The sequence below is a fragment of the Schistocerca americana genome, chromosome 1 (assembly GCF_021461395.2).
Source record: "Schistocerca americana isolate TAMUIC-IGC-003095 chromosome 1, iqSchAmer2.1, whole genome shotgun sequence".
Lineage (NCBI taxonomy): Eukaryota > Metazoa > Arthropoda > Insecta > Orthoptera > Acrididae > Schistocerca > Schistocerca americana.
The window spans coordinates 299196709-299633997 of NC_060119.1; the positions used below are offsets into that span (position 1 = coordinate 299196709).

General features: G+C 39.3%; 1 protein-coding gene across 4 annotated transcripts; it reads right to left on the minus strand.

Moving 5' to 3' along the window:
• Nucleotides 1-18145: 18145 nt before the first annotated feature.
• LOC124595298 (ATP-binding cassette sub-family C member 10) lies at nucleotides 18146-383728 on the minus strand. Of its 4 annotated transcripts, XM_047134004.1 has the most exons (24): nucleotides 383673-383710; nucleotides 365480-365577; nucleotides 331614-332240; nucleotides 308590-308826; nucleotides 300500-300706; nucleotides 295124-295250; nucleotides 280023-280116; nucleotides 271807-272044; nucleotides 231150-231418; nucleotides 225946-226086; nucleotides 224380-224500; nucleotides 223960-224053; nucleotides 223269-223407; nucleotides 199617-199809; nucleotides 177784-178079; nucleotides 152370-152552; nucleotides 151697-151829; nucleotides 130754-130964; nucleotides 101603-101772; nucleotides 93470-93689; nucleotides 88622-88813; nucleotides 76328-76571; nucleotides 36411-36550; nucleotides 18146-18776 (listed from the first exon to the last, which is right to left on the minus strand). In XM_047134004.1, the coding sequence occupies exons 3-24, from the start codon at nucleotides 332212-332214 to the stop codon at nucleotides 18656-18658; spliced, it is 4371 nt and encodes a 1456-aa protein (XP_046989960.1). In that variant the 5' UTR covers nucleotides 332215-332240; nucleotides 365480-365577; nucleotides 383673-383710; the 3' UTR covers nucleotides 18146-18655. The 4 variants fall into 4 exon arrangements, with proteins under 4 accessions (XP_046989960.1, XP_046989943.1, XP_046989951.1 ...); XM_047133987.1 differs by lacking the exon at nucleotides 365480-365577 and having other exon boundaries at nucleotides 383673-383728; XM_047133995.1 differs by lacking the exons at nucleotides 365480-365577; nucleotides 383673-383710 and adding an exon at nucleotides 383586-383633.
• Between the last annotated feature and the right edge of the window lie 53561 nt (nucleotides 383729-437289).

Consider the following 437289-nt stretch of genomic DNA (forward strand, 5'->3'; position numbering starts at 1 on the left):
TCATACATCTGCCTAAATCCTTCTCACCTTCCTCTGTCCATATCCTCCTAGTCCTCTTCCTTTTCCACCTGCCCATCAACCCTTTGCCTCTTGGATCTGCCTCCTGCATTTCCCCCTCTCAATGTACATCTCCATCTCCTCCTCCCTCTGTCCATCGCCACCACACCCCGTCTGTCCATCTCCTCCTCCCCCTTTTCTCTGTCTATCTCATATTATCCCTATCTCATTATCCATCTCGTCAACCATACCTCTCTGCACACGTGCACATCTACACATGCAGCCCTTGAAAAGGAGGTCGATAAAGCAGGCCTATATGATACCCCCATAACATGCCACTTGTGCAGGGCAGCCTACGCGTTGGGGACTTAAAACTGTTTCTTGTACCTGATGTGTAGGCTTCACTGCAAAGCAGGGTGCTAAGGTAGCCTGATACTACTTAAAGACAATCCACATGTTGTACAGGGCAGCCTATATGCCTGCACGCCAGGGACTGGAAAAAATACATTTTTGCCTGTAGCTCCATTTGTCTTGGAACTACGAGGTTATGAGCCCCACAGTGCTAATACTCTGTGCACCTCATTCTCTCTCCCCTATCTGTCCACTGCCTCCTCCTCATCTTCCTTTTCCACTGTCCCATTATCTCTCTAGGCGTTTTGCCTGCCCTTTACCCCTCTACACTTTTCCACCTGCCTCTTGCATCTCCTCCTCAACCCCTCTCTCTGTCCATCTCCTTCTCCCCCTCTCTGAGTAAATCCCTAGCTCGCCCAACTATTGTCCATCTCCTCTGTCCCTCTCTCTGTCCATCTCATCCTCTACCACATCTCCTCCATCCCCTCTCTCTCTGTCAATCTCTTCCTCCACGTCCCTCTCTGTATTTACATCCCTTCCTGCCCACTCTCTCCCTACCTGTGCCCTTCTCTCCCTTTCCCCTCTTGCTCCCTCCCACTCTTCATCTCCTCCCATATCCTTCTCAACCTTCCCCCAAGTTCATCTGCACATGTAGCCCCTGCAAAGAGGCTGATAAAGTAGGCTGGCACCACTCCCACTACTAATGAGTAGACTGCCCTGCAAAGCAGGTCAATAATGTTCCCACAAAACACACCTGTTGTGCAGAGCAGTCTGTACAGCAGCAGCTTAAAAACACACATCTGTATCTCCATAAATATTAGAGCTAGAGAATTGTTTGTCCTCTCAGGGAAAGGAGTGAGTGTGTGTGTGTGTGTGTGTGTGTGTGTGTGTGTGTGTGTGTGTGAGTGTGAGTGCGAGTGTGTGTGTGTGTGTGCGTGTGTGTATACACATTCCCTCCTGCCCCCTCCCCCTCTCACTACCCATTCACTCCTGACTCGTCCACCTCTCCCCCTCCCCCCCCCCCCCCCCCTCATCTTATTTAGTAGGCTGGTACTAGTCACACACTGAGGGCTTGGAAACACTTATTTTCCCATGATTCGTAGGCTGGCTGGCAAAGCAGATTGATACTGCTGCATCACATCACTCCTGTTGTGCAGGGCAGTTGATATGGCAGGGGCTTAAAAAACATCGTGTGTCTGTATCTCCGTAAATATTAGTGTGTTACGCCCATGTGTTGGTCATCTCTAGGCAATGATTTTATGTGCCAAATTTGAACCTCTTCAGTCTGGGGGCTGGGGAGGGTTCCCAGACATACATACATATTCTCAGCTTTATATATGTTTCACACTAACCTTTTTTCCATGACTTCATGTTCACAGTGTACATGGTTGGTGCATGTACTGCACACACTTCCTCCTCCCACTCTATCTGTCCACGTTGTCCCCAACCCTGTTGCTGATCCATCTCAACCTCCTCCTCGTACTGCCCCTCTGGCTGTATCTTTCTCCCCAGCTCTTTGTCCACCTCCTCCTCCCATGTCCGTCCATCTCCAGCTGTTCCCTCTCTCTGCCCATTTTCTCCTGCCTCCTGTCTCCCACTCCATTCCCTCCTGCACACTCATCCATATGTAGCCCCAGCAAAGGAGATAGATAAAGCAGGGTGATACTAATCCAACACAACTTGCCTGTTGTGCTTGGCAGTTTCCACTTCAGAAACTGGAAAATGGTTTCTTACCCCTGACGTGTAGGCTGCCCTGTAACACAGGTTGATAAGGCAGGTGTACATGGGGAATCTCTCCTAAGAGTTGTCAATTGCATTTCCTCTGGCATCTTGACAGATATTTATGATTTCTTTTTTCAACATTTAGCTGGAGACTGCCCACACAAATACAGCTCTCACATCTTTCCTAATCAGCTTCAATGGAAAGCGTTGGCTGGTTCCAATTACAAACAAAATTATTTTTAAAGTGGAATTTCATCTGTCCATTAGACAATGTTGTCCAGAGTTGTCTAGTGCAATATTTCTTTTATCAACTGTAAAATATGAAGAATAAGGAGTACTCCAGCAGTAGCACACAGCCCTGGTTGACTGATATCATCACACAGAAGTGCTGCTCATGCACTGCTGGAGTACTAACTATTTTTCATGTTTTACTGGTTGGTTGGTTGGTTTGGGGTATAAAGGGACCAAACTACAGGCACATCAGTCCCTTTTTCCTGCTGCAAGCAAGGCTCAAGGTACAAAAACACCCACAGTACATTTGAGAAAGTAAAAGGGGGAAAAGGAATTGACAACTACACCTAAAAAGAAAACAAATGGAATGAACAAAAAATGGGGAAAACATAATACACCACAAGGAAAAGTAGAAGAAGGTATTAAAACCATAGAGCAGATAGTCTGAGCTGGCTGATCACAATAATAAAAGAGAGTGAGCGAGTCGCTCTGCAACACATTAAAACGTCCACCCCAAAAAGACAAGGCGAGATGAACACATGTAGGGAAAAGAAAACCACTAAGACAAACAAGTGCAAAGAAAGTGCAACAAAGTTAAAATGGAGGGAGAGTGGTGGCCTCGGAGAGAAGGCTAAATGTCCACCCTTAGATGGTACGATAAAACCCCCCCTCATGAATAAAATGTAAAACTAAATCTGATGTTGAGGCATTGTCACCCAACATCAAAGGTAGGATGCTAGGAAGGTTAAAAGTCCACCGCAGGGGGGCTAAAAGTGGGCAGTCCAGCAAGATGTGGACAACAGTCATATGTGAGTCACAGTGACAGAGGATATAGCCATGTGTTAGCCACATATGGCCAATGCGGAGTCAGCACAGAGTCCCTGAGAGAGGACCGCATGGAGGACTTCCAAATGTTCGTAGTCTCCTTAATAGCATGCAGTATTGAGATTATGCCATTCTGTCTCCAAAAGCTGAAAAACCTAGTGGCGTAATAATGATCGCAGGTCAGTTACGGGGATGCCAATCTCCAGAAGCGGTTTCTGTGTAGCATGTTTGGCAAGCCAGTTGGCAAGTTCATTTCTGGGGATTCCGACATGGCCTGGGGTCCAAACAAACACCATGGAATGACTGGACCATCCCAAGGCATAGATGGACTCCTGGATGGTCACTGTCAAAGGATGGCAGGGGTAGCACTGGTCGATAGCTTGTAGGCTGCTCAAGGAGTCAGTATAGAGAAGAAACGATTTGTTAGGGCATGAATGGATGTGCTCAAGAGCATGAGAAATGGCCACCAGCTCTGCAGTGAAAACACTGCAGCTATCTGGAAAGGAGTGCTGTCCAGCTATGTCCTCTATGAACATGCGTGAAGCTAACGTGACCATCAGCCATTGAGCCATTGGTGTAAACCACTTCATGGCCCGGTACAAGTCAAGAATCGAGAGGAAGTGACAGCGGAGAGCTATGGGGTTAACTGAGTCCTTAGGACCAAGTGAAAGATACAGGTGAAGCTTCGGCCTAGGTGTAAACTGTGGAGGTGTACGTGAATGGACTTCGAGTTGGTAAAGGCAAGGACTCCACTTCAGACAGAAGAGATTGGATGCAAACCGCAATAGTAAGCCCTAACCTGGGCCTCCGATGCGGGAGATGAATGACCATGAGTGGGAAAAGGAGGCAGTAATTCAGATGCTCAGGAGAATTATGAAAGTGAGAAATGTAACTGGCGAGCAGTTGTGCGTGCCTAACCTTCAATGGAGGGACTCTGGCCTTCACCAGAACGCTGGTCACCAGACTTACCCTATAAGCTCCCGTTGCCAGTCGAACACCACAGTGGTGCACTGAGTCGAGTAAATGCAATGCTGAGGGCACCACTGAACCATAGACCAGACTCCTATAATTAAGGCGGGATTGAACAAGGGATCTGTAGAGCTGCAACAGCATAGAGCAATCTGCAGCCCAGTTGGTGTTGCTCAGGTAGCGGAGGGCATTGAAGTGCTGTCAGCGCTTCCGCTTCAACTGACATAGATGAGGAAGCCACATCAATTGTGCATCAAAAACCAGTCCTAAGAATCAATATGTCTCCACTATAGTAAGTGGATCATCATTAAGGTAAATTTCTGGTTCCAGATGAACAGTACAATGCTGACACAAGTGCATGACACACGACTTCACATTGAAAGCTGGAAGCTGTGGGCTAGAGCCCATGACTGCACCTTGCGAATGGCTCCCTGTAGGCGCCGCTCAGCAACACCAGTACTAGTGTAGCCGTACAAAAATTCAGATGTCATCTGCATAAAGAGAAGGTGAGACAGATGGCTCAACAGCTGCTACTAGACCATTAGTGGCCACTAAAAATAGAGATACACTCAATATAGAACTCTGTGGGAACCCATTTTCCTGGATATGTGGGGAACTATGGGAGGCACCAACTTGGACATGAAAAGTACAGAGCGATAGGAAATTTTGGATAAAAATCAGTAGCGGGCCCTGGGGACCCTACTCATATAATGTGGCAAGGATATGATGTCACCAGGTTGTGTTGTAAGCTTTTCATAAATCAAAAAAGATGACAACCAGGTGTTGGTATTTGGCAAAGGCTGTTCGGATGGCAGACTCGAGGGAAACCAGATTATCAGAGGTAGTGCGTCCCTGGCAGAAACCACCGAGGCATGGAGCCAGTAGGCCACGTGACTCCAGGACCCAACACAACCGCCAACTTACCATACATTCTAACAGCTTACAAAGAACGTTGGTGAGGCTGATGGGCCAATAGCTACCCACATCAAGGGGGTATCTGCCGGGTTTGATTACTGGAATGATGGTGCTCTCTCACCATTGGGATGGAAAGACACCATCGCATCAGATCTGGCTAAAGGTGATGAGGAGATGTCGCTTGTAGTCGGACGAGAGATGTTTGATCATCTGACTGTGGATCCAATCTGGCCCAGGAGCTGTGTCGGGGCAAAGTGCAAGGACGCTGAGGAGCTCCCACTCTATAAATGGAGCATTATAAGGTTCACTGTGACATTCAGTGAATGAGAGGGCTTTCCTTTCAATCTGCCGTTTGAGGGTGCAAAATACTGGGGGATAATTCTCCAAAATGGAGGCTCGAGCATAGTGCTCAGCAAAGAGCTCAGCAATTGTGTTTGCATTGGTAGATAACACACCATTGATATTAATGCCAGTGACATCGGTTGGGGTCTTGTACTCACAAACACATCTGATCTTCGTCCAGACTTGGGAAGGTGATGTATGGCACCCAATGGTCGAGATGTACCTCTCCCAACATGCCTGTTTCTGACTTTTTATAAGCTGGCAAATGCAGGCATGAAGCTATTTAAAAACTAGTAGAAGCTCTAGGGAAGTCTGCCACTTATGTTGCTGTAGAGCTCGCTGATGCTCTTTAATGACCTCAGCAATTTCTGGCGACCACCAAGGTACTGATGTTCGCGAGGGGGACCCTAATGAACAAGGGATTCTGTTTTCCACTGCAGAAACAATCGTTCTAGTGACCCACTCAACTACCATATTGATGGTACCATCTGGGGAAGATTCAGTGGTGACAGCAGAGGTGAAAGCTTCCCAGTCTGCCTTGTTTTAAGACTATCTTGGTAGATGTCCATGGGAATGGCGCTGGGTGAGTGACAGGAAGATAGGAAAGTGGTCACTACCACAAAAGTCATTGTGGGCTCCCCAGTGGACAGATGGGTGAACTCCTGGGTTGCAGAGGGATAAAACAGTGGTCGATTAAGTGCCAAACTGAAATGTTTGGGAGCACTAGTATTTAAGAGGCAGAAGTTGAGTTGTGACAGGAAAGTTTTAACATCTCTACCTTGGACAGTAAGTATGGTGCCACCCCACATGGGGTTACGGGCGTTAAAACCTCCCAAAAGTAGGAAAGGTTTAGGGAGTTGATGAATCAGTGCACCCAATGTGTTCAGGGGTATTGCAGCATCTGGAGGAAGATATATGTTGCAGACAGTTATTTCCTGCATTCTCCTTATCCTGACAGCCACAGCTTCAAGAGAGTTTTGAAGGGGCACAGGTCCATTGCATACTGAGTTCAGGATATGGACACAAACTCCACCTGACACTCTAATATAGTCACTATGGTTCTTGTAATACCCCCTATAGCTGCAGAGGGCAGGGGTCTGCATTGCCGGGAACAAGGTTTCCTGGAGGGCAATGCAGAAAGCAGGTGCAAAACTTAACAGTTGCCATAGCTCAGCCAGGTGGTGGAAAAAACCGGAGAAATCCCACTGGAGAATGACATTATCATGAGGCTGGGAAGGCATGAAGTACTTAGGAGGCAGGTTACACCTCAGGGACACATGCTGTCACCAATTGAGTATTTCTATCCATTTATGTTGTGGATTAGGCATCAGTGAGATCCAGTTCTCAGGTGATGCTAAGATTTCCAACTCATCCTCAGGTGCAGAGTCGGTGGGGAGTGGTGGTGGTGGGGTCACTGAAGGGTCCTATTTCTCAGCAGACTTTTTTGTTTGCTTGCCCTCTCTCTTCTCTTTAGGAGCTTGCTGGGGGGACTTCTTCAAAGTAGCTTCAGGCACAGAGGAAGACTGTGAAGCTCTTCATCCAGCAGCTTTTGGCTCCTTTAGATACTGGTGAGTATCTGCTGTGCCATTAGTGGAGACCATGGGAGAGAGGAGAGAGGGTTGCAAGGGACCCCTTCTGCACAAGAGGAGCCGGAGGAGGCTGTTGCTTCTCTGGCTGGAGGGGGGGGGGGGGGTGCAGGGGGGGGGGACTGATGTCCCCTTCATTTGGAGGGGGCATTGCTCCTAAAGCATTGCAGAGTCTTGTACTCCATGATTTTCCACTCCTTTTGGAGTGCAGTGCAGTCTGGTGAGCAGGGGGAGTGTTGCTCTCCACAGTTGATACAAGTGGGAAGAGGCGCACATGGAGTATCTGGAAGCAGTGGACATATTCAGTCTTGATATGTGGCACTGGAAGTGCAGCTGGAAGATGTGCCAAAATTTCCAGCACATAAAGCAGTGCATAGGGGGAGGGACATATGGTTTAATGTCACAGTGGTAAACCATCACCTTGACCTTTTCAGGCAATGAATCACCCTCAAAGGCCAAGATGAAGGCACCGGTAGCAACCCTGTTGTCTTTGGGTCCCCTGTAAACATGCCAGATGAAATGAACACCCCGCCATTCTAGATTGGCATGGTGCTCATCATCAGACTGCAAGAGGAGGTAATGATGGAATCCCCTAGACCATGTTGAGGAGGCTTTTAGGGGGAGTGACGGAAACAGGAATATCACCCAGCCAGTCAGAAGCGAGTAACACCTGAGACTGGGCTGGAGATGCTGCCTGAATCAAGACTGCAATACTTCTCATCTTGGACAGCGCTGTCACTTCCCAAAATTATCCTCACAATGTTCAACAAAAAACTGAGGCTTTGTAGGTAGAAAGGAGCCTCGTCCATTCTGCTACAGACTAAATACCAAGGTGAATATAACTCTCTTTTTTCTGTATCCCTGCGTTCCTCCCATCATGTAGCGAGGGAGGGAAATGATTTACGGTCATATCTGTCAGTATTGTACTCGATCTTGCCCTTCTTAGAGACTGCTGGAGCCGTACGGTCACCAGCAAGAGATGACTTAGTCCGCTTCATTGCGGGTCATCTGCCCTGATGACACCCACTCCAATCAGGGGCTCTCCCCACAGACGCCACCCAGCCACAGCAAAGGATACCTGGCATGATGGCCGTTGCTGCGAGTCCTGATGCCCCAGGAAGACAGACATCTACAATGTGGCATACATGGGGAGTTTACAGCTCAGGCTTCAGCAATGCGATCCCTGTGTCGTCAGGGGTTACCACAAATGGATACATGATGGTCCCACCACAAAGGGCTGGCTACTGTGCTGGATATTGGGTGCAGAGAAATCTGTTACTGTCATGGGGGCAAAAGAGGACAGGAGACAACGGAAGAAGATGAAATACCCCAGAAAGTGTCCTTTCCCAAATAGTTGAATTACAGGTGGAGATGCAAAGCCATGACATGAGGTTCAGGAGATCGAATCTACAGGCACTATGGATAACTCGTGCACCATGTAAGGCATCCTTCCTCTTATGACCCGTACTTCTGTAGAATTTGGAAAGTAGCAGGTCAAACCATAAAATGGGACCTGAACTTACAGGGCCGAACTGTGTAAGACCCCTTTTAGTCGACTCTTATGACAGGCAGGAATGCCTCGGGCCACTTCCGGATCCGCAGAGGGCTCATGTTTTACTGTTCCTGTTAATACATATTGATAAAACAAATAATGAACTACACTAATTTGGATCACTCTATCAAATAGGCATGTGAAATTCAACTTTAAAAATAATTTACTTTGTAATGGGCAAACAAAATGACACTTTCTATTGCCACTGGTCATCCTATGAAAGAGGTGATGAGCAGAATTTCTTTGGAGTGACTCTAGCTACATGTTGCAAAAAAGAAATTGCAAATATCTGTTGAAACACGAGAGCAAATGGGCCTGGCAACCCATAGGAGAGAGACCGTGTGTGTGTGTGTGTGTGTGTGTGTGTGTGTGTGTGTGCGCACATATGTCAATGATATGCAAGGAAAATATCACAACTCCATCTGTCTGTGAAAGCTCAGCCAGTAACTATAAGTCTCTTGTCAGTGAGAGATTTGCAAGTGCATGGATTTCTCTAACCTGCCAATAACTTATACTATATACTTACACAGGTTGCTTCTTCTGTGGCATTTAACAAAATGGAGTTATGAGGTTTATTTATATAAACAGCCAACATATACGTCACATATAATGCACCCATCTTTTTCTTCCCTCCTCTCTGCCCATCACCTCCTCCCCATCAATGCTAGTCTAGGCCTTTGCTTCTCCACCCATTTCCCCATCCCCCTTTCTCTGTCCATCTCCTCATCACTCCTCTCTGTCAGTTCGTTACATCCACTCCCTCTGTTTGTGATCCCCCCCTCCCCCCCCACACACACACATTATTTGTCCATCCCTTCCTCAACCCCTCTGTTCCCAACCATCCCCTCCCACTACTTCTCTCTGACCATCCCATCATTTATCCAGATCAACCTTCCACCAGAGTTACTATCCACATTTATAGCCCTTCCAAAAACTATGTTTAAAGCAGGCCCATAGTGCTCTAACACAACATTATCATCATGCAGGACAGCCTGTTCATTGGGAGCTGAAAAGCCTGCTTTGCCAAGCAGGTGGGTAAGACATGGCAACAGCATATCCACAAAACAGATGCATCGAGCATGGTAGCCTATATGGAAGGGGCTTAAAAAGCATTCTCATTCTCTCTCTCTCTCTCTCTCTCTCTCTCTCTCTCTCTATCTCTCTATCTCTCTCTCTAGCATCTTCTGACTTGTGTGTCTGATACATATCACACATTTACTTCCTCCCCCTCTCCATGTTCATCTCTTTCTCGCTCATCCACTTCTGTCCACCTTGTACTCCCACTATTTTCTCTCCCTCTCCCCCTCTCCCCTCACACCTTCAACCAGTCTCCTGCATCTCTCTCTCTCTCTCCCCCCCCCCCTTTGCCCCTCTCTGCTTATCAATTCCACCTCTCCTATCTGTCCATCTTCTCCCCCACCTCTCAGTCCATCTCCTCTTCCCTCTCTGCACATCCCATCCTGCACCCTCATTTATGTGTTTAGCCCCTGGAAGTGAGTTTGATAAAGCAGGTTGGTGCTACTCCCACAATATGTGTATATGCCAAGGGCAAGATGCTTTGTTTCCTCATGATATGTAGGCTGTCTTACAAAGCATGTCAATAAAGCAGGCAGATAATACTCTAATCCAAGATGTTTGTTGTGCTGGGCAGCTTACACATCAAGGCTGAAAAACCACTTCTTGCACCTGATGTGTAGGCCACCCTACAAAGCAGGTCAGTCAATAAGGCAGGTTGACACTATTCCTACACAACACACCTGTTATGCAGGGCAGCCCATAAGGTAGGGGCTTAAAAATAACTTGTGTCTGTATCTCCATAAATGTTAGAGCTTGAGCGTTATTAAGTTCCCCTATGTCAGTCCTTTCAGGGCAAGGAAATTTTCTGTCACATTTGGACCACTTCAGTCCATGGGTCAGGAGAGAAGTTCTAAAGATGGTGTATCACTCTATGTAAAACCTACATCAACCTAGATAATGACCATTGGTCACAATAGTTGCAACCTTGTAATAGTATAATAGTTAAAGACTGAAGCCTGTTTCTCATTTTTTTGTCATCTATTTTGATGTAATACTGACATGGATGTATGCCTTGTTTCTCTGCAATATTACCACAATTTGCAGTACTGGGTGCGGTTTGCATAACTTCCATGAGGTGACGTTCTGGTCTGGAGTACGGCAGTGCCCCACTGAGAAAATGCATGCACCGTGGCGATCCTGAATGATGTCTCAGCAGAACACAAGTTGACTAAAAATCTCATTAGTTATGTAAAACCTCAAGCTGTATATACAAGTGATGTTTCTCTGTTGATAAATATTGAAATACAACAAGTGATTGTACAGTGAGATGGAATACAAGTATTTGTTAAAGGAATAAGCATTTTATATTCCTTTCTATAAATCAGAAAATTGCTTGAAGAATATAAGATTTCAGCAAAAGAACAATGGCAATGCTGACAGAGTTGAAAGAGGTGAGCCAGTGCAGTCCACAGAGAAAATTATTTCATGGGTGAAGCATTTCAGAAATGCAAGATAACAACAAATCTGAATCTGAAGACAAATGTATTTGAAAGTTCAACATGCACTATTTACAGATTATTAAACAACAGAGAGGTTTTAATTTTAGTAAAAATGGACATATTAGTGTTTGGTGTTAAGTTGCTAGTAGAATGTAATTATTGTAATGTAAATACATAAAACTGCAACCAGTCACTTTTTTGAATAGTTATTTATTATTCCATGAACCAGTTTTCGAATCCTTTTAGGTTCACCTGCACATGGTTTTCTGGAAGTTACACGCACACAGATCATGTCTAAGCGTGTGAAATGATGTACCAACTGGCCACCAAAATGGAAGCAGACAGATGGACACTAACAGAAAAAAGCCCATACTGTTGCAAGCCAGCACCCAGCATTATGCTAGAAATGGTGATGTAACTTCCAGAAAACCATCTGAAGATGAATCTCAAAAGGTTCAAAAACTGGTTCATGGAATAATTAATAACTATTAAAAAATGTGACTGGTTGCAGTTTTATGTATTTAGATTCAATTAACAGTCACGGGTTCTAAAGCACCCATAATGGATAAGCTTAATAAGAATATAATTAAATTTAACAACAAAAGTAAAAATATTTTTTTTACCACATATACAATACTTTTTAATGAAAATTAATTAATACAATCTAAGGAGGTGTCCAGAACATACAACTTAATTGCTTTGGTAACTTGTCAGAAATTTTATGTTGGTTAAAAGGAGAATCCCTTACATAAATATGAATATAAACAGACAGATGTCACTGATGAAAAAAAGAATTTTTGAATGGTAGGTTTTATTTATTGTTGTCGGTTTTGTGTGGCTGCCTGCCATACTGAGCTAAGCCCATCAGTTTCTTTGTATATATTTCAGGCATTTTATATCATTGAGAAATGATTTTTCTGGCTATAAAACTGAAAAATGAGCTTGTTACTGTCAGCTTCAGTATTGGGCAATGAAGGCCGTTTTCCTTCCTAATTTTGTAATCTCAAATCATAAAAATGAAATAGAATATTGCTACTCACAACATAGAGAATGTGACTAGCTATAGACCTGTGGGCTAGGGGTAGCGTCTTTGATTAGTAATCAAAACATCCTCAGTCCTGGGTTTGAAACCTGCCGCTGCGTAAATTTTGAATAAAAGTTATCAGCAACAGTGGCTGATAACTTCCAGCATAAGAAGTCACCCTCATTCAGCCAATGGCCTTGTCAAAGACAGCGGAGGAGCAGACAGAAGTTCATGACACTCTCTTGTCTTTGGGGTGGGAAACAGCTCCTAAAAGCTGGAACCATCGACAATGACCAATGGCATGAGGATGGAGAAGGCAATGTAAACCAGCGCATAAAAGACACATTATGTGTATTCTCTGGATAAGCGAGCTGTAATTGGAAAAGTGTCAAGATTACCTCTCCATTGGCAAAAGATTTCAGACTAAACTCTCATTCGAATCTCAGGAATGGAACTGCCAAGGGAGAGCTTGATAAAAAGATTGAATAACCAAGATAGGAGTAATGTTCTCTGAGGTGGGGCATGGAATATCAGAAGTCTGAAGGTGGTAAGGAAGCTAGAAAATCTGAAAAGGGAAATGCTAATGCTCAATCCAGATATAATGGGTATCAGCAGCGAAGTGAAATGGAAAGAAGACAATGATTTCTGGTCAGACAAGTATAGGGTAATATCATGAGCAGCAGAATATTGTATAAAGGGAGTAGAATTCATTATGGATAGGAAGGCTGGACAGAGAATGAGTTTCTGTGAACAGTTTAGTGACAGCATTGTTCTCATTGGAATCTACAGCAAATAAACACCGACAACAATAGTTCAGGTATACATGCTGACATTCAAGCGGAAGATGAAGAGATGGAGGAAGTATATGAGGACACTGAATGGATAATTCAGTATGTTCAAAAGTCACAAGAGGGGGAGATATATGTGAAAAAGGCTGGGAGATACAGGAAGATTTCAATTAGATTACACTAGCAGACAGATATTTCGAAATCAGATAATGGATTGTAAGGCATACCCAGGGACAGATATAGAATCAGATCACAATTTGTAAATGAATAGCTCAGTAGACAGTTCAGTTGAAGAGGGATTGACATCAATGAAAAGGCCAATCACAGAAGATGGAGATAAAAATGTACTTATGAGGAAGGTAACTGTAAAGAAACCATGGGTAATGGAGGAAATACTTCAGCTCATTGATGAAAGAAGGAAGTTCTACAATGTTCAAGCAAATCAGGAATACAGAAATAAAAGCCACTCAGGAGTGAAATAAATAGGAAGTGTAGCAAAGCTAAGGACAAATGAGTACATATAAAATGTGAAGAAATTTAAAAAGAAGTGATTTTTGAAAGGACTAACTCAGCATGTAGAAAAGTCCAAACAATCTTTGGTGAAATTAAAAGCAAGGGTGGTAACAAGAAGAGTGCAATGGAAATTCCATTCCTCTGTTAAATGCAAAGGAGAGAGGGGGTAGATAGAAAGAGTACATTGAGAGCCTTTATGAGGGGGAGGACTTATCTGATGGCGTGACAAGAAGAAGAAACATGAGGATATAGAGAAGAGATACGGGATCCAGTATTAGAATAATAATTTAGAAGAGCTTTGGTAGACTTGAAATCAAATAAGAGAGAAGGGATAAATAACATTCAATCAGAATTTCAAAAATCATTGGAGGAATTGTGTAACAGGACATCCTCCTCTAGCAGTACCTTTCTTCAACAGTAGTTGTCGAGATCAGTATTATTTTTCGAATTTTGGACAGGTCAATATTATCTCAGTTGCTTTTCTGAAAGCTTTCATATAGTTTTTTAAACACTATGTTATGTTTCAAGCTAAAATTTAAGAAAAGGAATTATTTTATAAAATATTTTAGTTTTAATGTTATAATTGGCAAGTACTTGTTCTGAATGTACAGTTACAATTAATTTTTTTAGAAGCATTTGAAACTGTGAATTATTGGCACACTTAAAATTTCTATTATTGCTTACACAACCCTGTACTGTTTACTATGTTTATTTCTGGATTCATTTATGAAATAATAATCCAAATTAATACTCTAAAAGAAACTAGCAGAAATTCGTTTGTTAAGAAAAATTGTAAACACATTGGAATATTGTTATTTCCACAGAGTGTGGGAGTTGTAAGCATGCCTCTGATGTGATTGGATGTATTTTTGTGCAAACAATGTAATTTTGGTTTTGTTAATGTGAAAAATCGAAATATTGTATTATCTACTAAACAGTGAGACAATACATTTGCATAAAAAAATTCCGAAACAACAATCTTTAGATTTATTTAGATTAAACCAACCATCAGGACCTGATGTGACTTTTTCAGCTTCAAGAATCAGACCCCTAGACAAGAACAACTGGAGCCAACTCACCATGGCAAGCTAAGTAAACTAGAAAGTTCATTGCAATCTTCACTCCTCTCAGATCTCCATAAAAGACATTGTGTAATGTGGACTATAGGTGGAAATAGGAAGGAGCGGGTAGATTACCAGCAGCAACAAAACAGTTATTCATGCTGGTTTGAAGAATGTATAAGACTGGGGATGTACCATCATACTTTTGTAAGAACATCATCCATACAATTCCCAAGATTGCAAGAGCTCATAAGTGCCAGCATTATCAGATAATCAGCTTAATAGGTCATGAATACAAGTTGCTGACAAGAATAAAAAACAGAAGAATGGAAAAGAAAACTGAGAATTTGTTAAATGACAATCAGTTTGGGTTTAGGAAAGGTAAATGCACACAAGACACAGTTCTGATGCAGTTTATAATGGAAGCAAGACTGAAGAAAATTCAAACATGTCACAGAATCTGTTGAACTGGAAAAATAGCATTCGACAGTGAAAAATGGTGCAAGTTGTTCAACATCCTGAGAAAAATAGCGGTAGGCTATAAAGAAAGAGGGGTAATATACAATATGTACTAGAACCAAGAGGCAACAATAACAGTGAAACACCAAGAATGAAGTGCTGGGATTAAAAAGGCTATAAGACAGGATGTAGCCTTTCAGCCCTGTTGTTCAATCTATACTTTGAAGATGCAATGATGGGAATAAAAGAAAGGTTCAAGACTGGAATTAAAATTCAAGGTGAAAGGATATCAGTGATATCATTTGCTGATAACATTGCTATTCTCAGTGAAGGTGAAGAAGATTTACATGATCTGTTGAATAGCGTGAACAGTCTAACAAGTAAAGAATGTGGACTGAGAGTAAATCGAAGAAATACAAAAGCAATGGGAAGTAGCAGAAATGAAAATAGCAAGAAACTTAACAACATAATTAATAATCACGAAGTAGATGGTATTAAGGAATTCTGTTGCATAAGCAGCTAAAAACCCATGGTGGGTGGAGCAAGGAGGAAATAAAAAGCACACTAGCAATGGCACAACCTCAAGAGAGGTCTAATAGCATCAAACGTAGATCTATTTACGGAAGAAATGTCTGAGAATCTATGTTTGGAGCACAGCATTGAAATGCAGTGAGACATGGACTGTGGGAAAACTGGAACAGAAGAGAAACAAACCATTTGAGATGAATTGCTACAGAAGAATGATGAAAATTAGATGGACTGACTAATGTAAGCAATGAGGAGGTTCTTGCAGAACTGGAGATGAATGGAATATAAGGGAAACACTGACAAGAAGAAGAGACAAGATCATAGGACATCTGTTAAGACATCAGGGAATAACTTTTCATAGTACTAGAGGGAACTGTGGAGGGTAAAAAGTGTAGAGAAAGACAGAGATTGGGATACAGCTAGTAAATATTAAGGACATAGGTCACAAGTGCTACTCTGAGATGAAAAGGTTGGCACAGGAGAGGAATTCATGACAGGCCTCATCAAAACAGTCAGAGGACTGATGACTCAAAGAAAGAGCTTCAAATTATGATTATTTGTGACTATACATTTGGTGAAGATGTGGTTAGATGACAAACTCCTTAAGAAGGTGCCTACAAGAAAACTATGGGTGGACACAACAAATTATCCTAAGAACTGCTGGGCAGTCACTACTTTCTAAGTTACATCTTGAGACTTTTTTCTGTCATCAATCTTCTTACTGTTTCAATGTGGCTCAGCACAAGTTCCTCTCTTGTGGTCACCTCTTCATCTCAGAGTAGCACTTGAACCCTACATGCTCAATTATTTGTTGGGTGTACTCCAATCTCTGTCATACCCTACAGTTTTTATTTAGCCTCAACAGCTTCCTCAAGTAGCATGGAAGTTATTCTCTGATGTCTTGACACATGTCCTGTCATCCTGCCCCTCCTCTTGTCAGTATTTTCCACATGTTCTGTCTTCACTGATTTTGTGGAAAGCCTCCTTATTACTTATGTTACCAGTCTACCTGATATTCAATATTCTTCTACTTAACATTAATGAGTGTAAGTATTTAAGATGCATTAATACAATGAGTTGTTTAACAAACTTCTTGTAGTGGTCAATTTCCACAGCAGCTAAATTGATTTGTTTGTTTGTAGAAGTGGCCTTTTCATAACCTTCCTGTTGTCATGTATATGTTTTCACATGTGAACGTAGCCATGGATCCACTGAAGCTGTTGTCTTATAAAAATGCTTTATTTGGCATTTATGGACCAATTTTGACCCAGTGGTAATAATGTAGTGTGGCAAGTAGACATATCCACTGCGTATTTTAGCAAAAAAACATAAAGAAAACAATTACTCAGCCGAGATGCAGTGCTGGGACAATGTAGTCAGGCAGGACTAGGTGTATCTGTTTGTGTGTGTTTTGCATTAGTTGTCTCTGACCAAAAATTTTTTCGAGAAGCTCAGCAATGTTTGTGTTTTTTTTTTATTTATTATTGCCTCAACAATATGGTAAGTGGTTATCTTTGCTGTAACCACAATTTGAAACATTTTATCAAGTGATGTCCTCTTTGGTGACGAGTAGAAAAATCAGTCTGCTCTGGGTGCAGGTTGACATTATGCCTCTGAAACCTACTGAACATGTTAGAGTGATGTGCACTGATTTGAGTGAAGTATGGAGACACTATCAGCTTAAAAAAGTGCTGTAAAACAAAGCACCATTTTTAATTGTGTAGTCTGTCAACATTAATTGATCAAAATCTATGGAGAAACTGACATGAGCAGGTTAAATTTGTTGATACAGGGAATACACAGAATGTACAAATGGATCAAATGCACACACAAGCAGGTTTTATCTTATATTGCTAGAATCTTATATTAAAATTATTGTAGTATCCCCTTTACACTGAAGCTCAATAGAAGGGAAAAATATTATCAATAAGGGAGTGAAAATCAGTTGTGATAGGGTAGTAAGGAAGATTAGTTACAGTGGTGGTACACCTTTCCCAAAAAGTGTGCTTCATTCTCTGGTGGATCCATTATCTTTCCTGAGTGCAAAATAGTGCATATATTTTCAAAATGATGTCAGTTTAAATAAGTAATAAATAGTTACAGTAAATTACACAACTATAAATGTTATAAAAATGAAGTTTATATCACAAGACACACAGGAAATATCTGAAAAATGAAGAAATATTGGGCAGACAGAAGAGCAAAATATCCTTTATACAATAATAAATTCTAATAATCTTCTGGATAACCATTGCATTATTGAATTATTATTGAATTGCATTGTTCTGTCATGTCATAACCACAATCAAGTTCAAATCCAAAGACTACATCTTCTGTGAAGTATAACACTTAGCAGTGTAAGCATGTTTATTATTGACACCAATGTACATCCGAAACAGAACTGAACTCCTGGACAGAGGGTGCCATTATTTATACAAATACTGGAATTCTAAAATATGTCAGCTATACAAACACAAGAAATTTCCTGGACCTTCCCGAAATGATAAATGCTAAATAACAAGTATTTCCTGATGATGAAGTTTGAACTGGTGACCCACAGTATGCCAGCCAGTAGTTCTTGGTCACTACTCCACAAGGCATGCAGCAAAGCTTGAGGCAGTATTATTGAATAACAACAATTCCTTGTGTAAACCTTTGTATAATTGGTCAGAGTGTTTGAAAGACGGCCATGAAATATAAATAAAAAGCAAGACAATTAGTAAAATAAAATTTTATTGAAACACAGTTCAAACATCCATGGGATAAATGAATTTTGCAACTGAATAAGTTGAGGCATTGTCCTCATTATCACGTCACAGACATTTTTATGAGTTATGATTTCATTATAAAAAAACTGCAATCAGGAACATATTCAATATGATAAACACTGTTTCTTTTTAATTCACCCGACACATTGTTTCATATATCTAGTATTTGTTTTAACGATTTAACACTGAAACATTTACATTATATATGTATATTATGCATATAAATAAGGTTACAAGCATTCCCTGGTTTCTTTGTATCTACTTCAATGAGATCATAATGAATACCATTCACAAATCTAGTTTAAGTATGTTATACACTAAAAATCAGTATCATACAAAACTTTGGTATGCACATTAATTTGCACAGCTGAATTTGTGATTTCACACAATGTCTTACACTTTACATTTTCAAGGCACAACTAGAGACATGACATGAAAGGATGTAATGACTCCTGTTCCATTTTCTCTTCCTTCATGTGATGCCCATTTAGGCAGTATCACGCATTCTTCAAGAAAAACTCATCTGCAGTTGTGGGCCAACTAACTGATAGAAATGGGATTTCTCATCTTTTAGCAAAGCGTCTGGAGAATCCAGTTCAAGAACTTTGCCACCACCCATTACCATCACCCTGAAGAAATGAGAGAATGAGATTTATTCATAAATCAAATTATGTTCCTTTTGGCAGTTGAGGCACTTTAGTAAGCTTCTAAATTTTCAGTACGAGTGAATTTCACCACTGTTCCAAAAAGAGAGACACAATACTTCACAATTGGTTATATAGAGCCTAGTCATTCTTAGCTAAATGAAATCCATTTGAAATGATTATGGTGAAGAGGCTTCTTACAAAAGAAATTTTTAAATGCACTGTATCATTCACAACAAAGCAATGCACAGTAATCAGAGACAAGGCAAGTCCACAAAATATGTCTTGAAGATGCACAGAGTAGTGCAATCAGTGTGGATGGACAATTGTAGTCTGCAGTGTCGTGCACCAGTGAACACAATCCACTGACTGTCAGTACAACAAATCTAGTGGTTCTTTCATGCATTTTATACTTGGATGCCATTTGCGGGATCATTGACATGGAATAAGTTCATGGCACCCTCCATCGGTATTGTTGGAATTCAATAAGGTGTTGGCTCACCCTTAGTCTTGATGACATCTTCCACTCTCGCAAGCATATGTTCAATCAGGTGCTGAAAGGTTTACTGGGGAATGATAGCCCATTCTTCATGGAGTTCTGCACTGAGGAGAGGTATTGATGTCAGTCGGTGAGGCCTGGCACAAGTCGGCAATCGAAAACATTGCAAAGGTGTTCTATAGGATTCAGATCAGGACTCGTGCAGGCCAGTCCATTACAGGGATGTTAGTGTTGTGTAACCACTCCACCGTAGGGCATGCATTAACAGGTGCTTGACCGTGTTGAAAGATGCAATCGTCATCCCCGAATTGCTGTTCAACAGTGGGAAGCAAGAAGGTGCTTAAAACATCAATGTAAGCCTAAGCTGTGATAATGCCATGCAAAACAACAAGGAGTGCAAGCCCCATCCATGAAAAACACAACCACACCATGACACCACCGTCTCCAAATTTTACTGTAGGCACTACACACACTGGCAGATGACGTTCACCAGGCATTCACCATACCCACACCCTGCCATTGGATCACCACACTGTGTACCGTGATTCATCACTCCATACAACATTTTTCCACTGTTCAATCATCCAATGTTTATGCTCCTTACACTGAGCAAGGCGTTGTTTGGCATTTACAGCTTGATGTTTGATTTATGAGCAGCTGCTCGACCATGATATCCAAGTTTTCTCACCTCCCGCCTAACTGTCATAGTACCTGCTGTGGACTCTGATGCAGTTTTGAGTTCTTGTGTGATCGTCTGGATATACATGTGCCTATAACACATTACAATCCTATTCAAGTGTTGGCGGTCTCTGTCAGTCAACAGACGAGGTCGGGCTGCACGCTTTTGTGCTCGCCCCTCAATACATGAGGGGTGCACTACACACAGGAAGCAGCTACATGGGTAGAACAGTGCTTGTGGCATGCACATGGTTTTTTTTTAGATTAGGTTCCTCCCCATGGGAAACAAACCACTGGCCTGAAAAATTACCAGTTCATGACACTGATGTGGGTGTGCCAACTGTAAAAATTGTTAGTTCACCTAAACAGGTCATTCCAAAGGATTTAAATATGCTAAATTTCATGTTAGTAAATTGTTGAAGTGTCTTTAGCAGGATTGCCAAGTTACTCTCCAAAATAAACAATAGTAATTCCAATATTGTATTAGGTACCAAAAGCTGGTTAAAGCCTGACATAAAAAGAGTGAAATTTTGAACTCAGATTGGACAATGTTTAGGAAGGATAGGACTGGTGCTATGGGAGGTGGTGTGTCCATTGCAGTTAAAAGCTGTTTAAATGCTTTTGAGATCAATACTGAGTTGGACTGTAAAATAGTCTGGATAAAGCTGTCAATCAGACAAGGTGTGACCATTGTATTAGGATGTTTTTATAGACCACCAGCAATCAGAACAAATGTCGAATGTTTCAGGAAAGTCTTGAGTACATAGGAAATAAATCCAAATTGTCCATTAGTTATAAGTGGAGACTTTAATCTGACATCCATTGACTGGGAAAATTACACATTTGTCACAGGGGGCAGAAGCAAAGTCTTGTGTGAAGTTATTCTAGGAGCACTCTCAACATACAACTTTGAGCAATTGGTTAGAAAACCAACTTGAGATGGGAACGTATTAGATATTGGTCAATCTAATATGGTCAAAAAGACTGATCTTTTTGAGGAAGTTTATCTAGAAGAAGGTATTAGTGACCATACTGTCATTGTGGCTTCTACGTCAGTAAAAAAAAAAAAATAAATAAATAAAAAAAAAAATAAATAAATAAATAAAATAAAATAAAAAATATAAAAAAATTTAAAAAACCAGTATATAGTTTTCTTGTTTGGGAAAGCAAATAAAAGTGTCATTAATGAATATCTTCATAGTCAGCTCCAAGCATTCACCGTGGGACTCAAAGACATTGAGCATCTTTGTTGGAATTTAAAGGTATTGTCCCCCACGTGCTAGAAAAAAATGTGCCTAGCAAAAATATGGGGAAGGGAAAGGATCCACCTTGGTTCAACAAACATATTAGGAAGTTGCTGAGAAAGCAAAGAATTCTGCACAGTCATTTCAAATGTAGTCACTGCTCTGCTGCCAAACATAAATTATGTGAAATGAAAGCAGCTGTCAAAAGATCAATGAGAGATTCTTTTAACAAATTTGAAAGCAATATTTTATCTGCAGATTCTAAAAATACCCCAAAAAATTTTGGTTGTAGATAAAATCTATGAACACTACAAATGATTCAGTACCTTCTCTTGCTGAGACTACAGGTAATGTAATGGATGATGATAAACAGAAGGTCGAAATTCTAAACCTAGCTTTCAAAAACTTGTTTACGGTAGAGGAATGCAACACCATTCCCACTTTCAATTGTCGAACAAATGCAAGGATGGCTGACATAGTGTTTAATATATCTGGGATTGTAAGACAGTTAAGATCCTTAGACGTCAGGAAGGCAACTGGCCCAGACAGTATCCCCGTGAGATTTTATATTGACTATGTTACAAATATAACACCATTCTTATCCATCATCTACCAGAGATCATTGGAACAGTGGAAAGTTCCACAGGGCTGGAAGAAGGCCCAGGTCATAGCAATCTATAAACAGGGTAGAAAATTGGATGCACATAATTACGGGCCCATTTCATTGACATCAATTTGTTGTAGAATCATGGAACATATTTTGTGTTCAGACATAATGACCTTTCTAGACTCTGAGAAGCTCATCTGCAGAAACCAGCACGGTTTTAGGAAACAGTGGTCATGCGAGACACAGCTGGCCCTCTTCGTGCACGATATACAACAGGCTTTAGATAGCAGCTCCCAGGTTGATGTCATATTCCTCGACTTTCAAAAGTCATTCGACTCAGTTCTGCACTGTTGCTTGCTCCAAAAAGTGCATGCTTGCGGTCTATCCAATGACATATGCAGTCGGATAGGAAGTTTTCTAACAGACAATAAGGAGTATGTCATCTTGAATGGGGAGACTTCAACAATAACAAGCGTAACATCAGGTGTGGCTCAGGATAGTGTAATAAATCCACTGCTTTTTCAATATAGATTAACAATCTGGCTGATGGTATTGACAGCAGCATTAGACTGTTTGCAGATGATTCTGTAGTCTACAGGAAAGTAGTATCACACAAAAGTTGTGAACAAATCAATCAGAATCTGCAGAAAATAAATGAATGGTCTAATGACTGGCAGTTATCTCTCAATATTAGTAAGTATAACCTACTGCGTATAAGAAAGGGAAAATCCCCATTAATGTACAAGTACAAAATAAATGCCCAGTCTTTGGAAGCAGTAACATCTGTCAAGTATCTGGGTGTGACTATTCGAAATGATCTCAAATGGAATGATCAGATTACACAAGTAACAGGCAAGGCTAACTCAAGATTGTGGTTTATTGGCAGAATCCTGAAGCGATACAGTCCTTCAACAAAGCAAATTGCTTACAATACGTTAGTTTGTCCAGTCTTAGAGTATTGTTCATCTGTATGGGACCCTCACCAGTTGTGTCTGATTCAAGAGATTGAGAAGGTCCACAGAAGAATGGCAAGGTTCGTGACTAGTACATTTAGCCATCGTGAGAGCATTACAAATCTCATAGAAACTATGAAGTGGGACACACTTGCAAACAGACGACACGCTAAACGGAAGGGGCTGCTCACTAAATTCCAAAATCCGATCTTCGCCGAGGATGTAGAGCATATATTATTACCACCAACTTTCAAATTGTGCAATGATCACCATTTAAAGATAACGGAAATTAGAGCTTGTACTGAGGTGTTCAAACAGTCATTTTTCCCTCATGTGTTCAGCGAGGGGAATGGAGGGGGGGGGGGGGGGGGGGGAAATATGACTTTGGTGTGAATAGTGCCCTCTGCCACACATCGCTTTGTGGCTAGCGGAGAATACATGCAGATGTACATGTACATGTCCCTTCACGTTTCCACTTCACTATCACACCGAGCGAGGTGGCGCAGTGGTTAGCACACTGGACTCGCATTCGGGAGGACGACAGTTCAATCCCATCTCCATCCATCCTGATTTAGGTTTTCCGTGATTTCCCTAAATCGCTTCAGGCAAATGCCGGGATGGTTCCTTTCAAAGGGCACGGCCGATTTCCTTCCCCATCCTTCCCTCACCCGAGCTTGCGCTCCGTCTCTAATGACCTCGTTGTCGACGGGACGTTAAACACTAATCTCCTCCTCCTCCTTCACTATCACATCAGAAACAGTGGATCTAGGGATGTTTAGGAGTGTGGAAATCTCGCGTACAGGCGTATGACACAAGTGACACCCAATCACCTGACCACGTTTGAAGTCCGTGAGTTCTGCGGAGTGCCTCATTCTGCTCTCTCACGATGTCTAATGACTGCTGAGGTCACTGATATGGAGTACATGTCAGTATGTTGCAGCACAATGCACCTAATACGAAAAACGTACATTTTTGGGGGTGTCCGGATACTTTTGATAAAATAGTGTGTGTGTGTGTGTGTGTGTGTGTGTGTGTGTGTGTGTGTCTGGTGCGTCATCTTCTTGGAATCCACCCTCCACAATGCAGTCCTATTCTGTCACGTCTCTGCCAAGTCCATGCAATTCCCTGTCACCCATACTCCCTCCACAAAAACTCAGGATCAATCTTCTAAGATGTTCTCAGCCAAGAATGTTGTATTATTTCTCATCACTCTAGCTCCATTCCATTCACATCAGCAAATCCAAGAACAATTTTCATCTCAGTGAATAATTTTTCAGTGATTTGTAAATACTTTTGGAATCTAATGTGCTTTATTTAGACAAAGGGGTTAAAAATATTTCTACAACAACTGAAAATTACAGCAACACCAACAGTATAAGAACAGACTAAGATATTGCATAAGTTGAATAGTTGATGGAGTAGGAGTTGGGGGTAGGAGTTTCTTAGCAAGATATTGTTCATCTCCTGGCTCAATGAGAGGTTGTTGAATTCTTGGTGAGTATGTGGTTGTGTTTTGCAAAGCCTATGTGATATTGAGTGTTCAGGGAATTACTGGCTAGAGGATGATTTTCAATAATTTTGGATGTTTTTCTTGTAAGGTTGAAAATGGTGAGCGCTTCATCTCTGACAAGACCTTGTGTACAACCAAAATCCCAAACAGTATCAAGGGTCATGTTTTATGTTAAACTGTAAGTACTACCTTTAACTGTTTGGTTGAAATATAGATACATTCAAATTTTCAGCAGAGATTGCAATGGTATAGCTCATGGGGTCTGTATCCTGTGCCTTTGTGCTTTGTGACCACAGACCCCCCCCCCCCCCCCCACATCAACACCTTTGTCACTCTTATATAATTTACAACTGCCACACTTTCATGTGCAGTGCACTTCCACTTTTATTTTATTAATCTGTATAACTATGTACGCTTTGTATTTCACATCACCAATATTAGATAACATATGATGTTGCTTATTATTGTATCTGATGATATATTTACCACCTCTGTAATAACATTACACATAAAATTAATGTTGATAGCTCTTGTCATGGCATGACATTTATCTGTATGGTACATACTAATGGTGTGACTTAATTCATTTTCACCAAGCTGTAACATTGGCCACATTATGACTTGAAAGACTAATATAATTGCTCCATTCTTTGGCAATCATTTCTCTTTGCAATGACTTTACATCTTCAGCACTTTTTTCGAGTTTTACATGTGTTACTTCACTACTTGGTTTAGTTTAGCCACAGCATGATAAAATTGCTGTATTTATTAGGTCTTCTTTAACAGTATGACATCAAGAGATTTCTGTATTTACTGTAGTTCCCATTCATGGCAGACACTTCCTTTTGTTATGACTGTACATCTATTGTACATTCTCTTGGATCGACTTGAGTTGTTTTACTACCTGTTCTTGGTATGATCCATACTATGACGTGAAGAGATTTCTGTATATATTAAATTTTCCACTCTACCGTTTTGAATTGAAGAGATTGTTATATTTATCACAGTTTCCAATCTTTCCATGTGTTTTTACATCAGTTGCAGGATTTCCCTGTTGGACTTCAGTTATTTTACTATCTGGCTTTAATATCCATTTATTATATGGTTTTATTCTTTTGTAATTACTATCTTCCTTATGAACTTATACAACTGTACTGCATGACTGCTCTGATACATTAGCATTTATATAAGTATTCAAGTTATAGGTTCACGTTCCTTCCTTTTACCCTTTTCCTATTTAGTCTTCTTTTCTCACCTGTCCTCCCCTTTAAGTTACATTCTGTAAATTCCTACTTAATTTTCTTATATCGCCTGTTCCTCTGCTCCTGGTTCCCCAACTTTTTGTCCTCCATATTTCCCACCCCACCTTTTCATCTTCACCACCTCACCCCAACCCTATTCTCGTATCTGTATGCTCTATTCTGCTACGTCTCTCTACCCCCCATCCCATGCTTTCCCCGTCCCTTTTTCTCCCTTGTACCCTTCATCCCTAATACCCAGCCTCCACCTTATTATATGCATATTCATTTATAGCTTCTATTCTAGTACCACTTCCAACTGAGCTCCCTCTCCACACGCTTATATTTGTGCCTACATGTTACTATTACCATCCACCCTGTTTTGTTTCTACATCTAAAATTTTGTCTAGTATAAGTATGAACACAATTGCTTTGCAATATATTCTTACATTATAGAATGGAATGTTTATATGGCAAACATTCATAGACTCTTTCATAAAATGATTATATACAATCTGTAGGTACTCTTCAACAGATGGTTATGAAACGTTGCTTTGCAACTGATCTGTGGTGTACTAGGGCATTCTTGTATTTAATATTCCATATAGTAGAAGAGGTACAACAGTCACCTCTTAACATTTTTAAATTTCTTTAAATGTTTATTAATGATTTTGTCAACATTTGCAATATTATATTAGGCGACTATTTTTGAACCTTAGAGGTTCATTTTCAATCCTGGCCTACTAATCTGTAGGTACTCTTCAACAGATGGTTATGAAACGTTGCTTTGCAACTGATCTGTGGTGTACTAGGGCATTGTTGTATTTAATATTCCATATAGTAGAAGAGGTACAACAGTCACCTCTTAACATTTTTAAATTTCTTTAAATGTTTATTAATGATTTTGTCAACATTTGCAATATTATATTAGGCGACTAGTTTTGAACCTTACAGGTTCATTTTCAATCCTGGCCTACTGGGGCCACAAACAGCACTACATAGTTGTCAATGAACAGTGATTACAAAAGTAGTATTACAATAAAAAGTTCAAATGTAACAGAAATTAATTATTTGAATATAAACATACCTGCAGTGACAATGCTTGTCTTAATAATAAGCATAAACATGGTGACACATGCTTTATAAATGCTTGCAGAATGAATGCTACAGTCCACACATGCCTCTTACCCAGTCAACATCAAAGTCGGGTTCAATACAGCCAACTGTACCAGAAAAATTTCAATGATGCTAGCATCGCACTCTGTGTACAAGCACAAGTCCTCACCCAATATTACATATTTGAACAAAAGATAAAGCATTTTATGTTCAAGTACATGTCCACAGCCAATGGACCCTGCGAATTAAAACAGGGGGCATCACAGCACCTTTATTAACTATTCACTTTTAAAATAAAGTACAATTAAACATACCACATTCGGTGTTTCATCACAAATTTTGTGTTATTAAAACAGATAGTTGTCTTCCAAAAGTCTACATATGTAAGTAGTTTAAATACATAAAACATTTAAAAACATCCTGCTTAGCCAATGTCTCATGGCACAGAATCATGACATCTCATCAAGCATTGAAATAGCCTTGTCCTGGATTCAAAGTTCAAATCCGTTACTGTGAGCCCTGTTGTTGTAGATCACAGAGATTGAATTCTGAAGTACACATGCTCAAGCATTTTACATAATTCCAAACAATTGTGAGTTACTGGTCATACATGATGCATGAACATCCTTTTTTTATATACTGCCCCTATGATTACGCCATAAGCCTGATACAAACATCATGACATGACATAGTTTACTAACTAGGCATGCTAATCCACTTAGAGGTGCACTTAAGTGCTCTCCTACACAACATTGTTTCAGATTCAAACATCATGATCTAACATATCTGCTGGTGTGACATGCATATCTAATTATGGATTACACTCAAATGATATGATATCCAGTATAAAGCACTCTTGTATGAAACACTGTGTTATATATCATGCAGTGGGCAGTCTTTTCTATTCATTCACTGTGGCATCATCATACACTATTTTGGGCATCTAATGCAGTAACTGAAAACTAAAAAGACTATTAAGTGTGGGCTGCATGCACAACCCACAGACTCTCAACTAAAGATAAAATTAAATTAAAAATCAGAAATAAAGTTTAAAAAGTCAAGAAATAAAATTTTAAACTTCAGGCCTTTGTGTCCGGCCTCCATGTACGAACATTTTTGCATGTCATCTGCACATACTATTTAAAACCATTTTATCCTAGATATCATGCCATACCCACCTTACACTCTGTTAATACCCTTTCACTACCATCTAGCATTTATCGGGAAATGGCAGTGGCATTCCAGAGTGCATGGCAAAGCCACTGGTGGCATTAAGTGGACTTCCGATGACATGTCCATTTGTAACTAAATACACGGGTAGACGCAGAGGGCTTACATTACACTAATCGAGTCAACGTAATTGTATTAAGCAGTTCAAGAAAACACAAAAAACATAAGTCACTCCAAGCACCAAGTCAATTTGGTGAGCGTGACTGTATGATGACGAGCAGTAATTTGTCAATTGTTGTATCCACTTACAGAAACACTATTCTTACCGTGGCAAATAGTTTTTTTGTCTAACCCAAAGACCCCCATAGAAGTGCAACCATAACAAAAGTGTGAAATAATCAGGTTAATGTGTTAGTATTCAGCCATTGTATGCTTTTATGTATCTTCTTGTACCCAAATTACTGTTTATAGAAACTAATCCTCTAAATAAAAGTCGAAGTTATGGATTTGGGTACAAGAGGGAACATAAAGGCATATAATAGTTTAATACTATCAGATTAACCTGAATACTTCACACTTTTGTTATAGTTGCGCTCCTCTTAGGCATCTTGGGGGCTAAACAAAAGACTATTTGCCACATTAAGATTAGTAATTCTATAAGTGGATGTGTCAACTGACCAACCACAGCTTGACATCATACAGTGATGCTCCCCTAACTGGCTTGGTGCTTGGAGTGTTCTGTTTTTTGTGATTTCTTGAACTGCTTATTGCAATTTATGTTGACAAGAATAGCGTAATGTAAGCACTCTGCGTCTACCCGTGTATTTAGTTACACATGGATATATCATTGGAAGTCCACTTAATGTCACCAGTGTCTTTAATATGCACTCTGGGATGCCACTGCCATTTCCCGATAAATGCTAGATGGTAATGCAAGGGTATTAACAGGGTCTAAGGTGTGTATGGCATATCTAGGATAAAATGTTTTTAAACAGTGTGTCCAGATGAAGTGCAAAAATGCTCGTACATGGAGGCCGGACACAAAGGCCTGATTTTTAAAATTTTACTTCTTGACTTTTTAAACTTTATTTCTTAATTTTAATTTGATTTAGTTGAGGGTTTGAAGGTTTTTGCATGCAGTCTACACATAAAAGCCTTTTCAGTTTTCAATTACAGCATTAGGTGTCCAAAATAGTGTATGATGGTCTCACAGAGAATAAATAGGAAATACTGTCCACTGTATGATACATAACACAGTGTTTCATACAAGAGAGCTTTATCATTTGAGTGTAATCTGGAATTAGATATGCACGTCAAGCCAGTATATATGTTATATCATGATGTTTGAATTTGAAACAGAGTTTCGTGGACAAGCACTTACGTGTGTCTGTAATTGAATTAGCAGGTCTAGTTATTAAGTTATGTCACATCATGATGTTTGTATTGGACTGGTGGCATAATCATAGGGGCAGTATACAAAAATGGTTTTTCATGCAGCAAGCACCATGAGTAATGCAAAATTGTTTCGAATTATGTAAAATGTTTGAGTATCCGTATCTCAGTGTTTGTCCTCTATGTTTTATGACAACAGGACTCACATGAAGGGATACACACTTTGAATGAAGGACAAGGTTACACACGATTAGATGTCATAATGATTTTATGCTGTGAGACACTGTTTTAGCAGTATTAAGTAATTGTTTTTACAAAACTTATTGACCAAACAAATCATATGTATTGGTTTCAAATGTTTTATTATGTAAAATATTTATGTATGTAGACTTTTAGAAGACAACCATCAGTATTTATAAAGAAAAATTTGTAATGGAGCATGAAATGTGATATATTTCATTCAGGGTGTACACATGGACAAGAAAAAAGGCTCCCAGATGTTTCCTGGATTTCTCAGTTAAAGTACATTTTTCCCACAACAAAATACACTTTTTTCTTGGTGAAAATACACTTTTTCTATGTTAAGAGACAATATACTTTCCCTTGGAGCTGTATAACTTACAAATCCTTTGAATTCCAAAGGTATTATATACCAGCAAAGAACTTCCCAGCACTTTAGGAAGTGATCCAACAAAAAACAATGGATTCTGATGTGGAGCAACATGTACACTGCATATTTTTGTATCACGAAAGTTTAAGTACAAATTACACCAATTACAACACGATAACATTCAAAGCACTGAAATCGATATTACGGTGCACTTTTGTCAGCCAATCATAGCTCTTGTTATGTGATTTGCCAGTCAATGACAGCAGATATTCAGAGCATAGGACTTGTGCTGCAGTCAGACGATTTTAACACCGCTGTTAAAAAGCACAAACACACAAATAGGAAAAGTTAATACTTAAAATTAATATACATTCAGTTTAGCTACATGCCAAGCTAAGCTTTCACCTATAATACTGGTCGTGAAATTGTTTTACGGTTTTTGCAAGGGGTGTAGTTAGACAGGATCCGAAGAGCACAGCTTAAACCGCAGCAGCTGAATATTGCTGACAAGCACAATTATAAATTTCACTGTTGTGCACTGAATATTTTATGGATTAACTGGCTGAATAAATGTTCTGATAAGCACTTTGACTTTTCCATAGAAAAGCCAGTTATGAGTGAAATTGCTAAAGAATTAACCACACATAAATTTTTTTAAGGATAATTATACTTTTATACTTTCTACCATCATTATTGTATAATTTATAATCTGTGAAAGAACTAAAACAAATATGAAAAACTAACCTTAAAGCTTGGTCTTTATTCATGTGAGATTCCTCAAAGACATATCAAACACAAATTTGCTTGAAGTTTTAAATAATGACATAAATGGCTGGTATTCTGGGCCCGAAATTTTTCTAAGTGCCTGATTGTCAAATTATAGCTCTGAATGAGAGTCAAACACTCTGTGATTTAAGAAATTAATCACACATTCTCATATGTATCATAATACATCTTGGCTAAAAGGAAATTTACTTTGAAAGTAGTGCTTTTCAAATGACAAATTGCAATATTTTCCCACATCCTGTTATAAATGTAAACAGCTCTGATGTCATGCTCATCAAAAAGGCTTTGTTGTTATGAAGTATTGCATAGTCTTCATCCTAAGGTGTTTGACATATTTTGCTGCCAGCAGATGGTTGTGTGTGCAATTTGTTTTGTGGCACATTTTCTTTGCAACTAAAATTTTATTTTGATGTTATTCTCTCATTTATGTTTTCTTGCTGCATTAAATTCTGAAGTAGCAGGCCAAAGTAAAATTCTTTGTTAGAGTATCAGTTCTTACCAGTCAAAATTAGAATTTTTTTAACTGGAGACTAAAACAAGAAAGTACCCCAGAATTCTAAAACATTTCCGTGTTTTTCTTGGATGTTTCCTGGATGAAAAAAATTCCCCGGTTTTTCCAGACTGCCTGGTTGTCCTGGGGTGCATACACCCTGTGCACTGTACTTTACATTAAATGTGACTGGTTAATAAAGGTGATGTAGTATCCCATTTGAATTTGATGCATCACTAGCTGTGGATGCGCACTTGAATACGAAATGCTTATTTATGTTCAAATATGTAATGGGCACATGTGACACTAGTATATGTATTTATGTAATATGTGTACATTTGTTTTTGTCACTCATTGTATTGATGTCAGGTTTAATAAAGACCCTTAGAAGCATCCACAGTTAAAACATGACATGCCAATTGGCTGCAGATGTGCGCTTGTACATGATGGGCAATGCTAGTGTCATCGAAAGTTTCCTAGTGCTGTTAGCTCTGTTGACCTACAGCTTGATTTTGACTTGGTAAGAGGCATGTGTGGATTGATTCATTCATTTTCCAAAGATTTATAAACCATCTGTTGCCACTTTGATGTTTATTATTAAAATCAGGCACTGTCAGTGCAGGTAACTTTATAATCAAACAACAACATTATGAAAATGATAGCTGGTACTCAATATAGCAGAGACGCTGAATCACAGATAGGCACTACAGAAAGACTGTCAGAAAGTGACCTCTTGGCCAACAAGGCCATTAGTGAAAACACACACACACACACACACACACACACACACACACACGACCACAGTCTCTGGCAGCCGAAGCCAGAAATGGTCTGGCTCCGTATGCCAGAGACTGTGGTCGTGTGTATGTGAGCTGCATTTGTGTGTGTGTGTGTGTGTGTGTGTGTGTGTGTGTGTGTGTGTGTGTGTGTGTGTGTGTGGGCGCTCGCGCGCATGTGTGTACATGTTGTCTATTTTTGGCAAAGGCCTTATTGGCCAAAAGTTCACTACCTGACAGGCTTTTTGTTGTGTCCATCTGCAACTCAACATATCACGTATTTGGTGAGTAGCAACTATCCTTTTCAAATATTGTTAAATTCCATGCTGGATTTTCCACTGTTTGTATTTAAATAATTAATTTCCATTGCATCTGAACTTATTTTTGTAATATCACTTTTGTATTCACTGTTCACTGACAACTGTGTTCTGTTTTTTGTAATCTCAGTAAGTCAGGTTTGAAAATGAACCTGTAAGGTTTGAAATTAGTCACCCAACATAAGTACTGCAACTGCTGACAGAATAGTTAATAAACATTTTATGAAACTTAATAAAGTTGCTGGTCCCCTTTCAACAAAATGCTAAAACTAAAGAATTTTTAAATTTCCTGGCATAAGTGCTTTTGTTTACATTATGTATTTACAACTTACAAGGAAGTCAGTGCAAATTGTCACTGAAATTCAACTGAGTTGTGGTTTTTATGAATATGTTTGAGGTGCTGATTATAAAAATGTATAAACTAAATGCACTGTCAATTACACTGTGAGCTACAAAGATGTGATGTTCTGCTCACAGTGAATCATGCATACCATGATAACGTGAGTTTAGTAACTGCAGTAACCATAAACAGTGTTCCTCTAGCTAATGTAGTTATTTGCAGTGTATTTTATGGTCAACACACACTGTACCATACCAAAGATCACCTGACGATGTATCCAATGCAACATCTAGGGGAACCAGACAGACTTTATGCATAAGAGCAAGGAAACCAGTACAATAGTGACCCCTCTATGTGTTGCATCCACCTCAGAATTTAATCTGTCAATTAGTGGTGTTACCGATTTCATAGAGCATCATACTGATTTCATAGTGCACCATGTTACTCTCACTGTCAACATAATCATGTGATAATGAATTCTGCGATTACAGTGAGCTTGACTATTAGCCACTACAAACACAAAAGAAGGTCTACAGAAATTACAGTAAAGGAGAGAAATGCTCTGCATTTTTAACCAATGTGATATATGAAACAGTGGCAACCAAAGGTAATATAGATCACGAAAACACGATAGACAATATTGAAGAACATGAAGACACAGAAGAAGACTAGTCTAATTGTGAAAAGGATATGGATGATCCAGAATCTGACAGTGACAAAAGGTTGTTATGAAGTAATGGAAGTCAGTTGTCTGCCTATCTGTCAAGTCCACCAAAGAAGAAACAGTGGGGTGACATACCTTTTGGAAAGGCAAAGGAGATAACTTCATTCAGGATTCTGGGAAAACTAAATGATTATGCTTTAATGAAGTAAAGAAATGACATCATAAGGTGCAAGACATGCATCATCTATTATATCTACTTCACATGGTACGGAAAGGGGAGGAAGGCCAGTGTCCAAAATTACAATTATGTAGCTGGAAAATTCAGGTTGGTGGCAACTGTCCTATGTGCTAATATTCATGACAGGGATATTTGTGCTCGAGGTTTGGATAAGGCCTAAGAAATAGAACTGACTCAATTCACTGGATCTATCTATGTATGGGCTACAAGTTTTAAACAGAGACACCACCTTGGCTCATGGGCAACAACAAAATGTGTACCAAGCATACAGATGATGACATGAATGAAAGATGTGATGAGTTTCACAAGGAGGTAATGTCCCTAATGAAACCATGGAACATATACAGATTTATTACTCCGATCACGGTGGTACACTCATTGTGAGCTCTGCACTTCAGGGGAGAGAAGTTGGTAAGAAGTTTGGTTTCGGAGTGATTGTGCAACAGTTCTTTCCTACACCATCCAACCTGTTATGTCAGCAAGTGGATATATGTTTCCAAAGATGCTGGTAATTTATCAGGTGCCAGAGATCAGTCTGGACTGCCTGATTCAAGTTGCCTCAAAATGCAGCCTAATCAAAAACCAAATCCTGATACAATTCCTTCAAGACATCTACTTCCCATGTGCAATGAAGAAGTCTCTTCTTCTGATTGATTCACTTGGGACATGTTGTGACAGGACTCATATCAATGCTACCCAACTGTAAAACAAGGTGTATACAGTGGAGATCATCCCTCCTGGGTGCACACCTTACATTCAGCCACTTGATACGCTATTCTTCTGAGATTTCAATGTGGTGCTGAAGCAGACTGAAGATCACAGTATCCTGAATGACTACAAGTCCACACCATTGTTGAGAGATTCAATTTCACTGCTGATGTGTACTTTATACAGTCAGTTCTGTTCTCCACCTTCACAGACTTTGTTCGATACTCCTGGACAGTAACTGGAATGATTTCTTCAGACCAAATGTAGTTTTGATGATCAAATGCAGTGTGACTTGGAAGATGGCTTCATGCAGGCATTTATGATGTGCTCCTACTGTGATAAGTGCAACTCTATTTCTGACACTTTATACTCTGTGCTCATGTTCATCCTTGTAATCTTTTGCCAAGAGCTACAAACAACGCATTTTTTGGAGTCGGTGACTGAATGTGGGCATGACTGTCAAGTGCAGTGTAACTGTTGATGGCAAATATTCTGCACATATTTGTAATGTACATGTAAAACTCTTATATGCAAACCAAAACTTGGTTGCAATTGAAATCACAACTTGCGCTAACTCCAAAGATATATGAAACTTATTCAGTTTATGTAACTCTTGTTAACTGCCTTTATCAGTTTTCTTCAATCAACCACACAGTACGCCACATAGACTGACAGTCTACGATGTTCGTCTCTGGCTTTCATCTCATTAGTAAATTCAACAGTGTGACTTGATATAATGGTGCCTGCACATGTAACTACTGTTTTTGGTGACCATTTTATGGTACAGTTATTCAATGTCACGCATGTTTGTTTTATTTCTGTCAGACACTTTCTGAATAGGTTCTCAGTTTTATGCTGTGACATCTGCATTATGTAACCAAGATTAATATATTTGAATGATGATTTTGTTTGTGGAAGTCAGATAATACCCACCATGTAAGTAAATTTCAAAAGTAATTTAATTTTTAATTTATTTTCGAACCTACATTGTATTGCCGTAATATTACACATTTTCTGGTCCACTGTATTTTCACGCATTCTGTATACACTGATCAGTCAGAACATTATGATCACCTACCTAATAGCTGGTATGTCAACTTCTGGAATGGATAACAGGGGTGATGTGTCCTGACATGGAAACAAATAGGCCTCGGTAGGTCACTGGAGGCAGTAGGCACTGCATCTACACACATAAGTCACCCAATTCTCATAAATTCCAAGGAGGAGGGCAATGGCCTCTGACACCACGTTCAATCACATCCCAGATGTGTTCGACTGTGTTCAGATTTGGTGAGTTGGAGGAGCAGCATATCAATTGGAACTCACCATTGTGTTCCTCAGATCACTCCATCACACTCCTGCCCTTGTGACAAGGTGCATTATCTTGTTGAAAAAAGCCACTGTCTTTGGGAAACATGATCATCATGAAGGGATGAATGTGGTCTGCAACCAGTTTACAATACTCCTTGGCCATCATGATGCCTTGCACGAGCTCTACTTGACACACAGCTGTATTGCCACATCTGATTTCAAGCTGGCCACGATTTAGTGTAATGAAGCATGTCAAGACAATCCTATATGATAAATTGTTAGCTGTACGACCACAGTGAATGGATAATGTTTTGTAATTTAGTATTGTTCCATACTTCATACTGAGAAGATGTAAGTTACATAAGCTGTCACTCTGTTTTATGCAGATGCTGTAACTGATAACACACAACATTATCATAAACTCAGATGTGATGAATAAGCAGTTATTTTTACCAAGGAAATTACTTATTTGAAGAACCTAATAATTATGTGATTGGGATTTGAGAAGATGTTTAGCTCATCTGTCACAAAAGATTTTAATAATTACCTTTACGAAAATACCTATATGAAAATATAATCCAGTTTGTAGCAAAGGATAATCGGACACCACAGCATAACACAATTACTAAACATATACAGATATATTTTCTGCCTTCTGTGTGGCAACAAACAAATTATACTGTGTCTACTCTGAATAGATAAAAATTTCATGGCTTTTAAGGCTGGCAAAGTCTTAACAGGTTCTACGAGCTATAAGGATATATAGTCAATTGCCTGTCTATATCTGAGGCTACAATTAAGAACAAAACAATGCATAAGGTTACTAAATAATTTACCAACTAACCAATGGTCATTTGAAGAGGACTCTATGTTATTTCATCGCAAAGCTTTTAAGTAAATCAACAGTAGTCAATATTTTCATCCAAATTCTAAAACAAAGTATCAGCACAAATTTGAGATTGCATTACATACCTATCAAAGTCAGCAACAGCATGAGGACGGTGCGCAATACAAATAACAGTGCTCTGTTGGAAGGCATTTCGAAGAGCACACTGTATGGCACGGTCTGTCTCTGCATCAACGTGGGCTGTTGCTTCATCCACACACACTACCTATTAAACAAACAGATGTAAATGCTCTCAACAATAAACTATGTTTAGTTAAAAAAAAAAAAAATTCTTAATATGCTTGTGTTTCTGATGTGACTAGAAACCAGAGTTGTTCAGCTATTTATAAATAAAACAGTTTACTGTGACAGTCACTGGTTTATTGTCTCACTATGTGTTCTGACAGGTCCCACCATCATCTTCAAGTGAGGAACAGTGATTTTACATTCCTGGTGTTAGCGAAGAGCACACCTTTTCACAGCAGCAGACAAGATTTAAGGAATGTTACCTTTTTTTGTGGTGAAACAACTGTTTTTTTGCAGTATGTGTAAGGTAACTATGATTCAATTGCACTGCTCTAACACTAGGAATTTAAGATGAGACATCCATCAACATTTAGGCTCAAATTTTGAAAGGCCCCGTTTTTTTATCTAAATTTCTTCTAGAGACTGAATTCCATTTAGTTTACTGTTTTCCATAAAGAGATATCTTCTGTTCTGCTGGAAACTGTCTCCCTTCACGCATATATGGGTTCAAATAGATGTTGTTCCAGCAGTAGACACAAGATCTCTTGGTTTGAATCCCATGGTTTCTCTCTCTCTCTCTCTCTCTCTCTCTCTCTCTCTCTCTCTGAGAAGCCAGTGAAGACAGAAAACAGTCACACACCATATTTAAATTGACAGCATCCTAATCTAAAGATCAATTCCAAATCAATTCATATGTACACAGTATCAAATATACTTACAATGGAAGACATTAAAAAATACCTTATTGGAATTAATGGATTTCTAACATGAAAACTCTGGTAGTTGGAAGTACAGCAGTAAATAATAAACACAGTAATAAATAAATAATCAAGAATGTTTGTAAGCTATGAGATAAATTAAAAGAAGATTTTATTTTTTAAATCAGTGGATCATACGATGTTTTGACAAAGAATACTTTTGTTTTAAAATTAAATGACACATAGTATAATGACAAGCTTGGGTGCAAATTCCAATCACCAAATGACATTCCCCCTTTAGGCAAGGAACAGACAATGTCAAACAATGACTTCAAGATGTTGGCACAGCAACAACAACATGATGGGTTACACTACTAATGTGGTCTTGACCCCCTTGGACATTAGAGCATTGCACTAGACAAGTATAGCTAACTAGTTATCCAGGAAACACTTTGCTACTTTGGGCATCTATCACTGTCAGTTTGCTTTCAGAAGTAGCTACTTGTTGTAGGTCTAATGACACTGGAGAGTGTTCAGTTACCTTGAAATTCCCTACCATTTTTATCAAGCAGTGAGTTCAACAGGAAAGACTGATACTTTTGATGCCCTCAGTTGATCTGATTATGGAAGATGCATCCTCCCTGATAAAATCAGCCTTTCGGAAGTTTTATATGTGGAGCTCTTATGAGTAGAGTAGGATAAAAATCTGAGTAGAAAAAATGACCTGACTTCAATGCCAAGGCATTCATCGAGTGGCAATTAGGCAAACAATGCAGTTCATAGTGATGCATGACCTACAAGAGCAAATGTCTTCAGTTTTGTAGTTATTGAAATGGGCACAGATTGACATATGGTACCTCTCTCTCTCTCTCTCTCTCTCTCTCTCTCTCTCTCTCTCTCTCTCTCTTTCTCACACACACACACACACACACACACACACACACACACACACAATGTATTAGTGGAGCTATATCAAGAGATAATTAAAAGGCAGAACATACTCCACCCCCTCCCTCAACCCTTCCTAGTTTGCCAATGACTGTTGTCACTGATTCAATGTGTTGTAGAATTCTACATTCTTAACTTCCTCCCTGGTGTACTAATGTTCATAACTTCTTTGTACATCAAGATATCATAAAAATTCAGGGCGTTACAGAACTTACAATGACTCTTTACTTTCACCAAAGAATTTATGAGGAATTATCTGGCTTTACAGTAATAGTTCCATTATGGCATCACTTCACTATCTTTAGTTTTTGTGAAGCTTTCCCATTCTTTGTGTACTTTAAATGATGACAGTTTCTCAACTAAATCATCTTCTCTGTTTAAAAAAATAACAATATTCCATACACATCTAACCAGTTTCCTTTCCTTTTCTCTGTATTAGAGCGTTCTTAGGTAACCTTCAGCCCAGACTCTCTGAATTAATAGTGTTAATCTCTCTTACAGTTCATTCAAATCATGAAGAGCTATGGAAGAATTTGGGTTATTCTCTGTGGTCTCATAAAATGCTATAAAATTTAATTCTGAGCTGTTAAAAGTATACACCTTCGTGCAGACACAATGTATTACTCGGCAAAGCAAACCAGTTACCTGGCAAGGATGGCAGCATCGTCATGTTTACACTCGAGAAAGGGGCATGGGAGGCAGTGACACTGTGCACTCTGGTCTCCTTAGAAGTGGAACACGGCTAAATGCTATGTGTCTGTAGGACAATGCACTGCATAGCTCAACGAATAAATGTAGATAGGCACTTTTGTTTGAGAATACTCTTACGGTGATTCTGCTTGCATTTACTCACAGAATTATATATATAACTGCATGATAAAACGTAACAATATAATGAAAAGGATAGTTGCTATTCACCATATAGCACAGACAATGAGTCGCAGAGAGGCACAACAAAAAGACCACCAGAAAGTCAAAAGTCAAAAGTAGACAACACACACACACACACACACACACACACACACAGAGTCATGCAACTCACACGCATTTACATGACCACAATCTCTGGTTCCAGCTGCCACAATCTGTGGTCATGTGTGTGTGGGAGTTACATTTATGTGTGTGTGTGTGTGTGTGTGTGTGTGTGTGTTTTGTCTATTTTTTACAAAGGCCTTGCTGGCTGAAAGCTAACTTTCTGACAGTCTACTTGTTGTGCCTTTCTGCAACTCAGCACCTTCACTATATGGTGAGTAGCAACTATCCTTTTCATTATTTTGTTACATTCCATCCTGAATTTTTCCACTGTTTGATAAATAAATCCATGTTTCAAGTAAATAAACAGCTGGCCACTTTAAGTCTTACATACCTCATGTTTTCATAAAAATTTGAAGTAGTTTGCTCTTTTTGAACTATGTTGTCTTGTTCAAACATGGTAACTCATTTATTGAGGTCCAATTTTAAAACAGATTTTGTAGAGACAACCATTTTTTCACAAGCAGAGGATACCAGTTAGGATAGGGGTCAGTGAACATACTGAATGGTAAGTATCTTAGGCTGGCATCTATCTCACATTGATAGGCCATACACTCATGTATATGTTCCCAGATTTTATGTTTCTGAACCGTATTCTGCCAATAAATTGTTTTCTTACCACTAATTATTGTTTAAGTGCTTAAAAATACTGCTCATGCCTTTTTTTCAATGTAATTTCTGACATCGGGAATACTGACCAGGATACTACTACCCTTTTCATCAACGCACTTGAAGCCAGCAGAGGTACTGATTTTGTCTTTATTTTCTCCATCAGCACAAATACTGGAATTTTTAATAGTGATGGTTGCATTTGACTCACCCTTTTCCTGTGATACCTCATGATAGACAGTATCTTCTTCGACACCTCCACTTTCATTTGTAGTTTTCATTCGCTTATGAGGTGCAAAAAACTTACGTATATCGGTCATTTTGCCACTGTATACATTGCGCTTTTACATTCACAATGCACAAACGTCTATGCAATCCAAAATCATGCACCACTGTCCACTTACAACTCACAATGAATTTACACAACCCTTAACGCGATGCGATGCCGAACCGAGCTGAGCGATGACTAAAGAACAGAAGGGCGGGGTTTCGGTTCAACAATGAAACAGCACGGTGTCCATTAGACCGCATGCCAGCGACTTTGAGTTTCGCGTGATCGCTTGGAGCGGTTTCTTGTGATGGATGTGGAAATATTTATGCAAAATGTTCCTATTAGAACATAGCAAGACTCATCTAGAACGTACCGGAAATGAAGGTAGCTCACGCCACACCCTGCTAGATCATGCTCGTTGACAGTAGTTCCAATGACGAATATTGCCTACTTCTACAGACAAGTAGCGATATTAGTGGCCACACAGTACCCTCGATCACTTCTACAGCAAACGAAAAGGAACATAATACAATACGCTAATTTAAATTAGCGTCTGACAATTGTTAACCATTATTTGAAATTTGAAAGAATAAAACTTTGCCGAGTGTGTTTTGTTGTGCAACTGTATTGTGTTGCCAGTTGAGGCTTATGAAGAGGTTTGTACCTAGTGAGATGGGAAGAGGGAGGGTGACATTTTAGTACCTGTAAGTCAACATTTTCGAGATAGAACTATCACCATGGGTACCATTCTTTATGGGACCACGTACACATGTAGTAGTTTGTTGATCGGCAGATTTGCTTTATTTTATTATAGCTTATTAGTAATGCCCAGAGTTTGTTAACATGTAAATGGTCTTTCGTCATCAGATATGCAATGTTTACAGTTACTAAAATCTCGAATATTCCGGCTATAGATATCTATCTTTAATTTTGTATTTTTTGTCATATAGATACTGTATCATAGATTATTTTTCAAGGAAGATATCATTTTTTTACGTTTGTGTTTAACGTCCCTTTATGACACAACTGATTCTTTTAGTACGTAAAGAACGAACAATGGGCGTGCCTTCAGAAAAAACTCTTAAATGTTGCTCAAGAATACATTTGTAAAAGTTAACAATAAACTGCTGGTTCATCTGATTATTCGCATTGTTGCCTCACTTGCTGCTGTTAATTTCTCCCATGTGTGGGTGTAGAAATAAAAATAAAGATACTTCGTAGGCAATAGCTGTAAGACGGATATATAACAATTTTGCACATCTTCAACAAACGAGATTTCTTAAAGAAAAACACACAATTTTTAAATTTATCATCATTTTTTAATTTTAGTTTGATTCTCCTTTAAAGTTTTTTATTGCTCTAGTTCATCCTGTAATTCTGTTTACATATGTTTCATATCATTTTTACATATAAAAACAAAGATGAGGTGACTTACCGAACAAAAGCGCTGGCAGGTCGATAGACACACAAACAAACACAAACATACACACAAAATTCAAGCTTTCGCAACAAACTGTTGCCTCATCAGGAAAGAGGGAAGGAGAGGGGAAGACGAAAGGAAGTGGGTTTTAAGGGAGAGGGTAAGGAGTCATTCCAATCCCGGGAGCGGAAAGACTTACCTTAGGGGGAAAAAAGGACAGGTATACACTCGCACACACGCACATATGTGCGAGTGTATACCTGTCCTTTTTTCCCCCTAAGGTAAGTCTTTCCGCTCCCGGGATTGGAATGACTCCTTACCCTCTCCCTTAAAACCCACTTCCTTTCGTCTTCCCCTCTCCTTCCCTCTTTCCTGATGAGACAACAGTTTGTTGCGATAGCTTGAATTTTGTGTGTATGTTTGTGTTTGTTTGTTTGTGTGTCTATCGACCTGCCAGCGCTTTTGTTCGGTAAGTCACCTCATCTTTGTTTTTATATATAATTTTTCCCACGTGGAATGTTTCCTTCCATTATATTGATATCATTTTTACATCATTTTATCGATATTTTCCGGTTATTTTAGTGGTAATTTTACAGGTATTTTAAATCATACATAACTGAGCCCTAAAGTTACAGGTATTTTTTATATTCGTAAACTGAATGAATTCTCACTAGGGGCAACTGGAACCCACTGGTCCCCCGCTGCAGGCGCCCCTGCTTCTGACTGGTTTGATGCAGCCCACTACAAATTTCTCTCCTGTGCAAACCTCTCCATCTCAGAGTAGCTCTTGCAATCTACATCCTCAATTATTTGCCAGATGAATTCTAATCTCTGTCTTACTCTACAGTTTTTGCCCTCTACAGCTCCCTCTAGTACCACAGAAGTCATTCCCTGACATATTAATAGATGTTCTATCATCCTGTCCCTTCCGCTTGTCAGTGTTTTCCACATATCCCTTTCCTCTCTGATTCTGTGCAGAACCTCCTTGTTCCTTACCTTATCAGTCAACCTAATTTTCAATATTCGGTTGTAGCACGACATCTCAAATGCTCAGATTCTGTTCCGTTCCAGTTTTCCCACAGTCCACATTTCACTACCATACAATGCTGTGCTCCAGACTTACATTCGCAGAAATTTCTTCCTCATATTAAGGCCTTTGTTTGATACTAGTAGACTTATATTGGCCAGGAATGCCCTTTTTGGCAAGGCTAGTCTGCTTTTGATCTACTCCTTGCTCCTTCCATCATTGGTTATGTTGCTGCCTAGGTAACAGAATTCCTTAACTTCCATCTACTTCATAACCCTTAATCCAGACGTAAAGTTTCTCACTGTTCTCATTTCTGCTACTTCTCATTACTTTTGTCTTTCTTCAATTTACACTCAGTCCATTTTCTGTACTCATTAGGTTGTTCATTTCATTCAGCATATCATGTAATTCTTCTCCACTTTCACTCATGATAGCAATGTCATCACCGAATCGTATCTAGATTGAGTCTTTGCATATCCGTTTTAAGATCTTCTAACTTCCCTACCACATTCAAACTTCTGACATTCCACACCACAACTTGTAGATGGTTGTCGTTTTGTTGATATTCAATATCTTTCTCATGGTCACCTCCCCATTGGCAGTCCCCTCCTGGAGATCTGAATGGGAGAATATTCCGGAATCTTTTGCCAATGGAGAGACCATCATGACACTTTTTCAATTACAGGCCACATGTCCTGTGGATACATGTTATGTGACTTTAATGCAGTGGTTACCATTGCCTTCTGCATCCTCTTGCCATTGATCACTGCTGATTCTTCTGCATTTAGGGGCAGTTTCCTACCCAAAGAACAAGAAAGTGCCTTAACCTCTGTCCACTCCTCTGCCCTCTTTGACAAGGCCACTGTCATAATGTGGATGACTTCTTATACTGGAAGTCTTCGGCTGCCAATGCTGATTATTAATCAAAACTTAAGCAGTGGTGGGTTTTGAACCTGGGATCAATGACATTTGGGTTACTAACTCCCCCCCCCCCCTTTTTCTCTTCATTTTGTTCGGTATTGTTCATTGTGTTTGGTCTGGGCGGACGTCACATAACATCCAATAAGTTGAGTGTTGATTCCTTTACTCAGTTTTTTTTATTAAAGTGGGCCACCGTCTCTCTGACTGAACACGCTGAGCTACCATGCCGGCATCCCTAGGCCATGGGTCTGACCCTTAGCCTATTAGCTTGTGAATTCACAATTATGGTATTACACTATATTTAGGCTGCAATCATTTCACTAGACCACCAGCAAATTCATGTTGTTTATATATTTTGAACAAAATCCCATGAGGATGAATGGTTTTAGGGTAAGATATCACTTTAAACCATATCATCAGTCATTCTGTTCTCTCATCCCCATCTTAGACACCACAGCCTCCACTACTCAGTGTTTGATTGTTAGCTTTGAAATATCATTCCATATGACAACCTGTGAAATTCTACCACTGTTGACATTTCACTGTATTGTGCATAATGTGGTGTGACAGAAACTTGAAGCACACTCCAGCCTTTGCCGTCTGAGTGACATATGGATGTACATATTTCTTTTAAAATATCTTTGAAGAGTTTTTATAAATTATGATTTTATGAGAGAATTACAAAATTTTTATTGTTTATATATCGTGATCACATACAGGGAGTGGAGCACCATGGTTATGCATACTTTGCTTTGAGTGGACAATTACCATCCCACTCAGAATGACAGTGTTAGCTGATGGCCAGCTACTGGTAGAAAATACCGCTGTTTTGTACAGGGCTCTTAAGCCAATTATTTTTTTATTGTAAAACAAAAAAATTAAAACTTGAAAAATGTTCTGTCCATATTTTGTGCTCATGAGAAATGACTGACTGTTAGAAGGACCATGTGTACAATCAAGTCAAACTTCAGTTAATTGCGCTGTTTGATTATTGTGAATTCTGCAAAAACTGGAAACAAATATTTTGTTGGTGGAGAGCTACGATTAAACTATGCTGTCTGAAAGTTTATCTGGTAGACCATGACCCCGTATTAAGGAGGATTAAATGAAAAGAAATATTTCATATAATTACGAAAAGTGAAGCAGGTAACCAGAATATTTTCTAATACTCTATCATTATTTGAACATATTGGAGTTATACAAGTATTAACAGTTTCTAAATATTAAAATTTAGTTAAATCAAATACTGGAAAGCCTTACAAATAACAGTAACACAGTAACAGAAGTTTAATGAAAGTATATTTCATTGCAAGTTAACACTATTGCAATGAATGAGTAACAAATGCTATACAAATACTATGATCTCTGGGGGATAATATAGCATTGAGAACAAACTGTTCCTCAGCCTGTTATTCTACATTGTAAAAAAGGCAAAAAAAAAAAAACACTCTGGATACTAACTATAAATTTTTCCCAAAAAGAATTTGCATCTAAAGTGAAATCAGACTGAACTACAAAATCTCAATAAATGTCTATACTGAATAATTATGACATTTGTTGTGTGCCACCCCACAGTCATTTAAATTAATGCTTACTACATCATTTGTGGTGCCATGACAGGGCACAGGAAAGTATCCAGAGTAGAGCAATTGAAAAGAATAAATATTAAAAGGAAAAATCACACCTGAGAAGAAGGCAAGAGTTCCTAGAAGAAGAAGCCATACTGAAGAAGAGGATGATTTGATTAACTTGTACTGGCAGAGATTGCTGATGAGTGCACAGGGTGTGTTGGAACAAGTCTACAGCCATCAGCAGCATGTTCCACAGAGGACAGGACAACTTCACTGATGGTTTCAAGCCATGAGGACACAAGTTTCACGACACAAAGTAGAAAGCACAGCCAGATCAGCATGCATACAGCAGCTGCACCTGCACAAGCAATGAGGTACTAAATTGAATTTGTGACTAGTGGGTTGTGTAAAGTAATGTGTGTGTACAACTTTAGGAGTGATAAACAAAGGATTGAGAAAGTGTTACATAATCTGAGAGTAGCAGAAAGAATTACTAAGTCAGTACCAAAGAATTACTATGTTTGCGGTGTGCCAGCCCCCAGTCATTTAAATTATGGCATATCTCCTCATTTGTGGCAACTGTGAAACAACATGGGAAAATATCCACAGTGGTCACAGATAGTGATCATGTGAGTGTGAGTGTGCTTGCTTGTGTGAATGTGTGTGCATTTCTTTTTTTTCTCTTTTGTTTACAAAAGCTTATATGTAACAGTTTTTTTCATCAAGCCTGTCTGGAACTTAACTTGTCAATAGTTTCTTGTAATTATCACTGTTTACTTGACATGGAAAGAGTTAAAATTAATTTTCTTTAAATAGAAACATTTCAACCAGAAATATGAAGCCAGATGACATACTAATGATTAAAGAAATGTTGCAGTAGACCATGAGAGAATGTAAGACTGCCGGCCGAAGTGGCCGTGCGGTTAAAGGCGCTGCAGTCTGGAACCGCAAGACCGCTACGGTCGCAGGTTCGAATCCTGCCTCGGGCATGGATGTTTGTGATGTCCTTAGGTTAGTTACGTTTAACTAGTTCTACGTTCTAGGGGACTAATGACCTCAGCAGTTGAGTCCCATAGTGCTCAGAGCCATTTGAACCATTTGAATGTAAGACTAATATTAGGGAAGCAATATGAGAACTAAAAACTGATGTAAAGGAAAATATTAGAAAGAACATAATATTGCAGAATATTATAAAGTCTTGACAGGCAAGTGTAATGGATCATATTATTTTTTCTCTTTCTTCTTTTCTTTTTGGTAAAGCAATAAGTTATTTTATGGCAAAGATAATGTTTTCAAAGAGTAGAGGTACACTCTTCAATTGATTATATCTGTATCTTCACCTATTTGTCTTCCTAAGTGGTAGTGGGTGGATGTATTATGAGTTCAGCCATACCAGTATTGTTCAAAAATGTGCGTTCCAATCATACATTAAAAAAGGCATTATAAAAGTTATTAGGGAATCCAAGTTTATATACAGATATTTACATAAATAACCCCAGCTGTTCATCATTTTGCCCACACCGAGAATCCTGCATCAAGAGGACCAAAGCAAACAAGAGGAATTTGCGTGAGCAGAGGACGGGCAGTCCTGTGACAACATTGTCATAACCAGATCCACACACAATGGCAATAACGAGAAAAGCACATAAATTTAAATGATGAATGTTGATCTTAAATGTATTGAACATTGAAGGTCTGTTGATATTAGTGACAGTTAATGTTCACCCAGGATATGTGTACCTTCCAATTCTGTTCAATTATTCTTTCCAATTAAGTTTCTTTAATTATACAAGCAGTGATTATTAATCAGTTTCCATTCCATTGTATTTTAGGTGCAACCCGCATAAAGGCCACTATTCAATGGTGACCATTTAAAGGATAGTGCCAAGTGGAATATGAACAAACCTTTCAATTGTTGAGATAATTTTTTTTTGTCTTAAATGATCGATTTTATCATTACAAGAAACTAATGACACTTTTGCTGTATTTGTTACATGTCCATGAGACTGGGACCAATAAAAACTTGAAGGAGAAAATTAAAATTAAATTCTGCCTACAAACGAGACGCACTGGGAATGCTGATAACAGCGAAAAATGTAAGAAGCTACTATGCTGTATGCTAACATGGCCACGCTTGGCACCATCTCTCTTGCAGTAGATAATCTCTTGTCCTTCCAGTTAATATCCTTTATGGAAAGTGCATTTCTAAAGAAAAATCAAAAATTTGTATAAAGTCAACATTAAAGTGCAAGGTAATTCATCAAGTTTTATACAACTGTATCAAAGAATAATCAGGTTCATTAGTGAATACACAGATAAATCTACTTTAATTAAAATGTACCAATACAGACAAAATATTGTTTCTGAAAATTTTTTTCTCGATTTTGTTAAAACTGTTCACAATGGAGCCAAAGGAAATGGCCATTTTTGAAAAGTCATTACAAAATGCAAAATGCCAAGATGTCGGAAATCTGAGCTTGGTAACAGTTGAAAGTAAAGCGCCAACTTGTGAACTGGCCGATGGCTACCAAAACAATGAGGTTGGTGTCGCACTACCAAAAAATGATGACACTGGTAATATAACTAATCATAAAGTCACTTTTATGAAACTTGACGAAATGATTACTCAGTTCTCACCAGGAAATATTTTTTCAAATAGTGAAACTGAAGCATGAGACAGTGAAAATTCCTTTGATTATTTGCTCCTAACATCGTGAACACAAGAACAGGAAACATTTCATAAAAGCAATATAAATACTAGCGAGACACAGAATTTGACACAACTCATGCAACTAATAATACAACAGTTTACACAGCAGTTCACAAGACATCAGGAAAATATAGGACAACAGTTGAAACAGCAAAATCAGGCATTTAACAATTTCAAGAATAGTATTAGTCAACAGTTCAGTGAGGTGAGGTGAGAAAAACTATACACAATGGAATTATCTGACAAACTATCCGGGAAATTGACAGAGCTCGGTAAACAACTAAAGCAAGAAATAATTATCGATATTTCCTGCAATATAAATAAGTTAACAGAAAAAGTAAAGTCTGTAGACTATAAATAGGAACAACTTGCAGGTGAATTGCAAAATCTTAGTGAAGCATATTGTCAAAATTCCGGAGACGTAATCCCAAGTGGCTGTATCAGTAAAAAATGTGACGAATGCAATCAGTGAGCTGCAAGACGTGTGCAAAAACCTACCTACAAAAATACGCAAGTTGAGTCTAAAAGTAGACCAGTTAAGTTTAGAGTCAAAATTTGCCAAAAAACAGAGAGATAAGCTATGTGCAGATGTAAAGGAAATAACTGAAAAGGCTGAAGACAGGATGCGGGGTTAGGGCAGCATCATTGCTGAAAAGGTAGTGTCAGAGTGCAAAATTTATGTTGACACTATAGAAGAAGATCTAAAAGCGAAAGAAAGTCAACTTCTAGCTGAAACAGATTCAGAACAGAGGAAAGGTTACGAGGCAGTGTTGCTAAAACTACTGGCATTCCAAAACAACATTTGACACAAAAAAACCATGCTTTTAGAGAAGTTAGATACCTTCACTGGTTACCCACAATACAGAGCTAGCCCATCAAAGGAAAATAACGAAGGCTGTACAATGCAACAACACTTGCTGGCAGTTGCACCTGTTGAACAAGTGCAGTTGCCATGCGCTACGCCACAAGCGAACATAAACGCACCTGTCACTGACAGTGCTGTATGTTTCTCAACTTACTTGCAGATGAGGGATCACTTAGGCATCAATAATTTCTGATTTTTACCTCTGAAGGGAAAAGAACACACCCCATGGTCTCTTATCAGAGTATTTCGAAATGTTGTACGTTTGGACGGAAGCCCAGAAAATTAGATTTGTTGTTGTATACATACATAGTGACGTTCTGCTATGGGCTACAGACATGGCAGAACATTGCCACTACTATGAATAGTTGGAGAGCCTTTCTGGATAAATATTGGCCGGGCGGTGTGGCCGAGCGGTTCTAGGTGCTTCAGTCGGGAACCGCTACGGTCGCAGGTTCAAATCCTGCCTCGGGCATCGATGTGTGTGATGTCCTTAGGTTAGTTAGGTTTAAGTAGTTCTAAGTTCTAGGGGACTGATAACCTCAGATGTTAAGTCCAAAAGTGCTCAGAGCCATTTGAACAATTTTTTTAGGATAAATATTGGTCTGAGACCGTACAAGAGAGGCTCAGACGTGAAGTATTCAACTCAGCTCCATTCAGTAGCAAGTATGGAAGCTTAAAGGGCTACTTTGAAAAATATTTCAATAAAACCAGATACTGGACGAACCTGGTATCTCAAGTAGACATGCTGGAAATTTTAAAGAGCCTCTTCCTGCCCACATTAGGGAAAAACTCATTACCATCACAGAACACAACACTGAATACATTGTATCTGTTCTGGACTCAATAGATTTAATATATGAAGAGAGATCAGTACAACCGAAGTCTGTTAATACGCCGATAGCAACACAGAGATTTATGTACCAACAAGTAAACAATGAATTCGTAGTACAACACGGATGGCAACCTTACCCCACACAGACCTATGGCAATGGTAACAGTAATCACAAACAGCAATGGAGAAAGCCGTAAATACAAAAGTGGAAAATACAATGGTTGAGTAGCGTATGGTCAGTCCATACAATATGTATAGAGACAAGATACCAGCAATAATTAGTCGAGCGCTTGGCAAACACGAAACAGTAACAGACAACCAAATAAACCTATAAACAGTGGAATTCGGCCAGCAAAGTAGCACACATATGCCAAATAACACACACAGGCAAAGAGAATTTCAGTCGAGAGCCTCTCAAGACACTAATTGTTGTAACCAAACACCAATGGTCAGCATAGTGGAAGTTACGCCTAACCTAGAGATTGATGCCACCACAACACCAGAAAACTTGAACCGGTCACGGTAGGCCCCCATTCTGTGGCCTTGGAGGGGAGTGGGGGCATGAGCTTGATCTTTGCTTTATCGGATACAATCATGGTAATGATGTGAGAGATGATCTGTATCAAGATAATGAGGCTATGCAGGAAAACTTGACAGAGGGCAAGGTACAAGCTACTATTAAAACAAAAATATTTGACCTTGAAGTACCCATTGTGCATGACAGGAGCTACCACTATTTTGATGTCACAGGGATTCTTTCAGGAACTGAAGAAACATGAGCATATACCCACACTGCCAGTGCAAAATTACAAGGTACAAACTGCCACTGGCCAGAAATCGAAAGGAATCAAAATACAAACTTTAATTCCCATATAATTAGGACAGTTTTCTGTATGATGCAATTTTTTGATAGTAGAGAAATTAATAGTTAATTGTTTAATAGGTATGGACACATTTAGGGCATACCAAATACAAATTGACATAGGAAAGGGCCAATGTCACTTCACTGTAAATAACCAATTATTTGTAATACACCTAATCAGGGGAAGTACTAATACATGTAAAACTGAAGTTACTCACAACTTTGAAATTCAAATGGCAAATCTCATAGTTATGTTTGTCAACACATACAATAACGAACAGTCGGCAGCAGAAGAAGTAAACATCAACACAATGACCACAAAGGTAGGTGAATCAAAGTGCTTGTCTCAAGAACAGCAAGCAGAACTTATGGAACTGATTGTTCCGGTGTATCGGCAGGCGTCAGCGTGAAGATGAAGAACACAAGAGCAGAGAAGGCTGTGAGATGATGTCAGTCAATACTTCGCTGACTAGGACGACATCATGATAGGAGTGGCCTCTAGCTGAAGAGAATATAAGCGCCGCTCCTGCCAGCCTCGGCCAGATGGTAGGCGAAAGACACTAGCAGAGAGGACTAGAAGAGCGGTGATATTAAGGATAGCAGTGACTTTTGAGCGAGTGTGAATAACTTACATGGAAATTGTAATTAGTGACGGACTTTGATTATTTGCTTGTCATCATCTGCTTGTGACAACTCATTGTAACCAAAGTTAAGTACTGTCACTCTACTTTATTGCAATAAGAACCATTAATGCGATTTGCTTGAATTGTTGTATAGCTATCTGAGAAAGCAGGATCCTTGAGGCACCCTGTAAGAGACAGGTGGGCAAGACCCCACAATGATATTTGCTTATATACATGTATTCAAAAAAAGACCAGGTATTATTAAGGAGTTTGTGTACAAAATGGAAGTATATCCTAATGAAACTTTTGTACTACCTCATATCCTATACCATGGACAAAGAGAGAAGCAGTCAGAAAAGAGATTAACAGGATGCTTGAATGGGGCATAATACAACCAACATTTTCCTCTTATTGTACTCCTATTTTGCCCATGAGTAAGCCAGATGGCCACATGAGCTTGGTCCTTGACGCACATAACATTAATAAGATTATTTTACCAGTCCGAAAATGTCCAGACAATTTAGAGGAACGACTTATGAAATTCCATTATGCTAAATTTCTTATTTTAACTGACCTCTGTTATTCATATTGGCAAATAAAAATACATGAAAGGCGGAAGTATACTGCCTTCATATGTCGGGGCAGGAGCTTCGAATATTAAGTATTACCATTTGGGTTGAATGTAAGTGTAGGTGTATTTATCTCTGCCCTGGACAGAGTGCTAGGGCCTGAACTTTTGAGTAACGTAACAGTACACATGGACGACTTTTCAGTCGCTACACCCACTTGGGTAGAACACTTTAGACTAATTGAACAAGTATTGAGCCACTTTTCCAAATATGCAGTAACAGCAAATCTTAAGAAATCTAATTTCAGACAAGAAAAGTAAAATTTTTAGGACACAATCTTTTCGGAAGGCATATTGCCAGATCCTAAGAAACTTGATGCCACTAGGAACTGCCCTGCTCCTCAAAACAAGAAACAGATAAGGCATACTTAGGCATAGTCTCATTTTTCAGGAAATTCATCCCTAACCAACTTACGAACAGTGATGCTTTACTCAATCTTCTCCAGAAAAACAGACCTTGGTCATGGAACAAGCAATGTCAAACCTATTTCGAGAACATCAAGCAAGCCTTATTAAAAGCTAATATTTTATCTCAACCACAATGAAGACGGATATTTGTTAGTGCACCGACATGTATTCTCAAGGTCTGGGTGCATGCCTTTTTCAAATGGTAGGAGAAGAGGGAAATCTCTTCCCTACAGTAATTAGCTTTGCCAGTCACACCTTATCCAAAGCTGAACATTCATATTCCGTTACGGAGTTGGAAGGTTTGGCTACATTTGGTCCTTTAAAAAGTTTGAATATTTCATTTTGGGTAAACACACATTAGTATACTCTGACCATGAGTCCCCATCATTTTTATTAACTTGTAAATTGCTACCAACGAATAGCCAGGTGGTGTATGTATCTTCAGGAATTTGACTTTGAAACAGTATACATAAAAGGAAATCAAAACATAATAGCTGATGCTCTTTCTCGATTGCCACAAGGTGTAGAGGAATGCAACGACCTTTTAGAGCAGGAAGGTGAAATAAGAGCTATGTTGATGGAAGACAAAGCACTCTCACCATACTATGTCCACATGTATAACACATGGAGCAATTACAGCAAGAAGACACCCGGTGGAGTAAGGTAAGAGCAAAACTTACTCATACCAGTGATTGAAAGTTAAAAGGTTTTTTAGTATTCACAAAGGTGTTCTGTTCCATAGCAAGCATCCCAAACAAGAACAATGGCACATGTGTTTGCCGGAGGAATATTGGATGATTTTATCTCACACATACACAATACTTGGGGCCATTATGGCACTGCAAAATGCACTGACAAAATAGGTAAATACCATTATTTCCCCAACCTTGGAAGAAGAGTACTACAGGTGGTAAGAAAGCGTGTCATTTGCCAGAAAGCAAAACATTCTAACATTTCCAAACACATGGAACTACATCCCATTGTGGCTAAGAAACCTCTAGAAAAGGTATCGTTAGATGTGGCTAGACCCTACCCCAGAGGTAAGGGGGAGTAAAATATATAGTATGTCTCTATGATATTTTCACCAAATACATGAAACTGTATCCTGTATGGAACATTACGGCCAGTTCAATTATACGGCAAATCAAAGAGGATTATTTTGCAAAAGTAGGAAAACCAGAAGTCATGTTAACAAATAATGCCTCATATTTTTTGGATGTAAATTGGAAGAATTTGTAGAGTCCAAACAAATCAACTAAATGTTGGTATCCAAATTTCATCCTGAAGCATCCCCAATGGAAAGGATGTTTAAGGAATTCAATATGTTTTTGAGGACCTATATGCCTCTAAACATACCAAGTGAATTGAATATTTACTCCTTTCTTAAAAGTTGTTAAAAACCTTCCCCATCATCAACTAGATTTACACCAAATGAGCTGATGTTCAAACGCAAAAAGGTAGATGAGTGGGAAAAATCTTTGCCCAAGATACCGACACCGGAATTATCATCTTGAAACCCGGGCTAAATATAGGAAAGGACTTTATGACAGAATCCTGAAATGTACAACACAATTTTATATAGGACAAAAGGTGTTACTCAGAACACATCCAAAATCTACAAAAATTGGAAAACTGAACGTAAGTGACAACTACTATACACCGGACCATACATAATTACTAATATCCCCTACTCGGGAGCGTACAAATTGGTAAACATGATCACGGGTAAAGACAAGTGCCTTTACTCACACAAAGACGTGTGAAAGACTATATATTGAAGAAGGGCTGTATACCTTCTAAGTTGTATATATGTATAATAATTCGCCTTGCATGTAGCCCAGTTGTAAACAAATAAACGAACTTATGAAAACCACGGTAGCAAGCAATGCAATACAAAACTCACCATGACTGCAGTGGTATCTGAGCAACGCAGCGCATATGCATTGGGGAGCAAGCTAGTCAACAAACCGCAAGTGCGTGCACGCCACAGGGACATATAAAATTAAGGGAGAGTCTACACTACAACAATGACTATCTACACAATGCACACATACATTGATAAGCTAAGGGATTGTAGACACGAAAAGGGACCCTAAACTGGGAGATATTTACTAAAGTTATGCTACTACATACATTATATCTACATGTGTACAATATTTACAAACATAAGTAGTGAAAGTACATGCACTAATCATATTTGAAGGATCAGAAAAGTCTTGCTGCAGGTAAACAAGCGAGTACAGTATAAGTGGCAAACTGAATAAGAGGTCGCAGCACACCTATAATACACTTTATCTTTCAAATTTATAAGATAAGTTGAGATGCACACACGACATTAAGTAAGTTTTGTCATGGCACGACTGCATACACAGCAAATGAATATGTGGTTGAATACATGGAAAAGATATTAGTAGTCATCGAGCCACTACACCCTTATCTATGAAGATTTAGTTTTAAGTTGGTATTAATTTTTGTTTTCTTCTAGGGAATGATGCAATGACATGTGCTAAAATGAAGAAAGGTAAATGCTTGTTGAGTGTTCGATATCAAATAAAAATAAGAAACAACCGCACCACAAGATAAATATAGTTATAAGTTTAAGATACATATGAATGGATATTGTGAAAGTACGTGAAGAGGAAAACAGTTGCAGTACATCACATATCATGATGCTGAACTAAGTTTGAGCACTACCAAATAATCAAAGGGTCAAAACCAAACTATTGTGAGCATCAACTACCCATGAAAGCACCAAATGCCTGATTTACCTTGAACTTTCTTTTGCACATTTGTTACTTATGTAAACACTGTTTTATGCTCATTGTACAAAACATGTCATACTGATGATACAACTCCGTATACCTCAGCATATGAAATGGTTATCCTTTATACAACGAACATAACAAGTAAATACAGTAAATACTGAGCTGCACTTTTAAACACTGAATAAGTATTTAATATGACTGGTATCATCAGGTTTCAGTTGTGTTTATAAACAACAAACTATTTTGTTCTTGGGATCACTACAGTGCATGAGAGGCAGAGTAACACATATTCAAAGACCACACAAAATACTTATGTATATATTTGCACTTGACAATGAGAAAAAATTCTCGAAATGCATCGTTAAGCATGAAAAAATACTAACTAGTGCAATATTTCATTATTTAAATAATGAATTCAATTATGATATTTGAAATTAAAAATTCTCAAAACACATCATTAAGCATGAAAAAATACTTGACTAGTGCAGTATTTCATTATCTAATTAACGACTGAAAGCTGCAGGCTTTCCAAAAACATTGATTATGACATTTGAAATTAAGTCAAACGTTTCTACTTCCCAGACAGTTATAAATTCCAGTTACATCAGCAGTTATTATTAGATAGTAAACCTTTATTGGATAATAAAAATAAAAAAGTCCCTGACAAGTCTTTTGATGCCTGTGATCATAAAGTGCAAAAATGCAAGGGGGTATCCTAAACATAACTTTTACAGTTTAAGACATTATTTCCCACATTTTACACCATTTTTTTTGAAGTCCCTTGAAAAGTGTAACAGCGGGGTTTCACTGTACGTGCCAGAAGATGAAAATGTTCACTCGAAATTCAGTGAACAGTCAAAACTAGCCAATAGTATGGAATGAAACATTTTGTTTCCTATAAATTGACTGCATCTGTGGAAAAAATTAATAAAAGCCACATTTATTTAGCAAACTGACAAAAATAATTTTGTTGTGCAAGGCAATAAAGGCTTCACTGCCAGATATGTGGAAATAAAATAAAATCAGAAAACTGAAACTAACAACATATTTTAGCCTTCCATAACTATGTGAATATATTTTAATTCACTTGATAGCTCCTGGCCACAGGAATCCATTTTATTTCATTTGATGTTAGAACTGCAAGTGAAGAGAAAGTAGCAAAAATCATTAAAACTAAACATGGGTCACTAACCCCTCCCCACTGTAACACAGACTGCTCTGCGCATATGCAAATCTGGCAGCTTAGGCACACCGGAAAAATTTTTCTGGGCAGCATGACTGCTTTTGCACTACTGCAACTACACTTCAAGTGGCCAGAAGCAGAAGTGCACGTACTAGAGCCCACTGGCAACTGCTCAAAATGAACTTAATGAAACAGTTATGTCGTCACACTCACCAGAAGTAGTTTGCTGTTATAAAGTCTACTGTCTTTGTCCTAAAGCCTTCGGCAGATTTTGCTTTAGGCAGGTACTTGTCTGTACACTGCGTTTTGATGTTGTAAATGGTGCTTTCCTTTGCTACTGAAGTTTTATTTTGGTTTTATTTTGTCGTTTACATTTTATTGATGCAGCATTATTCTGTAGTAGCATGATACAGTAAAATTCTTTGTTCAATTATCAGTTCTTACCGGTCAAAATTACAAAAATTTAACTCAAGGCTAAAACAACGAACAATTCCCAAAATTCTAAAAAATTCCCAGATTTTTCACAGTTTTTTCCCAGATAAAAAAATTCCCAGGTTTTTCCCAGATTTTCCGGTTGTTCTGGAGTGTATACACCCTGATTATGTTTGAAGTTGAAATTGGTGTTAAGCAGATCACGGTCTATAGGAAACCTAGGAAGACAGCTCATATAAGAAAGACCTCAATTACGATTATTTTAAGTCAGAACTTCGATAAGGAATCCTGTAGATCTAAAAGAAATTTCAGGCGCAGTAATGTCTGCCACTCTGACCTCATATTTAGAAAACTGTCAAATCATGAAGAAGTGTGCAAAAGGAATGTACAAGGGTTGGAACTTAAATAGTGGCAACTATTTATTCACAACTGATACAGAAGAGTTACATGTTTGCACATGTCACTCTCCTTCAAAGTAGTCACCAGCATTGTGTAGAACCCATTGCCAGCGATGTGGAAGACGTAGCACACCGTTAGCAGAGCCTGTTCTGTTGTTGGTGCAAATGGAGCGGTCTAAAGTTATGGTGATTCTCGTGTACAACTGTGATGGTGTTATCCTAATGCATTACATTCCTCTAAGGTAAACATGTAACTCTTTGTATCAGTTGTGAATAAATAGTTGCTACTATTTAAGTTCCAACCCTCATACCTTGTGCAGAACAATAACCTGAAATTGCAGGGGAGGCAGTTAAGAGGACTGTTCCACCTTACAAGAAAGGAAGGACAATGGACAAAATATCGCGAGAACCTTTCCAAATGCAACCATGTCATTAAGCAAGTGAAACTATCATTGCAGAAGGTATTTTGTGAGGAAGTGAAAGGTACAGTTACTTGCCTCATACTTCACAAAATTCTCACCAGAATACCAACTAATCCAGGAGGTACCCTCAGGAAGGAGGATGCTGAGAATAAAAGCAGAGTAAATGAGACACGTGACATGCTCTTCAACATCCACTTTCTCCAGTCTGTTCAGGCAGACATCATCAATCAAGATTCAGACACTGAGAAACACTGGTTTATAAGCAATCAAAGGGAGAATCAACAATCCAAGTCACCAGGCCCAGACGAAATCTTTCCAGCCCTACTGTAACAAGCAGGAGACAGCTTCATTAGATTTCCATGTAGGCTGAATAACATTACAATAACATTGATGGTCAGTGATCAGACGACATCATAGAGGCTCCTTGAAATAATGCAAAGATACTATTTCCACTTGTTGGTTATTTTCGCAGGAAATCAGTATGCTTACCTAGTGCATCCATGCAACATATTTTTTACAAGAATTTTCCATTACAACAGGCCTACAATTAAAATAGAATAGTTATATTTGCTCAAGAACCACAACATTTAGTCATAGAAAATAGTCTCAGAATGCCAGAATGTGGGAAAGTTGTAGAAATCTTTGTTATTTTGGACAGACTACTTTGTATGTCAGAATGTGGCAGAAGCAGTGCAAGTGGTGAGGGGCCCAGACACCAGTTGCTTGGGATCTTTTACCATTGGGGCAGCAATGGGGTGTGGATGTGACCACTTAACTAGAATAAAGTAATATGTTTTAAAAAAGTGATTTTTTATTTAGCCCACCCAGATGGATTAAGTGAACAAATAGCATGTAACACTAGTATTGGCAAGATGCTAAGTGAAATAATCCCTAGGGAGAGCCAATAAGTTAACAGAAAACAACAATGAGATTTTTCATAGTAGAGCTGTTTAGCATTACAAAATGGGGGCTCATCCAGGACGTCTGAATCGTATCAGACAACTCGAAGGCAATATTGGTTGTGGCAAGCAGCAGTGAAGAAGGATTAAATGACAACTTCGTGCTCCAATGGGAAATTGGCAACAGATAAAGCAGCAGAAACCACATGGGCGGCAAAGACAAGCAGCAGGAACCACATGGGCAGAAGTAGTGCAGTACAACACAAGACAACGGCAGATTCAATGTGGCAGTGTCTTCTGGCACTACAAAGTGCAGTAGCAGAGACAAAAATTTCAAAAGTTAAGAAAATCTGCAAGTGCATCTATGAGCAGCATTTATTGTCGTGTACTGCAAACATTTGTGTTTGCTTTCTTTGTTTGTCATAATGAGGGAACCAACAACAGTGAATAATACTGCAAGTGATGTGGAATCAACAGATGAGAATATTATTGTTCCAATAGACATTATTGATGTAAGTACATCCAAAGAAATTTTGAGCTCTCTTGCTCAATTGTAGAAAAGTGTAAATGATGTTCAAAAGAGTGTGAAAGCACGTGTGCAAGTAAAAACCCAAGGGAGCCAAATCAACGAATGATTTAGTCTGTGGAGGAGAGATTGTATCAGGGGCTGCCAGAAATGGAAGGCATAGATAGAAATGAACAGGAAAGTGTGAGATTAAATGCAGAGGTGAGGGATGAAATTGTTAAGTTGGATGAAAGAGGCACAGCTGAAAATTCAAATTTGGAAAAACAGCTGAAAGGCGAATTGGAAAGTAATCATATTGGTGTAATGGAAAGTGTTAGTGAACTAGACAGTAAAGGGAGTAAATTAAAGCTCAATGTCAGTACTGTGATATAAAAGATAAGCAAAAACACAGATACAAAGGTAGCTAAGATCGAACATGGAAATGTTAGCAACATTGTAAATAAGCAGCCAACACATAGTGTTCAAAATATTAGATGTTTTTAATAATGATAGAAAATGCCCACCTGCTGATTTTGTTGCATGTTGTAGAGCTTGATTTGTGGAGGTAATGACTGATTTACAAAAGATTTAAGTTTATGAGTGGGGCAACAGAAGGGGAAGCTTTGTCATGGGCCAACCAAGATCAGAACAATTTCATTACTTATGAAGACTTTGAAAAGGGATTTTTAAATAAATACTGGATAGAGTTTAACAATCCAGAATCAAAAATAATTTTTTAAATGGGACCAGTGAAGGGAAAAACGAGAGATTTCTGTATGAGGGAAATAGAAAAATTAGCACATTTGGACAATCCAACGTGACCATTAATCATCATTTCCACTTTAAAGAGGAAACTGCCTGAAAATGTACAATGGGATCCCATAAATGCTACAGGAGATGATGTAGACTTATTCCTTGATTATGTTGAGAATATGGATACTACTTTACCATTCAGAAACAAAAAAAAAATTCCAAAAGAACAAAAATCACAATGGAAGGGACAAGAGGAATTACAGGGCTGACAACAGGAACTCCCACACTGATTCCAGGAATGAAGGTAGGAGAAATTCAGGATCAAATGATAGAAGAGATTACAATAGGCCACAATATGATTATGTTGAAGGGATAGTTTGGGGTCAGACAGATCTCACAACTGGGGAAACAAGTAGGTAACCCCTCCTGAGGTCAGACCTGGGATAAAGACTGACAATGTTCGGAAGAGGGTCATGAGAGAAAGGCTGACTAAGGAACCTATGTGCAGGCAATTTAATTCATTCCATGTGGAGAGAATTTTGGGTGAAAATAAATTCTGGGAAGAATTTTTTGAAAGTTCTGGAAAGAAAAGGAAGGGAGAGAGAAAATTCAAAGAAAAGAGTGTCAATGAAAATGTAAGTGTTTTATTCCAATGGGCTGAATCAAGTGATGGAATGAATGGTGAAGATTCTAATATTCATGACAATGGAAATGACAGTCCACCAATTCTGATGTATCATCATAGTGCTGATTGTTCTGATACTGTAGCTGACAAGTTGAGAGTGTGTGTATTAATATATTGAGCAGCATGAGAAAATTGTAAATGAAGTAACTGGCAGTTGTGTTTCTATGCATGCAAATGTTGGAAGGGTGGATCCTTCATGTGCTAATATTCCTTGTACTGGTTTATAAGTGATATTTCAAATGTTGTCAACAGTGATGTGAATTTTGAATCTTGTGTCAAGACAGTTGTGGTGTTGCATGTGCTATTGCTGAAATTGATGCTAGTGTAAAGGATGCAGTAAATGGGGCAGTGGAAGCAGATCCACCTAATAATATTAATGGTGTAAGTGGTATTGCTGGAGTTCTTTGTAAAGCTATTATAGGGAGAAATGCCTCAGATGTCTTTGATGTAACCAGTAGTGCTGCAGAGGCAAATCCTGTGTGCAATGTAAATGTTATTGGTGTAAATAGTTCTTCAAGCACAGAAGACAAAATTTACTGCAGAGAGGGATCACTAGCAGATGTATCTAATGCAAATGGAATTGTAGAGGTAGCAATAAGTAAGGATACGAGTGAAAATTGTAAACAAAATGGAATTTCATCTTTTTGGGTACCAAAGTCAGGGCTAGATGAAATTAGTGAAGAATTTATAAATGTAGTCAACAGTTTAAAGGAACAAGAAAACACCAGGCCACCAGAAATACTAAAGCACAGTGGAGAAAAAGTTTGCCATGGGCAAAATGAAATAAATATGAAATTATTGGCAGCTACTTAGGAATTTTTGATGAAATTGATGTGGTAGACAGCAATGTTTTGCGGTGTGTTGTCAATACAGCAGGTGATACAAGTAGTAGAGGTGTAAATGCAGAAGTAGACTGTGTTAAATTAAATTGCAATATTAGTTCTGTGAGTAGCAATAAGGCAATGAATTACATAGAGGGAATGCAGATTAGGGGTACAACTACCAGGTTACCCAAACCTGTTAGGACCAAGGTAATTCTGTGTTTTAAGATAGGTGATATTGAGTTTAATCACACCTGTATGGTTGTTGCTGAACTCTGTATTGGTATCAATTGGATAACCAAAGTAGGAGCTGTTCTAGACTGTAAAAGAAACCAGTTAATGATAGATGAAAGTGGGCCTAATTTAGTTATAGACTACAACAGGTCATTAACAGGGAAAATGATGATAGCATCACTTGTAGTGGGTCAAAGGCCAAGAGAAAATAGTGAACAGTGGAGGGGAAGCCACAGAGATCTGAAGGAGACAATGTCAGAAATTAAACACAGAACTGATAATACTGAAGTAATGTGAAGGACAAAGGAAGGAGCTGCATGATCCGCTGTGTGAAAATGATGATGTATTTTCTGATGGGTGAGGAAGGGTGAAAGACTTTGTATGTGTTATAAATGTTAAGCCACATGAACCATTCATGCAGAGACCATACCATATTGCTGTTGCACTAAGGAAGGGAGTTGAAATTGATCTGGAAAGAGTGCTGCAGATAGGGATAATAGAAGGAAGCAATAGTCAATACAATAATCCACTAGTTGCTGTCAACAAGAGCGATAAATCAGTGAGGCTTGTGTTAGATGCTAGAAAGCTGAATACCATAATCTGTAGGGAAACAGACCATCCAGAAAACATGGCTGATCTGTTCCATCAGTTCCACCATGCTGAAATAATGTCAAGTGTGGATCTGACATATGGTTTCTGGCAAATTCCCTCAGCCAAGAAGATAGGCAGTATACTGCTTTCTCATATGGTGGCAGATGCTACCAATTTAAGGTAGTTCCTTTTGGTCTGAAAATGTCTGTGGCTGTTTGTATAAGAACATTAGATCATGTTTTACATAGAGAGCGTTTGAGCAAACTGACAATCTATGTGGACGACATATTGATGGCATCTGTTGACTGGGAAAGTCACTGCCATCTAGTGAGGGAAGTGTTAGGTGCCCATAGAAGGGGTGGAATGAAGCTAAAACTAAGCAAGTGTCAGTTTGCTAGGAAGGAGATGGAATTCTTGGGACATGTTATCACACCCACAGGAAAGATACTAAAGAAAGACAGAATAGAGGATATAGCTAGGTGCCCAATTCCTAATAACAAGAAGCAATGAAAGTCCTTTTTAGGAATGCGTAATTTCTATCGAAAGTTTATCAGGAATCAGAGTTTAACCTCAGCAAACCTAACCAAGATACTACAGAAACAGGCAACTTCGATGTGGACACAGGATTCCACCAAAGATTTTCAGGAGGTAAAGGATCATTCAAGTAACAATGGATTACTGTACCACACAGATACAACCGTGCCTTACTGTTTGCACACTGACAGCAGTGATTATGGTTTGGGAGTGACACTGTTACAGAAAAAAGTGTTAAGTGGACATGAAGAACTGAGGAGTAAAGCTTTTGCATTAAGATCTCTTTCAAAACATAAGTGGAGTTATGGGATCACTGAAAAGGAGTTGTTAGCAGTTGTGTGGGCATTCACCAACTTTAGAAATTCTACTGGGTTATGAAGTGATTGTTTTCACTGATCATAAAGCATTGGGCTATTTACATGAATGTTAATTGTTGAACATCAGACCAATGAGGTGGGCTATGTTCCTGCAGCAATTTAATTACACCACCCAGTACATAAAGGTAACTGAAATTGTTGTGACTGATGCTTTTTTGAGATTACCAGTGGTAAGTGGGGATGTGTTAACAGAGGAAGAGGATGGAAATAGAGAATTTAAAATGCTATACATAAAGGGTTTGCCAAGTGTGAGAAATATCAGAGGAGTATGTAGGGACATGAGAAGACCACAGACTCAGGATCCCAAACTACAACAGATAAACAACTGGGAACTAGGGAGGAGGAAAATTTGAATAAATATTACAAAATACATAAGGAAACTTTGTCCAGGAGGACAAACAAAAACAGTGGTGAATGGAAGTTATATTTTCCAGAGGACCATGTCAATGATTTAACTCAGCATGTGCACCTGAGCTATGAACACTATGGACCTCAAAAATGCACTGAAATAATGAGGGAAAATGTTGCGTTCAGTAATATGGTTTGACAAGTACAGAAACAACTTGAGAGTTGTGACACCTGTCAGAGAGGTAACATAAGCCAGGTGCACAGTCAGGGATACTTACACTGTATAATACCAGAGAAGGATGGAGATCTGATAGCAGTTGATCTGTCTGGACCACTGTCAACTGGAAGAGGTGGATGCAAATACATTTTTGTAATAGTGGATATATTTAGTAAATACTTCAAGCTGTATGCAATCAAACAGACAACCAGTAAGAGTATGATTTCCAAGTTCACATACGAGTATTTTCTTTTCATGAATGTACCAAAAGCTATTTCAAATGACAATGGATCCCAATTCACTAGTAATGATTGGATTAAGTTTAAAGACACTGCAGGGATAAAGCATATAAGAATCTCAGTGAATCATTCCTTGTGCAATCCAGCAGAACAATATATGAGAGAACTGGTATGGCTCTGCAGAACATACTGTGGCAACAAACATAGCTCTTGGGTGCAATATCTAAACAGATTTTGAAACTGTAATGAACTGTGTGAAGCATAGTTCAATCGGGTTTTTACCATGGGACGTGGAGTTCAACACAAAGTAACCAAAACTGATCTCTGAACATGTTGATTAGCCACCGTGTAATGAGATGAGTAGAGAAGAGTTGGAAACTTTTGTAAGGGAGAACATGGAGGGAAGAGAAATGCAAACAAAGCAAAGGCATTACAGAAAGGTGAAAGTGACAGAGATGAGAGTTGGGATCTGGTGTTGGTGAGGACAAAGAAGAAGCCAACAGAACACAACAAAGAGACAAAGAAATTTTTTGAATTATATTATGGGTCATTTGAGGTGATGGCAAGTCCACATGTAAATGCATACTATTTGGTTTGCCCACAGACAAACAAAATACTTGGGCTGCTCAGAAATATAAATGAGATAAAGTTGTATAAGGAAGGAGGATCATGATGGAATATGTTGAAGTGATTGAGACTGGAGAGTGAGTTAATGAGTGAGTGAGTGTGTGTGTGTGTGGGGTGTGTGTGTGTGTGTGTGTGTGTGTGTGTGTGTGTGTGTGTTTTAATAGTTTTTTATAATGTTTAAAAAAGAATGAGTATTTGTTGATCAGTGACTTTGTAATAACACTTTGTCTCATTTTATCAAGCACATTTAAAAATTTTTGTTGTTGTTTAGATTTTAAGTTATATATGGTTCTATCCACAAGCATGAGGGTAAAATGACCCATTTGATTTATGAGGGAAATAGCTGGAGATTAATGGTTAATTTTCTTGTCAGATATGGAATTGGACGTTGTTTTGTTGATGCTGAAAGGACTGCTATGATATCACCGCTGGGAATTATTTTGCATTTTTCATGTTACTTTGAGAATTGAATCCCAAACTGAAGGTTTGATTTGTGCATTTCTTAAGCTTTGTTTTGTTTTCCTTGATGGCTTATCACAGTAATATTTCAGTGAATGTGAGTTTCATTAGAATATATTAGCTTGTTTCACATATTGGGGTCCAAGTATGTATATGTAGGAGGATCGATGGGCCAAAAACTGAAACTGATACTGTGCTTTTTATGTAGCACATTTTGCTCGTGGATGCAGTGTGTGGTAATTGGACTGTCAGTGAAATGGACTCTGGATTGGACATATTGACTGAGCTGTTGCTAGGGACAAGACTGATGAAACCTAATGTGTCAGTGAGTGTTGAAAGTTTATGCTGTGGATAATGAAAGTGAAAGCAGAGTGCACAAAAGAGTGCAAAATGTGCTTCATTGGTGTAAAGTTCACATATATGTATATTTTTATAGGAAAAAAAAGGAACTCATTTAGGAAACTGACAAATGTCACATGTTGTTGTTAGAGAAATTTTGTGTGGCATAAGAGTAAATTAATTTTAAAGCATTACATTGTATATTTGTAAGTCTTAAGCCTTTTAAATACAAATTTGGATGTTTATATTTAACATGGAATGGAAAGTAATTTTAAGCATCTTCCACATTTCTCGCATATAGTCTTTTGTATTGTTTACTATTTATTTATTCACCAGTGGAATGCCCGCTGGGAACATATGTTTTCATTCAACAGGATTGTTTGAGTATTGTTTCGAGCTACAAGTAAATAGCATTTTTAAAATTCATGTTCTTCAGACTAGCCAAAAAGAGATTTTGTCCTTCATTTGTGATTTGGTCAAAAACTCTGGGGAGAGGGGGGGGGGGGGGGGGGGGGAGGTAATTATAACATTACAATAATATCGATGGTCAGTGGCAGACAACATTATAGAGGCTCTCTGAAATAATGCAAAGATACCATTTTCACACATTGGTTATTTTCACAGGAAATCAGTATGCTTACGTAGCGTACCCATGCAGCCTATGGCTTACAAGAATTTTCCATAGAATTAAAATACAATAGTTATATTTGCTCAAGAACAAAGACACTTAGCCATAGAAAATAGTCTTAGAATGCCAGAATGTGGGAAAGCTGTAGAAATCTTTGCTATTTTGGACAGACTAGTTTGTGTGTCAGAATGTGGCTGAAGCAGCACAAGTGGTGAGGGACCCATGTTGCTTGCGGTCTTTCACCATTGGGCCAGTGCTGCAGTGTGGATGTGACCACTTAACTGGAATAAAGTAATATGTTTTAAAACAGCTATTTTTTATGTAACCCAACCAGATGCATTAAGTGAACAAATATCACGTAACACTAGTACTGTCAAGATGCTAAGCAAAATCGTCCCTAGAGAGGGCCAAGCCAATAGGTTAATAGAAAACAACGACAAGATTTTTCATAATGGGCAGGACCATTTAGAGATACAGCTGTTTAGGGTTAGTGGGAATCATTCCTGATGCTTAGATGACATGCCAGGTTAGCCGAGAGCACTAATGGGCTGCTTCCTGGACACGGGTAGGCACGCCGGCCCCGGATCGAATCTGCCCAGTGGATTAACAACGAGGGCCAGTGTGCCAGCCAGCCTGGATGCTGCTTTTAGGTAGTTTTCCACATTTCGCTAGGTGAATACTGGGCTGGTCCCCATGTCCCGCCTCAGTTACACAACTCACAGACATTTGAAAACGTTCACACTATTTCATGGCTTAAACTAGATGCAGACAGCTGGGGTGCACTACTTCTGTCCCGGGAGGGGAGGGGGGGGGGGGGGGGTATGGGGTGGAGACAGGAAGGGCAACCAGCCACGTCTGACACTAACATTGCCAAATCCATAGTAACAAGGCCGACCACATGTTGCAGTGGGGCAAAGGCCCAAGAAAATGATGATGATGATTCCTGATGCTTGGAGGACAATGAGGATTGTTTTCATTACAAAGCCAGGGATAACTGATCATATCAATGCCAAGGATATGTGACTGATCAGCCTGTCCTTGTTTCTTTTAATGATATTAGAAAAACTGGTTAATGTGTACATTAGGGAAAGGAGGCTAACTAAGGCTCCTCTACATGTAAACCAACATGCAATATCAACCAGGCCAACCATGTGAAACAGCACTTCACCAACATGTTGGGAAGGTGGAAAAAGCACTGCACTTTCAGGAAATTGCTATTTGGATTTTCTTGGATACTAAGGGGTCTTTTAGCAGTATGATCTTTGAATCCATGGTTAGAGGTGCAGAAGAGTGTGGCATTGAGACCACCATAATTGTGTAGTTGGATGAAGGTCATTCTGAGCAGAAGAAAGGTGAATGAAAAAATTGTGATCAACATCACCAGAGGATCTAAAGGTCAGCCTCAATAAAACTGCTGTACCATTTATAAGGAAGCTTATCCAGCACAAGTACTGGAATCTTATGCTTCTCAATGAAACCTGATGCTTCTTGATGAAACCTGAATTACAGAGGCGTTAGTTAAGTATCTAGGAGTAGTTCTGGATGCAAAGCTATCATGGACACCTCACATAAAGAATACTGTACATGTTCCAAAGTGAAACGTACTCTTAAGAGCACTAGAAGCAACTTTGGAAAAAACTGGGGTTTAAACCCTGAGAGTATTTCCTGGACATACACCACTGTAATAAGAACTACAATAAATTATGGGGCTACAGTATGGTGGAACAAAGTAGAAAAAGAGGATTGCTGAGGATCTTGGCAAGGTGCAGAGATTCGCCTACTTGCCACAACAGGTGGAATAAGCAGTGAATGTGAACATGAATGTGAACGTAGTAGTACACCCACTGCTGGGATAGAGACCTTGCTGTATGTACCCCCATTATACCTGTTGGTTAAAATGGAGACAGTGGCAGCAGTATAAAGGCTAAAAACTGGAAATAACTGGATACCTTTTAATATCCTGAATCCCACACATGTTTATGGGCAGTAGTAAATATAGAATGGTCAGGGAAATGCAGGATGAGTATACATTATCTTCCAACTGTTTTAATAAACCTTTCATTGTAATAATCGGAAGAAGAGAGCAGTGGAGGAAAGAACTATGACACCATGCAGAAGACATAGTTTGGTTTATTGACGGATCGAAAACAGACAATGGCACTGGGTCCAGGGTATATTGGGAACAGCCTAGAATGGGGAATGCAATCTCTCTAGGGACTCTGGCCACAGTATCACAGGTGGAAATATCAGCTCTCAAGGTGTGTGCAGATGAGAATTTATGAAGGCACTACAAAGATTGTAGTATTTACATTTATTCAGACAGACAACAGACTCTGAAAATTCTGTAAGCCCCTGCAATGTGATCAAAGATTGTTGCAGAATGCTACAAAGTCACTGTGAGACTAAGGGAATGCAATAGCATAAAACTATTATGGGCTCCTGGTCAGGCCAGATCAATGGCAACGAAGGAGCTGGTAGACTGGCCAGGACAGGTGTGACAACTCCATTTCTTGAACTGAAACCCACCCCCACCATCACCAAGGCAATGGTTAAATCAAAACTATGAAACTGGATCATAAGGCAGCGTGTAGAATACTGGACTACGATCCAAAAACAAAAACATAGTAAGCTAATGAAGCCAAAGCCATGTTTTAAGAGAAGTTCTGTAATCTTGGGTTCAAACAGGAGACAGACTAAGCTCATGTACCTGAATAGTGTAAATTCGCGTAGTCGTTTGTCTTCTGTTTTTGTTTTGAACAGCCAGTGTCGGTTGGTCACAGTCAGTGTGCTCCCTGCCGCAGTTGGATAAGCAGCTGCAACAGCAAGTCGTATACTCCTAGCTCACTCATTTGTTACATAGTTTAATTCTTAATTTCTTGGCATCTTTTTGGTACTTGCATTGTTTAATTCATAAATTTCGGGCGTATTATAGTATTTGAGAGTTGTAGCATCGCGTTTTAGTACCTGAATAGTGTAAATTCGCGTAGTCGTTTGTCTTCTGTTTTTGTTTTGAACGGCCAGTGTCAGTTGGTCACAGTCAGTGTGCTCCCTGCCGCCGTTGGATAAGCAGCTGCAGCAGCAAGTCGTATACTCCTAGCTCACTCATTTGTTACATAGTTTAATTCTTAATTTCTTTGCGTGTTTTTGGTTCTTGCATTGCTTAATTCATAAATTTCGGGCGTATTATAGTATTTGAGAGTGTAGCATCGCGTTTTAGTACCTGAATAGTGTAAATTTGCATAGTCTCCTTCCGCTGCCGAGCAGTGTCAGCAGTGCGCAAGTAGCAGCATTACTGCATTTACTAGGCAATCTTGTATTTTAATAACCGTTTAAATTTTGTTTATTTGTTTGCGCTCTCTGTAGATTAGTTCAGACGTTCTTTGCAAAACAGTTTCTAGCATGGATAGGGACTGCAACTGCTGTGTTCGGATGCAGGCTGAGTTGGCATCCCTTCGCTCCCAGCTTCAGGCAGTGTTGGCTTCGGTCACACAGCTTGAGGCTGTTGCCAATGGGCATCACTGTGGGGGTCCGAATGGGGGTTTGTCGTGGACGGCCAGCTCGTCCCACGCATCCCCTGATCGGACTACGACTGTGGTTGCCCGGGATACTGCCCGCATTGAGGCTGATCCCTCACCTGTGGTAGAGTGGGAGGTCGTCTCAAGGTGTGGCAGGGGGCGAAAGACATTCCGGAGGGCTGAACGGAAAGCCTCTCCAGTTTGTCTGACGAACCGGTTTCAGGCTCTGTCTCAGGCTGATACTGATCTTCGGCCTGACATGGCTGCTTGTCCTGTTCCAGAGGTTGCCCCTCAGTCTGCAAGATCCGGGCAGTCGCAGACGGTGGGCTTACTGGTAGTTGGGAGCTCCAACGTCAGGCACGTAATGGGGCCCCTTAGGGAAATGGCAGCAAGAGAGGGGAAGAAAACCAATGTGCACTCCGTGTGCATACCGGGGGGAGTCATTCCAGATGTGGAAAGGGTCCTTCCGGATGCCATGAAGGGTACAGGGTGCACCCATCTGCAGGTGGTCGCTCATGTCGGCACCAATGATGTGTGTCGCTATGGATCGGAGGAAATCCTCTCTGGCTTCCGGAGGCTATCTGATTTGGTGAAGACTGCCAGTCTCGCTAGTGGGATGAAAGCAGAGCTCACCATCTGCAGCATCGTCGACAGGACTGACTGCAGACCTTTGGTACAGAGCCGAGTGGAGGGTCTGAATCAGAGGCTGAGACAGTTCTGCGACCGTGTGGGCTGCAGATTCCTCGACTTGCGCCATAGGGTGGTGGGGTTTCGGGTTCCGCTGGATAGGTCAGGAGTCCACTACATGCAACAAGCGGCTACACGGGTAGCAGGGGTTGTGTGGTGTGGGCTGGGCGGTTTTTTAGGTTAGATGGCCTTGGGCAAGTACAGAAAGGGCAACAGCCTCAACGGGTGGGGGGCAAAGTCAGGACATGCGGGGACCAAGCAGCAATCGGTATTGTAATTGTCAACTGTCGAAGCTGCGTTGGTAAAGTACCAGAACTTCAAGCGCTGATAGAAAGCACCGAAGCTGAAATCGTTATAGGTACAGAAAGCTGGCTTAAGCCAGAGATAAATTCTGCCGAAATTTTTGCAAAGGTACAGACGGTGTTTAGAAAGGATAGATTGCATGCAACCGGTGGTGGAGTGTTCGTCGCTGTTAGTAGTAGTTTATCCTGTAGTGAAGTAGAAGTGGATAGTTCCTGTGAATTATTATGGGTGGAGGTTACAGTCAACAACTGAACTAGGTTAATAATTGGCTCCTTTTACCGACCTCCCGACTCAGCAGCATTAGTGGCAGAACAACTGAGAGAAAATTTGGAATACATTTCACATAAATTTTCTCAGCATGTTATAGTCTTAGGTGGAGATTTCAATTTACCAGATATAGACTGGGACACTCAGATGTTTAGGATGGGTGGTAGGGACAGAGCATCGAGTGACATTATACTGAGTGCACTATCCGAAAATTACCTCGAGCAATTAAACAGAGAACCGACTCGTGGAGATAACATCTTGGACCTACTGATAACAAACAGACCCGAACTTTTCGACTCTGTATGTACAGAACAGGGAATCAATGATCATAAGGCCGTTGCAGCATCCCTGAATATGGAAGTTAATAGGAATATAAAAAAAGGGAGGAAGGTTTATCTGTTTAGCAAGAGTAATAGAAGGCAGATTTCAGACAACCTAACAGATCAAAACGAAAATTTCTGTTCCGACACCGACAATGTTGAGTGTTTATGGAAAAAGTTCAAGGCAATCGTAAAATGCGTTTTAGACAGGTACGTGCCGAGTAAAACTGTGAGGGACGGGAAAAACCCACCGTGGTACAACAACAAAGTTGGGAAACTACTGCGAAAGCAAAGAGAGCTCCACTCCAAGTTTAAACGCAGCCAAAACCTCTCAGACAAACAGAAGCTAAACGATGTCAAAGTTAGCGTAAGGAGGGCTATGCGTGAAGCGTTCAGTGAATTCGAAAGTAAAATTCTATGTACCGACTTGACAGAAAATCCTAGGAAGTTCTGGTCTTACGTTAAATCAGTAAGTGGCTCGAAACAGCATATCCAGACACTCCGGGATGATGATGGCATTGAAACAGAGGATGACACGCGTAAAGTTGAAATACTAAACACCTTTTTCCAAAGCTGTTTCACAGAGGAAGACCGCACTGCAGTTCCTTCTCTAAATCCTCGCACAAACGAAAAAATGGCTCACATCGAAATAAGTGTCCAAGGAATAGAAAAGCAACTGGAATCACTCAATAGAGGAAAGTCCACTGGACCTGACGGGATACCAATTCGATTCTACACAGAGTACGCGAAAGAACTTGCCCCCCTTCTAACAGCCGTGTACCGCAAGTCTCTAGAGGAACGGAGGGTTCCAAATGATTGGAAAAGAGCACAGATAGTCCCAGTCTTCAAGAAGGGTCGACGAGCAGATGCGCAAAACTATAGACCTATATCTCTGACGTCGATCTGTTGTAGAATTTTAGAACATGTTTTTTGCTCGAGTATCATGTCGTTTTTGGAAACCCAGAATCTACTATGTAGGAATCAACATGGATTCCGGAAACAGCGATCGTGTGAGACCCAACTCACTTTATTTGTTCATGAGACCCAGAAAATATTAGATACAGGCTCCCAGGTAGATGCTATTTTTCTTGACTTTCGGAAGGCGTTCGATACAGTTCCGCACTGTCGCCTGATAAACAAAATAGGAGCCTACGGAATATCAGACCAGCTGTGTGGCTGGATTGAAGAGTTTTTAGCAAACAGAACACAGCATGTTGTTATCAATGGAGAGACGTCTACAGATGTTAAAGTAACCTCTGGCGTGCCACAGGGGAGTGTTATGGGACTATTGCTTTTCACAATATATATAAATGACCTAGTAGATAGTGTCGGAAGTTCCATGCGGCTTTTCGCGGATGATGCTGTAGTATACAGAGAAGTTGCAGCATTAGAAAATTGTAGCGAAATGCAGGAAGATCTGCAGCAGATAGCCACTTGGTGCAGGGAGTGGCAACTGACCCTTAACATAGACAAATGTAATGTATTGCGAATACATAGAAAGAAGGATCCTTTATTGTATGATTATATGATAGCGGAACAAACACTGGTAGCAGTTACTTCTGTAAAATATCTGGGAGTATGCGTGCGGAACGATTTGAAGTGGAACGATCATACAAAATTAATTGTTGGTAAGGCAGGTACCAGGTTGAGATTCATTGGGAGAGTCCTTAGAAAATGTAGTCCATCAACAAAGGAGGTGGCTTACAAAACACTCGTTCGACCTATACTTGAGTATTGCTCATCAGTGTGGGATCCGTACCAGATCGGGTTGACGGAGGAGATAGAGAAGATCCAAAGAAGAGCGGCGCGTTTCATCACAGGGTTATTTGGTAACCGTGATAGCATTACGGAGATGTTTAACAAACTCAAGTGGCAGACTCTGCAAGAGAGGCGCTCTGCATCGCGGTGTAGCTTGCTCGCCAGGTTTCGAGAGGGTGCGTTTCTGGATGAGGTATCGAATATATTGCTTCCCCCTACTTATACCTCCCGAGGAGATCACGAATGTAAAATTAGAGAGATTAGAGCGCACACGGAGGCTTTCAGACAGTCGTTCTTCCCGCGAACCATACGCGACTGGAACAGGAAAGGGAGGTAATGACAGTGGCACGTAAAGTGCCCTCCGCCACTCACCGTTGGGTGGCTTGTGGAGTATAAATGTAGATGTAGATGTAGATGGTATGGATAATGATATGCCACTGAAACTTTAGGAAACACCTACACATAATGGGTATAGAGAAAGTAGTCCTTATGTGGTGAGGGTGATGAAATCACACCACATGTAGACTTCTGGTGCCAAGCACTGGAGGTCATAAAACATAGGAGTTGGGTTGGGTTGTTTCGAGGAGGAGACCAAACAGCGAGGTCATCGGTCTCATCAGATTAGGGAAGGATGGGGTAGGAAGCTGGCCGTGCCCTTTCAAAGGAACCATCTGGGCATTTGCCTTGAGTGATTCAGGGAAATCACAGAAAACATAAATCAGGATGGCCGGACGTGGGTTGAACCATTGTTCTCCCGAATGCGAGTCCAGTGAAGACATAGGATATTCAGGTCATCAAGTCCTGAAGAAATTGTGTCTAATAAATGTAGAAAAAATATATATTAACCAAAGAGAAGAGAGGTTCCAAGACAAAATTAAAACCAAACAAACAATCCAAATCCCTGAAGAAGAAAGGAAAGCATGATCAGAAAGGCACAGCATATTAAAAAATTGATTGTTTTATTGTACCCCAAAGTAGGGCGAAATGAAAGAACCAATAAAGGGCCTCCTACTACTCTTTAAGGGTGTTGGTTGGCTTTACTAGCACCATATAGAGTGAAACTGCACAACAAATCCTGTTTAGGTGCAGACAATAGTGGGGTAGAACTGCTGTTGTTTTTACCTCCCTGATCAAATCAAATCAATTCACATCACATCAACAGATCAGAAAGTAGATTAAATACTTTTTCTCAGCCTCACATCCCTCCTGCTGTAATTTGCATATAATGTACTTGCTAGGCATTAACATGTTACTAATAGGATTTATCAACTTTTCATCTGCATGCCACTGCTTTCTCTTTCTTTTTGCAAAAAACTTAATTTTGTTGACAGTAAGCTTGCACTGCCAGGTAACAAGGTATATTATATTTACTGGAACCATGTGTTCTAATTAGTTTCCACTGCTGCCAAGTGTACGGTTGGCATTGCCAAATACTAACTCTAATGAAACATGTACCCTAGAGGTTGATACTAAGTGAACAGCACTGGATCGGTATAGCTTATGGATTGCAGATGATCAAACCCGTATGCAGTTTTACTGTCATGCCTATCTGAAGTACATGTCCACCACTTTCATGACATATCTCAATTAAAGAACAAAGTGAGTATTACAATCCCCAACCTGTCTTCAGAAACAGAAGGTAATCTGTAAATGCAGTACACTTCTTAGATGCAAGGAAATGTCTGATAACAAAGTGTATACAGTATGAACAGGCAAATTCATTAGAAATGATGACCATTTAAACAAACACCTGAAGTCAGGATCACATCAACCAGTATATGTATGTATGTGCCATTTGAACTTGTCACTCAAGATGCAGGTTTTGTCATGGGTTAGCTAGTGACTAGACAAACACTAGCATCATTACTATATTTAAATTTACTACAATACAGCAGATGATTCACAAACCAACATCTCAAACATTAGTAGCCCCGCCCTTTCTCTAACAAAATGATCATATATCAACAGATTCCCGACCACACCAAATTTTGCACTTGTCTCTTCTTTTAAAGAAATAATAATAAAGTAAAGACACTTTAATAGGGAAAGAAATTCACTAAAAGAAAAGATAATCAAAAGTTTATGAGCCAGCGACATTTCAGATAACTAAATACAAATAAGCAGACATAAAAAAAGGAGTCTGAATCTATAAGAATGAATGCAAGTGAAGAAAAGGCAGGGCTAAGACTTGAAACCAGGGATGTGTGATAGCAAATCATCGATGCTGATAAAGATTTCATCACTGACATCTACACATTGATGACTGATAATAATTGACCACAAAATATTAATGTTTTTAAAATTGATGTTAAATGATGAATTTACAGAACAGCACAAAATGCAACATACAAATATACCTAACGTCATATTTATTTGTCACTAAATACAGCTATATTTAACGTTAAATATTCCAAAACTTTTTGTCTATGGACCATAAATATATTTTTGATGGAAGTTTCCCATACAGTATATTTCATTATTGATGGAGAGCATACCTTGCTGCAGAAAATAGTCTTTCAGAAGCTGGCAATACAGCTATACAGCTCAAATATTTAAGAGAATTTTTTGTAGCCTTGGATAGGCAGAACTAATGTGATTCCATACTTTTAATGGATCTCGTTTAAGACCCAGAAGGTGATATTTTGCTGATGGTAAGTTTGTTTGTGTTCCAGTTTGCAAATTATTCTTTACTTGTGCTTTTTCATAATGTTCACTGCTTAAATCAAAGGTGGTTTCTCTATTTTCCTGTAATGTATCAAAGCATTGCCCATCTTCACTGATAGTTGTTTCAACAAATGCTAGCAAATCTCTGATAATTTTGATTGCTTTCAAATACTCTAAAGCATCCTGAAGTGTAAGTTCTTGAATCGAGGATCGAGCAATGTTGATATGGCTAATGTATTAACATGTCCAGTTGCTAGTTGGTTTCTGTTAATATGTTATTCTTCAGTCCTCTTCAACATTCTATGCTGGTTGCATGTCAGATATTTTGATATTCAATATACTAGTTATTGAGATTACTTTACTGCTTGCAATGTACTTTTCTAAACAGATTTCAAGAGTAGACTGTCACAATCATCTATAGAGCCTACAATGCCTGCAGCGGTTAGCATGGATGGTACACCAGCACGGCAATTAATATCTTAACTGCTGAACATGCCTACAAAAACCTTTCAGTCATATAAAATGTCGAATTTCATCTAGTAGGTACTTCATGAATTAGTTTGAGGTCTGTTTCTTTTCTTAGCTTATCAGTTGCTACTAGACTTGATTTAACGCATATATACATAACTTGAAGTATCATTTGTAGCAATTAAAAGACATTTAAAGCAAAATGGGTACATACTACTTGATATCATGAAAGCACAAATTGAAAGAACAATTAAAGTTATTAGTCCATGCTTATTTATAAAAATAACCAACATTCCTACCTTAGTTTGTTCAAAAATATTGCTCCCACTCACTCTCCAATGGCCACATTTGACATACTGCAAACATGTTGCACTGGTGTCATTACGACACAGGTTCAGAAAAAGATTTATTTATATCTGTGCCATCATTGAAAGTCAATTTTTTGGCTTTAGCCCTGATGTCACAATTATTCAAAGTCTTGATAATAAAGCATTATTGTTGAAACTGACATTGGTAATATTTTTAATTATTGATGATCATTGAACTTGTAACTGCCCATGAGGGGAAAAGGACAGCCACGGGTATGTGTGTGTGCAAATAGTGACCTGTATGTGTAAGCACCAAAAACTAATGCATCTGGGCAAGAACAGATTTTAGTCTAACAACATACAATAACAAAATAAGTTATTTGCAGTAGTACACAACTGGTGATGCTTAAGTGCAATAAAGCGAAAAGTATCTGATGATAAAATAACAAAACCATAAAGTCCTTAAATCTAACACCTCTCTTTGACTTCATTGCTGTATGAATTAATTATGAATACATCCACAAAAAGTAAAAACAAAATTATTTTTGAAAATTTAAACTTGTCAGTTATTATCTCTAATCCTTGCCTTTGCTGCGCGCAGTACAGCACGTGCCAAGCATAGCAGCTGTCTTTGACCAGTGCTAAGCTTCTTTCCACCAGGCCCAACATCAGCAGCAGGACCACCAAGAGCTCGCACAGCTCCCCAAAGCCCAACACGTCGCAGAGCAGTCTCTAGCTCTGCAGGTGAGTGCCGTCCTTCTGGATCAAGATTTTCATGCACTGTTCCTGAGAACAGCCATGGGTCCTGAGGAATTGCTGCCAGTCTGGACCTGTGGATTTGCATTGCCATATAATAATATTCTTCTACACCAAAACAAACTTAAAAGTAAACAGCAATGCGACCCATCAGAGAGCTAGCTGCTGTTTTCTTCTTTCTACAATTATCAAAAGTTTAGAAGCAACTGTGAATATGATTAGATTAGACAAGGATCAAGTAAGCAGTGATTTGTTGACAGTATCATTTCGATTTAATTGTCTATTTAACCTGATTCAATGAACTGTGAAATGCACTCTGAACTTGTTATCTATCTGAACAGATAATGTCCATTACTTGGGAACATGCATTTTCAGTAACTTGCCAGCAGTCATAAGAAGTTTAGCCAACAATAAACTTCAGTTTAAGAGGAATCTGAATGATTTATTGGTGGACTACTTCTTCTACTCCATTTCTTAGGAAAAACAATTGAAATATAAATTCTGAATACAATCAAATAGTGTGCTATGTAAAATCCGACTTCTGCACACCTCCAGTAAAGCAATGAGAACAATGTGTCAGAAACAGTTTTCTGCTCGATGATGTGTAGCTACAACAGACAAAGAATTATCTGATGCACTTCAGTGTACATACATTTACATGACTGTGACAAGTCTGTTATTACCTCCTAAACAAAAATATATTTCAGATTTATTTCTATTCCACATCCATTAGCATACATCTCTTTCGATAAATATTTATTCTTGTTTTTGAGATACTCTGCATCCTTAAGGATCTCCTGACTATGGATTGTGATTGGTAGTGGAAGTTAATCCAAACTTAAACTGCTGATTGAGAATTTTACACAATACCCAGTGTCAATGGAGAACAACAATTTAATTATCTTTCCAAACTAACAAAACATTTTAAAATGTAAACTCTTGTGCCATGTTAAGAAAATAGCCTCATCTCAGTTTCATGTAATATTCAGTTCAAAGTTATTATTTGACAGTGACAGTAAAGTGCTTCCAGCAGTAACTACATGGCTCATATGTGATACAAGTGTGAAGACTACACCATGTGGCAAAGCAGCCATGGTTAGTTGTAGTTGGATATATTATTATTCTGTGTGTTTTGCTCTCATTACAAGTAAACAGCATTCAACTGAATATAAGATATGACAAATTTAACACCACTACATTGATTAGGCATTTTTCATTAGCATTGAGCATAACACAGAACACCTTTTCAGCAGTATCTGAGTGGGATGACTTTTTCTGCACAATAATATAAGCATCATTAAAAACATATCCCATGGACATATGCCACCCAATGACACATAATACACTATATGCACTAAACACTGATTTCAGGTCACTAGCATACTGAATGTTCAACTCTCTCTCTCTCTCTCTCTCTCTCTCTCTCACACACACACACACACACACACACACACACACACACAGAGGTGCGGATTCAGAAAATTTATGGAGAATTATATACACAGGAACAACTATATGGCAGATTACATTTAAAAGAGGGGCTAACTCAGCCAAAAATTCACTATAGAATCTGATATGGATTCCATTGGGCCCTGAAGCTTTGTTCAATTTTAATTATTTCAGCTGTTCTCAACACCATTGAAGCTAATACTTATTTCATTCAAATTTTAAGTGATATGAGGATTATACTGGGGCAGTTCTCCTAGGTTTTGCTTTGTAAATAAATGTTGCAAATGGAGTTAACCATTTCAGCCATTGCTTTGCTACTCTCAATTTCAGTTCTGTCCCATTCATGAACGACTGGATACTAATTTTTGTGCTGCTAACAGCCTTTACATTCAATCAGAATTTCATTGGGTTTTGTGAAAGATCATTTGACAAAATATTCTGCTGCAATAGTCACTAAAGGCATGACACATCACTGTCTTGACAGCAAAATGCGTTTCATTCAGCACCTCTCTATCTATAGCCCTACATTTTGTTTTACACCTATTATGCTGTAGTCATCATTTCTTTAGAAGGTTCTTCACAGTGATTATATACCATGGAGAGGCCCTCACATTATGAACTTTTCCACTGGGTACCTATCTATCTAGTGCATGGTCAACTATTCTTTTAAACTTGCACCATAGTTCCTCTACATGCTTGTGTGCTACACTGAAAGTTTCGAATTTGTCATTGATGTATGACTTTACCGCTTTTTTATCTACTTTGCTTAACATATATACTTGTTTTGGTTGTCATTTGTACTTTGGTAATAATTGCTGCCACAACCGCTCCATGCTCACTAACATCAGTTTCGATGTGGACATCCTCAAAGCTCAGATCTAATTGTTGCCATTAGATCTAATATATTTCCATCACAAGTGGCATTCCAAACTGTCTATTCTAGGTAGTTTCCAGAGAAATCATTGAGTAATGTTTCATGGGATGTCTTGTCACATCTACCACTAAAAAAACTGTAATCTCCCCATCTGATTGTTGGATGATTAAAGACTCCAATGATGACTAAACTATGATTGGATAACATATGTATAAGTGAAGTGAGGTTTTCTCTAAAGTTCTTTGTTACATCAGGAGATGAGTCTCGTGGGAAAGTGAAGGGTCAAATTCACATTTTATGCCCACCCTTGATACTGAGTCTTGCCCAAACAATCTCACGTGCAGCTTCAATTTCTATCTCAATGGATTTGAGTTTCTTGTCTACTGCAAAAATACATCACCTCCATTTCCATTCACCTATCCTTTTGATATACACTTACAATTTCCCCCAAAAATGTTATCAATTTCAGGTTTCAGCCAGCATTCTGTACCTTGTATTATGTGAGCTTCACTGCTTTTGATGACTGCTTGAGAGTCTGAAAGAGACCCTTGTGTGCACTCGGCACACAGTCAGCTACCTGACTGATGTTTAGTGCACACCTCACCCATTCAGAGGGACACTACAGTTTTCAACCCTATACCCAAGTCCAGAATGTCATAGCCTAGTAGTTAAATAATCTTCAAAGTCTCTGATTCAGTCTTTTCACTCGACTCAGAACAATGTTCAAACTGTGAGCCTGGCTGGTTTTCTCAACCTTCTCTGCAAGTCACTGGAATGATCCAAGTATGATCTCAAAGTCCAGACGACAGGCATCATATGTTTCAACAAGTACCACAATCTGTAGTTGGTTGCAACCCCCCCCCCCCCCCCCCAGTGGCTGCCTGAACGCTGTCTACCCTGTACAGGACATCTAGACCTACCACTCACAAGCAAATGGATGAGTAATGACAGACCCCTTACTTCCTGCAGAGGAGAGAAGATCCGCAGAAAAGGATAGTCCTTACAGTATCTTTGGTACCAACAGGTACATGACTCTCAGGCACTCTTCCAACACATCAATTTGCAGCAGCTACCAACCATCTGACAGTACCCAGGGAGATGTCTAGTTGCTTAAGAACATCAATAAGCTCATCCCATGTTTGAGAAGAGCATTCACAGTGGGGTTGCACTATGGCTAGTGCAATATTTTACCAAACAGTGAACAAATAACTTTAAATTGAGCCTGCTGACAATTTTTAATCTGCTGAGCTAAACAATTACTAATTCCTTAGAATAACTGAAGCAAATACACAAAACAAGATTTCTATTAAGGCAACAGAAAAACAGGGTAAAAATTGCTAGTTTCTAAAACTTTTTGAGGTTAATGATGGTCGCTACCAAACCTAAAAATAGATTTTTTATATACAAAAATAATGTATGCTTCTTTTGAAAGGGAAAGTAGATCTAACAAAATAGGCTGGTTACAATGTGTGCTACAGTAACTAAATCACAAATGCCAATTTACTATGAAATAGTTTATGCACAGTACAGCAGTAACTTCCAAAAATTCTCAAAAATGAATGTTTATTTGTGTCAATATACACTGAAATTTGTAATGACCTATTCTTTGGCATATGCTGTGAAGAACAAACACTGATTTGCTACAAAATAAATTAACAACAACACTTGTAACTTAAAATAAATTTCAAAAATACAGTTCTGCATGCATCTGAAAATTCCCAAAAGCAACGTATTTCTCATATAATTATGCAATGAAATTAGAGAATAATTGTTTTGAACAAGGATAGACTTCCTATTCTCAAAAATTTTGAAAAGGCACAAGTAAGTTTAAGCCTACAATTAACGATAATAGTATAAGTTTAATGCGGGACTTGCAAATATTCAAAATTTCACAACGCATCACAATACAAATGAGTATTGACAAAATCAATAAACAAGTTTACAGAAGAGACACAAACAGTAAAATACGTGAATCAAAAATTTCAGATCAGCACATGAATCTGACACACATGGTCTCACGCAAAGGAATATTCCAAAGATGGCTTTTACGTTTAAATGGATATATTAATTGCATGGATTTTTTACTTAGCTGATTCTGCAACAACTTCTACATTGTCATGCCAAAGATAAACACTGCAACATCAATATATCTCAGTCAAAAAGCCAAAAATGTGTAGTATCAACAAAGCAGGTCTCCTGCCTGGAGCAGCTAACAATACTAAGAGTTTCACAAGAAATAAACATGAATGTCCTGCATAATTAAATTATTTTCAAAACAATCTGTGACTGTGGTCTCTTTCTCAACAGAAAATTGTTGTCTCCAAAATTTTTATTTGCCATAAAGCAAAAATTTCATAGTTCCTACATAGTCAAGAGAGAACTGAAAATATTCCTGATTAGCCGCTGGTTTTACACATTATCTGATCACCTAGATTCAAGAATTGAAGATTCTCTTAGATGCACTAGAATGCTGACTGTAATCACACCTCAACACAGTCCTGTTACTTTATTTTCATTTTATTCTCATTTTATTAGAAGAAAATGTCTACCAATAATAGGTCATCATAAGTAGATGTACGTTCCTCTGCTACTTATTTTTTTGTCAAGAGGTAGACCACTGAGAAAACTAATCTTACATACAGTGTACTGCTGGTGTTAGAGTAACTTACAAGATTTTTATTAATGTTTCTTCTGTATAAATGTTTTATTGTGTACTTATGTTGCTGGTAGGTATTTTTAAATCCAATTTCTATTTAGATTATGCTGGCGTAGTACTATGCCGCCAGGGCAGCTCTCCTACTTTCTCACATTCAAAGCCACTATTTTGTATAGCTTACTACAGAAGCAGCCCTGAAAAACTATACAGAGAGTGAGTTAGCTGAAGCCCTTTACTAGTTTCAGAAGTCCCCCTAAATAAAGCAGGGTGAGTGTACTAACTACATTCCTACAGCAGGTGGTATGCACCAGCCTTCCTCTGGAAAGAGAACTGACTTGTTCAATCAAATACCTAAGGGAAGTAGCCTACAATTTATTATTATGGAATCTGAATCAAGGTCTTTACACTTATCAGTTCTGTGAAAACCTGTTGGTTGAATTTGTTGTTTTTTATATAAATTTAATTTCGGATTCTTATTTTTCCAAGTAACTTGTTTTAACTGTGTCAGACAGCCATCCTTAGATCCAAATGCTGCAGAAATGGGTCACACATGAGTGGTAACACATGGTCCTCCTATACAGCATATGATGATGACAAATTTGGTTGCAGCCTGCGTGAAATGTATGAGGACACTGTTTTAATACATAGTGATGTGTGTGTACATTGTGACCAAATGAAAACTGATCACTTTTAGACAGAAACATCATTAAAGAAAAATGACAAGCAGTTGTAGAAAAGACCAGATTTTTGAAAATTCTTCTGAATTGTGCTTAGTTACTGATTATTTACCACAATCTTACTTTTTTATATTTGTTGTCAGTCTCTTTACTGAGTTGCCCAGTAACATTACAATATGAGAGTGACATGGGAGGTAGAGGAGTTCAAACAAAAAATTTGCCCCATCTCATTAATTGGCAGGGAACATGTGGCACTCTCTGTGTGGAAAAAGACAAAAAAGCAAAACCCTTTACTATATGCCTGTCCTTTCATGGTACTAATACAAACTTAATGACTAACCTACAATATGAAATGTATGAGGACACTGTTTTAATCCAAAGGCATTCAAAATGTAGTATTCATATTTACGAAAGTGTACTAGCATAGTGAGGAACATTTCTGAGTGTAAGAAAACCTGACCTGGGGGATGTATTTACCTTATTGCTGAAGTGCGAGTCAAATGTTGATGCACCTCTTACAAAAACAATTCAAAAGGGAGCATAAAAATCTTGGTGCCATGTTTATCATGACATCAAAAATTGTATAACAAAAACATAAAAACTGATCTAAAAGCATAGATTAAAACAGCTGGATTTAAACTTGGTGTCCAGCAAGTTTAGAGTAGATTACGTAATAAGGTGATTTAGTATGCATAAAATTTTGATAGGCTGTAAAATCTAATTTTATTCTTCTCACATTGGTACATCTCATAAATTGTACGAGTCGGTGTCAAATTCTTGACCTGTGTATAGTTTTGTATATGTATCTTTATTGAAGTAGTCATGTGTTTTTTCACTGAAATAAATAACATAAACAACTGTGTCATTAATAGAATCCTTGTCTCTTATGATTAATTGCCAATCTAAAGTCACCTAAAATTGGCAAATGCTAATACAGAATGAATTCCTGCTTTTTCAAAAATTAAGAAAGGAGCAGCTAAATTCAAACATGGCCTTACTTACCTTGAAGTTGATCAGTATAAAAGCAGTACCAAAACTCTGCCAAGGGCGATTGGCAATCAAATGTGTATAAAATAGCTGACACCATGCATAAATCAAAAGAGAAAATATGATTGCTTTCACATAAAGTATTAATTTTTGCCAATTCTTTGTGTAAGATGAGTGCTACATTCATTAAGTGCTCACCAAAAGTAAATGTGAGGAAAAAAGGTCCCAGCAACATTTGGGCCAATTTGAAAAGAAGTTTACTGGTTTTGACGACAACCTCTTTAATGCTGTTGATGAGATAAGAGTCCATCAATTTGTGCACAGCAATCAAAGCAGGAGAATGAAGCACCAACTGATGGGATGTTAGTTTCATCTCCTAGAGATTCTGTGGTATTACAAAAGAATTATTTCAATTGCTTATCAAGCAAGCAATAACAGGTGAAATTATACATATATCTTCTAGAAGTATTGGGGAAAAAAAGCAGAAGACAATGATGAAGAAGAAAAATAAATGCATCCATGCACAATGAGAACAATGAATGGTCTGAAGTAAGAGTGCTTGGAACATCAATCCTATTCACCAAATTTGGCATCCTGTGAATTCTGTCTATACCTAAAGAGAATGAAATACATTAAAAACATGCAAAAATGTGGAAGAAAAGGAATGGATGTGGTTTAGGAGTATGCATGTATTGTGATAAGGAAGAGAGGGGGGAGGGGGATTGGTTAGGTCAAGGATCTCAAGTTTATGTGGCACAGGTACATGTGGAAAATAAAAAGCAAAAATATACAAGGATGGTAGACGACGTGTGATCAATAGGAATGATTATAGCTACCAGTATGAAGAATTTGCGGCATCAGATGCTGCATCAAAAACCTGTGCAGGCATTTAGTTGTGTGTTGTGCTCAGATGAGACTGCTGATAGAGTGTAGCTGGGAACCAAAGCATGTGCAGTTTGGAAGGTTATGAATTCACATGTCCCTGTGTTTCATCAAAGAGAAGAAATTTAGGTCTGAAAAATGTACTGAGTCCGCCTCCTAGGCATTACTATTAGAGTTTATCAAATTTAGGCACTGGACAATTAACTGGGAGAAAGGCTAATAATCATTGATCATATTTGATCTAATTATGTCCCAAGCGCTCTAAAGAATAGAAAATAAATTAAATGCAGTAAAATTAAATGAACAAGTTGATAGGAATGATAGGATGCAACTCGTTCACATAAGAGGTGTGATAAAAAAGAAATGGGAATTTTTGTTTTTCTTAAAGAGTCTTTATTTATTCATCACCATCAACTTTTTCTGCCTCAAATCAATCCCCTTAGATACAATACACTTGTGCCAGCACTTTTTCCAGTCCTGGAAGCACTTCTGAAACTCATTTTTCATTATGGAATTTAGCTCCTTCAATAATGCTGTATTTATCTGATCAAAATGATGTCCTTTCATGGTTCTCTTCAGCCTCAGAAATATAAAGAAGTTGAAGGTATCCATTTCGAGCGAATACAGTGGCTGAGACAACATAATGGCTTTTGAATTATTTCTACAACAGAGTGATCGCTCCATTACACACTATGTGTTCACTGCAAAATAATGGTCTTTTTTTATTTACTTCTCCTTCCTTCTTCTTCTTTTTTTCCCAAGAAATCATGAAAAAACATTGAGGTGTGAGTGGGAGCATTATCATGATGTAATTTCCACAAGTGGTTTTGCCACAATTCTTATCAGTTTCTTTGGATTGCTTCAAGGACATGGTGCATAACTTCCAGGTAGTATTCACTATTGACTGTACAATCACAAGGCAGGAACTCATGATGCACTACCACATTGAAATCAGAGAAAACAGTGAGAAGAATCTTCATATGTGATTGAACTTGTCAATTTTTTTGTCTTGGCTTTTCAGTCTATTTCCATAGGGACAATTTGGTCTTGCTTTCTATGTCATAGTTGTACACCCATGTTTCATCACCTGTTATGGCTTTCTTTAAAAATTCTGAATCACTGCCAACTTCATGTAGCAACTCCTGGCCGATGTCTACATGATGTTGTTTTTGCTCAAAATTCAACCATTTCATAACAGACTTTTCTGCTAAATGTTTCATACACAAAACATCCAAAACAATTGCTTGGCATGAGCGAAAGGATACGGCGACATCATCGGCATCAGTAGCCTCTCTGATGATGATTTTCCAGAAGCATTTTCTTTACTTCTGCCATATTGTCATCAGTAATCAATGTGGAAAGTCATCCAGGGCAGTCATCATCTTCAGCATCTTCTCAACCCTCCTTGAAATATTTATGCCACTCATAAACTCTTGTCTTACTCACAGCAGATTCAGCAAAAGCCACAGTCAACATTTTGAATACAGTGCTTTCCAATTTTCAGGCAAAATTTAATGTAACTTCTTTTATCCATCTTCTTTGAAAGTAAAAATTAGATGAGCACTTGAAAACGTGTATAACATTTCCGACTGTCAACAATTAACTAAATATGATAATGCAGCAAACATACATCAGGAACATGTGTATCAACAAGACTTAAAAAATTTGGGTTGTTTGTATAAAGCACATGCAATTAAAACATTCCTATTACTTTTTTAAAAAAATTCTAATTACTTTTTGATCACATCTCATATGCTGAACTGCGATATGTTATGACAACTGAAAATCTGTACAAGACTCAGACTGGAAACTACATTTTTTGTATGTGGAGGATGTTTCTGCCTATGATTTTTGAATACTACATTACTGTGCTTTTCATTTATTTATACATATCCCTTGGGGCAGGGTAAACTTCCGTCCTCCATAATAAATTCCATTCACCCAGTGGTGCTATTTCCACATAACTCCTAGGAGAACTTCTGATAGTAGCATTTGGAATTAATGAGTGGAAATGTACTGATAATGAAAATTTGAATCAGGACTGAAGCTCAGATATTGTAATGGTTAAGGCAACTATTACTGATAAACAGGAGAAGTATGTTGGAATCCTGGTCTAGAACTTATTTTCAATTGCCATATATTCTAAACAAATATTATTATGGTTGAAAACATATAACAAAATATTTTATTGTATTATTACAATATTACACACACAAATTTTCCATTGTTTGTATTATATTTTTGGAAGATTTGAAATGAGAAAAATTGTACATTGATTAATGTTTACCTGAGTTTCCACTCGAAATACAACATTTATTCTGATAACAGATTGTAGTTGCACTTACCCGATATAGAAATCAGAATTCTGTATTTCAAACAAATTAATTTATTATGATAGATATGAATTTAGCTGTCTGTTTAGATTAACTGATATATAAAGTTCAGTTCCCTAAATGCCTTGGTCTCTGTCTCCATGTTCTGTTAAAAGTGTTCAAACTATGCTCAGTGCCTAGTTTATTACCATTTCACACATGAGCCTCAATGAACTCTCACATAATTCTAATAAAATCTGCCCCTTCACAATAACTTGTGCTACTTTATACTTCTGAATAAATTTACTGGTAGAAGAAAATTAAATATTCAACAGCCCATTCACAAAGTGGAGTACTTTGCTGTAATTCATTTTCAGTGATAGCAGAAATGAATTACCACACAACATCCCAGTTAATCAATGGGCTGTGCCATTTTGTATTGGCAGAAGCACAAAAATGATTAACGGTTAAAAAAAAAGATACATTGCCTTGGCTATGTGTAAGTGTGCGCAGGATGCTTACAATACAAGGATATAGGTGGGCTAATATAACAACAAAAACAACCAATTATTCATAAAATTATTTAATTGGATAGATAAGAAATCTACTTTCCAAGCGATGGTAGGAGGCACGGCCACACACACACACACACACACACACACACACACACACACACACACACACACACACGCACACACACAAAAGACTATTGTGATTGGCAAGCTTTCGGAGCCAGTGGCTCCTTCTTCAGGCAGAAGGGTTGAAGGGGAAGGAAGAGTGGTGAAGGAAAAGGACTGGAGAGGTCTACAAAAAGGTGTAGATTTTAGGAACATCACCCACAACTGCAGGTCCCATACGGTAAGTCTCCCCTGAGGAAGGAAAGAGTCTTTTGTTCTCATCCCATATGGTAAGTCTCCCCTCATCTGTGATTCTGGGTGACTTTCCCAAAATCAACCCCTTTCACAGACCTCTCCAGTCCTTTTCTTTCACCCTGTAGTGCTTTGAGAATTTCCGCATAAATTCCACAACCATTCATCCTTCTACTGTCTCGAACACACGATATTTTAAAAATAAGTGTGAGAGAACGTACATACTCTGCGGACACATGTTTGTGTGTGCAGGCTGGAAAGGAGTCACAAGCACAAGGTAGACGCGATGGTCGAATGGCATCGACAAGTGTTTGCCGCTCGTGCCACGGAAGCCGTATGGCAAGAAGTAATCATGCAGTATTCCTTGCTGTTTTAGTGTCTGTAATTATTGTTAAAGAAAAATGAACAGTTGATTATATACATTTAATTGAACTTCAGTGTTGGACTTGCTAGAAATAAGACATGTTCATAATTATGTGGTTGCAAAAACTATGCTAAAAATGTATTTAATCGAATCTAATGCTAGACAAATCAGTTGACTTGCAAACAATCGAATATTTATGTGAGAAGTGGTGAATTTGTTCTTTGTGGAAGCTGAAATATACCAAGGCTAAACTAAAACTAAAAGTATTCTGCAATTATTCACTTATTTCAAGAGTAGAGAGAGAGAGAGAGAGAGAGAGAGAGAGAGAGAGAGAGGGGGGGGGGGGGGGGGGGGGGGTCTGATAAATTCCCGTAACCAGCATTATTATTTAGAGAAGAAGGTTTTGGAGATCGACGTAGCCAGCTATCCAGAGAAGAATATCAGCTGTGCATATCAAGTAAGTCAACTGATGTGAGAGAGGCGTCGATTTTGCTTGCACAGTATTAGAACCCTTCTTTCTTCCCCTTTAACCTTTCAGCCTAATGAAGGAGCCACTGGCTCCGTAAGCTTCCCAATCACAACAGTCTTTTATGTGAGTGGGTTCTGCCGCAGCTTGGTGAGTAGATTTCTTATCTATCCAATTAAATAAAGGATATAGTAGGGTATCTTTCATATCTTCCAGAATTATACTTTAGGGAAAGAACCCAGTCACTGAAAAGGCACTGGAAGAATGTGTTGACCCACGAGGGAACTACATTAAAAACAGTCCATTTTTACCTAAAGCACAGTCTTTCACTGCCATGCATAGCTTTTAATAAAATGTTGATGAACACCGTATACTCACAAACACTCAAAATTTCAGTATATCAAATTCACATTCCAGGATAAACGCTCTCAAGCCTATACTGAAATATTGAGACTAATAGTATACAACCTGAACTTTAATTCAAAAATAATAATAAAATTACTTCAAAATTCAAGTGTTGAGTACATGTGCAGGTAGAGACAGATATGAGGCTATATTACAATTGTAAAAGTATTTGTATTTATTTACCTTAAAGTAGAGAGACTAAGGGAAGCAGTATTTACACGGTCTATAGTGATTCTCCCTGAAGAAGGATCTGTTAGACGAAACAGTGCTGCCAAAAGAGAGCTTTTTCCTGCTCCAGTGCGTCCAACCACACCAAGTTTTTCTCCAGGTCGAGTCTCGAAGCTCACTCCCTGGAGTGAAGCTACAACATCCTCCCTACAAAAATACAAGTTTTACAATTTTTATGTTTTCAAAATTAGGACTTCAAACTATAAATCCATCTATTTTGGGAAAGAATGTAAAACATATGTACATCAAAAAGATTTCAGTGTTATGGTAGAAAACAGACATATGATTACTGCTTGATGAACATTTTTCAGTATATTAATACTCAATAATAAAGTTTCCCATCCTACCACGAAACAGCTCAGTGGACTACAATTACATTTATTTCAAACTGCAGAAATAACTCTCAATGCATAGATGAAGTTCCAGTCTCTGTCAGGATGGAGTGTGTAGACAGCATATAAGCTCCATTAACAAACTTAATAAATAGTTCTATATTTCAGATATTTTCTGGAGTACCTAAAAGCAAGCACAATTTGCATCCTTATTAAAGAGAGGTCATGCGGAGAGTATCGAAAACCACAGGTGAGTTTTAATACTGTCTGCATTCCCAAAAATAACTGAATCAATCCTTAATGATAAAGTAGTAAGTTACATGAGTAAATACAACCTTTCTAATGAAGCACAGTTTGGTTTCTGAAGTGAGAGAAGTACAATACTGGCCATTACAGAGTTTACAAAAATGGTAATTGATGCTTTTGACAAGAAAGACTGGGTTACAAGAATATCCTTACACTTGTTAAAGGATTTTGGCACTATTAACTATACTACACTGGTAGTCAGCAGCTAAAAAACACACACACTGTTGGACAGAAATAATTACAGGCACAGATGGATGACATGAAACACAGTATATATGTAATAGAGGTGGAGCGGTATATTTACAATGACAAACGGTACAGATTTCACCACATGTGAAAACAGGAAACCAGATAAAATAATATTCGTGCTTGACACAGGTCAACCCCTCAACATAAAGGTTGATATCGGACTCTCAGTATGGAATATGCCCTCCTCAAACACTAATGCAAATTTTGCACCTATTACTGGTGTTGGCTACCAAATTGTTGAGTAGTGCTTAGAAGATAATGTCCCACTCCTCTCAACAGGCAGTTTCCAGTTCTTGCACTATTCAGGGAGTTGGTGTCCATTGAGCAATACATCTGCCAAGAACATCCCAGGCATGCTCTATAAGGTTTAGGTCCAGGGAGTACAGAGATCATTCCATATGTTCAATGTCTTCATACTCCAATGTGTCTGACACCTCAGCGGTTCCTGTGTGGGAGGGCACCATCATCCACAGACAGACAGTAAGGACCCACCACACTCCTAAACAGTTGGACATGATCCAGACTAGTTTCCCTGCAATACTGCTGTGCAGTAATGATACCTTGTGCAAAGATATGCAGTGGTGTTCAGCCACTGTGCATAATGCCTGCCTACACCATAATGCCCAGGTGCACCACATGAATTATGTTCATGACCATTCTGTGGTGTGTAATGTGTTCCCCTCTCTCTTCTCACTAACTAACAGCCACAACCACTTGCCACAGTGAAGCATGATCTGTCAGACATAATCATGCTGGATCACTGTTGCTGACCCCAAACCAAAATAACATGCTTCCTACACGAACAAACTCTTTCTCAAAATGAGGGATGCATTTAAAAGTCTTCTGAGTGAGCAAACCATCATGATTTAATCACCGTGAAATGGTTCTGGCAGTCACACATACCAGTGGCGACTGCAGGGTCTGCAAGGGTGTGCCTAGGAGTGAGATGTCTGTTCCTTTTCCCCACTAGGTCTTTGTATCAATTCTCTTGTGATGTATTAGTACACCTACGACCAACAGAATACTTTTGCAAAGCATTTCCACCTTCATCAGCCTATTTTAATTGCGAGATGGCAGTTTTGAACACACCCATTACTGTGGCCACAGTAGTGGCACTTTGAATGCCTTGAGCCATCCAGCTGGTCATCCACAATTATAAGCATTCAAATGGCATTTTGCAGACATGCTGTACAACACAGAATATCACACAACAAACTTTGTCAAACATCATATTGCATGAACCGCTGAATGAATACAGAGCATTTATGCATTTAACACATCTCGTCTTCTACATTTCCTTATTATAATTTTGGTCACGCTTTCCACAGCAATTGCAGTTGTTCTGTAGCAAGTGTCAGTTTTTCCTTAACAACTGTCAAGCAGAGCACTGAACAAGCTAGAAGCATTAAGTGTGTAAGAGGAATACAAAACAAATGGCTCTAGTCTTAAGTGGAAAACAAGGTGCAAAATTGGTCAACAATTGGTCGCGTATTAGATTTATAGAGAAATACTTTGAATCATTTCAGGCGAAGAAGTGCATTGTACGTGCCCTTTCCGAGTGCCACCTGAAGTATAATGGTTGGGCGGGCCGCGTGGTCCGGTGGTACAATGAGGCCTTTCGGTCCAAAATGGCGCGTAAGAAACAATTGTACCTTTATGGAGACACAAATATAGGCAAATCCACGCTTGTTGAAAAGGTAGTATCCCGTAAGCAACATGTGTATCTTCCGTTTTGTTCGGAATTTGGATTTGGCGGATATGATCCTCGTGTACATAATGTTATTGTATTCGAGGAATTCGATTGGCTTCGTTGGCGTCCATTTGCCTCTATTTTGAAACGTATTGTAGAAGGACGACCTGTGACGGTTAATGTTAAGAATAAACCGGGAATGGTTATACGACATACCGGACTTGTTATATTTGTGTCTAATGACTTCAATATTGGCGATGAAGCTTTGATATCACGCCTTAAAGTTATACATGCCGACTGCCATATAATTCATTGTTTAAATGTTAAGGAGGAAATGGCGTCGGACACGTCGGACGTGGAGGTCGAACAGGAAGTTATATCCATTTCGTCGGAGGAAGATGATGACCCGGTTTCGCCGTGCACGACCGAGGCGTTGGATACGCCGCCGCAACATTCTGACTAGGCCGTATTTCGGACGAATGTGCAAGTGGCGTACAGAATATACACAATCAGATGGTGTTCATTTTGAATAGCTTACAGGTCTGCTGATGATAAATTTCTAGTAAAATAATTGTCAGACAAGAAATACACATTATGTTTTATGCAAACTGAAGGTCGACGGAGAGAAAGGAAAAGAATGGGAAAGAATTATTGAAGTCAGCTGCATTGAGACTTTAGGCAGACTCAGTGGTGATGAATGAAAATGTGTACTGGACCATGACTCGAATGCAGGATCTCCTGGTTACTAGGTGTTGCATTAACCGCTGCACCATCTGGGCACAGCATTTATCGCAAATGTGCAGACTATCTCGGTGCGGCCTCTGGCTGACCCACACTCTGACCTAGCACCATCTACCTGCAGTCTGCATCCATGTCCTCCACGTTTGCTACTTTGAGACTCCTGAGGGATGTTGACATGTCCAAAAGAACAGATCCCACACATTCATATAACCGAGTAATCTCAAAGGGCTATGAATCCATCACCTTCAGTGCAAATGCACAATCACATTTGACCTCCTGCAGGTATGTCAAAATAGCAAACATGGAGGACATAGATGGGAATTGCAGACAGGTGGCACTAGGTGGAAGTGTGGACCAGCTGAGGGACATAACAAGATAGTCTGTGCAACTGCAATAAAAAATGTGTCCAGATGGCAAAGTGGTTAACACAACTGCCTAGTAAGCAGGATATCCCAGGTTTGAAGCCAGGTCCAGCACACATTTTCAGTCATCACCGCTGATTCCACATGAAGTCCTGATGCAGCTAGCATCAATAATTATTTCCTATCCCTTTCCTCACATCCCCTCTCCACCTTCAATTTACATAATACATAATACACAGCTGTGGATTCTGCATGGTATTTGTTCTTTTGAACATGTCTAATATAACAGACACCACGCATTCATATAAAAGAAATATATAAACAAAGGTGTCCCTCAGGGTAGTGTAGTGGGTCCAATTCTGTTCTTCATATATATCAATGATATAGTCAGCATTTTACTATGGAACATACTCAATAATGTAATGGTGACTTACAGAGATATGTAAATTTACAGATTTGTTTCCTTGTACTCCATTTAGTTTATAGAGAAGTTTTACTTTTTTTAGTGTTACATGTAATTTTCCTGCATTTGGGTTTTAGAGTGGTGATGATGCCTTTCAAAAACTTGGTTGACAAAATTGAATAAACAAAGTCTAGAGACACAAAATGGTTAAGAGTAAGGCTCAACTGTCTCAGTAGCTTTGTGCAAATGGTTGTAAAAATAGTCATTTAAAAAATCTTGCTAAATAGTCGAAGACTATGGACAGGTCATCACCATTCATCTTCAACACAGAATAGATAACAAGAAGCAATTACAGCAGTGTTGTTCACTTCAGAAATAATGTGATGTTGTCAAGTAGATACAGAAGGAAATATCCTTTTATATAGCACAATGAGTACCATTTGTCATAGTCTCCTCTCCACTTCTACTTATAAGAAATAATACCACCACAACATCCAATGTCAGTGTCACAAAAGTCATGAGACTCCCAAGTACTGCAATAACTAAAGTCTCTTAACAGCAGATATGCTTGTAGTTTGTCAAAACAAATGTCGTGAGGTATACATCAACTGCTGATAGTTTTATGAAAAAGCAGTCACATCTCAGTTACTGTAGCATCCAAATATCAATTCATTTGATAGCATTTACAAACTGCAGCTATAGAGTTTTAAAGGTGTTCACCTGTAACGCAAGACAACACCATTGAAGGACACAACTCCTTGAGCTGGCCACCCATATGGTGGTTGTTCACCACCTTGAGATTCCTTCTCAACACTTTGGACGTACTGCAATACTCGTTCCACAGCCACCATTTCACGTTCTGTTTCTGCAAATGCATTTGCAACACCACCTAATACACCTGTTGCTGATAGAGCATAAGATATGGCAAGTCCCACCAAACCTGAAATGAAATAATATAAAACAACAGAGTTAGTTTCAAATGCTAACTGTAAGATAATTTCAAGCAAGTAAGTTTTGCTGTTTCATTTACTCTCATGTCTTGCTTGAAAACTGGTTTTTAACATAATATTAGCCCACATAATAAATATATGAAATACAAATTACATGTAAATCTGTTTGCCACGAGGCAAAATATTTTCAGTAATGCCATTGTACTGGGCCGTGACATACGATTCATTGCCCTCTCCCGAATCTTTTAGGTTGTTCCTCCTCAAATTTCTTCCTCACATGTCAATCACTGTGCTGGGATCTTCTTCAGATCTCTTCTGGTGTCCCTGGTTAATTTAACACTGTTCAAGACCTAATTAGTTTAACACTGTTCAAGACCATTCACTAATAAAAAGGAATCTTCCCCAAATTTGTTTTGAAGAATTGGAGTTATTGGGTGACATTTTTCAAGCTGTTATTGTTTAGAAATCATTATTGGGTAGATACTGATAACCGTCAGTGAAAGAGATGGATGGAAAATTTCCTGGCAGCTGTTTCCATTCCCTGCACACCATGGTTAGGTATTTACTTCAATTATTATTATTATTATTATTATTAGTGGTTTAGGGTGCTATAACGCAAGGTAATCAGCAACCTCACCTGAAATAAGAACAGGCAATATCTCATTAAAATATATATATATATATATATGGTTATAATAGAGGGAAACATTCCACATAGGAAATATATATCTAAAAACAAAGATGATGTGACTTACCAAATGAAAGTGCTGGCAGGTCGACAGACACAAACAAACACAAACATACACACAAAATTCAAGCTTTCGCAACAAACTGTTGCCTCATCAGGAAAGAGGGAGACCTTAGGCCCCCTACAAAACCTTTCACCTGACTCCATCAACCTCCTGACCCCACCGACACCCCGCACCCCTACCTTCTACCTTCTTCCTAAAATTCACAAACCCAATCATCCTGGCCGTCCCATTGTAGCTGGTTACCAAGCCCCCACAGAACGTATCTCTGCTTTCCCTCTTTCCTGATGAGGCAACAGTTTGTTGCGAAAGCTTGAATTTTGTGTGTATGTTTGTGTTTGTTTGTGTCTGTCGACCTGCCAGCACTTTCATTTGGTAAGTCACATCATCTTTGTTTTTAGATATATATTTCCTATGTGGAATGTTTCCCTCTATTATAACCATATCATTAATTTGAACCCAACAATTACGTTTGTTATTGTCGCTGTTGCATCTTGAAATCTTTCCTGTCGTCTTATTTTCTCTTTATTTTCTCTTTCTGCGTTTACCAGTAGTCTCACTTTCTATTCACCTTCCCTTTTTACCGTAATACAAATTTATCCCGCCTATATATACTCTATAATACGTAACCCACTGCCAAACCATAACCAAAAAATTTTTATTTCGCGCTTTCGACAATACCGCTAACCGTTTCTAGTTCAATAACAGCTGCCTTCACGTATTAAACAACCATTTCGGCTAGTTCTAATAACTTTTACTTTATTTCCACTTCCGTTTTTCGTACATCACTGATCATTTTTAGCCGCTCTCCACAGGTTTTTACATCATTATTTACAATTGTTAGCCCCATTTTCGTAATCTTTCACCACAACACCACGCCTTTTAATACATTTACACGTTTTTTTCGAAATTTTCCCGAATTTCTCCGTCCTTTAACGTGTTTTAGCGGCAACACAACCACCTAACCTTCATGCACATCGCTGTCTACCAACCCAAGTTCACCACAGGATCAACTTAACCAACACTTTTTCGCATTTTTTCATACCAGATCTCCAGTTATTTTCTAGTTCACCCTTATCTCTCCCCATATATTTTTATCTTTCATTTTCATTTCAACCTCATCTTACACTTTCCACCTTCTAATACCATGTCACCCTCACAACACCCCCACAACGACCCCACTAAGTTTTATTTACATTCCCTCCGCAAACATGCCTTCACCCTAGCCAGATTACGCTCGCATATTTTATTTTCTCAGGCTTGTCTAACATTTGGCATAACCCCCAAAGGCCTCACACTTAAAGTTCCCATCTCTGGCTGCAACCCTTCTTTCCATCAGTCCCTATACCAGTTCCAAACTGAACAATCCACTGCCCTCACCCACCTAATCCTTCACCTACACATCAACTCAGCCAATGAACACACCCGTCAACTCCTATCCTTAATAAAAGTCCTCAATCTTTCCTCTCCCACATCCACACCGGCTATTCAGAGCATCCTCCTACAGGCCAACCGCAAATTAGAGCAGCATGCCACCCTTCACCTCAAAAAGCTATCCAATCTCCTGGTTTCCCACCTCCGGAAAGGCAACTCACTCACCCTTCACAACCTTTCCAGCAAACCTCAACCACCTCTCATTGCACACAAACCCAGTCTCTCCCATCTACTCAGTCTCCCACTTCCAGCTCCACTCCCTCCAAAACCTCAAAATTCCAAGCAACACAATCTGGCACCACAACACCCTAATTCAGTAGTTAACCTTTCCTCCAAACCTCTCTCCCAATCTGAAACCTCTGTCCTATCCAAAGGCCTCACCTTCAGCCCCACTCCCAGATTCAACCAAACAGCCCTCATCAAAGATTTACTGTCCTACACTCGTACTCTCTGCTGGAAGTATCACTTTGCCACGAAGAAAAATGATCCTAATCCTACCCCTAATGATCCAACTCCCCAAGACACTATCCAAATTGAACCCTGCCTGGAACAGTTCCGTCCTCCGTCACAGCGGGACCCACCTCCTCTTCCTCAAAATCACCCTCTCCAAACCTTCCAGGAATTTCTGACTTCCAGCCTTGCCTCTCAATCCTTCTTAAAAAACCTTAATCCTACTCCCAACATCACCACTGCTGAAGCCCAGGCTATCCGTGATCTGAAGGCTGACCGGTCCATCATCATTCTTCCGGCGGACAAGGGTTCCACGACCGTGGTACTTGATCGTCGGGAGTATGTGGCTGAGGGACTGCGTCAGCTTTCAGACAACACCACATACAAAGTTTGCCAAGGTAATCCCATTCCTGATGTCCAGGCGGAGCTTCAGGGAATCCTCAGAACCTTAGGCCCCCTACAAAACCTTTCACCTGACTCCATCAACCTCCTGACCCCACCGACACCCCGCACCCCTACCTTCTACCTTCTTCCTAAAATTCACAAACCCAATCATCCTGGCCGTCCCATTGTAGCTGGTTACCAAGCCCCCACAGAACGTATCTCTGCTTTCCCTCTTTCCTGATGAGGCAACAGTTTGTTGCGAAAGCTTGAATTTTGTGTGTATGTTTGTGTTTGTTTGTGTCTGTCGACCTGCCAGCACTTTCATTTGGTAAGTCACATCATCTTTGTTTTTAGATATATATATATATATATATATATATATATCAAGTTGTTTCATTACACAAGTATTAAAAAACAACATTCACATTGTGAGATTCATGAAAGACCAACTGTAAACTCAGGCAGAACACAGCAAAATAACTAGATAAAATCAAAGGTAAAATACCAGCAAAGACACAGTTAAAAAGGGGACAGACGACTATGGTTGTAGGACTACTTAAGTACAACGGTGACCAAAACACTCTGCAACACATTAAAATCTGACACTCAATATATAGAGAAGAGACATCACACAAAATCTTACAATGTAAACAACATTTGCCTCATTGTCAGTAAAAATAGAGGGCATGTCCTGTTGGAGACCAATGTATTTACTCCCTTGATTGCAGGAAATCATGAAGCAGAAATCTTGCAGTTGTCATCTCTATTGAAATTACTTTTGTTCTTGGACTTTACTTGTATATGTTTTACATTCTCTAGCTAGCATTCATATAAGGGGGCAGTAATATGAAAATGAGACTGGTGGGGAGGGGGGGGGGGGGGGAGCAAGTAAACTGTCTATTAATCATGATAGCTGTTCCTATATTTATCCCATTATGAGACACTGTGGTCAATGCCTTCATTGAAAAGTATTTGTGGTTGCCTACAGAACCATGATTGCACCCAGGCATGCACCTCTTCATCCCAAGCAAATCATTGGCCACAAATGTCTTTTTTCAGGGTTCTAAAAATATGGAAATTACATGGGGAAATATCAGGAGTATATGGAGGATTTGTAAGGGAGTCCCAGTGAAACTTCTGCAATGTGCTTGAAACAATCTAGGCAACATGTGGGCCGTGCTTTTATTGTCCTCTCACTTTTGTCCATATAGACACTGTCACAACCACACGCCACTTTAAAGAAATCAAGTAACCTTTCATGGGTTGCAAAAAGTCTTTTATTTTGTACTGACAGAAAAATGTGATCTTCATACAATTTTTTGAAGAATTTTCCTTATGCAGTCAGTGACTCCGTAAACGAAAGGTAACCTTACAGAGTGAGAAGGCTGTTTATCATTCTTCTTATCGGCATAACTAATACTACTTCCTTTGAAGGGCAATAGTATTTATGGAAAAACCATCATAGCCAGTAGCCACAGGGAGCAGAAGGGAAGGATTGGAAAGGCAGCTGGTTGGGGTGGGGGGGGGGGGGGATGGGGGGGGGGAGATGGCAAAAGTGAGTTCTTGCAAATGATGTCATGGAAGAGTGGACTGGGAGTGGCAGACAGAACAGATGAAGGAGAGTCTGTGGGGAACAGGGTGTGGGCTGCAGGATGAATAAAGTTATGGTTCCTGAGGCAGAGCAGGAGGTGGGTGTGAGGCAGGGGCTAAGGGGCTAGTGTAGAATAGGGCCAGGAAGATTTTGGGATCAAACGATGTGTTGTAAGGGCACATAACTCAGAGACACTGGTGTGTGTGTGCGTGGGGGGGGGATGCAGATAACAAGGGTTTTGTAGGAGCCATTGACACTGAGTAAGGCATGCAAGGCCTCAGACATGGGCAGCAGGTTCAGCTCTCGTCTCGTTTAGTGAAGTGACTCTGATTAATCAAAAGTACAATAATTGAATCCTGGTCATTTTATGTTCACTCTTTTACTCACAATGTTACATACCCTTACACTCCTTTGAACAACTAGATTGATTTTAAGTGTCATATAAACATTTGAAGCAAATAAATTTGCAGCATCAAGAACATCTAATGAACGCAGTCCTTGACCAGCTACATTGTTCCCCACCAAGACTGGTCTTAAAATAAAGCACTGTTACTTGGAGTTGTTTTCATACAATAAGAATTAACTTTAATTCTTCACTACACCAAGTTTTTTGAGACATTTATGCATCTCCCACATTATTATTCATGTTTGATTTGTTTTACCTCTCTGATCCCCCTATTCCCACAAATTTTGATAATGAGAAAAATATATGAAAAAACTACAAAATGTTTGTAGGAATTGAACATAGGTCCTCTGTTCCCCAGCCAGGGGTCTCAGCATGCTGCTTGGGTGCTTTCTTCAAAGAGCACTGATTGAATTTGTTGGTATAAAAGTTGCTGTTGTAAGGGTTTCCTTTTCCTGAAACAAGCATTTGTGAATCCTATATACAATGATGAAAAATGCTCAGTGTTCTATTATTTATTAATTTCATCAATATTGAGTTGATTGGGCATTATGGGAGGGAGGGGGGGGGGGGGGAGAGTAATGAGTGAAAAGAGTCCTTCAATTTAAATGGTACACAAGCAACCTGCACCAAACATGAACTGAATTGGTTGCTTTGTCATGCCTGAGGGCTTCCCCTTGTCAGCAGTGTGTTCCGCCGCTGGGCAGTCACCTCTGCTTGTGGCCACAATCTGGTGGAGAACTAGTTGATAGTCACACCCACATAAAGTGTGGAATATCCTAACCACAATCCTTCCCACTCCACAAAAAGTGGTATTCTGCTAACCACAATATCCTAGTCCATCCATACACCACACCCACAGTCAATCCCTGGACACGAGTCATATCATTGTGAATGGCTCAGGTCAAGACCTATCCAATAAACCACTAGGCTCATTTTATTCCAGTCCCATAACAGTCTTACTCAATCTTACCAGAAGGAGGGCCATCTATGAAAGCACTCATGTCATTTTTCAGCTTTTCTGCAATTCCTTGCACATTGACGTAATACATCATAGACTCAATCTGGTATGACAAACAATTGTGATCCAAACTGAAATATATTAAATTTCACCATGGGTGAGAAGTGCTAGAACTTTGATATGCTCACTAGTGTATAGAAAGGAAAGAAGATATATTAGGGTATTAATATTTGGCATTTCCCAAGGATATGTTACAGGCCCTCCACTGTTCCTGATCTATATAAACAATTTACGAGACTATTGGGGAAGGCCTCATACTGTTTGCAAACGATGCTGTCCTTTACTGTCTTGTAAAGTCATCAAATGATCAGAACCAATTGCAAAATAATTTAGATAAGTTATCTGTATGGTGTAAAAAGTGGCAATTGACACTGAATAATGAAAAGTGTGTAGTTAGCAAAACAAGTACTAAAAGAAAACTGATAAATTTCAGTTACACTATAAGTCACATTTCTAAAATATTGCAGCACTGTGGAAACAAATAAACACAAAATAAAATAATTTAAAAATAACTTTCTTACTTGCTGAACAGGCTCAACAACAAAAGTGTTTTCTAAAAACCTTCTGTGTCAAATTTGGAATGTAATCAGTGCCATTAAAATAACTTGACTTAGTTAATTTAGCAATTATTCTGGAATGTTTTCTAAAACATTATTTACTGACTGACTTACTGTGGCTTTGCAAGCAGTATTTCAGCATTGGCTTACAAGCCTGACAAGGGGAGGCCGCCAATTGTGAAATTCAGATTCGATTCATACTGCGCATAATAAAAGCTCATGGCCAGAGGTGTAATGTGGCAAAGCACCAAGATGCACTTCTCAACCGTTGTCAAGAAAATCGACAGTTAAAAGAAACCGTTGTGGTGGAATACTCTCTACGATTAATAATTTTCTACAGCGTCGTGGCGCAGTGGTAATCAGTTGCAACAATTATGTATATAATAAGTTGTTGAAAGTCGGTTGTCGTGGAAAAACTGGCGACTTCGATCATCATTATTTTTTCCGCAAACAAAGTTGTATTTCACAAATGTTATTAATTGTCTTCATAATGTTAACCACGTATAGTTAACGGAAGACGTAGAAACGATATTCCGAAACGAATACGTGTAGCGTAAGTCAAACGTTCGAATTAGAATAGAGACCCCACGAATACAAATTTGCTGTGGCAGGTATGAAATATAAACTCCGTTACTCGCTCGTTACACTTGAAGGACAGATGTTGAGTGGGCCGAAACGAGCCACTGCATAACAGCGTAGTTGCCTGCTAACTTCGAAAGAAGGTAGATGCGGTCCCTAGCGCAACTTATAACATCGTCGAAAATCAGTGCGGACGGGAGAGCTTTTGGTACACCCTGTTAAAAAAACGGAAAAATGGACGTGGTACAATTGGAGAGCGATCCGCCTTCACCAACATGCATAAGCAATTGAATTACAAAAACTAATAATAAAAAAAATTGCATGGCGCGAGATTCGATCCGGTGACCTTCGAATTACGAATCCGAGCACTTACCGCTGCGCCACGACGCTGTAGAAGATTATTAATCGTAGAGAGTATTTCACCGCAACGGTTTCTTTTAACTGTTGATTTTCTCGACAACGGCTGAGAAGTGCATCTTGGTGCTTTGCCACATTACACCTCTGGCCATGAGCTTTTATTATGCGCAGTATGAATCGAATCTGAATTTCACAATTGGCGGCCTCCCCTTGTGAGTGCAGTATTATTTCATATGCTATTTAGAAAAGGTATTTTAACTGTTTTGATCAGATGAAAGATCATAAATGATACAAAACAGCTGAAGACACAATGATATTAAAAAAAAGTGATGAAACGAAACAGAGAAAATGGAAGACATAAGAAAATGGCTTGATTACCAGCATCTGCAGTGCCAAGCTGTCTCTGCACCACTGCAGCTAGTCCAACTCCTCCCACCACAGCGACCCCCACTAGCTGCAACCTTAGCCCCATCCACTGCTCTGCTGCACGGGCAGCCAGCTGGCACTTCTGACTTGCCTCCAGGTGACGATCATTCTCCTCACAAAATCTGCAATAAAAAATAAAAAAAAAAATCACATAAAGCCCTTATTTGTTAACATTCTGACAAAATTTTCTGCAATTTATTCATGAGCCATGGATAGCACTCTAATGTCTTTTAGTTTTTCCAATGGTATTTCTGTGTGTACTACAGTGTGTCAAGCAGGCCTAAAGGTGACTGACTGCTTTACGAAGGCATTGACAACAGAATTATGTGTTTGACTGTAATCATGGCCAGTACTTAACTACAGGAAGTAAAATGTGTAGTGATACACTTCCTAGCTTTCAGAACTCATTCTTCCCTCAGGATTAAATACCAATAAAAATCCATTCAGACAGATCACAGTATTGCACATACGCATAGGAAATTTAATGTGTAAACTCTGTTGGAGTCTGAAAGCTTCATTCAGTGATGTTTCCAGAAACACTCAAGTTTTATTCACCATCTGAGTAAGTATGTAGGTAAATTATTTTGTTTGTGCACAGGATAACAGGGTTGGCTTTCTGGATCTGGAAATATATCAATATAGTAACTGTCGATGAATTCTCTGTCACATCTCTAGATTAACAAATGGTATCTCGCATTTGATATAATTTGGAAGACTGTTGTATTACCAGCATTTATAGCCCCTATCTTGGTCAATCAGCTGCATAACAGTATATGAATGTGTGTTTCTGTAGAATGCAGTTTATTCATCTCATAATGTACAGTTACAAATGAAAGATTTTTGTACTGGAGACAGATCAAATTACTTAAAAAAATAAGGTTATAACAATTAACATGTTTCAGCAGACATTTCTGCATGTTTACACGTGAACAATTTAACAAGAACATATATAACACTTACACTCATTTTGCAGTTTGCAATACAATTTATACAATATATTAACAATTTATTATACAATACATAATCTTCATTGTTTCTTTTCTTTTCAAATTGCCAAACTGTCCTGCATGAATTCTTCAATTGAGTAATAACATTTTTCCACTAGTGTATTAAATAACAATCTTTTTAGTGGGTCAAAGTCCATGTTTAACAGATTTGTGTTATTTAATTTATTGTAAATTTTTAATCCCATGCCACAGAAAATAGTTTTAGATTCCAGAAAGTGCAAAAGTTGTCAAAATCTTTGTTATTTTGGATGGAATACTTCACGTGTCATTATGTCGCGGAAGCAGCGCAAGTTGTGGGGGCCCAGACACATGTTGCTTGAGGTCTTTCAACATTGGGGCAGCGCTGGACTGTGGATGTGACTACTTAACTGGAATAAAGTAATATGTTTTAACACGCTGATTTTTTTATTTAGCCCAACCCGCTGCATTAAGTGAACAAATATAATGTAACACTAGTATTGGCAAGATGCCAAGCGAAATCATCCCTAGAGAGAGCCAATAAATTAACAGAAAACAACGACAAGATTTTTTGTAGTGAGCAGGGGTTAGTGATACAGAGGGGAAAGGAATATAGTGGAAAACGAGTGGGTACTATTGAGAAATGAAAATGAAGACAACAGAGGATCAAAAAATAGGTAAAAAGACAACACCCAGTAACAATGCTTCAATATTGCAGAAGATACTGAATGTAACTGATGAAAAGAGAAATTATAAAAATGTAGCAAATCAAGCAGACAAAAGGGAATACAAACATTTAAAAAATGAGACTGAAAGGATGTCCAAAATGGCTATGCATGAATGGCTAGGGGACAAATGTAAGGATTCCAAAGAGCATATATCTCACGGGAAAAGATAGAAACTGCCTACAGGAAAATGAAAGAGACTTTTGGGAAAAAGAAACCAGCTGCATGGATATCAAGAGCTCATGTAGAGAATCAGTATGAAGCACAGGAGGGAAAGCTGGAAAGTGGAAGGAGCTAATAGAGTGATGAAACAATGGAAATGAAATTTAAGACAATATTACAGAAAGGGAAGAAGACGAGGTGGGAGGTATGATACTGTGAGAAGAATTTGACAGAGCACAGAAAGACCTAAGTCAAAACAAGGCTCTTGGAGTAGAGGACATTCGATTAGAACTTTCTTGGAAGAGTCAGTCATAACAAAACTATTCCACCTGGGATGCAAGATGTATGAGACAGGTGAAATACCAAACAATAGAAAATCCAGGATGGATTGTAACAATATTGTGAGAAGGAAGTTGCTACTCACCATACAGCAGAGATGATGAGTTGCAGATAGGCACAGCAAAAACGTTTTCATACTTAAAGCTTTCGGACAATGACCTTTGTCAACAATAGACACACATACACGCAGACACACTCAAGCAAACACTACTCACACACACGACTGCAGTCTCCGACAACTGACACCACACTGCGAGCAGCAGCACCAGTGCATGATGGAGAGTGGCGAATGGGTGGGGGAAATGAGGAGGCTCTGGTGGGGAGGGGGAGGGTTAGTATGGTGGGGATGGTGGACAGAGAAGTGCTGTGAAACCAGACATGTTGTCTACAAGCTAAGCTGCAACCACTGTGCTGCATTGTATGTAGGCATGGCAACCAACAAACTGTCTGTCTGCATGAATGGCCACCGACAAACTGTGGCCAAGAAACAGGTGGACCACCTTGTTGCTGAACATGCTGCCAAACATTATAGTCTTCATTTCAATGACTGCTTCACAGCATGTGCCATATGGATCCTTCCCTCCAACAGAAGCTTTTCTGAATTGCGCAGGTGGGAACTTTCCCTGGAATACATCCTATGTTCCCATAACCCTCCTGGCCTCAATCTTCATTAGTCACTGTTCTTACCCATCCAGCCCCTTCCCTGCTCCCATTCCAGCACTACACAGCTGCCATTCAACCACTGCACCCAGTCTTTTTTTATTTTTTAATTATTCCTCTCTATTTCTCTCCTTCTCCACTACTTCCCCCCCCCCCCCCCCCCCCCCCAACCACACCCCACGTCTCCCCGGCCCGCTGCCCAACCTGCAGCACTTCACTATCCGCCATCCGCACCATACTGTCCCTCCCCCTCCCTCCCCGCCCCAGCATCCTCCCTTTCCCCAGCATCCACTCCCATCACGCACTGGTGCTGTTGCTCGCAGTGTTGTTTCAGTTGCCTGAGACTGCAGTCGTGTGTGAGAGTTACATTTGCATGCCTGCATGTGTGTGTGTGTGTGTGTGTGTGTGTGTGTGTGTGTGTGTGTCTATTGTTGACAAGCTTTAACTGTGAAAATCTTTTTGTTGTGCCTATCTGTGACTCAGCATCTCCACTATATGGTGAGTAGCAACTTTCATTCTCATAATATTGTTACAGGTGAAATAACCTCAGAAGTCAAGAAGAATGTAATAATTCCAGTTCCAAAGAAAGCAGGTGCTGACAGGATTGAATATTATCAAACTATCAGTTTAATAAGACTTGCTTGCAAAATACTAACATGAATTCTTTAAAGAAGAATGGAAACACTAGTAGAAGTGACCTAGGGGAAAATCAGTTTGGATTCTGGAGGAATGTAGGAATGCACAAGGCAATACTGACCACACGATTTCTCTTAGGGTATAGGTTAACGAAAGGCAAACCAATGTTTCAGTTAGTTAGTTTCATGTTCCATGGGTCATTTTGGAAGATAAATCGTAATGGTATTGAACGAGTCATTTTACATTCACATCAGAAATTAATTTCTAAATACTGATGAATTCTGAACATTTATAAGTTCTTTTTGATTTTTTTATTCACTTTTTTACTAGAGATGTGAGTTAGTAATAACTATCCACCACCTATCACACATTACAGTAATAGAAATACTTGTACAGAACAGAAAGAGTTGTCATGCAGAAACTTTTTCAGCTTGTTTCCAAACTTTACTTTGCTTTCTGTCAGGCATTTTGTGACCTCAGATAAGTGATCAAAACTTTTAGTAGCAGCATTATGCATCCCTTTTTGGTAGAGAAAGCTTTTGACAATGTGGATTGTAACACACTCTTTGAAATCCTGAAGGTAATAGGGGTAAAATACAGGGAGCAAAGGCTAGTTACAACTTGTACAAAAATCTGATAGCAGTTATAGGAGTTGAGGGGCATGAAAGAGAAGCAGTGATTGAGAAGGGAGTGAGAAAAAGGTCGTAGCCTATCCCAATGTTATTCAATCTATACACTGAGCAAGCAGTGAAGGAAATAAAACAAAAATTTGGAGAAGGAATTAAAATTCAAGGAGAAGAAATAAAATCTTTGAGGTTTGTAAATCACATTGTAATTCTGCAAAGGACTTGGAAGGGCAGTTGAATAGAATGACAGTTTCTTACAGGAAGATTTAAGATGAACAACAACAAAAGCAAAATGAGGGCAATGGAATGTAGCTGAGTGACACTCAGGGAATTAGATTAAGAAATGAGGCACTAAATGTAGTAGATAAGTTTTGCTATCTGGCCAGTAAATTAACTGATGATAGCCAAAGTAGAGAGGATATAAAATGCAAACTGCCAATGGCAAGAAAAGTGTTTCTGAAGAAGAGAAATTTGTTAACATCTAGTATAGATGAAAATGCAACCAACCACAAAAATATCAGGAAAAAATTCACACAAATTATCGGGCAAACCAAGAGACACTCACAGAAAGATCCAATCGACTCAATAGAAGAAAATTACCACAAAACCAATTCCAGAGACTTTCACAAAATGTTTGGAAGACAATTACAAAAATTTGCCCCTCCCACGTTAATGCTGAAAAGAGAAGATGGAAAAATGGCACATAATGACAAGGACCCCCCCATGAACCATGAACCTTGCAATTGGTGAGGACGCTTGCGTGCCTCAACGATACAGATAGCCATACCGTAGGTGCAACCACAACGGAGGGGTATCTGTTGAGAGGCCAGACAAACGTGTGGTTCCTGAAGAGGGGCAGCAGCCTTTTCAGTAGTTGCAGGGGCAACAGTCTGGATGATTGACTGATCTGGCCCTGTAACACTAACCAAAATGGCCTTGCTGTTGTGGTACTGCGAATGGCTGAAAGCAAGGGGAAACTACAGCCATAATTTTTCCCGAGGGCATGCAGCTTTATTGTATGATGAAATGATGATGGCGACCTCTTGGGTAAAATACTCCGAAGGTAAAATAGTCCCCCATTCGGATCTCCGGGCGGGGACTACTCAAGAGGATGTTGTTATCAGGAGAAAGAAAACTGGCATTCTATGGGTCGTAGCAAGGAATGTCAGGCAGGTAGGTTAGAAAATTTAAACAGGGGAATGGATAGGTTAAAGTTAGATATAGTGGGAATTAGTGAAGTTCGGTGGCAGGAGGAACAAGACTTTTGGTCAGGTGAATACAGGGTTATAAATATAAAATCAAATAGGGGTAATGCAGGAGTAGGTTTAATAATGAATAAAAAAATAGGAGTGCGGGTAAGCTACTACAAACAGCATAGTGAACGCATTATTGTGGCCAAGATAGACAAGAAGCCCAAACCTACTACAGTAGTACAAGTTTACATGCCAACTAGCTCTGCAGATGATGAAGAAATTGATGAAATGTATGATGAGATAAAAGAAAGTATTCAGATAGTGAAGGGAGACAAAATTTTAATACTATGGGTGACTGGAATTCGACAGTTGGAAAAGGAAGAGAAGGAAACGTAGTAGGTGAATATGGATTGGGGCGAAGAAATGAAAGAGGAAGCCGCCTGGTAGAATTTTGCACAGAGCATAACTTAATCATAGCTAACACTTGGTTCAAGAATCATGAAAGAAGGTTGTATACATGGAAGAACCCTGCAGATACTAAAGGTTTCAGATAGATTATATAATGGTAAGACAGAGATTAAGGAACCAGATTTTAAATTGTAAGACGTTTCCAGGGGCAGATGCGGACTCTGACCACAATTTATTGGTTATGAACTGTAGATTAAAACTGAAGAAACTGCAAAAAGGTGGGAATTTAAGGAGATGGGACCTGGATAAACTGAAAGAACCAGAGGTTGTACGGAGTTTCAGGGAGAGCATAAGGGAACAATTGACAGGAATGGGGGAAAGAAATACAGTAGAAAAAGAATGGGTAGCTTTGAGGGATGAAGTAGTGAAGGCAGCAGAGGATCAAGTAGGTAAAAAGACGAGGGCTAGTAGAAATCCTTGGGTAACAGAAGAGATATTGAATTTAATTGATGAAAGGAGAAAATACAAAAATGCAGTAAGTGAAGCAGGCAAAAAGGAATACAAACATCTCAAAAATGAGATCGACAGGAAGTGCAAAATGGCTAAGCAGGGATGGCTAGAGGACAAATGTAAGGATGTAGAGGCTTATCTCACTAGGGGTAAGATAGATACTGCCTACAGGAAAATTAAAGAGACCTTTGGAGAAAGGAGAACCACTTGTATGAATATCAAGAGCTTTGATGGAAACCCAGTTCTAAGCAAAGAAGGGAAAGCAGAAAGGTGAAAGGAGTATATAGAGTGTCTATACAGGGGCGATGTTCTAGAGGACAATTTTATGGAAATGGAAGAGGATGTAGATGAAGATGAAATGGGAGATACGATACTGCGTGAAGAGTTTGACAGAGCACTGAAAGACCTGAGTTGAAACAAGGCCCCGGGAGTAGACAACATTCCATTAAAACTACTGACAGCCTTGGGAGAGCCAGTCCTGACAAAACTCTACCATCCGGTGAGCAAGATGTACGAGACAGGTGAAATTCCCTCAGACTTCAAGAAGAATATAATAATTCCAATCCCAAAGAAAGTAGGTGTTGATAGATGTGAAAATTACTGAACTATCAGTTTAATAAGTCACAGCTGCAAAATACTAACGTGAATTCTTTACAGACGAATGGAAAAACTGGTAGAAGGCAACCTCGGGGAAGATCAGTTTGGATTCTGTAGAAATGTTGGAACATGTGAGGTAATACTGACCCTACGGATTATCTTAGAAGAAAGATTAAGGAAAGGCAAACATACATTTATAGCATTTGTAGACTTAGAAAAAGCTTTTGACAATGTTGATTGGAATACTCTCTTTTCAAATTCTGAAGGTGGCAGGGGTAAAATACAGGGAGCGAAAGGCTAATTACAATTTGTACAGAAACCAGATGGCAGTTATAAGAGTCAAGAGGCAGGAAAGGGAAGCAGTGGTTGGGAAGGGAGTGAGACAGGGTTGTAGCCTATCCCCAATGTTATTCAATCTGTATATTGAGCAAGCAGTAAAGAAAACAAAAGAAAATTTCAGAGTAGGTATTAAAATCCATGGAGAAGAAATAAACACTTTGACGTTCGCCAGTGACATTGTAGTTCTGTCAGAGACAGCAAAAGACTTGGAAGAGCAGTTGAATGGAATGGACAGTGTCTTGAAAGGAGGGTATAAGATGAACATCAACAAAAGCAAAACGAGGATAATGGAATGTAGTTGAATTAAGTCAGGTGATGCTGAGGAAATTAGATTAGGAAATGAGACACTTAATGTAGTAAAGGAGTTTTGCTACTTGCTGATGATGGTAGAAGTAGAGAGGATATAAAATGTAGACTGGCAATGGCAAGGAAAGCGTTTCTGAAGAAGAGAAATTTGTTAACATAGAGTATTGATTTAAGTGTCAGGAAGTCGTTTCTGAAAGTATTTGTACAGAGTGTAGCCATGTATGGAAGTGAAACATCGGCGATAAATAGTTTATACAAGAAGAGAATAGAAGCTTTCGAAATGTGGTGCAACAGAAGAATGCTGAAGATTAGATGGATAGATCACATAACTAATGATGAGGTATTGAATAGAATTGGGGAGAAGAGGAGTTTGTGTCACAACTTCACTAGAAAAAGGGATCGGTTGGTAGGACATGTTCTGAGGCATCAAGGGATCACCAATTTAGTACTGGAGGGCAGCGTGGAGGGTAAAAATCGTAGAGGGAGACCAAGAGATGAATACACTAAGCAGATTCAGAAGGATGTAGGCTGCAGTAGGTACAGGGAGATGAAGAAGCTTGCACAGGATAGGGTAGCATGGGGAGCTGCATCAAACCAGTCTCAGGACTGAAGACCACAACAACAACAATGACAAGGAACATGCTGAAATCATGGCAAAAGCATTTAGTAAACTTTTGAACTGTGAAGAACCCCAGGAACTTGTAGTGATTAATACAGACACATCCATCAAGACTCCACCTGATCTCATATTATAAATCCTCCAACAGTCAAGAGGTGGAAACAGCACTCAGAGAGATGAAAAATGCAGAGAAGACCAAGTTTTTGCAGATATGTGGAAAGATGCCAGTGATACAGTTTGAATGTCCTTATACATAGCCCTAACAAAAATCTGGATAACAGAAAAGTTTCCTGAAGATTGGGCCACAGTCATAATCCACCCATTCCACAAAAAAGGAGATAAAAGCAACCCAGATAATTACAGAGGTATCTCTCTCTTAGACTGCACATACAAGATTTTCTCCAGAACCCTATACAAGAGGACCAGAGAGCAACTAGAGGAAGAATTAGGTGAATACCAAGGAGGCTTCAGACCTTGGAGAAGCTGTGGAGAACAGATTATCACTTTAAAATTAGCCATAGCATATTACAAGAAATGAAATAAATCTATTGTAATAACCTTCGTGTACTTTAAAAAAAGCATACGACAACCTTCGTGGACTTTAAAAAAGCATACGACTGCATCCATAGAACTTCAATGTTAAAAATCTGAAGAAATTTTGAGCTCCATACAAAATTAATCAAATTGATAGAACTCACCATAACCAACACTGTATCAAAAGTCAAGTTCAGGGAGGAACACTCTGAGCCATTCATCATAAAAACAGGTTTGAGAGAAGGAGATTGCTTGGCACCCTGCTGTTCAACTGTGCTTTAGAATACATAATGAGGGAATGGTACAAGACTAACCCAAAGAACATCCAAATTGGAAGACCCAAAAACAACGTAAGTTTAAATTGTCTAGGATTTGCTTATGACCTTGCTCTCTTGTCCAACAGTATTCAGAAAACCAGACAACAAGTTATCTCACTACAGGAAATAGCACAGAAAATTGGTCTTGGAATATCCTTTGAAAAAACAATCATCATGTTAACTGACCCACCACTCATAAACAAAATTGCCATAGGAAACAAAGAAATCAAAATTGTAGATAAATTTAAATATCTGGGAGAAATCATAACATATAACCTCAATGAAAAGCCAACATGGCATAACAGAATAAACAAATTGACTAGAGCACGATATATCACTAAGAACACCTACAACAAAAAGAGCCTGTCAATAGCAACAAAACTGAAACACTACAAAACAGCCACTTAACCAGAAATAATATATGCAAGTGAAACCATCTTCAAAACAACTGCAGTAACGGTCTCAGGATGCATTTGAGAACTGAAGGTCACAATAAATGTAGCTGCCTTTTTTCTAGCTCACAGTTTACTCACTTTAATGTCCTAGCATAATAGAATACCCTTACATAAATCAAGAATGTGTGTAATTCAGTCACAAGACCTTTTCTGTAATTGTTCCACTTGACACAGTGTGGCAGTATCCACCAGTATTGTGACATTCCTTTTAATGTTTAACATATTTTAATGTACAGAAACACATTCTGTTACCAATAGGCATTCTTTTTGCACTGAGCTATCTACAGCACTTTTTGTGGAGTGGGTGTTACTAGCCTGAGATGATACACACATTCCATTGGAAGCATTATTTTGTGGTGAATTTGTCATGGTAGTTCCACAAGCAGCAAGGGATTTAAAAGTCCACTTACAGAGAGCCCCACTTACCTGGGTAAGCATTATAAAAATGAGGTACAGTGTTTTTTTTTTTTTTTTTTTTTTTTTTTTTTTTTTTTTTTTTTTTTTTTTTTTTTTAAAGTAGAAGTTTGTACCATCTTCATGATCCAGGCCATTAAGCCAAGCAACACTTTCTCTGTCATACAGTATGTTTAACCCCCACATCACACAGCGGTTGTTGAAGCTTGCACAGACCTTACGATTATAGAGGACTAGTGGCACTAACCACCCGCAGCTCAGGAACACCAGGCTTGTCAAACCCGTAAACAGCAAACAAAGACTGAGCTCCCTCATGTGCTTGCATTTGGCACAACCTATGAGGCACATGTAGCTTATTGAATGCCAAGGATGTGACAAACATTGCTCACTGTCAAAGGCAGCAGCATGCACATTGCACATAGGAAAGGAGGTATTTCTCATTAACTTCCTACATTTTAATGGGAAACGTTTGGATACATATTTAACTATCACTCTACACTTGGTTAAAATTTCTGCTAAATATTCAAGTGCACACAACATACTGATCTTAGCCTCATTGGCAACTATCTAGTGAACTGACAGTTCCTTGGCAACAAAGTTACATTTTTTAATAACATTAATGGCAGATTGTTGAATGCCTTCCAATAGCCAGTACTGCTAATCAATTAGCTGTCAAATTTGGCATTATTATAGTATTACTTTACTTGAGTAACCCCCAAGGAATCAACAGCGAATCACAGATGGTACTCGGAAATAGTTTGCTTCAGGGTATCTTCAGCTCCCTCAAGGAACTTAGTACAGTTCTCTTATCACACATTCTTTCACCTCTAGCAGAAAAAATTCAGTGTACATGAAATATACTAAACTGCCCATGGACCTATGGGAACTGAATGATAAATGTGATGACTGTACTGAAAATCACAAGGTCTGCATGAGTGTTATTTCCACAACAGTGATCCATACTATCTTCGGTAGATAGCAAGTGTTCAAATTTTTTCCACCACAGTTCATAGAAGACTAAAATATAACCACATGTAATAGATTGCAGATTTTGATATGCAATTGAAAATTAAATTTTCTTGTATATGAACTACAATTTCTTGTTAGATTACAAACTAAAAAGACACACACACAAACTAAAAGACTGTTTAATTGCTAATAAGAGACTGAAGAACAAAGAGGTATATTTTGTTAATTAGTTAATTTCATAAATGTCAGTATTATTTTCTGCCTGAGCTGGTATTTAATGTATTTATTTAAAATCTGTAAAACCCACCATGAAGGAGAGCCTTCAGATAAGGAATCAGTCAGATTGCACATTAATGGGCATAAGCAACCACAGCAGGCTAGTGTTGTGACTCGCCGATCATTCAAAGCGCCGCCGCGCAATTACGCGCGTCCTCTATGTGCGGCGCTGTCTGCCAGCCATGCTCATTCGAATGCTAACGTGTACACATGTCTTGCTTGTCAACTTACTCTGTGACTTATATGTGTTGTGTCGTTCTGAAATATATGTGTTAAATTTGACGTTATAACAATTGGCGACGAGGTAGTGGATTTTTCCTTTTCACCGTTGACCCACAGGGTTCCATGGCTACTGTCGAGCAACTACTGCAAAATCTCCTTGAACAGCAAACGCTTCTAATTGGCTCTTTTGAAGGATCCCGCGTCTTTGTCCTTTGCTGAAATGTGCTCACTTCTGTCTGTCTATTTTCAAAAGCAAACGCATGTGGTAGCCTCTCGTGTTGCCTTTTATTGTTGTCAAAAACAGCCAAATCAATCCTATCGTGCTTGGGCTGCTGAACTTCACAGCCTCAGTCAAAAGTGTCAATTTGTTACTGACGTTCACAAAGAATCCTATGCCGATTCCATGGTACGGAATGCTATTATCCGGTCGGTGCCCAACAAAGAAGTTCGGCAACGTGCCCTTCAGTTGGCGAATCCGACTCTAGATGAAGTTATCTCCATTGCGCAGACTTTTGAAATTTCTCATGCCGCTGGGGCACAAATAGAAGCGTGGGGTGATGTCGGGGAAATACAACCACTGTGCGCTGTTGACAATGCGTGTGGCACGTCCCCGCCGGCCGACGTGGCCGCAGTGCGCTCCCACGCGCAGCCCTGGCCTAGCCGTAAACAACCCACTAAGAAACTGCAGCAAAACCCCCGGCAACTTCCCTCATGTCCGCGGTGTTTTACGAAACATTCACGCGAGGATTGTCCCCAACGTTGGGCTGTGTGTCACAATTGCAAAAAGAAAGGTCATGTGTCTTCCGTTTGCATACATGATGTTCATGAACATGACGCTGATTCTGATTCTGTGTTGTCCGTCAATTGCACTTCTTCCCTTTCAGGGAAGTTATTCCCCACTGTCCAAATCCTTGGTCAAGATGTTCGCATGCAAGTGGATACCGGTTCTGCTGCCACTATAATTAATTCTCAGACGTATCTTCAGTTGGGTTCTCCACTCCTGTCACCTGTCACTCGGCAATTACGGACGTACAATAAACAGAAGATTTCTCTCTTGGGACAGTTTAATGCTGAGGTATCTTACAAATCCTTCGTTCGCACTGTTCCCATATTTGTGGTCGACCAGAGCAACGCAGAAAATCTTTTTGGTTTCGATGCCTTGTACGTTTTTTGGGTTCTCCATAGATGACTCTGTCAATATTGTCTCTGATGCTATTCCTTATGCTCAACTTGATTCCTTGTCGACGACATTTTCGTCCCCTTTTTCTCCTGGGTTAGGCCATGCAAACGACTTTGAAGCTCATATCATGCTCAAACCCACTGCTCGGCCTAAGTTTTTTCGGGCTCGGCCCATTCCTGTGGCCCTTCGTGATCGGGTAAAACGGGAGTTGGATCGTCTCACTACTTCAGGGGTCTTGCTTCCTGTCACTTCCAGTGAGTGGGCCTCTCCTGTCATCGTCGTTGCTAAGCCAAATGGTGATATTCATCTCTGTGGCGATTTCAAAGCCACTGTAAATGCTCAATGCCTCATCGACACTTACCCTATGCCCCGTCCTGAAGAACTGTTCACTACACTTGCTGGAGGCCAGTATTTTTCTAAAATTGACCTGTCAGAAGCTTCTCATCAACTTCCTCTCGACGCTGCTTCCCGGCAGTTTCTGGTCCTTAATACGCCTTTCGGCCTCTATCAATACCAACGCTTGCCATTCGGGGTTGCTAGCGCCCCTGCTCTCTTTCAGCAATTCTTGGAACAATTATTGCTCCCTGTCCCTGGGTGTATCAATTACATGGACGACATTGTTGTCACTGGCTCCACCACTGAAGAACATCTTCAAAATTTCCGCACACTTTCTCATGTCTTACAGACTGCTGGTCTTAAGTGTAATCTTCAGAAACCACAATGTTTTCAGGCATCTATCACGTACTTGGGGTTTCAACTCTCTCGGGATGGTATTCGTCCGCTTCAGCAAACTGTCGCTGCAATCGATGCCCTTCCTTGCCCTACATCTGTTAAGGAACTGCAGGCCTTCTTGGGGAAAATAGCATACTATCACAAGTTTTTACCGTCTGCGGCTTCGGTGGCTCAGCTGTTGCATCGCCTCTTGCATAAAAACGTGCCTTTTCACTGGTCCGCGTCATGCAAAGTGGCTTTCCAGAAATTGAAGACTCTGCTGAAACAGGCCCCATGCCTGGCTACTTATCGACCTGGCCAACATCTTGTTCTTGCCACAAACGCCTCTCAATACGGGGTCAGTGCAGTCCTTGCACACTGTTTTTCTGATGGTTCGGAACAACCCATTGCTTATGCCTCCAAAACGCTCACGGATGCCCAACAAAAGTATTCTCAAATTGAGAAAGAAGCTTTGGCCATTATTTATGCTCTTCATAAGTTTGGTGTTTTTCTCTATAGCTCCAAATTTCATCTTGTTACGGATCACAAACCACTTGTTTCCTTGTTTCATCCATCAACATCACTTCCCGACAAGGCTGCACACTGCCTCCAGCGTTGGGCTCTTTACTTGTCTCGTTTCAATTATGAGATTCATTTCCGGCCAACGGCTCAACATGCAAATGCTGATGCACTGTCTCGCCTTCCCATGGTTCCTGATCTGGCATTCGATAGGGACGAACTTTTGTGTTTCCACCTGGATGTTGCCGAGCAGCGGGTTGTGGATGGGTTCCCCATCACTGGGGACAGGCTGGCCGCTGCTACGGGTTCTGACCCTACCCTCTCCCGGGTTTTACGCTGTATTCAGAAGGGTTGGCCAGATCGCCCGTCCGCTAAGACTTCTGATCTGTTGCAGAACTACTACACTTTGCGCTACTGCCTCAGGGCTAGGGATGGTGTTATCCTCCTCTCCACTGACAATGCTTCGCCGCGTGTTGTGGTACCAGCGTCTTTGCGTGCTTCGGTCTTGCGCCTCCTTCACCAAGGGCAGTGGGGTGTGTCTCGCACAAAATCTCTTGCGCACTGTCATGTGTACTGGCCTGGCATCGACTCTGAAATAGCACACATGGTTGCTGCCTGTGGCCCTGTCACCGTGGCCTTCTCCTGAGAAGCCCTGGGAGCGCATTCATGCTGACTTTGCGGGACCCTTTTTAGGTACTTATTGGCTCCTCGTAATTGACACCTACTCTAACTTTCCTTTCATTGTCCGTTGCACGTTGCCTACCACCGCGGCAACCAGCAGTGCTCTCGCCCGCATTTTTTCTTTGGAAGGCCTCCCCTCTACTCTTGTTACTGATAATGGTCTGCAATTTGCCTCTTCCGAATTTGCGGATTTTTGTGCTCGTCACGGCGTTATGCATGTCACGGCCCCGCCGTTCCATCCACAATCCAACAGTGAGGCTGAACGACTGGTCCGCAAATTTAAGGCTCAGATGCGGAAACTTCTGACTTCTTCTGTTGCTGATGATGCGCTTCTCCAGTTTCTGGCGTCTTACCGTTTCACCCCCATGGGCGACCACAGCCCGGCTGAGCTCTTACATGGCCGACAGCCCCGCACTCTACTTCATCTTCTGCGGACTTCCACCTCACGGCTGCGGGTGCCTTCACTTGGCCTGTTCACCGCCGACAATCTCGTCTGGGTATGGGGATATGGCAGGCGGCCAAAATGGAGTCCGGGCCGCATCTTAAGACACCGTTGCAGACGCCTGTATGAAATCCAGATGGACACGGGTGTTGCAGTGCGTCATTCGGACCAGCTTTGGCCTCGTGTGCCAGCAACGCCTGTTCCGAATGCCGCTACACCACCTTTGGCTCTACCTGACGCTCGGGATCTTGGCATCTCTCAATACTCACAACGCAGCCCTCTCACTGTCATCGCGATGCCAGCACAAGAACGGACGCCACCAGGAGACGTGCCCATGCAGGAACCTGATGACCATCCTCTGTCAGAGCAAATCTACTCGCCTCCTCCTCCTCCAACGGACGCCGACACATTGCCCATGTCTCCTGTCATATCAACTGGACTTGCTGCAACGGGCAGATTGGTGCATGGGGCCCCAGCAAATTTGACCCCTACGTCTCCTGTCATCTCGACCCGTTATCATCAGGGACACTTCCGTCCGTACGGGAAGCCTCCTCCTCAAGACTTTACGGCGAGTCAAACAATGCCCATGGACGTTAGCCATCTCCAGGACACCTCCATCAAGACCAGTGCAATAATTTCAAAGGGGGGAAAAGTGTTGTGACTCGCCGATCATTCAAAGTGCCGCCGCGCAATTACGCGCGTCCTCTATGTGTGGCACTGTCTGCCAGCCATGCAGCAGCTGCGCCACCTAAGCGGCCAGCCGAGCAGCAGTCGCTAGACTGGGGCTCAGTGCTCATTCGAATGCTAATGTGTACACATGTCTTGCTTGTCAACTTACTCTGTGACTTATATGTGTTGTGTCGTTCTGAAATATATGTGTTAAACTTGACGTTATAACAGCTAGTACTGTAGAGTACAGCAATATCAAATTATGATTTGTGTCAATCTACTCATACAGACAATTTATGGGAATTACTTCTAAATTATCTGTGTATATTAGATGTAAGAAGTTACACTGAGGAGAAAGAAACAGAATGCCACCATGAAGAGCCTTCTTCTACTACTGATCTGCTTTTATTATTTTTGTGAACAAGTCATTTATACAAGTTTACGCTTATCACTTTTGTTTATATATTGAAAAAAAAATCAAGATGTGTTTGATAGAAACATTAGAATTATGTAGAACCTAAGTTTAAATATGCTGATAAATTGTAGAAGGAGTGACTAATAAAGCATTGTTTTGCTATATTTTTGAATATCTGGGAATTTTCGATTTCCTGTCTAATGCCCAGCAGCAACATGTTAAAGACTTTTGCATCAGAATATCCGTTGCCAACCCTAGACAGTGATGAACTGTCTACATGGGAATTTTTTTTCTACGTCTGCAGCTACACTCTGCAAACCACTGTGAAATGCATGGCAGTGTGTACATCCCACTGTACTTGGTATCAGTTCTTTTTCCCTTTCCATTAACGTACAGAGTGCAGGAAAAATGGTTCATAAATGCCTCTGTGTGTGCTATAATTAATCTATGCTTATTCGCATGATCTCTATGCGAGTGATATGTAGGAGATTCCAGTATATTCCTATACTCATTATTTAAAGCCAGTTCTCGAAATTTCATACTTTCTTGCAACAGTTTCTGTCTGTTTTCAAGAGTCTGCCAGTGCAGTCCTTCACCATCTGAATGACACACACCCGCAGGTCAAAGGTCAAAGAAACCTGTAACCATTAATGCTGCCCTTCTCTATATGCCTTCAATTAGCCTATGCCAGTCTTATTTGGTATGGGGTCCCATACACTTGAGCAACATTCTAGCATGAGTAGTATGAGTGATTTGCGAGCAATCTCCTTTTCAGAATGGTTGCATTTCCCCAGTGTTCTACCAACAGACTGAAGTTTGCTACCTGCTTTACCTGTGACTGAGCCTATGTAGTCATTCCACTTCGTATTCCCACTAAGTGTTACACACAAGTATTTTTATGAGTTTACTGACTCTAACTGTGACTCACTAATATTATATTCATAGGATACTATGTTTTTTGTTTATTTTGAACATTTAAAGCAAGATGCCAATCACTCCACCACTTTGAAATCTTATCAAAGTTTGACAGAATATTTGTGTAGCTTCATTCAGACAGTATTTCATTGTAGATAACTGCATTATCTGTAAAAAGTCTGTGGTTGCTATTAACATTGACTGGATGTTTATTAACATACAACATCAGCAATAAAGAACTCATCACACTTACCTGGGGTACAACCGAAGTTACTCCTACACATGTCAATGACTCTTCATCCATGCTGCATCCTCCTTACCAAGAAATCCTCAATCCAGTCACATATTTTGTCTGATACCCCAGAAGTGTGGACGATGGGTGCCCAAAATGCTTACAGAGCACCATAAAGAACAGCGAATGGGGGCAACGTTGACATTTCTGGAGGCCTAAGCCCTACCACAAACATGGTGATTCATTACTGGATCGAATCGTAACCAGTGATGAGACTTGGGTGAAACATGTTAATTCTGAGACAAAATACAGTAAATGAAGTGGAGGCACACAAGGTCCCCGCAAAAACCAAGAAAATGTTTGCAAACCTTGTCAGCAAAGAATTTGATGGCAACAGTGTTTTGGGACACACAAGGTGTGCTTGTTATTGATTTTCTCGAAATGTGGAGCAACCAAACATTCTGCCCGGTACTGTCAAACTTTGCACAGACTTAGAAGAGCAGTTCAAAACAAACACTGAGGAAAGGTGACTTCCAAAATTTTGTTTTTGCACAACAATGCCCAACCTCACACGGCAAACCGCACTAAGGAACTCCTTCATTCATTGAAATGGGAAATTTTCCCTCATTCATCCTACAGCCCAGATCTTGCACCAGGCAACTTCCATTTGTTTCCCAAGATGAAGAACTGGCTTGCAACACAGTGCTTTGATGACGACGTGGAACTCCAGGCAGGCGTGACTCACTGGTTGAAGTCTCAGGTGGCAGAATTTTACGACGAAGGTCTTTCAAAGCTTGTTCACTGCTATGATAAGTGCCTCAATGTATTTGGTGACAATGTGGAAAAGTAGTATGTCAGTCATTCTTTCAGATGTATATAATAAAATTTACTTCTTCTACTCAGGTTTTTTTTTTTTTTTTTTAATGCTAAAACGTTCCCTACTTTCTGAATAGCCCTCATATTAGTAAGCTAGCAACATTAGAAAAATCACAGATTTTGAAGATCTGTCTATTGTCCCCAATAAATCATTACTGAGGTCAATAGCAGAAGTGGACCAAGTATGATACCATAATAAATGTTTTCTCATTCTGAATTTAGTCTGACTCCACACATATAAGTTGGTAACGTTAATATCTGTTTTTAGCTTTATGATATAATCCACATCAATGCAAAGGCAATGCCTTGAATGACATACCATTGTAGTTTCAGAAGTATACTTTCACGGACTACAAATTTAGGCCTTTAGAACAGTAAAGAAAATGCCAACAGGGTAATTTTTCTTGTTTAGTTCTACCAGAACTGGGTATGTGACATTATATATTGCTGTCTCAGCAGAGAAGTCTTTATGAAAGACAAACTGAGTTACTGTTAAAATGTTATTCTCAGGGAGATGGTTCAGTGTTCCATTGTGGGTTAACTTCTAAAGAAATTTTGAAAACACAGGAATGATGGGAAATGGGTCTAATACAACTGGACATCATTTGCTAAGCTCCAATTTTATAAATGGGTGTTACTTCTGCATACTTCAATCTTTCAGGAAATACACCTCGACTGGTTACAAAAGTAACTCATAGGTGGTAATACCAAGTCAGCACAAGATTTTAGTACTTTAGTTGAAATACTGCTTTTCAATGATTTAGCTATGTACGTGATTTTCTAATAGATAACTTGAGAAAACTAATACCTGGTTTTGGATATAATCCAATCATATGATGGAGCTAATAATCTAATGGATCTGCCTTCCATTAACCACATTTTTCTTTTTCAGCTACTTTAAGGAAGAATTCACTGGATTTAGTAGCCAAAGATTTTAGTTTAATGCTATGTGACACCTGCTCCCCCTTTCACTGCTTGCTTTCTTCTTCTTCTTCTTCTTATTTTTTCGAATAACTCATTTGGAGGGTACAATGAATCAACTTTGGCTACTCTTCATTGTAATTAGATTTCCTTAGTTTCCAAATTTCCTTCATCCTTTTGGAGTGTTGTTCTCTTTCTTCTTGAGTCCACTTTCGTCTAGTTGTTTTCTTTCTCTCCTGAAATTATGCCTTTTGAACTGCCTTTCTGAAAAGTGTTCTGTTTTCTGTTGTGTCTATTGTAATTCCATTGTTTTCCATGTCCTTTTCAGTCTCTATAAACCATGTGGGCTTGGATTTGTAGCTACTGAGTAATGTGAATATCCGCTTTGTTAATCTGTTGTCATCCATTCTGAATATATGTCCAAAAAACTGTAGTCTTCTCTTCCTCATTACATCAGTTAGTTTTTCAGTTTTCAATCATAGCTCTTTGTTTGGTCTTAACCTGTATTCAGCATTATCATTTCTTTTAGCTCCCAGTATTTTCCTTAAAATTCTTCTTTTGACCATCTCTAGTTTCTCAAGGTCTCAATTTCTTGTTAGTTTAAGTGTTTCTGCCATATACAGAGCTTGAAGTCCGGCCACTGTTTGGTAGTGTCTTAATTTTGTGTTTCAGGACAAGGATTTTTTGTCATAAACGTTTTTGGTCTTATTTAACACCCTTTCCATTTTGTGCAATGTAGTTTCTATAGCTGTCTCTTCTTATGCACTGTATGTAATCCACTTTCTTAGGTATTTAAAGGAATCTGTTTTGTGTATTGTATTGTTGTCAACTGCAATATTTTGAGGGGCCCACAGATGTTTGTCATGAACTTTGTTTTTTCAAAGGATATTTGCAGTCCTACTTTGGCTGCTTGTTTTTGCAGTTATCTTATTTGTTCTTGGGCATTATCTGGCGAATCTGTAATCAATGCCATGTCATCTGCGAAGGCTAAACAGTCGACAGTGATCTTGTTTGGATTTCTTCCTAGTTGAATCCCTTTAATATTGATGGTCTTCCTCCATTTCTGAACTACCTTCTCTAACACACAATTGAAATGCATAGATGACAACCCATCTCCCAGTCGAACACGCGAATTTATTTCAAATGATATTGAGAGCCCTCCCCTAAATTTTACTTTTGATTTTGTATTTGTCAAAGTTGCTTTAATTATTTCAGTTGTTTTAGTATCGAGCCCCAATTCTTTTAAGATATCGAGCAGTTTATTTCTCATATAGGTCACTGGTAAGAGGGAGATTCCCCTATAATTGTTAGGGTCTGTTTTCTTCCCTTTTTTATGTAGTGGATGTATTAGTGCACATGTCCATTCTGGTGGTAAGCTGTGTGTTGTCCAGATTTCTTTGAGTGTTTCTAATAGACATTGTATCATGTCACTAGAGTACTTCCATAGTTCAGCAACTATATTATCCTCTTCAAGTGCTTTATTATTTTTAAGGTCTTTTACGATTGCTTTTATTTCTTCTGTGATTGGCGGCTTTGAGTCCGGTGGTGTTGGGTTTACAATATCGAAATTTAATTTTTCTTTCGGTGGATCACAGTTACGTAGTTCTTCAAAGTATTCGGCAAGTATTTTACAGTGCTTTGTGCTATTATATGCAGTTTTCTGTATTTTTGGGTCTGTGAAAAACAGACTAGGTGGCGTGCTATCTTATCAACATAAACACAAACCTTGCAGAGGTGGGGAGGTGTGTGTACCTCAGTGATACAGACAGCAGTATTGCAGGTGCAACGCAGTGCCCCCTGAAGAGAGGCAGCAGCCTTCTCAGTAGCTGAAGAGGCAATAGTCTGGATGATTACCTGATCTGGCTTGTAACATTAGCCAACACATCCTTACTATACTGGTACAGTCAATGCATCAAAACTATGAGAAACTACAGCCTCTATTATTTCCTGAGGGCACAAATTTCTACTATATGACTTAATGATGATGGCATCATCTTGGGTAAAAAAATTCCAGTTGTAAAATTATCCCCCGTTCAGATCTCAGGGCAAGGAATACTCAGGTGGATGTCATCATCAGGAAAAAGATAACTGGCATTCTACAGGTCAGAGTGTGGAATGTTACGTAGGTTAGAGGATTTAAAACTGAAAATGGATAAGTTGAAACTAGATACAGTGGGAATTACAGAAGTGTGGTGGCAGGAAGAAAAAGAATTCTGGTTAGGTCAGTACAGGGTTATCAACACAGAATCAAACATGTGTAACACAGGAATAAGCTTAATAATGAATATGAAAACAGGAATGTGGCTAAGCTACTGTGAACAGTGTAGTGAAAGCATTACCATAGACACAAAATCAACATCTACCATAGTAGTACAAGTTTTAGACCAACTAGCTCTGCAGATGATGAAGAGATTGAATGAATGTATGATCAGATAAATGAAATTATTCATATAGTTAAAATCAAACAATGAGAAGTCAAGATTGGAATATCAACAATGTTTATGTCCTGAGTGGCTGGAGATAGTGCTCATACGTGCATGACATATGCTTGCTTGCATGAGTGTGTGCATGTTTTCTTTTCTGAGTAAGACATTGGCCAGAAGATAAATGTGTAACAGTCTTTTCATTGTGTCTGCTTGTAACTCAATGTGCCATCTTTACAGTGAGTAACAATCTATTCTTTCTACAATATTGTTCACATAATTAAGGGAGACACAAATTTAATTGGGATGGGTGAACAGAATTCAGCAGTAGGAAAAATAGAGAAAAACGTAGGAAAACATGGACTGGGGGAAAGTAATAAAAAATGAAGTTGCCCAGTAGAATTTTGCACAGAGCAAAATTTAGTCATTGCTTCCACTTGGTTTAAGAATCATGGAAGAAGTCTTATACAAAAGACCTGGGTAAACTTTAAGGTTTCAGAATGATTATATAATGGTAAGTCAGAGATTTCAAAACCAGGTTTTAGACTATACGACATATCCAGGGTTAGATATGGACCATAATTTATTGATTATAAACTGCATACTGAAAGTGAAGAAATTGCGAAAAGAGAGGAAATTAAGGAGAAGAGACCTGCATAAACTGAAGGAACGAGAGGTTGTTGAGAGTTTCAGTGGGAGTGTCAGACAATGTTGGACTGAAACCAGGGAGAGGAATAGAATAGAAGGTGGGAAGATGATTGGGTACCTTTGAGATATGAAACAGGGAAGGCAGCAGAGGATCACATTGGTAATAACGCAAGGCCCAGTAGAAATTTCTAGATAACACAGAAGACACTGAATTCATTGATGAAAGGAAAAAATATAAAAATGCAGCAAACAAGGCAGGTGGAAGGGAATACATATCGTCAGATTGACAGAAAGTGCAATATGACTAAGCAAAAATGGCTCTGCTGTAGAAACATGCATAGCTAGGGGGAAAATAGTTGCCACCACCTACAGGAAAATTACAGTTATCTTTGGAGAAAAGGGTAGGATGTGTACGACTATCAAGAGCCAACATGGCAAGCCAGTACTAAACAAAGAAGAGAAAGCTGGAAGGTACAATGAATATATAAAAGATCTACAGAATGGAAACAAACTTGAGGATAATTTTATAGAACAAGAGGAAATGAATGAAGATGAAATTCCCTCAGACTTCAGGAAGAATCTAAGAAGACCACTTCTAAAAAAGGCAGGTGCTGAACAATGTGAATACCACCGAACCATCAGTTTGATAATTCTAGGTTGCAACATATTGGCATGAATTATCTGCAGAGAAGAAAGCAAAAGCTCTTAGAAGCCGACCTCAGGAAAGGTTAGTTTGGGTTCCCTAGAAATGCAGGAACATGTGAAGCAATACTGACTGATGACTTATGCAAGACGATAGGGTGAAGAAAGGCAAACCTATGTTTTCCACATTTGTTGATTTAGAGGAAACTTTTGACAGTGCTGACTGGGCTACATTTTTTGAAATTTTGAATATAGCAGGGGTAAGATATGAGAAGTGAAATGTTATTTATAATCTGTACAGAAACCAGACTGCAGTTATATGAGACAAAAGGGTATGAAAGGGAGTGAGATAGGGTTGTAGCCTGTCCCCAGCGTTATTCAATGTGTACGTTGAGCAAGAGGTAAATGAAACCAAGGAGGAATTTGGATAGGGAACTAAAATTCAGGGAGAAGAAATATGAACTTTAAAGTTTGTCAATGAAATTGTAATTATGTAGGAGACAATTTGGAAGAGCAGCTGAACAGAATTAATAGTGTCTTGAAAAGAGATTATAATTTGAATGTCAACAAAAGTAAAATAATGGTAACGCAATGTGGCTGAATTAAATCATGCCATTCTACAGAAAAGAGAGTACGAAATGAGAGACTAAATGTACTAGATGAGTTTTGTTATTTGAGCAGCAAAATAAGCGATTATGGCCGATGTAAGGAGGATATTAAATGCAGAGTGGCAATAGCAAGGAAGCATTTAAAAAAAGAATTTGTGAACATCTAATACAAATTTAAGCATTGGGAAGTCCTTTCTGAATGTATTTATCTGGAGTGTAGCTCTATGTGGAAGTGAAACGTGGGTAACATGCAATTCAGAGAATAAGAGAATAATAAAGTAATATATGGGTTTTGTTATTTGGGAAGCAAAATAGCTTATGATGGCCAATGTGGAGATGATATAAAATGCAGACTGGTAACAACAAGAAAGCATTTATGAAAAAGAATTTGTTAACATCTAATATCAATCTAGGTGTTAGGATGTCTTTGCTGAAAATATTTAAGTGGAGTGTAGTCTTGTATGGAAATGAAACATGGACAATAAGCAATTCAGATAAGAAGAGAATAGAAGCTTTTGAAATGTGGTACAACAGAAAATGCTGAAGATTGTGCAGGTAGATCAGGTTACTAATGAGGAGATACTGAATTTGACTAGGGAAAAAAGCAATTTATGACAAAATGTGACAGAAAGAAGGTGTTGGGTGATAGAAAACATCCTTATGTGACATGGAATTTTCAGTTTGGTAATGGAAGTAAGTGTAAAAGGTAAAGATTGTAGAGGGAGACCAAGGCTTGAACACAATAAGCAGTTTCAAATGGATGCACGTTGCAGCAAATTCTGCAGAGATTTTGAGGCTTGCACAGGACTGACCATTTAAACCATTTAACATACAGAGCTGCTTCAAACCATTCTTTGGGCTGAAGTCTAAGATCATAACGATGACAGCAGTGACGATGCCAATGACAACAACAACAACAACAACAAAAACAACAACAACTTGCTTCAGTGTCACATTCATCAGAGAGGGGATTATCATTTGCCTTGCTGAATTTATGCACTTCATACCTAATTATGCTACAAATAACCTTTGCTTTGACCTTGGAGTTTTTGGTGGAAAATACATGGTTATTGTCTTTTTGGTGACACAGTGAACAATTTTGGAATACTGCCCATATTGCCTCTTTAATTCTTTACTAGAGCTAGCCCTCTACATCAAATAAATAAAGCTTTCTCTTATCCTAGATATTAGCCATCATTTCTCTTGGCTTCTAATTTAAATTTTCCTGACTCATTGTAAAGGAAAACTGGATTCATAGTGTTGTAAGAATATTTTTTACGAAAGATTTAATTCTCATCTACCGTGTGTCTTCAGAAAATTCCTTTCCATCATTCATCCTGTAGATTCTCTATGAATAACGTAACTCATTCACCATTTATGGTTGTGTGAAATATCATGTTTCTCTTATGGATGCTTTCTACTGTCACTTCACCACCATTGTCAAATAAATCATTTGTTACGAAGCTCAGGTCTACTTCAGAAAGACAGTTGGACTTGAAATAATCATCCTTTGCTGTTGTACCATGTTCTGCTACTCTTGCTGCAGATGTTCAACGCAAAACAAAACATCAACAAATACAGAGGGGCACTGGAGATGCTGAACCATTTATACTTACATTTATTTGAATATTATGACACATAACATTATGAACTTCATAAATCTAGAATAAAAAACTCATTGAGAATCAATGTAAATGGAGTCAGTGTTCAATTCTGCGTTATTTCTGTTCAAGACACTCATATTTTGCACTAGTTGCAGGCACAGATCTTCACTGATTGTTTTCCCCCTTTATTTAATGTGGGTTCTGAGTTCCACTAGATCTAGAGGATGTTAACAGAAGACGCCTTTTAAATATCCTCACAGAAAGTAATTTCAGGGATTGGTGTCAGGGCTGTGAATTGACCAAATCTGACCACACTGAAGACACTGGGGACAGCAGCGAAACAACACTCTTTCACCAAATGTTTCATGCGGAAAGTTAAGAACAACACTGGCTATGTGTGGGTAGGCTCCATCCTGCATAAACCACTGTGTGTGTGTTGGTCGCAGAGTGGCATAAAGTGCAGGAAGGAACTTGTTTTGCAACATGCCCATGTATCATTAAGAACTGACTGTTTTGTCAAAAAAGAAAGGTCTGATTAATCCACAGCTCGATATGGCATCTCAAACAGACTCTTCTTGACAGAAATTGTCCATTTCATGAAGGTCACTGGACATTCAATAGCCAAAAACCACACATTTTGTTTACTGACCATGCCACTGACATGGATGTACAACTCATCAAAGAACCAGATGTCGAGCAGGAATCCTTCACTTCCCTCTGTATTACCCAAGCAGCAAAATTATGACTGTCTTCTTCTTTCTGCTGCTAAAGAAGAGTATGGAGCACTAGAATTTTATATAGGAATAAATTAAGGCCTGAATGAAGAATGTGCCGAATAGACTGATGTGATATTCCAAGTTCAGCTGCAGCTCTCCTTGTTGATTTACTGTGGCTGTGTTGCGGTGCCATTCTCATGGATTCCATATTTTCAGGTGATTGAATTTGAGACAGATGAGCCTGCTTTGGTTCCAACATTTCATTGTTTTTAAACTGTCAGTGTGTTTCTAGCAGGAGCCCACCTTGTGTTGAAATGTTGATGGAAATGTCTCTGTATAATAACCATACCCTACTTCTGCATTTAAAAGCACTTACTTGGCTCTCTCTGTTGAGCAGTCAGCAATCCCGTATCTGCCATTATAATCAACTGATTTGAGCTAAACCCTAGTAGGTTCTCCAGGAACTACTGAATTTACTACTGGGGTTTACAAACATCTAGCTTTAATAGAATGAACATGAAATAAATATCAAATGGTTGAACATCTCCTGCTCAAGACTGTATAAGTGTCCCAGACCACCACTATCTGAGGTGGAACAAACATTGAAATTTTCACACACACAATATTTCCATAAGTCTTTAGCGTCTTTCCTAATTTCTTAACAAAGTTTAAAATATTAGCTGTTGCAGGTCTGTACATTGTCAGAACCACTGTTTGTATGTTTTCAAGTCACTTACTGAAGTATAGCACTTAAAAGAGCCATTAAATGCAATACTCATTCATGTCAATGGTCTCAGACTACATTCCACTTTTACAGAGTGTATCAAAAAGAATCATCTGATCTAGCACGTCTATATTTCTGAAACTAATAATGAACAGTAAACTCAAAAGTTTTTCTTTTATAGGTGTTCAATACATGCCCCTTGAGATGCACAGCATATGACAATGTGGTATTCAAATTGTTCCCTCACTGCAATGAGCGTGTCTTGAGTTACAGCTTCCACAGCTGCTGCTATGTGATGTCTTAATTCATTCATTGTTGTTGGTAATGGCGGCACATAAACAGAGTGTTTTATAAAGCCCCACAAGAAATAATCACATAAAGTTAGGTCTGGTGACCTCAGACGCCAGTAATGTAAGACTGAATCATTTTGTCCACTGAGATGCATCCATTGTTCAGTAATACTCTGATTTAAAAATTCCTGTGTGAAGATGCGAGTGTGGCAGTGCCCCAACCTGTCGGTAAATTAAGTCGTTCAAATCACTCTCCAACTGTGGAAAAGGAAGATCTCAAGCATATGGAGATATGTGCTTCCTGTAACAGTGTTCTCGGCAAAGAAAAGTGGACCATACACCTTTTCGCATAAACTGCACTGCAAAACTTCGGAGAGTCCCTCTCATGTTGTACAACTTCATGTGGCTGTTCCGTACCCCATATACTCACACTACGACAGTTCACCTTTCCATTTAAATGGAATGTCTCTTCATCACTAAACACTAAGCATGGAAGAAAACTGTCATCCTCTATCTTGCCAAGAACGAAATAACAGAGCTCCCCACACTGTTGTCTGTCACCTCCATGAAAAGCTTGCAACAGCTGAATTATGTATGGTTTCATGTGTAACTGTCAATGCAAAACATGCCAGATGGACATTGGGGCCATGCTGAGCTGTCAAGCTAAACGGCGAATGGATTTCTGGAGACTCCTTGTGAAACTACGGCCAATGGGTTTGACATCTGTGTCAGACACTCAGGGATGGCCCGTCAATTTGCCTTTACACAAACAACCTGTTACTGAGAATTGTTCATGCCATCATCTAAAGCAGGGGTCTCCAAACTTTTTAGTCCGCGTGCCACATTGACTCCTCCACGAAGTCATAAGGGCCAAGATCTACCTCGTGGGATTAAAGCACCCTAGCACTCCATGATCACTGTAATGTAAGGCTAAAGGAAAGATTAAAACATAAAAATCTAAGGTTGTGGGAATAGCTAGCACTGAAACGAACTACGATTTTTATTTAATTACATAATTTTGATTGGTGGACGTACCTGACCGAAATTCTGGTGTATTTTATTCTGGCGAATTTCACCGACAAAAAAAGTATGTCACTGCACAGTCTTCACGAAAGCATCCTGCAAAGTTAACGAAATCTCAAAATCATTGTTAGCAACACAATTACTGCAAGACGTAACAGAGGTGGAGTATGTCAACACATTGTTATTTCAAGCGGCGCAACAATAAGTTTACTTATGTAGTCTTATAGCGAGTAGCAGAGCCAATGTCACGGTGTATTGGTCGCGATAGGCCTCGAAACTCAATTGTTGGTAGTATAGGTACCACCGCAAATATTTGGCGGGCCGGATACTGGGTATGTCCGGCCAGCTAACATGGGCCGGTAGGCCGGCCCTCGCGGGCCGGTTTCGGGCCACGGGCCGTAATTCGGAGACCCCTGATCTAAAGCTTTGTGCTGTAGGAGGACCCACACCATACCTAGTACAAAAGTCACACTGAACAATTATTACTGAGCTGCACTGTGCAAAATGTAGAACATAAAACACTTTCTGTTGTCTCGACCGCATTTTTAATAGAACTGAAGTGGGCGCACATGGCCACTACGTAGTGGGAACCATGTAAACCTCAAAGAGTTTGCTCTTTCCAACAGTATGTTGTTCATGCACGTATCTCAAAGAACATAATAGTTATGATTTTCTAAAATCGGATGATTCTTTTTGATACAGCCTGTATTATACCTAAAGTAGTGTGATACTAGCTTGTATCCATCTAGGTGCTTCTCCTCAATTCCTTGGACTTCAAAATGATGTTCTGTTATGCACAGCAAGTCTGTAGAAATACCTTTATGTTTTTCTATTTCATGTAGTGAAAAGAAAAGTTCATCTTTCTTCTTTAAGAAGTCCGAAGGTATCATGAATGTCCTCCCTTGTACCATGCAAGATGTCGCTTCCCACTCCTCCAGTAATTGATGTAACTGTGCCTACAGTTATGTGCCAACTGTAATTTATCCTGAAAATCCTGGTGAAAATATTGATAATCAACGAGATTGGACAGACAGTGCTCTGGTTACACTGAACACTTCTGGAAATTAGTTTTGCAAGCAACAGTATATCAGAAATGAAACATTAAGATGTAAACCATGACAGGTGTGGTGCAACAATATTACGGGTGATGTATCAATCACATCTACGTATGATCTCCCCCTCTGTTGAGCGACTCCTGAAGCCCTGCATTTACATGTTAGATACACTCCTCTATCTTAGGCTTGTCATATGGTTAAAAGAGAGACACAGTCTCCACAATGGTGTGAGAAGCATTCACGGTGATGTGGTTCATGTCATCCTCAAATGTGTAGTTGCGGCCATGGTATATTTATGTAAGATACACATGGCTTACAGTGTGCATTGCTTTTAAGATCCGATGTATTAAAGTGCATATAAATTTGCAAAAGGGTGAACTATCACAAAATTTGGAATAAGTCGGGTCTTTATGGCCCCACAAACAACTGTTGTTAAGTGACACTATGTCGGATGGTCACTAAACCTCAAGTTGGAAGGGTAAAATAAGATGAAATTTTTAAAATAATAGCATTAGATACTAATAAATTATGCAGTACCTGGAAATTCCTCCAAGAGCTCTCACAGTTGTGCGACCAGCCAGAGATTCAGAAAAATGGCTGTAGACAGGTGAAAGAGTAATGCTTGAAAGGCGCTTCAGTTCTCGCGCTGATAGACGGTATGTGGCTTGCAAGCGATAGTAGACGGGCACCAGTGGGACCACAACCAGTACAAGCCAAGGTAATCCATACAATGTGACAGCTAATGTCCCTGTTTGCAAAATGCACATTAAAATACACACTTCAGGGGAAAATAAAAGTGTAATGTAAAAACTGTAAAATTTAAGTTGGCAATTAACTATAGACTTCTTAATAAAGCATATTACAGAGCAACACTCTACCAGGACATAAAGAGTAATTGATCTGGAAGGTAAAGCTTTTGACAACTTGATATCTTTATCACCAGTAGTGACCACATTGTCTCCACAGAGAGATAAGAGCCTCTTACAGAATGTCCATATATTAGGATTTTCAGATAACACATCCTATTTTATTCTGCTAATTTATACTTACTGCCTGTAAGATGGTGTTCTAGATACCTTTGTGCCTTCAAGGATCAAACAGAGAATGTTATTATACCATCTTCTATTTGATAACATTGTCTATGGTATCTCTGATCTGTTATTTCTCTTATCCTACGCCCTTTCTATCTGTTGTTTTATTATTATCATTGACTTTTTTTTCACTGACCATAAGCAATCACTCTCTATTTTTGGATGGTTTGTCTTGTAATCCTATTGGATGTATCAAAGGGTCAAACAATATAATTATGGATATGTCTGGCAAGATTACTAGAAATGGTACAGAAGGATACATCTGCTGGTAATGATTCAGGTTGCAAAAGATCTGCAGCAGATTTAGGAGATGGAGATCTGCAGCAGATTTAAGAGCTGCCACAGATGCCAGGGTCTTGCTTGTCACAGCCAGCCGATATCCACAGCATGTTCTCTGATGTACCTATTGACAACAACTCTTACATGGTTTTCTCTCTGACTGTGATTTGGAATTTGTTGTTACCTACCATCAATGTTTGGTTAATACACGGACTTGGCTGTCCTCCGAATGTGGTACCATCTTCGCTCACCATACAACTGACGATTGTGATTTCAGTGAATAAACCAATGACATCTGGATGTACCGAGAACATGGATCATATCTGAGTGTTTCCCAGTAAAATCTGCAAACTGTTCTCCTACACTAACATGTGAGTTATTCAACAAACTTTAAAAATGGCTCTGAGCACTATGGAACTTAACATCTGTGGTCATCAGTCCCCTAGAACGTAGAACTACTTAAACCTAACTAACCTAAGGACATCACACACATCCATGCCCGAGGCAGGATTCGAACCGGCGACCGTAGCGGTCACGCGGTTCCAGACTGAAGCGCCTACAACTGCACGGCCACACCAGCTGGCAACAAACTTTAAGATTAGTGTATTAGTCAAGAGATAACAACCTCCAGAAGTTTTTCATATTGTGTATTCCCAGAAGAGTCAAGAGCTACTACTTTCTGTGATTTATTTGTAAATAATATGTGCGTAGTAAAATCTATATTATTGAAGTAGCAGACGTATAATAGTTTGCTCTTTTGGATTTTATGTCTCGCTGGGAGGCTTAGAAATGGTAGAGTGCAAGAACAGTAAACTTTCATTTGGAGATTCAGCTGGAATATATTTTTTCAATTCAACCTTCAATTCCTGAAAAATACTCATAGGCATTTTTGAGTTGCTGTTAATTTTAGTCTGTATCTGTCCTCTCCTTTGAGTGGCTCTAAACACCAAAAAATTGTCAAATTATTCAATAATATGAGCACTGATCTTCGCTGTTCCTTTTGGAATAATAATACATCAATTTGGCCAAGCTGTAATAACATTTTCAGACTATCTCTCACTCGGGCTTTATTATGTTCATGTGCTCTTTGTTTAATCTCTCTGTGTTCTAAGTAAACAGATCAATATAAATTCTCTGTTTCTTGAGTGCTGCTAACACAGACACTGTTGCAACAGAATCAGATCCCCCCCAAGGCTCTATACCGCAGATGAATTGGTAACTGATCACTGAATCTGGATTTGCACTGAGTACTTTTATGTTTAGTAATTTATTGTGTAGTTTAATTATACATTTATTTGCTAGAGGATGTGAAACCCTTTAAGACCAACTACACAGTGTGAATGTTAATAAAACCACAAACTTCAGAGACAGATTCCTGAGAGGAAATGGAGGAAAAAAGGTCCCATGAACATATGTGTGGAAATGAATCTCTGCCACGGCACATGGCACTGACGAATAAAAGTTCCTCTGACCACATGCTGTATGTTTCTTCTGTGCCACAGGTTGTGTGATTGAAGCAGCATACTGTAAGTAGCTGAATGGTCTGGTATTCATGTCAGGAACAAACCGAGATGGCGGTTGTGTATGGCCAAGCAGATGGAAATAGTCCAGGCAGCACGGCTATACCAAAACAAGTACCCTCAAAGACACCAACCACATCACAGAACATTTCAAGCCCTTTTTGAGCATTTGCGTGGTCATGGGTCATTTCAGATAGATAAGCATGCAGGGAGATGGCGGACAGTGCATACACCAGATTTGAAGGAGGGAATTCTACATGATATTGAGACAAACTGTAGCACAAGTTAGAGGCAAGTGGCCTGCCAGCACGATGTAAGCCACAGTATGATTAATTGTGTCCTGCACGACAACCCCTACCATCACCTGCAGTGAGTGCAAGGATTATCGGCAGTGGATTTCTATCTACAGGAAGGATTTTGTCAATGTTTTCTGCACCAGACCATTGCAATTATGGGATTTCTGTCCTCTTTACTGACAAAGCAACCTTTACCAGAATTGGCATTATCAATCTGTCTAGTCGTCATCTGTGTGCTAGACAGAGCATGTGGTCAGAGGAACTTTCATTTGTCAATGCCATCTACCATGGCAACGACGCATTTCTGGACACCTCTTCACAGGACTTTTTTCCTCCATTTCCAGTCAGGAAACCATCCCTGCAATTTGTCGGTTTTATTAATGTTCACCCTGCATATTTTACAGTTTCTTTATTGTTTGATACACTTCATTACTTCATTTCTACATTCATTTGGTCATTTTTAAATTCACCTTTTGTTTAAATATTTTTTAAAGAGCATATGGCATATATTTTGTTCTCCACAGAGATTTCTGTTAAAAGATTATGTAGCTCAACAATAATATCTCCAGCTACTACTACATGATGTGAGGACCTTAGGGCCTAGTGGGATGTGGGGAAACTAACTAAAAATTGCATCCAGGCTCACTGGCACACTGACTCCTCATTGTTAATCTGCCGGGCAGAATGTAAGCAGGGCCAGCATACCTCCCCATCTCACAAGTGGTTGCATTAACATGCATGGCTAAGCAGACAGGAGTAACACTCTAGAACTCTGTCTTTTGTCTCCAGGCCATACTCAAAAATTCATGACTTATCACTGGTGATAACTGAGCTTTAAAAAAAATTGGGTTCGTTTGCACACTTTTTCAAGAATTCTTGGCACCGTAGCACTCTGATGTCCTTTTGTTCATAGATGTCAGTTGAGTTTGGTGCACACATTTTTCATGTTTAAATCTTTGATTGTAATGTGACAAACAGTTGTATTCATTATGTTTAGAGTTCGTGCTTTCAATTGAAGGCTTAATCATTTTTCAGAATTGCAGCCATTGTCTGCTGGATGCCTTGGGCATCAGGTAGCACATTAGCAGCATTTCCACTACAACAAGTAATTCCACCCAGCACTGTCACATCTTGGAAGTCCACACATCCATGATCACTTGCACCAATGCAATGTAGATTCTTGGGACACTATTTCATTCAGTGGTTGCCAACCTCAGTTATCATCTCTCCATCTGCAGAGTATGTTATTTAACCTGGATGGCAGCATGCTGACTTATAGCTGAATGCATTGCAAATTCTTCCTTGGCCTTCCTGGACACTGTGGCTGTAGTATCATCCAAGACATGCCACATCAAGTTGCTCATTGGTGCTGCTTTGTGATCCAGCATACGCAATATGTGATACCCATTACTCACTGCACCTTCAAAGAGTGCACAGTCCCACAATGTGTTTTCTGCTGAGCTCACACTGCCAAAGGCATAACTATCATTCATCTGTCTCTTGATTTTGTATAGATACATAGCATAAGGGCCATGGCCAGTCAGTTAATGTATCAAACCACTCAATTGGTTGATAAATCTCATTTTTGCTAAGGAGAAATTCATAGGCTCACCTGCCTGTACCTGAAGTGTCCCATTTGTTTCGGCACAGTCATAATATGTGATCTTTTATTGCCTTTTTTGAATTGGCCTCAGTTCCAAGCACCCTTCATACTTCCATTTGATTGCCTTTCTTTAACCATTAGAAGGCTTCCCTTTCCCTAATTTCGAAGTCAAGTGGGGATATTCCTAGAATTACTAACAAAGCATCATTTTGGGTAGTGCAGTAGGTGCGCATTAATATTAGTAACACTCCTCATTGAACTCTTCTCACTAACAAAGCCGGCTTCACCAGCTGAAATCTATGAGCCAAAATGCTCGCACCATATTCTACAACAGATGCCAATACAGATTGCTGGTACACTCTGATTTTTTTCAAGGGAAGACAAGATTGCCTGTTTGCAATGGTTATACTTTTATTCATCACATCTGTAACTTTTATACCGTCTTCCTCTATATGATGTGCAAACCTAAGATGTGGATTCAGAAATACCCCTAGATATCACATTACTGTGCTTCTCCTAATCACTATAGCATTTAATTTTATTTTAGAATTTCTTACTAGGTTTCCTTTTCAGCAGGAGGCACATTGTTTTGTGAGGCGCTAGCGACAATTTAACACTTCAACGCCAGCCCTCAAGGTCATGGAGTGCAACATTAAATTTGTCTTCTACAATTCTTCTGGAGTCACCACTTACAACGAGCAACATGTCAAACGCTAATGCTACCAGTAGGCTTATGTTACCACTGTCATGTAACTTCTGTAGTATGCATTCCATTGCTACATCCCAAAACTCCGGACCACATTCTTATCCTTATGGATAGCCTTTTGTTATTGCCTTTATTATTTTATTTTCTGGGCTTGTGAAAGAAGCATGTTGCAGGTAGCAATAATCTCTCAGGCAGTTGTACAAGATTTCTGGATGCTCTAAATCCCTAGGGCAATCAAAGAAATATGGCCACCATAGGTTATTGAAAGTGCCAGCAATATCAATCATCATTGCTGCAGCGTATGTAGAGCAAATATTTGCCACTACCAAAATTGCCTTATTAATTGCCTCTTCAGTTGACTTGCCTCTTATAAATCCATACCGGTGAGGGCTCATCCCGTGTAGCAGATCTTGTAATCTTTTGCATAACTGTTTTTCAAATATCCTGCTGAGAAAGTTCAAAAGACAAATTGGACTGTAGGGTTGGGGTATCAGTGGATCCTTATCTTGCTCTTTACTAATTATTACCAGTTCAGCATTCTTCCATGGTGAAGGAAACCTTCCTTGCAAGAGACACTCATTGTACAGTTTGCACATAGGATGAAATGAGGTTCCTGATAGACCTATCACCATCTCACACCATAAAACAATAAATTGTTTGTTCACATAAGGTATGCTGCAGGTTACCTCTGTATTCATTTAATAAATACGTCAGGAAGGTTTGAAGAATGTTACATGCTTTTGTGGGTACCTAAGTCACCTAAAATCTGGGATGCGACAGAACACAACGTTTGCTTCACGAATCCATCACCTAAAATCTGGGATGCCAACAGGACAAGATGTTCGCTTCACGAATCCATCTCCAACCAATACATGTGAGCTGTGGACAATGGTTTAGCAGTCATGTATCAGGATGGCTTACCAACATTTTCAGTGCCTTATGGAGCCCATGCCACAACATGTCATTGTCATGACCATGGCAATAGGTAATGCTTTATTTCTTTTTTGTATGCGTATTCCGTGAATCTGTATATGAGTAATTCTCTTGGATGTGGAATGTGTCAACAGAATTATACAAACATAATTAATACTACTGAATAATAACAACATAGTACAATTATATAAATAATAGTAAGTAACTGTTTTTCTTATTTAGTAACTAATATTTCTCTAATATTGTAATTCACCGTCTAACATAGTATTGTATCTTTCATCTAATATCTGAATAACAAGATATATCTTTTTATTCAAGAAGTGCATTAAAATGTATATGGGAACTTTTAATTGTTTCTGGAAAACAATTCACCTAAGGGGTACAGTGGATGGTAAAGCAGCTATTTTTTTAATATACATCTGAATAGCATTTCATTTTCTCTTGTATATTTAATATAATTAGGCAGTGCATTAAAAGTCTTAACAGCAGCAAACTTTACTCCCTTCTGTACAAGTGACAAAGTTTTTTGTTCAAAATGGAGATGATCTTTACCTCTAATGTTATAGTTTGTTTGATTGATTGATTGATTTATTAATCCATGTAACAATTTACATTGTGTGGATTTCGTCAGAAAAATCATATACAATACAATATACCTACAATTTATATGCATAAAATTAATATTTACACACATTTCTAAAGTATCTTACATTCATTTTATATCCTTATTTAATTTTCTTATAGTACTGTACAAGTCTGTATTTCATATTATAATTATTTCCTTATGTATTAAAATGCAGGCTACTTTAATTATGCTACATGTTTTAATTCAGATAGTCCGTTACTGCGTAATAACTTTTATTTAATAAAATTTTTTTTAGTTTTGTTTTGAACTGTCCAATTCTGTCAATATCTTTTATATTTTGGGGTAATTTATTACATAATTTAACAGCATTGTACAACAAGCTCTGCTGAGTTTCAACTTTATTTTTCCTCTCTAGATGCAGACTGTATTGGTTTCCAGTTTCATAGTTGTGTACTAAAGAATTTATAACATAGCAGTCAATATTTTTTTTACATACATAATACTTTGAAAAATGTATTTGCAGGGGACTGTTAGGATTTCCAGTGTTTGGAAATGTTCAAGACAGTGAGCCCTACTGCCACTCCTGATTATTATACAAATTGCTCTTTTCTGTAATTTGAAAACTATTTGAATATTTTTGCTGTTGACTGCCCAAAATATTATTCTATACGTAATAACAGAATGGATATAAGAAAAATATACAGATCTGACACATGTAGTATCACATACTACAATTAGAATTCTAAGAGCATAGCATGCGGTAGCAACTCTGTTAGTAAGTATTTTAATATGTTCTTCCCACTTTAACTGACTGTCAACATGCATACCAAGAAATTTTGTGTAGTCTACACATTCTATAGTTTCATCGTTTAACTGAAAGTTGTTATAGTGTGGTATTTTGCAGACATAGAAGTTAACAGCATTTGTTTTTTTTTTTAAATTTAGTGTTAGTTTATTATTGAACGCCCACTCACGTACACTGTTTAGTGTTTGTTTGGCTTTTTCTTTCAGTGCATCTGGTGATTTGTCACTGATTAGAACATTTGAGTCATCTGCAAACAATCTGTTTGTCCATGCTTGAAGCTCTGTGGGAAGTCATTTATGTAAGTGAGGAATAGTATTGGGCCAAGGACACTACCCTGTGGGACACCTATATTCACATAATTTGGGTCTGAAGTATACTTTACAATATAGTTTGAGCAACTTGAAATATGTGAGATTTCAGTTATCTGTCTTCTATTTTTTAGATATGTCTGGAACCACTTTTTCACAAGACCCCTTGTGGTAAGAACAATTTGTTTCATACTGAGAATAGTTTTTAATGACAAAATTCATCGGAGAGTATATGTACTGGCTTGTTGTTGTCAGTATTCCTGTGTGAATAGTTTTCTGCATGAGGTTTGTGGAGAAACCCCACACTAATTCTGACTGTTCCCTTCTGAGGCGTTAGGATTTCTTACCCAAAACAAGCCAATTTTAAAATGGTGATGTCCTCAAGATGAGTGATGATTCTTAGAGCAAAAGTTGCTAATTACAGCCTTTTTAGAGTCAGGGACACGTGATGTTCTCAGTTGAGCCTACCGTCAATATGAACTGCCAGGAATTTAGTGGAGTGCAGCTGTTACAGTACCTGGTTGTCATGTACAATGACTGTGTTTCCTGGATTTTTATTTTTAGTGTGGAACTGAATAAAAATAGTTTTTTCTAATATTAACTGAAAGAGACTTAATTGTAAACCAAGCTGTAACTTCTCTGAGTATGTCATTAAGATCAGGCTCTAGATCAGTAGTGGACATACAATCTACCATGATGCTTGTATCTTCAGCAAACATTGTGAATTCACAGTTTTTTACTAATGAACAGGGGTAGATCATTAACATATATTAAAGACAGCAAGGGCCCAAGGACAGATCCATGGGGAACCCCATGCTGTATTTTGCCCCATTCAGAAGCCACTGTATTAAGAGATCCATTGTTGTAGCCATGTAGGACCACCTTTTGTTTCCTGTCTTCAAGATATGGTTTTTAACCAAATACTGAGATTTCATATCTTGTGGTTTAGACAATCAAAAGCCTTGGAAAGGTCACAGAAGACACCAACTGGTGACTTCTTACTGTTAATAGACTCCAAGATATCATTTGTAAGTGAGTATATAGCTCACTCTGTCGAAACCCCTTTTTGAAAACCAAATTGTCTATGGTTGATAATAATATTGTTATCTAGGAGGCCCACAATCCTATTATTTACTGCTTTTCCAAGAATCTTTGAAAATGTTGTTAATAGAGAGACAGGACGATAATTAGTGACATCTGTAGCATCACCGCAGTTGTAAAGAGGTCTCACAATGGCATATTTCACCCTCTATGGAATAATTCCTTCAAAAAGAGATGTGTTGCAAATGTGAGCAAATGTTACATATACTTCATTACTGCAGGCTTTGAACACCTTGCTAGAGATGTTATCTATACCTGAAAATCTTTTACTTTTTAATGAGTGAATTACTTTTTTGATATCATGGACAGTTATGGGTGCTACATTTATATCAATAGAAATTTCAGGAAGGTTAAGTTTCAGATTATCTGCCGCTTCACTTAGGTCACCAAGTGCAACCTATGTTTACTATCAACAATTTTCAAATTGTTAATTTTTAGGAAAGCATTTCTTACACTGTCAGATGGCGAAGTTCCTGTTTCCCTCTTTATTATATTCCAAAATGTTTTGATTTTATTATTTGAAAACCTAATTTCAAAAGTTATGCACATACACTTGGATTTACTATTTACTTTTGTTAAAATTTTACGTATGTCCTGTAATAGTTATGCTGGACAGAATTAGATTTTCTGGATATTATATACTGATCTCTTTTTCTTTGGCATGATATTTTATGTCTGTGGTGAGCCATGGTGTTTTGCCTGATTGCCTGTCCTGTAGTTTATAGATCCTTTTTGTGAAGACACTTTCAAACATACCTGGTACTTCATCAGTAAATAAATTATATTTTTTATTAGCATCACCGGCAACATAAACAGACACTGGTCTCTCGCTAATCTGGCCCCAGTAGTCCGGCCTCTCAGTAATCCAGCACACATCCAAAAACACATGCACAATGAATTATCGTGCGCAACAGTGTTTAGTTAAACAATGCTTTATATACTGTATTTGAAATTGTAGCTTTCTTTACAGTTCGGAATCATGTCTTCCAAAAGGAAATATGTTACACTAGACCTCAAGAAAAAATTCGAAATTTTAGATACGTTAAATTGAGTTTCTTCGCAGAAAACCATTGCTGCTAAGTTCAATGTTGGACGAACAACTATTTATGACATCAAAAAGAAAGAAGATGTTATTCGACAGTACTCAAAACAAATGGATAGTGAGTTGGAAAAGCAGAAGGTTATGCGAAAGAGTGAGAATTATGAAGCAGACTTAGATGTTTATAGATAGTTCAAACAACAATGCAGTAAAGGAATTCCAGTCAGAGGCCCAATTATAAAGGCAAAAGCAGCTGCATTTAACAAACAACTTGATGGTAGTAACTTGTTAGCAGCGAGCAAAGGTTGGCTATCAAGTTGGAAGAAACATCACGGCATTCGGCAGCCAACAGTCAGTAGGGAAAGTCGCTCAGCTAAGGATTAAAATCGTGATGATTTTGTAAGCAAGATAAGAAAGATATTAGAGGATGAAGATTTAACTGTTGATGCCTTGTATAATGCTGATGAAAAAAGGACTCTTTTACAAGATGCTTCCCTCAAAAACATTAGCTGCCAAGAACGAGAAGGAAGTTCGTGGTAACAAGCAACAGAAACAGCGCGTGATGTTAATGACATGCTATAATGCAAATGGGAGTCATAAACTACAATTTATGGTGATTGGAAAATTCCAACATCCACTCTACCACTGCAGTATTGTGCTCAGCAGAAAGCGTGGATGGACAGATAAATATTCTCTCAGTGGTTCCATGAAACATTTGTACCAGCAGTGAGAAAAGAGCTAAAGAACAAAAAGCTTCCACTGAAAGCTATCCTTACAATTGACAATGCTCCCAGTCATCCTTCAGATGTTTCTCTAAAGTCCGATGGTATACATGTGCAAGCACTCTTTCTGCTACCAGGGAACTTTGGAATCAGTTAAATGTCATTATCAATGAGAAATGTCAGCTATCTTTATTGCATCAAAATATTCGAGGACTGAGAAATAAAATTAATGAATTAACTATCTGCATAGATGAATTAGAGTCTTCAAACCCAGCTGACATAATCTGCCTCTCTGAACATCATGTGGCCACTGGTATAGAACTTTTAAGTGTTACAGGGTTTAGATTAGCATCTCACTTTTGTAGATCAGAAATGGAGAAAGGAGGAGTTGCCACATTCATCAGAAACTGTCATAAATTTAAGAACATAGACATTCATAAATTTTGCCTAGAACAGCATATGGAAGCATGTGAAACAGAATTAGAATTTCACAAAAAATCCTTCATAATATTAAGTGTATATCGAGCACCTGCAGGTAACTTTAATCTGTTTGTCAACCACTTTGAAGCTGTACTGGCCCATTTAACAACCAAAAACAAAGAAATAGTCGTTGCTGGTGATTTCAATGTAGATTTCCTTAAAGACTCTCCCAGTAAGAACTTATTTGAGTTAGTAACATTATCATTCAACTTAATTCCCACTGTAAAGTTCCCCATTAGGATAGCCACTTGCTCACAAACAGCCATTGATAATATCTTTATAGAAAAGTCCAATGAACAAAATTATATTACAAAACCAATAGTCAATGGCCTCTCAGACCATGACATGCAGTTCCTTCTGTTAAATGTTAATACCGAACAGGATTTAAAATCTGTTAAATCTGAGCTCAAGAGGGTAATCAGTAAGCCAAAAATTGATTATTTTAGGACACTCCTCAGAGACATTCACTGGACTGATGTTTACAGTGCTCATGGCATGAATGAAAAATATAACATTTTTGCTAACAAAGTGCTTACCTTATTCGAACACTGCTTTCCCCCAAAACTTACCAAGGTTAGAGCAAAGTCTACAAAGAAGCCATGGATTACTCGAGGAATAGGGGTATCTTGTAAAACAAAAAGAAAACTGCATCTGTCAATCCGAAACATTTCCAATGTTGATGCTATAGCACATATAAGAAATACTGCAAAATATTAAAGACTGTAATACGGATGTCAAAGCAAATATATTACAAGGAAAAGATAGTCATATCAGATAACAAAATAAAGACAATATGGGATATAGTGAAGGAGGAGACCGGTAGAACCAGACATGAAGAGGAACAAATAGCATTAAGAGTGAATGATACATTGGTGACAGATGTGTATAGTGTTGCAGAACTTTTTAACAAACATTTTATAACTGTTACTGAAAAGATGGGGTTGTCAGGTTCAGTAGATGCTGCTATGGATTACCTTAGACCAGACATTTCAAGTAACTTCCATAATATGAATTTGACCCTCACTACCCCAACAGAAATAATGTCCATCATAAAATCTTTAAAATAAAAAACACCTAGTGGGTATGATGAAATATCAACAAAGTTAATTAAAGAATGTGATTCTGAGCTAAGTAACATATTAAGCTATCTGTGTAACCAGTCATTTATTAGTGGAATATTTCCTGAATGGCTGAAATATGCTAAAGTTATGCCACTGTTTAAGAAGGGAGATAAAGAAATAGCATCAAATTTCCGTCCAATTTCACTGTTGCCAGCATTCTCAAAAATTTTCGAAAAAGTAATGTACAGTCGTCTTTATAACCATCTTATCTCAAATAACATACTGTCAAAGTCACAGTTTGGATTTCTAAAAGGTTCTGATATTGAGAAGGCTATCTACACTTACAGTGAAAATGTGCTTAATTCATCAGACAAAGAATTGCATGCAACTGATATATTTTGTGATCTGTCAAAGGCATTTGACTGTGTAAATCACAATATCCTTTTAAGTAAACTAGAATATTATAGTATAAGAGGAAATGCTGCAAAATGGTTCAAATCTTATATCTCTGGCAGGAAACAAAGGGTGTTATTAGGAAAGAGACATGTATCAAGCTATCAGGCATCATCCAACTGGGAACTAATTACATGTGGGGTCCCACAAGGTTCCATTTTGGGGCCCTTACTTTTTCTTGTGTTTATCAATGCCCTTTCATCAGTAACATTACCAGATGCCAAGTTTGTTTTGTTTGCCGATGATACAAACATTGCAATAAATAGCAAACCAAGTGTAGTCTTAGAAAGATCAGCCAATAAAATATTTGTGGACATTAATCACTGGTTCCTAGCCAATTCTTTGTCACTAAACTTTGAAAAAACACACTACATGCAGTTCAGAACTTGTAAGGGGTGTCCCAAGAGTATATGTCTAACATACGATGACAAGAAGATAGAAGAAGTGGGCACTGTTAAATTCTTGGGGTTACAGCTTGGTAATAAATTCAACTGGGAGGAGCACACCACAGAACTGCTGAAGCGTCTTAACAAATCTCTGTTTGCAATGCGAATTTTGTCAGACATAGGGGATATAAAAATGAAAAAGCTGGCATACTATGCTTACTTTTATTCCATAATGTCATATGGGATTATTTTTGGGGGTAATTCATCAAGCAGAGCTAAAGTTTTCCGGGCACAAAAACGCGCAATAAGAGTTATATGTGGTGTGAACTCAAGAACATCCTGCAGAAGCCTGTTTAGGGAACTAGTGATACTAACTACTGTTTCCCAATATATTTATTCCTTAATGAAATTTGTCATTAAAAATATATCACGTTTTCAAACCAACAGCTCAATTCATGGAATCAATACTAGAAATAAGAATAATCTTCACAAGGATTTAAAGTCACTTAGTCTTGTACAAAAAGGTGTGCATTATTCAGGAACACACATTTTCAATAACTTGCCAGCAGCCATAAAAAGCTTAACAACCAATGAAATTCAGTTTAAGAGAAGCCTAAAGGATTTATTGGTGGCCAACTCCTTCTACTCCGTTGATGAATTTCTTAGTGAAACCAACTGATTTGTATATAAGTACAACATAATTTCAGCACAATTTCAGTGCAGTAATATGTTCATTTAAAATTTGTGTGTGTGTGTGTGTGTGTGTGTGTGTGTGTGTGTGTGTTAGTATAATCTAACTTCTGCACCATTTCAGTGCAGTAATGTGTTCATTGTAAATAAGTATTACAGTAGTCGTATTACATGTTTATTACCTTATAAATAAATAAAAACTTTTTTATTTTAAATTCAGTGCATTAGTATTTGTAAAATGACTCTTAGTGTTCATTAAAAAATGACGATCATTCCACTTGGGACCTGTGGAATGGTACATTAGCTTATTTGTTTTAGTTGTAAATATTTGTCATGTATTGTTGTTTTTCTGACATGTTCCACATCCTGGAGGACCTCCTCACTACGGATCAATTGGAATGAAAGTAAATCTAATCTAATCTAATCTAATCTAATCTAATCGACATTCACTTCTCATCTACTTGCTGAACGAAAGTGAAAACGGCTCTATCGAAATTATGCTGAAGGCGTGGAAAATAATGAAAATACATGGTGTTGTTTTCCAAGCTTCCGAAGCATGGGATAAAGTGGAGAGCGCTATCTTAATGAAGAGCTGGAGGAAATTGTGGCCATCCATTGATGCCGAGTTGGATCCAGTAGTGAGTGACAGCGATGAGCCAGTCCATCCCCCGATCGGACTACGACTGTGGTTGCCCGGGATACTGCCCGCATTGAGGCTGATTCGTCACCTGTGGTAGAGTGGGAGGTTGTCTCAAGGTGTGGCAGGGGGCGAAAGACATTCCGGAGGGCTGAACGGAAAGCCTCTCCAGTTTGTCTGACGAACCGGTTTCAGGCTCTGTCTCAGGCTGATACTGATCTTCGGCCTGACATGGCTGCTTGTCCTGTTCCAGAGGTTGCCCCTCAGTCTGCAAGATCCGGGCGGTCGCAGAGGGTGGGCTTACTGGTAGTTGGGAGCTCCAACGTCAGGCGCGTAATGGGGGCCCTTAGGGATATGGCAGCAAGAGAGGGGAAGAAAACCAATGTGCACTCCGTGTGCATACCGGGGGGAGTCATTCCAGATGTGGAAAGGGTCCTTCCGGATGCCATCTGCAGGTGGTCGCTCGTGTCGGCACCAGTGATGTGTGTCGCTATGGATCCGAGGAAATCCTCTCTGGCTTCCGGCGGCTATCTGATTTGGTGAAGACTGCCAGTCTCGCTATCGAGATGAAAGCAGAGCTCACCATCAGCAGCATCGTCGAAAGGACTAACTGCGGACCTTTGGTACAGAGCCGAGTGGAGGGTCTGAATCAGAGGCTGAGACAGTTCTGCGACCGTGTGGGCTGCAGATTCCTCGACTTGCGCCATAGGGTGGTGGGGTTTCGGGTTCCGCTGGATAGGTCAGGAGTCCACTACACGCAACAAGCGGCTACACGGGTAGCACGGGTTGTGTGGTGTGGGCTGGGCGGTTTTTTAGGTTAGATGGCCTTGGGCAACTACAGAAAGGGCAACAGCCTCAATGGGTGCAGGGCAAAGTCAGGACAAGCGGGGACCAAGCAGCAATCGGTATTGTAATTGTAAACTGTCGAAGCTGCGTCGGTAAAGTACCGGAACTTCAAGCCCTGATAGAAAGCACCGAAGCCGAAATCGTTATAGGTACAGAAAGCTGGTTGAAGCCAGAGATAAATTCTGCCGAAATTTTTACAAAGGTACAGACGGTGTTTAGAAAGGATAGATTGCATGCAACCAGTGGTGGAGTGTTCGGCGCTGTTAGTAGTAGTTTATCCTGTAGTGAAATAGAAGTGGATAGTTCCTGTGAATTATTATGGGTGGAGGTTACACTCAACAACTGAACTAGGTTAATAATTGGCTCCTTTTACCGACCTCCCGACTCTGCAGCATTAGTGGCAGAACAACTGAGAGAAAATTTGGAATACATTTCACATAAATTTTCTCAGCATGTTATAGTCTTAGGTGGAGATTTCAATTTACCAGATATAGACTGGGACACTCAGATGTTTAGGACGGGTGGTAGGGACAGAGCATCGAGTGACATTATACTGAGTGCACTATCCGAAAATTACCTCGAGCAATTAAACAGAGAACCGACTCGTGGAGATAACATCTTGGACCTACTGATAACAAACAGACCCAAACTTTTCGACTCTGTATGTACAGAACAGCGAATCAGTGATCACAAGGCCGTTGCAGCATCCCTGAATATGGAAGTTAGTAGGAATATAAAAAAAGGGAGGAAGGTTTATCTGTTTAGCAAGAGTAATAGAAGGCAGATTTCAGACTACCTAACAGATCAAAACGAAAATTTTTGTTCCGACACTGACAGTGTTGAGTGCTTATGGAAAAAGTTCAAGGCAATCGTGAAATGCGTTTTAGACAGGTACGTGCCGAGTAAAACTGTGAGGGACGGGAAAAACCCACCGTGGTACAACAACAAAGTTAGGAAACTAATGCGAAAGCAAAGAGAGCTTCACTCTAAGTTCAAACACAGCCAAAACCTCTCAGACAAACAGAAGCTAAACGATGTCAAAGTTAGCGTAAGGAGGGCTATGCGTGAAGCGTTCAGTGAATTCGAAAGTAAAATTCTATGTACCGACTTGTCAGAAAATCCTAGGAAGTTCTGGTCTTACGTTAAATCAGTAAGTGGCTCGAAACAGCATATCCAGACACTCCGGGATGAACACCTTTTTCCAAAGCTGTTTCACAGAGGAAGACCGCACTGCAGTTCCTTCTCTAAATTCTCGCACAAACGAAAAAATGGCTGACATCGGAATAAGTGTCCAGGGAATAGAAAAGCAACTGGAATCACTCAACGGAGGAAAGTCCACTGGACCTGACAGGATACCAATTCGATTCTACACAGAGTACGCGAAAGAACTTGCCCCCCTTCTAACAGCCGTGTACTGCAAGTCTCTAGAGGAACGGAAGGTTCCAAATGATTGGAAAAGAGCACAGGTAGTCCCAGTCTTCAAGAAGGGTCGTCGAGCAGATGCGCAAAACTATAGACCTATATCTCTGACGTCGATCTGTTGTAGAATTTTAGAACATGTTTTTTGCTCGAGTATCATGTCGTTTTTGGAAACCCAGAATCTACTATGTAGGAATCAACATGGATTCCGGAAACAGCGATCGTGTGAGACCCAACTCGCTTTATTTGTTCATGAGACCCAGAAAATATTAGATACAGGCTCCCAGGTAGATGCTATTTTTGTTGACTTCCGGAAGGCGTTCGATACAGTTCCGCACTGTCGCCTGATAAACAAAGTAAGAGCCTACGGAATATCAGACCAGCTGTGTGGCTGGATTGAAGAGTTTTTAGCAAACAGAACACAGCATGTTGTTATCAATGGAGAGACGTCTACAGACGTTAAAGTAACCTGTGGCGTGCCACAGGGGAGTGTTATGGAACCATTGCTTTTCATAATATATATAAATGACCTAGTAGATAGTGTCGGAAGTCCCATGCGGCTTTTCGCGGATGATACTGTAGTATACAGAGAAGTTGCAGTATTAGAAAATTGTAGCGAAGTGCAGGAAGATCTGCAGCAGATAGCCACTTGGTGCAGGGAGTGGCAACTGACCCTTAACATAGACAAATGTAATGTATTGCGAATACATAGAAAGAAGAATCCTTTACTGTATGATTATATGATAGCGGAACAAACACTGGTAGCAGTTACTTCTGTAAAATATCTGGGAGTATGCGTGCGGAACGATTTGAAGTGGAACGATCACACAAAATTAATTGTTGGTAAGGCGGGTACCAGGTTTAGATTCATTGGGAGAGTCCTTAGAAAATGTAGTCCATCAACAAAGGAGGTGGCTTACAAAACACTCGTTCGACCTATACTTGAGTATTGCTCATCAGTGTGGGATCCGTACCAGATCGGGTTGACGGAGGAGATAGAGAAGATCCAAAGAAGAGCGGCGCGTTTCATCACAGGGTTATTTGGTAACCGTGATAGCATTACGGAGATGTTTAACAAACTCAAGTGGCAGACTCTGCAAGAGAGGCGCTCTGCATCGCGGTGAGGCTTGCTCGCCAGGTTTCGAGAGGGTGCGTTTCTGGATGAGGTATCGAATATATTGCTTCCCCCTACTTATACCTCCTGAGGAGATCACGAATGTAAAATTAGAGAGATTAGAGCACGCATGGAGGCTTTCAGACAGTCATTCTTCCCGCGAACCATACACAACTGGAACAGGAAAGGGAGGTAATGACAGTGGCACGTAAAGTGCCCTCCGCCACACACCATTGGGTGGCTTGCGGAGTATAAATGTAGATGTAGATGTAGATGTAGAATTCGGCATTATCAATTACTTTGTACACTGATGTGTTCCACAACCTTCCAGGAGGAGAAGAAATTCATGATAAATATGTTACTAAGTGGCTGAATGAGGAAATTTTAAGAGATGAAGAAATAATCAAAAGTGTAAAAGAAAGTAATGATGAAAGTGATGAAGAAGAGGACACAAAAGGAGAGAGCATGAAGAAGTCTCACACTGCTGTTGCTGAAGCTGCTGAGGTCTTCCTGGAGTACATTATGCAACAACCAGATACATGCAGTACCACTGTAATGTTTCATAGTGAGTGATATGACTATATAATTATGTACCATATACACTCAAGGACTAAGTTTTCTTTGAAAATTAATGTATTTTTGGATTAATAAATAAAGTATGTCCTCTGTCTTTTAAAATTGTATCCTTCGGTTTAATAAAGTACAGTACACTATATCCCCTATGTTTTCCAAATAAATAAAAAACAAACTAAATGAATAAAATAAATTTTAGACACTCAACAATCTGGCACTTCCGCTAATGCAGCACCCATATGCACCAGGAATGGCCAGATTAGCAAGAGTCTAGTGCACCTCCAACCAGTCTCCCGAAGACATAACTTGGACTCTTCAATATTTTCCTCCTTCATGTTCTAATGGTTTTCCATTGAGCATCGGCATTACTCTGATGTGTATAAAGTTGTTAATGGTGAGTATTTGCCAAATCATGATCAGAGAGACCATTTATAACTTTTTCTCCAGTGGTATGATTAGCTCTACTCAAATCCTCAAAGAAAATGTCGATTAGAGTGCTGGAAGTGGCAGTAGTTCAAGTGGAAAAACTGACAGTGGAGACAAGATTGTAGGTATGCATCAAATTTCCAAATTCTGCCTTAGAAGATGAGTCTACCATGAAATTGACATTAAAATTTCCTGTCACTTTAATGTCCCTATTTTTCCTTGTTAGATACAATAGTACAGAATCTAACAGTCTTATAAACATTTAAAAATTACCAGATGGAGTCCTGCATACTGCTACAATTGCCAATTTCTTGTCAGCTTCTGCTACTTCAGTAACACATACCTCAAAATGTCGCTCCACACAGTATTTTTGTACATCTATTGTATTAAAGGACAGATTCTTTTTCACATAAATAGCTACCCCACTTTTGCTCATATGCGTTCTACTATATGAGGTAGCTAATACATAGTTTGGAATATTGAGCATTTCAATGCCAACAGTGACATGGTGTTCTGTTACGCAGGGAATGTGAGCACAAATTGCACCTCTTGATTCATCAATATTTATTATCAGTTGGTCTAACATGCCAAACAGGCTTTGAGTAGTTTGGTTGAATATTGTGAGCTTATTATTAATGATGAATCTGACAGAGCACTGAAAGACCTAAGGCGAAACAAGGCCCCAGGAGTAGACTACAATCCATTAGAACTACTGACAGCCTTGGGAGAGCCAGGTCTAACAAAACTCTACCATCTAGTGAGCAAGATGTACGAGACAGGCGAAATATCCTCAGACTTCAAGAAGAATATAATAATTCCAATCCCAAAGAAAGCAGGTGTTGACAGATGTGAAAATTACAGAGGCAAAATACTAACACGAATTCTTTACAGGCGAATGGAAAAGCTGATAGAAGCCAACCTCGGGAAAGATCAGTTTGGATTCTGTAGAAATGTTGGAACACGTGAGGCAATACTGACCCTATGACTTATCTTAGAAAATAGGTTAAGGAAAGGCAAACCTACATTTCTAGCATTTGTAGACTTAGGAAAGCTTTTCACAATGTTGAATGGAATACTCTCTTTCAAATTCTGAAGGTGGCAGGGGTAAAATACAGGGAGCGAAAGGCTATTTACAATTTGTACAGAGGCCAGATGGCAGTTATAAGAGTCGAGGGGCATGAAAGGGAAGCAGTGGTTGGGAAGGGAGTGAGGCAGGGTATTGGCCTCTCCCCGATGTTATTCAATCTGTATATTGAGCAAGAAGTAAAGGAAACAAAAGAAAAATTTGGAGTAGGAATTAAAATCCATGGAGAAGAAATTAAAACTTTGAGGTTTGTCAAAGACATTGTAATTCTGTCAGAGGCTCCAAAGGACCTGTAACAGCAGCTGAACAGAATGGACAGTGTCTTGAAAGGAGGATATAAGATGAACATCAACAAAAGCAAAACGAGGATACTGGAATGTAGTCAAATTAACTCGGATGATGCTGAGGGTATTAGATTAGGAAATGAGACACTTAAAGTAGTAAATGAGTTTTGCTATTTGGGGAGCAAAATAGCTGAGGATGGTCAAAGTACAGAGCATATAAAATGTAGACTGCCAACGGCAAGGAAAGCGTTTCTGATGAAGAGAAATTTTTTAACATTGAGTATAGATTTAAGTGTCAGGAAGTCGTTTCTGAAAGTATTTGTATGGAATGTAGCCATGTATGGAAGTTAAATGTGGATGATAAATAGTTTAGACAAAAAGAGAATAGAAGCTTTTGAAATGTGGTGCTACAGAAGAATGGTGGAGATTAGATGGGTAGATCACATAACTAATGAGGAGATATTGCATAGAATTGGGGAGAAGAGAAATTTGTGGCACAGCTTGACTAGAAGAAGGGACCGGTTGGTAGGACATATTCTGAGGAATTTAGGGATCACCAATTTAGTACTGGAGGGCAGCGTGGAGGGTAAAAACCGAAGAGGGAGACCAAGAGATGAATACACTAAACAGATTCAGAAAGATGTACGTTGCAGTAAGTACTGGGAGATGAAGAAGCTTGCACAGGTTAGAGTAGCATGGAGAGCTGCATCAAACCAGTCTCTGGACTGAAGACCACAACAACAACATTATTAATGCTATGGTTGGTTGAGGTGCTGCCACTGTTCAGACTGAGATTTATTTCCTTTTACATACCGGTATGATAGGAGAAATTTTCTGCAGGGGAGGTGGAGCTGTTGCACTGGTAACACTGACATTTATTGGAATGGACTGTATTACTTACATACTGATTGGAACCTTCTCCATTCCCCTCACACACTACTCAGTAGGTGAGAGAACATCAATTATTTTACAATAACATGTGAAATTATAATGCTTAAACAAAAACAACAAAGAAACTGAATTCATTTACATTCTTACCTAATAGACTGAAGACTTGTGCAAGAAGGATGTTGAGTATAAATGGCAACGAATCATCAACAGCGTATGTGTCTGAGGAAAATCTGTTCAAAATGCGTCCCAGAGGTGTGGTGTCAAAAAATGATACTTTTGCCTGTAAATTACACAGAACAATAATAGGATTTTTTCCTTTATTGTAGAAAATATCCAGTGATAATTTAGTCTGCCAGAATGTGTTACAATCTGCTGTTAGTAATACAATCTGTATGCTTATATTCAAATCACTCCTGGATATTAATGCAAACAGCTTCTTACTTACAACAGGAGATCTGCACCATACTTCTATAATACATGGGCAGCACTGATTATATCAAATGTATGCCATGGAAAGAAGAAATTTTCTTTTCAGAAAGAATTTCACTAAGATCATGCAAACAAAGTGGATTGCAAGATAATTTTTATCATTTCCCATCATCTATAAAACAGTAAAACTAATTTTCCATCATAATATAAATCTTCTGTACAGTGAATAGTAACACACAGTGCACAGAAGACAGAATTTACAAAAACAGTGCTAAAGTTACTGTCATGAAAGAATACACAGGATATACAGAGAAAAAAATCTTTCCATTAGCTTATCGTACACTCATCTATTTTACATAACAAAATTTTAAAACTAATTCAATATATTTACCCTTATGATGACATTGAGAAGACGGCGGTGAATGATCACAGCAGCTTGAATGCCACCCCATGCAAAGAGGAATGCTCTTGCTAAAGTGAATATAAGATTACTTGCAGCCAGAGAACCATATACAGTCAAATAAAAGTTCTGGTCTTGATCTGTTGAAACATTATTGTTGCTGGCTTGTGTAACCTAGTACCCAAAATAATTGATGCATTATCAAACCAAATGATTAAGGATTATTACACCTGATACATATTCCAATTAAAATATAAAATTAAAAATGGAATTTAAAAACTGAATAGAGCCTCAATATATAAAACCTCAAAAGTCATACGTCAGACGCACAGCCGAAGGCCATCCTAGAAAATGGCCTCACGGGTAGTGAGGTCTCCTAATCAGGGTAAAACCAAATATAGGCTTGTTAACAAGTTATCTACGGACAAAGAGCGTTGGCAATGTACATGTGAGAATGAGTTTTGTGTACATTTTAGGTGGCAAGTGTTGGCACGTCTGTATTATGTGTTGGATATTTCAGGATGGCTCACAACCTGCGTTCCGCTTTGGGATACCGAAGAGCAGACTATGAAAATGTTGCCAATAGTAATGAACAAACCCAAGGTATGCAACATCACTCAGCTGATCCTTCTCCGTCAAACAGGGCAATGGAAGAGTCTTCACAACCTGTGAGAAGGTGACATAGGACAGGAGAATGTACATCTGATGGATGGAATGAAATTCACTTCAAATCAGAGATGGTAGAGATACAGGAGGAAATCCAAAGTATTAAGAGAGGAGAATGAACAAAAACTAAAATACAAAAAAGAAAAGAAAAATGGTCATGTCCTCAAACAAATCAGTGTGGACTGGGATGGTCCATTAGCTAGCCAGATCTTTTGGATATTTCTTCTCAGAACTTATTTTCTGAGAACTGGCTTTCCGTCTATTAGATTTTCATGCATGCTAGTTTTTTCTCCTCTTGCCTTTTTGCAGTTTATTTTCTCTGTGTATTTAGATTTTGTACACTCTGTATTTTCTCATCAATGCAGGTTCCATTCTTCGTTTAACTCATCTTATATATTTTTTAAGTTTTAGAAAATAGAAAACACAAATAGACATATGTATGAACATAGATTACTACTCACAAAATATATGAGCATTAAACAGCAGACAAGCACAGTAAAAGGACTGGTTAGTAAGTGGACTTTTTAAAGTGCTTTGTCAAAAACCTATCAGTAATATTACACAATTATCACTTTCTTGTTTTATTAGTTGGTTTACTTTTCCTTATTTGCTCACATTATTTTCCCAGCTCTCCCACTGCCTTCCTCAGATTTCTGTTGCATTTCTTTATTCATTACTAAACAATGGGAAGCCAAGGATGTAATAATAACAATATGGAAAGGGTAGATTGTTACTCACCACATAGAGAAGGCATTCAGTCAGAGGGGCACAATGAAAACAAAAAAGAGCTACACATTCTTTATCGGAAGTGGAGGAAACACACACACACACACACACACACACACACACACACACACACACACACACACACACAGACCATCTGTAGTCTCCAGGCACTAAGGCCCAACTGCAACTGTGCAGTCTAGTTAGAGAAGGTAGTGGGGTATGGAAGAGGTTTGGGGCAGAGAGGGGAAGCGATAGCAGGATAGGGGTGGAGGAAGATGCTTATGCTGTCTAGGGCTGCTATAGTCGAGCTGGCACAAGAAGATCCCTGACAGTTGCAGTGGGCTGGATGCAGTCACTTCGTGCAGGTACCTCAGCCAATCACATAACATGATTTCTTCAAATGTTTCTATGGCTACACCTCAGTGTTATCACAGCCCTATAGATGGCTTTTGTTTTCACCTGCAGCTGTTTGCCCTTCACAATTTAAATCTGGCAACAGCACAGTTTGCTGTCAAGCGGATTTTCATAATTACTAGATAACAGGTGTGGCATTGTGACACTATGCTGGGGGGAGGGGGAATAGGAGAATGGAGAAGGGGAAAGGGCTATGTCCATGCTATGGTAGGGCAGAAGGCATGTGTAGTACTGGAGTGGGAGCAGGAAAAGGTATAGGCAAGTAGAGGACAGTGACTAGTGAACGTTGAGGACAGGTGGGTTAAAGGAACAAAAGATGCTTTTCAAGGAGAGTTCCCATCTGTTCAATTCAGAAAAGCTGGTTTTGGTGGGAAGATTCCAGATGTCACAGGCTGTGAAGCAGTAGTTAAAGTGGAGCACATTTTGTTGTGTGGCGTGCTCAGTAACTAGGTGGTCCAGCTGTCTCTCAGCCACAGTTTGGTGGTGAGCATTCATGTGGACAGACAACTTGTTAATAGTTGTGCCCATGCAGAATGTGGCACAGTTGTTACTGCTAAGTTTGTAGATCACATAGGTTGTAGAGATAGGATGTATGGGACAGGTCTTGCAAGGTCTACTGCATGATCATGTGGCAAGAGGGTGGGAGCATGAGTGGAGTAGGGAAGGACAGGCTTATTGCTTACGATAGGTGGGTAGCAAAATTACACAGCAAGAGGGGAGGGTAGGATAGTAGGGAGGATATTTCTCATTTCAGGGCATAATGAGAGGTATTTGAAAGCCTAGTGGAGAATGTGATTCAGTTTCTGCACTCCAGGGGGGCATGGACTGAAATGTGCAGTAGCCACCAGAAAGATCGCGGGAGGTGCATATCGGCACGGCACGTCACGGACGGTAGTTGCCGCAAGTAGAGTCCCATCCACCAGAAGACATGCAAGAATTCAGCCGCGACCTCTGCCAGCGGAACAACAACAACAACAACAACAACAACAACTCAGGCAGCACGGGCCGTGCCCAGTCAGTTCACACCGGGCAGGCCTAGAAAACATTTCCCGGTATCATCGACCTTCCGCGGCCCGCTTCGCTGAAGGAGTTCCAAGCTTTTTTAGGCAAGATTGCCTATTACCACCGGTTCATTCCCAGGGCTTCCACCATCGCCCACCCCCTTTAGTGCCTTCTGCACAACGGTGTTCCTTTTGATTGGTCGCCTGCATGCGGGTGAGCGTTCACCTCGATGAAGGGCCTCCTCACGTCAGCGCATTGTTTGGCTACTTTTGATCCCCATAAGCCGTTGGTCCTGGCTACACATGCTTCGCAGTATGGGGTTGGGGCGGTCCTGGCCCATCGCAACGCGGATTGTTCTGAGCAGCCACTGGCGTTTGCGTCTAAAACTCTTGGTCCCGCACAGGCCCATTACTCCCAGGTGGAAAAAGAGGCCTTGGCCATTGTCTACGCTGTTACCAAGTTTCACCCTTTCTTGTATGGCATGAAGTTTCAGTTAATCACTGACCATAAGCCATTAATATCGCTATTTGGCCCCGCCTCTCAGATTCCGGATAGGGCGGCCCACAGACTACAGCGCTGGGCCTTGTTCCTCTCTAAGTACCATTATGAAACTCATTTTTGCCCTACCAGACAGCATGCCAATGCAGACGCTCTTTCCAGTCTTCCAGTGGGCCCAGATCCCAAGTTCGATCGAGAGGAGATTATGTGTTTTCATTTGGATGTGGCGTCCCGCCAAGCAGTTGATGGCTTCCCGATCACTAGTTCTAGAGTCGCCAGGGAAACAGCAGCTGACCCGGTTCTCCAGCAAGTAGTTCACCTCATTCAGCAGGGGTGGTCATCCCGACCTCCTGGTCAGGCCTCGGACCCTCTTCCTAATTATTTTGTTCTACGAGACGGCCTCTCCGTCTTGGAAGGAGTTCTCCTTCTGGCTACCGATGATACAGCTCCTCGCGTGGTTGTTCCTGCAAGTTTGCGAAGGGAAGTCTTCATGTTATTACATGAGGGGCACTGGGGTGTTTCCCGTACTAAAACCTTGGCTCGCAGACATGTGTACTGGCCCGGTATTGACAGAGAAATTGAGCAGTTGGTGGCCGCCTGTTCCCAGTGTGCGAGCCAAGAGGCATCTCCCAGGTCAGCGTTCTCTTCATGGCCGCCTGCAACCCAGGCATGGGAACGTGTTCACATCGATTTTGCGGGCCCGTTTCTCAATGGCTTTGATGCTTATTCCCGATTTCCAGTGTGGTTTGCTGCTCCTCAACCACTTCAGAAGTTGCAATCCAGGCACTAGCAAAAATCTTTTCTGTGGAAGGTCTGCCAGTCACCCTGGTCTTGGACAATGAACCTCAGTTTATTTCGCAGACCTTCCAGGATTTTTTTAGGCACTTCAGTATTCGGCACGTTTGCTCTCCGCCCTTTCATCTACAATCGAATGGGGAAGCCGAGCGCATGATGCACACATTTAAGATGCAGATGAAAAAGGATGGGCATGAATTTCCTACGGAGGAGGCGTTGACGTTTTTCCTGATGGCATACCGGACCACACCAATGGGAGAACGCAGCCCCGCAGAGCTCCTCCACGGGTGCCAACCTAGGACTCTGCTGCACCTCCTCCGGCCCGGTCCTCGCCAGTCTTCACAAAATGGAGTACCCAGCTTTCCACCAGATATGTCAGTCTGGGCACGTGGGTTTGGTCGCAATCCACATTGGATGCCAGCGGTAGTCCTGCGTCGAATTGGCCGCTGGCTCTATACCTTGCAGACGGGGGACCGGGAGGTACGTCGTTACCAAAATCAGCTACGTGAAGAAGTGCAGTAGCCACCAGAAAGATCACGGGAGGCGCACATAGGCACAGCGTGTCACGTACGGTAGTTGCCGCAAGTAGAGTCCCGTCCACCAGAGGGCACGCGAGAGTTCGGCCGCGACCTCTGCCAGTGGAACAACAACAACAACAACAACAACAACTCAGGCAGCACGGGCTGTGCCCAGTCAGTTCACATCGGGCATGCCTAGAAAACATTTCCCGGTCTACGCTAAGTGAAGTGCGACAGAAAACGTGAACCGTGTTACTACAAAATGATTATTTCCATTTAAATTCAGACATTGTTTCAAGTTTAGCTCTTACACTCACCCTTCCAACTGCTTACACTAACGTTTCAGTATTAAATTTGTACCTTTACTGTCAAACTGTTGGTACCTCAGACTCAATTGTTGTGCTTCATGCCTCTCCTGACAAATTTTATAATTACTCCTTCTCCACACAGCAACTGTGTATCTTTCTTTTTACTGCCTACTTGTCTCTTACTATGAAGTTCATAGATTAAAATTGCTGATAGCTAGGTGCTTCATGTGTGCATTTGTCAGGCCAGCTGTAGTTATTTTTGTCTTAGTAACTGTAAAGTTGACATTCCTCTTCTGTTCCACTTAGTCTTAACCCAAAAAAAGTGTGACTACATTCATGAAATAATAGCTCACAATCCAAGACAGAACAGTAAGGTGCATATCCTATGTCACTGTATTTCTGTGGATTCAAAAGGGCTTGTGATTCTGTTGACAGAGCAGCTCTGTTGGAAATATTGGAAGAGTTTGGTGTGGAAAAAAAAAAAAAAAAAAAAAAAAAAAAAAAAAAAAAAAAAAAAAAAAAAAATGGCAATCACTAATAAACATTAAACCTAAAGTTAAAATTTTAGGAGAGGTATCTGGAGCTTTTGATGAAAGAACATGTGTTAGACAGTGAAATGCCAGTTTCATTCAACTGTGTTCTTGAAAAGGAGATCCAAATATAAGAAGAACAACTCAGAAAGAGTGGAGTAAATGACCAATTCTAGTTCAGATGAATGAAAACAGGATATGCTAGAAAACTTTTGAACATGTTAACCACAAAAAACCTCTCCTGTGCAGGCAGCTCAAAGGAACCAGAAGTGAAATGAAAAAGAAAAAGATTGAAGAACATGAAATTCTGAACATAGATATACAGTATTCAAAATAAGGCTCTATAGTCCCATCTCCAAAACTAAAAAACAAAAGTTTTCAAAAGTTTGGACACATGAAAAATTAGTGGAAAAATGAGACGTTAAAGTAGCAGCAGTTAGTTATGTGGTCCATGGGAGGCCCAAATTAAGCAAAGAAGCTTCAATTGTAATAACATCATACATCAATAACAATGTTCTGAGGATTACCACAAACTTGCTTTTTGGAACAAAGACAGTAAATCCATCATTTTGTGGCATTCGCCTTCAAGCAAATGTTAGATAAGTTTCAAAAGTATGTCGGCCAGTGTGGCCGAGCGGTTCTAGGCGCTTCAGTATGGAACCGCGCGACCGCTCCTGTCGCGGGTTCGAATCCTGCCTCGGGCATGGATGTGTGTGCTGTCCTTAGGTTAGTTAGGTTTAAGTAGTTCTAAGTTCTAGGGGACTGATGACCTCAGATGTTAAGTCCCATAGTGCTCAGAGCCTTTTGAACCTTTTTCAAAAGTATATGGATGATTCACATCATCTTAAGAACAACCAGATGGTAAAATCTATCAATACAAAGTGGAAGGGGAAAATCAGTCCAAACTCTTTATTATGAGAGGCATGAGGTCAATAAACAATTTAAAATCAACTATTAACAACAACAAGAATTAAATTCCTTTGTTACTAATAACACACTACTATACACATTTAAAAATCTGCAGGCTTTCGGTGCCAGTGGCTCCTTCTTCTGGCAGAAGGGCTGATGACGAAGGAAGAGAGGTGAAGGCAAAAGACTGGTGAAGTTTGAGAAATGAGGAGAGTTCGCAAACATTGCCCAGAAACCTGGGTCTGTGGAGACTTACCAGATGGGATGAGAAGGACCTGCACCGGACAAGATTTGAAATTCTGAGAGCTTAAAGGTGGAAGATAGGGTAATACACAAGACAGAGATTACTGCCAAAACATCATGCATGAGTTAATAAGAGCAGAAATCTAAGAGTATCATATGTGACAGAGGTGGGGAAGAGGGGTGGGGCAGGGGTATACAGGAAGATCAGAAAATGAAAGATACAGAAAACTAAAAGGATGTAAAGAAAGGAATAGTAACTGTGAAGAATTGCTGAGAAGGAAGAAATTAACATAAATTAAGGCCAGATGGGTAGCCAGAACCAGAGACATGGTGTAATGCCAGGTCCCACCTAGAAATTTCTAAGAAACTGGTGTCTCGAGGAAGACTCCAGATGGAACGTGTGGCGAAACAAGCACTGAGGACACAACTGTCATGTTATACAGCATGCTCTGCAACAGAATATTGCGTGGTGCTAGTACACACCCTCTGCATGTGTCCATTCATTCTAACTGATAACTTGTAGTAGTCATGCTGATGTAAAGAGCTAAACAGTTTTTACATAACAGCTAGTATACAACATGTATTATTTCAAAGGTGGCTCTCCCTTTGATAGCATACGTTTTTCCAGTTACAGGGGTGATATCGGTGGTGGTAGAAGGGTGCTTAGGAGGTTTTACAGCGATGACATTCACAGGGGTAGGAACCATAGGGTAGAGAAATGACTGCAGAAGGAGCATACAGTCCTGGAATTTGAGGGAAACACATCCGTTCAGAGGCAGACTCTTTGTAGCAATAAATCATCGTTGTCAACTCAGTCATCACTGGACGTAATTATCCCACCACCCTTGTTCAAAAGCATATTTCTTGGGTCTTCACATCCAATCCTGGTACTGCTTGTCCTTCTACAAAATAACTTAGGAGTACACCGCTTGTCACTCAGTATGACCCTGATCTTGAATGTATTAATCAGATCCTTTGACAAGGCAATGACTTCCTAAAGTCATAACCTGAAATGAAGTCCAGTCAGTCTGACATTTTGCCCACCACACCTAGAATACCTTTTTTTCACCCTCCTAAACTCCACAATATCCTTGTCAGACGCTATGCCCCTTCTGCACCTATTTCCCTAACCTACGTCTCCTACACCTGTGAGTGTCACCATTGCAAGACTTGCATTGTGCACCATCCTAAACCCACCCATACCAGCCGTATAACTAGCAAAACATATACTGTCAAAGGAACAGCTACTTGTGAAACAACACATGTTGGCCACTTGTGAAATGACACATGTTATATATCAGCTGATATGTAAACACTATTCAGCCCTTTACACGAGCATTAGTACTACCAATATCTCAGTGATGATGAGTGGGCACAGGCAGGGGTGTATATTGGCAACACACACTACCCTGTTGCAGGGTATGTTGTACAATATGACAGTTGTTATCTTGGTGTCTGTTTCGCCACACATGCTATCTGGATTCTTCCCCAGACAGCAGTTTCTCAGAACTCCCCAGGTGGGAACTGGATTATGACATGTCCTTCTAATGTCTTTGGCCTCAGCATTTCTTCACAGTAACTATTCCTTTCTCCAATTCCTTTTGTTCTTCTATATTTTTCATTTTCTGGCCCCATCTGTTCTTGCATGCCCCCCCCCCCCCCAAATCTTCCCCCATCTCTATCACACACAACCCACTTCCCACTCATAGTGTCAGCTACTCATGGCAAGATATTTTCAGTGGGTGAAAGATATGGTGGACATGCTAACTACATACTTTGTATTGAGGATTGTTGGGACAGCAAGAGCAACATATGGTGTTGTGTTATCTCGTTGAAAGATACATTCACTGTGACCTCGAAGAGACCTTCATACATCACAGGTGTAATAGTTATTTTCCAAATTATTGGCTACGCTAACCAGAAGTGATTGTGTTGTGCACCCAATGGCACCACATACCATCATGCCAAGGTGCTGGGGCTGTTTGGTCCTGCAAGGCATTCAGTATGGCTCTCCTGAACCTGCAGATTCCACATTTGCATGACAGTTAAGCATTCTCCAGCAATACAAGCAGACATATCAATGAACATTAAACAGCAGTCTTGATAGGCCATGATCCTCCCACTGTCATAATCTGACACATGCTGGAGGACATTTCTACATCTTACATGAGCATAACACAGTTTTCTCTCAAATCACCAGCATTCAGATGCAATTTCTGAATGAGAAACCTGGTGAGTTATCTTTCCTTGTCTACAGAATGTAGATGTCATTACTGCTACCTATTTTGTGGAGTTCTGCTGGAATGCTAATCATCTGCATGTCAAAGACACTTGATGTCACTGTCATGTTTGTTACTTTCCTCCTCCATGGTGTTGTAACTTACTGGCCAGCAGCAGAGAGAGACAACTTCCATTGTGAAATATGGAAGAAGTGGTGTTGAGATGGGCACATGAGAGGGTGAGCAGGCAGAGAAGTTCCCAGATCCATCTCGTGACATTTCAGACCTTACGCAGCAAGAAGATACTAAATATTGCCATCATAAAAATTTGAGTTGGTGAAAGACAAAGTGTGTTAACTCTCTATTTTCTTATTCTTTTAAACAGGGACAGGATCATTTTCACCAAGAGGCACTCTATTAACCATAGAAACAGTGTTCCCAATTCACACACCCAGCAACCATGTAGGTGCAACCCAAGATTCTGTTGTACCTATCTCCTGACAACTTAAGTGGTGTAGTTGGGAGTCAAACCACTGTGCTTGTCACTGTTTTGAATTTTCTCAACTCACTGTGGGATTTTATCTTCCGATAGGCCCAATAATATGATGTTACCAGTTTAATTGTTTTAATTGTGGTCAGTGTGATTCAACAAGATTTCTAGTGAGAAAGACATCATCAAGGAACCAGTTATTTGGGAACACAATAGACCCAGCATTGAGTACTTTCCATCACATTCAGAGTTATCCAGTGCCAGTTTTTCTTATTTTGTAATTACTTTACATAAAAAATAGTGTTTCAGACCTTTCATCAATATCAAGTACAACATTGTAGGCATAACAATAGTAGATACATTCATAACCTAAAAATCGAGTTATGTCAATTGCCCTTTTAATATGTTGTAGCCTAAAAATGGTTCAAATGATTCTGAGCACTTTGGGACTTAACATCTGAGGTCATCAGTCCCATAGGCTTAGAACTACTTAAACCTAAGTAACCTAAGGACATCATACACATCCATGCCCGAGGCGGCGCGGTTCCAGACTGAAGCGCCCAGAGGCACTCGTTCACTCCGGCTGGCTTTTGTAGCTTAAAGTAGGCTTAAGACCTACAACCATTTGGCCTAATTAAAACAAGAAGCCTCCAAAAAATAACTCTAAGCATAGACCCATTTTAAAAGATAATGAGAGTACTTCCTCATAATTTTATTAGATTTCCTAAATTTAGAATTACTAGGTGTGTACAAAGAAATGCATTTGACTCTTTTTTGAAAATATCTCTCTTTGCTCAAAATGCATTGTTATGTGGCCTGGTAAAGCAAAAAATGCCCATGTGACTACTGGGGGAAGAGCCAAAACGGTATACCAAAAATACTTATCGGAAACATTTAGAATCTCTGATAGTAGAATGACCTGATCCATAATGAAGGTAAAAGTTGGAGAGTCTCAAGGTGAAGTAAAGCACGTCAAGGAAGTTCTTAGTAACAAAACTCAGAATGAAGCATAGTAACAGCATGTGATCACAGAGCTTCATTGCCCTCTTATCACACTGTGCTAGATCCCACGACCAAAACAAGATATTTACCAGAACGCTTGAAGATGCTCTATAATTTGTACTGGCAACATGTAGAAATTCAAAGAAGAGAGACAGTTGCAGAACACATTGTTGTTGAACTTTTAACAGTGAGTTTAATTTGCATTTCCATGGTCCTCACAAGGACACGTATGTACAATGTGATACATTTCCTAATATTCTCACGCATTCAGCAAATGCACAAGAAAAGGTAAATCTTCAGCAGGACTATGAATCATGCCTATGCAAGACTGGAAAGCATGGAAACCAATTAAAGTGTACTCCAAAAAATCCATTTCTGATAGCTCCAACTATGCCTTTTCTTTTGATTTGGAAAAGTCTCTGTCCATTCCTAGACTAACTTTTCCAGTAGCCTATGACAAATGTAATTTATATGTTTACAATTTGAGTTTCCACAAGCTATCATCCAAATTAGGATGCTGGGATGCAGTGGCTGGGTCTTGAGGTTCACAAGAAATTGGTGTGTGTTTGGTCAAACACATCAAAACGAGTCGAGTGCCCTCTGCAAAATATGTTGTAATGTACAGTTATACCCATACAGAACAGGAATTAGAAAATGTCCACAGCATTAATGAAACAAGTTTTAAGTGAACAGAATAACACTGTAATCATACTCTAAAAGTTCATGCAAGAGGCCATTCCTGATTCTCCGACAATGATGATTTTGCCTTAACATATGTCAAGATATTTCATTCCAATCATTGGTACAATATTATTGCCAATTCAAGGGAAAACATCCATTTCATGTTACTGTAATGACAAACAATGACTACTTCTTTATGGATAAGCTAATCATAAAAAGGAAGACAGACACTGAAAAAAAGTCCATTGCCATTGCTAAATGTGCATTGGATTCAGTACTAAAACAGTGAACCATTCACAACCTTTTCAAGGAACACTGTTGCAAAAGAGAAGAAGGACAAAGACGACCCTTTGCCTTCAACACACTGGTTTATCAACACTACTTTCAGAATCTTCTTTCTTCTCATTATGCTAGAACATTGGACCACTGAATGGAGATTATAGTATTGATGAAGAGTAACAAAGAGTATGTAAAATATTCACATACACTGTCACTGACTGACATATATATTTCTATAGGAAATGAAACTGTTAAGATGTTTAGATTAAAAGTGGTGTAACTTCATGTGGGCCCTTACATTGGTCGACAACTGGATAAAATCTATTAAAATAGTTAATCTAAATTAGAAGAAACCATTCTGATGACGTTTATAATAAAAAAGTAATAAAGTACCGTTGAATTTTTTCATAACAAACCAAGTAAACCATTAATTATCTCAAAACAGGAATAATATGAGTTACACCAATGTGCTCTAAGGGGCTAATTTACTAAAGCCTATTTTTCTGACAGTACTTTATAATACTCATGCCAACAAAAATGCTGATTAAAAGCTTAGAAGCCAACTGCTCTATCACATATGTGCTCTTCCCTCAATCAGGAATGATTGGCCTGTAGAGGAACAGAATCATGTGACACTGGTTAGGCACTTAGGTCATGTACTACAATAGGAGAATGTGTTCAAATGTACAATTTGGGCCAAAACAGTATGATGAAGGACACATGTAAATAGACCACTTGGTCCTATATCCAACAATTTAAAAAATAATTTAAAAGTTAACACATGAATTATTGCTAATCAATAGTATATGTAAGTTAGAAATTAAAATATTCAAATTTTTAATGAATAAGCTGCATTTACGTCAGAAGAAGCAAGTGAGATAACTGTGAATCAGAGAATATATATTATGATGACACTAAGTAACCTGATTTTTTTAAAAAAAAACTGTACTGAGTATATTCTCAAACTCAATTACTGTAAATAAGTTATGAAGTAAAGGAGTCATCATCAGGCACATGAACAAGATGGAAAACTTTGCTAGCTATTGAAAGAATCCTTTTTGGAGCTAGAGTGTAAACACACACACACACACACACACACACACACACACACACACACAGGTGTGACTTGTGCCAATTTAATACATTGTGCCAAGATTGCAGTTCTGCAGCTTGATAAATGTACTGGGTGGAAAGGAGGAGGGGAGGAGTTTGGGAGGGAGGATTAGTTCACGTGGTTGATGACTGGGAGAGAGGCAGCAGCTGTGAAGGACAGAAATGTGGCACAGAGAGGCAATACAGACAGGTAATAGGAAAGCAACAAAGGCAAGAGCACCAGTAAGTCTGTGTAGTGCATGGCGATGATGAAATGGACAAGTATATTGGGAGTGGTACAGGAAAGGGGAAGGGGAGACTGTGGCAAAGAGGGTGTGTGTGAAGGTTGAGTGAAGTTAGTATTGTGAGACGGAGTGGAGGCCAGGATTGAGGCAGGAAGATTACAGGAACAAAGGATAAGTCCCATCTGTGTAGCTCAGAGAAGCTCGTTTTGACGGTTGAGAACCAGAAGATATGGGTTGTGAAAATCCATCAAAATTGTTCATGCTGGGCTCAACAGTGTGTTCCACCCAATATTATCATTGGCTGGAACAGCTGAAGCATATCCTTCAACAATTGATCACAAACCATGGAAATAGGGAATATGCTACGCACAATCCTTCCCATCCGTCCAACAATCAACGCAGTGTCTTAGTGTATCCTTATTACGCACCCACACCCAATTGTTTGCCACATGGTTTATATTCCTGTGGAAAATACAAGTGCAAAAACTGTCTGATACACCTACCCAGTACATCCTTCTCCAGTTCCACCACACACCCATTCTATCGCATTAGAGAAAGGGCCACCTATGTATGTGGTCAGGTCATATACTAGCTTTGCTACAATTTCTGCATCACATTTTATGTGGACATGCCCACCAAACAGCTATCCACCCAGATGAGCAAGGTGTGTGTGTGTGTGTGTGTGTGTGTGTGTGTGCACGCACATACTATATTGTAATTGTTTCCTTTACACCTAAGTTATTTACATTCTACCAGGACTTTCTATTACCACAATTATGGCAAATGTTTGCTGAAACTCACTGCTATTTAACAAATTAATGTAATATGAACAATTCATTATATTGAATTTTCTTTCCTACAACTAGTTTTTAATAAGAACAATTTGAGGATTCCTAGTAAAAGTCATACTCTTTTTTTCATCATGCTGCTATCTACTTCATTTCACCCTTGCAGTATCAAGAGGGTGGGGAGGAGTGGAACAGATACTTTGTGCCCAACTTCTGAAAATATTGTAATCTACGTATATTTTATAATTTAAAATTAAAAAAAATATTTATTGGTTTTAATGAAGTCTTCTACCACATTCCATAAATGTTGTAAGTCTTTATGTTAAATTTAACCCATAAGTTTAAGTCTCAGTGGCAGATGGGCCATTTCACAATGAATGTCATATTCAATGTTTTCAGCTTCAGGATGCCCTTTCAAATCAGTATCTCTTTAAAATGTATATGTTGAGTAAAAGTCAACATTAAATAACAAATTTTGTACTTATAAAATTATTTTTTGTGGTGGTCACAAAGCAAATCCCTCCCTATCCCCAACCCCTCCACCCATCAGTAATATGCATTACTGAAAGTGTGTTGATATTTATAAGTGTGCATTAAAAGATTCTACTTACAAATCAGCACCTCTTTAAAAATTCTGTGATTAATGTAAGCAAACAACAATAAACAAAATTGTTTTAGAGTGGGCATAAAGTAACCCCCCACTCGGCCTGTCTTGCAAGAGTTAAGGAATAAATTTACATAAATGTTTTGCTACTATATCAATCAAAGTCCATGATGGAATAACAACAATATTATGGAAAGGATAGTTTGCTACTCACAATATACAGAAGACTCTTGAGTCATACATAGGTACAACAGGAAGATTGCTATACATTTCAGCTTTTGGCCAAAGGTCTTCTACTGAAGTAGAAAACACACACACAAGTTCTTAAACAATAAATGCTTGGGTAAAGACAGTCTTCATTTAAATAGGCTAGGATCCAGAATTCTCACTAAAATGTTAGCTGATACATGTAAAATTCTGAATAATAAGGGAAACTTGTAAGTAATGATGGGGATGGGAAACAGTGTTTGCTAACAAAAACGGCGAGACCGAAACATGACCCGAGAAAGAGTAGGCCTATGCCTGAACCCATAAATAAAAAAGAGTGTCCATGTATAATGCACTTGAATATAAATGGTCTCAGTGCCAGTTTTTCAAACAAAAATCATAAACTTGACGACTTACAAATTATTCTTTCAGAGTTTAAAAATATTAAAGTTATCTGTCTCAATGAACATTGGCTTACATGTGGTAATATTAAAATTCTTAATAAAATCGAAAATTTCGAATTAGATAACAGTTTTTGTAGACGAGAAAAATCATGTGGAGGTTCTTGCATACTTACTCATTCTGACATAAAATATGAAATAAGGAACGATTATAATCATTTGAATAAAGAATGTATATTTGAAAGCTGTTGTATCGAGTTAAGGGACCTAAATGTCTCAGTAGTTTCTATTTACAGAGTACCAGACAAAACTACAATTGAAGCTTTCCTGCTCAAATTTAAGTGCCTTCTTGAAAATCTTAATAAAGAAAAAAGGAAAAATATTATAATAGCTGCTGATTTCAATATTAATATCATAGCTGACAGCAACGATGTGTCCAAATTCAATGACTTAATAAAAAAAACTTTGGCTTCAAAGCAACCTTCATGCAACCCACTAGAATAAATGCACAGTCAGCAACCTGTATTGATAATATTTTAACAAATTATGTGTTTGAAGACGTTAATAAATTTTGCTTAGATTTAGGAATCTCTGACCACTCCGCATTATTCATTGAACTACCAAAACTCTATAAACAAATTTCATGTAACAAAAGCCACATGAAAAGGAACTTCAATGAAAAAAAACCTAACTATATTTAGCAATAAGTTAAGAGAGGTTGAATGGCCTTACAACAGCTGTATCTCAAGTAGTACTAACTTTAACAAATTTCTTGGTAGCTTTCTTGAAATATTTAATGAAACTTTTCCACTGAAAACCAAATGTAACAAAACGACTAGGAAGATTAAATGGATAACTCAGGGTATAAAAATTTCTAGAGCCAGAAAGAGGCAAATACATAATGAACTGAAATATAACAAAAACAGACATTTTGCTGTGTATGTGAAACATTATGAAGCCATATTCAAAAAAGTTGTAAAGGCAGCAAAACAAATGGCAAACAATAAGTTTATTTTACAACATAATAGTAAGACAAAGGCAGTGTGGTCTGTTGTCAAATCAGAGTTAGGTGTTCAAGTCAGTAGTAATGAAATAACTAAGATTAAAGTAGATGATAATGTTGTTGTAAACCAAGCTGAAATATCAGAGTGTTTAAATGAATTCTTCATAAATGTAGCAAAGTCAGACGTTGATGTAGCAGGATATCAGAGTAAAGTAAATCTCTTTGGACTCGACCAAGAAGCTTAGTATCTCACAGATTTTAAAAACGTCACAATAAATGATGTGAAGAATAAAAATTCTGCTGGGTGGGATGGGACACCAAGTAAAGTGATTAAAGCAGTATATGACATAACAGCACCCCTGCTAGCTAAAAGAATCAACCAATCTTTTGAACAGGGGTGCTTTCCTGATGTGTTAAAATGTGCCGAAGTGAGACCTCTGTTCAAGAAAGGGTCGAGGGAAGATATGGGAAACTATCACCCTATTTCTATTCTCCCAATCCTGTCAAAAGCGTCAGAGGAAGTAGCTCCAAATCAGATCAAAAATATTATCATAAAAAATGATTTTATTGTAAGTAACCAATTTGGATTCCAACAAGGAAAAAAACACACTGGATGCAGTAAATACCTTTATTGAAAAGATATGCAAATCATTGGATCAAAGGAGTAAAGTCGCAGGTATCTTCTGCGATCTTTCAAAAGCATTTGACTCGGTGAACCATGACTTGCTTACCTACAAATTAAACAAATATGGGATTAAGGACAAAGCTCTGAAATGGCTCACATCATACTTGCACAACAGAAAGCAAGGGGTAAGTGTCACATCAAATGCAGTGAATTATTATTCTAAATGGAGTACAGTATCACAAGGTGTGCCTCAAGGCTCCATTTTGGGATGATACTTCTGTTTTAATTGAAGACGATGCAGAAAAAATTCAGAGCCCCATTGTGAGCACAATAGGTACTCTAGAAAACTGGTTCCAGTTAAATGGCTTGAAACTGAACATTGCAAAAACCAATATGGTACATTTCAAAACCAAACATTTGAAATGTGTGGATCTTAAAATACATCACCACAACCATCCTATGGAAGAAGTTAACACAGTCAAATTCCTAGGACTAAATGTGGACAATAACTTAAACTGGAGTACACATATTGAGTTCCTATCAAATAAACTAAGCAGCTTTGCATTTGCAATGCAAATACTAGCAAACTCAACTGGCATGAGTACACGAAAAATAGCATATTATAGTTATTTTGAATCTGTCATTAGGTATAGTATCATTTTCTGGGGAAATTCAATTAGTGTATCTCGAATACTGAAACTGCAAAAGAAAATTATAAGATACATGTGTAGTGCACAACAAACAGAATCTTGTCGCCCATTATTTCGGAACCTGCAAATCCTAACAGTTCCCTCCATATACATTTCTGAAATTATAATCTTTGTACACAGCAGACAAAAATTATTTGAGGAAAATCATTTTAACCACACATACAACACAAGAAATAAAAATAAATTTATGTTACCCACACAACATTTGAAATTATATGCACGAACTCCACAGTATATGGGGATGACAATATATAACAAGCTAATGGGCAAAAATATATTTAATATGAAGCCAGAGAGTCTAAAAATAAGGCTACAGCAGACTCTATGGGAGAAATGCTACTATTCAGTAGAAGAATTCATAGAGGATGACATGATAATTTGAGCAAGGGGTAATTAATTGTTAGTCTTTTATTGTATGTGTAACAAAATTGTATTATTATTATTATTATTATTATTATTATTATTATACCATTTGTTAAAATCAGTTGTTGTAATTAATTGTTAGTTTTTTATTGTATGTGTATTTTTATAATGTATTATTGTTATGGTACCATTTGTTAAAATCGAGTGTTGTACGTATATGGTAAAACTTTACCAAAATTTTGACGTGTCTCCTGTACCCGAATCAGATGATTTAGATTATGTACATTATGAGACTAATAAACCACAATTCACAAACACACATGACTGCCAACTCTGTCTGCTTAAGGAAAGGGATTTGTGAGCAGACATGGATAAAGATACTGCACAGGTTCGGTGGGCAGTGGAATACAATTGTGGGAGGGATGAGAAGGGTGGTGGATTGGTATATTCCTCATTTCAGAGCATAATGAAACATAGGATCCTGGCAGATCATATGATTCAGTTAGTCCAGTCCTGAGCAGTAATGAGTTATGAGGGGAAAGTACCTTCGTGGCCAGCTGGCAGGTACGAAGTAGAGATATTGCTTGTGGCTGGTAGGTTTGATGTGGATGCAGGTAGTGATGTAGCCATCCTTGAGGTAGAGGTAAGCATTAAAGAAGGTGGCTTGTTATGTTGAGAAGGACCATGTGAAGCGAATGAAGGGGGATATGCTGAGGTTTTGGAGGAGTGTGGACAGGGTGTCTGCACCCTCGATCCAGATCATGATGTCCTCAATGAATCTGAACCAAGTGAGGGGTTTGGGATTCTGGGTGGTTAGGAAGGATTCCTCTACATTGCCTGTGAGTAGGATAGCACAGGATGGTGTCATGCAGGTGACCATTGCTGTATAATGGATTTCTTTGTAGGTGATGCCTTCAAAGGAGAAGTAATTGCAGGTGAAAATATAGTTGCTCATGGTGACCATGACGGAGGTTGTACATTTGAAAACAACCAGGCATTTGAAAAGGTAGTGTTCAACAGGTGCATGGACATTGGCATTAGGGAGATAGAGCAGAGGGAGATGGTATCAAGAGTGGTGAGCAGGGTGTTGTGTGGTAAAGGACAGGAACTATGGAGAGTCAGTGAAGGAAATGGTTGGTATCTTTTATTTAGGAGGATAGGTTACAACTAATAGGCTGAAGGTGTTGATCCACAGGAGCAGAGATTCTCTCAGTGGGCGCACAGTAACAAGCCACAATGGGGCATCTTGGGTAGTTGGGTTTATGGTCTTTAGCGTGATGTGCTGAGGTTTTGGAGGAGTGTGGACAGGGTGTCATCCTCGGACCAGATCATGAAGAATTCCGCAATGAATGTGAACCAGGTGAGTGCGGGAACTGGTACGAATAACACGAGAGAGAGACTCAGAGGAGAGGTTGTGGTGTGGGTCTAAGGGTTTGAGATCCTCTTGGACTGGTGAGTTGTAATATAGTGATTCACAATACTGTCATTACTCCATCCTGGACTTTCCACTCTTTGGTTTTGCCTAGTGGTTGTTCCTCCATCCCAAAACCCAGTGCTATTCTCTAATGCATTACTTCACTCAGTGTGCATCCTTTTCTGTCTCTTCTTTCCTGTGTCTTTCACCTGTTGCTTTCCAAACTGCTCAAGCTCTGACTGATAAGCGACACTGTAACAACCATCTCGTGCACACACAACACTTGGCTACGTGACTGTGCTGATTGTTGGTGCAGCATCTCATGTCCCACATTATTCCTGCCAATATAATTAACCCTGGACCTTCAAACTAATCATACTTCCTCCCTCACTCTTCCATATTTTCATGCATATTTTCCATACCTTCCCTGTACCACACCAACTTGTTGAACTTTGATCTACCAACCCCATCCCTTTTCTTTCTCTTCCCTTATTCCAAACACTGACTTGCACTCCACTCATCATTTTTTCTCTTTTACGTGATTGAGTTTCCATGTCGATATTAGTTCATTTTCCTCTTTCAACATCAGCATTACTCTGTCAGATTTTACCTTTTCCCCCCATACGTCATCAATTCCGTACTTTTTGTGGTTTTCTCCATGTATTTTTACATAGTTTACATATTTTACCAGCTTTCCCCGTGTATTTTTACATATTCTACATATTTTTAGGTGTATTTTATCCTCCACCATGGATCCTTGCTCCTTCCATCTGCGGCCATTTAGCAATGTTTCCCTATCCCTCGTCAGAACCCACATACTGTTCCTGTGTTGTTGTCTAGCACATGGAATCCCACCCCCTGCCCAAATGGCCTTACGATCAAATTACCCACCTCTGGCTGCAACCCTCTATTTGTTCAAATTCTGCCAGTTCATAACCCTCACCAACCTAGTCCGACAAAACCATGCAAATCAGTCTTAAATCTCCTTGCAATACCTCCTCTCCATCTGTACAATTCTGCTGCTCTCCAATCCCAAATTCCCGCACCCCATCTCTCACACTAAAACACTCGTCCTCCAGGAACTGGAGCAGCATGCACAATGCCATCTCAAAAAAACTCTCCAACCTGTTCACCTCCTACTCTTAGCTTGGACTACCACTATGCACCACCTTTACAACCACCTCCAAAGGTTCCCCACATTACCACATAGCCAACAAACCCAACCTCACACATCTACTACATTTACCACACCCTCAAAAACTCACTCCCACAACCATACAGAATCTAGGACCAAAACAGAGCCAAAACTCAGTTATCAAAAAGCCGAAGTCCCTCCAACAGCCTTAGTCCCACAGAAGCAATAGTCATTTCCAAAGCCCTTACCTTTTGCCCCACTCCGAAATTCATTCAGTTTGGACTAGTTAAAAACCTTCTCTCCTCCTCCGGTCCCACAGTGGAAAAGCTTTTTTGCCAACAAACCTCTTAATCACAGTAAAACCCAAACAACTCTGTCAGACTCATGCTGTAGTGTTTCGAGAATTTCTGCATAAATTCCAGAACCACTCAGCCTTCTACCGTCTTGAACACATGATATTTCAGATATGAGTGTGAGAGAGCAGAATCCTACCTAATGCACATCACATGTCTGTGTATGCAGGTTTAAATTCAGTCGCAGGAAGAATGTAGATGCAGCAGTCGAACGGCACCAACTGTTGGGCAGTCCATGGATGTTTAGTGAGTGTGTATGAGAGGACCATGGAGCATTTATGTAACTCTGTACTAATAGTATGAGACAAGAACTCTTAAAAAAACTTTTGTCTTAGCCTTGCTGAAGGGAAGGTGTGTATTCTGTTTCTCTCGTATGTAACTTACTATGTTTCTAAGGCTTGGAGACACGAGAAGCTTACGAAACTGTATTTATTTATGTGAAGTGTGGAATTTGTAAAATGTCTGAAGTTAAAATATATGTGGAGCAAATTAAACTTGGTATGTCTACTTATTTTTATAGGTAGATAGAGGCTTCAGAAATTCCTGTACCTAGCTGCACACTTTGGGAGAAGAAGTGAAAGAGAGTTTGCAGCAGTAGGCCAGCCAGCAGGAAAGGTTGGCCGAACATCTCAAGTAAGTCGTCTCGTAAAAGAAGTGGAAGTTTGCGTACATACTTCAACACTTTAGGTCGTCCAAAGCATTAGAATATCACTCCTCCATCCAACCGTGATCAAGCCCCACTGCTCCCAACTGCATACAGAATTACTTAACCTCAAACCTTGCCTCATCATCATTCCCCAAATCCCTCAAGATTACAGCTGCAGAAGGAACCACAACCCACCACCTAAAATCTGATCCTGATCTTATGTATAATCCTACCAGCACATGAAGGTTCAACAACTGTGGTTCTGAACCACAGAGTTTACCTGGGGAATTGATGCCACCAGCTTACACATTCCTCCATCTAAAAATCCAGCCACAGTGACCCCACACCAGAAATTTAACAGGATCTCCAGTCCCTCCTCAAATCCTTAGGCCCATCCCACAACATCTCCCTGAGTCTCCTCTCTCCTCATCCCTCAGAGCCTTGCACTCCTAGCTTCTACATGCTTCTTAAAGTCCATAAACCCAACTACCCAGGTCACCCCACTGGGAGAAACTATACTTCTGTGGATCAACAGCTTTACTCCATTACCTATAACCTACCCTTCTATATAAAAGACACAAACCATATCCTCCACCTACTCTTCACAGTTCCTGATCCTTTATCACACGGCAATCTCCTTGTCACAATTGATGCCACCTCCATCTACACTAACATCCCTGATGCCCATGGTCTTGCCACTTTTGAAAACTACCTTCTCCAATCCCTGACTAACTCCAAACCAAACACCTCCTTCCTGGTCACCATGACCACTCCTTCCTGGTCACCATGACCAACTGCATCCTCACCCAAAATTACTTCTTCTTTGAAGGCATCACCTGCAAACAGATCCATGGTACAGCAATGGCACCCGCATGGCACCATGTTATGCAATCCTATTCATGGACCATGTAGAGAAATCCTTCCCAACCATACACAATCCTAATCACCTCACCTGCTTCAAATTCATTAATGAGGTTCTCGTGATCTGAAGCGAGGGTGAGGACCTCTTGTACACATTCCTCCAGAACTTCAACATTTTCTTCATCATTCGCTTCATCTGGTCCTCCTCAAGCCAAAAACCCACCTTCCACCTTGTCGACATCCACCTCAAGGATGGCTACATCAGTACCTCCATCTTCAGGGTGATTTTTCCCGCTGTATACAAATTCTAGGGATTGATCGATGAGAGGATATGGAACAAAAAATGTCTAATTAACTTATTCTGGAAATGAGTGGTTTCCAAGCTGGAGACCATCTATTCAATCATACATTGTTACAGAGATTGTGGTCTAATGTGTGCTGTACCATGCAGCCACATTTGAAAATGGTTTCTATGTGCCTCAATGCATGCCGTAGATGTTCTGTCTCACACGTTCGCATCAGTCAGGCTGCAACTGAACGGTGTCAAAGGCAACATGAATATGCTGCTCCAGTGTGTCTATCTGGAATGGACTCTGCATATACGATACTTTTGAGACGGCCCCATAATCAGAAATTGCATGGGTTGGGATGCAATGAAACAGCACGCCACACAACTGGAACACCTCATCCGATCCAGTGACCAGGTAATACACAATAGAGATGCCTCTGGACATTAATGGTGAAGTGGGCGGAAGCACCATTATGTAGCAGCCACATAACCCTTTGAATCGTCAGTGGCACTTCTTCCAGCAGGGGAGGCAGTTACCTACAAGAAATGCGACTAGTTCCGGCCTATTAGGTGATGTGGAAGGAAGACGGGTCCAAAATATGGTCACCAACTATCCTGCAACACACATTCTGGTTGCATTGATGCTAATGATTTGCTGTCACCACACACATACTATCCCACAGATGACTGTTATGAAAGCTGAAGATACCACTCCCTGTAAAGGTGGCCTCATTTGTGAATAGGATGGATTGACACAGATCCCAGAATTGTGGTTGCTAGTGACAAAACTGCTCCTGATGTGGAAAGTCTGTCACTAGTAAGCCCTGTACATGCTGTATTGGTAAGGGTGGTAACAATTGTGACAGAGAATGTTCCATCTTGCATGTGCTGGCGGGCCAACTTCCTGGTCCTCACACAGCAGTAGCCTCCCACAGTGTTAATCACATTTTCCTCCAAGCCTGACGTCCAAACACTTTGGGTACCTCTTTCATGATTTTCTGCTTCCTGAAACAACCCTGTCTCAGAATGGCGAAACACTGTTGCAAACATTGAACGCTGTTGTTGTTGTCTGCAGGGGTAGGTCTCCTGATACAACCATTCTGCCCACTGCCCATTTCCATTTGCCTTTCCGTAAGTCAGCACCATGTTGACAAGCTCTCAATGGAAATACAGAGCCACTGTGTACAACACTGTATCACATCCAGTACAAGGTGAGTCACCAGGAGAAGTGAATCAGACCAATGTTACCAATTACTATGGTTGGAGAGAGTGCTTGTGGAAGATGTAATAGGAACAGTACCACCTTCCAGGAGAAAAGCATGCATACTGTAACTATGGCTGCATGGTATAGCACCTATCAGACTGCAGTCTCTGTAACAAAGTATGACTGAGTAAATGGTCTCTAGCATGGAAACCATGCATTTCCAGACGTAAGTACATCAGACCTCTTTTGTTCCATATCCTCTCGTTGATCAGTCCCTAGAATGTGTACATGGTGGAAAAAAATCACCCTGTATATCAGATCTATCGCACACCAGTAGTACCTCCACTTTGACAGCTGCCACCCATTTCATAGTAAGAAGTCCCTTCAGTAAAGCCTAGCCACCCATGGCCATCACATCTGCAATGAGGAGCAGCCTCTCTCCAGATATACCAAGAATCACACTGAGGCCTTCACTGACCGAAATTATTCAGCTGGTCTTGTACAGAAACAGATCTCCCATGCCTGGTCTCACCAGTCACCTACTGCCTCCCTCATGCCCACCATCCAGCCACAAAGGAACACTCCCTCATGACTCAGTGCAACCCAGAGTTAGAGCAACTGCATCATGTTCTCCATCAGGGTTTTCACTACTTCTCATCATGCCCTGAAATGAGGAATATCCTGCCTACTATCCTTTCTGCTCCTCACACAGAGGTATTCCACCACCCACCAACCTACACAATATTCTTGCCCACCCATACTCCACCCCTGCTTCCAACCCATTGCCTTATGGCTCATACACCTGCTGTAAATCTAGATACAAGACGTTTCCTGCCATCACACCCTATTCCAGTCCGGTCCCAGGGCATCTCCTAGCCCATCAAAGGCAGGGATACCCACAAAGGCACTTAAGTGATCTACAAACTAAGCTGCAACCACTGTGCTGTGTGCTACATGAGCTTGACAAACCTCATGCCTGTCTGCCTGCATGAATGGCCAGCGACAAACCATGGTCGAGAGACAGACGGACCATTCAGTTGCTGAACACGCTGTCCAACACAATGTACTTGACTTTAATGATTGCTTTACAGCCTGTGTCATCTAAATCATTCCTATGAACACCAGCTTTTCTGAAATTCGCAGAAGGCCACTCTCCACGGAATACACCCAATGTTCCCATATGCCCCTGACATCAACCTACACTTTCCCCTATCCTTCGATTATGTATCCCCTACCTTGCTTCCACTTTAGGATTACACAGCCTTCTATTCTACCAATGCACCCACTACCCTTTTCTCCTCCTCTACTTCCCTCTTTTTGTGCTCCCGTTCCCCCACCCCATCTCTCACACTTCCCAACTGCTCCTAGCAGCCGTACACTGTCCCCACCATGTCCCCGCACACTCCCAGAAGCAGCACTACACTTTCCTCCACCCCTACCCTGCTATTCCATCCCCGCACCACTCCAGCCTTCTTCTTACCCTCCATCACTCACAGATTGCTTTTTCCATCAGGTGCAGTTGCAGTTTGCAGGCCACCATCAGAGGTCAGAGGTGTGGTCACAGTGGTGCACCCAACCACATCTCTTACCTCTGATGGTGGCCTGCGAACTGCAGCTGTGCCTGATGGGAAAAGCAATCTGTGGGAGATGGTGGGTAAGAAGGAGCCTGGGGTGGGGCAGGTTGTCCATGACCATTACATCTGCAATGAGGAATAGCCATCTCCAAATATACCAAAAATCACACTGAGGCCTTCACTGACCAAAATTACTCAGCCAGTCTTGTACAGAAACAGCACGTAGGTGTGTGTGTGTGTGTGTGTGTGTGTGTGTGTGTGTGTGTGTGTGTGTGTGTGTGTGTGCGCGCGCGCGCGCATGCATTCTACTTCAGGACGCCTTTTGGTTGAAAGCTTAAATGTATAGCAGTCTTTCTGTTGTGCCTGTCTGCAACTCCACTTCTCCTCCATATGGTGAGTAGCAATCTATCCTTTTCATAATATTGTTGCCATTAAGTACAGCAAACAAAAATTAATTATTTTTGGCTTGACAAAAATAGCACAAATACGTATAGATTTTCAATTATTTTAAACCTTGCAGATATTTGTTTTCTAACATTGTTTTCACAATACCTCTAGAGACTTTAAATAGAATAATATATATAAAATATAATAATAATATATTTACTGACCCAATAGCCAAGCCAGCAATCTGTCAGATTCCTTGAAGTTTGCATCCCTGTCACTGATAATAGCACTGCAACTGCCAAGAAATGGCCTACTGCTTTCCAGTAGCTAGCATACACATTCCATGCCACTGCACCTGTCTCTCTCTCTTCTTCCTCTATTGTGTGTTCCTCATTCTGTGACATTACCGTAAGATCCTTCGTATCTCCAGTGTCTCCCATGGAGTCAATAGGAAGTACCTCTGATTCCTCTTTTTTAAATTCTTGTCCATCAAGTTCACTCATGACTTCATCTGGTGACCCTGAAACGATTTATTAAAATGCATTAGTCAGTGTAATCAAAGAATAATTCTCTTGGTTAATAAACATATAGTTCATAGACTAAAAAAAAGATAAGAAAGGAGAAACACGTGTAAGTCACTTGACTGCAGGCACAACCAAAATAATGAAGGCTGGATAAAAGACACTGATAGGTTGTAAAAACCTGCATGTACTACCTTCCTCAGTAAAGAACTAAGCTCCACAGTGACCAGGGAGAAGCTCACTTACACTTAATCATTAAGGTCCTATATCAGCAGCATGCCAAAGTGCCAAAATGTGGTACTAGTACTCAAGTTACGTGTGGTAAGTTTTCCAACTTTTTTAAAATCACTTTGGGAATAAGGAGTAAGATGGATGAGCAAGTAAGGCTTTTAAAGAAGAGGAAATTTTGACTATAAATATAACAATAAGGAAGAAGGTGAAGAGTTTCATTTTCAGCACACATTTCAACATTGGGGATAATTTTTTGTTGTTTCTCCTGTTATCAGTTTTTACTTAAATGTTTCATTGCTCTTCTTGAAAATATCATTTGTATTACACATATTAATTATATTTGTGTTGCCTTATACAAGTACATTCAAGAAAAAGCCTTGAATACAAGAAGAACATCACACACACTGTAACACAAAGTAGTATATTATAGGGCTGTCTTTTATTCATCTTTTATGCCAACAAATATAGTTTTTTATCCCATTAGCCTACATTATTTCAAACTCCAATCAAGCCGAGAAAAATAGTTATGGAAAATGAAGTCACATTGTCTACTTCCTTTTCAATCCAGAATATTTGATTCTCTTTTTGTAATTTGAATGACACTGTAGTCTTACTCTGTACATTTATTAACAAACCAATACATGCAAATTCAATTCGCTACTTGAGTGCTGTCAGTACTATTGCTGTCAATAACTACCTTGAATTCATAAAACTCAGTTAAGTGATAACCGACATACAATCATTGTTCCTATACTGGTGAGCTGATTCTGGCTGCTGGCTGGGGGCAGTTGTGCACAGTGCACAATGCCAGGATAGAGTGGATCGAGATGGGGAGACAGAACAGACAAAGGGGAGACTGAGGTGAAGAGGGTGTGGATAGAGGATGAGTGAAGTTAGTGTCTTGGGGTGTGAGTGGATGTGGATGTGGAAAACAATCTCAAAAAACTAACACACCTGCTGTACATAACTAACTGGGACAAATTATTTCAAAAATGTGATCCCAGTGCCCAAACAGTTTATGAAACATTCTACAACTACTTAATAGGTATGTTAAAAGCTCATCTTGTTCCAAAGAAATATCATAAAACAAGAAAGGGTCATTAAAGGGCCTTGGCAAAGTAAATAATTCTAATGAAATGAAGGACCTCGAAGTAATCAGTAAGAAACAGCTACAGAATATAATGTATTTTATAAGTGTAAATATAACCATAGTATTAAGTCTGACGTTTTGCAAAAGCCATCATTACGATGGCTCCACACAAAGAAAATGTATATAAATAAATAAATAAACTGTATAAGAATGAGTTTCAATTGGCTAAACAGAGACACAACAGTGATCTCATAAAATATAGTAAAAACCCCCAACCTGGTCAGTAATTAATACCATTAAAGGTGAAATCAGAAACTTTGTTTCAAAGAAGTATGCCACAGTGAAGTTTAAAATTGTCAAAGAAATGAAAAATTCATATAGTACAGATATTTTTGATATATCAAACAGTTTACTGAAAGAAATAATTAATACCATTAAAGGTGAAATCAGAAACTTTGTTTCAAAGAAGTATGCCACAGTGAAGTTTAAAATTGTCAAAGAAATGAAAAATTCATATAGTACAGATATTTTTGATATATCAAACAGTTTACTGAAAGAAATAATACATTACATTGCAACACCATTAACATATTCTATAAACTTGTGTCTCATAGAAGGTTTTTTTTTCTGATCCTCTCAAACTATCAAAGGTGACTCCAGTCTTTATGAAGGGTAGCAAATCTGATCCAGCAAACTTCAGGCCAGTTTCTTTTATTCCAGTATTAGCCAAAGTCTTTGACGGAATAATGTATCAGCAGATTTATTAGTACCTACAACTAAATGATATCTTAAGTACATCAGAGTTTGCTTACAATAAGGAAAAGTCAACTCTTAACGAGAGACATTTTAGTAGCATTTGAGGACTACGTTCACATACAGACAACCTTATGTGATCTGAGCAAGGCCTTTGACTGTGTTGACCACTCTGTTTTGCTGTCTAAACTTGAGTACTATAGAATATGTAGCAAAATTTAAAAGTCGTCAAATCATACCTTAGTAAAAGGAAGAAAGTGGTGAGTTCAGAAAGTCATCTTTCAAACACACTTGAGGTTCAACACGCAGTGCCACAAGTATCTAAATTAGGACCACTTCTATTCCTTGTACATATACATGACTTACTGGGAAACACAGATGTAAAATCAATAGGTATGCAGATGATACAACTGTAGTGCTTTGAGAATTTCAGAGTAAATTCCAGAACCCCTCAGTCTTCCACCGTTTCGAACACCCAATATTTTAGAGGTGAGTGGGAGAAATGAATACACCCTACTGAACATCGCCTATTTGCATGTGCAGGTAAAAACACAGTTACAAGAAAAAGATGGACCCCGGGGCCGAACGGCGGCAGACAAGTACCTGCTGTACGGTCCACAGAGTTTCCGTATACGGGTAGAGAAGAACAAGAAAAGTTTATGTAGTATTTCGTGCTCATTAGTGTCTGTGTTGATTGTAGAAAGACTAATGAACAATTGAATATAGATTTCTATGTACATTCACATATTGGACTTGCTTGAGACTAGAGACTTTTAACTTAATTCATGTCTTGGCTGTGAATGAAGCAAGACAAATGTACGATGTTCATAAATTAATTGGTTATCAAACCAATGATATCTGAATATGTGTAAACATGTCTAATGTTTAAGGACTAAGTTAGCTTGCAGAATTTGTTATCTGTGGAAGTTGAAAATATAAAGTGATTGAACTGAAAAGTATTCTACGAGTACCCAAATTATTTCAAGGATAGAGAGGTAGTTTAATAAATTCCTTTAACCAGCTATAGTCTTCAGAGAAGAAGCTTTTGGGAGACTGACTTAGCTGATTACCCAGAGAAGAGGATCAGCTACACACAACGTGCAAGGTAACTGACTTGAGAGACATGTGAGCCTTGCAACCCAATACCACACTGTCTCTTGTCGTCCAAAAAATGTTAGAACATGGCAACCCAAGAGACAGGACCCGAAGAAAATGGGAATTTTAAGACAGAAATGGGAGGAAGATATTATGAGTTGCCATAGCAACCAGGTCTAACAAGATGTGAGAACTGTTTCCAGTAATTGTACTGAGTCCAATAAACCAATGGAAGAAAGAGGTGAGTGCAACATAGTAAAAGACGTGAGAAAGTAATAGCGAAAATGAAAAAACTGGAGAGAAGACCTCAACCTTTTGACTAAGAAGATTGGGTGTGAAGAGTAAGCCATCTTCACACACGTATATCGCGCCGGCGCAGTAACCAGCCACCGAAGCTGACTGCACCAGCTGCTGCTCACCAGTGCTGACTCGTGCCCACTTGCTCACGACGACGCTGAAACCAACATTCGGCACTGCCGGCACCAGTACTGTCCACCAGTGCTGATTACACATTCGCTCACCAACGCAGCTAGAACTCTAGGCCAGGAGAGTGAAAAACAATAATTGTTTGGTAAAGTTGAAGGAACTGTGCATGATAAACTGTTAGTGTAGTTATTGTACACAGTGGTGAATTTTCTATAGATGATTACTAGGTCTAAGATCAATAAAATTATGGATCAAGAACAGTAACTAGCAGAACTAGTCACAGCTATTAAAGGGACTAGGGAAATGCCAGACTTGTCTGAATTAGTGAATTTAATTAAAGCCCAGTGAGCAGATTCAGCAGCTGTAAATGCTCAAATTGCTGCTTTAAGAAAAGAGATAAGCTCAGTACACTCTAGATTAGATGCTAAGTTAGATGACCAGAAGGCTGATTCAGCCACTGTAAGTGAAAAATTAGATGCTCAGGGTGAAATTTTAAGTAATCAAAATGAAACCTTGAACCGCCAAGGAGTAAATACAGTTTTATTAAAGAATGGTTTGATTCATTAAATAATAAGGTAGAAAATTTAACCAGAAACAGGATGAGCAACTTCAAGATTTAACTAAAAAATTAGCATTTGACATTGAAGATAAATTTAATAATGTAGTAACGGAACTTGTTGAAAAATTAGGATAATTTCAAAGCGTATGCAATGTTACATTTGATGTTGTAAATCAGAGTTTGCACACCCTGAAGGAGAGTGTTGAAAAACAGGATAAGCTAATTCGTTTTGTCCAATTGCAAATTGAGGCCTCAGTACTCAAGCTGATACTGTGGAAAAAGATTTTAAAGAGAAATTAGCAACATCAGATACCTTAAATATAAGCAGTCTGGAGGAACAAGTAGAAGAGATGATACGCAGAAAGGTGGCCAAGATTCTTCAGATTAGCTTTGGAACTTAATGATATGAAGAAAGGCATAGATAGTTTTTGGAAAGAATTCAAACTTATAAAGGATAAGGTAGACAAAAAAGTTACTCCTTCTAATATGGTGTTAACCAGTGAGGCAATAACCGACCTACAATGGGGAGCAAATTCTCGACTATCCTGGCAGTTTCCAAAATTTAAGACAGACGGGGATGTGCACCCAACTCATTTTCTGAAATGGTTTAACCAAGCCTTGCCGAAACACTGGGAAGACTCAAAAAAGATAGAATTAGTGGTGGATGTGGTTTTTTTCAAGAATATGACATTAAAATCCAGCATATAAAAGGTTTGGAGAATATTGAACCTGACGCTTTGTCTCAGCTACCGGTAGGCATTAAAGAATTAAAGCATACAGAAGAATCCGGTGTAATTTTTCCGATTAATTTTTTCCACTTAACAAGGTGCAAGAAATGGCTCAGAAAATAACAGATAACACCCAACATGATCAGCATTTTACAGATACATTTGCTATGTGTGTTAGGAAGTTGTTACCGCCTAATCAAGATGGAAGGTAGAAGATTATAGGACATAATTTGTTCTGGAGAGACAGTAAGACCACGCAACACTGGTGTTTGTGTATACCGAATTTAGTAGAAAATGAGTTAGTGTGGTACATTCATAAGGGGTAAGGACATTTCGGTGTAAAGAAATGTATTGCACATACGAATAAATTCTATTACTTTAAAAAGCTAGGACATAAAATAGCATTGATCATTAAAACTTGTGAAATCTGTCAGAAAATAAAAGAGGATAACACTCATGTTAAATATAAAATGTATCCAATTATTCCTAAAGCATTACATGCTCTATGTTGTTGTTGTGGTCTTCAGTCCTGAGACTGATTTGATGCAGCTCTCCATGCTACTCTATCCTGTGCAAGCTTCTTCATCTCCCAGTACTTACTGCAACCTACATCCTTCTGAATCTGCTTAGTGTATTCATTTCTTGGTCTCCCTCTACGATTTTTACCCTCCACGGTGCCCTCCAATGCTAAATTTGTGATCCCTTGATGCCTCAGAACATGTTCTACCAACCGGTCCCTTCTTCTTGTCAAGTTGTGCCACAAACTCCTCTTCTCCCCAGTTCTATTCAATACCTTCTCATTAGTTATGTGATCTACCCATCTAATCTTCAGCATTCTTCTGTAGCACCACATTTCAAAAGCTTATATTCTCTTGCTGTCCAAACTATTTATCGTCCATGTTTCACTTCCATACATGCCTACACTCCATACAAATACTTTCAGAAACGACTTCCTCTGCACTTCTGCCTCGACTGACATCTCTGCCCAAACTCTTTGCCTATGAATATGTCTGCTTGTGTCTGTATATGTGTGGATGGATATGTGTGTGTGTGCGAGTGTATACCCATCCTTTTTTCCCCCTAAGGTAAGTCTTTCCGCTCCCGGGATTGGAATGACTCCTTACCCTCTCCTTTAAAACCCACATCCTTTCCTCTTTCCCTCTCCTTCCCTCTTTCCTGACGAAGCAACCGTTGGTTGCAAAAGCTAGAATTTTGTGTGTATATTTGTGTGTCTATCGACGTGCCAGTGCTTTCGTTTGGTAAGTGACATCATCTTTGTTTTTAGATATATTTTTCCCATGTGGAATGTTTCCCTCTATTATATTCAATCCTTATATATAGATATATGAAAGTCCTAGCTTCAATATTGTGTGCAATGCTCAGATAGTTATTATCAAAACAAACAAAAAAAGGAAAAGGAAAATCTAAGTATTAAGTACACAAGGACTAAAAGAAATATATTGTATATTGATTGAAATATAAATTAGTGTTGTATAGATATTAAGGTACATGATGAATATGTGTAAAATATCTCATGTTTGAGATAAAGGGAGAGGTATGTAGGGCTTCGAGAATTTCGGGGTAAATTCTAGAAACACTTGGCTCTCCACTGTCTCAAACACCCAATATTTTAATGACAAGGGTGAGAGAGCCTTTTTACTGTGCCACACATGTCTGTGTGTGGAGGAAGGACAGCTGTCACGAGGAGCCAGGAGCTGTGTCAGACAAGCAGCCCCGACAAGTGGTTACAAGCAGCACCCTAGAAGTTATATCAAAAAGTCAAAGAGTATTTGGATAATGTTCCATGGTGTGTGGTGTTATGAAGATTGTTACAGAGTCCATGAAGATTGTTACAGAGACAGATGAAGCGTGTGTTATATAGAGACTTTTACTTTTATGTCTTGGCTCTGCATGTAACTGTATGAATGTTTAGTAGATTCTGACATTTATCTTGGAACCAGTTGGCTAGCTGGTGTTTGTACAGAATAATTGTTACTTTGGGGCAAGAGTCAAAAATATATTGTTGTTGAACTGACAAGAGCCTGCAAGTACATAATTTATTTCAAGAATATAGAGCTGGTTAATAATATTCCCCTTAACCTGATACAGTCTTCGGAGATGAGTTAAACAGTGAGAGCAACATAGCTGATAACCCAAAGAAGAGGATCAGCTGCACGCACAATGTGTAAGTCAACTGGAAGGGATGTGTGAGTCATGCAACCCAACACTGCACTGCCTCCTGTCGTCCAAGAAAGCATTCAGAGTTCCTAGTCTGAAACTGACTGTCTTGTGACCAAAAACCAGGCCCTTACATATCATAACAATAATAGGTGCTGAAACAACACATTGTTTGAAGTTCAATTTACAGAAATTACAATTAAAACTTAACTCATTAAATTAATGGAATAGACTGAAAAATTACGTCTTTTTAACAGTTTCTTCTACTGCAAGAGTAGGCCAAATTATTTGTTTAAACCATGAAATTAACAAATATCATTAGCAAATAATACTTTTGACAAAACCATTCATTACTTTGCAATTAATTCAGGGCTAGTTTTGCTGACATGTTTTCGAATAGAGCCAAATGATACTTTAAGACTACCAGTATTTCGTCTTCCAAAGGTTTATAATTAGTACAGAATTTATATTTGTTTATAAGTCAACAATAGAATTTAACAATTACTGATTTCACCCTATAATAAAAGATACTAACTGGGAATAGTTAAAATAAATTAGACAATTACATACATAAAACTAAGCACAAAACTAGATCTGGTGTTATATTCTTTAAAACTGAGGGCCAACTTTCTCTTTTATGAAAGATTATATTCACGTATGTTAATGGTAATTAGTTAAAAGCGAAAAAATGAATTTAAGGAGGCAGATAGCAAAACAAGAGGGGAAGTAAAATTATCCCAATTCGCTTCATCACACACCACCTGGGGATTGCTACCTGCCTGCTGGACAGCTAGTTGCTAAAGCCAGGAGCACTTAAGCACATGGTGTAAGTGACATCTGCAGCGGCAACACTACACGAACCCACTTTGGTGTGTACAGATTATGGGTGTTCAGCAGGCAAGTCACAGATTCAGTATCTATAATAGTGTCAGCTTCCACCATGGAGTTGTTAATGCTCCAACATCATCCTGTCAAGACTACCTGTCAGAGGGTCCTGTCCCAGCAGTGATGAGCCGAGGGTCAAAATGGAGCCCTTCTAGTTACCAAGCCACTGGGCATCCGCCAGCACCTGACGCTGCCAACCAGATGCCAGACTAGAGTTTGCTCCCCAGATGTCTAAGCCCCCATTGCCTGCCACAATTGGAGCAGGCTGCCTGAACATCCCACACTCAGCTTGGCTATCTCAGTCTGCTGCATCAGCTCCTAACATAGCTCAGCCACCGGCCAGTGAAGTTTACCCCACAAGGTCAGCCTTGCCTCTGCTGAGTTGGGCATAGTAGCTGAAACGTCTCACAATAATACTTCCCCGCCAAGATCTGTGAGTTGATGTCCATCTTCCAGCACCTGAAAGATGTGGGAATGGGCTCCAAATAAGAGTTGTTGGAAATTAATAAAGGGATTCTACCATTATCAAGTGGCTTTTGACTCACCATCCCGTACCCTCTATAGTAACAACAATGACACTCAATTGAAGAACATCCATTACACAATTTTTGTTGTCTTAATTGCCTAACACTTTGGACTGGAGAGTTATTTTATCCACGAACAACAGGTGTTCACAAGGGGGAGAAGAAGGAGGTGGAAGGGGGGGGGCACAGGGGGGGGGGGGGGGGAAGGGAGTACTACCCCTCTCTTGGAATTTGGGACACAGACTTTTTTTGTAAATTGAAGAATCCTCATGAATTTCATCTGTGCTTCTACTAAGCTACTGGTTTGGTTTATTCTGACATTATGTTGCAGAGCATGATCAAAAATACTGTGTTGTTTGCAATTGATACATAATTTATGTTTGTTTGCCTGTCATGCTGTTTGGCAGAAAATTGTGACACTTCCTTTCAGTGCTATCGTAGAGTGAAGGTGGATGCGAACCTTAGTTGAAAAAAGTAAAGCTGAGTCCCTAAACATATCTCAATCATTTATTTGTACACAGCTTTTATCAAACTCCAGGAAATCAAAATAAACATGGTTGCAGTATAGCTGGCTGACATCCCTAGCCTGTTCCCAGAAAGGGCATCATGTCACGTCTGTCACGGCATAACCTAATCAAATTGCCAGTAAACCTTTTATCCATGCACAGCCTAGACTGTGGCAGCTTGCTGAGATGGCAATGAGTTAATTTATACAGCAGGGAGAGTGTAGTAGTTGCTGAAAGACACAACTATCTTACACAGTAGGATTGCTTTTCTATACTTCATCTATGGACCTAAATCCGTCAGTCTGAAAGAAAACACTAGAAGTGAAAAACAAATCTACAACAAATTTTCAAGTTCATAAAATGCAATTTCTGGAAGTTGATATATCTTCTGATTGAGAGAGTGGCAGTATCACTTAAGACACAGAAACAGAATCACAAAATTTTAAAACACAGTAGCAGGTCTGCTCAATTATGTGTCAATTTGGCAACATGAAGACTGTCTTGTCTACAAAAAATGATGTGAAAATTGGCTGTTTAATCTCTTCTAAACGCTGTCTCATGGAAGACAGAAGAGAGAGATATAAGATTTGGTAGTTCATGCAACAAACCATTGTTAAACATTTTCCCATGGTCATTTATTGGCAGTCAACAGGTTCTACATACATCAGTAATGATACAGATACCTGCATTGGTTGTAGAGTATCCTCCACATAGTACTACAAGGTGCATCACCTAGTACAGCAACATGTCATCTGCTGATACTTGGATCTTCTTCAATAGCCTCCACAATATATTTTTCTTGGTTGTGCATACTAACGAATCTGGGTCTACCTTGATCTGTAATTTTTTATGCTATAGCCAGACTGCCTACTAGAGACTGTCTTCTATCTGGAAAAGTGTTTTGGTACAATCTCCTGTCTATTTCCATTAAGGTGGCTTTTATAAAAAATCAAATTTCCCTCTTAAAACACGAACATCATATCATGGTTAAACAGGACGCTTGTCTGTTAACTCAGTTCAATAATGCTACATACTTAAAAAGTCCAAGATAAACAGTCTTCGACACATCTCCTCTGAGGATAATATGAGTGCATAAACAGATTGACTCACATTCATATTATAACAAAATGAATTTTACTAATTGATTACAAACATTAGTTGTTGAATTAACATTGATCACATTGATCACTGACCTTAAGCTTTAATTATGACTCTAACAAGTTTTGGACATACATTTATGTGCGTTTTACTTACTTTTCTATGAACAATACACCACCAATATTTGTGAAACTATCTGCGAAAGACTCTGCAGATAGTTTCAAACTATTTAAATTATTTTCTGCTTCTCCATTTTAGAGAATCACTAGCCAATGGTATTTTATGATTGATTATTTCTATCGATACCCATCGAAATTACTGCAATAGTTCTGTGCTTTTGTATTTAAGAATTTTAATTTACAATGTGGGGATAATGTTACTTGTATATGAGTAAAGCTATCCATTTTAAAAACTTCATACTTTCATTTCCTTAGTTGGTGATCCTTTATTACTTGGTATACTTATTTACGAGAGTTCAAACTTTAATAGTGGCAACTATTTATTTACAGCTCGTACAAAATAGGTACGTGTTTGAAAGTTTTACTGACCTTCAGAGTAGTCACCAGCATTGTGTATAATCCATTGCCAGCAGTCACAGGATACTCTTAGCAGTGCCAGTTGTGTTGACAGTTCCAGTGGCGCGGTCTATTGCCTGATGAATTTGTAGAAGTTCTGAAGTGAATGCCGTGAAGTGTTTCCTTCAGTTTAGAAATCAAGTTGAACTCATGAGGGGAATACAGTAGGTGGTATAACACTTAGCAGTTCCATCAGTCAAACAAATCAGTAACAGCTTGCTCTGTATGTGCTAGAGCATTGTCCTGCAAAATGACAGTCAGGTTCTGCAGATAGTGTCATCACTTCTGGTCGAAGGTTGTGTTCCAAAAATGAACAGCATAGAGACAGAGGTGATGACACTTTCTGCAAGACCTAACCATCATTTTGCAGCACAATGCTCAAGCATGTACAGTGCAAGCTGTTACTGATTTGTTGGACTGCTGGGGCTGTTAAGTGTTATACCACCTACTGCACTCCCCTGACTTATGCCCTAGTAAGTTCAACTCGATTTCTAAACTGAAGGAAACACTTCACGGCATTCGCTTCAGAACTGCTACAAATTCATCGGGCAATGGACCATTCCACTCGAACTGTCAACACAACTGGCACTGCTAAGAGTATCCTATAACCTCCACAGTGCTGACAACAGGTTATACACAATGCTAGTGACTACTTTGAAGGTCAGTAAAACCAATGCTTGTGACTACTTTGAAGGTCAGTAAAACTTTCAAAGACTTATCTATTTTGTAAGAGCTGTAAATAAACAGTTGCAACTATTAAAGTTCAAACCCTCATATATACGAATATATTATAAAATCATCAAGTTAAATAAAGTAACATCAACAATCATATGAATACTGCAAGAAGATCTATTTGGTACATACAAGGATCATCTAAACACAGATCAGAACTTTATTCATTTGATTTGTGCAGAGACAAGAGTAAAATGCCTTGCTGGAGAATGTAGAGTGGCTAGCCTTGCACACAACAAACATACTCAGGTCCATCATTTTGTTATTGGTGTCAGTGAACAGGGAGTACCAGTGCCTAATGTGTAACCTGTTACTATTCATTTTCTCACAAACAAAATTGCGTAATCAAGTGACACTCTGAAGATACTCCAAGCACAGTTCAACAATGCTTCCATGAGTAACACCCAGGAGTGCAGTTAGACCCAGAAGTTTCAAAATAGTCGCAAGGTGACTGCTGCATTACTGTTGCCAAGTCCACCTCACAGATAAGGATAAGCACGAATTATTTAGAAACAAAAGAGATGACTCACCAAAAGGCAGAAGTGCTGCATCATAGATAGGTACTTAAACAAAAAGTACAGAGCTTTGTTAGGTTTCAGAATGAACTTCCTTTTTCAAGCTTGTAGGAAAAAAAAACACACACACACACACACACACACACACACACACACACACACACACACACACACACACACACACACACACACTATTTGGGGGGGGGGGGGGGGGGACAACAGCTAATTACCATAGGTTTAGGCCAGGGAGGCTAACAGGAGTAAAGATTGTGCTGCAAGGATAGCTCTCATCTGCACAGATCAGAAAAATCTGATGGTAGTGGGGAGGATCCAGATGGCACCAGTTGTGAAGCAGCCACTGAAACCTCGCAGGTTGTACCACTGGGTAGTCCACCTCATTTTTGGCAGCAGTTTGGCGGTGGCATTCATTCTAGTTGACAGCTGGTTGGTAGTCATACCAATGTAAAAGCCGCACAGTGGTTGCAGCAGATCTGGTATATAACATGGCTGCTTTCACAGGTGGTCCAGATGGGGTAGGATAAGCCTGTGACGGGACTGGAGTAGGTGGTGCTGGGTGGGTGGATTGGGCAGGTCTTGCATCTGGGTCTTTCACAGGGATATGATCCCTGTGGTAGGGGACTGGGGGTGGGAGTGGCATAGCAATGGAATAGGATGTTCTGGAAGTTGGGTGCATCACAGGACATAACTTTGGGAGGGGATAAAAGTATCTTGGGTATGATGTCCCTCATTTCAGGGCAAGATGATAAATAAAGCCCTGGTAAAGGACGTGGTTCAGTCGTTCCAGTCCCAGGTGGTATTGGGTGACAAGGAGGGCGCTTCTTTGTGGTTGGTTCTTGGGATGGATGTAAGGACCAGATGTGTGTATGAGGATAAGGTACGGGAGAACTGTTTGTGTATTAGGTCTGGAAGGTATTGCTTGCCTTCGGAGCCCTTTGTGAGGCCTTCAGCATACTAGGCGAGGGAGCTCTCATAACTGTAGATGCATCTGCCATGAGTGGCCAGGCTGTATGGAAGGGATTTTTTGGTGTGGGAGCAGTGGCAGCTGTCAAAGTGCATGAACTGTTGGTGATTGGTGGACTTGATGTGGACCAAGGTGTGGATGGAACTATCTGAGAGGAGGAGATCAACATCTAAGAACGTGGCACAATGGGTGGAGGAGGACCAGGTGAAGTGGATGGGGAAGAAGACATTGAGATTGTGGACGAATGAGGATAAGGTGTCCTGGCCTTGAGTCCAGATCATAAAGGTCATCAATAAACCTGAAGCAGATCATGGGTTTGGCAGTTTGGGAAGCTAGGAATGTTTCCTCTGGTTGGCCCATGAAGAGACTGGCATAGGAAGGTGCTATGTGGATGCCCATGGCTGTGCCACGAATTTGTTTATATACCTTCCCTTCAAAGGTGAAGGAGTTCTGTGTTAGGATGTAGTTGATTAGGTGAACAAGGAATGAAGTGGTGGGTTTGTAATCTGCAAGGTGTTGGGAGAGGGGTTCAATCACGGCAAGGCCATGGGTGTGAGGGATGTTGGTGTATAAAGAGGTTGCATCAACAGTGATGATTAGGGACCAGGGAGGTAAGGGTGTGTGAATGGTGGAGATCAAGTGCAGGAAGTGGTTCATATCTTTAATGTGGGAATCTAGATTTTGGACAATTATTTGCAGATGTTGGTCAACAAGGGACAAGATTCTCACTAAAACCAGCCACAATGGGGCACCCACGATTGTTAGGTTCGCAGACTTCAGGAAACATGTAGGAGGTGGGTGTGCGATCTGTTGTTTGGGTGAGTAGGAAGATCGTTTCACAGGAGAGATTCTGGGTAGGTGGTAGGGAAGGATGCATGAAACAAGGACAGGGTAGTAGGGTAGTGAATGGCAGGGCTTTCACCAAATGACTTGGCAGCGGCAAAACAAAGTGTAAGTATGTTAGAGGGTAGAACATATAAGGGATAGAGAGAGGGACACTTCCCTCCCTCCCTGTCTTCCTCTTTGTTGTGACAGTGCCACGACATTTAACAGTGCCGCCACGACAGTACGAGCAAATGGCGATAGAGGCGCCCTGCAACTCGGCTGAGCGCGGGAGTGCCACCTAGCTACGAACGGAGCCGGCCGCATGTCACGGCACGGCAGTCAAATAACAGATACTGAGTTGTCATCATGTAACGAGCTATAGTTCCTAAGTGAGTGTGTTTGAATATCCACGCAATTATTGGTGATTAAAGGTTATAACACTTTTTGGTGACGAGGTCGGATATTTTCACTGCATTGTGGATTTGTGTGTTCGTGACAGGGCAGACATGGAACAGCTTATGCAAGCGCTCATTGAAAACAAACACAGCTGACGGCTGCTATTCAGGCACAACAAATACAGGTGACTGCTGCTATTCAGGCGTTGCCAACGTCGTTTACTCATCGTCTGTCTTCCTCTTCTCCGCCTCCATTCCCTCCATACGAAGAGGCCGCTGAAGACTGGGAGGATTATGAGAAGCATTTGCGGCAACACTTCTTGGCTTTCGGCATTGTCGAGGCTCCTATGTGTAAGTCGTTATTTCTATCTTGGATTTCCCCACAGATCTATCAGCTGCTATCTCAGTTAGCCCCTCTGCGGGAACCTGCCTCTCTGTCCTTCCAAGAAATGTGTGACTTATTGTCTAACTATTACCGAAAAAACACCCACGTCGTTGCCGCCCGCATGGCGTTGTACCGATGTCGTAAACAGCCCCATCAATCTTACCGGGCTTGGCCGGCGGAACTACACGGTCTGAGTAGGAAATGTCAGTTTGTCACGGACACTCATCATGAGTCTTATGCTGATTCATTGGTTAGGGATGCTACTCTACGGCTTGCTCCTGATAAAGAAGTTTGGCAATGTGCCCTACAACTGCCAAACCCGTCGTTGTCGGAAGTTCTAAGCATCGCTCAATCCTTTGAAGTGTCTCACGCTGCTGGCGCGCAAATAGACGCGTGGTGTGATGTAGGCACTGTACAGTCAACTTTCGACATGGACAATGTGCCTGTTTCACAGGAGAACGAAGATGTGGCGGCGGTTCACTCGCGTAAACAACGTCGAGTTGGGCCACAACGCTCGCAGCGAAAACAGCAACCACAGAAGCAGGTTCGTTCCGCACTTCCTTCTTGTCCACGTTGTTTCGTACAGCATGACAGGGCCGCGTGTCCAAAACGTTGGGCCACGTCTAATTCATGTAGGAAAAAAAACCACATTGCTTCTGTGTGTCGGTCCCCTAAATTTCCTGTCGACGAGGACGAGGCATCGGACATGGATGTTAACTGTGTGCTTTCTCAAACAAATAAGTTGTTTGTTACTGTTTGTGTTCTGGATAAAGACATTCGCATGCAAGTGGACACTGGCTCTGCAGTTAACTCTCATTAATTCTCGCACGTATTTGGAGTTGGGCTCCCCTCCCTTGTCTCCAGTTACGCGAAATCTGAGAACTTATAATAAACAGAAAATTCCTATCATTGGCCAGTTTGATGCTTCCACTGCCTACAAGTCTGTTGTTAGGCCCCTCACGTTTTATGTGGTGGATCATGCGAGCACTGAAAACCTATTCGGTTATGATGCTTTCCAGTTGTTCGGGTTCTCCATTGATGATGATGTGCACCTCATATCTGAGGATATTCTGTATCAACAGCCGGATAGATTGTGTTCTGAATTTTCGTCCGTGTTCTCTGCTGGTCTGGGTCGTGCCAAGGATTTTGAAGCCCACATTACTCTTAAACCTACAGCTCGCCCTAAGTTTTTCCAGGTACACTCTATTCCGGTGGCGTTGCGTGCACCTGTCAAGGCTGAGATAGACAGGTTAACAGCTTCAGGGATTCTCCTTCCTGTTACCTCCAGCAAATGGGCATTGCCAATCGTGGTGGTTTCTAAACCAAACAGGAGTCTGCGATTGTGTGGTGATTTTAAAGCCACTGTCAATGCTCAGAGCCTCATTGATACTTATCCTCTTCCCCGTCCTGAGCAGTTATTTACCAAGCTCGCTGGGGGCCAGTTCTTTTCCAAACTTGACTTACCGGAGGCGTACCATCAGTTGCCATTGGATGCTTCTTCCAAGGAATTTCTCGTCATCAACACTCCTTGTGGGTTGTATCAGTACCAGCGGTTACCGTTTGGCATCGCTAGCGCGCCGGCCATTTTTCAGCGGTTTTCGGAACAGCTCATGGCTTCCGTTCCCGACTGCATAAACTATCTGGATGACATTGTTGTCATGGGGGCCTCCACTGAGGAGCACCTTCGCAATTTGCGTTCACTGTTTCGGGTTACGCATTCGGCTGGGTTGAGGTGCAATCTGGGCAAGTCACAGTTCTTCCAACCCTCCATTGTGTATCTTGGTTTCCACTTGTCCCGTGAGGGTATACGTCCTATATGTCAGCACGTTGCGGCCATTAACGCTCTACCCCGGCCATCTACAGTCAAAGAACTTCAGGCGTTTCTTGGCAAGATTGCTTATTATCACAAATTCATTCCATCTGCAGCAGTGGTAGCTCATCCTCTGTATCAGCTGTTACACAAAAACGTCCCTTTCTGTTGGTCCGACGAGTGTGAGCAGGCTTTTGTCCACCTGAAGGCTCATTTGCAGTCGGCACCTTGTCTTGCCACATTCCGTCTGGGTCAGCACTTGGTTCTGGCGACTGACGCGTCACAGTATGGCCTAGGGGCTGTTCTCGCCCATCGGTATGAGGATGGGTTGGAATGACCCATCGCCTATGCTTCCAAGACCCTCAACGATGCACAACGGTGTTACTCTCAAATCAAAAAGGAGGCGCTCGCTATCATTTATGCTCTAAAAAAGTTCAGAGTTTTTTTGCATGGTTCTACGTTTCACCTCATCACCGACCACAAGCCGCTGGCCTCTCTGTTCAGCCCATCGGCGTCGCTTCCGGATAAGGCAGCTCACCGCCTGCAATGTTGGGCCTTATACTTGTCTCGCTTTCACTATGAGATTCACTATCGCCCCACGGCCCAGCACGCCAACGCTGACGCATTGTCGCGATTGCCGATGGGCCCCGGCCCGGTTTTCAATCGTGATGAACTACTCTGTTTCCACATTGATGAGGAAGAACGTCGTGTGGTCGAGGGTTTTCCACTTACAGGTTCGCAGGTCGCGTCGGCTACTGCGCGGGACCCAGTCCTGCGTCAGGTGATCGGTTTTGTTCAACGGGGTTGGCCGGACAGGACCAAGGGCTGGGCATCGGATCCCCTTCGCAACTACCATGCCTTGCGCCTTCATCTGTCTGTTTGTGATGGTGTTGTTCTTCTGGCCACAGATGGCGCATCCCCACGGGTCGTGGTGCCAGCCTCTCTTCACAAAGATGTTCTCAAACTGTTGCATGAAGGCCATTGGGGTATTTCTCGGACTAAGTCCCTGGCCCACAGGCACGTTTATTGGCCCGGTATTGATTCGGACATCACCCACATGGTTGCTGCGTGTGGTCAGTGTGCTCAACAACTGGCTGCACCTTGTACAATGCCCTCTCCGTGGCCTGATCCGGCGCAGCCATGGGAACGGGTGCACACTGACTTTGCCGGCCCCTTCCTCGGTACTTATTGGCTATTGTTGATTGATGCCTTCTCGAAGTTTCCGTTTGTTGTTCGATGTCCGTCGCCCACCACTGCGGTGACAACGCTGGCTTTGTCCAAAATCTTTGCGCTAGAAGGTCTTCCATCCATGATCGTCACGGACAATGGCCCTCAGTTCTCTTCGTAGGCCTTCCGTGATTTTTGTACTGGACAAGGGATTCATCATGTTACAGCACCGCCCTTCCATCCACAATCGAATGGGGAGGTTGAGCGCCTTGTCCGCACTTTCAAAAGCTAGATGAAAAAATTCCTTTGTGATTTTTCCACAGATGATGCTCTGCTGCAATTTCTGAGTTCTTATTGCTTCACGCCTCTGGGTGATCGCAGCCCTGCTGAACTCTTGCATGGCTGCCAACCGTGCACTCTACTGCACCTGCTTCACCCTGTTAGGCCTTGTGCTGTGTCCCCTAGTGCGGGAAAATACTCGGTGGGTGCCGACGTATGGGGACAAGGGTATGGATCTCACCCTAAATGGATTCCAGGGGTGGTCAAGGATTTTCGCAGCCGCCGGCTTAGTGAAATACGTATGGACGACGGCATGGTTGTTCACCAGTATGACCAGATGTGCCCACGAGTGGTGGCCACGCCGGTGCCACCGCCCCTTCCTTCACCTCCACCAGCCCCAAAAACCAGTCCTGTTGCTGCTGCCGATCTACTGTACATGTTGATGCAGCCGACATCGCTACCGCTTCCGAGTACACCGGAACTGGCCCCAGTCGTGACGCCGCCTTCTCCGGGACCCATCTCGCTGGAGCACACCCCCAGGTCCACGACACCTATAGATGCTGCTCCGGAGTTTTCACCCATCATCTCATCCAGGAGCCACATTCCACACACGAGCTTCCGTCCTGGACATTTTCGACCATACTCTCATGTCTCTCCGCTGGATTTTCTCAGGGCCTCACAAGAGGCCATGGATGTCTCCGCACTGTCCATGTCTCCAAGGAAGTGAGGGTTTTTTTTTTTTTTTTTTTTTTTTTTTTAAAGGGGGGAAAAGTGTTGTGACAGTGCCACGACATTTAACAGTACGCCATAACAGTACACACAAACGGCGATAGAGGCGCTCCGCAACTCGGCTGAGCACGGGAGCGCCACCTAGCTACGAACAGCGCCGGCCGCATGTCATGGCACGGCAGTTGAATAAGAGACACTGAGTTGTTATCATGTAACGAGCTATTGATCCTAAGTGAGTGTGTTTGAATATCCACACAATTATTGGTGATTAAAGGTTATAACACTTTTCATCACCACCTTCCTCACTCTCCTCTCCCTTTCTCTATCCCTTGTACGCTCTACCCTCTAAACCCGTTTCATTTAGTTGTGCTGCTGCTGAGCCATCTGGAGGAAGACCTGCCATTCAGTACCCTGTTGCCCCCTACATGTCTCGTACATCCTTCTCTACCCCCTTCCTCAGCTTCATTTACCCAGGCAACTGCTTTCAGTAACTGATGCTCAATAATCAGTCTTGCTGCTACTGCAAGCCTGTATGTTTGGGTGTCTGTGTGGTTGTGTGTACTTCTAGTAGAAGAGCAAGAGCTCAAGAGCTAGCATTACCTACTTTTTATTATGTGTTTCTGTGTGCCGCACACCACTCCTCTGTAGGTAAGTGGCTCCTCCCCCCCCCCCCCTTTTTTTTTACATATTTTTCCATCCAGAAATTTCCATTATTGTTATACAAATAAAACTGATACTACAACCAAAAATAATGCATGACTTAAGTTTGAAGTTCTCTTCCTAAACTAAGATGATTTTTTAATGGATTCGAACAGAAAAGGCTATCCCTGTCACTGTGACCAATTTGACAGCTACTGTGGTTACAGGTATATACAAAGGCCATCCATTCTAGTGTTAACATGATCTTTCAACATAAATTTCCAAAAGATCTCAGTTTAAATATTTTAAGTGACCATCAGCTACGAGCACTGCCACTAGGTACATGGATACCAGGTGCAAATTATTTCCACTGCCTGCATTCTTTTCTGCCGTATTCTCAATGTCCTGACCCATGCATGACAGAAAATATGGTTCAGGCCTAATGGAGCATGACAGAAAATATGGTTCAGGCTTAATGGAGCTACTACTCAAATTAGAAGGCCCTCCTGGTTAAGTTTTTTTATCAACTTAAAGAATAACTAAATCAACTTGAAACTGTTCTAGAGCTACTTTAAAATGAAGGTTCTGAGACAAAACTGAAACCATTAAAGCTGATATTGTAGTGTATGATTCCTAGTATCATCACATGGAAGACGGTGAAGATACCAACTGTCGACTGTAACAGTACATCATTCAAGTTCCATGCCATAAAAAGTATCAAGTTATGATTTGTATGTAACTAGTACACATGTGGAGATCTGAAGTTATTTTTATTTGAGTCAATTATCATGCCATGCAATAACTATATTTGTTTACTGCAGTTACATTTTATTTTATTGCATATTCTGAAGTGTATTAACAGAAATCTGTAAAAATGCAGAACTATTACATACAATCTTATTTTCGATAATGAAATGCAAAATTTTCCTCACTGCTTTCAAATTAAGAGTGTAGCTATGTTACTGCCTTCAGGACTTTATTCACCTGGTTTCTCTTTCTGGAATTATATATTTATACATGTACATAATATCTAGTGGTGAAGCACTTACTCATAGTAATTGGTTACCAGTCTCCAATTAATATTATATTCACCAAACCTGGAGAGAGAGAGAGAGAGAGAGAGAGAGTTAATGCTTTGCTGCCCTTCTGTCACCATAATATTCACTGACCTAACGAAGATGCAACAGTGATGGTGTCATGTGTATGATGTAATCACAAAGCAAGATTGTAAGGTGATTTGTAAAGGTATATTATTGTCTACAATGGCAAGACAACAGACATTGTGACTTCTGTCTGCAGAACAGTTTGTTGCACTACACAGTGCTCAAAAGCAAATATTATATACAACACCAGTAAAAACTGAAGAGATATAAGAGACTAATGGCTGTTAACAGGTCCCAACAGAGGGCAATTGTGTACAGATATACTGTACAAAAGGACTCAAGTACAATCTCTCAACATTTGGGAGAAATACATACTTAAACATATTGACGGAACAGGAGAAACTGTATAAGGTTAATATACAACTGTACCAAGTTGGAATGAGAGACAAACTGATTGTAATGATGACAGCACAATTCAGATGAATGTTTATTGATGAATGTCCTCTGTACCCCACCTTACGTAGTCTATGGACCATATTCAGCTTTCATATCAAGCATCTGTTTACTCATCTCTGTGCTGTTGTTATTTGTGGTATTCCTATTGGTGCCATGCCACTTTACTCATAGATATGTACCACAGTAGTGTCTCATATCACTATTTCCATGAATGATTTTATAAAGCATTGTTTTGAATAAAACCAGTGAAGTATTCGTTGTAATGTAGCAAGATGGATGCACAACAACACATAGTATTCTTTTTCCTTTGCTCTTACTTGTGTGTTTCTTTATTCATTTGCATTCAGTTTCTCATTACATCTAAACCACTTCCAACTCCAGATTATTACTCTGACTTCTCATTTCATTACACTCTTTTAACAATTTGGTTCAATGAAACGGTCTACACTTACATCCTTACTAGCCCCTTCTCCACTGATATGATCCACTAACTTGTGTTACAACTTACATTCCCACCCATACACCAGTTTCTATTATTATGACTTGTAATTTCTTCTCCTCTCTTGGCCTAAACTTTAAGTGCTTTTCCTGTGGAAGAAGTTATAAGTTTTATTTTTCTCATATTTAAAGAAACATTCCTAGCACCTTAGTGGAATAATTTCAGAAATCTCAACAAACTCTAAAATCAAGAAATTAGACGATTTATAGATACCCTCTCCAACAAAAGGAATAGTGTTGTAAAAACTGTATTTAAAAATTAACTGGATTTATGTAGGGCATTTCTATATTGGCACACACTGGAATGCGCCAAAGTGAAGAAATATGAAGACAAATACCAAGAAACAACAACAGAAACTGAAATCATACTAACCAAAGGAGCTAACACGTCCTCCTAGTGCCAATACAACAACTGCATCAGCACTGGTCAGGTAATGCACATGGTGTGTGCACAGAATACGTGTCTTCCCTTGAAGAAGTCCGAGAACACAATGCTGGAAAATGTGTGCTGCTACTGGCACATCAACTGCTGCCAAAATATCATCGAAAAGATAAATATCCATGTCCTGTGAAAACAAAAGTGAACATGAGCTTACTGATAGATTGAAGTAACCTGATGTGATGAAAACTACAGAAGCAAACTGATTAATTAAGGATGATGATTAAATGAAACCTTTTTCAGGTCTCAAACATCTATGATGTATCTATGCAGACTGAAGTGATGAATTGAGACTTGTACCAAGGCCAGGATTCAAACCTGGGCGTTCTGCTCTTTAGGCAGATGTGCTATTCACTATGACGCCATGCCACAATGCCTTTGCACAACTGCCTCCCTCCGCAATCCAAATTCCCACTGACAGCTCAGCCCACTTAGTATTCCCTCTAAACCCAAACAGCATTGCAGAGACTCTTCAACTGTATTGGAATTTGTCACTTCAGTCTGCATATATACATCATCGATGTTTGAGACTTATAAAAGGTCTCTGGAACCAAATAGCTTCATCTGACTAAAAGCACTTATGCCTGGGTGTCAAGCAGGAGCCCCCATTTCACTCAATGCTGATGTATGAGGAGGGAGGCAAGATAGGGCACTCTGTGCAGTTTTGCAAAGCCTACGTGCCAGGGTAGAGTAGTGGTTAGAACATCCACCTAGTGAGCAGAAGACCTAAGTTTGAATCCCAGCCTTGGTACAAATTTTTATTCATCACTTCAGTCTGCATATATACAACATAAGGAGGATGTTCACTAATTGTATCAATCTCTCACTTAATTCACCATAAGGCAAAAGATCAAAAAAGCAAATAACAGCTGGACAGAGGCTTCTGAAGCATTTATATCCATTTTTTCAAAGTCAAAGTTTCTTAAATTCATTAGTGCAGCTGAAGAGGTCATCTCCATACTTGCTACTAAAGGGTGTCTTCTACACCGCCCTCATTCCCACACACACAGAGAAGTAATTGCTTCTTCCTGATTATTTTCTGTTAAAATACAATATAGATATTTTAATATATTTTAATTAGTTCTAAAAAATTTCTTGCTTATTGAAGTATCAATTGCTCTGTATTAATGGACTAGAAAGACATTAAGTTGTTTACGTCAATGATTTGTTACCAGCTAATGCAATGGTTTAGATAAATATTTCAGTACTTGAACTGGAGAAAATAATCAACAAATTCAATATTAGACAACCTAAATTCCGTATGAGGAGGGCTACAAGCAAAAAAGATTTTGATTTTTTAATCTCTTACCAAGACATGTGAAAACAAGCAATTTATTCCAACTAGGAAAAAATAAAAACTTGTGCTTTGTCATTAAATTAATCAGACTCTACAATTTGCAATAGTTTGAGATTTCACTACTTTAACTGCTTTGCACACATTTACTACTAAAAGAAATTGCTTAATATCTGATTTCATATTATAAAATTGAGATAGAACAGTTTTTGTTATGGCACATTAAAAATAAGTTGATTAAATAACTAGATTTCAAACACTCATGACCAACACAAAAATAAGGATGTGAACACAATATTGATGAACCAAGAGTGACATTAACTATGTGCAAACTTTGCTAAAATGTGCAGACAATGCACTCAGGATCATTCACTACCGAGTTATAAAAACCAAGCATTCTTTGTAGCTAGTTAGTATTCAGCCACTATTTAATGATAATAATCCTCTGGGAAAACAAGGTTGCATAATTAGAGAAGAGAAAATACATATACCAGTTCACTGAGTGTTAATTTAATAGCATCACTCTGCCTAATCTATTGATCTTTGTTTATATATAATTTCATCACTACGCACAAACTTAAACCAGACAACTAGTGAATGGTATGCCCCATTGGTAACTGTCACAAAACCTAATGGCAACCTTTGGATCTGTGGTGATTTTAAAAAGTCTATGAATTCACATTCTGTTATTGATACCCATCCCTTAACCGGTCAGGATAAACTCGTAGTATGGCTCTCTCGGGGCCAATATTTTCCAAAATAGACTTGTCAGAAGCCTACTTGCAACTGCCTCTGGATGATGATTCCAAACTTGTCCTCATAAAGAATATATCTCCCTTTGGGTCATATTAATCCCAGTGCCTGTCATTTGGCACGGATAGTGCCCCTGCCATATTCCAACAATTTTTGGACCAACTCACGGCCTTCGTACCAGGGTGCATTAACTACATGGATGATATTGTGGTCTCAGGTTCCTCAAGAGATGAACATTTACAGAATCTTCATGCTCTGTTCATGGTGTGACAAGCCACCCATCTGAACTGTAACTTGGTCAAATCACAGTTTTTTCAGCCAACTGTCATCTGCCTTGGTTTTGAAGTCTTGCATGTTGGCATCAAGCATTTACACCAGCGTGTCAATGCCATTACAGCTTTGCTCCATCCTACCAATGTCAAAGAGCAGAAAGCCATTCTTGGGAAGATTGCATACAATCTTGAATTCCTTCCTTGCGCAGATACACCGGCGAAGCCACTTCATGCTCTCTTACATAAAGGTGTTTCTTTTCACTGCAGCCTTGCTTTTACCCAGTTAAACTCAAAATTACACCTGGCGTCTTGCTTAATTACTTTCTATCCTGGTCACCACCTCGTTTTGACCCACAGATACCTCCCAGTATCATGTGCTTTTACACTATTACACTCAAAAATATACTTGGCACCTTGCTTGGTTACTTTCCAATGGGGCAAACATTTCATTTTGACCACAGATGCCTCCCAGTATTGCCTTTGGGCCATTCTCACACACAAACATGAGAATGGTTCCAAACTCCCTATTGTGTACGCTTCCAAAACTCTGAATCAGGTTCAAATGGTTCAAATGGCTCTGAGCACTATGGGACTCAACTGCTGAGGTCATTAGTCCCCTAGAACTTAGAACTAGTTAAACCTAACTAACCTAAGGACATCACACACATCCATGCCCGAGGCAGGATTCGAACCTGCGACCGTAGCGGTCTCGCGGTTTCAGACTGCAGCGCCAGAACCGCGCGGCCACTTCGGCCGGCTCTGAATCAGGGACAACAGCACTACTCACAGACAAAAATGAAGCCCTTGCTACTGAGTACACTTTCAAAAATTTTTATGTTTTCCTATAGCTTTCTAAATTTCATCTGATTACTGATCATAAACCTCTGGCTCTTTTCCATCCACCATCATTTTACCTGACAATGCAGCCCGTTGCCTGGAATGCTGGGCTCTGTTTTTGTCACACTATGACTATGAGATTCATTTCTGACCCACTGCACAACACATTATGTGGATGCTGTTTCTAGATAGCCGACTGTCCCTGATCTAGCACTTATCAGGATAAATTGCTGTGTTTCTGTTTTGAAATAGTAACACAAAACACCATGGATGGTTTCCTTACTACCAGTTCTCAGATTTTGGCAGCTATTATGGTTGATTCTGTTTAACGTCTGATTGTGCAATTTGTCCACCATGGCTGGCTGGACAAACCAATGGGTCAATCATCTAATCACTTGCATAAACATTAAGCTTTCCGCCAATACCTCTCCGTCCTTGATGGCACTTTACTGTTACCTACTGAAGAGTCTGTGCCCACAGATGTGATCCCATCTGCACCCCCAGCACCCCTGGTAGCATTCCTTAACTCCTTTTGGCTTGCAGTAATTGATGCTTTCTCAAAATTCCCATATGTGATTCTTTGCCCATCTATGTCCACCTCAGTGACAGTCACACCTCTCTCAAAGATTTTTTCCTTAGTACGACTACCATATAGGATCATGACAGACAATGGCCCACAGTTTGTGTCTCAAGATTTTGAAGATTTTTGTACAAAGCATCACATCCAGCATGTTATGTCCCCTCCCGTTCACCCAAGTCCAATGGAGAGGTGGAGAAGCCAGACCATATATGCAAAATCCAGATGAAACAATATATCACTCAATCTTCTCCTGAGGAAGCCCTTGATTGGTTCTTTGAGCTCCTACAGATTCACTGCATCAGTGGAGCTGATCATGGTCACCAGCCCCATATGCTACTCCATCTGCTCCAGCTGAGGTCAGCCAACAACCAGCACCTGCCTCACATTGATTCCATCTGGACTCCATTGTCTGAGCCTAATGGTTTGGCGAGCACCCTCAGTGGATACCAGAACTCATCCATCACTGCCAAGGTTTCTGCCTCTGGATAATATGTACCTCTGGGTCATATGTACTTCTGATGACTTGGTGTCATGACACTACAACCAGCTCTGCCCACACATGACTGACTACGGGCCAGAGAGCCCTCCCATCCTGCAGCCGCCTCACCATCTGTGCCAGCCACCAGCTGCCACTGGGCAGAGTAGTCAGTGCGGTCTGCCTCCATCTCCACAGCCCCTGTCACCACTGCCACCATCAGAGCCGTCTTCTCTGCTCAATCTATTGCCAACTGCCTGCCTGAATGTGGATGGTAACACAGCACCTTTATCACCAATGCTCCCTTACAGCCTCTTGCGGCGCAGTGGGCACCACGCCTGTCTGCACCCATGTCTTTTCACACCAGATTTTCCTGTTACAGCACGAAATGGGCTCCAGCAGTTGTCACCTTCCAATGAACACAAAGACACATCCACAATGAACACTTTTCCCCATGGGGCAAGAAGTGTTGTAACCATGTACATTGGGCACACATAATCAAACAGCGTGTGTCTCCGTGAATGGTTTAAAGAGACCACTTTTCAATGGCACAGATGATGCAGCAGCCGATGCACCACGTGCAAAATAGTCTTATACAAGCCACTGCTCTGGCCCCTCGGCCAGACTAATGTTTATATGATGATTGTATGCTCTCCTATTAGACTGTGTCTAAATGTATTCTATGGTTAAGAGATGATATACCATTTCATAATTCATTCAGTGTCTTGTTGTATACCTTCATATGGAAGTGGAATACAATTTGGTTGGTGGGACTTCTGATGTTGTGTTTGTACAACGTTGCAACACATGTTAGGGAATGACTTGCTGTGACCCTCCTTTTTTAGTCACTGAGATAAGAAATTGCCTATTTAAAAGAAAGAAAGGGGTGATGTGTCAGCTCTGTAGAACATACTGTGTTTCTCTTATTACAATAAACATTGTCAAAGACCTGATAACAAAGGTAACATAATTACTTTATTCAGCTGTTACAAAATTTCATTACAGATATCTTATTAGTTTTCTCAGTATAACAAGCTTTATGGAACCCAGTTTGAAATGCTCTCAAGTTTTCATCCAAAAACCGTGTCTTTATTCTATCAAACACCCAACTCAGGCCATTGACTGACTGCTAATGACACTCTAGTGGTGGAATACCGATAAGTCATGTAGCATAATTTAAAATACTTTAACACGGTACTGGAAAGTGCTCAACAGAATACAAATAACGAAAACAACATCAGTAAGGACTCATGACTCACCCAATAGTTTAGGCATTGAACAGTAGATAGGCACTTAAACAAGACTGAACTTGTAACTAGTGTTTTGAACAATGTCCTTCAAGATGGGAACCAGAGTGGAAGTTCAAGAAATATCTTTAAAAAAAATCATTAATTATGTAATGAAAAAGTTGGAGCATAGAAAGTGTAATGATGAAATTATGAAGCCAAAGGACTTTATGGGGTGCATATTTTATTAACACTTTAAAAATTGATATTTCAAAATGTCAGCAAGGAAAAAAATTAGTCATTACTGGAGCAAAGCTTGGCAAATTTTCCATATGCTAGTTCAAACATCTCATAAAATGGGTAAAAATATCATACAAAACGGAAGATACACATTGAGGTGACAGAAATTATGAAACACCTTCTAAAATTGTGTCAGTCCTCCTATTGACCAGCATAGTGCAGCAAATTGATGTGGCATGGACTCAACAGATTAGATTAGATACAGTTTTATTCCACAGACCCAAAAATGAGATGATTCTTGTGGGTGTGGAACAAGTCAGAAAGTATAACATAAAAAACATAAAACATCTGAATATAATACTCACTACAAAGATTATTTGTCAGGAGATTGTCAAAATAGGTGAATACATTATAGTAAATTGGAACTGCAAATATTAACAGAACTAATACTATGTCAGAATGAAACATAGTTATGCACTTTTAATAAATTTATCATACACACAATACCTAATATTTCCTGTTGTGACCAAGTGCTGTCAAAACTGAAATCTAACAGACATTTTTACTTAAGCTAGTCTAATAATCCCGGTTAAGTGATTAGAAGTCACCTGCATAAATACCGAGCCATGCTGGCTCTATAGCCATCCATAATGGTGGAAGTGTTGCCGGCACAGGATCTTGTGCACAAATTAATCTCTTGATTATATCTAATAAATGTTTGGTGGGATTCATGTAGGGTGATCTGGGCGACCATATCGTTCACTCACATTGTCCAGAACGTTCTTCAAACCAATCGCAAGCAATTGTGTCCAACTGACATGGCACATTGTCACCCACAAAAATTTGGAAACATGAAATCCATGATTGGCTGCAAACAGTCTCCATATAGCACAACATATACGTTTCCAGTTAATGATAAGTTCAGCTGGATCAGAAGACCCAGTCCAATCCATGTAAACACAGCTCACACCACTATGGAGCCACCACAAGCTTGCACAGTGCTTTTTTAACAACCTGGGATCTGCGCCATACTCAAACCCTAGCATTAGCCCTTACCAACTGAAATTGCAACTCACCTGACAAGGTCACAGTTTTACAGTTGTCTAGGGTCCAATTGATACATTTACCAGCCCAGGAGAAGCACTGCAGGCAATGTCATGCTGTTAGCAAAGGCACTGACGTCAGTCAAATGCTGCCATAGACCACTGACACAGTGATCATTTCACAGTGTTGCTTGTCTGTTAGCACTGGCACAAATGCCACTGTTATACATTGATAAGTGAAGGCTGTTGGCCACTGGTTTGTCCGTGGTGAGAGGTAATGACTGAAATTTTGTATCCTTAGCACACTCTAGACACCGTGGATCTATAAATATTGAATTCCCAGATGATTACTGAATTGGAATGTCCCATGTGTCTAGCTCAAACCACCATACCACTTTCAAAGTTTGTTAATGCCCATTGTGTGGCCATAATCATATTGGAAATCTTTTCACACGAATCACCTGACTATAAATGAAATTTCTGTCAATGCACTGCCCTTTTATACCATGCATATGCGATAATACTGCCATCTGTATATGTGAATATTGTTATCCCATGACTTCTGTCACCTCAGTGTGAAGTGAAAACTGCTAGACTGGGTGATACATGACAGTGAAGTGAAGGGCAATTGATTTCAGGCTCTTTCTAATATGGACTGTAGAAAAGTAGTGAACAGAATGGGACAGCATGGCTACATTGAGGATGAGACCAATAAGAACAGACAGGAAAGTTTTTTGATGCAGAGAAACAGTAGGCATAATGTGAATTTGAGCTTTGCTGATTTATCAATTTCAAGAAATGCTTCAAAGGTATTATCATCTTACATTCACAAAAAGAGTGAAGCAGAAAATATTAAACAAGACAAAACAGGCACCAGTAGTTATTATAGGTTTTATAACTGTGATCTTCCCACATCAAGTACATGTAAAGTTGACATTTATGCTGGCAGCCAGAGGCAAGGATTAGTCACTGAATTAAGAAGTATATGTGTATATGAGCTTATCACAATACAAAACCAAGACGCAAATTTTGGTGGTGCAACTGCAGTCAGTCATAAGTAACTGCAGTCAGTTGCAAATAAATTTCAGAAGTAAGGAATGAAGATTTTTCTACCTTTCTAACAGGGGCTATTGTCATAGTAGAGATAGATACAAAAGAACTAGAAAGTATACCTGGTTCAGTGTAAATAAGGAAGTAGAAAAGATGAATAAAGATGTGCAAAATATATAAGCTAATTTAAAAATGCAATGTACATTGATATAATCACACTAGGAGAACAGTTTCACATAGCTCATAGTTTCCGTATCAACAGACTGGGACAGGCATTTGTTAGTCATAAGATTTCATAAATAGTTTGTTTAATAACTCCGCTGGATGTGCAAATGGCAGATATGAACATAGTGATGTGCAGAACACCATCCTTATCTGGTGAGAGCATATCCAGTAGGTATGCTGCTGATGTTGCAGGCTGGTCATGTGAAAGTCCACATGACCAGCAGGACAACATAAGGCAACTTGGCAGCTGGCTTGCTCTCTATTTTTTTTTCTTCGCTAGCTGCTATTATCCAACCCTGCCTCTATGAAGTGTATTACAACCAACAGTGGTATTTACCTAGATGATTTTGGACTTGTGTTTGCATAGTGCATGACTAGGTTGATGGTCCTGTTATCTGAACTCCATGAGCTGGTATAACAGTATAAGCCTACTATTCGAAGACTTAATGAAACAGTGATTATTATTATAATTGCAATTATTATTATAATTACAATATGCAAGCACAAAGAAGCAGTCATTTTTGGATTCTTGTTCATTTCAATCAGGGACTGTTACTGTTTGGTTTGGATTAGTGGTCAACTTCATCTGTTGTAACAGAAACATAATTTTGTGTTCAATAAATGTTTGTTGGCTCTAACAGATACAATAGCTTGTCTGATATCAAACATGATATTAAGCGAGTTACTCCTTTGAAAGAAAAAAGTTGTGTGTCTTTAAAATTGAACATGCAGCATGATGAAACAGCAGTGATTTCTCACAAGACCAGAAATAATGGCCAACTTTGACAATTACTATGTGTGTAAGTCTGAAATGTCACATATAGATATATGACCACATGAAAAGGGGGGTGGAGGATATTTATGTCACTGGAAGTCAATATCTGTTGTATAAGAAATAAACTGTTAGATTTTTCACATTTCTGAAGCATTAGGGGTGTAGGTGTGATATGTGTGTTGGAACACTAGCTAACAGAAAATCAATTAAACAGAGTGTGAGAACAAAGTCTTTTACAACAGCACTGCTTTACAGAATAGCCTTGGAATTTTTGCCAAGTCAATTCGAGGTGAAACCTTGAGCTTTTGATGATTCCTCCATCATCTTCGTCAGGAGCAACTGACTGTCAATTGTATTTTCTCCAGGGTGATAAGAGTGACAGAAAACAAAGAAATCACTGTGGTGCTGAAGTTTATATTAACACTAGAACTGCAGAGTTTCTGACATTTGTAGTGCCTCAAGAATTTCAGAATACGTTCTGGAGACACTCAGCTTTCCACTGTCATGAACACCCGATATTTTAAGTACAAGGGTGAGAGAGTGGAGATGTGTCTACCTCACCACTGGTTTCTGTGTGTGCAGGATGGACATGTATCAGGGGAATATTGCAATAGGGACAGTCGATCAGCACAGACAAGTGATTGCCGCTCACGCCATAGATGATGTGTGCTCAATACAAGGAGAAAGCACGCTTTATTCCTTGATGGTGTAATGACTGTATTTGTTGTGAACAAATGAATTATTTATTGAACTAAAGATACTTACATTTTGATTTTCTGGTGTTGGAATTGCTAGAAGCAAGCTTTATAGTGGTTAAAAACCAAACGTATTGTAATTGTTTCTGTTAGTATCTAATGGTGCAAGATGGGGTTGACTTGTGAGAGTTGAATGATTATGTGAAACTTGTGAAGTTGTTTCATTGTGGAGATGAAAATACAACAGAGTTAAACAAAAAGTATCCTGAGAGTATAGAATCATTGCAAGAGTAGAAAAGAAGTCTATTTTGAAATTAGTTTAACCAGCTATAGTCTTCGGAGAAGAAGAGTTTGTGAAGATCGACGCAGCCATCTGACCCGAGAAGAAGAACAGCTGCACACAATACGTAAGTCAACTACGAGAGACATGTGAGTCTTGCACCCCAACACCACACTGTCTTGTGTCATCAGAAGCCGTTAGAACATAGTGATCTAAGTGACAGGACCCGAAGAAAATGGGAATTTCACGACCGAAACGGGAAGAAGATATTATGAGTTGCCATAGTAAACAGTCCTAACAAGATGTGTGAACTGTTTCCAGTAATTGTATTGAGTCAAATAAACCACTGGAAGAAAGAGGCGAGTGCAACATAGTAAAAGACGTAAGAAAGTAATAGCAAAAAAGCCGATGCTGACACAGTAACCAACCACAAACACCAACTGCACCAGCTGCTGCTCACTGGTGCTGACTCTTCATCCGCTCGCTGACTACGACGCTGAAACCAACATTCAACGCCGCCAGCACCAGTGCTGTCCACCGGCGCTGATTACACATCTGCTCACCAACGCAGCTAGAACTTTACGCTGGGTGAGCAAAAAACAATAATTGTTTGGTAAAGTTGAAGGAACTGTTGAATGATAAACTGTTAATGTAGTTATTGTACTCAGTGGTGAATCTTCTTTTAGATGATTACTAGGTCTAAAATCAATGAAGTTATGGATCAAGAACAGCAACTAGCAGAACCAGCCATGGCTATGACAGTGAATAAGGAAATGCCAGATTGGGCTGAAGTAGCAAATTTTATCAAAGAACTAAGTCTAAATTCTGACTCAGTGAGAACAGTGTTGGATGGTCAAATTACTACTCTAAGTAAAAATTTAGTAGCTCAAAATACTCAGATGAATGTTAAGTTGGATGACCAGAAGGCTGATTCAGTCACTTTAAGTGAAAAGCTAAATGCACAAAGTGCTAATTTAAGTAGAGAAATAGACACAGTTAATATTCAAGTCAATAATAAACTGGACGTTCAGAATAAGACTTTAGGATTGTTAAGTGCAAAAGTAGATGAACCAAATAAGGAATTTAGCCAGTTGTGTGAAAGTATGGGAAATCTGAAGACTGAATTTTACTCTTTAAATAATAAGGTACAAAATCTGAAGTTAGATTTAAAGAGTGAACTCACTAGTTCTTTGAATACTCAACTTAATCAACTATTTATTGAATTTAACCAGAGACAGGATGAGCAACTTCAAGATTTAACTAAAAAATTAGAATTTGATATTGAAGATAAATATAATCATGTAGAATCTGAATTTAGTGAAAAATTAAAATTTTGTAAAAATGTATGTAATGTTAAATTTAATTCTGTAAGACAGGAAATGATTACTTTGAAAAAGAGCCCAGATCGACCTACGGAAGTAATGTCGTTTATTCAATCGAAAATCCCAGGTGTTACTACATGCATTGTTAGATTGCGAGTAGATAATATGGGATGAAGTTTCAAAGGAACAATAGCCAACTTTGACATTATAAATGTAAGTAGTTTGGTGTAACCATTTGAACTAATTAAAGATCGAGAAGTTACCGACAGTATAATCTCTGGAAACATTTTGATAGTTGCTTTTTCTGAACTTAATGATGCTACCAAGGTTATGGATGACTTGTGCAAGGAATTCAAACCCGTTCATGACAAAGCAGAAATCAGAATAACTTTACCTAATGTTTTGTTTCATAGTAAAGTGGTGCCTGTTTTGTCGTGGGGAGACTTTCACACAAAATTTAACGAGAAGTACTGGTTTGCACTTGCTCAAGTGAGGTTAATGTCAGATCCATGGCATCCAGGTGAAGTCACATCTGTCTCCCAGGGACATTAACGTTCGGTGTTAACAGGCACAGTGACGACCATCAGATCCTGAGTTGTTTTTAGTGTTTCTTCTGTACTATTTTTCCTGCACCAAATCCGCTTCAAACCTTAAACTATTCTGTAATCTATTCTTGAATTCTTAAACTATCCTATAATTTTAGTATGTAGGAATCCAGATATGACTACAAGACTGAGACCAATTTAAGAGAATCACAAATGAACAGTGATCTCTAGACATGAGATGAAATGAATAAAATATTATTTGAGTGAAAGGTATAACATGATGATACTATTTAAATCAAGTGATGTTGAAATGATATAAAATGAATAGAGAATTTTATGTGTGTATAAAAGTATAGTTAAACTGAATGACTAAACAACTATGTTATCGTAATGTATAATTTTCTATTTTTTGTAGAACATTTTATACCTTTTACGAGATGTGATGTATAAGGGAGGGTTTATGTTAGTTTTGGAAGGGGTGGGTGGTGTAAATACAAGCATGACTAACACTAAACACACACCGCATCTTTCAGACAACCCTCGCAGACAAGTGTGACTGGTTCTTCACCATTTGCCGTTCCATAGGAATTGCTAAGATTTTTCTTCAGGGACTTCAAAGGTGAAGGTGGGAATGTCTGTTCTGTAGGAGATGTTTAACATCATACATCCTCCGGTTTCTCACTCAAGTACCGGTGAAGAAGGGATCCTGGGAAACGAGGGTGGGAAGGGTTTCCTGTCTTTGGGACTATCTACTTTCTCTTCTTCGATCTTAGCAAACATTTCTACTTTTTCCTTTCTTACTTCTCATCTCAATACCTATTTTTCCCTCTTTCCGTATTCATATACTTCTATCGCAGAAGTCCTTCTCTTTTTCCATGGTTACAAAGAACCTACAACTTATTTCACATAAGTAGGCCAAAGAATCAGGCTGCACAAACACACCTAGACATAAACACAAAGAGAAACTTACACACAAACATGAACATTACGGATTATAAACCTGAAGCAATGTCCGAACAGCCAAGGGATGTAGGGGAATAAAGACATGTACATCTGAGTAGATGCACATATCACATTGTTGATATGTGACAGTTCTGCATCGTTATTTTTTTATTTTTCACTCTCATATATGTATGAGACTAACAATCAACGCATATGCCTAGAGAAGCTGGAGCAGGAGAACTGGGGCAATAAGTATAAAACAGGTTGAGTTAGTCGTGCTAGTGTTTTGAGAAAAGGCATAGTATCTACTGGGAGTTGGTAAATAAAGGTAGACATAGCATCTACTATGTGTAGGCATGATATCTGTTTATATATAGAGTGAGCAGCGAAAGAGGACTCTAGGGTATTAGATGGAGGATTGGAAAGTGTCGATTGTAAAGCAGATTTGTAATTTTACCAGAGAATATTTAAGAATAGTATACATAAAGATACGATACTGCGTGAAGAGTTTGAGAGAGCACTTAAAGACCTGAGACGAAAAAAGGCCCCGCGAGTAGACAACATTCCATTAGAACTACTGATGGCCTTGGGAGAGCCAGTCCTGACAAAACTCTACCATCTGGTGAGCAACATGTATGAGATGGGCAAAACACCCTCAGACTTCAAGAAGAATATAATAATTTCAATACCAAAGAAAGCAGGTGTTGACAGATGTGAAAATTACCGAACTATCAATTTAAAAAGTCACAGCTGCAAAATACTAACACGAATTCTTTACACATGAATGGAAAAACTGGTAGAAGCCGACCTCGGGGAAGATCAGTTTCGATTCCGTAGAAACACTGGAACACGTGAGGCAATACTGACCCTACGACTTATCATAGAAGAAAGATTAAGGAAAGGCAAACCTACGTTTCTAGCATTTGTAGACTTAGAGAAAGCTTTTGACAATGTTGACTGGAATATTCTCTTTCAAATTCTAAAGGTGGTAGGGATAAAATACAGGGAGCGAAAGGCTATTTACAATTTGTACAGAAACCAGATGGCAGTTATAAGAGTCGAGGGATATGAAAGGGAAGCAGTGGTTGGGAAGGGAGTGAGACAGGGTTGTAGCCTGTCCCCAATGTTATTCAATCTGTATATTGAGCAAGCAGTAAAGGAAACAAAAGAAAAATTCGGAGTAGGAATTAAAATCCATGGACAAGAAATAAAAACTTTGAGGTTCGCTGATGACATTGTAATTCTGCCAGAGACAGCAAAGGACTTGGAAGAGCAGTTGAACGGAATGGACAGAGTCTTGGAAGGAGGATATAAAATGAGCACCAACAAAAGCAAAAGAAGGATAATGGAATGTAGTCGAATTAAATCGGGTGACACTGAGGGAATTAGATTAGGAAATGTGACACTTAAAGTAGTAAAGGAGATTTGCTATTTGGGGAGCAAAATAACTGACGATGGTCGAAGTAGAGAGGATATAAAATGTAGACTGGCAATGGCAAGGAAAACGTTTCTGAAGAAGAGAAATTTGTTAACATCGAGTACAGATTTAAGTGTCAGGTAGTCGTTTCTGAAAGTATTTGTATGGAGTGTAGACATGTATCGAAGTGAAACATGGACAATAAATGGTTTGGACAAGAAGAGAATAGCAGCTTTTGAAGGTGGTGCTACAGAAGAATGCTGAAGATTAGATGGGTAGATCATATAACTAATGAGGAGGTATTGAACAGAATTGGGGAGAAGAGGAGTTTGTGGCACAACTTGACAAAAAGAAGGGACCGGTTGGTACGACATGTTCTGATGCATCAAGGGATCAGAAATTTAGCATTGGAGGGCAGCGTGGAGGGTACAAATTGTAGAGGGAGACCAAGAGATGAATACACTAAGCAGATTCAGAAGGATGTAGGATGCAGTAAGTACTGGGAGATGAAGAAGCTTGCACAGGATAGGGTAGCATGGAGAGCTGCATCAAACCAGTCTCAGGACTGAAGACCACAACAACAACAACAACAACAACAACAACAACATACATAATGATGTATGCTAGGGCAATGAACCAGGAGGCCTACTCAAGAAGGATATGGGAGGCACACTCGACATTGATTGGATGAGAAAAAGGGCGGACAGGCAGACCTATCAAAGGCTGACCTATACTGCAAGGACAGGGGCACCAAGAAGGGGATTGACCTGTACCACAGGAGGATAGGAATAAGAAAGGGGCGTACCTACCAAAAGGGAAGGAGAAAGGGTACTCCTAGGATCAACCCATGTAAGATATAGGTACTGTTCCCAAGCACTAGCGTTTTTATGTTTTAGATTTACAAGTGTCAGAAGAAGGGAACACTTTTATTTTACCCAGAGTTCCTCCAGATTACAATAAGTAATGAATAAGTACATAGTTAGGAAAAGTAGTACAGGAAATAAGAACAAAGCAGTAGAGTTATGTACACCTGAAATTTATGATTGGAAAAAGGCAGAAAGCAAAAATTTTGTTTGCACAAATTGTCAGAGCATTGAAAAGAGCTAGCTCCAACAGGGATTAAGAGAGAGAGAGAGAGAGAGAGAGAGAGAGAGAGAGAGAGAGAGAGAGAGAGAGAGAGGAATAAGTAATGAGAACAGGCATATTCACTGTTATTGAAAGAAAACATATAATGTTGAAAGATGAAGCACTATCCTATGTATCCTTACTGTATATGATAATTATGTATAAAATATCACGTGTTCAAGCTAAGGGGAGAGATATGTAGTGCCTCGAGAATTTCAGTGTAAGTTCTAGACACACTCATCTTTCCACCATCTCGAACACCCGGTATTTTAAGTATGAGTGTGAGAGAGTGGAGATGTGTCTACCTCACCACTGGTTTCTGTGTGTGTGCAGGATGGACGTGTATCAGGAGAACACTGCAATAGGGATGGTCGATCAGTGCGGACAAATGTTTGCTACTTGCGCCATAAAAGCTGTATGTCCAGTACAAGGAGCAAGCATGCTTTATTCCTTGATGGTGTAACAACTGTATGTGTTGTGAACAAATGAATTATGTATTGAACTAAAGACACTTACATTTTATTTTCTGGTATTGGACTTGTTAGAAGCAAGAACTGGTTTTATAGTGGTTATTAAACCAAACATATTGTAATTGTATCTGTTAGTATCTAATGGTCCAAGATGGGGTTGACTTGTGAGAGTTGAACGATTATGTGAAACTTGTGAAGTTGTTTTATTGTGGAGATGAAAATACAACAGAGTTGAACAAAAATTATCCTGAGAGTACAGAATCTTTTCAAGAGTAGAAAGAAATCTATTTTGAAATTCCTTTAACCAGCTATACTCTTCGGAGAAGAAGAGTTTGTGAAGATTGATGCAGCTGTCTGACCCGAGAAGAACGGCTGCACACAATACGTATGTCAACTGCGAGAGATGTGTGAGTCTTGCACCCCAGCACCACACTGTCTCGTGTTGTCAGAAACTGTTAGACATTCCTTAGCAGAGCATAAAGTATTTTCATATTTGCTTTAAACAAGTACTTTAATTTAGTGTACATTAATCCCTAACTTTTTGCAAGTTATGCAATGGTTATTTAACACAACAATATATTACTTAGTTATATCAACAACAAATTACCTTATTGATTTATCATTGCTCATGCCAACAAATTTCTTAAAAGCTGTTGACTTCCATACCTTAACTATGTGTAGAACCTTCTAGACACATTTGATATATATAGCCCATACTATACTCATAAGTGTTGTACACATGGCCTTGTTGTACTTTATACTAAAGTCATTGGAATCTGTTAGATGCACTTCGCACAGGTGGTTTCTTTCTTCACTTGGCTTTGTGGCACTTTACACATTTGTCACTTTACAGAGGCTGATTTGTCACTTCTTCCACTTCCATTTGATATCCTCTTCATTTGTCTGTTCTTCTTAGTGCTCTTTTGTTCTCTTCAGTTCATTCAAAGCTGAAGCATGACTTTCAGAATTTCCATTTTATTGTACACTATTTTCTACATAACTCGTGCATTCATTGTCACCATGCCCAAGAAGCTGTACTGGACATGCATTGGCCATCTCCTACACACATATTTAGGAGTCATTTGATCAACCACATCCAACCCAGACTTTTTGTATTGTAGAAGTCTATGGTTTCAGGTTTCTTTTTTCTTCTTGTTACTTCAGCATGCAATAAACAAAGAATAAAGACATTTATATTCTTCTTTCCTTGGCCTACAGTCATGATGCAGTCTGTGTTGTCAGCCTGGAGCAAGATGGTTATGCGGTGTATTTCAGCATTTGGCTCCTTTACCTCATCAGGAGTTTCATCAAAGAGCTTGTTCATTATACCAAATAATGAAGTTTTCTTTTCTTTGAGCTTTGTAGTAAACTGAAGAGATGAGAAGTAGTTGTCTGTCATTAAATTTCTCCTGTGATTTAAAAATGGCTCCAAGAGATGCAGAACAATGTACTCTCTGAGTGGTTGCTTCTCTGTATGAATGTACTCTTTTCCGAGGTATGAGAAACCGTTGCATATACACTCTTTTGGTACATCAGCAGCAACCGAGAGTTTGAGAGCATACTTGTTGGGTTTATTGGGCATGAACTGAGTGAACCTGTCTTGCTTGGTAATAGTTGCCCATCAATAATTATATTTTCCCCATGGCATTTTCCCTTAAATTTCCCCAAATTTCAGATTCAAGAGCAAATTTTGTGGCTGGCAGGTATTCAGCCTGCGTTGATTTTTCATCAAAACAGAGAAATCTGAGAAGCTCCTGAAATCTGTACCTTAGTATAATGTCTTTGATGAAAGTAAGCTCCCAGGAATGCAACCGAAGATCATCTGCAGACTTATCTTTAGAAAAAATAACACCCTGAGCATCTATGACAGCCATCATTTTTTCCAGTTTCTCAAGTGACACAGTCCAATCACTGTTTTACAGTATTTTTTTAGCATTTGATTCTGTATATTTCTTCATGAGATGCAACATTGCTTTGTGAAAAATAAGATGTAAAGCACTGATGATAGAGCTGTCTACTCTTTGGGAAGCATAAGTAGTGGGACCTCCTCTCTCCTTTAGAATGTTCACAGCTGACCTCCTTCCAGAAGATGGAAAATTGACATTCTCACACTTGGTTCCAACCCTAGTGACCTTCGTCGTAGAGGCATTCAACTGATATGGCTGTGATGTGTGACGTGAGGTCTGACATAGATTAACATCTGAATCATCTTCAGCTAATCACTCCTTATTCACAATGTCATTATATCCACTTGTCTCTGGTACAAAATCCTCATCCTCACAAGTGAAGCCAATTTCTGTTTCTCTAAGAGACATACCATTTCTTCATTGAAAAGTCCATGCTGACAACACATTTTCATAATGTCTTTCGGGGGCCAAGAATATTACTGGAATGTCATGATATAAATTGTATGAAATTGGAATGTGCACATGCCAAGATGGACAATGAACAGCAACAGCTTCGCACAGCTGCTGATTTTTGCTGCTTCACTGTTGCATTCTTTACATATATTCTGAAGAGAAATTACAGCAGTGTCAAATTGATTCAAGTGTATCGAATGAACTGTCTGAGAAATTACAAATATTTTGTAGAGCTTAATACCTCAAATTAAATAGGAGAAAAAAATTAGGGAAAGTCATATGATGAAGAACTGGATATGTCTTTCTCACCTCTTCTGCCATTCTAGTATTCAGCATAGTTTACTGTTATATCATTCTGAAATATCAAGTACGCCAAGATCGGTTGTAAATCTTTTATTAATTATTGGTTTCAACAGATCTGTGCTGTCATCATCAGATCTGGTAACATATTAACAGAAGTTCATGATATTTACAAACTTTTATGTCAGATAGTGATGTTGCATCATTCTACAATAAAAGGTAGCAAGGGGCCTCAACATATAAAATATAAAATAGTACAAATACACGGTGTCTCACTCAAAAGAGGCCCCACAAACAAATTAAAGGCTTTGCATTCAAATCAGAAAATGAAATGACCATGTCATGTCTTGTTCATAGGGAAACAAAGGTGAGTCACAAATGGTGCTGGAAGTGATCGCCTTGACTTGTAAACACTGTTGAACACAGTCCTGAGATTCTCCAAAGTTGTTGCCAGAACTTCCAGGTAAAACCTGGTGAGTTGTCTCTGTTACTCCTAAATTATTTACTTTCTGCCAGAAATTTCTTTAGCGCAATCATGTAATTATTTTAGAAAACATGTGCTCTTCTTCAACAATCAGTGTGGGTTTCAGTTAGTAAAGATGACACTGCAACTGTTCTAGAAATAGGTGATGAGACTTTAGCAGCTTTTGAAAGTAACAAAATGGTGTCACATATATCATGTAACATAAGTAAAAAATTTAACTGCAAGCCCTGTAACACATTACTGAGAAAACTGGAGTATTATGGTGTACACAAATCTACATTATCAGTAATTTCCTTCTTCTTGAACAACAGAAGACAGTTTGTCTCAATTAGAAATAGACATTTCCAGTTGGTAAAAATTAGATCTTATGTTCCATATGGCTTCGTCTTCAGACACTTCTGTTTCATTGTGCCCATCAATGACCTGTTGCATTGTGTATCACAGTCTGTAATATTTTATGCCAATGATATAATTTCACTTGCTTCGCATCATCACAACTCCTGATAAAATTATGCATGAAATGCTTGACTTTGCATCAAATTGGTTTGCAGGTAATAAAAATTGTTTGTAATCCAAACAAAACCCAACAGCTTTGGCTAAGTTTGTCCAATAATATAGAAATAATTGTGACAAATTTTTCATTTTTCATACTGACACCAAACTGAATTGTGAGGAACATATCAGTCAAGTTTGCATGAGCATCTCATGAGTTTTTCCTCATGTGGAAACAGAGAGATGTGTTTAGTGGTCTCCCCATGGCATATTTAGGGCCCTTTCTGTCACATTCCTCAAATGGCTTATTGATATGGGGACATTCCTCTCATATTAGTAACATTTTAAAAAGAAAAAAGAAACTGCTTGTATAATACGCAAGGCTGGTCCTATGGAGCACTGCAGCCCTTCCCTCCCTTTTTTCCACCAGGCTTAAAATATTAACAGTTGTGAATCTATGTCTCTGCTGTCTTTGTCAGGAACAGTATCAAAGAGTATGTTGCCAGAGAAGAAATTCACAAACTTGATACCAGAAATAAAGTAAAAATTGACATTCCAAGGCACAGACTGGCAAGAACAGGAAATTCCCACAAAGTGAATACCCTCCAAATGTTTTATAAATTTGCTCTCTCTGCTTGATCCATTCCATTTAAAGTTTTCAAATTGGAATTATATAGACATCTGACAGGAACCCATGTTACAGTGTAAAAGAGTGTTATGATAGAAACAATGTTGATTTTAATATTTAGACAGGGGCTGTACTCTTTCATTTGATACGACCAATGTTGATTTTAGTATTTAAGATTATAGCTGTACCATATGATTTGTCTGCACTACTATTGACACAACCTATTTCATTTTAAATTATCAACAATGAATAAATAAAATGTTAATTATTGTAACACAGTATTAAAATAGTTTCTCATTACAGCATACGAAATGATTATTGTCTAGAGCATGAATTTGTATGTTTAGTGCTTGGCATAGACAAAGGAATTGTGTAGTTTCAAAATCAAATACAAATGTTTACCTTATCTCACATTCTATAGCATACACTGGCATCAGAAGCATCTGTCCAAGATTATGTAATGTTACTGACAGTTTACTTCTCATGTGTGTGTTTTCTTTTAATAATTGAAAACTGTGATTACACTGTAGCGTGAGTTTTGTGATTTGCCATGACCAAATCATTTATGATCATGTTAGAAAATGATTATTAGCCAAATTGAACAGCAACTATACAGATTACTCTCTACTACTGGAGCATTCTTGTATTTTGAAGAAATATATTGCCACTGTCCAACTTGCTGTGCTTTATTATATGTAGCATAATAGTTTCTGCTGTGTCGATGTACTGCATGCACTCAGATAGCAACCAACGCACCCATGGGTCACGCGGGCACGGATCTCACAGGGGACAGCAATTGAGATAACAGAAAGAGATGGCCGAGCTCTGCCCAGTCATCAGGCAGCAAACCTGCAACTGCCAGACGTCATTGGCCCTACAGACCTTGTCTTCTCCATGGGCCACATAACCATAAAGTAGTACACGCACTATCCTGGTGCCCAGGCAGTATTTAGGTCTGAGTGCGGGCTATGCTTGAGGAATTCATTCTGAGTGAATTTCCTGGGCCAAGCACCAAATTTTAAAACATTCCCACAGTCAGAATCTTACTCTGGAGCTGCCTCCACCATGGACCTGGCATTCACATTAACCTTCACTTCCAGGAGCTGCCGGCTATGGACCTGCCAGCTACACCATTTGTGGCCTCTACACAGAAGAGACAGGTCCTCTGACACCATATCCAGCAAATGGACTTTGCAATATTTGTCTTCTACTGCAACAAAAAACTCCTTTGCTTTAATGATGTCTACCCCAAATACTGTATCATATCTGTGACATTCTCTTCCCTATTTTTGGACAATACAAAATGTGATGCTCTTCTTTGACCTTTTTTGATGTACTTTGTTAATTCTACCTCGTAAGGATTCCAGACTGTGCTGCAGTACTCCAAGAGAGGCCAAACAAGTGTAGTGTAGACAGTCTTTGTAGTAGATCTGTTACATTTTCTAAGTGTTTTCTGCCAATAAAATGTAGTCTCTGGTTTGCTTTTCTCATAACATTTTCTATGTCTTCTTTCCAATTTAAGTTGTTCGTGCTTGTAATTCCTAGGTATTTAGTTGAACTTACAGAATTTAGATTTGACTGATTTCTCATGTAATCAAAGTTTAACAGATTCCTTTTAGCACTCATGTGGATTACCTCACACTTTTCTTTCAATTGGCAATTTTCGCACCATACAGATATATTTTCTAAATTGTTTTGGAATTTGTTTTGATCTTCTGATGACTTTGCTAGATGACAAACAACAGCATCATCTGCAAAATACCTAAAATGGCTGCTCAGTTTGTTGCCTAAAGCATTTTCATGGATCAGGCACAGCAGAGGGCTATAGCACTACATTGGGGAATACAAGAAATCGCTTCTGTTTTACTGGATGACTTTCTGTCAGTTACTGTGAACTGTGACCTCTCTGACAGGAAACCATGAATCCAGTTACATAACTCAGACAATATTCCATAAGCACATAATTTCACTACAAAACCCCTTGTCTGGTACAGTGTCAAAAGCTTTCTGGAAATCTATAAATAAGGAATCAATTTGAAATCCTTTGTCAATAGCTCTCAACACTTTGTGTGAGTAAATAGCTAGTAGTATTTCACAAGACCGATGTTTTCTGAATAGATGTTATTTCTGAATGCATGTTGACTGCATGTTAACAGACCATTCTCTTCCAGGTAATTCATAATGTTCAAACACAATATACGTTCTAAAAGCCTGCTGCATGTCTACATTAATGATGTGGGCCTGTAATTTATTGGATTACTCATACTAACTTTCTTGAACATTGGTGTGACCTTTGCAACTTTCCAATCTCTGGGTACAGAACCTTTTAGTGGTTGCATATGATTGTTAAGTATGGATTGCATCAGCATACTCTGAAAGGAACCTAACTGGTATACAGTCTGTACCACAAGACTTGCTTTTATTAAGTGATTTAAGTTACTTCACTACTCTGAGGATACCTTCTTCTAAGTTGCTCATAGTGGCAGCTGTTCTTGATTCAAATTCTGGAATATTTACTTTGTCTTTTCTGGTAAAGGAGTTTCTGAACACCATGTTTTGTAACTCAGCTTTAGCAGAGACAGATTCAAATGATGAACTAGTAGAGCAAAACAATAGACTGAAATTCAAAAGTGTAAAGACAATGATTAATTCAATGAAATTGAATATAGAAAACACAGGACTGAATACGATGAAACAAAAACTCCCCACGAACATTGTGTAGAGTACTGACAGTAGTCGTTTGGACTGTAAAACAGATGGAAACATCTTATGCCATGAAAGGCTACTGAAAGTAGGAGGCAATTTTTTTTATTACTGCCAGTACACACACACATAAAAGTATTATCAGTTCTTTCTTTGGGAGAAAAGAGGGATAGTTTGGATAAGATTAGAAAGGAAGGACAGTTCACTCACATGCATTGTGAGAACAAGGGGTGACGAAAAAATTGGAGAAAACGGAGATACTGGGGGAAAAAATAAATTAGAAGTAGGTGGTGAGGGGGCAGGGGAGGGGAGGGGGGGTGAGTGGAGGGGAGCAATTGGGAAAGCAAAAGTAAGATGTAAAAGTAAAATGCAATTAAGAAAATAATGAAAGAAGACATAATAAATATAACCACAGAATGAAAAAATTAATAAAATCCCCATGACCATAAAAACCTATAACCCATGAAGATGTCTAAAAATTAATAATAAATATATCTAAAAATATATACAGTTAAACTTAGTGTTTGTGAAAAAGGAACTTCAGGTAGAAGAATATCGTAAAATAACTGGAGGTGGCAGTAACATAAATTTCTATCCAAATTTGTGACAGACAAGTAACCATTAATCCGTTACTTCATAAAACAATAAGTACCCACTCTCCTCCTACCTCCACCCATTCCTGAATGGATGGATAGGTGGGTGACTTAGGTAGTTACTGTTTCATGAGTATTGATTCAAAGACACAGGAACATACTATCAGTGTTCAACAGTCCGTTAAAAAAAGAAAAGGTCAAAGTACATATTTCCCTTGCAACTCCCTTTACATCTTTTAGGTAGCTGAAATACAAAATTAACAGGAACTTCCTTGGGTAACAAAATAAAGCACTTACGTAACACCTAAGGAAAGATGCATTCTTATCAGAATTCTGGCAATAATATAATTGATACAATAGCATATGCAGATCATTGAAAGCATTAAAAAAACTGAAACTGGATGTATCTTAAGAAATGGACAGTAAGATTCCAAGTACATAACATTTCATATTAACATACCTGATACACGGCTCTAGCAAGTGCTATTCTCACTTTCTGTCCACCACTCAATGCTGCACCTGCTTCTCCCACATCAGTTTGGTCCCCTGCCGATAACTGCTGGAGGTCACCATCTAGGCAACATGCTTCCACAACACGCCTACAGAAAACAAGCATTTCCATGGTCTCTTGCCACAAATACAACAAAACTGAAAAAAAGTGAATGAAGAGGCAGAAAAAGAAGAGGATGTATAGGAGGTTGAAAGTATATGCAGCAACATGAACAGTAGTATGTGCGAGAAAATTGCAGGTTGCTTTACTTACTTTTATTTTATGTTACTTTTGTTTTAAAAAGTAATGGCCCCAGAACAACAGAGAGAGAATCCAACAACTGTTGTTAAAATAAAAGCATGCACGTGCGTGCCGTCGCCCCCCCCCCCCCTCCCCACACACACACACACAAAAGGTAGGTGGCAGCAGGAGAGAAATTTTTCTGGACGGAAATAAAGGGAAGGAGGGAGGGGGGGAAGGTGAGGCAATGGATGAAGAAGGTGAGGCAATGGATAAGGAAGGAGGAAGAAGGGGAGGGGAAAGGGGGAGGGAGGGTGGAGAGAGAGAGAGGGGGGGGGGGGGGAGGGTGGAGAGAGAGAGAGAGAGAGAGAGAGAGAGAGAGAGAGAGAGAGAGAGAGAGAGAGAGATGAATATGACTGACCTGTACTTTGCTTGCTCATATGGACGACCAAATAGTATGTTATCTCGTACAGAGCCTCGTTGTAGCCAAGGAGATTGGGCTACCAGTCCAAAAACTGCAACCAAAAATGATCTAATAGGGCCATGTTCATTCTGCATATCTGAATATGAGCAAGATGACTGAGAAGAAAAGCCATCTTTAAAATAAAACTCATTAAATCAAAAATTATGCCTTGACATCATGTTATGTAGCATTTGCCTGCAAAATATTTCCATCTCACCTGAAGCTATCAGATCAGGCAATTTGCGATAAGGGTTAAATGTTTAAGTGTATAATGTTATAGCTGTGCACTTCTCTTAAAAAGTTATTCATATGACACTGTAAGAAATTGATGGTATCTGCAAATGAGACACATTAAAATTATTCAGTGATGTCTCATACCTGCAGTTTTTGGATCAGTGAGACTGATAGATCCTGACTGTAATTCAAGATCAGCAACAATGGCTGCCAGAAGTGATGACTTTCCTGATCCAATGTGGCCACATACACCCACTAGCTGTCCCTGTTAATGCAACAACCAAACAAAAATGGTGTTTCCTCAAAGTGTACCATCCAAATGAAAAGGTAAATGCTTCATAAAAAGCAAATAATTATGCAAAAGTTAAAATAATGTGGTAAGTACACAGGTGTGTCACTTCACATACACAAAAGGATAAAACAGACATATTAAAATGCTATTTAATCTTCTGGTTAACAATTTAGAGAGATCTCAGGTGTCGTGCATTGTGAAAGTAACATCATCTCCCTACTAACAATAAAGCAGACTAAGTCTCTAAATATACAGAATGTTTATCTCCTATCTGCGAAGAACACAGATGAAAGGGCAGTCACAGAAAAACCATAAACTGCAAACACAAAAAAATGATGGTGTCTCTTCCTGGAGTATGAATCATTTTACGTACAGAGCTATGCCATCCACAGTAAACTTAATATAAATTCATTCTATAAGGATGACCAGAGAATTTGAGACAAGGTTTAATCACTAGATTCGTCAAGTATGCTTAAACACAGTTTGGTATCTACAGCTCTTTCTTCCAAACATTTACAGTTGCCATCAATAGTGAGATATGACACACAAGGATTTCGCACAATATTTCAGTATGTGTCAGCAATATTTGCTAACTTATTAACCAGACTTGTGTCTGAATACCCAACCAAAGATATGATACTCCTATAAGTTGCATATATAGACAGATATTAGCAACCTCTATGTTACAAGCCACTCTGTCTCCAGGATAAAACAAATGGGTACTTAAGGACACTTAGGAAATATGAATATAGGATGATTGTTAAGACATGATTACATTTTATCTGTTCAATGGCATCTCAGCACTGAATTCTAATGAAATCCTATTGAGAAGAAAAGATCAGGCCAAAAACTAGCCAAGTATATATCCATGCTTATTTCCAGCCGCCATAAGTAATGTAAGGTCACAATGAATATGCAAGGCATGATGAAACAACACTGAAAGATAAAATCTGCTTTACTTGGTTAACATCTTTAATGAGGGTTTTGGAATCATTCAGTGTGGACGTTTTTTCTTTGTGAAAAATTTTCAAACATTTTCTGGCATAATCAACTGAATATGAAAACAGAACATGAATCTAACAGAGACTTACAAGTTTGTTCCTAAATTATTTAAAGATGCTTTGCAACCAACTATTCTTTATATGTGATTGTACATTAGCATTTCTGACAACTTGCTGTAACTGTCCTTACATCCACATGACAGTATTTGCAAAACTATGTCTCAAAAGCATTTATGCATTTTCAATTCAGAAAGGATGGAAAGAAGAAAAAGTAGCATTTCAGGCATACATTCCCATGACCAAAATAAATACTTATGATCTAAGAGTGGCAGTAAAAATATGCAAAAATCTGATGTAAACATTACAAATATGAAAAGTTAATGTCTAAATATAAAAGTGGATGTGCTGCATTCTTACCTTTTTAATTGTGATATTAATGTTCTTAAGTACAGAAAGAGTACTGCTCCAAGAGAAACTAGCATTCGCCAGCTGCAGCACGGTCTTACCACTATCAGTTGGCATCTTACTGTAATAGTGGTCTGGATCCAAATCCTCCAACTATGCAATGTGAAATGCTGTTAGAATCCTTTAGTTGCAGTAGAGTTAATAAGATATTATCACTCTTCAAGCACTCTTGGACTAGATGAAAAACTACAACTCAATTATAAATCATAATAGTAAGTGTACTTTTGTTTCTGCTTCACACAAAGAATAGAAGGGCCCAAACACTATTACTAACCATAGGAGTAGTTATTACATCTTTAGATTAACATAAAATGGATCACAGGATCAAAGATCTACTCTGTTGTCTAAAACGATGTTTGGACACTTCATCTCCCTGTCATTTAACCCAATCTGAATAAAACTTCTTTTATGAATACACATAATTTTCTACTCGTGAGTTCTCATATTCCACTCGTTTCCAAATAAAAGCTTTCACAACAATGCAACAGAAAATCCCAGGTGGAATATAAACAAAGGCAATAACTCAATGTGTGGAGGAGCCACTGACAGAAATCAGTAAGCATATAAACAATAAGTTTCTAAGTTGGATGGGTACCTAAATTAATAAGGAGTGTCTGTTTTACTTTTTTACCTTTTTGATTTTAAGCAAAAGTCATTTTGCAGATACTGAATTCACATGACAATTTCAAACAAAAAATCTTTTCTAAAACAGGATTTCTAGATCAATAGTACACACTTGAGTTTTGTAAGGACATCGAAAGGAATAGCTAATCAGATATATAAAATGCTTACTGATCATATCACACATTATACTGCAAACGAGATATGATAAATGAAGTAATTTTTGTATTTTTATCACCACAATCTTGCTTTCATTTCTAGCTTTCATTTTATTACAACTATTACATCATAATGTAAAACATAATTATTCCAGAATGAGATTTTCACTCTGCAGCGGAGTGTGCGCTGATATGAAACTTCCTGGCAGATTAAAACTGTGTGCCCGACCGAGACTCGAACTCGGGACCTTTGCCTTTCGCGGGCAAGTGCTCTACCAACTGAGCTACCGAAGCACAACTCACGCCCGGTACTCACAGCTTTACTTCTGCCAGTATCTCGTCTCCTACCTTCCAAACTTTACAGAAGCTCTCCTGCGAACCTGGCAGAACTAGCACTCCTGAAAGAAAGGATATAGCGGAGACATGGCTTAGCCACAGCCTGGGGGATGTTTCCAGAATGAGATTTTCACTCTGCAGCGGAGTGTGCGCTGATATGAAACTTCCTGGCAGATTAAAACTGTGTGCCCGACCGAGACTCGAACTCGGGACCTTTGCCTTTCGCGGGCAAGTGCTCTACCAACTGAGCTACCGAAGCACGACTCACGCCCGGTACTCACAGCTTTACTTCTGCCAGTATCTCGTCTCCTACCTTCCAAACTTTACAGAAGCTCTCCTGCGAACCTGGCAGAACTAGCACTCCTGAAAGAAAGGATATAGCGGAGACATGGCTTAGCCACAGCCTGGGGGATGTTTCCAGAATGAGATTTTCACTCTGCAGCGGAGTGTGCGCTGATATGAAACTTCCTGGCAGATTAAAACTGTGTGCCCGACCGAGACTCGAACTCGGGACCTTTGCCTTTCGCGGGCAAGTGCTCTACCAACTGAGCTACCGAAGCACGACTCACGCCCGGTACTCACAGCTTTACTTCTGCCAGTATCTCGTCTCCTACTTTCCAAACTTTACAGAAGCTCTCCAAGTTCGAGTCTCGGTCGGGCACACAGTTTTAATCTGCCAGGAAGTTTCAACATAATTATTGTTTTGAGATTTACTTCCTGAGAACACCAGAGATTAGCACAAGGCATTCATATTTATTCACAGAAATATTTTAAAAATAATCAGTGTGAGTAGCTGAAATTGTGTGAACAGTAAATGCCAGGCAATATGGTGAGAGTCATAAAAAATGAAATTATTTATTGAGGACGGTAACATCTCAGTAGAGATGATGAGGTAAATACCATGCAAGTAGTTGGAGGAAGCACAGGTCATATCCACCTACAAAAAGAGTCATAAAAAATGAAAGTATTTATCAAGGACAATAACATCTCAATAGAGATGATGAGATAAACACTGTGCAAGTAGCTGGAGGAAGCACAGGTCATATCCATCTACAAAAAAAATAGAAGAAATTATCCACAAAACTACTGTGCAATATCTCTGACATATTCTGAGGTAAAACATAATGAAGTATCTCTTAACAGAATGATTTCCTTCATGCCAACCAGTACAGATTCCAAAAACATTGGCCATGTGAAACCCAATTTGTACTTGTCCCCACATAGCATCTTGAAACCCACAGATCAAGGCATATAGGTAAATGCTATCTTTCATGACTTCCAAAAAGGACCTGACTCAGTACCTCACAAACAATTATTAATGAAAATGATCATAATGGGATATCAAACAAAGTGTTGGATTTAGAATTTCTTGATAACAAGGACACAGCATGTTACCTTGGCTGGAGAGTCATTGATAGATGTAGAAATATCTTCAGGTGTCCCAGGGTAGTGTGTTTGTACCTTTGCTATTCAAGCTGTATATTTCTGATCTGGCAGACAACATTAATAGTAACCTCATAATTTTCACAAATAATGAAGCACTGTCTAAAAAAAGCTGTAATCAATGAGATCTTTATTACACTTCAAGTTACTGAAAAAATTAGTAAGCTGCTATAAGTGGTTGGAAATGCAAAATTGTTCTCAAAATGCAAAAATATAGTATGATAATATATGGCAACATGCTCAATGAGTCATAACCCGAATCTGTCAACTCAGACAAATACCCAAGTGTAAAACTCCATGAGGACTTTAAGTGTAATGGCGCATGGGCTTAATAATAAATAAAACAAGTGGTGGACTCTGGTTCATAGGTCGGGTACTGGGAAAATGCAACCAATCTACAAAAAAAACAATTGTGCAACCTAGTGTGGAGCTGATAATATTACTGTGCTGGCAGCTGGAATCAGAAGCTATTCTACAGTTTTTGTCTACTTATGATACCAGCTCCTTACACACTGACAGCTGGAATCAGAAGCTATTCTACAGTTTTTGTCTACCTACGACATCAGTTCCTTACACATAAATGGCTGGAAATGCCAACAGCAACCTAGCTGTACATCACCCATTCCTGGGTCACCCTAAATAAAAATCTTAATTCTGATATTAGGTACCATGAACTGTTACTCCTTCCAAATAAACAAATCAATAAACATGCTAGCAAAGCATTGTTAAACCAGCAGCAACATAATACATTGCTGTCAAGTCCATGCTATATAGTGCAGGTATTCTTTGTCAGACACAATATTGTTGGAAAAAATGTATAATCCTATGACTAGAATATCAATGAGTCATATTTGGAATTTGTCAACTCATGCAAATATCTGGATGTAATAATTTGTAAGGACATGAAACATAATGATCACACAGGCTCAGTAAAGGATACTTAACTTCACTGGTGGGATACTGGGGACATATATTCAATCTACAAATGAGACTGTTTACGAAACACTCGTGAGATCCACCTATAAAACTGATCAACTGTGAGAGAGCCACACTAAATAGGATTAAGAATGGATACAGAATGTATACAGTGAAAGGAGCACAAATGATCACAACTTATCAATGGAAGAGCATCACAGCAATGTTGAAAGGCCTGCACTGGCAGACATTTTAGGACTGATTCTGTATGCATCTGCTTACAAAGTTTCAAGAACTAATATTAAGTGAGCAGTCTAGGAATATGCAACACTCTATGTATCACTCACATAGGGAGCACAAAGAAAAGATTAGACAAAATACAGCATGCACAGTGGAATTTAAGCAATCTTTTTCCCACACACACAATGTGAATGGAATAGAAAGAAGCCCTAACAGTTTGTACAGTGGCAAATACCCTATGCTATACACATCACAGTACGTTCTAGATTATCGATGTAGACATAGCTGATTGAGACTTAAAACATATAACACATTAACCATAGTTTCTCAGAACCTATGTTGTATTTTCAGAAATTTTTGTTTACACATGAGTATCAATATAGATGACTTACAATGTACTTTACTTTATACAATATACATACACTTATTTTGTACAATACTACAAGTTTCTGAAACACAATTTGTTTTAAACTCATTACATCATTCCATATTTTCATTCATATTTCTTCTCTAATTGCAAAATGTAATCACTTCATTCTTCCTTCCTAATTCGGAACTTTTAAAATGTGCTGGACCTTGTCCAACACAGTGGCCCTCCTATGTCATCACATGCCTTTTCTCTGGTGTTTTTTAAAGACACTTTTAATTCCATGTTTGTGGTGTATAGATGAGTTATTCATGTCAACAAATATGGATACATTGCTTCATGTGACATCCATTATCAACAGAAAATATCATCCTTTTCCTCGATAACAAATGAAGTCCTGTTTTAAGTTTTTAAATGAATAGAGTACATCTCTTTTATGTTTCCTAACAGATCTGCTATTTCATTTCTTTTTAACCTCCTCTTTTTCATGGTCATGCACCACACAAATACAAATTCTTGGCTCATGCCAGCACACAGACATATTGAAATATTTCATAAACTAATTTTTAAAAACTGATGATAGCATGGTATATAATTGATTTTAACACTCTTTTTCTGGATAAGGATACTGAGCAAGAATATATTGAGGCAAGTACATTTCTGTTTTCATAATGCAAATAACTATCATGTTTTATCCGTTGATACCACCATTAACAATTATAGATCGTGTACAACACCACTTAAATTTTTTTTAGGAATTTACTTGTCTTACAGTTTGCCACTAAAGTATATAGCTTCTTCAGAGCAGTGTTAAAAGTCAGCTGTCCAACTTCTTTCATATTTTTATTGTATATTTAGATTTATCACACCCACATAATATGTTTTATAATTAAAAAAAAAAACAACTCATAATTCATTACAAAGAAAATTGCCCTTCAATATGCCTACAAACTCACAAATGTATTACAGTTATGCAAATGCCTCCAAAAACTGATACAAAAAATCATTCATAGTTTGTGAAATTAAAAAGGCAATGATTGTTACAATATGTGATGTTTGAAAGAAGAATTACATACCCGCATCAGTTTCTCCAATCGACCAATTGACACCCAAGCTTCTGCAATGCCATTGAGAACCCATGGAAATGCATTTAGCGGTGCAATCAACATTTGCAACAATGCCACTCCTGTGAAAACTGTAGACGCTGTCAGTTTTCCACCCAGTAGAGCGAAAGTCCCAAAAGTTAGGACAGACATAAGCACTGGTGTTGCAGCCCAAAAGAATACACACAGCGCATCAAGGAATTTGCGTCCTCGCAAATATTTCACCTCTTCTGATCGGACCTCTGGAAAAAATTTGTTTTTAAACATGTTTGAATCCAAGCATGAACACAAATTCAATGTTTTAAATACTTGGCTTCCAATTGTAAATGGGGCAGGAGATATGAGGGTACTGTACTGAAATTGATTAAAGTGAAACTTACTAGCAGATTAAAACAGTGTGCGAGACCAGGACTCAGGATCAAACCTGGGACTCCGGATCAAAATCCTTTCTGGTATACACAGTTTTAAACTGCAAGGAAGTTTCAAATCAGTGCACACTCTGTTGTACATGAAAATTCATTCCGCATAAGTGAAGTGTCTGAGTCATGAAAACATGATCGGGTTTACGCTGAAATGGAAATGTGATCATTTTAAAATAGAGTAATTCTGAATCAACAACTGTGGCCCACAGATAAGTGAATATGCTCTTATCTTTCATCATCCATGCAGATTTACCTAAACGTTTATCTCCTTCCATTATGCCTTTCTCACACTCATTTCCATACATCCTTGCACCATCTGCCTCACTACCACACTTCCTGCCTTCTCTACCTTTTTGCACTGAATCACCACTGTCATTAATGATGGTCTGACTTCAGAGCAACAGTGCATGTCTCATGTAAAAATAAAAAAAATAAATAAAATGGGTATTACTAGAATAAAAGTGAAAAACTTACGAGGGTCATTCCATTGAAAATCATTAGATTTTAGCCAAAGAGGGTTGCATCATGGTTACAGATTTCAATCAAATTTGGTTAATATCTGCACTACATTAAGTTCGTATCTCAGGTACTGAAATGTGAAATGAGCTAGGCCCTCTCAAAGTTACAATTTTGGCCCTTTTTTTTTCCAAAAAACGTGCCACCATGTGTGACCACCTAGCTCCTTGTGCTAATCAGATACAGCCAAAAGGTTGGTCTCATTTGAAAGGTAACACCTCTCCCTTGTAGGAGAAAGCAATAATGTGTTGCAATGGTTCATAGTTCGGAAGTAATACACAGACAAACAGCAACACAAGTTATCACATTTTTGCAAGTTTCCAATATTTTTTGTCTCATGTGTGAATGGTAGTACTGAAACAAAATTTGATGTGTATAGAGAGGTGATAAGGCTGAATTCATAAAACAAATTTGGTTGTGTTACTTGCATGCACACATAGACTTTTTGAATTTTGAAAATTCTGAAATTGTCGAAAATCACTATTTGGGACCTCCACAAATGCAATGTGTGCATGGTCACGGCATGCTGCAAATTGCTTCATTATGTAGCTTGTATCTAAGTCTATTACCACTAAATTACCTTTGTGTTACTCTAATGCATAACTTTTTTTTTTTTTTGTACTCGTTGACAGTGTGGTCTTGTCGATAAAGACAATATTGTAAGTGCCACAGAATTTGACATGAGAGACCCATTATCGTGCAACATATTCAACTTGAGCACATTAATTATTATCTAAATAGAAAGTTACATAGGAAGCACATGCATTGAAGATTGGTGCCTTTCCTCACTTAGACACAACTGGAGTATTTCAATTTCAGTTGCCCAGTCCAGTGCATACTGTCTGCCTGTTATAGTGGTTGGCACAATAGTTGGTTTTAGAATGTCCCCGAGTTTCACACAGTCAACTTCATTGGTTAAGAAGTAAGCTTTAGTTGGTCCAGGTGAATGCAGATACTTCACCAAAACACCTTGGTTCTCTTCAGAATGGTCCATAACAAAGGCAAGGTACCACTTAGAATCATAGACACAAATAATGTAAGAAGACGGCTTGATATCTTGCAATGATACTGATCGGTATTGTACTGGAGACTGTTGTGCTTATACATTGTGTGTGTGATAACCTGTATCATATCTCACGGGGCATAGAGTTGAATACATCTTAACACCATCCTTTCCAGCAGGTCTAAAGTGATGGTACTGTCTTGTGTTTGGAATTGTCCTGCACTGATCAAATTTTTCATTCAGTAGCATTGCACTGTTATTTTCAATGTCTTCTGAGGACTCATACAAGAACTGAATACCCTTTATCTCTTGTGATGCAAATCCGAAAAGTGCTTGTGCAATGAGGATTGGGTGATGAAGTTCTTGAAGATCCCTTCTGGCAGCCAGTCTTTTGACTGTCCCCCCAACCCCATCACAGGCAATCTTTACATGGCTAGTGGCAATGAAATGCCACTCAGCATCAATTCCAAAGTCCTCAGAATGCAGTGTCAGATTCCTAAAATTTTTCTGGTTTTTATATTGAGATGATGCTCCATCTGAAAAGTAGTGAATTTTTCCTGGGTGAGGCACTGCATCCTTTATATGGGGAATAATGGTTTTCTGATACTGTACTGCAGCTGTTGAGTGAATGATGTAGTCACTTATTATGCACAATGTCTTTACAGTTGATGACGCTGACCCTGATTTCGATAAATAAACTATAAAAGTATGCACTGTGGTCTGGGATTGCTGCCGGTGAAATCCTTGTGCTGTGTCTTGTACAATAAACAAGTAATTCTAAGAAAAACTTCCAATCGCAATACAGTCTATTGGGCCAAGAGTTTCTTTCAATGAAGCTAGATAACATGATTGCTGTTTTGTTACTAAATAATCACTTTTCAGTAATTCCAGTTTGTTGCAAAAATTGTGTATGAAATCTTCAATTGTTTCCACCACTGATATCAATGTACACTAAGCTACTGTGATCCACTGCATATACTGGACATCTTCAAACACAGTGCTTCTGATTCTGCAAGAAGAGCTAAAACACATTGCACTCCAGGGCAGACTTACATAACATACTATCCTCGCTTTCTGTAGAGCAGACAATCTTCTCAAGTAAGTCTGTAGTTGTATTACGAAGCTTGGTGACATCTAACATCAGCTTCAGATTTTGGTAATGAATACAACACACAGCATGGGTTCCACGCGCACCCACGAGTACACACCATTTGGGACGCAACTGTGTGAATTTTGAGAAACCAATTTTATAAGTGGGAAACTTCTCTTTGAAGGCCGCATACACCACCTTCAAATTCAACAAAACAAGGCACTTCTGCTTGTGTTCTTTAACACCACATTCCAATCGGACAGATACAAAGTCTTTCATCCCTGGACACAAACGACTGTACTCATCATCTTAAAAAAATTTACAAACAGTATGTACTGCACAAGCACGTAAGGACTTACACGTCCAAGATGCATCACATACGGCAAGGTTCCTTGTTTTTCCTTCTGTGCCCTGGCCTTTTGAACCAAATATTCTGAAACCCCAAATTCCCTAGAGCACAATATGCAATTGTCCACTTCAAAGGAAGGAGACTGATAATCTTGACTTTTATTTCATAGGTAGCCATTTTACATTTTTCTTTTAGCTGTTCAATACGATTAGCAAAGTCTGTCCAGATGGAAGTTGGAGGGATATGATCCTCATGATTAGGTATTGTAACTTCGAGACACTTTTCCAAATGCTTATGAACAGCAGAGCAGATTTTCTTGTACTTCATTTTGCCATGTGAGACTTTTTTACTACCATTATAAACGGTGATTTCGGACACCGGGGCGAATTCGGACAGTATGGTTTATTTGCTCTTTGCCACTGCATAGAAACAAAGGGTTACTTATTTTAATGTCCATGCGCCAGTTATTTTAAGTGCAAGATTGCATTTATCGCTTTCCACAATTTTTATTTTGCGTCAATTGTTTCCCTAGATGAATAACTGACAAACAGTCTCAGTGTTAAAAATCCATGCATTATCATAAAGTGGAAACTTTCTATTTTTGCGCCAAGCGGGAAGTTATTGTAACCGTAATTGTCGATGCGCTCAGTAGCTAACAGCATTGAGACAATTTCTGTAAAAGTTTGTCGAGTTTCTCGTGCAAGATTATAAAATAACGACAGTTTTTGTAAAACTGTGTAATGTGTGGGGTGAATTCAGACAATGCCAAGAACGTATAAGAACAGGAGAGGTGCTACAGTATGGTGTAATTATGATCCGGAACTTTTAGATAAAGCTGTTCGTGATATTCAGAATGGTAAATTATCGTACAGAAAAGCTTGTGATTTGTATGGTATACCTTCATCAACCCTACAAAATAAAGAGCAGAAAGCACATCCAAAAAAAATGGGAGGACAGTCAGAGCTAAATAAAGAAGAAGAAGAAATGTTGAAGCAAGGTATCTTGAGGGCTGCACATTGGAGATTTCCCTTCACTAAATTGGATGTTAGATATTTAGTTAAAGGCTACCCTGATAAATCTGGCCGAAAAGAGAAGAAATTTCATAATAATTTGCCAGGAGAAGAATGGGTGTATTTATTCCTCAAACGACAGTCAGAAGATCTTTCCATTCACTTAAGCAAAAATATTAAACGAGCTTGTGCAGAAGTGAACAAAGAGACTGTTAAGATGTTTTTCTCCAATACCAAGGCAAAGCTGGAAAATCTCCCACCTAGCAACATGATCAACTATGATGAAACCAACATGTCAGATGATCCAGGCAAGCAGCAGATAATTATGAAACGAGGGAGTAAGCATGCTGAAAAAGTGACAGACTCATCAATATTTAGCGTCTAAATAATGATGGCAGCTAGTGATGATGGTAAACTGCTTCCTCCGTAAGTCGTTTAGAAATCAGAGCATTTGTGGGACACATGGCAAGAAGATGGACCACAAGGAACCTGTTTCAATAGGAACAAAAGAGGATGGTTTGACCTGCCAGTATTTGAAGACTGATTCTTTACAATCTATTTGCCCTATTTGAAGAGGCAAAATGGTCCAACAGTCATGATTGCAGACAACTTATCCAGTCACGTGTCTTTACGTGTTATTGAAGAGTGTAAACGGAACAATATTTCATTCATTCTCCTTCCCCCCAATAGCACACACCTCCTCCAACCGCTCGTTGTAAGCTTCTTCAGGCCAATGAAAGCAGCGTGGTGATCTGTATTAACTGATTGGAAGAAACACACTCATGGGACCATTTCCAAGGATGCCTTCCCATCTCTTCTGAAGCACACACTGACTAAGATTGCAGCAAACTCCAAGGAAAACATAAAGGGTGGATTTCACGCCATGGGCCTAATCCCTTTTGATCCAGATCATGTCTTACAAAAATTGCCTGATAATGGGGGGAGCCAGCAAAGCAACACAGACGCATGGTCTTCCACTTTTGAAGAAATGCACAAAGAAATTTGTTATCCTCCAGATAAGCTTGGTAGCTCCTGCCACCGACGCAAACTAGACATTCAACCTGGAAAATCTATCACTGGACGAGATTTTCAAGGAAACGAAAACAGTGCTGAAACAAGTGACAGTACTTCTAGCAGTAGTGAAAGTGAAAAGACACATCATCCAATGAAGTTTTACTGCTGAAAGAAGAGGCTTTTCTTGTTGCAGGGTACAAATATAAATGTGGAAACAAGGAGCAAACATGGCAGTATGTTGGAGTGGCCACAAATGTTGGTGCTACGGAAGTAAGTGTGAAATTCTTCCCCCACACGAGAACAGTAAAAACATATTTGTGTTTTCTACTGTCCCCAATGAAGAGACAATACAAAAATTTCAAATTTCGAGAATACTTCCCACACCAGTTGATAAGAGAGGAATGTTCGTTTTCTGAGAAGATGTGCTTTAGACTCGAAGACAATCATTTTTTAAAGTGTTTGCAACTTAATTTAGAATGATGAGTGAGAAAAATTATTTTGATCTTTTTTAGTTAAATTACTTTGTTTGTTTCTGTCTGTTTCTAATATTTGAGTTAAGAACTGTAAAAAAATTTTATTTAAATTCTTGCAAAATAAAAACTTATCTGTAATATATAAAATTCATTATATCATTCCATATCACTTATTCGTAACAAAGGGCTACCTTAAAATATATAAAATGTCACCAAAATCAAATCAAAAGCATGTAGAATTTTAAAAAATGGCAGTAACTGTCCGAGTTCACCCTCTATATACTGTAACTTCAGACAGAGATTTAAAAAACACGAGTCCGAAATCATCCCAATCCATGGGGTGACTTTGGACACTTTATTTAACTGCCTCAGATAAATATACCTACACATACACTTTCTGGTTCTGGGATATTTTATTTGTTACACATATACCCTACCACTTCCATAACAATCAATTTAATCTAACAATATATACGAAAGTTACTATCAAAATAACGACAAAACTGTCCGAAATCACCCCGTTTGATGGTACTACTCAGACACCATTTCTTAAGTGGAGACACACTGAGAGCACTACAGGCCCATATTCACTGGAGCTACAAATTCTTCAGCAGGCCGAAAACTGTCACTTATACCGGGTGATCAAAAAGTCAGTATAAATTTGAAAACTGAATAAATCACGGAATAATGTAGATAGAGAGGTACAAATTGTCACACATGCTTGGAATGACATGGGATTTTTATGAACCAAAAAAATACAAAAGTTCAAAAAATGTCAGACACATGGTGCTTCGTCTGATCAGAATAGCAATAATTAGCATAACAAAGTAAGACAAAGCAAAGATGATGTTCTTTACAGGAAATGCTCAATATGTCCACCATCATTCCTCAACAATAGCTATAGTTGAGGAATAATGTTGTGAACAGTACTGTAAAGTATGTCCGGAGTTATGGTGAGTCATGGGTGTCAGATATTGTCTTTCAGCATCCCTAGAGATGTCGGTCGATCATGATACACTTGCGACTTCAGGTAACCCCAAAGCCAATAATTGCACGGACTGAGGTCTGGGGACCTGGGAGGCCAAGCATGACGAAAGTGGAAGCTGAGCAGACAATCATCACCATACGATGCGCGCAAGAGATCTTTCACGCGTCTAGCAATATGAGGTGGAGCGCCATCCTGCATAAGCATCTTATGTTCCAGCAGGTGTTTATCAGCCAGGCTGGGGATTATGCAATTCTGTAACATATCAGCGTACCTCTCACCCGTCACGGTAGCAGTTACAAAACCAGAATCATGCATTTCCTCGAAGAAAAAAGACTCGATAACGGTAGATGTGGTAAATCCAACCCATACTGTGACTTTCTCGTCGTGCAATGGAGTTTCCACGACAGTTCTATGATCTTTTGGTAGCCCAAATTCTGCAGTTATGGGCGTTGACAGACCCTCGGAGCGTGAAATGAGCTTCGTCGGTCCACAACAAGTTACACAATCAATTGTCATCCTCCGCCATCTTTTGAAATGCCCACACCACGAATGCCCTCTGCTTCACTAAATCGCCAGGTAAGAGTTCATGATGCCGATGGATTTTGTACGGATAGCATCGGAGGGTACGCGTAAGTGCCAACCAAACAGTAGTATATGGAATTCCAGCGTGATGAGCGACTGCTCGAGCGCTGACTTCCCCGTGCATCGACAAACCCGCTACAGTCTCCATTTCTTCCTGAACTGTCTCAGCAGCATTACGCCTTGTGCTCGGTCAGCCAGTGCAGAGTCTATTGTCTAAACAACCAGTGGCTTTGAACTTCGAAATCATTCTCGCCACAGCTGCATTTGTCAATGGACCTATACCCGTTCAAATCCCCTTCCTATGGCGATAGGATTGTAACGCTGAACTAGCACATTCCCCATTCTGATAATACAGCTTTACTAAAAGTGCCTTTTCAGGTAATGTCAACATGCTGCGACTGCTGGTGCATCTGATTCTCTCTCTCATTACAGCTCCTTTTATACACGATTGTCATGTGCAGTCACTGACGTTTTGCTGTCCAGCGCCATCTGTCGGACATTTTGTAAACTTCGTTTTTTTTTTTGTTTTTTTTTTTTCTTTTTTGGTTTTAATAAAACCCCATGTCATTCCAAGCATGTGTGTTAATTTTTACCTCTCTATCTAAATAATTCCATGGATTATTAATTTTTCAAATTTATACTGACTTTCCGACCACCCAGTATCTATTGAACATTCATTCATTCTCTTGGTTGCCTCTTATGCTGGTGTTAATCATGCAATAACACTTTGAGCACAGAGATTTGCCAGGTGTAAGATTAACATTACTGGAAAGCTGCCTACACAGCTCTACGGAAATAACTCTCAGAGACTTTTTTACCACAGTCTTGTGACGAGAGGATGGATCACAACATATACGACCAAAAATGTAGGTAAAATTGTCCAGATATACCTTCTCATGATGGTAACATAAAGTTTACTCATCATCAATTTGTGATCCTGTACGAACAGCCACTAGGTGTTTTGTCGCATCACTATAGTCACACATACGTTTGAGTCCTGACTGTCTACAGTAAGATAGTTTATGACACTCCTGTCTTAATGCTGTACCAGGAAAACATTTCTCCATGTCATCCACACACTGACCACGCACTTCATGACCCACTTCCATATTGAACTGTAGTGTCATGCACACTCCTCATAAAATGATTCAATACTGTGCGCAATGACTGCACGGCTGTGACTGGATGGAGGTAGTGGACCAATTAGGATTCCTGGGTGGGCAGAACTCCATTACAGGTGGTGTGTTAGGTTGCTGTCTGCACATAAAAACAATAAATTATTGTTACATGTATCAGGCGTTCCACAAGTCATGGATGGGACATTTGGAGTTAGGGAAATCAAAATAAAATGTTTAATTTAAATTCTTGATTCCTTTAGCTGGAATTCAAACATGTATTATTTGATACACAAGATTAATGGGCAATTTCAGTAACTCATCATTATTTTTGTCTGCAGTTTTGACTAATAGTTCTGGATTAACACCATAAAAATAAAAGAGTGAAAAATTAAAAATTTAATGTTGAAGTTAACTTAAAGCACTTTGGACACTTCAGAAAACATCCCTGAAAGATAGCAGTGCCATGGTTTGATATTTTAGTAGGGGATAGGTTTTAACTTAATTATCTCATATAAATTGTCCCATCCATCACAGTGTTTATCCATCACAGCATTTATGTATGAAAAACAATTTGAATTAAAATATAACTTACAGAATTCAGTAGATCTTGAGCATGACTCAATGAAATGAAGGTCTTTCTTTACTATCAAAAACCAATGCATGATTTTAGTGACAGATGGGAGAGCTTTCCTTGTAAAAAAGAAATTAATACAAAAGAACTTGGCAGTGCCTACCAGTTTCCAGATTTTCTAGCTATGCTACTGAAAACAAGCTTAATAATGAACTGTTTGTCAGTAATGGTGGGCAGTCATTGCAACAATGAACTGCCTGTCAATAATGGTGTGACATCATTGCCAATTTGACAACCTATTGTTTACTATTACCACCCACAAGTGTAATTTCTCTAAGACGATGGTGATAAACAAAAGGGGAAAAAAAAGTAGCAGAATGTTTCTATTCTCTACATGTAATTTCAGTGCCTCAGGATTTCACCGAAACTATTCACAGTCATGCCCTTCACATTTTTAACTTCTACTCGTAGGCTCATTCACTCACAGAATGCCTGGTATAATATGTAGTTTATCAATATTAGAACATTGTTAAATGATTTATAATAAATGAAAGTAATACAAAGACATTTTGGGAGTAATTAGCCCTTAGATACAAGCTACATACTGAAGCAATTTGCAGCATGCCAGTACCTGTTAACGAGTACAAAAAGAAGTTATGCATTAGAGTAACACAAAGGTATTTTAGTGGTAATAGACTTAGATACAAGCTACATAATGAAGCAATTTGCAGCATGCCGTGACCATGCACACATTGCATTTGTGGAGGTCCCAAATAGTGATTTTTGACAATTTCAGAATTTTCAAAATCCAAAAGGTCAGGTGCACATGCAAGTAACACAACCAAATTTGTTTTATGAATTCAGCCTTATCACCTCTCTATATACAACAAATATTGTTTCAGTACTATCATTCACACATGACATAAAAAAATTGGAAACTTGCAAAAATGTGATAACTTGTGTAGCTGTTTGTCTATGTATTACTTCCAAACCATGAACCATTGAAACACATTATTGCTTTCTCCTACAATGGAGAGGTGTTTCCTTTCAAATGAGAAAAACCTTTTGGCTGTATCTGATTTAGTACAAGGACCTAGGTGGTCACACATGGTGGCACATTTTATGAAAAAAGAAAGAAAGAAAGAAAACAGCCAAAATTGTAACTTTGGGATGGCCTAGATCAGCCCCCTGGGGGTTTCACATTTCAGTACCTAAGATATGAACTTACTTTAGTGCAGGTATTAGCTGTGCCACATTTCACTGAAATCTGTAACCATGATGCAACCCCCATCTGATGACTTCCAATAGAATGACCCACAAAAATAAATACTGTAAAAATATTTCAAAAGAAACATTTAAACAACTAAAAAGAGAGGGGGACATGATGAGAAATGAGAAATGAGACATGATTGAACTAATGGGACAGATGTGGTGGAAGACATTACGAAATTCAAAGTGGACAAAAAATGGTGACAAATGTACACAAGACACTAACATTGCAAATTTTCAATCATAGACTGCAGGAACTAAACAGATTAATTCAGATCCTCTTTGTCATGCTGTAATTTAACTTCACATTTCTCTGTCACTACACTCTGCATCTAAGTAAAAATCTTTGCTTACAACATGTTTTGTTCACAATATTTTTCTTGCATTGTGATCAGGCTTGTTACAATTCAATCTCCTGGTGAGAAATACTATACCATCTATCATTTTACAATGAACTGTACGTTCAAAGAAATTGCCTCACTGTCCTGAGTTATATTGACCAATCATCAGGTACACAGACAATGTGTTAAAACACCCAGCTTTCAAATTCATATTCTTCATTAAACAGTTTCTCAGAGTGGGTGGTGGAGGAACACGCACAGAGTGATGTGAGTAGCAAGAGGCAAATGGCATACAAGTAAGTGGGAAATGACATACAGAGAAAGAGAAAGGGGAGGGAGAGGAGGTGAAGGGAGGGGTGGGGGACAATTTAAAAGAAGTGAAAAATGTGACAGAGGAGGCAAGGGGGAGATAAATTGTAAGAAGGGGTGGGAGAGAGGGAGGAGAAAGGGGGTGGATGAATTATCAGGAGGGAGAGGTTGAAAATGAGACATAAAGGGAGAGAGTTGAGAAAGGGGGGAGGGAGGGAGAGGGAGAGGGAGAGAGAGAGATTTGGGGAGGTCTTGCTGAAAATATGAGAGAAGGAATAATTTTTATAAATGCAAAACAGGATCATTGCAGGCTTCTGATATGAGACTGGGTGGGGATGTGACAGAGGTACTCATCTAGTGAACCAACTACAGTTCAGCTATAATCTCTGCCGATTCAGTATTTTCATAAAAAATGTCTGGTTTCAGACAATAATTTGTGTATAAATTATATGTATTGTAGAATGCCTTCACTCCAGATGTTTTCTAGGTTACTCTTCGTCCTTTTTAAATGTGATATTTGAACACAAATAAAGCACTGAGCAATTTTGTTACTTTTATCTCTTCAGAAAAATATCTGCACGAATAATTAGATATCAGCCTTCTTTTCATTGCTGACAGCCACACACACCTACACACAGAACTGAACAAAAATTTTTTGTGCTTCAACTTCTTATGGTGTATAATATTTGCATAACATGCAAGTGTAGTTTTGCAATCAAGAACACACAGCACACTTGGAGTCATAAATGTGTCACAGTTTCCCCATTGGAACAGTGGCAGTGCTTGCACAAGGGAATGACTCTGCTCTCAGCAGTCCACTGCTGTTAACTATTACTAAGGAATGAATACAACCCAGATATGACTTGCACCCTGACAGACTGTAGAAGTTGCAGGTGCCTACGGAGCACCCAGCTCAGGCAGACATATTAATGAGTCACAGCTACAGTAAGGAATGGCTGTGATGGCACATTCAAAAGAAATGGATATGTTTCAGGCCTGTGAATAACTAGCTGACCACATGAACATGTCTGTGCTTAATAAGTTGTGACACAGAACTCTGCAGCTGCCCATTGCAGTGTAAACGCACAAATGATATCAATTTGTTTAAAATTATTGAAATTTTAACAGCAGGAAGAAAAGCATTGTAACAAATACTGAACAGTTTTCTCATTGCTATCCGAAAACGAGATGTAAAGTGAAAACTTGCTTTTCTGTTGTGAATCCTAACGTATTACAAATTTAGTACGATCCACTGTGGGATCTGTCCCATGCATCCTCCTACCACCACCTACTCCAGTCCAGTCACTAACATCACCTATCCCATCAAAGGCAGGGCTGCCTGTGAAACCAGTCACGTGATTTACAAGCTAAGCTGCAACCTCTGTGCTGCATTCTATGTAGGCATGACAAACAACAAGCTGTCTGTCCACATAAACGGCCACCGACAAACTGTGGCCAAGAAACAAGTGGACCACTCTGTTGCTGAACATGCTGCCAAACATGATATCCCTCATCTTAACGACTGCTTCACAGCCTGTGCCATATGGATCCTCCCCACCAACACCAGCTTTTCTGAATTGTGCAGGTGGGAACTTTCCCTGCAATACATCCTACGTTCCCGTAACCCTCCTGGCCTCAACCTTCATTAGTCACTGTCCTCACCCATCCAGCCCCTCCCTGTTTCCATTCCAGCACTACACAGCCGTCATTTCACCACCACACCCAGTCTTTTAATTTCTTTTATTTCTCTCCTTTCCACTACTTACCCCCTCCCCTCCGCACCTTCTCTCCTGCCCTCCGTCTAAACTGCAACACTTGACTGTCCGCCACTCCCACCATATTATCCCTCCCCCTCCCCACCCCAGCCTCCTCCTTACCCCACCCAGTCGCCACTCCCATCATGCACTGGTGCTGCTGTTCGCAGTGTGGTCTCAGCTCTCTAAGACTGCAGACGTGTGTGCAAGTTGTGTTTATGTGAGTGTGCGTACGTGCGTGTATGTATGTGTGTCTACTGCTGACAAAGGCCATAATGGCTGAAAGCTTTAATTGTGTGGATCTTTTTATTGTGTCTATCGCGACTCAGCATCTCCGCTATATGGTGAGTAGCAACTTTCCTTCTCTGGTATTGTAAACTTGCTTTCAGTTTGAAATAGTATAAAAAACAATATTCAACAATAGAAGGGGCAGTCAAATGAAAATGAGACAAATGGAAAAAAGTAAGTAAACAGTTTATTATCTCAAAAATAACTGCTATAACTGTTAAAACATTTACTGCAGTGTGAGACAGGATGGTCAGTGCCCTCATGGAAAAATGCTTGTGGTTGCCTACAGAATGAAGATTGTACCCATGCATGCACTTCTTTATCCAAAGCAAATCAATGGCCACGAAAGCCTATCTTCAGGGCTCCAAAAATATGGAACTCACTTGAGGTAGAGATGGGGACTGTATGGAGGATGTGCAAGATCTTCCCATTAAAACTTCTGTAGCCTAGTCAAAACAACCTTAGCAACATGTGGGCCCAACCATGTTTCAACTTCACTGTAGAAGTTACACTGGGAAGCCATATGTCTAGTTTTTATTTGGTTGCCATTACAGATGTACTTTTCTGGCCACCAACTTACCTAGATTTTAGCCAACCTGAACATTGTAGGATTGCTGCAAAAGTAAATCACTGTCATAAACAGTTCAACAGCACTGGAATTCACTGTGAAAGTACATCTCCACTTAACAATGACAGCTTATCACTGCCTGACAAAACAAGTTTATCTATCTGCTAAGTCTGCTGAAAATAGTCGTTCCTCTGGATGCTAACATGTGGTTATTAAATGTGATTGAACAGCAAACATTTCTTCACAGATCTATTTTTCCATCACAGGTACTATTCCTTATACTTTTCATATTCGAATTAAGGTGCATGTTAACACTGAAATGACTTGTGAGCTCCAATACCCATGTAAAATTCCACTTATATTGTGCTAATTTTTAAGGGTCAGAATTGATATTAACATTAAATATTGTTGCTGTTGTGGTCTTCAGTAAAATGACTGGTCTGATATAGTGTACACACTACAGTATCCTGTGCAAGTTTCATCTCCAAGTAACTACTTCAACCTACATCCATTACTGTTTCCTCAATGTACAGATTGAATAAAATATTGGATAGGCTCCTTCGTCTCTCAACTTCTGCTTCCCCTTCATGTTGTCCAGCATTTTATAACCACAGTCTGGTTTCTGAACAAGTTTTAATAATGTTTGGTTCTTGTATTTTCTCTCTGCTATCCTCCAGATTTCAAAGGCAACATTATCAACAGTTTTCTAAATCTACAAATGCTATGAAAGTAGATTTTCCTTCTTTAATGTATGTTCTAAGATGAGTCATATGGTCAACATGCCTCATGTGTTTCTACATTTCTCTGGATCCCAAACTGACCTTCACCAAGGTCAACTTCTACGAGTTTTTCCATTATTCTGTAAACAATTGGTGTCAATATTTTGCAAGCATGTCATATTAAAGTGATAGTTCGGTAATACACCTGTTGGCACCTCTGTACTTGGAAGTTGGAATTATTCCATTGTCCTTGAAGTCTGAGGATATTTTCCTATCTCATATATCTTGCAAACCAGGTGGAATAGTTTTGCCATGCTTGTCTTTCCCAAGGATCTAAATAATTCTGTTGTCTATTCCATGGACCTTGATTCAAATTAGGTCTTTCAGTGTTTTGTCAAATTCTTGTGAAAGTATCAAATTCCCGATCATCATCATCTTCTTCTTCCCTTTCTATAATATTACATTCAAGTTCATTTCCCTTGTATAGCGCTTCTATACATTCAAACAGTGGAAAATGCAGAATGGAATGTAACAATATTACGAACAGCAAAGTTGCTACTCAATATAGAGCAGAGATACTGAGTCGCAGATAGGCACAACAAAAGACGCTCACTACTAAAGGTTTCGGCCATTAAGGCCTTCGTCAACAGTAGATGACAGACACACAAGACATGTGAGCGCACACACACACACACACACACACACACACACACACACACACACACAATTACTCATGCAAATGAAACTGACAGACATGACTGCAGCCTGGTATGGTTTCAGTTGCCTGAGACTGCAACCGTTTGTGTGCGTGTCTCTGTGTGTGTGTGTGTGTGTGTGTGTGTGTGTGTGTGTGTGCGCGTGCCTCTGTCTGTCTGTCTGTCTGTCACCTATTGTTGACGAAGGCCTTAATGACCAAAATCTTTAATTGTGACAGTCTTTTTTTGTGCTTATCTGCGACTCAGCATCTCTTCTAGACTTTCTTTCCACTTTTCATCATCATGAGAAGGTACAGAATTTGGTTGAATTAAATTCAGGAATTTTCTCATAAGCATTAGAAGCACAAAAATTTCTGTATGCTTATCACCTACAAATTAGCAGGTGTGTGCACAACTAATCTTATTATAATTTTAAGAATAATTAAATGGGTGAAAGTAGTGCATAAAGCTGTTATTTATATGTAGATGATATCCTATACATGTTCAGTTATTTGTTTTGTATTTGGTACTGGAAGACAAGACATCTTTGCTGACTATGTTTATGCACTTGTACACAAAATTTACCTGTCTAGCTCGGACTTTATTGTTTCTGATTACACGTTTTGGTACTCAGCCATCCTCAGATCAAAAACTCATAAATGAATAAATTTATTAGGTCAAACAGTACATGGCCATACCAAGTACAAGTGCATCACATATTTTTATTATTTTTTTGAGGTACTTGATGGGCAGGGTGCAGCAGATGGAGTTTGACAGTAGAAATCCCTACATCACAGCAGGTGCTACACTGAGCTACCAGCACTGTATGGAGTGCCAATGAAGACCTCAGAGTTCCCCATTCCTATGTACTTCCATGGGCGTGCAAGACGACAAAGATAATTACGGAAAAAAGTAAGAATTTATGTAAAGCTTTTAGTTAGTATAAACTTACCTACTGTTCAAACAAGATATTTGCACTCAAATGTCTAATAAAAAATCAGTGATGTTAAAGAAAAAAAGAATTATTTTATTCAATGAAAATCAGCCAAACAAGGAAATACTAAATCACAATTAATGTGGATTTAGCTATCATAAAGGCTGAAAAGCAAAGCTGCAGGAGTCAGAGAGGAAAAAAGAAAGGAAAAGTACATACTGAAAAACAAATTCTCATAATTTTAGTTTCAACACTGATGCTAAGAATCATCTGTCACATAGTGACCTTCGTGAAAAAGACAGAATCAGTGAGGAGTTAAATAACTTAGACTGCCATTGCACACTACAGAACTGAAAACTCTTGTAATCATTTTGAATTTTATTATAAAACTGAAGATTAAACTAATAGTTTCTTCTCTAAAGTGAGTTGACAGGTTATTTAACAGCAGTATTGGAGTACTGTGATTCAGTGGTGTGATAGTTACATTTATAAAATGTTTACAATGATGAGGAATCAGCATTGATCAGAAGTCATATTAATGTTTATTTGATGCACCAAGAAGTTGTCTATTGATTCACAATTTGAACTTAAAACTTTCTTAAAATAACTGATATTGCATTCACCGGGTAAATAATAGTGAATATTTTACAGCAACAATATAAACAAGATGTAGTCAAGACATTTATCATGTATACATATCCTGTAAACTGACTCATTCCACATCATTTCAAAAAAAGAATCATTCAAATTGTCTATGTAACATGTAACTAACTCAATAGCAAGAAAGAGAGAGAAGAGAAAAACCATGTTCCACAATATTTTTCAGTCGGTATTAAATGCAAAGTAGATTTACTAGAAATTTAATATAATTTTGAATGCTCTTGAAAGATGAAGAATCAAAAGCTGAAAGTTGGAACTACGAGAACGGATCAAATATAAACAGGATCTTTGTTCCTGAACATCAACAGTTGGTAAGACTGGCCTTGCACTTCTGCTATGCTTAGGCAGGACCATTAGAAGTGAGGAGAGTGTGCTGTTAGATTTTTCCCACCGTTTCGTCAGTAACGCTCATGTTGTCTGCGCAACAGGTGCACCCCTCCATTGCACAATGCATAATTATCAAATTTCTTGTTCATGGAGGAGTTACAGGGGTGGAAATTTGCCAAAGATTGACTGTGCAGTTCAGTGATAAAACATTATCAAGGACGCATTTGTTTGCCTGGCATAAAAAGTTCAAGGAAGGACAAGAATGAGTGGAAAATCAACAACATGATTGCGATCCTTGGACCAGCAGACAAAAACATTCATGTGGTTAAAGACATTACTGACAATGATCGACGGGCGATAGTACCAGAAATTGCACAAAAAGTTGGAATCAGTTATAGGAGTTGTCAAGCAATCATCACAAATGACCTACAGTTCCGTAAAGTGTGTTCCAGATGGGTCCCTGAACTTTTGATCAAAAATCTGAATTTGAGATGTTTGGAGGTCTGTCAGAGGCTTATAGCAAGATTCGTGAAGAAGGTGGTGCATTTTTGAGTCGGATTGTCACCTTGATGAAACATGGGTTCACCACTATGTGGCACTACGGTCCTCTAAGGACCTTGGCCTCCTCAATCACGGGTTTCCAATCGTCTCGGTCTTCAGCACTCCTGCGCCACCTCCTCACTCCCACTGTTCTCAGGTCGGCTTCCACATCTTCCAGCCACCTCACACACGGTCAGCCTCTCCTTCTTCTGCCACCATGATGTCCCATCATCATCTTCTTCTTCAGGAGACTTTCTTCTGTCATACGCTGGACATATCCTAACCCTCTTAGCCTTCCCATTTTGATTGAGGTTACCAAATCAGGTTCTTTGAACAGAGTCCTCATTTCTTCATTAGCCCTAATTCTCCATATCTCTTTCTTTTACAGAACTGAAAATCTTCTTTGGCACTTTCCTTTCCCATATACTTAGCTTCTTCTCCAAATCCTCCGTCAGTACCCATGCCTCGGTGCCATACATACAAACTGGTCTGATCACTGTTTCATAGAGTGTCAGCTTCAGTTTCCTATTTAGGTTCTTACTTCTGAGCATAGTATATAGTGCTCAATATGATCTGTTGGGATCCTTCATTCAGTTTGTTATATCTGCCTCCACTTTGTTTCCTGATTTTATTACTGAGCCAAGATAAATAAAGCTACCTACTTTCAACCGTCCCCCCCCCCCCCTCCCCCCCAAACAGAGGCATTTTGCTGATTAATTTTTTGCATGAGGGACGCACAATCAATGCTGCTTACTACTGTGAAATGTTGAACAAGATGATAGTTGCATATCGCTGCAAAAGACGATCAATTCAACAGGTCATCCTCCTCCACAACAATGCGCGACCACATACCGCAGCTCAAAATGTCTCCAAGCTACAGGAAATGCACTGGACTACACTTGATCATCTTCCCTACAGCCTGAACTTATTGCCCTGCAATTTCCATTTATTCAGACCACTTAAAGAAGCTCTAGGAGGGCAATGATTTGAAGATGACGAGAGTGTGGAATACTTCATGTGCAACTGACTGGTGACACGACCCAATTCTTTTTATGATGAGGGCATCAAAAAGCTGCCCATACACTGGGAGAAATGCATTTCCAAAGTAGGAGACTATGTGCAAAAATAAATTATAATTGCCTTGAGTTTTTCAATAAATGAATTTAAATAAAAAATTAAATCCCATTTATATTTGGTCCGCCCTCGTACATTCAGAAGCTTTGCATCCATTATTAACATGATTGGTGTGCCTCATTTTCCATGAGCAACAATTCAGGATTCCATGAACTAAAGTTCATGACAGCAGCAACAGAGCATGCATTGGTGTGTTACACCTGTCTAGTGGCAGTTCACACTCTGCTGTTCAAGACAATGGGGCAGCTGCCACAACAGGTATCTGGCACTGGTCAAGCTCATGCAACCTGTACAACTGAACAGCGAATGCAGCCTACACAAACTCTGATTGGGGTTCAATTCACCAAATTTTAGTGGGTTCTGTTTAAACAGGAAACCATTTATTATGTAGTGTTTTATGAATTTGTCATCCAGTTTATATGGGGAACTTGTTAGGTAAATCTCAATTTATATAGTGAGCTTGTTAGGCAAATTTCAATTTAGTTTACATTTAATAGTACAAATGGATGAAAGATTTTCTAAAATGTATGAAAGATATTTTAAATGGATGGAAAACATTCTAACACAGATGATAAACTGTTTGATTTAGGTTTTCAATTATATGGAAGACTTTCTAACATAGATTATGTACTGTTTGATTCGGGTTCTCACGAGATACTGCAAAAACTAGAAATGAGAGTGGTGTTAGGATTAAAACATGTAAAAAATTTAGATGATCACCTAAACTTGGTGGAAGAAAAGTTAGAAAGCAAAGTTGAGCATTAACATGCCATTAAACAAGTAGGTATTCTGATGAACAGTGTGCATATAATGGAAAAAGAATTAATATAAATCAAGAGCAATTTAGAGCAAGTCACAACTAGGAATTTTGAAGCATTTCCAGGATTTAAAAATGAAGTGGAACCATGATCAGGGAAAATAGAAGCTAGTATGGGATTTTCTAGCTGTGAAGGAAGTGATCACAATAGGAGATTTGGCATAAAATCAACTAATTGCTTTTGATACTACTGTATAACCTCATTTTGGTCCTAAGAAGTATGTACTGGGTTTGAAAAAGCATTATTACTTTAAGAATATATTTAGAATAGTAAAGAAAATTCTGAGAAACTGTAGCACATGTTAAAAAGTAAAAGTCATTATTTTAGGTATACATATTATGTTATATTCAATAACAGCAAGAGGCTTTTAGGACCTTTTGGCTGTGGAATTTTTTTGCAGGGGAGGAATGATATACTTTTTGTGGTCATTTAATGTTGGTCTAAATACATCCTTTAACAAGGTTCAATGCAACTACTGTAATACGTAAATTGAGGGATCATTATTTTAAGAATACAGGAAAACTCAAGAATTGTCTAATAATATATCTCAGTTCACTGCAAAGAAATGCAAAGAAATTTTAGCACAGGAAAATGTAAACCATGTATTGATTTTGAGATACCATCTGCAAGCAAAGCCAGCAGAAAGGATTTTGCGTGAACTAGAACAATTCAGCATAACCTCTTGTACAAGTAAGTATTCCAACTAGGTAGAAATGATCAAAGAATTTTGAGAGGGTGAATTTGAGAGGATGCTGAATGAACTGCCCCATTCACTTGTGAAATTGGTTATTGTGGGAACAATAGGATGGCAGCATGAAGGAAATCCACACCTAAATGGCTATACTGTCCTCTAGATGAAGCTGACACAGAAATATAAATAACAAATATTAAAGAATGTTTAGTCAAGGAGAGAGAGAAACGGAAGATGGGAACCTGGGATCTCAGTGCAATGCAAAATGTGTGGTGTAACATGTCGATTCTGTGGAATAACATGTTCCACTTCTAACCACTCAGGTTAATAAAAGGTGTTTGTGGAAACTGGAAACATTGTTTAGGTAGTTGATAAGTGTAGAACATTCTAACGTGTGCACTCTGGCTTGCTATGCAAAAGAAGTCAACTCAGAACATCAACAAGGTGCAGCAGCGGTGCATATCTTCACCTGTTGTGGCGCCCCCTGCTCTGGCGTCAACGCTCAACGGCATCTTGGAAGTCAAGGAGCAATGGGCACAGTCAGTAATGTCAAAGGCAGAACAGTTTAAGATTATACATAAGAACAGTCATTCTCTACTGTCAAATGTGTACAGTAGTACATGTCATGATCTATTATGAACTGCAAGTTATGAGCAATCTGTATCACCCACAATTGTTAATGAAATTGGACATTGGAAAGATTGTGATTATAACACAGAAGAGTTACTGCGAAACTGGTTACATTATAGCAGTAGCTTGAATAAGTCGGAGCTCTCTTTCAGTGCCTGCCCACAGCAAAAGGTGAGGAAGTGGCACATTATAGTGTGGCACTACACAGCAGGTCCGCATGAGCAGATAACTTCAAGAACAGGAACCACAAGATACCTGTATGGTAAAAGTCCTCATATGCATCAGCAAGGTGATGGACAGTGGATGGAGTGGAACATATCAGAACAAAAACTGCTCTATCATCTTTCCCTTCTGATCTTAGCAAATCCATTTCTCATTTTCCTTTCTTACTTCTTCAATAGGAGCATCTATACCATCATCACTTTTTCCACATTCAAACATTTCTATAGGTGAAACCCTTCTCTTCTGCAGACCACATGGTACTACTAAGGTACGTCAGCAGGAGATGTAACACACATACAATGGCCAAACACATGTGCTGTTAAGTGAAACAATGTGTTTGATGTTAAAATACAAGTTAGGCATGTCATGTAAACAGGGGAAGTGGGCAGGACAGGAAACCATTCTCTAAGTGGAGTATGGCCTGCTAACATGCAAACAAAAAAGCAGTACTGTGGTGAATCAATGGTTTTGCTGCCATAGCTGAGGCTACTATTGTCTCTGGTGCAATAGCACTAATGAGCTGTTTAACAGAGATGCGCAAAAATGATAGAAAAGACTAGAATTACCTCTGATGAGAAAGCACTACTGAATAAGGGATTTATGTAAATGGAACAAACGACTATAGTTATTAATATACATTCTTTGTTAGACAAGTTCCAGGACAGGTTTTTCTTTACTGAGTTTTCAACACTAAAAAGCAACAAATGTTTTTATGTCACCTGGTATATGTGCATCCTTGAAATAAACTTGGCTATGTTCCTATGTAAACTCACCAAGTTGCAGGGCTGTGCTTCGAAATACACTGTTTGCTTTTTTGGCGAATTTCTTACAGTGACATGATGGATGCTGATTGCGAGCAAAGAGTGAACATTAAGTTCTGTGTTAACTCAGGAAAACCCTTAGTGCAACACGTACAATGATTGAGCCAGCATTTGCAGATGAGTCACTTTCAAGAACTCGTGTTTTTAAATGGCACAAAAGGTTTCGTGAAGGCAGAGATTCAGTGCATGACAATCCCACAACTGGTCACTCATCTACAGCACACACCGATGCAAACATGGAGCATGTCAGGCAGTTATTGCAAGAAGACCATCATATGGCTGTGCGTGCGATATCAGAGGAACTTAACTTGAATCATGATGTCACAATATTTTATGTGAAGATTTAGGAAAATGGAAACTTCATGCAAAACTCGCCCTCGCACACTATTAGATGAACAGAAACAGGAGAAGAATTTCTGCTGAACTACTGGATGGAGCCAGATGTGACTCCAGATTTCTGTCAAAGATTATTGCTGGGATGAAAGTTGGTGCTGTCAGTATGAACCTAACACGAAGTGTCAAAGAGCTGACTGGCAGAGTCTTGGATCAAATGCCTCGAAAAAAGTCAAACAACAAACTTAGGGAACAAAGACAATCTCTCTTTCCAAGCATTATCCCAACTTGCGGGGTCTGCTGGTTAACCGGATGTGGCATATTAATTTTTAAGGGGTGGCCGGATGCCCTTTCTGTCGCCACTCCGTACCCCCCGGGAAGGAATTAGTGTACCCTAACTGTCTGTGTCTAGTGTAATCCATGGAACAGTGCAAAAGTGTTCAGATGTCTGCAACCCATGTAACTGTGGCGGAACGTGGGGACCAGCCCGGTATTCACCTAGCAGGATGTGGAAAACCACCTAAAAACCACATCCAGGCTGGCTGGCACACCGGCCCTCGTCGTTTATCTGCCGGGCGGATTCAATCTGGGGCCGGAGAACCTACCCAAGTCCAGGAAGCAGTGCGCTAGTGATCTTAGCTATCCTGGTGGGTCTTTGAAAACAAAGACAATGCTAATTGCATTCTTTGATAGTCAAAGGATTAGTTCACCATGAGTATATTCCTCCATGTCAAACAGCGAACCAGACTCAGTCAATGGCAACTCCAGGTAGGAATATCAACAATCCAGGAAAAGGCAGAATGCGACTTACCGTAAACAAAACACTTGAACTTGTAGACAGGCACAATTAAAAGACGCTCGCTTACACACACACACACACACACACACACACACACACACACACACACACACACACACACGCAAGCCCAACTCATGTACAAATGACCGCCAACTCCAGCATCTCTGACCGGAATTCCGTGGCTTAAAGCTATAAGTTAGTGTCTCTTAATCATGCCTGTCTGTAACTAGATATGTCTTCTTTATGGTAAGAAGCAATATATCTTTTTCTACAATAGCGAACCAAACTCTTTACATCGAAGTCCTGAAATGTTTGTGACAAGCAATTTGATATCACCGCCCTGATTTGTGGCATTCACAGGACTGGTTCTTACTGCATGACAATGCAAGACTCCATACTGCTTTTTACCAGGTATCTGACCAGACATTCTGTTATTGCCTTAACACCATATTCACCTGGCCTCCCACCTTACAATTTTTTTCTTGTTTCCAAGGGCGGAAAAGTAACTCAAAAGAAAGCTTCATCAAGATATCACAAACATCCAATGGGCTGTGACAAATGAGCTTAAAAGCACCACAGTTGAAAATTTCCTGCTTGCTTCCAAGACCTGCAGAAACATTGGCAACTGTGTATAGATAGTCAAGGTGACTACTTCGATAGGAGCTACTGTCCTGAAACATTTTTGACAAAGGAAGTATTATGCTGAGAGGCCTAAAATCACAGGACTGGTGAATTATTATATATGTAATTGCCTTGGCTATCTATACACAGTTGCCAATGTTTCTGCACGTCATGGAAGCAAACAGGGAAACTTTCAACTGTGATGCTTGTAAGCTCATTTGTCACAGCCTGTTGGATGTTTGTGATATCTTGATGGAGCTTTCTTTTGAGTCACATTTCAATCCTTGGAAACAAGAAAAAAATTGTAAGGTGGGAAGCCAGGTGAATATGGTGTTTAGGCAATAACAGAACGTCTGGTCAGATACCTGGTAAAAAGCGGTATGGCGTATACCATATTTACTCGAATCTAAGCCGCACCCGAAAAATGAGACTCGAAATCAAGGAAAACAATTTTTCCCAAATCTAAGCCGCTCCCGAAATTTGAGACTCGAAATTCAAGGTGAGAGAAAAGTTTTAGACCGCCTCTCCAAATCGAAAAACAGTTGGTCCATTGTAACGTGAAACACAATTGAGGTCGAATGGATGAAGATACAGCTACAGTAGTTTGGTTCGAGTCGTAAGCTTAACAGTTAAGCTTTACCAGGTAGCCATTGCTATATCAGGCGCTCCGTCCGTATTTATACGGGTACCGTTCCTTTTTCGCGTGCTTCGTCTGCTTTGAATCGATTGCTTATTTTCCTTTGATCTGATAAGTGCCGTTCTCTTTGTTATAGGTGTTTATGTCACTCTAAGCTGAAAATGCATTATTGTACTGTGTCATGCATTGTTTGTTACATTCTGATCATGCGTGTTTACGACCTGTCGCCGCTTGCGGCAAGGCTTGCTTTTGTGTGCATTACCGCGGCTTACAATTAAAAAAAAAGGAAAAAAAAGAGAGGAATTGTCTCATAAGCGAAACAATGGTGAGAGTCTGCTATTTGTTGTTACTTAAACTGCTGCTTTCTTTGATAATGATCAACAAGAACCAAATAACAGACTGCGTGTGATAGAAGATGTTATGAACGAGAGTTTAGCAAAAATTTTTCTCTGTTTGAAAATCTTTGCAGACGACTTCTTTAGTACATTACATTCTGCACAGAAATTAGGGTCATCTTAGATTTAAAAATCTAGTCAGTTGCCATGCTTAGTTTCTGACTGTATCACTATTCAGCATAAGAACAATACGAATATAAACATGACATGATATGTATATTCTTCTGCGTTTGCTGTTCTAGTTTCGTAGTTTATTAGGCAGACAGGATTTAAATGAAATAGCAGCAAACACGAAAGAATACATTGCATAATGTTTACATTCTTCTACCTTTTAATTTAGTTACTGACGCAGAGGTTTTGGTGCCAGTATTTATCTTTGTGCCTGCAAAGCATACCTGTTTAGCGCGACATATATTTGACAGCAGAAGTTAGTTGTGGTGACACCTACCAACATTTTTCAGAACTTCCGCTTACTTTGCACTCGATTCTAAGCCGCAGGCGGTTTTCTGGATTACAAAAACCGGAAAAAAAGTGCGGCTTAGATTCGAGTAAATACGGTAATATAATACAATATAACAATATTATGTGTGTCTTATTTTACCAAAGGTGGAAAGATTAAACAGAAATTAAGAGCAAATTTATAATTATTCTCAGCAGATCTCAAGAATTTATTTTTTAATATATACAGTGAGCATTCATCTAAATAAATGATGAAAAAGTATGTTCGAGACATTGAATGAATGTAGGAGGAATAACATGAGAGAAGATTCATTATTCTAGGATTTGTTAGAATATAGGTAAGTTACAGTGTTAAAAGAAGCACAGGGAAAAAAAGAAGGAAGAGGAGGAGTCAGGAAACATGTTTGGAATACTCGGTAGCATCGATATGCATACTATTAAAGATTTAAGACAGAGGCATATTCGATTTTATTTAGGTACTGGAGAGGAGAAGGGTAGGTGAATTCAAAGAAAGGAAGGTCTAATTATTGGTCCAGTGAATCCACATACATAATGACCTGAACTATTTTTTTGTGTAGAGATATTAATGAAGTGACACTTGCATTGAAGAGATGAAAAGGTATCTACAGTATTTGACCATAGAAGAAGATGTATGCACAACTCTTAAAGAGGTAGAAAGCTGTTCAGTGATTGTTAGTCACACTGTTGAGGTATTCTTCAAAATAATTAAATGCTAACAAACTCACATGGGCACTGTCGCCTGATAAACAAAGTAAGAGCCTACGGAATGTCAGACCAGCTGCGTGGCTGGATTGAAGAATTTTTAGCAAACAGAACACAGCATGTTGTTATCAATGGAGAGACGTCTACAGACGTTACAGTAACCTCTGGCGTGCCACAGGGGAGTGTTATGGGACCATTGCTTTTCACAATGCATATAAATGACCTAGTAGATAGTGTCGGAAGTTCCATGCAGCTTTTCGCGGATGATGCTGTAGTATACAGAGAAGTTGCAGCATTAGAAAATTGTAGCGAAATGCAGGAAGACCTGCAGTGGATAGGCACTTGGTGCAGGGAGTGGCAACTGATCCTTAACATAGACAAATGTAATGTATTGCGAAAACATAGAAAGAAGGATCCTTTATTGTATGATTATATGATAGCGGAACAAAAACTGGTAGCAGTTACTTCTGTAAAATATCTGGGAGTATGCGTGCGGAACGATTTGAAGTGGAATGATCATACAAAATTAATTGTTGGTAAGGCGGGTACCAGGTTTAGATTCATTGGGAGAGTCCTTAGAAAATGTAGTCCACCAACAAAGGAGGTGGCTTACAAAACACTCGTTCGACCTATACTTGAGTATTTCTCACCAGTGTGGGATCCGTACCAGATCGGGTTGACGGAGGAGATAGAGAAGATCCAAAGAAGAGCGGCACATTTCATCACAGGGTTATTTGGTAACCGTGATAGTGTTACGGAGATGTTTAACAAACTCAAGTGGCAGACTCTGCAAGAGCGGCGCTCTGCATCGCGGTGTAGCTTGCTCGCCAGGTTTTGAGAGGGTGCATTTCTGGATCGGGTATCGAATATATTGCTTCCCCCTAGTTATACCTCCCGAGGAGATCACAAATGTAAAATTAGAGAGATCAGAGCGCGCACGGAGGCTTTCAGACAGTCATTCTTCCCGCGAACCATACGCGACTGGAACAGGAAAGGGAGGTAATGACAGTGGCACGTGACGTGCCCTCCGCCACACACCATTGGGTGGCTTGCGGAGTATAAATGTAGATGTAGATGTTTACATCTACATTTCCTCCCATTCTTGACTTACCACAGATCTGAAATTTGAAATTGTATAGAGTGGTGGTTTTTTAAAATGTCAGCATGTAACTTCTTACGGTAAAGATGAACCTAAAAGTTTTCTATCTCAATAAATTTGAGAAACTTATGCTGCTGTGATCAATGAATTAAAAGCAAAGCAAGTGTAGCTACCTCTGAGTAAGAGTACTACTCTGAAGAGCCAAAGAAACTGGTACACCTGCCTAATATCGTTTAGGGCCCCGTGATCACACAGAAGTGCCACAACACGACATGGCATGGATTCAGCTGTCTGAAGTAGTGCTAGAGGAAATTGACACCATGGATCCTATGGTAGGGCTGTCCATATTTCCGTAAGAGTACAATGGGATGAAGATCTCATCTGAACAGCACGTTGCAAGGCATCCCTGAAATGCTCAATAATGTTTTTGTCTACAGAGTTTGGAAGCCAGCGGAAGTGTTTAAACTCAGAAGAGTGTTCCTGGAGCCACTCTGTAGCAGTTCCGAACATGTGTGGTGTCACTTTGTCCTGCTGGAATTGTTCAAGTCTGTCGGAATGCACAATGGACATAAATGGATTCAGGTGATCAGACGGGATACTTACGTATGTGTCACCTGTCAGAGTCATATCTAGACATATCAGCGGTCCCACATCACTCCAACTGCACACTTCCCACACCATTACAGAGCCTCCACCAGCTTCAAAAGTCCTCTGCTGACATGTAAGACCCATGGATTCATGAGGTTGTCTGCATACCCATACACATCCATCCACTCGACACAATTTGAAACGAGACTCTTCTGACCAGGCAACATGTTTCCCATCATCAACAGTCCAACATCGGTGAAGACGGGCTCAGGCAAGGCATAAAGCTTTGTGTCGTGCACTCATCAAGGGTACACGAGTGGGCCTTCGGCTCCACAAGATGATGTTTTGTTAAATGGTTTGCACACTGACACTTGTTGATGGCACAACACTGAAATCTGCAGCAATTTGTTGAATGGTTGCACTTCTGTCAAGTTGAATGATTCTCTTCAGTCATCATTGGTCCTGTTCTTGCGGAATCTTTTTCCGGCCGCACCAATGTCAGAGATTTGATGTTTTACCAGACTCCTGATATTTACGGTATACTCATGAAATGGTCGAACTGGAAAATCCCCACTTCATCATTACCTCAGAGATGCTGTGCCCCATCACTTGTGTGCCAACTATAGCGCCACATTCAAACACACTTAAATCTCCATAACCTGCTATTGTAGTAGCAGTAACTAATCTAACAACTGTGCTAGACACTTGTTGTCTTATACAGGCATTGCCAACTGCAGTGCTGACTTATGCCTGTTTACATATCTCTGTATTTGAATATGCATGCCTATACCAGTTTCTTTCACACTTCAATGTATAACGGTGATATAGCCCGATCAAACAGAGCAAATATCTCTAATGTTATCGTCTACAAAAATAAAACAAATTATGTATAAAATAATTGGTTGGTAATACAAACAGAAATACAGCATAAATAGAGCAATGAAAGTTGAAATAGGAAAATGATTTACTACATTATAATATGTAACAATCAACATTATTGTTGAACAGACATATGTAAGGATTTTGAACAAAGTATGTTAGTGTGAAATGAGGTGATTGTCATCCAAGCAAGCTAAATTGTATGATAAATATTTTTTTAAAGTGAAAATGCACAAGGAAGAGCTAAGCTCTCACGATTTTTTTTTTTTAAAGATAGTGTATATAAGAAATGATGAGTCAAGGCATATCTTATAAAGATATCAGGAGACACACTCTATATGATAACTGTCAAGTTTACCTTGCAAAACCAAATATTCATTAATTAAAAAAGGACTGAAACCTGCAACTGCAGCCTCTGGCAGCTAAAACCACACTGTGATCAACACCAGCAGTGCATGGTGGGAGTGGCAACTGGTTGAGGCTAAGGAGGAGGCTGGGGCAGCGACAGTAAGAGATAGCAGGGTATGGGTGGGGGACAGTGAAGTGCTGCTGGGGAGCGTGCAAGGATGGGGTGAAGATTGTAAAGGTGCAGTCGGGAGGTTAGACGGAGAGCAGGGTACAGATGGGGAAGGGGTGGGGGGTAGCATAAAAGGAGAGAAGTAAAAAGACTGGGCGCACTGGTGGAATGAGGGCTGTGTAGTGCTGTAATAGGAACAGGGAAGAGGCTGGATAGGTGAAAAAAATAACTAATGAAGGTTGAGGCCAGAAGGGTTACGGGAATGTAGAATATATTGCAGGGACAGTTCCCACCTGCACAATTCAGAAAGGCTGGTGTTGGTGGGAAGGATTCACTTGTTCCCTGGCCACAGCTTGCTGGCAGCCATTCATGCATACAGGCAGCTTGTTGGTTGTCATGCCCATATAGAATGCAGCACAGTGGTTGCAGCTTAGCTTGTAGATTACATGACTGGTTTCACAGGTAGCCCTGCCTTTGATGGGATAGGTGATGTTTGTGACCGGACTCTACTAGGTGATGGTGGGATGATGTATGGGACAGGTTTTTCATCTCGGTCTATTACAGGGATATGAGCCATCAGGTAAGGGGTTGGAAACAGGGATTGTGTAGCATGGACAAGTATATTGTGCAGGTTTGGTGGACGATGGAAAACCACTGTGGGAGGGGTGGAAAGGATAGTCGGCAGCACATTTCTTATTTCAGGACATGACGAGAGGTTCTTAAAACATTGGCAGAGAATGTAATTTAGTTGCTCCAGTTCCAAGTGGTACTGAGTTACTAGGAAAATGCACCTCTGTGGCTGGACAGTGACACTTTGGGAGATTGTGGGAGACTGGAAAGATAAGGCACAAGGAAATCTATTTTTGTACAAGGTTAGGAGGATAATTACGGTCTCTGAAGACTCCAGAGAGACCCTCAGTATCTTTCAAGAGGAACCATTTGTCACTGCAGATGTAACAACCACAGGAACTCTGGAGAGTCAGAGGAGGAAATGGTTGGTACCTTTTATATAGGAGGGTAACTTCCGGGTAATAGGCTGAAGGTGTTGCTCTACGAGAGCCGAGGTTCTCTTAGTGGGGGCACAGTAACCAGCCACAATGGGGCATCCTGGGTGGTTGGCTTTATGGACTTTAAGGAGCACGTAGAAGGTAGGAGTGTGGGGAGTGGTAGGGGTGAGCAGAGAGATGGACTCTGGAGAGAGGTTCCGGGATGGCCCTAAGGATTTGAGGAAAGACTGGAGATTCTGCTGGATTTCTGGAATAGGGTCGCTGTGGCGAGGTTTATAGGTAGACGTATCTGACAGCTGGCAGAGTCCTTCTGCCAGGTAATCCTTGGGGTTCAAAATGACAGAGGTGGCGCCTTTGTCCACAGGCAGAATCATAAGGTCGGGATCAGTTTTTAGATTGTGGACAGTGGTTCATTTTGAGGATGTAAGGTTATTTTGCATGTTGAGGGATTTGCTGAATGATGTTGAGGCAAGGTTCTAGGTTAGGAAATTCTGGAAAGATAGCCGGGGGTGATGCATCCCCACTGCCTCATACCCTCGTACAAAAACAAATCTCACGTGCTTTATCTTTTGGCATAGTCCATATCAATCCAGGCAGGCTTGGAAAATATCTTACCTTCATTGTCTCAGATGTTATTGAATTTAGCATGTGGTAAAATGAAGAAATAAGCTTTTTTTTTTTTTCAAAAATAACAATACATAAAATTTTGCTTTTTTTCTGTTGATTAGTACCATATAGTTCTACATTCCCTGAAAAGAAGAGCTTCCACTTTTAGGTTGAACATGTTTTATAAACAACTGAAATTTTTGGCATACATAAAACCTGTTTTATTACCACATTATCACACAACAGGCTCATAAAAATCAAAACCTATCCTTATTTAAAATAATTTTAGTTTTGAAAGATGAGTAAGAGACTCATTTTTCAAGCATTTTAAATGGTTCCAAAATGTATGTAAAGGTCCAAAGACTTAAAGGTTTCAGTTGTGTGCACTCTGTTTTGTATTGAAATTAGCCAGTCATTGAACTAAAAATGTGTTCCAGTGCTTCAGTATCTTCCTTTGATACAGAGTGTTGCCTTCCTGTTGAACCAATAGGAACTGGAGATTTTTAGGTGGGACTGCAAGCCAGTTTCAATCACAGAGATTGGCTCTTGATGGCAGATGCTGTATGTAGAGGTGTCAGTCAGCTGGCATAGACCTTCACTAACATACTCCTTTCTGTCAAGTACCACAGCAGTAGATCCTTTGTGTCCTGGGAGGATAATGTGGAGTCATCAGCTTTTCGGGAATGTAGAGCCTGGAGTTCTGCAGAGGACAGATTAGGGTCATGTTGTAGGGACATGAGGAAGGATTGTGAAGCAATGCTGGATGTGAGGAATTCTTGTAAAGCTTGTAATGGATGACTTTGCGGTAATGGTGGAGAATCAAGTTGTGTTTGTGGTGAGAACTCTTCAAGGCAGGGTTCAATGTCAGGTTTGTTGTTGGAAAGGTTTTGGGATTGGGTTGCAAAGTGATATTTCCAGTTGACATTATAAGGAAAGTAGGTCCTTCACAAAAGCAGCAGGATTAAATGCAGGCTTAGGGTTGAATGTGGGTCCTTTGGATAATACAAATAATTCAGAAGGGCACAGTGCTTTAGATGACAGGTTGAGATCACTGTACTGTTGTTACTGGTTCTTGTGATTATGAGTTACTATTGGTCTGGGAGATAGTGGTGAAGGCTGTGGTATGTAAGGAGATTGGCCAAGCTCAGTTTGTAGAAGAGGAGTGACGGAGGTGCAGAGGGACAGAAAGGGAGGTTGAGGTAGTTTAGGAGAAGGTGGGATAGCTTCTTAAGGTCAAGTCTGGCATGTTGTTGCAGTCTGAAGTTGACCTGGCAGGTGATATCATCCAAGGAAACATGAGGGGCAGATAACTGCAGGATTTTGTAGGAGAGAAATCTGGTGGAGTGTAAATGGATAATGAGGCATATAGGTCACAAATTAGTTGGGTAAGTCCAAGTGACTGCTGTTTTTGAAACTGTAAAAGAGCCTATTGTAGACTAGGATTATATCCAGAAACAGGGACTTTCAATGTTAGACCTTCGGAGCACACCACTTGTTGCTCAGTATCATCCGGATCTTGAACGTATTAATCAGCTACTTTGACAAGGCCATGACTTCCTAAAATCATGCCCTGAAATGAGATCTATTCTGTCTGAAATTTTGCCCACCACACCTAGAATAGCTTTTCATCACCCTTCCAATCTCTGCAATATCCTTGTCAGACCCTACGCTCCTTCTGCACCCCTCTCCCTACTCTATGGCTTCTACCCCTGAAACCATCCCTGCTGCATTACTTGCCCTACACATCCTCCTACCACCAGCTATTCCAGCCCTGTAACTGGCAAAACATATACTATCAAAATGACATACCAGCTGTCATGTAAGCACTGTGTGGCCTTTTATATCGGCATGACTAACGCTCAATTATCAGTCAGGACGAATGGAGATAGGCAGAGGGTGCATGCTGGCAACATGCAATATGCTGTTGCAGAGCATGCTCCACAATGTGACGGTCATGACCTTGGTGCCTGTTTCACCACAAGTGCCATCTGGATTCTCCCCCAGACACCAATTTCTCAGAACTCTGCAGGTGGGAAATAGCATTACAACATGTCCTTGGTTCTCGCCACTCACCTAGCCTTAATTTATGTTAATTCATTGTGTCTCAGATTTTCTTCCTGTAACTACTCCTTTCTTCACTCCATTTTAGTTTTCTACATCTTTGATTTTCTGACCTATCTAATTTTTGCCGTCCCCCGTCCCACCTCTGTCACATACAATGCACTTAGCTTTTCACTCTTATTAACTCATGCATCATGTTTTAGTAGTAATCTTTAAGCTCTCAGGCTTTCAAATCTCATCAAGTGCAGTCTCCAACAATCAATTTTTCCTTCTCATCCCATCTGGTAAGTCTCCTTGTTCCTTGCTCTTGTTCCTTGCTCTCTCCAGCAATTTAACTTAGCGTACCACTTCATTATTTAACTAGCATTTCCGGAAAGTAGCGTAAAGTTTAAGTTGTTGTTTCAGAAACTTTGCACTTTTGTTTTTGTTTACACACAGTTGCGTATAGGCCAAATTTGTGTAACCATATTTTCGTGTTTATCTGTAATTTAACTGACTTATTCTTAATAAACTATTACGTTTATCATGAGTGAAAAGTGCTTGACTTGCCGTAGAATTGTTAGGTCGGGGCTTTGGTGTGATGGGTGCTGTACTTTTTTCCATGTGGGTGACTGTAGTGGCGTGGGAATAGGGGAAGTAAAAGAGACTCATCAGTGGTTTTGTAGGATTTGTAGTAGAGATAGGAATATACTAGAACAGGAGGGGAAAATTGCCGCCCTTCAGGCAGAGTTAGACAAGGCCAGGGGAGATCTTGACAGGTTAAGGAGGGAGAAGGGTAAAGAGAGGTGGGAAGTGGCAACAGGCAACAGGAGGAACAGGCCTAGAACTTTGTCTGACAGCTTTATGGTGAATGTGGAAAATAGATTTGACCTGTTGCTTCAGTTAGAAGCTGGTGAGCCTGAAGCAGTTGCAGGTGTAGACAGGGCACAACAAACTTTCAGCAGCAAATTGAAAAGTAAGAATGTAGGGAAATCAGTAAAGAGAAAGAAAGTGTTGTTGTTAGGTAGTTCCCATGGAAGAGGTGTTGGCCAACTTTTGCAGGATGAACTAGGATCAGAATACCAGGTCACCAACTTTTTTTTTAACCTAGTGCTGGTCTGGAGCAGGTGACAGAGGATTTAGGATCACTTTGCAAAGATTTCACTAAAGAAGATGGTTGGTTGGTTGTTTTGGGGAAGGAGACCAGACAGCGAGGTCATCAGTCTCATCGGATTAGGGAAGGACGGGGAAGGAAGTTGGCCATGCCCTTTGAAAGGAACCACCCCGGCATTTGCCTGGAGCGATTTAGGGAAATCACGGAAAACCTAAATCAGGATGGCCAGACGCGAGATTGAACCGTCGTCCTCCCGAAACTAAGGAAGACACCGTGGTTATAGTGGGTGGAGCAGGTAACAGCATTGACAGAGATCCTGGGTACAGTATAGAGTGTGACCTGGCGAAGATTGCATCAGCATTGAAGCATACTAGTGTTGAGTTTGTATCTGTTCTTGGGCGCCATGACCGACCTCATTTGAACTCTTCTGTCAAGAGAATTAATTTGGAGCTGGAACGGCTGCTCATGTCGGGTGCAGGGTCACACATTGGTGTGGTTCATGTTGATTCTCTCAGTAGGTGGGATTATACTAGGCATGGCCTTCACCTCAACAGGAAGGGGAAGGGTAAATTGGCTGGGGAAATAGCAGGAAAGTTAAAGGGGGGAGGCACTGTCATGAGTGGTAAAATACCAGTGGTTATAGGATTCAGAAAAGACCCTTTTTTAGGGTAGGGAGGACAGAAAGAAAGCAAATTTTAAGAGAGGTTAGAACTGAGACAAACCTTCAGTTTGAGAAAGAAATCAAAAAACATAATTCCAGCTTATTACATCAGCATAAACAGCCATTGGTTAAGAATTTTCAACTGTCAGCAGATATTTTAACTCCACCCAATTTTAACTCAGTCAATGTGAAATGTCAGCTATCTTTATTGCATCAAAATATTCGAGGACTGAGAAATAAAATTAATGAATTAACTATCTGCATAGCTGAATTAGAGTCTTCAAAACCAGCTGACATAATCTGCCTCTCTGAACATCATGTGACCACTGGTATACAACTTTTAAGTGTTACAGGGTTTAGGTTAGCCTCTCACTTTTGTAGATCAGAAATGGAGAAAGGAGGAGTTGCCACATTCATCAGGAACTGTCATAAATTTAAGAACATAGACATTCATAAATTTTGCCTAGAACAGCATATGGAAGCATGTGCAACAGAATTAGAATTTCACAAAAAATTCTTCATAATATTAAGTGTATATCGAGCACCTGTAGGTAACTTTAATCTGTTTGTAAACCACCTTGAAGCTGTACTGGCCCATTTAACAACCAAAAACAAAGAAATAGTGGTTGATGGTGATTTCAATGTAGATTTCCTTAAAGACTCTCCCAGTAAGAACTTATTTGAGTTAGTAACACTATCATTCAACTTAATTCCCACTGTAAAGTTCCCCACTAGGATAGCCACTTGCTCACAAACAGCCATTGGTAATATCTTTATAGAAAAGTCCAATGAACAAAATTATATTACAAAACCAATAGTCAATGGCCTCTCAGATCATGACATGCAGTTCCTTCTGTTAAATGTTAATACTGAACAGGATATAAAATCTGTTAAATCTGAGCTCAAGAGGGTAATCAGTAAGCCAAAAATTGATTATTTTAGGACACTCCTCAGAGACATTCACTGGACTGATGTTTACAGTGCTCATGGCATGAATGAAAAATATAACATTTTTGCTAATAAAGGGCTTACCTTATTCGAACACTGCTTTCCCCCAAAACTTACCAAGGTTAGAGCAAAGTTTACAAAGACGCCATGGATTACTCAAGGAATAGGGGTATCTTGTAAAACAAAAAGAAAACTGTATCTGTCAATCCGAAACATTTCCAATGTTGATGCTATAGCACATTATAAGAAATACTGCAAAATATTAAAGACTGTAATACGGATGTCAAAGCAAATATATTACAAGGAAAAGATAGTCATATCAGATAACAAAATAAAGACAATATGGGATATAGTGAAGGAGGAGACCAGTAGAACCAGACATGAAGAGGAACAAATAGCATTAAGAGTAAATGATACATTGGCGACAGATGTGTATAGTGTTGCAGAACTTTTTAACAAACATTTTATAACTGTTACTGAAAAGATGGGGTTGTCAGGTTCGGTAGATGCTGCTATGGATTACCTTAGACCAGACATTTCAAGTAACTTCCATGATATGAATTTGACCCTCACTACCCCAACAGAAATAATGTCCATCATAAAATCTTTAAAATCAAAAACATCTAGTGGGTATGATGAAATATCAACAAAGTTAATTAAAGAATGTGATTCTGAGCTAAGTAACATATTAAGCTATCTGTGTAACCAGTCGTTTATCAGTGGAATATTTCCTGAGTGGCTGAAATATGCTGAAGTTAAGCCACTGTTTAAGAAGGGAGATAAAGAAATAGCATCAAATTTCTGTCCAATTTCACTGTTGCCAGCATTCTCAAAAATTTTCGAAAAAGTAATGTACAGTCGTCTTTATAACCATCTTATCTCAAATAACATACTGTCAAAGTCACAGTTTGGATTTCTAAAAGGTTCTGATATTGAGAAGGCTATCTACACTTACAGTGAAAATGTGCTTAATTCATCAGACAAAGAATTGCAGGCAACTGATATATTTTGTGATCTGTCAAAGGCATTTGACTGTGTAAATCACAATATCCTTTTAAGTAAACCAGAATATTATAGTGTAAAGGGAAATGCTGCAAAATGGTTCAAATCTTATATCTCTGGCAGGAAACAAAGGGTGTTATTAGGAAAGAGACATGTATCAAGCTATCAGGCATCATCCAACGGGGAACTAATTACATGTGGGGTCCCACAAGGTTCCATTTTGGGGCCCTTACTTTTTCTTGTATATATCAATGACCTTTCATCAGTAACATTACCAGATGCCAAGTTTGTTTTGTTTGCCAATGATACAAACATTGCAATAAATAGAAAATCAAGTGTAGTCTTAGAAAGATCAGCCAATAAAATATTTGTGGACATTAATCACTGGTTCCTAGCCAATTATTTGTCACTAAACTTTGAAAAAACACACTACATGCAGTTCAGAACTTGTAAGGGGTGTCCCAAGAGTATATGTCTAACATACGATGACAAGAAGGTAGAAGAAGTGGACAGTGTTAAATTCTTGGGATTACAGCTTGATAATAAATTCAACTGGGAGGAGCACACCACAGAACTGCTGAAGTGCCTTAACAAATCTCTGTTTGCAATGCGAATTTTGTCAGACAGAGGGGATATAAAAATGAAAAAGCTGGCATACTATGCTTACTTTCATTCCATAATGTCATATGGTATTATTTTTGGGGGTAATTCATCAAGCCAAGCTAAAGTTTTCCGGGCACAAAAACGTGCAGTAAGAGTTATATGTGGTGTGAACTCAAGAACATCCTGCAGAAGCCTGTTTAGGGAACTAGGGATACTAACTATTGCTTCCCAATATATTTATTCCTTAATGAAATTTGTCATTAAAAATATATCACTTTTTCAAACCAACAGCTCAATTCATGGAATCAATACTAGAAATAAGAATAATCTTCACAAGGATTTAAAGTCACTTAGTCTTGTACAAAAAGGTGTGCATTATTCAGAAATACACATTTTCAATAACTTGCCAGCAGCCATAAAAAGCTTAACAACCAATGAAATTCAGTTTAAGAGAAGCCTAAAGGATTTATTGGTGGCCAACTCCTTCTACTCCATTGATGAATTTCTTAGTAAAACCAACTGATTTGTATATAAGTACAACATAACTTCTGCACATTTTCAGTGCAGTAATGTGTTCATTGAAAATTTGTGTGTGTGTGTGTGTGTGTGTGTAAGTATAATCTAACTTCTGCACCATTTCAGTGCAGTAATGTGTTCATTGTAAATAAGTATTACAGTAGTTGTATTACATGTTTATTACCTTATAAATAAATAAAAACTTTTTTATTTTAAATTCAGTGCATTAGTATTTGTAAAATGACTCTTAGTGTTCATTAAAAAATGACGATCATTCCACTTGGGACCTGTGGAATGGTACATTAGCTTACTTGTTTTAGTTGTAAATATTTGTCGTGTATTGTTGTTTTTCTGACATGTTCCACATCCTGGAGGACCTCCTCACTACGGATCAATTGGAATGAAAGTAAATCTAATCTAATCTAATCCCCAACCTGAGGTTCCAGGTGATTTTCTGAATCGTACACCTTTCCCTAAATCTCTCCAGTCTTTTCCTTCACCTCTCTTTCTTCCCCTTCAACTCTTCTGCCAGAAGAAGGAGCCACTGGCTCCAAAACCTTGCAAAATTTAAACCTGCTTTCAGAAAAAAAAATGTGTTGCATTACTTATTGAACATCCTCATATATATTGGTTTAAAAATTAATGAAAAGGAAACATGATTAATTCTCAAGTATCTGCTGTACAATTAAAAGGAATGATTTATCATATGGTACTCATATTTGATGTAGATAGCTTGGAAAATAGAAACATGGTTGGTCATTTTTAAGGAGCAGCTTGTGAGAGGATACAGAATTTGGCTGAATTAAATTTGGGAATCGTCTCATAAGCAATGGACCTGCGAAAATTTCTGTAGCCTCTTCACATATAAATGAGTTGTGTACAACTAATTTTATTATAACTTCAATAATAATTAAATGACACAAAAGTAGTCCATAATATTGTTATTTATAAGTAGACAATATCCTAGATACACTGCCAGAAAAAAAAATGCAACACCCTCAAGGACAAGGTCATATTATTCAAAAGTGGGGTGCCAGGTAGTTCATCGTTGTTGAAGTATATGATAAGAAATTTAGAACAAATGAAACACACGCAACAGTAAGGGACCCCAAACAGTCACAGCAGTACACAGTGTGCCCCTCTCTGGCAGAAATGCAAGCAATTATTCTTGCATACAAATTCCCATACAACATGTTGCATTGCTGCACTCCTTTGTGGATGTGCATTGTCCTGCTACAGAAGCACATCATCTTCCTATCAAAGAAATGGCAGTAGCATGGGAAAAACAGTCTGAGCAATGTAGTGTGCCCTAGTTACATTATCTTGCAGAAATACTCTAACTGTAATTGTGAGTTGTAATTGATGCCCAGCACGCTATGAAGCCTGGGATGGGATCTGTGTGCCATAGGTGAATGCATCTGAAATGGCAGCTCACCAGATCTACTCCATACATGTGTACTTCCAGCACTCACACACAGACAGAACCTCCTCTCATCACTGAAGATAAGAGAGTGCCATTCCACTCCCCAGTCAACTCTTTCACGATGTCAGAAGAGCCATGCTCGGTGGTGTGGTGTCAGTGGTAGCCTGGTCAGAAGCACAAGTGATCTTAATCCTGCTGCAAGCAGATGGTTCCCAACAGTCCATGGTGACACAGCAAGCGCAACATGTGCCTGGAGTTTGTCACTGTACAATGTCAATCTCGATGTGCATCTGTTCAGTGTGGATGTCTACAGCTTGGTATACAGGTGTGGGAATGTTCCACACACCGCTGTTGAAAGTAGCAATACACGATCTATATAATTGCACCCAATGTGTGCAGCAATCTGTTGATATGTGCATCCGGCATCCTGCAGGCCCATAATGCAACCCCATTCAAAGGGCTGAAGCCGTTCAGCTACTGTACAAACAGGATGTCTCTACTCACATTAATAAAAGTTCATCAATATTCAGAAACAGAAGAATTATTTTATTCAATGAAATTCAGAAGATAAGGAAACACTAAATCACTATTAATATGTATTTTATTAATGAAAAGGTTAAAATGCAAAGCTGCAGCAATCAAAGAAAACAAGACTTGGATCAATATTATTCAGTTAATGGTTTTCAAAATTCAGGAGGGAGAAGTGACATACTGAAAACTAAATACTCATCATTTTAATTTCAAATCTGATGCTCAGAATTGCCTTTCAATCATTATTATCATTAAAATTTTAATTATCATCTATGTTCCATAACTTGTCATATGAAACATCCATTGTCCTTCACTGATTGTTGTTTGTCAAGTACCCTGCAATTCAACACTTGGCAATACTTTTCTAATTCTCCTTTATCTGCTATATTTTCAATGAAACAGCCATTAGTTCTGAAAATACAAGAGTCTTGTTTGCTTTTAATTCTTTACTTGCAGAATGAATATTCATTCTTCAGTGAAGTGAGCACTGATTTTACAATTTCTGGCACATTGAAACTGCATATCTGACCAGGACTTGCACCTGGGACAATTGCCTTTCATAGGCAAGTGTTCTCCCAACTGAGCTAACCAAGCACAATTCTTGACAAAAGCTATGAGGATGAGTAGTGTGTCAACTTGGATATCTCAGTCAGTAGTGTACTCGTCTGCTTATGACAAAGATCTCATATCTGAGTCCCAAACCAGCAAACAGTTTTGATCTGCCAAGAAGTTTCAAATCAGTGTCCACTCTGCTGCTGACTAAAAAGTCATTCTGTAAGAAAAGAACCGAAAGCAAACAATGACTCTTGTATTTTCAGAGCTACTGATTGTTACTACTTACAGCAAAAACAATGAATATGCATCACGAGTCGTGCTGGATATCTTAGTCAGTACACCGTTTGCCAGCAATAGGCAAAGGTCCCAGGTTAATCTCAGTCCAGCACACAGTTTTAATCTCCCAGGAAGTTCCAATTCTTTTCTTTTTAGCAGTTTAAATATAATCTGTTTTTATGAATAGGCAATTAATATTTACTATGTACCTTTTAAAATCAATATAGCTGGATATTTGAGAAGTGAACAATTTTTTCATATCATTTACATCCATAATTCAATATCTATTTATACTTTTCAGACCCAGTGTTTCCTCATGCAGCATATCATATGAAATAATTTTCATCCACAGAAAATACTTAACACTGTTATATAAATCTGTAGTATCACTCAAAATATACAAAATTTTTATTGTTTTGAAATGATGTGTTCAATTACTTACTGTTGATTAGAGAGAGAAAGTAGTCTTCCCACACTAAAACCTTAAGTGTACGAATTCCAGCTAAAGCTTCTGCCAGTAACTGCACCCGCTTGTCCTTGCTGGCCATAAGACGCGAGCTAAGTACTCCTATTTTGTTAGCTAGCAGTTTGTTGACAGGAATCAAAAGCACAGTTACTGCCACACCAGCAAGAAATGATAACCCAAGCTGAATGTACAACAAGTACAAAGTAACAGCCACCTGCACAATAACATGTCACTGAGAAGTGTGTCAATTTGCTGCATATCATTTATAAAACAACAAAATTTTCAAAACTATCGGTACTACAAAATTTACTTAATTATAATTAATCTATGTGAGTGAAAGTGGTGGTTTGTCAAGTTCTGAAGTACATTCAACACTCTTAATATGAAGATCCAAAAGATGATCGTCATACTTTAAAGGTAATGTCTAAATGTTACTCGGCTTTTGACGAGATAGTGTTACTCATACAACACAAATAGGAGGAGGAGGAGATTAGTGTTTGACGTCCCGTCGACAACGAGGTCATTAGAGACGGAGCACAAGCTCGGGTGAGGGAAGGATGGGGAAGGAAATCGGCCGTGCCCTTTCAAAGGAACCATCCCGGCATTTGCCTGAAGCGATTTAGGGAAATCACGGAAAACCTAAATCAGGATGGCCAGAGACGGGATTGAACCGTCGTCCTCCCGAATGCGAGTCCAGTGTGCTAACCACTGCGCCACGTTGCTCAGTACAACACAAATAAATGAGACACATACATGGACTATGGACAACGGATGTTGAAACACTGAAGTAAACTCATAAACATTCATCTCATCCAAAAGAAGCTATTGGATGGTATTAAAATAAATGAAACAATAATTAGAAACAACTCACTCTCTCTCTCTCTCTCTCTCTCTCTCTCTCTCTCTCTGTGTGTGTGTGTGTGTGTGTGTGTGTGTGTGTGTGTGTAATTATTATTATTATTAACTTCAACAATGTTTCTCTGCTCTTGCTTACAAGACTGTTAGTTCATTATTTTGTGGAATTTGTACTTTCCTTGGATTGAGGTAGGCTCTTATCACTCACTCGTGAACAACTGAATTAGAGGTAGCTGCTGAGTTACAGTGTTCCTGTTAGTATAATAAATGGAATAGTTCACATTCATAGGAGTAGGATGTCAGATCTCACACTGTCCTTTGGTATGATAATCAAGTGAAGGATGGATAGGACAACATCATCACATTAAATAATGGTCAGAACACAGCTGCCTGACACATGGAACATACTATCTTAATGGTCATGCAGGATTAAAATTTCAAATGTCTTTTTGTCAAGGATGTACTACAAGTACACCAATTCTGGGAGAAAACCATTGTCAGCAGAGTTACTGCCATGGGTTACTGTGCTTCAATTACAGTAATTGGCATCTACTACCATTGATCATGACAATGACTAGACAGAATGCAATACAGGAAATCACTCACCATTGCAACAGTGGATGACAATGACAGTGACGACAACGACGACGACCACCACCACCACCACCAACAACAACAACAACAAATGAACATACTTATCAGAGCCATCTCCTCACAGCGGATTACAAAAGCCATAACCCCACATCGCAGAGGACTGAAAATAACAAAGGCACAGGAACATTGCCAATGCATGCTGAAAGAATGGAAGAAGAATATGTGGATTAATGAGCAGTGCTACACCAAGATACAAGCTACTGGCATTATACAAGTACACAGAAAACATATGAAGAGTTGCATCCTGCTTTTCAACAAGGAACTGTTCATGCAAGTGGTGGAGGTATTCTCATGAGATGTATATTTGCATAGGTTGAAAAAAAAGCATTACATTTGCTATCATCCAATGACTCAACAAAGCTTGTATTGTCTTCCAGTTACCTGACTTCAGATCAACACAGTAAGTATGGGATGCCATAAAGCAAGACGTGCAAGCCTTGGACTTTACTCCCAACAGTCTCCATGTGCTGTGGATGACAGCTGAGTGGTAGTGCATTACAATGATAACCAAATACTTTCTGTATCTTGTAAAGTGCATACCATTATACATCACTGTGGTCATCAGGGCAAAACAGGGTGTTGCGTGCCACTATTTCAGTTGTTCAAAAGCAGGTCTTTACTTTACAAGATTACCGTATAAGGTCTCGCAGATACAAGCAGAGATGGAATGTTAGCTCAGATAGAAATAAAATGGCTCTGGCACTGGGTTTGTCAAAGCAACAATCCTGGAAAGGAAGTTTAGACACATCTCTTGCAAACGCAAGGAGGAGGAGGACAGTCGTGGTCTAACATCTCGTAACAAGGAATGAGATATAACACAAGTTCAAAATGGGGGAAGGATGTGGAAGGAAATGGCCATGTACTTTCCAAAGAAACCATTCCAGCAGTTGCCTTAATCAATCTAAGGAAAAGTAAGTGTGTGTGTGTGTGTGTGTGTGTGTGTGTGTGTGTGTGTGTTGTCTGGTTAACGTAAAAAAGATGTGTTTATTATTTTATTTTTATACTGTGAATTTTATTTTGTAAAGTATTAAGAAAAGTCTTACAAGGTATAGTACCTGCAGAATGTATGACAATGCCACTACTCAACATGATCAGTGCAGGTGCTTTGCAGGATGAAAACAGCTCTCAGTAACAACCAGGGAACAGAACCTCACAAGGGGAAAGAACTCACCGTATGAACTGAACTATGGGAAGCGGAGCATCCAAACATAAATAAAATCTGGAAACATACTCAGCATGTGGCTAATGAATGAGAACACGACACCTCTGGGCATGAAGCACCAGGATAGATCAATGGCTGTTAAACTCCATGAGAGAAGTAGCCTGATCCACTTATTGCCACTCACAAGTAAACACTTCTGCCAGTGGGTCTGCCCACTGACACCATGCAAGCACCATGCATGACAGATGTGTGAACTACTTCGATGTTCTACACATGCCAGCTCACCTGCCTCCATCATGACATCCACTGAAGGGGATATTAAATCCACCAAAAAGGCCAGGGTTGGGTTGCAACCTCCATTGCAGAAGAAGAGAGAGTGCCAGAGAACCCAGCAATGGACTGATCACCATAGGAGCCAACACTGACACCCCAGGCTCCGCTGGAAGGGTGGAAGGACATGGAGGAAGAGGCACTGGTGGATCCACCAGCAATAGTGGGGATGGGGCCACTTCCATCGATGAAAGTGAGTTGAGATCTGTGGGCTCCACAACACCAGGCAAAGGCATGAGCTGAAATGGGCCACAAGGCTGCAGGCAACAGAAGGACAGTGGAAGCTGTGATGGGGGGGGGGGGGGGGGGGCAGCAATGGTGAGGGACACTGCTGTGTATGTGTGTGTGTGTGTGTGTGTGTGTGGAGCTTATGGGCACTCAACGGTGAGGTTATTAGCAGACTTAAACTCATTAAAACAAATGTCTAAAATTGTTGCACACAGTGAGGACGAAACCTATAAAATCAGACTCATCCACTCACTCCCACCTCACTCGCACTGTGCCACACAGTCACTCTATCTCACATGCATGAAGATATCTGAGAAAGGGTGGAAGATGCTACATCTGCGTTTAAAATAGATGTAAAACCATAGAAGAGCTAAAAGAAAGACACAGGGATGTGGATCTGGCTGACCTCTTACAAGAAACGTGGGTGAAGCGTTCACCCTATCAACACATTAAAAACATATCCCTAAAATTTTTGTAGGCAGTTTTTTCATCGAAGCATAAAACCACACCACATTCATTTGAACATCACTTAAAATAGAGGGTAGATCTGCTGGCAAATCTGCCACAGCCAGTTCATCCACAAATGGAGGGTCGCCTCACCAGAGCAAGAAGACATGCAACAGAGGACTTTGGCCTATATGAAGACGAGCGAGGAGGACATCATCCAGTCTTTGTGGCTGAAAGGAGGTATGTCACAGCTGAAAAGTGAGTTTTATGAGACACAGCTTATTATCATTCACTTTCAGCCACTCATCCTCCCATTGATGCATGATTCAACCATGGGGTGATGGCATGCAGGGGGATGGCACACTGAAATAACTGAGGATTGTGATACGCCTCCTAGGCTGCTACATCTGACTTTTCATTCCCCGCAATACCCACGTGCCCTGATACCCAGCAGAAAGACGCCACCTTCTCCAGCCATTGTAGCTGGAGGAGGGCAACCTGGATATTCTGGACTAATTTATCTGCTGGGTACAAGCCATCATAGAGTGTGAAGGACACACAGAGAATCGGAACAGACAAGGAATTTAGCTCCAGTGCTCACAAGATCACATATAATTCTGCATCACAGACAGTAAAGTCTAGAGACATTTGGACCTTGAGGACACAATCAGAGAAAACAACATAGCAAACAATGGAGCCCCGTTTCATCCCATGTGTAAAGGCAGCTGTGGAGTTGTAGTGCTCATTTAAAATGTCATAAAATAATGTATTAAAAAATATGCACGAGTTCAATCTTGCCTGTACTTCACCAAATCTAAAATTACTCTGCGCATCTGCAGTAACCAGTGTGGCAGATAATTAAAACCCTAAATTTGGGGTGGTACGTGCTCCACACCAAGTGACTCCAGCACACATTGCATGTGGATCCCAAATGGCATTGTCGCTCGTGTACGACTGGAGAAAAGGTGTTCCTGAGGTGGATGAACAACAGTCACCACACAAAGAACTGGACCCAAACAGCAACGCCAAGAGAAAAATGTGGCAGGCCATGGTGGTCTGTAGCACGTGACTCAAGAGCACAACAAATCCAGGTGACCTCGCAGCTGGCACCCGTGCAGACATGCACCCAATGACCAGTGTTGCCCACTACATAGCCAGAAAACTCAACAAATGCATCATCATGCAGACACAAACATCTTCATCTGGGTGTTGAATGTATGCACAAAGTGCTCCACCTCTGAGTTAGAAGCCGTGTAAAATGAGATGGTATTCAGATGCTGAATACCTCTGTGGATGAAAAGGCTTCAGTCTGGAGTGTCACAAATTGCCTACTGTTATTTGACATGATCATCCTAACTGATCCATCAATGGCAAAAATAATTAACAGAAAAATTGCCTTGAAATTTTCAGCCCGTCCAAGATACTCTCAAACAGCAGGCTATAGGACTGCAGCAAGAAGCATGAAAAATAATGGACTGAGGCACTAAATACAATTTGTCAATGGCCTGAAAGCCAAAAACAGAAAAGGTATCAAGCCCGAAGATATTTTGTGCCAATGGTGGATTGACAACTAACAATGTAAGTTGCCATTCCACATTACTGCAGCTCACAGACATGGAGAATTGCCCTCACAATGAAATGTACTGTGTACTATAAGACACAAGCTGACAGAGGGCTGCTGCAACTCCAGGCAACCCACGATCCTGTATGCATCCAAGTTAATGAGGCTGACTGACACTCCCATGTCTACTTATAATTCAACAAGCCGCCCATCCACAATCAATGTCAGCAAAATACACTGGGGCGACACTTGTGGGGCATTGGACACAGCCCAGAGTCCAAGGAAAACACTGGACTGTCCGACAACCAACTTGCAGCTCTCTGACTGTCACAAACAGTTGCGAAACATTATATCTGATGGCATACCGGACACATAACCTCCTCAAGTGGGCAGTCTTGGCGAATGTGCAACAAATGACAATCAGGGCAGGACTGGTGGTTCACTCAATGAGTGGAAGGAGAATGACGCCAAGGATCCAAAAATCACAATCGACAGGCAATACCATGCTGCAAGCGATGCAAACCCATCAACCTTGGAGCAGGTGATGACAGGGAACACCAAGATAGTGTTGCATCAGAATTGTCAATGGCAGCAACACAAGGTGACTCCGTGGGAAGCAAGGCCACCTGAGGTATCTGACAGGGCCCCAGGGGCTGTTGATCCTGTACACCTAATCACACCACCTGCCAATTATTAGAAAGGCTGTCCCAAGCCTCTACCATGAGTTCATGCCATTCCACAATTTGGGCAACTTTGTCTAAAAAAGGGTCGTACAAGCCCATCGACTAAGTCCGATCCTTGGGATTAAGAGTGTCTAAAAAAAGGGTCGTACAAGCCCATCGACTAAGTCTGAGCCTTGGGATTAAGAGCCAACTGGACAATTACATGCCAAGTTGAGACAAAGAAAGCTGGGATATTTTTACTTCCCCTCTTGTTTTGCTATCTGTCTCCTTAGAATTCATTTTTTCACTTTTAACTAATTACCATTAACATACATGAATATAATCTGCATTTTCATAAAAGAGAAAGGTTGACCCTCAGTTTTAAAGAATATAACACCAGATCTAATTTTGTGCTTAATTTTATGTGTGTAATTGATTTTATAATTTATTTCAACTATTCCTAGTTAGTATCTTTTGTTATAGGGTGAAATCAGTAATTGTTTAATAACTTAAATTCTATTGTTGATGTATAAACAAATATAAATTCTGTACTAATTATAAACAATCGGAGGAACAACTAATAATATTCTTAACGGATCTATTTGGATCTATGCGAAAACACGTTAGCAAAGCCAGCCCTTAATTAATTCCAAACTAATTAACAGCTTTGTCAAAAGTATTGTTTGAGTAACAATATTCGTTAATTTCTTGATTTAAACAAATAATTTGGCATAACTTTTGCAGTAGAAGAAACTGTTAAAAAGAACCAACTTTTCAATGTATTCAGTTAATTTAATGAGTTAAGTGTTAATTGTAATTTCTGTAAATTTAACTTCAAATAATGTGTAGTTTTAGTACCTATTATTGTGAGGTTATATAAGGGCTCAATTTTTGGTCCCGAGGCAATCAGTCCATGGCCGAGTTTCAGACGAGGAACCTGTATTGGTTGTTGAACAATGCATTCATGAAATAAGTGTAACACAATTAGGCCATGTGTTAAAACAATGACAGTGTCTGTTCCATACGTAACTTTCTATATTTCAAGAACTGTGAACTTTGTGGTTAGGTTTTTACTGCTTATGCATGTTCAATAGTAAACTATTGTAGCAGTATGTGGAGATTTGCCTGAAAACTATTAATGAGGCTTATGGAAAGTTAAAACAATAGTGCACTGGCCATATATAACTGTGTACTATTGGGGGAGGGGGAGGGGGGAGGGGAGTTGTGAACAGTGAAAGATAACTACTGTGAAATGCAACTGTGCACCTGTCAGCTACATTATTTAAAGTAATCAGTGTTGTACTTCCACACCCCATTTTTCAGCCAGTATCACAACGTAGTACATCAACACCGAGGACAACAAACGAAAAAATAAATTAGGCAAACTGTCACAAAGTTAGTGAATCTGCTTAAGAGGCATCACAGACACTCAAAACACTTGTGCAAGAGGCCTTGCAAATCAGCAATACTAGTCACATACAACTGTCAAGGGCACTAGTGATACTGGTTAACCTGCAGCCATGCCATTACCACATAGGTTTCATGGCCGAAATATTGTGTAAGCAACTGACAAAACTCGTCAAAGGGAGGCTTCTCAGGCTGAGTGGAGAGTTAATATTTTGGGTAACTTCATATTAACCTGCACTGCTGGACAACAAAGTTGTCTTATCAACCAGACTGATAATATATCTTACACGACAGTGCAGCAAGAACTGGTGCAGATAATTCTCCCACCTTAGACTCACTGAAACTGGCAAACGACGTTGGGGGCAGGGCACGAGGTAAGGACACGAAGCAAGCCAGCATTCTGGGTTATCACTGCCTGCATCTGTTCCCACTCCTACTGCTATTACTGCAGCTCCTTGTGCAGGCAGAATTATTCCTGGCAGCATTCCAAAAATGCCGAGTCCACGGTAGCCACAAGTGAACACTATTAAAACAGGGAAAGAAAGAAATAGGGAATAAAAAGCATAAGAATGGACTTTGTTGCCACTTCTGTATCTGCAGATGCTGTGACAATGCTGCTGCTAACATGGTCAGCAAGGTACTTTACACACACACACACACACACACACACACACACACACACACACACACACACAGAAAGAGAGAGAAAGATGGGACGAGGGTTAGTGACAGTTAATGAAATGAGACACTTAGGTGCAAAATGTAAGTACAATGTACATAAATAACAGAAGTCAGCAACAAATGACATTTAAAAACTTTGGAAATGTCTGTGGCAGGGAAAACAAACTAAAAACAATTACGGCAAATATAAAATGCTTTACCTTACCTGAAGAGGAATACTCCAAAATGCATGAAAACTGGCACAGGCATTAACTACACGATCTGTGTCAGTGCTCATGAAGTTTACAACTTCCCCTGTCCTAAAACAAGGAAATAAAGATTGTAAAGAGGCTGATGTCTGCACACAAGTAATGTAAGGAGGAACAGTAATAGGAGATTTGTTAAATGGAAAACTCCCTTCATATTTTAAAATCAGATTTAAGTTAGAGATACCTGACAGTTTCCCTCATTCTAGAAAGGAATGTGATTCTGTTAACTCTACAAAGGTATTAACAACTGATTTACAAAAAAAAAACGGGGAGGTATGCAATATTATGTAACTTCGTTTCCTACACTTTTAATTTCTAGGAGCATTCTGTGTGGAATAATGTCCTATACTCCCACTAAGGAAAGAAAAATTTCAAATAAATAACAAAGTAGAAAATAACATGAAAATTGTGATTTTTAGCAACATAAGGCGAAATTGGCACTTTTTTACAATTGTCAGGAAATTTTGAATTTTTCCCACTCCTACGTAAAAATGTTGTACATCCGATAGTAGCAGTTTATTAAGATTGGTAGCTGATAGTTGCTGAATGCTGAATTGGATTTTAAAGAATCATGTGTAATCTTAAAACAACATACCAGTTCCTGTTTAAAGAATTATAGCTTTTAAACACGTCATTTCGGTGAAGTGGTGTGAAACACGTCATTTCGGTGAAGTGGTGTGTTGCACAAGCATTTTTTGAAGCAATGAACTAGATTAACCTACTGCCTGAATGTATGTTTTATTTATACACATTTATTATGATGTAGAAGGATGCAGTGTACCTGCAGGCCAGGACGATGATACACATTGTACCACACTTGCAGTACCTGCTGGTTGGGCAGCTTATTCACTTTTGTTGGGTCCTACCTTGCAGATATGGTACGAATCATAGCAGAAGAGTGGTCAGGACGATGCATATGATGGCATGGAGACAAGATAAAACCTGAAACTTCCTGGCAGATTAAAACTGTGTGCCGGACCAGGACTCAAAATTGGGACCTTTGCCTTTCACGGGAAAGTGCTCTATCATCTGAGGTACCCAAGCACGACTCACGCCCCGTCCTCACAGCTTTACTTCTGCCAGTATCTCGTCTCCTACCTTCCAAACTTCACAGAAGCTCTCCTGAAAACCTTGCAGAACTAGCACTCCTTGAAGAAAGGATATTGCAGAGACATGGCTTAGCCACAGCCTGGGGGATGCTTCTGTGAAGTTTGGAAGATAGGAGATGAGATACGGCAGAAGTAAAGCTGTGAGGACGGGGCATGAGTCGTGCTTGGGTAGTTCAGATGGTAGAGCACTTGCCCGCAAAAGGCAAAGGTCACGAGTTCGAGTCTCGGTCCGGCACACAGTTTTAATCTGCCAGGAAGTTTCATATCAGTGCACATTCCGCTGTAGAGTGAAAATCTCATTCAAGAAAAAACCTGTTATATATTTGCTCAATTGAAATCTGTTAAATAAGACAGAATGTTTTTGGACTTTGTCCTTATCAATGTAATTCTGATATTCTGAGTAATGAAGCACTTTTGTATTGCATCGTCATTGTAAACAAGGATGCAGAGTACACAATACATTGTTTATGAGGAGCTTTGTATTTGTTCCGCGCATTGGCTGTTGTACTGCACTCTTAATTAGCAGCAGTAACTGCAGAACTTTAAGGAAAGAAGTTTGATCAGAAGAAGTTGGCAAGTGTGCTGAAATAATAAGATGAGCAAGATTAAAAATGGACATTTTACCTCCAAATCAGACCTTACTTCACCACCCGATATCACGGTACATAACCATCGCATGGGGAAATCGGTAACAACAACCCAGAAGACCCAAAACAAATACAGCTGGGAGTAAATAATATTGACTAAGAACAAGAACAGCAAACAGAAATTTGAAATTTTAAAGAAGATTGGTGATCCCCCTCCGAGTCAATAGCTATTGCCCGTAATGGCCTTACCACAGTGGTAACACTGGTTCCCATCAGATCACCAAAGTTAAGCGCTGTCAGTCTGGACTAGCACTTGGATGGGTGACCATCCAGTCTGCCGAGCACTGTCGGCAAGCGGGGTGGGTCAGCCCTTGTGAGGCAAACTGAGGAGCTACTTGATTGAGAAGTAGCAGCTCCGGTCTCGGAAACTAACATACGGCCGGGACAGCGGTGTGCTGACCACATGACCCTCCATATCCGCATCCAGTAATGCCTGTGGGCTGAGGATGACACGGCGGTCAGTCGGTACCTTTGAGCCTTCATGGCCTGTTGGGAGTAGTTTAGTTTTAGTTTTTTGTTTGATAGCTATTGTCCATAGCAACAATGGTCAAAAGCCTGATTATGTTGCAGTGCCAAAGCAATTAACAGCACTGCAAATTAAAAATTTTGAAGGGGTTTGAGTAGTCAATGAATAACAATTATTTACTACAATTATTACAGAGATGAAACTAATTAGTCCAAGAGTCAGAAGATTTTCTACTACGACTACAGAGGGAACTGTACCATGATGAGTCTACAGTAGCCCTGCAGATCACAGCTGCAGCTTGTTGACCTGCAGCAGTGGCAGTGTCTACACTGCATTCCCTTTCAGTGGCACAGCATGATCTACACACCAATTCAGCTTCTCATCAACTTCTAGTCACAGTGAGATTCTGGTGAGCCTATGCGATTGCTTCATTTCACACAAAGTTATTTATATGAGTTGGCTGATTCATTGATATTACAGTCATTGATCGATATTATGGTATTAGGATACTATGTTTCTTCATTTTGTGAAGTGCACAATTTTACATTTCTGAACATTTAGAGCTAGTTGCCAGTTTCTACACATGTTGAAATCTTTTTAAGGTTTGACAATATTATTCAGCTTCTTCCAGACAATACTTCACTACAGATAACTGCATCATCTGCAAAAAGCCTGAGGTTACTATTAACATTGTCTGCAAGGTCATTAATATACAACATGAACAGCAAGTTACTTAGAAATCTGACAATGACCCTCCATCCAAGGTAACATGGTGTGTCCACCCTTCCAAACAGCCCTCAATTTAGTCAAAAATTTCAGTTCATACCCCATATGATCACATATTTTTTAATAAGCATAGGTGTGGGACTGAGTCACATGCTTTTTTTTTTTTTCAAATCACGAAATACTTCTTCTTCGTGACTGTCTAGATCCAAGGCTTTCAGTATGTCATGTGAGAAAAGTGTGAGTTGGTTACACATGATCAATGTTCTTGAAATCCATGCTGGTTGAATAAGAATCTTTATTAGCCATTCAGCATTTTCTTATACAATGGGCTTCATCAATAAGTTCAATTACAGTATAAAGATGGTTATATTCTCATAACAATGTATATATAAATATTATGAATGTTAGTGTAGTACAATAGCAAAGATTTGGAATTTTATATAGTGTTAATTTCACAATAAAAAAGAAAACATTATACAAATTTATATTAAGCGGGGAGTATTCATGCTGATGACACTATGTCATTATCATATACATGTTGATATCACTATGTCATTATCCTAAGATATTGATAGAAATATAGAGCACTTGAAATAGGTCTATGCCTATATGTTAGATATTGTTTTTGTATATGGTTATTGTATATGGTTGGCAAGGAGGAGATCATTCTGTTCAAGATACCTCATTATATTTGAGTTCAGAATATGTTCTAAGACTCTAGAACAAATCAGTGACAAGGATATTGGGTGGTAGATGAGTTTTGTTACTTGAGAAGCAAAGTAAGTGATGATGGTTGAAATAGATAGGATATAAAGTGCATACTGGCTATAATGAGAAAATCATTTCTGAAAAAGACAAATTTTTTGACACAGATGAGAAAATTTAATGTTGATATGGATAGGTCTGGATTGTATCTTTGTATGGATGTGAAACACATATGATAAACAGTATGGGCAAGAAGAGAATAGAATATTTTGAAATGTGGTGCTAAAGAGAATGCTGAAGATTATATGGGTACATTGGATAACTAATGAATGGGTCTTCAACAGAATCGGGGAGATTGACAGCACAATTTGACTAAAAGAAGGGATTGATTGATCGACTGATTGACTGGATATATTCTGAGGCAACATCAAAAATCATCAAAAGGCTCAGATAAGTAATTGATTCAACTGAATGCAGGTTGCAGTAGTTAAGCAGAGACGAAGACACTTGCATACAATAGAGTAGCGTGTGGAGCAGCACCCAGCCAGTCTCCAAACTGAAGGTAGTAACAACAACAATAACAACAACAACAGTTTCTACAGTGATGATCACACATTATTTTTTATAACAAAACAGGACAGGACAGTTTTTTGCACATTTGACCTGAGACGTGAGTCCCTTAAGTTCCTTTGTAGTGGTGAATATGAAGATTTTGTGAATGTTCAACATCTAGTTAATAAACTGAAAGTTGGAAATGAACCAGCTTAAAGATATCAAGCTCATGATGGATTACAACCAGATATTTACAAAAAAGGAGCTACAGGTTATATTTGAGTACCACCATAAGTTTTTATGGTGTACAAAGAGATTTTATCAAAGAATAGGAATGTATAAAATGCAATGTTATCTTCTTATCATATTTGCTCACAAACATCATACATAATAATCTTACAGATTCTGTTATTAATGTTAATACACTATTACTGGTAATTAATTTCAAAGTTATTGGCAAATCAGCCACTGCTGTAAAATACTTTTATTCTTTTTTTCCACTGGAATCCACATAGTTAGTTAAACCATGTAGTGGGCAGCACTATGAAAAAATCGAACTAGATACATATGAGTCACCCTAGTACAGCTAAAACTGCTGTTTCATTTGAAAGACTTTACACAGTTACCACATAAAACGTAAGATAGTAAATGTTTTACTCTAGCAAGAATAAATTCAGTCTTGTAAGCCAGATGTGGTACAAATAAACATGAAATGTCAACTAAAATGCTGTCAAATTTGAAGCTATACAAAGCAGATACAGTACATGAAACAAACAGAAGAGCACTGATTATCAAATTTAAAATCTCCTCATTCTTTCGAAGTACATAGCACCAAATGCACATGGCAAAAAGTAACGTACACAAACTGGTAGCAAATTAATGCCACAAAAACACACAGGGAGGAAGACAATTTTGGATTATCATCTCTTTACAGCTATTTGTACGTATAGAGTTTGCCATTACAAGTCTTAATTTTAAGCTTAAAGCAAGAGCAAATTAAATAATAAACAAATGAGCTACATGATGTGATTAGTTCTCACAGCAGTTTCCCTTAATATTTGCAATCAAAACAGATCATATTCTAATGCTTTAGACAACCAGAAGTGATGTGAAGTTGGATTGCAAAATTCACACCTCTCTCCCATAGGTTGACTTACTTGGTATGTACAGCTGATTTTGTTCTCTTGGTTTCTGGCTACATTGAACTTTAAAAACTTCTTCTCCGAAGAGTACTGCTGGTTAACAGGAATTTATAGCACTCTCTCTCTCTACTTTGGAAATAATTTTTTTCTCGTTACAACAGTCAATGATATAAAACACCATAAGATACATAACCACTCCTTGTTCTTCCAATATGACTTCCGTGGCGCGAGTGCCAAACACCTGTCAAAGCCATTCGACCATCACGTCTACCTTGTGCTCATGACTCCTTTCCAGTCTGCACACACAAAAATGTGTCATGCAGTATGTACGTTCTCTCACATTTATTTTTAAAATATCATGTGTTCAAAATGGTAGAAGGGCAAGGAGTTCTAGAATTTACTTAGGTGGAAATTCTCAAATCTACATATCCCCCCCTCCCCCCCTCAGATCGAACACTTGATATTTACACATACTCATTATGTACATTAGTATTACATATAACAACAATTCAAATTTCCACAGTATACATTCCATATATTTTTATTAACCATGCACAACCCTTTTATTTACTATTTAGCTCTTTTTTTTCATTCTACTTTGATAATAACAACTCGAGCATTTCACCTAATGTTGGAGTCAGTTTTTTTATATCTAGGAATCGTGCGGACAACATTTCTGATTTCCAATCATAAATTCCAGGTGTCACATACACTTGATTATTTCTTATTTTATTCTAATTCTTTGTACTATTTTTGCTTCAGCACATACTAGTTTCATTATTCACAGTAGTTTGTAGTCTGGAGGAACACTGGGCAAATGAAAGTGTTCTTTCTGACACTCATAACACATAATAATGCTAGTGGTATATAGAATTCTAACTTACCAGACTAGTTCCTGTAAAATGTGTGACTTTTGTCATGATACTGTCCTTTTCCCCTAGAATCAGTACCTATACCTTACATGTGGGTTGACCCTATGAGTGCACTTTCTCCTTACATTCCGGTAGGTAAGCCCCTTTGTAATAAATCCCTATTCTTCAGGCCACAGGTCGTCCCATCTCTATGTAGGTACGCCTGCCCTATATCCTTAGCAAATGCCGGATACGGGCCCCCTTATCCTTTGTCAGTAGGCCTCATGGTTCATTGCCCTAGTATAGATCTTTATGTATAGTATAATTAAATATTTCCTGGAAAAAATAAAAATCTATTCTACACTTCACTCTCACTTCTTGATACTTCATTTAGTCTCTGGAGTCCTCATCTACTTTTTGACTTCTTTACTCTTAACAGATACTACGTCTACCTCTACTTTCGACTCAACATTCCTTAATAATTATCAAAATCGATTCCTCTCACATTTATGATCTCTTTCCTTACTTACACCTCCTTCTTATATACTCAATGTAGAATCCTTCTAGTTTTTTATATGTATATATAAATGCGATATTGACTCATCATAGTTCTTATATATATACCTGTGTGTGTGTGTGTGTGTGTGTGTGTGTGTGTGCTGCCTGATTCTTCAGCCTTCTTATCTGAAGATAAGTTGTAGGTTATTGGAAACAACGGAAACCAGGAAGGACTTCTGTGATAGAAGTAGATGAATATGGAAAGAGAAAGAAGTAGATAGGTCCTCAAATGAGAAGTAAGAAAGGGGGGGGGGGGGGAAAAATAAATAAAATAAAATAAAAAAATTTAGATTTGGTTGCTAAGATCGAAGAAGAGAAAGAAGACAGCCCCAAAGACAGGAAACCCTTCCCACCCCCCTTCCCCAGGATCCCTACCTCGCCAGTACATGAGTGAGAAGCTGGAGGAGGTATGGTGTTAAATCGTCTCCTACAGAACGGACATTCCCACCTTCACATTTGAGGTTCCCGAAGAAAATCTTAGTAACCCTATGGTAACGGAAAATGATGAAGAACCAGATACACTTGTTTGTGAGGGTTGTTATAAAGGTGTGATGTGTGTTTTGTGTTAGTCATGATTTATCTGGTAGTGTTAATCATGCTTTTACCTTTACTACCCACCCCCTCAAAAAATCAATACAAACCCTTCCATCTACGTCACATCCCATAAAAGGTATAAAATATTCTGTACCAAGTATAAAATTATATATTCCATTATCACAGTCATTTAACTAGCAGTATAATATTATGTTTTCCACAAATATAATATTCCATTCAATTTACTAATAAAATTATGCTTCAATGCCTTTAACTCTATTATCTTACATTCAGTGTGAGAATGGTATTCTCACAAATTTGGAAATTATTTCAAAAGTTCTCCCTATTTAGTTAGGACTAGGATTACCAGGCAGCTTTCAAGAAAACTACTTTTTGGAATCATTCATATTAACAGATTTACTGACGTTAACTTCACTGAGACTTCTGTCCACGGATCTGCACAGAACCTGGTGAATCTACTACTTACAAAGAATAATTCAGGCAAAAATAAAATCTAACTATACATCAAGAGCAAGAGAGACTGGTTGGCTAAGCAGATCTTATCTCAGGGGTAATGTGCGCACCAATTCCCATCTCGTGTCACCTCCTATCACGACAGAATAAGTCTGGATAAGACAGGACGAGTCATGAAGACAGGTAGGGGCACCCCTGGAATAACCGAGGATGAGACAATCAAAATTCCTAGCAGGCACAACTCTCTAACAACCGAGGATGATGGAGTCAAACTCCTAGCGGTCACAACTCTCTAACAACCGAGGACAATGCAGTCACCTACCAGGAGCAGTTTTGGGTGACGTAATCACAATTCCTCACTGGGATGTTTCTCTAACAAACTGTAAGCGGGGATGATAGAATAGAGTAAGAAGTTGGGGGAATTCGCTGCAGGAAAATTTTATTAGAGAATAAACACCAAAAACAACTTGGGATCCAACGGTCGTCACTCAGCCTGTTAACACAGAATGTTAACGTCCTTGGGAGACATATGTGACAGTCGCCAAGTTCTAACGCTGTAGATGACCTGAAGCGATGTGAAGTTGAATTGCAAAATTCACACTTCTCTCCCATAGGTTGACCTACTTGGTACATACAGCCAATCTTGTTCTCTTGATTTCCGGCAACGTCTATCTCCAAAAACTTCTTCTCCAAAGAATACTGTTGGTTAACACGAATTTATAACTCACTCTCTCTCTCTCTCTCTCTCTCTCTCTCTCTCTCTCTCTCTCTCTACTTTTGAAATAATGTAGAACTCAAAGAATACTTTTAGTTCAGTCTTGGTATATTTCAACTTCCACAAATAATATATTACCCATTTCTCACATCAATAATTGAATGTATACAAGTCAACCAATTCGTCTCGCGTTAGACTCGATAAAATACATCTGTAATAAAGTTGGTTTAACAACCACATAATTTATGAACCCCTCTTGCCTCTAGCAAATCCAATACGTGAATTACAATTAACGTTTCAACTGTTCTTTTTTTCTTGTTACAATAGTCAACGATATAAAACACCTTAAGATAAATAACCACTCCTTGTTCTTCCAATATGGCTTCTGTAGCATGAGTGGCAAACACCTGTCGATGCCATTCAACCGTTGCATCTGCCTTGTGCTCATAACTCCTTTCCAGCCCGCACACACAAACATGTGTCGCGCAGTATGTACATTCTCCCACACTTATACTTGACACCAAATGTCTCCACTATCAGATACAATTGGAACATAACGTTCATTACAGAAGTTTCAAGATTAAAATACATCAAACAATTTTACCACAGTATTTTCTCAAAAATCTGTTCTGAAACTCTATAAACCAGCTTTTGAAACCATTATCCACTAATTTCCATCAAGTGTAGTAGGCTCACAGTCATAAGTATTAAAACCTTGTTTAGAGCTGTTGAACATTTTTTCCCACACTTACAATTTTTCACCACAGCCAACAGGAAATAAATGTATGGAGCCAGATCAACACTACATGAAGATACTGAATGCCTTATTGCAAAACTGAGCAAGATACGCTACCCTCTTTGTTCACTAAAATCCTTCTGTAGTGAGAAAACAGTAATGAATACCTTCAATGCCTTACTGCAAAACTGAGCAAGATATGCTACCCTCTTTGTTCAATAAAATCCTTCTGTAGTGAGAAAACAGTAATGAATACCTATCATGCCTGTTTTCATTCTCACATTAAATACGGTGTAACTCTCTGCGGAAACTCAAAAGTAGCTATAGTACTTTCAAACTGCAAAAAAGGGACATTAGAATCATGTCTGGATGGATACCTATAGACTCAGGTAAGCCTCTGTTTAAGATCTCCGGTATTCCTCCTCTATCGCAAATCTACATTATGGTACCCTTATATTCTTTAAAATAAATGTAACAGGTAAGGACTGCAGATTACAAAAAAAACTGAGATACTCATCATAACTTTTCCAGAGAAAACAAAAACGTACATGCAACCCTAATCAAAACATCCCTGTGCCAAAATCATTCTTTCCACATGGGAATTAAGCTTTATAGCTAAATTCCTGAAAACATAAGAGTAATTACCAATATCAACATCTCTGGAAAATCTCTAAAGCCATATTTACAGCATCACAGTTTTTACTCGACTCAAGAATATTTATGTTTATGAAGTGTACTATATAAATACTTAATGTATGAAGTGTATTATTGCAGTCTTAAATACGTATGAAAAGAAATCACTTTTGCCTGCATACTTATAAATTAACTTGCCCAATGTCTACACATAAGCTGCTTTTGTAGACAACATGATCAATAAAATAGTCTACAATCTATAGTACTGGATGGGTACCTATAGACTCAGGTAAGCCTCTGTTTAAGATCTCCGGTATTCCTCCTCTATCCCAAATCTACATTATGGTACCCTTATATTCTTTAAAATAAATGTAACAGGTAAGGACTGCAGATTACAAAAAAAAAACTGAGATACTCATCATAACTTTTCCAGAGAAAACAAAAACGTACATGCAACCCTAATCAAAACATCCCTGTGCCAAAATCATTCTTTCCACATGGGAATTAAGCTTTATAGCTAAATTCCTGAAAACATAAGAGTAATTACCAATATCAACATCTCTGGAAAATCTCTAAAGCCATATCTACAGCATCACAGTTTTTACTCGACTCAAGAATATTTATGTTTATGAAGTGTACTATATAAATACTTAATGTATGAAGTGTATTATTGCAGTCTTAAATACATATGAAAAAAAATCACTTTTGCCTGCATACTTATAAATTAACTTGCCCAATGTCTACACATAAGCTGCTTTTGTAGACAACATGATCAATAAAATACAGTCTACAATCTATAGTAAGGTCGAGTGGTAAGGTTAAGCCTTCTTAGCTGTAATTTACACTTGGTATTTCTTGTGATTTAAGCTCTAAGAACAGAATCATGAAGCTGGTTGCAAATGCAGATGCACTGTCATGGTGCAGGACGATACTCCACAGTCCTGTCCTTGTTTGCCTTTCCTGAAGTTTTTCAATAACTACAAAAAGATATAGTTCTTTTTTTCCCCTCCAGAGGTACAGTTCTAACATAATTGCTTTTTGAGGAGAAAGTTATCATTATGTTCTTGCTGACACTTCTGGATTGTTTCACTTTTGTTGGTGGATGTTAAACAAAAAAAATCCTTATTTTTGACAGATATTTATATTCTGAATTAAAATGTAAATAATTAGTAACAATGTCAAAACTAGAATTAACTTTGTGTAATGTTTCTAGAAGATCTCTGAGGCAAATGATCTTTTGCTCATATACAGGGTGTTACAAAAAGGTATGGCCAAACTTTCAGGAAACATTCCTCACACACAAAGAAAGAAAATATGTTATGTGGACATGTGTCCGGAAACGCTTACTTTCCATGTTAGAGCTCATTTTATAACTTCTCTTCAAATCAAATTAATCATGGAATGGAAACACACAGCAACAGAACGTACCAGTGTGACTTCAAACACTTTGTGACAGGAAATGTTCAAAACGTCCTCTGTTAGCGAGGATACATGCATCCACCCTCCGTCGCAAGGAATCCCTGATGCGCTGATGCAGCCCTGGAGAATGGCGTATTGTATCACAGCCGTCCACAATATGAGCACGAAGAGTCTCTACATTTGGTACTGGGGTTGTGTAGACAAGAGCTTTCAAATGCCCACACAAATGAAAGTCAAGAGGGTTGAGGTCAGGAGAGATTGGAAGCAATGGAATTCATCCGCCTCTACCAATCCATCGGTCACCGAATCTGTTGTTGAGAAGCGTACAAACACTTTGACTGAAATGTGCAGGAGCTCCATCGTGCATGGACCACATGTTGTGTCGTACTTGTAAAGGGACATGTTCTAGTAGCACAGGTAGAGTATCCCGTATGAAATCATGATAACGTGCTCCATTGAGCGTAGGTGGAAGAACGAAACTAAAATGAGCTCTAACATGGAAATTAAGTGTTTCCGGACACATGTCCACATAACATCTATTCTTTATTTGTGTGTGAGGAATGTTTTCTGAAAGTTTGGCCGTACCTTTTTGTAACACCCTGTATAAAGGACTGAGTAGTTCATCAGATTAGAGATTATATTAGATTCAGTTTTCATTCCATAGGCCCAAAAATGAGATGTTTCTCATGGATGTGGAACATATCAGGAAGTACAACATAAAAACATAGAATGTTTGAACATAATACTCACTTCCCTAATCATCTGCCAGGAGATTGTAAACATATGTGAATACATTACAGTAAAATGAAACTGCTAATATTTACAGAATTATTACACTGCAAGAGAGGAAGATAGTTACACACTTTTAACAAATTTATCATACATAAAATACCTAACCTTGACTGTTGTGACCCACACTGTCAAAACTGAAATCTAACTGACATCTTTACTTAATTTGGTCTAACAGTTCCTGTTAAGATATTCATCTACAAGAGGAAGGAGTTGCCTAACAAAACATCTCTCAAATTCTGTTTAACCCGTGCTTTATCTGAAATGAAGTTTTAAATGGTTGCTGGCAGTGTGTTAAAAATATGTAGTCCTGAATATTGGACCCCTTTTTGGATGAAGGTAAGTGATTTTAGGTCTTTATGCAGATCATTCTTATTGCTAGTATTGTTACTATGTATTGAACTATTGGTTGGAAACAGAGACATATTATTTGCAATAAATTTCATTAAGGAGTAAATACATTGAGAAGTAGTGGTTAGAATACCCAGTTCCTTGAACATGTTTCTATATAAGATTCATGACTTTACACCACAAATGAGTCGTATTACATGCTTTTGCACTCTAAAAGCTTTTGCTCGGATTGATGAGATACCACAGAATATGATCCCATATGACATAATAGAATGAAAGTAAGAAAAGTATGCAAGTTTTTTTGTACATTTTATCTCCTACATCTGACATCATTTTCGTTGTAAATACAGATTTGATTAGGCATTTCAGTAATTCTATGGTATGCCCTTCTCCACTGAATTTATTATTAAGTTGCAATCCCAGGAATTTAACACTGTCAATCTCTTCTATCTGCAGGCCTTCATATGTTATACACATACTGGAAGGAAATTTCTTACATGTTCTGAACTGCATATAGTAAGTCTTTTCAAAGTTTAATGACAGTGAATTAGCTTTAAACCATTTATTAATGTCAGTGAAAATTTGATTAGCAGCTATTTCTAAATCCATACTTGACTTGTTATTTACTACATTGTTTCTATCACCTGCAAACAAAACAAACTTAGCTTCTGGCAATGTAACAGATGAGAGATCATTAATGTGCACACAAAAGGCAATGGACCCAAGATGGAATCTAGAGGAAAATCACATGTAATTAATTCCCAATCAGATGCAGACTGATTGCTTGTTACTTCACGAGTATTTTGCAATGGCACCATTTGTTTCTTGTTAGTTAGATAAGACTCAAACCATTTTGCAGCACTGCCAGTGACACAATAATATTCTAATTTACTTAAGAGAATACTGTGATTATCACAGTCAAAGGCTTTTGACAGGCCACAGAAACTGCCAGTAGCCTCTAATTTATTATCTAATGAATTAAGTACATTACTATCTCAAAGTCAGTCCTACAGAGTTTCGGACATGTGTGACAAAGCAAATGAAGCACCAGCTGGACATTTTTAAAAACAATCCTCCCACTTTCTAGAACAATAGTAGCAATGTTTGGGTTGACAGAAGCGTCCGATCCCACGCGTCGGCTTTGACCTGTGACGTAAGGGTGGTGTCGTATGTGACGTCATGATGGCGCGGAGTTTGGTTTGTGAGTGTGGCGTGTTTGTAGATGTCGTCGTGTTGTGGTTTGTTGTACTCTCTGGTGGTATGTTCAGGGTTTTCGTTTTTGTGGTGTAATGGGCACAGTTTGCTTTTGCTCATTATCCAGAATTGCTCGATTGTCGCCTGTGTTTGTAGTGGAATTCATTTCAGTGAGTTAACGATTTTGTGTCAAGGTTAATTTAGTGTTGTTCGCTGTACATTGTGTGGTAATTTTAGTAAAATTAATCGGATAAAATTAAGTGCGCAGGTCAATGGAAGTGTTCGATCCCAACGTGTGGCTGTGTATGTTTATATTGGTATCGGGAGATGTTTTTCAGCTATTTAGGCCAAGGGAAGTGTTTGATCCTAATTTATGGGATCGGGAGCTGCTGTTGAGCTATATAGGTCAAGGGAAGTGTCCGATTCCAGATGATATTGTGTTTAGTGGTATTTGGGGAGCTGTGCGATGTCTGTTTTTTCGTCGTTTTGTGTGGTTTTGTATGGGGTGGGTGTCTAAACTTGTTCGTATTTAGTTTGCCCCCCCCCCTCTAAAAACACCCCATTTCCCGCGCTTGTCCCATTAGTGTCATTAGGCTTTTTGTGGAAAGTGGGTGTGTTTGTTTTTCGATGTATTTTCGTCCTCATAATGTGTTCGTACAGACTTTATATGCGCCATATTGGAATCGTGGTTTATGGTCGTATCCGCCATATTTGTGACGCCATGGGTCAAAGCAGACGGCCGGGATCGGACGCTTCCGTATTTCCCAATGTTTCCCACCATCACTGGAGCAGCCTAATATCCACTCCTCAATTTCCACTGTAGTTACAGAGTTCAAAATTTCAAAAGTTGCCAACCAGCTGTTGTGTGGGAAGTTCCAGAGTCATTTGATTTGCTTTTGAAATCATACAGAATCGTTGATCAGAAGTGCTTCCTCCCAAGCTTCACAATAGTTGTGCGTTAATGCCACAAGGACAAAAATTATCACAATCCTTCAAGTAATACTAATAAGTCAAGCAAATTAAAATTAGCAGTGGTCAATCATGAAAGCCAACTGTAATTACAGAAAATGAAATAACATAGCCTTTCTCAAAACTCTTGTAGTGACTCATGTACGGGCGAAATTGATGTGTATATGTGACACATTAACCACAAGTTGAATGTCTCACTGTTTTCTGTTGATTTAAGTGTATGACTCTGTCCCAATTCTATAGGCAAGGGGCCACTAGGACTTATCAGAACAGGCAGCGACTGGAATTAATGTCATTTAAAGCCTCCTCCTCAAACAATAGTGGCTTCTAATAATAACAAATAATTAAAGTAACCACAACATTGACAGAGCAAATATCTTTAAGTTTTTAAAAAAAAGTAGTTTCACACATGCAGTAAATGCTTCTAATTTCAGTTTTCGAATGATGCAACTTCTCCACCACTAACAATAAATTGTAAAGGAACTTACGAAAATGAAGAGAGAGCAGGCCCAGGAACAGACATGGCCTTTCTGTAGACCATTGAAATGAGAGCTCCACGAAGTTGTAAACCAACCAGAGCCACAAGGTATGTGAAATGAGTTGAGAACAAAGCACCTGTCAAAAGAAGCATTATTAGACATCTTACAAGATGGAAATATTTAATAATACATGGGCTTGCTGATAAATAATGCCTCTCACATTTTTATGTGAAAACTGTTAATACTTTTTACACAAAACAAATTTTATTAACATTCTACATCTTTATTTTTCACATCTCCGTATTTATTTCCCAACAGTGTTACAAAAAGGATAGTTGCCACTCACCATATAGTGGAGATGCTGAGTCACAGATAGGCACAAAAGAAAGACTGTCAGAAAATGAGCTTCCAGGCAACAAGGCCTTCATAGGACACACAAGATACATACACACACTCACACACACATGACTGCAGTCTAAAAGCAGTGTGGCCTCAGCAGGCGGAGACTGCCATCAGTTGCATTTGCATTAGTGTGTGTGTGTTCTATCTCGAATGAAGACCTTGTGGCCGAAAGCTCATTTTCTGACAATCTTTTTGTTGTGCCTATCTTGAATCAGCATCTAAACTATATGGTGAGTAGCAACTATCCTTTTCATAATATTGTTACATTCCATCCTAGATTTTCCATTACTGTATTTATTTCTCAACATGGTCACCCTGGCAACAAACTCACTTCTAACGAGAGAGCAGTTTGTTGATACCGTTGTTATAAAATGTCTGACTTTGTTGATGGAGCCACAAGCTTACATTTGCTTGCACTACTTCATCCATACCACAGTGAAGTCCTCAAAGGTGTTCTTTCAGTTTTGGAAACAGATGAAAATTGTCCGAGACCAAGTTGGGACTGTATGGTGGATGATTGATGACTGTGAACTCAAGCAACTGGATCACTGCAGATGTCGGAATGCTTGTGAATGGTCTGGCATTGTCATGCCGAAGGAGAGCATGCTCCATGTGTGGACAGTTAGAAACTCGATTCCAGTACATGTTTTCTCGTGTAATGATATAGTTACATTTCACACAACCATGTTACATGGTACGATTCAGAGCCTTCTAGTGGCAGAGAGTTGCAACTTTTGTCAGCAAAGCAGGGAAGTTGACCGAATAATATGCATGACATGTAATACCTCAACTGATATTGATAACACAATAAAAAATTCAGAGGCATTATTTTTCAGCACACACTCAAAATACATTAAAATAATAAAAGAGCAAATACTCACTCACAGCTCATCAATGGACGTAATCCTAGTAACTATAGAATATTAACCTTAGGAATTTACAATCTGTATTTCCTTCACTGGGCGTTATGGAGGGAAAAACAGAAGGTAAAAAGAGAAGAATAGTGGTAAGTTTAGAAAGGAAATTTACAAGTCATTAACAATGCAGAATACACAACCACCCAAGAGGTCTAGGAAATAAAACCTGGTGTACCGAAGATACTAGATATAAGCAGAACTTTGTGTAATTTTCTTAAGCAACAGTTCATAGTACCCCATTCCTTTCTTTCTCTACCTGTATCATAATATTGTTTTCTCTTTTTTCCCCTTCATTTCTCATGGAATTATTGTTTCTGTTCCCACAAGATAAGTTCATTTACAGGATCCGCTACTATTCCTGCTTCCTTGCATTCATAATTCTCACATTATAAGTGGAAGGTGCTTTAAAATTTGAATTTCAATCAAAATCTACACTGTGGAAAATCCAGGCTGGATTTGTATTCATTACTTCTCATAAAGAAATAATTTTACTTTCAACAGCTCTAATTGTCAAAACAAAGACAAAATAACATGTTTTTGGGCTTCCATAAGCATTATCCTGTGGCATATGACATCCCACAATACAACCAGGTCTGGCAAGTTACCTATTCAGCAGATGTCAATATCAAACTAACAAGATGTTCATAGTATGCTTTTTGGAAGGCTCTACTCAGATCGGCACACCGATGTTGCCACAGGCGGCATCAGTCACCACACTACTTCCCTATGTCAATTACATGTCTGAAAAAAAGTAGAACATGTAACCTTACACTCAGCCAGTATTTAGGAGGCAGCACAGCTCAAAATCAGTAGTTCCAGTTGCAGAGTCAGTCCTGGTTACAGCTCGATTTCAGCAAGTTACCTCTGAGTTCTGCAAGCAGCCAAGCCATGGTTATCAGGAAGCCATTGAATAACCATCAAGGTCTACCTGTCAACAACTATTCACTTTGGGATTTTCCTTCTAAGTGATCACCTAACTCTCCTAGTCTGGACTTTGTGTCGAAAGTGATCAACTCAACTCTCTTGTTTGGTCCCCACATATACATGACAATTACTGGACTTGTGTAATTCACATTCAGATGAGCCAAACTGTGTGTGTTGTGACTTGTATTGAATTTAGTATAGCTTAATAGTTTGATGCCCCTTTGAAGAGACTGGCAATTTTAGGCATATAATACAGCTCTCAGTAACTGTCATTGCAACAAGTTACTTTGAATCTATTATTAGGAATGGTGTTGTGTTTTTGTGGGAACTTGGCTAACACAGTGTGGATATTAAAGGTACAGAGAAACATATGTGCACTGTACATCATAAAGAACCATGTCATTCATGATACAGAAAACTTTAAATATTAACTCTCCTATCCCTATATTTTTATGAGATTAGCACTGGCTGAAAATACCCATTCAGTTATTAGGTACTTTTTATTTAAAAGACTATCACTTTCGGGCTCTTACATGCCCATCAGCAGGTATTACAGCTTTGTGCTAAGAACCCAAGTGCCATGGTGGATGAGTACAGGACGCGGTGTAGCACCAGCAATCAAAGAGTGCTGTGCTCTGCACTAGCTGGTGATACAACGCATCATGTACTCGTCCACCACAGTGTTCAAGGTCACAGCACAAAGTTATAACACCTTATGATGGGTATATAAGAGCCCAAAACCTGTCATGTTTTAAATAAAAAGAACCTTACAACTGAAGCGATATTTTCAACCTCTTCTATAAGGCTCAGCTGTTGATGTTCCTCCGAAAGGATTGTTTGTTTAATGACATTATTACATTTTTATATACCAAATTAGGAATTATTTCAGAGAAACTATTTTATTCACACATGACACAAGAAACAAAGAAACTTCTACGTTTCCACCTACTGTCTCAAACTGTGTGCCCAGGTACCTCAATCCATGGGAATGAAAATATGTAAAAAATTAAAAGGGAAGATGTTAATCCAGATAAAATTATTTCCACTGCAAAGAAAGTTATATGAGCCATTGATACTGAAATGCTGTTATTTTGGTGAAGAGTTCACGTAGGGAAAACTGGTAGTTTGAGCTGGTTATAGCTTTTTACATGTCATATTAAGTATGCACAGTTATTCAAAGAAATATAAATTTGGTATTACATTATTATTTATTACTGTAAAAATTGTTGTAACTATGACAGAAATTTTTGGTGTGTCCACTGTATACAAACCACATGGATTGAAAATGTACATCATGAGATTAATAAACCATAATTGACAAATTATTTCACTACAATATGGACAACCTCCAATAACAGTGATTCATTATCTGTATAATCTCAGTGTACTTTGCTGTCCACATGAGACGGTGATTCTTGTAACCAATTGTGACAATATGATACAGCTATTTAGATCTTGCAGTTTTCTGGCACTGAAATGACAAGCAATCTGCTGCACTGTCTGCCTCCTAATTCAAGTTCCTATTTGTGGTAGCCAACAGCAATATGTTGGCCACAAATTATTGGCTAAAGCATTTGACTGTAGTAATGCAATTTTAGAAAGAATGTAATCTCTTGTTCAACCTGTACCTGAATGGAAGAAGAAGATCTGACAATTTCATACTTACGTAACTATTATATAAAATAGCAACAGACTTTCTCTGCAATATTGCAGCTAGTTTCAATACAATTGTTACTCTTCTCATATGTAGCAGTGTTCTAATTGTAACGATTAGACAGTATATTACACCCACTTTAGTGAACAATATAAAGTAATGATCAGAAGACAATGTAATATTTAAAAGTTGACACTTCCCACATACCTCCAAGCTTATAATTTAAAATTAGAGAAGATCATGCACTCTATTAAGCGGCACATGCTTAGGATTTAGTTTAAACATGCTGGTGCTTACACCATGTTTGTATTCTTTGTTCATTATGTGTCACACTATTTGTGCACTGAAGCTCTCTTTTTGTTAACTGACAATTTTCAGCATGTAACTACAGCACTTTGTAACATTGTAACTGTATCTGTTCTGCATCAGCAAGGAAGGGAAGGAGGATTACAATTTTTTATCCCACTGAGGACAAGAAATTTAGAAATGATTACAAGCTTGGATTGGACAAGGATGAGGAAGGAAAGAAGCATTGTCCTTTTCAAGGTAAGTATTTACCATAGCAATTTCAGGAAACATTGAAAAATAAATATGGATGAGTGGATATAGATTTGAATCCCAATACTCCAGAATATGAGTCAGTAACATGATCGAGCAGCTGAATATAAGCCTCTGTGCACTGCTATGTATTGTTCTACTAGATATGCAGCACTTAGTGGATCAATGCAGTTGATTCTTCTGCACCATACAGACAATGTTTGTCTTTCCTCAGGTACGGCCTGGTGGTACTACCACATTAAGCAGAACTACGAGACATTCTCAGTCCATTACTTATAACAAACAACACTGAAACTTATGCTATGCTGAGATTACAACTCAAAATCATATTACGTTCATAAGTTATCCAAGTTTCAATAGCTCCCATGCATGATCTATTACTGATACAGTAGATCTGCTACTGCCAGATATCTCAGACAGCCTGGCAGACAAGATAGTATTATGAATTCATTGTTAAAAGTCTATTCTGGGAGCAAATAATAGATTATAATAAAAGGGGGGCAGAAGTACGCGTGTTTTTATGTAATGATTAATCTATACCAATATAAACTCATAGGTGAGTCAACAAAAAGGCTCTGGTTTCATAACAGCAATGTCTTTATCTTAACACTGAAAAAAATACCTCGAGCATGCAAAAGTTTTCATCAGACTTAGAAGGCTTGCACAATACTACACATATTATGACAAGTCGTAATACACAAAAGCTGATTTGTTAATAACCAAAATTAAAAACTGAAAGTTCCACACATCTCCGTTCCCCTCCATCAAATCCTATCACCTGCTTTCGTTGATATATCATAAAAAATATCAATTTTCAAAGAATTATTTTGAAAATAACGGTTTTTACAAAATAGAGCATTATAACAAAAAATGGTGTAAAGAAAAGTAATAAGATATTGTATAATGGCACTAATTAAATTGTTTAGATACCACAAAGTGTTGACAAGCAAAGTCCCAAAGCATAGACATATCCTTCTGATGGCCGATTTTCATCACCAGTCTCCACATATTTCACAAGACCATTCAGCAGCAATGGGCCAGCAAATCCACATACATCAGCTGCCAGCTTCAGTATACCAACACTGTAGAACACAACACCAAACTGACGGTGAAGTGCTCGCATCAGACTTGCTCCATCTAGAAGTTTATTTTCACTGATTTCATTATTTTGTCTACAATAATTTACTAATAATAAAACAGCAACTAAGCCACACTTTATAACATAAAAACTCAATCTACACCAAAACAGTTCATCATGAAAAGTAAAAGGAACCCAAGAAAATTCAAATTACAAATTAGTATACTTTTATCTGTCGGTAAACTGTAAATTGTTGAAATGAGTCCTCAGGTGGAAAAGTGTCAACTAATTCTAGAAAATGCAACATAACATAATAAGAAAGCTAATTATTGTTAATGATTTCATAGGTCACACCTTTCCACACTCATTGAATTAAAACTTCAGTCTGGCTAAAAATTTAATTATGCTGGATTGAATGTGAAGGAAGTCGAACAGATGTGCAGAACTATAGACCTATATCTCTAACGTCGATCAGTTGTAGAATTTTGGAACACATATTATGTTCGAGCATAATGACTTTTCTGGAGACTAGAAATCTACTCTGTAGGAATCAGCATGGGTTTCGAAAAAGACGGTCGTCTGAAACCCAGCTAACGCTATTCGTCCACGAGACTCAGAGGGCCATAGACACGGGTTCACAGGTAGATGCCGTGTTTATTGACTTCTGCAAGGTGTTCGATACAGTTCCCCACAGTCGTTTAATGAACAAAGTAAGAGCATATGGACTATCGGACCAATTGTGTGATTGGATTGAGGAGTTCCTAGATAACAGAACGCAGCATGTCATTCTCAATGGAGAGAAGTCTTCCGAAGTAAGAGTGATTTCAGGTGTGCCGCAGGGGAGTGTTATAGGACCGTTGCTATTCACAATATACACAAATGACCTGGTGGATGACATCGGAAGTTCACTGAGGCTTTTTGCAGATGATGCTGTGGTGTATCGAGAGGTTGTAACAATGGAAAATTGTACTGAAATGCAGGAGGATCTGCAGCAAATTGACGCATGGTGCAGGGAATGGCAATTGAATCTCAATGTAGACAAGTGTAATGTGCTGCGAATACATAGAAAGATAGATCCCTTATCATTTAGCTACAAAATAGCAGGTCAGCAACTGGAAGCAGTTAATTCCATAAATTATCTGGGAGTACGCATTAGGAATGATTTAAAATGGAATGATCATATAATGTTGATCGTCGGTAAAGCAGATGCCAGACTGAGATTCATTGGAAGAATCCTAAGGAAATGCAATCCGAAAACAAAGGAAGTAGGTTACAGTACACTTGTTCGCCCACTGCTTGAATACTGCTCAGCAGTGTGGGATCCGTACCAGATAGGGATGGTAGAAGAGATAGAGAAGATCCAACGGAGCGCAGCGCGCTTCATTACAGGATCATTTAGTAATCGCGAAAGCGTTATGGAGATGATGGATAAACTCCAGTGGAAGACTCTGCAGGAGAGACGCTCAGTAGCTCGGTACGGGCTTTTGTTAAAGTTTCGAGAACATACCTTCTCCGAAGAGTCAAGCAGTATATTGCTCCCTCCTACGTATATCTCGCGAAGAGACCATGGGGATAAAATCAGAGAGATTAGAGCCCACACAGAAGCATACCGACAATCCTTCTTTCCGCAAACAATACGAGACTGGAATTGAAGGGAGAACCGATAGAGGTACTCAGGGTACCCTCTGCCACACACCGTCAGGTGGCTTGCAGAGTATGGATGTAGATGTAGAAGTCCTAAGCATTACTTTTCAAAGTTTTCAAATGATAGCTTCATATCAGCAACACTTAAATGTTGCTTTTGCCTTTATGTTTATGTGGTACTGAACAATACGTAAGTAACAAATACGTGACACTCTCCTAACTTTCAGAATTACCATCCTCAGGGGGCAGAGAAGGATAGGATGAGGAAAGTTAAATACAATTCAACAATGGAAAATCCAGGATGGAAGGTAACAATACTGCAAAAATGAAAGTTGCTACTCACCTTATGGCAGAGATGCTGAGTCACAGATAGGTACAACAAAAAAATTGTCACAAATAATAGCTTTTGGCCAGTAACATCTTTGTGAAAATTAGACGAAATTCACTTACACACACTGAGGCAAATACAACTCACACCCATGACCGCAGACTCAGGCAGAGGGGCCTCAATTGCTTGAGACTGCAGTCAAGTGTGTCTGAGTTGCGTTTGTGTGAGAGTGTATGTATGTCATTTTTATCTGTTTTCCGTCTTTCCCTTAAATGCTCTAAATTCATGGAGATATGTACCATCTATGCCACTGAACGAAAGCAGTTTGTTTATTGCCATAAGCATTTTGCTTCTTTTATTTGGGGAGCATCGTCAGTGGCCTGAAATACATGTTTCTTTTTATACATACAATAAATGTATTATGTCACAGATATAATATGCTGCTAAATTACATTTTGTCATGTTTTTCTCTTGCTTTTTTGGTTAGAAGCAACTTCTGTTGCACAAGTCCCATATTGTAAATGTATCATTTGGTGTCACTTACAATTTCCAGCACTGTTAACACATGTGTGTGGTCCTGGAGATCTATTTGCTAGTTTTCATACAGCAGCTGGCCGATTTCTGGTGTTCTTTCATCCACATTGCCTGTTTCACTTTCACTTTCCATTTGGTGATAAACATATGTGTGCTTCTGGTGTGTAGTGTATTTTGCTGTGTGTTAATTTTTTTTAACAATAAATATGCATTTGTGTGTATTTTGCTCTGGGTAATTTTTTTTTTAATTTAATAATAAATACGGGTTTGTGTGTGTGTGTGTGTGTGTGTGTGTGTGTGTGTGTGTGTGTGTGTGTGTGTATTTTTTTGATATGATTATAATAGAAAGAAACATTCCACATGGGAAAAATACATTTAAAAAAGATGCTGTGACTTACCAAATGGGAAAGCGCTGGTAGATAGACACAATAAAAAACAATAGATTAGATTAGATTAGATTAGATTAGATTAATACTAGTTCCATGGATCATGAATACGATATTTCGTAATGATGTGGAACGAGTCGAATTTTCCAAAACATGACATAATTAGGTTAATTTAACAACATACTTAAGTTAATATAACAACTTTATTTTTTTGTGTTTTTTTGTTTTTCTTTATTTTTTATTTTATTTTTTTTTTTTTAATATTTTTTTCTTAATTTATATCTAAAAATTCCTCTATGGAGTAGAAGGAGTTGTCATTCAGAAATTCTTTTAATTTCTTCTTAAAAACACACACACACATAACTATTGTGTGTGTGTTTGTGTGTTTTTTATTGTGTCTATCTACCAGTGCTTTCCCGTTTGGTAAGTCACAGCATCTTTTTTTAATATAAATGTATTTTTTATTTTATTTCATTTTTTAATAATAAATATACGTATGTGTGTATTTTGCTGTGTATAATTTTTTTTAAGCAAATATCAAATGTGTGTTATTGTATGTGTATGGGGGAGGGGAGGAAGATTCATTAATTATTTATCCTGGTTACACTTTGGTTTGTTATTGTTCTGGTGGCTAGCATGATCAGAGTGTTATTGTTTATATGGAATTGATCGTTGAGTACCTTCTTTTCCATTGCAATTGCTCTTCGTGTGTGAAAGTTTTCTTGCAGTGTCAGGAGCTTTTTTTGTGATTATTCACTAGATAACTGTCGTGTCATTTTCCATGTTGGATGGCTTATGTCCATGGTTTATCAGGTTTCGGCGAAGGTGGAATGGCTATTTTCATATTTCCAACTTCTCATATGTTCTTTATATCCTGCTTATCATCCCCAGATATACTGATTTACGTTCTTGGCACTCTAGCTGGTATATACCTGCTCCTTGGTATTTATCTGGTTTGTCTGTTGTTCATAAATGTGATTCGAGCGTGTTTCTTGTTCTGTAAGCTATTTGTGATCCCTGCTTCTTTAGTATAGTTGCTATCTTGTGTGTTGCTTTGTGTTTGTACGTAAGAGTGTACCATTTTTTCTGTTATTCATGTCATGAGTGTCATTGTTTTGTGTTCCCATGTGTGCTGTAATGTCTGTGGGGTTCTGTTCTCTCTGCTTGTTTTGATTTTTCTTTAGTTGTGTTTTAATTTTTTGATTGAGTTTTTGTAGTGTGTGGGTGCTGTAATCATTGTTTGTGGCTATGTGTTGTACTGTTTGTAATTCTTTTTCTTAGTTTTCTTTGATGAATGGGATGTCATTCAGTCTGTGTAACATGTGTTGTACGGCTGCTAACTTTCGATTTTTCAGGTGGTTGGATGAAGTATTTATAATTATAATTACGTCTGAGGCTGTTGCCCTTCTGAAGATGTTAAACATGTGTTCACTGTTCTCTCTCTTTTTTGTTATATCCAAGAAATGTATTAGCTTTTGTGTGTCTCTTCCCATGGTAAATTGGATATTTTTATGTATGTTGTTTATATCTGTATGAAGTTTATGAATTTTCTCTGTTGGTTCATCTACCATGCAGATTATGCTGTCCACATATCTGTACCAATAAACAATTTTTTATTCTTTCTTTGAGATGACTGTATCAAAGATAGTGTTTGCTGTGTGGTTGATGAATAGATTCGCCAGTGTTCCTGAAATTGGGGATCCCATTGGAAGCCTATCATCTTGTAAGTAAAATTCCTTCTCAAATTGGAAGTAATTTTGGGATGTGATTGCTTTGAGGGTTTTAGTCATTTTATTAACATTGACTGCAGGTAGTTTGTTGTATGTCAGCTTAAATTAGTTTTATTGTGTCCGTAGTGGGTATTGAGGTATACATGTGTGTGTCTGATGTCTTTGAGGTTATTTTTTATGTATGTCTGGAAGTGTGCTGTTGGATCAGATTTTAGTTTTGTGATACTGTTAGAAGAGATGAAATCTAGTTTTTTCTGTATATTGTTCGTTATTGATCAGTACTGTGCTGTTTCCTTTATCAGCTCTTGTGACTATGATGTTGTTAGCTTGTAGTTTTTGTTTTAATTTCTTGGTGGTGTTTTTATCTGTTTGAAGTTTATACTGTTTTACTCTTTCTTTGACATGGTGATTATGTTATTTCTTTCTTTCTTCACTAGTTCTCATGTTAGCCCAATATTTATAGAGTTATTTTCTTTTTTATCTTCCTCTGTCAAGATGTTTTCTGTTTCTACAAGTAAGTTTTCTATGTAGTGGTTATCTATTTTTGTACTGATGTTGCATTTGAGCACTTTCTCTAGTAGCTGTGTTTCTTTCTCCGTTAATTCTTTATCTGTGAGATTTATTAATTTTGGGTGAAATTTGTGGTGATGAGTGTGTTTTTACTTTGTCATGCTTTTCTTTATAATTATTTTTGTTAGTGAGTGTTCTGATTTTTCATTTGTGTTTGTTCTGTGTGAATTTCAGTGTTCTTGCTGTAATGCGTTCAGTTTTTCGTATTATGTTGTTCATCACTGATAACTTGAGATGTACATCATATAACATACTATTAAGTATGGATTTCTTTGTACAAAGTGACATGATTTCACTTTTAACCAAGTCTTTTCTGCAAATGATTCTGTACTTTGTGCTACCAAGAGTAGTATCTGACATTTACATTAATATAACTAGGAATTACATTATTTATTTTACAGGTCTGATTGAATTGAATGTGTTGGATAGTCTTGTGGAGTCTGAGGTGGATATTATTGAACCTGTTGTATAACTTGACTGGAAATGCCCGACATGGCTGTATTATAGTCATTTTAATCTGTTTTAATCTTTCCCTTAGTTGCTCTAAATTCGTGGAGGTATGTTCCGTCCATGTAACTAAATGAAGGCAGTTTGTTTATTGCCATACGCGTTTCACTTCTTTTATTTGGGAAGCATCATTAGTGGCCTGACATACATGTTTCTTTTTATACATCTGACAAACGTATAAAAATAAACATGTGTTTCAGGCCACTGATGATGCTTCCCAAGCAAAACGCATATGGCAATAAATGAACTGCCTTCATTTAGTTGCATAGACGGTACATACATCCACATGTATGTATGTGTTTTTCATCTAATTTTTGATGAAGGTCTTACTGGCTGAAAGCTATTATTTGTGACAGTCTTTTTGTTGTTCGTATCTGCGACTCAGCATCTCTGCTATACGGTGAGAAGCACTTTTCCTTTTCACAATATGGTTGATCAATATTACTGGGTTTTTTTCTGTGCACACAACTCATTTTCCTTATGTAGCAATTTCATTTTGCTTGAAATCGGTACCTATTAGAGTAGTTCACCCAGAGTATTGATGGATCATAAGAGCTGCCCGGTTTTGTGAGCCTGTTGCATGTCATTAGGCTTCCAAATTAACATTTGTCCCTTAATGAGACTGGAAGGGTAGAAGGCAATATTTTCATCAAATCCACATTTAGTCTATACGGTAACTCATGTAAATATGTACATCTCTACTAGATGTAACTTTCCCCCCATAAAAAACATGTACAACATGTTTGTAAGAAATGTACATTAAATGATGGAAAATTTTATTTTGATAAAAGTTTGAACTTAGCAACGAACCACTTGTTACAATAATATGAAGTAGCATAAAACCACACAACAGTAACATAAACTCATGGAAAATGTTATAAATTGTTGTTATGTGGTTGGCTTCATACACATGTTGCTGTTGTTGTGCTCTTCAATCCAGAGACTGGTTTGATGCAGCTCTCTGTGCTACTCTATCCTGTGCAAGCTTCTTCATCTCCAAGTAACAATTTCACCCCACATACTTCTGAATCTGCTACTGTATTCATCTCTTGGTCTCTCTCTATGATTTTTACCCTCCACGCTGCCCTCCAATACTAACTTGATGTCTCAGAACATATCCTACCAACCGATCTTTCTTCTAGTCAAGTTGGTCCACAAATTTCTCTTCTACCCAATTCTATTCAGTACCTCATCATTAGTTACATGATCCACCCATCTAATCTTCAGCATTCTGCAAATGCATTTCGAAAGCTTCTATTCTCTTCTTGTCTAAATTATTTATCGTCCACATTTCACATTCATACATGGCTACTCTCCACACAAATACTTTTACAAAAGACTTCCTGACACTTAAATCATACACACTATATCAGAAAATAAGAGTATTAATAAAACTACAAGAAAAAGTGCAAAATTATTTTTGTATTTAAATCCACACTCATAATTAATGAAAATGAGACAAGATGTAAACTCACAAACACAATTCATAACACCATCTATATTCTATCTATATTATCTTCGACATACTAGTGTGACCATTTATCTACAAAAACTAAGGCTGTGTTTGTAGAAATCACTGTTTTATCATTACATTGTACAAAATAGGTATAGGTAAATTAAAAATAAGTAACATTAACAAATCAGATAGTGACCATCATAGTGAGAAATACTTCACAGCAGCCACACACAGCTGATCTTTAAACATGACATGGGAATTCTTAGGAAGGTGAACAAGTTAACAGGTTAAGGACCTGTCACTGTTTCAACCCTTTCATAAATGCCAGTTTTACCTAATCTACTGAAAAATTATTACTGGAATTCTCAGTACAGAAAGACACAACATATACTCAAATGTCATCTCAGAATCTTATCCTGAGCTAAATAAAAATAAATAAAAGTTCCAAACAAAACTGTAAAACCATTGCTATTAACGTGTGTACACTATAAAATAATATTTAAGAAACTCATTCCAAAATGATCATTAATAATAATAATAATAATAAATAATAATAGCAATAATAAAAATAATTTTGTGTGGGTCAATCGCCTTGTACAAGTCTTTCAACTTTCTAACTCACCCCAATAATTGCACAGGGAAAAGAGGACTTCTAATTTAACATGAAATCTAATTCATGTCCGTTATTGGTGAATTTCGACATCTAGTCACAAGCTATGGTTTTGTACTAGTCAATCTCATGTATAAAAATAGCCTTAAAGTTCTACAATTGTTACTATAGACCAACCTGATAATGCATTTCTGAGATTAGCACCAAGGAGTGCTGGGGACAATGATGATGGCAAATCAAATAAGTCATCAGTCGATTTTAGTCGTCCATGTGATCCCTTATCTATCAATGGAGATACCCATAGGAACAACAAGCGAGATAATGGATTTGCTCCCTCACTTGCTGTGCCCAAGTAAGCAGGGTCATCATCTTCATGAAAGCCACCATACCAAACTGTCTCTCCTGTGGAAGAGCCTGTAACATTTACCAATGAAGATAGTCCTTCACATAATTTCTGTGGAAGAGCCTGTAACATTTAGCAACAAAGACAGTCCCTCACATAACTATCACAATATGTAAAATTCACGTTTAAATGGGCTACCTGAAAAACAACCTGTTAGGCTATAAATAAAATACTGGAATAGTTAAAACAAATTTATTGGGCAATTCTTACAACCATACCTTCCTTGTACTGCTTCTACAAACTGCTACCATAGAGATTTAAGCATTCATCAAGTCTCATAACAAGCTGAAATATGTCCTTTGTATAAAACGGGTTCAGAACTTGTACGCTGTTTATTCACAATCTCAAGCAAAGCAGTGTAAGCTATCGATATAAATTTGTCCACAGGTAATAAGTTGTGACGAACTAGTTTCCACAACATTTCCATAAATTTTCCATATTAGTTTGTTTCTGGCTGTGGACAGACAGCCACTTCTGTCAACACTATGAGCACTCATGCTTCCACTCTTACAGAAATGTCATTGCTAACATAGAACATCTTTACTCACCATAAAGCAAAAATTTCAAGACTTTTTGTCACTAAACACTATATTACAGATCTAATTTCACATTTGGTGGAATTCGCAATCATTCTTCTCGTTGGGAACAACTCCTGTAGGTGACTGAGATCCAATATGGTTTTCTAAACACTATATTACAGATCTAATTTCACATTTGGTGGAATTCGCAATCATTCTTCTCGTTGGGAACAACTCCTGTAGGTGACTGAGATCCAATATGGTTTTCTCGCTATTGCAGAACTACAAAAACACACAGTACTTTCTAATTACTTCTGCTTGACTGTTACAGAATTCAAAATTATACATCAATAGTAAAATGGGAATGTTATGATTAATGGCAATGAATTAACTAGGGAGAACGTACTTGAGTTTATGAGAGGAAGTTAAATCAGTTCCCGAGACTCATAAGAAGTTACACATTGTGTTTTAAAAAGTATGATGCTCCCTAGAAGTATTTCAATGAGCATAAACACCAGCCACACCTCCAAAGAGTTCCTGAGCCATTGTCAATAAAACAGTGTTACTGTTACTTCCCTGGGAAAAAAATGTATGGTTCTCGAAGGGCGAAATATAGTTGATGAAATCAATTTGCACCATAGCTTCAACCAAATGTGTCCATCACAAAAGTGAATCCATTGCAGAAAGTGTAAGTAGCTGAAGTCATTTTTCTACATTATTTGATTTGATTTATTTCATCTCATAATATACAATATTCAGATCATGTGATCTGTTGTACTGGAGACATGTTAATATATAATTTTAGGGATTTAGTTTACAAGCTTAAAATTAATAACAAATACAGTTATCAAACAATTTTCTAGCAGTACAATACTTCTACATTTTTGTACAAAAACTTCATCCTATCCCCCTCCAAGAGATGTTAGTTGCCCTGTTTAAATTATCACCTCATCATTCATAAACTCCTCCACTGAATAACAACATTTTTCCACTAAGAGTTCATGTAATTTTTTTCTTTAGATGCTTTAGATGACCAATTTCCATGCTCAGAATATCATATCCCTTTAATTTATTGTATATTTTCATGCTCATGTATTGAGGAGTCATAGAGTATAGCTTTAATCGGTGTGCAGGGAGCATAAAATTTTGTTTTTGCCTAGGTTTGTAAGTGTGTTTGAAGTGAAATTCTTTGGAAAGTTCAGGTTTACTGTGCAGGAAAATTAGAATTTCAAAAATGTACAGAGATAGGACAGATACTATATATAGTTTTTTAAATAATGGGTGACACGAGGTTCTTGGATGTGCGTCACACACCTTCCTATGATTCTTTTTTGAAGTTTTAATATCTGTACCATATAACTTGAATCACTCTAAAAAATTATGCCATATCAGATGACAGATTTGAAGTAACTATGGTACACAATTTTTCGGCTGTCCATGTCTATTACATCATGTAACATTCTCATTGCAAAAGAAATAAGTTTTGTTATATCAGAGATAAAAATGACACAGTGGTAAACAACATTAAGTCCTTAATGAAATATCATAATACTTGGATGAAAGCAATATTAATAAATATTGATAATCTGTCTGTAGAAAATTCTACACATGATTTATTACCAATAAATATAGACAAATAAATGTATTTCTGCACTGTACATCTGAATGACTTATGAACAATAATGAGATTTTCTGATGGAAAAAAAAACTGACTCTATATGGAATTGGCCCCTTACTTAATCCCATGTGACAAGAAAAAAGCACAAGTGATTCCTGTTTATAAGAAGGGTAAAAGAACAAACCCACAAAATTACAGAGCAATATGCACTTAACACTGGTTTGCTTCAGAATTCTTGAACATATTCTCAGTTTGAATATAATAAATTTTCTTCAAACATAAAAGCTTCTGTCCACAAATCAGCACAGTCCTGAAAGATTGCTCAAGCAAAACTCAGCTTTCTCTTTCCTCACACGATATCCTGCGAACTATGGATGGAAGGCAACAGGCAGATTCCTTGTTCCTAGATTCCTGTAATGCGTTTGACACGGTGTCCCACTGCAGCCTGTCAATGGAGGTACGAGCATAAGGAATACGTTCCAAGATAAGTGAGTGGCTCAAAGATGTCCCAAGTAGCAGAACCCAATACATTGTCTTCGATAACAAGTGTTCATCAGAGAAAATGGTATTGGCAGGACTGCACAAGGGTAGAGTGACAGGACCACTGATACTTTCTATACACATAAATGATCTGGCAGAGAGAGTGGGCAGCAATCTGCCACTGTTTCCCGACAGTGCTGAGGTGTACGGGAAGGTGTGACTGTACAAGAATACAAGAGGACTTAGACAAAATTTCTGGTTTGCTTGATGCATGGCAGCTAGCTCCAAGTGTAGAAAAATGTAAGTTAACACAGGTGAGTAGGAAAAACAAACCCATAATATTCTAATACAGAATTAGTAGTGAGCTGCTGGGCACAGTCACATCAATTAAATATCAAGGTGTAATGATGAAAAGTGATATGAAATGGAATGAGCATGCAAGGACTGTAGTAAGGAAGATCAAGGGGTGTGGTGCATCTGTGAAGATGACCACATATAGGACATTATTGTGACACATTTTTGTGTACTCTTCAAGTGTTTGGAATCTACACCAGGTCAGATTAAAGGAAGACGTCAAAGCAGTTCAGATGTAGACTGCTAGGTTTGTCAGTGGAAGTTTTGCATAACATGCATGTATTATGGAGATGCTTGAAGAACTCAAATGGGAACCCCTGGAGGGAAGCCAATGTTCTTTTCAAGGGATATTACTGATAAAATCTAGAAAACTGGCATTTGAAGCTGATTGTAGAGTAATTCTACTGCTGCCAACATATGTTTCACATAAGGACCACGAAGATAAGAGAAATTACAGCTCATAAAGAAGCATTTCCTCACCCTATTTGTGAGTGGAACAGGATAGGTAACAACTAGCAGTGGTACAGGGTATCCTCCAACACATACTGTAAAGCGGCTTGAGTAGTATTTATGTATATGTATATGTGTATGTCCTCTCCATGGACTACCACCTTAATGTTGGTGGAGAGGTTTGCATGTCTCAGTGATCCACTGAGCTGAGCTGGCAGGAGCTACGCTCCTGGTAGGGTCACCCATGCCAGACAGGTCAGCTGGCGAGATTCCAGACAAAGCGCAGTCCTCTCACGGAGGGCGAGATTCCAGACAAAGCGCAGTCCTCTCACGGAGCTCCCATCTTGGAAGTATGTGGGTGGTAACCACATGGGCCCTTAGCTAAGTCTGTCATTACTTCCACTTACTTGTAACAGACTTCTTCCATTTTCTTTCCTATCGGCCTCCCTTGGCCAATTCTTGGTTTTCTCAACCCCAACAGCATTACATTTTGAGGCCCAAGGGTGTCTTTCATTTTTCTCTCTACTATCCTACCCTTGACCCAAAGGCAAACTGAGTGGAAGAAGAATCTTTTATCTCCCAGGTTCTCAACGATCGTTGAGGTGGAAGAGATCATGCCAGACGGACTGGCTGTAAAGGCGTTACTCAGCTGTCATTGAGCTAATGGCAGTCTGTTGCAGTTATGGTACCTGAAGTCACATGTCTCATACATATGTGCCGTGATGAACTGTTCCAGAATCATAGTGTGTGGGTTACTTCCTCGCAAGCTGATATCCACCTTAAACAAAATCACGCAAATGGCAATTTCCCCTGTCATTTTGTTTAAAGCCCAATGGTGATGGGATAAGGATGGTGGTAGCAGGCTTTGAGTGAGGCTAGAATCTGCTAGTCTCGACCTGCACATTGGTGGCAGGTGTGTGATGGTCATCTCCCTGAGAACTCATGTGACTACTTGGAGATCTGGTCCAGCATCTGCGATTGAGCACGCCTATTTGGGATAACTGCTGCCCACTCTGAATGGGGATGGTCCTAGAAAATGTGGGCTAAACATCAGAACTCACACTTGAACCGGGCTGGGAATCTGCACCCAGAAGGTCACTCCTTATACTGTGGAAGAAAGCCAAAGAAGAATGAAATGTTAATGACCATAAGAACATGGAATGTCAGGACCCTCTTGGACAGGACCAGTGAGAGGCCAGAGAGAAGAATCGTTCTTATCAGCCATGAACTAACTAAGCTAGATACAGATATAGCTGCCTTGAGTGAGACTAGACTATCAGGTGAAACACACATCAGTGAGGCAAGATCAGGGTAGATCATCTCCTGGAAAGGAAAGGATGCAGGAGAGCCACACGTCCATGGTGTACGATTTGCTGTAAAAACAAAAATAGTGAATGCACATCGACTCACATCTGTTTCAATTAATGAAAGGCTTATGACTCTTAGAATACTCCTTGGTTCAGCCAGTTTCATCACCTTCATCTCTGCATATACTCCTACTTTAGATAGTGATGAAGATTCAAAGAATCAGTTCTACCACCAGTTGAACAGTACTCTCTCTAAGATACCTGTTCAAGATAAATTAATCCTACTGGGTGACTTCAATGCCAGAGTGGGAAGGGACAACCATTTTTGGAGAGACATCAGGGGTAAACAAGAGATCGTAAACTGCAGGGCAAATGAGCTATTACTTCTTGGTCTATGTGCTGAGCATGAGCTCTTCATCGTCAATACGCAATTCTGCTTGGCTAACTGCTATAAGACCACATGGATGTACCCACACTCCAAACATTGGCATCTTATAGACTATGTCATAACTCGACAGCATGACAAGAAAGACATTCTCATCACAAAAACAGCTCGAAACATCAAGGACTGCTGGACTGATCATAAACTTTTAGTTAGCCGTCTGAAATTACCAATGTGTCGTAAGCCACGATTCCAGTTCTCAAACCCAATGCGCAGAAAACTCAGCATCAACAAAGATGTTCACTCAGACTTTCAAGACAAGCCGTCAGAACAACTTCGCAAATCTCCAGCAATCACAGATGATGTCGAACAAGAATGGACCGCATTAAAGAAGATCATCAAAGAGACTGCAGAGAATGTTACTGGTTGTTTGGGGAAGGAGACCAGACAGCGTGGTCATCGGTCTCATCGGATTAGGGAAGGATGGGGAAGGAAGCCGGCCGTGCCCTTCCAGAGGAACCATCCCGGCATTTGCCTGGAGTGATTTAGGGAAATCATGGAAAACCTAAATCAGGATGGCCGGACGCGGGATTGAACCGTCGTCCTCCCGAATGCGAGTCCAGTGTCTACCTGTATAAGGAGCAAGTGGCGAAAAACACTTATCTCTATAAACAACTCAAGACAAGTTATAAGCACTGTAGTCGCAAAATTCACATTCATGTCCATATCCTGAGCAACCTCCAGCAAACGACACATGAAAGTGATGTGGCCTTTCTTCTGGTAAGCATGACAAGTAGCTCAGCATTTAGGGCACACTGAATGTTCATGCTGGATAAAAGAGAAAGGACAGCACAGAATCAGAGAATGCTGATGCTGGGGCTGGGGCTGGGGCTGGGGCTGTGGCAGTCACAGCTGCTTGGGACATCCTTGGTCTGTTCAGCGTTTAGCCCGCATTTTTACCACCACCACTGCTACTTCCTCATGTGAGCTGTCTGTTGTCCTAATGGCCACATCTTGCGACACTACTGCCACATCACCCCATACTTCAATTTGGTCACCCACTGCCTGAGAAACTTCAAAATATTGTACTATTTGCAAAATTTCTGCCAACAGGTGTTTTCCCAGATGAAAGCCTCCTGGGGCACTTGTTTGGAGCTAAACAGATAATTGCATCACGCACATTAGATTCATTATGAGCAGCAGTAATGAAGCGATACTTACAGCTAAGTCTGTGAAGTTTGGCTGCCCAGGTCCTGTATGACTGATCTGGTTTCTTGCAACATCATTAGAATTCAGCTCACACCACTATGACATGCATTAGTTTGCGATGGTAGTTGGACAGTAAACTGCACATGTGATCAAAAGTAAGAGCTGCCAGTTCTTGTAAAGATGCAAGCTGACACAGTACTTGGTACACTGTAGGTAGAATCCACAAGAGGAACAAGACTTTGCACAAATTCGAGTCTTTCACACCAAAAGCCAAAAAATGCTGAGCCTTTTTTTTTGTAGGCTTCCCAATCCTTAGTTGAATCATCATATGGAGGGAAAGTAGGTGGATAGACATGTGGAATGATACCCTGTTTGTTTACGAAAGCTCATAAAGTGGTCACCGCCGAAGTAAGCTGTCATGCAGTAACCAAGTAATAAATGAAACTGATCCAAGTAACACAAATATGGCTTTATTCATAAGCCGCTGAACAAAAACAAAAATAAGCCTCTTGTGACTCCACATGTAACAAGACAAAAGAATCATACAGAAGAAGCAACATACGTGATACACAGAACCACCAACGTAAGCAGTACAAACTAAAAAACATAGTGGGAGTGAGTCAGCACTATTCTGTGCGTATATAGGTGTGAGTCGCCAGCGGACAGTGCAGCAGAAACCGTGTGATGTGCACGCTTCCCACAGATGCCTCTACTGGCCGGCCTGTGCTGATGAAGTTGGCAGTTGATTTAAAGACACACACACACAGTGATACTACACTCAGTGCACTTATACTCACACTCACATGAACTAGTTAGCAAGATACAGCAATAACAAAGGAGGCAAGTTATTCAAAATTAGAAATGCTTATGATAAAGTTCATACAATATTCTACAGCCATTTCATCCCTATCAAAATCTCCACATCAACAAAAGCCTACTTTTGTTCAGAAGACAATTAATTATCCTATGGAGTAGATTTAGAATAAAAACATTTGTGCTGTGCATCTGTCGGGATGCAACGACGGAAACTGGCTTCGTCAATTTGGAGAAAACTGTCAATATAGTGGTGGCACACAAGATGCAGTATTTGGACCAGGACACCCACTATATTCCAACAATTGGTATTAGAGCCATGACCTTATCCTCATAACACTCAAACAGCTGCAAGTAGTATTGTTTGTAGATACAGGCCCAACATCCGACAGTTACAGAACAAATGGAAATGAAGAGAAATCCAGTTCGTTCCATGAAATTTCAGGCAAATTGCCATATGTCAGTAATTTGCTTCCATGATATTTCTGTACAGAATCTTCAGGCCACTTTCAAGTGTACTGACTATCCAGTTTGTGTCCTCTGATATAATGCTTGACATGAAGTGGTGCAATGAAAGAGAAGTGTGTATCTTGACCATATGTAATACCATAAAAATGTTTCAAACAGAAATGACAAAAAGACTGGTGAAAGACTCAAGAAAGAGCAATATATTGCAGATTATAACTTAGGTATGGTGACAGCTGACCATACTGACATGTTGCTGAGGTTAGTCAAACCAGTGTGGATGACTGTGAAATGGCACATGAAACTTTTTCTCCACATACTGCTTTTACTGTTCATGCTTTGCACATACAGACTTTCATCTGCCTTTGGTACAAGAACTTGTTGAAGCTTACACCATGGGATGGAGAAAAGCAGGCAGAGGAAGGCACTCTGATGACCTATTTTCTGAGGGACATTTTTAACATATTATTGGAAACAAAACACTCAAAAAAAGGTATGCCTTTAGACAAATGTTCAGTATGCTCGAAACAAAGTATGCCAAGAAGGCAGGAATGAATGCATCAAATGCAATATACCATCATGTGTTGTGCCAATTTTCAAAGATTATCATGCAAATGTTATGAATCTTCAATAACTGTACAGGAAATATGAAAGTACAAAATGAGAAATAGATAACATATAGACAAAGTGAAAAAGGCATTTGAACACTTTCGAACTTCTCTCCAAATAACAATCACAAAGCCTTCACAACTTTCAGATGCTATAGTATGTATTTAATATGTGAAGCACAAAAATTAGGAAGATAGCATACTTTTGTTAATAAAATGAAATTATACTTAATTGTCAATTTCTGAATCCCATCAAGTATTTGGACCAATGAAAAGTATTCAAAAACCTTAATTACTTTCTTTGTAAGCTTTCCTATAGAAATTTTATTGGGTTTAGGAGCACAAAATGTAATGATAAACTTCCACAGATTTCTCACGCACACAGACATATCCCCTCGAAAGTTGTTTGCAGAATAATTATCGTGCTGACACATACAAACATGGAAAGTCAGACAATTCATATTCTACAGTGCATATTCCATAAGTTCTAAAAAAATCATTGCTCCAAAGAAAGTTCAGTTGCAGTCAACGGTTGCAGTTTATTTGAAGTGATTTCAAATTTCAGTAAGCCTTTTAGTAGCTACTAGAAAAGGCAGGGACAATATGCCTTAATAATACTGTTTGCACAGGTCATTCATTACAGGTGGACAACCTGTTCACTTGTGACTAAGCACTCAGTATGAGGAAGAAATCATGTATGAAATTACCAAGTAGCTCCCATGAAACACATTCAACAAAATGGAGCAGTCAAGACCTTCTGCAGTTCACAGTAAATCTCAATATACTGGATTTTATATCATAGTCAGTGTATTCCTTTCATTTATTAAAGACTTCATAGGATGCTTTGATCTACAAAACTATCCTAAAGAATACGTGCCTTATTTTACTCTTTATTTAGCTAATATAGTGATGTATACAAGGAAAGCAGCAGGCGTTAAAATTTCTGGACAGATGTAATTCTTAGCTGAAGGACAATTTAAAAAACTCTTGAGTTTGTCCAATAATTTATCTGCAGGATAGCTTTAAAGCTAGAAACTTTAAGTGTCTGATTAACTTACAAACTGATCAATCAAACCAAAGTGATAGACAGAATCATCACTGTGTGTTTAAGAAAATATTCAGCGCACTATGAAGTTAGCCAGGTGGGTAAGTTAGCTGCAGGTAGCAGCCCAACTGTAAGGCACTTAATGAGCACGTAGTTCGATTATAAATAATGACACAGTAATCAACATGGCAAATAACACACACCTGCTGCATTCAAAGAGTTCGTAGCAAATATGTGGCAGCTGTTGAAATGGAGGTACTATTGGTTATTGATGCCCCTGACATGCACAGAAAGTTTCATGAAGCCATCCAAGAGGGTGAGATCAGCGTTTAGGGGATGAGAAGTTGCATATGCAACGAATTTGGTAGATGTTGAGGCTCTGGCGTACAGAGCAAAGATTATCCTTGCAATGATGCACGTCATGAAAATGTCATTCAATGAATCTATTTGAAAAAAAAATGAGTTTTACATGTGACGTTAACAGAAGGGTTCCTACACGCAGCCTATAAACAGGTTAGTATAGGATTTGTTATGAAGTTACCCTTGGCAATTTTGTGGATTTGTTTGTAGGTTTGTCCTTCAAAAAATGAATAGTTAATAGGTCTGACTGTGGACATGTCCAAAAGAACAGACGCCACACTTTCATATAATTGATTTGCCTCGACGGGCGATGAATCCGCCTCCTTCAGTGCAGATGCACAATTATATTTGGCCTCTTGTGGAAATCTCAAAGTAGTGAGCATGGAGAACAAAGTAGTGAACATGGAAGAGATGGATGGGAGCTATGGATAGGTGCCATTAGGTGGGAGTGGGAGTCGACCGAGAGGGGTGCCAAGATAGTTCCCGCAACTGCCATAAACTCTGTGTCCATATGATGCAATGGTTAATGCAACTGCCTACTAAGCTGGAGATTCTGTGTTTCAATCCCATTCTGGCACACATTTTCACTCATCGTCACTGATTCTGAATAAATCCCTGTTTCAGCTGACAGCAATAGTTTCTTCCCTTTCCTTTCCTTTCTCCCACTTCTTTTTACATGTTTCAAATTATGTGTAAGTTTCCTGCAAGTCACTAAATGCTCTCATCTCAAACACTGAAAGAATAAAGTCTGGTTATTCCCCCTTTGATAGGTAGGTGGTTCTTATCCTCGCAGCAAACAGCAAGTGATATGTGTTCCAAGCTTGGATGAAATTGGTGCAGTAGTTTAGGAGGAGATGTGGAACACACATACGAGGGCAGTTCAATAAGTAATGCAACACATTTTTTTTCTCAGCCAATTTTGGTTGAAAAAACCGGAAATTTCTTGTGGAATATTTTCAAACATTCCCGCTTCGTCTCGTATAGTTTCATTGACTTCCGACAGGTGGCAGCGCTGTACGGAGCTGTTAAAATGGCGTCTGTAACGGATGTGTGTTGCAAACAATGGGCAGTGATCGAGTTTCTTTTGGCGGAAAACCAGGGCATCTCAGATATTCATAGGCACTTGCAGAATGTCTACGGTGATCTGGCAGTGGACAAAAGCACGGTGAGTCGTTGGGCAACACGTGTGTCATCATCGCCGCAAGGTCAAGCAAGACTGTCTGATCTCCCGCGTGCGGGCCGGCCGTGCACAGCTGTGACTCCTGCAATGGCGGAGCGTGCGAACACACTCGTTCGAGATGATCGACAGATCACCATCAAACAACTCAGTGCTCAACTTGACATCTCTGTTGGTAGTGCTTCAGCGTGTTCGTAGGACCAAAATCTGAACGAACTTCTCCTTCTTCATGACAACGCAAGATCTCACACAAGTCTTCGCACCCGAGAGGAGCTCACAAAACTTCAGTGGACTGTTCTTCCTCATGCACCCTACAGCCCCGATCTCGCACCGTCAGATTTCCATATGTTTGGCCCAATGAAGGACGCAATCCGTGGGAGGCACTACGCGGATGATGAAGAAGTTATTGATGCAGTACGACGTTGGCTCCGACATCGACCAGTGGAATGGTACCGTGCAGGCATACAGGCCCTCATTTCAAGGTGGCGTAAGGCCGTAGCATTGAATGGAGATTACGTTGAAAAATAGTGTTGTGTAGCTAAAAGATTGAGGAATAACCTGGTGTATTTCAATGCTGAATAAAACAACCCCTGTTTCAGAAAAAAAAATGTGTTGCATTACTTATTGAACTGCCCTCGTACATAATACATACAAACATTTTTATAATAAGTATGGATTGTTGTTAAATATCTCTTAATAGGTGTTGCCTAAAATTTCTGTTCATGCCTAGTTTGACTTGTAATAGGGCTGATTAGTCACTGTGTGCTTAGCAAGCCACATCAAATACTTTTGTGGTAGGATTTCACTTGCAGCCACCTTTGTGCTGGATGCCATGTGTATTTAGTGAATACTATTCATAGGATATTTGAGGGTTGTATGTAAAGTTTGCCGCAAGTGAATAAATGCTCTTATCTTGATACTGACTCGAAGCATTGAAGTGGTACTCTACTACTTGAATCTAAGTCTTCCACTAACCTTCTCTATCACTGATTTCATATGTGTATCCCATTTCATACTCGTTTTTAGTATTATTCCTGTATATTTAAATCTTACAACAGGATCCAGAAGTTTGCCACTGATCATCTAATTGTGTGGCATCTGAAAATGTGAAATTCTTTGTGAAATGAAGGGTGGCAGTAGCCAAAGATACTGATTTTTATGTTTAAAGAAGTAACACCATGGATTGTTGTAAGAAATGCAGAACTACTTAGACAGATATCTACTTGGTGTACTGAATGTCAGGTCTCTTTAAATGTGAATAAACACAAGACAAGGTCCATAACGAAGAAAAAGCACCAGTTTCCACACAATTAGAAGATCAGTGGCAAACTTTTGTCATTTAAATATGCAGAGATAAAACTATAAATTAATATGATAGAGCACACACATGAAATCAGAAGTACAAAAGATGAGTGGAAGACTTAGATTCAAGTAGTACAGTTCCGCTTTAGCGCATGGAGTCGTTATCAAGTAAGCATGGCAAAAAACTTTCAATAAATTCAGGAAAGCACGATTAGAATTGTAGCAGGTCAGCATCCCCATGAAAAATTTAACAGAGATTCTAAGAGAAGTTAAGTGTGAATCACTACAAAATACAACATTACTCTCATGCAATCTTGTTGGGTAAATATAAAGAATCGGCATTTGAGAAAGACTCCACATCATTCTGTTGCCTCCCCTTTATAAAACAAGTAGAGGCCATGAAAATAATGTTGTGTGGTTCCCAGCCTGTTGCAGGTCTTTCTGTTTCACACCACTTTGACATATTTTGTGTCACATTTGCTCCTTATTTATAAACGCAGACTCTTAGCTGATCCCCCAACTTTCAGTGGACTCCATTCCAGTGGAATCTAGTTCAGAACTTCCACATAAATAGCCAGCAATGCTCCCTACTATTGACACTATCAACCACCATACTTCCACCAAATCACTTTATTTCTACAGCTGTATCTACACCAATACTCCACAAGTAACCAACCCTAAAATGTGTGTGAGAGGTTACTTTGTATACCACAATCAATTTCTCCTTTTCCTGTTGCAGCTGTGAATGGTTCGCAGGAAGAAAGAATTGAGCTAAGTCTCCACATGATCCTGAATCTTAACTTTAAATTCATAGCCTTTTCTTGAGATATCCATATGGAGAATCAATGTATAACGTATTTATACTCACAGAATTTTAACATTAAACAACACTGTACACTCTAATACAGAATGCCTCTCTTGTAGAGTCTGCCAGTGGATTTGGTGGAACATCTCTGTGGCTCTTTCACACTAAATAAACCTGTAATGAAATGCACTGCGCTTAGTGTGGATTCTAGATTGACAAGCAATATCCAATTATTGTTCCATAAAAACATGGGAGAACTGCCGGATATAAGGAACGTCCTGCCATGATATTTCGGCGCAGAGTCTTCTGGCCATCTTCAGGTGAGTGCCACTGTAGTAGTACTGGCGAGTATGCACTGAGCTCCGCTATTTAAAGCCGTACTGAGGTGACATTGCGCATGCACTGCTCAGCGTGCGCGTTCATAACGGCTCCGTGCGCTGTGCCTCGCACCCTCCACTGTGAAAGCCTGGCTTATCAGTATCAGGTCGATTTCCATCTTTATGCAGATAACTATGTCAACTATGAAATTTCTCTATAACACGATTCCAAGCAGAGTTTAGCTGATAACCGTTATCTCGATTGATGAGAGTCTCGTTGTCAGACAATCTTATTTCCACAGATACATTGATAATCGAGCTCCAAAAGTTTGAGGTATGGGCCAAAATTTTTGTGTCGTCGTAATTCATGGGATGGTCTATGGAAATACAATGTTCGGCAATTGCGGACTTGGCGGGTTGGAGAAGGTGAGTATGCCGTTGGTGTTCCACAATGCATTGCTGCACAGTTCGTGTTGTTTGCCCTATGTATATGATTTGCCGCATTCACATGAAAGTTCGTCGAGAGTCTTGCCGTGTATTGACCAGGGATGCACCAATGAAGAATAACATCTCACCCATGGAGAGGATAGCCCTCCGTAACTTACGAGCAGATGTGGATACAGTAGTCTTAAAATCTGACATAGGAAACGCTACTGTCCTCATACCAAAGGATGACTATATTAATAAGATCAATGTTTTATTATGTGATTCAATTTATCACAAATCGATAAGGATCCCACAAGCCAAGTGGTGCGAAAAACAGCAGAACTTTTATCAAATAGTTCTCTACTGAAGGAGGTCATCAAGAGACTGAAATCAAACAGTTCAGTTCCACCTAGGCTATATGGACTGCCTAAGATCCACAAGCAAAATGTGCCATTACGTCCAATTGTGAGTAACATTGGGACAGCCACCAACGACCTAGCAAAATTCTTGGCATCTTTGCTCAAACCAATGATAGGCAAGTGTGCACATCACATTTAGAATTCTGGTGATTTTATCATTCGACTTCAGTCACTACAACTGCAAAGTAATGACTTATTGGTCAGTCTTGATGTGGTTTCACTGTTCACAAATGCGCCTCTGTGGACTCACTACATCTCATTGGCAATATGTTTGGTGCAGACATTACAGCGTTGTTTGAGCACACTCTCTCCTCTACATATTTTATATTTAACAACGAATTTTACGAACAATCTGACGGTGTTGCCATGGGGAGTCCTTTGTCTCCCCTGGTGGCCAATCTTTTTAATGAGGATTTAGAGGAGAGAGCACTCGACTCTGCCACTTTTAAACCGACAGTATTTTGGCGGTACGTTGACGACACTTTTATAGTGTGGCCTCATGGTCTGGACCGTCTCCAAGAATTTTTACGTCACATCAACTCCATACATGAAAACATAAAGTTTACCATGGAGGTAGAGAAAGATGGTTGTCTGCCATTTTTAGACGTCTTGGTGCGATGGAAGAGTGATGGCACACTTGGTCACTTGGTCACTCGGTGTACAGAAAGCCCACTCAAACAGACCTGTATCTACAAGCTACTAGTTGCCACCATCCAGCACAAACAATGGGCGTTCTCAAAACCTTGATCCACCGTGCCCATACTATCTCTGAAGCCGACAGTCTTCAAGCGGAACTGGAACACCTGCAAAAAGTATTTCTGAAGAATGGCTTTTCACCTAGGCAAGTGAACAGAGTGATGAAGACCTACAAGCGATGGAACAAGGAAGAGGAAGAGACCTTCAGGTTGACTGTTTATCTACCATTTATTGGGAATATTTCTTCACAGATAGGCAGAATATTGAGAAAGTATCAAGTGAGAGTCATCTTTCACCCTCCTTCCAAAATTTCATCACTGGTGGGATCTGTTAAAGACGACCTGGGCCTGCGTAAACCAGGTGTTTACAAAATTCTGTGTGAATGTGGCAAATCATATATAAGGCAAACAACACAAACTGTGCAGGAACGCATTGTGGAACACCAACGGCATACTCACCTTCTCCAACCCACCAAGTCCGCAATCGCCGAACATTGTATTTCCACAGACCATTCCATGAATTATGACGAGACAAAAATTTTGGCCCATACCTCAAACTTTTGGAGCTCGATTATCAATGAATCTGTGGAAATAAGATTGTCTGACAACGAGACTCTCATCAATCGAGATAATGGTTATCAGCTAAACTCTGCTTGGAATCGTGTTATAGAGAAACTTCGTAGTCAAAATAGTTATCAGCATAAAGATGGAAATCGACCTGATACCGATACGCCAGTCTATCACAGTGGAGGGCGCGAGGCGCAGTGCACGGAGCCGTTATGAATGCGCACGCTGAGCAGCGCATGCGCAATGTCACCTCAGTACAGCTTTAAATAGCGGAGCTCAGCGCGTACTCGCCAGTACTACTACAGTGGCACTCACCTGAAGATGGCCAGAAGACTCTGCGCCGAAATATCGTGGCAGGACATTACTTATATCTGGCAGTTCTCCCATGTTTTTATGGAACAATCAGTATGCCGGGAAAGCTTTAAACATAATATCCAATTATTGGTTGAGTGAGGGTTTTGCAAGATACCTCCTTTGTGGGTGAACTACATTTCCTGAGGATTCTTTCAATGATTTTCACTCTGTCATCTGCTTTATCCATGATTAGCTTTATGCGGTCATTCCACTTTAAATCAATTTGTCACATACTCCGAAATATTTTATGGATGTGTCTGCTTCCAGTGATTATTCTGCAATCATATAATCTAACAACACTGGATATTTCAGCCTATTTATGCCCAGTATGTTACATTTGTTAATGCTGAGGGTCAACCGCCAATCCCTGCATGGAGGGTTGAACCTCTGCAGGCCTTCCTACGTTTTGGTACAATTTTCTAGCATTGCAATTTCTCTGGATGTAACACCACCACTCACAAAAGGCCTCTCGGAACTTCTGATACTATCCACCACATCATTTATGTATATTGTAATAAGTAATGGTCCCAACAACAACCCTTGTGATACTTACAAAGTTACTTTATGTATGAAGATTTCTCTCCATTGAGACTGACATGCTATGTTTTGTTTACTAGAAACTCTCTAACCCAATCACACAGCTTGTCTGATATTCCGTATGTTCTTATTTTGGCCATTAGGTAGCAGTGCAGGACTGTTTCAAAGGTCTTCTGTAAATCAAGCAACATGGCATAAACTTTGGAACCCATATGTACTGCTGTCTGGGTCTCATGGACAAACAAAGTGCACTGGGTTTAAAACAATCATTGTTTTTGGAACTCACATTGATTGCTTTAGAGGAGATTACCAATCTCCAGAAATGGCATAATACGCAAACATAAAACATGTTCCAAAATTCAACAACAGACTGATAGATATAGGTCTACAATTTTGTGCAGCTGTTCAAAGACCCTTCTTGAGAAAAGGAATCACTTTTGCCAATCACTAGGACCACTTCACTTCTCCTGTGACCTACCGTACACTGCTTCTAGAAGAGAAGCAAGTTACTTGCTTGCATTAGAACAGTATGGTGGTCGGCAGCTCACTTTCATCCTACAGCTACACAATAGATTTTGCACTAGTCTTCTGTTGTTAGAGACAGAGAGAGAGGGAGAGAGAGTGCGCAACGACGTAAGTCTCATCGCTTATGAATCATCCAAAAGACAAGTGAGTTTTTAGCCTCTTAAATACTAACAACAATAACTAGACCACTGAACTAGCCAACGAAATTAGGGCAGTATTTTCCCCCTCACTCCATACACTAAAGGAAGAGAACAGGAAATTTCTAATAATGGTATGAAGTGCCCTCCACCAGGCACTATGCAGTGTCATACAAAGTTCACTATTTGTCCAGTAAGTTCAGTGACAGATGTCATAATGCTGATGGTCATGAAAGTGCACCACCACAAACCACACAAGTCAGGCCAAGACACGTCCGAATAAGTTACCAAGTGGCTGGGCTGTGAGGGTGATTCTCATGTGTAAACAACACACTGTAGAGTGAAGGTGTAGTGCAGGTGATCAAAACCCAAAACGGTTCAGTAAACAAATGTGCTGTTCAGATCCAAACTTGGAAATAAGCAAAAGAGACTTGTGAAATGCTGACAACAGTTTACAAGGTACATGCTGTCATCTCGAAGTGTGTTTATGAGTGGTTTAAACACTCTACAAAAGGTGGGACCCATGTAAGACGCACAGTCAAGGCCTTCCATCTATTCAGCCAGTAATAAACAACACATATGTGTTTTGTAGGCACAGATGTAATAGGAGACAGCTCTATGTATGACAGACAAGGGATGGCCGCACTTCATCTGATCACCAGGTGGCAACCCAAGTGCTGCCAAAGTTACTGGGCCATGGACCTTCTCTCCTCTGTGGACAACATGGCTGAAAATGGTAAATGCAGTATCCCAGGGCCAGGCAGTATTAAGGTCACTGCCCAAGCTACCCTCAAAATCTTCACTCTTAGTGAGTTTTCCTGGGCCCAATGCCAATTGCAAAAACATTCCAACAATCAGGATCTCACTCTAGAGCCACCACTTCCAAGAAGACATTGTCCACTTTGACCTTGGCCTCCCAGAGTTCCCAGCTGTGACCAGCAATTGGACATTGGTATATTTGTCTTTCATTGGTGATACTCCAGCCTTAACTTCGGTGCATACTTTTGGGACTGTAACCTTTGCTCATCCTCTCAGAACTTTTATCTTTTGCACATCCGTTTCACATTTTGATTGTGGCATGCTTAATGTATGGACATTGTATTTTGGAGCTCACAACTTACTGTGACACTTTCAGCCCATCAGCCTTTCAGAATTACTATTGTTCATTCAATACTGAAGAAGTGACTTGTTTTCAGTTTTTGTGTAGCAAAGGGACTCCCTTCAGAGAAGGTTATTTATGTGTATTACAATAAACTTCATACTCATTTTATACCTGGGTATTTTTCTTGTGCTGCCTTCAGCAGACACACCAGTTGGTGACCAGCTAGACTATCAGCACCATCACACTGAAACTTTTTTGGACATATCCTGACCTATCTGGTTCAAGAATTTGGTGCTGGTGAACTCTCACTGCCGTGAGCCGTATGACATCATTCACTGTTTTGGAGAGAGTTCTTATACTTTCAAGTACACTTACTGTCATGTTGCTTCCACATGACGGAACCAGTTCATGTCTCTGTTGTTACTGCTCCAGCACATGTAGTGCAATCACAAACTCCTCATTGAGCAGATGGCAACCATCTCCATGTCACCTCCAGAGCTCTCCAACTACCTCTCCCAGATCGACACCATGGTCAAGGGCTTCCAGGTAGGCCCCTGTTGTCTTAGCAGTTCAACAGGAAGGTCATGCCATGGGCAAACTGCGTCACACGCATGAACAGCACTTCTTATATCATGGCATCATAGGTGATACAAACAGCATACATTCTTTCTAGCATATTCAGGCCCAGCATTTACCATGTTATCCAACAACTTAACCCAGAGGTGGAATCCCATGCTCTGCCCTACGGAAGGTTGAAGTCAAGTTTGTTAGAATGCTTTGACTCCAGACTGCCTTACAGAGAACGCACAGTCCGCCTCCAGGATTTACCTCATGACTGCCTCTTCCACTGTAGTGAATCATACACAGCTTCCTTGGTCCAAGACATGATTCTTGTACATGCCACCGATGAACGACTACACGCAGATCTCCTTAAATTGAAGGACCTTTCCTTAGAAACATGTACCCCATTATTAGAGCTTTTGAACAGTCTCTCATATCATCAGCCATCACAAGTGTTTGCCGCCTGACCAACCACCCTTAGTTCCAGTAACATCTCGCACCCGTGTTGGATTCATACGATGCAAGTAAAGATTCAGTGTCCAGATGCAGAAGCCATATTCAACAACTGCCTTCCTGCAGCCAGTGTTTTATAAGTCAACAGAGACACCAGTGCCAGTACCACCATGCTAAGTGTACCTCTTGCAGGAAATCGGACACAGAGCTGGAGTGTGCCAAGCAATCCTCAAAGTGAATGTCGACTGCACACATATGGATCCCTCGGATGTGGATGTGAGCTGACAGGTCAGACATGATCCCAGATATATCCTACATCCAATCTGTGTTTCTCCACTCAGAAGAATCTCTATTGTCCACAGTAGCAATCGACAATGTGCTCATTGAGTTGCACATAGGCACAAGGTCCTCTGCAAATATCACAGATTGGCAATCTTATTATTGCATGGAGACTCCTTCCCTTCAACCTTCTGACACTCTCATGTATAGTTATATCAATGATATAATTAAAGTCAACAAACAATTTACAGCCAAAGTTCAGTACAATTCGGCCACCCTCATAGCAAGGATTTTGGTCGTGACACTCCTCTACCACGTCCACAAGGCAGACCATTCAAACCCTGCCCACATTTTTTTGACTGATGGGCTCTCAAAAACTACTGTCTCGCATAACAGTCCTCAATTTGCTTCTGCAGAATTCTGCACTTTCTGCAAAGCAAATGGTTTAAACCTGATACATACTGCATCATTCCATCCTGCTTCTAATTATTTAGCCGAACACTTCATCCATACCTTTAAATCCCATGGCTTCTTATCATTTCACTCCCCAGGATGGGTCAACCTCAGCAGAGAAACTCTATGGCTGACCATATCGGTTGTAATTATCTATCATCCATTCCACCAGCGCCCAACCCTCCTTTTGGTGGTCCAGTCACCACTGTATCTCTCTACAAGATCTCATGTGGGACCTTTTCTTCACCAAATGCCACAGGCATTGGTTTCCTGTGGTCGTTTCCAATCTTCTATGCTGTGCTATGGCAAAGGTGACACTTCAAGATGGCACAATATGCCATAAGCACATTAACCAATTGCAGCCTCACCTGTGTGCAGTAGTCCATTCTCTTTTGTTCCAGAGACAGTGTCCTCCACAATGCCCATCCTGGGGACCACCGGCCTGTCTCAGCTCCAGCCTGTGGCCTCAGTGGCGGAGCCCTCAGCTGCTCCACAAGCCAGCAGGAGCCCAGACCCTTCCAGGGATGTCGAGATGTGCTACTAGCTCACCGCCTCTTCGGTGGGAGAGGGGAGCTGAGGGAACTACGCTGTGTAGAGGCCTTGTGCTTACTCAGCCAGCAGTCAGTAACATAGATAGGTAATGCTGGTTAAGACCGTACATGGCACAGGTCTTCAGAAGACAGACAACAAATGGCCATACTCCACCCAATCACCAGGCAGTAGCCATAGTGCTACTAGAGGTGCCTGGCCTGTTGGACCTTTTCTCCTTAGTGGGCCACATGACCGAAAGTAGTGCCTCCAGTATCCTGGCACTGGGCAGTATTTAGGTCAGCAATCAGACTATGTTCCACCGCTTCACACTGAGTGAGTTTTTCTGAGTGAGGCGCCAATTATGAAAGCATTTCTACAATCCAGATCTCAGTGTGGAGCCACCACTACCACGATGAGGCCATCCACATCAACCTTCCTTCATGAGCTGCCAGCAACGGACCTATCCGTTTGTGGCCTCTGCACCAAAGAGATGTGGCTTCCGACACAATTATCAGCAATTAGACTTTGTAATATTTGTTTTTGTTTTCTAATCAGCGATATGCCAGATTTAACTTTTGTGTGTCCCTTCTGCACTCTACCTTTTCTTCGTATTCTCAGGATTTTAACTTTTGCATGTCCCTTCTGGAATTTGACTGTGCCATGTGTAGGGTGTGAACATTTTATTTTGGAATTTTCAATTTACTCTGAAATTTTCAGTGCATCAGCCTTTCAGATATTATTGTTGTGCTTTCAATATTCAAGAAGTGAATTGTTTTCAAACTAATTCATGTCAGTGAAGATTGTTTGTTTGTATTACAATGAAGTTCATATTCATTTTATACCTGGATGTTTTCCTTGTGCTGCCTTCAGTGCACACATCAGAGGACACACCATAAATTGCCTGGCCTGAAACTGCATGCACTCCAGAAAATGTAAAGAAAGTATGAACAGTGCAAATGCTAGCACAGGAAATGGCAATTCGTTATGAGACATCCCATCTCATAGTGACCCAGAATGTGGATGAATGCAACCTTTGTTCTCAACTCGTGCCCCACACTTTCAAACCAGAACAAATGCAACTTCACTTAATGTCTGAGGAGACCTCTTTGAAATGGCAGAGCAAGATCCAGATTTATGGAAAAATACGTCAAGGAAAGTGAGACCTGGTGCGTGAAGTATGACCCTGAAGAATCAAAGTATGGATGTCAGGGTCCAAGGTTGCACAACGAGAGATCTGGCATCAAGACAATGCTAACAGTGTTCTTTGACTCTGAGAGCCTCGTGCACATAGAATTCCTCCCTGAGGACTTCACATTAAATGCCACTACATACATGGCAATACTGAATGCCTAGTGCTACATATTAAGTGTGTACACCTCCAGCATACAAAACAATGCAAGTGGATGCTACTGCATGATAATGCCCAGCCACATATTGTCTTTCGGGTGCAGCAGTTCCTGGACAACAGGAGAGTTGTACCATTCAATTACCCATCCTACTCCCCAGACCTGTGTCCCCCGGACATTTGCTTGTTTCCCAAACTGAAATCATGCCTGAAGGGCAGATATCCAATGTCATGTTACAAACCAACTGACGGCTGTCCCTAAAGGCACTTATGCCAGGAGTTTCCATGACTTGTACAGCCATTCCCTGAATGAATAGGGATTACTTCGAAAGACAGTAATTGCTGTTTCAGGTAAGTCAACAATCCATTCGCAATACAGACACTTTCAGAGAACTTTCTGGACAGAGGGTGTATATATGTACATGTACATGACCTAGCAGCTGGCTTTCCCAGTGCAATAGTTACATTACTGTACCATATTACACTACTATGAATAATATCATGATGTATCCCTGCTTACAAGAATGGTAATTTACTAAATATACTTACATGTGGTTTATTAAGCAGCATCAAATTAGATCACAATTTCATAATTTCTTTCATTATATTAGCGGTATATGTAAAAGGAACTTACAGCTCAGCTGGGCTCAGACAATGATTTCAAATAGAATGTACCATGATGACTGTGATCTAGCATTTCTAGAATGCTTCACCAATCCAATCTGTCAGCCCTTATCACTTTCAGTATCAACAGTAGGCTGCTGATTTTCCTCCATTTACAATAACGATTAATATTACTGCCACTACTTTCTAACATTTGCTACAAACTATTTCCCGAGAAATTCCAAACTGAGATTATGTGGAAACAGTGTCATTCCATAAATTCAGCTCCCCTTGAATTTCTTACTTCTGTAGAAATATTCTGAAATTTGAGAGGGGGCAAAAAGGGATGAAAGTAATGAAAAGCATCATACCACTTGCAAAATATTAGTTTGCTATTTCCCTATGGGTAACGTACAAAATAATGGTGCATATGAATAAAACAGATACTCAAACACCTCTTTCTTTCTCTGTCTCATCATCCCCCCCCCCCCCTCTCTCTCTCTCTCTCTCTCTCTCTCTCTCTCTCTCTCTCCCTCTCTCTCTCCAAAAAAAAGATACATAGACAAGCATATTGCACATCTCTGTCTTAATGTTTTCTGACCTGTCAATGGTGTTCTTTCACTGGCTTCACTCTCAGGAACTTGACAATGCCTGCAGGACTGTCTTCGAGGACGATGACGATATCGTCTGAAATATAGTATTAATGACAGGATATATACAGACAATGAAATCAGTGTTGCAACATCCCATACTAAGCGACCATCATCAGATAATACTGAAGATCGTGTAGACATTATAACCAGGATAAGCTGGGCAACAATAGGTGTAAGAACAAGTGCATTAGGAGGACCAGCTGCAGCACAGCCAGCATGAGCGGCCCAAGCAACCAAACCAGTGCCCGCTGCTAACAGCTCTGACAATGGTTGAGGTTGGAGAATGCGTGCTGCCAGCAGCCGCGATGGGCCTAAGAGTGCAAGAAGCAATGAAGCTGGCACACGTGCAGCTGCACCAGCTCCAGTCCAAGTCTGTAGACCTCTAGACTTCCCCCACTGATAGGCAGAAACAGTGGCAAGTACAGCCAATGTAGGTGTTTGCAACATAACTGCCTGGAAGCAACGGCCAACATCACGCATCTCGGGATTCCAAAAGCTTGAATCTTCTGACCCACACATGGACAGCCAGATTTCACCATCATGAGTCATGTCTAGGAGTCTGTTTGGATTTCGCACTGCAAAGAAAAACTGCAGCTTAAAAACTATTTTCTGCAAGATCATTAGTAAAAATCAGAGGGAGAAATTAGAAGTTTACACATACTTTTTGTAAGGTCATTACATGATATTTGAAAATATATTAGTAAGTGCAATGACAGGTAACATATGAGATTAAAATTTATGTTCAATGTAACTGGATAGATAAAAAATCTACTTACCAAGCAGAGGAAGGAAGATGTACACATCTGAAGATTAAGGAAATTTGCTAGTAATTGAGTGGCAGTGGCTCCTTCCGCTGTATGAGGAAGAATAAAAGATATACAAAATTATATGTCCTCGGTTCTCACCATGCACCTGGTTTTAATTTATGTTGATTTCTTCAGTCTCAGCATTTTTTCTCAGGAACTTTTCCTTTCTTCTCTCCCTTTTAGTTTTCTATGCCTTTTATTCTGTGACCTGTCTATTTTTCCTGCCCCCCACATCCAGCACTTATCTTTCCACTCTTCTTGACCCTTGCACAATGTTTTTTCAGTAAGCTATGTCTTGTTTATTACCCTGTCTTCCACCTCTGAGCTCTCAGGTTTTCAGATCTCATCCAGTGCAGTCCCCACGAGTCTTTCCTCTCATCCAGGCTGATAAGTCTTCCTTGATCCTGGGCTCTGGACTTTTTCAAACTATCCCCATTTCCTAAACCTCAGCAGTTCTTTTCCTTCATCCCTCTTCTTTCCACTTCAACCCTTCTGCTAGAAGAAGGAGCCACTGACTCTGAAAGCTTGCAGATTTCCTTGACCTTTGCATGTGTGTTTTCTCCTGCTTTCGCTTGGTGAATAGATATTTTTATCTATCCAGTTACATTGTATTTTCAAAAATTCAAAATTGATTATTTTCACTGAAATATGTTCAATATAATGAAAATATTACTTGGCAACCAATGAAATAAATGTTCACTACAAGATAAGTATTTATGGAGAATACAATAGCCAGAAATAGTTCAGTTTAATTAATTAATGGCAGGAGTAATGGCAATAACTCACTGTGTGGTTGAGGCATTGAGTGTTTGATACGCTCACAAACAAGACTGAAAACTATACAATGAGTTGTTCCATTTACTCCTTCCATTATTCACACTCAACCAATGAGGACTTCTCATTAGCACATTCATTTAAACCAATTATTTATCCAAGGATCACCATTAACACATTGATATGTGCACAGACATAACAGACTGTGTGCAATTGACAAAAAAGAATGGGAAAGCCACCACAGTGTTTAATTCTTAACCAAATAAATGCTAAGGTTACATATGTTGTCCTGATTAATTTCAAACCAAGAACATCAAAAATATTCTATGAGACAGCAGTAACTACAGGGTGAACTTTCAGAAACAGAAGTGTATTAAACAGAGCACACACAAAAATAACTACGTCATAGTGATAGACAAGTTTGTAGGCAAAATAATCTGGCTTTAGGAATAGGCTATCCGTGTACTGCTGCATACCCACAATATAATAACTGCTGTACTACAGAGTACACTGAATTATAGTGAGTGTTATAGTTTGTAGAGACATTATAAATATCAATTTTTCTGACCTCCAGAAAATGAAAAGCAGATGGAGTCATTAAGATGAAAACATTATGAGGAAAGTAAATGGGAAACTGGAAAAAACTATGGCCTTTACTCTAAGATTTGATTCTATAGTATTTCCTGCATACATTAAGGAAAGTCCTTTTACGAATAATGGTATAGCCATACATCGCAAATCAAACGAGATACTACACGTGCTAAAAGTTTTGTGGTGCATAAAACCAGTCCTACGTGACACACAAATATGTTAACTATTCAGGTGACCATTCAGCTTAAAGCAATGTCCAATTTTTGTACAGGAAAAGGGGAGTCAAAATAACAAGGTCTCCAAAATACCATATGCTGAAGTAAGGAAGCAGTTAAACCAACACAGTATCCCACTTTCAAAACAATTTTTGTTACAGAACTGAAAACCCCAGGTATTGAGGTGATTGTCTTTAAATCTACATAGAGACAAACCCAACAACTAGAAGGAACATATCTCATATCTATTTGCAAGTATATGTGCAAAAAGCGTCCAACCACTAACTCTATGGTCATGACCAAGACAAAGGCTGATGTTCAACAAATGCAAATACATGTATCTGTTAAAATCAAACAACAGAAAATCCAGGATGGAATGTAACAATATTGTGAAACGGAAAGTTGCCACTTGCCGGATAGCAGAGATGCTGAGTCTCACACACACACACACACACACACACACACACACACACACACACACACACACACAAGATTGCAGTCTCAGGCAACTGAGGCCACACTATGAGCAGCAGCACCACTGCATGATGAGAGTGGTGACTGGGTGGGGGTAAGGAAGAGGCTTTGGCAGGGAGAGAGAGAGATAGTAGGGTAGGGGTGGTGGATGGTGACATGCTGTTGGAGAGCACTCAGGGACGAGGTGGAAAGAGGGTAGGGCAGCTATGTGCAATCAGGAGGTAGACGGAGGGCAGTGGAGAGGTGGGGAGGGGGCGGGGAGTGGATAGCAGAAAAGGAGAGAATTAAAAAGACTAGGTGCAGTGGAGGAATGAGAGTTGTGTAGTGCTGGAATGGGAACAGAGAAGGGGCTGGATGGGAGAGGACAATGACTAATGGAGGCTGAGGCTAGGTGGGTTACAGGAACGTAGGATATACAGCAGGGAAAGTTCCCACCTGCGCAATTCAGAAAAGCTGGTGTTAGTGGGAAGGATCCATATGGCACAGGCTGCCAAGCAGTCACTGAAATGAAGAATGAATGACTTATTGGTCAGCATGCTCAACAACAGGGGGGTCCACTTGTTTCTTGCCTACAGTTTGTCGATGGCCATTCATGTGGACAGACAGCTTGTTGGTTGTCATGCCCACATAGAATGCAGCACAGTTGCTGCAGCTTAGCTTGTAGATCAGATGGTTTCACAGGTAGGCCTGCCTTTGATGTGACAGGTGGTGTTCGTGGCCGCACTGGAGTAGGTGGCGGTGGGAGGATGTGTAGGACAGGTCTTACATCTAGGTCTATTACAGGGGTATGAGCCATGAGGTAAGTGGCTGGGAGCAGGGGTTGCGTTGGGATGGACGTGTATATTGTTTAGTTTGGTGGACGGCAGAATACCACTGTGGGAGGGTTGGGAAGGATAGTGGACAGGACATTTCTCATTTTAGGGCATGAGAGAAAGTTGAAACCCCAACAGCACAACACTGTCCACCATCCCTACCCTACTATCCCCCCCCCCCCCCCTCCCAGCCTGCTCCTTAGCCACACCCATCGCCACAACCTGCTGCTCACAGTGTGGCCTCAGTGGCCAGAGACTGCAGTCATGTGGGTGTGACTTGCGTGTGTGTGTGTGTGTGTGTGTGTGTGTGTGTGTGTGTGTGTGTGTGTGTGTTTTGTGTGTGTTTGTCGTCAAATTTTGATGAAGGCCTTACTGGCCAAAAGGTATATGTGTGACAGTCTTTTTGTTGTGCCTATCTGCAACTCAGCAATTCTGCTATATGGTGAGTGGCAACTTTCCTTTTCACAATATTGTTATGTATCTGTTAAAATATTTAATCTACAAACTCTGCTACCTTAATGACTAATGACACACAATTTTTCTCCTCCTCTGAGATAATGAGAAGAAGAAAACTAACTCTCTCTCTCTCTCTCTCTCTCTCTCTCTATCTCACACACACACACACACACACACACACACACTGTTCAGGTAACCATTCAGTGCTCTCTCTCTCTCTCTCTCTCTCTCTCTCTCTCTCTCTCTCTCTCTCTCTCTCTCACACACACACACACACACACACACACACCATTCAGCTTGGAGTAATGATACCAATATCAGTGATGCGGCATTTGACACTGAAGGATTAATGAACAAACAACTCAGTCCCACTTATTTTTCATCCTCTATGGTTCTTTCCCCTTCAAGATGGAAAGAGAAAAAAAAAAAAGTAGGCACAAAAATTTCACCAGTAACAGCTCCCGTTTTAAGGTGCAATAAAAACTGCTTTAGGAATAATGTGGAAGTACAGAAACTCCTGGTGGCTTCTATGTCATTCTGGATATGTCAAGAGAAACATTTTGAAACTTTCCATACACCTGCACTATGGTGTTACAGACTCCGCAGAACAGTTGGTCCTAGTGGAGAAAAGATAAATGTCGATTCACTTGTCTTTCTCAGTAACACCACTAAACACCGTCCACATTAAGACTAACACTCCAAGCTGCACCATCCTGATTTAGGTTTTCCGTGATTTCCCTAAATCGCTCCAGGCAAATGCCGGGATGGTTCCTTTCAAAGGGCACGGCCGACTTCCTTCCCCGTCCTTCCCTAATCCGATGAGACCGATGACCTCGCTGTCTGGTCTCCTCCCCCGAAACAACCAACCAACCAACCAAGCTGCAGCTGGTAAAATATACAAGACACCTCACATTTCAATTTGCTCAGTGTACCTGCCACCAACGGAACCGATACACAGTGCGGCCCTGAGAAAGCTTTTGAGCTAACCTCCCTGACCATTTTGTCTTTTAGGACACTTCAATGCACACAAGGGTCTATGGGCCTGAACCAGCATATGACCCATGAGTCAGTGGTTGAGAATTCTTGTTATCAGATGATGTACGTCTTTGAAAATGAGAGGAATGACACGTTTCAGCACAATATCTGCAACTGTTCTTACATTTAGTTCTCCAGCCCACACAGCTATGTTCAGTAGAAAGTGGTGAGGTACCTCCATTTCCTGGTCAGTCTGTTATTCCTAGAAAGAACAATACCCAAAAACAAACTGCCAAAGTGGACCCTTTATAAGGCAGACTGAACACTGTTCAGTCAGCTGGCTGCATTTAAACACCCAAGACAGCATCCAAAACTGGATACTCCACATAATATTATATTATAATATTATAATCAACAAAGCTTCAGACACATCCATACTGATCTTTTCACAACTCTTTAGAGAAAAAGAGCAACGTCACTCTGCTATAAGGAAGAGGTGGATGGTGTTGCAAAGGTTCAAGAACAGTCCATACACAAACTTACATTTTTTGAGCTGCAAAGGCTACAGTATACGGAATAATTAAAGATAAAGAGTCACAACATGTCTTCCTGAAAAACATTAAATGGTCCATAAGCTGCATAAGAATGTGGAACAACCAGTAAAGCAAAACTCTACGCTTAATCTCAAAAAAAGTTAGAAGATCGCTCACAACAAAAATACACTCCTGGAAATTGAAATAAGAACACCGTGAATTCATTGTCCCAGGAAGGGGAAACTTTATTGACACATTCCTGGGGTCAGATACATCACATGATCACACTGACAGAACCACAGGCACATAGACACAGGCAACAGAGCATGCACAATGTCGGCACTAGTACAGTGTATATCCACCTTTCGCAGCAATGCAGGCTGCTATTCTCCCATGGAGACGATCGTAGAGATGCTGGATGTAGTCCTGTGGAACGGCTTGCCATGCCATTTCCACCTGGCGCCTCAGTTGGACCAGCGTTCGTGCTGGACGTGCAGACCGCGTGAGACGACGCTTCATCCAGTCCCAAACATGCTCAATGGGGGACAAATCTGGAGATCTTGCTGGCCAGGGTAGTTGACTTACACCTTCTAGAGCACGTTGGGTGGCACGGGATACATGCGGACGTGCATTGTCCTGTTGGAACAGCAAGTTCCCTTGCCGGTCTAGGAATGGTAGAACGATGGGTTCGATGACGGTTTGGATGTACCGTGCACTATTCAGTGTCCCCTCGACGATCACCAGTGGTGTACGGCCAGTGTAGGAGATCGCTCCCCACACCATGATGCCGGGTGTTGGCCCTGTGTGCCTCGGTCATATGCAGTCCTGATTGTGGCGCTCACCGGCACGGCGCCAAACACGCATACGACCATCATTGGCACCAAGGCAGAAGCGACTCTCATCGCTGAAGACGACACGTCTCCATTCGTCCCTCCATTCACGCCTGTCGCGACACCACTGGAGGCGGGCTGCACGATGTTGGGGCGTGAGCGGAAGACGGCCTAACGGTGCGCGGGACCGTAGCCCAGCATCATGGAGACGGTTGCGAATGGTCCTCGCCGATACCCCAGGAGCAACAGTGTCCCTAATTTGCTGGGAAGTGGCGGTGCGGTCCCCTACGGCACTGCGTAGGATCCTACAGTCTTGGCGTGCATCCGTGCGTCGCTGCGGTCCGGTCCCAGGTCGACGGGCACGTGCACCTTCCGCCGACCACTGGCGACAACATCGATGTACTGTGGAGACCTCACGCCCCACGTGTTGAGCAATTCGGCGGTACGTCCACCCGGCCTCCCGCATGCCCACTATACGCCCTCGCTCAAAGTCCGTCAACTGCATATACGGTTCACGTCCACGCTGTCGCGGCGTGCTACCAGTGTTAAAGACTGCGATGGAGCTCCGTATGCCACGGCAAACTGGCTGACACTGACGGCGGCGGTGCACAAATGCTGCGCAGCTAGCGCCATTCGACGGCCAACACCGCGGTTCCTGGTGTGTCCGCTGTGCCGTGCGTGTGATCATTGCTTGTACAGCCCTCTCGCAGTGTCCGGAGCAAGTATGGTGGGTCTGACACACCGGTGTCAATGTGTTCTTTTTTCCATTTCCAGGAGTGTATATAAGATCTAATAGCAACAAACAGACCTGGACTTCTTTGGGCGGAGGGGGTGGGGGGGGTGGGGGGAGGGGGGGGGGGGTGTTCTGCATTGTAACTGGTATTGGTGACCCTGAGCCAGTTGTAGGAACAAGTACCAAAGTACAAAGAGCAACTACAACCAATAGAAAAATTTATGTGTTTGGTAACTGAGATAAGTATAAAGCACTGTCACATTTCAAGGAGGAACTTGAAACATTTAGCTCCAGACAGAGCATGTAGAGGAACTATGCCTCAGCTTGTAAGTGGCATTGATATACAGGGTGAGCACAAATTCTTGCCCTGATTATAAAAATTTATAACAGAATAACCATTAGAAATTTGATGTTGTTACATAGGTTAGTGTTACTAGTTTTTTTAAGACCACTTACATTAGTAAACCTCAACGTGTGCTCCCTTTGTAGCTCAGAGAATGTCAAGACGGTATTCCAGTTCCCGCCAGGTGTTTCGTAACGTGTTCTGCCACAGTACCCACAGCAGCTTGTATCCTAGCCTTCAGTTTGTCGATGTCAGCAACTAGTGTGACGAACACTCTGCTCTTGATATAGCCCCAGGAAAAAAAGTCAAGGGGCGTAATGTCTGGAGATCAGGGTGGCCAGGGTGTTGGACCATTCCTTCCAATCCACCAATCCGGACATTACTCTCCTCTACAGACATTATACTCCTTGACTTCCTTTTCCTGGGACTATATCAAGGACAGAGTCTTCGTCACACTAGTTGCTGCCGTCGATGGACTAAAGGCTAGGATACAAGCTGCCGTGGGTACTGTGACAGAACACATGTTAGGAAACACCTAGTGGGAACTGGAATACCGCCTCAACATTTTCCGAGCTACCAAGGGAGCACATGCTGAGGTTCACTGACGTAAGCACACTTAAAAAAAATTTGTAACACTAACCTATGTAATGGCATCAAATGTAAATTATTATGTCAAATGGTTATTCTGTAATAAATTGTTATAATCAGGACAAGACTTTGCGTTCACCCTGTATACTACAACTGAACAAGGCCCCCGGCCCAACTAAATTCCTACCAGATTTTACAAGGTATTTACAGCCAGGTTGGCCCCTGTGTTAACCATAATTATCTAAAATTACTCAAACAGAAAACAGTGCCAACTTCTTAAAAGGAAGTACATGTCACAACCATCAATAAGAGCGGTAATAGAAATGACTGACAAAACTACCATGAAACCACATTGATGTTGATCTGTTAGAAAATCCTGAAGCAGATTCTGAGGTTAAACATAACTAGGTAGAACAATTTCTGAAAACACTGGTCATGAGAAAATCAACTTGCACTCTTTCTCACGTGAGTTCTTGAAAGCTGTGGTCCAAGAAACTGAGGTAGAAACAGAATTTTGTAACCTCCAAAAAGGATTTGATACAGTTATCACAATGCTTATTAATAATTATGATCATGTGCAGTATCAAATGAAATTTGTAACTGGATTGAGGATTTCTTGGCATAGAGGATGCAACATGTTATCTTGGATGTTGAGACATCAACAGATGCAGAAGTAACTTCAGCTGTGCTCCAGCGTAGTGTGTTCGCACACTTGCTGTTCATATTTTGAATTAATGTTTGTAGAAAACATCAACAGTACTCTCAGACATTTTGCAGATGGCTCTATTATCTATAATGAAATGTTGAATGTTGCACAAATATCTAATTAGATCTTCAAAAGGACTTCCAAATGCTGGTAATATTGGCAACTTGCTTTGAAAGTTCAGAAATGTAAAACTGAGCTCTACACAAAGTGCAAAAACATAGTATCCTCAATCTACAATATCAATTAGTCATAATTGGGATACTTCAACTCATACACATACCTGAGTTTACTAACTTGTAAGAATATGAAATAGTGGCAGGCTTAGTAGACATAGTGGAAAATGCAGTCAATCCAAGACTATTCCTTACATATAGGACCCCTAACAAACACAGGTAACAATGGATATTGAACGTATATTTAAAAAAAGGCAGATTTGTTTGATTCATGGGAGAGAGTCGCGGAAATGCTGAAAAGCCTGAGCTTGTAAAAACCCACTGACAATGTTTTAAGGACAACTATTCAGTGGGATGTCTACGAATATACTGCAGGCACTTAAAAACTGAATCCCACACGGATCACGAAGACAAGACTAGACTAATTCCAGTGAGTACCAAATGGATTTAAGCTGTCAGTCTCTCTATTTTCGTTATCTTACTGGAATAGGAAGAAATGTCAATGTGTGGTACAATGGAAAGTATTCTCAGCCATGCACTTCATGATCAGTTGTAGACTTTACTTGTAGGTGGAGGATTTCAGCCCAAAATTGGACAGTTCACATGACACTGCTGTTTGAAACAAGAGCACAAGCCAAAATCATTTCAAGGATGGGGAGAGAAATCAGCCATGCCCTTTCAAACAAACAATCCCAGCATCTGCCTGGAGAAATGTAGAGAAATTGTAGAAAATCTAAATCTGGATGGTTAGACACGGATTTGAAGCATCATCCTCCCATTTTGTACAATGGGATGATCATAAAGACACAAGAGACCACCCAACAGCACAATATAATACCTTATGAGTGTCAGAGATTGGACTTTTGTACATACTACCACAGTGTGGAGATAAGGAACTTAATTTTGACACTGCAAATGAGGAAAAATACAAGCAATGTTCACCATGTGAGAAGTACACACTGGATTGACTGCCTCTCATGCACTGCTCCATAGGGATACATGATTCATTATACATATTAAATCAGCAATGTTGTGCTTACCTTTCTGAACCAAACTTGGTCTGGAGGGACATATCATGATACAAGGAGGGAAGCTGCCATGACCCTTCTCTTAAAATCAGTAAAGGATAACCTGCATTGAAGCAACTACCATAGTTTGGCCTATGTGAGTTGCCTCTGAAAGCCCTTGAACACTTTGCTAACAACTATCTAGCCTAGGTTTTGAAAATAAAAAACCTAATCAACAACATCCAGTGTAGTTTCAAAACATGATAATCTGTTCTGGACAATTTGGCACACCTAGAGCCAACAATACAATGCTTGTTTCTGAGCAAACAACATTACATTCGGGTCTTGTTTGACATGCACAAAGTATATAATACTACTTTGTGGCACCACATCATGGTGCTTCCTTGGTCACCTCCTCCACTTACAAGGGAACCTCCCCATCGCACCCCCCTCAGATTTAGTTATAAGTTGGCACAGTGGATAGGCCTTGAAAAACTGAACACAGATCAATTGAGAAAACAGGAAGACGTTGTGTGGAACTGTGAAAAAATAAGCAAAATATACAAACTGAGTAGTTCATGGGTACATATGCAACATCAAGGACAACAGGATCGCAGGAGCGCCATGGTCTCGTGGTAACGTGAGCAGCTGCGGAACGAAAGGTCCTTGGTTCAAATCTTCCATTGAGTGAAAATTTTTATTTTTTATTTTCAGTTTATGTGACAAACTCTTATGTTTTCATCACTCTTTTGGGAGTGATTATCACATCCACAAGAAAACCTAAATCGGGCAAGGTAGAAGAATCGCCAAGTGTACAAGTTAAGTGGGTCGACAACATATTCCTGTCATGTGGTGCACATGCCGTCACCAGTGTCGTATAGAATATATCAGATGTGTTTTCCTGTGGAGGAATCGGTTGACCTATGACCTTGCGATCAAATGTTTTCAGTTCCCATTGGAGAAGCACGTCCTTTCGTCTACTAATCGCACGGTTTTGCGATGCAGTCGCCAAACACAGACACTACACTTATTACAGTGAACAGAGACGTCAATGAACGAACGGACAGATAATAACTATGCAAAAATAAATAAAGTAAAATTTTCACTCCACGGAAGACTTGAACCAAGGACCTCTCGTTCTGCAGCTGCTCACGCTACCACGGGACCACGAAGCTCCTGAGCTCACATTGTGCATGATGTTGCCTATGTGGCCCATGGACTACTCAGTTTGTATATTTTCTTATTTTTTCACAGTTCCACACAACTTCTTCCTGTTTTCTCAATTGATGTGTGTTCAGTTTATCAAGGCCTATCCACTGTGCCAACTTATAAATAAATCTGAGGGGGGTGCGATGGGGAGGTTCCCTTGTTAGTATGATCCTCTCTCGAAATATGCTGTTTCGAACATGGAGTCAAGACTTGTCTCCTTGGTAATTCCTCACAAAACAGTGTCTCTTGGGGAAGTTCCTTTAAGTTTTAAAATGTTTACAACATGGACCAACAGAGTACCAGAGTACCACATATCATACCCTGTCTGTAGCTAACTTTTCAAATTTTTGTTCATACTTTAGCCCTGGAACCCAAACCTGTCAACTGCAGTTAACACTTAAAAAGCTACATGAATGGATGGAGAAACCAGTATTTCACTTTTCTATTTTGGGAAAAAAGTAGTATGTGTTTATGATAACCGGTATCTACCTTACTTTGCTCTAAAACTGAGTTATATCATTCCTGATTTTAAAGAGTCATTGTGTTTTCTGAGCCTTATATTTTATAATAAACTACCTCATCTATAGGATCTCATGGTAAGACATGTCAAAGCCTTGAATATTCTATTAGCCTGAAGAGAAACAACTGAATAGGAGACAAATCTATTTTTGAGGAGGCTCACTTGGTCTCATTTGGATTACAAGTGCATTATATATAGATCTGCATACCATTCATACCTCAACTGACTGCATCACAAAGGTGTATGGTTTGTTACTGGGGCTTACAGAACAGGTCCTACACCTACCCTGTGAGGAAAGGCAGGGAAGCCATCACTAACCACTCAGTGACAACTACTAATAGCGCACAATTCCTATGAGATCAATATGTGCATTAGGAGGCAGAGTGAAGCAACATTTGATCAAACTGTGCCTGGCAGACAAGAACATCTTGGCGCATGTTTTGAATAAATTTCAGCCATGATTATTGATAAGGTCCAGGTTGATTTTAGATCCGAGAGAGTACAGGTAGTTCTAATCTCTGGACAACATTTCTAAGATCTAATTTCATGTCTTAAATAAATACTACAATTATACAGTAGTGCAGACTGATGGGTGCAATGATGGGGACACAGCTGACTGTTCCATCTATCTTCTCCACCTGTGCCCTAAGAACAGATCTGCTAAATGAATACACATTGTTTGATACCAAGTTTCATGCAATACTGAGGGCACTGGAGTAGCTGAAATATACTCAACCTCTAATTCTCTAAGTGATTTGCAGGGCATTCAGTGGCTGTATTTAGTGCATAAATCCTCCAGATGCTCTCTTCCTTTTGCAGGCATTGGGGAAGGTGATGTCATTCCGCTAGTTATCATGCCACATGTGAATCAGGACAAATGAACTGGTAGATACAGCAGCTAAAAGATCATGTAGTTTCACTGTGCAAACCCCCACAAATAAAGGTGGTACTGTTGAGTAATTATCACCAAATTTCGAAAAGAATAGAGGTTCCTCCAGTGTTAAAATGTCAGCTCAGCCACCTATTTAGAGTGTAAAAAACATTAGAATTACAAGTTTTGAAGATCAAGCCTTCATCACCAGAATGATCATGCAATAATCTCTAAATGTGACCAATATAGAACACAAAAAAAGAGCATTAAAATAATAAATAATGTGGCAGCTTCCCTTGCAGCCATGTCCTCTTATTACATACATCCACATCACTTAACTGTTAAAATAGATTAATACTGAATTCCATATGTTGTCCTGGGTACCGGCAGCATCATAGTAACAGGCATACACATACATAGCCCTTGTATCTTCCTGTATGCCACATCCCCTCAAGCAAGCATAGGGAGATACATGGCTCATAGCTGTCACTGTGACACTGCCAGTACCCAGGACACACATGGAATTCCATTCTAAACTATTTTATTGATTGACATTGATGTGGATGTACATCTTAAAAGGAAATGGCTGCAAGGGAAGTAGCCATGTTATTTTATTATTACTTTTACAGTACTTGTTTATGTCTTATATTGGTCACTTTTAGAAATTCTTGTACGATTACTCTGGTGATGAAAGCTTAACATTCTAAACTTGTAAATTCTAGAGTTTTTCCATTGTGAATGAATAGATGGTTGAACTGAAATTTTAACACCAATCTTATCAAATATGGATAAAAACAAGCTTTTACACCATATTTGTATGCACTAACTTCAGTATGACACATTTTATTTCATTGTACAGTACTTTATTTGTTGACAAGATAACATTTCTACATGCAGCTAAGGACTTTGCCTTTATTCTTGATGATGTTGGAACAAGTGTAAAGCAAGCATAATAATTTGTGTAACATCAAGACTCCTCCTTACACTGTCAGGCCAGATACTGATGTGCATGGGAGGGGCTGGTTCTTTCTCATTTTTTAAATGAGTCAGGCAGCCAAAATAAACAGAAAACCAGTTTAAGTATGGTGTTACTGTTAACTGTTTGGTCTCATCAATTTTATGGGCAAATATGAATATGGAACTAAAAATTTATTTTGCTGTCAGTTTCAATCACAAATGTGACAGAAAACTGTGCAGAAACCTTAGCATCCCAAGCAGTAAACAATCACAACAACAGAGTGGCCTGCAGAGTATGAATCAAGATGTACATGATGGTGGACATGACCATTTTTAGTCGAATCAGTAACTATAAGATCAAATCTGATGCAATAAAATGTTATATTCAATAATAACTATGCAATCAAACACAAGTTGAGATATCATCATGCATATCATTAATTCCTGTTTCACTACATAACAGAAAACATACACCGAATGTTCCTATTTTGAATAAATAAAAGATCTATTTAAAAAGTGAGATGAAAATACAACAACAGTTGACAACTGCTGTTCTACTGTTATAATGTGAGATGTGTAGTACATACTACACTATTATAATGTAATTGGATAGATAAACAATCCTCTCACCAAGCAGCAGCAGGAGCGCACACACCCACAGAAAAAGGTTTTACATACACAAGCTTTCAAAGCCAATGGCTCCTTCTTCTGGCAGAACTGAATGGGAAGGAAGAGAGAGGAAGGAAGAGGGAGGGAGGAGGTAGAGGAGGGGAGGGAGGAAGAGGGAGGGGGAGGAAGAGAGGTGAAGGAAAAGGACTGGAGATGTTTAGGAAAAGGGGTGGAGTTTGGAAAAGTCACACAGAACCCTGGGTCAGGGGAGACTTACCAGACAGGATGAGAAGGAAAGACCATACTATTTGGTATTTTATTTATTAAGGTTTACTGTAGGTACTGTTTTTATAATACAGCTGGTAGTAATAACATCCATGATAGAATCTCAGTTTGTATTTGTTCATAACATATTTTTGTGTCAGAGTTAACACAATGGTAATTTCCTCCATCATGATTGATCAAACATAGGGATGCAAAACTGATGTCTGTACCTGTGAACAATCATTTATGATTGAAACTGGTAGCAAAATAGAATTATTCATTTAAATAGCTGCCTTTTTTTTCAACACAAATTCTTTAAATATTTTTAATAGATATTACCAATATCCCCTTGTCCAATGTTGTGTTAAGAACTTCAACATTTACTCTCAATCAATTATTTATTGATCTGCTATTTTCTTTTAGAGTATACAGATACTTTATCACATCCCTTTTGGAAAAACAAAATTTGCAGGGTTTAGTATTTGCCTGTCACAGTTTTCCCTATGAGCAGCTGTCACAACCTCTTTTGTGACACTTTCCCAGGACAGCAAAATCCACATAAGCTATTGCTTAACTGGTAACTACTTCTAATAGAAACTGCTCTCTTCTGAAACGTTTAGGTTTAATTCCTCATATTTTTGTAATCCACTTTTTCTGTTACTTTCATTTGTCTTCAGTACTTTCACTACCATTTACAAGTATATATTTGTGGTTTGAACACCACAGTGCTTTGCTAGGCATGGTCCTGTTGGAGATGGTATGCCTGTCTTCCTGTGAGTTTTGAAATTATAAAGTGTTATAGGGGAAACTACACTTTAACATGGACGCAAAACCATGGTATAAATTGGCATTTTTCCGTAACACATAAATGCCCAGTGCCAGTAGTGAAAGAAATGATAAGTGACAGAAAATGGCCTAGCACTGTCTGGGAATCTAACCACACACCTTTGGATTTGCAGTAGGCACTTACCTACGAAGCCACACATTTGTACATAAAAAACTGTAGCATTTTATTTCTACATCAGGACCTGCTGATCTCAAAACCAGAAATTCTGGAGTCTTTGATGAAAATGATATAGGACTGATTCTTTTAAAATAATATTAATTTTACATGTCAGTTCCCCTGTACTTGTCAGTTTTACACATTAAAACATTTGGTTTCTGATGGTACTACAACTTCTAGCAGATAATGTTCAAATGCTGCAGGGATCTATACACTCTTCTATCCAAGTGATGTAACTGCATTCCACTGCACCATTAAGACTGCAACAAGATATATAATAAAACTGAACAAACTAATGTACTTTCTTTCTGGGTTTGCTGCACTTCAGCCAGAGAGGAAACACAAATCACTGAATAAAAAAGATTGGAATGAAGTATATTTCGAGTATTAAAATTAATAATGAGAACAGCAATAATACTCATACCTGGAAGACAACTATAAGACAACAAATAACAGGCATTGAGAGACAAGACAAAATTACTTGCTGTTTATTCTCCTTTCATTCTCAATTGCTATTGTAGGTATTACTTCCTGACTATCCTATTTTCACTTGTGGATTCACATTCACCTTATTTGTCTGCATATCTTGAATTTTGTGATTTGTTCACTGTATATCTCTTCCTCAAAGAAAAGTGTAATGATCCCCTCAAAGTAACCCTCAAGTGCTTTCTCTTTTCTAATACTATGATCCAGACAGTGTAGTATTGTGCACTTCAAAGTGGTTTACAAAATATTAATTGATATGTAGATGTAGAATTTAATCCCATATGAAAGTGTAAGTCTGCATGCTCATCAGTTTCATATACCCATTAAAATTTCTATTGGATAACTAGAAAGGGAGCAATTATTGATAAAAAATTAAGCACATGAGTTGCAAATATGTGAAGTTAATGAAAGCCTAAAAAAAAAGGTAGGAAGGGGGCACAGTGATTTCACTCAGACCATAGGTCACAGATAAAAAATGTTTCAGAACTTTTATTATGGGTGTTGTACAATGGGGAAATCTTGACTTATTTGTGGGTATTGCTCATCTTTACTCTTTACATTTTCTTTTTTTCTAGTATTGCATAACTAGTGTACTATCATTTACAGAAGCAATATCTTACAGTAAAACTGACACGTGTATGAAAAGGGAACAGGCTCTCAGCAGTCTGTGCAATGTTGTTGTCTGGATCTTCCTAAGGTCCACAAACCCAGTCATCCTGGCTGTCCTATAGTTGCTGGCTTCAAAGCACCCACTGAACGTATATCTGCCTTAGTTGATCATCAACTGCAACCCATAAGACAAAGACTTCCCCTCTATATCAAAGATACAAACCATTTCCTACATCATGTGAAATCCATGCCTGTTCCACTCCCACCACACACCTTGCTTGTCACCTTTGATGCCACCTCCATCTACACCAATATCCCCCATATACATAGTCTGTCTGCTGCTGAACATTTCCTCAGTCGAGCCCACCTGATTTCAAACCTATGACATCCTTCCTACTCACCTTAACCAACTTAATACTTACCAACAACTACTTCAACCTTGAGGGGCACACATACAAACAGATCAGGGGTATGACCATGGGAACCAGGATGGCTCATTCCTATGCCAACCTTTTCATGGGTCGCTTGGAGGGGGCTATCCTGACATCTATAAGTCTTCAGCCCCTGGTTTGGTTTAGGTACACTGATGACATCTTTACCATATGGACTCATGGTGAGGCTGGCCTGTTAAATTTCCTGGAATCTCTGAATAACTTCTCCATATTAAATTTCACACGGTCATATCCAAATCCCATGCCACTTTCCTTGATAATAATCTAATCCTCATCCAAGCAAAGCTACACACTTCCGTGCACACGTCAAACATTCCCTCCCATACAGACTTCGCATTCGAGGCAAAAATATTTATTCTGATGCAAACTTCTTACAGCGATATTCCACCATTCACACCTCAGCCATCAATGGACGTAAATACGCTGGCAGCCTAGTTTAAAAGCAGATTTCCAATCCTAGTACTGCTGTTCCCTAAGAAACAACTACTCAGTATTCTCCTGGTCTTAAAATATTTATCAGCTACTTCAACAAGGCCATGTCTTCCTAAAATCATGCCCCGAAGTAAGATCCATTCTGTTTGAAATGTTGCCCACCACACCTAGAATAGCTTTTCGTCACCCTCCCAATCTCCACAATATTCTTGTCAGACCCTATGCTCCTTCTGCACTCATCTCCCTACCCTATAGCCCCTATGCCTATGACTGTCCCCACAGCAAGACTTGCTCTATGCGCCCACCTGCCAGCACCTGTACCAGCCACCTGTAACTGGCAAAACATATACTACCAAAGGGAGAGCCATGTGTGAAATGACATGTCATATACCAACTGTTATGTAAACACTGTTCTGCCTTTTACATGGGCATGACTAGCAACAAATTATCAATTAGGATGAAAAAGCATACGCAGAGGGTGTATACTGGCGACGTGCAATATCCTATTGCAGTGCATGCTTTGGAACATGACAATCCTGACCTCGATGCCTGTTTCACCAAGTGCACTATCTAGATTCTTCCCTTTGACGTGTTTCTCAGAACTTCACATGTGGGAACTAGTGTTACAACATGTCCTTGATTCTCACAACCCACCTCACCTCAATATCTTCTGCCTCAGCATTTATTCACAGAAACTACTCATTCCTTCACTTGGTTTCAGTTTTCTACATCTTACATTTTCTTACTTCTCTATTTTTCAATGACCACCCCCCCCCCCCCCCCCCCTTTCAACTGTTACGTAAAATGTACTTAGCTTTCCACTCTTATTAGCTCGTGCATGATGTTTGTGCAGTAATCTCTGTCTTGTGTATTACTCTGTCTTCCACCTTTAAGCTCTCAGGTTTTCAAATCTTGCCCGGTGCAGTCTTAAAACTCAGTCTTACCTTCTCATCCCATCCAGTAAGTCTTCCCTGACCTGCAGTTCTGGGTGACTTTCTTGAAATTTGTCCCTTTTCCAAGACCTCTCCAGTCCTTTTCCTTCATCCCTCTTCCTTCCCCTTTAACCCTTCTGCCTGAAGTAGTAGCCACTGGCTAACAAAGATTTTTAAATTTTCTGGCATGGTAGTAGACAACAAGATGCCATTTGTTTGATGACACGTGTGTGTTTAATTACTTTATTTTGCAATACTGTGAGTCTTTTAACATTTGTTTAAATCCCCCACAAAGATTACATCATAATGAATAACAAATTCAAAGTAACATTTATAGACCATCTTTATTGTGTCCACTCTTATGCCACTTGACAAATTTCACTCTGGAAATGAAAGGCTACTCAATTTATTCGCTAAGCAGTCCATGTACTTCCAGTTTAACTTTTTGTCAAGATCTATGCCTACGTATTTTATATGATTTCGGTTGTGACATCTTATCACTAAAAGTTACATTTATGCCTCCCCATTCTAATGATGTAGTTCCGATTTGCCACATATGGATTTTAATGACATTCAGTTTTATTCCATTTTGATGCAACCATGATTCGAGTTCCCCCAAAGTATTTACAACACTGCCTAGAATTTTTTAAGATACCTCATTTTCATTCAGACCTTATGTATCATATGCAAATAAGCTGAAGAAATAGTAATAGTAAGTGATAGATGATTTACATAGAATGGGAGGAGAGAGGGACCCAATAATTAACCTCAAAGAAAATGCCTTCTAGTCAGAGGAATAATTCTTTAAATTTGATTTCACTATTTCTCTTTGTATCCTACCTCTGTTAAATATGAACTGAACCACTGCCTTGATCACATACATCTGTAATCTGTTGTGAAGTAAGGAGTCAGTCACTGAATCAAATGCTTTTTCTGATGTCAGAATATTTCTATATTTTCACCCTTAAAGAGTATGAAGCATTGTTTTTGAGTAAACTCAATGATGGATTTTATAATGATGTTTTCCGTGTTGGAAACCAGATTGGCTTTTAAAATTATGCCATTTATCATATAAAATTATTGAATTTTGTTTTCTGCCAGGTAATTAATTGTGAACTGCAGAGTAATCACGTTGATGTGCCTTATTTTAGCACATTTGGTGAATATCCCTGCTCCAAGAGCTAGCTTATAATCATCGAGAGTGGTTGTCGTGATTGTAGATGTGTAGTTTCTGTATCACACAGATGAATTTCTGACTTTTAAGGAAACATTTAACTCTCCACATAAAAAGATGTGATCTGGTTTCTTCTCCAAGTTTACGTAATTTACCTTGTCCTCACAGGTTGTCACGCCTACATCTAATGCTATTACATTTAAGAATTGCTATAGTACATATTTCACATGTTCTTATTTCGAATCCCATGGCACTTTCCTTGGCGGTGTACTTATCCTCACCAAGGGCCAGCTACACACTTCCGTCCACAATAAAAGTACTAAGAAACAGCAATACTTACATTTTGACAGTTGTCATTCTTTCCATGTCGAACATTCTCTCACATACAAACTTGGCATTTGAGGCAAACATATTTCTTTGATGCTGACTCTTTACAGCAATACACCACCACTCTCGCATCAGTCATCATGGATGTAATTATCCCAACAGCCTAGTTCAAAAGCAGATTTCCTGGGCCATTACATACAATCCCAACCATTCCCTGAAATGAGATCTATTCTGTCTGAGATTTTGCCCACCACACCTAGAATAGCTTTTCGTCACCCTGCCAATCTCCGCAAAATTGTTGTCAAACCCTACGCTCCTTCTGCACCCATCTCCCTACCCCTCTGACTGTCCCCGCAGCAAGACTTGCCCTATGCAACCTCCTACTACTATCTATTCCAGCCCTATAACTAGTAAATCATATGTAGTATAAGCCACTTTTATGTTCCCGGAATTAACGTTTTCCTGCCATTTATGACATTTTCATCATTCCTGTCATATTTTATATGTCAACAATGTTAATTTACACCCAATTTTGCATCAAAATATTTATAATTTTCCTGTGATTTACGCATTACGAAAAAATGTTCATGGACAAGAAATGACAATGGCATGATGTTTGCCGTCCAGCAGTATTTACGAATATTACGTGGTTAAGTTTCTTGAGACCAGTGCACTCTACCCCGCGGATTTGAACCAGTAAACATGTAAAAGTTGGAACCATTCGTGCCATATCTCCCGCTGCTGCCCAGCTCTACTTGGAGTGGTGCTGATGGGAGTAAGTAGGTTCATTCGAATAAAGATATCATGACCAATCAGAACCATTTCCAAACTCTCTCTATTGTGCAAATGTTGTTTCGAGATTGTTTGATCACCATGACAACTTTGTCGAACAATATTTAATGTGTTCCGGCATTTGGCCACTTGTAGCGCTAGTTGACACCGTCATTCACTTTGTGTTGGTCATATGTTTTTCATTTAAACATAGCACTGGTTATGTATACTCCTCATGCTGAGCAAAATGTGTTTCGAGAATTTATTGTTGTTGTCAAGTACAGTACTTTGTGTGTGTGTGTGTGTGTGTGTGTGTGTGTGTGTGTGTGTGTGTGTGTGTGTGTGTGTGATTTTCCACATAACTGAGGAGGCATAGTACCTGATAACCTCAAAAAGACGACTACACACAAAATATTTATGTACATATTTTCACTTGGCAACGGGAGGGAGGGAATTGGGGGGGGGGGGTGGGGGGGGGGGGGGGGGTGGGGGGGTCTCAAAACGCATGCTAAACATGAAAAAATATGTAACTAGTGCAGTATTTCATTATTTAAATAATGAATGACAGCTGCAGGCTTTCAGAAACATCAATTATGACATATGAAATTGAGTCAAACGTTCCTACTTCCCAGACAGTTACCAGCTCCAGTTACATCAGTGGTTTTTATTAGCTAATAAACCTTTATTAGATAATAAACAAGTCCCTGACAAGTCTTTTTATGCCTGTTATGTACATACATAAGGTGCGAAAATGCAATGGGGCATCATAAATGTAACTTTTACAGCTTAAAACATTATTTCCCACCATTTTTTTGAAGTCCCTTGAAAAGTGTAAAAGTGAGGTTTCACTGTACTATCAAAGGGAGAGCCACCTGTGGAACGACATGTCATATATAAACTGATATGTAAACACTGTTTGGCCTTTTATATCGGCATGACTACCACCCAGTTATTAGTCAGAATGACTGGGCATAGGCAGAGGGTGTACACTGGCAACACACAACATCCTATTGCAAAGCGTGCTCTACAACATGATAGTCATGATATCAATGACTGTTTCACCACAAGCGCCATCTGGATTCTTCCCCTAGACACCAGTTTTTCAGAACACCGCAGGTGGAAACTAGCGCTACATGTCCTTGGTTCTTGACACGCATCTGGTCTCTATGTTAATTTCTTCTTCCTCAGCATTTATTCACAGTAACTACTCTTTGCTACAATCCGTTTTAGTTTTCTACCTCTTTCATTGTCTTTCCAATCTATTTTACATCGCCCCTCCCACCTCCGCTATGTACAATGCTCTTAGCTTTTCACTCTTATTAACTCGTGCATGATGTTTTAGTAGTAATCTCTGTCTTGCAAATTACCCTGTCTTCCACCTTAAGCTCTCAGATTTTCAAATCTCGTCTGGGGCTGTCCCAAACGGTCAGTCTTTCCTTCTCATCCCATCCGGTAAGTCTCCCCTGACGTCGAGTTCTGGTTGACTTTACTGAACTATACCCCTTTTCCTTCACCTCTCTTCCTTCCCCTCAACACTTGTGCCAGAAGGAGACACTGGCTCCGAAAGCTTGTAAAAGTTAAATCGTTATCCCATCCTGAATTTCCCATTGTTTGATTTATAAGGAATTCATAGAAATCTGACATCATAAAGTCCAGCCACAGTGGCCAGAGTGGTCATGTGTATGTGAGTTGTGCCTGTGTGTGTGTGTGTGTGTGTGTGTGTGTGTGTGTGTGTGTGTGGGCGCGCGCGCATTTTCTACTTTGGAAGGAGGTCTTTTGGCCAAAACTGAAATGTGTAACAGTCTTTTCATTGGGTCTTTCTGGAGCTCAACATCTCCTCTATCAGGTGAGTCACAATTTAGCCTTTTTTAATCAAAAAAGTAATGAAGTATAGGGAAATTTTCAAATCTTGTCCACTGCAGTTCTCAACAGTCTGTCATTCCTTCTGGTAAGTCTCAGGGTTCTGGGCAACTTTTCCAAACTCTACCCGTTCCTCAAATTTCACCAGTCCTTTCCCTTCACCTATCTTCCTTCTCCTTCAACAAAGTATCCTTAGCTCCAAAAGCTTGCAACTCTCAATATCTTTATGACCTTTATGTGTGTGTTCTCCTGCCACCACTTAGTGAGTACCGGTATATATTAATATTAATATTATTAACATCATCATCATCACTATTGTTTTAAAAATCCCATGAATAATATTAAATATAATCTTTTCATTATTCCATCCTGGACTTCCCACTGTTTGATGTCTGAATAGGGATTACTGTAATACTGTCTTCTATTTCTGCCTGAACAACAGGACACATTGCTTTTTCTTTTGCCTTAGCTCTATGTTGGAGACTGGATGTATTATTTGCCAGTTTTGCCAATACTACTTAATATTGTCTTGCAGGTCATTGACATACATTCTGAACAGCAAGGATACCAACACGTTTTCCTGGTGAGAGGCTGAAGTTACTGCTTTATCTGCCAATGACTTTCCATTCAAGATAATATGCTGTTACCTCCCTATCAAGAAATTCTCAATTCAGTCTCAAATTTTGTTTGATGCCCTAGATGACCATACTTTTGTTAATAAGTGTTGGTATAGCACTGAATCAAATGCTTCTCGGAAGTGAAGAAATACTGCATTTACTTGCCTCTGTAGGTCATTTCTGCAACTATTTTCACAGCCCTATGCTTTTACACATATTGTGCAGTAGTTGCAGTTTGTTTAGAAGTTTCTTAACTGAGGTTAAATAACATAAGATCACTCCAATTTGAGGCATAACATTCAATAATGCCTGGCCAATCTGACTTGTAATGTGGGTTACTCATGAGAATGACCTATGTTCCACTGAAGACGTTCATGCTAGCAGAAGATGATCATGTCTCTTACAAAAATTTTATGTAGTGAGAAAAACACTGTGTGCACCCAGATCTCTGGGTGTGTGCAGTGTGGTGAGTGTGAAAGCACTTGCTGGATGCAGACATTTATGTCTTGGTGATGCACTTTGAGGATGTCATGAAAACTTCAGAAGAAAAGGTGCAAACTAAAATGAAAACACTCAAGACAAATGAAGATTGTAAATTAAGATCTTAAGTCTAGTTCGATGTGGTTGGATGTATTGATTGATGTACCTGACTTTATGAGTTACTGATATTTGGATCTGTCTTCATAATTGATCGTTAGAGATGTGTTTGTTATTTAGTAGCTGGAAGTAGTGACACACACTCTTACAGCATAACCCTTCCTAGAGACAAAGTCAGGAGGAATAAGTGTTCACACACAGCCATGGTACAGAGTAGCCAGACCATGAAGCCAAAACAAAAAGGTGAATGTACTGGAAGAAGAATAGTCCAAATGCAAATTAGACCACATCACACTGACAGATTTGCCACACAGTGTTCCCTACTCATGATGTTACACACACACACACACACACACACACACACACACACACACACAGCAACACCACAGACTCAAAATTGCTTTCTGAGTGTGTGGGTGAGAGTCTGAGTGTGCGAGTGAGTGAGTGATTACCTGTTAACCACATTTGGCAGAATTAGCTTCACATTGATAACACCATGTTAATTGCATGTACAAATAATGTATACTATATTAACCTGTTGTACAGAAGTGTAATCATAATCGTAATACTCAATTTCTACACTACTAGTAACCAAGAATTCTCATGTACTGTAGAATGAATTGTTCATTAACCAGTTATACAACTTACTTTTGAAAGTACTGAAAGGTGTATTGATTGTAGAATGTGGTCATTTATTAAAAACTTTTAAACAGTTGACTGAGAGTGGCCTGTTTTTGTCTGCCTATGCACAGGAATGTCAATACTGTTTTTGTTTTTGGTGTCATGACATTATATGTTCTCTGTGATGTCAACTTCTGCTGTGTTGTTTTAAGGATATAGCGACAATACAGAGATATAAAGATTTATCACTGTCATTATTTTGGTCCTAGCAAATAAAGGATGGCAGTGTTCCCTTGGACCAATGTTACACATGATTACTTGTAGCACCTTTTTCTGAATCAAAAACACATCTCTGACATTACATGAGTGACCCCATAACAACAGCCCATAAGGCATGAGAGACTGAAAAAGTCCAAAGTAAGCTGTCCAGAGAAATTCACTTCTCAACAGGTAACTTCCATATGAGAGAGGACACCTTTCACATCTTTCTGCAGACATGATTAACTTGGAGTTTGAAACCGAGACGTATTCCAAGCAGTTTTACAGATTTTGCTTCTATGTATTTAACTAGTCCCATCAGCAGGTATTGAGTTTTCTCTGGGTTGCACAGTAGTCTATTAGACGAGAACCAGTTTAGTCATAAGGAGAGAGTACTGCATTTTCTGGTGTAACCTTAACATACCTTATTCTGTGATGAATAAAGTTGTGTAGTCCACATAGCAGATAACTAACTAAAGACTAATATAATGAGGCAAACTGTTAATTGCAACAATGAAGAATGGTCCAAGGACAGAGCCCTGAAGCACACCAGATGTGATTCTTCTCGGAAGAATGCTCATTTTCAACTGACACAACTTGCTTCGTGTTATGTAGGTAAGAATTCTTTATTTCCAATGGTGTATTATTCTTCCATAATACTGCAGTAAGATGTCATAGGGGATACAAGCAAATCCTTACTCAAATCACATAGCTTAAGGGACCCTATTCTAATTTTCAAATGCAGTTAATGCCTGATTAACAATTTCAATGACTGCAAAAGTGGTATTTTTCCTTGTTGAAAACCACGCCTTCTACTAGAAAGAAAATTGTATTTTTAAAAGTAGTTGCTAAGCTATATGTGAAAACTGCTTCAAATATTTTGGAGGAAATTGTATCAACAGACACTGATGTGTAGTTCTCGGGGTGATGCTTTTCCCCTTTATATAGAACTAAACTTTTGAAATTTTAAGCTTGTCAAGGAAAACTCCAAACTTTAGACATTTATTAACAATAAAAGCAAGTGGTTTGCAAGTATTGTGTATTGTCCTTTTTATTGTGTAGTTAGATAGGCAGTAGCATTTTATGTTAGAAAATATTGAAACAGCATTTACTATATCTATCGGTGTGACAAGATCACAGTGGAATTCATGTCCACTAGGAAGCTGATCAGCCAGTACATCAATGGCTGATGTGTTTGGTTAATTTTAGATTTTAATTCATTTACTATAATAGTAAAGTATTTACTGAGCTCTCCTGGCTCAAGCAGAATGTCATTAGTTTGGATAGAAGCAAATTCTTATGTTATAATATCCCAGGCAGCCTTGCATTTGTCTGTAGCTCCTTCTATGTAATTTTCACAGGCAACTTCTTTGGCAAGCTTAAGTTTGACTTTATAACATGTTCTGCCTCCCCCTCCCCCCCCCCCCCCCCTCCTGCCCCAGGTACGACAACAAAATATTCAGGACAGACATTTGAAAAAGATTAGAGAGATTAGATTAGATTAATACTAGTTCCATGGATCATGAATACGATATTTCGTAATGATGGGGAACGAGTCAAATTTTCCAATACATGGCATAATTAAGTTAATTTAACAACATAATTAAGTTAATAAAACAACTTTTTTTATATAATTTTTTTGTTTTTTTTTTTTCTTTTTTTCTTAATTTATATCTAAAAATTCCTCTATGGAATAGGAGTTGTCATTCAGAAATTCTTTTAATTTCTTCTTAAATACTTGTTGGTTATCTGTCAGACTTTTGATACTATTTGGTAAGTGACCAAAGACTTTAGTGGCAGTATAATTCACCCCTTTCTGTGTCAAAGTTAGATTTAATCTTGAATAGTGAAGATCATCCTTTCTCCTAGTATTGTAGTTATGCACACTGCTATTACTTTTGAATTGGGTTTGGTTGTTAATAACAAATTTCATAAGAGAGTATATATACTGAGAAGCTACTGTGAATATCCCTAGATCCTTAAATAAATGTCTGCAGGATGATCTTGGGTGGACTCCAGCTATTATTCTGATTACACGCTTTTGTGCAATAAATACTTTATTCCTCAGTGATGAATTACCCCAAAATATAATGCCATATGCAAGCAATGAGTGAAAATAGCTGTAGTAAGCTAATTTACTAAGATGTTTATCACCAAAATTTGCAATGACCCTTATTGCATAAGTAGCCGAACTCAAACGTTTCAGCAGATCATCAATGTGTTTCTTCCAATTTAATCTCTCATCAATGGGCTCTCATCAATGGACACACCTAAAAATTTTGAATATTCTACCTTAGCTATATGCTTCTGATTAAGGTCTATATTTATTAATGGCGTTATACCATTCACTGTATGGAACTGCATGCACTGTGTCTTATCAAAATTCAGTGAGAGTCCGTTTACAAGGAACCACTTAGTAATTTTCTGAAAGACATTATTGACAATTCCATCAGTTAATTCTTGTTTGTCAGGTGTGATTACTATACTTGTATCATCAGCAAAGAGAACTAGCTTTGTCTCTTCATGAATATAGAATGGCAAGTCATTAATATATATTAAGAACAACAAAGGACCCAAGACCAACCCTTGTGGAACCCCATTCTTGATAGTTCCCCAGTTTGAGGAATGAGCTGATCTTTGCATATTATGAGAACTGCTTATTTCAACTTTCTGCGCTCTTCCAGTTAGGTACGAATTAAACCATTTGTGCGCTGTCCCACTCATGCCACAATACTTGAGCTCGTCTAGCAGAATTTCATGATTTACACAATCAAAAGCCTTTCAGAGATCACAAAAAATCCCAATGGGTGGTGTTCAGTTATTCAGATCATTCAAAATTTGACTGGTGTAAGCATATATCGCATTTTCTGTTGAAAAACCTTTCTGGAAACCAAACTGACATTTTGTTAGTACTTAATTTTTACAGATATGTGAAGCTACTCTTGAATACATTACTTTCTCAAAAATTTTGGATAAGTCCCTCCATCACATTAATGATAAGAATGGACATTTGTTACATGAAGGAAGTAGTTGCTCATGTGGCAACAGTTTCAACAGATTTTACAAGTGCATAAATAAGAAATAGCGATCTGAATTACAAATGTCATTCGGAATTACATGAATGCCTTACACACACTTTCTGGGATACCTCTCCATATTCCCCAGAAAAGGAAAAAATGTGTGTGTGTGTGGGGGGGGCACTCTATAGTTTAAGAAGTTCTGATGTATGTGAAAGTGATAAAACTTGTTCAAAGAAAATTTCAATTATATCACAAACATCTGAGAGAGACCCAAAATGCCTTACTGGAAAACATCACTAACTTGATCTCATATTTTAAGGAGAAAACAGCACACTTACAAGATATTAGTCCCAGAAAACAACCCCATAAGAAAATTTAGGCCATAATTATGATAATATGCAGTTATGACCTTGTGAAAGGAAAGTTTTTAAACGTGCATGCGCCTGTTGTCACACACTCCGCTTCGCTGCACAATTTAATGCCAACATGTGAAGTACTATATGGTGGAGTGGTAAGACAATACTGTTTTGGCAGTGGTTTCTAATCTGTAGCTGGTGACAGAGATCTCTTTGTTTTGAACATTTTTATGTTGCAATTCACAAATGCAGTGTAAATGAATGAAATTAAAATGTATGTCATAGCATTTAATTGTTGGCATCAACATCACTGTTCATCATTATTTTCTTTAGATTTTAAAGCTGACACTGTTAAAGTGAAGTACATCTGTAGGAAAAGTGCTATTCTTCTATATGATCAGCATGATTAAAATGTAAATGGAAAATCGTTAACTACATTTCATAGCAATTGTCGAGTTGCTTAGGTTCATTCACTTTGATTTTGAGTTTTTTATATAACTGCAGAATATCAGTACAAGAATACTTTCAAAATAACATTGAATGATGTGTGTGTGATGCTGATTTATTACATATTCATATTACTTACCTTTTTTTCTGGACAGAATATGTTCTATAACAAAATTTTGAAAGGGTCAGATGTGTCCACGTCTCGACTCCTCTTCCCTTCAACATCACGTGAATGCAAGGGTTCTTGTTGTCACTTTGCCGTGCAGTACTTCATAGCTGGGCATTAGGTGGCTGCAGTGGGACGAAGCAAGTTGTAAACAATAGGTGTCATGCGGAAGTTCAAAAGCTGTACATTTAGAAGGTAATAACTTCACGTTAGCAGAATTATGGCCCAAATTTTCACAAGGGCTCAACTGCTGGGGCAGATATCTTGCAAGTGCGATTTTTCTCTTTAACACATGAGGTCAAGTTGGCGATGTTTCCCTATTAGTCATTTTTTTTTTGCATTATTGTGTACAGAATTTTGTATATTGGTAAAAGTTTACAACACAATTCGACACTGACACAATGTGAGCCATAATTTTTAGAGGAAACTATTTTGCATCAGGATGATGACACCTTCACAAAGTGTTATGTTGAGGGCACTGAGAGACAGAATATGTTACTTACAGGCCAGTAATAAGTACTCCACAATATGCCAACATCTGGCGTCTAACAGAAAATGTCAGTAAGACAAATGTCTTTGTGCAGGAATTACAGATTTCCATCAAAATTTGCATCAAATATCCACAGAAGTTTGCATTATGTGAGCTATTCATTAGTATGTATCATGCTTGTGATGGTGTAGTGACAAGCCTAATTATTGTGAAATCTGCAATATTGTTATTGGACAAAGGATAAGTGGATTTTCTTCACCAATAGTACCACATCAGTTTGTAGAATGATTCTCAAGCTCTGGCGCCTCCAACAGAGATTCACCTGACTTCAACGATCACCTTTTGCAGGCACCATTGTCATTAATGGCTAAATTTTATTGCCTGTAATGGACATTTCCAGAAATTGTGAAAATTCATCCTATTTCAGCTAATTTTCACCGAGGGAATTTCAATTCACCATCAGATCATTTGGAATCGAACTATTACCACATACCTTTACCTAGATTGTTTGAAACTGTTATGTAATTAATGTTTAGTTCCAGTTAATATGCCAATGTTGCTCAAGTTTTCTGAAGTTCGTAAAATTCTCCAGTTATTTTTTGAGAATATTGAGATGCAATGACGACACAAAATTTCCACACAGAAAACAATCCGCTTTGCGCCTCATGTACTGATACTACATTATGTTCACAAATATCACAAATTGTTTATGGCAATCGAACAGTTATCGTTCCTTTTTGTACACATCTTTCAAAATGTATAAATTTTCTCGTGTGTTTTCATCCAGATTCAAGTAAAAAAACCATTTCTTACACAAACTGTACTTGGAAAATATCAGATTGGAATAGTATTTCAGCCGAGCGGTTTAAGGCGCTGCACTCATGGACTGTGCGGCTGGTCCTGGTGGAGGTTCGATTCCTCTCTCGGGCATGGGTGTGTGTGTTTGTCCTTAGGATAATTTAGGTAAAGTAGTGTGTAAGCTTACGGATTGATGACCTTAGCAGTTAAGTCCCATAAGATTTTAATATTAAAAAAAATAGTATTTCCAGGATTATTCAATCGCAAAACCATCTACAGCAGAATATGAACAAACTACTTCTCCATCAATTTACATTGCACTCATTTTGAGTCTTAAATTGTAATAAAGCTGACATAAATTTAAATTCTCTCTTCTGTATAACTATAAAAAGTTTACATACATTGTTCTAAATTTTTTCTTCTCGATTATAATTATAATTTAAAAACATTCAATACCTTTGCTTCACTAAATTACTGTGTTATATTTTAAGTGAATTCTTTATTCAGTTGGGAACATGTTCAGTCCATAAGATAACTGGGGTTTGATAATGCGACTCGGGTCTAAAAGGTTGTTGACCCCCAAGTTTGACCAACTTCTGGGCAGGTGACCAAAGAGTCTCTCACCAAATTGTGTACATTATAAAAAACCTGGGATATATACTTAATACCATATCGAAAAGACTAGCTTAATAAAGAGATCGCCCTAAAGAGCTCCTGTACACCACACTGACAATTTTATTTCTGCATCCAATCTTGGTCATCTCCTACAGTTTTCTCTAACACTACAGAGATTATTTCCTGTTGTCTTAACACATTTCTGTCATACTGTTCCTTCTTTTTATCAACATTCCCTAAAAATTTTTGTTCTTGCCAGTTCTACAGAGAATCACCTCATTTATTATTTTATCAGTCCACTTGATCTTCAGCATCCTTCTATAGCACCACATTTCAACTGCTGTGACTCTCTTCCATTCGGCTTCCTCCAAAGTCAATGATTCACTTCCATACAATGTTGTGCACCAGATGTATATTCTCAGAAAGTTCTTCATGAAATTAAGGCCAATATTTCATACTAGTAGACTTGCTTTAGCCAGAATGCCTTCTTTGCCCGTGCCTGTCTGATTTTATACTTTCGTTGCTGTGTTCATCATCTGTTATTTTGCTCCTAAGACAGCAAAATGCTTTCACTTTGTTTACTTCACAGTCCTCAATTTTGATGTTAAGTTTTTCCCAGTTTTGATGTTAAGTTTATCATAAATCTCATTTCTGCTACTCGTCATCACTTTCATCTTTCTTTGGTTTACTCTCAGTTCATATACTGTACCCAATAGACTGTTGATTCCATTTAGTATGTCCTGTAATTCTTTCTCGTTTACACTGAAGATAGCAATATCATAAGCAAATCTTGTCATCCACATTCTTTTACCCTGAATTCCAATGTCTTTCCTGAAACTATCTTTTACTTCAATCATTACGTCTTTGATGTAGAGATTGAGCAATAGGGGAGGAAGACCACTTCCTTGTCTTACAGCTTTCATAGTCCAAGTACTTCATTCTTAGTCTTTCACTCTTATTGTTCCTTCTTGGTGCTTATAAATATTATATGTTACTTGTCTTTCACTAGAGCTTATGCCTATTTTTCTGGGAATTTCAAACACTGCACACTACTTTACATTACTGAATGCTTTTCTATATCAGCAAAACCTATTAAGGTGTGTGTAATTTTCTTAAGTCTTGTTTTCATTATCAAGTGGAATGTCAGAACTGTCTCTGGTGCCTGATCTGTCCAAAACACAAAAAAAAACAAAGTTTTGTCTGAGGAATAAAGAAGATAACAGGAAAATGAGAATCAGGTTGGTAGATTCAGAGCTTGAACACTGCTCCAACACAAAATATCTTGAGATCACCTTGGGCCACACAATTACATACAAATAAGATTATGGACACAAAATAAAAAGTAGCTACTGCACATTACGTCATAAGGAAACTGGTGGGCAGCACTTGGGGGTGCACACTCAGCAGTACTGCATGTATCAGCCTTGTACCCTGCTATTCTACTGTAGAACATGCTTACCCTACTTCACAGAAATCGGCACATACTACGCAGGCAGAAGTAGCCTTGAATGAAACCTGCAGATTAATTACAGGGTGCCATATTTTGAAACCAACTGACCAAGTCTACATACTAACTGTAATTTCACCACCTAGCATAAGACATGAAAGGACGCACATGCGGAAAGGTATAAAGTAGAACATAATAGACACCCTCTGAAAGGACATCAACCACCTACACAGAGACTGAACACTAAGAAAACTTCCTAAGCTTACAAGTCCTCCAAATGTCACATATAGTGAATCTAGACTCAACGTGACAAATCAGACTCAAGAAACTGGAGAACAGCGCGTCTCCTACAGAAGCCTTATCATCTACTGGAAACCTGAACTGAAAGATTTGGAAGAACCTAAGCAGTAGGAAGGGCCAACTGTTCAGCACTTGTCCTCTTGTCCATACATCCCGCAATATGTAAATTGGAAGATCTTCTGGCCGGAGACGACATTTTGGGACTGCCATGTTTCTGGGCTTAAATAATTTAACAATCATTACTAATTAATTAATACTGGGGTTTTAAATTTTGTCATCCATTAGAAATCATGAATAAAATTTTGCAACCGTAAAAAAATACTGTTTTCATTCGTTACAAATTAGATTTGCTGATGTCAGCCACAATTTTCCTTTATTTATTTTACGCAGAATGCAATTTAGGAAATAAGTCCCATTATCAAGTGTGTTTTTCACATATTATAACCTGTTTTAGTTCCGGAGGTTTGCGTTTATATTATAATAAACACAGTATAGTAAAGCTGTAGCTCACACATCCTAATCATCATGCCCATAAATATCATAATACATAAATGCACTGTGAAGAAAATATATAAAGGAAAATAATGAGTGGCAGCAGCAAACATTACTTTATAGCAAACAAAATCATTGAAGTTTAAAGTTTTTCTTTTTCTACTGTTGCGTACCAGTTTTCTTTACTGCAGTTGTTGATACATTTTTGTATTATTTAAAATTAGAGTTTCAATGCCCTTACGTCACTGCACACTGTATGGAATGCTTTTGGCATGAAATAAACAAATAGTTGCCAACGACTCCTTGGTACTTCTCAATACACAGCTTGCACATGAATAATGTCTTGATAGGAGACAGAAACTATTGGAATTGTCTGAGAACAGCAAAATACAAAAGTTTAAGCTAAAAATAGAACCACACAAACTCATACTAATCTGAATTCAATACCTGAAAGAAATGCAAACTTGTTTCCCTGCACACTTAACTATGAAAATTGATAGTTAACCATTACAAACATCACTAATACCAAGAAGAGAAAATAATAGACTTTTGAAAAAAACACAATAATATGAGGGGGAAAAAAAGAATGAAATGCTGTTGACTACACTGAAGGAATATGACAGAAATATCTAGAAGATGATACTACAATATAACAAAGTTACAAGAAAAAGAACAAGTACAAATAAAGTATGAAGAAAATAAAACAGGTAATTTTGCTTGCTGTGCAGATACCATTGCTACAACAAACAGGAAGGTTATACTGAAAGTGTTTAAAGATTGCTTTCCAACTTCATACTTCACTTGGTAAAACTAGCATGAGTAGGCATAACAAATTGTGAAAACTGGTATGTACCTGGCGTATAGCCAGAAGTTAACAAACAAAGTGAGTTCATATATGGAAAATTGATATAACTGAGAATGATGGGCTAACAATGAAAATGCTAAAGACATTATGAAAATGCAACTTGTAGAAGTATTCATAGTAATAAATTATACGTCCAAGGATTATTTAACAATGACATACAAACTGTCAGCTTAATAAAAGGAAAACGTAAGTCACACATACAGACATACAGGATTAACTGAGTCATCCATTACCTCTTGACCAACTGACTATGAAGCTGTCACCTTCCAACTAACATGGACCTCTGGCTGCACTACTGATAAGGCTGTCACAACATCATAAGTTCCAAAACCTATTACAGATACAAAAGAAATATTCTCAGTGTTATGTTCTCTTTTCAATTCCAGGCATCCATCACATACCACATATACCACATCATCATTACATTATGGGACAAAACTGCAGTAGGTTCAGCCTTTGCCTTGTTCAAGCAACCAGCATTTGCTGAAGTAATTCAGGAAAACCACCAAAAATCCAAATGAGAAAAGGTGGATGGAGAATGAGCCTTTGTCCTCCCAAATATGAGGTCAGTGTATCAGCAGACGCACTAATACATTTGTACCTATGTACACGAAACCAGACTAGAGAAAATCCAGTATGGAATAATGACAGTATTATGAATAGGATAGCTTGCTATGCACCAAATAGTGGATATGTTGATCCACAGACCGGCACAACAAGAAGACTGGTAAACAAGTGAGCTTTGGCCAACAGGCCTTCATCTGAAGTAGACAACACACACAACTATTCATGCTAGCACAGCTCACACATACAACCACTGTCTCTGGCCACCGAGATCAAACTGTGTGAAACCAAGTATGATGGGAGGTGCAATCTTGGTGGTGAAATTCCAGAAATCCAATAGGATCTCCAGTCTCTCCTCGAATCCTAGCCCCATCCCAGAATATCTCTCTCTCTCTCTCTCTCTCTCTCTCTCTCTCTCTCTCTCTCTCTCCCTCTCTCTCTCTCTCTCCCCCCCCCCCCCCCCACTCCTACTTTCTACATGCTTAATTGCTTAATGAAGTCCATAAACCCAACCACCTACAATACCCCAATGTGGCAAGTTACTGTGCCCTGACTGACAGAATCTCTACTCTCATAAACCAACACCTTCAGCCTATCACCCACAACCGACCCTCCAATATAAAAGACATCAAACATTTCCTCCATCGACACCCCACAGTTCCTGTTCCTTTACCACACAGTGCCTTGTTCATCACTACTAATGCCACCTCCTTTTACACTAGCATCCCTAAAGCTTGTGACGTTGCTGCTATTGAACACCTTTCCCAACAGCTGACAGATTCCAAACCTACAATGTCCTTCCTGGCCACCATTACCAGCTGTGTCCTCATCCACAATTACTTCATCTATGAAAACATCACCTACAAACAAAACCATGGTACAGCAATGGGCACCCTCATAGCACTATATTATGCCAGCTTATTCATGGGTCATCTAGTGGAAACCTTCTGTCACCTGGTTCAGATTCACTGATGAGATCTATGTGGTCTGGATCAACAGTGAGGACACCCTATCCACATTCCTCCACAATCTCAACACCTTCTCCCCCACTCATTTCACTTGGTTCTCCTCAACCCAAGCCACCTCCCTCAACACTGAACACTACAAATACGGCTACATCAGTACCTCTATGCACATCAAATCTACCAACCTCCAGCATTACCTGCATTTCAACAGTTGGTTGGTTGGTTGGTTGGTTTTGGGGTTTGATGGGGGCTAAACATTGAGGTCATCAGTCCCCTGTTCCAAACAGACATACTTGCAAAAGGCCTATACAGTAAAAGCGTAACCTCTGCACCCAGAGGGAGGGAACACCAAGGGTACACAGCTAAAATGAACACCGCAATAACACAAAATAGAGGACACTTAAAAGGAGCAGAGCAAATAGTTGAAGAGAGTAAAACAGACTACAGTGGTTGATGGATCAAGTAAAAGGTCAACCACTCAACTACAAAAGAAGAACCTCCAGCTGGAAAGCGTTGACAGAGGTACCAACACAACTTGTTACCATGGAAGACCCTATTTTGGTATCCACGTCACAATTAAAAGTCGCTGGAGTGGGTGTAGCCTGAGAAATCATGCGAGAGCGCCCACACTAGAGTGAGTGATAAAACCCAGCTGCATGGATAAAACGTAAAACTGAGTCAGCTATAGAGGCATCGTCACCTAGAACTGAAGGAAGTGCAGCTGGTAAATTAAAGGACAGCCACAAGAGGGCTAAAAGAGGATAGTCCTTCTGAAGATGGACCACTGTCAGCCCTGCATCACAGCGACACTTGGGCGGGTTCTCACGGCGAAGGAGATACCTGTGGGTCAACCATGTATGTCCAATTCGGTGACGGCAGAGAACAATTGAGTCCCTACGCGTGCTCCTCAACGATTAGTTCCATATGGCCGTGGACGACTTTACCATGCGGAGCTTATTTGGCGTGTTCAAGACAGACCATTCAGAGCTCCAGACATCGCAGACCTTGCGATGTAGGGCTGACCAGAGGTCTCTTTCCACGAGACCAAGCTCCAGGGATGGCGAAGTGGTGGCCTGCTTGGCCAACCGATCGACACATTCGTTTCCTGGAATGCCGATATGGCCCAGGGTCCACACAAATGTCGCTGAACGACCACACTCGGCGAGAGCAAAAACAGCATCTTGAATACCGCGCACCAAAGGGTCCCGAGAAAAACACTGGTTGAGTGCTTGCAATCCACTCAGGGAGTCACTGCATATGACAAATGACTCCCCAGTGCAGGAGGAAAGGTGAGCGAGTGCACGATAAAGAGCAACCAGCTCCGCAGTGAAAACACTGCTCCCACAAGGCAGGGAATGCTGCTCAACATAGTCACCACGGATGAAAGCAAACGTAGTGCGTCCATCGACTACAGAACCATCGGTGTAGACTACATCTGCATCGCGAAACGAGGCAAGAAGAGCCATGAATTGTTGACAAAGACTGGCAGGTGGAATGGAGGACTTTGAGTCGCAGGACAAATCCAAGCAAAGCCGCAAGCGAGGGAGGGACCAAGGAGGGGTAGAAGAAGAGGGCCGAAAGGATGGAGGAAGGGGAAAGGACTCGAGTGACGAGAGAAGGGAACAAACATGGACCGCGATCAGAAGACCCGACCTAGGCCGCCGTCTTGGGGAGGGGAGTGCAGAAGATGGAAAAAGGAGCCTATGGTTTCGGTGGTCGGGCAAGGCATGGACGCGGGCGATGTATGACGCAAGCAACTGTTGTCAGCGTAAGCGTAAGGGAGGGATGCCAGCTTCTACAAGAGGGCTATTCACCGGACTAGTGCGGAAGGCACCTGTTGCCAATCTGATGCTACAATGGAGAAATGGGTCGAGGGTCCGCAACGTTGAAGGTGCTGCTGAGTCGTACACCACTCTCCCGTAGTCGAGACAGGACTGGACCAAGGCATTATAGAGCTGTAGGAGGGTTGTTCGTGCAGCCCCCCAAATGGTGTGGCTGAGGCAGCGAAGGATGTTGAGGTACCGCCAGCACCGTTGTTTAAGCTCACAAAGATGAGGTGTCCATGTGAGCTGAGCATCAAACAGCATGCCAAGAAAGCAATGCGTCTTCTCAATACGAAGGAGTTCATTGGCAAGGTAGAGCTCTGGATGGAGGTGGACCGTTCGACGACGACAGAAATGCATCACTCAGGTCTTAAGAGGCTGAGAACTGAAAACCATGGTTGGATGCTCAAAAATGTGCCTTATGGATAGCTCCCTGCAGCTGCCGTTCAGCGACACTGGTGCTTGGGGAACTGTAATAAAGACAAAAGTCATCGTCATATAGAGAGGAACAGACTAAGGAGCCCACCGCAGCCGCAAGACCATTAATTGCCACCAAAAAGAGGGAACACAGAGAACCAAGCCCTGCGGGACACCGTTCTCCTGAATATGAGCAGAGCTAAAATAAGTGCCAACTCTAACCCGAAAGGAGTGATTGGAGAGAAAATTCCACAGAAAAATCGGAAGTGGACCCTGTAAGCCCCATTCGTGCAGTGTAGCGAGGTTATGATGGTGCCAAGTGGTATTGTACGCCTTCCGAAGATCAAAGAAAACAGCAACTAGATGTTCTCGCTGAGTAAAAGCTGTAAGAATAGCTGAATCTAGCGAGACTAAATTGTTGATCGCTGAACGGCCCTGACGGAAGCCCTCCTGTCGCTAGGCCAGGAGGCCCCAAGCTTTGAGGATCCACATGAGCCGCCGACTCACCATCCGTTCCAGGAGTTTGCACATAACGTTGTTAAGGCTGATACAGCAATAGCTATCAACCACCAGCGAATCTGCACCAGGTTTCAGCACCGGAATGGTAACGCTATCCTGCCAACGAGTTGGGAAAACTCCCTCCGTCCAGATGCGGTTAAACTGGGTTGTAATTCACCCTGGCAGTGCGCCGAGAGATGGCAAAGAAACGTTGTGAATTCGGTCTGGACCTGAAGAGGTATCAGGGCAAGCTTTGGAACACCCATTCACTAAACGGGGCACTATATCGTTCCCAACGGTGCATGTGAAACGACAACTGCGTACACTCAGCTTGCTCTTTAATGGCGTGGAATTCTGCACTGTAGCCTGCTGTCACGGAACTACGAGCGAAGTACTCTGACAGATGTTCGGCAATGGCGATTGGTACAAAGTGTACCCCGAAGAGAAAGGCACGGGACAGACGCATGAGGGTGAAAGCCAAAAATGTGCTGAACCCGCGACCACACCTGAGATGGGGAGGTGCGAGAACCTATGGTGGCAACACATCGTTCCCAGCAGTCCTGTTTGCTCCACCAGATTAACCGCCGAACCCGGGCCTGCAGCCGTTTAAAGGCAACCACATTCTCTATGGAAGGATGAAGCCGGTGTCGTTGCAGGGCTCACAGGCAGTCCCGAATAGCTTCTGCAATCTCTGGTATCCACCAAGGGACTGACTTACGCCTTAGGGTACTTGAAGAACAGGGGCCACAGGGGACAGTTGCCTCGGCAGCAGAAACAATGGCCATAGTGCCCTCGTCCACTGCCAAAGGGCCTGTAACCACGGAAGGGAGGGCACCAAGCGATCCCTTCTGCGCAAGGGGAGCCGGAGGAGGCGGGCACTTCTCGGGCTCAGAGGTGGGGACTGAAGTCCCCAAAGAACGAGGGGTTGCTACCCCCGATGTTGAAAACAGGGGAGCAACGGAAGAGGGTATTCCCCCAACTACCAGGGGGACAGGAATAGACGGCCGGGCTGGAGGGCCCACAAAAAGCAGCTGAGCTTGGGGGCTTATCGCCAGGGATGGCAACATCGAAGCTGCTGCAGCATACGTCGATGAAATGCGCACAGGGTGAAGTCGGTCGTACTTGCGTTTAGCCTCTGTATAAGTGAGCCTGTCCAAGGTCTTATACTCCATAATCTTCTGTTCTTTTTGATAAACCGCGCAGTCTGACGAGCAAGGTGAATGTTTCTGTCTGCAGTTGACACAAACAGGGGGCGGCGAATATGGGACGTTGGGGTGGGAAGCATGTCCACAATCCCGACAGGTAGGGTTGGCGTCAAATCTCAATGACATATGCCCAAACCTCCAGCACTTTTAAAGCAGCGCATGGTAGGAGGGACGTAAGGCTTAACATCACATCAATATATCATCACCTTGACCTTCTCAGGCAGGGTGTCACCCTCGAAAGCCAAGATGAAGGTGCCGGTGGTGACCCTACTATCTTTAGGTCCCCTGAAGACACGTCTTACAAAGTGGACACCGCGGCGTTCCAGATCTGCACGGAGCTCGTCGTCAGACTGCAACAACATGTCACAATGAAAAATAAGTCCCTGAACCATATTGAGGCTCTTATGAGGCGTAATGGAGACTGCAGCATCACCGAGCTTGTCACAAGCAAGCAATGCCCATGAGTGTGCTGGGGATGCTATCTGTATGAGAACTGCTCCAGACCTCATTTTAGACATGCACTCAACTTCACCAAACTTGTCCTCTAAATTTTCCACAAAAAACTGAGGCTTTGTGGTCAGAAACGAGTCCCCATCTGTTCGGCTGCAAGCCAGAAATTGAGGAGAATACGTCTCACCAGGTAATTTAGACCGCCGTTCCTCCCCTGGTGTGGGCAGGGAAGGGAACAATTGGGGGTCATACGTTAAAACATTGAACTTTCCTTTCTTAGAGACTCGTGATTGCGCACTATTCATATTTCTTTTCATGGTGGTCCCACGAGCAGCTAGGGAAAGGAATGTCCACCCAGACAGAGCCCCGCTTGCCTGGGTAAGCCTAATACAACCAGGGGGCGGCAGGTTCCCCAGAGGTCGCCTGCTAGCAACTGTACTACGTCAACGGCCATGCGTCTCCTCGGTGCACAGCACACCTTGAGATCGAGGTTTTTTTTTATAGAGGTTTATACCATCATCGCGACCCAGGCAGTTAAGCCAAGATCCCCGGGCTCTGTACCGTACAACGTTCCACCGTCACGCCTTACGGTGGTCGTTGAAGCACGCTCAGAGCTTACGGTATTGAGGACTGGTGGCGCTTCCCATTCCCCAGCTCCGGGACCCCGGGGTCGCCAAGCCTGTAGCCAGCAACTAAATGCTGAGCCCCCTGAGGGTATTTCAACAGTTGTCACTCATTCCATACTAAGAACTCCCTTCCACATAGCCTAACCACTCGTGGCTGTCTCATCTGTAGTGACAAGCCGCCTCTTTCCAAATATATCAAGGGTCTGACTGAAGCCTTCACAGAGCAAAATTACACTACCAATCTATCTCAGAAATAGATCCCCCATGCCTTCGCTCTCCAGCCACTCACCATCTCCCGAAGAACCACCACCCGCCACAAAGCAGCATTCCCTCATGGCACTGTACCACCTAGGCGTGTAGCAATTGAATCACATTCTCCACCAGGGTTTAGAGTACCTTTCATTGTGCTTTGAAATGAGGAATATCCTACCCATTATCCTTCCTACCCCTCCCACAATGGTATTCTACCATCCACCAAACCAACATAATATTTCCGTGCATCCCTATTCCATCACTCCTCCCTAGCCCTTGCCTCATGGCTCATATCGCTGTAATAGACCTAGGTGCAATACCTGTCCCCTACGTGATCCCAACACCACCTACTCCCGTTCAGTCACAAGCATCACCTATCCTATCAAAGGCAGGGCTACCTGTGAAAACAGTTGTATGATCTACAAGTTAAGCTGTGACATACTGTGCTGCATTCTGTGTGAGCATGGGCATGGAAATCAACAAGCTATCTGTCCGCTTGAATTGCTAACAACAAACTGTGGCCAAGAAAAAGTTGGACCAACCAGTTGCTGAGCATGCTGCCCAACACATTGTTCTTCACTTCCGCGATTGCTTCACAGCCTGTGCCATATGGATTGTTCCTACCAACACCAGCGTTTTTTTAATTGCACAGGTGGAAATTCTCCCAGCAATATATCCTATGTTCCCGTAACACCACTGGCCTCAACCTTCATTAGTCACTGTCCTTCACCCACGTATCACCTTCCTCGCTCCAAATCTAGCACTAAACAGCCTTCTATTCCACTAACGCACCCACAATCTTTTTACTTCTCTCCTTTTCTGCTCTCTCCATCCCCCCCCCCCCCCCCCCCATCTTAACCTTCCAACTGCACCTAGCTGTCCTACTCTGTCCCCACCAAGTGTCTGCGTGCTCCCGCAAACCGTCCCACATTCCTACCCTGTTATTCCTCCCCTTCCACATCCTAGGCTGCTCCTTAAGCCCCACCACCAAGACGGTTTCTCCCATCATGGGCAGTTGCTCGCAATCCAGTCTCGGTGGCCAGGGATAGCGGTCATGAACATGTGAGTTGTGATTGCATGAGTGTGTCTACTTCAGAAGAAGGCCTTTTGGGCAAAAGCTCGCTTGTTTAGCAGTCTTTTCATTGTGCCTATCTGCAACAGCACTATATGGTGAGTAGCAATCTATCCTTTTCGTAATACTGTGAAACAAACCAGGTCAGGCATAACCTAGTTTCATAAGTGGCTGTAGAACATAGTAATGAGTAGGAGTTACAACTTTGTTTGGAATATATACACAGCTATCACTCCATTTCATCAAAAAGTAGATGTTAATGTGTGTGTGTGTGTGTGTGTGTGTGTGTGTGTGTGTGTGTGTGTGTGTGTGTGTGTCAATCCATGGACCTAACTTAATCCTACAATTAACACACAGCTGTTATTTAGTCACATCAAGAGAATGAACAGTTCAGAATCAATTCCACAGCAAAGGCTTTAGATATGAAGCACTAGGTTCCCCATTTTACTTGGACCTCTACCTGGAAAAGGGGTTTGGTCAGGGGTTTGATCAGGAGACTTTACTTCACAGAAACTATTTCCTGTACCTTAATGGAGATCTTTAAATCAATTAGGTAGGGTAAAAAAGAAAATGCATTAATGGACACTATTTAAACTGCCTTATACTGAAAAAATAATAATATACCATGATCAGCCAGAACATTATGACCACCTGCGTAATAGCAAGTATGTCCACCTCTGACACGTATAACAGCGGTGTTGCGTCATGGCATGGAAGCAACGAGGCTCTAGTAGGTCTCTAGAGGGAACCGGCACCACATCTCCACACAGAAGTCACCTAATTAAGGGGTGGGTGGGGGTGGGGCAAGAAGTTCTGACACCACATTCAATCACATCCCAGATGTGTTCGATCAGGTTCAGATCTGGTGAGTTGGTAGCCAGGAAATCAATTGGAACTCGTCATCATGCTCCTCGAACCGCTACTTCATATTGCTGACCCTGTGGCATGGCACATTATCTTGTTGATAAATGTCATTGCCTTTGGAAGGCATGATTATCATGAAGGGATTACTTTGTCTGCAACCAGTGTATGGTACTCCTTGACCATCATGGTGCCCACATGAATGTTCCCCAGAGCATACTGGAGCTGCCACCAGCTTGTCTCCATTCTGCAGTACAGGTGTCAAGAAGCTATTCCCCCGGAAACCAATAGATTCGAGCCCTCCCATCAGCATAATGAAGAAGATATCAGGATTCATCAGACCATGCCACAAGTAGAAAGACAGAAAAAGACAAGGGAAAAAGTTAAAATGTGAAGAAAAATATGAAGAATTTAAGAAGCAGTATCTGGAAGAAGCTAGAGTAAGTCCCCAGAAGCACAAACAAAAGTTCCTGCAGATGAGTCAACACAAGCAACAACTGTTATTAGAAGAAAGAAGAGCCAAAACTAAGGAGAGAGAGTTAGGAAACATAGGCAATGTAAGATGCAAGATCAGCAGCCTTTTAAAGCTGGTTTGTCACCGTATAAGACGCACAGTGCTCTGGGTAAAGCCAAGGCTCAAGCCAATTTTTTCTTGCCATCTTCACCACGGCATAAAGTCATAGTTGTTCGTAAGCTATTCAGCGACTTGTGTGGAAATTCATCAAATGAAAAGTCAGAAACACTCAGTCATGGCAGCAGTCCACAAAATAGAGACCTTAGTTGTAAAACTAGATACTTGGTAACTGGTTTCTACACAATAGTGGTAGAGAAAATAATGTGAAGAACAGTTCATATTTGTCACTTAGTCCTGCACCTTATGCAAACAATCTAAGTTTGCAGAAATACAACCATCACATGTTCAGTTAAGCAGCAAACTACCTCATAACATATGTCCGTGTAAATATCATGAAAATTTCATAAATGCTATCAGCAGCCTTTATAAGAAACATGATAATATTCCAGCTGACAGCAGCACATTTTTATCAATTATCATATGCCAGCCACCCAGTGAGCTTTGTTGGCAGAATGAATGTAACACATGTTGGAATGGTAGAGGTTTCAAAAAAGACCTTTAAAATTTATGACCTAGAAATTGTGAATTTATCGTGTTATGTTTGGAAGATAGAAGAAAAGGGCTCTAAAATTATTAAAGTCAAAGAAGAAGGCTCTGCAGTTGATATAGTGAAATACAGACAGTAAAAACAGAAGACAGTAGGTCCCTATTTCATGTTTTCTTTGACTAGGCACAAAGCAAGAAAATAACTGTTTATCCAGAAACAAATGCTCTCTCTGATCATGATGCACAGTCAATCAGGATAAATGACATAGTGCCTTACAATGGGGATACATCTCAGTGGAAGTCAGTCAGAATCATTAATGACTGCAAGACGAATGTTTTTAAGTGTAGTTTACAAGAAACAACCTGGGATGAATTTTATAAAGAACCAAATGCCAATATAAAATTTGATCTATTAGATGATAAATTCATACCAGTATTTGAAAATAGCTTTCCGCATAAGCTAATCGGATGGGAAATTAAACAGCCACGTAAAAAATCATGGCTCACTAAGGGAATTAAAGTATTTTGTAAAAGGAAAACAGAAATGTATCTTTTGGCAAGAACAAGTAGAGACCCTGTAGTAGTTATGCGCAACAAAAAGTAATCGAAATTACTAAGAAAGGTTATTAAAAAATCAAGAAACATGCACATTATGTCAGAAATCAGTATGTCTGACAACAGAGTTAAGGCAATATGGAATATAGTGAAGCAAGAGACAGGACAACCAACCACGGAAGAAGATAACATTACTACTAAATTGAATGGAAGAGTTATAAATGACAAGTCACAGGTGGCAAATGTATTTAACAATCATTTCTTAAACGTAGTAGAAAGCATAGTGACCAACAGTTCAAGAGAAAGGTCACAACAATATGTTGAATAAGTAACTCTCATAAAATTACATCATATGAATGGACCACTAGCTTCTACTTCTGAAATTATAAGGGGTCATACATCCTATCAAGAATAAAAGCTCTTCTGGTTTTATGGTGGTTCCAATAGACTACAAAAGATTTGTTCCCATATAATAAGTCCGGTATTGTCCAAAATATGTAATGCATCACTAACTCAAGGCATTCTTCCAGTGAGACTAAAATGTGCCGTTGTTAAACCCCTCTTTACGAAAGGTGATAACAGAGAAGTAAGTAATTAACAATCTGTTTCACTGTTTACCTCATTTTCCAAAATTTTTGAGAAGGTGATGTATTCTAGAACAGTATCTCACCTTGGAAACAACAATATCCTCAGCAAATCACAGTTTGGGGTTCAGAAGGGTTTTCTACTCAGGATGCCATTTACATGTTCGTACACCAGATATTACAAGCATTAAACAACAACATAGCTCTGGTAGGTATTTTCTGTGACCTATTCAAGGCACTTGATCGTGTGAATCATAGTATACGCCTAGATAATTTGAAGTTTTATGGGATTGATGTTATAGCCAACCAACGAATCATGTCTTAGATAGCCAAAAGAATGCAGAAAGTTGTACTTCATAGTAGTTCAACCAACGCAATTCAGGGACATAATTCTGACTTGGGAGAAATCACGCATGGGGTTCCCCAAGGATCAATCTTAGGTCCACTACTATTTCTCATATATGTAAACAATCTATCATCTAATGTACAACAAGCAGAATTGGTTCTTTTGACAGATGACACCAGTATTGTAATCACTCCCTGTATACATACAGAAATGGAAGAAACGGTGAGCAAAATTCTCAAAAGTACCATTGACGGGTTTTCTGCGAGTGGTCTCACCCTGGATTTCACAAAGACACATCATATTCAGTTCTGCATCTGTAGGGGTACTGCACCAGTGATAAGTGTAACACATGGTGATGAAATAATACTTAGGGTGGAAACTTCAATATTCTTAGGTGTCCATATTGATCAGAATTTAAATTGGAAAAAACACATTTTGGAACTCCTAAAACAACTTAGTTCAGCCACATTCGCACTAAGAATCGTAGCAAATTTTGGGGAGAGAGAAATCAGTAAGGTGCCGTGTTTTGATTATTTTCATTCAGTAATGTCACATGGAATAATGTTCGGGGGTAACTTTACTTTAAGAAAGAAGTTCTTCACTTCCCAAAAATGTGCTGTAAGAATAATATGGGGTGCTGACCCATGATCATCTTGTAGACATCTGTTTAAGGTGTTGCGCATTCTGACTACTGCTTCACAGGATATTTATTCCCTCATGAATTTACTGTAAATAATCCACTACAGTTCAAAAGGAACAATGAGGTATATAATTATGAGAAGAAAAAATGACATTCATTACTCAACATTAAGATTGTCTTTAGCACAGAAAAGGGTGCACAACGCTGCAACAAAAATTTTTGAGCACTTATCCACTGATATAAAATGTCTGACAGACAGCAAGGTAAAATTTGAAAATACATCGAAAAAGTTTCTTCTTGCCAACTCCTTCTATTCCACAGAAGAATTTCTATGTTTGTAATGTGTAAAAGGTGGTGGGTAGGAATTGCTAACTCAATCTGTATATCTTGTTTTCATTTCGGAAAAAAATTATATGGTGATGTTTGGGGTACAAATTAATTTGCAATTTGAATGTAAAATGTCTCGTTCCACATCATGATGATTTTTCATGCAAAATGATCCATGGAACATGAAAGTAACTAACTAACTACATAATTTCTATAATCCCTAAGTCTCTTCTTCATTGCTATATGAAGAGAGCTCAGTCTGCATCTTATTATCAGCCAAATGAAATGATTCCGAAATTACACTTGGGTTTATCATTATGACGTGCAAAGTGCATAACCAAAAGTTAGTATTTTCACTGCGGCATTCAGGTTCTCATCATCCACTTGTCGTTCTTTCAGACAACTTAACCCACTCCAAGGATAATGTGATTGCATACATTAGCAAGGTACTGTCAACTATACCTGGAAATGTGATGGTTCCAATCTGCTCAGATGGACCTGCCCCACAATTTAAAGACAAATAGTGCTGCTGTACCTCAACTTCAATCATTCTATTGGAACTTTTTTGCTACATCCCACAGTAAAGGAGCTGTAGATGGAATTGGTGCAGTAGCGAAATGGCAAGTGTAGAATGCACTAAAAAGGCAAAAATTCAGAGTAGGTGATGCATTAACTTTTTCCCTGGCACCTGCAAGTACCACAGCTATGCAGATTATTCATATGTCTACTGATGAAATTGAAGGAATCAATGTGAAACTCAATTTGGCTCAAATATTTTCTTTAGCACCATCAGTACCAAACATAAAAAGCCTTCACTCCTTTCACTACAAGAAAGAAGTACTACAAACATATCTGCTGTCTCCGAAGAATTTCCCTGCTGTGGACCACCATACTGAAGAGACCATAGAAAGTGTAAAATTTGGAGTTGGGTACAATGCAGAATATGTTGGTAAATTCTATGGTGGAGAGGTACGTGAAATTTTTGGAAACTCTTATCTAATCAGTGCAATGGAGTGTGGTGGTCGGTCACTCCTGGAAATTGCCTGCAAAATGTGATGAAATACTGTACACATAGGACAAAATTATAAAGAAAATTACCCAAATGATGTCAATGCAAGATGATATTTTCAATTCTTTGAATTTTAATTGAATTTACAGTTTATTTTTCCAGTTGTCATGCTCTTATAATTTTTCATAGTGTTTAAAAAATTAAATGTTAATGTCAACTTTATCTTATTTGGTAAATAATGTCATATTTCTATTTCTCTGCTCACAGGAAAAGCTTTTTCCAGCTATAAGTAGCAAGTAACATGAGTCACGTAACACTGAGTCGCACACTTTTTTCAACATATTACAATATTTTAAATGGTATGAATATTCTTAGAACTCTGTGACCTTTGAATGCCAACCTTTGCAATTTCTATGATAAAAACCGGTTCCATACCCCTAATAGTTTGAGGACACTTTTGACCTAAGCTGTGCATTAGCAATAAGATGTCCCAAATTTGTAATATGAGTCACAATATAAATTACTTTCTTGTTCTTAAATGTCAATGCTCTTCACTGCTTAAATATTAATTCAAGTCTGACTGAATAATACAATGCATCATGACTATTTACAAAAGAAAATATAGGTTTATAGATTGATAAGAGAGTCAACATAATTAACCACTGATTTCAAAATGTAACATGAGTCACCAGGGAATCACCCTTAACACTGAGACATCCATGGATCGTCGGCTGCAGAGACCCATGGTTGGGAGTGCTCGGTGCATAGTGTGTTCATACACACTTGTACACTGCCCAGCATTAAAGTCTGATGTTAGTTCCACCACAGTTCACTGCCTGTCCTGTTTTACCAATCTGCTCAGCTTACAACGTCCATGATCTGTAATGAGGGTTGGCCACCCAAGCCCACGATGCCTGGACAGGGTTTCACCTTGGTTTCACTATGTGTTGAAAACCCTCATCACAGGACTTCTCCAACACCCAATAAGTTGTGCAGTTTCCCAGGTGCTCTTGCCGAGCCTCTGGACCATCACAATCAGCTCTCAGCAAACTCAGCCTACTCTACACACAGACAGCACACTCATTGATACTATATGCACCGTATGTGTGTGTGTGTGTGTGTGTGTGTGTGTGTGTGTGTGTGTCACAAGCAGTCATTTCTCAACAGGTGATGCTGCTATCATCTGGATGGGTTTATACTGATGGTAGGTCGGTGGTCATAATGTTCTGGCTGATCAGTGTATGTCTGACATGTTTGTCAGCTGACTTCATTTTTCCTGTTCATATGTACATCACCTTATCAATTTACGAGTGATGTAACTCCAATTTCAGACACCCATATAACTATCATGTCAATTGACTATAGACTGCAGCGTGCATTTCAAATAGTGTACGCATACAATACATATTGTACAAACCTATTTTGCATGTTTGTAGGGAAAGAAGACATTATAAACATATGAACAGATATATCGACATTAAGATATATGCCTGTGACAACCCACAAGTCTTAAGAAGCATGTACGCCACGAAGTTAACACAGTAAGCTCTATTGACGTTATGATGATATGCTTCCAGAATGAATTTTCACTCTGTAGTGGAGTGTGCACTGATATGAAACTTTCTGGCAGATTAAAACTGTGTGCCGGACCGAGACTTGAACTCGGGACCTTCGCCTTTCACGGGAAAGTGCTCTGAGTTCAAGTCTTGGTCCAGCACACAGCTTTAATCTGCCATGAAGTATGATGACATGGCTATCACAGAGGCATATGTATCTCAACATCAGTTTATATGCTGATAATGCCTTCTTTAACTGTTGTTGTTGTGGTCCTCAGTCCACAGGCTGGTGTGATGCAGCTCTCTATGCTACTCTATCCTCTGCAAGCTTCTTCACCTCTGAGTAACTACTGTAACCTACATCCTTCTGAATCTGTTTAGTATATCCATCCCTTGGACTCCCCCTACAATTTTTACCCTCAATGCTAAATTGGTGATCCCTTGATGCCTCAGAACCTGTCCTACCAACCAATCGCTTCTTCTAGTCAAGTTGTGCCACGAATTCCTCTTCTCCCCAATCCTATTCAATACTTCCTCATTACTTACGTGATCGGCCCATCTAGCTTCAGCATTCTTCTGTAGCACCACATTTCAATAGCTTCTATTCTCATCTTGTTTAAAGTATTTACCGTCCATTTTTCACTTCCGTACAGGGCTACACTCCATACAAATGCTTTCAGAAAAAAACTTTCCGACACCTAAATCTATCCTCACTGTTAACAAATTTCTCTTTTCAGAAACACTTTCCTTCCCATAGCTAGTCTACATTTTATATCCTCTCTACTTCGACCATCATCAGTTATTTTGCTCCCCACATAGCAAAACTCATTCACTACTTTAAGTGTCTCATTTCCTAATCTAATTCCCTCAGCATCATCTGATTTAATTTGACTACATTCCATTATTGTTTTGCTTTTGTTGAAGTTTGTGTTATATCATTATTGCAAACCACTGTCCATTCCATTCAACTGCTCTTCCAGGTCCTTTGCTGTCTCTGACAGAATTACAATGTCATCAGCAAACTTCAAAGTTTTTATTTCTTCACCATGCATTTTTATTTCCTACTCCAAATTTTTCTTTATTTCATTTACTGCTTGCTCAATATACAGATTGAATAACAACAGGGATAAGCTACAACCCTGTCTCACTACCTTCACAACCACTGCTTCCCTTTCATACCCTCGACTCATAACTGCCATCTGGTTTCTGTACAAATTGTAAATAGCCTTTTGCTCCCTGTATTTTACCCCTGTCAACATTGTCAAAAGCTTTCGCCAAGTCAACAAATGCTAGAAATGTAGATTTGCCTTTCTTCAATCTACCTTCTAAGATCAGTCGTAGGATCAGTATAGCTTTCCATGTTCCAACATTTCTACGGAATCCAAACTGATCTTTCCCGAGGTCTGCTTCTACTAGTTTTTCCATTCGTCTGTAAAGAATTTGTGTTAGTATTTTGCAGCCGTAAACTTATTAAAGAGATAGTTCAGTAATTATCACATCTGTCAACACCTACTTTCTTTGGGATTTGAATTATTATATTCTTCTTGAAGCCTGAGGGTCTTTCGCCTGTCTCACCCATCTTGTTTGCCAGATGGTAGAGTTTTGATATGGCTGGCTCTCCCAAGGACATCAGTAGTTCTAAAGGAATGTTATATACCCCAGGGGCCTTGTTCAACTTAGGTCTTTCAGTGTTCTGTCAAATTCTTCACACAATATTATATCTCCCATTTCATCTTCATCTACAGGACTCTACCATTTCCATAATATTTCCCTCAAGTACATCGCCTTGTAGAGACCCTCTACATACTCCTTCCACTTTTCCTTCTTTGCTTAGAAGTGGTTTTACATCTGAGCTCTTCATATTCAGACAGGTGGTTCTCTTTTCTCTCTTCTTGACCTGCATGCATGTAAAGGAGGAAACCCAATACATTTATCCGTTCACCCTGGGATCATCTTACAATGATACAGTACTTGTCATCACAATACAATGAAAATAAATACATCAAAAATATTTGTACACACAGACTATATAAGCATGCTTCATGAGGATAGGGCAGGTGGTTGTCCAGGTCTGTCAATGTCTTTAACAGCTGCACAGCCTCATTTGGTTGGTGCCTATTATAAAAGCTCTTTGATATAAACACAGTTGTACTCTTCATTGCTGCACACATTAAAAATATATATTTAATGTGCTCACTGTATTTCATAGTCGATTGATTTGACATTTGTATGGATGTCAGGAGAAGAGTTCTATTGCTCTGAAATCAGTAACATATCATACTTAGCTGTGAACAGCAAAAATAATGACAGCTGGTTAGAATATGTCAAACAGATATTATAAAATAAAACTCACTCTGCAGGAGTAATTTACTAAAGAGTAAGTTGTCATTGGCATATGCATGTATTGAGCAAGGTGGAAATTTAACTAAAATACAGTCACAATAATCCATAATCAACATGCTGAAGGAAGTGTCATTACTGAATCTATTAACAAAGAAGTAAACAAGAGAAAAACTGGTAGTTGTTTTGAAGACTGAATTCAATATTAAATACACTGTCCCTGAAATGGAAAACCAAACAAATAGCAGTTCCTACTAACAGTAAAGATATATGCAACATGTGTACATAATCCATACACAGGAGTTCAATAACAGCCACAGGCAACTGTAATATGATGGGAATAAAAATGAGGCACAAAAGCTAAAATTAATGGCCACTGGTAAGAGAAATGACAGGTATTGAAGATATCAGTGAGTGTTAGTGAAATGGAGACAGTTGCAGCACAATGCCATTCGAACTAACAGGAATTAAGGAAGCCAATTGGCTCTGAGCACTATGGGACTCAACTGCTGAGGTCATTAGTCCCCTAGAACTTAGAACTAGTTAAACCGAACTAACCTAAGGACATCACAAACATCCATGCCCGAGGCAGGATTCGAACCTGCGACCGTAGCGGTCTTGCGGTTCCAGACTGCAGCGCCTTTAACCGCACGGCCACTTCGGCCGGCAAGGAAGCCAATTCCTTATCCAAATCCTTACAGTGGCTTATACCAGCAACTAACTCAATCTTGGGATTAAGTAATAAGGAATTTTATATTCTCTGCACAATCATTTCCATTTATGCAGGTGATCGATAGCGAGTGGAGACACGTTCACGTAAGGTATTATACGATCTACAATGTGATAGTACGACGAAACCCTACAAAACTGCGGTGGAAGTCTTTTCTATGAACACTATCCATAAACTCAGCCCCTCAAGACATAACGGAAAACAGCAAATTAAAATATTGTTGTTGATTTGGGTAATCGGGAAAAGGGCAGCTAGTGACAGCCTGCAATAATAGGAAACCAACAACAGAACACATTTTTGCATATTCAACAGACACCCTGAAGCTTTGTCAACTACGACATGCCACCATTCATTCATCACAGATGTACCCAAAATATAATAAAGACAGAAGTTTATTACTGTTTCGTTTCATGTCGTAAATAGTACTGACGTACGAGAAGCAAGTCACTTAAGTCTTTATTTGCATTACACATCGTTCACACTTACTCCTGTCACGCCGGCAATACCTCTTTGACAATGAAAACACCATGCATCAGTCAGACACTCCGACAAAGATATTGCTCACCATCAAACAATGAAACTTGTGCCATGAAAACATAACGACCATCTCACCAACAAACAAATGGGCCGTGGAAACACCGTACTGGCTCACTATGACACTAGCGGGAATGACAGCCTTACAAGTTAAAAGCAGTTAAACTTGTGTTACGGAGCAGGGAAGTTACAAGCAGCCTTGTGTTCTGTGGGGAACTCTCGGCTCACAAGAACTTCAGCGAGTGCCGGAAATCATCCGCAGTACAGACGCAATTGCTCCCAGTCACAGCTTTCTCTGATTATTTTATTGGTCTATTTCATCATTTTTGTACATTGGGAAAGTCAGTTGTTATGCGATGATAAGATAGCATGAATTAATGTTATGATTATAAATTTTATATCTACTATAAGACAGAAATGTTTACATACCAAAAAAATTTTAAGCAAATGTTTACACATAGATAACTATACTTACGCTCTCCTTAAGAAATTATACAAAGAAAAAAATTGCACTAAAACTTTGAAGTATTTATTCACGTGTTTATTGATCATCCATTTTATCATGCACAGTGATATAGGACTTGTCATATCTTTACACAAAAAAACTTAAATAATAATGTCTGTATACCATTCCTGCGGATAATTAAGTACACAAACAAAAGCAAACCATACAGATACATATAAAACCATACAGATAACCCAATACATGAACCAAACATATTCTAAGATTACATTATATCCAGTGACGTTTAACTTGAGTTTTGGATGTCCTTAAATTCATAAAATTTACGTACTCCTCAACACTGTAAAAGCTTTCACTTGTAAATATTTTCTAGACCTCCTTTTTAAAAATGTGCAGCTTTGGTTCTTTTTAACTCTTAAGGCGAGGGCACTAAAAAGAATTTTGGGGTGATGTATTATATTTTTTTGATACAGGGCTTTCTTATGTGCTTCTCTAGTTTCATAGTCGTGATAATCACTGTTCAATGAAAAGCGCCGGGGATGGGATTTAAAAAAGTATGTACTTCTGTAGACATAAATATATGGAAAAGCCATAACTTTCAGTTCTTTGAATATCTCACTACGGGACTCCCTGGGTGCAATCCCTTTTGTAATTCTTATTGCTCATTTCTGAATAGTAAAGAAGTGTTTTGCTAGACTTGAAAATCCCCAAAATATGACATCATATTGCAGTAGACTATGTATGAATGAACGATAGGGACTCATCACTGTTTCTTCACTGCAGGAATTTTTGAGCATTCTTAATATGTAATAGCATTTATGTAGTTTTTTTATTGAGCCATTCTATATGTTTATCCCATTCAAGATGCTGATCTAACCAAATTCCTAAAAATTTAGTGTTTAAAGCTTGTAGTATTTCCTGCTTGCCTAACTTGACTATTATGTTAGGGATTACGTTATTTGAAGTATGCCTGTAATTCATCCATAATGTTTTCTTCGTGAATTTTCTCATACCCATAAATGTTGACTGTGACTATTGAGCATACCCTCTATTGTAAAGGATGTCTCACCCATAAAAAGTAAACGGTTCGGAATGGCATATCTTTGCGGACACCACTGGCATAATTCAATTCGACGTGGAAAATAGTCTGGGTTAAGGGTGTGAACCTTCTGAAGCATCTAGGGGTAAAAATCATCTTCATGCCAAATTGTGCAATGAGTTACATCCATTTCCCCTGCAACACACCATAACTTTGTTGAGGGTGTTTTTTCCAATATTGCTAACACTTCCTCTTCAAGCCCTGATGTACACACCTTGCCTCGATGACCACTCCATCAGGCATTCACACCTTAACACAAAATGAAGTCGGCCTTAAATGTACATGTGCTATTATGTGAATGTGTCAGTGGAAAATGTATCTCAAGTGAAGCTGTCTCTAATAGGAACCAGTGGAAGGCAGTAAATGAGCATGAATCTGGCACTCGACTATTCAGAAACTTCTGAATGTACAAACGTCGGGCAGCATGAGAATTTCCATCTGCCACCCTACAACCATGGTATATATCTGCACACTCCTCCCAAGAATAGCACTCCACTGCTGGTCAGATCCACACAAAACTAACACTAGCTGATGCAGTGCGAAACCAGACTCCGCTGTGTGCACAGGTGCTGCCCTCTATGTGACATCTATCAACAGACATTTGCACAGCCAAAAGCAACGAGTTCACATCCCAGCAAGAGGCAGAAAACTTGTAGTGTATCCCTCCTGGAATATCTACAACTGTATTGACTACAGAATTTTCCAATAAAGGTCATCAAACTTCAATCAGACATCTCTTTTCTCTTGATGTCACAAACATATTGAAATCATTGTCCTGCAGATCTGTTACCGTGTAGGTTCAGATTACATGTTGTGTGCCAACTGTCTTGGTGGTGCACGACACTTTTCAGTAACGCCTAGCACCAGACGCAAAGGGTGGTGGACATGGTTTGCTATGTGAAATATGCTTGTTATGACCCACTTTACAGCCACCTCATTTTCTACATTCCCTGCAGTTACAGCATGTACACTTTTTACCTTTTTTACGCTAAGCAGCCAGTAAGCATTTTCATGCAACAGCAGGTTGTACTTAATTTGTTATTTATGAAGCTTACCTTAGTATCTATGTCCCAAGAAATTCAGTGTTGCTTACAGTTACTAATTGTTTACCAGACACCATTATGGTACAGCTATAGAATGCATCCTTCGTAGAGTAGTATTTAAATGCACAGTTGAGTCTTTTCTGCTTTGGTAATAATGTGGTGACTCAGAAACAATCAGTGAAGTGTGACTTTATTTATTTATTTATTTATTACAACATGGATCTGACTGTGATAATCTCACATGGATGCAGTGAGTGTCAAAATTTTACATTGCTGATGACAAGTACTTACACCAGGTGTACAACTTTGCTTCCGCCATTGGCCGATAGGTGGCGACAACAGTGATTAGCGGTCGGAAGAAACAGATCGCAGACGTCAGGCAGTTAGATAGGACCTAGGTCAAGATTACGTTGTTCAAGCGTTAGTCGATTTGTGTCTGCGTCATAAAGTTGTTCTTGATTGAAAATCTCAGTTTACGTGCCTAATTCTCGTCATTTGTGGGAGATGTTACTGTCTTGTTTCAATATGAAGAAAACAGTGGCTGAGTTTCATTGAATGCTCTCAAGTACGTACGGTAAGGACGCTATTAGTGAAAGAACGTGCCGTGAGTGGTTTCAGCGCTTCAAATCGGTGATTTTAACGTCGTAGACCGGTATAGTGGTGGAAGAGAGAATGTTTTCGAAGATGCAGGATTGGAGACATTCCTGAGTGAAGGCTCGCGTCAAACTCAAGAAGAATTGGCACAATTAGCAGGAGTGACACAGCAAGACATTTGGCTATGGGCATGATTCAGAAAGAAGGAATTTGGGTCCTGTGTGAGGCGAAACTAGGAGAAGTTGAACGGCGTTTGTGTGTTTGTGAACAGTTACTTCAGAGGCAAAAACGGAAGGTATTTCTGCATCGCATCGTGACCGGGCACGAAAATGGGCTCAATACGATAACCCTAAACGCAAAAAACCATGGGGATATCCCGGCCATGCTTCCATGTCGACGGCCAAACCCAATATTCACGGCTCCAAGATCATGGTCCGCAAGATAGCGACAAGTAGTAGTGAAACGGTTCTTAGCTCGTGTAAAAACACTTCTTTAGTCGATAAAAAGTGTAGAAAGTGCAAAAAACTGCTGAAAGCTGGAATCACATGCAACGAATGTAACAATCCGTTTCATTTTCGATGTGCAAAAATTGACTCATCAGTGAAAGAAAACGACGAATTTACGACAAGCTGGAACTGTATTCAGTGCTGCCTTAAAAATTCAACAAACGCAAAGTGCCAATTCTCAGCATTAATGGAAGATTTAATAAGTGAAATTCAGTGTTTAAAAGTTGAGCTTACATTACTACATAAAAAGGTGAACGAAATTGATCGGCAGCGCCTGTTGAACAATAGTAGGCCTAAATAAAAAACCAAGGAATGCTTTCTGATTATCATAACTCAAAACAAGTATCAGATTCTTGAAGAAATGCAGATAGCGGACGTTGCACCATTGAAACACGTGCAAACTAAAAACAACAGTTCAAATTGTAAAAAAATTGCCAGTGATAATTTCAAAAAACGCCAAGTCCCAAACTCATGTATTAATGCTAACCTAGTGAGTGAACATAAACAAAATGTTCAATGTAACGACAGTGAAATCCGTGAAAGAAATAACAGTGTAATCCACGAAAGTGTATGCAAGAAACTGATCCAAACCGGCAGTAAAAGAAGCGAGAAATACAAGAAGGGCCGATTCTTATATATGGAGACAGTCATGGTCGCGAAATAGCTCAAAACATCGCGAGTATCCAAGACGACTTCCCAGCTGTGGTTCACATTCAACATAGTGCACCGGTTCCTGCTGTAGTGAAGCCGTGTGTGCAAGATGGTGAATCGTTCTCAGTGAATGATTATGTCGTTATCATTGGTGGTACAAATGATGTGGCTAAAAATGAAGCAAATGACGCTATCAGGCACATGAAAGCAACACTTGGTAAGTTGACTGGCACTAAAGTAATTGTCGTTAACATTCCACAGAGACATGATCTAATGGACCAATCTTTTGTGAACCTGAAAGTGTATAAAAATGTTAGGCTTAAAACAATATGTAACAAATTTCGCAATGTGTCTTTGGTCAACGTCAGTAACCTAGATAGAAATCTGCTCACAACTCATGGTATGCACATGAACAAGAGAGGTAAAAAGATTGTGAGTAAATTAATTATTGATGAAATCAGACGAAACATCACACAAAGCAGTGTAAATAAGTGCATTGCTACAGAATGGCACAACCGACCCAAACAGGACTTGCCACACAAAGAGCTACAGCTGGCAAGCCAGGGAAACTTGTAAACCCTGCTGGACAGCCTGGTAGCTCTAAATCTCCCTGTATGGTCCAACAGGAGAAACTTAGCCCTAATGTCATACAGCGGAACCCTTGTACTCTTAAAAACAACCAGTCTGGCAGGGTGACATGGCCATCAAGTATTCAACAATCCAAACTCACTTTCAAATTAATTCAGCAGAACTTTCAAAGTCTAGCCAATAAGCACAACGAGTTGGATATCATTGCAGCAATTGATAACCCTGATGCTTTAGTTATAAGTGAACACTGGTAAACAGATGAGCTAATTAGTGTATGTAAGCCACTCTCCATGATCTTTTGCTCTGCCTTCAGCAAAAAAAAGGAATGTGGTGGTGGGGTAGCTATCTTTGCAGCCAGTGGTAGTAATTATAGTGTAATAGATGTAAGTGCTTTCAGTATTGAGGGTGTAATAGAACTAGCAGCAATTAATTATAAGTGGGGGAAAGAGAACTTAATTATTATAGGCCTATACAGACTTCCATCCGGTAGCCTAGATAGTTTCTTTGATGTACTAAATGACATCCTTGTTGACATTGACAGTAAACATGGCAATAAAAATGGCTGGGTTAATATAATACTAAGTGGAGATATAAACATTGACTTGCTGTCCAATGACTTTGTATCTAAAAAACTAATGCTAATATTAGCTCAATTTAACTTAACATTTCTGATAAACGAGCCCACTAGAGAGGTCAATAGTGTAAAATCTTGCATTGACAACATTATAACTTACATGTCCCACTTTACATGCAGTACATCGGTTCTGAAGCTTCCCATTTCTGACCACAACGCAATACGGGTATTGATAGAATGTGAAAATCTTCATGTCAATAGAAAATTGAAACAATATGTGATAAAAAGAATCACCAATGACGACAATGTTAAAGATTTCAACAGTTTGCTGAAAAACGTACAATGGGATGAAAAAAAACAACATTACTTTCAGTGATTTTTCATCAGATTTTTATTATTGCTTCAATGTCTCATGCCAAGAAATGACCTTTACAGTAAATGACTGCAAAAAGATCAAAAAATAACTGGATAAATTATGAAGTAAAAAGAGCAAGAGAGAAACTTAGACTTTTCCAATATTCAATGATAAATAATAACAATAATAATAGACTAAAAGTACGATTTAAGAACTATCAGGATTACTATAAAGATCTTCTGCTAGAAACTAAAAGTAAATATGTAGCCACAATGTTAAGAAACTCTACTAACACTGGTTTAGCTGCTTGGAAAGTAATAAATAGCTTTAACAGATCAATAAGTGATTTTACTATAAACCATAAATGGCATATCATGAAATGTCAATGTGAGATTGCAAATGTTTTTAATGAGTGCTTTTCTTCTGTTGGAAAATCTGTCAATGACCATTTTAAGAATCTTCAGCATAGATATAAGGGCATTCCAATCAAAAAAAGCATATACTTGGCCCAAACCAATAGCAAGGAAGTCAAAAACATAGTAATGTCATAAAAAGTACAAAATTAGCAGGCTATGATGGATTGTCTATCAGTACACTGAAAAGATGCATAGACAACATATGTGATGCCACGGCCACAGCAATAAATGATGTAACTGCATCAGGTTGTTTCCCAGATAGTCTAAAGATAGCAGAAGTAACCCCGATTTACAAGAAAGGTGATAAATCTAAAATTGAAAACTACTGTTCCATCTCAATCTTACCTGCATTTTCTAAGGTAGTTGAGAAAGTTATTTATACTAGACTAATGACATTCCTGAGTAAAAAAAAAGGTTCAAATGGCTCTGAGCACTATGGGACTCAACTTCTGAGGTCATTAGACCCCTAGAACTTAGAACTAGTTAAACCTAACTAACCTAAGGACATCACACACATCCATGCCCGAGGCGGGATTTGAATCTGCGACCGTAGCGGTCTCGCGGTTGCAGACTTCAGCGCCTAGAACCACATGGCTGAGTCAACACAATTTAATATTTGAAAATCAAAGCGGCTTTATGAAAAACAAGTCAACTTCAGTGGCAGCAGCGCAATTAATAGACAAAATAATAACAGCCATAGAGAACAAGGAGTATGGAACTGGAGTGTTCCTTGATCTAGAAAAAGCTTTTGATCGTGTCAACGTCACCATACTACTTGACAAGCTGTGGAACCTGGGTATCAGAGGAAGTGGCTATGAGCTAATAAAATCGTATATGAGCAATAGAAAACAATTTGTCTTGCTTAAAACAAACAGTGGGTCTTACAAATATAAAATTACTCATAAAAAATATGGAGTGCCACAAGGTTCTGTCTTGGGACCCCTTCGTTTCTTGATTGATGTTAATGATATGCAGTATTGTTCTCCTAATTCTACAAAAATACCGCATGCAGGTGACACATCAATAGAGTGTAAACACAAAGACTATGAGAGTCTGGAGGTGCTGTGCAACAGTGTAACTAATGAAATAGTCAACTATTTTAACGAAAGCCATCTAAACGCAAGTGCTTCAAAGACTGCAATGATGCAATTTAACGCAAGTAAACAATTAGAATTTGACATGAAATTATCCATAGAAAACGACCCTGTTAAAAAAGAAAAAATGGACAAAGTGCTTGGGAATTACAATCCAGGACAGTCTCAAATGGGACATGCATATCGATTCCTTAGCATGTAAGCTGTCGAAGAATGTGTTTGCTATAAATATGATTAGCAAATATTGTAAGGACATGTATGTACTAAAACTGCTTATCATGCCCTATTCTCATCAAATTTAAACTATGCTGTAGAAATATGGGGTGCAATAACTCAATCCAACATTATTAATACTACAGAAAAAAGTTATCAGAATTATTTGTGGTGTCAAACCTCGAGAATCATGTCGGAATCTGTTCCCAAAATTAGGTAAGCTTACCATTATAGGTGTATACGTATTGAAAGTTATATTGCTTGTGAAAACAATAAATTCAAATTTCAACTGTGACCTCCACCAGTACGATACAAGGCAAGAGTTCAGATACCATGTAAATAGGAACAGAACAGCTTTATATGAAAAAATGCACTTCATGCTGGGCTGAAGCTAGCCAATGCCCTACCAAAAAGTCTCACAACCCTTCCTACTAGCAAATTAAAAGATCAGCTAAAAAGAACTCAAATTGAAAACCTTTTTTATTCCCTAAACGAGTATTATATCTGTATGAAAAGTGCTTCATAAGTATGTCAAGCTCATAGTTTTAAGTAACCTAGAACTAATACACTCCTGGAAATTGAAATAAGAACACCGTGAATTCATTGTCCCAGGAAGGGGAAACTTTATTGACACATTCCTGGGGTCAAATACATCACATGATCACACTGACAGAACCACAGGCACATTGACACAGGCAACAGAGCATGCACAATGTCGGCACTAGTACAGTGTATATCCACCTTTCGCAGCAATGCAGGCTGCTATTCTCCCATGGAGACGATCGTAGAGATGCTGGATGTAGTCCTGTGGAACGGCTTGCCATGCCATTTCCACCTGGCGCCTCAGTTGGACCAGCGTTCGTGCTGGACGTGCAGACCGCGTGAGACGACGCTTCATCCAGTCCCAAACATGCTCAATGGGGGACAGATCCGGAGATCTTGCTGGCCAGGGTAGTTGACTTACACCTTCTAGAGCACGTTGGGTGGCACGGGATACATGCGGACGTGCATTGTCCTGTTGGAACAGCAAGTTCCCTTGCCGGTCTAGGAATGGTAGAACGATGGGTTCGATGACGGTTTGGATGTACCGTGCACTATTCAGTGTCCCCTCGACGATCACCAGTGGTGTACGGCCAGTGTAGGAGATTGCTCCCCACACCATGATGCCGGGTGTTGGCGCTGTGTGCCTCGGTCGTATGCAGTCCTGATTGTGGCGCTCACCTGCACGGCGCCAAACACGCATACGACCATCATTGGCACCAAGGCAGAAGCGACTCTCATCGCTGAAGACGACACGTCTCCATTCGTCCCTCCATTCACGCCTGTCGCGACACCACTGGAGGCGGGCTGCACGATGTTGGGGCGTGAGCGGAAGACGGCCTAACGGTGTGCGGGACCGCAGCCCAGCTTCATGGAGACGGTTGCGAATGGTCCTCGCCGATACCCCAGGAGCAACAGTATCCCTAATTTGCTGGGAAGTGGCGGTGCGGTCCCCTACGGCACTGCGTAGGATCCTACGGTCTTGGCGTGCATCCGTGCGTCGCTGCGGTCCGGTCCCAGGTCGACGGGCACGTGCACCTTCCGCCGACCACTGGCGACAACATCGATGTACTGTGGAGACCTCACGCCCCACGTGTTGAGCAATTCGGCGGTACGTCCACCCGGCCTCCCGCATGCCCACTATACGCCCTCGCTCAAAGTCCGTCAACTGCACATACGGTTCACGTCCACGCTGTCGCGGCATGCTACCAGTGTTAAAGACTGCGATGGAGCTCCGTATGCCACGGCAAACTGGCTGACACTGACGGCGGCGGTGCACAAATGCTGCGCAGCTAGCGCCATTCGACGGCCAACACCGCGGTTCCTGGTGTGTCCGCTGTGCCGTGCGTGTGATCATTGCTTGTACAGCCCTCTCGCAGTGTCCGGAGCAAGTATGGTGGGTCTGACACACCGGTGTCAATGTGTTCTTTTTTCCATTTCCAGGAGTGTATAATGTTGATAACAACAACATTTGTAATATTGTGATTGTATACTACCAAATGTAAAAAGCATCAAAATGCAAAATTTAATAATACAAACAAATCTTTACTTTGTAATTTATAAACTTATGTATTCAGAAGAATAATCTGTATGATGTCCTGAAACTATTATTTCTAGGGATTGTATTTGATTATTCGATGTTGAATAAATATTATTTTATTATTATTATTATTATTTGCGTTCCTCAGCGATACAGATAGTCGTACTGTAGGTGCAACCACAACGGAGGATTATCTGTTGAGAGGCCAGACAAACGCTTGGTTCCTGAAGAGGGGCAGCAGCCTTTTCAGTGGTTGCAGGGGCAACAGTCTGGATGATTGACTGATCTGGCCTTGTAACATTAACCAAATCAGCCTTGCTGTGCTGGTACTGCGAACGGTTGAAAGCAAGGGTAAACTACAGTCGTAATTTTTCCCAAGGGCATGCAGCTCTACTGTATGGTTAATGATGATGGCGTCCTCTTGAGTAAAATATTCCGGAGGTAAAATAGTCCCCCATTCGGATCTCCAGGTGGGGACCACTCAGGAAGACGCCGTTATCAGGAGAAAGAAAACTGGCGTTCTACAAATCGGAGCGTGGAATGTCAGATCCCTTAATCAGGCAGGTAGGTTAGAAAATTTAAAAAGGGAAATGGATAGGTTAAAGTTAAATATAGTGGGAATTAGTGAAGTTCGGTGGCAGGAGGAACAAGACTTCTGGTCAGGCGAATACAGGATTATAAATACAAAGTCAAATAGGGGTAATGCAGGAGTAGGTTTAATAATGAATAAAAAAATAGGAATGCGGGTAAGCTACTACAAACACCATAGTGAATGCATTATTGTGGCCAAGATAGATACAAAGCCCACGCCTACTACAGTTGTACAAGTTTATATGCCAACTAGTTCTGCAGATGACGAAGAAATTGAAGAAATGTATGACGAAATAAAAGAAATTATTCAGATAGTGAAGGGAGACGAAAATTTAAGTCATGGGTGACTGGAATTCGGTAAAAGGAAAAGGGAGAGAAGGAAATGTAGTAGGTGAATGTGGATTGGGGCTAAGAAATGAAAGAGGAAGCTGCCTGGTAGAATTTTGCACAGAGCACAACTTAATCATAGGTAACACTTGGTTCAAGAATCATAAAAGAAGGTTGTACCCATGGAAGAAGCCTGGAGATACTGACAGATTTCGGATAGATTATATAATGGTAAGACAGAGATTTAGGAACCAGGTTTTAAATTGTAAGACATTTCCAGGGGCAGATGTGGACTCTGACCACAATCTATTGGTTATGAACCGTAGATTAAAACTGAAGAAACTGTAAAAAGGTGGGAATATAAGGAGGTGGGACCTGGATAAACTGACTAAACCAGAGGTTGTACAGAGTTTCAGGGAGAGCATAAGGGAACAAATGACAGGAATGGGGGAAAGAAATACCGTAGAAGAAGAATGGGTAGCTTTGAGGGATGAAGTAGCGAAGGCAGCAGAGGATAAATTAGGTAAAAAGACGAGGGCTAGTAGAAATCCTTGGGTAACAGAAGAAATATTGAATTTAATTGATGAAAGGAGAAAATACAAAAATACAGTAAATGAAGCACGCAAAAAGGTATACAAACGTCTCAAAAATGAGATTGACAGTAAGTGCAAAATGGCTAAGCAGGGATGGCTAGAGGATAAATGTAGGGATGTAGAGGCTTATCTCACTAGGGGTAAGATAGGTACTGCCTACAGCAAAATTAAAGAGCCCTTTGGAGAAAAGAGAACCACTTGTATGAATATTAAGAGCTCATAAGGAAACCCAGTTCTAATCAAAGAGGGGAAAGCAGAAAAGTGGAAGGAGTATATAGAGGGTCTATACAAGGGCGATGTACATGAGGACAATACTATGGAAATGGAAGAGGGTGTAGATGAAGTTGAAATGGGAGATATGACACTGTGTGAAGAGTTTGACAGAGCACTGAAAGAGCTGAGTCGAAACAAGGCCCTGGGAGTAGACAACATTCCATTAGAACTACTGACGGCCTTGGGAGAGCCAGTCCTGACAAAACTCTACCATCTGGTGAGCAAGATGTATGAGACAGGTGAAATACCCTCAGACTTCAAGAAGAATATAATAATTCCAATCCCAAAGAAAGCAGGTGTTGACAGATGTGAAAATTACCAAACTATCAGCTTAATAAGTCACAGCTGCAAAATACTAACACGAATTCTTTACAGACGAATGGAAAAACTAGTAGAAGCCAACCTCGGGGAAGATCAGTTTGGATTCCGTAGAAATATTGGAACACGTGAGGCAATACTGACCCTATGACTTATCTTAGAAGCTAGATTAAGGAAAGGCAAACCTACGTTTCTAGGATTTGTAGACTTAGAGAAAGCTTTTGACAATGGTGACTGGAATACTCTCTTTCAAATTCTGAAGGTGGCAGGGGTAAAACACAGGGAGAGAAAGGCTATTTACAATTTGTATAGAACCCAAATGGCAGTTATAAGAGTTGAGGGGCATGAAAGGAAAGCAGTGGTTAAGAAGGGAGTGAAACAGGGTTGTAGCCTCTCCCCGATGCTATTCAACCTGTGTATTGAGCAAGCAGTGAAGGAAACAAAAGAAAAATTCGGAGTAGAAATTAAAATTCATGGAGAAGAAATAAAAACTTTGAGGTTCGCCAATGACATTGTAATTCTGTCAGAGACAGCAAAGGACTTGGAAACGCAGTTGAACGGAATGGATAGTGTCTTGAAAGGAGGATATAAGATGAACATCAACAAAAGCAAAACGAGGATAATGGAATGTAGCCGAATTAAGTCTGGTGATGCTGAGGGTATTAGATTGGGAAATGAGACACTTAAAGTAGTAAAGGAGTTTTGCTATTTGGGGGGCAAAATAAGTGATGATGGTCGAAGTAGAGAGGATATAAAATGTAGACTGGCAATGGCAAGGAAAGCGTTTCTGAAGAAGAGAAATTTGTTAACATCGAATATAGATTTAAGTGTCAGGATGTCGTTTCTGAAAGTATTTGTATGGAGTGTAGCCATGTATGGAAGTGAAACATGGACGATAAATAGTTTAGACAAGAAGAGAAGAGAAGCTTTCGAAATGTGGTGCTACAGAAGAATGCTGAAGATTAGATGGGTAGATCACATAACTAATGAGTAGGTGTTGAATCGGATTGGGGAGAAGAGAAGTTTGTGGTACAACTTGACTAGAAGAAGGGATCGGTTGGTAGGACATGTCCTGAGGCATTAAGGGATCACAAATTTAGTATTGGAGGGCAGCGTAGAGGGTAAAAATCGTAGAAGGAGACCAAGAGATGAATACACCAAGCAGATTCAGAAGGATGTAGGTTGCACTAGGTACTGGGAGATGAAGAAGCTTGCACAGGATAGAGTAGCATAGAGAGCTGCATCAAACCAGTCTCAGGACTGAAGACCACGACAACAACAACATTATTTGGTGGGACCAGCTCGGCGTCGTGTACTATCAGGTATTAAAACCAAGTGAAACAATCGCAGATGCTCGTAATCGAACGCAATTAATCGCATTCAACAGAGCATTAAAAGACAAACGTCCAAAATACAGCTAGAGGCACGATAAAATGATTTTGCGGCATGACAACTCGCGACCCCACGTTGCAAAAGAGGTCAAAACATACTTGGAAACGTTAAGCTGGGAAGTCCTACCCCACCCGATTCTCCAGAGATCGTTCCCTCTGACTGTTACCTGTTCAGATCAATGGTGGCGCATGGCCTGACTAACCAACACTTCTGATCTCATGAAGAAGTCACAAATTATATCGATTCGTGGATCGCTTCAAGGGATGAACAATTTTTTCGATGGGGGATTTGTACACTACCCAGAAGATGGGAAAAGTAGTGGATAGCGATGGAAAATACTTTGCACGATACAAGTAGAACCAATTTGTTTCATTGAAGCCTCAAATGTTGGGGAAAAACTGTGGAAGCAAAAATGTACACCTTGTACACTATTTTTACAAGTAAAGCTTAGAATGTGTTTAACACAGAACATTATGTGATAAGTGGCCTTATACCCTAGACACTTAAATCCAAATAAGACAACACTGTAGGAGTTACAAAAGTACTAAACTGTCCCATAACACAAGATCACGAAAGTGAGAACTTGATAGATTATACAGTAAAGAACAAAGGAAATTAAAAGAAGATTTATAACTCAGAAAATCAAATACAAGCAGGACAACACTGAAAGAATTACCTACATGACATGGACATACAACTAAATCCTCAATTTATATGGTAATACATCTTACAGCTGTTATTCATGAATTTCTTCTGTAAAATTACATAGCTAAAATAAGTTTTCTCAGAAGCTCTTTAAATGTAGTTTTGTGGCCTATTTTACATTTCCAGAATGCGATTTTCACTCTGCAGCGGAGTGTGCGCTGATATGAAACTTCTTGGCAGAATAAAACTATGTGCCGGACCGAGACTCGAACTTGGGACCTTTGCCTTTTGCTGGCAAGTGCTCTCCAACTGAGCTACCCAAGCACCAAGGTGCAGAGGTTGCACCAAGGTGCTTGGGTAGCTCAGTTGGCAGAGCACTTGCCAGCAAAAGGCAAAGGTCCCGAGTTCGAGTCTCAGTCTGGCACACAGTTTTAATCTGCCAGGAAGTTTTTTATTTTACATTTAATTTCCAGGGGAATAGCATCAAATATCTTTATGCCAGAGTACTGTACTCCCTTCCATACTACTTTCAAATTTTTACATTCGTTGCGGAAATTATGCTGCCTCTTTGTATTGGACTGGTGGTATTCACTGACACATTTTTATAGCTCTGTGTTTTCACTGATGAAATACTTACACAAATATATGTATTGAGAAGTAGTTGTAAGAACTTACAGTCTGTGTCTGCATCTAGAGTCTATGTCATTCATCACACTTACATCACGCTCTGACAAATGAATATTTCCCCAGAAAATAATTCCATATGACTTCAAACAATGGAAGTAACCATAGGGTGCTGCTTCTTTAGTTCTTTAGTTTCCAGTGTAAGAAAAGTGCTGAGGTGAGTCACTTGTAAGAATCTAAAATATGATGGAGACCAATTTATGCTACAGTCTGTCTTAATACTCAGAAACTTTGTTCTTTCAACTCTTTCTGTTGCCTGTGTAGCGTGTTGAACAATTATTTCTTCCTCAAGCCTAGTTTACCCAACGACACTAGGTTGCATGCAACTGCGCTGCCGGCTACTGCGCATGCGCGCCGCGCGTTTGCGCAACTCGTTGGTAAAACTAAACACTTTCGGGGTGTTATAACTTTGGGGACACTAGTTGCATGAGTTTTTAGGTTATGTGTGTTCGTAGAGCGTAGATAAATTGAAATAGGGGAGCGGAGAATAATGTTCGCTTTTTAGATATCTATGCTTCTACGCTTTGCATAGGTATTTGTGGGATTTCAGTGATGCTGATTACAAAAATAAGGAACATACTGCTGCCGCTGAGACCATCATGTGCGATCATAACATAGATCGTTTCACAATATCTGAGCTGCAGGGCAAAATTTGTTGAGTTACGAGCACATATACAACTAAATTAAGAAAAATACAAAAAAAGTGTAACTCTAGCTGTGGCAATGCTCTCGTCTACAAAACTAAAATCGCATCGTTAGAGTTGGCTCACTCTTTGATAAGGAATATTGTTGACAGGAGGGAAGGCTACATAAATTCAAGAAGCTGCATTCTTAATTAGATATTCATCTATTTAAAACGTCGCTGCAGTGGTCCCCATTCACACATGTTAGGATTTTGAAATATTGCCACTGTACAGATCTATCTTCAAGAGAGTAGTCTGCAAACCATTCTCTTCTTAATGCAGCCTGCTTCGAATAATTACTGCTGTTAATGTTAATAATTATTACTGTTTATAATCATCAGTGTTAATGAAAAAGTTTCATCACCAACTAAAACTGCATTTTATAGTATGCCGAGTGTTCTCGATTTCAATGCATGCAATGTGATATGTAATTTCAGCTCTGGAGACAGTGCTTCATGCATTACAACACCTTTATTCCTTATCGGATAATTAACTCTATTTAGAAGAAACGGTACAGTTCTGGTGACATTCTAAGACAATTAAAAGAATTTCTTGGATCTACCGTTATGCAGAGCAACCGAGCTGTCATTCATGTTAACTTCTAGTTCATCTAGTTTGCTCCTAAGTCGCCTTATATTTTTATGAAAATGGACAAAAGTTGTCTGGGGTGTTACGTATCTTTGTGAGTTATTCTTTCAGTCGCCTATCGTTAAAAAAATTATTGTGATGAGAAGGATATACTATTTTAGGTCTGCCTGCTCTTTTGCATGCTTTCTGGGAGGTTGTTGATTTTCCATCTGCTGATGCTGTAGCTGTCATTTCCGCTGAAGATGATGAAGCTGTTGACTTGCTTGTAGGTGGGTGCAAAATTGCTGTTATTTTTGGTTTGGTTCTGTTGTTTCAACTGGCCTTGCTGTTGAAAGTGGTATTGCTGATGACCTCTATGCCTGTATGATGACCTGGATGCATAACTAGTGCTGCTGTACATTCAATGTGCGGTACTGCTTCCTTTTCTGCTGCCACTGTAATGTCCTCTGAAGTAGATGTAGCCATTATATTTTCTCAATTTGATGATGAAACTGGATCATCTGAGCATCTAGCAATTGCACTAGTTTCATTCCTTCTTGTTGTTAAGTTTACTGGAACAGATTTATTGCATGACCCTCCCTTGTGGTGCAATTAATAGCGCCTAACACATGCTTGGACATGGCATGCTTTCCCTGTGTGTAAATGTGCATGCCAAGCCTTGTAAAGCAGCCTCTCCATGCTATTGGCGTCAATAAAGGTAGCCTGTGGGTAAACTGCAGCAGAGTTTCCATATTTTCGAGCTTATTGTGTTAATTTCTAAGTTAACACACAGACAACTTATTAGATCATGTGGAACAACAAGAACGAAAACTTTTGTGTGTGAGAGGTTTTCCCTACTTTCTTCGAGAGCTCTCATTATGACAGACTTCATTTGCACCATCTGTTATGGACAGACAGAGTCATTTATTGTTAATTGCTCACAGTTTTTCACAATCTCACTGGGAGGAGCTCCTGTCTTGGCAACACTTCTAATCTTAAAACGAGACTGCATAGTTTTTTTTACACTGGCTACTCCTTTGTCGTCCCTTACTCCTAAGATACATATTTCACTTCTTTTCTGGCACAGACTGGACATTATACTTCATTTTCTGAAAACTCGTATTTGAGGACGTTGATTTCGCTGCTGGCAGAATTAAAGAAACCGTTTGCAACATTCAATTGATCAGTATATGACATCTGCATGATGTGCTTATTTTTAGAAAAAACTTGAGCTTCGAATTTGTTTGCCTCAGACAGGTTCACGTGGTTTTGAGGGGATCCTTTCCTTCGCTTTAAGGAAACGATTGGTTGTAATACTTTCTTCAGAGTTTCTACTTTTTCTATAGTACTTATTACTTTTACTATGTCGAGGATGTATGGTCTTGCATTCTGTATATCTTGCTGTAAGCAGTCTTCAATGGATTCATTCTCACCATTCAAAACTTTCGAGACAGCAGCTACTTCTTGTCACTCTGTGCCAAGCCACAACAAAACGAAGAATCTGTCGTTATTTTCGACAAACACGATGAGTGCATCCACTTATTAATCATTAAAGACAATCTGATACCTTCTGTAACTTCTTCGCTATACAACACTCAATTTATATTGGTTACATTACTAAATTGAGCAAAGCAGTTTACTATAACTTCTACACTCGACGCCATCTTGAAATTTCATACTTTGATTCCATTCTCCATTTCATCTGAAGTCCTCTCCTTTGTCAGAACCTTGGTGTTGGCTGGAAATTTATATATGTTTGGGACCGTGTTTCTGACTCTAAGTAACTAATAAACAGCAGGAACAAGATCGGATCTAGAACGGAACACTGGGGCACACCATATTTAATATTATGTTTCTCTGAATCGTCCCTGAGCATATTACTTCCTTCTCGATAGTTAAGTTTCATTATTTATTATTTATTCTACAACAATGGTTGTATCTATTTGTGTCCCAGTCCCCTGTCACCTACATATTCCAACTTTGAGAGTAGCAGTTTCGGGTTTATGATGTCCACAGCTGTGCGAGGCCCAAAAATACAGCAGATATATGGCATTTATGATCTACTGAGACCAGGACCTCATTTACAAAATCAAAGACTGTAGTTTCAGTGGAACTACATTTCTGAAAACCACACTGTGATTTCGAGAAAACCAGTCTCTTAAATTTTTTCTGTTACAAAAGCCAGGAAGAAGAGATATTGATCTGTAATTTTTACCTCTGTTCTTTAATCTTTTTCAACAAAGGCCTCCCTTTTGCTGACAGAGAGAAATTTGATACATCTGCAAAGGCTTTGGTATTACTGCTTTGAATTTTTAAGTACTATTGGGGGTGTTATGAATGCCAGATGTTGTTGTTATTGTTGCTGTGGTGTTCAGTCTGAAGTCTGGTTGAATGCAGCTCTCCAAGGTACTCTGTCCTTTCCAGGCCTCATCATCTCTGAATAATAACTGCAGCCTACATCATTCTGAGTCTGTTTACTATATTCATCTCTTGGTCTCCCTATATGATTTTTTCCCCACATTTTCATCCAGTACTAAACTGCTGAACCTCTGATGTCTCAGAATGTGTCCTATCAATTGATTCCTTCTTTTATTTACATGGTCTAATCTTCAACATTCTTTTATAGCACCACATGTCGAAAGCTTTTATTCTTTTTTTGTCTAAACTGTTTATCATCTGTGTTTCACTTCCATACGTGACTACACTCCTGCCGGCTGGTGTGGCCGAGTGGTTCTAGGCGCTTCAGTCTGGAACCGCGTGACCGCTACGGTCGCAGGTTCGAATCCTGCCTCGGGCATTGATATGTGTGATGTCCTTAGGTTAGTTAGGTTTAAATAGTTCTAAGTTTCTTTGACTACACTCCAGACATATACTTTTAGGAAAAACTTCCTAACACTTAAAACTACATTCAATGTAAACAAATATCTCTTCTTCACAAATCCTTTCTTGCCATTCCAGTCTACGTTTTATATCCTCTCTACTGTGGCCATGATCAGTTATTTTGCTGCCCAGATAGCAAACCTCATCTACTACCTCAAGTGTCTCGTTTCCTAATCATATTTCCTTTGCATCACCTGATTTAATTGGACTACATTCCATTATCATTATTTTCCTTTTGTTGATGTTCATGCTATATCCTTCTTTCAAAACAATATTCATCCTGTTAAACTGCTCTCCTAAGGCCTTTGCTGTCTCCGACAAACTTACAATGTCACTGGGAAATCTCGAATTTTTTATTTTTTTCCCCTGAACTTTAATTCCTGCTTCAAATTTTTCTTTGGTTTCCTTTACTGTTTACTCATTTTACAGATTGAATAACATTGGTGAGAGGCACAGCCCTGTCTCATTCGTTTGTCAACCACTGCTTCCCTTTCATGCCCTTCGACTCTTACAACTGCTGCCTGGTTTCTGCACAAGTTGTGCTTCTCCATGGATTGGGATATACTAACACACCATTCTGTGAATGTGGAGAGGGAGGTTCCACTGATCATATCTTTCTCAGGTGTCCCTTTTTTTAGGTAGAGAGAGACTGCAGACAATTAGACTGCTAAATGCAAACAGTTATAAGTGACCAAACTTTGTAGACTAAAATCAATATGACAGCACATAGGATATATAAAAGGCAGCTGCTTATCTTCCAGTCTATAAAATCAGGTGGGCGTTTGAGTAACAAAATAATGTCAACGGGTCACAAGACGCATTTTATCTGTTATAGATATTACAGGAACATATAAATTTAATTAAGAGAAACTGCAAATACACATATATAATTTAGAAAGAAAATAAATAAAATAAAAAGAAATGAAAGAATCTTATGCCCACCCACATATTTATGTGTAGACTTGAGGATAGCCGAGGCATGCACATAGCACTGTGAGTGAAGTACAATAGTGCAGCTACAATAGATTTAGAAGTATACTTGTATTTAGTCAGTAAACCTCAAGTTCTTCCCCTCAGAAGAACACATCCAGTAATCTAAAATGGAAGTTATTCACTTGGAACTTGAAATAATTCCTTTTATTTTATGTTACTTTTTTCATTGATTCTTATTTGTCAAATGTTATGTTTTGTTTCTACATTAACATTAGTAATGATCGCTGTTAATATGATTTATTACTACATACATACTATAAAAGATTGAATTTCATCAAGAATAACGTGTTTGTACGACCTGTTTAGAGTTTCCGGATAACAGGTCTAAAATTATCTACAGATCAGAGCAGGAGGAACAAGACTGGTGAATACAGGGTTATAAATACAAAATCAAATAGGGATAATGCTGGAGTAGGTTTAATAATGAATAAAAAATAGGAGTGTGGGTAAGCTACTACAAACAGCATAGTAAATACATTATTGTGGTCAAGATAGACATGAAGCCCACGCCTACTACAGTAGTATAAGTTTATACGTGAACTAGCTCTGCAGATGATGAAGAAATAGATGAAATGTATGATGAGATAAAAGAAATTATTCAGGTAGTGAAGGGAGACGAAAATTTAATAGTCGTGGGTGACTGGAATTCGATAGTAGGAAATGGGAGAGAAGGAAACATAATAGGTGAGTGAATATGGGTTGGGGGTAAGAAAGAAACGTGGACGATAAATAGTTTGGACAAGAAGAGGATAGAAGCTTTCGAAATGTGATGCTACAGAAGAATGATGAAGATTAAATGGGTAGATCACATAACTAATGAGGAGGTACTGAATAGAATTAGGGAGAAGAGAAATTTGTGGCACACCTTGACTAGAAGAGGGGATCGGTTGGTAGGACATGCTCTAATGCATCAAGGGATCACAAATTTAGCATTGGAGGGCAGCATGGAGGGTAAAAATTGTAGAGGGAGACCAAGAGGTGAATACACTAAGCAGATTCAGAAGGATGTAGGTTGTAGTAAGTACTGGGAGATGGATAAGCTTGCACAGGATAGAGTAGCATGGAGAGCTGCATCAAACCAGTCTCAGGACTGAAGACTACAACAACAACAACATCTCTTGCATTATCTAAGAATTTTTTCTAGGCCATGTATTTCTACCTATTTGATTCTCTGCTGCCTCCATTATTTCATCTATTAAAGCTATCCACTATTCTTCTATTTTATTCCTTTCTCCCCTTCTAATCAACTGTTGCCTAATGCTCCCTCTGAGAGTCTCAGCAACCTCTGGTTCTCTCAGCTTATCCAGGTCCTATCTTGTTAATTTCCCACTTGTTCCCAATCTCTTCAGTTTAATTCACAGTTCATAAACAATAAATTGTGGTCAGTATTCACATCCACCTCTGGAAATGCTTTACAGTTCAAAACTTTCGTCCTAAACCTCTGTCTTGCCACTATATAATCAGTCTGAAACCTTCTGGTGTCTCCAGGTCACTTCCGCACAGACCAACTTTTTTATATTACTTAAACCTGATGTTAGCGATGATAAAATTATTCTCGGTGCAAAATTCTACCAGGCGGCTAGCTCTTTCATTACTTTCCGCAGGTCCATATGCATCTATTATTTTTCCTTCTCTTGCTTTTCTTACTGCCGAATTCTACTCCCCAAGCACTATTAAATTTTCGCCTCCTTTAACTATCTGAATCATTTCTTTTGTCTCACCATTGATTTCTTCAATGTCTTTATCATCTGTGGAGGAAGTTAGAATGTCAACTAGTAATACTGAGTTAGGAATGGGCTTCGTGTCTGTGTTGGATATGATAATGCATTCACTACGTTGTCCATAGTAGCTTAACTGCATTGCTATTTTCTTGTTCATTATTAAACCCACTCCCGTATTGCCCATATTTGATTTTATATTTATAACCCTGTATTCATCTGACCAGAAGTCCTCTTCTATCTGCCATCGAAGGAAACTAATTCCCACGATATCTCACTTCAATCTACCCATTTTCCGTTTTAAATTTTCTAATCTGCCCTCCTGCTTCAGGGATTTAATATTCCACACTCTGATTCACAGAATGCCAGTTTCGTTTCTCCTGATAATGACATCTTCCTGAGTAGTCCCTGCCATAGATCCAAATGGGGGACCATTTTACCTCCAGAATATTTTACCCAAGAAGACGTTATTATCATTTCGCCATATAGTAGAGCTGCATGCCCTCATAAAAAATTATGGCTGTAGTTTTCCCTTGCTCTCAGCTGTTCACAGTAGCAGTACTGCAAGGCCATTTCGGTTAATGTTACAAGGCCAGAACAGTAATCATTAAGACTGTTGCATCTGCACTTACTGAAAAGTCTGCTGCCCCTCTACACAAACCAAATGTTTGTTTGGACTCTCAACAGATACCTCTCCATTGTGGTGGCATCTATGGTATGACTATCTATATCATTAAGACATCCCAATCACACCTATGGCAAAGTACACGGTTCATGGGAGGACAATGCAAGATACGAATTTTTAATTTAGTAGTCCAGTAACATTTGGTACTTCTTTCTCATCTATTGGATATAAAAGAATGCAGATATTTAAATTATTTGTATCTAATTCTTCTATAGCATTTGAGTTGTTCCTTGTACATCTTTTCCTAAAAGTTTTTGACTGTATGTCAAAAACAGGTTTATGTACTTATTTTTTTAGTCAGAGACTTATTTTCATGTATAGGTTTTAAGGTTAATTCAGACTGGCTGCCAAGTCAAGTAACAGCAAAACATTCCACAGTGCATTTTGGAACACAGGCTATGAACAGACTGTTGTGTCATCTCAAGATTTCTTGGGAATAAAGTTTTGATGGTGCCATAGTGTGCTAACATCAGAAGTTAACATATTTTGCCATATACACTCATTTTGTGCTCAATTTTATTGTTATGCTTTGTTCTCCTGGTAAACTACAATGTGTCCAGGGTGGCAGCCAGTTAAGATATATATTAGGGAATTGGTTTAAAAAATTAATTTTAAAGGCTCAGTCAAATCTTTGCCAGATTTCTCCCAGAGCAACTTTGGCTGTGCCTACGTTACACAAGTTGCCTGCTTCTGACAAGAGATGCCTTGAGCTCTCTTCTGAAATTGCTAGCACATTCACGCCATCATTTTTAGCTAATAGTGTGCAGGGCACAACAGAGTTGCTTCGCTCTCTTATGACCCGACCTCGAGCAGAAAAGACATGTTTCTTTGGGCAGCAGAGCCTCTGGCCTCTGGCCTCCCCTTCCATTGCCCACCGACTTAGTTGTTCGTCCTCCTAGTCTGGTGGAAGCTTCGTAACTTCCTCTCTAGTCGGTACATTGAAATATAGTCTCTTTATTTTACCTACTTTTCTGTTTTATCATTTAATGGCAGCCCTGTATACCCATGCACAAGTCCAGACTGCTCGACTGACTGTACATTGTTGTCATAAGCAGAATCCAACAACCTTCTTCCCTCTTTCTGTACATGTACAAATATTCTATGATGACTTGGGCATTTTTCCATTGACTGTTCTTCCATAAACGAAATCAGATATCTCAAAGGAAACATTATTTATTTTTACAATAACAGGACAGCACTGATGCCCTCACTGTATAGAAATAAGAACATAAGTTGATTTTCATTAAATAAGATTTTAAGTGAAAAAGTCAGCATCAGTGCAGGAGAAAATGCAGTTGACTCCATTTCTTCCCTTATAAATCTGTGATGTGTTTGTATGTATATATTTTCGTCCAATAATTGTCGGCCTTGAAACGTTGTTTCACTACAAGTCAGTTTACCTCAAAAAATTCGTGAAGAACAGATGTTATGAATTTTGGTTGGGTTGTTAACAAACCTTTTCTTTGTTAATTTCTCATTTCCGATTCTATACTCTGATATTTTGTGTCACAGATGGAAACTCATATTCTGACATTCACCATTCGGTACTGGGCTAAGCAAACTGATATGACACACAATATGAATATACCCAGACATGACAGTGCCATGAGATGACATTTCACATTAACCTTTTCATTATCTTTCAAGTCAACCTTTCACAGATTAAATATTCACAACCTGAAATGTATCTTGTCTGATGGGTAGTATAGTGCAGGTGGTAAACTACAAATCTAAAAAAAAAAATTGCTGTCAAAGGAGACAATAGTTTTGCTATAAGTGTCTCCAGTATTATTCTCCCTAGTTTGCTCAGTGGTATTGTTAATTATATTATGAATAAAGTTGTGTAATAATATGGTGATTTTGAATGTTGAATGTTGTATGACAAAGAAGCTCCTGCTGTGATAATTGCCACTACTTTGTTCAAGCAGAAAAAATTTGATGAAATATTGGTTCAAGCAGCATCAAAGGGCACTCGCGAAAATTTGAGAGAATTGAGGTTGAATGAAAAAATAATCATAATTTTTTGTGTGGTGATGATCCAACATTTGACACATTACTGGAAATAGTTCACTACATTCATTGGCATCCACCTCTGTAGACGTTTGTTGCTGCCCCTCTGCATCCCATGTGGATAAATTTTTGGGGACACTCATATCTCCCCAATAAAAATTTAATGCAATAATAGTTGTAGTCCCACTTGACTAGCCCTAACGAATTGCACTACAACACATTGCTGCTTGCAGTTGGTTGACTGAATTGATATGTTTATTCATCTGTGGAATAATACAAATTGCATGGATGTCATTAATTGTTGTTCAGTATTTGTTATTAAATAAGTATACATGGACTCTAACAAGTTTCGCAGATTTTATAATTAGTCTTACAGTATTTATAATTATGCCACATAGTTTTGCTTAATGTAAATGTGAAATGTGTTTTATTCATCTCATAACATCCACAGTTTCAGAACATATGTGTGATGTACAGGAGACATGTCAAGGTTACGATTTGTTTATTAAATATTTTGTCACCCTTACAATAATACTTCATGGAGTGTTTACTTACTTGCAATTTGTCAAACTTACAGTATTTACATTTGCTATAACTATCATAAATTTTTATTCCATTTTAGGAATCCAGCTAAAAGTATCAATTTGTCCTTCATGAAATCTTCCACAGAGTAGTAGCATAGTTCAATCAGAAAATCATGTAACTTGCTTTTTAAAATATTTATCTTCATATTCATTATGTCACACACTTTTATTGTGTTGTGAATTTTCATGGCTCATGGCACGCATTTTTAAACGATGAGAGGTGAGCATAAAGTTCTCTTTATGTCTTACGTCATATGAGTGTTCAAAATGATTTTTTTAGTAGATCAGCTCTGCTGCGTAGGAAAGGAACAACCTCAAAGATGTATAAAAAGTGAACAGTTGATATTTTTAGTTCTTTAAATGATGGTCGACACGATGCCCTTGGCTGTGCAGAGCACATGTTGTGAATGATTATTTTTGCTACTTTAAAATTCGTGTAATGTTTCCCGAGTTTCCACAAAAATATTTTTCATATCGAATAAACTACTCAAAGTAGTTATAATATGCTATTTTCCTGGTGGCCATATCAGTGGCACAGGCTAAAATTTCCATTGCAGATGCAAGGCTGTTTAATTTATTTGCTAGATATTCTATATGAGAATTCCAACTCAAAGTTCTGTCCAAGTTTATTCCCAGGATCCTCACTGAGTCAAGTTCTTCCATTTTTTTATTGTTGTGAGTGACCCAGATTTCTTCAGTTTTTGAATGTTTGGTTTTAAAACTCATCATATGGGTATTTGAAGTGTTTAGCATTATGCCATTTTTACTGAACCATGTTTCCAGATTACTTAACGTATTCATGACATTCTATGGTATATTGTCAGAATTTTCATTTGCAATTAGGACAGAAGTATCATCTGCAAATGAGTATTTATATTGAGAGGCAAGTCATTTACATAGAACTGGGATAAAATGGGTATATGGTTGATCCTTGAGGAACACCTTGTGACACAGTTTTCCACTCGGAGAAGTGATCTGCTCCATTTGATTACTACCGTTTGTTTCCTCTCCAAGAGATATGATTAAAACAATTTCAAAGTAACATCCATTATTCCATGCCTGATGAGTTTGATAATCATCAGGGCATGGTTTACATAGTCAAATGCTTTTGTAAGATCAAAGAATATTCCTGTAACCTTAGCTTTCCTATCTAGTGATGAAATAATTTTTCGATAAACTCATTTATCGCGTCTACCGTGTTTTTACTTTGTTGGGAGCCAAATTGGTTATGTGAAATGATATCTTTCTGTGTGTTAAGCTTTGTATCTGTACAGCAGCAACTTTTTAAAATATTTTTGATATTTCAGGTAGTATAGAGATGGGGTGATAATTTCCCATATCATCTTTTGAACCTTTTGTAAATAATGGTTTCACTTCCTCGTATTTCAAGAGATCAGGGAAGTAACGTTCTTCAAAGGATTTGTTTATTATGAGAGAGGGAGAGGATGAGCTGCTATGTTGTAAACTTTTTTAATTATTTTGCTGGGTATCCCATACCAGCCAGCAGAGTTTTTGTCTTTTAAGAAGGGTATGACATTTTCAATAAATTTTGCTGAGACTGTGTTGAATTTTTTGACACATTCGCTGGTACTGCCTTTTAACCGAAAACCATTTACTTTCTACTCATAATTTGGAATGTCTAAATCAGATTTTGTTACATTTATGAAGAAATAATTGAATCACTGAGATATTTGAGCTGGATTTACAACCGATTTTTCCTTAAGTTTGATTTCTAAAATATCTTGTTTATGATTTTGGACACTAATTAAAACTTAACTACAGACCATACTGTCCTTGTTTTATTTTTCTGCCCTAGAATGAATTTCTTATTTGCCATTTGTTTTGAAGCTTTCACAATTTTTTTTGAAAGTAGTTTTAAAGTTTCTAACATATTTTATAAAATCAGGATCTTTGTTGTACTTTAGTTGCTGGTGCAGCTTCCTTTTCCTCTCACTCGATATTTTGTTCCTGGTGTGATCCATCTTATCTTACTTGATGTTTTATTGCAATATGACCTTGGTGGGAAAGCTTCATTAAATAATTCAAGAAAACTGTTTAAGAATTCACTAAAGTTATCATTTGTTGAATCACTATCCCCAAAACACCACTTAACTTTACTTAGTTTCTCTTAAAATATTTCGATATTTGTTATACTGAAATTTCTTTTGATATATGTTTTTCTTATATAATGTTTATCAGTTTTTGGTAGTGAGACAAATAAGGCTGAATACAATTCTAATACATCTTCATTAACTTTTAATCTAGCATCATTTTGCGATTTGTTAACTATAAGTACAAACAATTAGTTTTCTTTACGTTTAGAGCGACTTTATTTTTCAGTGATAAGTTGTGAACTCTTTGAGGGTTGCATTATCCATTTATGTCAACTGTGTTGGAGTTTTATTTGTCATTACTACGTTGGTGTCATCAGCAGACAGTATTATTTCTCGTCATCTGACACTCTGTGGGAAATCATTAATATAAATAAGAAAAAGAACAGGGCCTAGTACACTTCTCTGTGGCATGACTAAATGTTTGAATCTCACAGATTCTTCTTTCAAAGACTTAAAATGTGCAAGGGCAGTTTCACCTTACAGTATTGTCATGCAATAATGCTTGCGCTACAGTGCTATATTCAGGAAAGTAATGCAAACACAGAGATAAATATCTAAATATATACTTCTATTCATAGCTTTGTGTTAATTAAATGTTTCAAAACTCTTTGTTCGAGTCTGTTCTCTATATTTTCTGAGCAACAAATCAAACCATACATCATTCTTTAACTGCTTTGTACTCATATGGCTAACATTGAACAACCCCAGCAGTGATTTATAAATTTAGATGCATTTTAATAATAGAGCTCTTTCATCTTGATTTGAACTCATTTTACACACAGTAACAACAAATTTAATTTCCTTGGTCTGTGTAGCGTGAGAGAGACTGTCAAGAAAATTGTTAATACTGCCCACAGGTGGCACAATATTTCCAGCCAGCGCAATATAATTCAAAAGTATTTATTGTTCTCAATATTACTGTACAGCCTATCGATCTCTCTCCTAGACAGTATTATTGCACATCTGGGAAATGTTATCTATATTATTAAATGTTTGGGGGCTGAATTATTCAACCTGCTGTCAACACTCTATTACTATGCTGATTATTAACGATTTTAAACTCTGACTCATTCCAGCAACTGTCCAGAAGAGGAAAAGCGGTAGGATATCTTATTTTATAACAGGTGTTGCTGTTAACTAGGAGGAAATTAGCATCAACGAGCTGTCCATGCCTACACTTTTCAAAACGACTAGATGTCATCAGTTCCTAGTCACTTTACACACCTGTGATTAGTTTGATAAACTGTATCTTTATCTATTGATTTGCCTTCAGATTTATTTATGTATTTGGCAACTTTAGACGTGCATAAATGGATCAGATAAAAAAATTTATTTTTGCATTGTAATTATCACACTATATCATTTTAAATACATATGTCAATTACACATTTTATATCCACAGTACAGTTTACCTACACATATTTAATCTTTATTCTATCACACTCAAGAACACATTTTGAATTTTCTGTGCATTTATCTGTGCAAATTTTAGTTCCATTACATTGCATGCCTATGTCAAATTTTTTATTTTTGGTATTTATTTATTGACTGAATAGAAATTGCTTTCTATAAGCAATAGTTTTATTGCTTGCTTAATTCTCTTTTCAAATTAAGGTTTGAAATATGAGATGGTAAACAATTGTACAGTTATTTCTATATAAGTAGTACTTCTTTGTAGTTAAGCTGTGTTGTATTGCAGAATTCTTAACTTTGTACTGTTTCTGGACGCATGTTTATGTATGTCTTCATTTTAATGAACTTGTTTTCATATTCCAGTGCAATGTGGCCTTTCCACAGTAAACAGTTACCTATGGTGAAAGAACTTTGGGCTTTCAACTACATCCATATCCATCTCTTGTGATTGTAACAGTTCCTCTGTTCCCCTTCTGTTGTTGTTTCTAAAGAGTACTGTTTTAGTTTTCTCTTTATTGAGTATCAGCCTATTGCTTTTTGTTATAGTATCATGTAAATCTATGGCAATCATTATGCTAGTAGTATCATCTGCAAAAAGACTCATTTCACTTTAGGTGTTAAGAAGTAAGTCATTTATGTATACTAGGAACAGCAGAACCCTAACAGGCTGCTTTGCGTACACCAAAAATTCTGATAAATATTCTGTCATTTGAATTGGACTTCTGCTGCTGGTTTCCTATTTCGCAGGTATAATCTAATGGTACTAAGAGCTGTTCTTCTAATCTTGAAGTGATCACGTTCCCTTCTTAAAGTATCATGATACAGTAGGTCGAAATCCTTCGATAAGTCACAAAATATACCAAGATTATTTGGCCTTAATCTTATCCCTTTGAGATTATGTGTATAAATTCCGCTGAAACTATTGATTTTCCTTTCTGTAATCCAAATTGTGTACCATTTATGATGCCATTCCTTTCAAAATATGACATAAATCTAACATATATTATTTTTTCAATGACCTTTTATAAAAGGGATGGTATGCTAACTGGCCTGCATAGTGGGTCTTTACTTTTGTAGGGTGCTAAAACTCGGGCTATTTCAATTCAATCTACAAAACTACATTCTGCCAGACATGAATTAAGTAAGACATCTGGGCATATCAGTAGTTGTTATCTTTAAAACGTTATTTGGAAGCCCATTTATGTCTATGGAGGTTTTATTATCAAATTACTTTATCACTACTTTATCTCTTTCTGTGTTGTGGGATACAAATCACACGAGCTAATAGTGGGGTCTAGTTTATTTTTAATAAGCTATAGGGCTTGCAGAGAGTCACTTTTGTAATTTTGTGTAAGTCTTTGGTATATGCTGGTAAAATATATGTTGAAAGAGATACTAGCAGCTAATGAATCTTCTATTATTATTTTGGGCATTTGCATATATTGTCTGACAATTTTCCTGTTTCTTTGTTAATTAGCTTCCTTGTGCTGTTGAGTCTTTTCGATGATTGAGATTTTTTTGCCCTGCATGTGTGTTATTGGAATTCTTTACGTAGGCTTTATAATATTAATAAGAATGGTCTAGTATGTGAGGATCATTCCTAATAGTATAATGATGTTTTACTTTTTTGCAGGATCAATAAATGTTTCATTAATCATGGCACATGCCCTCTATTGTCCTCCATGTCCTTTTTCTTACTTGGTAACCACTCTTCTATAGCCTTTAAGCAAGTATCAGTAAAATGTTATATTTATCATTTATATTATCAGAAAGCTACAATGTTGGCCAATTTTAATTTTCTAATGTTTTCTTTTGCAACTCTATGTTATAGATATTAATGTCTCTGTAAGAGAAACAGTAGTGAGTATCTACCATCACAGCACCAATTACAATTAAAGACTGTGAACTGTGATCTGATAGAATCATTTCAATTTCAGGCATCTATACTTATTTGATTCAACATTTGTAATAATAAAATCAATGAGAGACTTAGTTTTCATGATTATTCTAATAAAACTCCCTACAGTAAAATGGAAGGCATATGATTTCAGTAGAGCGTCAAACTCTATTTTGAGTCTTATGACAGATAAAGAGTTAATATTTAAGCCCACACAGAAAATTACTTTTTTTTCTAGATGTATGACAGTACGATATCCTTGTTTTGTATAAATCTATAGAAATCACCACTTTGTGCCCCAAACAGATATTTTAAAGATGTGTTTGGTAGATCAGTTTTTACACCACGAATTTGTACTGGGCCAAGAAAACTGCTATTGCGGGTGCATTAGGCTCTCGTATAAAGATATGCAACTGCTCCATTACTGAACTATTTCCACTAAAGTGTGATATTAATTTGTAAATTTATATGCTGATAAATGATGTCGTGTTGACTGAATGTTATAAATAGCTATTTAACAGCTTTGGCGATGAAAAAGGTTTAGTGATGCATTTGTGTTAACTACAGAGAAAAACTTCTGGAATTTAATGAATAATATCCTCGACATAGTACGCAATGTACAAAGATCATAATTTTAAAGTTACTAATTCGTTGTAGAGCCTATTCTTCTTTCCTATATGAGCTCCTTTTGTCTCAGTAAAAGTAATTTCCAACATTGTCAATGAACCACAAAAGTCAGTAAACTATCAAATGCATTCTCAGTCACTTCTGCAATAGATAAATAAATCAGATGATAAATTATTCATACATGTTCTTCCTAGTACAAATTACGAACTTAATGTTCCAGATCAGTTTATAGTGCACTATGTAATGTTGAAGATGCATAATCACACATGTGAATAAATAATATGAACACATTGTAAGACATAAATTGCTCCAAATTGAAGACATTTTAAGCTATGAGCATATTTCACTGTATTACCACATCCATTTCAAGAGAATTTCAATTAAGTATGAACCACAAATTCTTTCTGCACATTCTTGTCACCTTCCAGAACTTTCTAGCAACAAATTGAGACCATGTTTGGAAGACATATGAAAGACTTGATGAAAAAGTTAAAGAATGTATAGCAGTGATGCAACTCAATCAGATTGCAAGAAAACGCATCAAAACGCTATGAACAACCAATCTACCTTGGAGCATATTGGTCTACACCATCATGTAAGAACAAAAGTCATAAGTACACTTGATTGTGTTATTACTACAGTCTGTCCAAAATTACTTTAGGATTGACAGCAGGAATGGAATTGGTAAGGGAGGGAGGGGAGCCCATGCAGCACGCCCAGGCCACTTTCTGATGCTACCATGTTACCCACAGTCACAAAAAATCCCTGAAGTTGCCAAACCTTAACCCTACATAAAAACACTTTTGCTTGCAGTTAGCTTCAGTTGCAGTCAGCTGCGATTGGTTGTAATGTTTATGATTGGTATCACAGGAGGGAACATTCAATGCTCAGGATTTACTGGTCACACTTAAGAAATCATGACGTTTTCAACACAATCTCACATCCTTGTCTACACTTTTACACAGATGTGCTTTGACTATGGATATTTCTGTGTCCATAAGCTGCTTACAGAGATGGAGGATATAGCTGTGTGTGATGCCAATATTTAAGAGACATCCATAGTATAAACGTCGACGATGTGGTGTGGCTTGGCGAAGTGTGGGTTTGTTCTCATCACACTGTCAACTAGAGATGGACAGTCAACACAGCAATGCAACAATGGCAATGCATTCTGGTAAAAAAATGGAAATGTCGTGTGGCTAGGGCCTCCCGTCAGTTAGACCGTTCGTCTGGTGCAGGTCTTTCGATTTGTCGCCACTTCGGCGACCTGCGCGTCGATGGGGATGAAATGATGATGATTAGGACAACACAACACCCAGTCCATGAGCGGAGAAAATCTCCGACCCAGCCGGGAATCGAACCCGGGCCCTTAGGATTGACAGTCTGTCACGCTGACCACTCAGCTACCGGGGCGGACTGCATTCTGGTAAGCAGTAGCAGACTTAGGCTACCTCACACAGGAACGTTATAAAGGTTTTCTTCCGATAAGTCTCCTGGTCTTTAAATTAAAGAAAACGGGAGATTATCACGAAGAAATACATTACATTTATAAATTGGTTGGAACAATCGCTAATAACTGATCTTGCAGAAGCATCAACAGCTATTCTAGATAATGCTCCTTGCTATTCAGTTGTTGTTAACAAGGCACCTACCATGACAAACCAAAAGGAGCAAATGGTTTATTGTCTTCAGCATCATATCATCGATTAAGTGATGTCCTTAAAAAGGTGGAGCTTACAGAAAAATATCTCTGTGTTAGCCACAGTTTTCCTATACGAAATCGACGAACTGGGAACAAAACATGGGCATACAGTCGCTAGGCTGCTACCTTACCACAACCATTTCAACCCAATAGAGTTAATGTGTGTTCAAATTAAAGGTCACATTGCCAGGAATACTGATAAATTTACCTCTCTGCAGTGGATGCACTCACAGGAGAAGGTTACCTCTGAAGAGTGGATGTAAGCTATCAAACATATGTACAAAATGGAAAGAGCACGGCATAGTAAAGCTCTTTTGGGAAATTCAACGGAGGAGATGATGATTTCGTTAAATGACACCAGTGCCAACAAGAGTGATATCAGTGGAGTTTTTCCATTATCTCTCTAGAAATGTAGCACAGGTGGATTCAGCTAACATGTTTAGCAATGTTTGTTTACATCTGTGGGAACCCAAATAACAAAATTATATCATCATAAGTTTCGAAATTTTAGTGAGGCCTCAATAACAAATAATTCCAAAGGAAATTCATTTCCAGAATTCAGTCAGTGTTGCACAAAATGAATATTACTGTTTCCAGTATAACTGCTGTAATACAGAGGCCTGTTATTTGTATCACTTTTGTTGTTTCTAAACAACAAAAGATGGGCTATTTACGAAAAGTTTTCCCACCATGATAAACACATTTAGTCCTGTTTTTGTTGTGCTACAACCATGTAGGTGGATGGGATAAATTAACAACTGTTTCATTACAAATATATAGTGATACATTTCTCGTATCGAAACGATTTTGCTGTCCGATTATTGTTGATGTGTGATCAAAACACTGTGCTTCTTATTTAACTCAAATTATCTGTTATTAGAGATCTCCAACAGAATTCTGTTTTCGAACATATAAAGATATGATGTTTGCTTAATATTTTATTCACATAATGTATTATCAAACTTCAATAACAAAAAAATTTCTTGCATGTCGAAAATTCGGTGACGTCGTGAGAAAATGTATTTCCATAAACTGACCATATATCATCTTAATAAATCGTTGCCATAAATAAAATAAAGTCAAAACGAAGTGTGACCACAGTCTAACATAACAGTCGCCACACTCACTGCTGTAAAAGTTGTTGCCGTTTAACAGATGGAGCGACACTACCGCTCCAAGCGGCGGGTAAGGTGAACGTCAGACGCGTCGTAGGCATAATGTTTGTTTTCATCCATTTCCTACGTAATTTCCGATTTATTCGAGTTATTTTCTTGCCTCCAAGAGTTTGTGTAGTATCAGAAGGCATATACGTTTCTAAAATATGCGCAAGTATGGACAAAAACCATGAATAGAGTGGCAAGCTACAACACATTCGTGAAGAAACACTTGTGACATTGGACAGAATTGCAGCTTACCACGTTGATATCAAAAGAATATAAACACACAGATTCACATGTAAGAAGCACAGACACGTACCTCTACATGCAAAAGCGATCGACAGCTCGTTTATCGTTCTATAAGCTTACTGTGTTTGTCATTGTCGCCTGTTGCCACAGGTACGACCTTCATCTTTATATTATTCTAAGTGGGACAAGCAACTGCCAAATAGCGGGAGACATATGCTGAAAACACTATAATGAGCTGATTACATTATATTTCACGAAAAACCAAATATTTGAATAATTTTCAAACAAACTGTCTGTAGGCACTTTACTTATCCCATAATAGTTTCGCTTCTGCACATTCTGACACTTCACACGCTTTTGTAAGACACGAACAGCTGCACTTAATTTAACCACTTCATCGTCAAAGCAGGTCTGTGTTGGTGATTCACACGAATCTGGCACTGATACATGGAGAGTCGAACTGGCTGCTTCTGTGTCATAGGACTGTTTTACAGGTTTAGATTGACTGTCGAATCTTTGTGGCAGTTTCTTCTTCATCATCAGTTGAGGGGGTTTATTTGGAATGTCAAACAGTGTTGATACTGCATTCCAAACGAGTTTGTTATTGTCTGCGTTCATGAACCGGTTTTGTTCGAAATGTAGCGAACAAAAGCTAATATTATTATACAGGTAAACTGGGTCTTTCTTCATAAGGTCTTCTCGTCTGCTATTAACTAGCCATTTTCTGCTCCTAAAACGAAACATTCATCATTTATACACATATAGTTTGCAAGTGAATCCTGACGATACAGTTTAGAAACATGATGGTATATACCTCCCAGGATCCTTAGGAAACCTAAAAAAAAGACAGCTGTGGTGTCTTCTTCCTGTTGTTGCTGCAATTTATTGCGCTACAAACGCTCTCGATGGTAAAAACCATTGTATAAATCAAAATAAACAATCACTATTCGCGATCGCGCCGAACTCACAGTTCAACCTACCGGCCGCTTTGGGCGCTGCTGGCGCTGTAGCAACAAAATAGAGGCGAAGTGTCGCGACTGTTATGTTAGACTGTGGTGTGACTCCATCAGAATACATTGATGCAGTTTTCATGTCTATAAAATCGATAGTTTGCTTTTTGCATGATTTAAATGAAATGTAGGACTACTCTTGGGTTCCATATGGGAAGTGGCAACTCTGGGGCTGCCATTCATCCCGATGTGTCAGGATCATCATCGTTATGGACCTCCCTGTCCTGACACCCTACCAAGACTCAGTTCTGTCCCGGTTGTGCAAAGTATTGTTACGAGCTTTGTTCAAGGATTGAAGTAATACCATCTCTTAGCACAACCTCTAAATTTTACTTACATCAACAAGTATGTTGACAAGGTCGTCTCACTGATGGCATTGCATGTTGCGTATCCTCTATCAAGGTTGCAAACATCATCTTAAATCAATCTTACAGTGCCACTTTAACTACAAACTGACTTGCATGGTGTTTTATAAGTATGTAAAAGGGTGAAATTTTCCGAATAATATGGTGTACCAACTACTTCTGCCACAACATGTTCCATGTAGTGGTGTGCTAAATAAAATGTAAATACAGTAAATAATTTTTTTACTTTATTTTTCTACTCCCATCTCAGAGTGTTATGATGAGGACCCGTCTGGTTATGATAACCCTAGGCAACTCTGTTCTGAACATCCATATGCTCTTGCCAAAGTGTCACTCCCAAAGCAATCTTCTGCAAACTATAGAGCCCACATTTTATGTAAAATCATATTAAGGAATATATACAAAACTATGTAACCAAAACTGGTGAATAATGAAAATAAACATGTAATGAAGCAATTATATCTAGAATACAAAATTTTATTTTTTTGTTAGAAAACATAAGCTGACAGGCTAGTCAAAGATCTATGCTAATTCTCTATCAGTTCGTTTCTGCTACAAACTGCTGAAGTACAAGTGTCTCCTATTCAAACATTTAAGTCACACTGGAATGAGATGCACAGCTAATATATACTTTTCCAAATGTTCAGTCCAACAATATGTTTTTATAAAGATCGCTCAGTATAAGAGGAAGTGAGTGGTATATTTTATACAGAGGGATCTTGTTAGGAATAATATTCTCAGGGGATTCTACAATTTCATCCTTAAATAAGTGAGACAAAATAACAAAATTTTAATATCCAGGGTTCTTATTCAGCTCAGATTGCAGTTTACTTGAAACTACTGTCCACATCACTTGGTATAACAGTAACCTTCCTAGCTGCATCTTCCATTACTCCTAGTACCTCTTGGAGAGGCATACTTAAAATCTACAGTTTCTTGATACTATTTGGAAGCCAGTGGAAGTTAATTGCAGTATATGGAATTGAGCTGAGCAGTTTAGAACTGTTCACTGATGACAAGGATATTCACTCACAGACACTGCAGAACCAGGAGAAAAGCTCTCCATCACTGACCTTGCAGCTTAAAAGTGCTTACTTTAGAAAACCACAGCTTCAATCCATGTTGCCCACCTTGTTGTCACAGCCTCTGGGGGCACAGGGACATCAAGTAGCCGCTACTTGTATGACGAGACATACGGAATTCAGTTTCAGAAACAGGAATACAATGGACAAAACTTTCATTTTCATGTACAATGCAAAAAAGAATGTAAAGATAAGCAGACACATAAATAATATACAAAAGGCGCTGCAGCCAAGGAACAACTACATGAATGCTATTTCAGCATTATCGGTGTCTTAGGCGGGGGATTTTAAATACAAAAATAAAATTTTAATACTTGCACTGTTTGAGCATCTTAAAATCCGTTTTTGTCTATGTTCAAACTTGTATGCAACATCACAAAACTATGCTTGCTCAGTGGTTTGGTTAAAACGTCCGCCTACTATTTTTCACTTGGAACATACTGGGTGGTCATTCCATCTTCATAATTGTCTCTTATGAAAGGATATCTGATATCGATCTTTTCTGGGATTCTTTATTGTCTATGAGTCTTATCGCTCTCTGATTATCCACATAGATTTTTCTTGCTCCATCACACTGACTTCCGAAATGACTCCAGAAGCTTTCGCAACCATAAGACGTCTTTTACAGCCACACTGGCTGCCACAAATTCCGCTTCTGTGGTGCTTCAAGTGTTCTTTGACTTTGAGAGCACCACGTTCTCAGGCCATTTGATAACATAAAAACAAAACCGGAAGCAGGTCGTCTCATTTCTGTATATCTGACGTAATCCGCGTTGCTATACCCGATCAGAATAATCTGTCTTCACTCTTCCTGTGCGGGATACTAAAGTCTTTCGTACCTTTAAGTACTTGAAAATGCCTATGACAGCTTGACAATGAGTCTCATTGTAACTGTACAAGTATTTTCTCACTATATTCACTATGAAAGTCAGTTATGGCGGATTGACAGCGGCGATAATTAAAAGTGAACTAGCTGCTTTCCTGAATGGAAATTTCGATATAAATGACTCGTTTTCACCGGCAGAGCACAGTTTCAGAATTGGATCCACCGGAACAGATACAGGATTCGAATTTTCCATATCACATCGTTTCAAGATTCGCGCTGCATGTGCTGTTTGGTTCACAAACAATGTTGTTTTCTTCTCGTTTTGCTCATTTTCCATTCTGCAAAAGGCTGTAGTTCCGGAAGTTGTTATCACAAACGTTTTTGTCATGCCGACTACAATGACTTCGCCCGTGTTTTTGCTTTTTCCAATGAACAGTCCATCGTCTACATAAAAAGACAAGGAAACTAGTTCATTTTCAGCTTTCCCAGTGAAAATACTCTTATCTGCATCTCTCTCTTTGAAATCAAACTTCTTCAAAAATTGACAAAATGTTTGATGCCGACGACGTGAGACCTGCTTTAAACCGTATGTTGACATAAGCTTGCATACATAATTTTTATGTCCAGCATTACACCTAGTGTTACTGACAAAGGAATGTCCTGGTTCATTTTTCCATATAAAAAAGCGGTTTTTACATCAAATCGCAACATTTCAAAATATTCTTCTGTCGAAATCCGTGGCAAAGTGCATAGTGAGTCGTATCTCACTAAGTTTTGTTGTAGTCAGATCCAGGATGTTGAGTAAATCCTCGAGCGACAAGACAAGCTTTGTATTGGGGATAATGTGTAGTTTCGATGCTTGAATTTTGAAAACCCACTTTGAATCTATCGTTGTCTGTGCCTCCTTTGGCATGACAACCCAAGTTTCATTCACTTGATGCTCTTCGAGTTCGTGTTCATTTGCTCGTTTCCGTTTTTCGTAGTCGGGACCCAAGATTGTCTCTTCAAAAATGTTTGGTTCAAAACAATCTGCATAGTTTGCACCATATCTGGCTGGGGGTCAAACCTGGCTCCTGTTACGTAATCTGTAAGACTGCTGTTGATCTAATAGTTGTTCATTATGTCGATCCCTATCTAATTGTACTTTTCTCTGTTCTTTAGTTAGTGGTATCGATAGTATGTTCTCCATCTTTGTCTTTAGGTTCTTCGGTGTTTGTGACCAAAATAGGGAGCAATGACGTAAATAGACATACTCTTGCTTCGAAATGGATTTATAGGATGATCAGGATTCTCTTATTGAATCTAAAATCGTGCAATTCGACGATTTTATTGTTTTTTGGATCAAAAAGTCTGTAATTCAAGATTGTCCCTAACATCCCACTACGATCGTTTTCGTGGGCTTCGGTTCCAGTTTCTTGCAGAGCAATTTAAGAAAATAGGCGAGTGTTTCTGTTCTGAAAGTCCTCATGTCTGAGATTCGTGATTTTCTGCCTGTCCTTCGTATGGTGTCTCGTCTCTTACTTTTTTAATTGAAGTCCGATTCAGTATATAAACAGCGCTGTTAACTGCTCCCGCCCACAGAATTTTCGGAACATTTGCCGCAATGAGCATAGACCTCATGGACTCGACAATGATTCTGTTTTCGTGTTCTGCCTTCCCATTGTGTTGAAGAGCGTACATTGACGTTGTATAGAGTGCTGTCCCACTTTTGATGACATAGCTCTTCGTATTATTGTTCAAATATTGCGTCCCTCAATCGATCCTCAGGATCTTCTTAGTTTTACACAGCTTGTTTGACATCAACTTCTCGAATTCTTTGAAACAATCAAAAACGTCGAATCTATTTCTCAAAACAATTGACTTGACGAAAACCGGACGCGTTGTCCATGAACATTACAAAATATTTTGCAGCAGCGAGTAATTCGACGTGCAGTGGTTCACATACATCGCTGTGTACGAAATCGCCGCTTTTCTAATTTCTCATTTCGATTTAATTGTTAAAGGACAATCAGCGAAACTTTCCATATTGAAACACTTCACAAAAGAAGGACACCTCATCAGACATTCTTATTCCCTTGACTAGACCCATTTCGACCAAATTCGCAACTGGTTTGACAATTATATGACCCGATCTTTTGTGTCAGAGTTTGAGATTATTCATAGTCGTCAAATTCGAGTCACATTGGATATTTGATATAAACAAACTTGGTTTCCTTGTTTTATTCCTTGACCAACGCGAGAAATGTTTACAAACTTATGTACAAAGTTCACTCCAAACCCTTCTGTCATACAAACACCGAGAGGAATCAATTTCTTTCTTATTTTAGAGACGTACAAGACATCAGTTTCTCATCTTCCCAACAGCCATTTACGAATTTCCTTATTTTAAATTGATCCGACCCCTTTCACTTTCATTTAGGTTGTCTAGAAGTGAAATTTCAATGTTTTGACACTCATGAATGTCATTGAGTCACTCCTGCTGAAAAGAGATGGGCCGCGATGACCCGCTGTCCGTCAGACGTATCTTATATTAGCTTTCAGCACTTTCGCAAATCACTGTAGCATGCAGAACGTCTTCTTATGACCCTATGTCGGTGACAAAAATGCATTCACTTTAATTAAATTACTCTTGCCCACTGTTTTTCTTCTTCTTAGAATGGCAACTTCTCGACAGATGGCGTTCCTTTCCACAGGTCCAGCATGTAAATTTTCTCTTGAATTCGCCTGATTCGGATTCTTCCTCTTCGCGCCCACACGCTCTTTCTTCCACCCTTGACATAAAGTCGATTCCTGGACGTTGGACCCTCCTCCATGTAGTTTAATCGTTTCTCTTCGGACATGAGCTGTTCTTCGAGTTCCAGAATCGTTTCCTGATCTGGGTCACACTATCCCGGGCCGTAAGGCTTGCAAGGGTCTTGGTCATGGTTGCTACGCCCGACTCGGTCTAACCCACATCCTTGAGCTGACCCGCATTGTTCATGGTCATCGCGATATATCACGACGCCGAATCACTCGCTTCCTTTCGGTACTCGCGTAAGTTTTTCATGAGAGACATTGTTCATTTCAGATGGTTGTTGATGAATAATGCACAGTTTCGCAGATATTTCACAAGCATTAGTGCATGTTATCAAAAATTCAAGGTGTAAGTACTCTATCGCGGTTGAAATGCAACATATGGCACGAGCATTGCCTTTTACAGACAACTTTCCAGCTGCCGTCGTCAAATACTTGGGTTTTACTCTCGCGCTGTCTAAATCTCATATGATGTAGGCATCAAACAAAGCCCGAATTTTCGAGAGCCGAAAAATTGATCAGTTGAATTTCATGATGCTTCTTGCGATCCCTCCGTCCGACATGACACAAAAGAAAAAAGAAAAACCGACACGCAGAGCGACTTGAATCGTGTATCAAACCAAAGACCTAATCTGCGCTGAAACGCTGCAATTACTCTGAGCCCATAACCTGATGCGATGTATGGAATTCAGTTTCAGAAAGAGGAATACAATGGACAATACTTTTACTGTGTCTTACCATACGAAGCAAAACATAAAGATAAATGGATGGGTAATGCTCATTCGCCAACAGTTCCCGATAATGTGACGTCATTTCGACGTCACTCGCAATGTTTAGGACCCGACGATCTCCTATCGACTTTCGTTACCGCTCGATACGGACTTCTCTCAAGACTACATAGACCTGTATCGCAGATTTATAAAAGCACGTGGTTCTTGGTACGATTTATGGGAATTGTTGTTACTTAACCTGGCACAATAATTTTCGATGGTAGGTGTTTCTCAGGAGCGAGTTGTTATCATCAATAAATTACAAATGGACTATACAACAGGAAAATGCTAGTCAATATGCAATAAACTTTGATTTTCTGCTAAACAAATATACCGACGTTATGATTTCAGATAAAACTTTCAGTTATGATATCTTTCTTTCCACGATTTGATTCTGATAGCCCCAAGCTATTATCTAGTTATCTGCGAAAATCCCACGAATATTTGCACATTAGTTATAGACATTGTCTTGTTCCAATAGAAGAACAGACGCATTCGATAGTTTTACACTCTTATTATTAGTGCAGATACACTATGTGATTAAAAGTATCCGGACACCTGGCTGAAAATTACTTACAAGTTCGTGGCACCCTCCATCAGCAATGCTAGAATTCAGTATGGTGTTGGTCCACTCTTAGCCTTGATCACAGCCTCCACTGTCGCAGGCATACGTTAAATCAGGTGCTGGAATGTTTCTTGGGGAATAGCAGCTCATTCTTCACGGAGTGCTGCACTGATGAGAGGTATGGAAGTGAGTCAGTGAGGATTCGCACTAAGTCGGCGTTCCAAAACATCCCAAAGCTGTTGTATAGGATTCAGGTCAGGAATCTGTGCAGGCCAGTCCATTACAGGGATTTTAATGTCATGCAACCACTCCGCCACACGCCGTGCATTATGAACAAGTGCTCGATCGTGCTGAAAGATGCAATCGCCATCCCCGAATTGCTCTCCAACAGTGGGAAGCAACAAGGAGCTTAAAACATCAATGTAAGTCTGTGCTTGATAGTTCCACGCAAAACAATAAGGTGTGCAAGGTCCCTCCATGAAAAACATGACCACACCATAACACCACCCCCTCCGAATTTTACTCTTGGCACTAATCATGCTGGCAGATGACGTTCACTGGGCATTCGCCATATCCACTCCCTGCCATCAGATCGCCACGTTGTGTACCGTGATTCGTCACTCCACACAACGTTTTTTCTCTGTTCAATCGTCCAGTGTTTACACTGGAGGAGAGGCGTCGTTTGGCATTAACCGGTGCGATGTGTCGCTTATGAGCAGCCTCTCGACCATGAAATCCAAGTTTTCTCACCTCCCGCTTAACTGTCATAGTACTTGCAGTGGATCCTGATGCAGCCTGGAATTCGTGTGTGATGGTCTGGGTAGATGTCTACCTATTACACAATATGGCCCTCTTCAACTGTTGGCAGGCTGTCAGCCAACAGACGAAGTCAGCCTGTACGCTTTTGTGCTGTACATGTCCCTTTACGTTTCCACTTCACATTGGAAACAGTAGACCTAGGGGCATTTAGGAGTGTGGAAATCTCGCGTACAGACGTATGACACACGTGACACCCAATCACGTGACCACATTCGAAGTCCATGAGTTCTGTGGAGCGCCCCCTTCTGTTCTCTCACGACGCCTAATGACTACTGACGTCGCTGATATGGAGTACCTGGCAGAAGGTGGCACCACAATGCACCTAATATGAAAAACGTATGTTTTGGGGAGTGTACGGATACTTTTGATCACATAATGCATATAGAATGTAAGTCTATTTTTAATAAATTATAAAATTGTCCTATAAATGTTTCATGTTAATTTCCAAGTTCAAGGAAAACATTATATCAATCGTTATTATTGCAGACATACTTTTTGAGCATTATTTGCAAATGACATTGCAACCATGAAGCTGTAGTTTGTAACAGAAAGTGACAAAGAGAGAACTCTTCCGAATTAGAAAACTATTGTGACGAAGCTAAGGAAGCCTTTCATGAAACATTTGGGCAAATATTTAGTAACATACTATAAAAGACACATTTGAAATAAATTCGAAATTGATCTAGTTGTGTTGTGATGTTAGAAATGCCTAATTAATTGTTTAATACCTATCTTATTAGCTAATTTTATGTTGCTTTTAGGTACAGCTTCGCATTGTAGTCGCATACTAGTATAATTTCGGTACATGTTTTCCTTGTTTCAGTGTATAATTCCGATATTTTTGTGCATATCTTAGTACATAAATGGAAAGCCAACTAGTGATGTAGCTGAGGAGGTAACATCATCCTGTTTTCACTGAGAAAGGAAAACAAACATATTATGAAATTTACTCAGTCTGATATTTTTACAGTTTGAATTCATTGCATTAAATCAGTACAAAAAAATAGTATGTGTGTGAATAGAACTAATGTTCCCATAGTTTTCCTACAACCTCAACTGTGTATACAAATATTTCATCCACCCTGCCAATCCCAAATCTCGACAATTTTTGCGTTACCAACATCGATACTGGCAAGATGTACATCCCAGGAATTCCAAGATGTCTGAGAATGTTTTATGTTTATGTTTTAAATTTAAATTTCTTCGTAAATTCACATTTGCTAAGACATAATAAAAATTATCAACTTTATGATTTTTTGCTTTACTTTTGCTGTGAAACATTGCATTTTGTCAAATTTCGTAGTTTGTGGTGAGCTTGATGTACCCTTCAGGTTTTGATGAGTCAGTTCGCCAGTGTCAAAATGTGTGACAGAAAGAGCTATGTCTTCTGACAGAACTGAGTTAAAAGTTTATGTTTATTACAACGCCAAGGAAACGTAGATCTTAATATGTGACATCAAATGCAATAAGATATAGTAGTGTGTTACAGGAAAAAAGTATCTCAGCTGTCGAACAGACATATGGAAAACAAAGTGATCTTAGAGAAGTTCCTTATTTACCTTTTGAGATACGGAATCCTAAAATTACTTATTTAAAATGCGCATGTAGCTAGTGAGAGCCAAAGTGGTGTCGTAGGTAAGCTAGTATTTAATAAACTACTGATCCGTTCAAAGAAAACTTAAACAGTTACCTAAATCGAAATTGTATAAGCTCTACACACACACTGACTCATTCACATACACGTATGCTAATCTAAACGTACGTGCAAATTCATAACAATCATATTTAATCACAATAATACAAATTTTAAGCAAAATTATATTCTACAAGAAAGTAAGGGATCCTAAAAATCAGACTTAGCAGGGTTTCCTGAAATCCCATCAAAAACACATCAGTTTCAAGTTTTCCCTCCAGTTATTTGGTTTCTCACACAAATTTGTACCGTTGATCTATTATAAAAATGGATATCAGCAATATGAATTTAATTACTACTAGAAACACAGATAATACTTTACTGAAACCTGCATTTTAAGCTATATGTCAGTATCCACAAATGCAAATGGGGACAAGTGAAAGCTGTACAACTTTCAACACAATTCAAATATCTTTCTACATTTCTGAAGTAGATGCACTATTCAAGGAAGACTATTGTCTGCAGGGATGAACAATTCTATAGAATGCTGCACCTGCTTTAGGTCATCTACAAGTTCCCTTATCGTTTCATTGTTGCGATAGTATATAAGATTTATAATATTTGTGCATGTCTACCTTGCCTCTTGACACAGGGATGAAGAGGAGCTTGATGTTTCATGACGTTTTCGTTCTTTGATACTTTCATTATTACAGTTAGTGCTTTGTATGTCCTTTGTTACAGTAGTGATTTGTGCAGTACCACTGCTGCTTGTGACAAAGCTGTATATCTCACGTAAACAACTTTATTGACTACCCTGTAATTTCATCAGTTTCTTAAATATTTATATGGCAATTTCCAGTTTTGATAATTTTTCGCATGTGCAATTACGTTTAGCGAAGTTTGCTTCATAATGAACGTTGTGGAGCAATACTCATTTTCCAGTAAACATTCCTGGATTTTTCATTAGTATTAAATCTTTACTGAAATCGATTTCAGCTGAAGCATACCTCTCCATGAGATGTTTCGCAAATTCATGTCTCTTTCTATGTAAGAAAGAAGGGATATATTTGTTATACTTTTAGGAGTACAATTTATATGACAGTACTTCTGAAAGACACAAGGGAGAAAATTCTTTGCTAAGACCTTAGTGGCAGTAGTTAATATCTTATCTACACTGTACTGTAGAAAAGAATGTTCAACCATCTTGTCATTGTTTCAGCTCTGTCTGTGGTTGTAATACAAGGAAAAAAACTTTTTTCCTCAAATGCCTTCACCCACGTTTCAGAAACAGAATACCATTGATTCTGAAGATATGGCAGTACCTTTTTGTTCCTATGAATAACTTCGTGAGAGCTTATTATCTCTGTTAGCTCTGAATTCCTTCTGTGATGGAGAGTCCACAGTATGTGTCCATAGATAACAGACTTACTAGCTCTTTGTACAGACAGATTCTCCACTTCCAAAAGCCTTTGGTGTTCCAAGCCTGAAACTGATGAAATGAACAAACATATACTTTGGACAGCAGGAATGCATCCTTAATTCCATCTGCTTCATTCTCAGAACAATGCATAACCCAGTAAGTTGGGTAAAAGTCTGTGTTCCACCATTCGAAAACTTTTAGAGACTCACAAATTGAGCTCATACTTTCTACTTGAAGAAAAAAGAAGTCAACCGCTCAACAACTTATATTTGCTTATACTGTCAGAAAAAACAAAGGAATATCTTATTTGTTGGTGTTGTATGTTGCATCTAATAGACACACTTTGATGTACTTTCTTAACAATTAGTTTTGCTGCCTATTCTGGTATCAAAGCAGGAATTGTTTTACTTCCCCATTATTATTTGAAAAGGATATAAAAGATTTCATATTGGTATTCATTTTTCTATTCATTAACCTGAATCTGATCCAAAACTTTTTTTTTTACCTTTGCAAGAGTGTGATACATGTGATTATAAATGACTGTCTGTTTGGTAAGATGTGGTGTTTATACAGTCTGACATCTCTGACACAATGAAGGTTGTCTCAATAAACCTTTCAAGAAGCAGTTTAATTAATCCCATTGATACTGTTCCATTTTTAATGTAGTTCATTATTTCCAAAGCTATTTGAGTATACAGAATTCCACTTGCTTCTACATTTCCTGTATTGTGTGTTTGGTGTGCTGATGGTGAAACATCCACATAATACTGAAGATAACTTTCTAGTTTATCTGGTAATTCCAAGCAATGCTTCAAACTGTTAACAGTCTCTAACACAATGATAATCAATTAGAAACATTAAGCACACAGTAGATTCGAAATAGTATATCAGTAGATTCGAAGTAGTATATCTGTAACCATTTTTCACCCTTTTTCTTCGAGAGTGATCATTCACTGACTGAACTGAACAGCCACGATACTATCTAATACCTGTTAATGAAAATGTTGCAAGGTAGTTACTTTTTGTATCCGAAACCAAATTTCGTTTTTCACGAGGTTAATATGATCAGCCTGAAAAAGTAAAAGATGTAGTAAAAATTATTAAAACATTCAACTGATTTGTTTTGTTGGAAACAGCTGTAGCATTCTGATACTGTGAGTAAAACCAGATCCCGCCATGTACAAGATTTCAGAGACCACTTGTAACTTGCAAACAGTTAATAAAATCTGACCTCTCGCCCAGCACAAAGGCTCAAGCGACTGGGAAAAAGTGCGGGTGACTCCAGTATACAAGAAGGTCAAAAGAAATTTAGACCAATATCCTTATAATCAATTTACTAAAGAATACTTCAATATAAACTGAGCACGAATATGTTTTTTGGAACCGCGCCTGTAAGGCGACGCATGGGTCTGGTCCGGAGATCTGTAAAGGACGCCAAATGAAGGAAGCAAGTAGAAGCAGGTGAGGTAAAGCACTTCAGTACTGCAAATACAGTTAAAGCACCTTTACTAGTGGATAAACGTATGCAAACATACTACATAACTATAGGTGATGAACGTGTAGATGCGACGTTGTAGACTCATAGTAACTGGGACACAGTCTCAATAACAAACTAAGCTAAAGCGAAGTTTTTCGGCCGTCTGCTCTTGGTGAACTGAGCGGGGCTTGTTGAGCTCCACAGCGCCAGCTAGAGGGCGCTTTGGTCGGCGTACTTCGTCCACTCTCGTAGTGCCAACCTGCGAGCGTGCACCTATGCTGTGGCTTCGGAACTACCGATAGCACATGTTTCCTTCAGAAGGGAAAGCTTCTGTCTAAAAAACTCCATGGTTTTCGAAAGCACTGATGTTCTGAAACTCAGATTGTCCTTTTTTCACGACAGCGAGTATTCATGGGAGATAAGGTTCTTGCTAGGAGTGCCCCAGGGAAGTGTTGTATGAACGCTATTATTTTCTAAACATATAAATGATCTGACCGACAGGGCGATTATTTGCTGATGATGCTGTGATGTATGTAAATATGTCGAAGCTGAGTGGCTGTAAGTGAATACAAGGTGACTTAGTCGATATTTAAACTTTGTACAATGTACAGCCGGTAGCTCTAAATGTATAAAAATGCAATTTATGGCAGATGAGTACTGAAAACAAATCAGTAATGTACAGTATTAGTAGTGGCTTGCTTGACAGACTGCCATCTGTTACATATAAGGAAGTAATATGAAGTGGAATGAATATGTAAGGATTATAGTAGGGAAGGCGAAAGGTCGATATAGGTTTAATTTTAGGAAAGTGTGGTTCATATGTAAAGTAGACCATCTATAAAACACTAGGAAGGCTCATTCGTTAGTAGTACTAGAGTGTATGGGATTTTCGCACTAAAGGAAGTCGTCGCAGCAACTCTGAAATGGGCTATTAGATTTAACACCAGCAAGTTCGAACAATGGATCATTTTATGAAGGATATTTGAGGAACTCAAATGACAGTCGCTGGAGGGAAGGTTATGTTCTTTTCAAGAAACACTGTTGAGGAAATTTAGACAACCAGCAGTGGCCACTCACTGCAGAATGATGCTAGTGTTGCAAATATACATTTCATGTACAGACTACGAAAATAACATCAAAAAACTTTGGCTTGTATGGCGGCATGTAGATAGTCGTGGTACAGGATATCCTCTGCCACACACCATATGGTGACTTGCGGAGCGTCTATGTAAATACAGAACTAAACTCCAAAGTACAGCTCATGTCAGTCTAAACAATACAGTAATCTGAATAAAATAAGAGCAGTTATAGAATATCATAATTACTTATAATGCTACAAGTATAAACATATAGAGAAAGAAAGTTGTAGAATTATTGAATTTCTTGGCACTGAGTGTCATTACAGTACATACTGAAGAACCAATGTCAGATTCATAAGCTCTTGATGTAGCCACTATTGACAAATAGCAGTCACTACCCACAGACCTTGAAGACTTTGGGTTTGAGAACTAAATGAACATGGCGATTAATGTTAGTGCATTCATTTAATTCATGAACAAAGAATCGTATAATTCAGTATTAGTCAAACTGGTCAGGACATAAGCATGAGATGAGATCAAACACAGTTTAAAATGTAGTAGCAAAAACAAATCTGAATCCCAAATATGTGTGCACCACAATGGAAAATTATTTTATAAACTTGCGATAACAGATCAACAACCAAAGAAGTAAACGCTACTAGGGAGCTGTATACACTGAAAAATGATTTTAACATTAATGGTTTAAACTATCATTAACAACATTTATTAATTCTGTTCATTTTATAATAAACAACACTGTGACAGAGTAATGAAATAATGCAACTATTGTATATTCACACATTGTAAAGTAAAAAACATTTTAACTGTGCTTATATTTATGTTTTGACACCTTCCATGAAATTCGTATCTCCTACACTTGGATACATAGGTACATGAAAAATATTAAATTTTAATATAACACAACAGGTGGTCAGAAATATCAGCATCACAATTGTCATAATATTTTGGCCTGAGTATACACCATTTGCATATTGTCTAGTAGTATTGCAAATGGTGAACCATGAAAGGGTATTTCAAAATCTCCATGTGAATGGTGAAATAAGAATCGTGAGTTCCCTGGTACGATAGAAACAAAATTTTCCTAAGGAATACATATAAAATAAACTATGAGAAAACGATAACTATACAATTTATTAAAATGAAGGATTATAATTTGTATCGAACAACTGAGCTACGCTCCTTTACTAATGACATACAGCTTCGATAGGCAAACATTCTTGGAAATTACCTATACAATTAAGGTTTCTTTTTACTTGCAACTTGCAGGATCAGAGGATTTCTGACGATGCTGGCTACTCCTCACTGAATACGAATATCCGACACATTTCAGATTAGTGACGAGAGCCTCGAGTTCTTCGTCGGTTCTACAAAAACCTAATAATTGGCCTGTGCATTCAACTTTAAAATCATCGGCATACTTTTTCGTAATATTCTCGAATTCACTCATTCCAACACTGAAGCTCATAGAAAACAGAAGCAAGCGTCACAAAAGCACAGCATTCAATAAATTACATGCTTCTATAAAAGCCAGATAATTGGCCTTTGTGTGCGACTTCAAAATGATTAACATATTGTTTCATAATATTCTCAGATCCACTCATTACGACAGCGGAGCTATGAGCAAAGAGAAGGAACCGCTGCAAAAGTACAGCACTTCGTTAATTTCATGCGTGATAATCGCCTGTATCGAAGGGTAACGAAAGTCGATACAAGCTCGTTGTGAACTCGATATTGCGCGTGACGTCAAAACGACAACGCGTTTGCGGGAGCAGTTATGACACGAGCATTATTCGTTATGATAGGCTGTGGTTGCAACAGACACTAACACGAGGAAGAAACTTTAACAGAAGAAAAAGTACTATGTCACCAACTGTTTTACACTTACGACGGTTCCTAATTTGTGGAGGCTGAAACCACTTTTAATAGCTTGCTGTATACCTACTGAGTGTTTGCTTACCATGTCAGTTTGAGGTTTGGGTGTATAACTAGCTGCCTGACTGAGTATACTTGTTAACTCCGTCTCCGAGTTTGTAATGGAAAATAGAAACAGTTTTAACTTCTGTGTTATTTAAAGTATGGATGTTCTACGAAAGAAGTTAAAGAGTACGTATTATGCCTTCTGCCTTCCCCACCTTAAACATGAGGTCATATTTGGAGTAATTTGGTAGCAGCTAAGCGAGTTTTCGGAATGCAAAAACACGTATTTAGAGCTATAAAGGGTGTAAACCTAGAAACTCTTGTAATCCCCTGTTTAAGAGTTTAGTTATTATACATTTTACTGCGTATATACATTATGGAGACCCGATTTTTAAAATCTAGCGTAATGAACGGAGGGAGTAGACTATTTAAACAGTGACAGTTGTCACTACAATGATAATGTTGCTGTCATTTCACTGTGAAGACTCGTTTGGTGCAGCTCTCCACGCTATTCTATGCAGTGCAAACCTCTTAATCTCAAAATAACTGTTGCAACTTATATCATTTCGAACCTGTTAACCGCCTCCATCTCTTTAGTAGCATACAGTATACAAAAATAAGTAAATTCCAGCAGCATGGACAAAACGAGAAACAAAAACAGCAAGCGAAATGTGAATAAGCAAGGGAGATGGAGCAAGCAAGCGTAGCACGTCTGGGCAGCTGCTTTCATAAACGTATAACAGGCGCAGCCCGGTGTCCTCTGAAGGCAGCCATGTCGGTATAGTCACGTGATGTCATTTTCCTGTCCGAAACGTCAGCGCAGTCAGGCGTTTTAGGCGGGCCGCGAGATGAGACGCAGGCCCGTGAGGTGACGCAGGGGGGCTCACGCCAAATTCAACACGGCAGCGTGAGTCACGGCGACAATCATCGCAAGTTGGATCGCAGTTTCAATACGCAGCTTGCTGAGGAACTTTGGCTCTGGCAGAGATGGCGACTACTTCTGCTATGTTAATAGATATAAGTTCAGAATCGGGAAGAGTATCTGGTGAGAAAAGCCCTTGCTGTCGCCAGGGCTACTGTATATATAGCGAGAAGTGGGCAAATTTCATTATTATCAATTAACAGAAACCGTATTTTCGCAATCCTATTAGTCATCAGGACTATCTGACAACAAATCAATGTAAACAGTGCTCATAGAACATATATATATATATATATATATATATATATATATATATATATATATATATATATATATATATATGTATCAAAAATGTACTCGGACGACAGTTTCGATTCTATATTGATATCAAATATGCAGTTAAATCCATCTATTCCGTTTTCACCGGTAGTTATGGAGGGCTACACGCTAGTAAGGAATGATATTGTAAGGAACCTAGGCATCTTTTTTGATAAACATTTAACCAGGACAGAGCACATCACGAAAATTTGCTACAGAGTTTTAACAATGTCAATGCAGAATGTTAACAACGAATTACAATGCAACTTACCATTTCGTATGTACGTTTCGTTGGCCACTTCCTCCCACTTCTCAGCTTTCAGATTCGTTTTCAAGTAATCTTCAAGGCTTGTATCTGCAGTAAACTGTGTACAGGAGACTGCGGTCCGCAGGGTCACCAAGCACAGGAACTGCGTCACGTCACGCTGCGCTCTAACGCGCGCAGGACCATTCAGTTGTGTGGTTCGCAAAAACTTACCGTGAGTCACCCTGCGTCACCTCACGGACCTGCGTCTCATCTTGCGGCCAGCCTTGGGTCCTGCACACGTTAGAGCGCAGCGGACGTGACGCAGTTCCTACGCTTGGTGACCCTGCGGACCGCAGTCTCCTGTACGCAGTTTACTGCGAGGCTCACGGTGGTTCTGGCTCTTGGTAGTTCGAAATGGAGGAAAAGCTAATTGACTCTGTACGTGTTCGCAAAGTTCTGTATGGTACAAGCCATGAAGATTGCTTGAAAACGAAGCTGAAAGCCGAGAAGTGTGAGGAAGTGGCCAAGGAAACGGACATACGAAATGGTAAGTTGCATTGTAAATCGTTGTTAACATTCTACATTGACATTGTTAAAACTCTGAAGCAAATTTTCGTGATGTGATCTGTCCTGGTTAAATGTTTATCAAAAAAGATGCCTAGGTTCCTTACAATATCATTCCTTACTCGCGTGTAGCCCTCCATATCTAACAGTGAAAAAGGAATAGATGGATTTAACCACGTCTTTGATATCAATATAGAATCGAAACTGTCGTCCGAGTAATGACACAAAGTTCTCTGAGGACTGTTTAAATTGATTTGTTGTTGGATAGTCCTTATGACTAAAGGATTCTGTTTCTGCTACGAAAATACGGTTTCTGTTAACTAATAATAATGAAACTTGCCCACTTCTCGCTATATATACAGTAGCCTTGGCGACAGCAAGGGCTTTTCTCACCAGCTACTCTGCCCCTTCTGACTCACGCCATATGGTCCTCCTCGTGCCTTCTTCGGCGTGAGTACCTGTAGCCAGCTTCATCAAAGCTATGTAACAGACCGTTTCGAGCTCAAACTCAGAATCGGAATCCGATTCTGAACTTATATCTATTAACATAGCAGAAGTAGTCGCCAACTCTGCCAGAGCCAAAGTTTCTCAGCAAACTGCGTATTGAAACTGCAATCCAACTTGCGATGATTGTCGCCGTGACTCACGCTGCCGTCAGGAATTTGGCGTGAGCCCCCCTGCATCACCTCACGGGCCTGTGTCTCATCTTGCGGCCCACCTTACTGGCGCGAAACACTCCCCTACATACTGTACATTTTATTACATTCTAACATAAACACGCATCGCCTCGATTTTGTTGCTCACTTCGCCAGCAGTGCACCAAATCTGATTGATTTGGTTGTACTACCTCACTTTATATATCGTATCTCCTGTCTATTGACTATTTATAAAACTATTGTAATATTGTACTTATAACTCCTGAATATAATTTTGTTTATATTTTGTAATTTGACATTGTCTATTGCTTCTGTAAGCTTAACGACAATAAAATCTTATTATTATTAAATGGCCAGTAAGTAAATCTGTTGAATTCGACGCGATCGTGAAATGGAAAATTAGTGGTTTATTTTGGTTCGAACAATGATTTTTTACAAACAGGAGCGTCTGTAGCTCAATAATTTGCAGAAGCAACAAGAAGAAGATATCACATTGCCTTTTTTTAGGTTTCCTAAGGACTGGGAGAGGTGTACACTGTCACGTTACTAAAGTGCATCGTCAGGATTCGCTTGCAAACTACATGTGTATTAATGATTAATGTTTCGTTTTAGGGACAGAAAATGGCTAGTGAATAGCAGATGAGAAGATCTTATGAAAAAGGTCCTGTTTACCTTTATAGTAATTTTACGTTTCATTCGCTACACTTCGAACAAAAGCAGTTCATGAATGTAGACACTAATAAACTCGTGTGGAATCCAGTACCCACACTGTTCCACGTGCCTAATAAGCCACGTCAACTGACGATGAAGAGGAAACTGCCACGAAGGTTCGGCAACCCGTTTAAAACACTGTAAAACACTCCTGTGGCACAGAAGCAGCCAGTTCGATTCTCCATATATCAGTGCAAAGTTTATCCCGATCGTTAACACAGACCTGATGAAGTGGTTGGATTAAGTGCAGTTATTTGTGTCTTGCAAGAGCGTGTGAAGTGTCCGAGTGCGCAGATCGCTGGACTTCGTGCAAAGTATTACGGGACAAGGAAAGTTCCTATCATTTTAAGTACAGACAGCAAGAGAAACTGTATCACAAGGATCAAGTGAAGAACGACAAACAAATTTTGAAGACTACAAGATCCTGATATTAAAAAAGAAAAAAAAACTGCACTTGAGTTGCTGGTAAGCCAGATTAGCATGCCATTGAAGGAGAAGCGTGCTGCAAGATGGAAATACGAAAATAAGCTGGTTTTTCCTAATCTATTACATTACAGGCATACAAGTTTTGTCAAAATGTTTTATGTTTCCATTAG

Bases quoted from the DNA above. Each gene is read 5' to 3' on its own strand.
- LOC124595298 (XM_047133987.1), bottom strand. From the start codon at position 383,715: ATGGTGTTTTCATTGTCAAAGAGGTATTGCCGGCGTGACAGGA. The intron at 151,830-152,369 runs GTAAATATATTG...TGTAATTTACAG, and splicing joins TTCTCAATGTCATCATAAGG to GCAAAAGTATCATTTTTTGA. The intron at 18,777-36,410 runs GTATGTAATGCA...TCATTTCTTCAG, and splicing joins GCTGTTGCTGACTTTGATAG to GGTGATGGTAATGGGTGGTG.